General features: G+C 35.8%; 3 protein-coding genes across 11 annotated transcripts; 2 read left to right on the plus strand and 1 right to left on the minus strand.

Annotated features, from left to right (window-relative positions):
* Nucleotides 1-67420: 67420 nt before the first annotated feature.
* Nucleotides 67421-410648, minus strand: LOC150109879 (DNA-binding protein P3A2-like). 9 transcript variants are annotated; one of them, XM_090397115.1, is made up of 14 exons: nt 410557-410648; nt 376821-376992; nt 319389-319457; nt 293630-293800; nt 285814-286010; nt 275996-276110; nt 239458-239584; nt 222643-222792; nt 195209-195367; nt 177071-177247; nt 150755-150925; nt 144182-144328; nt 88984-89185; nt 67421-68187 (listed from the first exon to the last, which is right to left on the minus strand). In XM_090397115.1, exons 5-14 carry the CDS (start codon nt 285977-285979, stop codon nt 67964-67966), a joined length of 1638 nt encoding a protein of 545 aa, XP_090253241.1. In that variant the 5' UTR covers nt 285980-286010; nt 293630-293800; nt 319389-319457; nt 376821-376992; nt 410557-410648; the 3' UTR covers nt 67421-67963. The 9 variants fall into 9 exon arrangements, with proteins under 9 accessions (XP_090253241.1, XP_090253274.1, XP_090253221.1 ...); XM_090397148.1 differs by having other exon boundaries at nt 144191-144328; nt 376777-376992; XM_090397095.1 differs by having other exon boundaries at nt 376777-376992.
* Coq7 (ubiquinone biosynthesis protein COQ7, mitochondrial) lies at nt 410178-455752 on the plus strand. The gene is made up of 3 exons (XM_090397177.1): nt 410178-410228; nt 415087-415433; nt 454797-455752. Exons 2-3 carry the CDS (start codon nt 415106-415108, stop codon nt 455072-455074), a joined length of 606 nt encoding a protein of 201 aa, XP_090253303.1. The 5' UTR covers nt 410178-410228; nt 415087-415105; the 3' UTR covers nt 455075-455752.
* On the plus strand, nt 410235-415090 carry me31B (ATP-dependent RNA helicase me31b). The gene has a single exon (XM_090397164.1). The coding sequence runs from the start codon at nt 411034-411036 to the stop codon at nt 412381-412383; it is 1350 nt and encodes a 449-aa protein (XP_090253290.1). The 5' UTR covers nt 410235-411033; the 3' UTR covers nt 412384-415090.
* Nucleotides 455753-555838: the final 100086 nt, after the last annotated feature.

Raw genomic sequence — 555838 nt, forward strand, 5'->3', positions numbered from 1 at the left:
CTTTCGCACAAATGATTGGTTTATGCAATATGTGTATTCTCTAAATATTTCCATGGAAAATGTTCATCTTAAATAGCATCAATAATTCCCCCACTTAGTACTAATCTCATCAGAACACATGTATCTGAAATTGACTAGGTTATCTCAACATACATTCACAGTGCATCTTGAAACCCACAGAACAAGTTTCTTTTCCTCCTCCTCCATCCCTGCAACTGCTATACTGTGGAATGGTCTTCCCCTGTTGTGTTCCCCAAGGAATACAATATACAGTCATTTAAAATGTGAACAAGTACCTCCTTTTCCAACCTATCCATGCATGGTACTAATATACTATAGGTTGATCAACCAACATCTCGTGTATGTGCTCAACATAAAAAAGTAGTAAAGTTATCACTTCATTCACACTATTTGGGGGGATGAAGGGGAGAGCAATTTTTTTTTTTTTTTTTAATCAATGGCCAAAACCCACTCTTAGCAACATTTCCTACATGATCCCATATATGCCAAGTATTATTATTAGAATTTACACCAGGTCTACAGCAAGTCAAAAGACTCATCACAACAGGGATACACTGTTACATACAAAGTTCATGAAACCATCCTTAAACGTATTCAGTTATCTGCATTCACCACTATGTCAGGCAATGCATTCAACTCACCAACTACTCTCCATGCAAAGAAACTACTCACATCTCCATATACAGCTTCCAGGAATGTCCCCTTGTTCTATCCCCCCTTCTCCCATTCAATGAAAAATTTCACCCACATTAACCCAGTAACAACCCTTTACCAACTTTAATTTGTGTTGTCTCTCATACAACATTGTAATCAACTAATCAAACCACCACCAGAGCGAATCGTTTACTGTTACAGTGAAATCAGGATAAATATAAAACATTTACCAACATAAAATTCGTAAATGGTTTGAAGTTACTTGAATTTGATTCTAATGTGAGAAATTTACTCATAATCGATGATTTAGCAGAAATAGCTGATGTGTACATAAAAGGTTCACATCACCATAACCAAAGTGTCATTCTACCGACATAAAATTTATTCTGAACAATATATAAGCACATACCACCATAAACACAAGAAAGATATTTAAGTAACCAAATATTTCGGTCTGGAAATAGCAGACCATCTTCAGTGGCACTACAAGTTTTTTAAAAAAAATACAGGTGGAATACTAACAATAGTATTCAAAGAAATCAAAATCCTGATGAAAAAGTAAATATGCTTTTACTTTTTCATTTTTATTTTTGTTTTGCAGAAGTATTTAGGTTTGAAAAACCAATTGGCTCACACAGAAGGAGTAAGAGACCCTTAACAAACCGAATACCCAGAACCATTCCCGTCAACCATCAACATCAGCCAGTCCCAGTAAGGAAAATGCTTCCAGTCCACTCACTGCCCGCAGGAGAGCTCGAAGAACGAGTACCAAATTTGTCTTTTTATCTCCCCGAAAGCTGCGTGGGAATACGAAACTGGTGTGGAAAAAATGGTAAGTGAAAAAAACAATTTTTTAAATTATTTTTTTATTTTAAGTAAATGATCTGTAACAGAATAAGTTACTCTACAATATCATTTAACCACAAGTCCTTAGAATAACATTTGCTAATAATATTTTGCATAGAAAGACCATGACATCTCAATATTAAAAAATGTACGTGCAAACCACACGTGACAGATTCCTTAGCTTGTACAGCTACAGTGTTATAATACCATTTATTAATGTTGATATTCAAAAAGTTAACAATATCGCTTTCGGGTGGACGACCGAAGCTATCGAAAAAATCGCCGTGTTTGTCTTTAACATGTTCATTGCCAATCACGCGATATCGCGCGATGCGAGTTCTCACTTGACGGCCGATCACGCGTTATCGCGTTGACGTCGCTAACTAAATAAAAAAATAAAAAAAAAAAAATTGGCCACCACACGAAATTCCAATTTTCAGCTTGGCAATGAACGATACGCGTGATGCGAGTTCTCACCAAACGGCCGATCACGCGTTATCGCGTGGACGTCGCTAACTAACTAAAAATTATAAAAAAATTTGCCCACCACACGAAATTCCAATTTTCAGCTTGGCGATGAAAGTGTTAATATAGATAGCTTGCCAATGCTGTCCTGGCAACCAGGTCGGATCTGTGTTCCCGACGAACATTCACTGTTGTTCTGATCGGATGTTGTTGCAATCATCACTAGCACAAACTATTAAACCCACTTTTCTTGTGGTGGGTTCTGACTCTAGTATGATTACTAATTGTTCAGTGTTCATACTCCAGTAACACAGAACGATCCTTTGTTACGGATAACGTACACTCAATTTCTGCATAAAGAACCACTGTGATGTTTTCAGGAAGTGGTTGAGAAAATATAACTTCGAGTCGCAAACTTCCTCTTCTTAACAGGTTGACATGGGGGGCAACGGCATTTTGATCTGGCAATAAATCAAATCCATAGAGAACGTTTCCCATTACATATTCCTCATAAGAAATGTCATTACCACAATCTCTGTTCCATTTGCCTAGCGATGTGAACAGTGACATATAACATCTGCTGCTATGCCTTTCTTTGAAGTTCGGAGTCAAAGGTTGCGAGGGATACTGAATACCGTCAGCTGTCACCACGAGAAAATTCAGATTGAAATGATGAAAATTAAATGGATTTCTTTTGAAAGTGCCATTAAATCCATCACTAGCAACAGTCCAATAATTAATCTAGATGGTATTTCACCTAGATATAGATTGTCTCGTGTGGCATCTGACATACCCTTGGGAATCGAAAAATAAGACACTTGCACACGATTGATGGGATATACCATGTTTGACTTGTCTAACACAGACAGGTGAGTCAGTTGAATCTTTGGGTTTATTTTGACTTTGCAGACAAAAAGTGTAGCCTCTTCAATTTGCACTTTAGCCTTAGCATCAGCATTTGCAGTCAAAACAGAATTCGGTAGAACTGCGGACCATACGAACACGAACAGAAACGTTGCTGATCAAGTACCGGTCTTGATGCATGATGTCAGCGTTTATTCGCCCAAGCATCTCAACACTTTTCGATTGGTAAATTCGATCTTGTCATCTAAGCATCCCACATTCACGTTTGATAAACATATCACTAACATTAGCCACATCATCTTTAACAAATAGTTCATTTGCCAATTGACGGTTTTTAGCATCTCTGTCATAATTTAGTAAGTTTTCAATATAAGCCCTATAAGGATACATGTCTGATGCCACATTCACTAGTTTATCTTGGAGAAAAAAGTCAATTTGACTGAACAGGGAATGGAAAAAATTATTCACAACACCAACTGAAAAATCTTCGATAAGTTTACCATCATTATCAGTGGTGCGCACACGAACGCATAGGTATGAATTTCCCAATCCAAGTATTCTTCAGATGTACCTGGTATGCCAAATTCCACAGGACCTCCACTGTCAGTACAGTTATATTGGTTGGTAGGTGACATAAGAACTTCTTTCCACACACATGTTGACACGAGGGTGGTAAAAAAGATCTAATTCTGACATCATATCCTCAACAAAAGATGTCATCGCACTTGCGCTTTTTAGTATTCGTTTTTTTCTTCTTGCTTCCTTGACTTCTCTGAAGTAATCGGCTCTGAACCTTTTCAGCAATGGTTTACCCAGCTTCTGATGCTCTGTTTATAAAGGCTCGACGTACAGGTACCCCTTCCAATACATATCCTATCATATGCTGACCGACTTTTAAGGCTTGACGACCGACAAATTGAGCTGCAGGTTTTAAAAGTGGACTTAGAAAGGAGAATGCACTTCTGAAAATGCTACCTAATCGGTACCCGCGCTGTATTGGGGGCCCCGTAAACATTTGAGTCTCACCTGCCATCCTATTCGAGACATCCTATTTGCTGCAGTTGTGGAACCACAAAGTTCCGTAGCATATTAGCATACCTATTAGCATTGACGGAACAGGTCACCGGTCCATTTTGGAGATTTCCTCGTAAAAGTATGGACCGATGATAAAAGATGCCGTAAATCCGCACCATACTGTGACTTTGGGTGAGTGGATAGGCATCTGCAGACACACGTGCGGATTAGTTGCAGCCCAAACGACAGTTGCATGTGTTAATATCTCCGTTCAAATAAAAGTGCGCTTCGTCACTCCATAAAATCGGCCGTGGCCATGTATCATCCACTTCCATGCCCGATATGAATCTCAAAGATAAGTCGATTCGTGTGATCGCATCACCAGGGCGCAATTCTTGAACATGACTGATTTTATAGGGGTAAAACTTCAACATCTGATGTAGGATTTTCCACACCGTTGTGTATGCGATATCCGTTTGCCGGAATATTGCTTGTGCACTGCTGGTTCCCTGCGCATTCGTCATCTCTTGTTCCACAATAGCAGTTGCAACTTGTACAACTTGTTGGTGATTGATTGGTCTGCGTCCCCTGCCTACCTGAACTGCTAGAGTTCCAGTAGTTTCAAATCGCCGAATCAGTTTTCGTAAATTTGTTACACTAATCGGTCCTTTTAGTAAATTTTTCATATGCCGAAAATCACGAAGACAAGCACTGGCATTATTAAACTCTACGTTTAACTAACATGCTTTGTTAGTTAAACGTAGAGTTTAACTAACAAAGCATGCTCATGTAAGGTAAGAGGCATCAAAAAGCAGTTCGCTACGAATGATAAGAAATCTCACAGGCTTTCCTTTTATTGCATGATTGCTCACAAGGAACGCAATAATGCAAATTAATGCATTTCACTCGGTAAAGAACGCCAAAAGTTCTCCTGTTGGCGACTTTTGGTACTATTTTGTTTTTCGCTAAATCGAATCCCCATATTCCCCAGTGTAAGTCTACCGAATATTGGTGTGTTTCGTCCAATACAATACTCGCTAGAGGGCTCTGAACACTTGACGTTATTTTATAATCACCCGGTACTTGTTCGATTAGATACACGTCTTCCGAAACGAAAGTTCATTGGGTATATCAGCCTTTTGCAGTTGAGGTTCATAGAAAGTTCCCTCCACTATCTCTCCATCCTGACTGCGAACTCTCTAGACTACAGGGTTTCTATTAATAATCTGAGCAATAGTGAACAATTCTCGTGTCCAGTTACCCCAATACCCTTTTCTAAATTTGTGGGTATTATCACTTAAAACCATACTATCACCCACTGGAAATTTTTGTTTAGTAGTCTCCTCTTGGGTTCCGTACAAATATTTCCAAACACGATCCTCGTTGTGAAGGTTAACTTCCGAAGGAGCCATACCGATAGTGCGGTGTGGTGTGAGGTTATAAGTATGTACAAGGATCGGCAAAACTTTCGTATAACTTTTACTTTTAGTATACGTCATCCATTTGTAGATGTTTGTTTTCAGCGTACCAACGTACCACAATAGTACCAAAAGTCTCCAACAGGAGAAATTTTGGCGCTCTTTACCGAGTAAAATGCATTAATTTGCATTATTGCGTTTCTTGTGAGCGATCATGCAATTAAAGGAAAGCCTGTGAGATTTCTTATCATTCGTAGACGAACTGATAAATCTTTCTGCAATGGGTGCTTTCATTTCGCTCCTGGTCGTGTAGAAATGAATATTATGGTTCTTAAACAATGCACGAACTTTCCTATTGCAAAACTCTTTTCCTTGATCAGTGTTTATGTAACATGGCACTTCTTTAAAAATAGACTCGAAAGCATTAACAACAGCGTCTGCTGATTTCTTCTTCAGTGTTCGAACCCACGCAAATCGGGAAAAACAATCAATGCATACAAGAAGGAAACCCCCCCATTCTCTTTTGCATGGGATGGCATCTGCAAAATCACATTGAAAAGTGTGTAAAAGTGTCGGGACTTTGATTTGATTGCGTTTAAACTTTCTTCTAATGGGTTTATGTCTCACATAAGTAGACTGTGTTGCTAACCAACTTTTCACGGTTTCATGTGGCAAATTTGTATGTTTCTGTATAGCTCTGATACTTCCAAAACTAACTACTGTACTAGGATTATAGTAATCTGCTAACTTTTCCATCACTAACAATAAGTTTTTTTCTTTGTAGATGAAAATCAAGAACCATCGCAAAGGTGGCAGATGCTTGTTATGATAGCAGTACTATTTATATTTATGTATTTTGAACTGTCGATTCTCATATGGGAAGCAGTATCAAAATCACCCAATCGCACATGTCTCATCAAAGAAATGTTACGACAAGAAAAATACCACATGCATTGGTGATATCTGTAAATTCCTATTTCTGTTTATTACATTGTAAATAATATCTGTGAAATAAAATGTGTAAACTTACGGTTTCGTTGATGTGTTATGCATATTTAAGTGAGATCACTTTTGAAATCACAGTGAATTCACACACAATTTATTTATTTATTGAACTTTAAGATCTTAAATTTAGGCAAATCAAAATATTCGGATAAATTATGAATAAAATATGAATAAAGAATAAAATATGTATGAGCTATGGAAAAAAAAGTGTGTATTTGAGGGACACCATATCGTTAAATTATTCAGAAAAGCCTAATCACTGCCGCCATCACGACTCTACTCTAAGAATTCCCACCTTTAACAGGAAAGAAATACCCCAAAATGTATTGGAAAATTGGAACAGCCATCTATAGACAACCAAAGACAAAACATGACGACAATGACGGATGTGTGTCACCCTGGGAAAATTCCAAAATATCTTATCTTAAAAACATCGCCCACAATTCCATAGGCAAACCAAAACACCATGTGATATCACAGAGAGACATATGTTCCCCAGAAATTTCCAAACACATAACGTCACAATTACTTATCTCTAAATATTACCCACAGTGTTATACGCAAACCCAACACACCACATGATGTCCCTCACAGAAGGGGGGGGGGCCCTGCAGCAAAATTCCAAACATTCCAAAATGTATCTTATCACTATCCATCACCCATAATGCCATACACAAACCATTTACTTATCTACAACTCATAACAATACATATTCAAGACACTGACATCGCTTCCCCACACACGTTCACCCTACCCCTATTTTGTTCATAGTATCCCACCAATCACGCCACGAACATTATCCACTAACATCTTCCTTTTCCATTCAAAACAATAACGACACTTATTTACAACTAATAATACGTCACTTATTTACAACTAACAAATAACGTCACGTATCTTCATCTGATAATAAAAAACATTCACGTCACGATTCCTTATCTTATCTTGATCTTGATCTGGTCAGAAGTGTCCCACCAATCACGACACGAATCCTTATCCACTAATATATCTCCCTTTTCCATTCAAAACAATAATGTCACTTATTTACAACTAACAAATTACGTCACTCATTGACAACAACAAATGACGTCACTTATCTACATCTGAAAACAACACACACCCACGACACGATTCCTTGTCTTATCTTGATCTTGATCTGGTCAGAAGTGTGCCACCAATCACAACACGAATCCTTATCTCTATCATCATCCATAATTCCATACGCGAACCAAAACACAAGAACTGACGTCACGGGCACATATGCCCCCAGGGAAATTCATAACATTCCAAACTCATGACTTCACACACAATGACGTCATCAAATGAACCAAACACATCACGATTCTTTATCTTATCTTGATCTTGATGTGGTCAGAAGTGACCGGACTACTACTTTCACAGACAATCACAAACATCCATTTAGAGGAATGCAGGTGGTATGGAGTTGACTGAAGCAGACGAAATAGCTGAATTCTTGAGTGATCGTTTTGCAAGAGATCCAGGTGAAGATTGAGAAATATAAATGTCAGAGGTTAATGTAGATGCACGAGTAGATGAAGCTGAAATGCATAGGATATTACAGAATCTTGATGTGAATACACCTATGGGCTTGGATGGGATATTAGCTCGTGGTAGCCCCTTTGACTACATTGTATGATATGAATCTCCAATCTGGTAGAGTCCCATGGGAGTGGGGGGAAGGGAGAAATAGCACTTTTGTTGCTTAAAGGAAGTTCCAAGACAGAAATAGCAAATTATCGACCGATCTGCATTTCACTAGTGGTTAAGGTATTGTAGAAGTTGGTTAAAGGCAAAATTCAGGAATGAGTGGATAGAATGAGTATTGTATGCGGGGGGGGGGGATAGCATGGTTTTTTAAAGGTAGCGCATGCTTTAGTACGTTACTTTTTATTATAAAGTAACTGCTGAGTTGGAAAATTTGCGAAGGCGTTTGAAGGATATCGCATGTGACCGTGATACATAAATCTCAGTAAAGGGATATGAATATAAAGCTGGTGATGTGATAAGAGAATAATTGATGAAGAGATACCAGAGAATAGTGTATTCAGGAGCTGAGTGTCGTATAAGGCCTGTGACTAGTAGCGTGCCATGTGGCTCTGTACTTGGGGCACTGCTATTTAATTTGTTCATTAATGATACAAGAAATAATCGGAGGGGAAATATTCAGTTGTTTGCAGATGATGCAAAACTAGGTAGAGCAATAATCAATAAAGGTAGTGTTAATTTTATCGGGTGATTTAAATAGACCAGCAGTATCGATAAAAAAGAGCATGGATGCCAATTTAATGCGGCAATGTATAAGGGTATACATTTTGCAGTAAACGGATTATCAGCTGTGTACCACATTGATGGAACTGTACCCGAAGAACTTGATGAAGCCAGGAATTTGGGAGTATTTATGGATAGGAAGTTGAAGTTCAAAGGGAATATTGTAAAAGTGATTAAAACGGCCCATGGGATTACCCGGTTATTGAAGAACAAACTGACAAAGCCTTATTAGGCCTTGTCAGTTTGTTATATAAGGCTCGTCTGGATTTTTGGGCACGGATCTGGTCGACTGGATTTCTTGGTGATGTGGAAGGGGTTCATAGATGAGTGATCAAAATGAGATGCCCCGTATGAGGAGAGATTGAAGATTTATGATTTACAGAGACCCGTTAATAGGCGAAGAAGGGAGAGAGAGAGAGAGAGAGACATGATAGACATATAAGTTGGTTAGGGGTTTTTATGGGATTGATGTGGATGAAGTATTTCAATACATAAATAATGTGAAGAAAACTAAGGATCATACATGGAGATTAAAGACATGCGTGGTTAGCAAGGGTGCGAGGAATAAACTCTTTGCCTAGAGAGTTGTGAATGAGTGGAATAAAATGTCAGAGTCAGTTGTGATGTTTTGTCGGTGAATAAGTTCAAGACAAAATATGGCATATATTGTACAGGTATTGATGTTTAATATTTGTGTAATGGATCTCCCGCAGTGGATCTACGGAGCCCATAGAGGTCCCATATGTAATAATAAATTTAAAAAAAATTAAATACAAATCAATTAGTAGATCCTGCTGTATTTTTTTAGAAGTCATGGGTAAACTACTGGAGGAAAGAAAACATCCGTTTTCAGCTTGAATATACCAAATTCAATAATCAATTAATTATTTGAATACCACTTTATGATCGCATAATTATATACTTTATGATAATTTGAATGAATAATATATATATTAATATATTCTTGTATATTTTAGATCAAATGGCTTTTCTCTGGATAAAATAGCATCTGTCTTAATCGCGAGGAAAATTCATCGCAAGGAAAATTCATCGCTCTAACTGGGTCTTTAGCGAAGGAGAAGAATAGAAAAGAAATGTTTATCCGAATTTAAAACAGACTGCAACAAATGCAAATTGAAGTATAGATCAATAGACTGAGCCTGCAATAATTGGAAGCAGCCGGATAAATGCAGAACCAATAGATGTAACCATGACCGGCTCTACCGACGGTGCAAGACGTGCATTTGCACGGGGCGACAAGTTTTTTTTGGAGGAGCGGCAAAATTGGCATAAACTATACAAAAAATAAGGAGGAAGGGGCAGAAAAATATGAGGTATAATGATAGTAGCTTCCCAGTTTACTTCAGCGCACTTTTTTTGCATACGTTTCCATTGCTCTTTATATTCCCATTGATATCGTTTTTATGTGATTATGTAGGCATCGTAAATAGGTAGATTAATAAATATACAAACACTGCATTTACTTTTTTCATTTATTTATTTCTTTTCTCTTTCATTTTTAGTTTTGAAGTGATAAAAGTATTGATATTTTGTACTTTAAAATATTTCGAATACCTTTTTTTCTTAAATCTAAGTTTTAGATTTTAAAAAAATTTAAATTACAAAATTTATTTAGGTTATAAAAATGATAAAAATGCTTAAATTATTTCAGAGATATTTAAATATATCCTTATTCTATAGAAAATTATGGAAGTCTCACGAGTTTTTACATTTGCGTTGGTGTACCAACATTCAAGTCTCTTCATCAAACTTTATTGATTACATCTGTTGTTATAATGAAATAATGAAATAATGATTTCTTGCTGTAGATTTACCTATTAAAGAACATACCATTTCAACAATCTCTTCAGTTCTTACCAGATATTTCTCTGGAGATATTATCCTAGGAAACTTAACAATCATCTGCTCAATAAGTAAAGGTGCGCCGATTGAGGAAATAGCGATGGTAATTTCTATCTTACAGGAAGAAATGATTATAGTTTATGGACTATATTTTATGCTACATATTTTTTTTTTATTTTATGAAAGATCTTGCAAGTGGTATCATTTTTAGGATTTTTCCACAATCTCGCATTCACTGCGCTTTGAGATGATATTTCCACAATCCTTTCAAAGACAGAAGATGAAGTACAGTTTCTGGATAAAACGTTCCAAATTCTCCAGCACCAAGTTCTTCGAACGCGAATTTAACAGTAGCCTTCCCTTTTTTGGATATCTTAATAATCCACACTTCTATAGACAATATTAAAATTCGGTGTGTTAAAACCTTTCTTTATTTTTGATTGCATCCATCCATCTATCATCATACCATCATCTTTCGCAGGAGGAAAGGTATTATCAAAACTCTTACAAACAAACTTTACTCAATCTGTATCAATAATTTCCTTCTGTTGAAAAAATTAAATACTATAATAAACTCAGATGTAAAAAGAGTTTCCATATCCTGCTTTAAATCGAAAAAATAACACGGTTCTTCGCAAGTATTAGCTACGCACTATCTTCAAACTACCTCGGGACTGATTTCTTTTCAGGACAAGATAAATCAGCAACTTTGTCTTTGCCTGATGCCTTTCAAGCGCCGAACTCTGTTATTTTGGACAGACGGTTCGTTCTGCTGAGCTGAGAATCCTGGAATATCAGGACTACCTGATATTCCAGGTAGTCCTGAAATTTGATCGCCAGTTTCTTGAAGCTTGTTTACAACACCGTCCGAATCTTACAGACAATACAGTCCAACTACTGAGTGCAATATTATAAACCATTGCATCTTCCACACCGAACTTTGCAATGTGCCATGATTTCGTAAAATAGCCATATACAAAACTTTGCATATGGCGGTTTTACGAATATGTGTTTGTATGGTATGACTTTCAATTGTGCAACTGAAATACGCTTCCGACATGGTTTTATTGAGGAGAGTGATCTAGAGAAACTTAAAAAGGCTAACATGATCAATTTAACCAAATTTACTGAAGCATTGTTCTCATGTTAATCAACCTCTGTCATGTGAGCACATACGACAGACGTTGGTCCCATCTTAAAGGAGAGATTCGCCTTTGATATGTCCCCCCCCACACACACACTTTTTTTCATTATCATTTAGAACAAATTAGTTTTCCTGGCAGTTTGCCTGATTGGGGAGGAAAAAACCCTTCACCGCTGAATGTGACCAGCTAATGCACCTGGATTTTCGAACCCAGGTCTTTCCAATCACCGACAGACAGAGCTACAGTGGCTCGCATTTAAGACGAGGATGGTATAGGTAAGAAAGGAGAAATAGGTGAGAAAACTGGTTGGCGAGGAATCTCACAATGGATTTCCAGTCATGAATAGTGAATGTGGTTTTCAGAATTGCAGTTGGTAATGACTTTCAATGAGGTTACACATATCTAAATGAAATAGATATCTAAATTAATTTCGGAATTTAATTTTTATTGGGCTGAAGATTTCTCCATTGTAAACAGTTGTTCAGGAGGTTTCGACACGACAATGTTGATATGAACTTTTGGGTGTCTTATACAAGCGAAAGATCATCAAATTATGCATCAGACAATCCTAGAAGAGTCAATAGATGAAGGTTATGCGATTATTGAACAAGTGGTTGCAATAGTGATTTTATTACGCCGATGTGACGCATCGTTAATAGTATCTTTCGAAAACATTTTACTATTATATCTTCAAGTATGAAATGAAATGTTGACATCTACTCCCACGATGTCCATCATATCTTTTTTTTTTTTTTTTCAGATGGCAAGCCACCACTTCACAAACACACAACTCGCAATTGTAAGTATTTTTGTTCCGTTTGTTTGTTTGATAAAACTAAAAAAATGGACAAGATCTTAAACTTTTGTTTCCCCTCGAAATCTTAGAAATTTTCATTAATTCTTAATAATTAGCAATTATATTTCAAAGGTGAGTCACAATCGTAAATTCTTCAGAAACTAGATCTTCCGATTTGAAAAATGATGTGGACTGGTAAAGGAACGCTCATATTGTTAAACCATAATGAGCAATCACTACGTTTGGAACTTCGATCTCATTAAACTTCATCATCGGTTGATTTGCATCTTGGTTGTTTTGGTGGCGCTTCTAACAATGTAAACAAAAGACGAGATATCAATATCCTGTACCACTTTTCACTTTATGAAGTGGATTATTGTTTGAATCTGATTGTTTAAATTCTGTCCATGATGAGGTGTCAGTTCAAGTACATCTTAATAGAATAATATTCCATAAATTGCACTAGGAGAAGCTCATCCATTTTGCCTATTGATCTTTTACAGTCATCAAAATTTGATTTACAACCTTTTGTAGAAAGTGAAGAGTAACGTTTTCGAGTTACTGTTTTTTTTTTATTTTATTTTATTTTTTTTATAAGGTACATGATATAATATCATGTACGTCGATTTTGTTTTGGCATACAAATTACTGTAGTTCGACTTTTCGCTTTGAGGAAAACAAACGATGCCTTCTTCATCTAGAACCGACTGAAACTCGCCTTCGTGTGAAAAGCCTTTATGAAGTTTCCTCACGTACAACGACGGAAACAAACGCAGAATTTTAACCCAAACGACCTCATTGACATCGACTTCGCATGGCTCCCACATTTTCTCTATTCAAGTAGAAGATCACGAAAGAATTCTAAATGTTACTCTCCCTCCTCCGTCGCAACCTCGAAGAGTATTCATTGCTTCAGCCTATTTCGTCAAGTCATTTTGACTTCCATTGTCGAAAATTGTCACTGTTATGAGTCAGCTGTCCCTGTTAGGAGTAAAGTGAATCAACTTTACTCCCTATTTTTACTCTGTTTTCTTTTCTGTTTTCTTCTCTTTGGCTAGAATTTAGATAAGAAATATTGCGAGCCAAAATACATTATTCGTAATCATAACAATTTCATAACCATGCCGCTTTTGAATCATTAGACTACTTTTGTCGCCACAAACGAGTCTGATTGACACTAAAATTGAAATGTCACCTCATTTCATTAAATTCGTCAAAGCCAGAGAAGAACTTTGACTACATTTTCGAATTGCTTTTCTCAATAAAAATAATTCAGATTGTAATAACCAAAATTAACTTTAACGAATAATTTAACTTACATACAAAATCTGAAATTTTTTAAATGGACTTCACGAAGTGCGGAATTATAATTTATAATTCGGTTTTACCAAATTCTGTGCATGCAGATGGTAAAGTTGAAATAAAAACTGTGTACAGAACATATTTTGTAAGGATATCGTATGACGGAGTTCAGTATAATTCGCCATGATCAATTAATTTGTTATATATTAATTAATTAATTATTAATTTGAATTAATTAATTAATTAATAATTTGGATTAATTTGTTGACAAAACAAGTCTACTAATGCCTTCCGCATTTTGACAAAACGAATCTTTTAAAAACTCTAAAATTGATCAGAGAATGTTGAGTATCAAGCACTCTTTTTTCCCCTGCTTTTTCCTTATAAAGTTTAGCAAAAAGCTTTCTTCTTTCTATGTTACTAAAACTGTTATTTTGATACACCAAAATCGTTACACTATATCCACTTTCTGACAGGACGCAATCTAAGATATTCATTAAAAATAATTATATCTAGCGCAATTATTCGTAGATTTAATATTATCATAAAAATAACCTTCTACATTTTTCACTGTCTACTGAATAACAGACCTATCAGCCGATGAACGTGCGGAAGAATATATAAAAAGATCTGAGAACTTCTAAACAGCAGTTTTTTTTTTTTTTTTAATTTGCCATTATACTAACGTGGATTAGCCCCCTGAATCATTTCATTTATCGAATGTTCCATTGTTTTGTAAGGCTTTTATTTACTGGCGTAAGATTGGGTTAAGTTGCTAAATCATGGTTTTTTTTTTTTTTTTTTTTTTTTTTTTTTTTTCAGTGCGAGGTCAACCTCTACAGTGCTGTGAGTTGGTCAACATCCATAGTGTGCTTTTGATATTGCACCAGATGACGAATTTTACTTAGAGTATGGTGTAACGTGCCTAAACTTTCTGCGCGCTGGTCCATGTACAAATTGTAAAGTAGATAAGCAGTACATCTAAACGCTAAAAAAAATTTTAATTTAAAAAAAAAAAAAAAAATGAGACTTTCTTTTTACTGTTAAACATCTTGAAAATATCATTATTAATGATATTGTTGTGAAACGTCTGATATCTGAAATTATTGTTTGTATTGCCTTCAATTAAATGTGAGAGTTGTTTATCAAATTGTTAATTCTCTGAAATTTCAACAGATCGAATTTTGTCATGCTGCTTAAATATTTTATCATATTCACACTGTAATTTGAGAATTAGTTATCTTCCGAAGTTTCTGGTAATATACGCAAAGTTCACTGGTCTGAAAAGTTCTTGGCCTAACAATGAAAAAACGAATTTATAATTTCAAAATTATTTTTATTTTTCAACATAATCTCCCTTAAGACTCATACATTTATTCCAGCAATGGTACAGATTCATAGTACAGATCCCTTAATTTCCCATTGCCAAAACACTTTTGTGGGCAAGTACATTGTCCTGATGAAAGATGATTTTTTTCTTCTGCAAACCGGGTCTTTTCTCATGAATTTTTTCGTCTATTCTTGTTAAAAGATCGGAATAATATTCCCCGGTTATTGTTTTACCCTTTTCAAGATAATTAATAAACAAAATGCCTTTAGCATCCAAAAACATAGAGACTTTGTCTTCTTTGGAACAAAATCAGTATTCTTGTTAAAACGTTCCAATCACTGTTCAGAGATTTTCATGCGAGTGCGTTTTTGATCTGATGTGAGCAAGCGCGGCACCCATCTTGCTCAAAGCTTTTTCATTTGCATTTCTTCATGCAAAACATATCCTACACGTTGTTTTGAAATGCCTATAAGTATCAGCAATTTCACGCAATTTGACTCGCCGGTCATCCAATACCATATCGTAGAGACTTGGTCAATGATTTCTGGTGTTGTTACACTTTTTGCAGTCCTTCACGTGGATCATCTTCAAGGCTGGTACAGCCACGTTTAAACTCTGCAGCCCATTTCTTAATTGTCGAAAAGAAGGAGAAGAGTGCCCATAAACTTTTATGAACTTCGAATGAATTTCTTTTGGCGTTAAACCTTCTTTTACAAAGAATTTTATAACCGCACGATACTCAATTTTATCCATTTCAAAGGATACAAACGATACTTTTGCTTAAGACAGCTGTATAAAACAAACTACTTGATAGACTTGCGATGGCTTGCAATTTCACATGGATGCTTATGACAGATGTATCAACTTAGAAAAAAAAAAATCATGCCAATAGTGCTGCCATCTATGGTCGAGGCCGAGAACTTTTTAAACTCCCCGCCTATAAGGTTTTATAATGATGATATAAAATACTGACTTCCCGTATTTCGAATAATGTAATACTTGAAAAAAATCATTTTAAATATATACCAAAGTTTAAGATATTGTACATACATTTAATGTGATACGACGGATATCTTCCCTCGATGAGTCTTTGGACTACCTGGAGGTGTTCTGTAATAATAATAATATTGTGTTGTTTCAAGTTAGAAATCCATGCATACAGTGTTGGCAGCCAGTGTAGCTGCAGTGCTTATTGAGACATCCAAAATGCTGATGCCCGCAGACAACACTTATGTGGCATAAGCTTTTGTAACCTTTCGTGCGTTTTTCTCATAAACTAATGAAAATGGACGATATTATTAATTCTTTGATAAATAATTAACCATATTATTACTTCATTATGAGATAAATAGCTGGAAGCCTTCATTTCGGTAGAGTAAAATAAACAGAAATAGGAGAAATTAAAGATCCAACCTTATTTTAAAGCCAAATATATATATATAACAGCTGGAATGAGGCTGGATCTTTAATACACCCTCCCCCCCCCCCATTACTGTTTATTTTACACTGCCGAAATGAAGTCTTATGGTCCTTTCTTTGATAATTACTATTACACACTAAGAGCTTACTTATTTAAATATTTCTGTTTTTTTTTTAATATTGATATAATAAAAATTGATAACTTAAGTATTTTTTTCACTCACTATTTTTTCTTAATTAAGCCCTTGGGGCCCGATTTTTAAAAATAAAAATTGAATGTGGCCCGCGAGCCTGAAAAGGTTGCCGACTCCTGGTCTAGGGGAACGGCATCCTTAACCTGAGGTTGTCTTCATGCAGAAGAGGAATATTTCAATCATGTGCAGTCAGAGTCAAAAAACTATTTGATCTGCAACTACCTCTTCATCACTGATAAAGCAGTAATATGCAGTTTCTATCTCCGACACACAAGACCAGATAGCACAAAAGTTTCACAGAGACGGGTGGATGACCATCTTCTTGCGGTCTTTAAACAAAAAGGGCATCATTACCACAGGCAGGACAACACCCCAAGACCTTTTCCATTAAAAGTGGAATCCTCGATATCATCTCGTGGCTGAGCAAGACGACTGCACATCACAGTCCACTTTCCAACACAGAAGTGACATAATTTCTCCCCGCCCCACAAAAAAACAGGAGAAGAAAAAGATTTTCATGCTATTTAACAGTGGGAATAATGCGTCGATTACTTTCATGTAAATATGTAATATTTTCTTATCGTAATTGTTATTTTCGTGTAAGTTGCAGTATTATGTTACAATGACTGTTATTGGTATTTAAAGTGTAATATCGTCTAAACACAACTGTTATTCGTAATCTCTCAACAATCAGTGACCATGTCACCTGATTGCAGAGAACCAAAACCGATTAATACTGTATCAGTGACGGGCAGTTTTTGTTGTGTTGTCTGAACATTATGTTACTTTTGATACGTTTTGTATGTATATTTGCTATTGTGTATGTAATACTAAAGATGAAATTGTATAGAAATCAAATATATCAGAACGATATCATAAGTGCGAATATATATGTCTTCACTTTAAATTTGAGGTTGCACACGATAAAATGGCTGCTCTATACAAACACACTCAAAAGATGCTCCGTGAAATTGCACACTGATTAATATCACTGTTCATACCGGTATAGGAGAAAAAGTAGATTATTTGGTGTGTGTGAGAGAGAGAGAGAGAGAGAGAGAGAGAGAGAGAGAGGGATTGACATAAAATAAATAAATTAGCTAACGTCTTTTATTCCCTTATAGGGAGTAGGCGAGGCCTTTATATCCTATCTAGCTTTTGGAGACTGTGGGCAGTTCAATCTCCGCCGGTAGCCGATCAGTGATAGCTGGCCCATGTCTATCACTAATTATAGCAGCTACCTGATAAAGAGGCTGGCAACCAAGTGCTGCCATCTCTTGGTACCTAACCCTAACAAGATGTTACTGTCTGAAATAATGTGGATATAGTTGTCCCCCCCCCCCCCCACCCCCCCCCCCCCCCACCCCCCCCCCCCCCCACCCCCCCCCCCCCCCACCCCCCCCCCCCCCCACCCCCCCCCCCCCCCACCCCCCCCCCCCCCCACCCCCCCCCCCCCCCACCCCCCCCCCCCCCCACCCCCCCCCCCCCCCACCCCCCCCCCCCCCCACCCCCCCCCCCCCCCACCCCCCCCCCCCCCCACCCCCCCCCCCCCCCACCCCCCCCCCCCCCCACCCCCCCCCCCCCCCACCCCCCCCCCCCCCCACCCCCCCCCCCCCCCACCCCCCCCCCCCCCCACCCCCCCCCCCCCCCACCCCCCCCCCCCCCCACCCCCCCCCCCCCCCACCCCCCCCCCCCCCCACCCCCCCCCCCCCCCACCCCCCCCCCCCCCCACCCCCCCCCCCCCCCACCCCCCCCCCCCCCCACCCCCCCCCCCCCCCACCCCCCCCCCCCCCCACCCCCCCCCCCCCCCACCCCCCCCCCCCCCCACCCCACGCCATGGCTACAGCTATTAGCTGAATAACACGTCATCCACACATTTTCTTCAATCAGATGTAGGGATAAAGAGTCAAGGACTCCGTCCAACTCTCTTCCCCCCCCTTTTTTTTTTCGTTAGTAGTGAGAGTCTTTGCTCTCTTAATGTTTCGGTCTGGTCTTTGAGAAAAACGAACCAGATTGAAACAGCTGTTAGTCCAGTGAAACCTTTTCAAAATGGACCAATAGGAGGGGAATATATGGACGCTTGGGCTAGCTGTCATCTCTCCTATAAGGTCCGGCTAGAGCAACTCGTAAATATCGACGAGTATATTCCCATAAGCTTTCTGGTCAATTTCATACGAAACTCTTATAGTTTCTATATATTCGGCTTTGAAATAATGTTGGATTTAATATCCGCTTAAACAGATTTGATATTTTATTTCTGTCAATAATACGCAGACCTTCAAGCGACACTCGGAGACTGATGCGTTACAATTCAGGACGCATATCTATCTGGACCAGAAAATGAAAAAATATGCACAGTAATAAATCTTTCTCGCTAACTTATCTGGTAGGTTAAACATCGTATCTTTTATTTCAAAAGTGTTTCTTTGTCTCTGCTAACGGTAACGAACTTATTTGAATTCGTAATTTGAGACCAGAGAATCTGAAGTCATTATTGAATCAGTTCTCACTTACGTGATAAATAAGCAATTATTCTTGCAATTATACATATAATCACTTAACTGGAACGATTAAGCGGAATCCTTAAAGTCCTTAAAAGGACTGGCTTAAAGGGGCGAAGCAAGAATGCTTTTCGTCTTCCCCGTTATCTGTAGAGGACAGTGTAAGGATAAGGTGTTAATGAGCTATATGAAGCTCTGATCATGGCTAGAGGGTAACAGCAATAGCAGAGCCTCAGTTAGAACTTCATTGGCTACAGCATTGTCATCCATTACCCTCCATCAGTAACCAGTTTATTAATCAGTAACCAATTTATTAATAAATAAATCTGCAGATTTATTTATTAATGAATTGGTTACTAATTAGAAAAAAAAAATTTTTTATTTTATATAGGCAGCACCTCCATTTAAAATTTTACCGGCCACCACTGCAGTAAAGATAGAATAAAATGAGAAATTTAATTGAGTTTGATTACAATCCCTGATATTCTATGTCCTTAGAAAATTATATATTTGAAGATATTCATTGTAGATTTCATTATATTATATAATTAATATTTATTCGCGTCATAATTTAAATACTATAACAGATTTTAGGACGCTCATAATTGTTAAACTGTAATAATTTCACCCATACGTGTACATTTCTCTTTCAGAAGCTAATCAAAATAACTCCGCTGCTTCTGTTTTTTCTCGTCACTAGATGGCGAGACTGTAAATCATTACGGAAAGTTGTGATTTGCGATAGTCATTCAAAAATACTGACATCTTAGATTTAAAAATACACACAGCCGGAAGAATCCGATGATATGGAGGGCGAAGTGGAAGAGATTAATGACACATCCATCTCCCTGCCCGAGAGCCTCAGTCAGACGGTCTTCACAGGAGAACAGACGGGCAAGAGACGTAGAATCGATGATGATCATGTGGAAAACGAAACACCCTCACAAATAGTCCCGGAAAAAAGGGAAAAGGTCCTCCCGGTAATTATCCGTGAAAAGGAAAATTGGACCACAGTTGCAAGAAACCTAAGAGAACATCAAATTGGATACTCCTGGGCCAGAAACACCGACGAAGGTGTAAAAATTCAACCAACAACAGTCGCAGACTACAGAGGAATAACAAAAATGATGGATAACAACAAACTACAGTACCACACCTTCGCACTAAGCAGCGAAAGAAATCTAAAGGTTGTACTGCGAGGTGTCACCGAAGGCATTACCTCCGAGGAGATCGCGGCTGACCTTACCCAGCAGGGCCTAACACCTATCAAAGTCAGCCGGATGTACAGATCCGATAAACAACCGATGCCATTAGTATTGGTTGAGATACAGAACACACAAAGACAAATTTATGACATAACTGCGGTCTGTAGACTTAAAATATCAACAGAGCCACTCAGGAAAAGGGCATCAGCAGGGCAATGCCATCGTTGCCAAAAGTTTGGCCATGCCCAAAGACTCTGTAAAGCCGAGTTCAGATGCCTGAAGTGTGGCGAGAAGCATCAAACCATTACATGCACAAAAGCAAGAACCACACCAGCCAAATGTGCTAACTGTGGAGGTCCCCACCCAGCAAACTACAAAGGATGCAGCCACCATCCCAGAAATCACGGAACTACAAGACCCGTCCAACCTCCCCCAATCTGGACCACCACTCAAAGCATCTCTGCTGCACAGTCATCAAACCATCAAAACCCAATCCATAAAAGTCAGGAAAGGGCTCAACCTTCCACCAAGACCTATGCAGAAGCAGCCCACCCAAAGGACACAATACAAAGCAATCAAATAGGCTCCAACATCACAGCAATACTGACTGCTTCGCTAGCCACTATGCTGCAGGAATTCAGCAGAACAAACCCAACTCCATCCTCCACAAAGAGATTCCTGCAAGGAACCCATTCCATACTCACAGCACTCAACTATGAATAAAACAAAAGTAAAACCTAACTCGCTTCTAATTGCAGCCTGGAATGCCAATGGCTTCACCAACAAAACATTAGAACTACAGGAATTCGCACAAAGACACAACCTGGACATAATGCTGATCAACGAGACCCACCTAAGACCTGCCAACAACCCAAAAGTGAGAGGATACACAATATACCGAACGGATAGACTCAGCTCCAGAGGGGGAGGCACTGCCATCTACATCCAACCATACCTCCACCACAATGCCATATCCAACCCACAGACTACAAACCTGGAAACCACAGGAATACAAGTCCACACAAACAATGCTGGAAGCCTCAAGATATTTGCTGCCTACAACTCACCTAGCAATCCTCTACTGACAACAGACCTGGATGCAGTCCTCGGCACTACAGACCCCACCATCATAGTAGATGACTTGAACACCAAACACACAGCATGGTTCAGCACCACCAACAACCGAAGTGGTCGCATACTACACAACTATTCAACACTTAACTCAGTTGTGGTAGCAGGACCCACTGAGCACACTCATTACAGCCCTCATGGCAGATCAGATGTACTTGACATAGCTATCCTTAGAAACATCAGTTATCAATACAAACTAGAGACGCTCAGTGAACTATCATCCGACCACAACCCAATCCTGATCAAACTTGGCACGCAAGACCAACTGGCCCACCAGCACACCTTCATATCGTGGGATAGGCTAGCTAAAATCCTACCAGAATACATTGGTCCTGTACCAATCATCCACAAAAAAGAAGATATAGATGAAGCAATAAGCAATTTAACAAGCCAAATTAAAAAAGCACTAGAAGCAGTCACCAAAACCACAACCAACCACCCATCCGGTCGGCTCCCAGAAAACATAATGGACCTCATCAGAACAAAAAACAAAGCCAGGAAAAGATACCACAACACAAGAGCCCCACAGGACAAGAAAACTTTGAACAAGTTGAACAACCAAGTCAGAAAAGCACTTCAAATCCACAGGAACCAGGATTGGGACAATAAACTATCATCACTCAACCCAGAAGATCACACAATATGGAAATTTCTGAAGATTCTGCGCACTAAACACAATCCCCTACCGCCCATGCAAACTGCTCATGGAACGGCGCACACTGATAAAGAAAAAGCAGAAGCAATAGCAGAAAACCTAGAAAAACAATGCAGCCCGTCATATGATAATATAAACATCACCCACATATATAAAGTCCACCAGCAGGTCAAGCGTACCTTAAGTCAGTCCGAAGACAAACCAGCCAGCATTACCCCCACTACTCCAGTTGAAATAACCAACATCATAAAACATCTAAACAACAAAAAAGCTCCAGGGCCAGATGGAATTACTAACAGAATCATCAAATTACTTCCTAGAAAGGCTATTATGCACCTGGTTAACATAACCAATGCAATATTGAGGATACAACACTTCCCCTCTGCATGGAAAACAGCAGACATCATACCAATAAAAAAGCCAGGAAACAATCCGCAACTCCCGCAAAGCTACCGTCCAATAAGCCTGCTTTCCAACCTGGGAAAGATTGCTGAAAAAATTATCCTTTCAAGACTACAAGAAAAATTAGACCAATTAGGAATAATTTCAAACGAACAATTCGGCTTCCGCCGTATGCACAGCACAGTGCAACAAATACACTGACTAGTGGAGCATATCACTCAAGGATACAACTGGAACCTTCACACAGCTGCAGTTTTTCTGGATATTGCCAAGGCCTTTGATAAGGTATGGCATCAAGGATTACTCTATAAACTCATTCAGGCCAACATTCCAACAAACCTTACCCGCCTAATAAAATCATACCTCACTGACAGATCCATGCAGATAAAAATAAATGGCACCATCTCAACTAGGCGCAAAATCCTGGCAGGAGTACCACAGGGATCTCTTTTGGCTCCTTTACTTTTCACAATCTACGTGGCTGACATTCTACAGAACCTGAGGACTACCATCACAGCCCTATATGCTGACGACACAGCCATAATGACAAGATCTCTCCGCCCACACCTGGCGATCAGTCGTCCCCAGGATACTATCACAAAGCTAGAGAAATGGTTCTCCGACTGGAGGATACAAGTAAACCCCGTCAAAAGCTCAGCTATACTGTTCACCAGACGCAAAGCCTTCATCCAAGATGATATTGAACTTCTCGGAAAAAAGATACCATGGCAGACAGAAGCCAAATACCTTGGAGTACAGCTAGACAAAAAGCTAAATTTCAACAGCCATATCAAGCTCATAGGCACAAAGACATCCAGAACCATAGCCCAACTCTATCCCCTGATCAATCGCAACAGCAAATTGGATAAACGCAACAAGCTGTTATTATATAAGATGGTAATTCGACCAGTCATCACATATGCATCCCTGGCATGGAGTCACACATCCAAATCTAACATCCAGAAACTACAGAGGATACAAAACAAATGCCTGCGGATGATCTTAGACGCCCCATGGTTCGTCAGAAACACGCAGATCCACAGAGAAACCGGAACCCCTGACATCCGTTCTCTCCTTCATGACCATGCGGAAAAGTTCTTCAGCAAGGCACATTCTCATCCCAATCCACTAATCAGACAAGCTTCCAGTTATAGTGAACATGACTATCAAAAACACAAAAGACCCAAGGCAATCCTGCTTTCAGCAAAGCAGAGCTAACTCCATAGTTCACAAAGTGTGAGCATAAGTCTCACAACTTCCCCCATCAAGCTTCTCCACACAGATAAAGGGGAAAATAAAAAGCATTTTATGCTTCACCCAGCAAGCCAGTAACGTTGTTGTTGTTGTTGGACTTTGGGAAAAGCATTCTTGCTTCTCCCCTTTAAGCCCTTCCTTATAAGGACTTTAAGGATGGACTTCGGGGGTAATGAAATGGGGAATATGGTGGTTGGGTTTGATCATACCTTAATTTGATGGACGGACAGACAGGATTCGGGGTTTCGACTTCCGATCCTGGTTCATAACTTTAAGAAGGAACGGTGAATTGTGGGTTGGAGGAGGGCTATGAAGTTTATAGGAATTTTCTCGGAAGGGAAGGTCAACCTCCCTGGAAGGGAAGCTCTTGTTCACTTCTTGGCTGGAGGTGCAAGAGGCTGGTGGAGGGATCAATCTTGATTTCTGAGAAACCGAGATTGACATAATATTCCTTTCAAATTGGTTTATTTAATGCAATCTATTTTTGTAAAGTGTTAAGTTATAAATGTATATTTAATTTTCCATTTATTTTGAATTTCTTGTTACCAGATAATATCACTTCTACAATCATTCATCTAATTTGACTCGTGTGGTTGTCATAGTTAACCTACAAGCAATGGGATAGAATCACACTAAAGAACATTCTGAATGGCAGAATAATATTATTCTCTGAGAGCATCAAAATTTATTCAGATGTCAATGAAAAACTAAAATAACCTTTAATTACGCTATAGGGAGTAGGCGAGAGCTTTAACCCTATATATCATTTCGAGACTTAATGGGACCCACTGATAGATAAGCAGAAATTGCTGGCGCATGTGCTACCGCTAAATATAAGCGGCATGAAGAGACTGACAAACAAGTGACATCCTAACAGGATATGTGATTGTGTAAAATAGTGTGGATTCTACGGTCAATATTCTTGAGTCAAAATACAGCTGACTATAGCTGTATCTACTTGTAGTAGCGGGGTATAATTAAGGGAGGTCAATTCTGCGAAATGTTCTCAATAAAGCAACCATTTTCTAGTTTAAAATGCAGAACTTAGTAGCGTCGTTGATATCATTTGCAATACAAGCATTATCCTAAACACTGAAGTATAAATATTGTAAGACTACTGTTGTGTCATCTGCATCTGTTTATGTAAGCATTTCAACATCTAGATCAAATTTAATGTTGCTTTTGCACAGAAATTCAGCGATTCGGTAGATATTCTAGTAAATATATTCGAAGTTACAAGTCGTTGAAACCATTTGCAACCGATGGATGTTCCCTGATTTACTATGATATGTTTTACGACTGTTGAGATTATTTTCCATCTGTTTCTTATATCCACATTCCTCTTTAATATCATTCCTCCAGAGTTTTTGATCTGCGTCACATGTAAGATGTCCTTTGATGCCTTATTTCTACATTTTGCCAATCAATAAATCTTTCTCTGTCCTTGCATTGTTTCTAATTGATCATAAAAGTCTTGATATGCCATGGCCTTCGCCTGTGCAACGACTGTCTTGGATTCTCGCTCTTTCTCTCTGTACTCATCTCTGTCCTCTTCCACTCTTGACTCGTCCCACTTATGCTTTGCCATCCTCTTAGCCGTCACTGTTTCTTGTAAATGCTTATTACACCACTAACCCTCCTTCTCTCTAATCTTTCCGGATGTTTCACCAACATCTGGAAAGATTAGATTTATAAATCCGTTGTCATAATTAAAGGGATAGGGTTCACTAAGTCAATGAATATTCACAACGTATCTTTTGTATCTTTTGAAATAATTCGAGTATTAGCCCAATATTTCCAATAGCAAGGTTTTTCCCCCTACAGTCTTCTCAGCAACTTTATACTGTTTATTTTCAGCTGAGACACAAGAGATTATTTCAAGTAATCGCACTGAAGAATCCCTTTTTCATATCCTGTAAGAACCGAATTCAGAAATTTTGAATCGCTGCTGAAGTAAGGTTAGTTTTTAATAGGCCTATTAATTACGCGTGTTTATTGGGTCTGCTTGTAGAAGGAAACACCCGACTGTTTCATATACTTTCATTTCTGACGCCATCTGTATAGTGTTCATGATAAATTCAACTTTTCTAATATGATTAAGAAATTCAGATTTTTAAGTTTTCAATGGACGAACGATGATCGCCACGATTCGAAATTGGTACATAAAGAACTCAGTGTCAATATTTGGTTAATTAAATAAAACAAATCGGCATATATAAATATTATAATAATTATAACAGTGTGTGTGTGTGTGTGTGTGTGTGTGTGTGTGTGTGTGTGTGTGTGTGTGTGTGTGTGTGTGTGTGTGTGTGTGTGTGTCATATTTTGAGCTCCAGATCCAGAGGATCCGCAAGTTACATCTTTGAAGGGACACCTTTCAGACTTAACCTTCCGGTGTAGTAGCTGTTAATGGTCCACATTAATCTTCAAAAGCCTAAACGATTCAATATCCTGACACATCAGTTATGCGAATCTTTTGTCATACACTGCCACACTTTATGAGTGATTCTGCTACAGCTGTGGCTTTCTTCTCATAAGAGATAAAATATATTAAAAATAACAGAGTTTATGCGAGATTATATGAAAAAACAATTCAGAATGTGCATACAGATATATGTACCGTGTGTATTTCATATTTTTACTATTTTCTTAATTTGAAAGATTTCGGTTGTATTCTATTTTTAATATAATAGGTTATTATGAGAATTTTGCTTGAATCTACGTGGGCTGTTCAATAAATAATAAGACTAATTTTACTGTGACGAAACCACTCATCACAATATTAATTTCTGTGGAATAAAGAAATGTTGCTGTCTGTATTAACAAAAGAGGTTGATAAATGGCGTATACTGGCTGATGTGTCACGTGACTAAACGCAAGCTTGTTTCGGCGCGCCTGCGAGGTGCTACCAGTCTTCGAAATGGAAGCGTCCTTGGAACAGCGTTATGCGATTAAATTTTGTGTGCGTTTGCAAAAATCGGCATCGGACACTTTTAACATGATACGCGAAGCCTTCCACGATGAAGCAATGTCGAGGGCAAATGTTTTTCGCTGGCATAAAACTTTTAAGAAAGGAAGGCAAAATGTGGAAGATCTTGAATGTGAGGGAAGATCTTCAACATCCATCACAGAGACAATGATCAACACAACAGCGATTATCATCAAGCACGTCAAAAGGAAGCGTCCATTGCTGAAGAATGGCTTTTTATTGCACCACGATAATGCAAGGCCACATATTGCTGTTTGTGTAGTGGACGTTTTGCAGAAGAACAACACAGATATCCTACCACACCCTCCATACGGTCCTGATCTCGCACCGTGCGATTTCTGGTTGTTTCCTCAGCTCAAGAAACCACTAAGAGGCTGCCATTTCGAAAGCAACAAAGCATGTGTGTTTTAGAATTAATCACACATCTGTTGATTGGAATGTTATAAATTCAGCTTTCATACAAACAATAAAGGGACTGCAGCAATGCACTGTTGTTGTTACGCATAATCACGTTGCTTAACTATTTCAGAGAATCGCTGTTTGCATTTGTTTTTGTTTGTTTACATGTTGAAAGTTTTCATGTAAAAAGTTTTTTAGTGCTTAGGCTTTCGATTATTCTTGTTTTTTCTTTCGTTATATTTTTCTATACTTATTATTATTGATGTTAATGTGGAAATTCAATAAAGACCGACGACGCATTCCCGCATCCCCTCTCTATTTGCACAGCCTTATTATATTTATCTACTTCATACACAGTTTAGCAATTGTGTTAGCTGTTAATAATTAACGTGTTGTGTGTCATTGCATCATCTTTTTTGCTCCCGGAAGATCAGATTTATTATTTATACTGACTAGATATTAATCGGTTTAAAGTTTTCAGTCTGCACAGAATGCATACGTTATTAGAGTACATCTTAATACATTTTTACATGATTCTTTGTTTATAAATGGGTGCATGTATGTAGGAGTCCTTTAGTCTATATAGCTTTCTTGCTATTATCCGGAATTTACGTTGCACATGTGGCTATTCCAATTCCATAAATCTGCATCAAGGTAAATTCCAAGGTATCGTATGGTTTCAGAGTATGTAATGGTGGTTGTTTTACTTATTACTGGTAACTCTCTACTAGGAGATGATGCCTGTTATTTTTTCCTGTTTCAGGTAATTTTTTAAATTTGTGTTCAGAATTCCACATATTCCGATATGTCTTACCATTGCTAGAAGTATTTCATATGTTTTAGTGTAACAAATTCTTCAGACAGATCAATAAGAACCACCGTGGCAATGTTTTCATCTAAAGCAGCGTTCATTAGATCTATGAAATTCTCCAAGGTAGTTGTTGTTCCTTTTTTTGCTGAAAATCTCATAGTTGACGATTTTTTCAGTTGTGCTTCTGTCGTTAGAGAGCCAGAAATAGTTGAATCCGATGGATTCGTTTTTAACAAGATCTGTGCCACAGCATTCCGTTCCTGTGGGGAACTGGCTCTTCCGCTATTCCTGTTGCAGTTCATCACAAGCATTGTTCCCGATGGAGAAGTTCCTACTCAGTAAAGAGGAATCAATGGTGGGAAAGTATTAGTCAGTTTCAGAGATTTACTAACTTCATGGATTTTCTTCGTCTGAAGTGACTATGTAAACGCATCGAAATGCGGTATTTTTTTTTTAATAATAATCTTCCCAATGAAAGGATGTGTATTAATAGTACGGATGAGTGTTTCCCCATACATATTTGCCTCTTTTTTCTCATTATTTTGATAGTCAATACTCAATTAGAGGCTTTTACTGTTAAAAAGTACATATTTGATTCACACAACAGGGCTAAAATTTATAAACCATCTGTTTTAGACGATTCTAGTCACGGACTAGATGTAATTTTTCAAAGCATTATTTAAATCTTTTTTTTTTTCCAAAATAGTTGATATCTGTCACAGGAAAAAAGTCATTCTGTCGTTCTCACAATTTAAATTCACATTTCAGAAAAATCAGCAGTAGAATTCACAGTATTTTCGACGTCTCTTTCTCTCTCTCTCTCTCTCTCTCTCTCTCTCTCTCTCTCTCTCTCTCTCTCTCTCTCTCTTTCACTGTCTCCCAAATCATGTAAATCAAATAGCTGTAAATCAGTGCTTCTATTGTACCAGGAGAAGGGTATGCCGATTTTCGACAGATAATTAGAAGCGAAAAGGTCTTCACCTACCTCCATTTGAAAATAAAGTGGCGTCAGATGATTTACATTCCTAAGATATATTCTTCAGCGAGATATGAATCTGTACGTTATTCTCTTCCAGTCTGTGAGTGTACACTGTTCGGAAAGAAGTCAAGGGACACCCCCCCCCGATGGACAAGATGTCTCGTTCCATGTAACGAGTCACATCTTTGTAGCTGGTACGAATTGGAGGAATACTCCCAAGTCAGTGCAACCGTGTTCATCGGAAATGGTTGCGAAGACTGACGAGATTTGAAAAGGGGAGTTGTGATAGGATGCCATGTGATATGGACGAATTTGTTCACCCAAATGGTTAGTAAGTTGAGTCATCTTACGTCAGTAACCATTCATACCATACTAAGATGAAGGGTCAACTGCATGTGCTACTCGGAATGATTCACCCATCACACTCACTGAATGTGACCTCGGGATGCTATGAAGGGTAATATAAAATAACCGCCAGTCATCGGCCCACACGTTGAATGCAGGTTCCCGGCGTCGAATTACTAGAGTGAGTAACTCCAACTGTGAAATTTGGAGGGCGGTGTGATGGAGGGTGAGTTCAAGGGACGTCCGTCCCACAACATTCCAGGACTTCATTACATGCCTCCATGAAAAATAGTCCGAAATTTTCATTGATCGTTATCAGGTACGCTTGTGTAATTAAGTATTGTACGACCCAGATGCGAGATCCCTCGACACTCCTGCGCATGGTAGAAGAAGCGAATCCGTTCCGATTATTGGGTAATCAGTGAGCTTCGTGTTTATTATTACACGTCGAAAAATTTGTTTTTCTTTTATGAAAATTCTAGTTTTTAAACTGGCAACTATTTTGCTTGTACAATAGTTGGAAAACTTTACGTATAAAGCACGTGATTTCTCGCTTTGGCGACGAATTCGTACATGGCCTTATTCCTTTCTCCCCTTCAACATGAATTGACTCTTCTTGACACATTGCCAGCGACGGCTCTAGCTTCTTTGTTCGGACAGTATGTCTCATAGGATTGCAGCAGTCATCGCAGCGAAAGGAGGTCCTACATCTTGTTAACGTGGACGCCATGGCTGTTTGTTCGTCACACTATTATATCCGTTAGCATTTTTTCCAAGCACTATATGTTGCTTATTTTGCTTCAGTGACTGTCAATAAATGAGATTGAGATTTATAAGGGTAAGGAAAGAAGTTATAACATGAATGTTGTTGCCCCTCTTTCAGTTTTTAATACATTCATTGCTAATGTAAATTTCCTTATTAGTTCAATTTTTCTGCGTGATACATCCTGATCCAACCGGCCAAGACGTATATATACGTCCAGGTTACCATGGATGTGAAGTGCATATTAAAATTTTAATGCCATTGGTATTATATTGAAATATATGATGGATACGAAGTGTAGAGTAGTGATGTATTTTATCCATATTGACGGCGACGTGGTTAAATTGGATGTAATTTGTGCCTCTGTTACCCTGCAGTTGGATGGTCTTTACGAGACTGGACAGTCTACGTCGACCCCCGTCAAAAATGACCGGCGGTCAAACACCACTTGCACGCTGAACGCTAGTAGATCCGTTAATGATATACTCGAGGTAGAACCTTGATACTATTGCTCTCCATAACCCTAGGGTTCTTACCATTTTGGAAATAGAATGACGTCTTGAGCTGATAATACGTCCACGATCAAAGTTGCTAAGATCGCTCCATTTACCCATGTTCCCCCATTGCGATACACTGTTGGGAAGCCCGATCTGCCTATTTAGAGTCTGAGTTCGGTTTGGGGGCGTTTCACTCAGCGCAGGAAACGTCAGTGTCAACTTCCCATCACTCCTGTCTCTAATGCAGTGTATCTCAAAGTGTGGTACGTACGCGTACCCCCGGGGGTAGAAGAAAGGTCGTTAGGGGATACGTGGCAAATTTCGGCTATGCATAATTAAAGGAGTCATATTTTTCAACAGACAGTGCAATTAGAGACAACCGGGATAAAACAGCACTAACTAGTGAATCACATCCCCTCTCCAACAGAAACTGCTATATAGACCAAGCAGAACCATATGTTGCCGGTGGAACATGGTTGTGCTTGACACCACCCCCTTCGTTAACGTGTTAAAACTAAGAAATATATGGTGAATGTGTTTCAGATATTATGGAACTCGGTTGAAGGGAATTAGCATTTCAACACAACTGTGGAAATGCTAATTTGTCTTTGATTCGCTCGATCTTTTGTTAATACCGCACCAATCATATGCAGTTCTTCGCTGCTCTACGTATCTCAAGTCTTGCAAATTACTGGTAATTTTTGCTTGAAATAATGGGAAAGAAGATGACGCTATTTGGGTAGATGACTTTGAAGATGCATACAAAGAAACTGTTCTCGATGCCAAAAGTAGTGATAGCGAGTAGGAGCTTCTTGGTAAGTCGCACCATTTTCGGGTTTTTTCTGAAAACTTTAGTTTCCGAAAATTCCCGCACGTATCTCGCAACACGATTTTTTAGCTTTAATTTTGGGAAAAAAGTTAGAGTTATATTCGAGTAAATACAGTATTTTTTTTAGCTTTCAAATTCTTACGTATGGATCATTGGTTAAAGATTGGATTTATAAAACCCCCAAAGGAGAGCAATATAGCAAATACAAGTAGCTGTAAGCAACAAGAAAACGTTGATATTGCATCTGGATTTAAATCAAAATCAAAATTTAAAAATAAATCATATTTTTTGTTCACATGAACATATAAATTCAAATAAATTAGATAATTAAATTTAATTAATCTATTAATTAATTAGGGGTACTTGGTAATAATGAAAATTTAATAAGGGGTACGCGGATATCTGAAGTTTGAGAAACACTGCTCAAACTTCAGATATCCGCGTACTGCGGCACACTGTGCTTCTAATTACATAAGAATCCAGTATTAGAAGCACAGTGTGCCGCAGTATGAAAAAGATTGAGATCCAATGCTCTACAATATTAGCATGCAATTATTAGAGAGAAGCCAATACATATGGAAAAATTTTATACATTTTAATTCATCGCACTTGACTTAACAAATAATCATTTGAAACTTTTAAATTTAATAGTGTTACAAACATTATCATGTAACGTTGATTTATCTTTAATAAGCATATTAAGAAAACCAACGAAAACCAGCTGAAAGAACTTACTTTTGACAGAAGTACATACTACCGAACTTTTATACAGACAGATGGAATAATTCGCACTTTCATTTAACTGAAAGTCGTTTTTTCCCTTCTGGCTTAAACTATGAATATTAATGTTCGTGGTATTTTTTTTTAAATAAAGAGGATTACATTTTTCTAATATTATACATTAGAAAATGTATAATATTAGAAAAATATATTTTTTAATAAATAATAAATACATAATATAATATAAAATCTAATAAAAAATTATTAGATTTTTTAGTGTACAATTGCACTTAAAAGAAATTAGACACAACACACCCAAGTGATAATCAAATGAAATAATTCAGTTTATTTAACAAAAACAATTACATCTGATATGTGTAACTGTTTGTAAATAGTGTGTGTTCTTGGGTCGATTTTCCTGTTGGTGAGGGAAAAACTGGAGAGCCCAGAGGAAAAACCTCACACCCACTGACTGAGACCGACTAACTCGGTCAGTGGAATTGAAACACGAGTCGATGACTAGATTCGAACTCGATGTTTCATCGGCTGACCTCGGTGAGTGTAGCTTTTCACGCCATTCCCACTCCACACCAACAAGCGCTCCAACCCAAAAAGACCAACCCCCTCGCCACATCCCTAACGGTGCTTAAACGGTTACCCAACAAGGTGTTCCGATGTCCTGGGTCAAAGTGCATAGCGAAGCCAAAAGATCATTCGATGGTCGCCTATGATTTCACTCCGTACCCAGCCACCAGCTCGAACCTTTCGCCATCAGCTGATTCAATTCTGAGTAAACCCTCCAATTTATAAGCAGCACAATAATACCCAGAACTGTGACGTCAGTTAGAACAGCACATTGTTCAGAATTAAACACACATCTGTTGATTGGAATGTTCATCCAAACAAAAAAGAGACTGCAGCAATGCGTGTTGTTGATGCGCATAAGCAGGTTGCTTAACTTTTTCAAAGAATAGCTGTTTGCATTTATTTTTGTAATATTTATATGTTGAAAGTTTTCATGTAAAAGATTTTTTAGTGATTGGGTTTTCGTTCATCCTTAATTTATGGTTAAATGTTTAAATTTAACCTCATTATATTTTTCTATACTTCTTATTATACTTATTCTACTTCATTATTATTATTTATTCACATAATTGATACACAGTCAAAACAAGATTTAAACAACATTATTTAACCAACAATTTGACTGGTGATTCAGAACAATTCAGATTCTACCCAATAAATTAAGAATAGTCCGTCAGGTAGCGTCGTAAAATATGGACTCTTCCAAGTAATGCTGTTTTTTGTAGGTCATATGGGGTCACTTCGTTGATGTTTAATTGCTATAAATAGTTGGATAGCTTCTTTGAAATTGCACCAAGTGCACTGATAACTATTGGGATGACTTTAGTGTGTTTAAGCCACAGCCTGTCAACTTTGTTTGCGAGATCTCGATATTTAGTAATTTTTTCCAGTTCTTTCTTCTTAATGTTGTTAGCACTGGGTACTGCAATATCGATAATCCAAACCTGTCGATCTTCGATAATTGTGATGTCTGATCTATTGTGTTCCAAATGCCGATCAGTTTTGTTTTCGAAAGTTCCAGAGAAGTTTTTCTGTTTCGTTTTCCAATACAGTCTCTATTTTATGCTGCACCAGTTATCAGATTCCAATGAATTATTTTGGCCACTTGATCATGGCGGTATTTATAGTCAGTTTGAGCCATCTTGCTGCAAGCACTGATCAGATGTTCTAGAGTCTCATCTTTCTGTTCGCATAATCTGCATTTGCTGTTATTATTGATGTTCAAATGTTTGCTTTCATTGCATTAGGTTTGTAATGCTTGTTCTTGAGCTGCTAGAATAAATCCTTCTGTTTCGTTTTTAATATGCCCATATTATAGCCATTGCCACGTCTTATTTACGTCACTTTTGTCCTCAGTATCTCTAAGAAATTGGCCATATAAAGGTTTATTTTTCCAGCGCACATATCGGTTATTTTGCTGTTCCTTTTTGTAATCGCATTTGTTTCCTGTTGCTTTGGAAGGTCCTCTTTTGTAATTTGGCTCAGAGCTATTGTCGATGGAACTTTTCAAGCTAATTTCTTCTTCTTCTTCCACAGCTGTCTCACTTGCAGCAGACGCCGTCCACCTATTCTCCTTGGTAGGTATACAACCTGCCAACATCACTTCATGGATGTAATGCATGATGCATAGTGATTAGTTTTCTAATTTTGCAGTCCAGTTTGTCCAGGTCTTCTTTTGTTCAAACTATTATGCCAGCCGTGTATCGAATCACTGGTATAGCCCAAGAATTTATTGCTTAATTGTATTTAATCCATTTAGTTTTGTGTTCAGAATATTTCTAACTCTTTTGGTGTATTCTGCTGCTGCTTGTTGTTTAACTTTCGAGTAGAGAATGACACTAGCTTCTAATATTCCAAGGTATTTATAGTGTTCGTCAGATGAAATTGCTTTTATATATTTCTCTTGATCAAAAATTAAAATTGCTAGTGTAAGAAGTTTTCCTCATTTAATAGATAAAATTGCTCATTTATCTAAACCAAATTCCATTTTGATGTCCTGACTGAAAATACGAACTGTGTTCAGTAAAAAGTCTATTTGCTGGGTCGATTTTCCATATAACTTCAAGTCATCCATATACAATAGATGGGAAATTTTAATATTATATTTAGGAATTTAATATCCAAGTTTCTTATCTTCAAAAACATAGACAAATGTATCAAAGATATGTTGAAGAGCAATGGTAAGAAGCAATCACCTTGGAAGATTCCACGTTTAATGCTAATATCTCCGAATCGTTCATTATTCGCTATTAATGTTGTTTTCCATTATTTCATAGCAGCAGCCAGAAAGGAACATATGTTTTTGCTAATTTCAAATATTTTTAGTGATTATAGGATCCAGAAGGGAGTGTGGGAGGGAATCGCATGATTTCTTATAGTCTATCCATGCTATGTTTGCGTTTGTTTTTCGTCTTTTTGAATTTCTGAGAATCATTTTATTAATAAGGATCTAGTCTTTTTTTTCTCTACATTTTTGAGAATTACCTTTTTGTTCAATTGGAAAAATCTGATTATCTGATACGTAGGGGTATATGGAATCTGCTATTGTAGTGAACAGCTTAAGCATAGTAAGAAAGCAAGATATTGGACAATAGTTACTTAGGTCTGCACCCTTAAAGTTATCTTTCATGAAGGGAAAAGTGCGGACGGATATCATAGTCTTCCATTGATCCTGATTTCAACAAATAATTAAATTATTCTGCCATTCGTCATGTAGACGGGTTAGATGCTTTAACCAAAATCCATGTAGTTCGTCTTTGCCAGGTGCACTCCAGTTTTTTTAATTTGCTAGCTTGTGCGATGACCATTTCTTTAGTGATTTTGCATTTGTTTTTGTTTCATTTCTGATTCTATTTCCTTATTCCATGAGGCATATTTATTGTGTTCAATAGGATTATCCCAGATTGTCTTCCAAAATTTGAGTGTTTCTTCTTTTTCTGGTGAATGACTGTTTGCATTTGTATTTCTCTGGAGAGACTGAAAGAACTTATGTTGGTTCTGTCGAAATTGCATATTTTGTACATATTGGTTTATTCTTGCATCATATCATATATTTTAATTTTCTGTGCAATCGCTATTATTCTCTGTTTTAGCTGTTCAGTAACTTCAGCAATTGTTTTGTTGGCCAAATTACATGTGTGTTAATCAGTTTGTTTTTGATGGTTTTGTTTTTCAGCCGTCCTTCTTTAAAATTCTTTAAGTTCTTCACTGTAATTATATAAGCTTTGTTATATAGAAGCTGATTTGTTTCCTTCATGCTGTTGGTTGTGATGGTTTTAATCACGGAATTTGCATCTAAGAGTAGCTGTTTTAGCTTAAAGATATGGAGAGCATTTAATGGTGGTAATCTTATACAGTCAGTTATGGAGTTCAAATGTTCAAATACGAGCTCCGTTTTCATTCCTGATTTCATTTTACACTGCACTCTGTCAAAACATTCTGAGGTATGTCGTCAGCTTGATGCTTATTGAATTGAATTCCAAAGTTTGATATAGCTACCTCCTGGTGATTTGCTGTTAGTGGAGTTGTTGGTTTATTACGTAACCTTTGCAGCACTAGTTCTGTAAAGATTTTGTTATGGAAAATGAATTTCTTTTGGTCCATAATTCTTTGTTCTGTTAATGCAGATTCTCGGAATTTTTGTTTCCAAATTAAATGCATATGCTTTCTAAAAACCCCGTTTTTCTGGTGTTGATCTGTAAAAACATTTCATAACTTCTCTGTTTTCTTCTACAGTTCATTTTATACGTTTGGTTTCTTCCACTCGCTTTTCAGCTTCGTGCCCTGATTGCCCAGCAGGAAGAGCTGGGTCCTGTAGCCCACTTGTCGCCTGATGCCCAGGATCCTCAACATCTGACGCAGTCCTTGATGACCCGGGTATCGCCTGGTCCAGTATGGATCTCTTCTTACTTTTCACTATTAAGTTGGGGGATGGAACGCTGTTAGTCCGGCTTCTCAGTTGAGACCTGTCTGACAACAGTGGCAGTGCAGCTATGCTGCCGCCAGAATAGCTCTCACCATCACTAAAGTACGCTAGCCCTACCGCCACAACAAAGCCGTGTTCCTTCGGTAGAATTGTTATTATTATTATTATTATTGTGACATTTTTGAAACATTTCATAACATCTTTGTTTTGTTCTACAGTCCATGTTTTACGTTTGTTTTCTTCCAATCGCTTTACAGTTTCCTGCCTTGATTGCCCAGCAAGGAGAACTGGGTTCTGTAGCACACTTGTCGCCTGATGCACAGGATCCCTAGCATCTGACCCAGTCCTTGATGATCCGAGCGTCGACTGATCCGGTATGAATCTCTTGTGGAGGAGCTAGATCCTTGAGTCGATATAGTTTGCTATTATCTGGAGTTTACTTTCCACATGTGTTATAGGCTGTTCCAATTTAACTCTGCATCAATGTAAATTCCAAGGTATTCTATGGTTTCAGCGTGTGTAATGATGACCGTTTTACTTATTACTGGTAGCGCTCTACTATGAGATGATCTGATGCCTATTAATTTTTCCTTTTTTGGGTAATTTTTAAATTTGTGTATAGTTTCACAATTCCAATATGTCTTAGCATTGCTAGAAGTGTTTCATATGTTTTTGTAACAAATGCTTCAGATCGATAAGGACCACCGTGGCAATGTTTTCATCTGAGGCAGCGGTCATTAGATCTATGAAATTCTCCAAGGGACTTTTTTCTTATGAAAATCGTCAACTATGACGATTTCCAGAAGTTGTGCTTCTGTCGTTAGAGAGCCAGAAATAGCTGAATTCGATGGCTTCATTTTTAACAAGATCTGTGAGATCTGTGCCACAGCATTCCGTTCCTGTGGGGAACTGGCTCTTCCGCTATTCCTGTTGCAGTTCATCACAAGCATTGTTCCCGATGGGGAAGTCCCTACTCAGTAAAGAGGAATCAATGGCGGGAAAGTATTAGTCAGTTTCAGAGATTTACTAACTTCATGGATTTTCTTCGTCTTAAGCGACTATGCAAACGCATCGAAATGCGGTAATTTTTTTTTAATAATAATCTTCCCAATGAAAGGATGTGTATTAATAGCACGGATGAGTGTTTCATATACATATTTGCCTCTTTTTTTCTCATTATTTTGATAGTCAACACTCAGTTAGAGGCTTTTACTGTTAAAAAGTACATATTTCATTCACACAACAGGGCTAAAATTTATAAACCATCTGTTTTAGACGATTCTAGTCACGGACTAGATGTAATTTTTCAAAGCATTATTTAAATCATTTTTTTTTTCAAAATAGTTGATATCTGTCACAGGAAAAAGTCATTCTGTCGTTCTCACAATTTAAATTCACATTTCAGAAAAATCAGTAGTAGAATTCACAGTATTTTCGACGTGTCTCTCTCTCTCTCAGTGTCTCCGAAATCATATAAATCAAATAGTTGCGTTTGAGTGCCACTGCTGTACCAGGTGAAGGGTTATTTTCAACCGATTTTCAACAGATAATTAGAAGCAAAAAACAATTCACTTACTCCCATTTCAAAATAAAGTGGCGTTAGACGATTTATATTTCTAAGGTATATTCTTTAGCAAGATAGGAATCGGCACGTTATTCTCTTAAAGTCTGTGAACATACACTGTTCGGTCAAGGGACACTCCCCCCCATGGACAAGATGCCTCGTGCGATGTAACGAGTTGTAAACGGGGGGGGGATGTCTTTTATTTTTTCTATCTGTATTTATATTTATCCATTCATATATTTGTATGCCCCCTTCTTTATATCTCTATTTATCTCTTCAATATCTCTTTAAGCTATACTGCCTTCCATACTTGCCTTCTTATTCTTTGAACACCAGAAAATTTATTTGAAAAGCTGCACCACCGATGTCCGTTTTCTATTAACAAGAAGTGTTACGTGCGTCCAGTAGTTTTCCCATTACATACAAATTATCCTTGATTAATTAATATCTGCAATCGTGGTCTACTATCTATCCTTTACTACCTTTCTCCTGGGTTGCCGTTAATAGTCTGTAATATTTTTTTTTTCGGAACAGTGCATCAAAAAAATTAAGTATCAGGTGACACTCTGTTAACATTTAAACAATACATTTATTTTACATGAAACAATTTACACTATTATTGCAATGAAGAAAATTTTGCTTATTTCATCTATACATAAAACAATTAGCTTAAAATGCCCTTTTAATTCATGAAAATTATGTCACATAAATGACCACTCTCTTCCAAATACAAGTTACTACCCTAAGCAATGGTACTTATTAATAAACTGTTACTTCTTAACTGTTATGCACATAAAAAAATATCATTACACGCAAAAGCGCTTTCCTTCTGATGCTAAGATTATAGGCAACATGCACCATTGACAAACAGTTACACTCTGACTGTCACACATATAAATTTCTATTAATTATTTAAACATCTAATTTTCAACCATTAACTCTGCTCAATTCCATCAGCCTGAACTTAACAGTCCAGTAATAAAGTTCTCCTATAATTCAAGAAAATTGAACAAACGGTTCAACTCACTTTATGGCTGCTACCCACTGTGTACTTGGCTTCAAACTGGAGTCCTGATCCTTTTCTCCCGCGTCAGGATTTCTTCCCGTGCTTATGCCGGCATTAGACTTGTTGATGACTTTCTGAGATGGTGTCCTCCCGGTGCACGGGCGAAGATTCTCGGCTTGAGGGGTATTTGCAGGCGCGTTGAACGTAACGGAGCAATTCTTTCCCGCTCCAAAAATCCTTCTCCTTGGACAATAGCTCCAGGCAAAGAGTTGTCATCGGGTCTATGCGTTGCCTAGCAGATCAGTTCCTATCATATTTTCTTTTGGGCCTCTGGCATAACTTCCGCTTGAAGTCGCGTCCTCGATGGCTTACATCTGAAGGACAACCGCTGGCGACTTCTCGATAACGACCTCTGGACAACTGATGAGGAACTCCTAGAACCGATACTCGATCTTCCGACCAACACCTTTTATTTGCCTTCTTTCGTATCCTTGCACGAAAATATGGGACCCAGAACATTTCGGTGCGGTCCCTTGTTCTTCCACTGACGCTGACCCTTTCTTTGTTCTTCTAGTGTACTCCTTTAATCCTATTTGTTTCGGGCAGCAGACATTCGTCTGAAGTTTGTCGGTCCGTTTAACACTGACCTTGAATATTTACAGGTGGACTTCACAAACAAATTTTGTGTCCTTATAAGGAGATAACATATACGGTTTCCTGGTGGCAAGGTATTGCCTTAGTTCAATACATTCTATAATTTTCCGTTTTAGGGCAGCAAGTATGGACAATTCCCATAGGGATTATTTACATTAACAAACTATTTTAAATATACATAGACATACAGGTTATTTTTATAACATCCTTATAGGACTTGACTTCTGTAAAAATTGATGTGAGACTTTCTGGCATTATTAAGCTACATCAAATTTTTACAGAATCACATCTTTGTAGCAGGTATGAATTGGAGGAATACGAAGCTCCCAAGTCAGTACAACTGTGTTTGTTGGAAATGGTTGCGAGGACTGACGTGATTTGAAAAGGGGAGTTGTGATAGGATGCCATGCGGGCTAATTTGTTTATCCAAATTGTTAATAAGTTTGGCCATCCTAGGTCAGTAATCATTAATACCATACCAAGATGAAGGGTCAACTGTAAGTGCTACTTGCAATGATTCACCCACCACCCTCGCTGAATGTGACCGCGGGATGCTATGAAGGATATTATAAATTAACCGCTATTCGTCTGCCTACACGTTGAATGTGGGGCTCGTGAAGTTGAGATACTAGAGTGAGTAACTCCAACTGTAAAATTTGGAGGGCGGTGTGATGGAGGGTGAGTTCAAGGGACATCCGTCCCACAACATTCCAGGACTTCATTACATGCCTCCATGAAGAATAGCCCGAAATTTCCATTGCTCACTATCAGGTACGCTTGTGGAAAGTACTGTGCGACCACAGATGCGACACTTCTGCGCATGGCAGAAGAAGGCGAATCCATTCCGATAATAGGGTATTCAATGGGTTTCATGGGATGAGTGTTTATTGTTATACGTAGAAAAATTAGTTTTTCTTTTATGAAAATTCTAATTTTTAAAGTGGTAACTATTTTGCATGTACAAAAGTTTGAAAATTTTACGTACAAAGCACATTTCTCGTGATGCTGAAGAATTTGTACATCGCCTTATTCCTTTCTCCCCTTCAACACGAATTGACTCTTCTTGGCACATTGCCAGCGACGGCTCTCGCTTCTGTGTTTAGGTAGTATGTCTCGTAGGATTACTGCAGTCATCTCAACGAAAGGAGGTCCTACATCTTGTTAATGTGGGCGTCATGGCTGTTTGTTCACCACACTATTATGTCCACATACATCAGTGCATGAAAAATGAGATGATCTTCTTCGTCATGGTCCGACGAAACCTAGAATGAATATGGCAAATAGATTTTTAAATGAGGTTCAGAAGTATCGCCTCGTTACTCATGTTGATTATTTTGATTTCAGTGACTATTAAAAAATGAACGCAAATCGGAAGATTTTTCTTATAATTGAAATTTATAAAGGTAAGGAAAGAAATTATAATCTAAATTAAATGTATTCAATTAAATTTCGTTGTTAGTTCAATTTTGCTGCGTGATACATCATGATCCTATGAGAATTGCATCGGGCAGTAGCTGTATCGGGGGGGGGGGGGGGGCTCGCGGTGTGTTCTTCTGCATGCAGGAAAATTTCGAGAGTTATTCTTCAGATATTTTATGGCATATGAATGAAGAGGATGAAAATTATAGAGAAGTTTGCTCTCCCTGCATTTTCTTTAATTATCAATAAATTCTGACATAATCACGCCTTTCTTAAGTCGCGCTTATCTGTTGCACTTTAATTAGCTTATACACGTACTAAACTCTGTCAAGGATGATAATTCCTACAGAACCGAATATACTTGAAATCCGAGTACCAATATTTTGAATTACGGGCTATGAAACTAAAGCAATGGAGCAGTGTGTTTGTTAATTGCGTGTGTTTTTCGGTCCAATGTAAATATTTTGAGAAATGTAAACACTTGAATTCGTGAGGAAAACTCTACCCCCCCCCCCTTATGAGAACTGCTAACTCATCTTTACCTGAAAGCTATCGTAAAGTTCTTTCATTCCTACTCAGGTTTGAACGGAGGTCTTTCAGACCAAAAAGCAACGTTGATTGAGATACGGTTTCAATAAGAAGTATTTTCTCTTTATTCTTTAAAAGTTTATTACATAATAAATGAAGTATTAAATTTTATCTTAAATTTCTTTCTTCATAACATCTTAATTTTGCCTATTTATGCAAAACAGCGCTGTAACTTTCTTCAGAATAATATTTACGACATAAATATATTTATATAATTTTTTATTCAACATATATTTCGCATTTATTTATATCTATCTTAAATATATTTATCATATATGATAAAATATATGATATATATTTATCATATATGATAAAATATATGATATATATATATATATATATATATATATATATATATATATATATATATATATATATATATATATATATATATATATATATATATATATATATATATATATATATATATATATATCATATATTTTATCATATATGATAAATATATTTAAGATAGATATAAAATATACAGTATATCTATTTTGCTTTGCTAATACAAATGCTAAATAGAAGCGCCAATAATCGACCACCAGTAATACAATAGTGTTACGTCATCAAAGTAATGACAAGAGTATACAAAAGGACATGCAAGTAGATTATTGTCTGTACACGAATGCTAGGAGTATCAGAAACAAACAGGTAGAGTTCGTTGCCTTAGTAAATATGTTGGGACCTTAGATTGTAGGCAATAGTGAGATCTGACTGTTAGAATCAATATACTAACTGGTATCGAGTGTAAGTACAGTGTTTTTAGGAAGGATAGAGAGGATAGATGAGGAGGAGGGTGTGCTGTAATGATATCTGATGACTTGAATCCAGTTAGAGTTGAGACCTGTGATTGTAGGACTACTACTACTACTACTGACAATATTTCATGTGGCAGTGAGTTTGAAGCCGTCTGGTGTGAGGTCGAATCTAACAATATCAATTACATAGTGGGATGTTGTTACAGACATGGTGGATCGGTTGCTAGTGATGAAGAAATGCATCACCAAATAGAAAAGAAGAGCGCGTAAAGAGTAATCATAATGGGAGACTTTAATTATCCAAATATTGATTGGGTAGCAATGGAATCTCATGAGAAGAATGAAAATGCATTTATTGAGCTGTTGTGAGACGACTTCCTCAAGAAGCCTGTGACAGAAGGAACTCGTTCTCCAGGAGTGTTAGATTTGATTATAGTGTCAGATGGTGCTTCAGTTAAAAGCGTAACTATTCTGCCTCAAGAATAGTTACGGTACTATTGTAATAGTGATCATGCGGTGCTCACATGAGAAGTGACTAAGTTTATGAATGTTCCATTCAGAAAAGGTTACATGCTGAACTACAAAGCATGAAATTATGACCAACTGAGGAGTACACTGAGTTCAGTGGAATGGGATCGGTTGCTGGATGGAAAGAATATGGACAGTGCATGGGAAGCATTTAAACTATACTTATATAATGCGATATCAGAATGTGTCGCGAGAGTTCGAAGAATAAATAGAGTAGGAGTCAAATGGATGTGAAATGTTATTAAACCAGATATTCGTAAGAATAGGCGATGTGGAAAGAATACCGTTTGCATAAGGATGACGTCCTTATAAGCAGCAGGCTAGAATAGTCACGACTGTTGTACATAAAACAAAGTCTGAGTGTGAAAAGAAACTGGCTCTGCGTGCTAAAGACAATCCACAAAAAGTTTATCGATATGCTGCAAGTGAAAGAAAGAATGAATATGAAAGAATAACTCTTACAAATCCAGATGGCTGAGGGTTACAGATGCAGAAGAGGTTGTTCAGTTAATGAATGCCCATTTTGTTAAAAGCTATCAACCTGGTGAACGCAACATTGAACTCACTGTTAACACTTCACTAGATGAAGAAACGCAGGTGTGTGAGGCCGAAGTATTAGAGCTGTTGCACAAATTGAATAAGAATTCAGCAATAGGGACTGATGGGATATCAGCACGAGTGCTAAAAGAGTGTTCAGCTGAACTGACAATTTCTTTGACTAGGCTGTTTAATATAAGTTTCATAACGGAAGATTCCGCAGGAATGTAAAGAATGTATGGTAATCCCATTGTACAAGGGTGGTGCAAAGACCGATGTATCCAACTATCGGCCAATTAGTATCTCAGGAGTGGTGGCGAAGATTTTGGAAAAATTGGTCAGGACTCGCTTTCAGAAATGGGTTGACAGATAATCTCCACTTTGCAATGAACAGCCAATTATTACTAAGGAAAAGGCATGTTTCAGGAACTTGCTCACATTCTGTAATAATGTTACCATTGAAATAGACAAAGGGGGGGGGGGGTACACCGTGATTCTTTTGGATTTTGCTAAGGCTTTTGACAGAATGCAGCATGGTAGACTGTTGCTTAAATTGGAGAATATAGGTTTGGATTATAGAATATTAGCGTGGATAAGAGAATGGCTACAGAAAGATATAAAAAAGCGGTATATCGGGGATCTGAGTCGTGTACTGCAAGGATTGGTGCTTGATCCACTGTTATTAAATCTATATATTAATGATATTGGGAAGGATTTGACAAACGACATACAACTATTTGTTGATGATGCAAAGATAAGTAGGGTAATCAGGAATGCTGCTGATATGCAGTACGTTCAGAATGATTTGAATAGGCTGGAATTGTGGGCATGGGAAAATCAATTCAATGTCATAAATGTAAAGTCATTGACTTCGGCGTGATTCTGCAAACAAAACTAAGCGTACTGGAAACATGCATCTTCAGCAGTGTACTGTACGGATCTGAAACGTGGGTAATAAATAAGTAATCAAGAAAAATAATTTTGGCATTTGAAAGAACTTGTTACAGAAAGATTCTAAGAATAGGATGGGTACAGAAAATCACCAATAAAGAGCGCTATCAGAAGATACAACCAAAACAGAATCAAATGTAGAAGATTATAAAACGGAAGCTGCAATTATTTGGGCACATCTGTAGAATGAGTGAGGACCGGAAGATAAAGACATTTATGTTTGGTATTTTGGATGGTTTAAACAGAAGAGGTAGACTATACAGAGAATGGATAGACGATATAAAAGACTGGTGTTGAATGGGTGTACAAAAACTGTGACACTGTGCACTGGACAAAGAAAGGTGGAAGAAAATAGTGAAACAGGCATCAGACATCAACGGGCAGTGAGCCCATGTTCGTGATGATGATGATGATGATGATGATGATGAATGCAGAATGGATTCCACAAGTGAAAAGGATAACACGATTTGGTGTAAGGCGAATGACTAATGAAATCAGACAGAAACTGCAGTTGAAAAAATAGATGTTAATGGGGAGTTAGGTGTATAGCGAGGTAGAGAACAGATATTCCACAAAGAATATAAGGCTCAAGCCATGAAAGTGGCTAGTATAATAAAGAAGACAAAAATGTAAAATATGAAGAAAATATTCGAATGATCCTGTTATATGGAAAAGGGGTCAAATGACCAATGTATTTGACATTGGAGGTGTGCAGTAATCCATTATTGGGATATTTCATGCCGGAAAAGTGGATTTTGTTCGAAAGATAGGAAGCGTTAGAGGTTTAAATATGCATGAAGAGAATGCGTTGCAGATAATAAGTACTCTGTAAGGAAGTGAGACTGGACGGGAATTCACTGTGCGTATTTTATGAGAATGTGCTAAGGAAATGAACGTTTCTTTGTCTTGGGTGTTCGTTGACAGTTTGGCTACTGGGAAAGTGCCTAGTGAATGGGAGGGGAGAAATTCATGAGATATCGCATACAAAATTGGACAGATGCGGTTATTATTATCTGCAAAGATGAGCATGAATTTGATAAAGGGTGATCTTGTTACAGTAATTTTTAATTTTCTTAATTTTCTGAACTTTTATAATAAATTGACAAGAGTGGTTGAAGAGGCAAAGTCATATACTGCCATTTTTGAGGTAGTTTTGTGAAGACATATGATAGGGTGCCACATGATAAGTTAGCATTTAAGTTACAACATAAGGGATTATATTAATGAAATGGAGAAACTGGCCGTCTGATAGATATCAGAGTTGTGTATGGACAAGCACTGCCAAGGAAAGACATGTTACAAGTGGGGTACCACTGGGATGGCTACTGACTTTACTTTTGAAACTTTATCTCGATTGTATCACTGTGTTAGCATTTCGGGAAGTTTTAAATAAGTTGGACATACAGGAAAATGAATGGTTATTTCCCTTTAATGCAACTAAATACACTGGTGTCAAAATCTAAGGATATTGGGAGGATTTGACAAACGACATACAGCTATTTGCTGATGATGCAAAGATAAGTAGGGTAATCAGGAATGCTGCTGATATGCAGTACGTTCAGAAAGATTTGAATAGGCTGGAATTGTGGGCGTGGGAAAATCAATTTTCTGAAGATTACAACAACAAATTCAGACGGATCAACTTGAGTCAATTTGGGTAAGCAATTGATGACTTTGAGTAGAAAGTGAGTGCCCATTCATATTTTAGAATCGCGCGCAAACAGGCCAGATGGTAGCACTTAACCCAATAGAAAAGCGAAAGACTGAACGAAGCAAATTGCGTTTAAAAGAAGCGCTTTTCGTGAAGGAATAAAGTTGCAAACTTCGATGTCTTGTAACTCTTGAGGGCAACATCTAGATGATTTCAGGTGGGGAAGAATTATTGTAAAGCTTGAAGAAAGCTACAGAATTACTGATATTGCCATTGGTTTGGAATCTCATATACCTTTGTATTGGGAATCTAGGCAGCATTTCAAACCAGTGGAATATGTTCCAGGTGGTTGCTAAGTGGTCGCTGTCCCTCTATCATTCAGTATGTAGACAGATTTTTGGTTATATCAGCAAAATGTAATCGACGCATCATGGCAGGTCACCTTGCAAGTCAGTTCCATTCAAACAGGTTCGCGGATATCTCAAAAACACTGGCAAGATATCTGGGCCAAATAGGCCTATATACCCAAAATCCTACACTGTACATCCCATTATCCACAGCTAATCGTAAAGCACGTTTTCAGTGATGTTGTATCCATGACAATTGGTCAAGATGTACAAATGTACTCTTCACAAGTGAGTCATTTTAGTCTTCCTTCCGATTCTAGACGACACCTGATCTGGTAGGAAGCGGTACTGCATACCATCGCGAGAAATTTGAAAGGGATAGAATATGAAGATGATGTGGTCACATTACTCACCGAGATACGTGCTGGAAAAAGGACATGACGGTGACAAAGTTCGTCACGGTCATGTCGATTGTTGTGTGGTGCTGTAAGCGAACAATTCATTTTTATAGATGACAATGTCACACCACATCGTGTACGAGCAGCGGAGATACTCCTTTAGACCGAGGATAATAATCATATCGAATGTCCAGCACCTCCTTAGATCTAAACCCTAGCGTACACCTTTGTGACGCAATACGAATACGTGTTACTGCTCGAAATCCCCCCCCCCCCAGGAAACAAAGAAGGCCTTATCCGTGCTCTGAAGGAGCAGTGGACCAGTTTGAATCAGGAACTCCTGAATCACTTGATGCTAAGCAGGGGACGACATTGGGAGAGGTGCATCGCTATTTGTGGTGCATATATGCCATACTGAAATGCCCCTTCGCTTAGTTTTCTATAAGAACTGTACATTAATTGCATAACTACTTCCTTAGGAAATTTGTAACTTTTGCCAAAAATGTACTACAATTTAATTGGTACGATATTTATAACACAATTTGTGTAATATAATTTATTAGTATGCTGAACACTAAACTTATGTACATCTTTGACTGTATTCATGAAACTTTTTCAGATACAGGTAAAAATGTAGTTCGTCTTTAGCTTTTAGACATCAGTGTATAAGGTCTTGAAACTTGGGATTCACAGAGAGTATGATGTATATTCTATTTATCAATCCATACTAGGGGAAGTGGAACTTGGAATGATAGTTGTTAAAAAAGGTGAAGTTTAGTGATTATATCGCAAAGATGGAGAAGGTAACTAGAGTTTGGCTGCAATATTAAGAACTTTGACCAGTAGAGATAAATCATTGGTGATTCCATTGTATAAAACCCTGATTGGGCCTGAATTATTATGCTCAGGTTTGAATTTGAAAGATTTGGAAAAAAAAAAAACTCTTGGAGGAGATAAAGAAGCAGATAACAAAAATTATATCACGAAGTTAGAATGTAAATTATGAGTATAAGCTAGAGAAACAAACTAGAGGATTTACAACTTACCTGGTATTAGAGAGATTTTGCATATAGTAAGGTAAGCGAAAACAAGAATGTCATCCCTGGAAGTTACAAAATGAAGTGAGTAGTTGAAGAGTTAAAAGTGACTTTTGCATAGAAATGCCTGCACCATGGAATTCATTGTCTCACAGGGTTGTGAATACACAGACTTTAAAGTTTTTAAGGAGTGATAATCTTCATGTTGTTTAGGGAGGGCTTCCTGTGATGAGTTTTGTGACTCTATAGAGGTTTGGAATAATAAAAACGATAAATAACAATTTCGGATTTGTGAGGTATCGACGATTGTGCTCAAAGATCATAAAGATAATTAATTATCTCTTGAATGGCAATTTCAGGTAGGATGATATGCACGTATTTTAAAATGAGAAATTGAGCAATCAGATATATTTATGCATATAGGAAGTTCGAGAAAGGAAGATGTTGAGAAATGTTCGCGCCATTAATCATTATTGAGTAATTTTTAAGGCATCAAGTAAAAAAGATAAGCTAGTTAATATTGGGCAACTGAACTGGAAGATAAAAAATGAATCCTAGACATATAGTAAAGATATTTAATATGCACTTTCGAAAAAGACAAAAAACTAATAATAATGGTAATTATTTGCTAGATTGGAAAGAGTTTAAATGATGATATATAGGTTTTTTTCAGATGATGCAAATTTGGGGAGAGTTATGAGAAGTAGGTCAGATGTCGTAACCTTTCAAGAGAAGTTGAATAATCACTGCATGAATGGACGAGTGGGTGGGTGGGAAATATCAGTTTAATGTTAACGTGTAAGGTTTTAAATTTTGGGAAGCAACGATGGGATGCAGAGTATAGGATTCGTAAGGATATTATGGAGGAGGTGAAGGATTTGTCGGTTGTGGTGGATATACACTTGAAATTTCTTGGACATTTTCTAAAATTGTGCGGACAACACGGCGGATTGTGGGAACTATACAGGGAATTTTGAAATGTAGAAGTAAGAATATTTTGATTCCACCGTATAAGGCTTTGATTAGGCCGCATTTAGATTACTGGCATTTAGATTTTGAAAACTTTGCGACCAAATCCAGATTTTTTTCGCCAGGTTTTCAAAATGATGAGATATTGGAGAAGGATCAGAGATCATTAACTAAGTTGCTTTCTGATCTCTGGAATGTGTAATATGAGCACAGATTGAGAGAATGCAAATTACAGAGCCTAGTGTGTGGAGGGAAAGGGGAAAGACATTATATAGAGAGATAAATTTGGACATGACAGGTTGTCTAGTGGGATATTGCCTTTTATAAGCCTAGGCTTTTTATATGCATAGGGTTAAGAGCAGATGTTTAGGCAGATGAATTTCGCAAGTGCGAAACAAGTGATCATTATGAGAGATTTAACCAAAGCAATACAAACTGGTAAGAATAATAATAAAGAGTGTGTAGTAGATAGGGAATGGAATTCTTAGATGGAACATATGTGTTAGGCAACATGTAATAGGAGAAAAACGAGGTTCAAGAGGTTTGGATTTTGTCATTGCACCGCAGCATTTGATTCTATCTGAGATGACATCCATTCATCCCCGTTGAAGGGTATGGACATGTAGTGTTAATTTCGCGAGTGGGGCGGTTAACAGACATGCAGAAATAGCTAGGAGAAAGAAACGAGCGTGGAATTATAACACAGTGAATTATAATACTCTTACAATTCAGCTTGAAATAGTTCAATGGATGGAAGAATTAGAAGGGTGATTTATCACAAGGGAATGGGAACTAATGAAGCAATATTTATTACCAGCAATGGAAACAAATGAAGGTAAAAACAGAGAATGTAATTTGGTGTAAAGTGGATGATAAGTGATAAGAAAAACGTGAGCTGCACAGGAGGGAGAAGATGCATGAACAGTATAAGATTCAAGTCAAGAAAATTTGTAGAATAGTAATGAAAGCAAAATTTGTATATGACAAGATATTAAGCCTGAAAGGTGAATGCGACAGAATTCTTTCTTTATATGGCCGGTAGAAGGAGAAATGATTGTGGAAGAATGATATTGTTAGAAGGAAAAAATAGTTAAGTGACTAATGCAGAATGCGTGGGTGGTCTGAAAAGTTTTTCGACTCGATCATACATGGCAACACTATCGGCAAGATTTTTTTTCTGAGTTGGTATATCTGTCCTAAGCATCCGTGTGAAATTGCAAGTCATTTTATCAAGTAGTTTGTTTTATACAGTTGTCTGAAGCAAAAGTGCTGTCTGTATCCCTTGAAATGGATAAAATTGAGTATCGTGCGGTTATATAAAATTCTTTGTAAAATAAGGTTTAACGCCAAAAGAAATTCATTCGAAGTTAATAAACATTTACGGGCACTCTTCTCCTTCGTTTTCGACAATTAAGAAATGGTCTGCCGAGTTTAAACTAGGCCGTACCAGCCTCGAAGATGATCCACTGAAAGACGTACAAAGAGTTTAACAACACCAGAAATCATTTATCAAATTCATGACATGGTAGTGGATGACCGGCGAGCCAAAGTGTGTGAAATTGCTGAGACTATAGACATTTCAAAACAACGTGTAGGATATATTTTGCATAAAGAATTGCAAATAAAAAGCTTTGCGCAAGATGGGTGCCGCGCAGATCAAAACGCACTCGCATGAACATCTCTGAACGGAGCATTTGGAGTGCTTCAAGTTTTAACAAGTCTAAAAGTGATTTTGTGCATAGATTTATTACTTTGGATGAGACGTAGATTCACCAGTACATGCCAGAATCCAAACAGCAGTCAAAACAGTGAACAGAATCCAGTTGCTCAGCGCCAAAGAAGACAAAGTCATGAAATCAGTGTTTTGGGATACTAAAGGCATTTTGTTTATTAATTATCATGAAAAGAGTAAAACAATAACCGCAGAATATCATTCCGATCTTTTACCAGACTAGACGAAAACATTTGTGAGAAAAGGCCCGGTTTGCAGAAGAAAAAAAGTATCTTTCATCATGACAATGCACCTTCCCACAAAGTGTCAATGGGAAAATTAGGGGATCTGCACTATGAATTGTTGGAACATCCACCCTAATCACCAGATTTGGCTCCCTCTGACTTCTATCTGTTCCCAAAACCAAAACTCTTTCTCGCTGGTCACCGATTTTATTGGAATCAAGAGGTGATTGAAGCTATAGAGGTAGGCTGACCATAATTTCTTGAGACAAAAACGGGACGGGGGTTATGTAATATTCTGTATTCATGAAAAAGTAAGACGATAAAAAAGTTTTATTACATGAACATATTGAGCTTACCATTATTCTTCAGTAACAGAACCCATACAAAAATTTAGGTAGACATAGAGGAGGGCTATATTTCACCAGGATTGTGCCGTGAATATTTTCCCATGAAGTGATCTTACACAGCAAATGTCGGTCTTTCAACACTTTTTTATCATAAAACTTCTCACATTCCATGACACAATTTTGTCTTACAACTATCATAACCTCTCATTGTGTCAACACTTAATCTAGATCTTTCCTTTGGCGATATACTGTTGATAATAGAAATATTCTCTCAACAGGTGCTATACTTCCTGGAAGAAAAAGAATAAACTCTACAATATTAAAAAAGTCTTGAGAGTCTAGACGTTTTTCGCTCATTTCAGAAAAAATCTCTACTAATCTATCAGATACAGAAATGTTTTCTTTATTTCATGTATCCAACAGCCTCACAATTATAGATTTTATGAGGGTGTATGGATCGAATATATGAGGGTCTATGGATCGAATACACGAGTTTCTTCTGTTTCTGTGCTTGTGATGAGTTCCTCGTTCAGGTTGCCCTGTATTTCTTTCCATTCAGGTATCTTCTTTGTGAGCACCCACTTGAACTTCTCAGTGTTTCCTAATCTGCACTCCACTTGCTGACATATTCTAAGCTGGTTTCATAGAAATTCTCAACTACCTCAAAACACGTAGCCTCGTTAATTTCTCCTGCATTTCCTGATATTTTCAGTTGATTTTTGGCATCATTAGTTACAAACACGTCACTTTTTCTGGATTCTACAAGATTTTCAATGTTCATGGTTGCTTCTGTAGCTGAAATATTATCTTTTATTAATTAAGCTAATGTTTGGAACGTAGACACTTGATCTCTTGCAAATCACAACCACAATTTTAATACAACAGGAATCTTCAAATAATTTTCGCAACATAACAGGGCATTTTTCTTGAGGAATAAATAAGAACGAAGACCATCAAACATGCTTAAAAATCTGTCAATTGATCGATCCAAGGACAAAAATCTTGTATTTCCATGCTCTAACAATTTAACGAAATTGTTTCATGCAAAACTCAAAAAAGTTTTTCAGTTCTTTAACTCTGTGTATATATTGAAGTATAGTATTTGTATACTTTCACTGCCAAACATTCAATATCAATTGGTAAACAGTCGACAGCACACACTGGAGAGAATAGTGTATAATGTGTGCCCAACAGACAATACCGATAATCTGCCTCTTCAGTTCAGTTTCAACTTTTTTGCAACCACCAAAATTGACGTTCGTGTTATCTGCACACAAAACAACAATTTTGTTTTGTAAGGCAAATGTTTCACTTACTTCCTTCAACATAGCATAGTGTACGTCGAATGTTTCACAAGGTAAGGGAAAAAAGTCTATAATTTTGTCTTGAACACCACAATTTGGCAAAAAGTACCGGACAACGATTGGAAACAGTTTGATATCTTTTTTGTTTGATGCATCTAAACTGACTGTAACGCTTTTTATTCAAATCCCTATTACTTCGCCCAGTATGCATTGTGATAGAACGTTGGTAATTATTGCTTCTGATTTGGTACCTGCTGAAGAAAATTTTGGTTAATAAATTTTCTTTATCAATGTCGACAAGCAGTCATTTGCGCGAAAACTTTGGCCGTAACGCACAGTATGATAAGCAACAAGAGCTTCACTTGCTGCAATTTTATCGCTTTCCATGAGCAACGGAAAAATGCACATTACAATGTTGGCATCAGCTTTTGTTCCATCACTCACAGCTTGTTCAGTTTAATAAATTTGAATTCTTTCTGGAGATCGTCGTTCAACATGCAGTTTCGTCTCTGACATTGCAAGGATAGACTTAAAGCTTTAAAAATAAGACTTAACCACGCTCTCGGCCAAGACGTCTCTAGACATCAAGATTACCATGGATGCGAAGTGCATGCTAAAATTGTAATACCATTGATATTACATTGAAATATATGATGGATACGAAGCGTATGAGGATGCTTATTTGATCCATAATGGCCGGTAAGGTGGTTAAAACTTTAAAAATATATGAAATTTAAACCACCAGCATTGAATAACAAAGCCACTGGTTAACATACAGGCAAAACGAAAACTAACTCTGTAGCAGAACAGACGTCCTCTCAGAGGCTAGCAAGTGTTGCCAACATGTATTTTTTATTTTCTCTGAATAAATCATTGCATACATCGATATTTAGTATCGAACAATACGCCTTCATGGTTATACAAATTACTGGTATCCATGATATTGATATACATTATGAATAATAATTTATGACTGACCAATATTAAAAAATATTTATAGTTTTTATTAAAAACGGAACAAAACTGGTATTTTTATTAAAACAACGGGATGGCGGGGAAATATGAAAAAATGGTACTGTCCCGTTCAAAACGGTACCTATGATCAACCTATGTAGAGGGATATTTTGCAGATCTTACTGAAGAACCATTACAGGGACGGAATAATGGGACTGGAGCATCACTGGAATAAATGTATTAGTCTTAAGGGAGATTATGTTGAAAAATAAAAATAATTTTGAAATTATAAATTCGTTTTTTCATTGTTAGGCCAAGAACATTTCAGACTACCCACGCACATTGTGAAGTGGTTTAGTGATCACCTTGGAAGTGCAAGAATGTTTCAAAGGCAATTGGATTCATCACGTGTTTTGAGAAAATCTGTAGAAGTGCAGACAGTTCCATTAACATGAATAAAGGAGAGAGTCTAGGTACATTAAATGGGAAACGGTAACGGGAAAGCACCTTGCTCAGAATCATAACCCTAAAACGGTACCATATCGCTATCCCCACCAGACATATGGCCGAGGGAATAAAATAGAATAGGTAGGGTAAAGGTGCCCAAGGATTAGAAAGAGGATAAGATAGTGTATTATTGCATAAAGGTGGTGATTGAATGGAAGTGTCAAACTAGAGACCAGTACGTGTTTCTTTTGTGATTGTAAAGATTTTGGAGAAAGTAGTGGAGATTGTATTCAGCATTGGGCTGACGAGCATAATGTTGTATGTAGCGACCAACATAGAATCGTCTCAGTGTTGATTAACCTAAACATCAGTGATGGTGCGAATGAATTGCACGTAGAACTTGAGTTGTTTGTTTTCGATTATGTGAAGCTATGAAGGGTTATTAGTAATAGAGCCGGTGTGATAGATCTTAAGAACGATTTGAATAAGCTGGAAAGATGAGGAAATGAATGGAGATTTCAGTTTAATGCAAATAAATTTAAAGCCTAAGTTTCGGATTTATTGATCGGAATCTGCATACTTTGTTGTGTGCATACAGTATTAGCTATAATTACCAAACTGTGCGTCCGACTGCAGGGTGTGTTTGCATTTAAGAGAAGACCAATGCTAAGAATACTACCTTATCCTTATGAGATATTAGCATTGCTCCGCCAGGAAGAATGTTTTTTTTTTAACAGCTGCGACAAAAGACAAAAAGCTGTAACTCCCTGAGCAAGAGGCAGGTCTGATGTATTTGTCTCTTAGAAACCTACTTTAGATTGTTTCATTTTTTTTTTTTTTTTTTTTTTAAGGTGGTATAGGACGAAGTGTAGCTGAATGAGACGAGATTTTAACTTAGAACATTGCGTCTGTGCTAGAGTTTTAGATAGGGCGATTACGTTACCGCATTTCTTGGAAAACAGTGCGATGAAACAATATTGAAAGATTCTAAACGAAATATGAAAGAAATGTAATTCGATCCACGGAAAGAATAATTTATTCATTGGGTCAATTTTCTGCATAGATCTGGAGATCGAAAGCAGTAATCATGCCATGAAAAAATACTACAGAAAACTCAAACGACATTCCGCTTAGAACCGTTGCAATGCATTAAGATAGTAACCAAGGTTACGGAAATAGGACTGAAAAAAAAAAAAAAAATGAAATACGGACAGAAGTTGCGATTAGAGTTGCTGATCGGTGTTATGAGAGCAAAATAAGTGGCACATGCAGCAGTGTGACACGATATAACCTATACCTTGTAAAAAATAAAATAAAAAAAAAAGAATGAAAAAAGCATCAACTTTATTGAACACGATTTTATCACATAACGAGTAATCTGTGACATTTAAGAGTTCTCAATCTCTCTTGAGTCAAATATTTTTAGATAATTGTTTGAAGCAATCAGTGCACCGTATCGAATCGTTAGAAACCCAGATAAATTTCCGTCTGTTTAATGACGAACATTTAGCAGCTTATCAGATTTCAGAGTAGGAAATGATTGTAAGACATACAAAAATATTTTGGGAAAATTTGGAGAAAAGAGCAAAGCTAATAATAATGGTAAATACCTGTTGGATTTCTGCTCAGGACATGGACTGCTTATTACTAACACTTTGTTCCAACATAAAAAATTGCACAAATTCACATGGAGAGAAAAGACAAGGAATAAAAAAGTCTCATTGACTATGTTATTGTTAATAGTGATGTTTTCTCCCTGGTGCAGGACACCAGAGTGTACAGAGAATTTGAAATTGGAAGTGATCACTAATTAGTCTTGAGAAGGATAAAATAAAATTTGATATTGAAAAGAATGACATGTAAGAAAGTTTTAAAGCGAATAAAAGTTGAGCAGCTCTCAGATGTGAACTGTAGACTAAAATACACAAAAATTATTGAAGAAAAAATTAGAGTTTGAGAACAGCAACCAAACCTTGGAGATTCAGTGGCAAGCCTTGAAGAAAACATTGATTGATTCAGTCAGAGAGGCATGTGGTGAGGTTGTCTACAAAGATAGAAAAATCAGAATTCCATAGTGGATACAGGAAGTTAAAGAGGCAGTGAAGGAAAGCATATCAAATGTTCCTGGCAAATAAGTCAGTTTGTGCTCTTAGAGAATACAGAGACAAATGTAAGAAAGCGAAACACTAAAACTAGCTAAAAAAAAGTCATGGGAGGACTTTGGCAAGAACACAGAAAATAAATATCAAGAAGGCAATACGATATTCTGGAAGTTGTTGAAGCAGCTTAGAAATGGAGGAAAGAGTGCTGTAAAAAGGAGTTAGAGATGATAAAGGTGACATGAAAACAGGAGAAAAAGATACCCTCGAAGTATGGAGTAATTACTTTGAAAAACTGCTAAATGAAACAAGCAGTGATGACAGCACAGTGGTAAAAAGCACTGACCAGGCATGCAGTCAGGAATACATATCCATACTTGTAGTAGAAAAGACATCATAGACCTGAAATGTGGAAAGGCAGCAGGAGTAGATGATATTCGACCAGAAATGCTGAAGTATGGTGGTATAAAAGTCTTACAGTGGCTGCACTGGATAGTTCAGAAAGCGTGGACAGAGGGACAAATTACAGATGATTGGAGTAGAGCTCTCATAGTGCCCATATATTTCCCATAAAAGGGAAATAAAACTGAATGTGAGAATTACAGAGGTATTTCCCTACTGAGTGTTCCTGGCAAGATCTATGCAAGTATACTTGAGAAACGGTTGAGAATTGTGGAAGAAAAGCTTGGTGAAGAACAAGCTGGATTCAGGCCAAATAGGGTCAGATCAGATCTTCACTTTATGACAAATAGTCGAGAAAGCATGGGAATATAACAAAGATCTGTATTTAAGTTTTGTCAATTTGGAAAAGGCATATGACAAGGTGCCAAGAGAGAAGCTATTCAATACGCTGCAGTTATATTGGGTCAATGGGGCATTATATCAAGCAATACTTATTCTTTATTCAAGCTGCAAGTTAGCAGTTAGAATTGAAGTACAGGAAGATGGTTTAATGTTAAATCTGGTGTGAGACGAGGATGTACATTATCCCCTGAGTTATTATCTATATGGATCACATTATGAAGGAAAGTGGTATTAAACATATCAGAATTGGAGATATCAATGTCAGCTCTTTGCTGACGATGTTATACTTCTAAATAAATCCGCTAAAAGTCTGCAAGATTCCCTGACTAAACTGAATAACTGTTGTAATAGATATGGTATGAAAGGCAGCAATAAAAAGACAAAAACAATGAAAATAGGCAGAATCGTTGAAAATGTCAACTGCATTGTGAATGGAGAACCTGTGGAACAAGTAAAACATTTCAGCTACTTAGGCACGATTTTTAGTTTAGATGGTAAATTAAATATGGAAATAGACAACAGAATCAACAAAGCTGGTATGGTAGGAAGTCAACTGAATAAATTCATATGGAATAAAAGAGAAATTAGTCGGAGTAATAAATTAACTGTATAGAAGATAGTGTTCAAACCAGTCTCAACTTATGGATCTGAGAGCTTGGTCGAAAGTAAAACATTTGACCAAAGACTAGAGACCGCAGATATGAGAGTCCTGAGAAAGATTAGAGGCGTGACCAGATGGCATCAATGGCAATATCATTAAAAACGAAGATATTAGGAAAGAACTTGACATAATCGGCATCCAGGAATTCATTAACAGAGCTAATCTCAGGTGGTCACTTAAATAGAATGGGCGAGGAAAGATTAGCAAAACAAGTGTTCTCTGCAAGGTTGGCAGGAAAACGACCCAGAGGAAGACCAAGATATAGGTGGATTGATACTGTACAAAGTGCCTTAGACAACAGAAATATAAGATCTGAGAATTTTCCTCCAAATCAGTCTTGGCAAGTAACAGACTGATTTGGAGGAAAATTGTAGATAGGAAGTTAGTAATGATGTAAATTTTTCATGTAGTACTATCATATCCTGTACACTCCTTGAGGGTACATGGCAGGTATTTGATGATGATGCTATCAGTTTCAGGTCAAATGGTCGAATATGTGCGTCCTAATAAAATAAAATAAACAAATAAATAGTAATAAAAGAATCTTAACTGTACTGTCATTCTTAATTTTTACAATACCGAGATCGTTCAGTATAAGATATAATTCTGTTCTCGAATTATATCTTAATTTACAGTTATTCTTGGTATAATCCCATTTCAAGTATTGTCTCCTCAGTATCCATGAAATTACTTGTTTTTCTTTTTTGCTAAAGACTTTTCTTCACCTCTCTGAACTGCTGCTAACCCTTTACAAACCAGAAATACATTAGACTAGATATTTACAGAATACCATCTAAGAGGGTAATAAAATAAATTTAGTTTAATCCTATATCCAAATGTAAGCAAACAAAATTTGCAGACTGGATAGTGGCCCTTCCCTTAATGCATGTTCGCAAGGAGATGTGCTTTGCATTATGGGAGATATTAAGACAAGGAGTGATGAGAGCTTGATCCACCTTTACCACCAGTTGCCTCAGTACTACATGCCTCAGTCCAGAAGATACTTCAGGTGGAAACTTTGTTTGCTTATACTTGGATAAAGGATTAAACTAAATTTATTATAGTCTAACCAAGTGGAAAAAAAAATTCAAACAAGGTATTAAAAGTCCCCTATCTGTCAACATCTCAATTGTGTGTTCGTTCGCTCAGAATTATGAATGTTCAGTGTTAAAAGGGTTTGAGTTAAGTGGCATGCGAGTGCTTGCCACTTAACGTTGAGGTTGAGTTATGATTATAAAGTGAGTGTCGTCGTCTACGGAAATATGAAGAAGTACAGATTTACATCTTATTTTGCAGTAATATTTACTATTAATTAATTTAAAGTTTTTATTCTATCACCAAAGGAGATATACGCGATATATTAGACAGCCCTCTTACTAAAACAAGAAGAAAGCTATTCCAAGGAACCTGGAAGAAGATAAATAAAAAATTAAAAAAATAAGATATGGTAAAATTTATTCTTTCTTTCGGTTTTATGGATGATAGTAATTCACCTCGTAGTGTCGTATGCATCAGAACGTTTCGAACAGTATTATGGTACAAGTGAAGTTCGCCAGTCATTTTAAGGCTAAGCATTCTGAGTGTAAAGGTAAAAGAATTTCTTATTTTAAATGTAAATGGGACGAAACTATCAAACAGTCAAAAATCCTTTTTTACAGTTTTTCAGACAATAAATGAATCAACAATTGAAGCATCTTACAGAACAACAGGAAACTTTAAAGCCTCGAATTGTTCACATTGCTCAATGCATGCAGGATGCAAAGTCAGTAAAGGAAATCATGACATTTTCCAACGATAATACTAATTCTTTGAATTAAAGATTTATCTGTAAACATTAAGAACGAGTTAATATCTCCTTTTTAGCGCAATAAAAGAAAACGATGGTACATTCGGCTATTCAGTTGGAAAATTCCAAAGTTCGTTTATCGTCGTGAAATGAGCAAGCTTTTGCCTGTTTTTTTTTTCTTAAATTAAAGGTGAGGTTTTTCAACAAGTATAGGACATCATGCAGGGCCGGCTCTACCCACGGTTCAAGACGTGCATTTGCACGGGGCGGGAAAGTTGGCATAAACTATACGAAAAATAAGGGAGAAGGGGCGGCAAAATATGCTACTGCATGGGACGACAAAATTCCTAGGGACAGCCCTGAGGACATGGGATCCGCTGAAGTGGTCTTCCTCATACTATGAGATGCGTGCATACGGTATAGCTTCCACTGATGCCTTTACAGGGCCCTTTGGTTTATACTTTTGCCTGATGATGAGCAGTTCTGCTCAGTGATAAGTTGTATCTAGCACCGAGCAGAAATCACCACAGGGTATCTTTCAGTGACTGAGCATTGCATTAATGAGTTAAAATAATTCTTTGAGTCACTCATTGAGATTGAACTGATCTGAGGAATTATCTAGTTTTTGAAGAAGACCCTATACTTATACTAAGGTCAAAACTGGTCTGGGTAGTGACATGCCTGAAAGGATGCATGATTTGCATTAGAATCATCAAATTCCTGACATGTACTCTCAAGAGGGGGGGAAGTACAGGATATGATAGTACTACATGAAAAATTTACATCATTACTAACTTCCTATCTATAATTTTAGTCCAAATCAATGTGTTATCTGTTAAGACTGCAACTTTATCAGACATATTTCTATCTGATGAGGCATTTTTACCATCTCAACCCACCTATATTTTGGTCTTGGTCTTTTTCCTGCCAACCTGGCAGAGAACACTTGTTTTGCTAATCTTTCCTTGCCCATTCTGTTTAAGTGACCATACCACCTGAGATTAACTCTGCTAACAATGTCAAATTCCTTCCTAATATCCTCATTTTTAATATTGCCATTGATGACATCTGTTCACACCCCAAATCTTTCTCAGGACTCTCATATCTGCAGTCTCGTCTTTGGTCAAGTGTTTTACTTCTAACCCAGCTCTCAGCTCCATTAAGTTAAAACTGGTTTGAACACTGTCTTGTATAGTGTTCCAACTATTTAATCTCTTATTCCATATATATTTATTCAGTTGACTTTCTACCATAACAGCTTTGTTCTTTCTGTTGTCTATTTCCAAATTTAATGTACTATCTTCACTAAAAATCATGCCTAAGTAGCTGAAATATTTTACTTGTTTTATAGGGGTTCTCCATTCACAATGCCTTTGTGAATGGAGAACTCCTATATTTAATTAAATTGTCTGTCTTGTTAACCTTCAATACCATATCTATTACAACAGTTATTCAATTTAGTCAGGGATTCTTGCAGACTTGTAGCAGATTTATTTAGAAGCGTAACATCTGCATAAAGCAAAGAGCTGTGATTAACATCTCCAATTTTGATATCAGGTTTAATACCACTTTTCTTCATAATGTGATCCATATAGATAATGAATAACATGGGATAATGTACGTCGTTGTCTGACACCAGATTTAACATTAACCCATCTTCCTGTACTTCGTTCAATTCTAACTACTGACTTACAATTCAAATAAAGACTACATATTACTTGACAGAATGCCCCACTGACACCATACAACTGCAGTGTTTTGAATAGCTTCTCTCTTGGCACCTTGTCATATGCTTTTTCCAGATCTACAAAACTTAAATAGATCTTTGTTATATTTCCATAACTCTTAACTATTTGTCATAAACTGAAAATCTGATCCTGACAGCCTCTACTTGGCCTGAATAAATCTCGTTCTTCAACAAGCTTCATTTCCATAATCCTTCTGAACTATTTCTTAAGCATACAGGCATAAAACACACATTAGAGAAATACCTCTGTAATTCTCACATTCAATTTTGTTTCCCTTTTTATATATGGGTACAATGAGAGCTTTACTTCAATCATCTGGAATTCGTCCCTCTGTCCAGGCCTTCTGAACTATGGCAGTGCAGCCACTGTAACACTTTTATATTTTATAGCTCCATACTTCAGTATTTTAATGGTCGAATATCATCTATAATAAAAAATGCAAAAAATTATCCTGGAGCAGACTGCAATAGTGATTATAACCTGCTCACAAGTAAAGTAAAATCAGATTAAAACGAATAAATAAAGAAAATGCAACTAGAAAAATAAGAATTGATGGACTAAAAAGAGCAGATATCATATCATAGAGAAATATCCAACTGAACCAGAAAATAAGATCAACAATATTGATACTGATAGACCTCTAGAAGTAATCTGGACTGATTTAAGAGAGAAAATCAAGGAATGTGCTAAAGGTCTTCTGGGTGAGGCAGAGAGAAGAGGAAGAAAGCCCTGGATTACTGAGGAAGTGATAGAAAAAATGGGCAAAAGAAGAAAATGGAAGAATAAGAACAATGATGAAGCCTATGTTAGATATAAAGAGATCAATAAACAAGTAAAGAGGCAAAGGAAGACTGGCTCAATCAAGTCTGCAAAGAAATAAAGGAAAATGATACAGCAAAGAATATGAGGAAGGTCTATGAAGGCTTGAACTTGATTTCAGGGATAAAGAGAAGGACAAAAAGTGGTGCTTTGAAGGATGAAAAAGGAAAGATTTTGTTGGGAAAAAACATGAAAAAATGATAAGGTGAAAGAGTATTTAACAGAACTTTATGGAGATGAAGATAATCTGAAATAATTATCTTCATCTTTTCTATCTGAAATCAGATAGAAAATGATACCTCAGCAATTAAGGAATGGAAAACTAAAGTAGCCATTAAAAGAATAAAAGATAGGAAAGTTCCAGAAGTGGATGATATTCAAGGAGAGCTGCTGAAGGCATTGGGGAAAGGAAGGAATAAAACTTCTATCCATCATCTTTAATAGAAGTCTGGAGGCAGATAGAATACCTAAAAACTTTGTAGATCTATTTTTATTCCTATTCCCAAGACTACAAGAACAATGGATTGCAATAAGCACAGAACTATCAGCTTGATTAGCCACATTACAAAAGTTCTAATCAACATAATATATACGAGGTGGTATCAAAAAGTTTCGAGACTAGGTTTGTAACACACTAACAAATGGCAGCACAAGGCTGCACGCACAGTCACAGGGAGCACCTATCTTCATAAGTCAGTGTGCCAAAAGACATCATCCTATGTACATCGGGAGCTGTGCAACTGATGCTATTCTGGCCACCTGCATTACCACATCTGCGATTTCATCATGGACAACAAGTTAGAACAAAGAGCAAACGTGAAATTCTGCATGAAACTGGGAAAATCTGTCACAGAGACATCTGACATGATTCGGCAAGTTTACAGCGATGCTGCAATGAGTCGTTCAAGGTGTTTTGAGTGGCACATGTGCTTCAAGAGCAGAACATCATCACTGGAAGACGATGAGAGATCAGGAAGACCTTCAATGAGCTCAACGCCCAAAAATGTTGAAACCGTTTGGCAACTTGTGCATGAGGATCGTCGGAGAACACTCCACAACATTGCTGCCATTGTCGGTGTGTCATACATAACAGTCCAGACAATCCTCACGGGTGATTTGAACATGCACCGTGTTGCTGCCAAGTTTGTCCCCAGGCTGCTGACCCAGGAACAGAAGGTACACCACATCAAAGTCTGCCAAGAACTCCGTCAGCATGCCACGGATGACCCATCCTTCGTGTCGAGGATCATTACCAGTGACGAAACTTAGGTGTACGGGTACGACCCTGAGACAAAGCAACAGTCTTCACAGTGGAAGAGCCCATCATCTCCACAACTGAAAAAGGTGAGGCAGGTCTGCAGCTCGACCAAGTGCATGCTTATTGTCTTTTTCAACCTTCGCGGCATTGTGCATCGAGAATTCATCCTCGGGGGCCAGACCATCAATAGAGAGTTCTACTGCCAGGTTTTAAGGCATCTGAGGGAGGACATTCAGCAAAAGCGACCAGATCTGTGGCATGCAAAAAATTGGATGCTCCACAACGACAATGCACCCTGTCACCGAGCTCTCCTCACACGAGTTTCTCGCCAGAAACAATGTGATCTCACTTCAGCACCCAACCTACTTGTCAGATTTGGCTCCTGCAGACTTTGCCCTCTTCCCGAAGATGAAGATCCAGCTCAAAGGTCACCGTTGCGGAGATCCAACGCGAATCACAGAAGGTGCTTGACAAGCTTCGAAAAGTCTTCTTTTCGAAGCATGTCAAGCACCTTCAGGACACATTCCAGAAGTGGCAAGAACAATGGGAGCACTATATTAATATGCAAGGGGACTATTTTGAAGGTGATAGTGTGTAAACGTAGATAAATAAAGTAATTTCTTGTAAACAGAGCTAGTCTCGAAACTTTTTGATACTACCTCGTATATAGAAGAATGGAACAGATGACAGAGAGAGAATTAAATGTAGCACAATTTGATTTCAGGAGAAACAGGGAAGCTATTACAACACTATGGATATTGGGGGGAAGAATGATCGAGTGCAATAAAGTTTTATATGTATGCTTTGTGGATTACGAAAAAGCTTTCGATAATATTAATCACTCTGTTTTATTTGATATTTTGGATTAAATAGCAATAGATGAAAAAATGATCAGAGTGTTATTCAGAATATATAAAACTCAAGAAACTTGGGTTAGATTTCAAGGAGAGGATACTGAATGGATCCACATAAGAAAGGGTGTGAGGCAAAGGTGTGGGATGTCTCCACTTCTTTTAAATGTCTATAGTGAATGGATGATGAGAGAAGCTTTGGAAGATCTGAAGAATGGAATAGAGATAAATGGACATCTGATAAATAATATAAGATATGCAGATAATATTGTACTTATGAGCTAAACAGAAGAAAGTTCACAAAAATTTTTGAATAGACTGAACAGAGTTGGAAATGAGAGACATAAAATGAAAATAAACATTCAAAAGACAAAAGTGATGAAGATTTCATGGAAAGGAAATGATGGAATGGAAATCACTTTGAACAGAGAATGTAAAAAGTGTTCAATACCTTGGGATTTGGATAACAGATGACAATAGATCTAATTATGAAATTAAGAACAGAATTAAAAAAGCAAAAAGCAGCATTTTTCCAAATATTAGGAAACAGAAATCTGAACAAACAATTAAAAGTAAGAATCCTCAAAGACAATGATCTGGAGCATGGGGACATATGGATGCGAGTCCAGGATGATCAATAAGGAGATGAGTGACCGTTTGAAATGTGGTGCTTGAGAAAAATGGATTGTATCAGCTGGACTAAAAGAGTGAGCAATGAAGAGGTTCTTAAAAGATTAAAGATGAAAAGAGACCATATGGCTAGTATCTAAAGAAGAAAAATATCATTTGATGAGGGGGTTCATCTGGAGAGATGCCCAGAATCATATTGTAGGGGATGGTGGAGGGAAGGAGAGGAACAAGACCCCGACTCCAATGGAAAGACAACATCAAAGACTGGACAGGCAAGAGTCTTACAGAAGAAAGAGATAGGCATGGAAGCAGACTGTTCATCAGCCTGCCTTTCCATATTTTTTCAAGCTTTTGATGGCTTTTTCTGTTTCAAGTATGGATATGTATTCCTGATTGCATGCCTGTTTTTTACCACTATGCTGTCACTGATTATTTCATTTAGTAATTTTTCAAAGTAATTACTCCATATTTCAAGGATATCTTTTTTCTCCAGTTTTCTTATCACCTTTGTTACCTTTACAGCACTCTTTCCTCCATTTCTGAGCTTCTCTCAGAAATATCTCATTTCTGAGATATTTATTTTCTATGTTCTTAGTCTTCACATGACTTTTTTTGTTTAGCTAGTTTTACACAGTGTTTAACTTTCTTACATTTGTCTCTTTATTGTCTAAGAGCACAAGCTGAATTATTTGCCAAGAACTTTTGATATGCTTTCTTTTTTCTTCCTTCACTGCCTCTTTAACTTCCTGTGTCCACCATGGAGTTCTGATTTTTCTATCCTTGCAAACAACCTCACCACATGCTTCTCTGGCTGAATCAATCAATGGTTTTTCCAGGGCTTGCCACTGAATCTCGGAGGTTTGGTTCCTGTTCTCAAACTCTTTCATTTTTTCTTCAATAATGTTTGGGTACTTTAGGTTGCATCTGAGAGCTGCTCAACTTTTATTTGCTTTAAAACTTTCTTACATGTTCTTATTTTCAATATGAAATATAAATAAATAAAAATAAAAGATTGGATATCATGAAAGGAAGAGAGAAGGAGAAAAAAATTTTTTTTTTAAATCTAATATTCCTTAATTTTTTCCTATGCTTTAACACTATACTACTGTATACATGTTATATATGAATTCCAACTACAAAAAGAAAGAGAAATCTTATCAAGCTTGATATAACTTAGGATAAAATGCATTAAAATTCATATGAAAATTTAGAAATTATTTTCTTTTGATATTTTGCCAATAATGTAAAGGTAGTGAGCTCAAGAGGCTCTAGATATCTATATTGAAAGTTTATTTTTCACTTGGTTAGACTATAATAAATTTAGTTTAATCCTTTATCCAAGTGTGAGCAAACAAAGTTTGCACCTGAAAGTATCTTCAGGACTGGGGTAAGGTGGTAACAACACTGGGCAACTCATTGCAAAGGTGGAGCAAGCTAACATGTATAATGTTATGCATTAAGGGAAGGAATGGCCCTTCCCTTAATGCATAACATTATACATATCCGCAAGGAGATGTGTGTTGCATTATGGGAGATACTGAGATAGGAGTGATGTTAGCTTGCTCCACCTTTGCAACGAGTTGCCCGGTGTAGTACCACCTTACCCCAGTCCTGAAGATACTTTCAGGCACAAACTTTGTTTGCTCACACTTGGATAAAGGATTACACTAAATTTATTATAGATATCTATATCTAATACAGTTATATTGCTAAATGCCTATCCTTCATGTTTTCTATCAATTTAAGGTCACTGGTCCACAATTTATATAGTTTATTGAGTCATACTGTGTGTGTATTTAATTGTTTTCTCTTCTAAATGAGAAATTTTGATGACTTAAAGGAATAAAATTTTTCTTTGTTTGACATTTTCTTAAATCTTATTTGCTGCTGCCTTTATGAGTGCTTTGTTTTCCTCCTTCAAAATAGGATATCTAGATCTGAAGGTTGCTCTGTTCTTCATTTGGTACATTATTAGTTTTATTACTTCAAGAAAATTAATTGCTTCAGACTATTCAGAAAGTGAAGTAATAAAACTTCAGAAGTAACATGCTGACATGATACAAAAAAAGAAAATTAATGAAAAGGAATATCCTAAAATTGAAGTCCCAAAATTACAGAACTCTCAAGTCTCTCTCTCTATTTTCTTTATTTTTTATTTTTCTTTTTGCAAAGAATAAAATTAATCTCCAGGAGATTCTGTAAAATTCTTCAGCATGTAAACTAGAATATTCTTATCCTTGTTTAAGAGAGAATGATAAATATGCAAAAATCATCAAATGAAATATGAATGAAATATGTCCATGACAATTAGAAAAATGTCATTGACACATTTATAACTTCTTATAATAATTAGGTGTATGTCTTTTAAAATCAATCAGGACTTTTTGAATGCCATATAACTCATTTAAAAAATATAATACAATGGGAAAAATGAAAAAAAAAACAAAAATAATTATGACTAAAAATTGAATTATTAAATGTATTTACTAGAAAATCTACTTTAGTATAAAATACTATATAAAAATTGATTAATTTTAAAACTTCATTGAAAAAAACACATTCTCCTTCATTAACTTATCATTTTATTTACTGAATTAAACTTAACACCTAATATATCATATTGCACATACAGCTGTCTTTTATATATATATATATATATATATATAAGTAGGAACACACACACACCCACACACACACACACCCTACCATGGCAATGATTTTGTTAAAAGTTTATTACAGCCATGAATAACATAAAAAAAAGTTGAAAAACTATGTGGAAAAAAAAAAAGGAAAAAACGACTTAAAAGCAACTATTTTCTATGTTGCTGTATTAATGACAAAAGAATTAGATGCAGTGATAACTAAAAATGAATGCAAATACAAGGTCTATATCAACAATTCTATGAATTTTTACAAATGAAGTAAGTTACACAAAATGTGAAATACAAATAATTATGTGAAAAAAAAAAAAGATATTTCACATAGTTTACACCTCCAAGCATCCAACTTTGTTTGTAGGTCACAAATGAAGTGAAAACTTTTTATTTTAAATTTGCATCTTATAAACATTTCTGGTTCCATTTCACAAAATCTTCAGCTCTTCTACATATGCATACACTATGAAACAGGAACAAGGAAAAAATGACCCGATTATGTGACTAACAGCATTTAAAATACTGGCAGCAATAGTAGTAGCAGTAGTAGATCATGAAACTGTACAATGAACAACGTCTGAGAAAAATCTATATATACAAATAATTCCTGACTACTTCTAGCTTTGTTCCCTTGTTCCTGCTGATGAAGATGATGATGCATTAACGGCTAAGACTTCCACAGTATCTGTGGCACTGGCAGTGGCTTCTGATGCCTCAGTAACAATAGGAGCCATAGCAACTTGCATGCCATGGGCCTGAGCTTCACTAAGTTGAGAAATATTGGCAACTACTGTTTGGTACATTGAAACAGGTATGGTTACCATCCCTGATACAGGAAATGCTAGAGGTAGAAAAATTTTTTATAAATTATGTATTATGTAAAACAGCTAAACATTTTTTAAAATGTAATTATGTAATTTATATAGACAATCCTTAAATGAATGAATCAGGAGTGCAATGGGTTAGCCCAGTGTTTCCCAAACATTTTTGGCTATGAAACAGTTTTTAGCTCAGTAAAATCTTATGAGACATACCATTACAGCAATTTATTTTACAAAGAGCAAATAAAAATAAAGAATAATCAGACTCAACAAATTAAAAGAAAATTTTTATTCATTCAAGACATTATTTTAACGTCAGATATCTGTTTTTTAACTGCATAAACGTTGATTATTTATGCAGAATATTACTTGTTATGAGTGATGTTCATTATAACTCACTCAACCAAAAATATTTATCACACTGAATATTAAAATCCTTAACATTCTCAGTATTCACAATGCTTTCTTATAATGTGTTCCACTCACCAACAATTTCCCTTCATTACTTATTTTAACAGTATTGCAACACCAAACAAAACTAAAAGTGAGTTTAATCTGTAAATCTGTGGAGTGAATTTGAAGGAAAATTGGAATGGTTTCAAGTTGATGGATTGCATTTGAAAGGGTTTGGTGTTGGGCATTTAGAAAGGCTATTATCTTCTGAGAAGGCACAGAGTCAGGAAGTGATTGTAGTAAATGATTAGAGTCTACTTGTGAAACAGGACAGCACAACTAAACTAAACAGATTGTACAACAGGAGAAAGATGGATACGAGGTTGAAGCTTTTTCGCAATGCATACCTTTCTGCATTCCATCACCTTGTGCAGCAGCACAACATGATGGAATGCAGAAAGGTGAGGATGAGACAGGTAGGAATGGAAATAAAAGACATGTTCAGGGAAACAGGAGTGGTCAGACTGAAGAGAGAGGTGGGTATAGCAGCTAGAATAGGGGACACTGAGATTGTTATATTTGTACACAAATGTAAGGAGTATTTGAAACAAGAGAGCTGAGTTTGTTGCATTGATTGAGTCAGTATGCCCAAAGATAATTGGAATAAGTGAAACTTGGTTATCTGAAGAGGATGTGATGTCGTGAATAAAAATGGAAGGATATATAATTTTCCGAAAGGATAGAAATGTGAAAAGAGGGGGAGTGTTGTTAATGATCGCAGAGGAATTGTGTTCACAAAGTGTGGAAGTTGATAGTGCATGCACAGATTTTGAATCTGTGTGGTGTGAAGTTGAAATTAACAGGCTAGTATATCTGAGAGGATGCTATTATAGGCCAGGGAACATAGAGAATACTGACTGTGAAATGTTTAATCAAATTGGTTGGGCATATAAAAAAGAAAGTGATCCTGATGGGAAAGAAACTTTAATTACAGTAATACAGAATGGAAGAATGAGATAGTGTATGGGAACAAGGAGATTGAGTTTGTTGAGCATATGAGAGATAACTATCTTAAGCAGCATGTGACTGAAGCAACTGGAAGCTTTAATGTTTTGTATTTGGTAATAACTTCACAAGATGTAGTTGTTAATGAGGTGTTGACACTGCTGCCAGTTGGTGAGAGTGATCATGAAATATTTGTTTGGAAAGTGATGAAACAAGAAAAGGTTACTGCCAAAAATGGATATACCGATATATGGAAGTATAAAGCAGGTGGTTATAGGAAGCTCTGTAATCAGCATCAGCACATTGGGTAGATGAGCTGAGTAGAAAAGATGTTGACAGTGCATGGAAATTCACAAAGCAATATCTGACACAAGCAATGTATAACTGCATGCAAAGGGTTAAGAAAGTAAACAGAGGAGTAATTGAGAACTCGACATTACAGACATAGGATACATCAGGGTGCAGAGCTGACCACCCTATCCTGTAAACGGTTTGAGGTCCGATGATTAACTATCCCTCGACACCGCAAGGTAAAAGGAAGATGCGATGAGATGAGATAGAGGAGTAAAATGGATGAACAGTGAAATCATGTAAGTTGCATTGGAAAAAGAAAATGCTGGGGAAGAGGTACAAGACAGCTGGTGGTGATCAGATCCATGAAGAGTACAAAGTGCAGACTAGGAAGGTGACAAGTATGGTAAAGAAAGAAAAGGTGCAGTATGAGAGGAGATTGGCTGGTCAGTTAACTCAAGGTAATTTTTCTGTTATATGGCAAGCAAGAGAGAATAATTATGGCAGGTTGACACTAGTGGATAGTCATGGCAGCAGAGTAATCATTGCAAAGGATAGAGTGGAATTATTTAATGAACACTTTATCAGCATATATGCAAAGGAACGGTGTGTCCACAAAGTGTGGAAGTTGATAGTGCTTGCACAGATTCAAAATCTGTGCATGCACTATCAACTAACACTATCAACAGAATTCCAATTGTGAAATGTTTAAGCAAATTAGTTGGGCATGTAAAAAGAAGGTGATATTGATGGGAGATTCAATTACAGGAATATAGACTGGAAGGAGGAGATAGTGTGTCGGAACAAGGAGAGTGAGTTTGTGGAATTTCTGAGATAAATATCTTAATGCTAGCATGTGATTGAAGCAACTAAAGACTTGTTAATGAAGTGTTGACACTGCTGCTGGTTGGTAGAGTGATCATGAGGTACTTGTTTGGGAAGTGATGAAACAAGAAACAGTCACTACCAAAAATGGATACATGTGGAAGTATAAAGCAGGTGATTATAGGAAGCTCTGTAGTCAGTTAGCATCAATACGTTGGGTAGATGAGCTGAGTAGAAAAGATGTTGACAATGCATGTGTTAGATCCTGAATGAAGGAATCTTGCAAAGAAATCATTCATTCAGGATTTAACATGATAAATATTACTAATTAAGGAGATACCTGCACATCAGCTAGTAATTATGAGAAATTTCTTTATGTTATGTGATAATGTGTAGTCCATATGTGCCATGTATTGAAATTTATTCCTGTATAACTGAAATGAGAAGCAAGAATTTTGTGTCAGAATAGTAAGAATTATGTAAGGGGAATTGTTAAGTTATTTGTAAATCCCATTAAGCTGTCTAGTACATTACGAAATTTCCAGAAAGATAATAAGTAGTAATCCGGAATAATCGTGTATAATCTGTACGAGTCGAGAGTAGCGATGGAGGCTGTACCTACATGGAAAGCAACGTCAGAACGACTACCTCGAATAGGGTAACCTAACAGATTAGGGAGAGTGTAGGATCACCCAAGGGGCATGAACGATGGGGTTCGTGGGTAAAAAACACATCGAATAGATGGCGCCCGAAAGGATGAATAAAAGATGATACGTGCCGTATTACAAGGCTTTTTCTTCTTTGGTTCCTGGATTTAAGTTTTAGGAGTTTTGTCAGGAGATTCGTGAGAGAGCGGTGGGTCGACTACAGTGATGTCGGATGAAGAGGCCTATTCTTGAGGACGCTTGAGGATTTCCAAGTGAAGCTGATCGTATTATGGCGGCCTATGCAGAATCGAGCCTTCAAATAAAGTCCCATCGAGGAGAACGGAGAAAATTTCCTGCGGAGCGGTAAACAGCATGCCACAGTCCGGAAATGATTCAAAGAAAAGCGTAGTGCATCGCCAGGCGCAAAGATGTCCGATAACTACACAGTAAGGTAATCCAGATCTACATGAGATGGCAGCATGAAATCTGAAAGGATCTGGTAATATAAAGAATTTCATTCTATGTCAAAAAAGCGCTTAGAAGAATAAGAAATTTGTGTATGGTGTAAACTAAGGACACTAATAGAGAACTTTTAAGTGAGAATTTAAATGAATTAATTAAGACTACGTGGAGCAAAGAAGAATTGTTGATAGGCAGTATTTTGATTGAGAATGGCTAGGCTTGACTAATGGAATTTAGAATTAAGATGGTTATTGATAGAGTATTAATGAAAGTGTTCAATGCATGTTTTGTGAATAACTTGTGAAAGGAATTATATCCTAGTAGTGTTATGCTTACACTTAATCTTATCCTTTCGTAATTGAAGGATTTAGCTTACTCAAATTCATTGTTGAACCTTAACTTAGAGTGAGTTTTGTTCTATTGAGTATTTGAATTTTCTTATCTGTAAATGTTTTGTGCTTTTCCAATAAACATGTTTTGTATCTTATACCTGAGTTTATACCTGATTACGAATTCAAACCACCACTTATGAAATAGAGCCTTTGGCAGGAAGGAATTAGATATTATTGCTTAAGTGAGATTCAGGTCACGACTGCTAACTGAATCTACACAGCTAGCGTAAGATAAATAATTGTGTTTATCCCTTTAGAATTTAGAATTATTTCCCCGAACAAGAGTCTCTTCTGTTATAGGATATTGGCTGGCGTAAATTAAATTACGCCAGCCAATATCCTATAATTTGGGATAAAATAAATTTTGCCAATATCCGAAAAGGAAACAGTACTGAATTAATATTTTAAAGCCACAACAGTAGATTAGAAAGTGGGCTATTTAGAGATAGAACAAGGTATAATATAGAGAAAACAACGACGTAACACATGGAAACTCACAAGGAAGTATCTGACAAAAGCAATGTATGACATACCAAGGGTTGGGTGAGCAAATAGAGTAAGAGCAAAATGGATGAACAGTGAAATTAAGCAAGCTGTGCTTGAAAAGAAAATGTTGTGGAGGGGGTACAAGGTAGTTCGTGGTGATCGGACCCATGAAGAGTATAAAGCGCAGGCTAGAAAGGTGACGAGCATGGTAAAGAAAGAAAAGGTGAAATTGAGAGGAGATCGATCAGGCCAAGGTTAACTCGAGGGAATTTTTCCAATATATGGCAAGCAAGAGGAAGAATAATTATGGCAGACTAACATTGGTGGATAATCATGGCAGCAGACCAACAGCTGCAAAGGATATAGTGGAATTATTGAACAAGCACACTTTATCAGCATATATCATACGTGTCAATGATGTGGTTGAATATATAGAAGAGAGGCAAGTATTACGAGAATTGCAAGAGAAAGAAACAGAGGTGTATCAGATATTGGTTGGGCTAGATGTTAATAAGGCTGTGGGAATGGATTACATATCGCCATGTATTCTTAAGGAATGTGCACCACAGTTGACTATGCCCCTGACCTGGATATTTAATGAAAGTCTTGTAGTGGGTAGGGTTCCTAAGGAGTGGAAAGAAGGCAAAATAGTACCACTCCACAAGCATGGCTCTAGGACAGGTCTCCAACTATAGGTCAGTCTGTATAACTGCAGTTGTGGTCAAGGTATTGGAGAGATTGGTAAGGAATAGAATACAGGGTTGGGTTAATGGACATAGCATTCTTTATGATGGTCAGCATGGATTTGTAAAGGAAAATGAAAACAACAATTCACCAACATTGAAGAATTCATGCCGATTGCTGATGAAAGAGCTTTGGAAATAAATAATTATTGTTCATATTTATATCATTAGCTGGAAGATGTTTCTCATCACCCAGTGTAAACCTACTAACCCAGCTTTGATGATTGATGGAAGCATCAATCATGTTTCCATGATCATTGTTTCACAATTGACCATGATCAATTCTAAAGCATTAAAAAGCATTCTCTTTTCTGGATAATACTTTTTCTAGATAGCTGTCACAGTTGATGCAATATGTCTTCATTAGATTATATCACAATTCTTTAGACTTTAGAGGGTTGACATACATGATAAATGTGTGTGGGGGGGGGTAGAGCAAGCAGTTTTCACTTGTTTAGAAAGTAAATTATACTTAACAAGAAATTATATTCTTGTCTTTATCCTTTACACAAACATAAGCAAAACAGAACTTCTAACACTGATTCACAGCAAACAAAATTACAATACTGGCAACATTGGATCCTAATCCTAGACCACAGATGAAACTTCAATAAAGATCTAGGTAGTGACTCTTTCCATAATGTATAACAATATACACATCTGAAAATAAATATGCTGTGCATTATGATATACCAGAGCAACTAGACATGAAGTCTACCTCCATATACAAGTAGTCTAGTCTAGTCATGAAGTTATTTCACATACAAATTTTGTTTGCTCACACATCATAAAAAATAAAAACAAGAAGTTATGGATATATGAAGTGGTAAAACTCGTGTTTGGACTTGTCATTAAAGATGGGCGATTCTTTTTTCTCCACTTCTTGAAATCAATGTTTTAAGATTTGCTCCACCTGGGCTTAAATGTATATTTCAAAGACATGTTGACCACAATGGAGAGATACCCTCCCCTCTAGTGTCTCTTCTTTTTGAGGGTACAATTTAAAAAATAAATAAATTCTACAAAATGGTAACCTTAATCATTTTAACAATAATTCTATCAACATTAATTTATGTATTAAAAATAATTCTGTTGCTACATGTTTTCAAATTAAAAAATATCTTTAGTCTTGATGAACTATGCAATACTGCAAAAGAAATTAGTAGAATAAAATAATTTTTCAGTTTTTGAACTGGAGTTTATACCAGAAACAGCACTATGAATAATTCAACATACAAAAACCACAGACACATGGTGTTGGATAAAGAATAACCTTGCTATCACTATTCTGCTAACTTTGTCTTCATGGAGTCCAAGTAGGAATACAAGGAGACTGCTAACTACAACTTATATAAGTTAAATTCCACATGTGTATGGTTCCATTACTGAATATTCCATTTCCCTTGAAATTTTTACTCATCTTAAAAGAAAACCAAGAGTTATGCAAAGAGAAATATAGAACCACACAGAAGGCCTGATAGAGAAGATTTCAAAAACAAGATTTCCAACTATTATGTTGCAATTGACTTTTAATTAGCACAAATGTGGTATCTCTGCATATATTCTGTTAACTGATACATTAGAATTACTATAGAAGGATTTCTTTCTGATATTGTTAAGTTATTGAATTTACTATTAAAAGAGGATTATTTTATTTGCTAAAATAAACTCCAAAAACATTGAAGGAACTGAAAAGGGTTCTCCTATCTCTCCTATATAACTATTACATGGAACATTTTGAGTAATACATCCTTAACAACTTCCCTTAACAACCAAGGCCTTCATTATGGTTCCATTATGGATGACAACTTTTCAGTCAGGAACTCTTCCTTGATGGCCTTTGATGTTTTTCTTCACAGAATTAATTATATCTAGTGTTTGTTTTGTAAAACAATAGGTGTCGGTACTCATTCTTTGCTAGCAAGAAAAATTGAAAATTTAAAAGATATGAAAAGAAAATTTTAAAAAATTACTTAGTGATATTTTTACTTCATAGTATGACGTTTTTAGAATAAGAACATGCTGTATGCAGTAGCCATGTAGCTTAACAATAGCCATAGTGAAATATGTAAATTTAATTAAATAACCAAGTTTATTTGCATGCTAAATTACTGAGTATTAGAAATTTCTAATCTACAGCATCTGCACGTCACTGCTAACAAATATGCTGGTATGTAGTACTGTAGTGCATCATCCCAAAAAAAAGCATCAATTATATTCATCCAAAAAATCAAACTTACACTGGCAGTAAACTTTCTTTTTCTAGATGTTCTCCTCTGAAGATAGCCTAGATGGAGCATTCAGTTTTATCAACTGGGAAAGGAGTCTACAGAAAGACTTATTTATGTCTCTTCATGCCATTATCCTTCTCAGAAGTCAAGAATTATCACCAAAATTACTCACTGCTAGATAGAGAACTGTACAAGCTATCAGTTGATATCAGATACATCCAGTTATTCTGTTAGGTACCACACAAATCAAGGTAAAAGTAGGAGCAATTTCAGGCACGTCCGTTCGCCTCCGAGCCCACCCATTCTGTATGGTGTGTGTGTGTGTGTGCACACTCTCCAAAGAATTTCTTCTGGATCCAGATTCTGAGATCAATTAAATATCCTTTCCTCTCTAATGGTTAAAACTCAGGTCTTGTCTGTGGACTTTGATGTATGGTATAAAAACTCTTTTTTTAAGTATCTCAAGAAGCCACTTCAAGAGTTTTTATACCATACATCAAAGGTTTGTCAGAAATGTACTCTAGCATTGTGTCAGATGCTCTATCATCCTGTTTGCAAATTAGCTTTTTTTCTTTCTTTGCTTCCCCAAACAATCAGCTTCTTTCTCTTTCCCATCCAGGAGTATACTGGATTTCTTTCTCTTGTTATTACTCAATAGAGCACCAAAAGTCCATGAGTCTGCACATGCATGTGCACACACACACACACACACCATTTGTCTAGACCAGTGGTTCTCAAAGGGTGCGCCCTGTGGTATTCCAGAGAAATATGTGTCCATATATAAAAATAAATATAGTTACTCTATTATACCTTTTCATTACGAATATACTGCTCTTTTTGTCAACACATCATTATTATGTTAATTAACAGTGGTTTTTCTTGCAAAAAGAACAAGAATATGGTTTATTCTTGTTGTGTATATTACTTATTTTAAAACTGTTGGAAGTGGATGTCATGTGCATATTACTTATTTTCAGATAAATACACCCAAATAAAATGGATAGATTTCTCAAAAAGAAGTGTGATATTGAAGAATCAGATTCTGGAAGTGAGCAAAAGTTAAGTGCAAGTAAGAAAGCAAAATCGCGGCCTACTCACAAATATAATGAAAGTTATTTAAGCTTTGGTTTCACTTGGACCGGAAGTGATCATCCTTTGCCGCTATGCTTAGTATGTGGATGTAAAATGACAAATGAATCATTGCTTCCTAGTAAATTGAGTAAACATTTTAAAATTATGCACTCTAATTTACAAGATAAATCTGTAAATTTTTTCAAGAGATTGTCTGAACAGCAAACAAAAGCAGCAAATTCTTTTAAAAGTATAATGACTGTTTCTGATAAAGCTCAAATCGCTTCTTATCAAGTCTCAGAACTGAGAGCAAAAAATATGAAAGATCATACTTTAGGTGAGTTACTTTTTTTGCCTGCATGCAAAAAAATGGTCATGACAATGCTAGGAAATGAAGCAGCAATGAAAATAAGCAGGATTCCTCTGTCCAGCGATACAGTTCACAGGCGTATTATAGAAATGTCTTCTGATATCGAGAAAAATGTATGCAGTAATAAACTTCAGTATTCAAATTTTGCATTGCAAGTTGATGAGTAAACAGACATTACCAACAAGGCGCAACTCTTAGCATTCGTCCATTTTATTAATGAAGATCAAATAGTAAATCAGTTTCTTTTTTGCAAAGAATTAAGTGTGTCTACAAAAGGTGAAGACATTTTTAACATTTTGAATAGCTATCTTGATAAATGGCAGTTGACATGGAAGTCGTGTGTAGGCATTCGTACAGATGGAGCCCCTTCCATGGTAGGCTGTGTTAAGGGCCTTACATTTTTTGCAAAAAAAAAAATGAGAATGTTATCGTAACTCACTGCTTTCATCATAGGGAGGCCTTGATGGCAAAAACATTGGGAGAAAAATTAAGAGAAGTTTTAGATCAAGTTGTTCAGATGGTAAACTTTATTAAAACAAGACCTGTCAAATTGCATTTATTCGAAAAGCTTTGTATCGATATGGATTCACAACACAGACGACTGCTTTTACACACTGAGGTGAGGTGGCTGTCAAGGGGGAAAGTACTTACCTGTGTACACAAGCTACGACAAGAACTTCTTGCGTTTTTTGAAGAGACGAAACAATTACATTTTTGTAACCTCCTGCGGCGCAAATTTTGGATTGCCAGGTTACAGTATTTGGCCAATATATTTCAGCAGCTCAATATTTTGAATACTAGCATGCAAGGGAAAGAAGAAAATATTCTCACATCCACTGACAAAATGAAAGCGTTTCAGAGAAAACTACAGATTTGGAAAAGAAAAGCTGTTGAAGGTAATTTGGAAATGTTTCCATTGGTAAGTAACACTTGCATAAATGAAACACTTCCAATAATAGTTGAACATTTAACAAGTTTAGAAGAAAAATTGAGTTCTTATTTTCCATCACTTAACACTGAACAATACGATTGGATTAGAAACCCATTTATGGACACTTCAAGTGATTTTGGTTTAACATTAACAGAAGAAGAAGAAGAACTGGCAGCTATATCCACTGATTGTGGATTGATGATTAAACATAAATTGTCTCTTGAAGCCTTTTGGATTTCTATAAAAGAAGAATATGTGTCAATATCTAAAAAAGCTTTGAACATTTTACTACAATTTTCAACATCATATTTATGTGAATTAGGATTTTCTACCCTCACCACAATTAAGTGCAAAAAGAGAGGAACTCTTCAATGTATTGACGAGGAAATGAGAGTTTGCCTTTCAAATATATGCCCAAACATTGAAGCAATCACTAGGACACATCAGGCTCATGTTTCTCATAAACACAAGAATGAATAAACTTAAGGTATGTTTCATTTTATTTTTATCGCATTATTTTTTTTCTGTTTTATTTGACTTAATTATTATAACATATTTCTCAGAAATTTGTATATAGTGCCTACAATTATTTGTAGGATTTTAAATGCGCCCCAACTTCAAAAAGTTTGAGACCCACTGGTCTAGACAAAGGATTCATTTGAAAAAATCAAGTGTTGCATCAAATCTGTTTTTATGGAAAGATTAAATATAGAAAGTCATGAAGCTCTTTTTTTTATTTTTTTTATGTGACTCCCACATTCATTAGGTTTTTGTAAATACAGCATTAGCACCATGAATGAGCTAATGATTTTTTCTATTTTTATTTAATTTCATTATTTTATGGTATTTTTTACACAGTCTGGAAACTATGCTCTTTCACCACCATACGTGAAATTCTTTTTCAAGCAGAAAACTATAACAATAAAATTATTTCCTGCCTGAAGAGAATCCCAAAACATCCATGGTAGGATTCGAATCTGTAGCCTGTTGATTGGAGAATGGATTTTGGGAATTCTTATTAACTGCAACAGATTAATGCTTATAATGCATTAATCTTATTTTGTAAGTGAATAAATTTATATGGAATAAAAAATAAATTAGTCAAAACTCTAGATTCTAGATTGTGTTAGAATCTATTTTATGTTTCTGACAGTTGGGTTAGAAATAAAACAGCTGATTAAAGATTAAAAGACCATAGATATGAGCAATTTCCGAAGAAAAATTAGAGAATGCATTAAAATCAAAATAATATTAAAAAATGGAGATATTAGAAAGAACCATAACAACAGTGCAAGCAGAACAAACTAAGAATAGTATAGTAGAGTAGGAACAAACATCAGGAATTTGATTAGAAAAAAAGATAAAATGGCGAAAGTAAATGTCACAATAATAATGTAGCATCCCCCCCCCCCCCCCCCGCCCCTTTCTCTGGGTATAAAAAGGAAATATTCTCTCTTAAACCACCAATTAATCCTTAATTTAGTAGCTCAAAAATATAAACATGACAAACACTGCAATTACTCATGATGATATGCTATTTAAAAAAATAAATGGAAAAGGGATGGGAAATGAAGCCTTTTCGGACTACTGGCAATTCTGATTGGATTTTCCATACTACTTTTTATCTTTAACTTTTTTATTTCTTTCACTTCCCCTATATAATAGATATAAATTTGATGGTTTTCATTAACTTATCTGAACAGTCAAACATATTTATTTTAGAAAATTATATGACTTTAGTCAAACTACACGTTATGTGTGCAGTTTAAAATGAGAAGAAGAAGAAGCAAAAAGGATTGGCTGATTATTTTAAGACTGCCAAAGCACCATAAACCATGATAAAACCAAAATAAAGATCGTCAATAGCAATGTGAAAGTCTTGTTATATTATATGAATCAGAAACAGAGAAAATGACAAAAAAAGAAAAGAATAAGCCATGTTAAATAAGGATATGAATAATGATCAATTTCCTGATATGTATCCTCAAGGGGTATTCAGGTTATTATGACAGTGCTATATGATTAACTTTACACATTATTCGATTCTTGTGACATAATGATTAGAAATATATACATGTTTACACAAGAATAATGTTTAATTTGCTAAATATTTCAGTCTGAATATTACAGACCATCTTCAGTGGCTACATAGGAATAGTTTTAAAAAACAAAGTGGAATACGAACAATTGATCATTCACACATAGAATGAGCCACATGATGTCATATCGTTAAGTATTAGAAGAGTAAACATTTTTAAAGTCATAATTAAAGATATTAATTCAGAAATTCATATAATAATCTTAAATAACATTAGACTAATATAGGAAATTTACATTAAAAAAAAAAAAGAATTAATGTGTTATCCTGATTAAACTTTCCAAAATTTTTGATATAGATATACAGTCATTACAATTCAAGTTAGAATGTTGAAGTAAGGCCTCCACACTTTCTTTAAATAAATGTTCAAATTTGTAGTGACATCTGTGTAGCGACTCTCCTCCTACACAGATGTCGCTACAAATTTGAACATTTATTTAAAGAAAGTGTGGAGGCCTTACTTCAACATTCTAACTTGAATTGTAATGACTGTATATCTATATCAAAAATTTTGGAAAGTTTAATCAGGATAACACATTAATTTTATTTTTATTTAATTTTATTTTTTTAAATGTAAATTTCCTATATCAGTCTAATGTTATTTAAGATTATTATATGAATTTCTGAATTAATATCTTTAATTATGACTTTAAAAATGTTTACTCTTCTAATACTTAGCGATATGATCATTCTATGTGTGAATGATCAATTGTTCGTATTCCACCTTGTTTTTTAAAACTATTCCTATGTAGCCACTGAAGATGGTCTGTAATATTCAGACCGAAATATTTGGCAAATTAAACATTATTCTTGTGTAAACGTGTATATATTTCTAATCTTACACATTATTATTAATCTCCAATCAACAATTTTCCTCTAAATTAGTTTTTGACTTGTCAGCACAGAAATAGTGTCATATCTAACATTCTTTCTTCTAAGACAATTCTGACTGAATCAATCTACATGGACCTTGGTCCTCCTCTGGGGCTTTTTCCTACAATCCATCTTGGCATCAAACACCTGTTTGGTTCATCTTTTCTCTCCCATTCTATTTAACTGACCATACCACCTGCAAACAATGTCAAGCTCCTTCCTAATGCCTTCACTTTTAACATGATTCTGCTCAGGCCCCTAATTTTTCTAAGAACTCTCATATCTTGGCCTCTAGGTGTTCGATTAGGTGCTTTATTTCTAACAGAACTCTTAGATCCATAACTTAAAACTGGTTTGAAACACTGTCTTGTATACTGCTAGTTTAGTGCTTTGGCTAATTTCTCTCTTATTCCATATAAATTTATTTAACCAGCTCCCGCTCCACCATACCAGCTTTGCTCATTCTGTTATCTATTTCCAGATTTAACTTTCATCTTCACTGAAAACTGTCTAAATAGCTAAATTATTTTACTTGTTATATAGCTCTCCATTCAGAATGCAGCTGAAGTTTTCTGTTCCTGCCTATCTTCATAGTCTTGGTTTTTTTTCTTTTAATTGCTAATGTACCACCTTGCTACAGTCCTGAAGATATTTTCAGGTGCAAACTTTGTTTGCTCACACTTGGATAAAGGATTAAACTAAATTTATTATATTTTAACATTCTAAATTTGTTACAGCTATTATTCAATCTAGTTAGAGAACCTTGGAGACTTTTACTGGATGTGTTTAGAAGTACAACATCATATAGCAAAGAGCAAAGTTTGATATCTCCGATTCTAATATCAGGTTTAATGTCACTTTCTTTCATAATATGATTCACAGAAGATCAATAAGAGTAGAAATAATGTGCATCCTTGTCTTACACCTGATTTTACAGCAAACCATCTTCCTGTATTTCCTTCAATTCTAACTAGTGACTTATAACTTAAATATAGACTACGTATTGCTCTGTATGATGTACCATTTACCCCATATAACTGTAGTGTTTTGAAAAGCTTGTCCCTGGGTAATTTGTTATGTGCCTTTTCCAGATCAACAAAACTTTAGTACAGCTCGTTGTCATACTCCCATGATTTCTCAACTATTTGCTGTAAAATGAAAATCAGATAACTTCTATTTGGTCTGATTTCAGCTTGTTCTTTTCCCAGCTTCTCTTTCATAATTTTTCTCAGCCTCTTTTCAAGTATGCTTGCATAAATCTTTACAGAGATTGCAGAAATTTCTCTGTAATTCTCACATTCAACTTTATTCTCTTTTTATAGATGGATACTATGAGAGTTAGGAAAGATAAGAAAAAACATTAAATTGAAGAAAGCAACATTACAGGTAGAACAAGAGATCTGTTTAGAAAGATAAATGAAGTTACAGGGAGGTTTATCCCTAGATTAAGAGCTGTCAAAAGTAATTCAAGGAAATGTTTGATTGAAGAACAAGCAGTGAAAAAAAGATGGAAAGAGTATGTAGAAGATTTGTACAAGAAAGATAATATTGAAGGAGAATTTGTTGAAGAACCCAAGATAATGAAAGACAAAGTGATATCAACATTAGAAGATGCTAAAAGGAAAAGCTCCTGGAAATGATGGAGTGTTGGTGGAATTATTGAGAGCAGCTTTGGATGAAGTAATGAATATACTGACTGAAATTTGTCAACAGGTTTCGAAGAAAATACACTGGCCTAGAGATTGGAAAACATCAGTATTCACACCAATTCAAGAAGAAAAAAAAAACAGATTGTAGAATTACAGAACTATCACTTTAATTTCCCATGCAAGTAAAGTTATGCTGAAAATGAGCTAACAAAATTTGGAGTCATGTGCAAATAAGAGCAATGCCACAAGAACAGGCAGGCTAAGGAGAGGTACAGACTAGATAGCAAGCATAAGATGGATTATGGAAAGAACAAAATTTCAAAAGGAAGTAGTCATCTGTTTTATTGATTATAGGAAAACTTTAATTTAGTGACTTCGATATTTGGTGACAAACTAGTATTAAAAAAAGCTCAGAAAAATTAAATAAAAAAAAAAAGACTTCAGATAGAATGAATAGAATTATATCAATTTTTAATCCTGTGATTACACAGGATGCATGTAATCCTTGATAGAAAGCTTCATGTGTTATGTCTCGTCATCATAATGATGATGATAGACTTAAGATAAGTAAACCTATAATTATTATAATAGGGGAATTATTCTGAAATCAGAATTTTCATCATCATCATCAGTATAATGATAATGATAGAATTAAGATAAGTTAACCTATAATTATTATAATAGGGGAATTATTGTGAAATCAGAATCAGAAATTTGAATGGATCACAACAGACTTTAGATTGTAGTGAGATCAATGGGAATACCAGAGCATCTAATTCTCTTGATAAGCAAGCTGTATGAAAACCAAGATGCTTCGGTGAAAAAACAGTCTTTGGAGAAGCAGACAGTGTTGCAGCAGAGTTGTATACTGTCACCCTATCTTTTCAGCAAAAACATTTGTTAGCAAAACAAAAGCGATGACTTCTGACAATTTAAATGAATTTATAATAGAGGGAGATAAAATAGAAATTGTTGAAAGTTATGATTTACTGAGGTCCAGAATCAGAAATGATGGTAAATGCAAAAATAAAATTAAAAGAAGGATAGTCATGGGGGAGGGAGTGATGTTAAACCTGACAAAAATGATGAAAGACAGAGGTCTGAGTAAGGCCACGAATGTTAGAATTGTCAAAGTAATGGTATTTCCATTAGTGATAAATGGATGTGAAAGTTGGATCATCAAGAAGAAAGACATAAAGTGAATTGATTCATTTGAATTATGTGCATGAAGGAGACTATTACGAATCCCATGAACTGTAAGAGCAACCAATAAGAATTTAGAGAGAGAGTGTACAGACAAATTGCTCCTTAGAGGTCATTATTGCTAACCAGAAATTGATGCACTTTGGACATATTATGCAAGCAGATGAATCATTGGAAAAGGTAGTAATAATATTTTTGGTTTATAGATGAAGTGTTGATCAATTTTATAAACTTAACCAACTAGTTTCGCCAAACTTACATTTCAGCTAATGTAGGTTGAGGAGCTGAAATGTAGGTCGCTACCTACATTTCAGCTCTTCTCATCACATCTCACATAAACTCAGCATTGTACACATGTTAAAGAAGAGAGCGATTCACATCACAACAGACAACAAGACCCTTCAAGATGAGTTAACATTAATTTCCAACAATCTGTACTTGAACGGCTATCCAAGAAGACTAGTCAATAAAGTCCTTTTCTCTGAACCACCACAAAAAGAACAAGAAGATATTCAATATATAAAAACTATTGCAATTCCGTTTGTAAGTGGCATCTCCTACAAGATCGCCAACCTCCTCAAACAACACAAAATAAGAGTAACATTTAAACCAATAGAATCTATTCGTAAACTACTAAGATCTCCAAAAGACAACCACCCTTTCTATAAATATGCTGGAGTTTATAATATTCCATGCTCGTGTGGCTCTAGTTACATCGGACAGACTTCGAGAAGCCTTGAAATCAGGCAAAAAGAGCACATTGGCTATGTCAAAAACAACAGACAGGACATTTCTGGCATATCGTCTCATTTCTCTACAACTAACCATGTCATCGAGTGGGACAAAAGTTGTTCCCCTTACTTAGAGGAAGATTACCATTCAAGAATTTTCAAAGAATCAGCCACAGACGCCCGTTCTACTGTCAACCTTAACAGAAATCAAGGCCTAATACTCCCATAGATATGGAAAACCCTAATCAAATCTTTAAAAACAAAAGAAATGAACTTTAATACAAACTACAGAAAGTTCCTTAGCAACAGCTAGCTAATGTTGTACACATGATACGTGTTTCATGCACGTTTGATACTATTTTATTTGTAATTATTCTAGTCAATTTTTTACAGTTATTCTTGTCAGTTTTATAGTTACACATAATTGTGAGATTGTTTCAGCTTATATGTAAGTGCCCTGAAGACGCCAACAGTTAAAGTTTGGCGAAACTAGTTGGTTAAGTTTATAAAATTGATCAACACTTGATCTATAAACCAAAAATATTATTACTAATTCTCAGGATCAAGAAAATAAACCTTCATTATTGGAAAAGGTAGTTATGTTAGGGAAGAGTGAGAGCATGAGAAGAAGAAGAGGAAGAACACAAAAGTGTTTAAACCCACATACCTTGGAAAACTATCCACTCAGCCAATGAGGCTGGTAAGATATTTTAGTAGAGCATTACGATCCAGCTGTTAAGAATTAGAGTGACACCTCTGTGACAAGCAAAATATAAAATGCTAAATTTAAATAGTATATAATAAACATGTAGTATTGTACAAATCCTTGAACTATGAACTCATTTTCTTCCTTTTATTTTATTACAAACTAATAAAATAAAACGAAAATGTAACTTTATCCTTTGCAGTTCTAAGGTATTTTCTGAAGTCATAAGTAGAACAAAATGTTTTTCTGCATATTCTGTTTCGTAGTTACATATCAAGTTGCAAAAGCAGTCAAGGAGATCACCAAAAAAATTAAAACAAAATGGAAACAAAAGTGCATTATTTTTAAATATTTTGACACAAGATTTATTTAATAAGTAAACAAACAGGGAATAAATAACAAAAATCTAAGAAATAAAAACTTATTAAAAAATAACAACAAAATTCATGTTTGCAAAGAGACTATGCACATGAAAACACTTTTAACATTATTTAAATAGTATATGTTTATAGGAGAAAAGCAATCCTGTGTACATTAAAAATAAAAAGGAAAATCATCAACAGTTAAGTAAATATAACTAATCAATGTATGTGGAATACTTTCCTGCAACAAGAAGAAATAGAATAAACTTTTTTTTTCTATTTATGAGTTTTAGTAACTAAATTATTTCAAAATCAAAAATATGATTCCTGCATGCCTAATTAAAATTCTTTACTGTTCCTCATAAATGTTAATAGAAATCTATGGTAACTATAGCAAAGCCTTTCAAAATGAAAAGAGGTGTGTGTGTGTGTTGTGGCTGCATACTTTCACTATGCTTTTTAGCCTATATTTGGAATATATAATCATGTGGCAGTGAGATTGAAGCCATCTGATGGGAGGTGGAATCTAACAAGACAAATTACATAGTGGAGTGATGTTACAGACGTGGTGGATCGGTTGTTGGTGATGAAGAAATGCATCATCAAATAGAAAAGGTGAGTGCGAAAAGAGTAATCATAATAGGAGACTTTGATTATCCAAATATTGATTGGATAGCAGTAGAATCTCATGAGAAGAATGAAAATGCATTTATTGAGCTGTTTCAGGACAATTTCCTCAAGCAGCATGTGACAGAAGGAAGTCGAGGTCAAACAGTACTAGATTTGATTATAGTGTCAGAGGGCATTTCAGTTAAAGACGTAACTATCCTGCCTCCAGTTGGTGACAGTGATCATGCGGTACTCACTTGGGAAGTGACTAAGTTTATGAATGTTCCATTCAGAAAAGGTTACACGTTGAACTACAAAGTAGGAAATTATGACCAACTGAGGAGTATGCTGAAATCAGTGAAATGGGATCGGTTGCTGGATGGAAAGAATATCGAGAGTGCATGGGATGCATTTAAACAATACTTAAATGATGTGATATCAGAATGTGTTCCGCAAGTTCGAAGAATAAATAGAGTAGGAGTCAAATGGATGTGTAATCTTATTAAGCAAGAGATTCATAAGAAAAGGCGATGTGAAAGGAATACATTTGCATAAGGATGACATCCATTATGAATGTTATAAGCAGCAGGCTAGAATAGTCACAACTGTTGTATGGAAAGCAAAGTCTGATTATATGAAAAGAAACTGGCTCTGCGTGCTAAAGACAACCCACAAGAATTCTATCGATATGCTGCAAGTAAAAGAAAGAATGAATATGAAAGAATAACTCTTCTAAATGCAGATGGCATGAGGGTTACAGGTGCAGAAGAGATTGTTCAGTTAATGAGTCCCATTTTGTTAAAAGCTATCAACCTGGTGAATGCAACATTGAGCTCACTGTTACCTCTTCATTAGATGAAGAAACACAGGTGTGTGTGAGGCTGAGGTATTAGAGTTGTTGCACAAACTGAATAAGAATTCAGCAATAGGGACTGATGGAATATCGGCACGTGTGCTAAAAGAGTGTTCAGCTGAAGTGGCCATTCCTTTGACCAGGATGTTTAATATGAGTCTCAGAACAGGGAAGATTCTGCAGGAATGGAAGGAATGTATGTTAATTCCATTGCACAAGGGGATGTATCCAACTATTAACCAATTAGTATCTCAGGAGTGGTGGTGAAGATTTTGGAAATATTGGTAGCCCGCATTCAGAAATGGGTTGACAGTGAATATCTACTCTGCAATGAACAATATGGGTTTATTAAGGGAAGGTCATGTTTTAGCAACTTGCTCACATTCTATAACAATGTTACCATTGAACTAGACAACGAGAATGGATACACCATGATACTTTTAGATTTTGCTAAGGCTTTTGACAGAATACAGCATGGTAGACTGCCACATAAATTGGAGAAAATGGGTTTGGGTTATACAATATTAGAATGCATACATTGACCTTATTAGGACAAGGATCAATGCCCTGCCTACTCGAGCCCGAACAGCTCGATGGGGTAGTGACGACTCAAACTGTAGGGCTGGCCGCCAACTACAGTGAAACATTGTCTCACTGTTGCTTCCACACCCATGGAGTCCACATGCGGAGTCATGACGCCGTGGTCTCCATTCTGAACAACCGCTTTAAGAACAAAGGTTGGGTGACTGCGGTAGAACCACATTATAGGACCTCTGGAGGTTTGCATAAGCCAAACTTAGTGATTAAAAGAGATGGTGACGTTTGGGTAGTTGATGTCCAGGTGGTGGAAACAGGGTGCCCACTAGCCTATAGCCATAATAATAAAGTGAACTACTATAAAAACCAAGCTCTAGTTAGTAAGATACGGGAGGAGCATGGGGCAACTCCGAGGTTTACCAGCACCACCATCTCTTTGCATGGCATATGGAACACAAATAGTTATAAGGACTTAAAACAGCTTGGGCTTATGCAGAAGAATATAAAAGTTCTTTCCTTGAGGGCCCTACAGGGCACACTGGTGGTATGGCATTGCCACCAGAAAATGACTACAATGATAACTAGAACAGGCATAGGGTAAAACACTTGTAAAGGCTTAGGCCTATATCAAATCTGTACGTGATGTAAGTGTAGTACTGCCCATAACCAGTACAAAGATTAATAAAAATAAAAATAAATAAAATAAAAATAACACTGTTATTCAATGTTATTCAAGCCTGGTCCACTGTTATTCATTCTGTACATTAATGATATTGGGAAGGATTTGACAAGTGACATACAGTTATTGCTGATTATGCAAAGATAGGTATGGTAATCAGGAATGCTGCTGATATGCAATCTTTGCAGAATGATTTGAATAGGCTGGAAGTGTGGGCATGGGAAAATGGGTGTCAGTTCAATGTCAGTTTCACATATTGTGGAATTCAGTTGAAGAGAATTAGAATTTCAACTCAACAATTGCAGGTTGTCTTTGGGTTGCGTGACCTTTTGTTAATACTGCACCAATCATATGTACATCTTCATAGCTGCTCTCTGGTGTAAAACAAAATTTAACTTGTAAGTATTGTAACAATTAAAAAAAAAAGTTGAATAACTTATAAGATATAAAAGGATTTCACCTATAAATCGTTGACGTGCCAGCAAAATTCTCGGGCATGTCATAGGTTCGCCTATGACACGCAATTAGAATATCATAGCAACCCAATTAGAATATCATGCCTTTCTATATAAAATGAGCTGATAATAGTTTGAATTACAGTCCTGTTATTTCGTGTATGACAATAAATAAATATAAACTCACAAACTGACAATAAACATATAAACTCACCACTCTGTGTGCCATCCTCTCCTGTTAAAATGATTTGCCCATCTTGATTGATTGTGGCTTCTGCTAAAGTTGCAACTGCTTGAGCAGTTGCTTCTCCATTAAGGTCAACATTCACTGCACTGATAGGAGTTACCTGAGCTCCAGCTGTTGAAACTTGCTGTGCTGCAGTTGCAACTTCTGTATCACCTTGTGTGTTTTGAATCTAAAGTAATATATTATAATAAAATAATTTGGATGTGCAGATTAAAAATAAATAAATAAATAAATAAAATAATAATAAGCATGTGTGTATATGTGTGTGTGTTGCAAATTAATAGAGCATAAAAATAATGGGAAAAAATATAATATGTAATAAATGAATTGACTGCAGTATAAGCTATGATAAGAAATATACTGTTAATCTCTCGAAAGATTGATAGTGATAAAAATAATAAATTTTATAACAAACAGTTAAAAGATTACATGTCTTATTTCTAAAAGATACTCAAAGCAAGTATTTAAATATTTTAATAGTTTTGACTTCAGTATCTATATGTTGTATTAAAGTTTAATATTTATCCTTTGATAAATAGAAAATGTATTCTGAAAGTGAGAATGAACTGTTGTTAATACAAGAATGTTAAATGTAATTGAATATAGTGAATTTTTTAAAGAAGTTAATCCTAATCTAGTTATTCCTACATATTCAGGAGATGATAATGAAAATGTTGAATCATATTTTAAATATGTAGAGAAATTTAAAGATTAGGGAAACAGTCTGAATTTCGCTTGTTAATTATTCTGAGGGAGGAGTCAAGCCAGAAGGCAAAACTGGCTGTCTTCAATACAGTCTACGTCCCTATCCTCACCTATGGTCATGAGAATTGGGTGCTGACCGAAAGAATGCAGACACGAATCCAAGCGGCTGAAATGAGGTTCCTTCCAGGGGTTGCGGGGCTGACAAGACTCAACAGATTCAGAAGCTCTGCAATTCGGGAAATCCTTAATACTCAACTGCTGCTTCTCCATGTTAAGAGATCACAGTTACGTTGGAACGTGCACTTGGTCAGAATGCCACAAGAGAGGCTCCCTCAGCAGGGCGCATGGAAGGCCAAGGACTCGCTGGATAGATTATATCCAATACCTTGGGTGGACACGTTTGGGAATCCCACCAGAACACTCGAGCTTGGTGGCAGAGGATCGTGACTATTGGAAGTTCCTCTTGCAGCTGTTGCCCCCACAACCCAATTAGAAAAGGTGGGCCTTGAAGATGTATGTATATGTATGTAATTATTCTGAGAAATAAGTTAGTAGGTTATAACATTTTAACATTTTAAGGATTCAAATTTATAAGTTAATAAATTATTAATCTTAGAATTTTCAAAGGTTAGAGATGCAAGTCCAAACTTATGGAAGTTACATCAATGCATTCAAGGTATAAAGAAACAGTTTGAGTATTATTAATAGATTGTTAAGTATAGGTCATAAGTGAAGTGTCTCAGCTGATGAGAAATTACATTTAGAATAGTTTATATTTCACCAGTTTAGAGTAGATCTAAAAGGTGATTTAAAGGGAGTACCTTAAAAGAAAAAATTTAAAAATTTAGAAGAATGTTATAAAGTAGTTAGGGAAAGAGAGGAATGGCTTAAAGATATATACCAATTGTTGAATTCCAAACAAGTACATTCATAGGAACAAAAAGTTCTGTTGCAAGTAATGTGGCATGTATTAGCCAAAATGAAAGTCAATATCTCAAGTTAATTAAAAAGGAGAGATATTAAGAAACATTTTAAGGATTCAAATCAAACTCCATGGAATCTCGTGAAGTATGAAGGTATAAAAGTCTTACAGTGGTTGCATTGCATAGTTCAGAAGGTCTGGACAGAGGGATGAATTCCAGATGATTGGAGTAGAGCTCTCATAGTACCCATATATAAAATGGGAAATAAAACTGAATGTGAGAATTACAGAGGTATTTCTTTACTGAGTGTTCCTGGTAAGATATATGCAAGTATACTTGAGAAACAGTTGAGACCGATCGTGGAAAGGGAAAAACGAGCTGGATTCAGGCCAAATAAATACTGTCAGGATCAGATTTTCACTTTACAATGAATAGTTGAGAAATCATGGGAATATAACAAATTCTCTATTTAAGTTTTGTGGTTCTGGAAAAGGCATATGACAAGGTGCCAAGAGAGAAGCTATTCAAAATGCTATAGTATAGTGTCAATGGGACATTATTTCATGCAATACCTAGTCTTTTCTTGAGTTGTCAGTCAGCAGTTTGAATTGAAGGAAGTACAGGAAGATGGTTTAATGTTAAATCTGGTGTCAGACAAGGATGCACATTATCCCATGTTATTCATTATCTATATGGATCACATTATGAAGAAAAGTGGTATTGAACCTAATATGAAAATATGAAATGAAAATTGGAGATGTTAATCGCAGCTCTTTGCTTTATGCTGATGTTATACTTACTAAATAAATATGCTACAGTTTTCTGCAAGATTCCTAATTAAATTGAATAACCACTGTAATAGATATGGTATGAAGGTCAACAATAACAAGACAAAGACAATGAAAATAGGCAGAAGCATTGAAAATATTAACTGCATTGTGAATGGAGAACACTATAGAACAATTAAAAGATTTCAGCTACTTAGGCATGATTTTTAGTAAAGATGGTAAATTAAATATGGAAATAGACAACAGAATCAACAAAGCTGTTATGGTAGAAATCAACTAAATAAATTTATATGGAATAAGAGAGAAAATAGTCAAAACACTAAATTAGCTATATACAAGACGGTGTTCAAACCAAATTTAACTTAATGGATCTGAGAGCTAGGTTAGAAGTAAAAACACTTGAGCCAAAAGACTAAGGAATGTAGATATGAGAGTCCTGTGAAAGATTAGGGGCATGTATACAGATGGCATCAATGGCAATATCATATTAAAAACAAGGATATTAGGAAAGAACTCGACATTGTTAACATCCAGGAATGTGTTAGCAGAGCTAATTTCAGGTGGTATGATCACTTAAACAGAATGCGAGAGGAAAGATTAGCAAAACAAGTGTTCTCTGTCAGGTTGACAGGAGAACTGTTGTCTATTTCCAAAAGACCCAGAGGAAGACCATGATATAGGTGGATTGATATGGTAAAAAAGTATCTTATTGGATAGAAAGATAATGTCTGATAATGTTGCAGTCTTAACAGATAACAGATCGATTTGAAGGAAAATTGTATTTAGGAAGTTAGTAATTACGTAGATTTTTCATGTAGTACTATTGTTGAATTTTGAATGAAAATATTTTAACTAAGAAATATCTTATTCAGAATTTAACAAGAAAAAAAAAACTAAAAGGAGAAATGCTTGTAAATAAGTAGAGATACTAATTTGTTTAAAGAATTATACCAATACAAATTTTGAAATATTAATTGAAGGTGAAAGATGTCATTTAATTGTAAAAGATTATAATGTAAGAAGTTTCTCTATAAGATATATGTTAGAGGATAGTAACGAAGGTTCAAAGTCCACTGACAACAACTTCAGATAAATTGTGTAGCCACCGGCAAATTGTTTACGTGCGAACAGCATGCACATGGTGTTTTCCAGAAGACGCGACACACGTAAGAAGTATTCCAGGAAGATAGAAATGAAAATAGGAGCCGGGCGCAAAAAGAAAGTGTCGGGCAGAAAGGTTTGGTAGTGAATAGGGCGCTAGAGATACGAAGTATAAAACAGGTTTGCTGGAGAATTTTTTGTGGAGTCGGGAGTTCTAATTCGGGATCTAATCGATAGCGGGCAGCTATTCTCTGCTGTCGGTTCTTGATGTCGTATGGAAAGAACAGACAAAGAAATATTCAGTACTCTTCCGAGTAAGCTTGAAGAAACTGGCCGCCACATACATCCACGTGGGCCGACCTGAGCCATGCTGTTTCCAATCGAGAATGCAATGGAAGGACAGAACAATGAAGTCCAAATCTAGCCAGTGAGTCAATCACCAAGGATGAAATCGAACATTCGGAGGGAAAATATAAAAGAATGACAGACTGAATGAGTTCCAGGAATGTGGCAATGTAAAACCCTTTTATAATTCTTTTGTTAAGAAAGAACGGAATATTGTGTTATGGAAGAAAAGAGATGTTATGTTATAGAACTCTATAAACTTGTAGGAAGAAGGACTATAGTGAAATTTAGATACCAGTGTCTGAATGAGTAGTAGTTAATTTGCTATGCGTAATGATCTATAGAGTTATTGATGTGAATGTTTTAAGAATATGTATAAACTAGTAAGGATATTTAAAAGATGCTAGCAAGAATTGTGTAGTGAAAATAGCTTATGCTTGGATATGATGTGTGAATTACAGTTGCTATGTCTAACCTTATAACTTGGGATAACTCTTCCTATTGATGTTTTTTTTTTGTAAATGTGTAATCTTAGAAAGCAGACTATCAGATGTACAAGCAGGTTTCCTGAAGTCCAGAAGTACAATCAACCATATTTTTACAATACACATACTAGGCGAAAAATACATAGAACATAACAAAATAATCTGTCACAACTTCTTAGACCTTCAAAAAGCTTTTGAATCAATATGGCACGAGGCATTATGGAAAATTTTAGAACATTAGGGTATTGACAACAAAATCATTAGGATTATTAAATCTCTTTATTCCTCATCTGATATGAGAATTGAAATTAAAAAGTACAGCAGTGAACCGTTCTGGGCAGAATGGGGGGGGGGTAAGACAGGGATGCATCTTGTCCCCTCTTCTTTTTAATTGTTTTCTGGAATATGTCATAGATGAAGCTCTTTATGAATATGGCACTGGAATAGTAGTTGGTGGACTAAGAATAAATAACTTGTGTTTCACTGACAATATCGATCTTCTGGCAGAAAGTGAAGAAGAAGAATTACAAGAGATAACCAGCTGTGTTTTTGGAACATCAAAAAAATATGGATTATACATAAACCTACAAAAAACAATGATAACCTCAAAATCAGACATTGAATTCTTAAAGATACAAATTGGCAATAAGCAAATTGAGAATGTAAAGAAGTTCACTTATCTAGGAAGCACGTTGAGTCAGGATGGTTGTTCAAAAACCGACATTAAATACTGAATTGCTAAGGCAACTGTGGCCCTACAAAAGTTAAAACCACTGTGGAGAGATAACAGAATAGCAATCACAACCAGACTAAGACTAATTGACACCTTGGTGAATTCTGTCCTCTTGTATGGTTGTGAGGCCTGGACTTTATTGAAGGTCCAGGCCTCACATTCGAAATGAAAGACTCCTGTCTTTCAAAATGAAAACTTACAGAAGACTTTTGAGAATTCCCTATACCGCTCACGAAACCAATGAAAATGTCTGAAAACTGATTGACTCAATAGATGGGAGAAAAGGGGAAAATATTCTGACAGTCATCAGAAGAAGACAGATGAAATGGTTCGGACATGTGGAGAGGGCTAATTGCATTCCAAAGCAAACCCTAGAAGGAATCATTCCGGGATCAAGGGTTAGGGGCTGACCTCGATTAAAATGGACTGATAACATCAAAAAATGGACAAATTCCTCCCTTTCTCAACTGACATCAAGAACAAGAGACCAAGACGACTGGAGGAGGCTAGCAAAGAGTATCACCTACCAGCCATGAATGACCCAATGGTTCATTTAGGACTATGGGAGAAGAAGAAGCTTAGAAATCTAATAAATGTATCTTGATTATCTTAACCTGTTTTGTGCCTTGAAATGAATCCAATGCACCGCTTGCTAATATCTGATTCTGAGCAGGAGAGAATTATATGATGGAGACCACGACTGCAAATTAAAGTATTTTAAGAGAGATAGATAAAATTGAGATAAAGAATAATTAATAGATTGATTTACTTAGTATATTTTCTGAGGGTTACTCCTTGGTTAAGAGGAATTTCTAACCTAGGGATCTGACTGGTGCAGCTTGATCAAATAAATATTGCCAGAACCTGATTAGGAGGTAACTCCAGACCATTATTGCTGAGGATCTGACTCTATTCAGAAGTCTACTCTTTGTTAATTTATTTAATATACTTAATCTTTCTAAGAATCGGCCAATTGTGTGAATAGATTTAACTGTAGATAAGAGAGTACAGAATTCTGATAGTCTCGTGTGTATAGACCATAGAAATATATAGTTAAAGTAATAACACTACACAGTGACAATCTAAGATAAGTGATATAAGTAGGAGAACACAATAAAGAATAAATTAAAGAAATGTCACGACATAACACTATCATATCCTGTACATCCCGTGAGGGTATATATCAGGAATTTGATTATGATGATGAGAAAAACCTAATGGAAGTTTTAGATTTGCTTTTTTGATCTGAGAGAGATATCAATAAAGTCACAAAACCAGCTGATTTTCTTTTGTGTAAAATTGAGTCTCTAAACTAGATATTAACTCTGGCTATTTCCAGATTCATTTAAAGAAGGAAGATAGAAAATATTTTGCCTTCACTACAAGATGCCAGAGGTACCAATTATGTTGACTCAGTCATCTTTTCAGTCACTAATGAATTCTGTTCTAGCAGATATATAAGGTAAAGAAGTTTTTTGTTTTTAAGATGATTTGCTTATATACTCAAAGGATCTATTACAGAAATATTTTAGTGAAAGTTCTTTCAAAATTAGATGAAGCTAATTTATCCTTGAAGTATTCAAAATGCAGTTCATTTTAAAGGAGATTGAATGTTCAAGTTACAAAGCAGGAATAATTCCTGCTAAATCTCAGAAGAATTTTAAGAATGAGGATTTTCAAATTAACAAGATAGATTAATTGAATAAGATTAAAAGGTAAATCACCTAATTGCAAAACTGGAAAATGTTTCTCATAGTTAATGCTCAGAAAGAAAATCCCATTTTGAAAAATGTATACAAAAAAGCCCAAAGGGGTGAATCTGTTCCTGAAGAATTTTCTTTCCTTCAAATGCTCTATTTAGATGAGAATGATTTACTTCTATCAAGGCAAATGGATGAGGATGAAATGATGAAATAAAAGTAAAAATTTTAGCTCCAGTTATATCATGAAACCTTGGATTCTCTATACTTTTCATAATTCTGATCTAGCTGATCATCAAGGATCTGAGAGAACCTGGCACAGAATTAAGGACAGGTATTTTTTGGAAAGGTATGAGAAATGAAATTAACTCATATGTGAAATCATGTCATTTATGCAAAACTAGGTCTATCTTTAGAGGTAAAGCACCTCTACAACCCTTTCCAATTTCTAGTTAGACCATTTCAAGCTGTAGCTATTGATGTAATTGGACCCTTACACACACCAAAGGAAGGAAATAAGTATATTCTTGTAGCTATTGATATGCTATCATGCTTTCCAGAAGAATTACCTATGAAGAATTAGACTGCTAAAACTGTAGCTAATAAATTTTTAAAGATGATTTATCTCAAGGTATGGTACGCCTCAAACACTTATCTGATCAATTAGCAAACTTTACAGCAGAACAATGTTTCAATTATGTAAGTTACTAAATATCAAGACACTTTTTACTACACCTTATCATCCTCAAAGTAATGGAATGTGAGAAAGGTTAAATAAGACTTTAAAACACACACCATCTAAACTAGCTAATGATAAATTATCAAATTGGGATTCTTGTAGGACAGCAGTTCATTTTGCTATTAAAGAAAAACCTGCTTTTGTAATATGTGTGTGTAATATGTTTCGATCCTAACTTTCCAAATGAGATCTACACATATTAATTCAGGTATCTCAGATATTTATGAATATCTTGAGGATATAGTAAAAAGAAATTCATTTGTTCATGAGCTTGTAGCAGAAACTAGTAAATTTATTTCCCATAAAACATGGGCATTTATAGATTCAGAAAATATAATGAACTTAGTCTTAGAAAGGGTGATAAATTAAGAAATAAGACTTCAGGTCCTTATAGGATATGAACAATTATCTCCTGCAAATTTCAAAATATGAGATATAAAGAATACAGGGTATAAAATATATGCAGGAAAATTAAAAGAGAAGCTAAACAGTATTGTAGAAAACAAACTACTAGAACATCGGTTCCCAACCGGTGATACGTGCTGGGCCGATCGGGGTACATGAAAAATAATCAGTAATGGCAGAAAAACAAGTAAAATAAACAATTTTCCATTAAGATAGACTAAAAAAAAGTGTCAGTATTTAAAAACAGCTATTTTAAAAACAAGGGGTACAATTTATAGGAATAGGTTTAAAAGGGATACACAAGTGCAAAAAGGTTGGGAACCACTGTACTAGAAAAACAAAACAGCTTCCAAAAAGGCCGATCCTGATAAATCCAATTTTTACTGTAAAATTATTAATAGAAAAGAGAAGAGAATTTCAAAAAGAAACCCTCATGGCCTTTATTGATTATGAAAAAGCCTTTCACAAAATTAGTAGACAAAAATTGTTTATAATATTAATCGATTTAAATATACCAAAGCAAACATTTGCAATCCATTCAAGAAATATATTTAAAAATAGCAGTTAAATTAGAACACATCTCAGAATGGAAAGATATATCAAAAGGAGTACGACAAGGATTTTCATCATCATCATCAAATTCCTGCCATGTACCCTCAAGGGGTGTACAGGATATGACAGTACTACATGAAAAAATTACATCATTACTAACTTCCTATCTACAATTTTCCTCCAAATCAGTCTGTTACTTGTCAAGACTCCAACATTATCAGATCTTATTCTTCTAACGTCTAAGGCACTTTGTACCGTATCAATCTACCTATATCTTGGTCTTCCTCTGGGTCGTTTTCCAAACAACCTGGCAGAGAACACTTGTTTTGCTAATCTTTCCTCTCCCATTCTATTTAAATGACCATACCACCTGAGATTAGCTCTGCTAACGCATTCCTGGATGCTGACAATGTCAAGTTCTTTCCTAATATCCTCATTTTTAATATGATATTGCCATTGATGCCATCTGTTCACGCCTCTAATCTTTCTCAGGACTCTCATATCTGCGGTCTCTAGTCTTTGGTCAAGTGTTTTACTTCGGACCCAGCTCTCAGATCCATAAGTTAAAACTGGTTTGAACACTGTCTTGTATACAGCTAATTTAGTCTTCCGACTAATTTCTCTCTTACTCCATATGAATTTATTCAATTGACTTCCCACCATACCAGCTTTGCTGATTCTGTTGTCTATTTCTATATTTAATTTACCATCTTCACTAAAAATTGTGCCTAAGTAGCTGAAATGTTTTACTTGTTCCACAGGTTATCCATTCACAACACAGTTGACATTATCAATGATTCTGCCTATTTTCATTGTCTTTGTCTTTTTATTGCTGACCTTCATACCATATCTATTACAACAGCTATTCAATTTAGTCAGAGAATTTTGCAGACTTGTAGCGGATTTATTTAGAAGTATAACATCATCCGCATAAAGCAAAGAGCTGACATTAACATCTCCAATTTTGATATCAGGTTTAATACCACTTTCCTTCATAATGTGATCCATATAGATAATGAATAACAGAGGGGATAATGTACATCCTTGTCTCACACCAGATTTAACATTAAACCATCTTCCTGTACTTCTTTCAATTCTAACTGCTGACTTACAACTCAAATAAAGACTAAGTATTGTTTGATATAATGCCCCATTGACACCATATAACTGTAGCGTATTGAATAGCTTCTCTCTTGGCGCCTTGTCATATGCCTTTTCCAAATCGACAAAACTTAAATACAGATCTTTGTTATATTCCCAGGCTTTCTCGACTATTTGTCATAAAGTGAAGATCTGATACTCTATTTGGCTTGAATCCAGCTTTTTCTTCACCAAGCTTTTCTTCCACAATTCTTCTCAACCATTTCTCAAGTATACTTGCATAGATCTTGCCAGGAACACTCAGTAGGGAAATACCTCTGTAATTCTCACATTCAGTTTTATTTCCCTTTTTATATATGGGTACTATGAGAGCTCTACTCCAATCATCGGGAATTCGTCCCTCTGTGCAGGCTTTCTGAACTATGCAGTGCAGCCACTGTAAGACTCTTATACCACCATACTTCAGCATTTCTGGTCGAATATCATCTACTCCTGCTGCCTTTCCACATTTCAAGCCTTTGATGGCTTTTTCTACTTCAAGTATGGATATGTATTCCTGACTGCATGCCTGGTCAGTGTTTTTTATCACTGTGCTGTCATCACTGCTTGTTTCATTTAGCAGTTTTTCAAAGTAATTACTCCATACTTCAAGGATATCTTTTTATCCTGTTTTCATGTCACCTTTATCATCTCTAACTCCTTTTACAGCACTCTTTCCTCAATTCCTAAGCTTCTTCAACAACCTCCAGAATATTTTGCCACCTTCTTGATATTTATTTTCTATATTCTTGCCAAAGTCCTCCCATGACTTTTGTTTAGCTAGTTTTACACACTGTTTAGCTTTCTTACATTTGTCTCTGTATTCTGTAAGAGTAAAAGCTGACTTATTTGCCAGGAACTTTTGATATGCTTTCTTCTTTTCCTTCACTGTCTCTTTAACTTCCTGTGTCCACCAGGAAGTTCTGATTTTTTTATGCTTGCACACAACCTCACCACATGCCTCTCTGGCTGAATCAATCAGGGTTCTCTTCAAGGTTTGCCACTGAATCTCCACGGTTTGGTTCTTGTTCTCAAACTCTTTCATTTTTTCTCCAAGAATCTCTGTGTATTTTAGTCTACAGTTCACATAGGCGAGCTGCTCAACTTTTATTTGCTTTAAAACTTTCTTACATGTTATTCTTTTCAATATGAAATTCAATTTTATCCTGCTCAAGACTAAATAGTGATCACTTCCAATTTCAAATCCTCTGTACACTCTGGTGTCCTGCACCAGGGAGAAAACACCACTATTAACAATAACATAGTCAATGAGACTTTTCTTATTCCTAGCCTCTTCTCTCCATGTGAATTTGTGCACATTTTTATGTTGGAACATGGTGTTAGTAATAACCAGTCCATGTCCTGAGCAGAAATCCAACAGATATTTGCCATTATTATTAGCTTTGCTCTTTTCACCAAATTTTCCCAAAATATTTTTGTATGTCTCACAATCATTTCCTACTCTGCTATTTAGATCCCCAACAAGGACCAACTTTTCCTTTTTCATTGTGTCAGTTGCTTTTTCTAAAGCGTCAAAAAATTCCTCCACTTCTACCTTAGTAGAACCTTCTGTGGGACCATAGGCACAAATAAGTCTCATTGTCCAGTTCCACATTCTCATATTTGCCCACATTACTCTACTTGAGACTGACTGCCATTCAAGAAGATTAGCCTCGTATTTTGTGTTGAATACTATGGCTACTCCTTCTTTTCCTTGATTGTCATTGCCTTATTATAACATTTTGTATTTATTGCTCAGAAAGATCTCACCAGTTTTGGTCTTTTTTGTTTCAGTCACCCCTATTATGTCGATCTGGTACTTATCTAATTCCTCAGCTAGCTCCATTTCTTTGTCTTTCAGGCTTCTTACGTTGATAGTACTGATCTTTAACTCTGGTGATGTTGAGTTGGGGTTTGTTTTCAGATTTTTTCCAGTAGCTGACTTTTCGCTGTTCGCCCTGGTTCCCTGGCGAAAACAACGGGGGCCTTGTTTAACCGGGCGACGCCCCAGCCAGCATGAAATTTTGTCATGTTGTGTCATCATTTTTTATTTTGGTTTAACCAATAAGAATACAATTTGGTCGGCTAAATCCCAAATTGCCAGCCCATCCTCGTTCGTTCAGTATCAAAGTAGATACCCAACAGGGTACATCACGAGAAGGTGAGGATTGGACATTAGGTCAGAAGCCCTGGTTGGTTCTCCGCATTCCTTTAAAGGCTATGTGGAGGTCTCCTCTCAGTTATACAGCTTTGACCCTTAAGCACCCCCAAGGATTTTCAAGATATATATATATATATATATATATATATATTAATTACTTTAAATGACTGATACCAAGAGATAAAGAGGTGACATGGTTTATTTAAAAAGATATTACTAGTTTCGTTGAATGGATCAACTTCTTCAGGTATCACAATCAAAGAAATATACAAAAAATAACAGAGACTTAAAAATTGCATTAACAGCACTAGTACAAAAAACAGTAGTACATTTTGAAAACAGTAATGCGAGCTTGAGTTCCAAATAAAAGTTGACTATGTGCAGTCATGAGTGCACCAGTACTGAACAGAGGCAATGTGTGCATCAGAAAGATTGAAACTTAGGCTGTTGTTGATGTGGGTAGAATCTAAGGTAATTTCTCTAGATTCGACAATCTGTCTTTCAAGTTCATCATAGCACACATGGATATTAGAAGTTTCTATCCAGTCCACAATGTGTTGGCGGCATTCATCTGAGTTAACAGAAAAAAGAACGTGGCTAGAGAGAGAGCGCTGGCTCTAGTCCTGTTGTAAGAAATATCTCTACGGTGTTCTTCCATACGTAAAAGGATAGATTTAGCAGTTTGGCTTTCCGTAATCAACAAAATCTTGTAGACTCCTGGAAACTGAGTGGGAAGGATGTTTCTCTTTAGGTTTACTAAGTATGGAGCGAAGTTTTGGGAGCATAGAGAAGCAAGTTCTGAAATTAAATTTCTTGAGAATTTTAGCTAGTTTTGGTAAAAGAGAGCTGATGTAAGGAAAAGAAATAAAGCTCTGTGGGGAAGAGGGATCTTCAGAAGCAGTTGAGTGATGGAGAGAAAGAAATTTATCAATCTTATTAGGAGAGAAACCATCATTAATAAGTCTGCCTACCATTCCTAGATCTGAAGCTTACCAGATGTTCTGAAAGTATTAAAATCTCAATTTTTAGAAAACCTACTCATACTGATGACAGATTCCTTCATGCTTCTTCCCATCACTATCCTCCGCAAAAATTTGGTATTATTTCCACCTTTAGCACACCGGGCCAAATCTTTACTTACAGAAGAAACATAAATTGAACTCTTTTTCTTAAAAATACTTCTCATCTCATCTCATCTTCTTTATACCCTCTTTTACCTTGCGGTGTCGAGGGTCCATTGATCATCGGACCTCACTCAGTTTACAGGATAAGGTTGTCAGCCTTATGCCCCGGTGTATCCTATGGCCTGTAGTGTTGAGTTCTCGAGGCCAGTTTGCCTGCTTTGCGGGATGAAGAACCCCAGAATAAACTGGGGAAAAAACCCTGCTGTCCACGCCCAAGACTGGCTAACTTGGCTATGGCTGAGGAAGATCCTTCAGCTCCTCACGTCACCGACGGGAATCGAACCTAGTACTTAGTAAACCTAAAGAGAAACATCTTCCCACTCAGTATCCAGGAGTCTACACAATTTTATGTGATTGTGGAAAGCCATACTATGGCCAAATGGCTAAATCCATCCTTTTACGTCTGGAGGAACACCATAGAGATATTTCCTACAACAGGACTAGAGCCAGCGCTCTCTCTCTAGCCACGTTCTTTTTTCTGTTAACTCGGATGAAGGCCACCAACACATTGTGAACTGGACACAAACTTCTAATATCCATGTGTGCTATGATGAACTTGAAAGAAAGGTTGTCGAATCTAGAGAAATTACCTTAGATTCTTCCCACATCAACAAAAGCCTAAGTTTCAATCTCTCTGATGCACACATTGCCTCTGTTCAATACTGGCACACTCGTGACAGCACGTAGTAAACTTTTACTTGGAACTCAAGCTCACATTACTGTTTTCAAAATGTACTACTGTCTTTTGTACTAGTACTGTTAATGCAATTTTTAAGTCTCTGTTATTTTTTGTATATTTCTTTGATTGTGATACCCGAAGAAGTTGATCCATTCAACAAAACTAGTAAAATCTTTTTAAATACACCATGTCATCTCTTTATCTCTCGGTATCAGTCATTTAAACTAATTAATAATATTTTCTACTGAGTAAAAATGAACAATCACAATATATATATATATATATATATATATATATATATATATATATATATATATTAAGGGATAACTATATAGGGATATATATTTATTTATATATATATATATTAAGGGATAACTATATAGGGATATATATTTATATATATATATATATATTAAGGGATATATATATATATATATATATATTAAGGATAAGGGATAATTATTAAGGGATAACTATCTGCGACAGCATGTAATGGAAAATACTAGGGGTCAGAGAGTGCTTGACCTAGTAATTACATCTGAGGATTTGGCTGTAACAAATATGACCACATTGCCACCAATCGGTGAAAGTGATCATAGGGTCTTAACTTGGGAGGTGGCTAAAGGTGTAGAATTTTCAATTAAGACAGGGTGCATGTGGAATTATCGGGCTGGAAAGTATGATAAGCTTAGGAGTTTGATTGGTTCAGTGCCATGGCATGTACAACTGCAAGGACTAGAAGTTGATAGTGCATGGGAGGTAGTTTAGAAGTGCTTGCATGAAGCAATGGCTGACTGTATACCTAGAGTCCGAATAATAAATCAAGTAGGGGTTAAATGAATGAATAACACCATTAAGCTTGAGCTGCAAAAAAAGAAACAACTATGGAGGGAATTTAAGGAGAAGGGTGACCGGCAGGCACATGAACGGTATAAAGCGCAGGCCAGAAGGGTGATGAGTGTGGTAAGAAAAGCAAAAATGGATTACGAAAGAACATTGGCCATGCAGGCTAAAGAGAATCCTAAACAGTTTTTTAGATATGTAGCAAGTAAAAGGAAAAATGTACATGGCAGATTGATTTTAAAGATTGCCGATGGTAGAGAGGTAACTGAATCAGTTGAGATAGTTGAGTTACTGAGTGAGCACTTTGCAAGAGTATATCATCCAGGTGGTGACATTGCAGAAACGAATAAACCAGTAGATTATACGGGAATTGTGGTTAATGAAGTGGAGGTGAGTAGTCTATTGCATAACCTCAATGTCAATACATCTGTGGGATTGGATGGTGTACCAGCTCGTGTTGTACGAGAAGCAGCTAAAGAATTGTCTGTACCCTTGACCATTTTGTTTAATTTGATTCTCGGGTCTGGGTTAGTCCTGAGCGGGTGGAAAGAGGGGAAAATAGTTCCACTGCATAAAGGTGGTTCCAAGACTGCTGTTGTAAATTACCGACCGATTAGCATATCAGGAATCATTGTCAAGGTCTTAGAGAAATTAGTCAAGAAAAGAATACAGGATTGGATAGATGAAAATGGGATATTGTATGGTGACAACATGGTTTTGTGAAGGGTAGATCATGCCTCAGTAACTTGCTCACGTTTTATAACACAGTGACGGCTGAACTGGATAGGGGTAATGGGTTCACAGTGATACTACTGGACCTTGCCAAGGCCTTTGATAGGATACCACATGGAACCCTAATCAGTAAACTGGAGCAGATGGGTATAGATATAGGGTTGGTGAGATGGATAGGAGGGTGGTTGAAGGAGTGATATCAAAGAGTGGTTTATTCAGGAGTGGAGTCTAAAAGACGTCTTGTGACTAGTGGAGTGCCACAGGGCTCTGTTCTTGGACCACTGCTTTTCAATTTGTTCATCAATGATATTGGAAAGGATCTGAGAGGAAGTGTTCACTTGTTTGCTGATGATGCAAAGTTGGGTAGAGCAATTGTGAGTGCACAGGATGTCAAAATTTTACAGGATGATTTGGATAGTTTGGAGGACTGGGCTAGGAAAAATGGATGTCAATTTAATGTGGCAAAGTGTAAGGTTATGCACTTTGGGGTGAAAAGAATAGCAGCAGTTTATCGCATTGGTGGAACCATACTCCAGGAGATTGATGAGGTCAGGGATTTGGGAGTGTTGGTGGATAGGGAGTTGAAGTTTAGGGGGCACATTGCAAAAGTAACTAAAACAGCTCACCAAATCACTTGGCTTCTGAAAAATACTTTAACATGCAGAGACGAACAAGTTGTTGTTCCTCTGTATCGAGCCTTGATAAGACCCCATCTGGACTTCTGTGCCCAGTTATGGGTACTAGGGTTTCTTCGTGATGGGGAGGAAGTGGAGAGGGTCCAGAGACGAGTGACCAAGATGATAGCAGGTCTGTGGAATGAACCTTATGAGAATAGGTTGAAGATTTGTGGGTTGCAGAAATTGGACGATAGGCGAAGGAGGGGTGATATGATTGAGACATTCAAATTACTGAAGGGTTTTTATAAGATTGATCCAGAAGATATTTTTGAAAATATGACTGGTGGTGGGAGGACTAGGGGCCATGCATGGAAGCTGGGCAAGAGTGTGGTTGACAAGGGTGTTAGAGCTAGGTTCTTTACTTGGAGAGTGGTAAATGAGTGGAATAAGCTTCCAGAGTCTGTTGTGGGTGCTACGACCGTGAATGAGTTCAAGGCAAGGTATGATAGATACTGTGTGAATGTTGAATAGTTGTTCTTGACATGATGTTAGGGCCTCCCTTGATGAGTCTGTCGACTCCTTGGAGTTTCCCGGAACAATAATAATAATAATAATATATATATATATATATATATATATATATAATTATAACAATCTGAAAACAGTATAACCCATTTGGTATACAAATAATCCCACAAATGAAGATGATCAAATAGTACTAGTTCCATCAGAAGATAATTATTATTATCTGAGACCTCCAGGGAGTCAATGACTTATCGAGGGAGGCTATAAATCACCCAAATACCTTCCGTTAAATTCATTCATACTAGATGCACTAACTACCCCTGAAGGCAAACTATCCCACCCACTCACTGCTCTGTGAAAGAAAAACCTAGCTGTTACCCCTTTCTTGACTGAACAAACTTCCATGGATGCCCCCATGTTCTCTCCCAACTTTCAAAATAACAAAAAATTTCATCAGTTGATATCCTATAACACCCATTCAAAAGTTTATAGACCTCTATCATATCACCCCCTCTTTCTCCTGTTAACCAGTCTGCAGTCCACATAATTGCAATCTGTCCTCATAATCTAAATCCCATAATCCAGATATAATCTTGGTAACTCTTCTTTGCACCCTTTCCACATCTTCTTTATTCCCTTGGAACCTGGGAGACCAAATCTGGACACAATAATCCAGGTGTGGTCTTATATAGAGGCAAAATGACTTCCTTATCCTTACATGTCAAAGTTCGCTTCAACATCGTAATTATCCTCTGAGTCGTATTTGCAACTTTTTGCTATGTGACCTTTGAACTTTAAATTGCTATCCACCAATATGCCAAAATCCCTTGCCTCTTCAGCGTTTTTAATTTAATATGAATATGCCTCTGGAACTCAAATCACGTCAAAGTGCTTAACTTTACACATAACATTAAATGACAGCCATTTTCGCTTGCCCAAATTCCCAGTCTATTCAAATCATTTTGTAATTGCTGAATATCGGTAGCACCCCAATTTGCCCTGCTTATCTTTGCATCATCAGCAAACAATTGCACATCTGATGTTTGATCCTGCCTGATATCATTAATGTATAGATTGAACAATAATGGCCCAAAGACCAGTGGTATACCTCAGGGTATACCACTGGTCACCTTAAATCTGGCAGATTCACACATGCTGTATACCACTTTTTGATATCTGTCTGTCAACCATCCCTTGATCCAAGTCAAGATGATTTACAAAGATCATTAAATGATATCTCAAAGCAATATAATATGACAATATCTAAAGAAAAAATAAAATAATGGCATTCAAAGGAAAAAACCCAATAAGAAGTAAAATAGTGATAGATAATAAAATATTACAACAAGTAAATATTTTCAAATACTTGGGATGTGATTTATCATAAGAAGAAGAAAAAGACAAACACTAAAATATCAAACTTTGTCAAAGTAAATGGCATAATAAAAAATATATTTAAGCCATCCCTAGTACAAAACTCAAATCAATCAGACTATATAATGTCTTGTTAAAACCAACTTTACTGTACTAAAGTGAAACATGGACCACAAAAAAGGAAAGATGAAAAATAAAAATTCATACAGCAGTTATCAGAAAAACAGCTGGATATACCAAGTGGGACCATAAAACAAATGAAGAAATTTTACAATCCCTGAATATAAAACCAATTAATTACTACATAAGACAATAGAAACAAAAATGGATAGAACATTTAAATCGAATGGACAACAGAAGACTATCAAAAATATTATACAGATATAAAATAAGTGGAAAAAGAAGAATCGGAAGACCAAGAAAGAGATGGCATGAGACCAGAACAGGCCACCTGGCCTAAAATCCATGTTAAGAAGAGGAAGAAAGAATCCAACTAAAATACTCATTGTACATTCTGATAGGTTTAAGATTATACATGTTAAGGAATGACAGTTTAGTATGTTCAGGAGATGATTTAAATAGAGTATTAAAGGATGAAGGTTTTCATAACCTAAATAATAAGAAAGTAAAGTTTTATAATAATAAAATAAGATATCAATCTAATTCTTCAGAAAGTTCAAGACAACAAAGCCATAATAATTACAAAAGATCATCTAGTTATGTACGTAAGTATAAACCTAAGTTCTCTAAGGAGAAAGTAGATAATAAAAATAAGCAATGTAATTCAAGTCATGAAAGCAATTGCACTTCAGAAGACTTAATATCAGAACATCATAAGTGTGTGTATGAAGATTCAATAGGTATTAAAAAAACTACAGTGGTATCTCGTTAATCCGAACCTCTTTAGTCCGAACCCTCCAGTAATCTGAACTACGGTTTGAAAGAAAAAAAGTTTTATTTATTATGTATTATTATTTTGTGTACTATTATTTTGCCTCCAAACTCTACTCCATCGTTGCAACCAATGGATCAGAACATAATACAATCCATTAAATTAAAAGATCGTAAAGACCTACTTTTAAATATAATTTCCCAAAATTATGATGTTACCACATCAATAAAAAATATAAATTTGAAGGATGTAGTATTCTCAATTGATGTTGCTTGGGAATCCTCAAACCTGAAGCAATTCGAGCATCATGGAAAAAACTGTGGCCTTCTAGAATTTACCTGGATGACTACGGTGATATACAAAAAGAAGAAATTCAAAACGCGCATAATTTAGTTAAAAATAAATCCAGATATTGATATTTCACAAACAGATGTTATGGAATGTATTACAGGTAGAACCGAAAGTGAAGTCGAAATCAAATCAGATGCTGAAATTATAAATATGATGCTACAGAATGATTTAGAAGACGATGATGACGATCAAGAACTCGAAGAAAAAAAAAGTAAAACATAAAGAGGCAGTTGACAGTTTTAATATGTATATAGAATGGGTTAAGCAGAATAATGATAAGTTCCACAAAATTTTATTGCTAATGCAGCTCCGAGAAGAAGCATTCGAAAAACGTTTAGCTTCCAAAAAGCAAATCAGCGAATTTTTAAAGAGAAATAAAAAAAAAAACTTTTTTGTGTTATTTTGTGAAACTTTTTTTTGTGTGTTGTGTACAAGAAAGTGATATTTTTTATGCAAATTAAGTTATGTACTGAACTATGCAATTTTATTAAATCAGAATCCTCAACAATACAGGTACATACAAACTAAATTTTTTACTAAAATAAACTTGTATTATTATTTTTTAAGTTTTACATTACAGTACAGTAGCTTTTTTTCTATCAGTTAGTTCATTTATTTACAGAATGAAATTGATGTACCATTAGAATCGGATTATTTTTGTCTTAAACGTTAGTTGTTATTGTATCTCGGGGGGGGGGGGGGGGATTTGCTAATCCAAACTTTTCCCTAATCCGAACGATCACGGATTTTATTACTTCGAATTAGCGAGACGAGATACTACTGTACATCTTCTGCTGTTAATGAAGACAACCAAGCTTCTGAAAAAACTGCTAATGAAGACTTTGCACTAACAAATGATAAATCTATCATTTGTTAGTGATGATAGATTGTTAGAAGAAGAAGAGAGCTGAATAAATTATTAGAAGAATATAAAAGAGATATGAATAATTTTGAGCATATTAGTCACATAGATTTGAATTGATCAGACTCTTCTCAAGGAAGTAATAGCTCACAAATTACAGTTGATAAATCTATGAAAATAGGCAAAGAAGAGATAATTTGAGGCTTAGAAATCATATTCATAAGATGTGTGATTTTGTTAAAATTAGAAGATAATATATAAATTTTTTAAAAAATCATTTTTTTTCAAAGAAATACTAAGCTATTGTAAAAATCCCACAGATGTTGCTTATTATGTTAATTTTTTAGTTTCTATATATGTTTGGTGAGAATTTTATTTTATGAGAAATACGTTTTTTATGATAAGATAATCTAAAGGTATATATGTGATTTGTCATTTAGTATTGCAATTATATGATTAATATTATCATAGCTGCCATGTGATTAAACGGTAGTGATATAAAATAATTTAATTGCAGTTACAAGTAAGTAAACTTGCTTACCGTAGATTGTAATCCTCAGGGAATAACACAGCAATGTTGAATGCATATTATAAATTATGCTGTTTACCATAATGTTTCTATATCAAACACACGTAGCATGTGAGCAATGTAGTAACAGCAGCCATTTTGTTGTTTTTTTAGAACAGCTTTCATTTGGAAACAGGAATGCTGAGAAAGTAAAGAACACGTAAGCAAAGGAGCAGAGACGAAGTGGTTTAATAAACCACCAAGTTAAGTTCTAAAATTTTGGTAAAATTTTCATATAAATTTTGAATTACTTTCCGAGGATATGGCACTGTGAAGCTAATAAGGATATGGAAATGTGAAACTAATAAAAACGAGTGTTCAGCTGAACTAGCTGAACCAGAAACTCCTTTGACCAGGTTATGTAATTTGAATAACAAGGAAGATTCCTCAGGAGTGGAAAAATGTATGGTAATCCCATTGCACAAGGATGGTACAAAGATTGATGTATCCAACTGTACAAAAATCAGCCTCTCAGGAGTGGTGAAGAAGATTTTGAAAAAATTGGTTAGGGCTTACATTCAGAAAGAGGTTGACAGTGAATCTCTACTTTGCAATGAGCAACATGGGTTTACTAAGGAAAGGTCGTGTTTTAGCAACTTACTCACATTCGACAATAATGTTACCATTGAACTAGACAAGAGGAACGGATATACCATGATACTTTGGATTTTGCTAAGGATTTTGACAGAAAACAGCATGGAAGACTGTTGCATAAATTGGAGAATATGGGTTTGGATTATAAAATATTAGCACAGATAAGAGGATGGTTGACTGGCAGATATCAAAAAGTGGTATAAGGGGGATGTGAGTCTGCAAGATTTAAGGTTACCAGTGGTGTACCACAAGGATCAGTTCTTGGTCCATTGTTATTTCATCTGTACATTAATGACATTGGGAAGGGTGGGGTTTGACAGGAGACAGAGTTATTTGCTAATGATGCAAAGATAGGTAGGGTAATCAGGAATGCTGCATATCAGCAGCATTCCTGATTACCTTAATAATCATTCTGCAAGTAATGTGATATGCAATACTTGCAGAATGATTTGAATAGGCCAGAATTGTGGGCATGGGAAAATGGATATCAGTTCAACATCAGTAAATGTAAAGTCATGCACTTGAGCATAATTAGATATACAATGTCGTATTATATTAGTGGGATAATGCTAGAGGAAACTAATCAGGTTAGAGATCTTGGAGTGTTAGTAGGGAAGCTGAAGTTCAGGAACTATGTAGCAAAGATTGCAAATACAACTCAAAAGATAATTGCAATGCTGGAATGAACTTTCACATGTAAAGAGAAGGATGTCATTTTGCCTCTATACAAGGCCTTGATAAGATCTCATTTGGACTATTGTGTGCAAGTCTGGTCTCCTGGTTACCATTGTGTTCTGATACAGTGGAGAATGCAAAGGACAGTGTTAAAAATAATATCATAATCATGGAATACTGATTATGAATAGATTGAGAATTTGTAGATTGCAAACATTAGCAAATAAGAGAAAGAGGGGTGATATGATTGAGGCTTACAAACTTCTGAAAGAGTCGTATAGGATTTCAGCATGACCTTTTCAGAAATACAGGATTTCAGTTGATGGAATTTTTTATTTTATGGAGGTTGGGGAAAGGACAAGAGGGCATCCTTGGAAGCTGAGAATGAATACTGCTAAGAAGAGGACGAGAGATAGATTTTTCTCTCATAGTGGCACATGATTGGAATGGATTATCATTGGCTGTTGTATATGCAAGCAGTGTGAATGAATTCAAACGATAGCTGGTGTGTGTGTATGTGGCCCCCTTGATGAGTCCCTGACTATCTGTAGGTCTTTCTTAATAATAATAATTGAAGTTCAGTATGATATATCAAGCCTTTGTATGTGAAAATATTTTGTGCAATTAAAGGCAAATGATATATATTCCATGTAGCAATTTGGAATCTGCAGTGAAATTTATAGTATTGGAAATGAATTTGGAACTGCTCAATTAATATATTCCTGCTGTTTGTGAAATTTTTCTTCATGCCTACATTCGGAAAACTGAAAGACAGATGCAGTAAAAGAAACTACAGAAACTTTTATATTCAGTGAGACTACTGAATGTTTAACTAAGTGCTATTTTCAGTTTGTTTTTGTAGAAATATTTTGTTTTGTCTTTCACTATTGAATAGAATATGAGAGAAACTTGAGCTCATTTATGTTATTTTAAATTGGCCATTTAATCTTTGTATGTGTTATTTATTGTATATAAATATGTTTAAAGTAAATATTTTAATTTTTTTTTTATACTGAGGTTCATTATTTAGAACACACATATAGATCCTGAAGTTAATGCACTACCATGGATACAAATCTGGAACATTCTAACAAACAAAAAAAAATAAATTTAAATATACTGCTATTTTACTCCACAACTGTCTTTAAATATAGGTTGGACATAGGCAGGAAATAAAATAGATGGAGTAGATCAAGCTCAACATGCACACATTCAGGGCCATTTTAAGGTAACGGTGAACCTGGCGACTGCCGGGTCAACGCTCTTTAGGGGGCCCCATTCTCTTATTGTGAACTAAAATGAAATTACTAAAAAATGAATTAAGAAACAGCATGGCACAGTCACGATTAAACCACCTAAGTTTAATGAGTATTGAACATGAGATTTTACAAAATATTAACTTTGATGGCCTAATACATGATTTTACCACATCAAAATGTAGAAAAGTCACTTTATAATGTTAGTTTTGCTATAGGGAAGCATGTGGATGGGAAGGAGTGAATTGTTATGTTATTTTTATTTTGAATATTGCCTTCACATCCACCAACAAAATTACTTGGGACTTCAAAATAGATGAGTATCTTATTATTATTACTGAACATTAGGAAATGTGATAGGGGGCATCACATTTCTTACTACTGGGGGCCCAAGATGGTGTTGATTCGGCCCTGCACACATTCAAGTATAACTATCTTACACAATAATATATCAAATTAATACAGCCAGTAGGATGTGAGAATGAAGTCTTCAATATAACAAAAATGTTGCAGCTAACAGGATTGGTGATGTGCAGCCTACAAATTTAATATAACAAGGATGTGTTTATGCATTACAGTGTATTTGTGAATGTAATGAATCTTATTTTTCATTATCATCAATTTATTGATATGTACACTCAAGAGGTGTTCAGGCTACTATGACAGCACTACATGATTAAATTTATTTTATTATTAATCTCCTATCAACAATTTTCCTCCAAATAAGTATATTACTTGTTAGCACTCCAATAATGTTGTATTTAACATTGTTTTTCTGAGGCACTTCTGAATGAAACAATGCACCTAGACCTTGGTCTTTCATTGGGTCTCTTTCCTGCCATCTTGGAATCAAACAACTGTTTTGCTAACCTTTCCCTCACTCATTCTATTTAAGTGACCATACCACATTAGAATCAGACCTGCTCACACATTTCTGAATGCTACCAATGCCAAGTTCCTTTCTAATATATTCATTTTTACTATTATTCTACCATTGATGAAATCTGTTCACTCCCTTAATTTTTCGGAACTCTCATATCTGTGGTCTCTAGTCTATGACCAAGTGCTTTATTTCTAACTCAACTCTCGGATCCATAACTTAAAACTGGTTTGAACACTGTCTTATATACTGGTAGTTTCATATTTTCACTAATTTCTAAATAATGTATAAACAATATTGTGGTGCTGTGATTTCCAAGGTCCTTTCAAAGTGAACATTTAGAGTTCATGAGATGTTCAATTTTCAGAAAAAAGTAGTGATATACCCAGGGTGAGTGCACAGATCTCTAACTAAGGGGAATTCTAAACTGTTTGTACACCTGAAATATCTTTTTGATGCAGCCTATTATGAAGTGAAGTTAAATTCAATGAATCAATTTACAAAAAAACATCAAAGACCCAATAGTCAAATTATTGCACTTAATTTGAATTTGGCTATTTTAAACTACGAAAATGACATGCAATGTAAAGAATTCATGTCAGTTATTGCTGATGCCATTAAACAAAAATTAGACAAAGAAATCAAAGAATTCAGTAGTGAATCTAGATGCTTCAAAGGATATTTCAAATAGAAAGAAAGTTGTCCATTATATGAGATGAATAGATGAAAATCATATAATTCCTTTCCAAATCTCAGATACATTGTACTTGAATAAAAGAGAACAAAATGAACAAGCTTCTTTTTTTTTTTTTTAACTGGTAATTGTTTAGCAGGCATTTGGAACAGAGACAGCATGAAACATGCTGGGATAAAAAAAAAAAAAAGTAGTAGTACTAGGATAACATTAAAGAGAGCCATGACTGATCTACAAATTATTGCACAGATTATTTGAGTTTTAAATTCTATTAAAGATGTTCCCTTTGTTTCCAAAATTGAAATTGTGTTTTATATATATATACACACACGTTTTATGACGGTGGTCTGAAAAATTCTCAGCCTAACAATAAAAAAATGAATTCATAATTTTTAAATTATTTTTATTTTTCAACATAATCTCCCTTAAGACTAATTCATTTATTCCAGCGATGCTCCAGCACGATTATCTTGTCCCCGTAGTAGTTCTCAGTAAGATCTGCAAAATACCCCTCTACAGCTGCAATTGCTTCTTGATTTGAAGAAAAATGTTGACCAGCGAGGAAGAGTTTTAGTTTTGGGAAGAGATAGAAGTCAGAGGGATCCAAATCTGGGGAATAGGGTGGATGTTCCAACAATTCATAATGCAGCTCCCTTAATTTTCCCATTGCCAAATGGGAAAATTAATGTCGGCATTTGCATTATCCTGATGAAAGATAATTTTTTTTCTTCTGCAAACCGGGTCTTTTCTCATGAATTTTTTTTGTCTAGTCTGGTTAAAAAATCGGAATAATATTCCCCAATTATTGTTTTACCCTTTTCAAGATAATTAATACACAAAATGCCTTTAACATCCCAAAACACTGATGCCATGACCTTTCTTGCTGATGGAACCGACTTTGTCTTCTTTGGCACTGAACAATCAGCTTCTGTCCACTGTTTTGACTGCTGCTTAGATTCTGGTGTGTAATGGTTAAACCCAAATCTCATGCATAGTAATAAATCGACGCACAAAATCAGTTTTATTCTTGTTAAAACGCTCCAAGCACTGTTTAGAGATTTTCAAGTGAGTACATTTTTGATCTGCTGTGAGCAAGTGCAGCACCCATCTTGTGCAAAGCTTTTTCATTTGCAATTCTTCATGCAAATATATCCTACATGTTCTTTTGAAATGCCTGTAGTCTCAGTTTTACACGCTTTGACTCGCTGGTCATCCAATACCATATTGTGCACTTGATCAATGATTTCTGGTATTGTTACACTTTTTGGACATCCTTCACGTGGATCATCTTCAAAGCTGGTACAGTCACATTCGGCAGCCCATTTCTTAATTGTCGAAAAAGAAGGAGTGCCAATAAACTTTTATGAACTTCGAATGAATTTCTTTTGGCGTTAAACCTTCTTTTACAAAGAATTTTAAAACCGAACGTACTCAATTTTATCCATTTCAAGTGATACAGACAACACTTTTGCTTCAGACAGCTGTATAAAACAAACTACTTGATAGAATGACTTGCAATTTCACATTGATGCTTATGACAGATGTACCAACTTAGGGGAGAAAAAAAAATCTTCCCGATAGTGCTGCCATCTATGGTCAAAGCCGAAAACTTTTCAGACCACCCTCGTACCAGAATTCATACTATGGGAAAGTTTTTTTTCTTTCTGTGTGTGTGTGTGAGAGAGAGAGAGATTAGCAGATATAAGTGGTATTTCTGGAGCCCTAGATTAGTGTCAAGAAAAGACAGTTATTTGATTAATTTTCTAATGTTAAGTGCATTTTACAGGGTGTTCGGGATAAATTTGACAGTTTCGTAAGGAAAAAGAAAATCTTCTTTGTATCTATTAAATTTAATGAATTGACAAAAAAACATTACAGGCAGAGTTAATTACAATACTATCAACAAGATTTACTCAAAATAACCACCATTAGCATCGATCACAGCTTCAATTCTGCTTCGGAACCTCGAACAAGCTGATGCTACAGTCTCCCTGGGAAGGGCCGCAAAAACTGTTTTAATTTTTTGTATTACTGGAAGTGCGATTGGTGTCTTTTTCAACTGCGCCCCATACAAAATAATCCATGGGGTTAAGGTCTGGGGAGTTTGGAGGCCAAACATTTGGACTGGTGAAGTCGTAGAAATTTTCAGACAACCATTTTTGACTTTTCCCAGAGGTGTGGCAAGGGGCCGAATCCTGCTGCCATACATACGGCCTACCGTTGGCTACCCTTGTTATCCAGGGCTTGACTACAGTTAGCAACTCCACGAACAAAGCCCGAATTCCAATGCCAGGGTTCTTCAACACCTGTTCCTGCAGATTTGCGAGGAATTCTGCTGTACGAACGCAATCAGATCGTCTGCTAGGGATCTTTCTTCTTGCTACATCCTCGTAGTCACCATTGCAAGTCTCTAGTTCATGCCTGATTGTTTTTACTGTATTCAGGGAGCATTGGGCAGCAGTCGTAATATCCTTATTTTGATGGCGGGCACGAATCATCATGATACAAGTTATTCTCTTCCATGATTCAGGTGGGTTCCAGCTATCCATCCTTTCTGACATCTTGTATATGAATGAAGAAGTGTCCAAACTTTTAAATGAAGAGAAGTGTGTGTTAATACATGTAACTTACGGAAAAATATAATTAATTATAAATATGTCAAATTTATCCCGAACACCCTGTATGTCAGCTTTTAGATGAGTTAAAAGAGAATCTAAGGTAGATAGGACACAATGGGTTTCTTTCCATTCTCCTCTCCTCAATTTGTGTTGAGCACTGTTCTCTAAATGTTCCATTTAAGAAATTAGGCAGAGGAAAGGAGAATGGAAAGAAACCCATTGTGGTCCCATCTACTTTATGATGTAATCTGCACAATACTGTAAATTTGAATAATTTGAAATGTCTCTAAGCAAGACTTTATATCAATGGTCTCTGTTATTGATCATTATCAAATTCCTGATAAATGGAGCTAGCTGAGGAATTAGATAAGTACCAGATCGACATAATAGGGGTGACTGAAACAAAAAAGACCAAAACTGGTGAGATCTTTCTGAGCAATAAATACAAAATGTTATATTCAGGCAATGACAATCAAGGAAAAGAAGGAGTAGCTATAGTATTCAACACAAAATACGAGGCTAATCTTCTTGAATGGCAGTCAGTCTCAAGTAGAGTAATGTGGGCAAATATGAGAATGGGGAACTGGACAATGAGACTTATTTGTGCCTATGGTCCCACAGAAGGTTCTACTAAGGTAGAAGTGGAGGAATTTTTTGAGGCTTTAGAAAAAGCAACTGACACAATGAAAAAGGAAAAGTTGGTCCTTGTTGGGGATCTAAATAGCAGAGTAGGAAATGATTGTGAGACATACAAAAATATTTTGGGAAAATTTGCAGAAAAGAGCAAAGCAAATAATAATGGCAAATATCTGTTGGATTTCTGCTCAGGACATGGACTGGTTATTACTAACACCATGTTCCAACATAAAAATGTGCACAAATTCACATGGAGAGAAGAGGCTAGGAATAAGAAAAGTCTCATTGACTATGTTATTGTTGATAGTGATGTTTTCTCCCTGGTGCAGGACACCAGAGTGTACAGAGGATTTGAAATTGGAAGTGATCACTATTTAGTCTTGAGCAGGATAAAATTGAATTTCATATTGAAAAGAATGACATGTAAGAAAGTTTTAAAGCGAATAAAAGTTGAGCAGCTCTCAGATGTGAACTGTAGATTAAAATACAGAAAGATTATTGAAAAGAAAATGAAAGAGTTTGAGAACAGGAATCAAACCTTGGAGATTCAGTGGCAAACTCTGAAGGAAACGTTGATTGATTCTGCCAGAGAGGCATGTGGTGAGGTTGTGTGCAAGGATAAAAAAATCAGAACTCCCTGGTGGACACAGGAAGTTAAAGAGGCAGTGAAGGAAAAGAAGAAAGCATATCAAAAGTTCCTGGCAAATAAGTCAGCTTTTACTCTTACAGAATACAGAGACAAATGTAAGAAAGCTAAACAGTGTGTAAAACTAGCTAAACAAAAGTCATGGCAGGACTTTGGCAAGAATATAAAAAATAAATATCAAGAAGGTGGCAAAATATTCTGGAGGTTGTTGAAGAAGCTTAGGAATGGAGGAAAGAGTGCTGTAAAAGGAATTAGAGATGATAAAGGTGAAATGAAAGCAGGAGAAAAAGATATCCTTGAAGTATGGAGTAATTACTTTGAAAAACTGCTAAATGAAACAAGCAGTGATGACAGCACAGTGATAAAAAACACTGACCAGGCATGCAGTCAGGAATACATATCCATACTTGAAGTAGAAAAAGCCATCAAAGGCTTGAAATGTGGAAAGGCAGCAGGAGTAGATGATATTCGACCAGAAATGCTGAAGTATGGTGGTATAAGAGTCTTACAGTGGCTGCACTGCATAGTTCAGAAAGCCTGGACAGAGGGACGAATTCCTGATGATTGGAGTAGAGCTCTCATAATACCCATATATAAAAAGGGAAATAAAACTGAATGTGAGAATTACAGAGGTATTTCCCTACTGAGTGTTCCTGGCAAGATCTATGCAAGTATACTTGAGAAACGGTTGAGAAGAATTGTGGAAGAAAAGCTTGGTGAAGAACAAGCTGGATTCAGGCCAAATAGAGGCTGTCAGGATCAGATCTTCACTTTACGACAAATAGTCGAGAAAGCATGGGAATATAACAAAGATCTGTATTTAAGTTTTGTCGATTTGGAAAAGGCATATGACAAGGTGCCAAGAGAGAAGCTATTCAATACGCTGCAGTTATATGGTGTCAATGGGGCATTATATCAAGCAATACTTAGTCTTTATTTGAGTTGTGAGTCAGCAGTTAGAATTGAAGGAAGTACAGGAAGATGGTTTAATGTTAAATCTGGTGTGAGACAAGGATGTACATTATCCCCTCTGTTATTCATTATCTATATGGATCACATTATGAAGGAATGTGGTATTAAACCTGATATCAAAATTGGAGATGTTAATGTCAGCTCTTTGCTTTATGCGGATGATGTTATACTTCTAAATAAATCCGCTACAAGTCTGCAAGATTCTCTGACTAAATTGAATAGCTGTTGTAATAGATATGGTATGAAGGTCAGCAATAAAAAGACAAAGACAATGAAAATAGGCAGAATCATTGAAAATGTCAACTGTGTTGTGAATGGAGAACCTGTGGAACAAGTAAAACATTTCAGCTACTTAGGCACAATTTTTACTGAAGATGGTAAACTAAATATAGAAATAGACAACAGAATCAGCAAAGCTGGTATCGTGGGAAGTCAATTGAATAAATTCATATGGAATAAGAAAGAAATTAGTCGGAACACTAAATTAGCTGTATACAAGACTGTGTTCAAACCAATTTTAACTTATGGATCTGAGAGCTGGGTCAGAAGTAAAACACTTGACCAAAGACTAGAGACCGCAGATATGAGAGTCCTGAGAAAGATTAGAGGCGTGAACAGATGGCATCAATGGCAATATCATATTAAAAATGAGGATATTAGGAAAGAACTTGACATTGTCAGCATCCAGGAATGCGTTAGCAGAGCTAATCTCAGATGGTATGGTCACTTAAATAGAATGGGAGAGGAAAGATTAGCAAAACAAGTGTTCTCTGCCAGGTTGGCAGGAAAACGACCCAGAGGAAGACCAAGATATAGGTGGATTGATACGGTACAAAGTGCCTTAGACGATAGAAATATAAGATCTGATAATGTTGGAGTCTTGACAAGTAACAGACTGATTTGGAGGAAAATTGTAGATAGAAAGTTAGTAATGATGTAATTTTTTCATGTAGTACTGTCATATCCTGTACACCCCTTGAGGGTACATGGCAGGAATTTGATGATGATGATGATGATATCTTAAATGAGAATATAGGATACAATGACAGTAATAATGTAAACTTCCTTCCTATAAAGGAAGAAAGTGATGTTAATTGTTCAGCAAGTTTGTAATTGGGATTGCCTAAACTATGAAATTTGCACTGTATAAATGCAAACTTATACGGAGTGATATAGAAATCATACCTTGGTTGCAAATAATCACCATGTCAAACTATAGGGTGTATGAGAAAGAGTAAAATATTAAATCAATCATTCCTGTGTTGCAACACAGGAATGTAAAATATCTTCAATGCTATTCATAATCTACATAAATCATATTATTAAGTATATAATATTAAACTTGATATTAAAATCTGAGGTGTGCTTTTAGGCTTAAATGGTTAAAACTAATGCTGACAGTTTAATGACTACACTATCTCTCACAGAAACATCACCACCATGAAACTAACATATACATGGACAAACAAAAATGGAAATGATTAAATTTAAAAGTTAAAGTCCTAAGAAGTGCCACTATGGATACCAGCAGTAAGCTTTATAGATTCTTGATTGTTTGCTGAGTGAAAGTCTAAGCATTATGATTTCCTATATCTTGGAGAGCTTCACACAGCAATATTTATTCAGGTTTAAATTGGTTTATAAAAGAAGCTTCTCATTTCAAGAAAACAAAAGTTTTATTTTCACACTGGCTTACAATGAAGTATCTGCTCCCTCGTCCCCTTTTGATTCTACACATGGTTCAATAAGCATGATCTGCTGGATCTCACTGTCCATATTCAGAGTGGTATTTATATTTCTTTCCAGACAGATGTAGAGAGAGAGATCTTCCATTGTGTGTCCATAATAAATAAATTTGCAGATATTAGGAACACACATATATATATATAGTAACTGGTATTTACTCGGATTGTAGACATTTTAAATCATAATTTTACTGACTAGGAACATCGAGATAAAGTAAGATAAAAACTTTAATTCAAGCACATCTAGTTTTGTTGGAATGCCGACTTCTTCAAATTATCTTGCTATTTTCCAGTTTGTGATAATTTGTACACTTGAAGAAGTTGGCATTCCGACGAAACTAGTTGTGTTTCAATTAAAATTTTTATCTTACCTTATCTCAGTGTCCCTACTCAGTAAAATTATGATTTAAAAAAAAAAATATCTATATATATATACACACAGTAAAACCCCTAACAACCCGTTTTTAAGTTCTCGCAATTTACGTTTTCCTGCCATTTATGTCATTTTCTGTTGGTCCCATCTTAAGGCCTATTCTTACAATATATTATTTTCCTGCCATTAACAACTTGATGTGGACATTATTTCCTGTGATTTGCATTTTTTTTCTCGGGTGACAATACTGATTTTCGATTCAGTTTCTGGGGAAATCTGAGCATTTCTGTTCCCAGATAGCGTTGCTTTCAGCTGCAGTTTCGTTTCTGCCATCACAGTGACCTGCATGATTGCAGCAGTAATGTAGTGATGACCGATACAGTGATTTTTCAATCACAGTACGAATTGATATTGCAGAATTTCTGCTACATAATTTAGCTTGTGAAAGTTGCGGTGGTGGATTATCCATGTCCAGGGCCCCGCCAACCCGAGGGTACAAGGGGTGCACCGCACCCGGGCAGTATTTTATGTAGCTAATATCTAAATTGGATTATACAATGCGGTATTAGGGGTGGCCGATAAATACCCTTGGCATGCCCCTGTCCATGTTAGTAACATGGAGAAAAAAGACAGAAAATGTATTTCAGTAGAAGAAAAGATGGAAATTCTGCGACATGTAGATTGGCATGCCGGAACACGTGTGCATTTAATAAAAGATCTTGGACTCTCCATGTCCACCTTGAACACGATAGTAAAAAACAGGTCAAGCATTGAACTCAATGCAAAGCAATCTGGCGCTATGTCAAAAAAAAAAAAAAAAGCAAAAACAATCGAAGATTTTTTTAAATAGATAAATGTAAGTAATTGTAAATTTTATAATCGAGTATGTAGACTCACATACTAGCAGTAAGTCATCTTTTAGCCTTTTTTAAATGTTTTTTTTACATTTCCTACTATTTACACTTTTTTCCATCAGTCCCCTGAAAAGTGTAAAAAAGGGGTTTTACTGTATATATATATATATATATATATAACATACTCTGCTATACAAATGAGAACAAATGGGGATGGATATGACACTGGTTATGTGGAGGAAGAGAAGAGTCCAGGCAAAAGGGTGACTAGTCGTGTGTGTCCACATGGTTCAGTGCTAGGACCACTACAGTTTAATTTGCATATAAATGATACAGGATGCAATCTGAAAGGAAATATTCAGTTGCTTGCTGATAATGCAAAATTAGATAGAGTAATAGTGAATCAAGGCAGTGTGTCCATAATAATAATAACAAAAGATAATGGGTATCAGTTTAATGTGGAGAAATGTAAAGTTATGCATTTTGGAAGGAATAGAAGCTGTGTACAAAACTGATGGAACTGCTGTTAAATTCTGAATGACACTGAAAATAAATCCATTTATGTTTCATTCATATTTAACATGCAATAACATTCCTGGGACCAATATCAGTATATCAGAAGAAATAAAGCTAATTGTAAATTATAAGCAACATTAGTAATTTAAGTAAAACTTGTCTATGCATCATGTTGTAAATAATTATTGTAAATTTTCTAATGTTTAAACTATGTGGATTTGGTGCAAATACTTGTGTATTGCCGGGAGAAAGATAATCGGATTAGATAGTGATGGCCTGAAACTAAACACGTTCACCAATGCACCAAGTAGGACGCACACGCGGGTTCCCTCCGTAAAGCACGCTAGGGGAGAGTGTGGCGCTAAGTGCTGGAAAAAGTAAGGTGTCATGGGAAAAGGGAGAGAGCAGGATGATATATAGAGGAAACATCGGGCATGTGATTTAAAAAGGGTAGCAGTGCTAGTTTGTGGCTTTTTTTTTCTCTTCCCGTTGAATTGAAGTGGTCATCGAGATAGAGGCCATTGGAGCATGCTGAAGTGTCTATGGCAAGTTCGCCAGACAACGAGTAGCCCAGCGGAACGGAGGTCCCGATCACCACAGAGATCGATAAGCCATGCCGAGCTAGTCTACCTGAGAGCGGCGAGCCAGACTCACCTTTTGGCAGAGATGTGTCTAGTCCGAGTCCATCAGTTGAATAGTGCAGATGAAATCAATTATGAGAAGGATCAAGGAAATGAAGTTCTGTCGAGATGCATGCGAAGGTCGGATAATTCCCCAGCCTTTGGTAATGTAGAATTTTGATCTGTTATATAATTGTGTTGAGGGGAACAACCTGTAATTGTAAAAAGGACTTTAGATTTATAATGTTTTGATTAATGAAAGGACTTTAGAGATTATGCTAAAGTAAGCAGTGGAACTTTAAGTTTTGGATGAAGGAATTGTGTGGAAGCTTGTTGCGATAATTTTGTTATTGATAAATGAATAACCTTTAGCATTGTTATGTGTAAAATGGATAATTGACCTTTGATAGAATTTCCTACTTGAATAATGTTTTAACTTATTACAGGAGAATTAGAAATTTTAGTTGAGTATACTCATTCCCTAAAGTTAGTGCAATTCTGTCAGAATTTGTTCATAAAGTGTAAATTGTCTGATTTTGTAATTAAATGTTTTACTTTAGTATTAATTGATGACTTGCCTGATTTCCTTTCTATTGCACTGCTCATTAAGTTAGAACCAAGACGGGAGGTAAAATACAGGGGAGGCTACGACTGCGAAACGAATTTTAGTTATTTGATGATTTAGAAATTAATGGAAGTGTTTAAGAGATATTAGACAGTGTACAAAACTGAGTTCTGGTTCCTTGATTTTGCATTGTTCAATAGTCTAGGATTTAGGGTGGCACAGTATAATAGAAATTTTCTCTGAATCTTAATAGGAACTGGCACCAGCTCTGAAACAAAGGAATTGGCACTATCTAACAGCAATCCCTTTGCCTTCGATCCACATGCACTACTCTTAAGAAGGTTTAACGGCCCAGATTAAATATTGAGACTGCATAGGAATTAAAGTATATTAACTTGATGCACATCGAGCAAAGAACTTTTATTGAAATTAGGTTAAGGAAATTATGTGAGGGAATAAGTCAGGATTAAGATCATAAACCACGACACTAAAAGAGAAAAGAATAAATATTACACTGCCCTCCAGGAAACATATGAGGCTAGGGATTGAGTGGTGGTGGTAGTAGACAGAAAGTTGAAGTTTAGACGACATATTGCTAAGGAAAAAAAAAAAATCACCCAAACATCCAATTAGCATTATATAAGATGGTTCGGGGTGCTTAAGCGTCAAAGCTATATAACTGAGAGCAGACCTCCACATAGCCTTTAAAGGAATGCGGAGAACCGACTAGGGCTTCTGACCTAATGTCCAATCCTTACCTTCTCGTGATGCACCCTGTTGGGTATCTACCTGGATACTGAACGAAAGAGGATGGGCTGGCAATTTGGGATTTAGCCAACCAAATTGTATTCTTATTGGCTTAAACCAAAATAATGGTACAAAGTGACAAAATTTCATGCAGGCTGAGGAGTCGCCAGGTTAAACAAGGCCCCCCATTATTTTTGCCAGGGAACCAGGGCGAACAGCGAAAAGTCAGCTAACGGAACAAATCTTAAAACACACCCCAACTCAACATCACCAGAGTTAAAGATCGGTACTATCAACATGTTATTTTTATTTTTATTTTTTTTATTACCCCATGGTATTATTACACCAGATCATACAGGTCAAGTTCATGTATTTTATACAGCACCTTTTCTGGGTTGTTATAGAGTTCACATTTGGAAATATTCATACAGTTTAGCAAATGCATTGGTGATGCTTTCTCGATGTTACAGGTTTTGCAGGTCGGGAAGACTTTTATGCCATTGCTAAACTTGATTGGTCTTCTGTGGCTGGTCTTGAGGCGAGAGATCATAGTAGTGGCACTGCGATTAAACTTGGAGTTGATGGTAGCTCCTGGATTTTCTGCTGAGTACCAGTGGTGAGTCATGTCCTGAAGAATTGTTCTTTTTATGTTTTCTTTTTGGGTGGTTTTAAAAAGATCGAAATCTGTAGTATCACTTGATGTTGCGGCCATTTTTGCTACTTCATCTGCAGTTTTGTTTCCCTTTAATCTCACATGGGATGGGATGGGATCCATTGGAAGATTAATTCGGAATCCTTATGTAGTTTGTTTATGTTTTTTGCTATGTTTCTAAGTATTTCTTGATGGCTAGTGTAGCAGTTCTTAATAGTTTGAAGGGCTGTTTATAAAAATATAAACTCCTTCGGGTTTTGTTTGTCCAAATATTGCAGTGCTGCGTTAATGGCTATTAATTCTGCATGGTATGAGTTGCATCCAATACTGTTAGTTGTTTTTAGTTCTATATTATCAGAGCCATAGATCAGTATGCCACTCCCAGAATTGCCATTTGGATTTTTGGAGCCATCTGTGTAGATCTTTATTGAGTCAGGTCCATATTCCATTATTTTTGAAAGGGCTAATGATCTCAAGATTTCAGGGTTTTCTAGGCTTTTTTTTTTTTCATGTTTCCCTATTTCAGAGTTGATAACTATATTTTTCCTGTCTTGATTTGGAGGAAATGCTGGGTAGTCGGCTATTTTATTTTTACAATAAGAAGCCTGAATGGCAAAGAAATGGAGCTAGCTGAGGAATTAGATAAGTACCAGATCGACATAATAGGGGTGACTGAAACAAAAAAAGACAAACTGGTGAGATCTTTCTGAACAATAAATATAAAATGTTATATTCAGGCAATGACAATCAAGGAAAACAAGGAGTAGCCATAGTATTCAACACTAAAGACGAGGCTAATCTTGAGTGGCAGGCAATTTGAAGAAGAGTGATGTGAGCAAATATGACAATGGGAAACTGGAGAATGAAACTTATTTGTGCTTATGCTCCCACAGAAAGTTCAAGGGTAGAAGTGGAGGAAATTTTTGAGGCTTTACAGAAAGCAACTGACACAATGAAAAATTGGTCCTTGTTGGGGATCTAAATAGCAGAGTAGCAAATGATTGTCAGACATACATTTTTAATTTGGAAAATTTGGAGAAAAGTGCAAAGCTAATAATAATGGCAAATATCTGTTGGATTTCTGCTCAGGACATGGACTGGTTATTACTAACACCATGTTCCAACATAAAAATGTGCACATATTCAAATGGAGAGAAGAGGCAAGGAATAAGAAAAGTGTCATTGACTATGTTATTGTTGATAGTAATGTTTTCTCCCTGGTGCAAGACACCAGGGTGTACAAAGGATTTGAAATTGGAAGTGATCACTATTTAGTCTTGAGCAGGACAAAATTGAATTTCATACTGAAAAGAATAACATGCAAGAAAGTTTTAAAGTGAATAAAAGTTGAGCAGCTCTCGGATGTGAACTGTAGACTAAAATACACAAAGATTATTGCAAAAAAAAATGAAGGAGTTTGAGAAAAGGAACCAAACCTTGAAGAAAACCCTAATTGTTTCAGCAGGAGAGGCATTTGGTGAGGTTGTCTGCAAAAACAGAAAAATCAGAACTCCATGGTGGACACAGGAAGTTAAAGAGGCAGTGAAGGAAAAGAAGAAAGCATATCAAAAGTTCCTGGCAAATAAGTCAGCTTGTGCTTTTAAAGAATACAGAGACAAATGTAAGAAAGCCACACAATGTGTAAAACTAGGTAAACAAAAGTCACGGAGAACTTTTTCAAGAACATAGAAAATAAATATCAAGAAGGTGGCAAAATATTCTGGAGGTTGTTGAAGAAGCTCAGAAATGGAGGAAGGAGTGCTGTAAAAGGAGTTGAGATGATAAAGGTGATATGAAAATGGGAGAAAATGATATCCTTGAAGTATGGAGTAATTACTTTGAAAAATTGCAAAATGAAATAAGCAGTGATAGCACAGTGGTAAAAAACACTCAACAGGCATACAGTCAGGAATACATATCCATACTTGAAGTAGAAAAAGCAGCGAGTAGATGATATTCGACCAGAAATGCTCAAGTATGGAGGTATAAATGTCTTACAGTGGCTGCATTGCATAGTTCAGAATGCCTGGACAGAGGGACGAATTCCCGATGATTGGAGTAGAGCTCTCATAGTACCCATATATAGAAAGGGAAATAAAGCTGAATGTGAGAATTACAAAGGTATTTCTGGTAAAATTTATGCAAGTATACTTGAGAAACAGTTGAGACCGATCATGGAAGGGGAAGAACGAGCTGAATCAGGCCAAATAGGGGCTGTCAGGATCAGATTTTTACTTTACGATGAATAGTTGAGAAATCATGGGAATATAACAAATTCTATATTTAAGTTTTGTGGATCTGGAAAAGGCATATGACAAGGTGCCAAGAGAGAAGCTATTCAATACGCTACAGTTATATGGAGTCAATTGGGGATTATATCAAGCAATACTTAATCTTTGTTTGAGTTGTAAGTCAGCAGTTAGAATTGAAGAAAATACAGGAAGATGGCTTAATGTTAAATCTGGTGTCAGACAAGGATGTACATTATCCCCTCTGTTATTCATTATCTATATCAGGGGTCGGCAAACTGCAGCTCACGAGTCACATGCGGCTCTTTGGGTACATACATGTGGCTCTAAAGTAAAATTGAAAATGAAAATAAAACTATCATAGTTTCATTTAAAAAATTTTAAAGGATTTTATTCACATAATGGTGACTAATGAGGATTAGGTTTTAGAGTGCCTCAACACCTGAGGTCATTTGCAGAGCAACCAAGTTACTAGTAAGTGAGCGCACGAGTCAGGTAGACTAATATAGTCTACCTGACTCGCATAGTTCTGCCATATTAGATACTGGTGTACGTGTGAACTCATACGCTCGCATTTGCACAACAATAGAACTACAGAACAGACTATAACGACAATTTAAACTTACTGTATATTATCGCGTATAATGCAAACTAGAAATTTTGTTTGAAAACTAGCCCTAAAATGCCATGTCCACGTATAATGTGATCTGTTAATCTTGTTCCATAACATTATAAATAATACAATACAAATTAACGAAAGAAATATTTATTTAAAAACAAAATGTCAAAATACAAGACGACTTAACAAAAGAAATATTTATTTGAAAACAAAATGTCAAAATACAATACGAATTAACAAAAGAAATATTTATTTTAAAAAAATGTCAAAATCTTTTAAATTCTTCATCTTTTGAGTCATCAAACATTTCATTTATAAATTCATCTGTAGGGATTGCGTCATCAGTGTAGCAGTTGTCGTCATCGTCTTCATGCTCTCCAATTTGTTGTGCAGCATCCTCGCTTTCGTATATGACGTGATCTTCGGATCCATCCATTGAATTACTTATTCCACATTTAAGAAATGAGCGTTGAATCATTTCAGATGGTTTCGAATCCTATGCTTCTTTAACCACCCTTTGTCATCTTCACTAAACCAGATGACATCCATTCTCTCCATTTTTCATGTAAGTGATCTTTAAATGGCTTATTCAAGCTGACATCAAGCGGCTGCAAAACAGAAGTTAGACCACCCGGTATGACTGCTAGGTCTGCATGTAGCTCACGTGCTTTCTCTTTGCTTGCCTCTGTTAAATGCGCCCGGAACATATCCCAGACAAGCATGCTTTGTTGACGTAACAAGCTACCTGGATGTATGTTCCATACTTGATCCAGCCACGATTGTGCACCTTCTTCATCCATCCAACCTTTCTGATTGGCATGAACAATTATACCTGGTGGAAATTTCATATGCTTCGGAATTTTCTTCCTTTTAAATATCACTGTTGGCTTTAATTTGGTTCCGTCTGCAATGCATGCTAGAACAACGGTAAAATGCGTTTTTTCATGTCCCGTTGTTTTTATGAAGACACCCTTTTCACCAACTGAGTTTACTGTTCGATTCCCAGGCATATCAAAGTACATGGGTGTCTCATCCATATTGCCAATTTGGGAAAGTTAATATCCGTGACACTTCCGTAATTTTATGATAAATTTATGGAAGGACTGCACTTTTTCTTCAAGCTGCTTTGGTAACTTCTGCGCAATTTTTGTTCGGTGTCGTAATGTTAATGCTTTGCGTTCCATAAATCTGTTGCACCACCTAGGTGAAGCAAGAAAAGATGAAATACCTGGTGTGTCCTTGAATTTACCATTCTTGAGTTGTAGAGCTTGAAAACGAATTGCATTTCTTGTTACTATAATGCCATGTTGTCGTTGCGTCAAAATCGATTCATTTAGCTCTTCTTCGAGTTCTGGAAAGGATGCTACATCTCCACGACGGGCACGTTTCGTTTTGGGGATTTTTTCAAGACTGTCTTTTTGCTTACGCCAAAGTCTAATATTACTCTCTGCTACACCAAATTCTCTCATAGCAACACTGTTATTATGTTCTTCTGCAAACTGCACGATACGCAATTTAAATCCTGCTTCGAAAGATGAATGTTTACGTTTCTGTTGGCTCATTTTCAGGCTAGGTTTGTTTAACGAATAATATTTAAAATGAACTGTGGTTAAACTGATATACCTAACTGTCGGCGACGGAGAGCGCATGCGCAGATACGATGCGAGTAGGTCAAGTAGATTTGGTTGCATAGGCATTAGGTAGTAGATATTGTGTGTGCAAGTCTAATAAGATGTTATATTTTTTTAGGATCCGCATATAATGCGAACCCCTAACTTTAAGTAGTATTTTTACCATAAATTTTTCGCATTATACGTGATAATGTATGGTAACTTCAGTTCATAAGTCTGTTATTATAATGGCACAGTGTTTTTATGATTTTTTTAATTTGCTTTAAGTGTTAAAACACCTGAAGAAGTCATTTTGCCGAAACATATTGTGTGCTCCATTAAATTAACTTATCTATTTTCTCGGTTTCAGTCAGTCAAAAACATTGTAAATTGAGGAGCCAAATTACTTGGAATTGTGCCTTAAATTAAAAATGACTAGTTACAAACAGGACATACAGAAACTTTCTAAGGAAATGCAAGCTCATTTCTCACACTATTAAAACTGAGAGCAATTTTTTGTGTGATTTTTTTCTTCATTTAATAAAGATATAATTAATATTATAACTTGTTATATATTACTATAAATTTACTATAATATTACTTTAAAGAAGTTTAAAGTTTATTTTGCACTTGGTTAGACTATAATAAATTTAGTTTAATCCTTTATCCAAGTGTGAGCAAACTAAGTTTGCACCTGAAAACATCTTCAGGACTGAGGAAAGGTAGTGCAACACCAGGTAATTCAGAGCAAAGGTGGACCAAGCTATCATCACTCCTATCTCAGTATTTCCCATAATGCAAAACACATCTCCTTGCAGATATGTATAATGTTATGCATTAAGGGAAGGGAAACTACCCAGACTGGTTTCGACCTTTATTAAGGTCTTGTCAGTGGGGGTCAGGCCCAGAGGTGAAGATACCAAGGCAGAAGCAATGGATAGGTCATCTTTACCTATAGGAGTTGCCAAAAAGGTGTGCTGCCTTATTATTAAATTACTCTGGATTTAGAGAAAGATGGTGACAGTTTATTTTGCACTTGGTTAGACTATAAAAATAAAATGAAATGGCGTACCACTTACACATATCTAAACTTGATCTGCCCTATGAATAGTAGATTGGGTTTACACAACTCATATTGACTCCCTTTCTCCAGTTTCACTGATCAAGCAGGCAGGGATGTTAAGATGTTTGCCATCAGCAATGACCTATCTCCGATCATTAATCCACCAGAATACCAGACAATCCCATCCAATTTGCCAACACTTCTTCCTAACAAGCTCCCCTTTGGCACTACAAGGGTGCCAAATGGGAGGACTTCTGTGACTTCTATTCCTTCTGCCCATGGTCTGACTACTGCTTCAGTTCCAAATAACTGCTCAGATGAAATAACAGAAATCATCCTCACAGGCTTTCATCCCCTATTCCAGTCCAAACTCTCAGCCACCATCCAAGGCCTGGTTCTCAAAAAAAAAAAAAGTGTGGCAATACTGTAAAATAAAAAACCTCTGTTTACCACAAGTGGCTCAAGACAAAACTCCAGCTGCCCTCTCTGCCTATACCGCAGTCCACAACAGTTGTAAAAGAATCATCACCAAGTCTAAGTCAGACTTTGAAAAGGCCAAATGCAGCAAACTCACATTCTGCCCAATCGTCAACTTTCTCACTGGTCGCTCACTACATGTCATGGTGGATGGCTTACTCTCCTCAGATTTCCCCACCAATGCAGGAGTACCCCAGAGTTCTGTTTTTTTCACACTCTCTTCCCTCTTGTATATAAACAACCTGCTCTCACAGACTTCCAATATTATCCATAGCTTTACTGACAACAGTACACTCCATTCTTCCTTATCATTCAACAACGTTGTACTGCTCAAGTATTAGAATCCTCAAGACCTACCATGACCAGGGAGTTGAACTCACATCTCTTAGCTATATCCCAGTGTGAAAAGGACAACCTTGTAAACTTCAATGTCACCAAAGCTCAGTTCTTTCTGATCTCTCACAAGAAAGAGTATGCATTCCCCCCCCCCTACTTTCAGTAATATTGAGAAATCCTATATAATAGATTTCTCTACTCAGACTGACTTGCACCTCCGATCTTTCCTGGCACAACCATATTTCAACTATATCTTCTGCAGCTGCCAAAAATATGGTGTACTTTTTTCGCACAAGACACTATACCTTCACAGCTGCTAACTCTATACAAAGATCAAATTCACCCACCCATGGAATATTGTTCCCATATTTGGGATGGTGCACTAAAATCCTCTCTTAAGATTACTCGATTCTATCCAGAAGAAGGCAATTCAGATAATTAATGATCCTCTCTCCCACACACACACAGACCCACTTCAATCCCTCTCTCATAGGTGTTCCGTTTCTGCTGCCTCTTCTACAGATACTTTTATGGACAGTGCTATGCTGAAATCGTGACTATTATCCCTCCACTCTCCTCCAAAATCAATAAAACATGAGCTACTGCTAACAACCAACACCCTTTTATAGTTCATTGTAAACTCACTGAACCAACTTCACTGCCTCCTCTTTTATTCCATCTACTTCTGTCCTTTGGAACAGTCTCCCCCCACTCTATCTACTCCAAAGATTAGAACTCTCAGCTGTTCAAGCAAAATGTGAACAGACTCATCCTTTCTTCTGTTCCTATTGCCCACACTAGTGGGCAATAGGTCATGTGACCTTTCATGTGTGGATGTGATATTAAAAAAAATTTCTGTTTGTCCATCTTTCATGCTTCTCACATACAGATGATATGTTATAACATTACCCAAAAATAAGGCTGACCTCAGAATCATTCTTCTCCAACTCCTTTAATGATGATCTAGGCAAAGTATGACCAACATAATGAAGAAATTTCACATGACATGCCTCCTCTTGTCTTTGTAAGAAGAACATTACAAGAATTTGTACTCAGCTGGCATATACCCTTCAGCATGGAAAGAAGCCTATATCCAATCAATCCCAAAGAAAAGAGAAAAAAATCCAACCATCATTTCACTGCAATTACCTCATTTCTATTGAAATATAGCAATGGATAGAATTATCAATAATCAACTTCATTACTTAAGAAGCTCATAAATTAATTAGTATTCACCAATATGGTTTACATCATTATTCGTCCACCAAAGAACTCCTTGTCAATATTACTCATCTAGGACACCAAGCTTTGGAGATACCGTGTTATCATTCTACCTAGTCTAGCCATAAATACTTTTAAAACTTGAACAGTGCATAAACTTTTAATCTATCAGTACCACATGCATATAGCAGCAGTCTCCCTTTTGCCTTCTCACATGCCTGAAATCTGAGGCCACATATGATGGAATCATGCACAACATTCAATGGAAATACTGCCACTACTTGCTAAAAATTCACCTTCAATCCAGCGTTGCTGGGGTGCCATTTCTTGCAGGCTATTCTCTCAAGCACCAACTACAATTTGAAGTCTAACAACCACCTGTGTGGCCCTCGCCTTGTGTGCAAGGGGCTCACTCCTATTGGAAGGTCCACTGCTTACCATGGAAGAAGACGTTGTCAGTGACCATATAGGTTCCAACACAGTGTCTTGATATACTTTGGCAGAAGTTGTAATCTCTTTCTTGCAGAAATGCAACCTGGATTTCTGCAAGCCAACTCTCCCTGATACGTCACCCCACCAGACCATCACTGATGCAGGGGATGATGACTTCTCTGAATCCTGGGTGGCACAGCATGTGCTGTGCAACCATTCAGGGCATATATGCGATCATTTTGGTGGTTAAATGCCTCTTCAAAGATGAAAATTAATTTATCTGTGAAAAGGATATTTCTGTGTCTGTTGTTTGCGTACCAAAGGAGAAGTGCCTTTGATTTTATCTCACACTGCTGCATAAGGTGTGGTGTTTGGAAGTGTCCAGTAGAACAATGATAGGCTCTCACCCCAAGTCATCAGTTAGGACATGTGACATTGTTCTCTGTGAAATTAATCTCTCATAACGTCGCTTTCTGTTTTCACAGGATTAGAGCAGAGGTGTGTCTTCACAAGCTGTTGCATACCAACATGGCATGGTCAACTTGTTCTTTGATGGTTAGATATATCTTCTAAGTCATTATAACAGTTAATAGTCTAATGCACATCCTACTGTTCCTGAGTGTTTTTAGTGTGTTGAAAATAACAGATGGCTGCATTCCAATCTTGTGAAGTTCTATTATAGCTACACAGTTCTCATGATCTCTCCACGGAATATTGACCTATACAGCTAGCCAACTCTCCCTCTCTCTCTCTATTGAGAAACACATGAATGTTGGCTGTGAACAGCACCAATAATGGAACCAGGCTCATGCAATTCTGTGGGGGAGCGCAAAAGTTGCAACAGTATTTGTGGCAAGACTGCATAACTGTTTCTAAGGCTTTTTGATCAACCAATTACTATCATATGGCCTGCCATCAACCTTTGCAAATAGATTACCAAATTCTTTCTTACTCTCTCCCTCTCTTGTTATGATGGATGGTTTACTTTCTTTTACCAATGCCAGAGTACCCCAGGGATCAGTACTCTTTCACCCTGTGGAAAAATGATTCAAAGATAAATAAGCCTTGCAATGCCCATGTTTTTTAAGTACCTCCACCTGTGAAAGGTTATAAACCTATGGCACATTAGTACTGTCAATAGGCTAAGGATTTCTTTTATATAATTTTTATTTTATCATTTTTTGTACGGTTTTAATTTATTTTAAATAAATTAGATTAATTTATTAAAAATAAATTAAATAGTCTGGAAACAGCCTGCTCTAGAGACCAAACATGGAACTTTTTCAAGTCTCCAATAAGCTGAGCAGTGACCTCACACCAGGCAACAAAACTCATCTACCAAAAGTTCACCAAAACATCTGCACCAACAACATGATTTGAATCCTTTCTCTTTTATTTATATAAACCCTATTCATGAATGGTCACAAGACTTATAACACTATGTATAGGTAAGTGATTAAAGAGAAAGAAGTAATGTTTCTTAAAGAGTTGGGGATTGTACTCAGTGGAAAAAGCAGCATGAGAGAGATTTGTTTAGTATTTTTCGAGATAGACAACATATAGGTATTGACCAGTAGCTGCTCTAGTTCTCTACAAAAAGTAGAGGAATCATAGTGGCCAGTTCAGCAAAGTAATGACCATAAAAGTACTTACAAAAAAGGCACAGTGCAGAAACAGAGCCTATGGAAAAGTGACTGAAGAGAGTCTGAGAGAGAGGGGTCACCTATTAAGTGGATTAACCCTCCTCTGTATATCATCAAGAATTCTAAGGAGGGTTTTGGATATACCACCCCAAATATGAAAACAATATTCTGAGTTGGTCAAACCTGAGACATAAAGTGTTAGAAGTTCAGCAGGAGAGAAGTAATTGTTTTGAATAAAAAAAAACAAGCTTTTTTTAGAGACTGATGAAGCTACTGATGTAATATGTTTGTGCCAGCATAAGCTCAATGTGATAGTCAGCCCAAGTGAAAACTGATTCTTGAAAGGATATTGAAACATTATCAAAAGTGAAGCAGGAGCATTCTTGCAAGTAATAAGATAGGGGTCAGTTTTAATAGCATTGAAATTCACTAAGTTGTCTTCATCTCATTTGAGAATGGTGAAGATATCAGTATTTAAACAATTGGTTATGGATGATCTTGAGGCTTCCATCATTTGAGCACTGCAGAGTTTCTCAAATAAAGAACAAGTACAGAGAGTACTGTCATCAGCAAAACTATAAACAGAATTTGAAGTCAGTGAGAGAGAGAGAGAGAGAGAAAATGATGTAAAGGAAGAAGAGCATAGCTGAGAGTGAAGAACTCTGGAGTACAATAGTGTTGATAAAGAAATCTGATAAAGAGAAGCCATTCACCATGATATGCAATGAACAAGCAGAGAGAAAGCTGACAATTCAGTCACAAAGTATAAGAGGGAGATCACAAGATATAGTTTATTCAGGAGGTCATGATGCCAGACATAATGAAATGCTTTTGAAATATCAAGACCAACCACATAGATTGCTCCAAATCTTTCCATGGCATATGTCTAAAGGTGAATTAGAGAGAAGGTCTATTGTAGAATGGGATGGCAGAATTCATATTGGTGATTGCTAATTAATTGATGGATCGATCTCCAGATAATGAAAAAGCTTGTGACCTTTGCCATCACTTGTAAGGGTAACAAAGTGAGAGCAATGGGACAATAGTTTGATGACTGACTTATCTCCCTTTTTTAGGTACAGGCCAGGTAAAGGTTTGCTTCCATGTCTGTAGAGTAGATGACAGATGAATATGACAGCTTATATCTAATCTAATCCTGTGGCCTCCTCTTTAAGAGGGTTGCAGCTGATGAACACTCTGCTTCCATGCTTCTGTAAGATTCTTGCCCATCCAATCTTTGATGTTGACTTTCCACTGCAGTTGGGGTCTTTCCTCTCCTTCCCTCCGCCATCCCCAGCTTATATATGCAATACAAAATGTTACTTCTGGAAAACAAGTTTTGAACACAACTGGAGGAATACCATCTGATTTTTCTGATGTCCCCTTCTTGTGAAAGAGATCAGAGTAGTCATGCAATGAGATTTGTCTTAGTCATATAAACAAGAGTTAGAGAAAAATACTGATGCCAAGAGGGTTGGCTTATCTTGGGTGGCCAACAAGCATATAATTCAAGCTACAAGGTCTTCTATAGTCAGCACCTTAATCAATAATCATCATCATCAAATTCCTGCCTTGTACTCTCAAGGGGTGTACAGGATACGATAGTACTACATGAAAAAAATTACATCAGTACTAACTTCCTATCTACAATTTTCCTTCAATTCAGTCTGTTACTTGTCAAGACTCTGACATTATCAGATCTTATATTTCTATCGTCTAAGGCACTTTGTACCGTATCAATCCACCTATATCTCGGTCTTCCTCTGGGTCGTTTTGCTGCCAATCTGGCAGAGAACACTTGTTTTGCTAATCTTTCTTTGCCCATTCTGTTTAAGTGACCATACCACTGAGATTCCATATGATTAGCTCTGCTAACGCATTCCTGGATGTTGACAATGTCAAGTTCTTTCCTAATATCCTCGTTTTTAATATGATATTGCCATTGATGCCATCTGTTCATGCCTCTAATCTTTCTCAGGACACTCATATCTGCAGTCTCTAGTCTTTGGTCAAGTGTTTTATTTCTGACCCAGCTCTCAGATCCATAAGTTAAAACTGGTTTGAACACTGTCTTGTATACAGCTAATTTAGTGTTCTGACTAATTTCTCTCTTATTCCATATGAATTTATTCAGTTGACTTCCCACCATACCAGCTTTGCTGATTCTGTTGTCTATTTCTATATTTAATTTACCATCTTCACTAAAAATCATGCCTAAGTAGCTGAAATGTTTTACTTGTTCCACAGGTTCTCCATTCACAACACAGTTGACATTTTCAATGATTCTGCCTATTTTCATTGACTTTGTCTTTTTATTGCTCACCTTCATACCATATCTATTACAACAGTTATTCAATTTAGTCAGAGAATCTTCAATAATCTCCTTACTATATTACATTAGGTATTGATAATACTCGGATCACAAAAAATTGGACTGAGTTATACCTCTAGCCTCTTCTGGCATAAGCACATCTATAGTCTTCCCCTCTCTCTCACACACACAATGAGACTTTTCCATTCAAGACATTATTTCTCATCTGCACAACTCCTAACACTATAAATCTCAAATATACCTTGCTCAAGAATACTGTTCTTGCATGTGAAGTCATACAAGAATAATCTTAACCAGAAAACTTCTCTAAAAATGCTTAATGATGTCCAGAAGAAGATGGTGATGTGGTTACTGGTGACTAACTGCTATCTCCTCAATACACACAAATGGGGGGGGGGGGGGTATTTAAAAAACTATCAGAACATCCTGTACTAAGTTCCATCTGGATGAATCAACTACATGGTTCTCACTGCGAAATTTATGATACAGGCATATATTAAATATTACCAGTAATAGTAATCAAACCTACAATTGATGCTATGTTAGCAGTAATTTAATAGTGATGAAAATTTCCTGTAAGTTAATGATCCAAATTAAACAACTAATGCTGACCTTTAGATTATGCTAAAGAAACAGAAAAAATTACAGTAAACAAACATTAAAATTATAACTAATTACTGGAAGTTTTTCTACTTGGTTATACTATAAATTAAAGATGCCAAGAAATTATATACTTTGTTTAATCCTTTATCCAAGTGTAAGCAGAGGCATACCTAGAGAGGGGTAGTCCACCCCAGGTGGCACTTTGAACCTTTTTGAACTTTTGCAGTTAATTCTAAAATACAGTATCGAGAACTCATTTCCAAATATTGTAATACTACTGCAAATTTTCCTGTGAATCGCTGTAACTGTTGCTAGTTGTGAGAGGAGTTTTTCTAAATAAAATTGATTAAGAATTACCTACATTACTATGAAATAGACTTCGCCAATGTCATCGACGATTTTGCTAACAGAAAAGCAAGAAAAATAACATTTTAGAATGTTGAAAATAAAATTTTACTTCGAAAATAAACATAGTGTTTTAATTTATTTCCCTATAATGTCGGTTTGACTTTTTGTAGTATTTTTGATGTGTATTGAGAGGGCTGCAAACTTAGGGACTGCCCCAGGCAGCAAAAGCTCTAGCTACACCACTGAGTGTAAGCAAACAAGTTTGCACCTGAACTATTTTCAGGACTGGAGCAACTCGTATACAGAAGCTGAAAAATTCACATCACTTGCCTTAGTATCCATAATGCAAAGCACATATCCTAATGGGTATGCATAATGCTATACATTATGGGAAGGTCACTACCCAGACTAGTTTTGACCTTTATTGAGGTAAAAAAGTAAAGGGTTGCTCATCGTAGAGCCTGATAGTATTAGGAGAAAGAAAGACATAGATAGCATGAGAGATAGAGAAAAGGCCTCAGCTCTTTTATATCATCATATAGCCAAAGGCTATCAGTTTTCCTTTTCCATCAATCTCATACAGATGAACAACCAAAAGACCAATTGAAACTAAAGTACAAAGATGACCGATACCCAGGTGGTTAGCCCCATCTGGGTTAACTGTCTTGAGTTGGCCTTCTCTGTCTGGGATTGCTCTCCAGTCATCCCTGCAATTGACTAAGACCACATTGAATTAAGAGGATGAAACTATTTAAAAAACCTCTCATAGCATAGACAGAATTTTATCTCCCCCTGGTGAATATTGCATAATGTGGGTGGTCTACACCATCTAGTGATAAATTTGATATCTCCTAGAATGCTTCTTTCTAAATACAAAAATCGTCTGACTGAACAATAAAATTTCCACAATACAATATTATAAAGCATTTAGATGACATATTGCTGGTTTTCAAGTCCATGTTTCTTTCTAACCTTCCATAAATGGTATTTTAATTCATTAATTATAAAAATTAAAATTCTCTTTCCATTGCTGATAGGTGGTGGGTATTGTAAAAAAATAACTTGGTCTGTTGTAAGTAATGGAATGCCCAGTGCATTACATAATTAAATAATGTTCCAAATACGCAGGGCAAGAGGGCAGCTGTAGGAAACATGTTCTACTGTTTCCAATCGGTAACAGATGTCATAGATTGGATCCCCAATGTTAAAGTACCTCCATTTGGATTTCCAATTGGTAACAGATGTCACAGATTGGATCTCCGACGTTAAAGTACCTCCATTCGATGGTATTGACTGGAAGGTGGCCATATGCAATTCTCCAAGCAAGATCTCTCCTGTTAGGTTATTCTTGGAACTTCATCTAGTTATGAAACAAAATATTGTTTTCCGTACCTAATCGTGGAACTTCACAGCAAAAGAAGCAAAAGAAATTAAAGATTTCTTTATACCAATTTTTACTTTTTTAATGGAAAGAATGTCAATTTAAGAGTGTTTTAGCAGTCTTAGAGTTAAGTTTAGAGTTGATAAAGAGTGCAAAGACTTATCCTGGAGCAGATATCTCATCAGACTGCAATCCCATAGTTACGGAAATACATCTCAGATTAAAATTAGCTAAAAATCACAAAAGAAGATTGAAAAATAAATAAAAGAGCCAAGACACAGCTTAACCTGTGATTACAAGAGATTAACATAGAAGAAAATGAAAGAGTGGAATCTCTTTGGAATAGCTTAAAGAATGCCATCATAACAACAAGTTTTGAAGAAGTAGGTTATGTGAATAATATAAAACAACAGGAATGGATGACAAATGAGATTCTTTCTCTTACTGATACACGAAGAATGTACAAAAACAAAGACCTAGCCAAATATACAGAAACACATAATATCATCAAGAAAAAAATAAAAGCAAAGGAAAATTGAATGAAAAATTTATGTAACAAGATTGAACTTCTTCAGAAGAAACATGACATTTCAATTTATATAAGATAATCAACGAAATTTCCAGAAAACTCAGAAAAAAGCAAACAGTGTCTCTAAGAGACGAAAGTGGAACACTAATTCTACAAGAAGAGAACAAAGCACAGATTTGGATAAAGTATGTAACAGAACTCTTCAATGATAATAGACAGAAACCTATAAATATAAAAAATAACATACAAAGACCAGCAATTCTGAAATGTGAAACATAGAATGCTATAAGACTAAGTAAAACAGGAAAAGCCAGTGGACCAGATGGTGTGCAAAGAATTTTTAAAATTAATAGAACCAGATAACATGAAACTTCTTGAAGAACTGTTCAATAAAATACATGAAAGTGGCAATTTTCCACCAGATTGGCTCAAATCTACGTTTATCACTATCCCAAAGAAACTCAAAGTGAATTCCTGTGATGAGCCAAACATTAAAAATATTTTTGAAAATAATTCAGAATCGTATCTACAGTATAGGAAAAGTGACAAAACTCTAAGTGAAATGCAGTTTGGCTTTCGGAATGGTTTTGGTACTAGAGAGGCCCTTTTCTGTGCCCAAATACTGATACATAAATGCATAGAAAAACAGAACTCCGTCTTTATGTGTGTCATAGATTTCGAAAAAGCATTCGACAAGGTCAGACACACTAACTTAATAGAAGCCCTTCAACAAATAGGGTTAGACCAAAAAGACATAAGATTAATAAGAAATCTGTATTGGAATCAATTGTTAAATTGTGAATGAAACTACGTTGTGTAATTTATTTTTTTCATTCACATTTAACATTGCTTATTATGTATTAATCATGATTTGTATAAAAATTATTTATTATTCCTTAATTTAGGATTACTATTTAAATATTTATTCTAAACTTAACCTACTATTAATTTATTAAACAATAATATGTGCAGAATTTATAATAACTAAAATATATAAGATGTAATGAAAAGTATTATTATAATTAATTCTATACGTAATGAAAAAGCTGATTAATAGCTCAAATATTCTGTTTATTCTTATTTGTGAAAATATAACGTTATGTAATCACACATGTAGTAGTAGAGCATTGTACTACATTAGCGAAATGTTTGCGTTCATTTGTTGTCATGGAGACGCATGAAATAAACAAGCACGAGTCGAAGAGAGCGTGACCTTCGGACTGAAAGGAGAAGAAAAATAATAGAAGATTTTTAATTAGAGAGAAGAGAGGAAGTTTTTGCGGAGTGGGAAGGAAGGTAGAATACAAGTAAAAGAAGTTGAAGAAATTTATAAATTTTCTAGGGCAGAAATTCATGAGAATAGTGTTTAGAAGTGAGCCAGAACATAGTGAATCATATACTTAGCTGCAAGTGAAGTCAGCTGTGTTGAAAAGGAAAATTAATGCCGTAACCGGATAAGCAAAGAACTGGACATTCAATGGAAAATTCTGATTAGTTCCAGTTAGTCTAGGATTACGTCTTAATTCTATGTTGCCCTGAGAAGAATTATATTGAAATTAACTAGTTTAAGAAAAGTAAACAAGGAGAATTATCAGTGCCTTATTGATGTGCTTTTTTTTTTTAGAGCAGTGAAGCGCGATTAACAGTAGTTCAGTTAAATCATTGGAGAATCTTTATTAATGTGTTCCGCTAACGTAAATAAGTTAATTCATAAGTGTGCTCACAATTAATTGATGTATTGAAGATTGTATCTGGTAAGAGTAGTCATACTTGTTTGTTTATTCTAACATTAACATATCTTCGAAGTTCAAAGTCCGAAATAAGATTGCTTGGAATATTGTCTACCTTGATTAGTGCTTCCTGTGAATTTAAACATTAAGTACATCTGATAGATATGTGGAGACTGTTTAAATAAGAAGTTTCGTTTTATTAACTTGAGTTAAGAAAGCTTGTGATTTTGAAACTGTAAAATTGTATGTGAAAGTTTAGAACATTGAATTGGCATGAGTGACTTAGCAAGATGTATTAAGTTGATTATATTGTTTCATTTTAAAGCAGAATTCTTGTATTTGTTATATATATCATATATTAAATGTTTTATTTTGTTAATCTAAATATTGTGTTTGCCTGAATTCCTTTTTATTGCACCGTTCATAAATATTCGAATCTTGCAGGAACCCCAAGTGAAATAGTAATTAATTCGGCCTAAATAAATGAGGAGACTGCTAACTTAATTAAAAATTGTTATATTGATAAGAGTGACTTGAACCAAGAATAGAAGCCCTTCAACAAATAGGGTTAGACCAAAAAGACATAAGATTAATAAGAAATCTGTATTGGAATCAATACATTCAATTAGACAGCATTTGCACCAGTGATATTAACATTTAAAGAGGAGTGAGAAAAGGATGCAATCTTTAAAAAGGCATTAGAAGAATGTCCGGAAGGAATCACAATAAATGGAAAGATTGTTAACAGTCTATGATATGAGATGACACTGTGCTAATTCCAGATAACATCATGGATCTCCAAAACCTCATTGATAGAGCATACATAGAAAGCCAAAGAATGGGAATAAATATGAACATCAACAAGACGAAATACATAGTCATCGACACACATCCAACCTCATCAATGAAACTGACACTCGATGGGTAAAATATTGATCAAGTGTCAAGGTATAAATATCTTGGTTGCTGGCTTAATGAAAGGTGGGATCCTGAAATAGATATAAAAACAAGGATTGAAGTTGCATGGCAGTCCTTCATAAAAATGAGAACATTATTTTGTAATAAAAATCTAAACAGAGAAGTCAGATGCCAAATGCTGAAATGTTACGTCTAGTCCATTCTACTCTATGGAGGTGAAACATGGGCATTGAAGGCAACAACCATCAAGAAAACTGAATACTTTGAAATGTGACCATATAGAAGAATGCTAAAAGATATCATGGAGAGAAAAAATTACCAATGAAGATGTCTTAAAATCCATTGGCAAAGCTAAAGATCTCATACAAACAATCAAGAAATGAAAAACGCCATATTTTCGCCACATCATGAGAAACGGCAAATGCCAACTTCTACAAACTATTTTGGTAGGAAGAATTGATGACAAAGGAGCTAGAGGAAGAAAAAGAATATCTCAGTTCGACAACATCAAAACATGGACAGGAAAGAGCAGCATACAGCTGATCAGATTAATGCAAGAACACAGTTTGTTGGCCAAGATGGTTGCTGACTTTCGATAGAAGATAACACCATAAGAAGAAGAGTTAAGCACAGAGTGTTGTAGTATTCAGGAACAACTCAGCTTTTAGACCTGTAATCATTAACTCCAAAGAGGAGAAGATGAAAACCCAAGTAGTACCAGCGAAGGTCTGCACATGTGTGATCAAATCTGCAATATTTTATGGATTTTAGAAGCTATACTGCTTAAACAGCAAAATTTTAAGCAATACAGATCCTCCATGCTTCTTTGATAGTTGAAGAAATTCCTTTTAAACTTCTTGGTATCGGCTGGACCAAAAAATTGCAGATGTATTTTTCGAAAGTTAATATTTGGTCTTTTTCACTAAATATGATACATTATATTGGACCATGATTTTGATAAACATATATACATAATCGTCGACAAGTTTCACCAGCTGGGGTCTGTTTGGCTTTTTCAAGACGAGAAAGGTTATACTAACATTAAATGCTAAAACAAAAGAATGCAGTAACGACACTTAAAAATCAGTTAAACAAATTGAAGAGCATGTGTGACATTAAAAGCATAAAGCACGGAGACAGTCATTGTTATTAAACTGTGTTTTATAATTTTTCTATTTTATAATTTATCCCGTGATAAACAAATAATTCTACACCACCAGCAAATGCTTTATTTGAGCTACTATAAAATGATGGCCGTGATACCGCTAAAAGTAATCCCACAATGCAGATATTACCTGCGATACGAGCAATCTTAATATTTATTTAAAAAAAAAAAAAAAACAGTGCTAGCAGGGATGAAACCACCACTAGCACCAGCGAAATAAAATCAAAGTGAAAAACAAATGAAAGAAAACCAAAGTACTTATCTTGCCAAAAACCAAAATCTTATCTGTGGGAGCCAAACCCAGAGGTGATACCAAAATTAAAGTAATGCAGAAGTCATATTTTCATATACGAGTTTCCAAAAGGTGTCACATCGTATTATTAAAATACTCTGGATTAGAGACAGTTGTTGGAAGTTTTTCCACTTGGTTATACTATAAAGATACCAAGAAATTATATACTTGGTTTAATCCAAGTGTAAGCAAACAAGTTTGTGCCTGAACTATTTTCAGGACTGGGGCAACTCGAATATAGAAGTTTATGGGATACTAAGGCAAGTGATGTGAAGTTATAAGCTTCTATATACGAGTTGCCCCAGTCCTGAAAATAGTTCAGGCACAAACTTACACTTGAATAAAGGATTAAACCAAGTATATAATTTCTTGGTATCTTTAATTTATAGTATAACCAAGTGGGAAAACTTCCAACTATCTCTATTATTTCTAATTCAGAGTAATATGACTTCTGCATTACTTCAACCTTGGTATCACCTAGGTTCTGGTTCCCACTGATGAGACCTCAATAAAGGTCAAAACCAGTCTGGGTAGTGATCCTTCCCATAATGCATAGCATTATGCATACCAATAAGGATATGTGCTTTGCATTATGGGATACTAAGGCAAGTGATGTGAAGTTATAAGTCTCTATATATACGAGTTGCCCCAGTCCTGAAAATCGTTCAGATGCAGACTTGTTTGCTTACACTTGGATAAAGGATTAAACCAAGTATATAATTTCTTGGTTTCTTTAATTTATACAAATAATTATATAACTAGATACATACCGCACTTACAGCACGTACTTGGGTTCCATCAGGCAAAGTAACAAGTGCATGAGAAGGATCCATATGAATAATGGAGACAGTGCCATCAGGATTATTAATTGTCTGAACCATGGCAGGAGTAGTATAAGCAGCAATAGGATAGAGAGCCTTGAAATATAAAAAAAAAAAAAAAAAAAGGAAACAAACATCCTTGAAGTATCTGGTAATGTTATTTGTTTAATACTTCATAATTAATTGATTTGAATAACTCAATTCTTATTTTAAAGATAACTGCTGTTGAAACATAATTTGATTTAAAGACAAATTTACAGTATGAAATGAAAGATATATCAAGTATATCATCTATGTAATTGAGTACAAATGGATGGGTGAACAGAAGGATTATGCATATAAGAAAGCAAGTGCTGCATAATAAAGATGATATTATAATAAAACTATTTGAATTCTTCTAAAAAGCATTTGAAAACCATATTAAAAATAAAAAATACTGTATTATTTTGAATAACTTATGATAGCAATTTCCCAAACTTTGCATATGCTTACATTATTACTGTGATTCCAGTTAAGAACTGCACTAAATGGAACTTTCTTTGAGCAGTCTTTCATGTTTGTAACTGCTTCTATATAACAGCTGTATTTCTCTAACAGATTCTATATCCAGCTGTGCTAGTCCAGATTTATGTAGTATGATCAGTCTGATGTAGTTCTGATAGTTGTCAATGGTGGCATATCTAAACAGGATGAAGGATATTAAGGAAGTTCCAGTTATGAACTACTCTTAAAACTGTTTAATAAACTGGTTTTCTTGCTCTATCTCTCTCTCCCTCAAATATAAGCCCCATGCTCATGTTACTTGTTATCCAGCAGTACTGTGGGAAAGAGGACTAATGAGTATCATAGTTACATCAGCTTCATCAAACCACAAAAATCTCAAACAGCATAATTATCTGATGATTAGTACACCTTGTGTTGAAACATAAGTGTGGTCTTAGAATGCTCATTTGAAATCCTGAAAAATAACAGAGTTTAATAAATTATTATGTTTAGTTTGTTCGTATGGTGTTGTGTTGGTGCCATTAAAAAAAAATTCATTACTATCATTATCAATTCATGATATATATATATATATACAAGGGATATACAAGATACTATGATTACTACATAATCAAGTTTACATTACCCTACCTATCAACAACCAATTTCCTTATTTTAAAATTAATCTGTTATTTGTTAGGTCTTCGATACTATTAGGTCATATATATCATTCATCTAGAACACTAGATTACATCAATCCACCTAGATCTTAGTTTTCTTCTGACTGTTTAGTTTTGAAAAAATTAATATGCATAACCACCAAGAGAAATAAAAAATGAGTATTTTTACATATCATCCTAACCTATTAGGCCATCATTGTCATAATAAAAGTTTGTGGAGCTATTATCCTAAACTGTGTGAAATAATTATTTGTTTCAAACAATCTTTCCCGATTCCCTTTATGTGACTCTGATTCCCAGCCATGAATGGTTGTAAACCTATAACACATTAGTAAATTAAGGATATATTTAGGTACATACTGAGGTAAATTTAGATATATCAAGTGTTCTTATATACACTGAATGAAATATAGTCATCTTTCACTATAGTCAAGTTAGGCATTTCAGAAACTTTTTATGGTATAAAGTTTATTAGTGAAAATTTTTAGTGCTACTGTTTTCTGGTTGGAACATTTACTATCTTACTTGAAAAACAGAATTTCTACTCTCTTAAGGTGCTTTTAAAATATTATTTATTTCTGAAAGTTTCAGAAAGGAAAAACACACTTTTATTATAAATTTTCTCAATGGGCATTCAGATTAAAATTCATGGAAGCATACTTTGGAAAAAAATAAGGAAAACTTAAAGAAAAACTTGAGAAAGAACAAACTGGGTTCAGACGAAAATTGATTTACTGAGATGAAATTTTTACTTTAAGATAAATGCTAAAAAAAGGCAAGCATGAGAATAGAACAATGATCTGTATTTAAGTTTTGCGAATTTGGAAAAGCTATTCAAAATGGTGAAATCATACAATGTGAATGAAATATGATATATGGCAATATATACAGTGTGAACAAATTACTCTGAACAAACTGAATTTTCGTGAAGTTTTTGGTGTTGGTTTGGCTTTTGTTTCAGTTCACAATAATTTTGGTTTTGGTTTACTATTTTCGGTTTTGGTTTGAGTTTTGGTTGAGCGCTGCATGTTTTAACTGTCTCTACAATGTTTATTAATAGTGTTATATATTTTTAATAATATAAACAAGTTGACATTCATAGTGTTTAATTCATTTTGTGCAGGCTATAAAATGTATACATCTCCAAAGAAAGCATTCAAAAATATGTACTCTTTCTCAGCACACATCCATAACTCAGACAAATTACCAATTAGAGTTGTGTTGGTTTGGGTACTGTTCATGTGATTTTAAAGAGGTTAAAGAAGACAGGTACATTTTCTCCGGACAGAAAAGGAAAATGTGGACAAAAAAAAAAAGAAGAAAAAGAAACTACATTTACTCAAGACTGTTAGGAAAAGCAAAATGAATCTAAGATTTTCTGCTGTAGACTTAAATAGAGACTTGGCAGCTAGTGGAATTAATGTTTCTGAAATGACAGCCTGTCGAAGATTGTTGAAAGCAGGAAGGACTGCCCAAAGTCCTTCCTGCAATAGACCAAAAAAGAAACTGTTGACAAAGCTATGCAGAAAAAGAAGCTGCAATGGGCAAAAGTGTACAAAGATTGGACTGACTATTGAGAAGAGGAAGAGATCATTCTCAGATGAAAGCCATTTCTTTGTTCAAGGAGAGCAAGAACCCTACGTTCATCAAGCAGTGGCTGAGAAGAAGTTTCCAACCCACCTTTAACAAGCTCCTACACACCCAGCTAAAAAGATGTTCTGGAGTTGTTTTACACATGAGGGTTCAGGATTACCTGTGCCTGTTGATGGTATGATGAAAAGTGACCAATACATAAATATTGGAGAAAAGAATGGTCCCGCAGATCAAAAAAAAAACAAAGAACACATCTTCCAACAGGATCTTGCTCCATGAAACAATTCAAAAAAAGTAAAAGAATTCCTCAAAAATCACAACATCCAATTGCTTCAGTGGCTAGGTAACTCTCCTGACATTAACTCAATAGAAAATTTGTCTGCCATAGTGAAAAAGAGACTTGGAAAATTAAATTGTATGGTTTCGAGATGCAGAAATAAAAAAAAGTGTTCTACATTGGTAGAATCCATGCCTAAGAGAATTAATGAACTAATTAGAAACAGAGGAACACATAAATTATTAGATAAAATTGGGATTTAATTTTTGTACTATTTTCTTGCAAAAAAATTTTCTTTAAAATGTGTGTGTTTGGATCAATTTTTTCACTACCGTAGCTTATAATTAAGTTACAAGAACTAAAGATATACAGAAAGGTGACTGTAAAATCAAGGTGGGCAAGTATGTTATGTTAAGTAAGTTATGTACTATATCTGCTATTATTCATTCATTTATAAGAATCACATTATGAAAGAAAGCAACACGAAACCTGATATCAAAAATCAGATACATTAACTTGATGCTTTACTTTAAGCAAATTTCTAAAGTTCTTTACTTGAGGTAGATGAACTTCACTGGCCACTGTGAGGCCATTGCCTCTATTATTGGTGGTCTGAAAAATTCCATGTTTGGTCTCAAGCAGGCTTTTCAGATTATGTAAAAAATAGATAAAAAATACAAAAATAAATAAGAAACTTAAAAAAAATCTTAGTCCATCCACAGTACTAATTTACCATAGGATTACAATCTTTTATGGAATGGGATCACATAGTAGCAAATTTGATATGAAAATCAGCAATTAAAAAACATATTCAATGCCTCTAAGGATCCTCTCCCCAGTTGGCCCACCCTGGAATATACCATATCCATTGCACCTGTAACTTACCTTATATTGGTGAATCTAGAAGTACAATTCCTATCTGTAAAAAAAGAACACAAAAACAACATATTAAATTTAACAATTTTGGTGAAGCAGGCCTCTCAGATCATGCTCTTAACACCCTATATTTCTTTTTTTTTCTTTTTCTTCCACCAGATGTCAGGTCAGTAGTTGTAATGTTGACCAAATTACTCTAACTTTAGCATATCATGTAGATTGCAATATAGCTTTTTTTTTTTGTGTGTGTATACATGTATCTTCTTCTTCATGTAGCTTCCTCAGTGAGAGGGTGCAGCACCATGTCCTTCCAGTTCTCTCTGTCGGTGGCTTTCCTTTTTGTTTCTGCATAGCCATGTGATCCTGTCCATGATCTTATATCTTCAAGCCATGTCCTTCATTTTTTGCCTCTTGATCCTTTTCCCATAATTTTTCCTTCTAAAACTGTTAGTATCCTCTGTCCTGCTAAACCTCTCAGTACATGTCCTGCCAATCTCATCTTTCTCTGGATCATTTCCTGTAATAAAGATCTCTGTTTTCTCATTCTCTGTAGGACATCTATTTGTCACATGTTCTGTCCATGCGATTTTCAGAGCTCTCCGATGGCACCACATTTCAAAGGCCATTATCTGTTGTCTTACTCTCTTCTTGAATATCCAGGTCTCACTTCCATATGTGAAAAATTGGCCACACTAATGTTCTTATCAATCTTTTCTTTGTCTCGATACAGAACTTCTGAGCAGATCTTTATTTTTCCAGAATGCATCTTTAGCCATGGCTGTTCTTATTTTTATTTCTTTATCTTGCTTTCCATCTGCAGTAAAGTAGGTGCCTAAATATTTGTATTCTGTTGTATGTTCAATTTTCATATTGTTTATGAATATTTCTGGCTCAGATCTGCTTTCTTTTGAGATTTTCATAAATTTAGTTTTTTTTGCATTAATATCTAATCCAAATTCTTTACCTTCTTCAATTAGTAGCTGCAATAATTTGATTAATTTGTTTCTGTTTTCTGCTATTAGAATAGTTTTCTACTATATGGTATCATCAGCACATCTAAGATTGTTGTATTTTATACCATTGATACTAATTCCTGTTTCTTGTTTTTCAATCTTTTTCATCACTGTCTCATTATAGATATTAAATAGATTTGGTGAAAGGTAACAACCTTGTTTAATTCCTCTTTTTATTTTCACTTCAGAAGTCTCAGAGTTAAACAGCTGCATTTTCTGTTATTATATGTGTATACACAAAATTAATATCAAGGTCACCAGATGATGACCTTGATATAAAGGTCAAAATGTCGAGTGATTATTTGGGTTTCTATTAAACTGCAATTTTACTATAACATGGTATTGCTTCCATAAGTTTTAATAATGAATGCTGATCACCATATAACTATGAAGGAAAGTTTTGTCAAATTTAATAATAATGGGAAATTGGGCCTTGGATACTCTTTACACAATGGACTAGAAAGGTACTGTTCCTGATATTATATCAAAACTGGGTATGAACACAGATTTAAAGAAGTCCATGAGATTCTAATCAACCATCTTACTCTCTCAAAAGTAATGATGGTCTGTCAATCTCAAGAATATGGCCCAATTAACTTGTTTCAAAAGGACGGCAATATTTCTTAATTTAAATGAGAGGATTCTAGGTTAAGCAAGTCACTAAAAATTAGGTCTTTAGGTCCCAAGCAATACCTAACTCCAGGTTTCTAAGTACTAAACAGTAATAATCTAAGTCCTTATTTTGGATATAAATACCTTAGAATAATTAGGCCATCACTAATGCTGCTAGCATTAAATTAGTGTCTTTTAAAACTAGTGGATAATATGACTGAAAAACTGAACAGTTTGATGTGGCACTTTCTTTTCACCAAGAGGGACAGGCTAGTAGTGCCAACAGTCAACCAAATTAGTAATACTTGGGTATACTGTATATTGAAAATGTTGCTTTTTTTTTTCTTTTTGGTATAAATGTGTGCGCATTCCAGTTGATGACCTTAATATAAATGTCAAAACATTAAGAAAATAATTCAGTTTATTTTAAATGAATGTTTTACTGAAACATGGTATTAGTCTCTATAATTGCTACAATGAATGTTTCTTTAATACTAGTTTTTTATTATTATTATTATTATTAAAAATTTAAGCCTGCCAAGAAGGACTTGAATATTTTAAATGTACTGTCAATGCAATTTATAAATGATAACAAACTGGTGAAATTCATAATAAATTATAACTGATGTGGGTGAAGTTCTCTAATTTTTTGCTTTATCATAATATCACTTCTGGTCACTGTCTGAAAGGGATATAACATTTTTCTTCAACACAACCCACTAAGCTCCACAGAAAATTTTCAAAGACTAAAATATATACTGATAATTTAAAGTATGACCACATAGGTGCACATAATAAAATTCTAGCAATCCACAAATGTAATATTGGTGGATCACCTCTTGTATTTAATATAAACTATCTTGAACTAACTGAAATAACAGTATTTCAATAAATGTCATGTCAAAAATGTCTGCTGTAGCAGGGACAAAATTAAAAAGGTCCTCAACAATGGAAGTTAAAGACAATATGTAATATCTACATCACTTACCCCATGTGCTCCTACAAGAGCAGAGTCAACACTGGCTGAACCTGTAGTTCGAACATGAACTACAGCCTTAACTTTCTCCTTGTCATCCTCATCTGTAATTGCAGGGATTAAGTCTTCTCGACCATGGTACTTATAACAGTTAATCTGCCGTAAAGCATGGGTCCAAGAAACCTAAAAGAAATAAAGGGCCCCTGGCAACTCAGTTCATAAGAACATGGTGCATTATGCAGAAGTTCTCAAGTTCATTTTCAAGCCCATGGACATTGCTTTTTTTTTTCTTTTTTCCTTTTCTTGAAGACATAAATTATAATGAGAACGTGATTTATATTTGTAACTTAGGGGAAAGGGAAAATATAGTTAAAATCAGCCTTGTGCTCTAAGTAAAAGAAAGTGTTTATATTTCTGTCTTCAGAACACAGCACATCCAGTAATAGGAATAAAAATTATGGCAAAACATCCAGAATATGCATCCAGATAGCAAAATGTCCAAAACTAATGACAGGTATGCATAACAGTCCTCTTTAAATATACATTCAAATCTTTGTTTTTACTAATACTATAATAACATTAACAAAAAATCAAAAGCGAAAAACTTCCAAGAGATGTATCAAATACAGGTGTGCACCATTGGTTTCTCTATTCATATTTCTCTATTCATATTTAGGGACACAAAACACATGTGTTGAAATGATTATTTTACTTATTATTAATAAAATAACAATTTGATGTTTCGACCCCTGTACTGAGGTCATCATCAAAAGGATACATGAGTATAGGGAGCCAAGCTACATGCTCTTGCACTCTGTACTGGTAAATTAAATCTACGCTGTTAATTAATCTTTTTCTTAGCCTGACCTCTAGCGATAATCAAAAAAAATAATTAAAAATAAAAGTTGAAAGAAAAAAAATAATAAAATACATATATATATATATATATAAAAAATATATATACAGGTATCCCTTGCTTAACACGGTATTTGATTAATATGGCGAAATTAATTGCGGCAATCCCGTAATATATGCAGCAAGAGTTTTGATTAACGTACCTTTAACCCTGTGGAGCTCGCAGCTGATCTGACAGATACATGCAAAATGTTTAATATAAATATTACACAATTCAGTGTATATATAGCTTGGAGGTCATGAGTAGCTGTGCATTCATATGTTACGAGTGATATTCCACACTGTTTTTACTGTCAGTTTGGTTTAACACATGCTATGTAAAGGTTTGTGACATTTGACAGTAAATTGTACCTGAGAGATACAGCGACCTCCGATGTCAGTATAGTATGGTTTAGTTTTTTTTTTTTATTCTTTGTTCAATAATTTCTAGATTGTAACTGAAACTATCATGTATTTCTGAAATAGAGAACCAAAGGCTTATTTATCATACATGTCCTCTAGGAGATGTGCTTTATATTATGAAAACTACAGTACTAAGGAAAGTGATCTTGTGAATCGCAAGAATTCAAAAGATCCTCCACAGAGATACTAGTAAAAACAAAAAAGATTTCAAGAATGCTATTGCCATACCTTATGTTAGAGGCATTTCCAAAAAAAATAGACAGAACACTACACAAATACAACCTCAAAACCACATTTAAACCCCCAACAAAATTAAGACACCTACTCAGTTCTTCTAAAGATCCTCTTCCACACCTGGTCCACCCAGGAGTATACAAAATACAATGCACATGTAACCTACCATACATAGGGGAAACAGGATGAACCATCCCAATTAGGAAGGATGAACACAAACGACACATTAAATACCTCCATTTTGGAAAAACCGGCCTTTCTGACCACACACTCCAAACATATCACAGAATTGATTGGAAAAATACCAAATCCCTACACCGCACCAAAACCTGGTTCGAGAGGAAATTCAAAGAAGCATGTGAAATGCTCAAACATAACCCAAATCTGAACAAAAATGATGGCCTAATCATTCCAAGAATGTGGAGAACCCATCTGCAACCTTTATAGTAACCAGAACAAGGCAAAGAAAAATCACAATACAAGAAGACTTGAAGTTTTTTTTCCCCCTTAACATTCCATAGCAACTTGAACTGTACAAGGCCTGAAGAAAATATAGTATAACAATCTGAACTGTACAAATCCAGAAGAATCTTAGTACATGAGAACTTTAGCAGAGTTTATTGTAGTTTTTTATTTATTTTATTTATTAATTATAATTTTTAATATGTATATATATTTTTTAATTTTTATTTATTTATTTATTTTTTATTTCAATTTTTAATTATCACTAGAGGCCAGGCTAATAAAAAGATTAATTAACGGCATAGATTTAATTTATCAGTACAGAGTGCAAGAGCATGTAGCTTGGTTCCCTATATGATGACCTCAATACAGGAGTCAAAAGTTCAAATTATTATTTTATTAATAATAAGTAAAATAATCATTTCAACGTGTGTGTTTTGTGTCCCTAAATACGGAAATATGAATGCTGATCACCGTGTAACCTTAAAAGAAAGAATTGATTTCTCTAATTTCATGTAAAAATAACTAAGAATGCATAAAAATTAATATGCCATAAAGACCTCTTTCCTGTTCCTCCTACCTATGTTTTTCTATCTCATGAGCACTACGATCTACAATGAAAGGTTTAAATTTTATCCTTCATTCATAAAAAAATTTTTTTTTGTTTTCTCTGATATTTTCAAGTTACAGTTTACTTATTTATATTTTTAAATTTACTTTTAAATTATTTGAACAAAAAGAGCTTTTAAATTATTTGAAAAAACTGCCTGCTTAGCATAAGAATATATTTAAGCAAAAATACACACGCACGGGCTCAAAAAATTATACAAAATCCTACTCGCCACACCAAACATGTACTCCCAATTTTAATATGTCTCTATAAGCCAAAAATAAGTTCCATAAAGTGATTAGTGATGTTGCAGCTGTGTTTTCTTAAAATTAAAAATATTTGGTGTTTTGTATAAATATTAAATATAAAAATAACTTATTTATTAAGTAAAAATAAATAAATATTTTTTTTACTTAATAAGTTATTTTTATTAAGTTAAAAATATTTTATCCAGTCTGTTCAGTCAGATAAAAAATATTTTATCCTTTTGTCCAGTCTGCAGCTTCTCATCATCATGAACATATTTGTCAAGGCCCTGTAGTGTGTGTGTGTGTGTGTGTGTGTGTGCGCAACAGATTTACTAGACTATATGACATGAAGATATTTAATAACTAGAAGCTGAGATATAACAAAATAGAAAAAAAAAGCTGTTTATTTGAATGCAGAATTAGCCTCATCTTCTTAGAAGATGAGGCCAATTCTGATATTTGAAGGTATTTGAAGATATTTGAAGGCATTCTGGATAACATAGTATTGTTGGGTACATTCACACGGATATGATCTCACGTATGCCAAAGTTGGAAAGTCAAAGAGTGACAATCAGATAGGTTATTATTATTGTTATTATAATTGCACCCACAATGGAGCAGCAGACTCATCATGGGAGGTTCATTTGGCTGACAACATATTTACCATACAGACTCAAAATCCTTAACATTCCTTTCATTAACAACACATTCTGGTAATGCATTCCATTCACTGACAATGTTCCATGTAAAAAAAGAGCTATTCCTCACACCCCCTCTTCACCACACTCTTACATAACTTCCAGGAATGGCCTTCTGGTTTTTCCCATCTCACCTTGTACTCTTTTTATAATCTCATCTAGATTAATCTGATAAAATCCTCTCACTAATTTAAATGTATCTATCATATCACTTCTTTTCCTCCTGTCCACTAAACTCTGCAAACACATTTCTTCAACCACATTCCAAAGTCCTCATATAGTCTTACGCACTCATCTCTGGACCCTCTCCAATGTTTCTACATCACACTGAAAACCAGGTGACCAAATTTGAGCACAACAGTTCAAGTGTGGTCTGACCAGTGATTTATACAGTGGCACAACCCCTTCCTTATCCCTACATGTTAGAGTATCTCTTATCATAGCAGCACTAAGACATCCAGCCTTTGCAAAACAAGATCGAAGTTTAGACAGCAAGTTGAGTAGCAATATATGTCCTCTAAACTTCAGTCTACTGTCAAATCTCGAATCTCATCCATTTCCTGCAGAATGGCACCATCACTTATTAATAGTAAATTGAATTGACAATTCAATTGTCAATTTACACAAAAGTCTATTCAAATCTTCCCGAAGGAATTAATATCAGCAGTGCTACTTACAATTGTCCCCAACTCATCAGCAAATAACTGAAGATTCCTAGTCAGTCCACATGATATATCATTTACAAACAAGTTAAACAGGAGGGGGGGCAAGAACAGAACCCTGGGACATGTTACTGGTTACCCTCTTCTTTTGAGGCACCGCTCCATCATACAAAACCTGCTGGTATTGTTCAGAGAGCCAATCTCCGATCCATCTATCTAATATACTATCTATTCCCATCCTCTGCAGCTTGTACACTAACTTATGTGGTAATCCATCAAACACTTTTGCAAGATCCAAGAATATCACTATATAAGATTCTCACTTATCTAACACACACTCATTACCTTATAATAAAATGCAAGTAAATTGCAGAACCTACCCTTTACACATTTGTGCTGACTATGGGCTGGATTGAGGACAATTTTCTGTCGATTCCACAATTCTTCTTTCCAGCTCATCATAGCATTTAAAAATGTTTTCTGATTTGTTCCAGATCACTGGATGAGTGATAGAATCTTCACTGTTAGGGTGAGCAGAATTAAGAACTGATAGTGCAGCAGCTCTATTTGTGCCACTGGTGATGTTTCTCACATGTTCTATATATATATATATATATATATATATATATATATATATATATATATATATATATATATATATATATGAATGTATATGTTAAGATTAAAGTAATAAATCCGGTTATTATTAATAATTACTGGTTAAAGTGAATAATTTACGAGAATTAATCACTTTAACCGGTTAAAGTGAATAATTCCTAGAGGAGTCTGGTAAATGTAATAAAAAGATGTTTATAGGTTTTATATATGGATTTTCATTCTCAATAGAAATTATAACAGCTTAGGTTAGTTTATAATGAAAAAAGTAAGGAAAGTACTTCTTTGCACTCAATGAAATCAGAAATCATTATAACCTAAACTAACCTAACCTTTATCGGTTGGAAATCATTATAAACTAACCTAACCTTTATTGGTTAGAAATCATTATAAATTAACCTACCTTTATTGGTTAGGTTAGTTTATAATGATTTCTGATTTCATTGAGTGCAAAAGAAGTACTTTCCTTACTTTTTTCATTATAAACTAACCTAACCAATAAAGGTTAGTTTAGGTTAGGTTAGTTTATAATGATTTCCAACCGATAAAGGTCAGGTTAGATTAGATTATGATTTCCAGCCGATAAAGGTTAGGTTAGTTTATAATGATTTCCAACTGATAAAGGTTAGGTTAGGTTATAATGATTTCTGATTTCATTGAGTGCAAAAGAAGTACTTTCCTTACTTTTTTCATTATAAACTAATCTAACCTATTATAATTTCTATTGAGAATGAAAACTATATATAAAACCTATAAACATGTTTTTATTATTTATTACATGTTTATATAAAACATTTACCGGACTCTTCTAGGAATTATTCACTTTAACCGGTTCAAGTGATTAATTCTCGTAAATTATTATTAGTAATAATGACCGGATTTATTACTTTAACCATAACATACATACATATATATATATATATATATATATATATATATATATGTGTGTGTGTGTGTGTGTGTGTGTGTGTGTGTGCGTGCACGTGTGCATATATACTGGCTCAGCTCATGGTTAAATATATGAGTTCATATATTAGGGCAGTAAACCAGAATAAGGTACAAATAATTACTTACTAAGTAATTAATAATTCCATACCAAGAATATGTCATCAACATGTTCTTAGTTTGGAACCATCGACTATCTTCACTTTTGAATTTCCATGTGTACCTTTTCCATAAACAACATCCTAAAGTAAAATTTACCTACAAGTTAGAATGTAATGGTTCACCCCATTTTAGGATCTTCAACTAAGGAATCTGGTAAATTAAAACTCTATATTTCAAAAACCTATACACACTGACAGATTTCTACATCCCTTCCCACATTACAAACCTCAAAATTTGGGCATCATTCTAACACTAGAAACAAGAGCACACATCTCCTCATTACTGAAAAAGATAAGCTAAACTAAGGAACTCCAATTCCTAAAAACACCCCTCTATAAAATGGTAACAATGAATGTCTTGTTTCAAGACTTCTGAACCAATGTACTATTCGAGGTGCTTCCGATGACAAGGAAATCAAAAAGTTCATTACCCTTCCATATATTAGCCCTATTTCCATAAAACTCCAAAAATACTGTGATTTTATGTTTTCTAATGACTTCCCTTTATAAGGATGAGATCTTTACTCCAATAGGTAAAACCCTAAAATATCCAGGTTTTTATTGACAGTGGCATTGCAGGACATCATATTATGACAGACAGAAAAATCTATTGAGCAGTGCATTGAGGAACATATTGAAAATACTGAGCAACAAAAGAGTGAGGCCTCAACTCTGTCATCACATGTACTCTCTTCAGCTGATCCGAAAGATGCTTTGGAAGTGAGTCATCAAGTCTTATGAGAAGAGTTTGAACTATTACACTGTTGCAATAATGTAACCAAGAAAGAGAAAAATTTGGGAATCCATTAAGATGGCACTGGATCCCAAGCACCTATGTATAAACTCTAGTATTTACTTGTCAGAATACATCCTAACCATAGCTAGCCAAACCGTTTTTAAAAGGCAGACAGTTAATAAATTAAATGGAAAAACTGGTCCCTGTTGGAGATCTAAAAAAGCAGATTTGGAAACGAATCCCACCAGACATAAAAAACATTTTGGGAAAAATATGGAGAAAAGGGCAAGGCAATAATAATAATGGTATTTTCTAGACATCAGCTCAGGATATGGACTAGTTATTACTAATATGATGTTTCCACATAAAGATGTACACATGAACTGTAATTACTATCAACAATTACTATGTAATTGTTGATAGTAATATCTTCATGCTGGTTCAGGATAAAGTGTACAGAAGATTTGAAATTGGAAGTGACCATCCATTAGTTCTAAGTAAAAATTAAAAGAATCAAATTGAAAAAATAGTATGTAAGAAAGTTTTAAAAAGAATGAATGTTGAACAACTTTTACAGGTAAATGGTAGACTCAACTATACAAAAATTATTAAAGAAAAAAAAAAACTAAACAATTTTAAAACAAGAACCAAATCTTCAGCTAAAGAGATATGTGGTGATGTTGCCTGAAAGGATAGAACAATAAGAACACTATTAGACACAAGAAGTTAAAGAAGAAGTACTGGAAAAGAAGAAGAAGAAGGAAAGCATACCAAAAGTTCCTAGCAAATAACTTGGCAGATGCCTTAAAAGAATGCAGAACAAAATGTAAGACAACTAAGATATGTGTAAAAATGTAAATAGAAGTAATAGAAACACCAGTAAGAATATATAACATAAATATCAAGAAGATGGCAAAATGTTCTGGACACTATTCTGAAAAAGCTTAGATTCAGGAAAGGTCACAGGAAAAACAGAAGATAAATATATCCCAGATGTCTGGAGTAATTATTACTTTGAAAGACTGTTAAGCAAAATAAGCAGTGACAGAACAGTAGTAGAAAATTTTCAAAAGAAATGCAACAGGAGTACATATCAGTAGTGGAGGAAGGAATGGCAGGGACATCAAAAACTTAAAATGTGGAAAGGCAGCTTGATTAGATTCTATGCGATGAGAAATGCTCAAATATAGAGGTATAAAAGTTTTGCAGTGGCTTCACTGCATTGTTCCAAGGACCTGGTCAGAAGGTCGATCCATAGTTCCCATCTATTAAAAAAAAAAAAAAAGGAGCTGGGGAGGAAAGAAAGCTGAATGAGAATTATGTGATATATATGGAAGCATACTTGAAAAGAAGCTGAGAAAAATTCTAAAAAATAAACTTGCAGAAGAACAAACTGGATTCTGGCCAAATAAAAGTTGTAAGAACTAGATTTTCACTTTACAGCACACAGTTGAGAAATCATAGGAAGATGACAAGGATCTGTACTTTACAGATCTGGAAAAGATATATGACAAGTGCCCAGAGAAAAATGTTTTTCAAAATAGATAAAATTATATGACATAAATGGAACATTATACAAAGTGATACATAGTTTATGTTTAAGTTGTAAGTCACCAGTTAGAATTGAAGGAAATACCAGAAGATGTTTTGATGTAAAATTAGGTGTAAGACAAGGATGCATATTATTTCTACTCTTCTTAATCATCTATGGATATTATGAAAGAAAATGGCATTAAACCTGATATTAGAATTGGAGATATCAAACTTAGGTCTTTGCTTTATGCAGATGATGTTGTACTCTTAAACACATCCAGTGAAAGTCTCCAGGATTTTCTGACTAAAATAAACAATTTAGAATGAAAATCAACAACAAAAAACAGAATTATTTTAATAAACATAAATTAAAGATACCAAGAAATCATATTCTTGGTTTAATCCTTTATTCAAGTGCAAGTAAACAAGTCTGCATGTAACATTACATCACAACTGGGCTACTTGTATATAGCAGCTAATGACTTCCCATCAATTGCTTTAGTATTCCATAATGCAATGCACATAGCGTTGGAGAGTTATGTTAACCTGCAGGAGATACCTCTCCAAAAACTCTGAGTGATCTACAAGATCACTCCAAATCTCCCTGAGTAACCCCAAAGAAATCTGACAGGAATCTCAGCAGCAGCTCCATTCACTGACAGGCAAAAACCAGCACACCATGAAGAACCTCTCTACTCTCCCTTGGACACAAGTTACCATCAGTGGAAGTCAAACCCCCAAAGAGATACCAAGGTTGAAATAATGCAGAAGCCATATTTCCATATATCAGTAGCCAAAAGGTGTCACACCTTATTACTAAAATACTCTGGATTAGAGAGAAACAGATGTTAAAAATTTTTTGCTTGGTTATGCTATAAATTAAAGATGTCAAGAAATTATATTCTTGGAATCTTTAATTATGCTTATTAAAATAGTATAATGCATAATGTATAATGCTATTTGCATAATGTATAATGCTATTTACATAATGTATGTAAGTGGGACTACCTATAGAATCCACAATAGACCTAAGTGGACAGTCTTGATTGCTTTTATATAATTTCGGTGAGCCATATATTTTATGACTCACCGAAATTCTATGGCCTTGGGCGGACTTGCATGGCATCCTCTGAGTTTTCTGATGATTTTTTGATCTACAGATGTTGTTTTATCCAATAACTTGTTCAGATTTTGAGTTGACATTTGGTAGAATCCATTAAGTTCGGCATATATATTGGGATCACAAAGAAGTCATTTCATTTTTCAATCATAAGATTTGGCATCTAAGACTTCAAAGGTATTCCCCCTTGTCAGGTTTGGTGATAACTAGAGTAGGTTATTATTTTGTTTTAAGGACTCCACAGCTTTCAATTCTGATGGCAGGATATTTACTTATGATGGTTATGTATCACAGAACAACTTGGGTACTTCAAAACGTAGTCTATTAGCTTCATTACTAGGCAAGCAACTGATATTCATTTCAATGTTGTGCATATAATCTAAATATGGAATTCGTTTGGGCAAAACAGCAAACTTGTGGACCAGTGCCAGAACACTCAGTTCATCTTCAGTTTTAGAGAATGGCTGGATAAGTTAATCAGCCATTTGTCCATAGGTAATTTGGTAATTTTTTTTATCATTCTAGTAAGGTGGAGTATTTCTAATCAAGATTTATGATACCGTTTTCAAAGGTTTTAGTACCTGCATTTTTAGATATATTAATAACCATTTTAGATAGATATATTAATATAAGTTATGGTTTAATGTTATTTGACAGATCAGCTTCCAATCTGTTGTTTTTATATTTAATGCCAATTCCTTTATTGAAACTTTTAACTGATTAAACACCAAAGAATGGCCAGCTTTTAGATAAATTTTATGAGCTGGAGATTTAATGACTTCCTTCAACTTAGTGAAAGTCTGTATTAGTTTAGCATGTCTTCACCTCTTCAAAAATGAGATTTTAGCATGCAGCTTACTCTGCTTCAGTTGAAGTTTTCCTAAGTTGCTCTTTTGTACTATTGACTCATGTGAAGGAATAAGACTTTCCATAATTATAGAATCACACACGTACCACATTAAAAATTAAATTTGTTATGCAGATATTTCAATTTATGTATCATAAGACACCATCAGTACAAACAACAATAAAGAAGTTGAATAAAGAAACAGTAAAGCTCATGCATTACATTGGAATCCCTTTATGTAAACAGTCAGTCACATGTTCATGCGTTAAAACTATTGGGCTGAAAAAATTAAAATAGATTAGTTAAAATAAATATGAGATTACAAATTTATTTAATACAGGTCAGGATAACAATTTCGCACACTTTTGGAATAGTAAGGCAGTCATTATATTTGAGGTTAGGTTAATGAAGTAGGGTTTCAGCACTTTCTTTGTATAAATGTTCATGTTTATATATGGATCTATGTAGCAGCTTGGTGTTTTCGCACTGAATTGTAGCTAGTGTTTTTAATTCCATGTTCTGCCAGATTTGTGAGATTTGATAAGGTATGTGGTCTCAATGTTCAGAGATACATTTATTGACAGATCTTTCTGTTTGTTCATAGTAAGACAAGTTGCGCAAACCTAGTACTTTATATATGTACAAGTAGCATCAGTGGTGAGAGTTTAAATTCCCTTCCCTAGCAGGTGCCTTGATATCACATTATTTACTTTTCAGTTACAATTTAAATCATTTCTACTACACTCTAATTAAATGGTGTATGTTTTACCACAGTTGTAATTTATGCTCTGAAGATTCTGGTTAGAAATCCAATAATATTAGTAAATTCAATAAAATAATTATTTATTTTCTCCTAGTGTGTTAATGATAGCATGAAGAGATATAAAGCACATGAATAACAACCGATACCAAAGTCAATCTGTATATATACACCTAAAAAAAAAAAAAGGAGGGGGGGGGGGGTTTCTTCATCATCTTCCCCCTTCGTGAGAATACAAAATCTTTATCACTAAAACATACTTGATATCTCATGATGTCTGTTAGTTTTACATATAAATTGCATAATATCAGTATATATTCAATAACACAAATACAGAAAGGATTTTAACCATGAGTGCAACACATAAATCAATGGAACAAAATTTAACCAGAAATGCTTAAATATGGAAATATCATTTCCTAATATGTATCCAGTTGTAATACATTGGTAAGTTAACATTATTATTAGCTTCCCACTAACAATGGTTTCTTGCAAATCAATCTGTTATTTGTCAAACCTTATATTTAGGTCTTCTAAGGCATTACTACTGAATGCTTTAGAAGACCTAAATCAAATTTAACCCCACATTCTTGAATGCTAATAATGTCTTTTTTTTTTTTTTTTCCATTGTGAATCTCGCCCACAAGAACCTGTTGGTATTAGTATCTTGGATAGGCTATTGATATACTCTTATGCTATGAGTATTTTTTATTGATTTTTTTTCAAATGAATATTAAATGTATTAAATAATATGCATAATTGCAGTTAATTTTAATGCGATATCTGAGCTTGATATTGTTTCAGAATGTATTTTGTGCGAGGTAGAATTTTAGATATGCATACTCTTAAATCATCTTCCAAGGCTTCCAATCACGATCTATTTTTGTTTTTAATAATATTCATTGCAGAAAAGTTTGATTTGCACAAATATGATGTGGAGAATGGAAGAAGTACTTCTATTGCTTTTTTTGGTAATATTGGGAAATTAACTTCTTAGAGATAACCAAAACGAAGTAGTATCTAAAGTGTATTTAAAGATTGAAATAAATCAGCAAGAAATGCAACCTTACTGCACCAAAGCTTGTCACTTAGAAAATCTGATAACTCAGATTGTTGAGTTGTCAAAAAAATTAGAATTTCCCTCTTTTAATTCATATAATCTTGATGAAACTCGTCCACGAGATAACCATCTCACTTCTGTATGTATTAACAACTGCATGTAAGAAGGAGAGCCTGGTGCTGCAAACAATCTCAATTATAACGGCCTGTCTTTTATATAATTGACAATCTTGATGGTCTCGTCTATTACTTTTTTTTAAGCTCAGGTACCAATGATTTTGATGCTAGTACTTCTCTGTGAAGAAAATGTGTAAAAATAATTACATTTCCTGACATCTAGTGGACACCATCCATGCAAATACTAATGCAAGAATCCCAAGTTATGGCAAATTAAAGTAATTATCAACAACATCAAAAATATCTTGGCCCTTCGTTGTTTCCAGGAGTGGTCGACAAATAAAAACTGTTCTATAATATCTTCCTTATAAATAAATCTACTGAAGGCTAGAAGTTGAGCTTTACCAGTTACATCAGTTGATTGTCTAACTGAATAGCAAACATATCTGCTTCTTTAATATGAGATACCACTTGCAACTCAACATCTTTGACCAAATCCTGAATCCGTCGATAAATGGTGTTATCTGACATAAGAATTTTTAAAATCTCCTTTTCATATTCCTCGCCAAACAATTTTACAGCATGCTGGCAGAATTACAAATTCTGCAATTGTGTGAGATTTCATTTTTTAGCAATGATTTCTACAATTGCGTAACTGGCTTCTTGGGCTTTTTCAGACACAGTTACAAATTTAGTCCATCTTTTTTGCTTGTACATCTTTGCTTGTATATCCAGTACAAGTCTTTTAAAATATTCAGCCAGTTTTTTGCTCAAGTGAGAATGTTTATATTGTAAATGTCTTTTTAATTTACTTGGAACCATAGCATTGTTTGCTAATTTTTCACCACAAACTACATATTTAGGACATGCTGGATCTTCTTGACTGGAAATAAAGCCAAATGACAAATAATTTTCATCATAATGGCGAACATTAGTTTTTAATTTAGTTTTAGAAGAACCAGTACTAGATATGGTATCAGCTGCTGATGTGCTGGGCACTAGCTTCACTTTCTTCATTGTCTTCAAATTTTCATTTTTTTATTACAAATTTATCCATGTTAAAGGAAGACTATTGAATAAAATTAACTGAATGAAAAAAGAAAGCAATAAAAGAACTCTTACCAGTTACCTTAAAAATAAGAGAATTAAATGAAGTTATTTGTGAACACACTTATCAAAAGATTAAAGCTAATTAACACACAATTTTAAACTGATTCATCAACCGTCAGTTTCGTAAAATATAAATAAGGGAGCTTCAGGTGCAGATGGAAGACCAGACACTAATAAATAAATGCGCAAATTATGACATTATTTCTTTCAATTAATTTGTTTTCACAAATCTCATGGCACACCTGAAGACTTCTTGCGGCAAACCAATGTGCCAAATCAGCAGTTAGAAAGATAACTGTTGTTGAATCAGTTATAAGGAAGGGTTGTACATTATTTCCACTGTTATTTATAATCCATACATTTTTAATCTGCATTATTAATGAAAGTGATATCAAATGTGTTATTCAAAGAGTGGCTAATACAATGCTTAGTTCTTTATGGGAATGATGTTATGCTCTTAAATAAATAAATCTGCTACAAATGTTCAGGAGTATTTAACCAACTAAATTTCTCATTTATTTAATTTATCATTAAATAAATGACAAATTTAATATGAAAAAAAAAAACCCTCTCTTGACAAAATACATCAAGTCAATAGCTTCCTCAGCTTTTCAAAAACTAGGCATTCTTCTCTGCTCAAGAAGCTATTTTACACCCAGTGGCTACTAACTCCTATATAAATCCCAAATCCACCCATCTGCAGAATACTGTACACACACATTTGGGATGGTGTACCTAAAACCTCCTTAAAAATTCTTGATGCTGTCCAGAGGAGAAAAAGTTCAGCTCATAGATGACCCGTCCCTCACAGGCTCACTTCAGCCTCAGGTACTTCCATGGTCACTGTTCCAATGAATTGGAAAAAATCATTCCTCCACTTGCTGTTAGGCCAGTTAAACAAAAGTGGCTGCTCTCCAACATCACTTTATAGTACAATTACAAACTCATTGTACCTGCTTCTCTTCTTCCTCATTTATTCTATCTACCTGTCCTCTGGAACAGCCTTCCTCATGATGTGTTTCCCAACAATTTCACCCACAGCTCATTTAAAGAATGTCAACAGGACTTTTTAAACCCTCATCTTCACCTCACACAAAGCACTAATGCTATAAGTTCTTGTACTTCTCATGTGTGGGATAAAAAAAAGTTTAAAAGCACAGATATGAGAGTAGGATTAGAAACAAAACAACTTACCAAAGATTAAAGACCACACACACATATAAAGAGATCTCAGGAAAATTGAAAGAGTAAACTTGGTACCTTCAATGAAGAACACATTAAAATTAGATTAGTAGAAAATAAATGAACATTATCAGTATTCAAGAGTTTTTAGAGAAGCTAATCTAAGGTGGTATGGTCATTTAAACAGAATGAGATACAAAAAACAGATGTTTGAAGCAAAAAATGACAATGGAAAGACTCAGATCAAGAAACCAGAATTGCAAGAGCTGATGCAAAACTAGTAATGAACTCTTAAACGTGTTGGACTAACATAGAGTTCTGTACCTCTTTTGAGAGCACACACACTGGGAAATGTTAATATGCTCTCATATTTTTTCTAAAAGATCACATCATTACACAGTTTTTTAACAAGATGAAATACTTAGTGAAGTATTGCTACAGATCTAATGGATCAGTTATTGATGATAATGAAATACACTGGCAAATCAAATTGATGGATGCTAAACAAGTAATCATCATCATGGATGATCTTATTTATCCAAACATTGATTGGGTAGTGATGAAATCTCACGAGGAGAATGAAATGGAATTTAATAAGGTATTGCAAAAACAGCTTCCTCGAGAAGTAATTTAATGTCAAAGCTGTTAAAAGTTTTTCACTTGGTTATACTATGAATTAAAGATGCCAAGAAATTATATTCTTCGTTTAATCCTTTATCTGAGTGTAAGAAAACAATGCCTGTACATGCATGAATCAACTTCATAACTGGGCTACTTATATGAAGCTAATAACTTCACATCAAATACCTTAGTATCTCATAATGCAAAACACACACCCTTTTGATGATGTTTTTTTTTTTTTTTTTCATTTTACACAAATTATGGACTCTACAACATGGTTGTAGAGTCCATAATTTGTGAATTGAATTGAAAAATGAATGCTGATCACTGCGTAACAGTGATCAGCATTCATTCACTAAAGAAAAGGACACACCCTTTTGGATATGAATAATATGCTATGCATTATGGGACGAACCACTACTCAGTCTGGTTTTGACCTTTATTGAAGTTTCATCAGTGGAAAACAGACCCAGAAGAGATGTCAAAGTTGAATATGAAGATTCCAAGATTGTGTATACGGAAAACATATGATTTCTGCATTACTTCAGCCTTGGTATCTCTTTTAAGTCGGGCTCCCACTGATGAGACCTCAGTAGGTACGGATAGTTGTCCCTTCCCATACTGCATTGCATTATACACATCTGTGTTTGTATTATGGGATACTAAGGTAACTGATACAAAGTCATTAGCCTCTAAATACAAGTAGCCTAGTCATTAATTACTTCACACACAAACATTGTTTTCTTACACTTGGATAAAGGATTAAACGAAGAATATAATTTATCATCTTTAATGAGGTCCAAGATTGTGTCAAGGGGGAAGGGGGAATACAGTTAGAGAAGTAACCTCTAACTCCAGTTGTTGACAGTGATCATGCACTTATCTGGGATAGCCTAAGTGTATAGATGTTCCATTCAGTAAAGTTTATATGCTGGACTACAAAGCATATAAACTTTATTGAAATTATGACAAACTAAGGAGAATTAGGTTCAGTCTCCAGGTATCAGTTGCTAGATGGAAAGGATATCAGCAGTACATGGGCAGCATTAAAAAAATACTTATACAATGCAATAATCGATATAGGAAACTGTAATTAATGATATACAAAAGATCTCAAAAGAATTGCTCAATTATTTGCTGATTATGCAAAGTTGGGTAGATCAACAGTTAATTCAGATGATGTCAAAATTTTGCAGGATGATTTGGATAGATTGGCAGACTGGGCAAAGGAGAATGGTCAGTTTAATGTGGCAAAGTGTAAGGTTATGCATTTTGGGATGAAAAGATTACCAGCTGTATACCACATTAGTGGAACTGTACTCCAGGAAATTGATAAAGCCAGAGACTTGGGAGCATTAGTAGATAAGGAGTTAAAGTTCAGGGGTTGCAGAGCAAAAGTGGCTAAAGTAGCTCGTCAGATTATTTGGTTGCTGTAAGAATACGTTGACGAGCAGAGACAAGCAGGTTATTGTTCCTCTTTATCGAGTCTTGATAAGATCCCATTTTGACTACTGTGTGCAGATCTGGATGCCAGAGTTTCTTGGTGATGATGAGGAGGAGGTGGAGAGGATCCAGAAGCAAGTGACCAAGATAGTAGCAGGTCAATGGAATGAACCTTATAAGAAGAGGTTGAAGATTTGTAACAGAAACTGGTTGATAGGAAAAAGGGTATGATATGATTGAGACATACAAATTACTGAAGGGTTTTTACAAGGTGAATTCAGAGGAAATTTTTCAGAATAGGTCTTGTGGTGGGAGAACTAGTGGCCATCCATGGAAACTGAGTAAGAGTGTAGTCAGCAAGGGTGTTAGAACTAAGTGTTTTGCTTGGAGAGTAGTGAATGAGTGGAATAAGTTGCCAGAATCTGTTGTGGGTGCCATGACTGTGAATGAGTTCAAAGCAAATTATGATAGATAATTTGCTTTGATATGCACAAATGTTGGATAGTTCTTGACATGATGCTTAGGGCCTCCTTTGATGAGTCTAAGGACTCCTTGGAGTAGCCCGTAATAATAATAATAATAATAATGGAATGCGTTCCCAGAGTTCAAAGAATAAATGGGGATAAAAATGAAATATATGTACAATATTATTATGCAAGAGATTCTTAAGAAAAAAATGATATGGAAGGAATACTGTGTGCATAAGTATGATTGCCAGCTATGAAAATTATAAGCTGCTGGTACATAGAAAGCTACACCTGTGTACAAAAACAAACTGGCATTGCAAACTAAAAACAACCCAAAAGAATTCTATTATGCTGCAAGTAAAAGAAAGAAAATGTGAAAGAATACTCTGCTGAATGTACATAGTAAGACAGATGCAAAGTGCACATTTTCCTAAGAGCTACCAACCTGATGCAGTGTAGCTCAATAGCTGCCCAAATGCTATGACATTTGGATAGTTTCCAAGGATACCAGTGACAGGATATATCATGAAATTAATTATCAAAATTCTCACATTAAAAAAAAAAATAATAATAATAAATAAATAAATAAAACATAGCTAAGAATATACCAAAGATGCCAAAAACCTAGCTACATTTCTGTCCTGTGAACTGAAGGCTCTTACTGGATGAATGAGGAAGTACTAGAGCTGATGCATAAACTGAACAAGAATTCAACAATAGGGGATGATGGATATCAGCACGGATGCTGAACAACTGTATAGCTGAACCAGCTGTGCCTTTGATGTCTCAGAACAGAGAAGATTCTGCAAGAGTGGAAAGAATGATAATTCCACACAGGAGTGGTGCAAAATACTAATGTGATTTACTGTCAATCTATCAGTATCTCTGGAGTAATAATAAAGATTTTAGAAAACTTGGTAAGAGCTTGCATGCAGAAATGAGTGACATAGAATCTATAATTTGCAATGAACAGCATGGATTTACTGAGGTTAGGATATGTTTGAGCAACTTCTTATGTTTTATGATGTTATGGTTGAGTTACAAATCTGAAAATAAACCCCAATTCAACATCACCAGAGTTAAAGATCGGTACTACCAACGTAAGAAGCCTGAATGGCAAAGAAATGGAGCTAGCTGAGGAATTAGATAAGTACCAGATGGACATAATAGGGGTGACTGAAACAAAAAAGACCAAAACTGGTGAGATCTTTCTGAGCAATAAATACAAAATGTTATATTCAGGCAATGACAAACAACGAAAAGAAGGAGTAGCCATAGTATTCAACACAAAATACGAGGCTAATCTTCTTGAATGGCAGTCAGTCTCAAGTAGAGTAATGTGGGCAAATATGAGAATGGGGAACTGGACAATGAGACTTATTTGTGCCTATGGTCCCACAGAAGGTTCTACTAAGGTAGAAGTGGAGGAATTTTTTAAGGCTTTAGAAAAAGCAACTGACACAATGAAAAATGAAAAGTTGGTCCTTGTTGGGGATCTAAATAGCAGAGTAGGAAATGATTGTGAGACATACAAAAATATTTCGGGAAAATTTGGAGAAAAGAGCAAAGCTAATAATAATGGCAAATATCTGTTGGATTTCTGCTCAGGACATGGACTGGTTATTACTAACACCATGTTCCAACATAAAAATGTGCACAAATTCACATGGAGAGAAGAGGCTAGGAATAAGAAATGTCTCATTGACTATGTTATTGTTTATAGTGATGTTTTCTCCCTGGTGCAGGACACCAGAGTGTACAGAGGATTTGAAATTGGAAGTGATCACTATTTAGTCTTGAGCAGGATAAAATTGAATTTCATATTGAAAAGAAAAACATGTAAGAAAGTTTTAAAGCGAATAAAAGTTGAGCAGCTCTCAGATGTGAACTGTAGGCTAAAATACACAAAGATTATTGAAGAAAAAATGAAAGAGTTTGAGAACAGGAATCAAACCTTGGAGATTCAGTGGCAAACTCTGAAGAAAACAATGATTGATTCTGCCAGAGAGGCATGTGGTGAGGTTATCTGTAAGGATAAAAAAATCAGAACTCCCTGGTGGACACAGGAAGTTAAAGAGGCAGTGAAGGAAAAGAAGAAAGCATACCAAAAGTTCCTGTCAAATAAGTCAGCTTGTGCTCTTAGAGAACATAGAGACAAATGCAAGAATGCTAAACACTGTGTAAAACTAGATAAACAAAAGTCATGGCAGGACTTTGGCAAGAATATAGAAAATAAATATCAAGAAGGTGGCAAAATATTCTGGAGGTTGTTGAAGAAGCTTAGGAATGGAGGAAAGAGTGCTGTAAAAGGAATTAGAGATGATAAAGGTGACATGAAAACGGGAGAAAAAGATATCCTTGAAGTATGGAGTAATTACTTTGAAAAACTGCTAAATGAAACAAGCAGTGATGACAGCACAGTGGTAAAAAACACTGACCAGGCATGCAGTCAGAAATACATATCCATACTAGAAGTAGAAAAAGCCATCAAAGGCTTGAAATGTGGAAAGGCAGCAGGAGTTGATGATATTCGACCAGAAATGCTGAAGTATGGTGGTATAAGAGTCTTACAGTGGCTGCACTGCATAGTTCAGAAAGCCTGCACAGAGGGACGAATTCCCGATGATTGGAGTAGAGCTCTCATAGTACCCATATATAAAAAGGGAAATAAAACTGCATGTGAGAATTACAGAGATATTTCCTTACTGAGTGTTCCTGGCAAGATCTATGCAAGTATACTTGAGAAACGGTTGAGAAGAATTGTGGAAGAAAAGCTTGGTGAAGAACAAGCTGGATTCAGGCCAAATAGAGGCTGTCAGGATCAGATCTTCACTTTACGACAAATAGTCGAGAAAGCATGGGAATATAACAAAAATCTGTATTTAAGTTTTGTTGATCTGGAAAAGGCATATGACAAGGTGCCAAGAGAGAAGCTATTCAATACGCTGCAGTTATATGGTGTCAATGGGGCATTATATCAAGCAATACTTAGTCTTTATTTGAGTTGTAAGTCAGCAGTTAGAATTGAAGGAAGTACAGGAAGATGGTTTAATGTTAAATCTGGTGTGAGACAAGGATGTACATTATCCCCTGTGTTATTCATTATCTATATGGATCACATTATGAAGGAAAGTGGTATTAAACCTGATATCAAAATTGGAGATGTTAATGTCAGCTCTTTGCTTTATGCGGATGATGTTATACTTCTAAATAAATCTGCTACAAGTCTGCAAGATTTCTGACTAAATTGAATAGCTGTTGTAATAGATATGGTATGAAGGTCAGCAATAAAAAGACAAAGACAATGAAAATAGGCAGAATCATTGATAATGTCAACTGTGTTGTGAATGGAGAACCTGTGGAACAAGTAAAACATTTCAGCTATTTAGGCACGATTTTTACTGAAGATGGTAAATTAAATATAGAAATAGACAACAGAATAAGCAAATCTGGTATGGTGGGAAGTCGATTGAATAAATTCATATGGAATAAGAGAGAAATTAGTCGGAACACTAAATTAGCTGTGTACAAGACAGTGTTCAAACCAGTTTTAACTTATGGATCTGGGAGCTGGGTCAGAAGTAAAACACTTGACCAGAGACTAGAGACCACAGATATGAGAGTCCTGAGAAAGATTTAGGCGTGAACAGATGGCATCAATGGCAATATCATATTAAAAACGAGGATATTAGGAAAGAACTTGACATTGTCAGCATCCAGGAATGCGTTAGCAGAGCTAATCTCAGGTGGTATGGTCACTTAAACAGAATGGGCGAGGAAAGATTAGCAAAACAAGTGTTCTCTGCCAGGTTGGCAGCAAAACGACCTAGAGGAAGACCAAGATATTATTATTATTATTATTATTTGACACCTCCAGGGAGTCCAAAGACTCATCGAGGGAGAGTGTGCCAACAGCATCGAACAATTGGTCCCCTTCCAACTACTAACCGCGCTCAAACTTACTTAACTGAGCCATTAGTAGCAGAGGCTCTACCAATCGACCAACCTTTGCCGGCTGAGGTTGATTGATATAGGTGGATTGATACTGTACAAAGTGCTTTAGACAATAGAAATATAAGATCTGATAATGTTGGAGTCTTGACAAGTAACAGACTGATTTGGAGGAAAATTGTAGATAGGAAATTAATAATGATGTAATTTTTTCATGTAGTACTATCATATCCTGTAAACCCCTTGAGGGTACATGGCAGGAATTTGATGATGATGATGATGGTTGAGTTAGAGAAGGAATATACCATGAGACGTTTAGGCTTTGCTAAGGCTTTTGACAGGCAAAAAGTAATATATGAAGGGGGGGGGTTTGCAAGATTTAAGGTTACCAATAGTGTACCATAAAGATTAATCCTTGGTTCATTGTTATTGACTCTTCATTAACGAGACTAGGAAGAATTTCATTGGTGACATATAGCTGTTTGCTAATGATGCAGAGATAGGTGAGTAATCAGGAATGTAACTCATGCAACATTTGCAGAATGATTTGAATAGGCTGAAATTGTGGGCATGTGAAAATGTCTATCAATTCAATGTTAGTAAGTATCAAGTTATGTGCTTTTATATAATGAGTTTTCAAATGTTGTAACATATTGGAGGAATTATGTGTTAGAAGAAACTAATCAGGGTAGGTGTCTTGGAGATTTAGCAGGAAGTTGAAGATCAAGGGCCATGTATGTGTGTGGGGCGGGGGGGTCTAGAAAGTTCTGATAAAAATAGAACAAAAATTACATTAAAGCAACTGATATAACCACAAGAAAGAATATATCTTAAAACCCTTTAACACCCATGTTTCATCAAACTGTAATAATTTCTTCTTTTTCTTTTAGGATATATAAGAAGACATAAAATTTATCATCGTCATCATACGTATCAAGGATTTAGGCCTAGTATGGCCTGTTCCGACCTTAGAAGTCATCGTTGAATCGTTTAAGAAGACGTCCTGGTTTTCTTTTTCCTAATGGCTTAATATTTATATCTTTATTTAACTTAAACTTTATATATTTTTATATATCAATCATTATAGATTATGAGGACAGACTGAGAATTTGTGGAATCCAGACACTATCAAAAAGGGAAAAGAGGTGATATGATAAACCTACAAACTTCTGAAAGGTTCATACAGGATATTAATAGATGAAATTTTTCATTTTATAGAGGGTTGGGAGATGATGAATGTCATTTATAGAAGATGAGAATGAATGCAGTCAAGAAAGGAATGAGAGCTTGATTTTTCTCTCATACAGCAGTGCATGACTAGAAGTGGAAGCAGTGTGAATGAAATCAAGAAAAGGTATCAATAACTGATATGGATGATATATGTCCTCCTCAATGATTCCCTGGAGGTCTCTGATAATAATATTTTACATAATGAAGAGGTCTATGCATGTTAGAAAGTGTGTGTGTGTGTGTGTGTGTGTGTGTGTGTGTGTGTGTGTGTGTGTGTGTGTGTGTGTGTGTGTGTGTGTGTGTGTGTGTGTGTGTGTGTGTGTGTGTGAAAGACAGAGCATGTACACTGACTGTAAAGCATAATACCAAAGGAATAAAACCAAACTGAATGTTCCTCCATGCAGTGAACCTGATAAGAAGCAAATCTCAGTTAGCACGTAAATTGTGTATAACAAGAACAATATGCACATTTAGAGCACAAAAATCATCATTCAAATATACTGAAAATTCACCCAGAGTATATGCAAAGTAATTTGTAACCTAAAAAACAATGTAAATATGATAGCAAAAATGACTTTCATAATATATAGACCTTTTGCTAAGCAAAAGTTCCATGCATTATTGATTCTTCATGTATTAAATTAAACTATCCAACCATAGTGGGAGAGCATCTTGATAATTGAAGGGTTGAATAATTAATGTAGCCCACTACATTTATTTTACAGAAGCAATGAATAAGATACAGCCAAATCAGAAGCATTAAATCCAATTAATACAGAACTAAAACACTTAAAACTATCAAAAAAAAGCAGCCATTTTCTTTTTTCTTCTCAACTTAGCATGCTCAATCTATTTGTCACGTTACATAATATTTGCTTATTTAGTAAATTACTAATTACTAATAATTATTAATTATGTAAAATAATACATAATTACATGAGATCTCCAATTACATGATGCTAGAGATTTTGGAGTCGTGGATAAAAAACTGAAGTTCAAAAGTGTCACATTGCAAAAAATGCAAATACAACTTAGAGGATAATTGTGATGTTGAAATGAACATTGATATGTAAGTATAAGGATATAATTTTGCCTCTTTACAAGACCTTGATATGACTGCACCTGAATTATTGCGTGCAGATTTGGTCTCCTAGGTTTGGAAGCGATAAAGAAGTTGTGGAGAGGGTGCAAAGAAGAGTAACAAAGATAATATTGGAATTATGGAATGTAGTGTAGATTATGAGGACAGATTGAGAGTATGTGGACTGCAGACATTGGTAAACAGGAGAAAGAGAGATGATATGATAGGGGATCTATAACCTCTTAAAGGGTATTATAGGTTATCAACTGATGAAATTTTTCATTATATGGGCAGCAGGAAGAGGACAAGGAAGCATCCATGGAAATTAAGTTTGTGCAGTTAAGAAAAGGGTGAGAGCTAAATTTTTCTCTCACAGAGCAATCGGTGAGTGGAACAGTTTATCTGTTGAAGTAGTGGGTACATCCAGTGTGAATGAGTTTAAGAGACAGTATGACAGCTTGTGTGGGTGACCTACAGACTCCTTGGCTCCCCTGGAGGTACTGGATTATAATAATAATAATATAATACATTTTGTTTGATTTAACAGCTATTTCAAAAATTAAAGAACTGATCAGCATGCCTGTACAGTGCAATAAGAACTAGGCCTAATTCCCAATGATATCATTAATATGTAGATTAACTGTACTAGAATCTGTTTATAATGATCTTTACCCTTTGAATGGGACAAAAATAACATGTGTGAAACAGATGTTTTACATAGAACAAATGTTTCTACAGAATTTAATTTTTGTAAAGAAAAGAAATAATTTTTTAATGCAATTTATTAGCTTTCAATTTCAGAAATACAATTTATGTAATTTCTGCTGGAAAACTGCATCCCATCACTGCTATGTGGGATCAATGGCTGTAGTGAGATCAAACTTCTTTTATAAACTCAAAAAGGGATGGTCAAATTAAGATCAGAGAAGGAGAAATGTATTGAGTTTATTTGAGCATAATAACATTAAAAAAATGATAGCCAACTAGTTTTGCTGCAGATGCTTGTGGCTCCATCTGGGTTACAATAAAAAAAAATACAACAAAAGGCTAACATGAACATTACTAGCATTATTAAAATACAAAACATGTAAGAACTGTTACAATATAAGTTGGAAATAGCAAATCATGTAGAGTGTGGGATCAGGCACAGGTTAGCTATTGTTCAATGATACAAATGTGACACATGCAAATATTTGGCTGAAAAGCTAATCATATGTGTAGAAAGATCTAATGCACAAGTTCCAAATATCACACTAGGATCATTCCTTGATTCCTACTGAGTGTTGTGAAAAGATGACCATAGTAGATTATGTTATGTTGCAAGAAGTAAAGTTGTCTTCCATGTAAAGCATGGAGCTCTTATCTCTTCAATGTTGTGATGAGTGCAGGAAAAGTGAAAGGCTAGGCTTGAGTGGTCTTAAGTTGTTATTAATGTCTCCAATATGCTCTTTCTGTCTAATTTCCAAACTTCTAGATGTCTGCCCTATGAAAGCCACAAGAACATAGAATATCAAACTCCAAGATACTTGTGGAAAGAGTTATGGTCTTTAGGTAAATGCAATAAACTTTGTATAGTCAAAATGAGCTTGAAAGCCACTCTTATGTCATGAGATTTGAGGAGACCAGTAATCTTGAGAGAAGGTCTATTGACATAAGGGATGGAAACAAAAGTTCTGTTGAGAATGTTGGGATTTGGTTGTGGAGCATGAGTAGAAAACAGTATTTTTTGGACCATTTTCTTAGAATACCTGTTTCACTTCTTCCACATGCATCATAACACTGAATGAGATAAGAACTCCATGCCTTGCATAGAAGACAACTTTACTTCTTGCAACAAAAAATAATCTACTATGGTCATCCATTCACAAGGTATGTAATAGGAACCAAGGAATGATCTTGTGTGATATCTGGAAATTGCTCATTAAATCTTTCTGCACATCAGACTTACTTTTCAGCCAACTATCTTGCACACATTTTATGTAGCTTCTGTTTACACAGGCTTCTTGGCCTGATAAATAATGCCTTGAGCAACTAAAATTGCCTTCTCTTCTGTCAAGTTAAGCACTGAGTCATTATAACAATTTGCCATTGGGACAAAGTCTATCAGTTTCTTCTTTAGACATGAAATGCAATTCAAACAGTTCTTACAAATCTTCTTCGGTTTAGAGGTAGTACATAGTAACAAGTCTTATAAGCTTTTCTTTTCTTTTTTTTTTTTCCCCACAGCCAGTTTTTACCATGGCAGACTAAAATGTTTTATTTTTTTTTTTTTGTTCACAATTTCAAAACTATGTTTTTCTCACCCAGAATGACAAAACAAAATCACTACACAATTTCAAATTCCATTTGAAAATGGAATTTTTCAAAACCATCCCATTTTCACAAAATGAGGTGACCACCATTTGCTCCACATTGAAGCAGTGTCAGATAGATAGATATAAGCCAAAGTGGGCAAGACATAATTACTCATCACCTGATTTTATAAGGAAAATGCTGTGAGTTTATTTCTACTCTCCATTCTAAAAAAATATTTTTATATTCTCATTTTGTTTTTGTTCTTCTAGATTTGTCCCAATCCCAAATGGTTACCAATTAATTGGGATCTACTGTATTTGTGTCATAATTATCACGTATAAAACATCATGAAATTTACAAGAAGAAAGTAGCTGTTTACATAGATGAATGTATTTTTGTCTGTTCTGTTTTGTATTATATAACATGCTGTTTTTTTTTCTTGTTGTCTTAATACTGTTGGCTTCTTTTTAATTGTGTTTCATGCTATGTTGCTATAAATTATGTGATATCCACTCCCCCCTTGAAATTTGTCTTTTTTAATTTAACTTTAGAAGAGTACCTCAAATTTTACAGAACTAGCAGAATGAAACAAAAGCATAAAAGTTAATCTGAGTATATCACTTATTTCTAAAGCAAAGTAAGTCATCACAGAAATTTAGACAGAAAATATTATAAAAATTTCACTGGAAAAGATGAAATAAAACTGCTCAAGTTATATATTATGTACCTATAAAAATTATGTTGTTAACAAAAAAAAAAAAAAAAAGAGAGAGAGAGAGACTGTGTGCCTGTGTAAACACATACACATAATTCATTTCACTTACCCCTTGTGCTCCTGCTAAGGCTGAGTCAACAGCTACAGCATTGGCTGTACGAACATGAACCACAGCTTTGACTTTCTCTTTATCATCTTCATCTGTGAATGCAGGAAGCAGATCATCTCGACCATGATATTTATAACAATTAACAACTATTTGTCTTAAAGCATGAGTCCAAGAAACCTATAAAACAAACAAATTGCTCTGATTTATTTCAAATTATAAAAATTAAATAAGGAAAACAGTTGTACTAAAAAGATTCTATTTAGTTTTCAAATTAATATTTCCATGTATCAAAAAAATACAAAAGAATAATACAATAATATTAATGTCCACAATCAGCATTAAAATTATACAAATTAAAAAATATTTTGTTGCTTCTAAATGATTAACAGATTGGTTGACTAAAAATTTTTAAACAGAAACAACTTCAAATATGATTGAATGCATACAGATTTTTTTTTTTTTTTAATTAAACTGTTCATTTCATTCTTTCTTTCTTGAATACATTCCCAAAAATAATGATGCTGTCAGCAACAGAGATGTATATAGTCAGGTTTCAGTATAGTAAAAACAAAAAAATACTTATTATATATAATGGGAAATTTGTTACAGCAAATTTCTTTTAGAAAACAGAATTAATATTATGAAGCTTTTGCCAGGACTTTTACTAATAAAGATGATTTTAGCACTATTATTGAGTCAGCTATTAACAGCATTTTTAAAATAAGAGCTAAGTGTTTAAAGTGAAAGGTGATTTATATAAGCTACATTACAAATGTAAGAAACACTGACTAGATATCAAACAGGAACCTCCAAAGATCAGCAAAAACAATGACCTTTACTTGGAAAAATCAAACGTTATCATCAGTGAATCTCATTTAAGATGCAAACTTTTGTAAGGTCATATCAAACGAAGGCAAGATAGTCAATCTCAGACAGAAGTGGTAGAGTTGTCAAGTCTCAGAAACTTGGAGTTTTCATTCTATAAGAGACAAAGGCAGTCAGGTAATATACACAACCAACAAGCACATAGCAAATTTATGTAGAAGAATTTACTGCCCTATCATAGCATTAATTAGGTTCTTATGAAGCCAACTTAACTGGAAATAATAAGCCATTCAGCCATAGTAAGGTAAAAATGAAATAAGATTTTAAAAAAATGACATTATAATCGGTTACTTTTTCCATACACCAATTATCTATATAGATGAAAAAAATAGAGAGAGAAAAGCTGGAACAAATCACCTAGTGTGAGACTATGACACCACTTACTGGAGACATGAAGTGGCTTGAAGAAAGTTTCATGTTTTGTCTCTAGAGCATGATTCTTGAACTATAAAAAAAAAAAAATAATAAATAAAGAAAAATACAAAAACAAAAAAGAGCCTCTGTAGTTTAGTTGGTATAGATGAAGCCTTTTTGGTCAGAAAGACCAGAGTTCGATTTGTCCATGATGTGAAGAACCTTTATCTGGTTTCTTTCGATGATAGACGAGTTAGCTGCTCTCATACAAAGGTTGGATTTTTTTTCATCCAGAAAATGAGGTTTCGTCCCCCAGAATAGGCAAACCAGCCACATGAATACACACATCTATAGACATAAGGACACTCTGGGAATAAGGATTGACCGACCTATTCACTGGGATTTCCGGTTTTGAATCTTAACAGGCCATAGGCCTAACATGTAAAGGAAGAAGAAGAAAATTCAAAAAATATATATATATATAATTTATTTTAAAAAAATGAAAAAACCTAACCAACCCGTGGCCCTAATACTATAGGTTACAAAACCTTGAGTGGGTGAGAATCGTAAAAAAAAAAAAATTTAATGCTGAAAAGAAATAAAGCAGTACATCAAAATTTGTTCAAAATTAGCAGATCATGCAATGTAGCATAACACTCACTTCACATGAGGGAAAAGTGTGCTCCTCATAGTAATTATGCTTAGTGCTAATTGGAAGATAATGGTGACACATCAAAATTTGTTTAAAATTCACACCATCAGCACTGTTGCAATTACCAGAGTTCTATAAAACTTTAGATACTGTCAAGTACCTTTTATTTGCAATTTGAAGTGAACTTTGTGAAATAACTTCACTTATTTCTATAAGATGAAGTGACTATTCTCCAAGGAATAAATACCGTGCTTTTGAACTGTCCATGTTATGGACAACTCAAAAGCACAATTATGTTCAGAAATACTGGAAAATATTGATAGAGTACTGTAAACAGAGGAGAGGATCCTGGAAATCTTTAATTTGCATCAGGAGGAAAGAAACTTTGCTTAGTGGTTTGGAGATTGCTTTCATGTGATTTTTTACTCATTCCTTGTCCTATCATTACATTTCCTGTCTTTAATGAGTATGTGTATCTTAAATATCTAGATAATGCTAGCCTTAATTAGTGAAATATTAATATATAAACATTTCCAAACAAAGCCAATTACTGCCTTGTTTTAACTATCGGTAATGAAAGGGAAATTAGCTGCTTTTAATAATGCTTGTTATAAATAATTCTTAGATCTGCTTCTGAATTTATGGTCTTAAAGCATCATCAAATTCTGTTATGTAATTCAAGGGCTATACTGAATACTATGACACTACTACTATGATTATGTTTAAATTATTAACTACCTTCCTATCAACAATTTTCTTTCAGATCAGTCTCTCTCTCTCTCTCTCTCTCTCTCTATTTTATTTATTTTTAATTTTTTTTTTTGTCAGGACTCCAAAATATTTTATTTTCTAAAAAAACGTTTCATGCCAGATTGTTTTCTTGTCATCTGGCATAAACTTTTTTTTCCCTTCAATTTCTTCAGTACCTTAACCACAACTCCTGAGATACTCGCTGGCCTATAATTTGATACTTCGGTCTGGAAGCCTCTTTTATGCATGGAACTATTTTGCTGTCTTTCCACTCCACTGGCACCTTCCTAGTATCAGCATCAAATTCCTGACATGTACCTTCAGGGGGTGTACAGGATATGATAGTACTACATCAAAAATTTAAATCATTACTAACTTCCTATCTATAATTTTCCTCCAAATCAGTCTGTTACTTGTCAAGACTCCAACATTATCAGAACTTATATTTCTATCGTCTAAGACACTTTGTACCGTATCAATCCACCTATATCTCGGTCTTCCTCTGGGTCGTTTTCCTGCCAACCTGGCAGAGAACACCTGTTTTGCTAATCGTTCCTCACCTATTCATGACTTATTTTTCACGGTATTAACAACACCACAAACACTTTTATCAACAAAGATGTTTTATTAACGCTAATATTTCGCTGATTTTCAACTCGGCATCATCAGAGCACAACACACATGTAAACGCGACAGTGAGTGAGTGAAACAATATAATTGCAAAAGACAAAAGATCTAAAGTCCTATTTTTGGCACCCTCTAATGGGGGGGGAGGGGGTAAAAAAAAAAAAAAAGCAGTTATCCAGGAGTTTTTCTTAGGATAACCATCTCCCAAATTTCTGGCAAATTAATGCAACCATATTTGTTAAGGTTGGGAGAATTCTTCAAAGCCATTGCTGACTCAAAAAATAATCTTTCAGATCTATAACGACTCCTAAATAGCAAATTCGTTTTCCTCCATCTAATCCTGTGTGAAGGAGTGTCCAAAGCGTGGTCTGCCAGTCCCGACTTGCCATAGTAATAGTAGCGAATGTATCTTTCATGTTCTTCCAGGCGGATGTTCACTGATCTTCCTGTTTGCCCATAATAGGCCAAGTCACAGTCACATGGAACTTCACACACTCCTGGGTGTGCTAAAGGGTGAAGTTTATCCTTTGGCGAGCGGATCAGAGTTGCCAGCTTGACATGAGGTTTGAAGGTGGTGCGAAGGCCATGTTTCAACAATACTTTGGCTATCTTTTCCGATGTACCTCTGATATAGGGAATAGAAATGGTCATGTTGTATTCCCAAACAAATTCCTAAACTCGAAATTATGATGAAAGTAGAACAGGGTATCCACGATCTTCCGCCAGCAATGGCCAATAACGTGCGACTAGACATAGCAAGTATTATAAACAAGGCTAAGCCTCCAAAAAGCAATATGCCACGTAAGCAAATAACTGCCCTAAAAAAGTTATATAATAATAAAAATATTATTATTACAAAAGCCGATAAAGGAAATGCAACAGTTATCATGAATAAAGAAGAGTTTAACAGAAAAATGCAAGATCTCATATGTGACAGTTCCACGTATCAAATTATACATCGAGATCCTACGATGTCGCAAAAGAAAAAAGTCCGAAAATTACTGAAAAAAGTGACATCATGGCCCAAAGAAATCATCAGGAAAATAAAACCAATTCATGTTAAAACACCCCGTATTTATGGATTACCAAAAATCCACAAAACTAATATTCCCCTACGCCCCATAGTTGATAGCATAGATAGTCCCACATATAAACTGGCCCGGCATTTAGCCAAGTCGCTTGCCCCTCTTACTGGCAACTCCTCTACTTTTGTAAAAAATTCAATCCATTTCAAAACACTGGTTAAAAATCTAATCCTAAAAAATTCAGACATAATGGTTAGTTTCGATGTCACCTCCCTATTTACCAATGTACCACTTATAGACACTTTTGATTTAATCAAGTCTAAATTTCCCCCAGATATTTTTGAATTATTTCAATTTACCATGAATGCAAGTTACTTTATGGGGGTGGGGGATTCTACAAACAGATTAATGGTACTGCTATGGGTTCCCCCCTCTCTCCCCCGTTAGCAAATTTTTACATGAAACACTTTGAAAACAAAGTACTTACCACAGCTACATACAAGCCACAAGTGTGGTTGCGTATGTAGATTATGTGTTTGCCATCTGGCCCCATGGACAAGACACTTTGGATGCTTTTGTCACCTACCTAAACAGACAACACCCCAAAATTCACTTCACAGTAGAAAAAGAATCAAATAACTGTTTACCATTTCTTGACACATTAGTCACCCGCCTTTCAGATGGATCACTATCTTTTTCTATTTACAGAAAGCCTACACACACACACAGGAAGATACCTACATAAACAATCACATCATCATCCAGTCCAACAGTATGGCATTTTAAAAACACTTACACACAGAGCCAGAGCCATTTGTTCTAACGATACAGCTCTGACCACTGAACTCCAGTACCTGCGCCATACGTTCTTAGCCAATGGCTACAATCCCTACAAAATAGATAAAATACTACATAGGCCCATTACTTTGCCCTCCCCTAATACACAAGAATACAACATGACCATTTCTATTCCCTATATCAGAGGTACATCGGAAAAGATAGCCAAAGTATTATTGAAACATGGCCTTCGCACCACCTTCAAACCTCATGTCAAGCTGGCAACTCTGATCCACTCGCCAAAGGATAAACTTCACCCTTTAGCACACCCAGGAGTGTATGAAGTTCCATGTGACTGTGACTTGGCCTATTATGGGCAAACAGGGAGATCAGTGAACATCTGCCTGGAAGAACATGAAAGATACATTCGCTACTATTACTATGGCAAGTCGGGACTGGCAGACCACGCTTTGGACACTCCTTCACACAGGATTAGATGGAGGAAAACAAATGTGCTATTTAGGAGTCGTTATAGATCTGAAAGATTATATTTTGAGTCAGCAATGGCTTTGAAGAATTCTCCCAACCTTAACAAATATGGTTGCATTAATTTGCCAGAAATTTGGGAGACGGTTATCCTAAGAAAAACTCCTGGATAACTGAGGCCAGGGACTTGGGAGTGTTGGTGGATAAGGAGATGAAGTTTAGGGGGCACATTGCGAAAGTAGCTAAATCAGCTCATCAACTCACTTGGTTGTTGAAAAATACCTTGACGAGCAGAGACAAGCAAGTTATTGTACCTCTGTACTGAGCCCTGATAAGACCTCATCTCGACTACTGTGCCCAGATTTGGTCACCTCGGTTCCTTCTTGATGGGGAGGAGGTGGAGAGGATCCAGAGGCGAGTGACTAAGATGATAGCAGGTCTATGGAATGAACCATATGAGAACAGGTTGAAGATTTGTGGGTTGCAGAAACTAGTTGATAGGCGGAAGAGGGGAGATATGATTGAGACATTCAAATTGCTAAAAGGATTCTATAGGATTAATTCAGATGATATTTTTGAGATCAGGACTGGTGGTGGGAGAACTAGGGGACACCCATGGAAGCTGGCAAGAGCGTGGTTAGCAAGGGTGTTAGAGCTAGGTTCTTTACTTTTAGAGTGGTAAATGAGTGGAATAAGCTGCCAGAGTCTGTTGTGGGTGTTATGACAGTGAGCGAGTTCAAGGCAAGGTATGATAGATACTGTGAGAATGTTGAACAGTTATGTGAACATGATGTTTAGGGCCTCCCTCGATGAGTCTAAGGACTCCTGGAGTAGCCCGTAGTAATAGTAATAATAATAGTAATAATAATTACTGCTGTTTTTTTTTTTTTTTTTCCCGTTAGAGGGTGCCAAAAATAGGACTTTAGATCTTTTGTCTTTTGCAATTATATTGTTTTTTTTACTCACTGACTGTCGCGTTAACATGTGTGTTGTGCTCTGATGATGCTGAGTTGAAAATCAGCGAAATATTAGCGTTAATAAAACATCTTTGTCGATAAAAGTGTTTGTGGTGTTGTTAATACCGTGAAAAATAAGTTATGAATAACCATCAACGCCTAAGCTTATCTGTTAGATCTTTCCTCACCTATTCTGTTTAAGTGACCACACTACCTGAGATTAGCTCTACTAACGCATTCCTGGATGCTGAAAATGTCAAGTTCTTTCCTAATATCCTCGTTTTTAATATGATATTGCCATTGAGGCCATCTGTTCATGCCTATATTCTTTCTCAGGACTCTCATATCTGCGGTCTCAAGTCTTTGGTCAAGTGTTTTACTTCTGACCCAGCTCTCAGATCCATAAGTTTAAAACTGGTTTGAACACTGTCTTGTATACAGCTAATTTAGTGTTCTGACTAATTTCTCTCTTATTCCATATGAATTTATTCAATTGACTTCCCACCATACCAGCTTTGCTGATTCTGTTGTCAATTTCCATATTTAATTTACCATCTTCACTAAAAATCATGCCTAAGTAGCTGAAATGTTTTACTTGTTCCACTGGTTCCCCATTCACAACTGTTGAAAATATCAACACAGTTGACATTTTCAACAATTCTACCTATTTTCATTGTCTTTGTCTTTTTAATGCTCACCTTCATACCATATCTATTACAACAGTTATTCAATTTAGTCAGGGAATCTTGCAAACTTGAAACGGATTTATTTAGAATTATAACATCGTCTACATAAAGCAAAGAGCTGACATTAACATCTCCAATTCTGATATCATGTTTAATACCACTTTCCTTCATAATGTGATCCATATAGATAATGAATAACAGAGGGGATAATACACATCCTTGTCTCACACCAGATTTAACATTAAACCATCTTCCTGTACTTCCTTCAATTCTAACTGCTGACTTACAACTCAAATAAAGACTAAGTATTGCTTGATATAATGCTACATTGACACCATATAACTGTAGCATATTGAATAGCTTCTCTCTTGCCACCTGGTCATATGCCTTTTCCAGATCGACAAAACTTAAATACAGAACTTTGTTTTCTTCCCATTCTTTCTCAACTATTTGTCGTAAAGTGAAGATCTGATCCTAACAGCATCTATTTGGCCTGAATCCAGCTTGTTCTTCACCAAGTTTTTCCTTCACAATTCTTCTGAACCATTTCTCAATTATACTTGCATAGATCTTGCCAGGAACACTCAGTAGAGAAATACCTCTGTAATTCACACATTCAGTTTTATTTCCCTTTTTATATATGGGTACTATTAGAGATCTACTCCAATCATCGGGAATCTGTCCAGCCTTTCTGAACTATGCAGCGCAGCCACTGTAAGACTTTTATACCACCATACTTCAGCATTTCTGGTCGAATATCATCTACTCCTGCTGCCTTTCCACATTTCGAGCCTTTGATGGCTTTTTCTACTTCAAGTATGGATATGTATTCCTGACTATGCCTGTTGAGTATTTTTAAGCACTGTGCTATCACTGCTTGTTTCATTTAGCAATTTTTCGAAGTAATTACTCCATACTTGAAGGATATCTTTTTCTCCTATTTTCATGTCACCTTTATCATCTCTAACTCCTTTTACAGCACTCTTTCCTCCATTTCTAAGCTTCTTCAACAACCTCCAGAATATCTTACCACCTTCTTGATATTTATTGTGTACGTTCTTGCCAAAGTCCTCCCATGACTTGTGTTTAGCTAGTTTTACGCAGTGTTTCACTTTCTTACATTTGTCTCCGTATTCTATAAGAGCAAAAGCTGACTTATTTGCCAGGAACTTTTGATATGCTTTCTTTTTTTCCTTCACTGCCTCTTTAACTTCCTGTGTCCACAAAGGAGTTCTGATTTTTCTAGGCTCAAGACTAAATAATGATCGCTTTCAATTTCAAATCCTCTATACACTCTGGTGTCCTACACCAGGGAGAAAACATCGCTATCAACAATAACATAGTCAATGAGCTTTTTCTTATTCCTTGCTTCTTCTCTCCATGTGAATTTGTGCACATTTTTATGTTGGAACATGGTGTTAGTAATAACCAGTCCATGTCCTGAGCAGAAATCCAACAGATATTTGCCATCATTATTAGCTTTGCTCTTTTCTCCAAATTTTCCCAAAATATTTTTGTATGTCTCACAATCATTTCCTACTCTGCAATTTAGATCCCCAACAAGGACCAACTTTTCCTTTTTCATTGTGTCAGTTGCTTTTTCTAAAGCATCAAAAAATTCCTCCACTTCTACCTTAGTAGAACCTTCTGTGGGACCATAGGCACAAATAAGTCTCATTGTCCAATTCCCCATTCTGATATTAGCCCACATCGCTCTACTTGAGACTGCCTGCCATTCAAGAAGATTAGCCTCGTATTTTGTGTTGAATACTATGGCTACTCCTTCTTTTCCTTGATTGTCATTGCCTGAATATAACATTTTGTATTTATTGCTCAGAAAGATCTCACCAGTTTTTGTCTTTTTAGTTTCAGTCACCGTATTATGTCGATCTGGTACTAATCTAATTCTTCAGCTAGCTCCATTTCTTTGCCATTCAGGCTTCTTATGTTGATAGTACTGATCTTTAACTCTGGTGATGTTGAGTTCGGGTGTGCTTTCAGATTTGTTCCAGTAGGTGACTTTTTGCTGTTCGCCCTGGTTCCCTGGCGAAAACAATGGGGGCCTTGTTTAACCGGGCATCGCCCTAGCCAGCATGAAATTTTGTCATGCTGTACCATCATTTTGTATATTGGTTTAAGACGATAAGAATACAATTTGGTCGGCTAAATCCCAAATTGCCAGCCCATCCTCGATCGTTCAATATCCAAGTAGATACCCAACAGGGTGCACCACGAGAAGGTGAAGATTGGACATTAGGTCAGAAGCCCTGGTCGGTTCTCCGCATTCCTTTAAAGGCTATGTGGAGGTCTCCTCTCAGTTATACAGCTTTGACCCTTAAGCACACCCCATTTTCATTGTCTTGTTATTGCTGAGCTTCATACCAAATATATTACAACAGGGATATCTAATATCCTTGTTTTTAATATGATATTGCCACTAATGCCATCTGTTCATCCCTCTAATCTTTCAGATGACTCTCATATTTGTAGTATCTAGTCTCTGGTCAAGTGTTTTATTTCTAACTCAGTTCTCATATTCATAAGTTAAAACTGGTTTGAACACTGTCTTCTATACAGCTATTTAATGTTTTGACTAATTTCTCTCTTTTCCATATAAATTTATTCAGTTGACTTCCTAATATACCAGCTTCATTGATTCTGATGTCTATTCCCAATTTTAATTTACCATCTTCACTAAAAAGTGTGTGGCTAGGTAGCTGAAATGTTTTATTTATTCTATAGGCTCTCGATTCACAATGCAGTTAATATTTTCAATGCTTCTGCCTATTTTCATTTTCTTTGTCTTCTTATTGCTGACTTTCATTCAGACTAAATCTATTACAACAGTTCTTTAATTTGTACAATTTATTTAAAAGTATAACATCATTTGCATAAAGTAAAGAGATGAGATTAACATCTCCAATTTTGATATCGGGTTTAATACTACTTTCCTTTATAATGTGATCCATATAGATAATGTAACAGAGGGGATTATGTACATCCTAGTCTAACAACAGATTTAACATCAACCCATCTTATTGTACTTCCTTCAATTCTAACTGATGACTTACAACTCAAATAAAGACTAAGTATTTATTGATATAATGCTCCATTAACACTAATAACATTTATAACAATAATAGCATTTTGAAGCTTTTTTCTTGCGACCTTGTCATATACTCCATATCTACAAAACTTAAATACAGATCATTGTAATATTCAAACAATTTCTCAATAATTTGTCGTAAATTGAAAATCTGATCCTGACAGCTTCTATCTGGCCTGAATTGAGCTTGTTCTTTACCAAGCTCCCCTTCCACAATCCTTCTCAACCATTTCTGAAGTATACTTGTATAAATCTTACCATGAACACTTAGTAAGGTACTATGAGAGCTCTGCCACAATCATGTGGAATTTGATCCTCTGACCAGGCCTTCTGAATTATGCAATGCAATCACTGTAAAATCTTTATACCTCCATATTTTAGAATTTCTGATCGAAATTTATTCTACTTCAAGAATGGATATGTATTCCTAATTGCTTGTCTGATGAGTGTTTTTTTTTTTTTACAACTGTGCTATCATGGATCTGTTTCATTCAAAAAATTTTTGAAGTAATTACTCCATACATCAAGGATATCTTTTTCTCCAGTTTTCGTGTCACCTTTGTCATCTCTAATTCCTTTTACAGCAGTCTTCTCTCCATTTCTGAGCTTTTTCAGCAACCCCCAGAATATCTTGCTGCCTTTCTGATATTTTTTTGATGTTCTTACCAAAGTATTCCCATAACTTTCGTTTAGCTAATTTTATACAGTGTTTAGCTTTCTTACATTTATCTCTGTATTTTCTAAGAGCACAAGCTGACTTATTCCCCAGGAACTTTTGATGTGCTTGCTTCTTTTCCTTCACTGCCTCTTTAACCCGGCATTAGTAAGGTGACGTCGAGTAGCGGGTTACAGAAGATGAAGCTTGGGGTCTGTGACACCCCACCTTACTAACACCAGGTTAATTTCTTGTATCCACTATGGAATTCTAAATTTTCATGGTGGACAATGTTTTCTTCAGGGCTTGCCACTGAACCTCCAAGGTTTGGCTCCTGTTCTCAAACTCTTTCATTTTTTCCCGAATAATGATTGCGTATTTTAGCTGCAGTTCACATCTAAGAGCTGCTCAACTTTTATTTGCTTTAAAACTTTCTTACACGTTCTTCTTTTCAATATGAAATTCAATTTTATCCTGGTCCAGACTAAATGGTGATCACTTTCAATTTCAAATCCTCTGTACACTCTGGTGTCCTGCACCAGTGAGAAAACATCACTATCAACAACAACATAGTCTATGAGCTGTTTTTATTCCTTGCCTCTTCTCTCCATGTGAATTTGTGCACATTTTATGTTGGAACATTGTGTTAGTAATAACCAGTCCATGTCCTGAGCAGAAATCCAATAGGTACTTGCCATTATTATTAGCTTTGCTCTTTTCTCCAAATTTTCCCAAAATATTTTTGTATGTCTGACAATCACTTCCTGCTCTGCTATTTAGATCCCACAAAGATCAACTTTTCCTTTTTTCCTTGTGTTGTCAGTTGCTATCTCTAAAGCCTCAAAAAATTCCTCCACTTCTATCTTAGTAAAACCTGATGTCGGACCATAGGCACAAATAAGTCTCATTGTCCAGTTTCCCCATTCTGATATTTGACCATATCACTCTACATGATATTGCCTCCAATTCAAGAAGAATACCCTCATAATTATTGTTGAATACTACAGCTACTCCTTTTCTCTGATTGTTATTGCCTGAACATAACATTTTATATTTATTGCTTAGAAAGATGTCACTGGTTTTGGTCTTTTTTGTTTCAGTTACTCCTATTATTACATCAATCTGATACATATCTAATTCTTCTGCTAGTTCCACTGCTTTGCTATTTAGACTTCTTATGTTGATAATACCAATCTTGAACACTGGTGATGTTGAGTTTGGATGCATTTCAGGATTTTTTCCAGTAGCTGACTGGAACAAATTCGCTGTTTGCTTGGTTCCCTGGTAAAAACAATTGGGAACCTCGTTTAATCTGGTGACACACCAGCCAGCATTAAATTCTCTCATGTTGTACTATCATTTTACATTGTGGTTTAAGCCAATAAGAATACAATTCGGTCAACTAAATCCCAAATTGCCAGTCCATTCTAGTTTGTTCAGCATCCAGGTAGATAGATACCGATAGGATGCACAGAGAGGGTAAGGATTGGGCATTAAATCAGAGCCCTGATCATTTTTATGCATTCCTTTAAAGGCTGAAGGTCTCCTCTCAATTATACAGCTTTGAACCCTTGAGCACTCATCTATAAAAAGGGTAATAAAACTGAATCTAAGAATTACAGAGGTAATTTTCCTACTGAATGTTCTGGGAAAAATTTATGCTCGTATACTTGAGAAGCTATGAAAAATTGTGAAGAAGAAGCTTGGAGAAGAACACACTGCTTTCAGGCCAAACAGGGGTTATCAGAATCAGATTTTCACTTTAAGACAAAGTTGAGAAATTATGGAAATATAACAAGGATCTGTATCTAAGTTTTGTAGATCTGGAAAAGGCATATGACAAGGTGCCAAGGGGAAAGCTATTCAAAAGCTTCAGTTATATGAAGTTAAATGGGACATTAAATCAAGAAATACTCAGTCTCTATTTGAGATGTAAATCACCAGTTAGAATTGAAGGAGGTATGGGAAGACGGCTTGATATAAAATCATGTGTGCGACAATGGTGCACATTATCTCCACTGTTATTCATTATCCATATGAATCGCATCACGAAAGTAAGTGATATTAAACTGATATCAAAATTGGAGATGTTAATCTCAGCTCTGCACTTTATGCAGATTATATTATACTCCTTAATAAAACCCAGACAAATCTGCAGGATTCCCTGATCAAATTAAATAACTGCTGTAATAAATTTCATATATGAAAATCAGCATTAAAAAGACAAAGACAATGAAAATAGGCAGAAACACTGAAAACATCAACTGCATCCACACTCCCAAGCAATGAAATGCATTGCTTGGGAGTGTGGTGTTTGCAGAGAATGTGAATGTACTTAAGGTATGATGAGATTAGTCAAAACACTAAACTAGCTGTATACAAGAGTGTTCAAACGAAGTTTAACTTATGGATCCAAGAGATTTATTAGAAATAAAACTCTTAGTCAGAGACTGGAGACTACAGATATGAGAGTACTGAGAAAGATTAGAGGACTGAACAGATGCCATCAATCGCAGTATCATATTATAAATGAGGCTATTAGGAATGAACTTGACATTGTTAGCATTCAGGAATGTATTATCAGAGCTAATCTCAGTTTGGCCACTTAAGCAGTAAAAATTGATACAGTTAAAAGTCTTAGAAGACAAAAAATAAGATCTAATAATATTGGACTTTCATCCCAATCATGGATACTGTGGAGATCAGTGTTTAAGGTGCTTATTACAGTTGATCTTTAACTGTTAACAGATAACAGGCTAATCTGGAGGAAAACTGTTGATAGGAAGCTAGTAATTACATAACTTTTCATGGAGTACTATCATAAGATCCTGTACACTTCCCGAGGGTATATGTCAGGAATTTGATGATGATTATATATATATATTTCTCTCACACATGAAAGGCAAAAGAGGTATAGCAAACAGATGCCCTGTGTGGGTAGGATCAGGAATAGAGTAATCTGTGGATATTCTTCTTGAACTGTTGGAGATTGTAATCCTTTGGAAATGCTTCATGAAGGAAGCTATTCCACAGACCTGAGCTGGAAGGAATGAAAGATATCTGGGAGTAAATGATATAATCACGTAACCACAAGAAAGATATTTATTTAACCAAATATTTCGGTCTGGAAATAGTAGACCATCTTCAGTGGTATTACAAGAACAGTTTAAAAAATACAATTGTTAGTATTGTTAGAATACTAACAATAGATCGTTAAAATTAGAACACGCCGCGTGATGTTATATCACTAAGTATGAAACGGAATATTCTGACGTAGAAACATGATTGGATTTGCTATTTAAAAAAAAAAAAAATTAATTAATTAATTAATGAGTAATCTTGATTAGACTTTCCCAGATTTTTGATATAGATATACAGTCATTACGATTCAGGTTGGGACAATGGAGTAAGTCCTCCACGCTTTCCTTGAACAAACGTTCGAACCTATAACGGGATCTATGTAAGAGGCGAGTCCTGGACCAAAAGATGCCTTGGTCGGTTTCAATCCTGTGTTGAGCCAATCCAGACTTTTCAGGTTTGTTGTGAAGAATGGAGGATTTGTGTTATTGGATTCTTTTTTTCAAGAGAACATCCAGTCTGTCCAAAATAAGAGGGATCACAGTTGCACAGAATTTGATAAACTCCAGGAAGAGATAAAGTCGAGTGTTTGTCTTTAGGAGAAGGAAAATGAGAAGACAATTTGTTAATAGGTGAATACGTAGTTGTTAAATCATATTTCTTTAAAATTCTTGCGATAGGTTCTGAAATACCGGAGATATAAGGAATAGCTACTCGACGTATTGAAACTTTGTTGTTTTGTGGAGGATTATAAGAATTGAGGAGACGTTGAGTACTTTTTTCAGAAAAGCCATTGAGTTTCATGTGTTGTTGGATAGTAGAAAGTTCTTTCTGTAGATAATCAAAAGTAGAACAATTAGTTTTGAATTATAAAATGCCTCTTCTGATGAGGCATTTTATAATTCCTGTTTTTTGACATGGATGATGGGCTGATTCTTTAAGAATATAACGACCTGTGAATGTTGGTTTCCTGTATACTGTAGTTGTAAGAATATTTGAAGGTGACCGGATGAGGAGACCGTCTAAAAAAGATAATTGGTTGTTTTCTTCTAATTCCATAGTAAACTTTATGCGATGATGCAAGGAATTAATACTGTTTAAAAAAAGAAGGTAAAGCGTTTTTTTGTGAGGCCAAATAGTTCTGCTATTTCCAGACCGAAATATTTGGTTAAATAAATATCTTTCTTGTGGTTACGTGATTATATCATTCAGTTTTATGTCACAAGTATCTTTGAAACAACAAATAACTAAGAGTAGCAGGCTCGATGAGTATACAGTTTGACTGTAAAAGGATGTTGAGCAGCTGTAGCATGAGTCCGTGTAGATCAAGCAGAAACGGGAGCAATAATGAATACAGAACTAGCATCTATTATTTCTCCCCGATGTACAAAACTTGATTTAATGTAAATGTAACTACATGAACAACAATGGCTATGGACATATTTGTAGAAGAGATACAATGCAGAAACTGATCTTCTAGGGGGAAAGTGGCTGAAGGGAGTCTGTTGTAAGAAAAATGTCATTTATCAACTGGGGTGCCCTTTTCTAAACAGCATCAAGAATTTTTAAGGCGGTCTTAAGTGTACCACCCCAAACATGAGCAGTATTTCAATGTTGGCCAGATTTGGGATTTATGCAGAGAAAACTGTTCAACAGAGAAGTACTGTCTTAAGTGGAAAAGAGATGCAAGTTTTTTGGAAGCTGATGATGCCATAGAAGTGATATGATTGTGCCAGAAAGGTTTGGAGTATGACTCAGTCTGAGAAGAAAGATTTGATCCTGACTGTCGAACTGGAACATAATGAAAAGTAAAGGGCACTCCAATTGATAAATGACATTTTTGTCATGTTGAGGTCTTTTTTAATGAGAAAACAAGTAAAACTGCATTTTGGAAGCATTGAAGTTGATTAGGTTGCTTTCACCCCCAATCATAGATACTGTGGAGATCAGTGCTCAAGGTACTTATTAGAGTTGATCTTGAAGCTCGAATGCAGTATTCGAACTTGCAGTTCGAGTAATGCAAGGCTTGTCTTATGAGTAGGATGAGCGGAGTGTGCTATCTTCAGCAAAACTATGTATATAATTTGCAGTGAATGAGAGCAGGTCATTTACATAAATCAAGAAGAGAGTAGGTGAAATGAAAAAGCCCTCAGTGACACTATCATTGCCAGGAATGTCTGAGGAGAGAACTATCCACCACTGCATGTAGAGATTGATCTGAAAGAAAACTGGCAAACTATTTACATAACAACAAGTAGTCTAAATGATGTTCCCTTGTTGAGAAGCCCTCAGTGCCAGACTATCAAAAACCTTGGAGATGTCAAGAGCAATGGCACAGACTTCTACATCTTTCAATGGAATTGACCCAAAAGGTGTGTGACATAAGCCAGGAGATCTGTGAATTCAGAGTGGCAAAATCCATGCTGGTGGTCACTAATTAGATAGCAGTTCTCAAGGTGTTGAAGAAGTTGACTGTTGATAACCTTCTCAATTACTTTAGACAAAACTAATGCGTTATTACTCTTAACACAGTAGTAGTTCAAAGTTTACCCAAATGAATGCGGTGTATCACATCACTTCTATAGAATCCTCAGCCTTCCGAAAAATTGTTATCCTCTTTCTCAAGATGTTGCTTTTCATCTGTCCAGTTACTCTGTACAAATCCCAATCTTGCCAATCTTAGAATACTGCTCTCATCTCTGGATGGTACATCCAAATCCTCTTTTAAAAATTCTTGATGCTGTTCAGAAAACAGCAGTTTGGTTGATTATTGACTCCTCTCTTGAAGCCTTTCTTTAGCCTATCTTACAGAACATCAGTTTCCACATTTGTTTTCTTATACAGATATTTCTAAGGGTTGTTCAGCAGAATGGTATTTTCCACTTCTTTCAGTACTTTCTGTTTCAAAATATACAGTAACATGATATTTGGCTGTTTGCCGATAGTGTAAGGTAAGGAAGAGCTGTGGGATGTGGAGCAGATGTTGTGGCTTTGCAGAAGAAGAGGAACTAAGTGAGTAGGCACAAGAGTGGGATTACCAGTTAAATGTCGCAAAGTGTAAGGTTTCAGGATTTGGAAAACAGAGATGGGATGTAGAGTATACACTTGGTGGAGATATGTTGGAGAGAGAGTGGAGGAATGGGGGGATGGAAGTGGTGGTAGTAGGTAGGGATCTTGATTTAAATGACAGATTTCTGGAATTGTGAGGACAACTTAAGTTCTGGTGGTGGTGAGGAACCTGACTTGTAGAGGTCATGAGATTCCTGTTCCATTGTGGGACCACAAATGCGCTGCATATGAACTACTGTGCACTAATTTTGTCTGGTTTTCAACAGGATAAAGAAGTGTTGAAGAGGGTCCAAGGGTGGTCGACTAGTGGTTTCTGGTCTCTGGAGTATTCAATGTGTGGAGGACGAGTACTTTTCATGGAGTGTAGTGAATGATTGAAATGCATTGCTTGGGAGTGTGGTGTTTGCAGAGAATGTGAATGTACTCAAGGTATGATGAGTTGTGTATATGACAGAGGGACCTCCTGCAATAAGTCTGACTTGATACAGGTCTGGGGATGGTGGTAATGGTAATAAAAAATAGATGAACATCATTTTATAGTTGAACTGCTGGCTCACTGAACCAGCTACTCTGTCATCTTTCATTCTATCTACTTTAGTTCTGTGGAAAATAATCCATTCTATGAAGTATTCACTCAGGAATAACATACAACCTCCAGCTTTTTAAGAGGAATACCTGTTGATTGCATTGAATTTGACCCCAACCCACAGATACACAATTTATTTGCTATAGACTTTGCAGCCTTCTAAGCAGTGATATTAAAAATCATTATTATTTACAGAATATATTACATGGAATTTAATTTTTGGTGAACTATTATAAATTGCCTCATCTAAGCTAAAGCAATGGGATAAAACTACTCTGCCTCAAAACTCACTTATTTAAAAAATAACTGAACACAGTGTCCATAATCAATTCTCTTTAGACCTTGATTATTAATTCTAAATTTATCAAGTCTTTCTTTCCCCCCCCCCAGCTTAAGCTCTCAAGAAACTAAACCACAACATTAATTCATAAAATATGGCATGACACCTTTTGTTTCTCTTCTTCTGTACGAACATCACTCCTGACATTAGCCCAAGGAAGATCTTTTGGCCACCAAACAGGACGCGTCGACTCCTTTCCCCATCCTGGCTTACCCCTTCCAGTAGAAAACTTTAACATTAGAGGAATAAATGCTCTCAGTTGTGCCTAGTCAAAAATCGAAAGTATATTATTTAATAGCATGACATCTAAGAAAAAAAAATAATAAAATAAATAAATAAGATAAAGTAAAGTAAATATAATATATTTATTTTAAGATTATATATATATATATATATATATATATATTCTGGAGGTTGTTGAAGAAGCTTAGGAATGGAGGAAAGAGTGCTGTAAAAGGAGTTAGAGATGATAAAGGTGACATGAAAACAGGAGAAAAAGATATCCTTGAAGTATGGAGTGATTACTTTGAAAAACTGCTAAATGAAACAAGCAGTGATGATAGCACAGTGATAAAAAACACTGACCAGGCATGCAGTCAGGAACACATATCCATACTTGAAGTAGAAAAAGCCATCAAAGGCTTGAAATGTGGAAAGGCAGCAGGAATAGATGATATTCAACCAGAAATGCTGAAGTATGGTGGTAAGAGTCTTACAGTGGCTGCACTGCACAGTTCAGAAAGCCTGGACAGAGGGACGAATTCCCGATGATTGGAGTAGAGCTCTCATAGTACCCATATATAAAAAGGGAAATAAAACTGAATGTGAGAATTACAGAGGTATTTCCCTACTGAGTGTTCCTGGCAAGATCTATGCAAGTATACTTGAGAAACGGTTGAGAAGAATTGTGGAAGAAAAGCTTGGTGAAGAACAAGCTGGATTCAGGCCAAATAGAGGCTGTCAGGATCAGATCTTCACTTTACGACAAATAGTCGAGAAAGCATGGGAATATAACAAAAATCTGTATTTAAGTTTTGTTGATTTGGAAAAGGCATGTGACAAGGTGCCAAGAGAGAAGCTATTCAATACGCTGCAGTTATATGGTGTCAATGGGGCATTATATCAAGCAATACTTAGTCTTTATTTGAGTTGTAAGTCAGCAGTTAGAATTGAAGGAAGTCCAGGAAGTTGGTTTAATGTTATATCTGGTGTGAGACAAGGATGTACATTATCCCCTCTGTTATTCATTATCTATATGGGTCACATTATGAAGGAAAGTGGTATTAAACCTGATATCAAAATTGGAGATGTTAATATCAGCTCTTTGCTTTATGCGGATGATGTTATACTTCTAAATAAATCCGCTACAAGTTTGCAAGATTCTCTGACTAAATTCAATTGCTGTTGTAATAGGTATGTATGTCAGCAATAAAAAGACAAAGACAATGAAAATAGGCAGAATCATTGAAAATGTCAACTGTGTTGTGAATGGAGAACTTGTGGAACAAGTAAAACATTTCAGCTACTTAGGCACGATTTTTAGTGAAGATGGTAAATTAAATATAGAAATAGACAACAGAATCAGCAAAGCTGGTATGGTGGGAAGTCAATTGAATAAATTCATATGGAATAAGAGAGAAGTTAGTCGGAACACTAAATTAGCTGTATACAAGATAGTGTTCAAACCAGTTTTAACTTATGGATCTGAGAGCTGGGTCAGAAGTAAAACACTTGACCAAAGACTAGAGACCGCAGATATGAGAGTCCTGAGAAAGATTATAGGCGTGAACAGATGGCATCAATGGTAATATCATATTAAAAATGAGGATATTAGGAAAGAACTTGACATTGTCAGCATCCAGGAATGCGTTAGCAGAGCTAATCTCAGGTGGTATGGTCACTTAAATAGAATATGAGAGGAAAGATTAGCAAAACAAGTGTTCTCTGCCAGGTTGGCAGGAAAACGACCCAGAGGAAGACCAAGATATAGGTGGATTGATATGGTACAAAGTGCCTTAGACGATAGAAATATAAGATCTGATAATGTTGGAGTCTTGACAAGTAACAGACTGATTTGGAGGAAAATTGTAGATAGGAAGTTAGTAATGATGTAATTTTTTCATGTAATGCTGTCATATCCTGTACACCCCTTGAGGGTGCATAGCAGGAATTTGATGATGATGATGATGATGATGATATATATATATATTTTTTTAAAGAATTGAATGACATAAACCAAGAGCAAATGAAAAAGGTTTAATAGTATCACACAACTAGTTTCGGCTTTTTTCAGCCTTCTTCAGTGTTTTCATAAAAGAAAAGAAAAAACATTAAACACTGAAGATAAAAAACTGCGAACAGCACAGAAAAGTCATTATACATATTTAACGTGAAAACGTTAAATCTCACCCAATAATGTGGCCAATGAAGGAACAGCTTTGAATACGTTTACTACAACGTGAAAACGTTGTAGTTTTTTATCATCAATGTTTAATGTTTTTTCTTTTCTTTTATGAAAACACCTGAAGAAGGCTGTAAAAAGCCAAAACTAGTCGTGTGATACTATTAAACCTTTTTCCTTTGCTCTCGGTTTATGTCATTCGATTCTTTTAAAAAATATGTTTAACAACAGAGTAAGTCAATCTCAATGCATATATATATATATAAAATTAGTTTGAATGACTATACACTGAGAATGAAAAAGAATAAAGGTTTAATGTTAAGATACTACTAGTTTCATTGAATAAATCAACTTCTTCAGATATCACAGGCAAAGAATTATATAAAATAACAGATATATGATAAAATTACATCAACAGAGCTAGTATAAAACACAATAGTACTATTGAATTATATAAAATAACAGAGACATGATAAAATTACATCAACAGATCTAGTATAAAACACAATAGTACTATTGTGTTTTATACTAGAACTGTTGATGTAATTTTATCGTCTGTTATTTTATATAATTCTTTGCCTATGACCTGAAGTTGATTCATTCAACGAAACTCATACATGGAAAAGCAAAGAAAAACCATTGTACATTGTATATATAACATAAATACTTCTACAGGAAAGAGTAAAAGAAAAACAGGATTTGACATCTCATATTACAAAACATTATGGTTAACAAATGGAAACCTGCCAAATGAGTTATATGAGTTCCAATAATTTTAGTATCTTCCTACCATTTTAGGAAAGGAAAAAGAGATATAAAGCTGAAGTAGAAAAGTATACTGAAATTTGTATGATATTTTAATAAATCTCACTTCATTATTTTTAATCAGCTGATGTATCACAGATTCCATGAGTACAGGGTTGTGTCGTGTTTTGGTAATTGACTAATTTTGCATTTAAAAAAATGTTAAATGTATACATATACTGTAGGTACATAAGCATACCAAACCACTTCATGTATTAACTACTAATAAAAAACTATTTTATTAAGGATTATTTTATCTCAAAATTTAATCAACTCACATTTCAAAAGCTGTGTGTTGAGGCTTAAGTGCTGTGAGGACATCATGTTGGAGGTTTAATGGAATATTTTCAGCACTGGGAAAGGATTAAAACTAATTTTAATGCTTCCAATATTTCATCTCAGTCACTGAGACATCTTCAGGGATTAAAAATAACAACAACACACTCAAATAGAATACAATACTAAGCAAAACACGTGGGTGACTCTAAAGTCCTATCTAGGTGGTGCACCCTCTATGGGCATTTGTAAGTGACCTAGAATATAATGTGGGAATCTCTGATAATTAATGTTTCCCAAATATTGGGAAATTTTATGCAATCATATTTATTTAAATTTGGTTGATTTCTGAGTGCCACCAGATTCTAAAAACAGTCTTTCTTTTTTGAATTTACTATGGTAGAGCATGGTGGTTTTTCTCCAAGAGATACTATGGGTTGTACCCAAAACATGGTCTGCAAGACGATAAACCATAGTCGTGATTGTAGATGTACGATTTGTGTTCTTCTGAATGGATGACTGCTGATCTGCCTGTCAGCAGTCATCCATTATGTTTATCCATTATATATATAGAGTGCCCTGTTCAGCTTGCAGGAACAGGGCACTCTATATACTCCAGAAGCTGAGAGAGGAGGGAGCCGATCTTTGGTTAAATGGATAAGAGTAGCAAGTTTACAGTGAGGCTTAAATGCTGTGGAAAAGGAAAATAACTATTGTTATTTTCCTTTTCCATTCGTAAACTGAATTCTTGGATGTAGGCTATTGAAGTGACTGAGGAAGGAGTCTAATATGTCTGGGCCATGAGGCCAAATAGATATCTTAGCCAGATAAAAGTTTTTTTTTTTTTTTGGGGGGGGGGGGGCTGAGTCTATGGCTTGTTTTTTAAAATTTTCCATGTAAAAATTGGCGGGGGGGGGGGGGGCACATAGCAGTTCCCTCTATCTGTTTATAGATTTTGTTCTTCCAAGATAAATAACCAGAAAAGGAAAAGAGCTCTATGAGATCAGAAGGAAAAAAAAATTTTAAGAGTGTTAAGGTGTCAATTTAAGGGAATATTGGTAAACAATGAGGTGATGTCAAAGCTTACAAATATGTCTGTATTATTTACAGTTAGATTTTCAATTAAGGTTTTAAAATCGGTAGTTTTTTTACATGGGATGTGGTAAGATGGGGGAGGGGAGGGGGGAATCAGAGAGTTAGCCAGCCGCTTTGACAGTTTGTAGCAAGGTGCATCAGTGGCATCTATTATAGGTCTTGGGGAGAGGGGGGGGGTTAGGTTTGTTGATTTTGGGCAAACCATATATCTGGGTGCACGGGGCAAGAAATGAAAGGTTTAAGTTTTTTGTAATGTCCAACAGCCATGAGGATACTTTTTAAGTATCTTCCTGATACTTAATAATATTTTAATATTTTAACTTGAGTTTTTGTGGGATCGTGTTCTAGTGAAATGTAGGTAGAGCGATCTTGGAGAATAATCTCCATTTTTCAATTATATTCTGTAGCATTAAGGACAACTGTGGCATTACCCTTATCTGCTCTGGTGATGACAATACTTTTTTCTTTCCATAATTTTCTGAATCAGCAAGTTGTCCGGAAGATAAATTACTTTTTGGAAGTGACAACTAGGCAAGGACGCTGGCAACATCAAGTCTGATGTTACTGGCTGTTTCTAGCACTAAATGACAGATTCCATGTTCGATGTTGTACATTATGTACAATTGAGCAATATCATGGATTTTGCTAATAATCATGGCTTAATCAATGGATGGCATGCCCATTCTGTTTTATACAGGGTGGCCATAAAATAACTTTCCCTCTTTGGAGGCATCTGTAGCTAAAACCAATAAACGGAATGAGACCAAATTTTATATTGAGACTTTTGAAGTCATGGGGAGATGATTTCTGCAAAAAAAAAAGATTTAGTACCAAAAGTCGCCGATAGGTGAAATTTTGGAGCTGGCAGAGCCAAAAACAAGCGGGTAATTACAGTAAAGGCAGATAAAATGGAATAATAACATTTCGACAGTGCAAGTGACAGCCGCATCACTCATTCCAGCTGGATATGTGGTGCGTTACAATGATAATAAGAATAATAATAATTAAATTAAAACAACAACTTGCAAGAGACTTGCAAGTTAATGTAATGACTGAACTGACAGGAAATAATGTTTTATTCATCAGAATCAGGGTCCCCTGGACCACATACATGATTTTCAATGTGCTTTCCATCCTCTGCCAGGTCTACCTCCTAGTGATCCAGTTACTTCAAACTTCTTAATCATAGCTCTCAGTGCTACAGCTGATTTAGGACTTGTAGGCAGGTTATGAAGTCTTCTAAATCTCAAAGAGCCGCTACGGCATTGCACTGTTTAAAGTAAAACAACTTAACAAGAGTAAAGCATGCTGAGGAAAGGTAAGGCGCATATTGAGCACAATTCTTCAGTCATTCGAATAACTGCTTGAACGTTCCCAATCCCTTTTTTTAAGTGGAATTAGTGGTGCTGCTGTCACGTACGCACAGTAAAATTTGCATAATCCTTTTTACCTGCATTTACTGCAAATATTTGACTGCTTTTGGCTCTGCCAGTGCCAAAATTTCACCTATTGGGAACATTTGGTACTAAATCTTTTTTTCGCGGAAATCATCTCTCCATGCCTTCAAAAGTCTCAATATAAAATTTGGTCTCATTCTATTTATTGGTTTTAGCTACAGATGCCTCCAAAGAGGGAAACTTATTTTATGGCCACCCTGTATTTTACCTTAGAATACATAAAAAATTAAAGAATGATAAAAAAATAAAGTAAAAATAAAAAAAAATACCTTGGTGGAATGATAAACTAATAGCTTTAAGAAAAATGTCTTAATGACCCAAATATCAGAAAACTCACAACAATCAAACCTTACTATTATGTCACACTTCCAAGAGTCAAGGGAGGTATTCTATTCCACTGCACACAACTCAGCGTTTCCGATACTTAATTCACCAAATAATACAATGCCATTTAATGTTCCATAAATTTGTGTGAGTGTGTGTGTGTGTCTGTGTGTTCGTTCTTCTGGCCAATTTGCCGATATAGGATGAAAAAACATTATTGAAATTAAGGGGATATTAAATCCCACATATCCCCTTAATTTCCACATGGGGTGATTAAGGGTCAAAGCTGTATAACTGAGAGGAGACCTCCGCATAGCCTTTAAAGGAATGCGGAGATCCGACCAGGGCTTCTGACCTAATGCCCAATCCTCACCTTCTTGTGGTGCACCCTGTTGGGTATCTACTTGGATACTGAACGAACGATGATGGGCTGGCAATTTGGGATTTAGCTGACCAAATTGTATTCTTATTGGTTAAACCAAAATAAAAAATGATGGTACAACATGACAAAATTTCATCTCAGCTGGGGTGTCACACAGTTAAACAAGACCCCATTGTTTTCGGGAGGAAACCAGGGCGAAAAGTCAGCTACTGGAACAAATCTGAAAACAAACCCCAACTCAACATCAAAAGAGTTAAAGATCGGTACTATCAACATAAGAAGCCTGAATGGCAAAGAAATGGAGCTAGCTAAGGAATTAGATAAGTATCAGATCGACATAATAGGGGTGACTGAAACACAAAGACAAAAACTGGTGAGATCTTTCTGAGCAATAAATACAAAATGTTATATTCAGGCAATGACAATCAAGGAAAAGAAGGAGTAGCCATAGTATTCAACACAAAATACGAGGCTAATCTTCTTGAATGGCAGTCAGTCTCAAGTAGAGTAATGAGCAAATATGAGAATGAGGAACTGGATATTAAGACTTATTTGTGCCTTTTGTACTTATTTTGTACATTAAGAATTTTTTGAGGCTTTAGAAAAAGCAACTGACACAATGAAAAAGGAAAACTTAGTCCTTGTTGGGGATCTAAATAGCAGAGTAGGAAATGAGTGTGAGACATACAAAAATATTTTGGGAAAATTTGGAGAAAAGAGCAAAGCTAATAATAATAGCAAATATCTGTTGGATTTCTGCTCAGGACATGGACTGGTTATTACTAACACCATGTTCCAACATAAAAATGTGCACAAATTCACATGGAGAGAAGAGGCAAGGAATAAGAAAAGTCTCATTGACTATGTTATTGTTGATAGTGATGTTTTCTCCCTGGTGCAGGACACCAGAGTGTACAGAGGATTTCAAATTGGAAGTGATCACTATTTAGTCTTGAGCAGGATAAAATTGAATTTCATATTGAAAAGAATAACATGTAAGAAAGTTTTAAAGCGAATAAAAGTTGAGCAGCTCTCAGATGTGAACTGTAGACTAAAATACACAAAGATTATTGAAGAAAAAAATGCAAGAGTTTGAGAACAGGAATCAAACCTTGCAGATTCAGTCGCAAACTCTGAAGAAAACATTGATTGATTCTGCCAGAGAGGCATGTGGTGAGGTTGTCTGCAAGGATAAAAAAATCAGAACTCCCTGGTGGACACAGGAAGTTAAAGAGGCAGTGAAGGAAAGAAGAAAGCATATCAAAAGTTCCTGTCAAATAAGTCAGCTTGTGCTCTTAGAGAATACAGAGACAAATGCAAGAATGCTAAACACTGTGTAAAACTAGCTAAACAAAAGTCATGGGAGGACTTTGGCAAGAATATAGAAAATAAATATCAAGAAGGTGGGAAAATATTCGGGAGGTTGTTGAAGCTTAGGAATGTAGGAAAGAGTGCTGTAAAAAGAGTTAGCGATGATAAAGGTGACATGAAAACAGGAGAAAATGATATCCTTGAAGTATGGAGTAATTACCTTGAAAAACTGCTAAATGAAACAAGCAGTGATGATAGCACAGTGGTAAAAAACACTGACCAGGCATGCAGTCAGAAATACATATCCATACTTGAAGTAGAAAAAGCCATCAAAGGCTTGAAATGTAGAAAGGCAGCAGGAGTATATGATATTCGACCAGAAATGCTGAAGTATGGTGGCATAAGAGTCTTACAGTGGCTGCACTGCACAGTTCAGAAAGCCTGGACAGAGGGACGAATTCCCAATGATTGGAGTAGAGCTCTCACAGTATCCATATATAAAAAGGGAAATAAAACTGAATGTGAGAATTACAGAGGTATTTCCCTGCTGAGTGTTCCTGGCAAGATCTATGCAAGTATACTTGAGAAATGGTTGAGAAGAATTGTGGAAGAAAAGCTTGGTGAAGAACAAGCTGGATTCAGGCCAAATAGAGGCTGTTAGGATCAGATCTTCACTTTATTACAAATAGTCAAGAAAGCATGGGAATATGACAAAGATCTGTATTTAAGTTTTGTCGATTTGGAAAAGGCATATGAGAAGATGCCAAGAGAAAAGCTATTCAATACGCTACAGTTATATGGTGTCAATGGGGCATTATATCAAGCAATACTTAGTCTTTATTTGAGTTGTAAGTCAGCAGTTGAAGTCAGAACTGAAGGAAGTACAGGAAGATAGTTTAATGTTAAATCTGGTGTGAGACAAGGTTGTACACTAACCCCCTCTGTTATTCATTATCTATATGGATCACATTATGAAGGAAAGTGGTATTAAACATGATATCAAAATTGGAGATGTTAATGTCAGCTCTTTGCTTTATGCTGATGATGTTATACTTCTAAATAAATCCGTTACAAGTCTCCAAGATTCTATGATTAAATTGAATAACTGTTGTAACAGATATGGTATGACGGTCAGCAATAAAAAGACAAAGACAATGAAAATAGGCAGAATCATTGAAAATGTCAACTGTGTTGTGAACGGAGAACCTGTGGAACAAGTAAAACATTTCAGCTACTTAGGCACGATTTTTAGTGAAGATGGTGAATTAAATATAGAAATGGACAACAGAATCATCAAAGCTGGTATGGTGGGAAGTCAATTGAATAAATTCATATGGAATAAGAGAGAAATTAGTCGGAACACTAAATTAGCTGTATACAAGACAGTGTTCAAACCAGTTTTAACTTATGGATCTGAGAACAGGGTCAGAAGTAAAACACTTGACCAAAGACTTGAGACCGCAGATATGAGAATCCTGAGAAAGAATATAGACATGAACAGATGGCATCAATGGCAATATCATATTAAAAACGAGGATATTAGGAAAGAACTTGACATTGTCAGTATCCAGGAATGCATTAGCAGAGCTAATCTCAGGTGGTATGGTCACTTTAACAGAATGGGCGAAGAATGATTAGCAAAACAAGTGTTCTCTGCCAGGTTGGCAGCAAAACGACCCAGAGGAAGACCAAGATATAGGTGGATTGATACAGTACAAAGTGCCTTAGACGATAGAAATATAAGATCTGATAATGTTGGAGTCTTGACAAGTAACAGACTGATTTGGAGGAACATTGTAGATAGGAAGTTAGTAATGATGTAATTTTTTTCATGTAGTACTATCATATCCTGTACACCCCTTGAGGGTACATGGCATGAATTTGATGATGATGATAAATCCCACATTGTTTTAAAACCGAATAAGAAACTCAAAGATTGGAATCAGAGTTTCATGCCAAATATAGTATAATAAACCATAAAAGTATCGGCGATTACTAGCGTGAGCTAATGCAAGTAGTCCCAGTATGTAGTACAAACTCTGGCAACTTGCAGCAAAGGTAGTAAAGCTCTGATTACCACTCTTGGTATTTTCCATAATGTAAAAACACATATCCTAGGAAATGTATGCTGTTATTACATTATGGTGGGAGGTCACTACCCAGACTGGTTTCAGCCTTTATTGAGGCTTCATCAGTGAGTAGCTAGACCAAATTAATACCAAAGGATATAGCAAAAAGAACTTATATACTATGCTATATGAGTTGTCAAAAGGTGCCCCATTAAGTTACTATAAACCTATAAAAGTGCCCCAAAAAGTTACTACCCATATCCCCTTAATTTAAATAATGTTTATATTGCCGAAATGAAGCCTATTGGCTCTTTATATTTAAGTGAAAAAAACATATTTATGTCCATATGAGATTGGCTAACTTGCCTTTAACTTTTTCTGAAAAAGCCCTATAAAGATTTCTCTCATCATGATGAGAATCAAATTCAGGTTCTTTCAAATTAAAGGAAGCAATATACTGATGTTCTTCTATTGCACATTGGAGGTGCATAAGGATAAAAAATTATCATAATGGCAAATGTAATTATTACTTAAAAATGACCAATGTAAAATCTGAATTATGTAAAAAAAAATCTGTAATTTTCAATTGGAAACTGTATGTGAGTTAGCAGCAGACAAAAAAAAATTCATGTTATCAACTATTAACAAAAAAGATGGATCGTTCATCATCTAATTCCTGATATGTGCGCTTATCAGGTGTACAGTACACTATGAGAGTTGTCTTACATAAAAAGGTTACATCATTACTTCCCACTGACAATTTTCTTCCAAATTAATTTGTCAGAACTACAATATTATCAGATATTATTTTTTGATCTTTTAAGGCACTTCTTACTGCCTTATTCTACCTAGATCTTGGACTTCCTCTAGGTCTTTTTCCCTGCCATTTGCCAAAAAACATTCATTTGCTAACATCTCTTCTTCATTTCTAAGAGACCATATCACCTCTGAATAGCTCTACTCACACACTTCTGAATGCTGAAATGTCAAGTTAATTCCTAATATCTCTCTCATTATTATTATTATCATCTAAGTAATGGTTTAATAATGTTTATAAACAGTCATATTATGTATGTAAATAAAACATTAAATTTACGTCAGATAGGCAAATGAAAAATTTAGAATATTTAGAATAATTTTAGCAAACAAACATTGAAGTTATTCTGAATAGTTTTGCTTAAGGGAACATGCCAACCAGTTCTGTCATTAATCCACACCATTAAAGTTTTTCCATTTCGGCAATACGGTTGTCACATTTACAGATACTGTAGCATTAACTAGTTTGGCACTTTTCACTTCATTAAGAATTTTATCTTTGTTTAAAACAACTATAACAATAATAATACAACGTAATTTTAGCCTATAATCTACTTCAGTGTTCAATAACCATCATCATTAAATTTAATCATTTTAATCTTAGTATATTATTATTATCATCTGAGACTTCCAGGGAGTCAAGGGCTCATCGAGGGAGGCTATAAATCACCCAAACCAACTGTTATACCTTCCCTTAAATTCATTCACACTAGATGCACTCACTACCCCTAAAGGCAAACTATTTCACTCATTCACTGCACTATAAGAGAAAAATCTGGCTCTTACCCCTTTCTTGACTGTGAACAAACTTAACTTTCATGGATGCCCTCATGTTCTCTCCCCACCTCTCATATAATGAAAAATTTCATCAGACGCTATTCTATAATACCCATTCAAAAGTTTATAGACCTCTATCATATCACCCCTCTTTCTCGTGTTAACCAGAGTCTGTAATCCACATACCTTGCAATCTGTCCTTGTAATCTAAATTCCATAATCGAGATATAATCTTTGTAACTCTTCTTTGCATTCCCACAGCTTCTTTATCCCCTTGGAATCCAAGAGACCAAATCCACACACAATAATCCAGGTATGGTCTTATCAAAGACTTATAAAGGCAATATTCCATATAAATATATTCAGCTAGCTTTCTACCATACCAGCTTTACTAATTTGTTGTCTATTTCCATATTTAATTTGCCATTTTTACTAAAAATTGTGCCTAAATAGCTGAAATGTTTTACTTCTCCAATAAATTTCTCCTTGAATGCAGCTGATGATTTCAATTCTGTACATTTTCATAGTCTTTGTTTTATTATTATTCCTTTTCATAAATTTATTATAGCAGTTATTCAATTTATTTACTGTGTCCTGCAGATTCAGCTGGATTTATTTAAGAGTATAATATTATTTGCCTAAAGTAAAGAACTGACTGAATATCTCTGATTTTAATTAATAAATAATTTTAATTAATAAATCCAATTTTAATTAATAGAATAATCATCACACATATTGTTCTTCATATCAAGGTCATCATCAAGAGTATACATATAAAGAGACAAGCTACATTACACAAATATTAAGCAAAAAGTCACACTAATTTGGTCAACTGTTAATCCTACTAGTCTGACTTCTGACATAAAATTAAAACTACATCAATAATAGAATCCTATTATCTGTTAGACTATTACAACTTTAATGCTACTTATAAACCACCTACAAAATTATAAAACATATTCAACTCCTCTGATGATTATTCCTCCTAGCCCAACCTGAAGTTACTGAATTCAGTGCTTTATTTTTAACTTGCCTTATATTAGTGAAATTGGACACACAATTCCAATCCATAAAAAGAACATAAACGGCACATCAAATTTAGCAATTTTGGTTAATCAGGCGCCTCTGATCATACTCCTAACAACATTCTATACCAAACTGATTGGAAAGGAACCTGTTCCTTACATTGCACAAAAATATAGTCATCATCATTAAATTCCTGTTATGTATCCTTTGGGTGGGGGAGAGGGGGTATAGGAAAATTATGGTGGTATTACATGAAAAAGTTATGCCATTATAAACTTCAACTATCAACAATTTTCTTCCAAATTAATCTATTATCTGTCAAGATGACAACATTATCAGATCTTATATTTCTGTCTTTTTAAGGCACTTTTTACTGTATCAATCCCTCTACATCTTGGTCTCACTATTGATCTTTTTCCTTCTAATCTGGCAAAGCACACTTGTTTTGCTAATCTTTCCTCTCCCATTCTGTTTAAGTGACCATACTACCTAGCGCATTCCTGAATGCTAACAATAGCAAGTTCTTTCCTAATATCCTCATTTTTAATATGATATTGCCATTGACCATCTGTTCACTGCAATAATCTTTCTCAGAACTCTCATATCTGCAGTCTTTAGTCTTTTATCAAGTGTTTTATTTTTAGCCCAGTTCTCAGATACAGAACTTAAAATTGGTTTGAACACTGTCTTGTATACAGCTAATTAAGAGTTTTGACTAATTTCTTTCTTATTCATATAAATTTATTCAGCTGATTTCTTACAATACAAACCTTACTAATTCTGTTGTCTGCTTCCATATTTAATTACCATCTTCACTAAAAATTGCATCTGAATAACTGAAATGTTTTACTTGTTCTATAAATTAATATAGGATAAGTTGATGTTTTCAATGTTTCTGTCTATTTTCATTGTCTTTGTCTTTTTATTATTGATGGCTCTCATACCAAATTTATAACAACAGTTATTCAATTTAGCCAGGGAATCTTGCAGACATGTACTGGATTTATTAAGAAGTATAACATCATCTGCATAAAGTAAAAAGCTAAGATTAACATTACCAATTGTCATGTGCCTTTTTAAGATTCATGAAACGTAAATAGAGATCCTTGTTGGATTCCCAAGATTTCTGAACGAAGAGCCAAAGTGAAAATCTGATCTTAACACCCTTCATTTGGCTTGAATCCAGCTTGTTCTTCTCCAAGCTTCTCCTCCACAATTTCCTCAGCCATTTCTCAGGTATACTTGCATAAATTTTTAAACGAATACTCAGTAGGGAAATACTTCTATAATTCTCAGACTCAGTTTTGTTTCCCTTTTTATAGATGGGTACTAAAATAGCTCTGCTACAATCATCTGGAATTTGATCCTCTGACAGGGGCTTCTGAATTATGCGACGCAATCACTGTAAAGCCTTTATACCTTCATATTTGAGCATTTTTGGTCGAATTTCATCTATCCAAGCTGCCTTCTCACATTTTGTGTTTTTTCATGACTTTTTCTACTTCAAGTATGAATATTCATTCTTGACTGCATTCCTGTTGGAATTTTTCTACCACTGTGCCTATGTTGTTTGTTTCATTTAGCAGATCTTCAAAGTAATTACTCCAAACATCTAGAATATCTTTATCTTCAGTTTTCATGTCACCTTCATCATCCTGGATTCCTTTTATAGCACTTTTCTTCCATTTCTAAGCTTTTTCAATAATTTCATGAGTATTTTGCTACCTTCCTGATATTTATTTTCCATGTTTTTAACATGGAACATAACAAAACTTAAACATAACAAATAAATGTTAACATAACAAATCTGAAAGCACACCCCAACTCAACATCACCAGAGTTAGAGATAAGTACTATCAACATAAGAAGCTTGAATGGCAAAGATATAGAGCTAGCTGAAGAATTAGATAAGTACCAGATCGACATAATAGGAGTGACTGAAACAAAAATGACAAAAACTGGTGAGATCTCTCTGATCAATAAATACAAAATGTTATATTCAGGCAATGATAATCAAGGAAAAGAAGAGGGTAGCCATAGTATTCAACACTAAATATGAGGCTAATCTTCTTGAATGGCAGGCAGTCTCAAGTAGAATGATGTGGGCAAATATCAGAATGGGGAACTGGACAATGTGACTTATTTGTGCCTATGGTCCCACAGAAGGCTCTACTAAGGTAGAAGTGGAGGAATTTTTTGATGCTTTAGAAAAAGCAACCAACACAATGAAAAAGGAAAAGTTGGTCCTTGTTGGGGAGCTAAATAGCAGAGTAGGAAATGATTGTGAGACATGCGAAAATATTTTGGGAAAATTTGGAGAAAAGAGCAAAGCTAATAACAATAGCAAGTACCTGTTGGATTTCTGCTCAGGACATGGACTGGTTATTACTAACACCATGTTCCAACATAAAAATCTGCACAAATTCACATGGAGAGAAGAAGCAAGGAATAAGAAAAGTCTCATTGACTATGTCATTGTTGATAGTGATGTTTTCTCCTTGGTGCAGGTCACCAGACTGTAGAGAGGATTTGAAATTGGAAGTGATCACTATTTAGTCTTGAGCAGGATAAAATTGAATTTCATACTGAAAAGAATGACATGTAAGAAAGTTTTAAAGCGAATAAAAGTTGAGCAGCTCGCCTATGTGAACTGTAGACTAAAATACACAAAGATTCTTGGAGAAAAAATGAAAGAGTTTGAGAACAAGAACCAAACCTTGGAGATTCAGTGGCAAACCTTGAAGAGAACCCTGATTGATTCAGCCAGAGAGGCATGTGGTGAGGTTGTGTGCAAGGATAAAAAAATCAGAACTCCTGGTGGACACAGGAAGTTAAAGAGGCAGTGAAGGAAAAGAAGAAAGCATATCAAAAGTTCCTGGCAAATAAGTCAGCTTTTACTCTTACAGAATACAGAGACAAATATAAGAAAGCTAAACACTGTGTAAAACTAGTTAAACAAAAGTCATGGGAGGACTTTGGCAAGAACATAGAAAATAAATATCAAGAAGGTGGTAAGGTATTCTGGAGGTTGTTGAAGCTATCAAAGGCTTGAAACGTGAAAAGGCAGCAGGAGTAGATGATATTAGACCAGAAATGCTGAAGTATGGTAGCATAAAAGTCTTACAGTAGCTGCAATGCATAGTTCAGAAAGCCTGGACAGAGGGACGAATTCCTGATGATTGGAATAGAGCTCTAATAGTACCCATATATAAAAAGGGATATAAAACTGATGTGAGAATTACAGAGGTCTCCCTACTGAGCGTTCCGAGCAAGATTTATGCCAGTATACTTGAGAAACGCTTGGTGAAAAACAAGCTGGATTCAGGCCAAATAGAGGCTGTCAGAATCAGATCTTCACTTTATGACAAATAGTTGAGAAAGCATGGGAATATAACAAAGATCTGTATTTAAGTTTTGTCGATCTGGAAAAGGCATACAACAAAGTGCCAAGAGAGAAACGATTCAATACACTACAGTTATATGGTGTCAATGGGGCATTATATCAAGCTTAGTCTTTATTTGATTTGCAAGTCAGCAGTTAGAACTGAAGGAAGTACAGGAAGATGGTTTAATGTTGAATTTGGTGTGAGACAAGGATGTACATTATCCCCTCTGTTATTCATTATCTATATGGATCACATTATGAAGGAAAGTGGCATTAAACATGATATCAGAATTGGAGATGTTAATTTCAGCTCTTTGCTTTATGCAGACGATGTTATACTTCTAAATAAATCTGCTACAAGTTTGCAAGATTCCCTGACTAAATTGATCAATATCGTTGAAAATGTCAACTGTGTTTGGAAAGGAGAACCTGTGGAACAAGTAAGACATTTCAGCTACTTAGGCACGATTTTTAATGAAGATGGTAAATTAAACATGGAAATAGACAACAGAATCAACAAAGCTGGCATGGTAGGAAGTCAACTGAATAAATTTGATAAATTCATTCACTTGATAAAATTAGTAGGTAAAATTAGTCAAAACACTAAATTAGCTGTATATAAGACAGTGTTCAAACCAATTTTAACTTATGGATATGAGAACTGGGTTAGAAATAAAACACTGGACCAAAGACTAGAGACCGCAGATATGAGAGTCGTCAGAAAGATTAGAGGCGTGAAGAGATTGCATCAATGGCGATATCATATTAAAAAAGAAGATATTAGGAAAGAACTTGACATTGTTAGCATCTAGGAATGTGTTAGTAGAGCTAATCTCAGGTGGTATGGTCACTTAATAGAATAGGCGAAGAAAGATTAGCAAAACAGGTGTTCTCTGCCAGGTTGGCAGGAAAACGACCCAGAGGAAGACTGAGATATAGGTGGATTGATACAGTACAAAGCGGCTTAGACGATAGAAATATAAGTTCTGATAATGTTGGAGTCTTGACAAGTAACAGTCTGATTTGGAGGAAAATTGTAGATAGGAAGTTGGTAATGATGTAAATTTTTCATGTAGTACTCTCATATGCTGTACACCCCTTGAGGGTACATGTCAGGAATTTGATGATGATGATGTTTTTAACAAAGTCTTCCCATGGGTTGTGTTTAGCTAGTTTAACACAGTACTTCACTTTCTTACATTTTTTTTTCTATATTCTCTAAGAACAGAAGCTGACTTATTTGCCAGGATCTTTCGATAAGCTTTCTTATTCTCCTTGACTGCCTTTTTAACTTCTGTTTAACTGAGTTCAGCATGGAGTTCTGATTTTTCTATCCTTTTTTTTTTTTTTTTTTTTAATGTTGGCCTCGCACATGAAAGTTCACAAGACCTATAACAGTATGGTCCATGTGTGAGAAGTGATTAAGGAGAAAAATGTACTCTGTTGATATGTTTCTTAATTAGTGAGAGGTTGTATTCAGTGGGAAAAACAGTATAGGGGAGATTGTTGCAAAGAACAGAGGTGGATAGAATGAAGAAAGCTGATGAAAAGTTATTTTGGTGTGTTCAAAGCTGGACAGTGTATGGATGTTGGCCAGTGGCTGCTCTAATTTTTCTATGGTTAGAAGAAAGTGCAGGAATGGTAGCAGCCAATTCGGAGGAGCAATGCCCTTAAAAGTACCTATAATACAGGCATGATGCTAAAACAGAGAACTTATGATAAAATGACTGAAGGGAGTCTGTGAGGGAAGGGTAATCTATTAAGCAGATTGTCCTCTTCTGAATATCATCAAGAATTCTTAGAGAGGTCTTGGATTTTCCATCCCAAATGTGGGAACAGTACTCAAAACTTAAAGAGTTGAGAGGAAGAGAAATAATGTTTAGAACAGAAAAGAACATAAAACTGTTTTGATACCAAGTAGGCTATGTAAGTACTATGTTTGTACCAGGATAAACTGGATGAGACAGTCAACCCAAGAAAATAAAGCTGATCTTGAAAGGAAACTGGAACATTATCAAAATTGAGAGGGTATGGGATAGAATTTTTATTGCGGGTAATATAGGAAGCGTATTTTTTTTTAGCACTGAAATTTACTAAGTTTCTTCATCCCGTTTCAAGATGCTGAGGTCAGTGTTCAAGTTTCTGATTATGGAAGATCTTGAGGCATCTAACATTACAGTACTGCAAGGTTTATCATATGAGAAAGAGGAATGAAGAGTACTATCATTGACAAAGCTGTGAATAGGATATGAAATCAGAAAAAGGAGATTGTTGATGTGAAGGAGAAAGAGCATGGGTGAGAGCACAGAAGCCTGAGGCACTCCAGCATTGATAACAAAATCTGATGAGAAGAAGCCATCCACCATGGCACACAATGAGCAACCAGTGAGGAAGTTAGCAATCCAATCACAGAGTGTAATAGGGAGGCCATAAAATGGCAGCTTTTTTTTTAGGAGGCTTCAGTGCCAGATACAATCAAATGCCTTAGAAATATCAAAAGCAATAACATGATTCTCTCCAAATCTTTCTATGGTCTGAGTCCAAACTCACCACATGCCTCTCTGGTTGAATCTATGTTTTCTACCGAGTTTGCTGGTGAATCTCCAGGGGTTTGGCTTTTGTTTTACAAAAACTCATTCATTTTTGTTTCAATGATGTTTGTATATTTGAGTCTACATTTCACCTCTGAAAGCTACTCAACTTTAATTTGTTTTAAAACTTTCTTACACATTCTTCTTTTCAATATGAAATTCAATTTTATCCTGCTCAAAACTAAAAGGTGATCACGTCCTGTTTCAAATCGCCTGTATGCTCTTGTATCCTGAACTAGAAGGAAAACATTACTATCAACTATAATATAGTCAATGAGACTTTTCTTATTTCTTGCATCTTCTCTTCAAGTGAATTTGTGCACATTTTTATGTTGGAACATGGTGTTAGTAATAACTAATCCATGTTCTGAACAGAAATCCAGCAGGCATTTACCATTATTATTAGCTTTGCACTTTTCTCCAAATATTTGCAAAATATTTCTATATCTCTGGTAATCATTTCCTACTCTGCTGTTTAGATCTTCAACAAAGACAAACTTTTCCTTTTTCATTGTGTCAGCTGCCTTCTCCTCATCATTCTCTAATGCCTCAAAAAATTCTCCCATTTTTTCCTTGAATAGCAGGCAATATCTACTTGATATTGCCAGCTATTCAAGAAGATTATTCTCATATTTATTGTCGAATAATATAGCTACTCTCTCTTTTCCCTGATTGTTATTGCCTGATAACATTTCGTATTTGTTGCTTAGAAAGATTTTACATGTTTTTGTCCTCTTTGTCAATTATGCCTATTATGTTGATCTAGCACTTATCCAAATACAGTAATCATTCCTCTATTTCTAAGTTTTCTTTCAATAACCCCAAGAAAAAAATATCACCTTTCTGATATTTATTTTCTGTGTTCTTACCAAAATCTTCCTATGACTTTTGTTTAGCTAGTTTACTACATGCCTTCGCTTTCTTACATTTTTCTCTGTGTTCTATCAAAGCACAAGATGATTTACTTGTCAGGAACTTTTAATATACTTTTTTCTTCTCCATAGTTGAGATCAATAGAATAGTATATCTAACAGGATGCTGTTATAGGTCAGGGAATATGGAGAATCTTGACTGTAAAATGTTTAGCCAAATTAGCTGGGCCAATAAAAAGATGATCCTAATGGGAGATTTAAATTATAGGAATGTGAATTTGAAAGAAGAGATAGTGTTGTAAAATTTGTACACGTATTACATATATGTGTACATATATATACATAAATATATGTTTATGCTATGTCTTATCTCCCACACTCTATAGTCTAGCAAATTAATTTTTGTTTATCGACTGCACCAGCTAGACTATGTATTGAAAATGAGGGTAAAAGATATTATTCAAAGAAAATGCAGGGATCAGAAATCATATTCGTATTCCCCCACTTTAACTTAATTTATCATTTAGTCAGTAGTGGTGATTACATAAGATCATACATATTACTTGCACACAGATCTGAAATTTGTTTGGAGATAGTGCATTGGCACCTCACAGTTCAGTGTGTTGTTTACAAACTATTTATTAAGATCCAAAGAATATTTACAGTATACACATTAGATAAATACAAATTCCTCATTCCTCTAAACTTTGATTCTGAATTATCACAACACCTAAACATAACATCATATTCATATGATCATGAGACACACACAAACACACTGGTCTAGTCTAATTAACTAATTTCTATACAATATCCCAATGACACATTACATACAATAGATTCATGTACATTCCACACATATTTTCAGAAATATAGTTACAAGTTTCTCCTTCACAATTTGCATTAATCAAATGTTCTATAGGAATCTTCCTGACCTTTCTTTCATTCACTGTGTTGATTTCTGACTTCCTAACATCTTGTCACAATGTCCCCCTTCATGTAGGTGATCCATGTAGATGATAGCCAAAACTTCTCTTCTATTCCTTTCGATCACGAATGATTGAAATCTTCAAATATGAGCTTGAGAATCCTGAAGGCAAACAAATGAAGCCTCTCTTTTCTTCTTCTGACCACAGATGATGGTGATTACAAGCAAGAGCAAACATTGAGAATCCTGTAATAATTTTGCTTATTGTTGAGGTGCCTTATACAGGGTGTTCGGGATAAATTTGACAGTTTCGTAAGGAAAAAGAAAATCTTCTTTGTATCTATTAAATTTAATGAATTGACAAAAAAATATTACAGGCAGAGTTAATTACAATACTATCAACAAGATTTACTCAAAATAACCACCATTAGCATCGATCACAGCTTCAATTCTGCTTCGGAACCTCGAACAAGCTGATGCTACAGTCTCCCTGGGAAGGGCCGCAAAAACTGTTTTAATTTTATCCATTAACTGGGCTTTTGTATTACTGGAAGTGCGATTGGTGTCTTTTTCAACTGCGCCCCATACAAAATAATCCATGGGGTTAAGGTCTGGGGAGTTTGGAGGCCAAACATTTGGACTGGTGAAGTCGTAGAAATTTTCAGACAACCATTTTTGACTTTTCCCAGAGGTGTGGCAAGGGGCCGAATCCTGCTGCCATACATACGGCCTACCATTGGCTACCCTTGTTATCCAGGGCTTGACTACAGTTAGCAACTCCACGAACAAAGCCCGAATTCCAATGCCAGGGTTCTTCAACACCTGTTCCTGCAGATTTGCGAGGAATTCTGCTGTACGAACGCAATCAGATCGTCTGCTAGGGATCTTTCTTCTTGCTACATCCTCGTAGTCACCATTGCAAGTCTCTAGTTCATGCCTGATTGTTTTTACTGTATTCAGGGAGCATTGGGCAGCAGTCGTAATATCCTTATTTTGATGGCGGGCACGAATCATCATGATACAAGTTATTCTCTTCCATGATTCAGGTGGGTTCCAGCTATCCATCCTTTCTGACATCTTGTATATGAATGAAGAAGGGTCCAAACTTTTAAATGAAGAGAAGTGTGTGTTAATACATGTAACTTACGGAAAAATATAATTAATTATAAATATGTCAAATTTATCCCGAACACCCTGTATGTATCTAGCTTCCTTTGTTTTCACATTCGCGTGCTTTCCAAACATGTCACATGCTTACCTCCGGGTGTGTTGACATCATCTTCATGCACTTTTCAACTTCTTTGTCTTTGGTACTTGTTGACCTTTTTATGCAGTGATGTCATCTTTTGCAAGTCTCTGTAACTTTTTTCTCTCATGATCTCTTTGTTCTTTGCTAATCTCACCATAAATTTGCTGATTCATGTGTAGTAACAAAGAAAATTTCCTTTTGCTTAACACAATAACATATAGGGAATAATATTTCATTGAACAATTTACATATCCTGAATCAAAACCATTGAAATCGAGCATGATAAGTTATTGAATTACTTATCATGACAGATTTTATAGTATATAGCAGTGGTTCTTAACCAGTGTTCCAAGGAACACTTGTGTTCCGTGAACTGGTTACAAGTGTTCTGCCAGTGAAAGGTGTCACATGACACAGTTCTGAGTGTAATTGGCTACTCTGAATAAAAATGTCGAGGGAATTATTTCCGTTATAACAGAACAATTAACAATATTGTAAGAAAAGATTTCAAGTTACTTTCCATCCTTAAATACACATAATTATGACTGGATACGAAATCCATTTGGCACAGTTAATACATGATATTGTGAATTTTCGTTTCAAGAAGAACAATTAATTATCTTGTCAATGGATCGTATTCTCAAAATGAAATAACTCTTGAAGAATTTTGGGTTTTTGCCCAAGCTGAATACCCAGTGTGAGCTCAGTTTCGCAATCTTAACCCATATAAAAACTAAAAAGTGTGAAAGACTTACTAATATAGACAAAGAGATGAGGGTAGCTATATCATATATTAGACCTGATATTGCTGAAATCTGCAAAAGCTGACAATCTCAAGTATCGTTAAAATAAGTTCCATTTTTTATAAAAGGTAAGTACGTGCATATTTTTATTGTTAGTTTTATGAACCTATTGCTTTTGGTGTACCCCAAATTTTTCTTATAATCAAAAGGGTTCCGTGACTTTGAAAAGGTTAAGAACCACTGGTATATAGTAACAAGGAGAGTAAACTTGTTGAGTTTCTGTGAGATAACTATTTAAAGCAGCATGTGATAAAGCAAAAAGGGTTTACCAGTGTTAGATTTGGTGACATCCTCACAGGATGTAGCTGTGAATGAGGTATCAACACTGTCACCTGTTGGTGAAAGTGATTGGGTTGATGAATTGTGTAAGAAAGATATCAACAGTGCATGGGAAATGATAAGGCAGTATCTAACACAACAATGCATAGCTGCATACCAAGAGTTAAGTGAATAAATAGAACAGGAATGAGATGGATGAATGGTGAAATCAAGCAAGCAGTGTTACAAAAGCAGTTGTTAGGGAGGAAGTACAAAACAGCTTGCAGTGAACAGATGCATGAAGAATATAAAGTGAAGGCCAGAAAACTGACAAGCATGGTTAACAAAGAAAAAATGGAATATGAGAGGAGGTTGGCCAGTGAGGTCAAAGCTAATTTAAGAGAATTTTTCTGCTTTGTGGCAAACAAAAGGAAAAATAATTATGACATGTTGATGCTGGCAGATAGTTAGGTTAGCAAAGTAACCATAGTAAATTATATATTGGAATTATTTAACAAACACTTCGGTGTATATCATAGTGGTGTGAATTAGGAGAATTCAAGGTGAAAGAATCTGAGATCTATCAAGTGTTGCTCAGGTTAGATGTTAATAATGCTGTGAGAATGGATGACATATTACCATGTATTTTTAAAGAATATGAAAAGAAGAGTTAGTCATATCCTTGTCCTAGTTATTTAATGAAAGTCCTGCAGTGGGAAGGTGCCTAAGGAGGGGAAAAGAAGGCAAAATAATATCTCTCCACAAGCATGGCTCGAGAACACAAGTTTTCAATTATAGACTAGTCTGGATATCTGGAGTCATGATCAAAGTGTTGGAAAAATTGGTTAGAAATAGAATAAAGGATTGGGTTGATTGACATTAGATTCTCAATGATAGTCACATGTCAGAAGTTTTTTCATTTGGTTATACTATAAATTAAAGATATCAAGATATTATATACTTGGCTTAATCCTTTATCCAAGTGAAAGCAAACAAAGTTTGTGCCTGGATGACAACTTTATATGAGCTGCCCAGTCCTGAAATATTTTCAGGACTGGGCAACTGTATAAAGAAGCTAAGACTTCACATCACTTGCCTTAGTATCCCATAATGCAAAGCACATCTCCTTGCAGACATGTATAATGCTATGCATTATGGGAAGGGTCACTACCAGGACTGGTTTCACCCTTTATTGAGGTCTCTTCAGTGGGAGCCAGACCCACAGGTGATACGAAGGCTGAAGTAATGCAGAAGTCATTTTCATATATGAGTCGCCAAAATGTATCACACCTTATTATTAAATCACTCTGGATTAGAGAAATTTGTTGGAAGTATCACCTCTGGGTCTGGCTCCCACCGAAGAGACCTCGATAAAGGTCGAAACCAGTCTGGGTAGTGATCCTTCCCATAATGTATAGCATTATACATGTCTGCAAGGAGATGTGTTTTGCATTACTAAGGCAGGTGATGTGAAGTCTTAGCTTCTTTATACGAGTTGCCCAGTCCTGAAAATACTTCAGGTACAACCTTTGTTTGCTTACACTTGGACAAAGGATTAAGCCAAGTATATAATTTCTTGGTATCTTTAATTGATAGTCACATGGATTTGTGAAGGGCAGGTCTTCTTTTAGCAATCTGCTTTTAGCAAGCAGCTTTTATATTTTATGATAAGGTGAAACCTATGTTGGACAAGGGAGAATCATATGCAGTGATATTCTTGGACTTCACAAAAGTGTTTGATAGATTACCCCATGATGATTTGTGTACAAGCTGCAGAAGATAGGAATGGACAATATATTGGTTAGATGGATCAAAGATTGGCTCTCTGAATGATACCAGCACAGCAAGTTGCGTATGATGGAGCCATGTCTCAGCAAAGGAAATGATCAGTGGCATGCCTCAGAATCCTGTTCTTGGGCCCTACTCTTTAACTTGTTTGTTAATGATATTTCATGTGGATTGACTGGAGATCTTCAAATGTTTGCCAATGATGCAAAGTTAGGTAGAATGATCAGAAGTAGTACTCATATTTATTCTCTACAGGAAGATTTGAATAGATGTTTAGCTTCGACAAATTAGTGAGGTTGCAGTTTTAATGTTAATAAATGCAAAGTGTTACTCTTTTTGATACAGAGATATAAGGATATATACTGTATTGATGGAACTGTACTTCAGGAAGTAGATGGGATTTGGATCTTGGAGTGATGATGGACAGTGGACTGAAGTTCTCAGGCCCATTGCATGGGTTGCAAAGACTGCACATTGTATTGCTACTAAGATAAAAAAATACACTGACATATAGGGATAAGGAAGCGATGGAATAAGGCTTACCAATACCTTATATCCATATAAGGCATTGGTAAGTCATATATGGACTATTGTGCTCAGATTTGGTCACCTGGTTTTCACTGTGAATTGGAAACACTAGAGAGAGCCCAAAGACAAATAACCAAAGTCTATTCTGTAGTGCTGGTTATGAAGAGCATTTGAGAGAATGTGGATTACAGAGGTTGGTGGATAGGAGGAAAAGAAGGGATATGATAGAGACCTTCAAGTTAGTTAACAGATCTATCAGATTAACACAGAAGAAATTATAAAAAGAGTGGATGTTAAGAATGAGAGGCCATCTCTGGAAGTTGTATAGAGATGTGGTGAAGAATGCAGTGAGGACTAGATTTTTTACATGGAGAGTTGCTAATGAGTGGAATATATTGCTTAGTGCATTGTGAGTGCAGGTAGTATGAATAATTTCAAAACTCATTATACAGACATGTTGTTAGTTGAGTGGGTCTACCACAATAAGTTTGTTGACTCCATGGAGGTTACCAAATAATAATCATAATCAATTATAATACAACGCTTCACAATTCTGATTTTTTTTTCTATCCTTGCAGACAACTTCAGCACCTAAATCTCTGGCTGAATCATTCGATATTTTCTTTAAGGTCTCAAAAGGCCTGGTTGTTATTTTCAGACTCTCATTTTTTTCTTTAATAACATTTGTTTATATGAGTCTACAGTTTATCTCTGCAAGCTGTTCAAACTTTGATTCACTTTTGAAACTTTCTTAAATACTCTTCTTTTCAATAACAAATTCAATTTTATCCTGCTGAAAACTAATTGATCACTTCCAATTTCAATCGTCTGTATACTCTTGTGTTCTGAAACAGCATGAAGATAAAGCCATCCACAGCAATACAGTTAATGAGATTTTCTGATTCCTTGTATCTTCTCTCTATATAAAATTGTACACATCTCTATGTTGGAACATAGTATGATAACTAGATCATGTCTTGAACAGAAATCCAACTGATACTCACCATTATTATTAGCTTTGCTCTTTCCTCCAATTTTCTCAACATATTTCTATATGTCTGTTATTCACTTCCTACTCCAATAATGATCAGCTTTTACTTTTTTCCTATACCAGCTTCTTCTCTAATGACTTGAAAAATTTTTCCACCTCTTCCTTAGCATAACCTTTTATGTGACCCTAAGCACAAATAAATCTCATCATTCAATTCCCCATGTTTATATTTGTCCAAATCACTGTACGTGATATTGCCTACTCCAAGGAAATTATCTTTGTGTTTGTTACTGCATACTATAGCTACTTATAAATGGTATTATAGAAACAAAGAAAGCAAAAACAGGCTAGACTTTCTTAAATATCATTGGATGAACATCCAGTTGTTATTTAAGAAAGTCTAGCCTGTTCATTGTAAACTATATTTGGTCACATAGATAGATAATTTAAACCGAAATATATTGATTTATTAATTGACCAGATTTTAAAACATATAAAATGCCTACAAGTTTCGCCAACTGAGCTGTTTGGCTTCTTCAGGGCTTATAACAGTAAAAGAAAACTCAAAATCGCTAGTACAGAGCAAATAGAGTAAGAATATCATATAAATTAAAAATTAAACAGACGCATAACATTACACGCATGGAGCGTGTTGTATTAGTCACTGTTGTGCGAGCACGTTCTGTAGTTTTTAGTTAAATGAAATTCTGGCAAACTGAGTGATCTTATTAAAGATTTCCATATGTCAGATATTATCATTCCCTGGTTTCTGTTCAGATTTTCTCCAGAATGGAGAACTACTACAGCTTCCTTGAAATTTCTTCCTTGAAACGGAAGTCTTCTTCTACATAAAGCATGGAACTCCTATCAAAACAGCTTAGTTGGTGAAACTTGTAGCCATTTTATATGTTTTAAAATATGGTCAATTAATAAATCAATATATTTCAGTTTAAATTAAAGTCTAGCCTGTTTTTGCTTTCTTTATTTCCAAAATACCATTTATGCTAACATGGTGCTGTAATTTGCTGCCAGTTCCACTTCTTTTCTGTTGGTACTACTTCTTATGTTAGTGATGCCTATCTTGAATTCTTGTGCTATCAAGTGTGAATTTGTTTGTTTCAATAGCTGACTTTTCACTTCTAGTTCCCTCATGAAAATAGCAGGGACTTGTTTAACTGGAAAACACTCAGGCAGCATGTGGCATGACTTTTCATGTTGTTGTACCATTCATTGTCTTTAATAATAATAATAATAAATAAAAATTAAATTTTGATTAACTTCAGCTAAATCATTTCAGCCAAATCACAAAGAAAAATAATAATAAATTAGTGTAGTATTAGTTTGTTATTATTTCACTAATAAACCATTAATGGGACAGCTAAACTTTCATTATATACTATTAAATTTACCTGTGTCATTTTTTCGACAGGTGTAGGGATTCCATCTATTACCAAAGGAGGTAGTTCATGAAGAGTGGGATCATCATGAGCTTGAGGTGGTGCTTGCTGTGCTAGGGCTGATTCAAGTTCTTGTATTATTACATGCTTACAACTTCTTATCTGTAAAATAAACTAAGTCTGAAGATAAGCATGATAAGAGTAAAACTGAACTTAACTATTAAGTTAATAAACTAAGAATAAAAATGTAGAGCACTTCCATAATGATGATGCCCTTTGGTTCAAATCTTGTGCAGAACACAAGAAAGCATTTAAAAGAACTTTTCAACTATGTTGGTCAGTCTCATATGGAGATGGTAAAATCCTCAGCTTCCCTCTTGGAAGCTGAAGATTTTCTTAGTAAAAAAAAAAGAGACAAAATGGCTAGAGCACACATACACTAACATACCCAACAGATTATGAAGATTTTTTTTGCTTTTTTGATTATGAAGAACTGCTCTTTCAATACAAAAATTAGATACAAAAGAAATCAAGTTATATGGAGTAACAGCCCACTATATCTCATTCCTAAAAGAAGATGTGACAAAAATGCAAAGTTTTGGAATAATTTCTCAATTTTAAATATTCACTGTTTTTGAATGGTATACAGGATATAGTCAAAACTATACAAAATTTGAAAGGCAAATTTAAAAAGTATTATTTATAATATACACAATGACATGAATAATAAGTTACTGTACAATATTAAAAGGATTTTCACAGTACAGTACAATAATGGATTGTACATTATTATGTCCCAAATAAATGAATGTGTGAAGCAAAATGTAAACTTTATCATGGGTGGTCCAAGAGTTCACCTCTCTATTCAACAGAAAGAGAATTGCCAAATAATCTGGAAAACATGCTTTATGTTGCCAATTTCCATATCAATCACTCATCTCACTTATTCCAAGCACTTTCTCCAGCAATCCTTTCCAATTAAACATGGTGTCAGTGCTCATGTTCACTCTGTAATAACTACAAAGCTTTTCTCTCTTTTAGTGCCTTATGAAGAGATCAGCTGAACTTTATAAATGATCTTTTACCATTATTCATTAGTCCAGAACTGGAATTATCATTTAAAAAATATATATAAAATAAAGCTCTTTTGATGTGAAAGTCTTCTCATAGAGAAAGTCAAGAATAATTTTGGATAGTAATGACCTATTAACTGATATGAGATGATCAATCTGTTAACTGAAAGATTGAAATACCATAAAATACTACCATGTTTCCACTCTAGCCAGGGAAACCGGATTGCCTAATTTTAGACAACCAGAACTACTAAAATATATGGTAGGTTTACAACTTTTAATGAATAGGATTCATGTAATTAAAATACAAATTTCTGTCATTAGCCTGGAAAAGAGCAAAAGAAAATTAAACTCTTCCATAAGGAAAAAGAATTAGCTTCAAGTCTTACACAGCCACATTAAATGTTCCTTGAATGAGAGTTGTTGATGTAACTAAATGTGCAACAGTGTTCACCTGTTAATTTATCATTAATTAATATTTAAATTCTCCTTTAATAGATAACTCCAATCAATAAAATAAAATTTACAAATGATGATTAAACCACTTAATGTGTCTCTTCCATTAGGATTTTATGAGATCATTCCTGTTGCAACATTTGTGTTTCATTGCAACATTGAATTTCATATTGAAAAGAATGACATTGAATTTCATATTGAAAAGAATGACATGTAAGAAAGTACAAAAGCGAATAAAAGTTCAGCAGCTCTCAGATGTGAACTGTAGACTAAAATACACAAAGATTATTGAAGAAAAAATGAAAGAGTTTGAGAACAGGAATCAAACCTTGGAGATTCAGTGGCAAACTCTGAAGAAAACATTGATTGATTCAGCCAGAGAGGCATGTGCTGAGGTTGTCTGCAAGGATAAAAAAAATCAGAACTCCCTGGTGGACACAGGAAGTTAAAGAGGCAGTGAAGGAAAAGTTTATCAAAAGTTTCTGTCAAATAGCATATCAAAAGTTTCTGTCAAATAAGTCAGCTTGTGCTCTTAGAGAATATAGAGACAAATGCAAGAATGCTAAACACTGTGTAAAACTAGCTAAACAAAAGTCATGGCAGGACTTTGGCAAGAATATAGAAAATAAATATCAAGAAGGTGGCAAAATATTCTGGAGGTTGTTGAAGAAGCTTAGGAATGGAAGAAAGAGTGCTGTAAAAGGAGTTAGAGATGATAAAGGTGAAATGAAAACAGGAGAAAAAGATATCCTTGAAGTATGGAGTAATTACTTTGAAAAACTGCTAAATGAAACAAGCAGTGATGACAGCACAGTGATAAAAAACACTGACCAGGCATGCAGTCAGAAATACATATCCATACTTGAAGTAGAAAAAGCCATCAAAGGCTTGAAATGTGGAAAGGCAGCAGGAGTAGATGATATTTGACCAGAAATGCTGAAGTATGGTGGTATAAGAGTCTTACAGTGGCTGCACTGCATAGTTCAGAAAGCCTGGAGAGAGGGATGAATTACAGATGATTGGAGCAGAGCTCTCATAGTACCCATATATAAAAAGGAAAATAAAACTGAATGTGAGAATTACAGAGGTATTTCCCTACTGAGTGTTCCTGGCAAGATCTATGCAAGTATACTTGAGAAACGGTTGAGAAGAATTGTGGAAGAAAAGCTTGGTGAAGAACAAGCTGGATTCAGGCCAAATAGAGGCTGTCAGGATCAGGTCTTCACTTTACGACAAATAGTCAAGAAAGCATGGGAATATAACAAAGATCTGTATTTAAGTTTTGTCGATTTGGAAAAGGCATATGACAAGGTGCCAAGAGAGAAGCTATTCAATACGCTACAGTTATATGGTGTCAATGGGGCATTATATCAAGCAATACTTAGTCTTTATTTGAGTTGTAAGTCAGCAGTTAGAATTGAAGGAAGTACAGGAAGATGGTTTAATGTTAAATTTGGTATGAGACAAGGATGTACATTATCCCCTCTGTTATTCATTATCTATATGGATCACATTATAAAGGAAAGTGGTATTAAACATGATATCAAAATTGGAGATGTTAATGTCAGCTCTTTGCTTTATGCGGATGATGTTATACTTCTAAATCAATCTGCTACAAGTCTGCAAGATTCTCTGACTAAATTGAATAGCTGTTGTAATAGATATGGTATGAAGGTCAGCAATAAAAAGACAAAGACAATGAATATAGGCAGAATCATTGAAAATGTCAACTGTGTTGTGAATGGAGAACCTGTGGAACAAGTAAAACATTTCAGCTACTTAGGTACAATTTTTACTGAAGATGGTAAATTAAATATAGAAATAGACAACAGAATCAGCAAAGCTGGTATGGTGGGAAATCAATTGAATAAATTCATATGGAATAAGAGAGAAATTAGTTGGAAAACTAAATTAGCTGTATACAAGACGGTGTTCAAACCAGTTTTAACTTATGGATCTGAGAGCTGGGTCAGAAGTAAAACACTTGACCAAAGACTAGAAACCGCAGATATGAGAGTCCTGAGAAAGATTAGAGGCGTGTACAGATGGCATCAATGGCAATATCATATTAAAAATGAGGATATTAGGAAAGAACTTGACATTGTCAGCATTGAGGAATGCGTTAGCAGAGCTAATCTCAGGTGGTATGGTCGCTTACACAGAATGGGTGAAGAAAGATTAGCAAAACAAGTTCTCTGCCAGGCTGGCAGGAAAACGATCCAGAGGAAGACCAAGATATAGGTGGATTGATGCGGTACAAAGTGCCTTAGACGATAGAAATATAAGATCTGATAATGTTGGAGTCTTGACAAGTAACAGACTGATTTGGAGGAAAATTGTAGATAGGAAGTTAGTAATGATGTAATTTTTTGTCATGTAGTACTATCATATCCTGTACACCCCTTGAGGGTACATGGCAGGAATTTGATGATGATGACATTTGTGTTTCATAATGTTAGATGATAAGAAGAAAGACTAATAAAAGTTTAATTTTAGTCACTGATGAGAAGAACTCTTTCTAGGTCTCTTTTTCTTGCTAGTTTTTGAATGAGTTGATCGTTAGTATAAACAACTACATTTCATTGAATCAGAAAAAATTAAGAAACTTTGAAAAAATGACCCCAGAACCTCCATCCTAATCATCGTCTAATTTCTGATATGTACCCTCAAGAGAACAGAATACAGTGATACTAATACATAATAATAATACACAAATTTCCTCCACAGTCTGTTTAACTTTGAATATTTCCATAAATATTCACAGCCCATTTATTAGTGAGTTGAAAATACTATAACTAGTGAGTTGGCTTCAGCCTACGCTTGAAAGTCCCAACAGATTGTGTTTGATGTTAAGCAAAAAATTATGCATGATTTTGCTTTGGTATCTAAATCAATTCCATATCTTTATTTTTTTTTGCATAATATCAAATGCAATCTGTCAGGACTTTCAGGCAAAGATGCTAATAAAGTATGCTTTGAAGTTGCTGCTTGACTCTTTAAAAGCAAATTACCTCCATGTAATTTATCTAGTGCTGAAACCTATTCACTGTTTTCATTAAGAAAATAGAATCATATATCTATTTTGAAAGTGAATAAAGGAAAAACTGTAGTGGTAATGAATAAAGCTGACTATGTGAGGAAGATAAACTGCCTTTTACAGGACAACTCCACCTATCAAGAAATTAGTTATAACCCTACAAAAACACAAATTAAATAATTAAATAAGATGCTGGATGAAGTTGTTAGGCTGGGATCAAAATACTTTGGATAAGTTATGTACTCATTTGGAAGAACTCTTCATTTACATGGTCTCACAAAAATTCAAAAAGAAAGTTATCCAGTAAGACCCATCATGAATTGTATTGACTCTCCCACCAATAGAATTGCTAAATTTCTTTCATGTTTATTAACTGCTCATACTGGACAATCTAGATCATTCATCAAGAAATCCACACATTTTTTGAGAAAATCAAGAGTATTCAAATACAAGAGTCGAATTTGTTAGTCAGCATTGACATTGTTTCGCTCTTTATCAACATTCCATTATCTGACACTGTTAAGTTACTATATGAAGATTACCTTCTGATATTGTGAAGATTTTTTGAATTTTTCCAGCTGAAATATCCTGATTCTATAGAATCAGGATATTTCAGCTGGAAAAACAAGATCTATAGATAGGTTATGGCAAAGTATTTTTTGAACCATCTGGAAGATACCTTGTTCTTATCCATTCATTCCCAACCCTCTAATTGGTTTTGTTATGTTGATAATGTTTTTGCTGTTTGGCCTCATTCTGAAAATGAACTTATCACTTTCCTACAATGGATCAATAGCCTTCATCCACACATGCAATTCATACCATGGAAAAAGAAAAGGCTGGTAGTTTACCATTCTTGGACATCCTTCTTACATGCACAGCTTCCAGTAATTTATCAACCAGTGTTTATCAAAAACCTACCTTTACTGGCAGATACGTTTATCAAAAGTCTGCTCATCACACCTCTCAAAAAATTGGTGTTATCAAGTCTTTAATTAATACAGCACATAATGTATGCTCCTCTCCCTCAAGCTTATAACAAGAACTTCTCACTGTCAAAACTTTAATAGAATTTAATAGTTACAACCTTCAAATCCAGCAGATAATCGACTCCTATGTTACAACACCTCAGGATTCTTCAACAGACTACAGGGTTCCAATCCCTTATATTTCTGGTATCTTTGAATCTATTGGTAGAATTTTGAAGACATATCACCGTATTCCCACATATTTTCTTATCAACAAAATTTCTCATCTGTTACCATCTACAAAAGACAAACTGTCACCTCTACAATTAGCTGGTGTTTACCAGATACCTTGTGACATGCTATAGGCAGACAGGCCATCCTGTGGAAAAATAATTAATGAACATCAATATTATATTGAATATATGAAACCTCAAAAAACCTGGTCTGGAACAACATGGTATTATTGACACTAAACACAGTATCCAGTGGGATGAAGCTCATCTTCTCCATAGAAGATTTTAAATTTTAAATTTTAAAACCAGTTAAAAAACAGTTGCTGCATGCTAGCAATGAATATATTAAACAACCTTTTAGTCCTAAAAGGTTGCTTACGCATGGACCTGCCGAAACTTTTATAGTTTCTATATTCGACATGAAACTCTTGTAGTGTTTATATATTCAGCTTTGAAATAATGTTGGATTCACTTAATTTGTATAATTTTGCGCCGAAGTGAAGCCTCTTGGCTCTTTATTTCAGTAAATTTAGATAGTTAATATTAGCTTTGGATGTCTGCTTTTCTATTAAATGACATAAATGATTCATCCTGCTCATTAAAAGCTACTCAACTTTGATTCTTTTTAAAACTTTCTTATACACTTTTCTTTCAGATATGATATTCAATTTTAACCTATTCAAAACTAAATGGTGATCACTTCCGACATCAAGTCCTCCATATACTCTTTTGTCACCAGTGTGAAAATATTGCTATCAACAATAGCAGAATCTGTCAGATTTATCTTATTTCTTGTATCATTGCTCCAATTTGTACATATCTTTATGATGAAACAGAGTATTAGTAAATGTGCTTTCCTCAAAATTGTTCAAAAACATTTCTATGCATCTGATATTCATTTCTTACGCTGTTGTCCAAATCTCCAACAAGGAACAGATTTTGATTTCTGCTCAGCTGCCTATTCTCTAACTTAAAAATTATATGTTTAATCCTTTATTCAAATGTTAGTAAACATAGTTTGTGCCTGAAGTATTTTCAGGACTGGGGTAGCATAGCCAAGTGAAAAAAACTTCCATCAACTTATCTCTAATCCAGAGAATTTTAATATAATAAGGTGTGACACCTTTTGGCAACTGGTATATGGAAATATGACTTCTCCATTACTTCCACTTAGTATCACCACCTCTGGGTCTTGCTCCCACTGATGAGACCTCAATAAAGGTCAAAACTGGTCTGGGTAGTGGCCCTTCCCTTAATGCACAGCATTATACATGTCGGCAAGGAGATGTGCTTTGCTTTATGGGAGATACTAAGGCAAGCGATGCGAACTTACTTATACCACCTTTACCACGAGTTGCCCCGGTCCTGAAGATACTTCAGGTGCAAACTTTGTTTGCTTACATTTGGATAAAGAATTAAGCCAAATAACCAAATGGCCTTCCCTTAATGCACAGCATTATACATGTCTCCGCAAGGAGATGTGCTTTGCATTATGAGAGATACTAAGGCAAGTGATGAGAACTTATACCACCTTTACCATGAGTTGCCCCAGTCCCGACTGTTTGCTTACACTTGGATAAAGGATTAAACCACACATATATATATATATATATATATATATATATATATATATATATATATATAATTGATAACATAGCCAAGTGAAAAAAAAACTCTTCCATATAACTTAAAAAAACATTTGTTTCTTCCTTAGTAGAACTTTCTGTGGGAACAACAGGTACAAATAATCGTCATCCAACTTCCAATTTTGATGCTTGTCCACACACACTACTCGATAAAGCTCACCGCTCAAGAAAATTATCCTTGGGTGTTGAATACTATAACTATTCCGTCCTTTCTTTTCTTTTCCTGATCATTATTGTCTCTATATAGCATATTGTGTTGGTAATTTAGAAGAATCTCACCAATTTTTCTTTTCTTTCCATAACAAGGTACTTTTCTAATTCTTTTGTGAGTTCCAATTGTTTTCATTGACACTTCTTATGTTGATGATCTTTCCCAAAAGTCTTTAAAATAATCTGCATAGCCAAGATCTCGACTATCAATGATACTACTACTAAGGCTGAAATGGAACTCTATCTAACTTGAAATTGATATGTAGCTCATTTCTTCCCTCCCTCAGTAATACATCATCGTCAAATTCCAGCCATGTACCCTCAAGGGGTGTACAGGATATGACAGTACTACATGAAAAAATTACATCATTACTAACTTCCTATCTACAATTTGTCTCCAAATCAGTCTGTTACTTGTCAAGACTGCAACATTATCAGATCTTATATTTCTGTCGTCTAAGGCACTTTGTACTGTATCAATCCACCTATATCTTGGTCTTCCTCTGGGTCGTTTTCCTGCCAACCTGGCAGAGAACACTTGTTTTGCTAATCTTTCCTCTCCCATTCTATTTAAGTGACCATACCACCTGAGATTAGCTCTGCTAATGCATTCCTGGATGCTGACAATGTCAAGTTCTTTCCTAATATCCTCATTTTTAATATGATATTGCCATTGATGCCATCTGTTCACGCCTCTAATCTTTCTCAGGACTCTCATATCTGCGGTCTCTAGTCTTTGGTCAAGTGTTTTACTTCTGACCAAGCTCTCAGATCCATAAGTTAAAACTGGTTTGAACACTGTCTTTATACAGCTAATTTAGTGTTCCGACTAATTTCTTTCTTATTCCATATGAATTTATTCAATTGACTTCCCACCATACCAGCTTTGCTGATTCTGTTGTCTATTTATATATTTAATTTACCATCTTCAGTAAAAATCGTGCCTAAGTAACTGAAATGTTTTACTTGTTCCACAGGTTCTCCATTCACAACACAGTTGACATTTTCAATGATTCTGCCTATTTTCATTGTCTTTGTCTTTTTATTGCTGACCGTCATACCATATCTATTACAACAGCTATTCAATTTAGTCAGAGAATCTTGCAGACTTGTAGCGGATTTATTTAGAAGTATAACATCATCCGCATAAAGCAAAGAGCTGACATTAACATCTCCAATTTTGATATCATGTTTAATACCACTTTCCTTTATAATGTGATCCATATAGATAATGAATAACAGAGGGGATAATGTACATCCTTGTCTCACACCAAATTTAACATTAAACCATCTTCCTGTACTTCCTTCAGTTCTAACTGCCTACTTACAACTCAAATAAAGACTAAGTATTGCTTGATATAATGCCCCATTGACACCATATAATTGTAGCGTATTGAATAGCTTCTCTCTTGGCACCTTGTCATATGCCTTTTCCAAATCGACAAAACTTAAATACAGATCTTTGTTATATTCCCATGCTTTCTTGACTATTTGTCGTAAAGTGAAGACCTGATCCTGACAGTCTCTATTTGGCCTGAATCCAGCTTGTTCTTCACCAAGCTTTTCTTCCACAATTCTTCTCAACCGTTTCTCAAGTATACTTGCATAGATCTTGCCAGGAACACTCAGTAGGGAAATACCTCTGTAATTCTCACATTCAGTTTTATTTCCCTTTTTATATATGGGTACTATGAGAGCTCTACTCCAATCATCGGGAATTCGTCCCTCTGTCCAGGCTTTCTGAACTATGCAGTGCAGCCACTGTAAGACTTTTATACCACCATACTTCAGCATTTCTGGTCAAATATCATCTACTCCTGCTGCCTTTCCACATTTCAGACTTTTGATGGCTTTTTCTACTTCAAGTATGGATATGTATTCCTGACTGCATGCCTGGTCAGTATTTTTTTACCACTGTGCTGTCATCACTGCTTGTTTCATTTAGCAGTTTTTCAAAGTAATTACTCCATAATTGAAGGATATCTTTTTCTCCTATTTTCATGTCACCTTTATCATCTTTAATTCCTTTTACAGCACTCTTTCCTCCATTCCTAAGCTTCTTCAACAACCTCCAGAATATTTTGCCACCTTCTTGATATTTATTTTCTATATTCTTGCCAAAGTCCTGCCATGACTTTTGTTTAGCTAGTTTTACACACTGTTTAGCTTTCTTATATTTGTCTCTGTATTCTGTAAGAGTAAAAGCTGACTTATTTGCCAGGAACTTTTGATATGCTTTCTTCTTTTCCTTCACTGCCTCTTTAACTTCCTGTGTCCACCAGGAGTTCTGATTTTTTTATCCTTGCACACAACCTCACCACATGCCTCTCTGGCAGAATCAATCAATGTTTTCTTCAGAGTTTGCCACTGAATCTCCAAGGTTTGATTCCTGTTCTCAAACTCTTTAATTCTCTTTTCCATAATCTTTCTGTATTTTAGTCTACAGTTCACATCTGAGAGCTGCTCAACTTTTATTCGCTTTAAAACTTTCTTACATGTTATTCTTTTCAATATGAAATTCAATTTTATCCTGCTCAAGACTAAATAGTGATCACTTCCAATTTCAAATCCTCTGTACACTCTGGTGTCCTGCACCAGGGAGAAAACATCACTATCAACAATAACATAGTCAATGAGAATTTTCTTATTCCTAGCCTCTTCTCTCCATGTGAATTTGTGCACATTTTTATGTTGGAACATGGTGTTAGTAATAACCAGTCCATGTCCTGAGCAGAAATCCAACAGATATTTCCATTATTATTAGCTTTGCTCTTTTCTCCAAATTTTCCCAAAATATTTTTGTATGTCTCACAATCATTTCCTACTCTGCTATTTAGATCCCCAACAAGGACCAACTTTTCCTTTTTCATTGTGTCAGTTGCTTTTTCTAAAGCGTCAAAAAATTCCTCCACTTCTACCTTAGTAGAACCTTCTGTGGGACCATAGGCACAAATAGGTCTCATTGTCCAGTTCCCCATTCTCATATTTGCCCACATTACTCTACTTGAGACTGACTGCCATTCAAGAAGATTAGCCTCGTATTTTGTGTTGAATACTATGGCTACTCCTTCTTTTCCTTGATTGTCATTGCCTGAATATAACATTTTGTATTTATTGCTCAGAAAGATCTCACCAGTTTTGGTCTTTTTTGTTTCAGTCACCCCTATTATGTCGATCTGGTACTTATCTAATTCCTCAGCTAGCTCCATTTCTTTGCCATTCAGGCTTCTTACGTTGATAGTACCGATCTTTAACTCTGGTGATGTTGAGTTGGGGTTTGTTTTCAGATTTGTTCCAGTAGCTGACTTTTCGCTGTTCGCCCTGGTTCCCTGGCGAAAATAACGGGGGCCTTGTTTAACCGGGCGATGCCCCAGCCGGTATGAAATTTTGTCATGTTGTACCATCATCCCTCTCAGTAATTACTAATGACTAAGGGAAGAAATTACTTTTGTCTAAAAATAGAAACAAGTTTATTTCCACAGGAGAAGAAAAGAAACAGATGGAACTCTTTGGGAAAGAAAAAGCATTGTTTTTGTAATAAAAAGCAGACATCTTTCATTTCATCTCCGACAAACTGAAGATGTAAACCACAGGGCATTACATCTTGAGTTTGTGGGAGCTGAAAGATAAGTTGTTTTAGAAAATAACCATCCATAATTGATCCTCCCCTCCAGATTATTATATTTACGAGTGTTTGTTTGCTTGTGTGATTTTCAGAGGTATTATATTGTAATATATACAGTACTGTACATATGTCATGGCACCAATGCTAGTAGTGTACTGCAGGGATCAGTTTTGGGACCATTGTTGTTCAATTTGTAGATTAATATTATTGGGATGGGTTTAACTAGTGATATGCAGCTGATATAAAATTGGAGAGAGTAATGCAGAAGTCAAGCAGATGTTATGGCCTTGCAGGAGGACTTGAATAGATTGCATGAATGGGCAGGTAAGTGAAACTTTCAGTTCAATGTTGCAATGTGTAAGGTTTTGAAATTTGCTAAGCAACGATCGGATGCAGAGGATACACTTGTTGGGGAAACTTTAAAGGAGGTAGAGGAAATGAGAGATCTGGGAGTGCTGGTGGACAAGGACCTGAAATCAGGGACCACATTGCACAATGTTGTGAAGACATCACAACTTGTGCGATGAAATAAAGAAGTTATAATGTCATTGTATAAGGCCTTGATCAGGCTCATATGGATTATTGTGCACAGATCTGGTTGCTGGGTTTTCATCGTGATGAGGATATGCTGGAAAGGGTTCAGAGAAGATTCACAAAGGTTGCCAGTTGTTTGAAATGGAAAGAGTACAAGGACAGATTAAGAGAATGTAAATTGCAGAGCCTCATGAATAAGAGAAAGAGGTGGAGGTGATTCAGACATAAGCTAGTCAGGGGTTGTTATCAGGTTGACTTGGAAGAGATTTTTCAAAGAATGAGAGGGGAGGTTGAAAAAGAGGCCATCGCTGGAAACTGTATAAAGAGGGTGTGAGCAGAGCAGTGAGGAGCAGGTTCTTTGCATGGAGAGTGGTTGGTGAGTGAAATACATTGCCTAAGTGTGTTGTGAATGTAGATGCATTGAATCATTTTAAGACACAGTTAGATGAGCACTGTGTGCAAAAGTGTGTGCTTCCCATGATGAGTCTCTGACTCCATGGGAAGCACACTTTTTGGATATATCATTCTGTGTAATTTGCATTACACAGAATGATATACCATCTGATCCCATGACCATGTTCATATTAAGGTTATGCAGTATTGATAGTGTCTCCAATTTATCTGCCCCCTCTTTTGCCATCAATCAGTGTCACATTTGGCACTGAAATATCTCCATCTGGTTGGTACGTGCATGTAAAATGATCACTCATTAACTTGGCTGTTATATTTGCTTCTGTCACCTTCCTGCCAGTAACACTTGTCAAAGTAATCTGTCTATGCTCATTCTTCATTTTATTTCTGAATTAGCTCAGTGTAACTAAATAGGCAAACGTTTACATAATAAATGCTTTTTAATACTGTTATTTAAAAATAGATTTGTCTTGCAAACACAAGTCAATGACCTGATCATGTGACTGAATGCATGTAAAGAGTGAGTTTGGCTTGACATCACATTGGAATAATGATAATAATGCAGAGGACCCTGACATGCAGAAATAAAGCGATTATGATGTCATTGTATAAGGCTTTGAATGTTACTTGCTGTCTTGTTTTTTGAATTTTATTATTTGTCTTTCCTATTAAATTATTTTATTTTGGATAATTTATATAAATTCATCCTTTATGAACTTTATCCTTTATCACTTTTTTCCTTTAACACCCTTTATCACTATTATAAACGTTACTGGCAGGAAGGTGACAGAAGCAAATATAACAGCCAAGTTAATGAGTGATCATTTTACATGCACGTACCAACCAGATGGAGATATTTCAGTGCCAAATGTGACACTGATTGATGGCAAAAGAGGGGGCAGATAAATTGGAGACACTATCAATACTGCATAACCTTAATATGAACATGGTCATGGGATCAGATGGTATATCATTCTGTGTAATGCAAAAATGTGCAAGGAAAGTGGCATCTTCTCTGATCAAGCTGTTTAATTTGGGCCTCAGTTCTGGAGAGGTACCAAATAAGTGGTAAGACAGCAAATAGTTCCACAGGATAAAGAACGTTCCAGAACAAAGGTTGCATATTATAGGCCAATTAATATCTCAGAAGTGGTGGTTAAGGTATTGGAGAGACTAGTAAAAGACAGAATTCAAGACTTGATGGACATGAATATGAAACTTTCAATAAATGTTTAATGCAGTGAAACAGCAGTAGGAAAATCGGAAGCATTTAATGCTTCCAATATTTCATCTCAGTTACAGCGACATCATCAGGCAGTATACAAAATGAGACTTGTAAGACACACCCACACACAGAGAGAGAGAGAAAGCACAAAACTGAAAAATGTAGACAAAAGACTAGAGTTCTAACTAGGTGAAACACCCTCTATGGCCACCTGTCGGGAGCCTATGATATATTGAAAAGAACATACAAGTTTTACAGCAAATAAAACTTGAGCAGCTCTCAGATATGAACTATAGACTAAAATACACAAACATTATTCAAGAAAAATGAAAGAGTTTGAGAACAGGAACCAAACCTTGGATATTCAGTGGCGAACTCTAAAGAAAACACTGACTGATTCAGCCAGGTAGGCATGTGTGCAAGGATAGAAAAATCAGAACTCCATAGTGGACACAGGAAGTTAAAGAGGCAGTGAAAGAAAAAAAGAAAAAGTTCCTGGCAAATAAGTCAGCTTGTGCTCTTATAGAATACAGAGACAAATGTAAGAAAGTGAAACACTGTGTAAAACTAGCTAAAAAAAAAGTCATGGGAGGACTTTGGCAAGAACATAGAAAATAAATATCAAGAAGGCAGTATGATATTCTGGAGGTTGTTGAAGAAGCTTACAAATGGAGGAAAGAGCTGTAAAAGGAGTCAGAGATGATAAAGGTGACACGAAAATGGGAGAAAAAGATATCCTTGAAGTATGGCGTAATTACTTCGAAAAATTGCTAAATGAAACAATCAGTAACAGCACGGTGGTAAAAACACTGACCAGGCAAGCAATCAGGAATACATATCCATACTTCAAGTAGAAAAAGCCATCAAAAGTCTGAAATGTGGAAAAGCAGCAGGAGTAGATGATATTCAACAAGAAATGCTCAAGTATGGAGGTATAAAAGTGTTTCAGTGGCTGCACTGATAGTTCAGAAGATTCCAGATGATCGGAGTAGAGCTCCCACAGTACCCATATATAAAAAGGGAAATAAAACTGAACGTGAGAATTACAGAGGTATTTCCTTATTGAGCGTTACTGGATTAAGATTTATGCAAATATTATTATTATTAGCCAAGACCTCATGGAGTCAAAAACTCATCTGGAAGGTCCTTTTATCACCCACACAACTCATCATACCATGCTTTGAACACATTCAGACTCCCTGCAGACACCACACTCTCAGGTAAGGCATTCCAATCATTTACAACTCTGCACAAAAAAAACCTGCCTCTCACTCCCCTACTCACACCTTCTTTATACAGTTTCCAGGGATGACCTCTGGTTCTCCCCCAATCTCCCACTATTTTCTGTAGAACTTCTCCAGCATTGATCCTATAACAACCCCTTACCAACTTGTAGGTCTCTATCATATTCCCCCCCCTCTTCCTGCTGTCCACCAGACTTTGCAAATTGCATCTTCTCAATCTTTCCTCATACTCGACATTCCAGAGGTCATAAACTACCTTAGTCAGTCGCTTTTGGACCCTTTCCAACATCTCTTCATTCTTCTGAAAACCAGGTGACCAAATCTGGGCACAATAGTCCATGTGTAGCCTAATCAAAGCCTTATACAACTGAACAAGAATCTCTCTACTTCTACACGTCATTGTCCTCTGCATCATTCCCAGAAGCCTTTGTGTTGTCTTAACAATTTTGGCTATGTGTTCCCTAAATTTCAGATCCTTATCCACTATAACCTCCAGATCTCTTATTTCTTCCACCTCCAACAATGCATCCTCACCAAGCATAAATTCTGCATCCCATCTTTGTTTTACAAATTTTAAAACCTTACATTTTGCAACATTGAACTCGCATCCCCATTTCCATGCCCAATCACTCAATTTATTCAAGGTCTTTCTGCAAGGTGACAACATCCTCACTACTCCTCATGGTTCATCCCAACTTGAGAAATGGTTGAGAAGGATTGTAGAAGGGAAGCTTTGTGAAAAACAAGCTGGATTCAGGCCAAATAGAAGCTGTCAGGATCAGATTTTCACTTTAAGACAAATAGTTCAGAAATTATGGGAATATAACAAAGATCTGTACTTAAGCTTTGTAGATCTGGAAAAGCATATGAGAAGGTGCCAAGAGAAAAGCTATTCAAAATGCTATAGTTTGTATGGTGTCAATGGGACATTATATCAAGCAATACTTAATCTTTATTCGAGTTGTAAGTCAGCAGTTAGAATTGAAGGAAGTACACGAAGATCGTTTAATGTTAAATCTGGTGTCAGACAAGGATGTACATTATCCCCTCTGTTATTCGTTATCTATATGAATCACATTATGAAGGAAAGTGATATTAAACCTGATATGAAAATTGGAGATGTTCATCTCAGCTCTTTGCTTTATGCAGATGATGTTACACTTCTAAATAAATCTGCTACAAGCCTGCACAATTTCCTGATTAAATTGAATAACTGTTGTAATAGGTATAGTATGAAGGTCAGCAATAACCATTAAGACAATAAAAAATAGGCAGAAGCATTGAAAATATCAACTGAATTGTGAATGAAGAACCCCTATAGAACAATTAAAATATTTCAGCTACTTAGGCACGATTTTTAATGAAGATAGTAAATTAAACATGGAAATAGACAACAGAATCAACAAAGCTGGCATGGTAGGAAGTCAACTGAATAAATTTATCAAATTTATTCAGTTGATAAAATTAATAGGTAAAATTAGTCAAAACACTAAATTAGCTGTATATCAGACAGTATTTCAAACCAATTTTAACTTATGGATATGAGAACTAGGTTAGAAATAAAACACTGGACCAAAGAGTAGAGACTGCCACAGATATGAGAGTCGTGAGAAAGATTAGAGGCGTGAAGAGATTGCATCAATGGCAATATCATATTAAAAATGAAGATATTAGGAAAGCACTTGACATTGTTAGCATCCAGGAATGTGTTAGTAGAGCTAATCTCAGGTGGTATGGTCACTTAAACAGAATGGGAGAGGAAAGATTAGCTAAACAAGTGTTCTCTGCCAGGTTGGCATGAAAAAGATCTGGAGGAAGACCAAGATATAAGTGGATTGATACAGTAAAAAGTGTCTTTGAAGACAGAAATATAAGATCAGATAATTTTGGAGTTTTGACAGATAACAGATCGATTTGGAGGAAAACTGTAGATAGGAAGTTAGTAATGATGTAAGTTTTTCATGCAGTACTATCATATCCTGTACACCCCCTTGAGGGTACATGTCAGGAATTTGATGATGATGATAAAATATTATGTTTAAGCATATAAACTTTAAAGTTTATATTCTTAAACTTTAAAATATTAAAATTTGCAAAATGGCCGAATACTGTAAAATTTTATTTTTACAGGAAAAAATAAACCAATGATCTGAAACATCACTTACTACATTTTCAAGAGGATGTGCTCCAAAGACTTTAAAATTATTTTGAGGCTTTCCTGGAGTAACAATTAACACAACACCCTGTTGACCTACCCTTGTTGTATATTCATCTATAGTTGCTTTGAGCTTCCTGTCAAAGTTCAAATAAAGAATGAATATACTAATAAATTGGGTACTAAAGATTTACAATTAATTTTACTAAAATTAACTGATATTTCTAACCAGTGGATATCATATTATATGTAGAGAGAACAATAATTCATGGACTAATTTCAGAGATTCTGATTTAACATAGAGGCAGTTCTCAACTTACATAAATTTGACTCATGCATATCCCGAAAGGACTAGAAAACTGGTGAATTATAAAAATTTTACTTAACTTGCCAACATTATTTGCACTCTATCTAATGGCAGTCTTCCACAAAATAGACAGCCCCAGTGGCATGTGTACACTTTTCTCAGTCTCACTTGCAATGAAGATATTCTACATTTTTATTATATTACAGCTGATGAAATCATGCAGAAATGATATATGAAATATATAGGAAAATCTAATAGACAAGTTCTTAGGTTTTGAATGTTATTCTTAACTTATTTTAACAGTGTTAACAATACCAAACAAACTATTTTATAAAAAATATGTTTATTGTTGGAGTTGATTTTAAAAGAAGTATCCCAATTTTTTGGCAAATTAAGGCAACCATACTTGTTCAGGTTATCAGAATTCTTCATAGCCATTACTGACTCTAAAAGTAATCTTTCTGATCTGTAACAACTTCTAAATAGCACACTTGTTTTCTTCCATCTAATCCTGGGTGAAGGGATGTCTAAAGAGTGGTCTACCAGTCCTGAATTGTTAATAATGTGGACATTAACAGATCTTCCTCTCTGCCCATATGGGTCCAGTCATACTCACAAGGAAAACTTCATAAATTCCAGCATATGCTAGAGGATGAAGTTTACCTTTAGGAAAGTGAATGAGAGTTGTTAATTTAACATGCAGTTTGAATGTGGCACAAGGGCCATGTTTTATTAGTACTTCAACTATTTTTTCTGATGTACTCATGATATAGGGAATAGTGATGTTTTGTTATGCATTAGAGGAGAAATAATGGACTGTATAGTATTTTATCTATTTTGTAGAAATTGTAGCCTGCATACAACTGTAGCCATCTGAAAGGTGGGTGACTAATGAGTCAAGAAAAGGCAAACACTTATTGAATTCTTTTTCTAATGTGAAGTCAATTTTGGGGTGTTAGCCATTTAAGTAGGTGGCAAAAGCATCTTGACCATGGGGCCAAATGGCAAACACATCATCCATAAAGAATAACCACACTAGAGGCTTGTATGTAGCTGTTTTTTTTTTTCCAAAAAGTGTTCATGAAAAAGTCAGCTAAGGTGGGGGGGGCATAACAGTACAATTAACTGTAGATTTTCCCCCCATGTAAAGTAACCTGCATACATTGTAATTAATAATTCAAAAATATCAGGCAAAAATTTACACTTTATTAAATTAAGAGTGTCTATAAGTGGTACATTAGGAAATAAAGAATTGACATCAAAACTAACAGTTATGTCTGAATATTGCAGGATATGATTTTTAAGTAATGTTCTGAAATGGGATGATTTTTTTTTTTTTTTTTTTTTTTTTTTACAAAAGTAAAAGAGTTGCCAGTAAGAGTGGCAAGAGACATAGATGTCGGTCTGGTTGAACAAGTGGTAAACATACCTCTCTCCAACCAACAGGGTGCAAGTTCGAATCCTGCCATGGACATGGATGTTTGTGATTTCTTTTTAGGTGGAAAATGAATTTAATTATTATTATTATCACCCCAAGACCTCATGGAGTCAAAGACTCATCTGGAAGATCCTTTTATCACACACACAGCTCATCATACCGTGTTTTAAACATATTCAAACTCTTTGCAGACACCACATTCTCAGGCAAGGTATTCCAATCATTCACAAATCTGCACGAAAAAAAACCTGCCTCTCACTCCCCTACTCACACCCTCTTTATACAGTTTCCAGGGATGACCTTTGATTCTCCCCTGATCTCCCATTATTCTCTGTAAAACTTCTTCAGCATTGATCCTATAACAATCCCCTACCAACTTGCAGGTCTCTATCATATCTCCCCTCTTCCTCCTGTCCACCAGACTCTGCAAATTACATCTTCTCAATCTTTCCCCCATACTCAACATTCTAGAGATCAGAAACTACCTTAGTAAGTCTCCTTTGGACCCTTTCCAACATCTCTTCATCCTTCTGAAAACCTGGTGACCAAATCTGGGCACAATAGTCCATGTGTGGCCTAATCAAAGCCTTATACAACAAAACAAGAATCTCCCTACTTCTACACGTCAGTGTCCTCCGCATCATTCCCAGAAGCATTTGTGTTGTCTTCACAATTTTGGTCCCTCCCCTAAATTTTAGATCCTTATCCACTATCACCCCAGATCTCTTATTTCCTCTACTTCCAACAATATATTCTCACCAAGCATAAATTCTGCATCCCATCTTTGTTTTCCAAATTTTAAAACTTTACATTTTGCAACATTGAACTCACATCCCCCATTTCCGTGCTGAATCACTCAATCTATTCAAGTCTTCCTGTAAGGCCACAATATCTTCACTACACTTCATGGTTCATCCCAACTTTGCATCATCTGCAAACAACTGACTCCATCAAAATCTTCACCTATATCATTAATATACAAGTTAAACAGTAATGGACCTAAAACAGACCCCTGAGGCACTCTACTAGTGACTTTCCTTTTCTTGGATATCGCTCCCCCCATACACAACTTGTTGATACCTATCAGATAGCCAGTCTCCAATCTAATGCACCAGTCTAATATCCAACCCCATCTGCTCTAGTCTGACTTTCAACCTATCATGAGGTACTCTATCAAAAGCCTTTGCGAAATCCAAGTATATTACTGTGTATCCTTTTCCTCTGTCCAAGGAAGCAGTCACTTTATTGTAATAAGTAAGAAGATTACTAAAACATGACCTCCATTTAGCAAATCCATGCTGTCCATCAAAGATAATACCATTGTTATCAACCCAACTCTGGATCCTAGTTCTCACAAGCTTCTCCAACAACTTAACCACAACACACGACACACAGATAGCCCTATAGTTTGATGCTCAAGTTCGATCACCTCCTTTATGAAGTGGCACAATCTTGCCCTCCTTCCACTCCCTGGGAACTTGACCGAGGAACTCCTTGCAAGACTCATATTAAAAAAATATGTCAAGGCAGATGTCAACTTCCTGGCACATTCTTTCAGAATACGTGGTGATATTTTATCAAGTCCCACAGCCTTATTAACATCTAGTTTACTCAACTCCCCATACACCTTTTGCTCACCTATAGTCAGTCTCTCCTCCCCATCATCAATTGCTCTCAATCCCTCCATGAAGTCACATTCACAAGATTAAAAGATCTTTAGGAACTGCTCATTAAGTATCTCCACCACACATTCTGCATCAGCTATCTTTATACCATTTTCTCCAATCAATGTCTTCCTTCCATAATTATTCTTTCTTTTGCTGGCTACATATTGAAAGAACTCCTCAGGATTCTTTTTGGCTTCATTAGCCAACTGATGCAACGTCTAAATGCATACCTCTTTAGCTACCCTCACCAACCAAGTCACCCTCCTTGCTTGGTCTTTGTAGACCTCATGGAATTGGTTATTTCCACTTCTCTTATGCTGTCTCTCCACAATGCCCTTTTTCTCTGTATCGTATGCTTAATCTCTTTATTCATCCATCTCACACGCACCTTATTTAACCCTCTCACCCTTGGAATACATTTAGACATTGCATCTACTAAACAGTTTTTGAAAATCCCCCAAGCTGCATTGATCTCTTTCCCAGCTAACTCCTCATTCCATGCGACACCCGCAAGCTGTCTCCTGAGCTCTTCATAATCGCCCCCCTCCTTGTAGTTCCACATATACCCTTTTCTCACAGAGGTCCTCGCACTGCTGGCAACCACCTCATGGTCACTCTCACCAATAATTACATCCTCCGATGAGATGACCAAATCCAAGACCCTCAGTCCTCGTGTGCCCTCTGTTACATACTGTCTGAGGTAGTTATCCCTCAAAAACTCAAGAAACTCATTTTCTTTACTTCCAGTTCCTATCTCATCATTCCAGTCTATATTGCCATAATTAAAATCACCCATAATGATCACCCTTTTCTTATTTACTTGGCTAATTTGATTGTACATTTCATTATCATCACCATCCACATTACCTGGTCTATAACAACATCCCACCAAGTATTTGATTCCATTCACCTCTATTTCACACCATACAGCCTCAAAACCACTGGCACTATTTCCCTCTTGCATCTCTATTTTATATGAAGAGTACTCTTGTCCCCATCTACAAGGGTAAAGGGGATGCACAAGACTGTAAAAATTACAGAGGAATAAAGTTGATGTCCCACACAATGAAAATCCTAGAAAGGGTTCTTGATGGTAGATTGAGGAAGGAGGTGGAGATTGCAAAGGAACAATTTGGCTTCATGCCTGGTAGATAAACAACAGATGCTATCTTTGGGTTACGGCAGATGATGGAAAAGTATCTAGAGAAACAAAGGCAGCTACATCTGGCATTTATTGATCTGGAGAAAGCATACGCTAGAGTGCCAAGGCAAGAAGTCTGGAGGTGTCCGAGGGAGAAGAAGGTTCCGGAGAAATATGTCACGTTGGTGCGAGAAATGTACAGAAATGTGAAGACAAGTGTTCGGACCTGTCTGGGACAGACAGGAAGTTTTCAAGTAACAGTTGGCGTGCATCAAGGGTCAGCATTAAATCCGTTTCTGTTTAATATTGTGATGGAGGTGTTAACAGAGGAGGTGAGAGAAGATGTGCCTTGGACAATGTTGTATGCAGATGACATCTTGCTGTGTGCAGATTCAAGAGAAGAAATGGGAACTAAACTGGAAAGATGGAGAACAGTACTGGGAGAGAGGTATGAGACCGAGCAGAAGTAAGACAGAGTATATGTGTTGCACAGTGGGCGGCAGACAGGAGACAGATCTGGAGCTGGAAGGAAATGTCATCAGGAAGGCAAGAGACTAGATATTTAGGTTCAACAGTGGAAGAAGAAGGAGGAGCCGAGAAGGAAGTAGGATGCAGGATACAAGCGGGTTGGAGGAACTGGAGGGAGATGGCTGGAGTGTTATGCGATAAGAGGGTGCCGATCAATCTGAAAGGCAAAATCTATAGGACAGTAGTGAGGCCAGCTATGACATATGCTATAGAAACTGTAGCCCTGAGGAAAAATAACATCAGCAGGATGGAAGTAGCAGAGATGAGAATGCTTACGTGGATGTGCGGTGTGACCAGAAAGGACTGTCTGAGAAATGACTATGTCAGGGGAACAGTAAAAGTTACGAACTTAGGAGCGAAAATGCAGGAAGCAAGGTTGAGATGGTTTGGTCATGTGATGAGGAGGGAGGACGAATATGTGGGAAGAAGGGTCATGCAGATGGATGTGCAAGGAAGGCTGAAGCATGAGCGACCAAAGAAGAGATGGAGGGAGCTGGTAGAAGAGGACTTGAGGATGAAGAACTTGGATGTGGTGACAGCCCAAGACAGGAAGGTGTGGAGGAGACTCATTATCAACAGTGGGAGAAGAAGAAGACGAATCTCTACTTTGTATGGACATAACTCTTTCTCTATCATCAATAGCACTCCCCCTCCCTTTTTACCCCTTCTGTCCTCATGAAATACATCATACTCTTCCATCTCTATTTCTGTCAGAATGTCATCCTCTTCCAACCATGTCTCACTTATTCCAACAATCTTTGAGTGAACAGATGCCATTAGTGCAACCATTTCATCTGCCTCGTTTCTTATACTTCTATCATTTGTATACAAACACAACAGCTCATTTCTGGATCTACAGCTAGTTCCACTGATACCACTCACTTGATGTGATCTCTCCATGCTCGACTGGGGCCATTTCCCTTTCCGCTTCTTCATTTTAAAACCCTTTTCAATTCCAACTGTTTCCTCTTGGTCATCCAATTCCTTTCCTGCCTACACATGCTCTCACCTTTTCTTGGAGCATCCACCTTTCTCATGCTGTGTACCCCTGTCCACCTTCAACCTCCCTGTTTCCCTGCTCCTCTTGCACACCCATTCTCTCATTTTCTATACTCATACCATTCACTTCCCCATTCATCACCTCTTCAATCTCTCCCGTCTTACTCTCCTGCTCTTCCACATCACTTTCTACTTGATCTGATTCATTCTCTCTATTCACTTCTCTACCTTCCAGCAGCAATCTCACCAAGCGACTCACACCATGACCACTCAAATGCAGTCAATCGCTCCCATACAGCTCACTTCGTCCCTCAAACTCATTCCACACATTAACAAACTGTACTCCCGTCTCCTCACACATTTCAGCCAGCATATCATTCATAATTCTTGCTCTCCACCTCATTTCACCACAGTCATATCTAGGCAACACGCTAACTACCCTTCCTGTCATCACACTTCTATTTTATCCTTCTAAGCAGCCTCCTGATATCCATTCTGACACACTCTTTGTCCTCTCTCAAATCATTCATACCTATTAATACTATTAAATTTTTTGCTCGCTCCTGCCTCATATCCAATGTCTCAATCACTCTACTCATTTTAGCACCTGGAAAACATACCTTGTGCATTTTATCCTCCAGTACACCTTTAATAATCAAGTCGCCATACAACGCCACTCGCTCATCTTTCGTTAACTCTTTTATGCCATCATTATTTATTTTAATAGTTTTTAACTGAAATTTCTTAATTTCATTCTGCATCCATTTCATTTCTTGCCTCATCCAATCCAATTCAACTTCCGAATCTCGCAACACATTCTGTCTATCATTCAATCTTTCTAACTCTCGACCCCCTCTTCTCACTTTCACACTCATTCGTCTTTCTTTGTTTCTGTACTTTCAGTCCAACATGCGTCGAACTTTTGCTATCATCCATTCTTTCAATTTATGCGTCACACCATTTCTAGTTTCATTCGTTTTCTCAATTTCGTTTCCTTCCACCACACTCACCTCACTTTCATCCCTTTTAACATCCATTATGATTTTCAAATCGTTCTTTTTCTTTTTTACTGATTTTTTAACATTTTTTCACCTCTCTTTCTCACCATCCCTCTCTTTCAAACGTGCACCTCATTTTCCCCATGACAATCTCGCTACTAACATTTTCTGTCATCAATTTCATATTTGCATTCATCAATTCCTCGTTCAGGTCACACTTCGCACACACTCTCCTTCCATCCGCACCAAATATCCACAAATTATTTATGTAATCGAAAGAATACATATAACAGACCTCACATTTAACGAAACGACTGAAATCTATATTAAAGTCATGGAATGACAATGCTGCCGCCTTTTTTTTGCAGGTTACTGAGTCTGATAATAATGATTTCGTAATTAAGTTTTGGCAAAAAAAATCCCCCACACTAATAAAACTGGTAGTACACAACATTTACAGCCTCTTTTAATCAAACTATTACGTATATATATATATATATATATATATATATATTTAATTATTCCTAGAAAACTTATCCCAATCAGGAGTTCTTATATATGTCACTGCGCTTGACTCACGAGTGCATATTTGCCTGGTGTAAGATCACCGTCCCACTTATTTAAGGTCTGAAGTGGCTGAAAAAGTTTCATGTTTGGTCTCTAGAGCAGAGTTTCTGGACTATGTAAAAATAAAAATTACAAAAGAATATATAAAATTGATATAAAAAAAAAAAGAAAAAGAAAAAATCCCCAGTCCATCCATGATACAAACTATCATCATCATCACTGGCTTTTAAGGGCCTTCCAAGTGCCCTTGGACTTCCTAACCGTAATACGAGGATACTAACCTAACCCATATTCCCTCTAAGCATTCTTGTCTGTAAATAGCGTGAGTTCTACTGGCCCATTTGTCTGGGAGAAAAAACCTTCCACCTCCATACGAGACTGGCTAACTCACCTTCCATTGAAAGAGACCAGATAAAAGATTTCTCACATCACTGAGAGGAATCAAATCAGGTCTTTCCGACCAAAGGGCTTCGTCTGTACTGACTGAGCTACGGAGGCTCTAATACAAATGTACTAGAGATTTAGTAATAATCTTTCATGGGTGGTAACCACACATAATAATAAAAAATAAATAATAATAAAAATAAAAAAAAGCAAAAGTAACTGTTGGACAAGTTTATAAGTAGGACTGTCTATGCTATCAACTATAGAACATAAGGGAATATGAGATTTGGGGATTTTAGGTACTCCATAAATATGTGCATGAACCAATTTTATTTTGTTAATGATTTGTTTGGGCTAAGAAGTTGCTTTTTTCAATAATTTTCTGACTTTTTCCCCCTCTGAGACAAAGTGGGGTCTCAATCTATAATTTGGCAAGTAGAACTGCCACATAGGAGATCTTGCATTTTATTGTTGTAATCGCCTTGATTCATGATAGCTGTTGCATTATCTTCATCAGCTTTAGTAATAACAATATTTTTATTCTTATATAACATTTTTTTAAAGGCATATTTCATTCTGTGGTATATTACTTTTTGGTGGTTTAGCCTTCGTTTAAGAAGTCTACGATGCCTAAATGTACATTATCAACCATGAAGGTGGAAGATTGTAGATGCCCCGTCACTCCATGATTTCTAGTATTGAAAACTGTTTGGATGCAATGGCAACGTTATAACCCAGACAGGGTGGTCTTAGCTTCTTCTGTAAGCAACTGCAATGATAAATTTATGACCATGTGATCTCGTTGAAGTTGCAGTCGAAAAGTAGTATGTTGGTACTGTTGTAAGATTTCAAATTTATTCAAGTGCCTGCTTTTAAGTTTTGTGATTTTTAATTTATTTTATTTTTTGAAAAACTTGAAATATGTGATGTAGGATGGTCCACAGTTCAGGATTTAAAACATTAAATATAATTATAAATTGCACAACATTAAATATAACTCTTCATGTAGAGAAGTTATAGAGCTGTTAAGAACAAAGCATCACTATTCCTATTCTCTATGTCAGAGGTATATCACAAAAGATAGTCAAAGTACTAATAAAACATGGCCTTTGCACCACATTCAAAATATATACAGTAAAACCCCATTTTTATGTTCCCGCAATTCACATTTTCCTGTCATATACGTCATTTTCCTTTAATCCTGTCGTAAGGCCTATTCTTACAATATATTGTTTTCCCGCCATTAACAACTTGATGTGGACGTTATTTCCCATGATTTGCGTTTTTTTCTTGGGTGGCAATACTGATTTTCAAATCGATTTCTCCAGAAATCTGTGCATTTCTGTTCCCAGATGGTATTGCTTTTGGCTATAAGTTTCTTTTCCGTCATCACAGTGACCTGCATGCTTGAAGCAGTAATGTAGCGATGAGCGATACCGTGATTTTTCAATCACAGTACGAATTGATATTGCAGAATTTCTGCTACATAATTTAGCATGTGAAAGTTTGCTTTCAAGTTGCGGTGGTGGATTATCCATGTTAGTAACATGGAGAAAAAAAAAAGAAAATGTATTTCAGTAGAAGAAAAGATGGCAATTCTGCGACATGTAGATTGGCATGCCGGAACACTTGTGCATTTAGCAAACGATCTTGGACTCTCTGTGTTGACTTTGAACATGATAGTATAAAACAGGGCAATACGTGGCTATTGCTTTGATACTCTTGCGACTCATTTTGCTACATCTAGCCCCCCCCAGTTCTTCTTTAATACTGTGCAAATAGTTGATGTAGACTTCTTATCTTGCGATGGCGGCACTTGCACACCTTGTTCGTGCTTCCCGATGATTTCCTTCTTAACTTCAACCGTAATCTCCTCCTTCTTACCACCTTCCTTTTCAACACTTTTCTTCATTGGGGCCATTGTTGTAGTACAGTAAATAAAGAACAATCACTACATTTGGACACAAAATAAAAAAATGCTTCACACACACACACACATGGTCACAACACTAGCACGAATGTTGACTGTACGAATGAGGTATGCCGACTGAGACCGAGCATGCGAGACAATTACCCACAATCCCGAGCGGCCTGTGATCACATGACGCTCGGCAGACAAAGCGTATTGGTAATACTCGTATTGCAAGACCTCGCTCGTTTATCAAGTTAAAATTTATTAAAAATTTTTGCTCGTCTTGCAAAACACTTGCAGACCGAGTGACTCGCAATCCAAGGTATCACTGTATATTTTATTTGCAGACATTTGTCTTTATATAGACAACTATCTGAACACTGAACATCTTTTTCATGTAATTTCACAGTTGATAAATAGTTACTTCACCCTTAAAATAAACATATATATATATATATATATATATATATATATATGGAAATGATACCTACTTTTGTGCAGGATAGTGATTAGTGATGTGAGGACGCATGTAGGTATCTATCCATGCGTGTTGATTTCCTGAAGATTGAGATCCTTAAAGAATCAGACATCTTAGTAAGCTTCAGGTCTAGAAATGAAAGGAAACCATTTTCTTCAATCTCAATGGTAAATTTTATGTCTTGGTGGAAGTTGTTTAAATGATTTAAGAAGATGTGAAGATTCTCTACACCAGCATTTCCCAACCTGTGGTCCGCGAGTAATTCAAAGGGGGTCTGCGGGATATTTTATTTTCATTAAAATTTATCTTATCATGTTGCTCACACCTGGCCTAATTGATGTTCATATTCTTCCAAATATCTCCATTTATAAAAGTATTGCATTGTCATAAAGGACACATTTAGGGTTGTAAAATTGTAATTTATTACTTCATCTTTATGATATGTAAAATATCATCTTTATGATATTTTACATAAAATCCAAAATGGAATTTTTTTTTCCATTTTGGATTTTATGGGAGTTGGGGTGAATTAATTCGCTACAGGGGGTCCGCGACATATTAACATTCGCTACACGGGGGGGGGGGGGGGTCTGCGACATAGTAGCATTCGCTACAGGAGGTCCGTGACTTCAAAAAGGTTGGGAAACACTGCTCTACACCATGCTCCCAAATAAGGAATATATCATCTACATAGTGGAGCCATGTTCTAGGTTTTAATGTTGCTTTAGAGATAGCTTTTTCCTCGAAATCCTCGAAGAAAATGTTGGCCAGTATTGGAGACAGGGGGGCTATCCATAGCTAATCCTTTGTTCTGTTTATAAATTTTCTCTTCAAACTTAAAATACCCTGAACTAATACAGTGTGAGAGGAGAGCAAAAATCTTTTTAGAGATCTTGTATTTTAAAATGTCGAGAATATCTTGCGTTGGAACATTTGTAAAAAGTGCCACAACATCAAAGCTTGCTATAATATCAGAATTCTTCAGCTTTATATCTTTGATTTTAGAAGCGAAGTCTACTGAATTTTTAATGTAAGAGGAAGACTTTCCTACTAGACCTTTTAAGGAGGATGCTAGATATTTTGATAATTTATATGTTGGTGAATTAATACTATCAACTAATGGCCTGAGCAGACAATTTGCTTTATGCACCTTTGGAAGGCTGTATAATCTGGGAATAAGTGGATGTGAGGACTGAAGAGAAAGACATGGATTTCTTGGAAGTTCGGTTGTCGTCGTAAGGAGATTGTTTGTTTGATTCTAGACATGAAGCTTACTACGATGTCTGATTCTTTAAGGATCTCAGTCTTAAGGAAATCAACACACACACACACACACACGGACAAATACCTATATGCATTCTCACATCACTATTCTGCACAAAAGTTAGGTATCATTTCCACATTGGCTCACCGTGCTAGTGCATATATTTATTTAATAGGTAACATATTACATATATCCACTTTCTGATAATGTACTCTACATGGAGTAGGGATACATACTGTATATTATGATATTATTACATCAAAAGTTTACATCATTACTAACTGCCTAAGAACATATTTCCTCCAAATTATTCTGTTATCTGACAGGACTCCAATATCATCAGATTTTATATTTTGACCTTCTGTATTAATCCATATAGAATTTGGTCTTTTCCCCTGCCATTTTTTCATTGAACACCTATTTCTGCTAACCTTTCTTTTTCCATTCTGTTTAGTGACCATATCACTTTAGATATGGTCAATTAATATGATATGGACCATATCACTTTAGATTAGCCCTGTTCCCACATTCTTGAATACTAATAATGTCAAGTTCCTTTCTAATAACTTCATTTTAATACGATTAGCCACTGATGCCATCAGTTCACTCCTCTAATTTTTCTCAGAATCCTCACATCTGTCGTTTGTAGTTTTTGTTCAAGTGCTTTATTTCTAATGCAACTCTCAGATCCATATTCAATCATAACTTAAAACTGGTTTGAATACTATCTTGTATACTGCTAATTTGGTGTGATTTTGCTAATTTCTCTCTTGTTCCATATAACCCCCCCACACACACACACACCCTCTGAATTATACAGTATATTTTAATAGTTTTAGGGGTTTTTTTCTTGCTGATTTTCATGCCAAATTTGTTACAGCTCGGATTTATTTTAGTCAGAAAATTCTGAAGACTTGCACTGGATGTGTTTAAGAGTGCAACATCTCTTGCATAAAGCAAAGGGCTAAGTCTGATATCGCCAATTTTAATATCCTGCTTTCTTTCATAATATAATCTATATATTGTGTTGGCAAATAAGTTCATTCGGTTTTTCAGAGTGGAACGAAACACATTTTATTAAATATATATAATACATACTAGTCGGTTATATATTGACCATCTTTATGAATGACCTCTTGCCATCTGACCAACTTCATTATGCCATGTTCATAAAACTCCTGAAGTTTACTGGCAGAAAACTGATCCAGGTGTCTTTTGAAAGCCTCCTCATTAGCAAAAGTTTTCCCATTCAGAGAATTCTGCAACGGAATAAAGAATTCGGAATAAGTGGTTACTGGAAGGTGCCAGATCCAGTGAATATAGAGAATGCAGCAAAACATCCCAGCCAAGACGTAACAATTTACTCCAGGTTGTTAATGATGTGTGGGGTCTGCCATTGTTGTGGTGAAAGACAACTCCTTTCCAATTTGCCACGCAGGACGTTTTGTACTAATTGCATGGGCCAGTCGCGTTAACTGTGAACAATAGACAGTTGAATCAATTGTTCTGCCTGATGGTAACACTTCGTAGTGGACAACACCTGATCCCACCACACAGAGAGCATGATCTTCTTTGGGTACAATCCTGTTTTCGAGGTTGTTTGCGTCGGTTTGCTCTTGTGCCCCATGATCTTTCACGTACCACGTTATCGTACACAACCCATTTTTCATATCCCATAATCATCCGCTTCAAAAATGGGTCGTTTTCTTGGCGACATCACAGCGAATCACAGATGGATATGTGAGCAGTCATATTGGCCTCAGTTCAATTCATGCAGCATCCAAACATTGAGTTTTGAAACATATCCAAGCTTGAACAAATGGTTTTTCAATGCTTGTATGGGATATGTTTAGTACTGCAGCAATCTCCCGCACTGCTAGTGATGGATTTTTGTCGACGATATCCTTTACAACACTCAAATCAATCTTGGTCGGGCGACCGGCACGAGATGCATCACTGACGTCGAAATCTCCAGAACGGAATTTGGCAAACCACCTTCGGCATATGCGTTCTGTTAAGGCACCATCCCCGCATACGCTGCATATTTTTTTTTATGGGCCTCCGCAGTTCGTTTGCCTTTTTTGAAATAAAAAAGCAAAATATGCCGGTAACGTACGTTATTTCCTTCCATTTCTAAAAATATGTTCCACACACGCAACTGAAGTAGGCCGAACGAAAATTCACTGAAAGGTTATGTGAAATGTCACTTTTCAACTGTGCAACAATAGTGACAGGCAAAACGGCATAAACTTGTACTAACGCATAAACCAAACGAACATATCTGGTTTATGCGTTCATTTGGTTTATGCATTAGTACAAGTTTATTCATTATCTATTCGTTTGGCAACCGAATAGACAATGAATAAAAGTGGAGAAAGCATGCACCTTTGTCTCATCTCCTGATTTAATATTAAATTATCATCCTATACTGCCTTCATTCCTGACTATTGACTTACAACTCAAATATAGACTATGTGTTGCTAGACATAATGCCCCATTTAGACCATATAACTGTAGCATTTTAAATAACTTTCCTCGTGGCACCATGTCATATGTCTTTTTCAAGATCTACTTAATTACAGATCCTTGTTATATTCCTATGATTTCCCAACTATTTGTCTAAAAGTGAAAATCTGATTCTGACGACCTCTATTTGGCCTGAACCCAGCTTGTTTTTCTAGCTTCACTTCCTCAATTTTAATTAGCCTTTTTTTTTTCAAATATACTTGAATAAATTTTATCAGGAACACTCAGTAAGGAAATTTCTCTGTAATCTGAAAAATCAGTTTTATTTACGAATAATATAAGCATGTAAACACAAGAAAGATATTTATTAAACCAAATATTTTGGTCTGGAAATAGCAGACCATCTTCAGTGGCACTACAAGAACAGTTTTAAAAAAAAATACAAGGTGCAATACTAACAATAGATCTCATTTAAAAATAGAACAAGCCGTGCGATGTTATATCACTAAGTATTAAAGGGAATATTTTAAGCAGAGACATGATTGTAATAAAGATATTATTTAATAATATTAAATAACAAAATTAATATGAATTAATGAGTTATCCTGATTAGACTTTCCCAGATTTTTAATATAGATATACAGTCATTCCGATTCAGGTTAGGATGATGGAGTAAGGCCTCTATGCTTTCTTTGAATAAACGTTCAAATTTATAACTGGATCTATGTAAGAGGCGAGTTTTTGACCAAAGGATGTTGTGGTTAGTTTCAATCCCATGCTGAGCCAATCCAGATTTTTCAGGTTTGTTGTGATGAATGGAGGATTGATGTTCTTGGATTCTTTTTTCAAGAGAACGTCCAGTTTGTCCAAAATAGGAGAGATCACAGTTGAGTAATTAATGAGTTATCTAATCAGGATAACTCATTAATTCATATTAATTTTATGTTATTTAATATTATTAATTAATATCTTTATTTCAATCATGTCTCTGCTTAAAATATTCCCTGTAATACTTAGTGATATAACATCATGTGGCTTGTTCTATTTTTAAATGATCTTTGTTTAGTATTCCGCCTTGTATTTTTTAAAACTGTTCTTGTAGTGCCACTGAAGATGGTCTGCTATTTCCAGACCGAAATATTTGGTTAATTAAATATCTTTCTTGTGTTTACATGCTTATATTATTCAGTCTTTATGTCACAAGTATCCTTAAAACATCAGTTTTATTTACATTTTTCATGTGGATACTATAGAGCTATATTCAATCATCTAGAATTTTACCTTCTTACCAGGCCCTCTGAAATATGCAGTGTAGATTCTGTAAAACTTTACATCTAAATACCTGAGAATTTCTGGTTGAATATCATATTACTCCAGCTGCCTTTCACATCTGAAATGTGAAAGGTTTTTGATAAATTTTTCTACTTCAAGTATTGATATGTATTCCTGATTGCATTTCTGTTAGGTGCTCCCTACTATTACTGTTCTGTCACTACTTGTTTCATTTAGCAATCTTTTAAAGCAGCTACTCCAGATATCCATGACATCTTTATCTTCCAATTTCATGTCTTCTTTATCATCTCTGATTACTTTTACAGTAACCACATACAGAAAGGCTTTAGGTGTCGCTGATTCATAATAACATTTTACAGCAACACCATTTAATAAAAATATATTTATTAAACTCACTAATATTTTGCTGTTTATGATCGCTATTAGATTAAAAGGTAAAAGAGAAAAATGCTCACTTTACAATAATTCAAATCTACAAACCTGACCAGTCACATGAATATGAAGAAATCGATACTTTTTATGATGAGTTGCAAGATTTAATAGACAAGACTAATAAAAAATATATATTAATCGTGATGGGAGATTTTAATGCCAAAATTGGGAAGTTCACCCTAGGCATGGAGGATGTGATGGGCAGGTTTGGAGTTGATAACAGAAATGAAAGAGGAGAAAGATTATTAGAATTTTGTAAAGCAAATAATCTATTTATCTGTAATACCCTTTTTTTCCATAGACCTTCCAACAAATACACATGGGCCTCACCAGATGGTACAATAAAGAACTGTATTGATTACATTGTAATCAAACGCAATTGGAAATCATCAGTGCAAAATGTTAGAACTTTATAAACTCCATGAACTGCTTATAAAACTGTATATAAAATTATAAAAGAATTAACTAAGATCTATAAAGATAAACCACTAACAATGAAAGATAAAAACAATCTAGAAACTGGATCAATACAAAATATTAAAACAATTTGGAAGGACTACTATCAAACATTATTTCAAAAAGAATATGAGGAGGAAAGTATAACAGAAGAGATGATATATGAAAAGGCACCACCCACCCATAACTGCAGCAGAAATTATAAATGCAATAAACTAAATAAAACTTTCAAAAGCTATGGGCAAAGATGACATATCTATAAAACTCTGGAAATGGTGGCAAGAAAGCCATTAACTTCTTAATGAAATTATTTAATCAAATTCTTTATACTGAAGTAATCCCAACTGACTGGAAAACAGGAGTTATTATACCAATTCACAAAAAAGGAGACAAAAGAATATGTGAAAATTATAGACCCATAACTCTTAAGTCATAGTTATAAACTATTCATTCGAATTATACAAAAGAGGATACAGGTGCTTACAGAAAAAAATCATACAGGAAAACCAAGCAGGATTCAGGCCACATAAATCCACTATAGATCACATCTTCACCATTAATAATACAGCAGAAAAATATTGGGAATACAACCTACCCATATACTATTGTTTTATAGATTTCAAGCAAGCCTTTGATTCAGTTAATAGAAACAAATTGATCACTATCTTAAAAAAAAGTAAAAATGGATTCGAATATTTCAACATTTATTACAAATTATTATGGAGACTCCAAAGCTTTTGTTAAAACAAACAACATTAAAACCGAAGATTTCAGAGTTGAGAAAGGTGTAATGCAGGGTTGCCCTCTCTCACCTCAACTCTTTATCATCTTCCTAGAAGCCTGTAAAACCATAGCTGATGAGCCAGGTGTAAAAATCAATGGTACCAACATTAATCACATTAAATAAGCTCATGATATAATTATCCTAGCAGATTCTAAATCACAGTTAGAAAAAACTATTAATATTATAAATGACGCCTGTAAAACTTATGGTATGAAAATAAATCTTCATAAAACAAAAATAATGAAGATAGGTAGAGAAGAAGGAAATATTTCCATAAATCTTGAAAATCACCCATTGGAACAAGTTAATAAATATGTTTATCTTGGCAGTCTCATTTCTAGTAACCCGAACAATATGGAAACAGTAAAACACAGGCTAAACCTAGGATGGACCAGCATGAATAAACTAAATAAAATATGGGAAAATAAAAAAATCCCAACAAGTCTAAAATTAAAATTATATAAAACAATTATCATCCCCTCAGCTACTTATGCTTCAGAAGCCTGGAGATTAACTCAACAACCAATCAAGAAACTTCAAGCATTTGAAATGAAATGCCTCTGAAAAATTAATAACACCCACTGGATGCAACAATGATCAAGTCAGAATAGATTTATACTTCCCAGATGACATAATAGATACAATCATTAAGCATCAACTGAGATGGTTTGGTCACATCCAGAGAATGGCCCCCCTCATAGACTGCCATATTTAGCTCTGAATGGATATAGAGGAAGTAAAAGACCTAGAGGCAGACCAAGAAGTACTTGGATAAAGTTGCTGAAAGAACATTCCCATCTGCCCACCTATAGAGTCATGACCAAGATGGCTAAAGATCACAATAAGTGGAGAATCCTTCTTCCTATTGGACTCAACCCATTATCAAGTGGATGAGATGATGATGATATGATGCTGGCTAGAAAACTACATCATCAGTGAGTTTAATTCCCCCCCCCTCTCTTGGTATTGTTTTTACCATAAAACATTATTATGTTCCATGTTCTTACCAGTCTTCCCATGACTTTTGTTTAGCTAGTTTTACACAGTGCTTTGCTTTTTTACATTTATTAATTATTAGTGAGTTTAATAAATACACTATCTACCAATAATTGTCTGGAGACACTTTAGCAATTTACAATTTACATTTGATGTCAGAAGGCAAACCCTAATATCGGATATGCCCACCTTTGGCTTTGATCACCTCCTGCACCCTTGCACCAGTGTGCAACAGACATCAGGTGGAATTTGTCTTCATTCATCCATCAAACAGCACTGAGTTCATTGATGTTATTCTGGACCTCAATTGCCACTCCAATTCATCCCATGTGTTCGATGGGGTTCAGGTCAGGACTCTGTGCAGGCAAGGGTAGTCATTTTACACCATACCATTCTCTTCATACCATTCCATAACAGCTGCAGCTTTGTGGCATGGGGCATTGCCATCTTGATAGTAACACTGGTCAGTTCCATAAAAACTCTATATTGTAGGCAGCACAGGATTGTCCAGAATATCAAGGTACTGAGCTGCCTTCATGGAACCATGGACAATGACCAGTGGTCCTGCTCTAAACCAACTGAATGCACCCCACACTACTACTCCTCCACCATCAAACTTTACTGCGAGTACAACACACTATAGTAATAAGCGTTCACCAGGCTGCCTCCACACCATGCCATAAGACTGGAAACAGGTGAACCTTGATTCATCACTCCAGAGTTTTCCACTGGTCAATTATCCAGTTCCCATACTCTTTGCACCAGGCCAGATGAGCTGCCTTGTTTGTTGTGATATTCACTTGTGTGCCACTGCTCTTTCATGGAAACCCAGTATTAGTGCTCAACAATGGTAATCACATTGTGATTACCATTGTTGAGCAATGAGACACCATGGTGGACATTGCCAGCCCTTGATTTTCAATGTTCCAATTGAGTGGCAATGGCACGTATGGACATGCCACCAATTTGACAGCTCATGATGACACTTCTCTCCAAGTCACTGAATTCACATTGTGTTGCCATACCACCTGTAGTCAACTGGTACAATGAAATACTGCTTCCTACTATCTGTATACCACTTTTTATGTTATTAACAAACCTGGAATGCTTCATAACTTCAAATAACAGGGGTGTCCAGACAATTATGGGTAGGTAACATATCTTTTTCCTCTCTTGGTGTTGTTTATACTGCAAAACATTATTATGAAACTTACAGGAATTCTACAATATTTCAATTCTGCAGTATATGAAGTTTACAATATTTAGATATTGTATCTAACCTTTTCAGTGGCTTCCAGACTATCTGGCCAATTTCCTGGTATTTATTTTCTATATTCTTACCAAAAGAAGAATTGGAGAAGTACACATGAACATAATTGGCATTGCAGACATGGCACCAGTGGTCCCACTCTAAACCAGCTGAATTCAGCCCACTCACCACTGCTCCTCTACCATCAAAAACAGGTGAGATCCTACTAAATAATAAGTATAGGATGTTATTTTCAAGCAATAATGATCAAGGAAAGGAAGGAACAGTGATAGCATTCAACACCAAACATGAAGAGATAGACTTCTTGACTGGAAGGCAGTTTCAAGTAGGGTTATGTGGGAAAACTTCAAAATGGGAAAATGGACAATGAAATTTATTTGTGCATATGGTCCCACAGAAGGTCCTTCTAAAGAAATAGAGGAATTTAAGTCATTAGAACAGACAGCTAACATAAAGAAAATGCTAAAAGCAGTACCTGTTGGAGTTCTGAACATCAAAGCAGGAAATGAAATCCCATCAGGCATATAGAAACATTTTGTGAAAATATGGAAAATGCTCGTCTGCTCATGACATGGACTAGTCATTACTAACACTATGTTTCAACATAAAGATGTTCACAAGTTCACATGGAGAGAAGACACAAGAAATAAGAAAAGCCTCATTGACTATGATATTGTTTATAGTAATATCATCATGCAGGTTCATGATACAACAGTGTACAGAGGATTTAAAATTAGAAGTGACCATTATTTAGTACTAAGCGGGATAAAAATGGATATCAAATTGAAAAAGAACAGTATGTAAGAAAGTTTTAAAAAGAATTAATGTTGAGCAGCTTTAACAGGTAAATTGTAGACTTTGCAATTGAAGAAATTACTGAAGAAAAAAATTAAACAAATTGAATACAAGAAAACAAACCTTGGAGTCTCAGTGGAAAAACTCTGAAAAAGACTGACTGATTCAGCTAGGGAGGTATGTGGTGAAGCTGACTGCAAAGATTGAAAAATAAGAAAACCATGGCGGACACCGCGTCTTTAACTTCTTGTGTTAAAGAAGTTAAAGAAGCAGTGCTGGACAAAAAAGAAAACATACCAAATGTTCCTAGCCAATTAAGTCAGCAGATGCCAAAAAAAAAAGAATACTGAGAAAAATGGAAGAGTTAAGCTATGGGTAAAAAGTAGATAAACAAAGGTTATGGGAAGATCTTGGTAAGAGTATGGGAAAGAAATATCAGGAAGGTGACAAAATATTCTGGAGGCTATTGAAGAAGCTTAGAAATGCAAAATGAATCAAAGATGATAAAGGTGACATGAAAACTGAAGATAAGGATACCCTAGATGTCTGGAGTAATTACTTTGAAAAACTGTTAAACAAGCCAAGCAGTGACAGAATCACAGTAGAAAAGTTTCAAGAGGAATGCAAAGAGTACATATCAATATTTTAATTAGAAAATGCCATCAAAAACGTGAAATGTAGAAAAGCAGCTGGAGTAGATGATATTCAACAAGAAATGCTTAAGTATGGAGGTAAAAAAAAAAGCTCTGTAGTGCTTGGCTGAGTTCCGCTCTCCAGCCAAAAGGTTGCAGGTTCGAATCCCACCGTGGGTATAGATGTTTGTGATTGTCTGTGGAAAATACTAGTGGTTGTGGTGGCTAGTAGATGGCGGTGGTGTGTGGAGACAGAGTTGTAGAGTAGGTGCCCTCCCTCGATGAGTCTTTGGACTCCCTGGAGGTGTCCAAAGACTCATTATTATTATTATTTATTATTGCTTCAAAATCAATAATAATGATAATTCAGAGTGCCTTATCAGAAGGTTGAATTCTCAATGATTGGTGTAGAACTCTCACAGTACCCATCTATAAAAAAGAGAATAAAGCCAAAAGTAAAAATTACAGAGGAATTTCTTTAGTAAGTGTTCCAGGCAAAATTTATGCAAGCATACTTGGAAAGAGGTTCAGAAAGAGTATGGAAGAGAAATTTGGAGAAAAAGCTGGGTTCAGGCAAAATAGGGATTGTAAAGATCAAATTTCACTTTAAGGCAAATAGTTGAGAAATCATGGGAATATGACAAAGATCTGTAATTAAGTTTTGTAGATCTGGAAATGCACAAGACAATGTGCCCAGAGAAAATCTTTGCAAGACACTATAATTATATGAGCTGAATGGAACATTATACAGAGCAATATATAGTCCATATATTTTAGCCAGCAGTTAGAATTGAAGGTGATACAGGAAGAAGGTCTGATGTAAAATCAGAGGTCAAACTTAGTCTTTGCTTTATGAGATGATGTATACTTCTGAACACATCTAGTGCAGGTCTTCAGGATTCAGCTCTAACAAATTTGGCACGAAAATCAGCAACAAAAAGACCAAACCATGTCAATAGGAAGGAACATAGAAAACTTCAGCTGCATTCTGAATGGAGGTCCTACAGAAAAAGTAAAATATTTCATTTATTTAGGCACAGTTTTTAGAAGATGCAAGTTAAACCTGTAAATAGACAACAGAATAAGCAAAGCTGGTATGGTGGTTAGCCAGCCGAATGAAATTTATATGGAATAAGAAAGAAATTAGCCAAAACACCAAACTAGCAGTATACAAGACTGTGTTCAAACCAGTTTTAAGTTATCGATTTGAGAGTTGGGTTACAAATAAAGCACACAGTCAAAGACTAGAGACCACAGATATGAGAGTTCTGAGAAAAATTAGGGTAGTGAACAGATGGCACCAATGTCTGAATCATATTAAAAATGAAGATATTAAAAAGGAACTTGACATTGTCAGTATTCAAGAATGTGTAAGGAGCTAATCTAAGGTGGCATACCACTTAAACAGAATGGGTGAGTACAGGTTAGCAAAACAGTTGTTTGATGTCAAGATGGTAGGAAAGACCAAGGTCTAGGTGGATTGATTCAGTCAGAAGCATGAAATGGTAGATATAACAATATTGGAATGTTCACAAGTAATAGACGGATTTGGAGGAAAATCGTAGATAGGAAATTAATAACAATGTAAACGTAATCATGTAACACTGTCATAATAACCTGAATATTGATTAATTCATAAAGATTCCGGTAATTGGACCACATGTTTATTACGATAAATAACAATAATAAACAAACCCGACAAGTTTTCGAGTCGTATGACTTGCATCTTCAGGGGTCACAGGTAAATAAAAGTTAAAACACACGAAATGAGAAATTACTCAAAATAGTTCATTCTGTCACGTTGTGTTGTTCACATTCACATTGTCTGAGGTCTGACTTGGGTATATTTTTTTATCAATGCTGACCAAACTTGGTGTAGAATTAGGCCTTGGTTTTTGTTGCATTGTGTTGGAATTCTAAGCATGTTTGCAGCTTCTTTAAATTTCCTTTTGAAACAATTTTTTTCAATGTAAGACATGTTTGTTTTTTGCCAGAGTACATTATGGCTGGTGGAAGTTGTATGGTATGCTAAGTCTGATTTGTTTTCTCTTCTTTTTTGAAGATCTTTTTGGTGTTCGTTCATGCGAATTTTCCCCGATTTTCCCATCTGGCCTACATAGCAGATGCCACAGGAACAATGAATATTATATACACCTGGTTTTTTTTAGAGGATGATGTGGAGGTTTTGGGGGATGTAGAGATCTTGAAATTTTTTCCAACAGTAGAAAAGCCACTTTGATGTTATGTTTGTTTAGTAATTTGGCCATTTTGTCTGCAACATTCTTGATGTGTGGAAGCTTGATTGCGTTCTTGAAATCTTGCTTTTGTGACATGATTGTAGGAGGTGTGTTCAGGATTTTTTTGATAGTCTTCAGTTCATAACCATTTTTCTTGAGGATCTGTGTTAAATGTTGAAGTTCTTCATTTCTTTGTTTTTCTGTGCTTGAAATATTATAAGCTCTGTCCCTCAAGGTTTTAATTAAACCTATCTTTTGTGAGGGGTGGTGGTGTGAGGTCGCATTAAGAAATCTTCTTGTGTTGGTGGGATTTCTATGGATGGAGAAGGATAATTTATTATCTTTTTCATCGATTTGTATTAAGATATCAAGAAAGGGAAGTTTTTTATGCTTTTCTTGTTTCAAAGTAAATTTTATGTTATTGTGTATATTATTCAGGTAATCTTTGAAAGTAGTTAGTTCCTCTGTTGTTCCTGGCCATATGATGAAAATATTGTCTACATAGCATAGCCAGATTTTCGGTTTTTTATGATAATTGTTTAAAGCATTATTTTCAAAATTTCCATATATAGGTTAGCTAAAGCCGGGAAGAGGGGGAGCCCATAAGCAGTCCTTCTTTTTGTTCCAAAAATTTATTTTGATACATGAAAAAAAGTGTTTTTTATGCAATGTTTATAAAGTTCTACGATGTCTGGAGGAAAAAGGACTTCAAGGAGATTCACTGTTTCATTTCTAGGAACATTTGTAAACAGGTTGATTACATCCAAACTTGCTAAGATGTCTGAAGGTCCTATGCATATATCCTTTACCTTCTCAATAAAATGTGTACTGTTCTTAATGAAAGATGTTTTTCCTATGTGTGGTAAGATCATGCTGGTGAGATGTTTTGCCAGATTGGAGGTAGGAGAGTCTCTTCCATCCACTATCAGAGTTAAAGGAATACCTATCTTGTGTAGTTTTGGAACACCATATATTCTTGGAACTAATGGATGTTTTGATTGTAGAGTTCTTTTTAGTTCTTCAGTCCAATTGGGTATCTTTTTAATTAGATCATTGGTTTTATTGTGAGTTCGCCAGGTGGGATTTCTGTCTAAAGGTGTATAGGTATTAGTATCTTCAAGAAGAGTTTTCATTTTTTTGTTATAATCCTCTGAGTTCAAAACTACCAATGCATTCCCTTTATCAGCCTTAATTATAATGATATTTGTGTCTGATTTTAGTTCTTTGAGGGCTATGTATTCCGTATAAGGTAGGTTCCTAGGTGGTAATTTGCTTTGTAATAGTAATGCTGTGCTCTGTATACGGATGAGATCTGATGTATCACATCAGATCTCATCCGTATTCCGTATTCCTTTCTCTATTTGAACTATGGTGTCAATTTTTGGTAAGTAGCGTGGCGTTAAACGCAATGCAACAAAAACCAGGGCCTAATTCTATACCAAGTTTAGTCAGCATTGATAAAAAATATACCGGTCAGACCTTGGACAATGTGAACGTGAACAACACAACGTGACAGCATCCAGCATCGTTCAAACTTAGTTGCACTGAATCTACATTCGGATATTCAATTTAATGAACAGTTAGACAACTGCATAGAATGAACTATTTTGGGTAATTTCTCATTTTGTGTGTTTTAACTTTTAGTTACCTTTGACCCCTGAAGATGCAAGTCATACGACTTACGAAACTTGTCAGTTGTTTATTATTATTATTTATCGTAATAACATGTGGTCCAATTACCAGAATCTTTCTTATGAACTGATAAACCACAGAAACCTTCACATACAATTGATTAATTCAGGACAATCTCACAACATGTCTCTCTGGCTGAATTAACCAACATTTTCTTCAGGGTTTGCTAGTGACTCTCCAAGGTTTGGTTCTTGTTTTCAAACTCCATGTTTTCTTGAAAACTTTTATACACTCTTCTTTTCAATAAGAAATTCAAAACTAAACAATCACTTCCATTTGTTCCAAATCCTCTATATACATATATGCCCTGAGCCAATGGAAAGACATTGCCATCAACAATAACATACTCACTGGGACTTTTCTTATATCTTGCATCTTCTTTCTGTGTGAATTTGTGAACATTTTTATGTTGGAACATGGCGTTAGTAATAACATGTCCTAGACGGAAATCTGGAAGTACTTACCATTATTATTAGCTTTACTCTTTTCTCAAATTTTCTGAAAACATTTCTATACATCTGATAAATATTTCCTATAAACTCTGCTATTTAGAGTAGGAACTTTAACAGCAGAGTTTTCCTTCTTTGTGTTAGCCACCTTCTGTAATGCCTCAAAAAATACCTCCACTTCTTCCTTAGTAGAATCTTCAGTGTACCATAGGCTCAAATAGGTCTCATTTTCCATTTTCTCCATTCCCCATTCTGACATTTACCTACATTCTACTTGATATTTCCTTACATTCAAGAAGATTATACTCATGTTCATGCTAAATGGTCATTCCTCCACTTTCTGTTAATATAAGAGCAGTAGCCGCCCAGCACCCTTTTGCTATGCAACTGCATACACATGAAACCTGCTTTTCTTCCTCCTCTTTATTACATCTATCTCCATCCTTTGGAACCGCCTACTGCAAGAAGTATTTCCAAACATGAGTCCTCAACCTGCACTCCATACATGGCATTGATGTGCTTATGTATATGGGTGCACATGATACTATGACGGTACTACATGAAAAAGTTACATCATTAATAACTTCTTATCAACAATTTTTCTCTAAATTATTCTGTTTTGTCAATATTTCAATATTATAAGATCTTATTTTTTGGTCTTCTAAGGCAGTGCTTCCCAAACTTCTGGATGTCAGGGCCCCCCCCCTTGGAAAAATTTAAATATTTCATTGCCCCCTCGAAAAAAAATTGTAATATAGACATATATTATTATAATATTTATTATATTTATATTACGAAACATAGACAGCGAATATTGCAAAAATCAAATGCAAATATTATATTTTTAGCATCTTACATATACATTCGACATAGCATATCATCTCATATTTTTATATAGATAGATATATTGTTATTGTACATTTGCAGTACAAGCACATGAAATGTAAAATGATTAGTAATAAAGAAAGAATTAAAAACATAAAAGAAGTTTAATAACAATTTAATGTGATGGATATGTTTCAATACTGCTACAACAATATCAGGTGAAATATTTGAAACTGCAATTCTTAGATTTCTGCTTTGAAATGAAACTTATAAGAATAAGCATATATTTACTAATATTCATTAAGCATTGAAAAACCCAGGAAGCAAAATTTGTGAACCCGCACCAATGTGTGCTTTTTTTCCATTATAATATAAAAAATAACAAAAAAGAAATAACAAAAATTAAATACGTTTCTTTTAAGATAAAAAAAAATCTACTTAGTCTTAAAAGATTTTAAATTTGTTTTCATTATTTCATGACCTCCAAGGGGGCCGCAGCCCATAGTTTGGGAAGCACTGTTCTAAGGCACTCTTTTTGTATCAATCCACCTGGATCTGTGTCTTCCACTGGCTGTGTTTTTCTGTCATCCTAACCTAACTTTTCCTCTCCCATATTAAACAACCATATATAAGATCACTAAAACAGATGAAGTTAAACTTTAATGAGGACAAGAGGCCATCCCTGGAAGTTACGAAAGGAAGCTGTGAGCAAGAGTGGTTTCTTTGCATGGAGGATGGTTGAACCATGGAATGCATTGCCTGATAGAATGGTGGGAGCAAGAACAGATTTCAAGGAATGGTATGATAGACTTTGTGTTTTCTATGAAGGGCCTCCCACAATGAGTCTTGACTCCATGGAGGCCTGAATCATAATAATAATAATTAGCTCTACTCAACATGCTCCTGAATGTTGACAATGTTAAAATTCTTCCAAATATTCATATTTTTAATATGATTCTTCCAACTAATATCATCTGTTCACTCTCATCTAATCTTTCTCAGGAAACTCATATCTGTGGACTCCAGTCTTTGATCAAATATTTTATTTCTAATAGAGCATTCAGATTCACAAGTTAAAATTGGTTAGAGCACCATCTTGAATACACCTAGTTTAGTGTTTTGGTTAATTTCTCTCTCCAATTCCATATAAATTTATTTATTTTACTTTCCACCACACCAGCTTTGTTTCTTCTGTTGTCTATTTATATTTCATTTTCCATTTTCACTAAAAATTATGCTCATTATTGAGCCTTCACTAAAAAAAACTCTTTCTAAACTTGCCTTCATTAAAAGTGATGCTATCAATCAAGATTGATTGATAATTAGAGTAGATACAATCTCACTTTTTATATAGTTTCAATCCCCTCTCTCACTTCCTTAAGGCATCCTTTTCGTTGATTAAAAATATCTTCAGTAATAACCCCAACTCAATATCACCAGAGTTAAAGATTACTATCAACATAATAAGCCTGAATAGCAAAGAAATGCAGCTAGCTGAGGAATTAGATAAGTACCAGATCGACATAATAGGGGTGACTGAAACAAAAAAGACAAAAACTGGTGAGATCTTTCTGAGCAATAAATACAAAACGTTATATTCAGGCAATGACAATCAAGGAAGAGAAGGAGTAGCCATAGTATTCAACACAAAATATGAGGCTCATCTTCTTGAATGGCAGGCAGTGTCAAGTAGAGTGATTTGGGCAAATATCAGAATGGGGAACTGGACAATGAGACTTATTTGTGCCTATGGTCCCACAGAAGGTTCTACTAAGGTAGAAGTGGAGGAATTTGGAATTTTTTGAGGCTTTAGAAAAAGCAACTGATACAATGAAAAAGGAAAAGTTGGTCCTTGTTGAGGATCTAAATAGCAGAGTAGGAAATGATTGTGAGACACAAAAATATTTTGGGAAAATTTGGAGAAAAGAGCAAAGCTAATAATAATGGCAAATATCTGTTGGATTTCTGCTCAGGACATGGACTGGTTATTACTAACATCATGTTCCAACATAAAAATGTGCACAAATTCACATGGAGAGAAGAGGAAAGGAATAAGAAAAGTCTCATTGACTATTGGCTCTTTATATTTAAGTAACTTAATGGTTGCACCTGTTTGACAACTCGTATAGCAGAGTATATAAGTTCTTTTTGCTATACCCTTTGGTATCTATTTGGTCTAGCAACTCACTGATGAAGCCTCAAAAAATGCTGAAACCAGTCTAGGTAGTGACCTCCCACCATGATGTAATAACAGCATACATTTCCTAGGAAATGTGTTTTTACATTATGGAAAATACCAAGATTACAAATCAGAACTTTCCCCACCTTTGCAACGAGTTGCCTGAGATTGTACTACTTGCATTAGCTCACGCTAGCAACCACCGATACTTTTATAGTTTACTATATTTGGCATGAAATTCTGATTCCAATCTTTGAGTTTCTTATTGGGTTTTAAAACAATGTGGGATTTAATATCCCCTTAATTTGAATAATGTTGATAGCGATGTTTTCTCCCTGGTGCAGGACACCAGAGTGTACAGAGGATTTGAAATTGGAAGTGATCACTATTTAGTCTTGAGCAGGATAAAACTGAATTTCATATTGAAAAGAATAACATGTAAGAAAGTTTTCAAGTGAATAAAAGTTGAGCAGTTCTCAGATGTGAACTGTAGATTAAAATACACAAAGATTATTGAAGAAAAAATGAAAGAGTTTGAGAACAGGAATCAAACCTTGGAGATTCAGTGGCAAACTCTGAAGAAAGCATTGATTGATTCTGCCAGAGAGGGATGTGGTGAGGTGGTCTGCAAGGATAAAAAAATCAGAACTCCGTGGTGGACACAGGAAGTTAAAGAGGCGGTGAAGGAAAAGAAGAAAGCATATCAAAAGTTCCTGTCAAATGCTAAACACTGCGTAAAACTAGCTAAACAAAAGTGATGGGAGGACTTTGGCAAGAATATAGAAAATAAATATCAAGAAGGTGGCAAAATATTCTGGAGGTTGTTGAAGCTTAGGAATGGAGGAAAGAGTGCTGTAAAAGGAGTTAGAGATGATAAAGGTGACATGAAAACAGGAGAAAATGATATCCTTGAAGTATGGAGTAATTACTTTGAAAAACTGCTAAATGAAACAAGCAGTGATGACAGCACAGTGATAAAAAACACTGACCAGGCATGCAGTCAGAAATACATATCCATACTTGAAGTAGAAAAAGCCATCAAAGGCTTGAAATGTGGAAAGGCAGCAGGAGTAGATGATATTTGACCAGAAATGCTGAAGTATGGTGGTATAAGAGTCTTACAGTGGCTGCACTGCATAGTTCAGAAAGCCTGGAGAGAGGGATGAATTACAGATGATTGGAGCAGAGCTCTCATAGTACCCATATATAAAAAGGAAAATAAAACTGAATATGAGAATTACAGAGGTATTTCCCTACTGAGTGTTCCTGGCAAGATCTATGCAAGTATACTTGAAAACGGTTGAGAAGAATTGTGGAAGAAAAGCTTGGTGAAGAACAAGCTGGATTCAGGCCAAATAGAGGCTGTCAGGATCAGATCTTCACTTTACGACAAACAGTCGAGAAAGCATGGGAATATAACAGAGATCTGTGTTTAAGTTTGTCAATTTGGAAAAAGCATATGACAATGTGCCAAGAGAGAAACTATTCAATACGCTACTACAGTTATATGGTGTCAATGGGGCATTATATCAAGCAATACTTAGTCTTTATTTGAGTTGTAAGTCAGCAGTTAGAATTGAAAGAAGTACAGGAAGATGATTTAATGGTAAATCTGGTGTGAGACAAGGATGTATATTATCCCCTCTGTTATTCATTATTTATATGGATCACATTATGAAAGAAAGTGATATTAAACATGATATCAAAATTGGAGACGTTAATGTCATCTCTTTGCTTTATGCAGATGATGTTATACTTCTAAATAAATCCACTACAAGTCTGCAAGATTCTCTGACTAAATTGAATAACTGTTGTAATAGATATGGTATGAAGGTCAGCAATAACAAGACGAAGACAATGAAAATAGGCAGAATCATTGAAAATGTCAACTGTGTTGTGAATGGAGAACCTGTGGAAACCATATCAGCAAAGCTGGTATGGTAGGAAGTCAATTGAATAAATTCATATGGAATAAGAAAGAAATTAGTCGGAACACTAAATTAGCTGTATACAAGACAGTGTTCAAACCAATTTTAACTTATGGTTCTGAATGCTGGGTCAGAAGTAAAACACTTGACCAAAGACTAGAGACCGCAGATATGAGTCCTGAGAAAGATTATAGGCATGAACAGATGGCATCAATGGCAATATCATATTAAAAACGAGGATATTAGGAAAGAACTTGACATTGTCAACATCCAGGAATGCGTTAGCAGAGCTAATCTCAGGTGGTATGGTCACTTAAACAGAATGGGCGAAAAAGATTAGCAAAACAAGTATTCTCTGCCAGGTTGGTAGCAAAATGATCCAGAGAAAGACCAAGATATAGGTGGATTGATACGGTACAAAGTGCCTTAGACGATAGAAATATAAGATCTGATAATGTTGGAGTCTTGACAAGTAATAGACTGATTTGGAGGAAAATTGGAGATAGGAAGTTAGTAATGATGTAATTTTTTCATATAATACTATCATATCCTGTACACCCCTTGAGGGTACATGGCAGGAATTTGATGATGATGATGAATAAAATATATAAGTGGTCAGAGCAGTTCACAATACTACTATGCAGTGCAACTTTGACATTGCTGAAGTTGGGAAGCAAACTTCAGCAATGATTATAATTATTGCTGATTATAATTATTGCGTTTGTTTACTTTTTTTGCTTTTGTAGAACACATAGGATTATATAATTGTAAAAATCAACATATTACAATGATACCTCGGCTAACAAAGATAATCCGTTCTGGAATCACATTCGTTAGCCGAAACGTGATTTCTAGTATAGAAAATTGTTTAATTCGTTCTGGATGCTGCCTACTATTTAAAGATAAGTTTTATAAAATAATAAAAAGCACACTATAAAAGAGCAAAAACTCACTAAAGGCTGAGATGAACAGCTACCCAATTAGATGAAGGAGAATGGAAAGTAGATTGAAAAACTGACGATCTTTACACTATTATATACACTTTATTAAACTGAAAAAATGTACACAACGTTTTTACTATTCTTCTTCCAAATTTTCAAAGTTTATTCAAGGTAAGTCTCCTCTTCTTCAATAGCTGGCCTCTGTCTCTTTGCTAAAGGAGAAGTCAAAAATCTGTCCAAAGTTGATTGAACGTCTCTTATTTCAGAATTTTTTTAAAGTGATTCAGACACTTCTCTTCAACCAAAGCACAAAGTCTGTTCATTTCAGCTTTGTTGGGATGCCACTTTGTAGCCAAAGACTGAAACTCTTCCCAGTAGTGCAGCATTTTTTTAATGTCACCTGTTTGGCATTCTACCCTTTTTATCGCTGTCCTCCTCCTCTGATGAGCACTCTCTATTTCTTTATATCTATATAAAGAAATTATTTCTTTCTTTTGCTCAATTGTGAGCAACTTTCTGCTTCCCTTGGGTTTGTCGCTTATTTTTTTTGGACCCATTGTCAAGAAATTTTTTTCAGTTTTGAAATTTTTTTCTGAAAAATATAAAAGAAATATAACATAGCATATTATTTATTTAATTAAATAAGAATAGACTTTACTAATTATAAATTAATCCCCCATAGTAGAATTTAGCCACGTAAAGAATAAATGCTATCACACTTACCTCTCGCATTCACAGCCACACGGAGCGTGCACCATACTGACACTGGTATGAGGCGTCTCACTTCTCACTGTCTCGAACGTAATGTAAATAACCCAGTCAGGTTGGTGGGTCTCCCCTATGTGATGTGGTCAGCTTGTTTCTTTGTCACACACATACAGATGGCAAAGATAAGCTCCTGGAATGGTCCGACCGTTCATGTTTGCTGCTTTATGTTAGCGTGCACATCCACTAAAACATTCGTAAGCGATCCATATTCATTAGCAGAGTCCGAAAAACAGCGAAAAAAATCTTCGTTAGCCGAAAAATTCATTAGCAGGGTCACTCGTTAGCTGAGGTATCACTGTATTGGGTACCAAATGTACTTCATAGAAGTATATAGAGGCCAATATATAAAAAGAAGTGAATATTATTTATGTACGTATACATAATATATGTACACACACCTACACATACTGATGAATTTCTTAAAATGTGCTCGCCACTGCAGAAAAGATGAGATATATTTTATTATTATTATTAAGTGACACCTCCAAGGAGTCTGATTTATTGTGGGAAAGTGCTCTGCTCCACTACCACCACCCACTGAGAGTATTTTTTCTTCTGTAAACTGTGTGTGTTATCTAGCTAATTTGCTTGTATGAGGAACGAAGAAAAAAATTTTTAGTCAAGCAAGTTTCTGCTTGATGCACAACATCTGTGAGGTGCAAGCCCACCATGAACACGTTAATTACAATCATCATCAAATTCCTGAAAAATACCTTCAACAGTATATCATTACATTATCATTATATTATCTGTCAATATTATCAGATCTTATTTAAGTATAAAGAGCTAATAAGCTTCATTTCGGCAATGAAAACATTACTTAAATTAAGGGGATATTAAATCCCACATAGTTTTAAAACCGAATAAGAAACTCAAAGATTGGAATCAGAGAGTTTCCTGCCGAATATAGTAAACTATAAAGTATCGGCGACACTAGCATTAGCCAATGCAAGTGATCCTAGTACGTAGTACAATACCGGACGACTCGTTGCAAAGGTGGGGGGAAGTTCAGATCGCTATTCTTAGGTATTTAATACTCGTTCGCAGAGTATATAAGTTCTTTTTGCTATACACTTTGGTATTAGGTCTAGCTACTCACTGATGAAGCCTCAAAAAAGGCTGAAACCGGTCTGGGTAGTGACCTCCCTCCATAATGTAATAACAGCATACATTTCCTAGGAAATGTGTTTTTACATTATGGAAAATACCTAAGAATAGCGATCTGAACTTTCTCCACCTTTGCAACGAGTTGCCCCGGTATTGTACTACGTACTAGGATCACTTGCATTGGCTAACGCTAGTGTCGCCGATACTTTATAGTTTACTATATTCGGCAAGAAACTCTCTGATTCCAATCTTTGAGTTTCTTATTCAGTTTTAAAATTATGTGGGATTTAATATCCCCTTAATTTAAGTAATCAGATCTTATATTTCTATCCTCTAACCTAACTATCATTTTAATAGTTAACCATCTAAACCATGATGCAAAATTATTGTAATTTTAATAATTAAGGAAAATATACTTGAGACTTATACTGGATGTATAAGAAGTCCTTATGTACAAATTAGCTAAAGATCAGTCTCCAGTACTTTCTGCCTTTAAAGGTAATTCTCCTTTCTATATTAAGAAGTCTGAACATTTCAAAAACAAGATTTCAGATATTGTCATATTACCCACTGACCATTAAATCAGCTTAAATGCAGTTTCTCATTTCACTAATATTCTGCTAAGAGATGGACTGAAATATTTATGAAAAAAGATTTCCTGACTTCATGAAATTATTTGATTTTGCTATAATGTGGGTTATTTTTCATGTCAGAATAAACTTTACAAACAGACAGAGAGAACAGCAGGTTCTCTGCTGTTCTCTCTTACTCTGGCCAACTATTACATGTTGGCCAGAATATATATTATATTTTGAACAACATATCTGCAACACTGCACCCATTATTTCATTTGATTATATCATATGGATGACATATTTGCAATTTAGAACTTTTCTTTATTAGAATTTGATTTTTGTTACTCCATCAAAGAATTGACTATCTATCCCAGAATCAAAAATTCACTTCAGAAGTAAAAGCCAATAATAGCCTTCCATTCTTATGCACTAGGATAAGTGCCTGAGAAAGATGGTAGTTTGCAGTTTACAGATGATATAAATTAAAGATGCCAAGAAATCATATTCTTGGCTTAATCCTTTATCCAAATGTAATCAAAGTTTGCACATGAAGTATCTTCACAACTGGGCTACTTGTGTACACAGGTCAATGACTTCACATGAGTTGCCTTTATCCCATAATGCAAAGCACACCCCTCCTTTCAGACATATATAATGCTATGCATTATGAGTAAGACCACCACCCAGACCGGTTTTGGCCCTTACTGAGGTCTCATCAGTCAGCACCAGACCCAGAAGATACCAAGGTATAAGTCATATATTTCCCATATACAGGTGGTGAAAAGGTGTATCACCTTACTGTTAAAATACTCTAGATCACAGATAGATGTTGATACACCTTTTCACTACTTGAATATGGGAAATATATGACTCCTGCATTACTTCATCTTGGTGTCTCTTCTGGATCTGGCTCCCACTGATAGTCCTGAAGAAAGATTGAAACTGGTCTGGGTAGTGGCCCCTCTCATAATGCTCAGCATTATATATGTCTGAAAGGTGTGCTTTGCATTATGGAGGAATACTAAAGCAATCGATGTGAAGTAATTGGTTTCTATATACAAATAGCTCCATTGTGAAGATACTTCATGCACAAATTTTATTTACTTACACTTGGATAAAGAATTAAACCAAACATAACTTCTTAGCTTCTTTAATTTATAGTAAAACTACGTCTTCCTTTTATATATTAGGCGTAGTAGCCTGTTACGGAGCTGTCCTTAGCCCTTCCAAACTGCACCCATATCAAGGATAAAGTGGTTAGCCCTATTCCTCCTGTGTGTCCTATGTCTGTAGATGCGTGTTCACGGGCTGGTTTGTCTGTTCTGGGGGATGAAAAAAAACCAAGTTTAGGGGTGAAAAAACCCCTCCCACTCTATGAGACTGGCTGACTCAACTTTTGTCAAAAAAGACCAGATAAATGTTCCTCATATCACTGACGGGAATCTAATCCATCATTCCAAACCAAAGAGCTTCATCTATACCGACTGAGCTACAGAGGCTCTATAGTATATAATATAACCAAGTGAAAAAACTTTCAGCAAGTTTACAAATGACAGTTTATAGTTATCTCTACAGGAATAAAACCAATACTATAGGCTCTATAGTATATAGTAGAACCAAGTGAAAAAACATTCAGCAAGTTTACAAAATGGTAGTTTATAGTTATCTGTCTACAGGAATAAAACCAATACAGGAAGATATATCTATGCCACAACATCATCATCATCCTTTTCAAAAATTTAACTCTACATACACATACTTTCTATTTCACTATACATTAAGAACTGTAGCACATATGGGCTCTTTCTATAGCACACACACACACAATGCTATAACAAATTACAAAGTCCTGGTGAAGCCTTACAGGCAGAATGCTATGGTGAAAGAAATTTACAAAAGCAAACTATCCACGATAACAAACCACGGTTTGGTAAACTTGCAAATTTACCATAGTGAGAATTGGTATTAAACAGACATTTCTCAAATCTCATCTCACTATTTATTACCTTACATCAAACCAAGCCTTTCTATTCCTCATGTTAAGTGTTTATCAGAAACTATCCAAGATTCTGCATAAAGTATTACATTTAGATCTCATTTTAACCTGTTTGAAAATAGCTAATTTTATGCTCTCTTTCTGAAAGATCAACTTTTTTTTCTTTATCCAAACCAAAAATATTTTGGATTACCAGTGATCTTTCACATCATGGAAAACTGATATGTCTGCAAAGGTACATTCACGGAAATTGATTAAATCAGTTTCCATGAATTGAAAAGACATCACGGTTCTGGAATAGATATCCACAGGGTTATCTACCTGGATATTGAACAAATGGGGATGGTCTCTGACAAATTTGAGATTTAGCCATCCAAATTGTATTCTTATTGGCTTAAACCATTCTATTCTATTATTCTATTCCATTATTATTATTATTATTTGATAACTCCAGGGAGTCCAAGGACTCATCGAGGGACTGTCTAATAATGAGACTGTTTTTTTGATATAGTCTCCTATACACAAACATACTACTAAAAGAGACCCTTCAGTTTTAAGAATCTGATTTACCAGACAATATTGTTAGCCTATTTAAATTCATCATCTATGCAGCCTATTTTACATAGCATAATAAGTTGTTCAAACAAATAGAAGGAACAGCATTGGGCAGTTCTATTTCACCAGCCTTAGCTGGTTATTTTAAGGAGCATCTAGAAAAAGAATTCCTTGCCGCTACATTTCCACAGGCTCATATATGGTTATGTTTTATTAATAAAATGTTTGCAGTCTGATCCCACTATGAGTCAGAATTATTTCAGTTCCAGAAGAAAAACTTTTATTTGTGTTTTACTACTCAACAATTTTTAGAGTACATATTTTACAGTATTTTATTGAATGACATGAAAAGATTTCTGATATTCCACAATCACCTCCAATACAAGACATGAGCATTTATTGCATCTACAGATTATTAATAATTTTGTTATCAGATCCCAAGAATTAAATGTCTAAAAATAAAAGCTTTATTAATTAAGCACATTTTACCTAAGTAACCTAGTTTGCTGCCTTTTCCTAATTGACGGATTTGTCTCAAATGAATGCGGCCGTTTTCTTTTCTTTCCTGTTGCAATAGCAGCGGCAGCAGCAACTCCCACTGGACCTATAAAAACAAACAAAATAGTATAACATAACATTAATAATTTCAGTAAGTAATTTGCAGTGAAAGAGTAATAACTAAGGTTTTGACTCTAAATTTCAGTTGCTCCATAACTCCAATAATTGTCAAAATAAATTGCAAAAACTTTTTATCAATTAAAGAGTGATGATTTTGACACATTAATCACTAGTGCTTGAGAGAATATTCAAAACTGTTTTTGAAAAAAACTAAAAATACTTAAAATAAATAAAATATTATATACAGTTATTAGCAAACAAACTACTAAAAACAGTCCTAACCAATGCTTCAGGATTTTTTTAAGTAAATTTTCTCTGGTCCCTGTGAGTTCAACTATAGTAATAGTCAATTTTAGATGACTATCACTACAATGAACTCAAAGGGACTATATTAACTGTTTTTTTCAGTTATCTGTGTATTCACTTTGTTTCTAAATACAGTGTCACAAATCTGAATGTAGGCATTAAAAGAATTTTGAAAAATGTAAGGAAATGAGTTTTGAGAGTTAATAAACTTGCTTGCAACTATGTCTGTAGTATTGAATGTGATTGTCCAGCCAAATTGAAAATTTTATGAAGAGTCTAGAGAGCAATATGCAATCTAGCATGAGCATGATTATGGTGTAAGGTTATGACTGATGATTTCAGAATGTCTTTACATTTTGCAGGGCTCCTTTACCCCCCTAAAGTCATACACTACTTATTTGTGGTGAAAGGCCAACCTGCCAAAATAATGTTTTCACTTCTGTAAAAGATAAATGGGAGATAATTTGTGCTCCAGTTCTTGGGTTGATATATAAGGGGGACTGGAAAGTAATCAATTATTTTTAATAGTTCATTTTTAGCCGATTTTTTTTTTTAAATAACACATAAATTGTTAAATTTGATTTTTATTTAAATATTAGAATTACTTTTTTATTTAAAAATTTTTTTTTTAATTTCAGATTATTTTTTTAATATGGCGGACTTTAAAGTTGAAGAGCAGCATTACGTCATTGTATGCTGTTTTTGTTTCACCAAGGAAAGAATGCTACCGAGGCTACCAAAATCATTTGCTCAACTTATGGAGATGTATTGAAGGTTAACAAATGTCAGCGATGGTTTAGGAGATTTGCAGAAAAAAATTTTGATCTCTCTGATCGTCCTCGATCTGGAAGACCTCTTACTCTAGATGACAATGCTCTTAAGACTCATTGAATCAGATCTAAAAATCTAAAACAAACCATACAAGAATTAGCAGAGAAACTTAATTCATCATGGTCAACTGTCCAAGAGCACTTACATAAGAGTGGCAAGGTTCTTAAACAGGGTGTATGGGTACCGCATGAACTGTCAGACAACAATAAAGCACAGAGATGGATGATTTGCAATTCACTCTTGACCAGACAACAAAATAAGACCCCTTTTTGGAACGAGTCGTAACTGGTGATGAAAAATGGGTGCTGTATAAGAATATTAAATGCAAAAAACAGTGGCTTTCTCCAAATCAAACTCCAATTCCAACACCTAAAGATGAACTTCATCCACAAAAGGTTCTGTTGTGCGTTTGGTGGGATATTCATGGAATTATTCATTACAAACTCATGGAACAAGGTAAGACTATTACAGCAGCCATCTACTGTGAACAATTAGAGTGACTACATCAAGCATTGTTAATCAAACATCCTGTGCTTGTCAATCGAAAACGGCTAATTTTGCAGCAAGATAATGCAAAACTACATTCTGCAAGAATGACTCAAGAAAAAATTAGGCAGTTAGGATGGGAACTTCTACCACATCCTCCATATTCGCCGGCTATTGCCCCTAGTGACTATCACTTATTCAGGTCCTTAGAACACAGCATAAGAAATAAAACCTTCCATTCGCAAGATGATGTACAAAGGAGTTTGATATCATTTTTTGCCTCAAAAGAAAAACCTTTTTTCATAAAAGGAATTCTAAACTTAGTAGATCATCAGAATAAGGTTATAATTAATGATGGCGATTATATAATTGAATAATGTTAATTTTTTTCTTTAATAAAATTTATATTAAAAATGTAGTTCAAAAAATTGATTACTTTCCGGTCCCCCTTACACACACACACACACACACACACACACACACACACACACACACACACACACACACACACGTTAACTTATCTAGTGACTGAACTCCGAGATTATAAGGAAACAGGTAAATTTAATATATCCACACAACTAGTTTTGTCGGGATGCTGACTGTCAGGTGTGATAACATAAAATTAAATAAAAGACCATAAAAATATTGCACTTCTACAACAACAGAGCATTAAAAGAACTGTAGTTATGTTTGAAATGGAGTCCAAGCTACAGTTCTAGTGTTATGCACATGCAAGTGTATGACTTCTTGTGTTTGCCAATACTGAATAGCAGAGCCATGAGAGTCTGGCAAAACTGTAACTGAGGTTGCTGTTCATGTGGGAGGAGTCTAGGATTATCTCTTTTGATTCAAGGATACGACATTCTAGTTCATCGTAACATTTGTGTATGTTGGATGTTAAATTCCAGTCTATTTGATGTTGGAGGCCTTCATCATTGATCTGAGAACAAGATATGGCGGAGAGGATGCTGGCTCAGGTTCTGTTATATGAGATGTCTCTGGTGTTCTTCGAGATAGAGAAAGATAGACTTCTCAGTTTTGCCATACCATGGCTTCCCACAATCACACTCTATTCTGTAGAATACCTGGAAACTGAAGATGGTGATGCTTTTCTTTGGGATAGCTTAGGATTGACCGGAGTTTTGGTAAAGTGGAGAAGCACATTTTGATATTGAACTCTTTAAAATTCTTGCCAGTTTAGGGGAGAGGGAACTGATGTAAGGTAAGGAGATGTAGGCTCTTGGGGTTAGTAGAAACCTCATTAGTACATTGCTGATGGTGGCATAGTAGTTTGCTAAAACTTTTTGAAGAGTAACCATTATTTATGAAAGTCCTTTTAAGATGTTTCAGTTAATTTTGGAGCTCTTCTTCTTCGTCTAATATGGAACTGGCATGATGGACAAGAGTGGATATGACGCCAAATTTCTGTGGTGGATGGTGATGAGAGGACGCATGTAGGTACCTATCTGTATGTGTATATTTTCTGAAGATTGAGATTTTTAAAGTATCAGTCATCCTGGTAAGTTTGATATCTAGAAAGGCCAGAGAACCATTTACTTCAAGATCGGCAGTAAACTTGATTTTGGGATGAAAGTTATTTAAATGATTTAGAAAAACTTGAAGGTTGTCTGTGCTGTGCTCCCATATCAGGAAAACATCGTCTATATACTGAGCCAAAATTTAGGTTTAAATGTAACAGAAGAAATAGCTTTTACTTCGAAATCATCCAGAAACATGTTTGCTAGTACCAGAGACAGTGGACTACCCATGGCTAATTCAAATATCATGGCAAGCTGCAACATAGTATCACTCTTTACTAATGTACACACCCAAGATGTTCTTACTCGTCTTAGAAACAAGATTTCAAAAAAGACATTCTCTTTACTTTCACATTATATTAATTCAGGCTACTTCAGGTTTAAGGACAAGATTTACAAACAAAATAGTGGATTAGCTATGGATAGCCCACTGTCTCCGGTAGTTTCCATTTGCGAAAGATTCAATTATACCCAGACACTATACTAATTAGAACTTGCACATCTTAAAGGAAGCTCTGTCAGCAACACAGCAATTCTAATAAATCCATTCATCAACCTTTCTCTGATTTTCACCACTTGTAGCATCTATTGATCCCTCTGCACTAGAATTAAAACAGATTTTTTTATCATTAACATTATTCGAAAACTAACAACTGAATAATTTCGCTCACATTAAAACTGGCTACTTTGCCAAAAATTAAAATAAGCACAAAAATATATAAACACGGATCACATCATCGAAATGCTGGAAAATCATTACAAAACAAGATAAATTGATTCATCCTAAACACAAATATGGAGTCACGTGCAATGCATTAGATGTCAGGCAAACACTGGAGGCGATTGTTAGCAAAACTGAAATTAAAGATGTTGAAGGATTTAATGACACATTTCCAGATGTTATTTAATATAAGACTGTGATTTCTGTTCAAAGACCATGTGAATATAGTACACAATAGGTATAGTATTCAACACTAAATACAAGGCTAATCTCAAATGGCAGGCAAAATCAAGTAGAGTGATGTGGGCAATTATCAGAATGGGGAACTTGACAAGACAACTATTTCTGCTTTTGGTCCCACAGAAGGTTCTACTAAGGTAGAAGTTGAAGGAGTTTTTTGAAGCTTTAGAGAAAGCAACTGACACAATGAAAAATGAAAAGTTGGTCCTTGTTGGGGATCTAAATACAGAATAGGAAATGATTGTCAGACATACAAAAATATTCAGAAATACATTACAGTCATACCCCAAAGTTACGTGGTAGGTGGGACCAATAAAAAGCGCGCAAGTCGAATTCACGTAACTCGGGGTATAATTTTGCATGTAATTTATATATACAAACATACAAAATATTAGTTAATTGGGACCAAAGGTTTACAAAAACACCTATATTTTTTAAGAAATATAATCATAATTGTAGTTTTTCGTACATAAAAAAAAGAAAGTTATTTCAATGTTGATGATTTCATAAAATCTAATAGATTCATCTCATGGCATAATGTCTTTTTCTTGTCATGCAAAATTTCTTCATAGCAAGTTAATGATTTTTTTATTCCTTGCCTTATAGCTACAATTCGTTCCACGTTAGAATCTATGTCCTCCAAAATCTGTAAACCTTTCTTTTATGATTGTTCTCACTGTAGATTGAACTTCTTTGCTAGCTCACAAATTTTCATTCTGCCTTCAAAATCCTTAATAATGTTCAGTTTTGTTTCCAAAGTCAATGTTTTTCTTTTCTTGCTAGCTGTAGAAGAATCAGACTTGCTTCTTTTGGACGACATTATTATTTTTTATGTTCTTGATAAAATTTTTATCAAGAACATAACATTAAACAATCGCAAGGTTTGTAGACTATAAAAATAGTGCATTAATGGAAATTGCACAAAACACGTCAGTGCTTGTTCACAGCACGTGTGACACTGGCGAATGCGGCCAGCGCCGGAAAGATACCATTAATGGTGAGGCATGAAGAGGGAGGGAATATGTTCATATAAGAAACCGCATAACTCCGGATTCGCGTAAGTCATGGTATGACTGTATTTTGATTGTCAGACATACATACATTAGTTTTTAAAAAACTAATAATAATGGCAAATACCTGTTGGATTTCTGCTCACGACATGGACTAGTTATTACTAACACAATGTTCCAACATAAAAATGTGCACAAATTCTCATGGAGAGAAGAGGCAAGTAATAAGAAAAGTCTCATTGAATATGTTATTGTTGATAGTGATATTTCTCACTGGTGCAGGACTAGAGCGTACACAGGATTTCAAATTGGAAGTGATCACAGCATGTGTGACAAATTCTCATGGAGAGAAGAGGCAAGTAATAAGAAAAGTCTCATTGACTATGTTTTTGTTGATAGTGATATTTCTCACAGGTGCAGGACACTAGAGTGTACACAGGATTTCAAATTGGAAGTGATCACCATTTAGTCTTCAGCAGGATAAAATCGATTTTCATATTGAAAAGAAAAACATGCAAGAAACTTTTAAAACAAATAAAAGTTGAGCAGCTCTCAGATCTGATTGATGAACTGTAGATTAAAATATACAAACATTATTCAAGAAAAAAGGAAAGAGTTTGAGAATAGGAACCAAATCTTGGAGATTCAGTGGCAAGTCCTAAAGAAAACACTGGTTGATTCAGCCAAAGAGGCATGAGTGCAAAGATAGAAAAATCAGAACTGCATAGTGGACACAGGAAGTTGAAGAGGCAGTGAAGGAAAGGAAGAAAGCATATCAAAAGTTCTTGGCAAATACACCAGCTTATGCTCTTAGAGAATACAGAGATAAATGTAAGAAAGCGAAACACTGTGTAAAACTAGCTAAACAAAAGTCATGGGAAGATTTTGGCAAGAACATAGAAAATAAATATCAAGAAGGTGGTAAGATATTCTGGAGGTTGTGGAAGAAGCTTAGAAATGGAGGAAAGAGTGCTATAAAAGGAGTTAGAGATGATAAAGGTGACATGAAAACAGGAGAAAAAGATAGCCTTCAAGTATGGAGTAATTACTTTGAAAAATTGCTAAATGAAACAAGTGGTTAAAAACACTCAATAGGCATACAGTAAGGAATAGATATCCATACTTGAAGTAGAAAAAGCCAAAGGCTCAGAAGTATAAAAGTCTCTTACAGTGGCTGCACTGCATAGTTCAGAAGACCTGGACAGAGGGACGAATTCCAGATGGTTGAAGTAGAGCTCTCATATATAAAAAGGGAAATAAAAATAATGTGAGAATTACAGAGGTATTTCTCTACTGAGTGTTCCTGGTAAGATTTATGTAAGTATACTTAAGAAACAGTTGAGAAGGATTGTGGAAGAGAAGCTTGATGAAGAACAAGCTGGATTCAGGCCAAATAGAAGCTATCAGGATCAGATCTTCACTTCATGACAAATAGTTGAGAAATCATGGGAATATAACAAAGATCTGTATTTAAGTTTTGTAGATTTGGAAAGGGCATATGAGAAGGTGCCAAGAGAGAAGCTACTCAAAAATGCTACAGTTATATTGGGTCAATGGGACATTATATCAAAACAAATGCTTAGTCTTTATTTCAGTTGTAAGTTAGCAGTTAGAATTGAAGGAAGTACAGGAAGATGGTTTAATGTTAAATCTGGTGTGAGACAAGGATGTACATTATTCCCTCTGTTATTCATTATCTATATGTATCATATTATGAAGGAAAGTGGTATTAAACATGATATCAAAATTGGAGCTATTAATGTCAGCTCTTTGCTTTATGCAGATGATGTTATACTTCTAAATAAATCTGCTACAAGTCTGCAAGATTCCCTGACTAAATTGAATGAATAACTGTTGTAATAGATATGGTATGAAGGTTAGCAATAACAAGACAAAGACAATGAAAATAGGCAGAAGCACTAAAAATATCAACTGCATTGTGAATGGAGAACCTATAGAACAAGTAAATTTCAGCTACTTAGGCACGATTTTTAGTGAAGATAGTAAATTAAATATGGACATAGACAACAGAATCAACAAAGTTGGTATGGTAGGAAGTCAAATGAATAAATTTATATGGAATAAGAGACAAATTAGTCAAAACACTAATTTAGTGTTTTGACTAATTTCTTTTTTGACTAATTTGACAATTTTGCCATTGTACCTCAACAAGTACCACCACTAGACCTAATGTTCAACATTGAATGTGGTATTCATAACTTAGCTCCTGAAATAGCTAACAACATTAGTCTTGATGTTGCCAGTTCACTTTCTAGATCTTTGCCTTCCAAAAGAAATCTATCTTCCTATCAGCTCTATATTCTCAATAAACTACATAAAGATAACAATATAGTCATCACTAGGTCTGAAAAGTGAAGTACTACCATTATACTTAATGCCAGTAAATATAATAAGAAAATGGATATCATTCTTAGAGGCCATTCCACCTACTCACCTTGACATTATGATCCCACTATATCACAAATCAAGAAACTAAAAAGCCTACTCAAAAAAGCTTCTTCCTGGTCTACTGACATCACACAAAAAACCTTCAATTGTCACCCCCCCCAACCCCTGGATATAAGGCTTACCTAAAATTCATAAACCCAATTCCCACTCCCCCTTAATACCCATAGTAGGTACCACTGGTCCTCCCTGCTATAAATCATCCAAATAGCCAGCAAACTCTCTTGCTCCCTTTACTGGTCATTCCACATCATACATAAAGAAAACTCTTCCTATTTGAAAAGTTCCATTGAAAATATAATAGTTAACGATACTGATATCCTAGTGAGCTTTGACATCACATCATTGTTCATTAACATTCTCTTAAATGACACCTTATTGCTTTAAAAAAAATTTCTTCTTGATATCATTGACTGCTTTTTCCTTTGCTATCCATTCTGGTTATTTCTCTTGGAAGAACAACATTTAAAAACAGACAGAGGATACCTCTATGATGTCTTCCCTCTTACTCTACCTTGCCAAACTGTTATAAAAGATTTTGAAAAACAAGTTCTTGACTCAGCCACTCACAAACCTTCTATCTGGTTAAGATATGTAGATTATATGTTTTCTATTTAGTCTCATGGCCCAGACACATTAGATACTTTTCTCTGTCATCTCAATAGTCTTCACCCTAGAATCCAATTTACAATGGAAAAGAAAAATAATAATAGTCTGGCCTTTCTAGACACCTTGGTCACCCACCTACCTAATAGTAACCATTATATTTTCAGTATATAGGAAACTCACTCACATAGGCAGATACATTCATAAATTTTCCCATCACTCTCCCCTCTCAATAACATGATGTCATAAAACTACTAACCCATAGAGCCCATAACCATTGTTCAAACAAGATCACTCTTGCAGCAGAACTCAATCATATATACCACACTTTTTATCTAATGGTTACGGTTCCCATAGCATCAAAAAATCAATCCTTTCCATGATCTTCTATTCTATTTAGAAAGATTTTAGTAAAGCTATCACCTTCCCCTACGTCTAAAGCACATCAGAAAAAATATCTATATACTATATCTATAGCATATAATATTAAAGAAATATAATCTTTGCACCACTTAAAGCTATCTACTCTTATCTGCTCCACTAAAAACTCCAGGTGTGTGTGTGGGGGGGGGGAGTCTTATTCCTGTAAGTTGGCCTACCATGGACAGACAGGAAGATCAAGCTACCAAGTTTAGATTATGCAGTAGTTTTTTTTTTCCTGGATCTTTATCAATTCTACAATATGAAATTTCTATATATAATGTACATAGTTTTTCTTCTTCCTGATGCATTTTTATTCTCTGAAGGGAATACCTCTTTGAGGAAAAAGGCTTTGGAGAAAGACATTTTCTCTTTCTTTTTTTGATTCTTTCTTTTCTCTTCCTTTTTTCTCAATCCTTCCCCAAATCTGCAACCTACTTTTCAGAAAGATTTTAGTAATGCTATCATCATCCCCTATGTCTGAGGTACATCATAAAAAATATCCAGAAAGAAATACAATCTTTTGCACCACTTTCAAGCCCCACTTAAAACCCAGTCACAGACTCCACTAAGGATCTCCCTCTTCTCAGTTCCAGGTGTATATAGAGTTTCTTGATTCTGCAAGTTGGCCTACTATGGACAAACAGAAAGATCAGCTGCCACCTGAATGGAAGAACACATAAAAAATACATCTGCAGACATGTATTTTTTATACATAGCAAATACTAATACTTTGAGATCCCTGTTTAGATCCTAGGCTGCTGACAGCACCCCCACCTAGTTAGGACTCTAGAAGTGCATATCATGTAATGGTACTATATGTGAAATGATATTCAATTTGTTATATGCCAAAACTGTAATACATTATTAAATAAATAAATTAATTAAATAATATATATTTATCTTCATCCAAGCATATATTTTGACTGTATCATCAATTATGACTTAGAAAAGTGAGGTCATAACTATATGTTTCCCTGTAAAATCGAGTATGCATAGTAAAAAATGACTGAAAGTTCTATGCATATTATTTATAAAGTATGCTTTTTCTTCTTATTTACTTACCTGCAGCAGCAAGTTGAGCTGTGACATCATCTCCTACACCGGTAGTACTAAGAAGATCAGAATCATCAAAGGGTGCACTTTCAGGAGAGGAAGGCTCACTAATATCATCTCCTGTGATAATTGAGTGATTTACTGTAGAATTCATAGTGGACTGTTTACAAAACATTAAAAACAAACTGCTTCAACCAAAAGCCATTCTGAAATGAAATAGCAATGGAAAAAATATTAGATAAAAATTCTATTGTTAGCTAATATATATATTTTTCATTTTGAATTTTAAGTGCAAAAAAAAAAAAATTATATATAGGGATGCTTAAGGGTCAAAGCTGTACAAATGGGAGAAAATCTCCACATAACATTTTAAGGAATGCAGAGAACCGACTGGGGTCTAACCTAATGTCCAATCCTCACCTTCTAGTGGTGTACCTATTAAGTAACTACCTAGATACTAAACAAAAGAGGATGCTGCCAATTTGGGATTTAGCCCAGTTAAACAAGGTCCCCATTATTTTCATCAAGGAAATAAGGCAAACATCGCAAAGTCAGTTACTGGAATAAATCTTGGAACACATCCCAACTCAACATCAGCAGAGTTCAAGACTGGAACTATCAACATAGAAGCATAAATGGAAAAGAAATGGAACTAGAAGAAGAAGAATTGGATGAGTACCAGATTGACATAATAGCCATGACAGAAACAAAGAAGACATGAGATATTTCTAAGTAACAAATACGAAATGTTATATTCACGCAATAAAAATCACATAAAAGAAGGAGAACTTATAGTATTCAACACTAAATACTATCAAAATACATGGAAACTACGTGATATTGGCAGGCAATATCAAGTAGTTTCCATAACTATAGAATCACACATATGCCACAGTGAATAACTTTCTTTTTATTATGTAAATATTTCGTCTTATGTATCATAAGACAACATTAGTACAATTATCGAACAGCAATAGGAATTGAATAAAAAAAATCAGTAGTGCACATGCTTAAATTGGAATCCCTCTACATATACAGTCATGTATTCATGGATTAAATCTAATGGGATAAAATTAAATCAGAAATCAGCTAACGCCTTTTTAATTCCCGTATACGGGAGTAGGCGAGGCCATTTAGTCCTATCTAACTTTTGGAGACTGAGTGGGCAGTTCAATCTCCACTGGTACCCAATCAGAGATAGATGGCCCAAGGCTATCACTAATTAAGCGGTATGCAGTGAAGAGAGACGGCTCAAAAATGTGCCGCCATCTCGTGGTCCCTAACCCTAACACAATATATTTAATGTCTGAAAAATAATGTGGGTTCTACGGTCGATTTTCTTGAGTTTACAGGACGAAAAATCCGAGTTTCTGGGAAGAAAAACCTGCTTGCCCGTGCCAGAAATCGACTAACTCGGGAACCGGTCAAAAAAAGGCTTAGAAAAATTTCCTCTAGTCGTCGACTAGACTCGAAACCAAGTCTTCCTTCGTGCGGCCAAGCGCGGCGGTGTGCAAACGCCACATCCGCTGAGCTACACAGGCTCATGGGGTAAAATTAAAACTAATTTAATTAAATTAAAATATATTAAAAGTAAATTAAAACCTATAATATTCAACACTAAATACAAGAATAATCTTGAATGGCAAGCATATCAAGTAGAGTTTCCATAACTATAGAATCATACATGTGCCACCGTTTTCGAACAACAATAGGAATCAAATTTTAAAAAAAGCAGTAGCGTGCATGCTTAAATTGGAATCCCTCTACATATACAGTCATGTGTTCATGGATTAAACTTAACGGACTGAAATTAAAACTAATTAAATTAAATTAAAATATAATAGATAAATTTATTTCATATAATTGAAGACAGGATAATTGTACTGACGATGTCTTATGATACATAATATTTACATATGTAAATATTATGATACTAAATATTTATATAATAAAAGAGTTATTAACTGTGGCATACATGTGATTCTATAGTTATGGATACCCCAGGTTTCACTACATAAGTAAATCAAGTAGAGTGATGTGGACAAATATCACAATAGGGAAAATGGACAATGAGACATATTTGTGCATATGATCCATAGAAGTTTCTACTAAAGAAGAAATGGAGGAACTTTTCAAGGCATTAGAGAAGGCAGCTGACATAATGAAAAAGAAAAAGTTGGTCCTTGTTGGAGATTGGACAGCTGAGTAGGAAATGATTACCAGACATATACAAATGTTTTGGGAAAATTGGGAGAAAAGAGCAAAGCCAATAATAATTTCATACGAAAAATATGATATGGAGGAATAACATGTGCATGATGTCTGTTATGATAATTATAAGCAGCAGACCAGAAGAGTTACAAGTATTGTAAAGAAAGCTAAGTCTGAGTATGAAAAGAAATGGCTCTGTGAGTAAAGATGACCCAAAAGAATTCTAATGCTCTGCTGCAAGTAAAAGAAAGAATAACTCTACTAAATCCTGCTTGGGGTTGACCAAGTGGTTAACGTATCTGCTCTCTACTCAAGAGGCTGCTGGTTTGAATCCCACGTGGGCATGGATGTTTGTGATTGTACCGGCCTGGTTGGCCAAGTGATTAGCGTATCTCCAGTCAAAAGGCTGCGGGTTCAAATCCCACTGTGGGTATGGATGTTTATGATTATCTGTGAAAATAATCATAAACATCCATACCCACAGTGGGTTGGTGGTAGATGGCATTGGTGTAATTGTTGCGGTTCGTTGTAGTTGGGAAACTGAGTGGTTGAGACAGAGTTGTTGAGTAGGTGCCCTCCCTCGATGAGTCTTGGACTGCCTGGAGGTGTCATATAATAATAATAATAAATGCAAATGATACATGAGTTACTGATGCTGAAGAGATTGTGCAACCAATGAGTAGCCATTTTGCTAAAAGCTATCAACCTGGTATATGCAACATTGAACTCACCACTACCTTTCTTTTAGGCCACTACCACTACCTCTTCATCACTGTATGAAGAAATTCTTGTGTATGAGTAGGGAGTACTAGAGCTGTTGCACAAACTGAATAAAAATTCTGAAATAGGAACTGGTGAGATATCAGCAGGCATACTAAAAGAGTGTTTAGCTGAACTGGCTATTCCTTTGACCGGTCTATACAATTTTAGTCTCGGAACAGATAAAATGCCATACCAGTTCTTTCAAAGGAGTTGAAAGAATGTATGGTAATCCCATCGCAGAAGGGTGCTGGTGCAAAGACCAATGTATCCACCTATTTTTCTTGCATCTTCTTTCCATGTTAATTTGTGTACAGTTTTATGTTGAATATTTTGGAAAAGTTGGTTAGGACTCTAATTCAGAAATTGGTTGACAGAAAATGTCTACTTTGCAATGAGCAACATGGGTTTGCTAAGGGAAGGTCATGTTTTTGCAACTTGCTTACATTCTATAATAATGTTATCACTGAGATCATGACGTGTCTGGATTTTGCTAAGGTTTTTTATAGAAATAGCATGGAAGGGTTGCATAAATCAGAGAATATAGGATTGGATTATAAACTATTGGCATGGATATGAGAAGGGCTGACTGACATATCAAAATGTTGTATATGGGGGTGCAAATCTGCAAGATTCAAGGTAAACAGTAGTGTGACTCAAGGATCAGTCCTTGGTTTATTGTTATTCAATTTGAACATTAATGACATTGGGAAGGATTTGACATGCAATATACATCTATTTGCTGATGATGCAAAGATAGGTAGGGTAATCCAGAGTGCTTCTGGCATGAAGTACTAGCAGAATGATTTGAATAGGCTGGAATTGTGGGCATTCGAAAATGGTTATCAGTTCAATGTTAATAAATGTAAGGACATGCATTTTGGAGTGATTAGATATTAGATTAGATAATCTCACCAATATAATGTCATATTATATTGGTGAGATTATGCTAGAACAAACACATCACAAAGATTGTAAATACAAATCAGAGAATAATTGCAATGTTGTAACAAACCTTGATATTTAAAGATAAGGAAGTGTCATTTTGTCTCTTTGCAAGGCCTTGATAAAACCTGACTTAGACTATTGTGCACGGGTTTGTTCTACTGGTTTCCATTGTGATTCTGATATGAGAGAGAGAGAGCAAAGAAGTCTTAAAATGCCAGGATTGAGATATACTGATTATGAAAACAGAATGAGAATTTTTAGGCTGCGGACACTAGTAAACAAGAAAGCTGTGATATGATTAAGATTTATAAACTTCTGAAAGATTTATACAGAATTTCAGTAAAGATGGAATTTTTCATTTTATTGAGGATGGGGAAAGAACATGAGGGCATCCTTAAAAGTTGAGAATGAATGATGTCAAGAAGGATAATGAGGGTTAGATTTTTCTTTCATAGAGTGGTGCACGATTGGAATGGACTGTGATTAGATGTTGCGTGTGCAAGTACAGTGAATGAATACAAGAACAGGTGTGACAGCTGGTGCAGGTAGTACGTGGCCTCCCTCAAATGAGTCCCTGACTCCCTGGAAGTCTCCCTCTTAATAATAATAATAATAATAATAATGAAAGTGCTAGCTGGATTTCTGCTCTATTTTCTTTAGGGTTTGCCACTGAATCTTCAAGGTTTGGTTCTGGTTCAAACTCTTTCATTTTTCTTGAATGAAGTTCGTGTATTTGAGCTAAGAGTTCATTCTGAAAGCTGCTCAACTCTGATTCATTTTAAAATTATCTTACATACTCTTCTATTCAGCATGAAATTTAATTTTATCCTGCTCAAAACTAAAGGGTGATCGCTTCTTATTTCAAATCTACTGTATACTCTTGTGTCCTGAACCAATGGAGAACCATCGCTATCAACTATAACATAATTAACGAGACGCTTCTTATTTCTTGCACCTTCTTTCCATGTTAATTTGTGTATGGTTTTATGTTGGAACATAGATGTGCAATAAGAAGTGATCACCCTTTAGTTTTGAGCAAGATAAAATTAAATTTCATACTGAAAAGAAGTGTGTAAGATAACTTTAAAATGAATCAGAGTTGAGCAGCTTTCAGAAATGAACTCTCAACTCAAATACACAAACTTCATTCAAGAAAAAAATGAAAGTGTGAAAACCAGAACCAAACCTCGGAGATTCAGTGGCAAACCCTAAAGAAAAGATTAACTGATTCAGCTAAAGAGGCATGTGAAGAGGATGTCAGTAAGTATAGAAACATCAAAACTCCATGGTGGACTCAGCAAGTTAAAGAAGTGGTGAAGGAAAAGAAGAAAGCATATTGAAAGTTTCTGGCAAGTAAGTCAGCTAGTGCTCTTAGAGAATACAGAGAAAAGTGTAAGAAAGTGAAGCATGCGTGAAACTAGCTGAACAAAAGTCATCGGAAGATTTGGTAAGAACATAGACAATAAATATCAGGAAGATGGCAAAATATTCTTGAGGTTATTGAAAATGGTTAGAATGGAGGAGAGAATTCTGTAAAAAGGAATCAAAGTTAAAAACTTTGATTCCTTTACTGCATTCAAAGGCATGAAAAACTGAAGATAAAGAAACTCTAAATGTCTCTGCAGTAATTACTCTGAAAGACTGTTAAATTAAACAAGCAGTGTTGGCACCGCAACAAAATCAATAGGAATGTATATCCATACTTAAGTAGAAAAAAATTTTATCAGAAATACTCAAATATGGATGTATAAAAGTTTTAATGGTATCTACATTGCATAATGCAGAGAGCCTGTAAGAAGATCAAATTTCAGATGATGGGAGTAGAGCTCTCATAGTACCCATCTCATAGTACCCATAAAAGGGGAAAACTGAAAACTGAATTACAGAGGTATTTCTCTACTGAGTGTTTCTGGTAAGATTTATGCAAGTATACTTGAGAAACAGCAAAAAAAATTGTGAAAAGGAAACTTGGTGAAGAACAAGGTGGATTCACACAAAAAAAGAGAGGGAGGTTATTGGAAGTTTTTCCGCTTAGTTATACTATAAATTAAAGATGCCAAAAAATTATATTGTTGGTTTAACCACCTCACCGGCCGTTATGGATCAAATACGCATCCTCATATATTTCAATGTAATATCAATGGTATTATAATTTTAATATGCACTTTGCATCAATGATAACTTTGACGTCTATAGACATCTTGGCTGGTAGCGTGGTTAAACTACCAACAACTATTTCTAATACAAAGTATTTTCATAAGGTGTGACACTGTTTGGCTACTCATATATGAAAATATGACTTCTGCATTACTTCAGCTTGGTATCACCTTTGGGTCTAGCTCCCACTGATCAGACCTCAATAAAGGTCAAAACCGGTCTGGGTAGTGACTCTTCCCATAATGCATAGCATTACACATGTCCGTAAGGATATGTGTGCTTTGCATTATGGAATACTAAGGCAAGTGATGTGAAGTCATTAACCTCTATATACGAGTTGCCCTGTCCTGAAAAGACTTCAGGTACAAACTTTGTTTGCTTACACTTGGATTAAGGATTAAATCAAGAATATAATCTCTTGGCATCTTTAATTTAAAAACAGAGGTTATCAAGATCAGATTTTCACTTTAAGACAAAGAGATGAGAAATCTTGGGAATATAACAAGGATTTGTATTTAAGTTTCAGAGATCTGGAAAATGCACATGACAAGATGCAAAGAAGAAAGCTCTTCAAAGCACTGCAGATATATGGTATAAGTGGCACATTATATTGAGCAATACATAGTCTCTACTTAAGTTGTAAGTCAGCAGTTAGAAATGATAGAGATACAGGAAGATAGTTTTGAAGTAAAATCAAGTATGTGAAAAATGTGCACATTATTTCCACTGTTATTCATTATCTAATAGACCACATTATCATGGAAAGTGGTATAAAATTGGATATCAAAATTGGCAATGTTAATCTCAGTTCTTTACTTTATGCAGATGATGTTATTCTTCTGAAAAAATCCAGTACATGTCTGCAAGATTCCCTGATTTAAACTGGATAACTATTGTAATAAATTTGGTATGAAAATTAGCAACAAAAAGAAAAAGGCAATGAAAATATATAGAAACATTGAAAACATCAACTGTATCCTGAACCTATAGAATAAGTAAAACATTTCAGTTAAATGGGCACAATTTTTAGTGAAGATGGCAAATTAAATACGGAAACAATATTAGCAAAGCTGGTATGGTAGGAAGTCAGCTGAATAAATTTATTTGGAATAAGAAAGGTATTAGTCAAAACACTAAATTACCTGTATGAGCTGTATACAAACCAATTTTAACTTATGAATCTGAGAGCTGAGTTAGAAATAAAACACTTGATCAAAGACTGGAGAGCAGATAGAGAATTCTGAGAAAGATTAATGGAGAAAACAGATGGCATCAATGACAGTATCATATTAAAAATGAGGATAAGCACTTGCCACTGTTAGCATTCAAGAATGTGTTAGAAGAGCTTATCTCAGCTGATATGGTCACTTAAGACAGAATGGGAGAGGAAAGATTGTCAAAACAAGTGTTCTTTGCCAGGCTTGTAGGAAAAAGACCCAGAAGAAGTCCAAGATCTAGGTGAACTGATAGTTAAAAGTGCCTCAGAAGACAGAAATATAAGACCTGATAATGTAATGATAAAGATCTGATAATAGGCCCCATCAAGTGTTGACAGATAACAGATTAATTTGGAAGGAAATTGTTGACCAGAAGTTAATAATGGTGTAACTTTTTCATGTAGTGCTATTATAATATTCTGTATATCCCCTGAGAGTACATGTCAGGAATTTGATGATGATGAAAAAAATTATGGAAAGCAACAAATAAATAAACAGCATTAGAGACTTCTGATGAACTTATCATAACACACCTTTTAGAGCAGTGCATTCTATACCAATTTGTTGGTGTCTTCTCAGCTGAGTGAATAATGTCACCATTTTGCAATGTTTGAATTTCACTGTGGTAATGATGTTTGTATTTGTCTGTACTGATACATGATTTGTACAGCCTGATTCAAGACCAATCCATGCTTAGTGAAGATCTGAAAGATAATAGTCAAAAGGTATTATGCTTTCAGGCTCTAGAGCAAGATTTTTTACTAGATATTTAACTCTTAGTCTATTCATATTCATATAAATAATTATCCATAAATTATTTATAATAATTTATTATAGAAAATCTGTTTAAAATTATCAACAAATAGGATTTCAAAACTGATTTCTCAAACTTATTTACCAACAGAACTTAGAGATGTCATCTCTAGAAAAAAAATATACTTGGAGGAAAAATTATGTAAAATCAGAATGAAACAATGTTACTTTTTATTATGATTCAGGCCCCCATGGAGTCACAAAACTCATCGTGGGAGGCCCATCAAAAATGTTCTGCTCGTTCCAAGAGGAAACCAGAAGGAAAATTGCGAATGATGTGAAAGAAGTACACAGGACAAAATATTTAGTGAGGTGGGATGTTTCTATGTTGGAGAAGTGTAGACAATTATTTAACTAGTACAAAGCACATAATCATTATGAGATTTTTAACTATGGTAACGCAGACTGGAAAAGGAATTTAAATTTCCTTATTATTAGTATCCCGTAATATGAAAATTTAATTTCTGGTATGCTTTATGAACAATTATAGTGATCTCAAGTAGCATAGATCATTAGTTTTTGAATTTGATCACAGCACTGTGAATAAGATGTCATCTCTAGAAATACTCAGAAAATTCTTGAAATAATTTCAAAAACAAAGGGAGAGTGGAAATATGGTGAGTATGATAACTGCACCCTGTAATCTCCTGGAGAGCATGATATCAGGTGGTGCATAGAGGAAAGCCTCTCAGAAATAAATGGTAGAAGGGAAATTAAGTACTTCCATGGACCAACAAGAAATAGCAACATCAGATCCATGGCAGGTGGCTGCAAACAGCATATGTTGATGTTAGTGGCAGCTGAACAAACCATTAAAATTGGTTAGATGAGTGCAAGAATAAAACATGAAAACTGAAATCTGATGCAAAATGAGAAAACAAAGGAAAAGTACATGCTGGATCAGATTTTACCTGGATAAACAAGGTTCACACAAGGTTGATATAGCCCAGCTAGTAACTGGGCTATATCAACAAGTCAACTGCTAAAAGAAGTGCAGAAAGAGTAAAATTTGTAAGAGGCATGTTACCAGTAGGAACATGGAATACCCATACTTGATGAGCCATTGGACATGCTTTGTAAGGAGATGGAGCAATATTGATACATCATCACTGGATTAGCTGAGATGTGATGGACAGAGCCCAGGGAGATGAAAGATGAAGGAATCATTTGATCTGGAAATTGTACAAAACATGAATCAGGAGTCAGATTTATTCTCAGTAAGAAGAAGTGAAGCATTATTAGGATAAAAACCAGAAAATGAAAGAATGATAATGGCAAGAAATGCAGCAAGACCATTTAACATCACAATGGTCTGGGTCAGTTCACACACTTCGGAAAGTACTGAAGAAGAATCGTCAACTTCTTACTTCTACAACTCAATGTCTTCCATATCACTGTCAAAATTTGTTGTGCTCACAATTTTAGATATGTGTCCTCTAAACTTTAGGTCTTTATCCACAATCACCCCATGATCTCTTATTTCCTCTTCCTCCTCCAATATATCTCTGCAAATGCATACTATATATCCCATCTCTATTTTCTGAATTTTAAAACCTTAGAGATAACCCCCACTGCCATGTCTATACACTCTCAGTCTATTCAAATCCACATGCAAAGCCAACATGTGATCTCCTCTTCACAGTTCTCAACTTTGCATCATCTGCAAACAACTGAATATCCCCATTTAAACTTAGCCCAATATCATTAACATACAAATTAAACAGCAATGGCCCTAAAACATACTAATTTTCCACTTCTGAAATATTACTCCTCCCATACACAACTTGCAGATACCTATCAGGTTGCCAATTTCCAATCCAATGCACTGGTCTATTATTATTATTATTATTATTATTATTATTATTATCTGAGACCTCCAGGGAGTCAAGGACTCATTGAGGGAGGCTGTAAATCACCCAAACCAGCTATCATACGTTCCCTTAAATTCATTCACACTAAATGCACTCATTACCCATAAGGGCAAATTATTCCACTCACTCGCTGCTCTCTCAGAGAAAAACAAAAACCCAGCTCTTATCCCTTTTTTAGACTGTGAACAAACTTAACTTCCATGGATGCCTCCCGTGTTCTCCCCCCACCTTCGATATAATGAAAAATTTCATCATTTGAAATGCTATAATACCCATTCAAAAGTTTATAGACCTCTATCACCCCTCTTTCTTCTGTGAACCAGTCTGCAATTCACATACTTGCAATCTGTCCTCATAATCTAAATCCCATAATCCAGATATAATCTTTGTAACTCTTCTTTGCACCCTTTTCATTGCTTCTTTATCCCCTTGGAACCTGGGAAACCAAATCTTCACACAATAATCCAGGCCAGGTGTGGTATTATCAAAGTCTTATCATTTTGCCTCTTTATCTTATAAAGAGGCAAAATGACCGCCTTACATGTCAAGGTTCACTTCAACATTGTAACCCAGAGGATAATTGCAATATTGAAGTGAACCTTGATTAAATTCTATCCAATAATATGCCACCACAATCCCTTGCCTCTTCAGTTTCTTATAGCATAACCCCACTAATATAATATGCCACTGGAAATCTCATCATGTAACAGAATTCTCACTAATAGAAAAAATAAAAATATATAAACACAAATGGATGGAACACGTTGAAAGAATGAAAACAGAAAGATTACCAAAACAAGTTTTAAATTACAAATTGTTAGGAAAAAGAAAACCAGGACATCCTCTAAAGAGATTCAACAACGACTTCTACGGCCAGAAGGCTGCTCTATGCCTAAATCATTGAAAAGCATGATGATGACACATACTACAGTAAAAATTAATTTATTACACAGATATTTCTGCACATGTATACAAATACAAAATCCCACATATGTGTGATTCTATTAATTTATATATATATATATATATATATATATAATTCATTTTTTAACTTGGGGATACTGTATATTAGGGTTACCAAGTAGTTTTATAACATTGGTTATTTAACTCCTAATCCCAAGTATGCAAACAATTAAGTTTGTGCCTGAAACACAGTTCAAGTCTGCAGATGGTACAACACCAGGGCAACTCATTGTAAAGGTGGGTAAAGCTCTGATCACTATTCTTAGTATTTTCCCATAATGTAAAGCACATCTCACTAAAAGCTACTAGCTACTCACTGAGGAGACCTCAAAAAAGGTTGAAACCGGTCTGGGTAGTGACCCCACCCATAATGCATTGCAATATACATCTTTCAGTGAGATGTGCTTTACATTATGGGAAAATACTAAGAATAGTGATCAGAGCTTTACCCACCTTTACAATGAGTTGCCCTGGAGTTGTCCTGATGTACCATCTTCAGACTTGAACTATGTTTCAGGCGCAAACTTAATTGTTTGAATACTTGGGATTAGGAGTTAAATAACCAATGTTATAAAACTACTTGGTAACCCTAATATATATATATATATATATATATATGTTAAAGATACCAAGCTATTTTAAACCTGGTTTTACTCCATTTCCCAAGTAAGCAAACAGACAAACAAGTCAAGTTTGCGCCTGCAAGTGTTGCAAGTCTAGCTGACCCTGCACGTAGTGCAAGACCAAGGCAACTCATGGTAAAAGTAGAATAAGCTCTGATCACTAATCTTAATATTTACCCTTAATGCAAAGCACATCTCCTGGAGGAGATGTATGATGCTTTGTATTAAAGGCAAGGGGCCACTACCCAGACCGGTTTCGACCTTTACTGAGGTCTCATCAGTGGGAGCCAGGCTAGAAATACCAAGATTTTAGTAATACAGAGCTTATAAATTGTGGGGTTTTTTTTGATAGTATGAATTCAAAACATTATAACAAAATTAAAATTAAGTTAATTTTAAACATATCATGATGTATTCAAACCCAATCCTCAGCACAAAAGCACTTCTTTAGGCACTAACACAATACACAATGAAACAATTTAAGCTGCAACAGAAAAACTTATGTATATGTGTAGAATTTTGATTAAATTCTACACATATTTACTACACAGAATTACAGCTGAAATTCTGATTCTTATCCTGACAGATACTTGGACACAATCTAGAATTCTATCCCATGTATCTGTCAGAGATAGAATCAACTTTAGCCATTGGGCTGAAGGTAATTTCATAATAATTTTGAGTAATTTAATGAAACTGCACTTGAGATTAGGGGTGTGCTTCATTGCTAATTGTGACTCCACAAATAGCCTTTCAGGTCTGTAATAAACCATATGTAGGATTGCTGTACTCTTCCATCTAATCCTGCATGAAAAGTTCCCAACACATACACAGTCTGTTAAGACCAACTTGACAAATTATGATAATGTATAAAACATGCATAAACACAACAGAACAAAGTTTTTATTCAAAGCAGAAATTAAATATTTCAGGCTGAAAATAACACTGTTAACTCATTCTTATATCATTAATATACACATTAAAAGCAGCAGTTCAAGTACAAAATCCTGAGAGTCGTTAAAGAGTATCTGCCATACTCCTTAATATCTGTCAGCTATCTTCTAATCTATGTCATCAACTTCATATCCATCCATAGCTGCTCCAATTTATGTAATAGATTTCAGTGTAGCACATCGCCAAAAATCTTTTCAAAATCCAGCAATATCACAGCATAGCCATTATTAAAAATAAATGGATGTTTATTATAAATAACATGAAATCTATTCTTCATAAAGTTGTGCAGTATCCCTCCTCCTCCACAAAAATCATATTAATACTGATCTGAATTCTGACCACCATTCTTGAAATACTGATAGCTGTAATTTGCTACAACTATATCAGAGGCTCCTTCTTGCAATGTGACTATTTTGTTATCCTTTCCACAATCTTGGACTTTTATCAGAGCTGAGACTTAAATTACTTTTTCAAAGTTTTGTTGGAAGCACTGCTAATTCCTTTATACATTCCCATCATATATAGGACTAGTATCTCATCTAATCCCATAGTAGTCCATTGCAAGATTCAGCAATGCCCTCAAATGTGAGAGACAATTAATCAGTTTTATGAGAGATTCTGTAGATCACTCAGAGTTTTTAGAGAGAGGTATCCCTGCACTTAAACATACCTCGATGGCTCTTCACATAATGCATAGCATTTCATTATACATATCCATAAGGATATGTGATTTGCATTATGGGATAATAAGGCATTTGATGTGAAGTCATTAGCCTCTATATACAAGTAACCCAGTCATGAAGTGACTTCATGCACAAACTATGTTTGCTTACACTTGGATAAAGGACAAAACCAAGAATACAATTTCTTGACATCTATAATTTAAAGCAATGGATAGGATTGAAAGTTTGAGAGCAGGTCATTTATATGCAAGAGGAAGAGCGTGAGTGAAAGAACAAAACCCTGGGGTACTTCTGTGTTGGTGGAGAAATCTGAGGAGAGTAAACCATCCACCATGACACGAAGTGAGCAACCAGTGAGAAAGTTGGCGATCCAGTTGGAGAATGAGGAAGGCAGATCATAGGGTGGTAGTTTGTTAAGTAGGCCACTGTGCCAAACCCAATCAAATGCCATTGATATATCAAAGGCAACCATATGAGTTTCTGCACATTTCTCCATGGCTTGCTTCCATAGGTGGGTGGTGAAAGCATGAAGATCAGTAGTAGATCAAGAGTGGTGGAATCCATACTGCTAGTCACTGATTAGTTGATATGTGACTAGGTGGTTCAAGAGTTGGCTGTTGATGATCTTCTCCATAATTTTTGAGCAAATAGAAGTGAGAACAATTGGACGGTAGTTTGTTGGTTGACTATTATTACCTTTCTTTGGGATGGGAAGAACGTGAACCTGTTTCCATGTTATAGGGTAGATGCTAGTTGAATAGGATAGATTGAAGATGCAATACATTCTCATGACTGAGAGCAGTGGGAATGGGGAGGAATTACTGATGGTGAGTGAGCAGGAAGTATATGAGGAATTGAGAAAACCTGATGTCAACAAGACCATGGAGTTTGATGGTATATCGCCGCATATCTTGAAGGAATGTTCCAGGGAGTTAACAACAGCTTTGACGTATGTTTTTAACATGAGTCTTAGATTAACCTAGGTCCCAAAGGAGTGGAAAGATGGCAAAATTGTTTTGATTCATAAAGGGGATGATAGGGGTGCTTAAGGGTCAAAGCTGTATAACTGAGAGGAGACCTCCACATAGCCTTTAAAGGAATGCGGAGAACCGACCAGGGCTTCTGACCTAATGTCCAATCCTCACCTTCTCGTGGTGCACCCTGTTGGGTATCTACTTTGATACTGAACGAACGAGGATGGGCTGGCAATTTGGGATTTAGCCGACCAAATTGTATTCTTATTGGTTAAACCAAAATAAAAAATGATGGTACGACATGACAAAATTTTATGCCGGCTGGGGGTCGCCCGGTTAAACAAGGCCCCCGTTGTTTTTGCCAGGGAACCAAGGCGAACAGCGAAAAGTCAGCTACTGGAACAAATCTGAAAACAAACCCCAACTCAACATCACCAGAGTTAAAGATCGGTACTATCAACGTAAGAAGCCTGAATGGCAAAGAAATAGCTAGCTGAGGAATTAGATAAGTACCAGATCGACATAATAGGGGTGACTGAAACAAAAAAGACCAAAACTGGTGAGATCTTTCTGAGCAATAAATACAAAATGTTATATTCAGGCAATAACAATCAAGGAAAAGAAGGAGTAGCCATAGTATTCAACACAAAATACGAGGCTAATCTTCTTGAATGGCAGTCAGTCTCAAATAGAGTAATGTGGGCAAATATGAGAATGGGGAACTGGACAATGAGACTTATTTGTGCCTATGGTCCCACAGAAGGTTCTACTAAGGTAGAAGTGGAGGATTTTTTTGAGGCTTTAGAAAAAGCAACTGACACAATGAAAAAGGAAAAGTTGGTCCTTGTTGGGGATCTAAATAGTAGAGTAGGAAATGATTGTGAAACATACAAAAATATTTTGGGAAAATTTGGAGAAAAGAGCAAAGCTAATAATAATGGCAAATATCTGTTGGATTTCTGCTCAGGACATGGACTGGTTATTACTAACACCATGTTCCAACATAAAAATGTGCACAAATTCACATGGAGAGAAGAGGCTGGGAATAAGAAAAGTCTCATTGACTATGTTATTGTTTATAGTGATGTTTTCTCCCTGGTGCAGGACACCAGAGTGTACAGAGGATTTGAAATTGGAAGTGATCACTATTTAGTCTTGAGCAGGATAAAATTGAATTTCATATTGAAAAGAATAACATGTAAGAAAGTTTTAAAGCGAATAAAAGTTGAGCAGCTCTCAGATGTAAACTGTAGACTAAAATACAGAAATATTATTGAAAAGAAAATGAAAGAGTTTGAGAACAGGAATCAAACCTTGGAGATTCAGTGGCAAACTCTGAAGGAAACAATGATTGATTCTGCCAGAGAGGCATGTGGTGAGGTTGTGTGCAAAGATAAAAAAATCAGAACTCCCTGGTGGACACAGGAAGTTAAAGAGGCAGTGAAGGAAAAGAAGAAAGCATATCAAAAGTTCCTGGCAAATAAGTCAGCTTTTACTCTTACAGAATACAGAGACAAATGTAAGAAAGCTAAACAGTGTGTAAAACTAGCTAAACAAAAGTCATGGGAGGACTTTGGCAAGAATATAGAAAATAAATATCAAGAAGGTGGCAAAACATTCTGGAGGTTGTTGAAGAAGCTTAGGAATGGAGGAAAGAGTGCTGTAAAAGGAATTAGAGATGATAAAGGTGAAATGAAAACAGGAGAAAAAGATATCCTTGAAGTATGGAGTAATTACTTTGAAAAACTGCTAAATGAAACAAGCAGCGATGACAGCACAGTGATAAAAAACACTGACCAGGCATGCAGTCAGGAATACATATCCATACTTGAAGTAGAAAAAGCCATCAAAGGCTTGAAATGTGGAAAGGTAGCAGGAGTAGATGATATTCGACCAGAAATGCTGAAGTATGGTGGTATAAAAGTCTTACAGTGGCTGCACTGCATAGTTCAGAAAGCCTGGACAGAGGGACGAATTCCCGATGATTGGAGCAGAGCTCTCATAGTACCCATATATAAAAAGGAAAATAAAACTGAATGTGAGAATTACAGAGGTATTTCCCTACTGAGTGTTCCTGGCAAGATCTATGCAAGTATACTTGAGAAACGGTTGAGAAGAATTGTGGAAGAAAAGCTTGGTGAAGAATAAGCTGGATTCAGGCCAAATAGAGGCTGTCAGGATCAGATCTTCACTTTACGACAAATAGTCGAGAAAGCATGGGAATATAACAAAGATCTGTATTTAAGTTTTGTCGATTTGGAAAAGGCATATGACAAGGTGCCAAGAGAGAAGCTATTCAATACGCTGCAGTTATATGGTGTCAATGGGGCATTATATCAAGCAATACTTAGTCTTTATTTGAGTTGTGAGTCAGCAGTTAGAATTGAAGGAAGTACAGGAAGATGGTTTAATGTTAAATCTGGTGTGAGACAAGGATGTACATTATCCCCTCTGTTATTCATTATCTATATGGATCACATTATGAAGGAATATGGTATTAAACCTGATAGCAAAATTGGAGATGTTAATGTCAGCTCTTTGCTTTATGCGGATGATGTTATACTTCTAAATAAATCCGCTACAAGTCTGCAAGATTCTCTGACTAAATTGAATAGCTGTTGTAATAGATATGGTATGAAGGTCAGCAATAAAAAGACAAAGACAATGAAAATAGGCAGAATCATTGAAAATGTCAACTGTGTTGTGAATGGAGAACCTGTGGAACAAGTAAAACAGTTCAGCTAGTTAGGCACAATTTTTACTGAAGATGGTAAACTAAATATAGAAATAGACAACAGAATCAGCAAAGCTGGTATGGTGGGAAGTCAATTGAATAAATTCATATGGAATAAGAAAGAAATTAGTCGGAACACTAAATTAGCTGTATACAAGACTGTGTTCAAACCAATTTTAACTTATGGATCTGAGAGCTGGGTCAGAAGTAAAACACTTGACCAAAGACTAGAGACCGCAGATATGAGAGTCCTGAGAAAGATTAGAGGCATGAACAGATGGCATCAATGGCAATATCATATTAAAAATGAGGATATTAGGAAAGAACTTGACATTGTCAGCATCCAGGAATGCGTTAGCAGAGCTAATCTCAGATGGTATGGTCACTTAAATAGAATGGGAGAGGAAAGATTAGCAAAACAAGTGTTCTCTGCCAGGTTGGCAGGAAAACGACCCAGAGGAAGACCAAGATATAGGTGGATTGATACGGTACAAAGTGCCTTAGACGATAGAAATATAAGATCTGATAATGTTGGAGTCTTGACAAGTAACAGACTGATTTGGAGGAAAATTGTAGATAGGAAGTTAATAATGATGTAATTTTTTCATGTAGTACTGTCATATCCTGTACACCCCTTGAGGGTACATGGCAGGAATTTGATGATGATGATGATGAAGGGGATGATAAGACTAAGGCTTCGAATTATAGGAAAATCTGCTTGTCTGGAGTTGTGGTCAAAGTGTTGTTGGAGAAGCTAGTGAGAACAAAGATTCAGAACTGTGTGGAGTGCAGAATTCTTGTTAATGGACAGCATGGGTTTGCTAAAGAAAGATAATGTTTTAGCAATCTGTTTACTTATTATAACAAGATGACAAATACATTGGATAAGAGGATGCATATACAGTAGTATATTTAGATTTTGCAAAGGCTTTCGATTGATTGCTACATAACAAACTACTAGTTAAACTGGAACAGATTGGGTTGGATAGTAGATTAGTACACTGGATTGAAGATTAATTGTCTAACAAGTATCAGCAGGTTGCGTATGGGGTGTGATATGATATCCTAGAAGAGCAAAGTTACTAGTCACTTGCCCAAGAGGTCTGTTTTGGGACCATTGTGTTTAATTTGTATGTAAATGACATTAGAAAGGGCTTAAATTGTGATATACAGTTGTTTGCAGATGATGCAATGTTGGGGAAGTAGAACAGATGTCGCTTTGCAAGACAACCTAAACAGACTATGAATGGGCAAGTGTGTGTGGGGGGGGGGATGTCAGGTTAATGCTGCAAAGTTTTAAACTTTGTGAAGGAGTATAGGATTGGTGGGGCAGTGAAGGTAATGAAAGAATTGGGAGTTAGGGACTTGAAATTTCATGGACAACTTTGCTAAAATTGTGAGGGTTCAGCAGTGATTGACTAAGCTGGTTTCTAAAATGTGGAATATGAAGACAGATTGAGAGAATGCAAATTACAGAGCCTAGTAGATAGAAGGAAGGGGGGGGGGGCAACATGATCAAGGCATATAAATTGGTAAGAAGTATTACCAGATTAGCATGGATGAGATTTTTCATAGAATATCTGGAGATCTAGCCATCACTGGAAGGTGTATAAGGTGAGTGTGAGTAAGAGGGTGAGGAGAACATTTTTTGCAGTGAGAGTGGTAGATGATTGGAATGCAATGCCTGAGAGTGTGGTGAGTGCAGGGACAGTAAATGCATTTAAGTTGAGGTACGATGAGATGTGCATGTGAGAGTGGAACCTCCCATGATGAGTCTCTTGACTCCAGAGAAGTCTGTTAATATTAAAGATTCCATAATAGTCCATTTAAACAAGAAGTCATTTGAAATAAAACCTTTGCTATACCATATTAGGTTACTGTTTCTCCAAGAGATATACTTCTGTAGATATAGAAACCTTAACAGATAGATGCATGCTCCTCTCTCCTCTATTTTTTGAAAGTTCTAACTGGGCTGGAGTAAAGTATTATTATTCTCTTCACTCCCCTGCTTCTCAGATATTTCTGCAATATTCAAAAGGTTGCAGAAAGGCAAATCTTGGAGTAAATAAGGTTTATAAATGTATGCTTCATCCTGTGCAACAGTTCAATGAAGATTCTTCCAGGAACTGACTGCATGATTGCAATTCCTGGAATCCCGCTAGCTAGTAACAGCTGGAATACTGAAACCACACTGACAAAATGTTCAACTAGCAGACACATGGAGTATTCACAATGCTAATTTTCCAAGCTTACATTTTCAAGAATCAAGGTATTTGTTCCTGCCTTGAATGAATTTATATCCTCTGTTATAAACAGAATAATTCAGATCAAACATCTTGACATCAACATGTTAGATCATAACCCAGCCCTACTTAAGTTTCACTGAACAAAACAAGTGGAGATCATGGAGACTTCCATGAAGACTCAAATTAGAATGATGTTTACCTGCGGCTGGAACACATGGTCAAAATTTAGGCCACTGAAAAAGTTTAGAATGAAGGAAAAAGTACTGCAAAAATAATCAGAGATGGTAAAAGTGACACGAAAACAAAGATAATCTGGATATATGGAGTAATTACTTTGAAAGCCTGCTAAATGCAAGAAGTCGTGATAGAACAGTAACATTAGGACATTGATATCACATGGTACATTGTTATCATGCTGAATATGCTGACCACGCTGGCCTGGTTGGCCGAGTGGTCAACATATGCGGGTTCGAATCCCGCCGTGGGAATGGATGTTTGCGATTGTCTGTGAAAATATTAGTAGTGATGATGGGCGGTAGATGGCATTGGTGTAATGATGATGGTTGTTGCAGTTTGTTGTAGTTGGTGGATTCAGTGGTGGAGATAGAGTTGTAGAGTAGGTGTCCTCCCTCGATGAGTCTTTGGACTGCCTGAAGCTGTTACATAATAATAATAATATGTAAATTGGGGAGGCGTTTTTAATGCATAGATTATTATAATTATGCTAATAATCTATGCATCAAATAAGTTGTCAGAATCATATTCTGACAACTTTGAAATCAAAAATGGAATAAGACAAGGATGCGTCTTATTATCCTTACTGTATAACATATATAGTCAGCAAGTTTTTTAATATATTGCAGAATTGAAGGGTGTAAAAATTGGGGATAGAAACATCAACAACTTCAGGTATGCAGATGACACAGTCCTTATAGCTGAATCTGAAGATGATCTTCAAAACTTAGTGACAAAAATTTGCAACAGAAGCTTAGACATGGGATTGATTATTAACCTAAAGAAAACAAAGTGCATGATTATATCAAAAGAACCAATAAATAAGAAACTAAACATAACCGTTAATCAAAAGAAAATTGAAAAGTTCAGTCTTTTGTATATTTGGGACAAATGTTTACAGACAGAGGAAATTCCCTTAAAGAAATAAAACGAAGAATAGAGATAACAAGAAAAGCCTTTATTGATATGAAAACTGTTCTAACATCCAGAGAAATGAACATAGACAAGAAAAAGATTAATAGAATGCTATATCTGGTCAAGCCTTCTCTACAACAATGAAACTTGGACTCTAAATAAAGAAGCAGAGAAAAAATTAGAAGCTTCTGAAATGTGGACCATCAGAAGAATGTTGAAAATATCATGGACAGAGAAAATGACGATGTTTTAAAGAAAGCAAAAATGAAAAGAACATTAATGAAAAAACAAAAGTTAGATGTCCAAAAATATTTTGGACATTAACTAGACAAGAAGGCATTCAAAAATTAATATTAGAAGGGAAACTGGATGGAAAAAGGGGGAGAAGTAACCCCAGGAGAATGTGATTTGAAGACATTAAGGACTGGACTGGCTTGAATTACCATAAATGTTCCAGAACAGCAAAAGAAAGAAAAAAGTTCCATAACATGGTTGCCAACTCCTCCTTCTAGGGGATGACACTTGAAGAAAGAGAAGAAGTTCCTAATGCAAAGTTAACTCAGTGTATAAATAAGTTTTGAAGATATAGAAAGGTGACAAGGAAAAGATAATCAAAATGCCACAATTACATTATTATTATCTAGGCCTCCATGGAGTCAAAAGACTCATCATGGGAGGTACTGCCTAAGAACATAAAGTCTTGAGGGACTCATTGAGGGACCCCCCCCCCAAGAAACACAAAGTCTATCATACCACTCCTTAAACTCATTGACCGTTCTCGCTCTCACCACGGCATCGGGCAATGCATTCCACGATTCAACCCTCCATGCAATGAAATCACTCCTCACCCTCTTGCTCACAGTTTCCTTTCGTAACTTCCAGGGATGGCCTCTTGTCATCACTCCTTTCCACTGTTCAACCAAGCGAAAGAACTCCCCAGTGTCAACCCTGTAACCACCTCTCAACAGTTCAAAAGTCTCAATCATATCACCTCTCCTTCTTCTATCCACCAAACTCTGCAGTCCACATTCCCTCGGCCGATCCTCATAACCAAAATTGTACAGTCCTAAAACCATCTTTGTACCCTTTCCACAGTTAATTTATCCCCTTCAAATCCTGGGGACCAAATCTGAGAACAATAGTCTAAGTGTGGTCTGATCAGAGACTTATACAACGGAATGATAACCCTTTTATCTCTGCAGGTCAGTGTCCTTCTCATAATTGCAGCAATCCTCTGTGTTACCTTCACCACCTTTGCAATATGTCCCCTAAATTTCAGGGTTCTATCAATCATCAACCCCAGATCTCTTGTCTCCCCTACTTCCTCCAGTATAACTCCTCCCATAGAGTATGCAGCATCCCATCGATGTTTCCCAAACCTCAAGACCTTACATTTTGCTGCATTAAACTGATACCCCCATTCATTTGCCCATCTATCTAGCTTATTCAAATCCTCTTGCAGGACTACCACATCTGCACTATTACTAATAATCCTTCCCAGCTTCGCATCATCCACAAACAACTGAATATCCTCTTGCAATCCACTGGCATTGTCATTGATATAAAGGCTAAACAATATAGGTCCTAGTACTGAGCCCTGTGGGACCCCACTTGTAACTCTCTGCCTCCTTGAAACTGCTCCACCATACACAACTCTCTGATACCTATCAGACAGCCAATCCTGAATCCAGTTGACCAATCTGACATCCAGACCCATGTGCTGCAACTTAAATATCAGCTTATCATGTGGCACCCTGTCAAATGCCTTCGCTAAGTCTAAGAAAACTGCAGTATATGCCTTTCCCTCATCTAATGTTCTTGTAACTTTATTATAAAAGGCTAGCAAACTGCTAAAACAAGAGCGCCCTTTCACAAATCCATGTCGACTCTCAGAGATAACATTACCCTCATTGCCCAATGCTGTATATGGTCCCTCACTACTTTCTCCAAGATCTTAACAACTACTGATGACACACAAACTGGCCTATAATTAGACACTTCCAGTCTATATATATTCATCCTTATGCAATCTTACCTTCCTTCCATTCCCTGGGCACCTTTCCTGCAGGCAGACTTTCATTGAAAAGTCAGGTTAGAGGCACTGTCAGTTCCCTAGCACATTCTCTCAAAATTCGTGGTGAAATACCATCCAGTCCCAAAGCTTTACTGACATCCTGAGTACTCAGTATCTGAAGCACACTCTCCTCCTGTACCTCTAAACCTCAAACCTGCCCTATCCCTCTGAAAACAAAGATATTCCAGATATATGGAGTAATTACTTTGAAAGCCTGCTAAATGACAGTTGTATAGAACAGTGGAAAAAAATATATTATAAGAATCTAATCAGGAATATATACCAATACTAGAAGTATTTGCATGTGCTCCTGATTGAATGATTGCAATTATACCTCTAATAATGGTAAAAAAGCCATCAAAAACTTCAAATGTGGAAAGATATCTGGAGTGAATGATATTCAATGAGAAATGCTCAAATATGGGGACATCAGAAGTCTAAGTCTAGATAATTGGAATAAAGATCTCATATTACCTATCTAATAGAAAAAGGAAAATAAAACTGAATGAGAAAATTAAAGAGGAATTTCTTCACTAAAAAGCTGCAGATAAAATTTATGCAAACATGCTTGAGAAGAGGCTAAAAAAAACTGTGGAAAGAGAAACTTGAACAAGCTGAGTTTAGACCAAAAACAGACATTGATAGGATCAGTTTTTCAATTTAAGATAAATAGTTGAGAAATCACAGGTTGAGATGGTTTGGTCATGTGATGAGGAGGGAGGACGAATATGTGGGAAGAAGGGTCATGCAGATGGATGTGCAAGGTGTCACCATCCGAAAAGATTTCAAGAATTTTTAATAAACATGAACTATGCACCACATTCAGACCGTGTGGCAAATTAGCAACCTTTATCTGCTCACTCAAGGACAGCATTCCCACTTTATCACATCTAGGAGTCTACAAAGTACCCTGCTCATGTAATCAAGCCTACTACGGTCAAATAGGAAGAACTGTGAACATCCACATCAACGAACACAAAAGATACATCCGGCATTATCACTATGCAAGTCGGTCCTAGCAGACAATGCTCTGGATACTCCTGCACACAGGATCAACTGGAAGAACACAAAAGTACTGCACAGAAGCTCTTACAAGTCGGAGAGATTGTTTTTAGATGCAACAGAAGCCCTGAAACACACTCCAAATCTCAACAAATATGGCTGTATAAATTTGCCTAAAATCTGGGAGACAGTCATCTTAAGAAAAAACTAGTACTGGTTTTTTTCTCTGTTTAGGACTCTAGGTTTATGTGAGAGCTGCAATTTTTTTTTTTTTTTCCCAGATAGAGGGTGCCAAAATCAGGACTTTAGTCTTTGTGTTGCTGTTACAATTTTGTTTAACTAGTCCGTTGATTACACCATGTTGTTATAGTCTTGCCTATTGTGACAAACTGTGTTTTTGTGCTCTGAAGATGCTGGTTATAACACCAGCAAAATATCAGCAATAAGTTAATAAATTAATTATTTACTTATTTTTCTGTGCTCTAATATATACCGTTAAAAAATAAACAACAAATAAACAGTTAGTTAACTTATGGGATAGTAAATAAATAGTTAGCTTTCTTGATCTCTTAATTCTTTGCCAACCAGATGGTAACCTACAATTCACAGTCTATAGGAAGAAGACTCATACAGGCCATTACATCCATGCTGATTCACATTACCATCCAAGTCAAAAGGCAGATACTATAAAAAATTGGTTCATCGAGCCCACTCCTTTTGTTCTTAAGAAACTATTGGATAAGGAGGAGGAATATATTAATTCCTCCTTCTTATCTAATATAAGAATTCCTTCATAAAAAGAGCACTGAGTAGTGGTGTTTCAGCATCTTCTTCAAATACAGAAGAAATAACACATATACCTATCCCCTATGTGCAAAGCATTAGTGAACGCATAGCTAAAGTGTTAAAATCACTAAATATTTGTGTTGCCTTTTGACCCATCAGAAAAATCTCCACATTCCTCACGTCTCCGAAGGACAAGCTCCCACATCTCAGCTATCTACCAGAATTCCTAGCTCTTGTGGATTATCTTATTTTGGACAAACAGGAAGATCTGCCTCTTTTCATCTAGAAGAACACCAGTCTTATATTCAATACCTTAAACCTGAACAGTCTGGACTTGCAGAATATGCCATCAATTCTAGACATAGAGTTCAATGGAACAAGACATGAGTCCTTCACAAAAGTCAGTTCCTCATGGAACAGCTTTAGAAAGAAACATATGAAATGTTACTTCACTCCTCTAACTTAAACAGATCTGATTGTCTATGTCTATTCTCTTTGTGGGAGATAATATTCTATAAATCAGCTAATCTTTCCTAACTTTTTTTTTAATAAGTTTAGGAAATTCAAGGACCGTTTTTAGCTATCTTACTTTAGCTACATAGGTGGCACCTTGTGAATATGTCAGTTATTGTTTAATTAGTCTTTGTACTTGTATTGATGATGCCTGTGATACTCAGGCGAAAATTCTATGTGAGTTAATTCCGTTATTATAATTGCAAGTAATATGTCTACTCACAGTATTTCCTTACTGAAACAGATAACAATCATGACACCCTACACAGGGCCAGCAGAAGCGGGCATGCAGTGCATGCGGGTGCCGCTACGAAGGCGGAGCCGGGGCACAGGTCATAAGTTCATTTTTAAGAAACAAAATTTTTATCATAAAAACAAAAAATTCCTAGAATGATCAATATTAAAATAAATAAGGCCAGATACATACATACCAAATACATACTTCTATACAGCTGGCAATATAAAATTTTTAAAAAATTGTATATTGCTGGCTGTTTACAATTTTGCAGCGAGAGCATGCTAAATGCTTGCCTCCAGAATCTAAAGTGAAACGGTGAACGGTTTTTATGCGCAGAAACGAATTTTCATACAAAACATTTGTTGCTACGTAACCAGTCACACAGTACTGTAAATACTCGATTGTTTACTTAGGTTAAGTCCCATGTGAATATTGTAAAAATAAACTTTGTTTATCTCTGTATAGTTTGTTTTAGATGTTATTGTAAATAACACTCTGGAAGTTAACTGTATATACTGCTTTAATAAGAATATGTTAGAGTGTTAAAAACAAAGGCAATGTTTATATCGCATGTAATAGATCTACATGGCGGCATTAGAAAGATTGTTATTAAAATTTGTTTGTATGAGAAAGGCTTGCAGGCTCTAAGTGTAAACATTTGCTAAGTCAGTCAGAAAGGTTCAAACAACTTTCCAATGGCTGGCAATTTACAATTAAAAGAAAGCGGAGGAGAACAAAAGGCATACCAAACTTGAAACTTAAGATGAAAGAATCATACTGATTCTTTGGGGGTTGCCAAACTTCATGCAAGGTCTCAGATGAGGTATAATAAAAAGGGACTGAAGCAAACAGAAGGGGCTGCACGGATCCAGAGATTGCTGCAGAAGTAGAGGGGGGCCCGGTTCCAGAGACGTCCACAGAGAGACAGGAGAGGCTGCCCGGTTCCAGACATCGTCAGAGAGCATCCCAGATCCAGACGTTGGTTGAGAGAGGAGTTTTCCACTTCCAGAAAGGAGCTTCGCGGTTCGAGACGTCGCTTGAGAGAAACGACTTCTAGGCCACAGGCAGGGCTTTCAAATTGCCGAAAGGAGGTCCCAAACACCATAGAAAAGTTTCCAGTCCAGAAGGATCCTGATTGACAGTTGACAACAGTTTCATTTTTCTTGGAGGCAGCATTTCAAGCTACTTGAGACGGCAGTCATCCAGGCATTTTTGGTGAGCCCAAGTAGAGGAGAAAAGGTGAGGCAAATTTCCCGAAGTACCTTCGCTTGTAAGTTTTTTTTTTCACCATGGAAGAATAACATTTTTCCAGAACTGTACGAGTCCCGCTACATTCCCAATTTTGTTGCAAACTTTTCGCACCTACTGAATCAAGTAGTCTTGAAGAAGGTTATAACGATTGGAGAAATGCAAGTACAACTTTGCATAGACATGAGACTAGTTTAGCTCACATGAAAAATTTCTTAAAATGGAAGGAACTTGATAAAAATTTAAAAAACAAAACTACTATTGATTGCCAGACTCAAAGCATGTATGAAATGGAAAAGAAACATTGGACAAGTGTTTTAGAACACTTGACTGAAATTATAAAATTCCTTGGTAGCCAAAATTTAGCGTTTCACGGATCATCTGTGAAATTATGTGAAATTTATATGAAATAATGGCAATTTTTTAATATTAGTCTAACTGTTTGCGAGGTTTAATCCCGTTATGGAAAATCATGTTGAAAGGGCCCTACAAGGAAACAATAGAATGCACTATTTGAGTAAAGACAGTCAAAATGAAATATTGGAAACTTTAAGTAACGCAATCAGGGATACAATTTTATTATCAATTCGAAAATCTAAATATTATTCCATAATTTTAGACTGCACACCTGATGCAAGTAAAACAGAACAAATGACCATTATTATTCGCTTTGTTTCCTGTGACGATGGAATTGTCAAGATAAGGGAAAACTTTTTAGGTTTTGCAGATATATCAGATTCCACAGGACGTGGTTTATGTGCAACAATAGTGGAACAACTGGAAAAATGGAATATTCCAATTGAAGACATGCGAGGTCAAGGGTATGACAACGGGGCAAATATGAAAGAGAAAAAATATGGGCTCCAAAATTTGCTTTTGAACAAAAATCCTCTAGCTTTTTACGTGCCATGTGCTGCTCATACTTTAAATTTAATCATTAGCGATGCAGCCAAAGTGAATGCAGATACGATTAGTTTCTTTGCAATTATTCAAGAAATATACAATTCTCTTACAAATGTTGGGCAATCCTTTTAAAGTTCGTAAAAAATTTAACATTGAAACAGCCATCAGAAACGTGATGGGAAAGTAAAATTAATGCAATCCGCCCTCTACGATATCAGTTAGGAGAAATTTACGATGCACTTTTTGAAATTTTAAATAATGAAAATTTTAATAAAGAAACTCAGCATGAAGCACAAACATTATGTGCTAAAATGAAGAACTACAAATTTATTTGTTCTCTTATAATTTGGCATGATTTACTTAACAGAATAAAGCCTGTGAGTAAAATGCTTCAAGACAAAAATATGAACATTACACTTGCTTTAGAATCTATCGAAAACTTAAAAATATTCTTACAAGAGTATCGATCAGATACAAATTTTAAAGAAGTTCTAAAAGCGGCAAAAGAACTGAGTGAGAGGTGGATGGAGAACAAGAATTTAAAACTGGTACGGAAGTTCGACGATGAAAGAAGACACAACAATTTGACTACGAGCATCATGACGAATGCCACAATCGCCAGAAGATAAATTTAGAGTGAATGTGTTTTATACACTTCTAAACATTGCAATGCGTTCGTTAATAGAACGTTTTGAACAACTAAAAACATATTATGATAATTTCAATTTCTTATATAGATTACTACAAATTAATAACAAAGATTTATGAAAAAATTGTAACAATTTAGAGATTCTCTTGATGGACGGCGACAATAAACACGTAAATGAAATAGAACTATATGACAAGTTATGTGCTTTCTGGATATTTTTCGAAAGGATAATTTAAATATTCAAAACCCTTTCGATATTCTTAATTTTATTGTGTCCAATAATTTATCTTTCCCTAATAGTATTCTTAAAGCAATTGTTTTCAATTGGTTTAAGAATACTATTAACCTTACCTGTTAGTGTAGCAAGCGGTGAACGTTCCTTTTCCAAGTTGAAATTGATTAAAACCTACTTAAGAACAAGTATGTCACAAAAAAAGGCTTGTTAGTTTGGCGTTAATAGCTATTAAAAATGATGTATGTGCGGAATGAGACGTTAAGACCATTATTTCTAATTTGGTGAATATGAAATCACAAACCCTAAAATTTTAGTTCTATTAACGAACACATCGCAAAAAATAAAATCTGTAAAGATTTTATTTTTTGAATACTTATATTAATATTAATAAAATGTTCTAATTATTATTTCTGAATTCTTTTCTTATTTCCTTATCTATCTTGAGTGTCTTTTATTTTCCTAAAAGATAGTTCCACTTATAAAAATTATTAAAAAATTTTTACAACATACTAAGAATTTAGTAAAATGCAAGAATTTTTTAAACTTTAGTTCAAATAAATTTTAACTTTCATTAAAATTCGTTTTAATTTTGTTAGCGATTTGGGTCGGTGAGAAGGCTATAATCCCTGTATCATTATATTCAACGATTAAAGTGAAGTAGCTTTATCAAAATTTGCTTTAACTTTTGAGAATTTTTTGAATATTCAGGTTTTTAATGATTATCCTGCCTAATCAACACCCCCCGGTTCGTTACATTTAGCGAACCAACGTGTGGCTGTTCTGTCAAAATTTATTTAAGAAATTTCAAATAATTTAAATTTTTATTATCATAAAAGAACCACACATGCCTGGATCGTTGCAGGGGCGCTTAGATAGACATTGCATGCGGGCGGCAAAGACCCTACACACATCTCTAGGATCAACCATGCATTGCTGACCAATGTGAGGCCCTTCTGCTATGTCTGTCTGTTCATGGTTAATCCAGTCCTCCTGATACACCCTTAATACAGCAGTATGGGAACAACCAACACGTGCGACTGTTTCTGAAATACTGGCACCTGTCCTCCAGGCCTCAACTATCCGCTCGCAGTCAAACTGGCTTACATTGCCATATTTCCCCATTAGTGGCAAATAGCTGCACATGACGTTGATATCACATGGTATGTTGTTATCATGCTGAATATGTAAATTGGGGAGGTCCTAATGCAAAGCTAACTCTTTGCATTAGGACCAATGTGAGGTCCTTTGTGTATATTGAAGTTTTGAAGATATGGATATAAAAGGGATATAAAAAGGTGCCAAGGAAAAGCTATAATTATATGGTGATTTATAATATGTAAATAAGACATCACATCGAACAATATGCAGTCTATATTTGAGTTGTATGTCAGCAGTTAGAAGTGAAGAAGGTATACAGGAAGATGGTTTGAGGTTAAATTAGGTGTGAGAAAGGTGCACACCATCTCACTACTATTCATAATCTATATGGATTACATTAGGAAGGAAATTGCTTTAGCCCTGATGTCAAAATTGAAGATATTCAGTTAGCTGTTTACTTTATATAGATGATTTTATACTCTTAAATAAATTCTTCCCCTAAATTGAAATCTTCTAATAAATTTAGCATGAAAATCAGCAAAATGAAGACAAAAGTAATAACACTGAAAACATCAACTACATCCTGAATGCAAAATCCACAGACATTAAAGTATATCAGTTATTTCCTTTCTTTTAAGCTTACACGGTGATCTAAATGCATTTTTGAAAATTATGGAGAAAACTACTGTGTTTGAATAACAACTTTAGTTTAATATAACTAAAATCTACATTCGACATTTCGACCTTTATGTCAAGGTCATCTTCTGGAGCATACAACTATACACAGAAAACAAGCTACATTACAATCAAACTGGTTGATTAAAGATACTGACCAACCGCTACAACAATTGTTGCCTGACTTTTTTTTTTCACCCTCTGGTGAAAAAAAAAAAAATTATACATCAACACTAGGGTCCTATTATTAGTGTTATCTGTTGGTTGTAGAAATACATTGGGCACAACAACAAGTATATAGATATATACTTGTTGTTAACATCATGATTATACTTGTACATTCCAGCCAGTTAGTATGGAATGGTTTCTAATACTAGCTGAAGATTGGCTAGAGTCCTGACTTATGCTGGATCATATATATTAGGTAGGCTGGATGTGTGCCATCCAGATCCTTGGAATTTTCATACCATCTTTGTTGTTGATATTTGAGTGGTTTATCAGGATTTCGCAGGCTTCCTTAAATTTCCTTTCATACCAGGTTTTTGTGTGGTGTAAAGAGCAGGTGCTTTTCCAGTTGATTTGGTGTAAGGTGTTGAGCGCGTGGTCTGAGAGGCCTGCTTCCCCATAATGGTTATATTTAATGTGTTCTTTCTTGCGTATAGGGATTGTCCATCCTGTTTCACCAATGTACGGCAAGTTACAGGTGCAGCGGATGCGATAGACTCCAGGATGTGCTAATGGGAGGAGAGGATTCTTAGAGGAGTTCAATATGGTTTTAAGTTTAGTGGGTGGTTTAAAGGTGGCATTGAGGTTATAATGCTGTAGGATTCTGTTGATTTTTTCTGATAAGCCTTTAATGTATGGGATGGCTAAGGTTTTACTGTAATCTAGATTCGTTTCTGTTGTTGTTTTATGGAGTATTTTATTAATAGTATTTTTGTTATAGCCAATATTTATGAATGTGTCGCTGATGATTTTTAGTTCTTGTTTCAGGGCTTGTTGGTTAGAGCAAATTGTTGTAGCTCTGTTTTTAAGGGTGTTAATGACTCCATATTTTTGTGATGGGTGGTGGTATGAATTAGCATGTATGTATTGGCCAGTGTGTGTCGGTTTTCGGTAGACCGTGAAGGAAAGACTGCCTGAAGGAAGACGTGTGACTAGTGTGTCTAGGAATGGGAGCGAATTTTGATGGTAAATTGTATACGTTCATGTTGTTTGTTCAGGTGGCTAAAGAATGTGTTTAGCGTTTGTCGCCTGTGCTGTCAGATCGCGAACACGTCGTCAATGTATCTAAGCCAGACTGTCAGTCTTAGCGTGGCAGAATCAAGAGCCCTTTGCTCAAAGGTTTCCATGTAGAAGTTAGTGATTTGGGGGGGGATAGTGGTGAGCCCATGGCTGTACCTTCTTTTTGTAGGTAAAATTTGTTTTGCCACATGAAGTAACCAGACTGTAGTATGTGGGCAAAGAGGGCCGTAATGTCGGGCAGAAATTTGTTCTGTAGTAGGAGAATTGTGTCATTGATGGGGACATTAGTGAAAAGGGCAGAAATGTCAAAACTGACTAATAAGTCGTCTTTGTCGAGTGTTATGTTTTTAATTTTGTTTATAAAGCATTGTGTGCTTTTTATGTAAGAGGGGGAATGACCTACCAACTCCTTGAGTGTTGCCGCTAATTTCTTGGCTAAGTGGTAATTGGGATTGTCTATTCCTTCCACGATTGGTCAAAGGGGCACATTTTGTTTGTATATTTTCGGGACCCCATATATATATATATATATTTGGGGGGGGGGGAATAGTAGGGACCATGTCTGGTGGCCAAGAAGTGACGGACTTGAGTAGTTTCTCTGTTTTATCCTTTTTGTTGGGTTATAATTTAGCAACTTATATGTGTTGTTATTACTAGTTGATTCATCTGAAGTACGTATGTTGACCTGTCAAGGACAACAGTGGCATTGCCTTTATCCGATTTCGTTATTATTATGTTTTGTTTGGCTTTTAATGACTTAATTACTGCTAATTCTGTTTTTGGGAGATTGTTCTGTATGGTTTTCTTAGTGTTAGGACATTACTAGTTTCTAATCGTATTTTATCGACTATATTGTTAGGTAGGGACCTGATGCCTCTTTCTATGTGGTAGATAAAGTCTAATTTGTTTACCTTTTTAGGTGCTATTGCATAATTAAGTCCTTTATTCAGTACCGTAAGTTTGCCATTGTTCAGGGTGTGGCTTGATAGGTTGATCACATGGTTCTTGATTGCGGTGTGGTTGGTCGCTCCTTGTCTCCCTTGTTTGTTGTTCATTGTTGGTGTTTATCGGGGAGGAGGTCTTCTGATTGAATGGAATCCTGTGATTGGCCACCATATTTTGCCGTTGTTTCAAACTGTGGAATTTGGTCTAGAGTTTTTCTTTATTCTTTTCCAGGGTATATTTGACCGAATTGTCAGCAATTCTTTCAAGTACTGGTAGAATGCCTGGATAATCATGATGTTAATAAATGTATATAGATAGATACTTGTTGTTGTTGTGCCCAATGTATTTCTACAACCAACAGATAACACTAATAATAGGACTCTAGCGTTGATGCACATTTTTTTTTTTTTTTTTTTTTCACTAGAGGTCAGGCCAACAATTGTTGTTGTAGCGATTGGTCTTTAACAAACCAGTTTGATTGTAGTGTAGCTTGTTTTCTATGTATAGTTGTATGCTACAGAAGATGACCTTGACATAAAGGTCGAAACATGGAATGTAGATTTTAGTTACATTAAACTAAAGTTTTTATTCAAACACGGTAGTTGTCTCCGTAATTTTCAAAAATGCATTCAAAAATGTATATCAGTTATTTAGGCATAATTTTTAATAAAAATAGAAAATTAAATATGGAAACAGACAACAGAATTAACAAAGCTGCTATGGCAGGGAGTCAACTGAATGAATTTATATTGAATAAGAAGAAAATTAGTCCAATACTAAACTAGTAGTAACCAAGACAGTGTTTAAAACAATTTTAACTTATGAATTTCACAGCTAGATTAGAAATAAAATACTTGATCAAAGATTAGAGACTACAGACATAAGAATTCTAGATAAAATAAATAAAAAATTAGGAATAGATGTCATCAATGGCAAAACCATATTAAAAGTGAGGATATTAGGAAGGAACTTGACATTATTAGTATTCAGTGGCAGAACTACTTGCAATACCACATGGCATTTGAGTGACCAATACCACATAGCAATCACCTGCCTTAGAGTGCCATGTGGTATCGGTCACTCAAAGGAAAGTTTAGTGTAGCAACCATTTAAGGCCAGAATGGCAGAAAAGAAGACCTACAGAAAAGTCACAGTAGGTAATAGTGGACCCTGCACTTGTCCAATAAAAACATTAGAAAGAAGAAAGAAGCAATCCAGGTGGATTGATACAGCAAGAAATGCCTTAGATTACTGAAACATATCTGAGAATACAGGATTCCTGAGAGATAACAGACTAATGTGGAGTAAAACTGGTGATATGAAGCTAATAATAATCATGTGAACTTTACCCACAGTACTATTATAATATATTATACATCGCCCACTGAAGGTACATATTAGGAATTTGAGATTGTATATTATATCACAATTACAATGCCACCTCTGTGTTAATTTTTCTAATCACAAAAGATTTTTCACACAAACTTTCTAATTTTGGATTTAATTATAAACATATTTTAAATTATAAACAGCTTAAAATTTTGAGGGAATGCAAAATATTCCAAATACTAACAACCGATCAGAGGGGATGAATGAAGAAATCTGATGCAATTATAATTAAAATATTTTAATAAGATTGTGAAATATGCTATAAAGAATATGACTACTTGCCTGAACAATCTAGATGGCTTTCAGCTATGAGAAAGATTCTGCTATACACTTCCAACATAAAGCCATGAGCTATTTGGTGTTGAATATGGTAAAATTTAAAAATAAATAAAAAGCAAAAATAACATTTCTATATAGAAAAAATAAATAAATAAAAATTTCTCTATTGAAAATTTACATATTAATAAAGAAAAGATGTCTATTCAAATCACATTAGCCAATTTATAAATCTGTTACTTCAGATAAAACTTTGAAGTAATACATTTAATATTAGTTTACTTGAAGATTCTTTACGTAATACATCATTTTAAATCTATAGATAAGAAAACAACATTTGTACTAAGAAACTGATATTTCTGACAAGGATAGCATTATTTAAATTGTGTTATGAAACTTAATTTCACCTTCTGTTTTCCACGAGTCATTAATTCAGAGTGGTGCATACTTAGTCAACTCACAGCAAAGATGGTTCAAGATTGTACACATAAAATTTACCTTTTTTGGTTTCCTTTCAAAATACAAATATTTATTCTATGCTTTGCTAAATACACATGGATGACACATTTTAAATGATTTATAAATTTCATTTGAAAATAATATGACAATACAGTGGTCATGTAAATACTTATTCTACAAATATTAAAAAAACTGTAGTATACATATGTACTATGGGTAAGCTGGGAGTTAGATAATTCAGAACAGTGTTCTACTGCGGGGGTCGGCAACCTTATCAGACTCACGAGCCACATTCAACTTTTATTTTTAATAATTGGGCCACAAGCTTTTAATTATGATGGTATCAAATCAATGGGGTGTCAAGTAATAATAATTACGAGAAAATAGTGAGTGAAAAAAATACTTAAGGTATCAATTTTTATTATATCAATCTTAAAAAACACAGAAATATTTAAAGTACAAGATATGAAACAAGAATGAAAATGAAACTTGATGAAAAATTATTATCACGTAAAAACAAAGTAATATATGCATCACAATATGTGTGTCTCAATGCTTAATGTGACATTTGTGATTGTTTTCCCTTAGCAAAATTATCTATATTTACTTTATAACCTGAGGTGCAAATTCGAATCAAAGCATGAAAATATTCAGTCAGTCAGTCGAGAAGAAAACCTATTTTTTCTAAAACTCATGGCAGAAAATGCTTGTTCACAAATCTGTGTGCTTCCAAATGCAACTATCATCTTCTTTTGCGAAACTGATTAATCCTTCAAATTGATTTGGAAAGCATCGATAAAATTTTTGGATATATTCTAACGAAAATGTGTTGCAATTCCAAAATTTCCATCTGTAGTTGATTTGTACATCATCAAAAAAGCTGACATTAAAAGGGTTCAAAAATAATTGCATTTCGATGCTATTTTTATGAAAATCCACAAATCGTATTATTATTATTATTATTATTATTATTCAGGCCTCCAAGGAGTCAAAAGACTCATCGAGGGAGGTCCTTCCTAAGACATAAAGTCTGTCAAGACTCATCGAGGGGAGGTCCCCCCTGAGAAACACAAAGTCTATCATACCACTCTTTAAACTCACTGACCGTTCTCGCTCCCACCACTCCATCAGGCAATGCATTCCACGGCTCAACCACCCTCCACACAAAGAAACCACTCCTTACCTTCTTGCTCACAGTTTCCTTTCGTAACTTCCAGGGATGGCCTCTTGTCATCACTCCTTCCAGCTGTTCAACCAAGTGAAAGTACTCCCCAGTGTCAACCCTGTTACCACCTCTCAACAGTTTAAAAGTCTCAATCATATCACCTCTCCTTCTATCCACCAAACTCTGCAGTCCACATTCCCTCAGCCAATCCTCATAACTATCCTCGTACAGTCCTGAAACCATCTTTATCATCCATCTTTGTATCCTTTCCACAGTTAATTTATCCCCTTCAAATCCTGGGGACCAAATCTGAGAACAATAGTCCAAGTGTGGTCTGATCAGAGACTTATACAACGGAATGATAACCCTCTTATCTCTGCAGGTCAGAGTCCTTCTCATAATAGCAGCAATCCTCTGTGTTACCTTCGCCACCTTTGCAATATGTCCCCTAAACTTCAGGTTTCTATCAATCATCAACTCCAGATCTCTTGTCTCCCCTACTTCCTTCAGTATAACTCCTCCCATAGAGTATGCAGCATCCCATCGATGTTTCCCAAACCTCAAGACCTTACATTTTGCTGCATTAAACTGACACCCCCATTCATTTGCCCATCTATCTAGCTTATTTAAATCCTCTTGCAGGGCTACAACATCTGCACTATTACTAATAATCCTTCCCAGCTTCGCATCATCCGCAAACAACTGAATATCCCCCTGCAATCCACTGGCTATGTCATTGATATAAAGGTTAAACAATATAGGTCCTAGTACTGAGCCCTGTGGGACCCCACTTGTAACCCTCTGCCTCCTTGAAATTGCTCCACCATACACAACTCTCTGATACCTATCAGACAGCCAATCCTGAATCCAGTTGACCAATCTGACATCCAGACCCATGTGCTGCAACTTAAATATCAGCTTATCATGTGGCACCCTGTCAAATGCCTTCGCCAAGTCTAAGAAAATTGCAGTATATGCCTTTCACACCCAAGTGTGTAACATAACTCAAAACGCCTCACTCCAATCCAACAAAAAATCCGTGTCATGAACAGAAATATATGAGATCTTAAAAAAACTAAATAACGAAAAGGTTCCGGGTCCAGATGGAATGACTCATCTAATGTTCTTGTAACTTTAATATAAAAGGCTAGCATATTGCTAAAACAAGAGCGTCCTTTCACAAATCCATGTTGATTCTCACAGATAACATTACCCTCATCTGCCCAATGCTGTATACGGTCCCTCACTACTTTCTCCAAGATCTTAACAACTACTGATGACACACAGACTGGCCTATAATTAGACACTTCCAGTCTGTTACCACCCTTATGCAATGGCACTATCTTACCTTCCTTCCATTTCCTGGGCACCTTTGCCAAAGCCAGACTTTCATTGAAAAGCCACGTTAAAGGCACTGTCAATTCCCTAGCACATTCTCTCAAAACTCGTGGTGAAATACCATCCAGTCCCACAGCTTTACTGACATCCAGAGTACTCAGTATCTGAAACACACTCTCCTCCTGTACCTCCAGACCTCGAACCAGTCCCATCCCTCTAACATTAAAACTGACTCCTCTAGGATGAAATACTCCAATAAAGTGTTCATTGAACAATTCTATGTCCTCTGCATCAGTCACTCTATTCCCATTTTTATCCCACAATATCATTCTTCCACAGTCATTTCTCCTCCTACTGGCCACATAGCTAAAAAATTCCCTAGGATTTTCTTTGGATCTTAGGGCCAATCTCCTCTCATATTCCAGTTTCGCTTTCCTTACCACACTAGTCACTCTTCTGGCCTGTGTCTTATATTCCTCATGCATCTCTTCACCTGCCTCCTTATATCTCTTCCGTAGCCTCTTTTTCGCATGCAATTACTGTTTAATATTGTTTGTCATCCACTTTACTCCAACTTGCGTCCTCTTCTTCACTCGTGGTATACAACTTACCATTGCTGATAACAAATATTCTTTCACAATTTCCCACGCACTAGTGATATCCCGGCCTTCCAATTCCTCCCTCCATTGAAAATTTCTTTTGTAAATCTTCAATAATAGGAACAAAAGTTTCCTTTTGTGTTTGCCATCCAACTGTAGATGCAAATTTGCAACATATATAATGATGTAGATTTTCTTCCATCATATGTTTATTCAACACACATAGTTTGCCTTCAAAAGCTTTTATGTCAGAAAACAGTTCAGCCAGGTTCAAATTAAGTTCATTAAGGTACGTTGTAATATCCACCATAAATGCGAGAGACATAATTCATTTTTTATCCAATAGTTGTGGGACAGTATTTTCATGTTCCATCATGAAAATATCTATTTATTCACATAAAGTAAAAAATCCTTTTATCAGAGCACCTCTACTTAACCATCTAACAGCTGAGTAGTAGATAACATCCTTATACTCTGATTCTATTTCTATCAAGAATTGTTGAAATTGGCAGCGTTTCAAACCATTGCATCAGATGTAATTTACAGTTGATATCACGATGTCCATAACGTCTTTCATTGATGATAAAATTTTGCGACAGCGTGCTTCCTGATGAATGATGCAATGGAACACCATTGGATTATCATAGCCTAAATTCTGTAATTCTGCACAAATTCAACCTACTACACAGGTGTTAGAGCCACACATCTTTCTTCTACCATCAGTTGTCACACTTCTTCATTTTTTCCAGTCCAATTCTAAAGAATCAATAGTTTGTTTTACTTTTATGAATAAATCATTTCCAGTTGTAGCATCTTTTAAACTACACAAACTGTCCAATTCTTCATGAACAATCAAGTCATTATTGATGCCCCGAATAAATATCATTACCTGAAAGTGTCTGTTACGTCAGTACTTTCATCCATTGCCAGAGAATAACAATCAAATGATTTTGCTTTAAATTTAAGCTACTCAAATAAATTGGTACCGATTTCTTCTACTCGCCTTGTACAAGTCCTGGAAGAATAAACCAATATCTTGAAATAACATCTTCTTTTCTGGGTATATTTGTTGTTACAGCTAATAAACATCATTTAATAAATTCTGAATCTGAATAAGGCCTTCCTTCATTTGCAACCAGTTCCACTACGACATAACTAGCCACAGATTCTTTATGAATACATTGCTTCTTAAATATGTTTTGCTGAGCAGTCAAAGAAGCTTGTAATTTTTAATTCACAGTTCAAATTCTTGTATTGGCTTTCATATTCATTCTCATAATGATGTCTGATATTAACATCATTATGAGTGTTGTAAAATTCATGTAACATTCATAAAAGTTATGAATAATTTCAATAAGTTTTTATGAATATTTTCAATCAAGAAATACTTAATGTTCCATTCATCGTTAAACCTTCTTCCTTCATCTCCAATTTTATGTTTTTTTGAACCCATTTTGACTCGAGCCAAGTTGCATGGCAATATCACGAAGTATATGTATAAAATTATTTTTAATTTATCATTCATATTATAAAATGTATTATTTAAATAATTCAACATAAGGGCCACAAGCCATGTAAGTATGGTCAACCTTTTATGGGCCACCAAAAATGCACATTTGGACTGCATGCAGCCCGTGGGCCACCACAGGCTGCATGCAGATTGCCGATCCCTGTTCTACAGTATGAATATGGTAATAAACAGACAGTGTTCCTAACATTCTTCTTCTTCTTCTTCTTCTAGTATACTGAACTTAAAAGGTGTTATTTAAGTACGAACTTCTTCCAGTCCATTCTGCAAAATTCCCATCTCAGCTCACTCTTTCTGGATGGTATTCTAACAACATTGTCATGGTCTTTGTCTAGGTAACATTCCATCATTCAATCTTAATGCCTGTTTATCAATTTCTCCTCACCCATTCTTTCCATATGTCCAAGTCATTTCAGTTTGGCAGATCTAATTTCATCAGGTAGTAGTGGAAATTTATAGAGATGGCTTTCATCTATGAGAAAGCTTCTGCTATACACTTCCAACATAAAACCATGAGCTATTTGGTGTTGAATATGGTAAAATTTAAAAATAAATACAAAGCAAAAAGACATATCTCTATATAGAAAAAAATAATAATTGTCTCTGTTGAAAATTTACATATTAATAAAGAAAAGATGTTTATTCAAATCACCTTAGCCAATTTATAAATCTGTTACTTCAGATAAAACTTTGAAGTAATACATTTAATATTAGTTTACTTGAAGATTCTTTACGTAATACATCATTTTAATCTATAGATAAGAAAACAACATTTGTACTAGTTCTTGATATGTCTTCTCAATTTCCTTGTTGTATTATATCTTACAGACCCAATGATTTTGCTAAGGATTTTATTTTCATAGATCTGCATGGCTTTTGTATCTTGTCTGTTATGCTCCTGGTTTTTCTGCTTCATATAAAACAATGTCTAATGACTTTCTCATATATTTCTATTTTAACTCTACTTGAGAGAATTTTGGAAGATGTAGCAAATGATGAGATCTATTGGAGGCATGCATTCTGGTTGTATTTCTCTCTACTAATGTTATTATCATAAGTAACAATGTTCCATAATATTCAAAAGAAGTGGCATTTTTTAATTTCTGGTTATCAATAGAAAACTGCTTATTTTCCCCTAGATTGTCATTTTTCACATGCTTTTAAATATTTGATTTTATCCTGGTTGATTTGTAATCCTTGTTTTTCAGTGACAGTTTTTGAGTTTTCCAAAATATTATTCTAATGTCTTAAGCATTTTCTCCAACTAAGTAGATATCATCTGAACATTCTAATATTACTGTTCTACTTGTGTTATCTTTTACGGTTCCTCTAATACATTTTTCTAAAGCTAAATTAAATAGGATAGGTGAAAGGTCATCTCCTTGCTTTAATACTATCTTAATAGCAAAAGAATCAGATCTAATGGAAAGGAGACAGATGACGCTTGGTCACTATCAAGAGCTACTTAACAGCAGCAATGTCTACTGTATTCAAAAGGTGAAAAGGCCAAATAAGGTAGGAGTAAAATGGATAAATGATGAGATTAAACATGAAATCTGGAAGGTCAAAGCACTGTGGAGACAACATGACATGAATGTTGGTAATAATCAGTTGTATGAAGAGCACAAAGAGCAGGCTAGGAAAGTGACTCAGTTGGTGAAGACAGCAGGATGAGGCAAAATTAGCCAATCAAGCTAAGTAAATTCCTAAGAAAAGTGAGTTCTTTTGATATAGGACAAGTAGAAGAAAAATGACTATGGAGGATGATGATGATAACTGATGACACTGGCAGACTAGTAACTGTTGTAGAGGACATAATTGAAGTATTAATCGAGCAGTTTATCGGTGTATTTCATCCTCATAAAGGTGACCTCATGAGAAGCTGGAGTGTAGAGAGAGTATGGTAGAGGAGAAACTGACAGTAAACGAGCACAAGGTATATGAGGAATTAAGTAAAATTGATGTTAATAAGGCAGTAGAACTTGACAAAATGTTGCTGGATGTCTTGAAGGAATGTTCTGGGGAATTAATGACAGCTTCAGCACATACACACACCCTGTTTAATGTGAGGCTTGCAACAGGATAAGTTCCAAAGGAATGGAAGATGGGAAAAATTATTCTGCTTCACAAGGAGGGGAAATAACACTGAGGCTACAAATTACAGCCCAATCTGTGTGTCTGGAGTTGTTATAAAGGTGTTAGAGAACTGGTTTAAGAAATAGACTGATAATGGCAGTGCTTGGATTTTTCAAAGGCCTTTGATAGACTGCCAGATAACAAGCTGGTAGCTAAATTCAATCAAACATATTGGATAGCTAATTGACTGTCAGATAGGTATCAGTAGGTTGTGTATGGAGAAATCGTATTCCAAAAGAGGAACATCTAGTGCAGTGCCACAGGGATCTGTTTTGGGACCATTATTGTTTAACTTGTACGTTAATGACATTAGGAGAGCCTAACTAACAAAGTTGGGGAGAAACATGAGAAGTAAAGCAGGATGATTCAACAGATTATTTGAGTGAGGAAATGGGTGGACCTATCTGTTTAAATGTTGCAAAGTCTTGAAATTTGGTAGGCAAGGTTGGGATGCAGGATATACAATTACTGGGAAAATTTTGAAGAAGGATGTGAGAGTGATGGCAGACAGAGAGACTTGGAACTTAAGGATTACATTGCTAAAATTGTAAGAATATCACAATGGATTATGCAACAATCAGGAGGACATTGACATGTTGAAGCAGAGAGGTTATGGTTTCCTTTAAGAAGGCTATGATCAGGCCACATGTACACTATTGTAAGCAAATTTGGTCATCTGGTTTTCAGGCAATATATTGGAGAGGATCCAGAAAAAGTTTAATAAGTCAGGTCTATTGAATGTCAGATATGAGAAAAGATTGAGGAAATGCAAGTTGCAGAGCCATAATGACAGAAGAAGAGATGGGGGGAGGGATAACATTATTATTATTATTACATGACACCTCCAAGGAGTCCAAAGACTCATCGAGAGAGGTCACCTACTCTACAACTCTGCATCTCCACTACTCAATCTACCAACTACAGCAAACCACAACTACCATCATCATCTACACCAATGCCATCTACCACCACCAGTATTTTCACAGACAATCACAAACATTGATGCCCATGGTGGGATTTGAACCCACAGTCTTTTGGCTGGAGAGCATAGGAGAAAGTATAGACCTCTCGCAATGAGTCCTCTGAATGCATGAAGGTCGGATGCTAATAATAACAAATGCCTTTTCTAAGAATGCTATCATATATTTTTCTAAAATCTATAAATAAAATACAACCCTTGGCAAAAAGTATCCGATTAATGTTGCTTATTACTGTGATGACTGCAATATATTTTTTATATTGCAGTCATCACAAAAAATATAAGGGGTATATTTTTTATATACCCCTTATATTTTTTTAATTTATTATTATTAAAACTGGCACCTCCAAGGAGTCTGAAGACTCATCATAGGAGACCCAGTCTATACGTACAATTTATCATACCTCTCCTTAAACCCATTAACAGACAAAGCACTCACAGCTGACGCTGGCAACCCTTTCCACTCATTCACAATTCCCCAAGCAAAAAATTTAGTCCTCAAACCCCTACTAACCACACCTTTATTCAATTTCTAGGGATGACCCCCCCCCCCCGTTCTGGTCCCCTCTAGTCAAGTGCTGAAACATTTCCCCTGCATCTATCCTATAAAACCTTTAAGTAACTTAAATGTTTCTATCATATCCCCTCTTTTTCTCCTATCAACCAACTTCTGCAATCCGCACACCTTCAATCTATCCTCATAGGGAACGTTCCACAAGCCACTCACCTCTGAATCCTCTCCACTGCTTCCTTCAAGAAACCCAGGGAACCAGACTTAAACACAGTAATCCAGATGTGGGTGTATCAAGACCTTATAAAGAGGATCAAGCTCTCATCACTCCTTGTCTCAGTATCTCCCATAATGATCCACCTTTGCTATGAGCTGCCAAGGGATGTACCACCTTACCTCAGTCCTGAAGATATTTTCGAGCACAAACTTTGTTTGCTTACACTTGGATAAAGGATTAAACTAAATTTATTATATAATAATGAAGGCTGTACGCTTATAAACTATTAATCTGAACAGGTTCAAATTGAATTAATTGGTTGGATGTGGAATAATTTTTATTTAATATTACTAAAAATAAGGAGTTCTAAACAGTGAATCGGTGTGTCTACGTAAAGTCTGTTTAAATCCATAATACTAAGCCACCCAAGGAAAGATCATTATATGTGTTTGCTAGCAAATCAATTAACACGTCACCAAAACAGGCAGATAAAATAATTTATCCACAATTTATGAGTAATAATAATGACTAATGATTTGTCATCAATTAAAGAAGAATGAAATGATTCTGTAGCATGCTACATTATTAACTAGACATCTTCATGGCATTCCAAAACTTATTACGGGAAGCCAACATTAACCATTATTTATTCATGCAATGCTATCAATCTATCTTTTAAGCTTATTCACTGACAATCCACTCATAACATTTCCAGCAATCAAATCTACTCACTACCAACCCTCCTAGCAAAATATCTCATCCCAACTAACCATTTTTTACTCAATTTCCATCTGTGCTCTATTGAAAAATTTCTCTTGCATCTATTCTGTACAACCGAATTATAGAATAAACCTAACTTAAATATTTCTGCCATATCCCTTCTCCTCCATTATTTTTAATGCAGTTCCAAGGTTTATTTGTAAACCTACAATACATTTGTACCATGGGTGGGTTAAGGATTTTTTTTTTCTATTATATTTTATTGATTATATACATGTGTCCCTCGCTTTATGCGATCAATTGGTTCTATGAAATAATCACGTAAAGTGAGTTAAATTTAGCATGAGTGAGATAGGGGTAGGGGTTTCTTCAGAAGGATAAAAAAAAAAAATGAAAACTTTACACCTGCAAGGAAAATAAATTTTAATGAATGAATGGTTGGATGAATGAATTTAATTAATACAATGTCATAAACACCTAAACACTACATACTTCTAACAGTCTTCAATTGGATAATGAATGGACTAGGTCTGGTGAGTCTTGATCATCACTCTCTTGAAGTCCCTAGAATGATGATCTACTTTTTTAATGAAACAGTTGAGACTCAGCTGATAGGCAGGTTTCTTCCTCTCTCTCTCTATGAAGCAAGTCAAAGAATTCTGAATTTCTCTCGCAACTTTGGCACTTCTAATCTCATTAGGATCATTTTCTTCAATTATCCTGATGGCACTGTCAATGTGTTTAAAAAATTCAGTCATTTGTTTTGTTGAAAGCTGTTTGATGGGCTCAGCAACAAAGGGCTCTGACTTTCATCATTCATGTTGTTTTCCATTTCCAGAAGATCTTCATTAGTGAGCTTTGATGAGTGGGACTCGAGCCGTTCATCCACATTTGTCTCATCTACATTCTCAAAATCCAACAGATTTTGCCATTTTAACTATGTCATGTCTTGAGTGGGCAAGCTCACTTTCAGGATAAAAATCATTAGAATCAGAAACTCCAGGCCAAATTTTCTTCCAAATTCCCCTTCATAGAACTGCTTAACTTCTGCCCATGCCTCTCTAATGTTGTCAATTGCTATTTTTATATCATATTTCTTCCAAAATTCTGTCACTGAAATTTTATCTTCACCATCGGTACATGTAGGTTGAACTAGCTGCAAAAATGTTCTGCGAACATAATAACTCTTGAAAGTTGAAATAACACTCTGATCCATCGGTTGAATGAGGAATGCTGTGTTTGGTGGCAAAAAAATAACTTTGATATCTCATCAATTTCAGTGATGCTTGGAGGATGTCCTGGTGCATTGTGCAGAAGCAGAAGAATTTTGAAGATTACATTTATCCTGTCACAATAAGCCTTCAATTCAGGACGCAGTTTATTGCAAAAGTAGGACTCAAACACAGCTCCGGTAATCCATGTTTTTTTATTTAACCGCCATACAGCAGGCAAATCCTCCTTTGAGTAGGCATTGAGCGAGCGTGGGTTTTTGAGTGATAAGCCATCAGTGGTTTAGTTTTATGATCTTCAGATGCATTTCCTCCTAACAGCAAAGTGAGACAGTCCTTGGAAGCTTTAAAACCTAGGGACCTATTTTTTTGCACCAACAGAAATGTTCTACTAGGCATACGCTTCCAGAACAACCATTTTTGTTGAGATTGAACACTTGCTGAGGCAAATAACTATGTTCCTATATTACACTAAGAAATTTTGTTGGAAAGTTCTCAGTAGCAACAACATCAGCTCCCACAGCCTTGCCAGTCAGCTTGAGATTATGGAATCCATGTTGCATATTGAAACGTTCAAACCACCCAGCACTTGCAGCCAAAGATTGCACTTTAGGATCAGGATCTATAGCACTCAAATCATCAAAACCTTTTTGCTTTAGCCTGGAATAATCAAGGTAGAACAGCATGTTGATTTTCATGTTCAATCCATTGGGCCGACATCCTTTCCAATTTCTCCATAATTGGTGGCCTTATCTGTGTTATCTTAGATGTCGACATTCTCGTCGCACTTTTACAATTTTCGCTGCTTGATTTCTTATTGTTCTTAAAGTTGATTCTGAAATTCCCGTAGCTCTGACTATGTCAACTGTGCACTCATTACGTTCATACCTCTTTATAACTTCTAATTTTTCCTCCAGTTTTATAGCTTTTCTCTGTTTTTTAGTCTTGGAAGTATTTTAATCACAATTACTTCTTTTTTACTTTCCATAATGTTTGCATTGCAGAAGATTCCAACAATGGAGCTTACTAGTTCTACACATTCTGTGAGACTGACATGCAGAACGATGCCGCCTTGTCAAAGCAGTGTGCGCACAAAGGCACGTGACCACGCACAGAGTGACAGCAAAACTGCTACCGGTTGTGATTTTATAAATTAACTTTTTAAAGTTTTTTTAAACTTTAAACTTCTTTAAATGCTAAAAAAATTTTAAATTAACTTTTTAAAATGTAAAAAAATTTTTTAAAGTTAATTTAAAAAATCGCAACCAGTAGCAATTTTTTTTTAAACAGTGTATAGCGTGAATTCTTTTGTGAATTTTGCTACATTTCTTTCTTAGTAACATAAGTGTTCTTTAGTGATTCTGCTTTTGCTTATATATATATATATATATTGTAACTTGTATTTACTCAGATTGTAGACATTTTAAAATCATAATTTTACTGACTAAGAACATCGAGATAAGGTAAGATAAAAACTTTAATTAAAACACAACTAGTTTCGTCGGAATGCCAACTTCTTAAGGTATAAAAATTATCACAAAACACTGGAAAAAAATAGCAAGATAAAACATAGACTTCTCATATAAACAAGTTAGGAATACCAACGGTCAAATTTGAACTGCTGTCTGCGTGGCAGGTCTAGTGTGGGGCGTTAGTGAGTGGCAACTATTTCGAGAGCACCAGAACTGGATCACTGCACTGTGTGAGTCAGGTAAGCTATAGCTTAGATTACTGTTCATGTGTGAGGGGTCCAGAACTATTTCTTTTGATTCTAAGATGAGTCTAGTTCATCAGCGAATTTATGGATATTAGTAGTAAAATTTCAGTCTATCTGGTGTTGAAGCTCTTCTAAATTAGAGTTACCAGAGAAAAGGACATGACTGGAGAGGGCGCTTGCACGGGTTCTTTTGTAAGATATATCACATTGATGCCCTTCAAGACGTAGTGAGACCGACTTATCGGTTTGCCCATAATATGGTTTTCCGCAACTCCAGATGATTTTATAATCTGCAGTTGCGGATTCTGCTATTAGCACGGTATCATCAGCATATCTAAGATTGTTGTATTTTATACCATTGATACTAATGCCTATTTTTTTGTTTTTCAATCTTTTTCATCACTGTCTCACTATAGATATTAAATACATTGGGTGAAAGGATACATACTGCATTTTCTGTTTGGTGTAAATTATTTTTATAATCTTTAATACATGATCTTCTATTTATAATTAGAAGAAACACACGTATAAACCACAGTGAAAATTATTTAATTGTAAATATTTCATCCTAAGTATCTTAGGACATCATCAGTACAGTATTTAAACAAAAATTAGGAATAACATACAGTTAGGGCGCATGATTACAATAGAATCTCATGAAAGCCTGCTAAAGTAGTACAAAAAAAAAAAAACGTTAATTATTTAACACAGTCATCATCAAATTCCTGCCATGTACCCTCAAGGGGTGTACAGGATATGACAGTACTACATGAAAAAATTACATCATTACTAACTTCCTATCTACAATTTTCCTCCAAATCAGTCTGTTACTTGTCAAGACTCCAACATTATCAGATCTTATATTTCTATCGTGTAAGGCACTTTGTACTGTATCAATCCACCTATATCTTGGTCTTCCTCTGGGTCGTTTTCCTGCCAACCTGGCAGAGAACACTTGTTTTGCTAATCTTTCCTCTCCCATTCTATTTAAGTGACCATACCATCTGAGATTAGCTCTGCTGACACATTCCTGGATGCTGACAATGTCAAGTTCTTTCCTAATATCCTCATTTTTAATATGATATTGCCATTGATGCCATCTGTTCACACCTCTAATCTTTCTCAGGACTCTCATATCTGCGGTCTCTAGTCTTTGGTCAAGTGTTTTATTTCTAACCCAGTTCTCATATCCATAAGTTAAAATTGGTTTGAACACTGTCTTATATACAGCTAATTTAGTGTTTTGACTAATTTTACCTACTAATTTTATCAAGTGAATGAATTTATCAAATTTATTCAGTTGACTTCCTACCATGCCAGCTTTGTTGATTCTGTTGTCTATTTCCATGTTTAATTTACCATCTTCATTAAAAATCGTGCCTACGTAGCTGAAATGTCTTACTTGTTCCACAGGTTCTCCTTTCCAAACACAGTTGACATTTTCAACGATATTGATCAATTTAGTCAGGGAATCTTGCAAAATTGTAGCAGATTTATTTAGAAGTATAACATCGTCTGCATAAAGCAAAGAGCTGAAATTAACATCTCCAATTCTGATATCATGTTTAATGCCACTTTCCTTCATAATGTGATCCATATAGATAATGAATAACAGAGGGGATAATGTACATCCTTGTCTCACACCAGATTTAACATTAAACCACCTTCCTGTACTTCCTTCAATTCTAACTGCTGACTCACAACTCAAATAAAGACTAAGTATTGCTTGATATAATGCCCCATTGACACCATATAACTGCAGCGTATTGAATAGTTTCTCTCTTGGCACCTTGTCATATGCCTTTTCCAAATCGACAAAACTTAAATACAGATCTTTGTTATATTCCCATGCTTTCTCGACTATTTGTCGTAAAGTGAAGATTTGATCCTGACAGCCTCTATTTGGCCTGAATCCAGCTTGTTCTTCACCAGGCTTTTCTTCCATAATTCTTCTCAACCGTTTCTCAAGTATACTTGCATAGATCTTGCCCGGAACACTCAGTAGGGAAATACCTCTGTAATTCTCACATTCGGTTTTATTTTCCTTTTTATATATGGGTAATATTAGAGCTCTACTCCAATCATCAGGAATTCGTCCCTGTGTCCAGGCCTTCTGAACTATGCAGTGCAGCCACTGTAACACTTTTATACCACCATACTTCAGCATTTCTGGTCTAATATCATCTACTCCTGCTGCCTTTCCACATTTTAAGCCTTTGATGGCTTTTTCTACTTCAAGTATGGATATGTATTCCTGACTGCATGCCTGGTCAGTGTTTTTTTTATCACTGTGCTGTCATCACTGCTTGTTTCATTTAGCAGTTTTTCAAAGTAATTACTCCATACTTGAAGGATATCTTTTTCTCCTATTTTCATGTCACCTTTATCATCTCTAATTCCTTTTACAGCACTCTTTCCTCCATTCCTAAGCTTCTTCAACAACCTCCAGAATATTTTGCCACCTTCTTGATATTTATTTTCTATATTCTTGCCAAAGTCCTCCCATGACTTTTGTTTAGCTAGTTTTACACACTGTTTAGCTTTCTTACATTTGTCTCTGTAAAATGTAAGAGTAAAAGCTGACTTATTTGCCAGGAACTTTTGATATGCTTTCTTCTTTTCCTTCACTGCCTCTTTAACTTCCTGTGTCCACCAGGGAGTTCTGATTTTTTTTATCCTTGCACACAACCTCACCACATGCCTCTCTGGCAGAATCAATCAATGTTTCCTTCAGAGTTTGCCACTGAATCTCCAAGGTTTGATTCCTGTTCTCAAACTCTTTCATTTCCTTTTCAATAATATTTTTGTATTTTAGTCTACAGTTCACATCTGAGAGCTGCTCAACTTTTATTCGCTTTAAAACTTTCTTACATGTTATTCAATATGAAATTCAATTTTATCCTGCTCAAGACTAAATAGTGATCACTTCCAATTTCAAATCCTCTGTACACTCTGGTGTCCTTCACCAGGGAGAAAACATCACTATCAACAATAACATAGTCAATGAGACTTTTCTTATTCCTAGCCTCTTCTCTCCATGTGAATTTGTGCACATTTTTATGTTGGAACATGGTGTTAGTAATAACCAGTTCATGTCCTGAGCAGAAATCCAACAGATATTTGCCATTATTATTAGCTTTGCTCTTTTCTCCAAATTTTCCCAAAATATTTTTGTATGTCTCACAATCATTTCCTACTCTACTATTTAGATCCCCAACAAGGACCAACTTTTCCTTTTTCATTGTGTCAGTTGCTTTTTCTAAAGCCTCAAAAAATTCCTCCACTTCTACCTTAGTAGAACCTTCTGTGGGACCATAGGCACAAATAAGTCTCATTGTCCAGTTCCCCATTCTCATATTTGCCCACATTACTCTACTTGAGACTGACTGCCATTCAAGAAGATTAGCCTCGTATTTTGTGTTGAATACTATGGCTACTCCTTCTTTTCCTTGATTGTCCCTGAATATAACATTTTGTATTTATTGCTCAGAAAGATCTCACCAGTTTTGGTCTTTTTTGTTTCAGTCACCCCTATTATGTCGATCTGATACTTATCTAATTCCTCAGCTAGCTCCATTTCTTTGCCATTCAAGCTTCTTACGTTGATAGTACCGATCTTTAACTCTGGTGATGTTGAGTTGGGGTTTGTTTTCAGATTTGTTCCAGTAGCTGACTTTTCGCTGTTCGCCCTGGTTCCCTGGCGAAAACAACGGGGGCCTTGTTTAACCGGGCGACGCCCCAGCCGGCATGAAATTTTGTCATGTTGTACCATCATTTTTTTTTTATTTTGGTTTAACCAATAAGAATACAATTTGGTCGGCTAAATCCCAAATTGCCAGCCCATCCTCGTTCGTTCAGTATCAAAGTAGATACCCAACAGGGTGCACCACGAGAAGGTGAGGATTGGACATTAGGTCAGAAGCCCTGGTCGGTTCTCCGCATTCCTTTAAAGGCTATGTGGAGGTCTCCTCTCAGTTATACAGCTTTGACCCTTAAGCACCCCTGACCCTTAAGCACGTTTCGTATGATAATTTCCCATACTTTAGGAATAGTAAGAATGTCGTTGCGGTTTAGGTTTGGTCTGTGTAGTAGGGCTTCAGAACTTTCTTTGTATAAACGTTCATATTTAAATATAGATCTATGTAAAAGTTTAGCCTTTTCCCAATGGATCCTATGGTTTGGATTTTCAATTCCGTGTTGAAAGAGGCCAGATTTCTGCGGTATAAGAAGACGAATGTGGTCTTGATGTTCCGAGATGCGTTTCTGAACAGACCTACCTGTCTGTCCAAAGTAAGATAATTTGCATGAGCATGGAATCTCATAAACACCAGGTAACATCATGGGTGAGAATTTGTCCTTAGGAGAAAGTAATAAGTTGTAAATTTGGTTGATAGGTTTGTAAGTAGTGGCAAAATTGTATTTCTTCATAATTTTAGAAACATTCTGACAAACTAACCATTATGTCTGAATTTTTTAGGATTAGATTTTTAACCAATGTTTTGAAATGGATTGAATTTTTTTACAAAAGTAGAGGAGTTGCCAGTAAGGGGGGCAAGCGACTTAGCTAAATGCCGGGCCAGTTTATATGTGGGACTATCTATACTATCCAATATGGGGCGTAGGGGAATATTAGTTTTGTGGATTTTGGGTAATCCATAAATACGGGGTGTTTTAACATGAATTGGTTTTATTTTCCTGATGATTTCTTTGGGCCATGATGTCATTTTTTTCAATAATTTTCGGACTTTTTTCTTTTGCGACATCGTAGGGTCTCGATGTATAATTTGATATGTGGAACTGTCACATATTTTTTGTAAAAATATGCATACACACATACAATTTTTTGTAAAAAATTCAATCCATTTCAAAACATTGGTTAAAAATCTAATCCTAAAAAATTCAGACATAATGGTTAGTTTCGATGTCACCTCCCTATTTACCAATGTATCACTTATAGACTCTTGATTTAATCAAGTCTAAATTTCCCCCAGATATTTTTGAATTATTTCAATTTACCATGAATACAGGTTACTTTACATGGGAGGGGAAATTCTACAAACAGATTAATGGTACTGCTATCGTTCCCCCCTCTCTCCCCCATTAGCAAATTTTTACATGGAACACTTTGAAAACAAAGTACTTACCACAGCTACATACAAGCCACAAGTGTGGTTGCGCTATGTAGATGATGTATTTGCCATCTGGCCCCATGGACAAGACACTTTGGATGCTTTTGTCACCTACCTAAACAGCCAACACCCCAAAATTCACTTCACAGTAGAAAAAGAATCAAATAACTGTTTACCCTTTCTTGACACATTAGTCACCCGCCTCTCAGATGGATCACTATCTTTTTCTATTTACAAAAAGCCTACACACACAGGAAGATACCTACATAAACAATCACATCATCATCCAATCCAACAGTATGGCATTTTAAAAACACTTACACACAGAGCCAGAGCCATTTGTTCTAACGATACAGCTCTGACCACTGAACTCCAGTACCTGCGCCATACGTTCTTAGCCAACGGCTACAATCCCTACAAAATAGATAAAATACTACATAGGCCCATTACTCTGCCCTCCCCTAATACACAAGAATACAACATGACCATTTCTATTCCCTATATCAGCGGTACATCGGAAAAGATAGCCAAAGTATTGTTGAAACATGGCCTTCGCACCACCTTCAAACCTCATGTCAAGCTGGCAACTCTGATCCGCTCGCCAAAGGATAAACTTCGCCCTTTAGCACACCCAGGAGTGTATGAAGTTCCATGTGACTGTGACTTGGCCTATTATGGGCAAACAGGAAGATCAGTGAACATCCACCTGGAAGAACATGAAAGATACATTCGCTACTATTACTATGGCAAGTCGGGACTGGCAGACCACGCTTTGGACACTCCTTCACACAGGATTAGATGGAGGAAAACAAATGTGCAATTTAGGAGTCGTTATAGATCTGAAAGATTATATTTTGAGTCAGCAATGGCTTTGAAGAATTCTCCCAACCCTAACAAATATGGCTGCATTAATTTGCCAAAAATTTGGAAGACGATTATCCTAAGAAAAACTCCTGGATAACTGCTTTTTTTTTTTTTTTTTTTTCGTTAGAGGGCGCCAAAAATAGGACTTTAGATCTTTTGTCTTTTGCAATTATATTGTTTCACTCACTCACTGTCGCGTTTACATGTGTGTTGTGCTCTGATGATGCTGATTTGAAAATCAGCAAAATATTAGCGTTAATTAAACATCTTTGTTGATAAAAGTGTTTGTGGTGTTGTTAATACCGTGAAAAATAAGTATTAAATATGAATGAGAAAATAAGAGTTGGGAGTGTGGAAGGCTTGAATGACTGTGAAGTTTTCGGGGATGATTTTGATTGGGAAAATGACTGGCGCGTAAGAGAGACTAACTTGCAGAAAGAGATAGACGAGCTGAAAGAGGAAGTGGAATGTCTTGTGAACGAGATGAGAAGTATGAAAGATGAGATTAGGAGAATGGAAGAGATGAATGCAAGGCGAATCAAACTAGGAATGAGAGAAAGTTTTGGAAATGATAGAAGTGGAGAGAATAGAAGCAGTAGGAGAGAGGGAATGAGAAAGAGTTTTGGGAATGATAGATAAGGAGAAAATACAAACAGTAGAGGAGAGGGAGTGAGAGAGAGTTATGGGAATGATAGAGGAGGGGAGAATGGAAACAATCAGGAAGAAGAAATGAGAAGAATGTGAAGGAGTGCTGGAACCAGGGATAGAGTGATGCCAGGATAGCAGGTAAGTAGAGGAACACAGAGAGAAAGGGTTAGAAGAGAGAGAGTGAGGGATGCAGGTGAGCAATAAAGGAACAGAATGGTTAGAGGTGTTATGTATGGAGACTCGATGATCTCAGGTGCGCACGATAGGATGCTAGAGGTGTGTTTGCCTGGAGGGACGATAGCGAGAGATCTGAGATTCTTGCTTGAGATTGTGCAAAAGAAAGCACAGAGAGGAAATACTGTGTGTGTGTGTGTGTGTGTGTGTGTGTGTGTGTGTGTGTGTGTGTGTGTGTGTGTGTTGCCCAGGTATGATAGTGACGAGTTGAGCAGAAGAGCAGTAATACTGAATAGTATAATAGCCAGAATGTGTCAGAAGAGAGGATTGGAATATGTGGATGCTTGGAGGGCGTTTGGTGACAGAGAGGAACTGTATTCAAGAGACCACTTGCATTTGAATGAGGAAGGACGAAGGCATCTGGAGAGATTTCTTTTTTCTGAATGAGTCAGTGTGTCAATGCAGGGAAACCATAATTCCCAAGGGTGGATGGTAGCAGGAGTGGCCTCTTGTGGGAATGGGTGCTTGGGTAAAGTGGGGAGTGACATCAGGTAACACTGAGTCCAGTGGGGTTGAGAGGGGACAATGATAGGCATAGAAGCAGCAACATTTTTATGCTCTATACTAATGCCAAGAGTATCCAAAATAAAGCAGATGAAATGGTGGCACTGATAGCATCAGCCGCCAAGGATTATTGGGATCTCTGAGACGTGGTTGACGGAGGATGATATGTTAACAGGAATTGAAGTGGCAGGGTACAGCATTTTTTGGCAGGACAGGAAAGGGAAACATGGTGGTGGAGTACTGCTATGATAAGTGATGACTTATGTCCTCTAAGAGTGGAGGCTTTGGAAGGCAGTGACACTAATGGTTTTAAAAGCATATGGTGTGAGGTAAAAGTTGCCAAGACAGGATATTTAGTGGGGGTGTTGCTATAAACCAGGGAGTGCAGAGGGTGGGAAGCAGGAGATGCTTAGGCAGTTGAGCTTGGCAAGTGCAAGAAGAATGATTGTTATGGGAGATTTTAACTACAGCCAGCAGTATAAGCTAGGATGAGGAAAATGCATGTAGTAATAAGGAAATGAAATTTCTGGAATTCTTAAAAGACAGATGTCTTAAGCAACATGTAATAGAGGAAATAAAGGGTTCAAGAGTTTTGGATTTGGTCATAGCATCAGAAAAGCTGATAATAACTGAGATGATATCTCTCCCACCAGTTTGGAGAGAGAGTGACTATGTGGTTTTGAATTGGAAGACAAATAGACATGCAGTTGTATCAAAGAAAAGGGAACATATGTGGAATTATAAGGCAGGTGATTATAATAGTCTTAGGTATCAACTAGGGGCAGTTCCATGGAGGGCAGAATTGGAAGGTCGGGATATCATTAGTGCTTGAGAAATTGTGAAGGAATATTTGTTAGCAGCAATAGTAAGCTGTATTCCACGAGTGAAGAAGAAGAAGACACAATTTGGAGTAAAGTGGATGACAAACAATATTAAACAGGAACTGCAGTTGAAAAAGAGATTATGGAAGAGATATAAGGAGAGAGGTGGAGGGCAGATACATGAAGATTATAAAATGCAGACCAGGAGAGAGACCAGAATGGTGAGGAAGGCAAAACTGAAATATGAGAAGAGATTGGGACTAAGATCCAAAGAAAATCCTAAGGAATTTTTTAGCTATGTGGCCAATGGGAGGAGAAATGATTGTTGGAAGAATGACATTGTGGGATAAAAATGGGAATAGAGTGACTGATGCAGAGGACATAGTGGAGTTGTTCAATGAGCACTTTATTGGAGTATTTCATCCTGGAGAAGAAGCTTTTAATACTAGGAGGATAGGGCAGGTTCAGGGTTTAGAAGTGCAAGAGAAGAGTGTTCCAAATACTGAGTACTCTGGATACCAGTAAAGCTGTGGGACTGGATGGTATTTCACCACGGGTTTTGAGATAATATGCTAAAGAACTGATAGCTCCGTTGACCTAGCTCTTCAATAAAAGTCTAGCTGTGGGAAAGGTACCCAAGGACTGGAAGGAAGGTAAGAGTGTGCCGCTGCACAAGGGTGCAGCGGCACTATCAGCAGACTGGAAGCGTCTAATTATAGGCCAGGTTGTGTGTCATCAGTAGTTGTTAAGGTCTTGAAGAAATTAGTGAGGGACTATATATAGCATTGGGCAGATGATGGTAATGTTATTTGTGAGAATCAACATGGATTTGTTAAGAGGAGGGGCACTCTTGCTTTAGTAATATGATTGCCTTTTATAATAAAGTGACAAGAACATTGATGAGGGAAAGGTATATACTGCCATTTTTTTAGATTTTGCAAAAGGTGTTTGACAGGGTGCCACATGATAAGCTGATATTTAAGTTGCAGCACATGGGTTTAGATGTCGGGTTAGTCAACTGGATTCAGGATTGTCTGTCTGATAGGTATCAGAGTTGCATATGGTGGGGAAATATCAAGGAGGCAGAAGATTACAAATGGTGTTCCACAGGGCTCAGTACTGGGACCTGTATTGTTCAACCTTTATATCAATGACATTATCAATAGAATTTATTATTATTATTATTACAGGCGACTCCAGGGAGTTCTTAAACTCATCGAGGGAGGCCCTAAACATCATGTCCACACAACTATATGACATTCTCACAGTATCTATCATACCGTGCCTTGAACTCACTCACCGTCATAGCACCCACAACAGACTCTGGCAGCTTATTCCACTCATTTACCACTCTAAGAGTAGAACCCAGCTCTAACACCCTTGCTAACCACACTCTTGCCCAGCTTCCATAAGTGTCCCCTAGTTCTCCTACCACCAGTCCTGATCTCAAAAATATCCTCTGAATTAATCCTATAGAAACCCTTTAGCAATTTGAATGTCTCAATCATATTTCCCCTTTTCCACCTATCAACTAATTTCTGCAACCCACAAATCTTCAACCTGTTCTCATAAGGTTCATTCTATAGACCTGCTATCATCTTGGTCACTCGCCTCTGGATCCTCTCCACCTCCTCCCCATCAAGAAGAAACCTAGGTGACCAAATCTGGGCACAGTAGTCGAGATGAGGTCTTATCAAGGCTCGGTACAGAGGTACAATAACTTGCTTGTTTCTGTTCGTCAAAGTATTTTTCAACAACCAAGTGAATTGATGAGCTGATTTAGCCACTTTTGCAATGTGCCCCCTAAACTTCATCTCCCTATCCACCAACACTCCCAAGTCCCTGCCCTCATCAATCTCCTGGAGTACAGTTCCACCAATGTGATATACTTCTGCTAATCTTTTCACCCCAAAATACATAACCTTACATTTCGTCACATTAAATTGGCATCCATTCTCCTTAGCCCAGAACTCTAATCTATCCAAGTCTTCCTGCAAGATTTTGACATCTTCTGCATTCACTACTGCCCTACCTAACTTTGCATCATCAGAGAACAAATGAACTGTTCCTCTTAGATCCTTCCCTATATCGTTAATGAACAAATTAAATAGTAGTGGTCCAAGAACAGAACCCTGCAGCACACCACTAGTCACAGGCCGTCTTTTGGACTCTACTCCTGAATAAACTACTCTCTTCAAGGTATACATTTTTGGTCGTTTTTATAGATAGAAATACACTTTTATTAATACAGACCAGTATTTTACAATTAAACATTTATTAAAACCTACCAGTTTCACCAGCAAACTGTCTGGCTTTTTCAAGGTATTACGGAGATATGAAAGTAAATGCAAATTAAAAGGAACATAAAAAACGTTGTAAACCAAACTAGTATCTATGGTTACACGTTTCGCGTGACAAAGATGGCTTATTGTTCTTATTCATTATCACGCATGCGTGTTTGTTGTAGACTTGTAATGTGATTACTGGCTAGCTGTAGTTCAGATTGATTGAGAGAGAGAGAGGATCAAGTTTTTCCACGAACTGTTAAGAATTATACCCTGATTTCTGTTGAGGTTTCCGCCGGTTATTAGTACTATTGTGGCTTCCTTAAATACACGATGCCTGTAGTCGTCATCGAGATATGGCATGGAGCTGTTTTGCCAATCTATCGTGTGGTTAGACGTGCAGAAATGATGTGCTAAGCCGGAAGAAATGCTTCTGTTGTGGTTTACATCACCAACATGTTCTTTTTGTCTAATTTCTAAACTTCGTGAAGTTCGTCCAATGTAGGCAAGACCACAGGAGCAGGGAATGTAATATACTCCTGGATATTTGTAGAACGGAACTTTATCTTTTGGAGATCCTAAAACTTGTCTGATGTTGGTGGTTGGTTTGAAGACCACTCTGATGTTGTTCGCTCTTAGTATTCTTGCTATTTGATAAGAAATTGACTTGATGAAAGGTAGTATCACTACAGTAGAAACGTGCTGACGGTGGGATTCTTCTTTAAGCCATCTTTGTCACGCGAAAACGTGTAACCATAGATACTAGTTTGGTTTACAACGTTTTTTATGTTCCTTTTAATTTGCATTTACTTTCATATCTCCGTAATACCTTGAAAAAGCCAGACAGTTTGCTGGCGAAACTGGTAGGTTTTAATAAATGTTTATTTGTAAAATACTGCTGTGTATTAATAAAAGTGTATTTCTAAACTACTCTCTGATATCTCTCCATCAATCACCCTCCTATCCATCTCACCAACCCTATCTCCATCCCCATATGCTGCAGTTTACTAATTAGAATTCCATGTGGCATCCTGTCAAAGGTCTTAGCAAGGTCCAGCAGTATCACTGTAAGCTCATTACCTTTATCCAGTTCAGCCGTCACTGTGTTATAAAATCTGAGCAAGTTACTGAGGCATGATCTACCCTTCACAAAACCATGCTGTTTCCCATACAGTATCCCATTTTCAGCTATCCATTCCTGTATTTTTCTCTTGGCTACTTTCTCCAAAACCTTGACAACGACTCCTGATATGCTGATCGGTCGGTAATTTACAACAGCAGTCTTGGAACCTCCTTTATACAGTGGAACTATTTTCCCCTCTTTCCACCCCCTCGGAACTAACCCAGACCCGAGACTCAAATTAAACAAAATTGTCAAGGGCACTGACAATTCTTTGTCACTTCACATAAGACCTGAGCTGGTATACCATTCAATCCCACAGATGTATTCACATTAAGTTTTTGTAATATACTATTCACCTCAATTCCCGTATAAGCTATTGGTTCCTTCATTCATGCAATATCACCACCTGGATGATATACTCCTGCAGCGTGCTTGTCAGTAATTCCACTATATCAACTGATTCAGTTACCTCCCTACCATCGGCATTCCTTAAAATCATTCTGCTGTATACATTTTTCTTTTACTTGCAGCATATCGAAAAAATTGTTTGCGATTCTCTTTAGCTTGCGTGGTGGCTAATTTCCTTTCATAATCCGCTTTCGCTTTTCTTACCACACTCGTTATCCTTCTGGCCTGTGCTGTTCGTGTGTCTGAAAGTCACCTTTCTCCTTAAATTCTCTCCACAGTTGCTTTTTTTTTTTTTTTTTTTTTTGCAGCTAAAGCTTAATGGTGTTATTCATCCATTTAACCTCTACTTGATTTATTATCTGGACTTTAGGTATACAGTCAGCCATTACCTTCTTCAAACGCTCCTTTACCGTTTCCCATGCACTATCAACCTCCAGCCCATGCAGTTTTAAATGCCATGGCACTGAACCAAGCAATCTCCTAAGCTTGTCATACTTACCCTGTCTTAATTGAAAATCCCATGCATTTAGCCACCTACCAGGTCAAGACCTTCTGATCACTTTCACCAATTGGTGGCAACATGGTCATATTCAATATAGTCAAATTCTCAGATGCAATTACTAGGTCAAGCACTCTCAAACCCCTAGTATATTCCATTACATACTGTCTCATGTAGTTATCCCTTAATAACTGCATAAAATCCAATTCCTTCCTCCCATGTGTCCTCTCCTCCTTCTAATCAATGTGACCATAGTTGAAATCCCCCATAATAATTACCCTCCTTCCACTCATTACGTCTATTTGCTTGTGCATACTATCTCCACTATCTATTCCATCACTTGGTCTATAGCAGCACCCAACTGTATATTTTGTTCTGCTAGTCTCAATCTCACACCAAATAGCCTCAAATGTAATCTTTTCACTATCCTGCAGTTCAACTTCTATTCTCCTTGGCTGCAGTTCATCAGTTATCATCAATAACACTCATCTCCCCATTTTTTTTTCTCTGTCCCTCCTGAACACACTATACCCTTCACATTCTATCCCACTAGCTATATCAACTTCTCTCAGCCATGTCTCACTAATGCCAATAACCTGTGGCGAGGAAGAGCCAACCAAGACCAAAAATTCTTCCTTCGTGTTCATAATACTCCTGGCATTAGTATACATGAAGTGCAGAAGCCCCTTGGTTCCACCCCTATCTTAATGCCTTATACTAACTATCCCATTCTGATTTGTTGTCCTTCGTACTAACTTGGGCATATTATACACATTCTTACACTCAACTGCCTCACTGATGTCCACTCCCCCCCCCCCAAATAGCTCCAGTTTCCCTGATTCTGCACATCCACTCTCACTTTATTCAGCAACACTTTTTCCAGTCTCTGCACACCAAATCCGTTCAGATGCAAACCATCCATCTTGTATAAGTCCTTTCGCTCATCAAACTCACTCCTCCTGCATAACCTGTGCATAGTCATTTGCAATTATGGCCCTCCTTCTCAACTCTTGTCTGTCATACCATGGCAACAGACTCACTATCTTACACACACATTCTATCCAATACACATCATGTTGTATATTTAATGGACAGTTCATAAAGGTCTTTCATCCTTATGAATAGGACATTATAGAGAGTTTGAGAGCAGGAGAGACTAACTGTGAGTGAGGAAGAAGTATACGGGGAATTAAACAAACTTGATGCTAATAAGGCTATGAAACTTTATGATATATCACCGTGTATTTTGAAGGAATGTGACAGAGAGTTGATATCTGCGTTGGCATATTTGTTTACTATGAGACTTACATGATTCGAAGTATGTTCCAATGGAGTAGATGGAAGGAAAGATTATACTGCTTCATAAGGGGGGAGGGGACAGAACTCAAGCATCAATTATTAATAGGCCAATCTGTGTGTGTGTGTGTGTGTGTGTGTGTGTGTGTGTGTGTGTGTGTGTGTGTGTCAGGTGTTGTAGTTAAAGTGTTGGAAAGGCTAGAATTCAGAATTGGGTTGACAACAGTGGTATTATCTTTGATGGAAAGCACAGATTTGCTAAAGGGAGGTCATGTTTTATAATCTACTTACTTATTACAATAAGGTAACAGCAGCATTGGACATGGGAGATGGATACACAATAGTATACTTAGATTCTGCAAAGGCTTTTAATAGATTATGTGGCCTTACAAGAAGACTTAAAACAGACTGAGTGAATGGGCATGGGAGTGCAAATACCAGTTCAATTTTGCAAAATGTAAGGTTTAAAATTTGGAAAAAGAAAGATGGATGTAGAATTTACTCTTGGTGGGGTATATTGTTGGAGGAGGAAGAAATAAGAGATCTTTGAGTGATGGGATGAGGATCTAAAATCTAGATGACATACTGGCAAAATTGTGAGGACAGCACAAGGAATTTTGGCAATGATGTGTAGGACAATAACTTGTAGAAGTAAAAAGATTTTGATTCCACTCTATAGGGCTCTGATTAGGACACATGCGGACTACTGTGCATAGATTTGGTCACCTAGTTTTCAAAAGGATGAAGAGATGTTGAAGAGGGTCCAGAAGCAATTGACTCACATAATTTCTGAACTCTGGAATGTTGAATATCACTAAAAGTTGAGACAATGCAATATGCAGAGTCCAGTGAATAAGAGGAAGAGGGATGATATGATAGAAACATACCGGTTGGTAAGGGATTGTTACAGGATTAATTTTGAAGAGGTTTTTTCATAAAATCATAGGAGGTTGAAGGAGAACAAGGTCATATAAGGAGGGTGTGAGCAGGGGGGGGGGGATGAGAATTTTTTTTTTTTTTTTTTTGCATGGAGAGTTGTGAATGACTGGAATGCACTGTATAAAAGCATGTCTGCAGAGAATTTGAATGTGTTCAAGGCACGGTATGATGAGCTGTGTGTATGATAAAAGGCCCTCCTATATGAGTCTTTACCTTCATAGGATCTTAAGATAATAATAAATATCCTCTTCCTGCAAGTTGGAAGAGGATATTTATGCTATGGATATACCTGTACCTTGTGCTGTTCATGAGCTTGCCAATCACGTTTCACATTATATTCCTTCGACAACATTTTCTTCTTTTGCAACACATGCTTTATGCTGCTAGTCATCCATTTGACACCTGCCTGTTTTATTCTCCTAACCTTAGGAATGCTGTCTAATATTGCTTCCTAATACATATGATCATTTCACCTGCACTGCTACCATCTTTCCTTTGCAGATTATCATGCCATGGCACAACTCCAAGTTGTTCCCTAAGCTTACCAGCTCTTCTGTAATTCCTCATAAATTCTTTCATGACTAAGATACCTGAACACCTTCCACAACAACATTGAATGGTCATGTTCTCCAAGTGGAAACCAAATAGCTACAGACAAATTCTCTTAAGTTAGCACCAAATCTAACACTTTTGAACCACATGTCTCAAGTAGCTGTATAAATTCTATCCCCACTCCCCCACATACACAGATATTCTTTCAATCTATATCCAAATAATAAAGTTCCCAATAATAATTATCTTGCCCACAAAACTGATCTATATTACTTTTGCATCCTCAGACCTATGGCAACAACCAACAATATATTTTTTTTCTTGTTAACGCTTATCTCACACCAATAAATTTGAATGCACTGCCTCTCATGATGTCATTGCCCTTCCACTCAGTCAGTATCGAAAGTTCCGTGGATTGTCAATACAGGGTTCCATGGATTGACAGCAAAAGACTCCATGGGATTTCATTCATTAATTTGGAGATTTCCCAAGATGCAGAAATTAACTGTTTGAAATCTTCATTATAGAATGGTTCAGAGTGAAAGTAGAATAAATTCAATAGGAGAGTAACTGACTGAAAAGATTCAACTCCTTTCTTACAAAATATAAGATAGAATATGGTATAGTAGAAATCATTTGGAGTAAAATTTCCCATGAACATAGCTGTTGAGAGTTTAGAAAGTTAGAAAGATTGAATGATAGAGAGAATGTGGCATGAGATTTGGAAGTTGAATTGGATTGGATGAGGCAAGAAATGAAATGGACGTGGAATGAAATTAAGAAAATTCAGGTCAAAACTATTAAAATAAATAATGATGGAATGAAAGAGTTAACGAAAGATGAGCGAGTGGCGTTGTACGGCGACTCCATTATTAAAGGTGTGCTGGAGGATAGAATACACAAGGTATGTTTTGAGTGGAGTGGAGTGATTGAGGCATTGAATATGAGGCAGGAGCGAGCAAAAGAGTTAATAGTATTAATAGGTACAAAAGATTTGAGAGAGGACAAAGAGTGTGTCAGAATGGATATCAGGAGGCTGCTTAGAAGGATAAAAGAGAATAGTGTGACAGAAAGGGAAGTTGGCATGTTGCCTAGGTATGACTGTGGTGAAATGAGGTGGAGAGCAAGGATTATGAATGATATGCTGGCTGAAATGTGTGAGGAGACAGGAGTACAGTTTGTTAATGTGTGGAATGAATTTGAGGGATGAAGTGAGCTGTATGGGAGTGATGGACTGCATTTGAGAGATTATGGTGTGATTCATTTGGAGAGACTGCTGCTGGAAGGTAGAGAAGTGAATAGAGAGAATGAATCAGATCAGGTGGGAAGTGATGTGGAAGAGCGGGAGAGTAAGACAGGAGAGACTGAACAGGTGGTTATGAATGGGGACGTGAGTGGTATGAGTATAGAAAATGAGAGAATGGGTGTGCAAGAGGAGCAGGGAAACGGGGAGGCTCAGGGTGGACAGGGGTATACAGCATGAGAAAGGTGGATGCTCCAAGAAAAGGTGAGAGCATGTGTAGGCAGGAAAGGAATGGGATGACCAGGGATCAAGAGGAAACAGTTGGAATTGAAAAGGGTTTTAAAATGAAGAAGCAGAAAGGGAAATGGCCCCAGTCAAGCATGGAGAGATCCCATCGAGTGAGTGGTAGTATCAGTGGAACTAGCTGTAGATCCAGAAATGAGCTGCTCTTGTGTTTGTATACAAATGCTAGAAGTATAAGAAACAAGGCAGATGAAATGGTTGCACTAATTGCGTCTGTTCACCCAAAGATTGTCGGAATAAGTGAGACATGGTTGGAAGAGGATGACATCCTGACAGGAATAGAGATGGAAGGGTATGATGTGTTTTGTGAGGACAGAGGTGGTAAAAAGGGAGGGAGAGTGCTATTGATGATAGAGAAAGAGTTATGCCCTTATAAAGCGGAGATGCAAGAGGGAAATTGTGCCAGTGGTTTTGAGGCAGTGTGGTGTGAGATAGAGGAGAATGGAATCAAATACTTGGTGGGATGTTGTTATAGACCAGGTAATGTGGATGGTGATGATAATGAAATGTACAATCAAATTAGCTAAGTAAATATGAAAAGGGTGATCATTATGGGTGATTTTAATTATGGCAATATAGACTGGAATGATGAGATAGGAACTGGAAGTAAAGAAAATGAGTTTCTTGAGTTTTTGAGGGATAACTACCTCAGACAGTATGTAACAGAGGGCACACGAGGATTGAGGGTCTTGGATTTGGTCATCTCATCAGAGGATGTAATTGTAAATGAGGTCAAATCATCCACCAATTGGTGAGAGTGACCATGAGGTGATTACCTGGGTGGTTGCCAGCAGTACGAAGACCTCTGTAAGAAAAATTGTATATGTGGAACTACAAGGGGGTGCGATTATTAAGAGCTCAGGAGACAGCTTGTGGATGTAGCATGGAATGAGGAGTTAGCTGAAAAAGAGATCAATGCAGCTTGGGAGATTTTCAAAAACTACTTAGTAGATGCAATGTCTAAATGTATTCCAAGGGTGAGAGGGTTAAATAAGGTGCGTGTGAGATGGATGAATAAAGAGATTAAGCATACGATACAGAGAAAAGGAGCATTGTGGAGGCAGCATAAGAGAAGTGGAAATAACCAATTCCATGAGGTCTACAAAGACTAAGCAAGGACGGTGACTTGGTTGGTGAGGGTAGCCAAAGAGGGATATGAACAGCAGTTGGCTAATGAAGCCAAAAAGAATCCAAAGGAGTTCTTTCGATATGTAACCAGCAAAAGTAAGAATAATTATGGAAGGATGACATTGATTGGAGAAAATGGTATAAAGACAGCTGATGCAGAATGTGTGGTGGAGATACTTAATGAGCAGCTCATAAAGATCTTTCAATCTTGTGAATGCGACTTCATGGAGGAATTGAGTGCAGTTGATGATGAGGAGGAGAGACTGACTGTAGGTGAGCAAGAGGTATATGGGGAGTTGAGTAAAATAGATGTTAATAAGGCTGTGGGACTTGATAATATATCACCACGTATTCTGAAAGAATGTGCCAGGGAGTTGACATCTGCCGTGACATATTTTTTACTCAACTCCCCAGTTCCTAGTTCTCACAAGCTTCTCCAACAACTCAACCACAACACACAGATAGGCCTATAGTTTGAGTCTTGCAATTGGTCAAGTTCCTAAGGAGTGGAAGGAGGGCAAGATTGTGCCACTTCAGAAAGGAGGTGTTCGAACTCAAGCATCAAACTATAGGCCTATCTGTGTGTTGGTGTTGTGGTTGAGTTGTTGGAGAAGCTTGTGAGAACTAGGATCTAGAGTTGGATTGATAACAATGGTATTATCTTTGATGGACAGCATGGATTTGCTAAAGGGAGGTCACGTTTTAGTAATCTACTTACTTATTACAATAAAGTGAATGCTTCCTTGGACAGAGGAGAAGGATACACAGTAATATACTTGGATTTCACAAAAGCTTTTGATAGAGTACCTCATGATAAGTTGAAAGTCAAACTAGAGCAGATGGGGTTGGATATTAGATTAGTGCATTTAATTGGAGACTGGCTATCTGATAGGTATCAACAAGTTGTGTATGGGGGTGTGATATCCAGGAAAAGGAAAGGCACTAGTGGAGTGCCTGAGAGGTCTATTTTAGGGCCATTACTATTTAACTTGTATATTAATAATATTGGCGAAGATTTGGATGGAGATATTCAGTTGTTTGCAGATGATGCAAAGTTGGGACGAACCATAAAGAGTAGTGAAGATGTTGTGGCCTTGCAAGAAGACTTGAATAAATTGAGTGATTGGGCATGGAAATGGGAATGCGAGTTCAATGTTGCAAAATGTAAGGTTTTAAAATTTGGAAAACAAAGATGGGATGCAGAATTTATGCTCGGTGAGAATATATTGTTGGAGGTAGAGGAAATAAGAGATCTTGGGGTGATAGTGGATAAGGATCTAAAATTTAGGGGAGACATCGCTAAAATTGTAAAAACAACACAAAGGCTTCTGGGAATGATGCAGAGGACATTGACGTGTAGAAGTAGGGAGATTCTTGTTCCACTGTATAAGGCTTTGATTAGGCCACACATGGACTACCGTGCCCAGATTTGGTCACCAGGTTTTCAGAAGGATGAAGAGATGTTGGAAAGGGTCCAAAGTAGACTGACTAAAGTAGTTTCTGACCTCTGGGATGTCGAGTATGAGGAAAGATTGAGAAGATGTAATTTGCAGAGTCTGGGAGACGGGAGGAAGAGGGTAGATATGATACAGACCTACAAGTTGGTAAGGGGTTGTTATAGGATCAATGGTGGAGAAGTTTTACAGAGAATAGTGGGAGATCAGGGGAGAACCAGATGTCATCCCTGGAAACTGTATAAAGAGGGTGTGTGAGTAGGGGAGTGAGAGGCAGGTTTTTATCATGCAGAGTTGTGAATGATTGGAATGCCTTGCCTGAGAATGTGGTGTCTGCAAAGAATACGAATGTGTTTAAAACATGGTATGATGAGCTGTGTGTGTGTGTGTGTGTGTGTGTGTGTGTGTGTGTGTGTGTGTGTGTGTGTGTGTGTGATAAAAGGACCTCCCAGGTGAGTCTTTGACTCTATGAGGTCTTAGGGTGGTAATAATAATAATAATAATATTGAGCAGCTACAGAGCAATGGGGGGGGGGTCTAAATTTAACCTCCCAACCGGCCGGTGTGGATGAAATATTCAACACTCCCTAGCTTTTTTCATGGATCAAAACTTCTTCGGCATTCTACCTTTTATCATGCCATTACCTTCCTCCGCCGTTAATCTCGTTACGGCTATTCTATAGCATTAGTGGATTAACTGTTGCTGAATGACCTTTGTGAGCCCCCCCCCCCTGTCTTTACGTCTATTGTGTTGCTTAGAATTTCATTTACTGTCCTGAGTTATTTGACCTTTCTTGCCTCTAAAATGATTTATTGTGTCTCTTCCCAAAAATTGAAACCAATTTCACATATGCGAAAAAAAAATCAATCCTGAAATGCCCACTGATCAGCTTTTGCAATGAATCTATTTAGTGATAGTGAATTTGGTGTATTTTATTCTACAAATCAGTGCACCGGAAGAGATGCACTGATTGTTCTTTCACTTTACGTATAATAATTGAATAATTTTTTTTCGAATTTTAAAATTTTCAAATGTTTGCTTTGAAAATATTATGTCAAATATTTATATTTTTAAATAATATTTATTGAAATAAATATGTCCTTTTTCTTTCGTTTCTAGCGAAATAGCATTATATGGATCATCACATTTCAGATTTAGAAACGATTTTTTGTTATTCATAAAGACAAAATAAAAAAAATTTTAAAATGCTAAATTGCCTTACTCGGTTTCCGATTGTGTCTTTTTGGTATCAAAAATTTATATCCAATGATATTTTAGCAGCGATTCTTCCCCTTCGTCATTTATTTATTTATTTGTATTATGCATATTACGATAATATCTAGTGCATAACCTCGTAGATATGTTGAAAATATAATATACGGAATGATTCAACATTTTTGCTCATTTTGAAGATTTTCTAATGCTTCCCCCCCCCTTATTCTCTCCTGGAACTGAATTGCATAACTACTCTAAATTTCTATACAGGTTTGAAAGCTTTTCTAGACAGCATTCAAAATCAATTACTTAATTTTACCATTTTGACAAAAGATATACGGCAATCAGATTGTATTGTGAAACTTCTAATTCTGTTCTATTTAGTTGCAATCTAAAACCAGCTGTTCTACTGCCCGCTGAAATTATGTGAAATTTTAGAAATAATATGCTATATTTTCACCATGCAAAATTGTTTATATGCATACCACACAAAAGAAAGTTCAGTAGTATTATTTGTGTTTGTTTTTCTTTGAAAAAAATCTAAATATTACTTCTTCTGCTGCTGGAAGCTATTTCTGAAATAATCTACGTCTTCTAAATACTTGGTAATATCCTCTTAGCTGGAGGAAAAGTTGAAGGCTTATTACTCTCAGTGCTATTGAGAAGAAAAGGGAGAACACTAAAGTGTCCCAGGCTGTAGTGCAGAATATGTCAAGAATGTCTTGTTTCCTTTTCGATTGTTGATTACCTATATTCTAACAGAAATACTGATATTTCGTTTACATGCTTATACATTATTTATGCCAAAATAATTGCTTAATTTATAATGATCAGTTTCACTTTTATTATCAAAAATTAGAAATTAAATCATACAATTATCTTGAAAAAGAGGATTTGAATTATTTTCAAAGAAAAGGTGCATATGCGTTTCATAATCTTCTTTTTTTTTGCGGGGGGGATATAGACCTAAGTAATCTGCGGATATTTCAGATAATTTATTTCATAAATCGTTCGCAAGACAGCTGTTCTTCTTCTTCTACGCGTTATTCCCGCTTCCTATGCAGGGTCCGTGTGTTACTTAGATGCGACTTCTTGTTAGTACTACTCCCAACCGACCCGTCGCCTGGTCTGCCGCTGGGGGGGGATATATATTTTTGACTGTAGAGGCATATGTTCACGGGCCGGTTTGCCTGTTTGCGGGATGAAAAACGTCAGATAAACTGGCGAAAAAAACCCTACTGACCGCGCCCAAGACCGGCTAACTTGGCTATGCCTGAGGAAGATCCTCAAATTCCTCACGTCTACAACGGGAATCGAACCTGGGACACTCCTTCCCCAGGCATATGGTTGCGAAGCGCAAAGCCACTAGGCTAACCGCGCTGTTACAAACGTAAATCACTTGGGGAACATACCCATTCATTTTAGTGTAAAATAGTAGCAAAGGTTCAGTTACTTTAGATATCTAATCTAGAAGAAAATGTTATGGCTGCTGAGATTAGAATCATACGTGAATAATTTTTCTGACATGATTTCTCTATTCGTTATAATGTAACCAATTTCCAGATTTTTTTCCCTCCTGCAGACTTCATGTTATATGCAGTGATTTCTTCTTTGAACTATAAGAAAAAAAATCAGATAACAGGAGAAAAATATGTAGTATTTTCTTTTCCACTGGCTGAATTTACAATGTTCTTTCTTTGTGTTTTGAAGAGAAACTGCAAATGACTTTTCTCTTACTATTTTTGCCATTATAACATCTCATATAATTATAAGAGTGACATTTTACCGTTTTTCTCCCACACGAGAAACAGAAATAAGGTGGTAATAATATTGTTGATTTTGCCAAACTTCATTGTAGCAGAAATTTTTATTACAAACTTTGTAATATATATATATATATATATATATATCTCCGAAACAAGAAATTTGGAACCCATATCACATCAATGTTGAGTGTTGGCAAGGTGAAAATGTTCCCGTTATTATTTATATATTTCATTTATTAACTAGGGGGGCTATGCCCAACCTCCCGTGTTCCGGTATGGTAGACCAGTTTTCCTTCAATTGTGATAACTCGAAAGGGGGTTCAGCCCCTGAATTCTGATGACTCGAATTTTGAAGACTCGACACTCAGGGTAGCCCCCGAGTTTCAAAACGTTTTGATAAACATGACATAAAAAAGCTTATCATTTTATATATATATAGGGTAGATTTTATTTCATTATTTTTTATTGTTTTGATGAAATACTTTACCTGGAATACTCCTTCCAGTTTCTCTGTGTCATAAAAAGAACTTAAAAATTAGCCTTCAAGATGATAAGGAAACAGTGCATTCGGGTATCCCTCTATCAATATTTGTAGTCCTGAAAAGGACTGTTTGGATGGCCTTGAAAACAAACATTTTTTATTTCATACTGTTCAGAATTTAAAATTCTTGAACAGCGTGGAACACCTTGATGCAAGGGTAAACACACAAAGCAGTTTTACACTCAGGGCACCAGATTTTTCTTTCCTTGCTTATATTTTTTTATTACATACATAATATTTGCGTGGAGGTTTTTTTTTTTTTATTAGCCGTTGGTGGTAGATTTTTGGGATAATGGTTGGAGTTAGCAGTGTTCAACCTCAGATGTCTGGCAGGATATCCTGTTTTTCTGCTTGCTGAAGAAGGTGCATGTGCATGCAGCAATAGCAATGCTTTCGCAATTTCTATTCTGTATTCTAGATATGTTATGGTAGACAAACATTTTTTCTTGTACAGGAGGAAACTGTTCCAAATAACAAAATCCAAACACTTCAAAATTCAAATAACATGTCCAAACACTTTTTTGTAATATTTTTTATGCTGTTTCCTCATTACAGAGTAGAATGATAGCTGCTGATCGCACCTGTCGATTCAACCCATAGTGTCGTTGTATGCACACACAGCAATGGGTTTTTCTTTCTTCAAACCATGCTTCTCCACGGATTCCGCTGATGGATTGTGCAGGGAAGATAGCAGAAAAACATCTTTTTTGTCTTTCCAACGTAGTGCAAAGACTTTCCCTCACTGATAAGTTCGGATTTCCCCCTTCGATAGCTTTCCTGAAGACAGATCTGGAGGCATATCTCGCCTTTTTGCATTTACAGTACCATAACTATCTGTAAGATGCTGTAAAAGCAAATCAGCGAGTTCAGGACACATATATAGTAATTATCCATTATAATGCAGTAACCTTTCCCCAGTAAAGGGTCTAGTAACTGCATTACTGCACGCATCGACAAGGGGAGATCCGAATATTTATCGTGCTCGATTACAGTTTGCTTTCCCGTATAAGGTTTGAAATCCCAAAGATATCCACTTTCCGATTCGCAAAGAATAAAAAATTTTACTCCATACTTCGCTTTCTTTTTGGGAATATACTGCTTACATTTCAGTCCACCTTTGAATGGCATAAGGCTTTCATCGATACTCAAGTCTCTCTCAGGAATGTAGAGTGATCTACATTTTTGACGGATTTTCATCAGAAAATCATAAATTTTGTTGAGGATAGGGCAAGGATGTGTTGCCTGATCGTATTCCTCATTATTCTGAAAATGCAAATACTTCATGATGAAACTGAATTGTTTTTCAGTCATAACATCACGAAACATTGGCGTGTTCAGAATCCAGTCTGTAGACCAATACATTTCGAGAGCGGGCTTTCGAAATGTATTTCGAAACTTTGGGTTTTTCACTTTCTTTATTCTGATATTGCATTTGAAGGATGACAGTGATTTTAAATATTAATTTCACCTATATCCGAATATCACATAATTTTCTGATTTATAATAATCAGGAAATATGTATATTGTCTGATTTATAATTTGCTAATTTATAATAATCACCACATAGTTTCAGTATCGAAAAATTAAAGTTATGTGGAACAATTACGAATTAAATAAAAACTGTACCTATGTTCCATAACAGTTTTCGGGTGTGTGATAGTAATGCAACGGGGGGGGGGGGGGGTTAAACTATCAGAGGCGAAATAAAGTTCAATTCTATTGTAAAAATATGGAAATGAAATTTCACATTTGATATACATATTTTGAATGATAAAAATAAGCAAATGTATCGCTTACTTTAAAAATTGGAGAATAAAATATCTGAATTATGCAGAAAATATAAATTTAAATCATAACTCTTAATTTCATTTTGTAATGACCAATTATACAAGGAAACCAAGAAAGTGAAAGTACAGATTACTATACAACATGAAGAAAAAATTTAGTAATATGATTAAAGAATTTCATGTTATTCTCTATAAAGCAAAGTTGCTCAAGCGTGTCCTAAAGGAAATCTGTTAAGTATTATTAGATTTCGATGGTTTTGTACAAAAATAAAATTAATATAACCTGGAATGTCGGCAGCCGGTTTTCTTTTCTTTTTTTAAAAGAATATTCCAAATAATCATCGTGAATTAATTTCTTCGAGAACAAAGAAAAATCTTTTGTCTAGTAGCGATTAGAAAAAAATTAGCGCAAAAAAATAAAAAATTAAATTGGTTAAGTGAAGAAATTATGCAAGACCTTTATTTTGTCCAGAAATTAAAATTGTATTGTACAATAAAAAGAGAAAACAAAAATATAAATAATTTCTCTATTTTTAGTCTATCCTATATAACTAAAATCCAGTTCACCAGCATGGAACAAGAAAGTCCGTTTCTTGTTATAGGCAACTGAGAGGCAGCTACGAACGGGAGATAATCCGATTAACCTTTCTCTTCAGCGTGAGGGTTTATCACACCTTCTAATGGACATGACAGTCAAATTGCACTTCTTATCCAGGTTCTTTAAACAGGTGGGCTGAATCTTATCCAGATTTAGTTGGACGTCTATAGACGTCCTAGCCGGTAGGAAGGTTAAAAAGGCTATGGAGTTTTCATAGAAAAAAATGGGAATAAGCAAATATGTCCTTCGAAAATGTATCGTACAGGGGTTTATAGCAGGTTCTCAATAATACTATTCTTAGTGTAAATACGCAATATAGTACATCTTTGTATTGCACAATTATGAAATATAAAATTTATATTTTATAATTAGAAACTAATCCTCAATCTGCTACAAAAAGTAATGTTTGAAATAATTTCAACATGTTCTTTGTTGAATAATTTCAACTATTCTTTGTAATCAGCCCATTGCATGAGACTACTTCTCATGCAATGAGCTGATTACAGAAAATAGTTGAAATATATTCCACTAATATAGTCTTATCCATCTGCAAGATAAATGCCGTGCTAATCTTTGTACAGCATCATATATAGACTTCACATAATGAGGAGCATCCACATTTCTCCCATGGAGTGAAAATATAACTCTAAGTTCATTTCCTCAGCTGGTAGTACAGTTTAGTTCACAAAATTAGCCAGATTCAGGTCTTCAAAACTAATACTCTTTAATTTCTGTCTATGGAAATAGATGAAAAAGATGATTTAGTAGACCAAAGTGGTAACACAACATGCATTACTCTGTTACAATGCATGCTGTGTTTTTCCATACAAAATATTAAAAAGAGCCTTAATGAATTAATGCAAGCTATACAAGCCACAATATGTATTAAAACTGAGACTGTTATTTATGAAAGCATATTATAAAAAGGAATTTAAAATTCTTGAATAAATGTTTTAACAGATATGTTGTGATAATAATCAAGAATAGCTTATTGGTTATTACCACTGAGCATTCAGTGTTGGATCCCCCATAATGCGGTTCGTATATGTCCCATATTTTACAGGATTATCCCTTATTATGAGTCTGTGTCCTGGCGTCCCGATAAAACTCTTCGGGACGCTGAATTGTCCCATAATTTGTGTTTAACATTCCCATTCTTAAACATAAAACATTTAATTACCAAGAAATCGATATTAGTTATTGATCATAAAATTGTCTTATCAATTGACAATACTGACATGTTGCGAGAATAGTGCAACTAGCGGACATTGTAATAACTAAGCACGGCTTATTTGATGTGACACAGATCTGTTATGAAACGTAAGTAGTTTTATTATTTTATATGCCTTTAAAATGCCGAAGAGAAAGTGTGTTCTCACAGAAAAGCTAAGGACTGAATACCCTTTTATTATACCATGTAATTGTGATGGCAAAGTCGACGAGAAAGTGAAATGTACATAACGTAATGCAATATTCAGCATACAACACGGCGTTCGGTCAGATATCATGCAGCACATCGCTACGAAGAAACACAAATTAGCAGAAAATGCAAGTGTAAGTAGTAAAGTATCGGATTAGTTTTCTGAAAAAACAATGGGTGAAATGGAAAGAAATCTTGCAGCTGATGAAGCTATATTTGCAAATCATGTATGCATACACAACCGGAGTTTCAGTTCGATGGACTGCACGTCGAAAATAATCCAGAAACTATATGACAAAAAGTTCAGTTGCAGTCAAAAGAATTGTGAGTGTATTAGCACCTTATGCAATGGCTGTTTTCAGAAACGAACTTGAGAAAGCTAATTATGTGTCAATAATGATAGACAGTTCTCACCATGGTGCTTTGAAAATAGTTCCAGTTCTAGTTCGATACTTCATACCAGAAGAGGCCATTAAAACTATGGTTTTAGAGTTTTTAGATTTACCATGTGAAACTGCAGGCCAACTTACAGAACATGTATGGCAACTAGTGACAAAGTGGAATATTGAAAAGAAAGTTGTTGCCTTGTCAGCCGATAATACTAATACAAATTTTGGTGGAAGTTCCAGAAGAGGAAAGAACAATGTTTTTCATAAATTGAAATCAAAATTGAATCATACATGGATAGGAGTTGGTTGTTCATCCCATATCATAAACAATGATATACAATGTGCAGCTGATACATTGCCCATGGATGTTCAAGCTGTCATTGAAAAATCATATCAAAATTTTTATATCTATACTGTTAGAGTGCATACACTCAAAGGTTTTTGTGACTTTTTAAATACTGAGTACAAGACAGTGTTAGGGCACTCAAAAACGCGATGGTTGTCTCTGTACCCTGCTCTCAAAAGGATGAATGAGATGTACGAAGTTCTCAAATCATATGTTCTTTCACTTGATAAACCACCATTGCTTCTAAAAAATTTCTTTAGCAATCCAGTTTCAGAGCTAATAGCCACATTTCTAGAATGCCGATCTGAAATGTTTCATGCAACAATTTGTGCAATTGAAGGTGAGAAAGTCACTCTTGTTGAAGCAAAATCCATTATTGAAAGCCTCTTAGAGAAACTTCAGCAGAGACGAAATAATGATTTTGCAACAAGGAAAGAACAGTCCTTACTGAAGGCATTAATTGAAGATGGACTCATCACTGAGAAGAATTATTGTAATTATAAAAATGAATTTTATAACACCTGTATAGAATACATCCAAGAATGGTCTTCTGACACTCTTACTTTTGAAAGTTTGTCTTGGATTTTACTGAAGAAATCCAGAAGCCAGACTCAGTTGGAAAAGTGTGACAACTATTGAAGAGGTCTTCCCAAACACAAAAATCAATGAAACTGAACTGTTTGATGACGTTGATGATCTTGAAAAAAGCAATTGCAGAAAAGAAAGAAGAAATTAAAGCAAAATCTACAGGAGAAATTTGGTATGAATTATTCAACAGTGTTGGAGTAAATGAATTAATAAATTTGAAGAAGACTATTGAGTTCTTCTGCTGCATTCCTGGCACAAATGCTAGTATTGAAAGACTGTTTTCTCGGATGAACTCCTTATGGACAAACGAAAAGAATAGGTTATCTGTAGAAACTGTGAAAGCTATGCTCATTGTTAAAGTGTTTTTCAATAAGGACTGTGGAATTTCATAACTTGGTAAAACAATCATTCTTTACTTGAGAAAATACAGTCATCTGAGAAGTATATCACAGCAAATATCAATGATTTAGTATTGTTTAAAGTTCAATTTTAAGACTGCTATAATTAATTAAATTATTTTCCCTTTGCTGATGTTCGTAAGTAAGAAAAGCAAAAAAATTTTGTTGGTTTATTCAAACCGAAAATGTCCCGTATTTTTTTCCCAAAAATATATGAACCCTACCCCATGATCACATTAAATTTTTTAATCAAAACAGTTCTACACATCACTTCTGCCTCACATTACATAAAGAATGAAAATTCAAAGTGGAGTAGTAGAAACAAAGGTTTCCATACCTATAATTGTTTCAGTGATACAATTAGTGCAAATACTTGAGCTAGAAGACTGAAAAACAATGATTCAATGTTCCTCAATAAGAAATCATCATCATCACATTCCTGATATGCACCCTGGAGGGTGGGTGTGTGGGGGGGGGGGTGATACAAGATATTATTACATGAAAAGTTGACATCATTAATAACTTCCTATTAAATGTTTTTTTTTTCTTTTTTTTCAAATTAATCTGTTATCTGCTAGAACAACAATACTGTCAGATTTTGTATTTTGGTCTTCTAATGCATGCTTCTTACTGTATCTATTCATGAACATAACAAAACTCATGCAGTCACACCTAAAGACTACACCACTTTCAACAAACATCGTGAAGTTTACAATATTGGTATGCCGCTCTTATGTCATGAGATTTTGAGAGAAATCTGGCTCACACTAGGTCTTTTTCCTGCCATCCTAGTAAAAGTGCTTGTTTGCTAAGCTTTCCCACTTGTTTAGGTGACCTGAGAGTAACTCTGCTCACACATTCCTGGATGCTAACAATATAAAGAATGATAGTACTACATAGCATTCAAAAACAGACAAATCAAAAAATTTAATGCTATGTATAAGAATAGTTTCATGAAGAATTACACAAGGAGAATTACATTCTCTTCTCCAACTATTGGTTAACAATGGATAACTAAGAAAATGGTACAAAGAATATTATTCTCTACTCCTGCTCCACAACAAATTCCTGACATTCACTACAGAGCCTCAGTTTCCATTCCATATATTGGTAGATTTCTCTCAAAATCTCCTGAAATCTCATGACATAAGAGCGGCATACCAATATTGTAAACTTCACGATGTTTGTTGAAAGTGGTGTAGTCTTTAGGTGTGACTGTATGAGTTTTGTTATGTTCACCTAAAGACTACAACACTTTCAACAAACATCCTGGAGTTTACAATATTCCATGTTCTTGTGACCTTGCTTACACAGGGCAAAAATGTGGTGAAACCAGTTGGTTTAACTATCTATATTATCATGACCTATTACACCCAGTGTCAGTTATCATTTATCACATAAACTTTCTTCTAATATCCTTGTTTTTAATAATACCTGTTAATGCTTCCTGCTTATCTAATCTTTCTCAGAACACCCATATCTGTGGCCTCCAGTCTTTGATCTTTTTTTTTTTTTCTAAATTAGCTCCAGATCCCTAAGTTAAAATTGGTTTGAACACTGTCTTGTACACAGCTAGTTGAGCAATTAGTCAATTATTCTCTTATTCCACATAAATTTATTCAGTTGACTATTGACCATACCAGCTTTGTTGTCTATTTTCATACTCAATTTGCCATCTGCACTAAAAACTGCCTAAATAGCTACCATGTTTTACTTGTTCCATAGGTTCCATTCAGGATGCAATGATGATGCTTTAGTGTTCCTACCTATTTTCCAAGTCTTTGTCTTTCTATTCTTGATATTCAATTTTGTTAGGAGTATACCATCATCTACATAAAGTAAAGAGAAGAGATTAACATCTCCCCAATTTTGGTGTCAGATTTAATGCCATTTTCTTTCAAAATGTGATCCATAGAGATGAGGAATAACAATGGATATGATTATTATTATTATTATTATTATTATTACCACGGGCTACTCCAGGAGTCCTTAGACTCGTCGAGGGAGGCCCTAAACATCATGTTCACACAGCTGTTCAACATTCTCACAGTATCTATCATACCTTGCCTTGAACTCGCTCACCGTCATAGCACCCACAACAGACTCTGGCAGCTTATTCCACTCATTCACCACTCTAAAAGTAAAGAACCCAGCTCTAACACCCCTGCTAACCACGCTCTTGCCCAGCTTCCATGGGTGTCCCCTAGTTCTCCCACCACCAGTCCTGATCTCAAAAATATCATCTGAATTAATCCTATAGAATCCCTTTAGCAATTTGAATGTCTCAATCATATCTCCCCTTTTTCGCCTATCAACTAGTTTCTGCAACCCACAAATCTTCAACCTGTTCTCATATGGTGCATTCCATAGACCTGCTATCATCTTAGTCACTCGCCTCTGGATCTTCTCAACCTCCTCCCCATCAAGAAGGAACCGAGGTGACCAAATCTGGGCACAGTAGTCGAGATGAGGTCTTATCAGGGCTCGGTACAGAGGTACAATAACTTGTTTTTCTCTGCTCGTCAAGGTATTTTTCAACAACCAAGTGAGTTGATGAGCTGATTTAGCTACTTTCGCAATGTGTCCCCTAAACTTCATCTCCCTATCCACCAACACTCCCAAGTCCCTGGCCTCATCAATCTCTTGGAGTACAGTTCCACCAATGTGGTATACTGCTGCTAATCTTTTCACTCCGAAATGCATAACCTTACATTTTGTCACATTAAATTGACATCCATTCTCCTTAGTCCAGAACTCCAATCTATCTAAGTCATCTTGCAAGACTTTGACATCTTCTGCATTCACTATCGCCCTACCCAACTTTGCATCATCAGCGAACAAATGAACTGTCCCACTTAGACCATTCCCTATATCGTTAATGAACAGATTAAACAGCAGTGGTCCAAGAACAGAACCCTGTGGCACACCACTAGTCACAGGCCGTTTTTTGGACTCTACTCCTGAATAAACTACTCTTTGATATCTCTCCATCAACCACCCAGCTATCCATCTCACCAACCCTATATCCATTCCCATATGTTGTAGTTTACGGATTAGAATTCCATGTGGTATCCTGTCAAACGCCTTTGCCAGGTCCAGCAGTATCACTGTAAACCCATTTCCCTTATCCAGTTCAGCCGTCACCTTGTTATAAAACTTGAGCAAGTTACTGAGGCATGATCTACCCTTCACAAAGCCATGCTGTCCTCTGTACAGTATCTCATTTTCATCAATCCATTCCTGTATTTTTCCCTTGACTACTTTTTCCAAGACCTTGACAACGACTCCTGATATGCTGATCGGTCGGTAATTTGCAACCATAGTCTTGGATCCTCCTTTATGCAGTGGAACTATTTTCCCCTCTTTCCACGCCTTCGGGACTAAGCCAGACCTGAGACTCAGATTAAACAACATGGTCAAGGGCACTGATAATTCATTAGCCGCTTCATGCAAGACCCGTGCCGGTATACCATCCAATCCCACAGATGTATTCACATTAAGGTTCTGTAATAGACTATTCACCTCCACTTCATTCATCACAATTCCCATATAAACTAATGATTCCTTCATTTTTTCAACGTCACCACCTGGATGATATACTTTTGCAAAGTGCGCGCTCAGTAACTCCACTATATCGACTGGTTCAGTGAACTCTTTACCATCGTCATTCCTTAAAATCATTTTGCCATGTACAGTTTTTTTCTTGCTTGCAGCATATTGAAAGAACTGTTTGGGATTCTCTTTTGCTTGCATAGCTAGTTTCGTTTCATAATCCGCTTTTGCTGTTTTTACCACACTCGTTACCCTTCTAGCCTGTACTTTATACCATTCGTGTGCCTGCAGGTCACCCATTTCTTTAAATTCCCTCCATAGTTGTTTCTTTTTTTGCAGCTCAAGTTTAATGGTGTTATTCATCCATTTAACCCCTCCTTGTTTCACTATTCGGACCTTAGGTATACACAATCAGCCATAACCTCCTGTAAATGCTCTTTGATCACTTCCCATGCTCTATCGACGTCCAGCCCTTGCAGTTGTACATGCCATGGCACTGATCCAAGCAATCTCCTAAGCTTGTCATACTTGCCAGCACGGTAATTCCACATATACCCTGTCTTAATCACAAATTTCACACCTTTAGCCACCTCCCAGGTCAAGACCTTATGATCACTCTCACCAATAGGTGGCAACATGGTCATATTCATTACAGACTAATTCTCAGATACTATTACCAGGTCAAGCACTCTCACACCCCTAGTATTTTCAATTACATGCTGTTTCAGATAGTTATCCCTTAATAATTGAATAAAATCCATTTCCTTCCTCACATGTGTCCTCTCCTCCTTCCAATCAATGTTACCATAGTTGAAATCCCCCATAATAATTACCCTCCTTCCACTCATTTCATCAATTTGTTTATGCATACCATCTCCACCATCTATTCCATCACCTGGTCTATAGCAGCACCCAACTGTATATTTTATTCTGCCAGTATCAATCTCACACCAAATAGCCTCAAATGAGCTCCTTTCACTATCCTGCAATACTTCAATTCTCCTTGGCTGCAGTTCATCAGCTATCATCAATAACACCCCTCCCCCAATTTTATTCTCTCTGTCCCTCCTAAACATACTATAACCTACACATTCTATCCCACTAAATATATCATCTTCCGTCAGCCATTTTTCACTAATGCCAATAACCTGTGGCCAGGAAGAGCCAATCAAGGCCAAAAATTCTTCCTTCTTGTTCCTAATACTCCTGGCATTAGTATACATGAATTGCAGTGTTCCCTTTGTCCCACCCCTATCTTGATGCTTTATTCTAAATATCCCATTCCCATTTTTTGTCCTTATTGCTGGCTCAGGTACATTATATACATTTTTACACTCAACTGTCTCACTGATGTCTGGATATCCACTTCCCCCCCTCCTTGGTAGTTCCAGTATCCCTGGTTCTGCACATCCATTTCCACTTCATTCAGCAACACTTTTTCCATTCTCCGCACACCAAGTCCATTCAAATGCAGTCCATCCATCTTGTATAAGTCCTTTCGCCCATCAAACTCATTCCACACGTCCACAAATTCCACACCACACCGTCCGCATAACCTGCGCATAATATCATTTGCGATTATGGCCCTCCTTCTAAATTCCTCTCTGTCATACCGCGGTAACAGACTCACCATTCTAACTCTGTCACTCTTTTCTTTCGCTACCTTTAACAATACTTTCAAGTCCTCTCTCATAAAAAATTTATCACCTTTCAATTCATTCGTACCAGCCACAATTGTTATTTCTTTCACCCTCTGTTTTTGCACTCTAATGCTCTCACTTACATCCTTAAATTTCGCACCCGGCAAGTACGATTTAGTTACACTCCCATCTATTACTCCTCTTAATAACGAGTCACCATACAATACTCTCTCCTTCATTTCGGAAACTCGCCCACGCTGTTTATTTCCGTTAGACGAATCACTCTGGAAAGAGTTTTGCAGGTGCTCTAATTGCCGCTGCGCATCTTGTATCACTGCGCGCAGCCTAGCGATCTCACTTCCTACAAATAATTCCTCATTTTTTTTTATGATCCAAGCAATCTCCTAAGCTTGTCATACTTGCCAGCACGGTAATTCCACATATACCCTGTTAATCAGATGTGAGACAATGATATGCATCATTGTCTCACATCTGATTTAATATCATATGGTGTTAGTAATAACTAATCCATGTCCTAAAACAAATCCAGTAAATATTCACAATTAGCTTTGCTCTTTTCTCTGAATCTCCCCAAACCATTTCTATATGACGATCATTTCCTACTCTGCAGTTCAGATCTCCAACAAGGACCAACTTTTCCTTTTTGTTCTGTGCGCTGCCTTCTCTAATGGCTCAAAGAATTCATCCACTTCTTTGTTAGTGGAACTTACTGTGAGCAAGTCTCATTCCGTTTGCCATTTTGATGTTTGTCCACATCATTACTTGTTATTGACTGCCATTCAAGAAAATTATTCTGGTATTCAATGTTGAATACTATAGCTACTCCATTTATCTGATCACCCATTCGATGGTACAACATGACAAAATTTCATGCCAGCTGGGACATCATCTGATTAAACAAGTCCCCCGTTGTTTTTGCCAGGGAATCAGGGTGAACAGCAAAAAGTCAGCTATTGGAACAAATCTGAAAGCACACCCCAACTCAACATCACCAGAGTTAAAGATTGGTATTATCAACATAAGAAGCCTAAATGGAAAAGAAATGGAACTAGCTGAAGAATTAGATAAGTACCAGATCGACATAATAGGGGTGACTGAAATGAAAAAGACAAAAACTGGTGAGATCTTTCTGAGCAATAAATACAAAATGTTATATTCAGGCAATGACAATCAAGGAAAAGAAGGAGTAGCCATAGTATTCAACACAAAATACGAGTCTCATCGTCTTAAATGGCAGGCAGTGTGTCAAGTAGAGTGATTTGGGCAAATATCAGAATGGGGAACTGTACAATGAGACTTATTTGTGCAAAATGTCCCACAGAAGGCTCTACTAAGGTAGAAGTGGAAGAATTTTTTGAGGCTCTAGAGAAAGCTACTGACACAATGAAAAAGGCAAAGTCTCAGGGGTTCTCAATAGCAGGGTAGGAAGTGATTATCAGACACAAAAATGTTTTAGGAAAATTTGGAGAAAAGAGCAAAGCTAATAATAATGGCCAACCAAAATTCCTTGCCTCTCCATGTGAATTTGTGCACATTTTTATGTTGGATTTCTGCTCAGGAGATGGACTGGTTATTACTAACACCATGTTCCAACATAAAAATGTGCACAAATTCACATGGAGAGAAGAGGCTAGGAATAAGAAAAGTCTTATTGACTATGTTATTGTTGATAGTGATGTTTTCTCCCTGGAGCAGGACACCAGAGTGTACAGAGGATTTGAAATTGGAAGTGAATACTATTCAGTCTTGAGCAGGATAAAATTGAATTTCATATTGAAAAGAATAACATGTAAGAAAGTTTTAAAGCGAATAAAAGTTGAGCAGCTCTCAGATGATAACTGAAGACTAAAATACATAAAGATTCTTGAAGAAAAAATGAAAGAGTTTGAGAACAAGAACCAAACCTTGGAGATTCAGTGGCAAACCTTGAAGAAAACCCTGATTGATTCGGCCAGAGAGACATGTGGTGAGGTTGTCTGCAAGGATAGAAAAATCAGAACTCCATGGTGGACAGGAAGTTAAAGAGGTAGTGAAGAAAAAGAAGAAAGCATATCAAAAGTTCCTGGCAAATAAGTTAGCTTGTGTTCTTAGAGAATACACAGACAAATGTAACAAAGCTAAACAGTGTGTAAAACTAGCTAAACAAAAGTCATGGGAGGACTTAGGCAAGAACATAGAAAATAAATATCAAGTAGGTGGTAAGATATTCTGCAGGTTGTTGAAGCTTAGAAATGGAGGAAAGAGTGCTGTAAAAGGAGTTAGAGATGATAAAGGTGACATGAAAAAGGGAGAAAAAGATATCCTTGAAGTATGGAGTAATTACTTCGAAAAATTGCTAAATGAAACAAGCACTGATAGCACAGTGGTAAAAAACACTGCACAGGCATGCAGTCAGGAATACATATCCATACTTGAAGTAAAAAAAGCCATCAAAGGCTTGAAATGTGGAAAGACAACAGGAGTAGATGATATTCGACCAGATATGCTGAAGTATAGTGGTATAAAAGTCATAAAATGGCTGAACTGCATAGTTCAGAAGCCCCGGACAAAAGAACAAATTCCTGATGATTGGAGTAGAGCTCTAAGAGTACCCATATATAAGATTCCCTCACTAAATTGAATAACTGTTGTAATAGATATGGTATGAAGGTCAGCAATAAAAAGACAAAGACAATGAAAATAGGTAGAATCATTGAAAATGTCAACTGTGTTTTGAATGGGGAACCTGTGGAACAAGTAAAATATTTCAGCTACTTAAGCACGATTTTTAGTGAAGATGGTAAATTATGAGAGTCCTGAGAAAGATTAGAGGCGTGAACAGATGGCATCAATGGCAATATCATATTAAAAACGAGGATATTAGGAAAGAACTTGACATTGTCAGCATCCAGGAATGCATTAGCAGAGCTAATCTCAGGTGGTATGGTCACTTGAACACAATGGGCGAGGAAAGATTAGCAAAACAAGTGTTCTCTGTCAGGTTGGCAGGAAAACGACCCAGAGGAAGACCAAGATATAGGTGGATTGATATGGTACAAAGTGCCTTAGATGATAGAAATATAAGATCTGGTAATGATGTTGGAGTCTTGACAAGTAACAGACTGATTTGGAGGAAAATGTAGATAGGAAGTTATTAATGAAGCACTATCGTATCCTGTACACCCCTTGAGGGTGCATGTCAAGAATTTGATGATGATCTCACCCTGTTTCAGTGACACCTAACATGTTGATCTGGTACTTATCCAATTCTTCTGCAAGCTCTTTTCCATTGATGTTTATGTTGATGGTACCAATCTTGAACTCTGTATGTTGAGTTGCAGTGTTTATTCCAGTAGCTGACTTTTTGCTGTGTGCCATAGTTTCCTGGTGAATTCAGTGGGGGAGGGGGGGGGGGGCTTGTTTAACAATGTCTTAGCCAGCATTAAGTTCTGAATATAATTCACAAAAATCATCCACTTTGCATTCTTAGAATGTCAGATACCATAAGAGAAAGAAGAATCAACATAAGATTGTGATTAAAGAACTGTCCATAATATATTTAAGATCAATGAGACAGAAATCAAAAATGTGTGCAAGATCAATAGTGATTACAAATCTCAGCATCAATACTAGCAATGCAGCTGAGAAAAATGAAGCTAGGCAGAAATGAAAAAGTTTAGTATGAGCCTTGGGAGAGTGATGGAGACAACAAATAAATTTTACTAAGTGAGATAAAGAAATTCCATGTTAAAGATCACAAAGAGAAGACTACATTAGACATGTTCTAACATGAAATATTCATCAAGATGCTCTTATTACCTCCAAGTACTCATTGCAGAAGGGGCACACTACTTGTACCATTTGATTTAGTAAAACTAAACAAAATGGCATATGCATCTTTTTGTTGAAAATGTGAGATTAAAGAACTGTCCATAATATATTTAAGATCAATGAGACAGAAATCAAAAATGTGTGCAAGATCAATAGTGATTACAAATCTCAGCATCAATACTAGCAATGCAGCTGAGAAAAATGAATTTCATTATTACCAAGTACCCCCTTATCAAAATAATAATAAATAAATAAAGTATATTTCATTGTAACTGTCTATTTTATTTGAATTTATATGTTCATGTAAACAAAAAATTGTTTATTTTTAATAGAAAACAAAATTTGGAATAAGTTCCTCTTCATTTCCCATCCATGAAAATGCACATTTCATCTAATTCACATCATAATTACAAAGAGTTTTCATCCTCTTTCTAGTTGGATCCCTAGAGATGTCAGACGACACACCCTTATCAATTTCATTTGATCCAGATGCAATATCAACGTTTTCTTGTTGCTTACAGCTACTTGTATTTGCTATATTGCTCTGTTTTGGGGGTTTTATAAATCCAATCTTTAACCAATGATCCATACGTAAGAATTTGAAAGCTAAAAAAAAAATACCGTATTTACTGGATTATATAACTCTCACTTTTTTGCCAAAATTAAAGCTAAAAAATCGTGTTGTGAGATATGTGTGGGGAGTTTTAGAAACTAAAGTTTTCAGAAAAAACCTGAAAATGGTGCAACTTACCAAGAAGCTCGTACTCTCTATCACTACTTTTGGCATCGAGAACAGTTCTTTGTGTGCACCGTCAAAGTCATCTATCCAAATACCGTCATATTCTTTCCCATTATTTCAAGCAAAAATTACCAGTAATTTACAAGATTTGGGATATGTAGAGCAGCGAAGAACTGCATATGATTAGTGCGGTATTAACAAAAGATCACGCAAACCAAAGACAAATTAGCATTTCAACAGCTGAGTTGAAATGGTAATTCCCTTCAACCAAATTCCATAATATCCGAAACACATTCACTATATATTTCTTAGTTTTAACACGTTCGTGACGGGGTGGTGTCAAGCAAAACCATATGTTCCACCAGCAACATATGGTTTTGCTTGGTCTATACAGCAGTTTCTTTTGGAGGGGGATGTGATTCATTAGTTAGTGCCGTTTTTATCCCGGTTGTCTCTAATTGCACTGTTTGTTGAAAAATATAATGACTCCTTTAATTATGCATAGCCAAAAATTGCTAAGTATCCCCGAACGACCTTTCGCATACCCCAGGGGTACGCTTACCACACTTTGAGAAACACTGCTCTATATGTTTACATTATGCTTATGTCCCTACTAAGAGTTTATTATTATTACACTCTCCACAGAGTCAGCAGACTCACTGTGGGAGGTTCATTCAATTGACAACATATTGAGATATTATGGCGGAATACAGGGTGTCCCTGAATTCATGGCCCAAAGTGAGGGAATGGTAGTACACACCGAAACCACCAATATTTGTCATAGAATATGCGGCCACAAACATAGTGAGGAGTCGGAAATGAAGGACAGACACAGGTTTCCAGAATGACATTTATTGGAGATCATTACAACAAATGCTCAAACGTCTGCCCACCAAAGTTGATACATGAAGCACAACAGCGAAGTAGTGATTGGCGTACCTGCCTCGTAAACAGGCTTGTTGTGCACATCGCTGGCTGCAATGGCAGTCGGGCTACCAGATCTGCCGTGGTGTCATTAACATGCTGAAATGGGCGGGTGCCCCATCATGCTGGAACCACATATGGGAGCGGATGGAGACTTGAAAATCCTGAAGCAATTCCGGCAAAACCTGTTGCAGAAAAATACGGTACATTCACCCATCGAGGCAGTCCGGCAGTAGGTAGGGTCCAATTAAGTGGTCATGCACGATTCCCGCCCAGACATTGACGCCGAACTGTTGCTAGTTTGACTGTGAACGTGTACCATGTGGGTTCTGGGCTGCCCACAAATGCACATTATGGACATTGACTATGCCTTCACGTGAGAAAGTTGATTCATCTATAAAGAGCACATCAGTGGGGAAATCGGACTGTACGACACTTTGCTGCAGGAATCACTCGGTGAAATCCATGCGCAGGGGATATTCAACAGCTGTCAATGTCTGCATTCACTGCAAGTGATAGGGGTGTAGCCCTTCTTCATGCAGTACTCACCAGACACTGTTCCAATGCCCACCCAGGCTCCGGGCAGCAGATCACATGCTTGTACCTGGGTTATCTGTCACCATACACGAGATGTCATCACTCATAGCTGGCGTTCTGGGCATCCGTGCTCGTCCAGCATCATGTTGACTGACGTGGAAGGTGCCTGCCTCACACAGCTGACAGTGCAGTCGCACAAACATTTTATGATCGGGCACACAGCGCATAGGATATCACTCATTGTACAGTCTTTGCACCTCTCTACCATTGCCCTCAGCTATGCCATACATCAAGTGCATATTGGCTTTCTCTGCATTCGTAATGCTCCATCTCGTCCGGTCGGCACTGAGAATGCTGGGGCTTGGCCGATCCAGTGTTTTTAAGCCATGCCACCTCGTCTGCACCACTACCGGCACTGGGCTGCATTTGTAACCGCCAATTCTATGACGAATATTGGTGGTTTCAGTGTGTACTACCATCCCCTCACGTTTGGGCCATGAATTCAGGTACATCCTGTAGATTGGAATGAAGAGATAGCATTTGGGAATAACAAAAGTGAATTTCTCGAGTTCTTGAGAGATAACTATCTCAGGCAGCACATAAAGAAAGGCACGTGATGATCAAGAGTTCCAGATCTCATCATTTCATCAGAGGATGTAATTGTTAGAGGGGTTTCACATTTTTCTCCAGTTGGTGAAAGTGATCATGAAGTAATTACCTGTGTTGTGGCTAGTCATATACAGGCTTTTGCAAGGAAAGGATATATGTGGAATTATAAGGCTGATGATTATGACAAGCTTAGGAGACAACTTCGAGCTATAACATGGAACGAGAAATTCAACGGTAAGGAAATAAATGCTGCATGGGAGCTTACAAAGAAATACATAACAGCATCAATGTATGAATGTATCCCAAAGGCCAAAAGGCTGAAGAAGGTTGGTGTAAAATGGATGAACGTGAAGCTTAAGTATGAAATCTGGAAAAAGAAAGTCGTTTGGAGGAAGTACCAGATGAATAATGGTAATCAGTCACATGAAGAATATAACGAACAAGCCAGGAGAGTGACTTAGTTAGTAAGGAAAACAAAAGTAGAGTATGAGCAGAAATTGGCAAATCAGGCTAAGAAAAACCCTAGAGTGGTTTTTTTTTTTTTTTTTTTTTTTTTAGATATGTGGCAAATAGAAGGAAGAATGATCATGGAAAGATGAAGTTAAAGGATGAAAGTAGTAGAATGGAAACTGCTGCAGAAGACTTGTTGAGGTATTCGGTGATCAATTTATACAAGTGTGTTTCATCATGATCAGAGTGGAATCATGAGAAACATAAGTGTAGAGGACATAGGAGAGGATAACTTAATTGCGAGTGAGCAGGAGGTATTTGAGGAAATAAATAACCTTGATGTTAATAAGGTGATAGGATTTGATGAAATATCACCAAGCATCTTAAGAGAATGTTCCACGGAACTGGCAGTAGCATTGGCATGCCTATTTAACAAGAGTTTTGCAACAGCACAGGTTCCAAGGGAGTGGAAGGAGGGTAAAATTGTTCTGCTGCATAAAGGTGGTGATAAGGCTGTAGCTTCAAATTATAGACCAGTCTGTATATCTGGAATTGTAGTGAAGGTCCTGGAGAGATTGGTGAGAAGTAGGATACAGAAATGGGTTGATAACAGCAGTATTCTCTGTGGTTATGCATGGGTTTGTTAAGAGGGGAGATCATGTTTCACTAACTTACTTATGTACTATAACAAGGTGACAAATACCTTGGACAGAGGAGATGCATATACAGTGGTGTACTTGGATTTTGCAAAGGCTTTTGATAGACAGCCACATGACAAGCTCTTAAATAAACTGAAACAGATGGAATTGGATAACAGACTTCTGTGTTGGATTTATTGTGCATAGATTTGGTCACCAGGTTTTCATGGTGATGAGGACATGTTGGAAAGGGTACAGAAAAGATTCACAAAGGTAGTCAGTGGTCTTTGGAATGTGGAGTACGAAGACAGATTGAGAGAATGTAAGTTGCACAGCCTCATGATAAATTCAGAAGTGGGTAGGAGGAAGACGGGAGAATATGATTATAAGCTGGTCAGGAGTTGTTATCAGATAGACATGGAAGAGATTTTTCATAGAATGGGAGAGGGGGATAAAACAAGAGGCCATTGCTGGAAACAGTATAAGGAGGGTGTGAGCAAAGGAGTGAGAAGCAGGGTCTTTGCATGGAGGATGGTTGGTGAGTGGAATGCATTGTCTGAGTGTGTTGTGGATGTGGACACATTGAATCAGTTTAAGAAGCAGTTGGATGAGCATTGTATGCAATAGTGAGTACCTACCACAATGAGTCTCTGACTCCATGGAGGTCGGGTGTTAATAATAATAATAATATTTATCATACTGAATCTTAAAATCCTTAATACTCCCTGCATTAACAATGTATTCTGGTAATGCATTCCATTCATCCACAGTTCTCCATGTAAATATCTACTCGTCTTCCTAAAACTCTCTTCACCACTTCTTACATAACTTCCATTAATTGGATAAAACATCCTCACTAATTTCTTCTTGTGCCTTATCTAATCTATTTGAGGTTGATCTTTTTTACGTGATGCAACTTTATGCGCATGATCCCAATCGACTTGTACCAGAGCCTGACATTGGGGAAAGGTATTTTTATCTGTAGAAGTATGTGTTCAAGGGGCCGCTTTGCCTGTTCGAAGGACAAAAAACCTGTTTACAGGAGGTAAAAACCCTACACCACCGTATGAGATCTGCTAACTCACCTTTAGTCCAAGACACCAGATAAAAGTTCCTCACATCCTATCCATGAAGAGGAGTAGATATCGAACCCAGGTCTTTTCGACCAAAGGGCTTCATTTATACTGACTAAGCTACAAAGACTCTATCCTCACTAACTTGAACATCTCTATCATATCACTGCTTTTCCTTCTATCACCGAACTCTGTAATTCACATTCCTTCAACCTCGCTCCATATAGAATATTCCAGAGTCCTGATATTATCTTAGTCAATGTTTCATATCACAATAAAAACCAGATAACCAAATCTAAGCACAATGCCAAGTGTGGTCTGACCAGTGGCGATAACCACTCCTTATTCCTATATATAAGTGTAATTCTTATGATAGCAGCAATACAATGTGCAGTCATTGCAGCATGTCCTTTAAATTCAGTTCAGTTGAACTGGCTATTCCTTTGAGCAGGCTATATAATTTGAGCCTCAGAACAGGAAAAACTCTGCAGGAATGGAAAGAAAGCATACCAATCCCATTGCACAAGGGTGGTGCAAAGACTGATGTATCCAACTATTGACAATCCATATCTCAGGAGCAGTGGTGAATATTTTGGAAAAGTTTATTAGGGCTTGCATTCAGAAATGGGTTGATAGATTTGCTTAATTCCACATATACTTCTTCCTCATTCACAGTTAGTCTCTCCTCCTGATCATTCACTGCTCTCAAACTCTCCATGATGCCCCCATTCACAAGGATGAAAGACCTTTGTGAACTGCTCCTTTGTGCAAAAGTCTTCCATGCAATTTACGCATGGAAGAGAAGACTGTTACATAAATTGGAGAATAGTGGATTAGATTATAAAATTTAATCCTAGATAAGAGGCTCGCTGATGGACAGATATCAAAAAGTGGAATATGGGGGGGGGGGGGGTGAGTTCACAAGATTTAAGGTAATCAGTGGTGTACCACAAGGATCAGTCCTTGGTCCACTGTTATTCAATCTACACATTAATGACATGCGACATACAGTTATTGGCTGATGATTCAAAGATAGGTAGGGTAATCAGGAATGTGGTGATATGCAGTATTTGCAGAATGATTTGAATAGGCTGGAATTATGGGGATGGGAAAATGGATGTCAGTTCAATGTCAGCAAATGTAAAGTCATGCACTTAGACATGATTTGATATCCAATGGCATATTATATTCTTGGGATTATGTTGGAAAAAATTAATAAGTCTAGGGATCTTGGAGTTTTATTAGACAGGAAGTTGAAGTTCAAGTCATATAGCAAAATGTGTAAATACAACTACTCACAATAATTGCAATGCTGAAACAAACTTGAACATGTAAAGATAAGGATGTCATTTTTCCTCTTTACAAGGCCTTGATAAAACCTCACTTGGACTATTGTAATCAGGTCTGGTCTCCATTGTGATTCTGATACAGTGTTGAGAGTGAAAAGGAAAGTGCTAAAAATGATATCAAGATTGTGGAATACTGATTATGAAGATAGATTGAGAATTTGAACACTGCAGACACTAATAAACAAGAGAAAGAGGGGTGATATGATTGAAACTTACAATCTTCTAAAAGGGTCATACAAGATTTCAGTTGAGAAGCCTTTGTGAAAGCCTTCAGGTGGAAGATGAATTTCCTCCCCTGGTGCGAGACTACATCCTACTCACTGGAAGATGACTAAAATGGCTTGATAAATATCCCAAATTTAGGACAACAGGGTTTCCCCAAATTATCTCACCGTTTTGAATACATTATAGCTGTACAACCTTTTGTGAATGAAATACAGGGAAAAAAAAAGTTTCTCCTTAGGTTTTTGCTAAATATTGAGATGGAATTATAAATACCAACTCAGCTGAACTATGCTATTTATTAAAAATGAAATAAAATAAATAAAATATAACAATGTAGAACATAGCATTGCCTTTTCCTATCTTTGAGATAGGAAAAGGCAATGGCTCAATAGATCTTTACAGTGAATGATTATTCATAAATGGTCATTCACTACCCAAGGGTATTTAGGGTAGTTAGTAATCTAATACTATACACATTAAGGGTACATTGTAGAAAATGTATGTAGCCATGTAAGCGATTGTTTGAAAAGTGCATTTTCTTCAGAGAAGAAGCTGGACTGAACCATTGTAAATTCTGTCCGGTGTGAGATCAGCACTTTATTTCCCAGAATGGCTTAAAAAGAGTTCAATGTTTTTTCACTATCACCTACACAAAAATTTGCTACATATTTCCAGCCTTTTGTGTATGGGACTGCTATAAATAAAATAAAATAAAACATATATATAAAAGCATAAAAATAACACACTCAACAGATTCTGAGTTTGGATCTCTTTTGATAAGTGCTATGAACCCACAGCTTTAGTAAAGAGTGATTTGGTTGAAAGGATCCCTCTTTTTCTTCAGCCACTTTCTCACAGACAGTCAGTTTCCACACTGTATTTCTTCAATGGATACTTCCATAGGCACTGTTCAGCAGAACCAGAACTAGCATCCATTATGCTCCTCCAATCAAAAGTAAAACCATGACTGAAAATAAAATTTTAGAACAAATTAACTGCTTCAAATACTTCAGATGTGCAGTATGATATACAAAACAAGTTGACATCAAAATTTCACACTTCCTAGAGATAACAGGGATGACCAATAGTATTTGCAAAGCCATTGGTGAAGCCAGGTCTCCCAAAATATAAAAAGGAAAAAAAACACTAGAAAATTTTCCAAAAATCTTTACCTAATTAAAATTTTTTTTTTTTTTTTTATTTATGTTGTGCCATGTCTTCTATTTCTATACTACTTATGAATTAGCAGTCACATAAGGTGGGAATACCCTATAATAAATTTAGTTTAATCCTTTATCCAAGTGTAAGCAAACAAAGTTTGCACCCGACGTATCTTCAGGACTGAGGCAACTTGTATTAAAGGTGGACCAAGCTCTCATCACTCCTTGTCTTAGTATCTCCCATAATGCAAATCACATCCCCTTGTGGACATGTATAATGCCATGCATTAAGGGAAGGGCCACTACCCAGATCGGTTTCAATCTTTATTGAGGTCTCGTCAGTGGGAGCCAAAATCAGACATGGTGATACTAAGGTAGAAGCAATGGAGAAGTCATATTTACCTATACAAGTTGCCAAAAGGTGAGTCACCTTATTATTAAATTACTCCAGATTTTGAGAAAGATGTTGGAAGTTTTTTTCACTTGGTTAGACTATAATGAATTTAGTTTAATCCTTTATCCAAGTGTAAGCAAACAAAGTTTGCACCTGAAGTATCTTCAGGACTGAGGCAACTCGTGGCACCACAAGCAAAAGTTTGCACCTGAAGTATCTTCAGGACTGAGGCCACTCGTGGTATTATGAGTTGCCTCAGTCCTGAAGATACTTCACGTGCAAACTTTGTTTGCTTACACTTGGATAAAGGATTAAACTAAATTCATTATAGTCTAACCAAGTGAAAAAAAACTTCCAACATCTTTCTCTAAATCTGGAGTAATTTAATAATAAGGTGAATCACCTTTTGGCAACTTGTATAGGTGAATATGACTTCTCCATTGCTTCCACCTTGGTATCACCACCTCTGGTTCTGGTTCCCACTGATGAGACCTCGATAAAGGTCGAAACCAGAGGTGATGCTAAGAGGCTGAAGTAATACCGAAGTCATATTTTCATATAAGAGTAGCCAAAAAGTGTCACACCTTATTATTAAAATACTCTGGATTAGAGATAGTTGTTGGAAGTTTTCCCAGATCCTGATTATATTTCAGGAGCACACTATGTTTACCTTCCCACTTGGATAAAGGATTAAACCAAGTACAGTCGGGTCTCTTTTTATGCAGTAGATACGTTCCACAGAAAACTGCATATAAAAAAAAATCGCGCAAAAAAGGCCTAACTTACGTTGAAAAATCAGGGATACGTTGTATAATTTTAAAAACCACATAAAACAGAAGCAATGGATTAAAATAAACCTAAAATCTCATAAAGAAAGTTTATGAAAATTCAGGAAAATAAGAATGCCTAAATTTGTTTTAAAGCTTTATTCATTTAATTTTATTGAAAAGCAACATTTTTTTTTTTTAACATTTTGTCATCAGAATTATCATCGCTATTAGACAATATTCGGAATGTTTGCGAACTGGTGCAAAATCACTTTCATCACCAGAAGAGACAGTCAGCACATCAGATCTGTATTCTAAAGGCAATGGTTCTTCACAAACAGAATTAGCTTCACCCTCATTCTGTGCTGATTTTTTTCTTCTGACAATGTAATCAGTGATTAAACTTTGCGATGATGATTTCGCTAATTTTTTATACAGCTCGCAATATCCAGACATGCAGTTCTTCAGCTCACGTTGGAATTTAAAGGCTCGTTCAGAATTTGTCATTAACAAGAAAATGATTTTCCAATTTATTGCACAGTTCAAGACCTTCTCGAATTATATTTGCAGTAAGAGGGACAGGTTTTTCTTCCGCTTCACTATCGTTTTCTGGATCTTCGACGATATCTAAAGTTAATCGATATCCAATAATATCATCATCACCTAAGGCATTATCCACAAGCAATTCATCTACATCGTTCTGGCTAAATGTATCAAAACCTTCTCCACCAATTTCAAGTGTCGATGTAATGATTTCAGCTGATAATGTAGATCTAACAGATAAGCTTAGGCGTTGCTGGTTATTCATGACTTATTTTTCACGGTATTAACAACACCACAAACACTTTTATCAACAAGGATGTTTTATTAACGCTAATATTTCGCTGATTTTCAACTCAGCATCATCAGAGCACAACACACATGTAAACGCGACAGTGAGTGAGTGAAACAATATAATTGCAGAAAGACAAAAGATCTAAAGTCCTATTTTTGGCGCCCTCTAACGAAAAAAAAAAAAAAAAAGGCAGCAGTTATCCAGGAGTTTGATAATGTAGATGTTTGCATGTTACACTGTTTGCAATACATCCAGGCCAAGCTGCTTTCCAGCAAACATTTAAAGTTTGTGGTCTTATTTCAGCGATAGCAGATGCAACATGATTTAAGCAGTCCAAAATAGAAAATTTTTTCCAAACGTCAGTTACTGTTAACGATTCATTTTCTAGTTTATCCAATATAAATTGAAAAGTGTGCTTAAAGTAATATTTTTTAAAAGTAACAATTATGCCTTTATCTTCTTTCACTATGCGTTATTCCTGCTTCCTATGCAGGGTCCACGTGTTACTTAGATGCGAATTCTTGTTAGTACCACTCCCAACCGACCTGTCGCCTAGTCTGCCGCTGGGGGGGGGATATATTCTTGGCTGTAGAAGTGTGTGTTCATGGGGCCAGTTTGCCTGCTTGCAGTAAGAAAAACTGCCAGATAAACTGGTGGAAAAAACCCTACTGTCCATGCCCAAGACTCAAGTCTTCAACGGGAAGGAAACCTGGGACACTCCTTTCCCAGGCATATGGTTGCGAAGCACAAAGCCACTAGGCTAACTGCGCGAACCAATTATGCCTTGATCTAATGGCTGAATAATGCTTGTTGTATTGGGTTGGAAAAACACTACCTGGATGTTCTAAATGCGGATGACTTGGTGCATTGTCAACAATTAATAAAACTTTAAAATTTAGAGCTTTTTGCTTCATATATGTTTCCATTTCTGGTACCAAGCAATTATTGAGCCACTCAGTGAATACAGACGTTGTTACCCAGGCCTTTGTATTAGCCAACCAAGTACCGGCAGCTGTTTTAGCTCTTTGCCGTTTAGAGCATGTGGTCTTAGAAATCTATTTACTAGGAGGGGGTTTCAACATTAGATCTCCTGATGCATTGCTACAAAGTAACAATGTCACTCGATCTTTGCTTACTTTTTTCTCAGACTATGCGATGCAAGTTCAACTAGGCATTTTCTTCCAAAACAATCCTGTTTCGTCAGTGTTAACTACTTGATCAGGACGATATACAGGTAACCCTCGTATAACGCAATACTTATACAATGCAGTGTACAAATTGTAGTAACCCTTGTTGAATGCGGTACTTATACAATGCGGTTTCGATATAAGACGGTCTACAAACTATAATAACCATTTATCTTTTCATATATTTTTCAATGCGAGACTTAAAAATCAAATTTTATCTTCATTAAATTTGAGTCTCCCCGTATCACGCATGTAGTTATAAGTAGTGAATTTATATTAGGGGAAATACCTTTAGCACGTATGTACATCAATTGTTTACCGTATAAAGTATTTATTGTTGAAAATTGTCTTAGTTTTCTGCCAGGAGAGCGCATTAAAAATCATAAGTGTGTTAATCTCAAGCTGAGCACTTTATTTTTTTGGTGAGTTACATACAATATGTAATGTTTTTTTTATGTAAAAAAAAAAATTTTTTTTTTATAGTAATGGTCACTTAGAGCACTTTTGCGATATGGTTGAAAACAAAATTAGCGAATTAACTGATTGGGAAATAGATTTAAATGAGGAACTGGTACAATCAATAGATGACGTCGAATCGTTGTTAAATCATTCCAAATGGCAGGGAAAGTTCTGCCGAAGATTCTGATTGTGATGAATCAGTTACAGAATTCAGTTTAAAGAAATTATAGAAAGGATTGGACTTGGAAAGAAAGTTAATTTATGGATAATGATCTCTTAATGGGGTGCTCTGGAAAATTTATGAGACAATTGGATATTTGTTTAGCTCCGTATTATGAACTTAATAAAAAATTGCAGCATAGTGGTAAGTAAGGTCTTATTACTGATGTCTTCATAACTAAACCAACCGAAGTGTGATGTGAGAATTATACAAATGATGTCCAAGAGATTTCAAGCAATGATGATGTCCGGCCACTCATAAAAGAACATCTATGAAACGTTAGTTTTGAAGACAGTGATGACGATTAAAATATGCACTTTATTTTATTTTGCCTAAAAGATTTTTGCATTATGTGCAATGAAGTTTACATACAATTTATAATTTTTTTATAATTTTATACTATGCATTTGTTTCATAGTTTATGTTTTCTTAACTTACATGAATTACCTGAATTAAATAAAAAAATATTTTGTTGAATATGTCATTGTTTATATAATCATAAAAAAAAAAAAAAAACGATTTCGGAACCTAACCCTACTTTATCTTTGTGATCCGAGTCTCGCATAATGTGATTTATATAACGTGGCATTTTTGTGGAACCTAACATCTGTGTAATATGAAGATTACCTGTACAACATCTTTAATAATTTTGACTAACTTCTCTTGAAAATTTTTGGCTGCTTCTTCATCTGCTGCTGCAACCTTGCCTGTAATCTTCACGTTATGAAGTGCATTCCTTTTTAAACACCCAGTTAACCATCCTTTGCTAGCTGAAAATTCTTTATTAGTGTGGGAAGCAGAAGTAGATGGCTCCAATTGCTTCATCTGTTCATATAACTGAAGAGCATTTTGTTTAATTAAATAACCACTTACAGGAATTCCCCTTTGAGTTAATTCTTCCATCCAAATTACAAGGACTTGTTCCGTATTTTCTAATAAAGCATCTCTTGAGTACAATGATAATTTGGCACTTAGTTTTGTGCCAGAAATGACAGATTTTCTTATTGCGATTCATTATTTTTAATTGCTCTTATAGTAGATTCGTCTAAATTAAAATGTTTACCAATCACTGTAGATCCCTCTCCTTTTGCTAAGCAATCTAAAATTGCAATTTTCATTTCCAAAGAAATTGCTTTTCTTTGGTGCTTTTTTTCTGCATTGGGCCAAATTTAATTAATAATTAATGATCAATTATTAATTAATAATAAAAAATTAGCTAAATTAACAATTAATTATTAATGAATATATTACAAAATAGCCAAGGTGTTTCATGAGAATTTCAGGATTTGTGAAGTGTTTCCGTTGTAGGAAAAGTTTGGGAAATGCTGGATTACCCTATTATCGGAATGGATTCTCCTTCTGTTGACATGCACAGAAGTGTCGAAAGGTCTCGTATCTGTGGGCATGCACCGCATAACTTCAAATTCGCATAAAAAGAGACCCAAGTATATATAATTTCTTGGTATCTTTAATTTATAGTATAACCAAGGTGGGAAAAACTTGTAACAATTATTGCAAATCCAGAGTACTTTAATTAATAAAGGCTGTGACACCTTTTGGCTACTCGTATATGAAAATATGACTTCTGCATTCCGTCAATTTTAGAATCACCCTCTGGGTCTAGCTCCCACTGAAGAGACCTCGATAAAGGTCAAAACCAGTCTGGGTAGTGGTACTTCCAATAATGCATAGCATTATACATACCTGTAAGATTTTGGAAGTTTTTTTTTTTCACTTGGTTAGACTATAATAAATTTAGTTTAATCTTTTATCCAAGTGTAAGCAAACAAAGTTTATGCCTGACATATCTTCAGGACTGAGGCAACTCATGGTAAAGGTGGACCAAGCTCTATCACTCCTTGTCTTAGTATCTCCCATAATGCAAAGCACATCTCCTTATAGACATGTATAATGCCATGCATTAAGGGAAGGGTCACTACCCAGACTGGTTTTGACCTTTATTGGTAATTCGGTATAGGTAAATATGACATTGCTTCCACCTTGGTTTCACCACCTCTGGGTCCGGCTCCCACTGACGTGATCTAAATAAAGGTCGAAACCGGTCTGGGTAGGGTGAGCTTGTTACTACTTGTTACTTAAGAGAACAATGCTGAGTTTTTGAAGTTTGACCTGTACTTGAACATTCAATAAAGGTCGAAACCGGTCTTGGTAGTGTCCCTTCCTTTAACATATAGCATTATACATGTCCACAAGGAGATGTGCTATACATTATGGGAGATACTAAGACAAGGAGTGATGAGAGCTTGGTCTACCTTTACCATGAGTTGCCTCAGTCCTGAAGATACATCAGGCGCAAACTTTGTTTATTTACACTTGGATAAAGGATTAAACTAAATTTATTACATACCTGTAAGGATATGTGCTTTCTTGCATTATGGGATATTAAGGCAAGTGATGTGAATTCATTAGCTTCTATATATGAGTTACCCCAGTCCTGATTACATTTCAGGTGCAAAACTTTGTTTCCTTACACTTTTGGATAAATGATTAAGCCAAGTATATAATTTCTTGGCATCTTAAATTTATAACCATAAGACTTTTGATAAAAGTCTGAACAAGACTGTTTAGATCACATTATATGGGATTATGGGAGTTAATCCAAACAAATGGGTTTGATTACTCCCATGTGGACAATGAACAAAATCATCAGACTAAGAACTCTACACCCCTTGAGGATACATGTCTGCAAGCATTGCAGACATGTACCCTCAAGGGGTGTAGAGGATATAATAGCACTACATGAAAAACTTACATCATTATTTTCATTGCCTTTGTCTTCTTATTACGAACCTTCATACCTTATCTATTACAACAGTTATTCAATTTAATAAGAGAATCTTGCAGACTTGTAGCAATTTATTCAGAAGTATATCATCATCTGCATAAAGCAAAGAGCTGACATTAACATCTCCAATCTTGATATCAGGTTTAATAACACTTTTCTTCATAATGTGATCTACATAGATAATGAATAACAGAGGGGATAATGCACATCCTTGTCTGGCATCAGATTTAACATTAAACCATCTTCCTGTACTTCTTTCAATTCTAACTGCTAACTTACAACTCAAATAAAGACTAAGTATTGCTTGATATAATGCCCCGTTGACATGATATAACTGTAGCGTTTTGAATAGCTTCTCTCTTGGCACCTTCTCATATGTCTTTTCCAGATCTACAAAGCTTAAATACAGATCTCTGTTATATTCTTATGATTTCTCAACTATTTGTTGTAAAGTGAAAATCTGATCCTGACTGCCTCTATTTGGCCTGAATCCAGCTTGTTCTACACCAAGCTTCTCTTCCACAATTTTTCTCAACCATTATCTTCCCAGGAACACTCAGTAGGAAAATACCTCTGTAATTCTCAAATTCAGTTTTATTTCCCTTTTTATATATGGGTACTATGAGCGCTATACTCCAATCATCGGGAATTTGTCCCTCTATCCAGGCCTTCTGAACTATGCAGTGCCGTGTAAGACTTTTTTTCTTATTTCTGATCGAATATCATCTATTCCTGCTGCCTGTCCACATTTCAGGCTTTTGATGGCTTTTTTTAATATCCAGGGTAGATGGTAGCAGGGGTGGTCTCTTGTGGGAATGGGTGCTTGGGATAAGGGAGACGACATCAGGTAACACTGAGCCCAGTATAGCCTAGAGGGGATAATGCTAGGTATAGAAACAGAGGCATTTTAATGCTTTATACTAATGCCAGGAGTATCCGGAATAAAGGAGAGGAATTGGTGGCGCTGATAGCATCAGCCTGGCCAAAGATTATTGGGATCACTGAGACATGGTTGACAGAAGAGGATATAATAACAGGAATAGAAGTAGCAGGGTACAGCATTTTTCGGTAGGATAGGAAGGTAAAGTGTGGTGGTGAAGTACTGCTTATGATAAATGATGACTTATGTCCTCTAAGAGTGGAGGCTTTGGAAGGAAGTGACACTAATGATTTTGAAAGCATATGGTGTGAGGTAGAGGTGGGGAATACAGGATATTTAGTGGGGTGTTGCTACAAATCAAGGAGCACAGAGGGTGGGGACCAGGAGATGTTCATCAGTTGAGCTTGGCAAGTGCAAAAAGAATGATTGTTATGGGAGATATTAACTACAGCAGTATAAATTGGGGAGAGGAAAATGCATGTAGCAATAAGGGGATAGAATTTCTAGAATTCTTGAGAGACAAATGTCTTAGGCAACATGTAATAGAAGGAACAAGAGGTTCAAGAGTTTTGGATTTGGTCATAGCATGAGAAGAGTTGATAATAACCGAGATGACATCTCTCCCGCCAGTCGGAGAGAATGACCACGTGGTTTTGACTTGGAAGATGAATAGACATGTAGGAGTATCAAAGAGATGGGAACGTATATGGAATTATAAGCAGATGATTATAATAGTGGACCGCGAGATGATGATCTGTAACACAAGATTCCAACAAAAGGAGTGTAGAAAATGGACGTGGCGATCAAATGATGGGAAAACTAAAAACATGATTGATATGATTATGATTAAAAGAAGCTGGATAACATTAGTACAGCAATGTCGAACTTTTCAAGGCATGGATATAGACTCAGACCATAGTATATTTGTGATTGCAAACATCAAGTTGAAATTAAAAAAGAAATATAAACCCCAACATCGGAATAGAAGAGATACAGCAAGAATATGTGAAGCAGAAATAGGAAGAAGGTAAAGAACAGTGTTAGAAGAGAAACTTAAAAGTGTGGAGAAAGAAAAAAACTCTAATTTAAGAGTGAAAAGAGTAATGAAGGCAATAGAAGATGCAGTACCAGAAGAAGAGAAGATCAAGTAGAAATGGATTACACAAGAAACAGTGAAGTTAGTACAGGAGAAAAGAATGTTGAAGATAAGAAGGGATACATCAGAACAAATAGAAGAGCAATATAGAAGAAAGTGTAATGAGGTGAAAAAAAAGCACTCAGAATGGATAAGATGAAATGGTTAGAAGCCCAATGCAACAATATAGAACAGTACTATGGGGAGCATAAAACAGGGGAGGTATACAAAATGATCATAACCATTAATAGAAAGTGGCAACCAAAACAGACCACAATTAAAGATGAAAAAGGCAAAGTATTGATGAATAAAGAAAAAACTGTACAGCAGTGGACAAGATACTGTAGTAAGTTATATGAAGAAAAACTAGATTCAGATAGCGTTGGGAAACTGACTGAAGAATTGAAGCAGATATCACCATTAGGTAATGAGCATGATATGGACATTTTAAGAGGATAGGTAGAAAAAGCAATACGATGGCTAAAACACAACAAGAGTCCTGTTAACAATAACATTACTGGAGAAATGATTAAATATATTAAATATATATGGTGGTGAAAGTATGGTAACATAAATGCACCAACTATGTAATATGGTATGAAAAGAAGGGAAAATGCCAGAGGAGTGGGTGAAATCAATATTAGTAACATTATACAAGAAAGGAAATAAGCTAGAATGTAAAAATTATAGAACGATTGCCTACAATAATGATAAATGACTTACCATATTGATAAGTCACCTTGGTAAAGTGATGATGATCATATTGACAGAATTGAGAACACAATTGGAAGCATACCTTGCAGACGAGCAAGCAGGATTTAGGAAGGATAGAACTACAATTCAACAGATTTTGACAATGAGGTTAATAGCAGAGAAAGCTAGGAGAAAAAACAAAAACATATATACTTGCTTTGTTGATTTTCAGAAAGCATTTGACAGTATTGACCAGAAAGTGACATTTGCAGTTCTGGAATCCTATGGAATTGATAAAAAAACTAATAGCTATATTAAAAGATATTTATCAGAGTGCAGTTGCAGCAGTAAGAATAGGTGATGATTTGGGAAAATGGTTTGAAACAAGCAGAGGTTACTAGACAGAGAGACCCAATATAACCAAGCATTTTCATCTCACATTTAGAAAGAGCAATGGACAAACTGAAGGAAGATGCCAAAGAAATATCTGTACATGGAATGAAAATTAACAATCTGAGATTTGCAGGTGACGTTGTTATTATTGAAGAAGACAAAAGAGAACTACAAAAAACACTGAAACTGTTAAATGAGGAAGGGAAGAGATTTGGACTTGTTATGAACTTGGAAAAAACAAAGACAATGGTATTTGGTGAGAAGAACATGAAACAAAAGATACAAGTGGATGGAACTGATATAGAAAATGTAACACAATTCACATATTTGGGAAGTAAACTGACATATGACTTGGACTGTAAAAAAGAAATTAAGATCAGGATTTCAAGGGAAGAACAAATCTGAAGGCCATGGATAACATCTGGAAAAGTAAAGTGATCAGCCTGCAAACAAAACTAAGAATACTGGAAACATGCATCTTCAGCGATGTACTGTATGGATCTGAAATGTGGGTAATAAATAAGGAATCAAGAAAAAGAATTTTAGCATTTGAAAGAATTTGTCATAGGAAGATTCTAAGAATAGGGTGGGTACGGAAAATCACCAATGAAGAGCTTATCAGAAGATACAACCAAAACAGAATCTAATGCAGAAGATTACAAAACGGAAGCTGCAATTATTTGGACACATCTGTAGAATGAGTGAGGACCGGAAGATAAAGACATTTATGTTTGATATTTTGGATGGTTTAAACAGAAGAGGTAGACCATACAGAGAATGGATAGACGATATAAAAGACTGGTGTGGAATGGGTGTACAAAAACTGTGACACTGTGCACTGGACAAAGAAAGGTGGAAAAAGATAGTGAAGCAGGCATCGGACATCAACAGGCAGTGAGCCCATGGTTCATGATGATGATTATAATAGTCTTAGATATCAACTTGGGGAATTTGCATAGAGGGAGGTGAAGAGCAGATGAATGAAGAATATAAGACATGGGCCAGGAGAGTAACTAGTATAGTAAGGAAGGCAAAACTGGAATATGAGAAGAGATTGGCCCTAAGATCCAAAGAAAATCCTAGGGAATTTTTTAGCTATGTGGCCAGTAGGAGGAGAAATGATTGTGGAAGAATGACATTGTGAGATAAAAATGGGAATAGAATGACTTATGCAGAGGACATAGTGGAATTGTTCAACGAACCCTTTATTGGAATATTTCATCCTAGAGGAGTAAATTTTAAGACTAGAGGAATAGGACAGGTTCGAGGTGCAGGAGGAGAGTGTGTTCCAAATACTGGGTACTCTTGATGTCAGTAAAGCTGTGAGACTAGATAGTATTTCACCATGAGTTTTGAGAGAATGTGCTAAAGAAGTGACAACTCTTTTGACCTGGCTTTTCAATGAAAGTCTGGCTATGGGAAAGGTGCCCAGGGAATGGAAGGAAAGTAAGATAGTGCCATTACATAAGGGTAGTAGCAGACTGGAAGTGTCTAATTATAGTTTGTGTGTCATCAGTAGTTGTTAAGATCTTGGAGAAATTAGTGAGGAACCTTATACAGCATTCGACAGATGAGGGTAATGTTATCTGTGAGAGTCAACATGGATTTGTGAAGGGGGCACTCTTGTTTTAGTAATATGCTAGTTTCTACAAACTCTCCTCCTGCACCTCTAAACCTCGAACCTGTCCTGTTCCTCTAGTCTTAAAATTGGAAAGGCATATACTGCCATTTTCTTGAATTTAGCAAAAGGCATTTGACAGGGTGCCACATAAGCTGATATTTAAGTTGCAGCACATGGGTTTGGATGTCAGGTTGGTCAACTGGATTCAGGATTGGCTGTTAGTAGCAAAATGTAAGGTCTTGAGGTTTGGGACACTTCATACTCTATTGGAGGAGTTGTACTGCAGGAAGTAGGGGAGACAAGAGATCTTGGGTTAATGATTGATAGAAACCAGAAATTCAAAGGACATATTGCAAAGGGGGTGAAGGTAACACAGAGGATTGCTGCAATACTGAGAAGGATGCAGACCTGCAGATATAAAAGAGTTATCATTCTGATCAGGGTCTTATACAAAAGACCCTGATCAGACCACACTTAGACTATTGTTCTCAAATTTGGTCTCCAGGATTTGAAGGGGATAAATTAACTGTCGAAAGGGTGCAGAGATAGATAACAAAGATGGTTTCAGGATTGTATGATGTCAGTTACGAGGATTGATTGAGGGAATGTGGACTGCAGAGTTTGGTGAACAGAAGTTGATATGATTGAGACTTTTAAAGTGTTGAGAGACAGTTACAGGTTTGACACTGGAAAGTTCTTTTGTTTGGTTGAACAGTGGGAAGGAGTGATGATAAGTTACGAAAGGAAGCTATGAGCAAGAGGGTCAGGAGTGGTTTCTTTGCATGGAGGATGGTTGAACCATGGAATGCATTGCCTGATGGAGTGGTGAGAGTGAAAACAGTCAATGAGTTTAAGGAGTGGTATGATAGACTGTGTTTCCTAGGAGGGGCTTCACGTGATGAGTCTTTTGACTCCATGGAGGCTTGAATAATAATAAAGTATGGATATATATTCCTGACTGTATGCTTGTTGAGTGTTTTTTACCACTGTGCTATCACTGCTTGTTTCACTTAGCAATTTTTCGAAGTAATTACTCCATACTTCAAGGATATCTTTTTTTCTTCCGTTTTCATGTCACCTTTTACCAGCTCTAATTCCTTTTACAGCACTCTTTCCTCCATTCTTAAGCTTCTTCAACAACCTCTAAAATATTTTGCCACCTTCTTGATATTTATTTTTTATGTTCTTACCAAAGTCTTCCCATGACTTTTGTTTAGCTTTTTTACATTTGTCTCTGTATTCTCTAAGAGCACAAGCTGAATTATTTGACAGGAACTTTTGATATGCTTTCTTTTTTTCCTTCGCTACCTCTTAGTGAAGTAACACAGAGGATTGCTGCAATACTGAGAAGGATGATGAAGGATCCATGAAGTTCTGATTTTTCTATCCTTACAGACAGCCTCACCACATGCCTCTCTAGCTGAATTAATCAGTGTTTTCTTCAGTGCTTGCCAATGAATCTCCAAGGTTTGGTTTCTGTTCACAAACTGTTTCATTTTTTCTTGAATGATGTTTGTGTATTTTAGTCTACAGTTTGCATCTGAGAGCTGCTCAACTTTTATTCACTTTAAAACTTTCTAACATGTTATTCTTTTCAATGAAATTGAATTTTATACTGCTCAAGACTAAATGGTGATCAATTTCAATTCCTCTACATTCTTGTGTCCTGCACCAGAGAGAAAATATCACCATCAACAATAACATGGTCAATGAGATTTTTCTTATTCCTTGCCTCTTCTCTCCATGTGAATTTGTGCACATTTTTATGTTGGAACATGGTGTTAGTAATAACCAGTCCATGTCCTGAGCAGAAATCCAACAGATATTTGCCATCATTATTAGCTTTGCTGTTTTCTCCAAATTTTCCCAAAATATTTTTGTATGTCTGACAATCGTATCCTACTCTGTTATTTAGATCCCCAACAAGGACCAACTTTTCCTTTTTCATTGTGTCAGTTGCTTTCTGTAGAGCCTCAAAAAATTCCTCCACTTCTACCTTAGTAGAACCTTCTATGGGACCATAGGCACAAATATGTCTCATTGTCCAGTTCCCCATTCTGATATTTGCCCACATCACTCTTCCTGCCATTCAAGAAGATTAGCCTCGTATTTAGTGTTGAATACTATGGCTACTCCTTTTTGCTGATTGTTATTGCCTGAATATAACATTTTGCATTTACTGCTCAGAAAAATCTCATGAGATTTTGTCTTTTTTGTTTCAGTCATCCCTATTATGTCAATCTTGTGCTTATCCAATTTCTCAGATAGCTCCATTTCTTTGCCATTCAGGCTTCTTATGTTGATAGTACCAATCTTGAACGCTGGCGATGTTGCGTTGAGGTGTGTTTCGGGATTTGTTCCAGTAGCTGACTTTTCACTTTTTGTCCTGGTTCCCTGGCAAAAACATCGGGGGCCTTGTTTAACCAGGCATCGCCCCAGCCAGCATATAACACTGTCATTTTGTACCATCATTTTGTATATTGGTTTAAGTCAATAAGAACACAATTTGGTGGTTAAATCCCAAATTGCCAGCCCATGCTCATTCATTCAGTATCCAGATAGATACCCAACAGGGTGCACCACAAGAAGGTGAGGACTGGACATTAGATCAGAAGCCTTAGTTGGTTCTCCGCATTCCTTTAAAGGCTATGTGGAGGTCTTCTTTCAATTATACAGTTTTGACTCTTAAGCTTTCCATTAGAATTGTTTTGGTGGTATATAAACAGTGCAAATGTTGAGTTCAGAAGAATGAAAGAATAACCCAACAAAGGAAATGAGGCATGCTGACCAAGCTGTTTAATATAAGTCTCAGCTATTGCAAGACTCTGAAGGAGTGGCAACAGGGTAAAATAGTTCCATTAAAGGAGGCTCCAAAATAGAAACAGCAAATTACAAGCAAACTAATATCTCAGAAGTACTAATTAAGGTATTGGAGAACTTGATTAAATTAGAATTCAGTAATGGGTAAAAAAAAGTATGATATGCCAGAGTGAGCAGATGGCTTTGTGAAAGGCAGGTAGGAACTGCCTTTCACATTATTATTATTACACCCTCCATGAAGTTGACAGACTCATCGTGGAAGGATCATTCGACTGACAACATATTTATCATATAGAATATTAAAGATACTAACACTCCTTGCATTAACAACACATTCTGATAATGCATTCCATTCACTGACAATTCTTCATGTAAAAAAATCTACACCTCATGCCCTTCTTCACCACACTTTTACATAACTGCCAGGAATGACCTCTGGTTCTTCCCCTCTCACCTGGATTAATCTGATAAAATCCTCTCACTAACTTAAACGTCTCTATCATATTGCCTCTCTTCCTCTTATCGACCAAACTCTGCAATCCACATTTCTTCAACCTCTCTCCATAGCCAGCAATCCAAACTCCTGATATTGTCTTACTCACTCGTCTCTGGACCCTCTCCAATGTCTCTACATCACATTGAAAACCTGGTGACCAGATCTGAGCACAACAGTCCAAGTGTGTTTGACCAGTGCTTTATACAGTGGCACAACCACTTTCTTATCCTGGCATGTTTAGGGTACTTATTATAGCAGCACTATGATGTGCAACCTTTGCAACCCTAGCAATATGTCCTCTAAACTTCAGTCTACTATCACCCATCACTCCCAAATCTCTAATCTACATCTGCTTCCTGCAGTACAGCACCATCCATATAATACATAGCCTTATATTTCTGCACTCCAAAATGCATCATCTTGCACTTATTGTTATTAAAACTACAATCCCCACTCTTTTGTCCAAGAAAAAGTCGATTTAAATCTTCCTGAAGGGATTCAGCATCAGCAGTACTACTTATAATTCTTCCCAACTTTGCATCATCAGCAAATAGCTGAAGATCCCCAGTGAGTCATATATATCATTTACAAACAAGTTAAACAGCAAGGGCCCAAGAAGAGAGCCCTGGGGCATGCCACTGGTCACACTTCTTTTTTGAAACACTGCTCCATCATACACAACCTGCTGGTATCATTCAGAGAGCCAAGCTCTGATGCATTGTGTTGTTTCATTGTGTCTATTCCCATCCTCTGCAGTTTATACACCAACTTTTCATGTGGTAATCTATCAAACGTTTTGCAAAGTCTAAGAATATCACTGTATATGATTCTCCCTTATCTAACACACTCATCACCTTATCATAAAATGCAAGTAAATTACTGAAACAGGATCAACCCTTTACAAATCCATGCTGACCTTCATAAAGGATGCCATGTCCAATTATCTGGTACAATATGTAGAAGAGAGGCAAGTATTAGGAGAATTGGAAGTGAAAGAAACAGAGGTGTATCAGATGCTGGTTGTGTATCCACCAATGTTAGTCTGCCATAATTATTCTTCCTCTTGCTTGCCATGTAGCAGAAAAATTCCCCCGAGTTCACCTCGATCTGACCAGTCAATCTCCTCTCATACTGCACCTTTTCTTTCTTTACCATGTTCATCACCTTTCTAGCCTGCACCTTTATACTCTTCATGGATCTTATCACCACCAATTGTCTTGTACCTCCTCCATAATATTTTCTTTTCCAGCACAGCTTGCTTGATTTCGCTGTTCATCAATTTCACCCACATTCTATTTACTCACTTAACTTTCGGTATGCAGTCATACATTGCTTTTTTCAGATATTGCCTTATGAGTTTCCATGCATTTTCAACATCTCCCCCCCCCCCAGCTCATCTACCCAACGTGCTTTATACTTCCACATGTATCCATTTTTGGCAGTGAGTGACCTTTTCTTGTTTCATCACTTTCCAAACAAGTACCTCATGATCACTCTCTCACCAACTGGCAGCAGTGTCAACAACTCATTAACCACTACACCTAATCCAAAACATTAAAGCCTCCTGTTGCTTCAATCACATGCTGCTTAAGTAATTTATCTCTCAGAAATTCCACAAACTCGCTCTCCCTGTTCCCATACACTATCTCCTCCTTCCAGTCTATATTCCTGTAATTAAAGTCTCCCATCAAGATCATCTTCTTTTTACATGCCCAACTAATTTGCCTAAACATTTCACAATCAGTATTCTCTGCATTCCTTGGCCTATAACAGCATCGCATCAGTTGTACTAACCTGTTTATTTCAACTTCACACCACACAGATTCAAAATCTGCGCACGCATCACCAACCTTTACACTTTGCAGACACAATTCCTCTGCAATCATTAATTATTAGTAGGAAAAATAGGAAAACTTACATTTTATAACAGAATGACAGTTTAGATAAAAGGAAATGGCTATATTTCTAGATTTTGAAAAGGCATTTCAATATTGCAGAAAGGTATTATACAAGAAAAGAAACAACTGTGGAGGGAATTTAAAGAAATGGGTGACCTGCAGGCACACGAACAGTATAAAGTGCAGGCCAGAAAGGTAACGAGCGTGGTAAAAAAAGCAAAAGTGGATTATGAAAGGAAACTAGCTTTGCAAGCAAAAGAGAATCCCAAACAGTTCTTTCAATATGCTGCAAGCAAGAAAAAAACTGTACACGGCAAAATGATTTTAAGGAATGACGATGGTAAGGAGGTCACTGAATCAGTCGATATAGTGGAGTTACTGAGCGCGCACTTTGCAAAAGCATATCATCCAGGTGGTGACATTGAAAAGATGAAGGAACCATTAGTTTATACGGGAATAGTGATGAATGAAGGGCTAGTCTATTACAGAACCTAAATGTGAACACATCTGCGGGATTGGATGGTATACCGGCACGGGTCTTGCGTGAAGCGGCTAAAGAATTATCAGTGCCCTTGACCATGTTGTTTAATCTGAGTCTCAGGTCTGGTTTAGTCCCGAAGGTGTGGAAAGAGGGGAAAATAGTTTCACTGCATAAATGAGGATCCAAGACTACGGTTGCAAATTACCGACCGATCAGCATATCAGGAGTCGTTGTCAAGGGAAAAATACAGGAATGGATTGATGAAAACGAGATACTGTACAGGGGACAGCATGGCTTTGTGAAGGGTAGATCATGCTTCAGTAACTTGCTCAAGTTTTATAACAAGGTGACGGCTGAACTGGATAAGGGAAATGGGTTTACAGTGATACTGCTGGACCTGGCAAAGGCGTTTGACAGGATACCACATGGAATACTAATCTGTAAACTACAACATATGGGAATGGATATAGGATTGGTGAGATGGATAGGTGGTTGGTTGATGGAGAGATATCAAAGAGTAGTTTATTCAGGAGTAGAGTCCAAAAGACGGCCTGTGACTAGTGGTGTGCCGCAGGGTTCTGTTCTTGGACCACTGCTGTTTAATCTGTTCATTAACGATATAGGGAAGGATCTAAGTGGAACAATTCATTTGTTCGCTGATGATGCAAAGTTGGGTAGGGAATGCAGAAGATGTCAAAGTCTTGCAGGATGACTTAGATAGATTGGAGTTCTGGGCTAAGGAGAATGGATGTCAATTTAACGTGACAAAATGTAAGGTTATGCATTTTGGGGTGAAAAGATTAGCAGCAGTATACCACATTGGTGGAACTGTACTCCAAGAGATTGATGAGGCCAGGGACTTGGGAGTGTTGGTGGATAGGGAGATGAAGTTTAGGGGGCACATTGCAAAAGTAGCTAAATCAGCTCATCAACTCACTTGGTTGTTGAAAAATACCTTGACGAGCAGAGACAAGCAAGTTATTGCACCTCTGTACCAAGCCTTGATAAGACCTCATCTCGACTACTGTGCCCAGATTTGGTCACCTCGGTTCCTTCTTGATGGGGAGGAGGTGGAGAGGATCCAGAGGTGAGTGACTAAGATGATAACAGGTCTATGGAATGAACCATATGAGAACAGGTTGAAGATTTGTGGGTTGCAGAAACTAGTTGATAGGCAGAAGAGGGGAGATATGATTGAGACATTCAAATTGCTAAAGGGATTCTATAGGATTAATTCAGAGGATATTTTTGAGATCAGGACTGGTGGTGGGAGAACTAGGGGACACCTATGGAAGCTGGGCAAGAGTGTGGTTAGCAGGGGTGTTAGAGCTGGGTTCTTTACTTTTAGAGTGGTAAATGAGTGGAATAAGCTGCCAGAGTCTGTTGTGGGTGCTATGACGGTGAACGAGTTCAAGACAAGGTATGATAGATACTGTGAGAATATAATCGCATAGTTGTGTGGACATGATGTTTAGGGCCTCCCTCGATGAGTCTAAGGACTCCTGGAGTTGCCCGAAATAATAAGAATAATAATAAGTTTAGCCAATGAAAATGGATATGAAGTTGGTTGCATGGATTGGGGAAGTTAGACAGAGAGTGGTATGTGATGGAGTAAAATCCAAGAAAATAAGAGTGACTGATGGAGCACCAAAAGGCTCTGTACTACGCCTACTGTTTAATTTGTATATTAACACGTTCGCTGCCAACTACGAGTATACTCGTAGTGGGTAAACCTGCTTCACAAGCCAGCTACGAGTATACTCGTAGGACGCTTACCGCCGAGAACGAGATTATTGTAGTGACCTTGAAGAAGTGAAAATGCTTGGCTTGTGGGGCTAGCTTCAAAACTGTGTATACCCATAGAACGTATATGCTCTGTACAAGCCAACTACGAGTATACTCATAGGACGTTTACCTCCGGTAACGAGATTATCGTACTGACCTTTAAGAAGTAAAACTGCTCGGCGTAGGGGAACAGACCATGCCAAAGTAGCGTGGCAACGAACGTGTTAATGATATAAAAGAAGGGGGGGGGGATTTATAATGATGTTTAACCTCCCAAATGGCCAGGATATTTATAAACGTCCAGTAAAAATCTGGATATGATTCAGCCCACCTGTTTAAAGAACCAGGATAAAAAGTGCAATATGACTGTCCTGTCCATTAGAAGGTTTGATAAACCCTCAAGGTGAAAAGAGCGGTTAATCCGATTATCTCATGTTCGTAGCTACCTCTCAGTTGCCTATAACAAGAAACATAGATCCTTGTTCTATGCTTGGGTAACTGGATTTTAGTTATATAGGATAGACTAAAAATAGAGAAATTATTTATATTTTTGTTTTCTCTTTTTATTATACAATACAATTTTAATTTCTGGACAAAATAAAGGTCTTGCATAATTTCTTCACTTAAATATTGCCTTACCTTGGAGAACCAATTTCATTTTTAATTTTTTGCACTAATTTTTTTCTAATCGCTTTCTAGACAAAACATTTTGCTTTGTTCTCGAAGAAATATAATTCACGATAATTATTTGAAATATTATTTTAAAAAAAGAAAAGAAAACCGGCTGCCGATGTTTCAGATTATATTATTTTTATTTTTGTACAAACCATCGAAATTGAATAATACTTCACAGATTTCCTTTAGGACACGCTGGAGCAACTTTGCTTTATAGAGAATAACATGAAATTCTGTAATCATATCACTAAATTTTTTCTTTATATTATATAGTAATCTACTGTTCTTTGTACTTTCACTTTCTTGGTTTCCCTGTATAATCGGTCTTTATAGAATGAAATAAACAGTTATTATTTAAATTGATATATATATATATTCTGCCAATTTTAATATAAGTGATATTTTTGCGTATATTCTCTAATACAAAATATGTACATGTGCATGCATCAAATGTGAAATTTCATATTTTCACAATAGAAATGAACTTGATTTTGACTTTGATAGCATCACCCCCCTCCCGTTGCAACATTACCCAAAAGCTTTTATGAGACATAGGTCCAGTTTTTATTTCATTTGTGATTTTTCCATAATAATTGTTCCACATAACGTTTATTTTTTTCGACACAGAAATTAAGTTTTTATTATTATTATTTTGACACCTCCAGGGAGTCCAAAGACTCATCGAGGGAGAGTGTGCCAACAGCATCGAACGATTGGCCCCCTTCCAACTACTAACCGCGCTCAAACTTACTTAACTGAGCCATTAGTAGCAGAGGCTCTACCAATCGACCAACCTTTGCCAAGTTTTGATTATTATAAATTTGCAAATTATAAATAAGAAAATATACATATTATTTCCCTATTATTATAAATCAGGAAGTTATGTGACGTTGGCTAATAGGGGAAATTAATATTTAAAAACACTGTTATCCTACAAATGCAATATCAGAATATGCTTCGAATGTCTGCTAATCAATCAGAAAGATGGAAAAACAGAACAAGGAATTTCTGCCTGTAAAATATTCTGTTATTGCATGAGGTACTTTAGTGTGCTGCCTTCTGGGCATGTTCTTTTGATCTAGTTCCCAGTGTGTGTGGGGGGGGGGGATTTAGTAATCTCCATTAGTCTACAACTTGTTACTGGGCAGAAAGGAATATTAGAAAGTATACCCAATATACAATTCATTTGTGAGATGGCAAGCAAGAGCAGCAGCAGCAGCAATAGCAGTAATTTTTTTCAAGATAATTATCAAATAATTTAGAATTTTTCGATAATAAAAGTGAAACTGATCACTATAAATAAAGAAATCATTTTTGGCATAAATACTTCATCAGCCTATAAAAGAAATGTCAGTTTTACAGTGTTAAGATATCTGAAAAACAGAAAACGAAACAAGACATTCTTGCTTGAGGAAATTTAGTGCGACTTCTCGGAAACTTTCCATCTTGTGTTTCTCAAAAGAGTAATCTATGACTTTTAGCTTTTCCGCTAGGTAAGATAATTATTGTCCAGCATTTCTAAGACGTATTTCAGAAATAGCAATCAGCAGAAATAGAAGTAGTAATATTTAGTTTTTTTTTAAAAAAAAAGAAACAGAAATAACACAATTGAAATTTCTTTGTGTGGTATACAGTTTTACATTTTGAAAATTATCATTATTATTAAACAAGACCTCATGGACTCAAAGACTCATCTAGGAGGTTCTTTTATCTCACACACATCTCATCATACCATCTCTTAAACACATTCAAACTCCTTGCAGACACCACACTCTCAGGCAAGGCATTCCAATCACTCACAACTCTGCATGAAAAAAACCTGCCTCTCACTCCCCTACTCACACCCTCTTTATACAGTTTCCAGGGATGACCTCTGGTTCTCCCACTATTCTCTGTAGAACTTCTCCACCATTGATCCTATAACAACCCCTTACCAACTTGTAGGTCTCTATCATATCTCCCCTCTTCCTTCTCTCCACTAGACTCTGCAAATTACATCTTTTCAATCTTTCCTCATACTCGACATTCCAGATGTCAGAAACTACCTTAGTCAGTCGCCTTTGGACCCGTTCCAACATCTCTTCATCCTTCTGAAAACCAGGTGACCAAATCTGGGCACAATAGTCTATGTGTGGCCTAATCAAAGCCTTATACAATGGAACAAGAATCTCCCTACTTCTACACGTCAGTGTCCTCCGCATCATTCCCAGAAGTCTTTGTGTTGTCTTCACAATTTTGGCGATGTGTCCCATAAATTTTAGATCCTTATCCACTATCACACCCAGATCTCTTATTTCCTCTACTTCCAACAATATATTCTCACCAAGCATAAATTCTGTGTCCCATCTTTGTTTTCCAAATTTTAAAACCTTACATTTTGCAACACTGAACTCACATCCCCATTTGCTTGCCCAATCACTCAATTTATTCAAGTCTTCTTGCAAGGCCACAACATCTTCACTACTCTTTATGGTTCGTCCCAACTTTGCATCATCTGCAAACAGCTGAATATCTCCATCCAAATCTTCGCTAATATCATTAATATACAAGTTAAATAGTAATGGCCCTAAAACAGACCCCGGAGTCACTCCACTAGTGACTTGCCTTTTCCTGGATATTGCACCCCCATACACAACTTGTTGATACCTATCAGATAGCCAGTCTCCAATCCAATGCACTAATCTAATATCCAACCCCATCTGCTCTAGTTTGACTTTCAACTTATCATGAGGTACTCTATCAAAAGCTTTTGCGAAATCCAAGTATATTACTGTGTATCCTTCTCCTCTATCCAAGGAAGCAGTCACTTTATTGTAATAAGTAAGTAGATTACTAAAACACGACCTCCCTTTAGCAAATTCATGCTGTTCATCAAAGATAATACCATTGTTGTCAACCCAACTCTGGATCCTAGTTCTCAGAAGCTTCTCCAACAACTTAACCACAACACCTGACACTAAGATAATCCTATAGTTTGATGCTTGAGTTCGATCACCTCCTTTATGAAGTGGCACAATCTTGCCCTCCTTCCACTCTTTAGGAACTTGACCAAGTGCAAGACTCGTATTAAAAAAATATGTCAAGGCAGGTGTCAACTCTCTGGCACATTCCTTCAGAATACACGGTGATATATTATCAAGTCCCACAGCCTTATTTACATCTAGTTTACTCAACTCCCCAAACACCTCTTGCTCACTTACAGTCAGTCTCTCCTCCCCATCATCAACTGCTCTTAATCTCTCCATGAAGTCACATTCACAAGATTGAAAGATCTTTATGAACTGCTCATTAAGTATCTCCACCACACATTCTGCAACAGCTGTCCTTATACCATTTTCTCCAATCAATGTCATCCTTCCATAATCATTCTTTCTTTTGCTGGCTGCATATTGAAAGAACTCCCTAGGATTCTTTTTAGCTTCATTAGCTAACTGCTGTTCATACCTCTCTTTAGCTACTCTCACCAACCAAGTCACCCTCCTTGCCTGGTCTTTGTAGACCTCATGAAATTGGTTACTTCACTTCTCTTATGCTGCCTCCACAATGCCCTTTTTCTCTGTATTGCATGCTTAATCTCTTTATTCATCCATCTCACACCTACTTTATTTAACCTTCTCACCCATGGTATACATTTAGACATTGCATCTACTAAGTAGTTTTTGAAAATCCCCCAAGCTGCATTGATCTCTTTTCCAGCTAACTCCTCATTCCATGCTACACCTGCAAGCTGTCTCCTGAGCTCTTCATAATCACCCCCCTTGTAGTTCCACATATATCCTTTTTTCACAGGGGTCCTTGCACTGCTGGCAACCACCCAGGTAATCACCTCATGGTCACTTTCACCAATTGGTGGATGATTTGACACTCATTGATAATTACATCCTCCGATGAGATGACCAAATTCAAGACCCTCAATCCTCGTGTGCCCTCTGTTACATACTGTCTGAGGTAGTTATCCCTCAAAAACTCAAGAAACTCATTTTCTTTACTTCCAGTTGCTATTTCATCATTCCAGTCTATATTGCCATAATTAAAATCACCCATAATGATCACCCTTTTCTTATTTGCTTGGCTTATTTAACTATACATTTCACTATCACCACCATCCACATTACTAGGTCTATAACAACATCCCACCAAGTATTTGATTCAATTCACCTCTATCTCACACCATACTGCCTCAAAACCACTGGCCCTATTTCCCTCTTGCATCTCTACCTTGCATGGACGTAACTCTTTCTCTATCATCAATAGCACTCTCCCTCCCTTTTTACCCCTTCTATCCTCACGAAACACATCATGCCTTTCCATCTCTATTCCTGTCAGGATGTCGTCCTAATCTAACCATGTCTCACTTATTCCGACAATCTCTGGGTGCACAGACGCAATTAGTGCAACCATTTCATCCGCCTTGTTTCTTATACTTCTAGCATTGGTATACAAACACAACAACTCATTTCTGGATCTACAGCTAGTTTCACTGATACCACTCACTCGATACGATTTCTCCATGCTGGACTGGGGCCATTTCCCTTTCTGCTTCTTCATTTCAGAACTCTTTGGAATTCCATGTTTCCTCTTGATCCCTGGTCATCCCATTTCTTTCCTGCCTACACATGCTCTCCCCTCCTCTTGGAGCATCCACCTTTCTCATGCTGTATACCCCTGTCCACCCTGAGCCTCCCCGTTTCCCTGCTTCTCTTGCACACCCATTCTCTCATTTTCTATTCTCATACCACTCACTTCCCCATTCATTTCCACTTCTTCAATCTCTCCTGCTCTTCCACATCACTCCTCTCTCGATCTGATTCATTCTCTCTATTCACTTCTCTACCTTCCAGCAGCAGTCTCTCCAAGCGACTCACACCATAACCACTCAAATGCAGTCCATCGCTTCCATACAGCTCACTTCATCCCTCAAACTCATTCCACACATTAACAAACTGTACTCCCATCTCCTCACACATTTCAGCCAGAATATCATTCATAATCCTTGCTCTCCATCTCATTTCACCAGCATATAAATACAGCATAGTATTTCTAAATCTTGGAATAATTTCAGCAGACTGCTGATTTCAGATTCAAAGAAAGAGTACAGAATTAGAAATTCAATATACAACAATATTGTTGCTTTATTTCTTTTGTCAAAATGGTACACTGAAATAAGAGATTTTGAATACCGTCTGAAAGCTTTCAAAGCTGTAGAAATTTAAAGTAGTTATGCAACTCAGTTCCAGGACAGGAGAGGGGGGGGGGGTTTGCAGTAAAAAGTCCTAAAAATGAGCATACATTTTTAATCATTCCATACAGGATAGCCTTCCTATTATATTTTCAACATATCTACAGTGGTTAAGCACTGGATATTATAGTAATGTGTATCCTACAAAAAAAAAAAAAATCTCTGTTGCAATTTTCAGCAAAAGAAGATGGCAAAGAGTCTCTGATAAAATACCATTAGGTATATATTTTTGATACTAAAAAAGACACAATATCGGAAACCGAGTAATGCAGTTTATAATCATTTGTTGTTCATAAAAAAAAAAACAATCGTTCCTGAAATTGAAATGTGACAATCTATATAAAGTTATTTTGCAAAGAAAGACAGCAAAATATCATATTTATTTCACTAAATGTTATTTAAATATTTGACAAAATATTTTAAACATAAACAGACATTTGAAAATTCGCAAAAAAGAATCTATACTGTCAGTAAAGTGGAGCAAATTAACTATTACTAAAGTATATTCATTGCAAAAGCTGATCTATGGTCATTTCAGGATTGATTATTTATTTTGGAAGATGTGAAACTTCTATTTTTGGAAACAGACACAATAAATAAATTGTTTAGTAAAAAAAAAAAAAAAAAAAGATCAAATATCCAAGTACAGTGAAGAAAATTCAAAGTAACAGAGTACATGTAAAGACAAGTAACACAAAAGTTGCTCGACCACAGTTAATCTGCTAATGGCTCTCAAATCGCCGTTAAGGATTAACAGTGGAGGAGGGTAAATACTTGATAAAAGATAGAATGCCGATGAAGTTTTGATCCATGAAAAAGTCTGGGGTAGTCTTGCTATTTCAGCCACCTTGGCCGGTAGGAGGGTGAAAGATCCTGCAGGATGATTTAAATAAATTGGCTATGAGCAAAGGATAATGGTTAGGCCAAGTGTAAGGTTATGCACTTTGGGATGAAATGATTATGTGCTGTGTATTACACTGATGTGCAGCAGTTCAAATGTCTGGGGACAGGGAGTTGAAGTTCAGAGAACATGTAGCAAAATTCTGAAAGTATATGACTTTTAAATTATTTAAGGAATTTACAATGTATACTGGAATATTAATTAAAAGAAACTTTAATAAATACCTCCTATATTTCAGCAATGTCACATTGCCATCTTCATGGGAACATATGACACGTGCACGCAGGCACTACAAAAAGCAAATGAGGCAGAAGAGAGAAAACTACTGTTGTTCCTAGAGTCCTAAAAGGTGTCCCCCAGCAGGCTATATTGGGATTGTCTTGGCTGTTGGGCTGAAGTTCTCAAGATGCAAGCTTCCCAAATTTGGGGCAGTCTCATGCACCCAAATTTGTTGAGGTTTGGAAAGTTTTTTTAGAGCTCAGGCTGATTCCATGAACAATCTTTCATATTTAAATTTGCTGCAGTGTTTTAACGTGGCTTTCTTCCAATGTAGTCTGTGGCGGGTATCCAGAGCATGGTCTGCAAGCCCAGAGTGGCTGTATTGGTGAAACTGGATGTAGTCTTTGTGTTCTGAAATCCTGACATCTGCTGTCCTGCCTGTTGGGCCAAAGTAGGACAGTTTACAGCTATAAAGGACCTGATATACTCCAGGTAGGTCTAGGGGAAGTGGCTGGTCTTTGGTGGAGCAGATAAGGGATGCCCATTTCTTATATAGTTTGTAAAAAGAAGTTAAGTCATATTTTTTTTTAAGATTTTGGTTAACTTTTCAGAGGTGCCCTGGATATAGGGAATGGTGATGGATTTAGTACAATCTTTGTTATGAAAGGGGGATGTTGTGGTTAACTAGTTTTAATATTTTTAAGAGTTGTAGCCACGGATGTGGTTTAGTTCAATGGTTAGGGCATTGTCATCTGAACAAATTAATTTTGCCCTGTTATATAGTGTTTTTATAAACCCATATTGTTGTGAAGGGGGAGGGGGGATTACTGGTGAATGTATCTGCCTATATGGTAGGTTTTCTGTAAACAGAGAAAGCCAAGGATCCATCAGACTGAACGAAACCACATCCTTAACACTTTCTTAGCCAATGGCTACAACCCCCAAAAAAATATTAAAACCAGTTAACCACAACCCCTCCCCCCTTCATTACAAAGATTACACATAAATCCATCGCCATTTCCTATATCCGGAGCACCTCTGAAAAGTTAACCAAAATCTTAAAAAAATATGATCTGACTTCTTGTTACAAACCATATAAGAAATTGGCATCCCTTATCCGCTCCAAAGACCAGCCGCTTCACCTAGACCTACCTGGGGTATACCAGGTCCCTTGCAGCTGTAAACTGTCCTACTTTGACCAAACAGGCAGAACAACAAATGTCAGGATTTCGGAATACAAAGCCTATCCGCTTTCACCAATACAGCCACTCTGGGCTTGCAGACCATGCTCTGGATACCCACCACAGAATACGACGGAAGAAAGCCATGTTAATACACCACAGCAAATTTAAATATGAACGCTTATTCATGGAATCAGACTCAGCACTAAAAAACTTTCCAAACTTCAACAAATTTGGGTGCATGAGACTGCCCCAAATTTGGGAAGCTTGCATCTTGAGAACTTCAGCCCAACAGCCAAGACAGTCCAATATAGCCCGCTGGGGAGCACCTTTAGGATTCTAGGAACAACGGTAGTTTTCTCTCTTCTGTCTCATTTGCTTTTTGTAGTGCCTGTGGGTACGTGTCATAGTTGTATGTTCCCAAGAAGATGGCAATGTAACATTGCCGAAATATAGGAGGTATTTCTTTAAATTAATATTCCAGTATATGTTGTAAATTCCTTAAATAATTTAATAGTCATGTGTTAACAATGTATAAGCCTATCTACAAGAATTCTGAGCATAGCTCAAAGTATTGCTGTGAAAAACAAATTGTTAAACACCAAACAGTGATAGGGAGGTTATTATTTCTCCTCTTTATACAGCTGCATCTTGACTACTGTGCACAATTTGGTCACCTGGGTCTCTTGATAATGAAAAGGCAGCAGAGACCACCTTCTCATTGATGACAGGTCTGTCAGATGTTCCCTTTAAAAATAAATAAAACTTTAGGGTTTTATTTGAAAACCATATCTGGACTACTGTGCTCAGAAATGGTCACTGGGTTCATAACAATGAAAAGACAATGTGAGGAAGTAAAGGCAATAATCAAGATAACATCACCTAGAATGGTGATTACAAGAATAGATTGAAAAAAAAAGCATGGATTTAAGAATCTTGTAAATAGAAGTAGATGGGATACAATAAAAACATATTAGTACAACATAGGAATTTTGTAGTACATAAGCACAAGAATTTTTCCGTTCATGACAGCTGGAGTGAGATAAATGATAATTATGGAAACTGAGTAAAAATGTGGTCAGGAATGGTATGATGTCTACATTTTCCTTATGGCATGGTGTTGAGCAAGTGGACTGGGATGTCAGTGGAAATGATGAATACATCCCTTGTTAATCAATCTAAACAGAGGAATGGTACTTCAGTTAGGGCAGACATTCAGCGATGATAATTTTATGGCTTCTGTAGAGGTTTACAACAAATAATAATAATCAGTTTATTGTGAGAAGTTAACTCAAGTGCCTCTAAATCAGGGGTCGCCAAAGTTATTTGGCCGTCAACTGCTTCAAGCATTTCTTGACTTTTTATCAACCCCCTATATTTTACTATTACGTAATTATAATAGGACAAGCAAAAAAAGACGCTTATGAGAGTTTTTAGATTGTTTATTTTATAGTTACAGTGTTTATTGTATGTATAATATAGTACATATTATTATATTACCATTACTACTACTATCACTAGTAATATCACTGGTATTACTAGTGATATTAATAAACTACTGGTATTAATATCACTAGTATTACTACCAGTGCTGCTCAACTCTTCAACATAGAGAAGTTTAGTTCGTGAATGAATAACGATTAAATTATAATATGTATGTTGATGAATTTTAGAACATTAACGCTCACTTGTATGTCGATGCGCAAAAATGAGACTGGGATCGAATACTTGTAAGTATCAGTAAATAAGAACCACGCATGTGTTGCGATCTCGCTCCCACTGTGCCGGCCGGCAGGAACCACCAACATCCGTTTATTGGTAAATACGTCATTTTGGCCTACTTGATTGGCCTCAGTAATTTTCATGACCTTACTCCATCTTACAGGGCCTATTCATGGACCTGTAAGATGGAGGTACTGATCCCACGATTCACTCTTAATTGCATTGTCATTACCTCCATGTCTTTTGTCATGGAGGTAATCCAAGTTAACCAAATTAAATATTACCCATACAATGATGTCTTATATTTTTCTGTCGACCCCCAATCGACCGCTAACAATGTCATATCGACCCCTTTGGTGAGCACTGCTCTAAATGTTCCTATAAATTCATTCATTGTCCTTACAATGTATTTGAATCACTGGCCTGGTTGGTCAAGTGAACATTTTCATTCTTTAACAAATAAGCAGTTCAAATCAGATACGCTAATCACTAGCCAAGTGGTTAGCGTATCCGCTATTAAGCCAAAAGGCTGAGGGTTCGAATCCTGCCATAGGCATGGATGTTTGCGATTGTCTGTGAAAATATCAGTGGTAGTGGTGGTGGGCCGTAGATGGTGTTGGTGTAGTTATGGTTCATTGTAGTTGGTGGAGACTGAGAGATAGAGGAGGTCCAAAGACTCCCTCGATGAGTCTTTGGACTCCCTGGAGGTGTCACATAATAATAATAAAATGACTTGAGGTACTGGATGAATTTCTTCCTGTACCTCAAGTAATTTCTACAATAGCTACAGAAATTTTAATATAAAAAATTTAGTTTAATCCTTTATCCAAATGTAAGCAAACAAAGTTTGCACCTTAAGTATCTTCAGGACAGAGGCAACTCGTGGGAAAGGTAGACCAAGCTCTCATCCCTCCTTGTCTTATTATCTTTCATAATGCAAAGCACATCTCCTTGTGGACATGTATAATGATATGCATTAAGGGAAGGGCTACTACACAGACCGGTTTCGACCTTTATTGAGGTCTCGTCAGTGGGACTAAATTTATTATAGTCTATCCAAGTGGGAAAAAACTTCCAACATCTTTCTCTAAATCCAGAGAAATTTTATTATTATTATTATTTTACACCTCCAGGGAGTCCAAAAATTCATTGAGGGAAGGCACCTGCTCTACAACTGTGTCTCCACCACTCAGTCCTCCAACTGACTGGAACTACACCAATGCCATCTACCGCTGATCACCACCACCAATAGTATTTCCACAGAAAATCACAAGCATCCATGCCCACGGCAGGATTTGAACCCCCAGCCTTTTGGCTGGAGAGCAGATACGCTAACCACTCGGCTAGCTAGGCTGGCATGATTTGAAATGAGTTTCAAATTTCTGTAGCTATTGTAGTGATCCATGTTGAAGTATTTGTAATAAAAATTATGGAACTGGAACAAAAATAAATAGTTTACTAAATAAATTAAATATTGGCATGCCAATGTTTCTCCAGCTGAAGCTAGTATGATCAAATGCATTTGAAAGGGGTGATGGTGCAACCCAACACAAATTTTGGCACTTTGGGATATCCTCCCATCACCAGTAATCACAGGAGAGCAACACTGTTGCCCCTCCAATAGTGTTGATCTCCTTGCCCTTCTTGTATGGAGGACATTTCATTCCCACCCTTCTCTGAGTGTGACTTTGATAATGCTAGCTTGAGAAGGCAAAATGTTAGCATGTAAATATTTAAATTATTTATTTTCATTCCGGTTCTATGTAGTTTTTATTCCAGAAACTTCACATTCCAAAGTACTAAAATTACTCATCTTTTCAATCCTTTCTAAAATTTTCACATTGCTAAAAAAATTATACAGCTAAATCTGCAAGTAGTGCAGTAGTCTGTGTTGCTCAATTATTATTATTATTATTACCACCCCAAGACCTCATGGAGTCAAAGACTCATCTGGGAGGTCCTTTTATCACGTACACACACAGCTCATTTTCACTGAAGTAAAGCCTTAAACATTAGAACCTTAACAAAAATGTGCTGGCTTTCCTAGATTGGTCTAGGTTTTGAATGTCAAAGCAACTAAGGCTATGGAACCAGTATATCATGTCTATTAATTGTACTTTGGCTTTTTTGTCTAAAAACAGGCAAAATGAAAAACTATATTACCCTCATATAAGACTAAGTCTGAATGGTTATAACTTTACATATAGCTTTCATATAATTCTACATATTTGAGTAAATAAAAAATACAAATATGTTATATAATGCATTCTATTATCCAGACAATATATCTTAGTTTTGATCATTTTCTCAAATTACAGAAATGCAAACTGATGTGAAATTCAGTGTATCTGCTTTCATACCACTCTATTATAACGGCACTGTTTTACTTTCTTTACTTTGTTGATACTTGTTCAACAGACAATGAAAATCATCTATATACCTTATACCTAAAATGAGATGTGAATTTCTCCAAAAGTTGATTTCAATTATGGAATTATTATAACTATGTATGATTATTATATATCTTGGCACATTTTTTTAATAATAATGAACAAGATACTTCTTACTTTTAGAGTTTATGCTTGAAATTTATTATTTCAGTTAAGTTCAATAACTGTCATGTTCCATCTGAAGCTAATGACAAGGTGCTGTATGAATATTTTTTCCTACTTTGCCTGGTAGTAGTTTTTTTGCTGAAATTGTGTGTGTGTGTGTGTGTGTGAAAATGTATTATAGGATTTAAAATAAGAGAAATCGTTTAACTGCTCAATCATGTGGATTATGCAAAAGTTGTTCAATATGCTAGCATTAAAAACATTAAAATTTTACTTAAGATAGTATTAGCCAGCAGAGTTTTGATATTAAGTTGCAAAAAATTGATGTCACATATTCGCTCAACTGGTGCACTTGAGTTCCTCCAAGAACTGATGTTTTGTTCTTAAGCTGTCTATTTCTATGGGTCTTGTCTTTATTGTGTTAAATCCCCTCCACGATGAATGAATGGACGTGCCAGTATAGTCATCATTTAAGTTCTTCATTAGCAACTATAACTGCATTACTTTTGAGATCCTCAAAATTAATATGATAGGTTAATATAATAAAGACTTATGTATATAAATCAATATTTATTCATGTACCTATTTATATTATGTCCTATGTATGAAAATCATTCCCTGTTCATTTGCAACTCTTTTTCAAAAATACATTTCAAATATTAATAAAAATAAAGCACTCGAATTTAGTTTTCATTAATAACACATCTAGCCTTGAATTCAATAATATTTATTTCTAACATTCATTTCAAGGAAATAAAGGAATTTTCATGCGTCTTTCAACACTATTTTCTGCTATTTTTTTTCTTCCTATCATAATTTCCTTCACTTTCCGCAATTCTGTCATTTCTCCTATTAAAAGAAATGTGCAGCTTTTTGAGTAAGTCAGTCTCCAGGTCTCACTTAAAGAATTGCTAAAATTTATATTCTAAACTGCATTAATTTCTATTAAATGTTAATTTTTCATTTAGACTAAATTGATGTAATGGAATTCTTCGAATAAAAAATTACAATATTTTGTAAAGATATAGCCAAATAATTTTCATTTCTTTAATGAAGATAAATTTTAATGCACAATACTGGATAACGTAATTATCATTCGATGGTAACTATTATTTTTTAATCAGTTTTTTTTTTTTTAATTGCTTTGATAAAATCTAGTGTTGCTGTTTCAGCTTCGTACGGATGCAACGAAATACACCATTATGATCATGATGCTTTCACTGATAATATCACAAAGAATATAATAGAATTTCTGTGAGGGTTACGAGCCATTTAGGCATACATCGATTTGAACCTAACTTTCTAGATTGCATTAAATATACTTCCTAGTCGTGTAATGTTACTGAAATATACAAATAAGGAAATTAGGTAGCTCCAAATTAATTGTGAACTGACCAACGATAAACTCGGATAAGTTAAAACACTATATATTTTTTTTTATTTGTAAATAAAAATAGTAAGACTTAAATTTGTACTGTTAACATGAGCGATTTTTAGAAAACAGCTGTTTACTTTCATTTATTTGAGGGGTAAAAACAGGCCATGCGTAGTAAGACCAGGGTTACAAAAGTGAGCAAATCTTGAGAGCACTTCGTTTTGCGTCTGCGCTAGATTTACTAGTCTTTCCGCCTGCGCTTTCAGACGTTCGCGAGAAGGAACAAGCACTCAGTGATAACTACAGGTGTGGAGACTTAATTTTGGTATTTTTCTCTTAAATAAGTTCAGTCGTGTTTTTATCAGGGCAACTAGTGCTGCCTTTTTATTAAAAAATCACCTCGTCCGCTTTTCTTTACCGGCATTCATTTTAGTTGTGTATTAGCATTTGAAGGCAATTGGGAGAGAAACGCCATTTTGCGACTGCGCGGTAGGGATAATAATCATAAGAGCAATTCGGTAAAATATTTTGATACAGGTCAAGTATAAATCTGATCTACTGATTTCTCCTTACTGTATATTTCGTTAAGTATATCAAGTGCTCCATTGTTATTTAAAAAAGTTCATGTACTTACCAGAATTAACAAGATATGTACTGCATTCCCATGCGCGAGATAGTCTTAAAATGGAGACGATCTGAGCAAGCAATGGAACATCGCCAGAGCGGTTAACGTTGAGAAATCAATGGCTCGATGTTGGGAGAATATAGATTTTGCTATTTAGCGCAACGGGCTCTGCGCCCTCTACCGACACATCAATAGTAGTGTATAAAATGAGAGCAGCCATTTTTACTCAGTAAAGCGTTTAGATCTGTTGGTAAGATGGTTATATGTATGCGTATTTGACATATTGTTTAATTTTGGTTGAGGAAAAGTAATCGCTGCTATTTGTGAATGATTTTGGAGTAGTAATAAAGCATCTAGCGAAACTAATAATAGGACAGAATTCTAGTGAATCGCAACTGCTTTAAGACAACCAAAGACTAGTGCGGGACAGTTGCTTGTGCTACGTGCCTTTTTTGTGTGCGTGTTTGATTTGGAATCTATTCCATCATGGCGTCGGTACAAACAGAGACATTGGTCAGTGCATCAAATCATAACCCTTCAAATACCACAAATAATAGCGTTGAGAATGCAATTTCAAATCAGAATAACGTAAGGGATCTGATGACCGATGACATGGGTTGGAAAGCAAAGTTAAAACTTCCACCCAAAGACAGGCGGAAGAAGACTGTAGACGTCACAGATACTAAAGGTAACGAATTTGAAGATTTCTGTCTGAAACGAGAATTGTTAATGGCAATTTTTGAGAAAGGTTGGGAAAAGCCATCCCCAATTCAGGAAGCTAGCATTCCCATTGCGCTTCTGGGGAGAGATATTTTGGCTCGAGCTAAAAATGGAACCGGAAAGACTGGTGCTTATGTAATCCCACTTCTACAAAGAGTAGACATTTCAAAAAACAATGTTCAGGCACTTATCATAGTTCCCACACGCGAGTTAGCCCTGCAGACAAGTCAGATTTGTATAGAACTATCTAAACACATGGGGGCCCGTGTGATGGTTACTACAGGTGGCACAAATTTAAAAGATGATATTATGCGTATTTATGAAAATGTGCACATTATCATAGCCACACCAGGAAGGATACTTGATTTAATGGAAAAAGAAGTTGCACAAATGGACAAATGCGGCATGTTGATACTTGATGAGGCTGACAAGTTGTTATCACAAGATTTTAAAGGTATGGTAGATAAAGTGATAAGCTATTTACCAAAAGATAGACAAATTCTTTTGTATTCTGCCACATTCCCAATAACTGTTGAACAGTTTATGAAGAAACATCTTAATAATCCATATGAAATAAACTTAATGGATGAATTGACATTGAAAGGTGTAACACAATACTATGCTTTTGTACAAGAAAAGCAGAAAGTGCACTGTTTGAATACCCTTTTCTCTAAGCTTCAGATTAATCAGTCCATTATCTTCTGTAACTCCACGCAACGTGTTGAGCTTCTGGCAAAGAAGATAACAGAACTGGGCTATTCATGCTATTATATACATGCCAGAATGTCACAACAGCATCGCAATCGTGTTTTCCACGACTTTCGTGCTGGGTTGTGTCGCAACTTAGTTTGCTCTGATCTGTTTACAAGAGGAATTGACATTCAAGCTGTAAATGTAGTTATCAACTTTGATTTTCCAAAAATGGCTGAAACCTATTTACATCGCATCGGCCGATCTGGTCGTTTTGGGCATCTTGGAATTGCCATAAATTTAATCACCTATGATGATAGGTTTAATCTTCATCGCATTGAACAGGAGCTGGGGACCGAAATAAAGCCAATTCCAAAGGTTATAGACAAAAGTTTGTATGTCCCAGAGTATCAATTAGAAGAATGAGCACCACAGAAAAATTGCTCATCTGATCTGTAAAAAGAAAAAAATCATTACTCATGTCATTTGTGTACTGGCTGCGACATCTTGTTATTGGGCATGTTATGTCTTATTTTAAATATTTAACCAGAAAATAACCTGGAATATTCCCACCCCCGTTTGGTATCAAGTGGCATTAATGTATATAACCAGTTTGAGATCTAAGCATTGGAAGATGGCCCAACAGGTTATTTCAGTTTCATGTACATATTTTGCTCTATGGATGAGCATCTAGTTTTAATTTTTATATATATACAAATGACTGTTCAGAAAACTTTACTGCAGCACAGTTTTGGTTAGTGATACCAGGGTTCAATTAAAAGTAGCCTGTTGAGCCATAGGAAAAGCAATACCATTTTGATTTTTAAACAAAAATTTTGAATTCTATAAAATAAATGGAAGAAAGGATAGCAGTGCATTGCTAACTTGTAGCATTTCTTCATTCATTGGGATTTTAAATTTGGAGTATTGCCACATATAAAACATGCCATACTAACAAGATGTCAATAGCCACTTCATTGTCATTGTGGCAGAATTGGGTCATAAAATTTGCCACTTTGTAAATATCCAGCCTTTGCCATTGGTGCTGAGGTTTGTGTGGTTTGTTCACATTGTTAGCTCGAACATTGGGGAAAGTTTTTTGAAGAATAACATGTTTCTTGTTATGGCACTACACATTTGGAAGAGGTACAAATAACCTAGTCACCTTACATAATGAGCGTATTCACATTTACAAAAAAATTTTACTAGGGTGACCTACTATAATCTCTTTTCCATCATGCATCTTCCAAATGTGTAGTGCCAACACTTTGTAGGTTTTTTTCTACAGCTATTTTTGTATTGTATAATCTATAATCTTTGCATAAAAAAGTGGCTATCTCTGGGTCAGGTATTAGGTATCCCCCTTTATTTCCCCCCCCCATTTTAGAATGAATTGGTTCCCAACTTGAAATATCAGCTGCAGATGATCTGGGGTTTATAGTTTTTGCTAAATTTCTTTCTAAAAATTTGAAAAGAAAGGTCCCAGAGATGCCACTTTAGAGTGCACTGTACATAATATATAAATATATATAAAGTTTATTCATGTGGGAGAATGACTTCATTGAGTGCTGTGTTGGAATTGGAACAAAGTAATTGCTTCCAGAGACTTAATGTGTTGGAAAAAACAAGTGATAATCACAATTGGCTAGTGCCAACACTCGCAGGTATAAGGACTGCATAATGCAGCAAAAAGTCGAACTTTTCTCCTAAAAAATCATGAATGAAATGTGTTGTTAGAAGTAAAAAATGTGAGTTATTTTTTACAGGTTTACGTAAATTCATCTTGATGCAAGATAATTTGTTAACTTGTGTCATGATCAATTTACATCCCCAAATTTGTTTGCTAAGCAAACTTTCATTGGAAGCCAGTGTTTTTTCAGGATAAATTGTGATTACTGGCTAATAAACCCCAGATCTTCTGCTTTTATTATTTTTTTTTCTTTCTTTTAGGTTATCAAAACAAAAATGGGAAAAATTGGCCAAAATTCATGGTAACCTTAAAGAAAGAATAGAAAAGTGTGTAAACACCATACTTCTTTTTGTCCCTGTCTTTTGTTTTAATAAAAATTAATGTTAAACTTCTAAATTTATCTGGACATTTAATTTCAGGGATTATCAAGTATGGTAATGAGAAGAAAAAGCTACAGAACTTGACCCTATGTGGCTGCTCATAGTTTACACACTTAGTGGATGGTTTCACATCTTTGTATCCAGAGGAGACAAAGTTGAGTTAGTTGGGTCAGATTTGCTATGTGCTCTTGTTGGGAGGGTGGGAAGGGTTAATAACTTCAATAATTCCAGTTGACAATCTAAATCTAAGCACTTTTTCAAACTGACAAGAGCATGTAGTTACCACAAATTTTAAATTTTTATTCATGACAAAATCACACAATTGGCAATTAATATTAAAAGCATAATCTTCATTGAGAATTTATGTAAAGAAAAATTATATTTAAAAAAACTTAATTCTGATTCATTTAAATTCAAACTTAGTAGTGCCATTTTTAATTGTTTCAAATGGCTGAAGTGGCTAAAAGTTCTTTATTCCACAAAATCGTTTTAAACTTTTAATTACCTTTTGCTTCAAAATACTGCCAAGCACTTTATTTATTATGACAATTAAAGGTCAGAAATAGAACTTTTAATCACTTATTCCATTTGATAGTTTGATGGATGTAAAATAAAATAAAAAATGAAAGAAGAAAAAATGTCTTCATATCAAGTATAATGGTGTGGTGTTATGTGATCAAAAAACCATATTTTCAGATGCACGCTGTTCATTTGTGCTATTTGTCCAGTTTTAATTGAAATATTTAATACAGTTTCCATATGAGCAATTTTTGTCAAGTATTGACAGGTTTGAGTTATGCACTGAAATAATTTTCAATGGAAATCATATCTAGTCAGAAAATCATTTAACCAGAAATAAGCTAAATTAAAGCATGAATCTTTAGTTTGACTAGTTTATCATTTCTACAAACAAGTATTTGAAGATTTGTTGATCAACTGTGGGGCAATGTGCATTTTGAAAATTTGGTATACTTGTTAAACCATGCTTATGAGGGGTGCAAAATTTCTTATCCTTGAACTTCATCTAGTTATCTATCCACCATCTTTTTTCCACAACAGAGATTAGATATATTAGAGAATGTCATCTGTCCCAGTGATTGCAGCAGGAATTGTTAGAAGAGGATTAACAACTCGGGCTTATCAAGAAGCATTAGAACAAAAAGCAAGAAGAGAAGCGTATGACAGAATATTAAGAGTTGATCATGCAGGAGAGCTTGGAGCTGATCGCATTTATGCTGGTCAAATGGCAGTACTAGGCCGAACCAGTGTTGGTCCGGTGATTAAAGATATGTGGGAACAAGAGAAGGAACATCTTCAGACATTTGAGAAATTATTGCCGAAATATCGTGCCCGTCCAACTGCTCTCTTACCCTTGTGGAATGTTGCTGGATTTCTTCTGGGAGCAGGTAATTTCTTTTGTGTATGTATATATATGTTAAATCTATTGTTTCAGAAAAAAAAAATTATTATTATGAAACACCTTCAGGGAAGGCACCTACTCTACAACTCTCCATCTCCACCATCCACAACTACCTTCATCTACACCAACGGCATCTATCACTGCCAACCACCACTAGTATTTTCACAGACAATCACAAACATCCTTGCCATTGCGTAATTCAAACCCACAGCCTTTTGGCTGGAGAGCGAATACACTAACCATTTGGCCAACTAGGCCCTTCCTGTCCAGAACATATCAATGAAATACAATTTTGCTTTTTATTTTATGCATGTATATGAAATGAAATTGTCTACTAGAACAACTGCTGAATTAATAAGTATATTGAACTGTTTGATTTAAAACTTGCCTTGTCCAAAATCATTCTTATTGAAAATCACCAGTGTACTCTGATTTGAAAGGAAACAAATTCTTTGTTTCCTTTCAGGTGTAATCAAACCTTTTAATTTGAGAGTTAACTTGATTGAAAAGGTCCTTTTTTTGCATTTACAAAAAAATTTTCATGTCATTTACAAGCCTCTTTACTTTTCAGTAAGGAGTGCATAGAGTTCAGTGCTTTTTTGTAAAAATTAAAAAATTAAAAAAAAAAAAACTAATAATAATAAATAAATGCCAGTACTCATTCTTTGCTGGTGAGAAAGCTGAAGATTAAAAGGATATGAAAAGAAAACTAAAAAAGTATTTACTTGTATTATTTCATAGTGTGATAATGTTTTCTTCTGTACAGTAACTGTTAGCCTGGATTTGCCTATTTCATCAAAGTATTTTTTGCACATTTGTTAGAAAATCATGCCCATCTTTTTTCCATTGCAAGAATTCCAGTACACATCTAAGTCTTATTTCGATAATTTAGCCAGTTATACTTTGCAGTGATTTTTTTTTTAATCAACAGTCCAGCAACCTGACTAGTCATTTTTCTGTAACTTTTCATGAGTTGGAACAACATTAAAAAAAAAAAATAAAAAAAAAAAGCACACAGGATTTGCAAAACATTAAATTTAAATAACAAGTCAGGACATTGTATTTGGAGAAACTCGTATATACCTTGGGCAATAATGCTATTCTGCAAGTTACCATCTTTTGTGCAATTTTTAGTTTTAACGGACAACAGTCATGTTGTACCATCATTTTTTATTTTGTCAACTGTGTTGTGAATGGAGAACTTGTGGAACAAGTAAAACATTTCAGCTACTTAGGCACGATTTTTAGTGAAGATGGTAAATTAAATATAGAAATAGACAACAGAATCAGCAAAACTGGTATGGTGGGAAGTCAATTGAATAAATTCATATGGAATAAGAGAGAAATTAGTCGGAACACTAAATTAGCTGTATACAAGACAGTGTTCAAACCAGTTTTAACTTATGGATCTGAGAGCTGAGTCAGAAGTAAAACACTTGACCAAAGACTAGAGACCACAGATATGAGAGTCCTGAGAAAGATTATATTCGTGAACAGATGGCATCAATGGCAGTATCATATTAAAAACGAGGATATTAGGAAAGAACTTGACATTGTCAGCATCCAGGAATGCGTTAGCAGAGCTAATCTCAGGTGGTATGGTCATTTAAATAGAATGGGAGAGGAAAGATTAGCAAAACAAGTGTTCTCTGCCAGGTTGGCAGGAAAACGACCCAGAGGAAGACCAAGATATAGGTGGATTGATACGGTACAAAGTGCCTTAGACGATAGAAATATAAGATCTGATAATGTTGGAGTCTTGACAAGTAACAGACTGATTTGAAGGAAAATTGTAGCTAGGAAGTTAGTAATGATGAAATTTTTTCATGTAGTACGGTCATATCCTGTACACCCCTTGAGGGTACATGGCAGGAATTTGATGATGATGATGACGACGGACAACAGTTTCCACAAATCATTTCAATAACACCTGATAGTACTAGCTATTACAAATCTTGCCCACTATCAAGTACAAAAAGTCATGTACAGTTTCTGTTAATTCTTCACCCATTTTTTTTCACTTGTTTCTTTTCCCCTTCCACAGTTAATAAATTAAATAGTAATTCTTTTCATTTTGTACTTTAGAGTGGTTCTTAAATGAAAAAAAAAATTGCAAAAGTCAGAACCTAGTTAAAATGATTTAACAAGTTCACAAGGGACAAATTACTCATGTTATACTTGACCTTGATGCAACACACAAGTTTGTCAAGTGTTTTCTGTTTTGGTATTTATTGGTAGTTTAGTACAAGAATGACAAACTATATAGTGCAAAATAAGGTAGAGTATCTAGTATAATTGGAAACTGAAATGAACATCATACTGGCTAGTTGCAAGCCAAACAAAAAAAGCTTTATCTCAGCACTAAAATAGTTCTGCTTAGGTACAACTCATGCAGACACAGCCTGTCGTGAAGATGCTAATATATAAACGTGAAAGTAATTTCAGATTCTAAAAAAAAATAGCAAATATCTTAACAGTAGAATAAGGTGAAAAATGCAAAATTGATTAAGGTAGATTTCAATTAAACGTGAGGTATTACTGAATATTACATATTCAGTAATATACATCCGTTATATCATGCATCACTGTTGCTGGTATGCCATACCATCCCAAAAAAAAAGCATTATAGTAAGTACTGTGTTGGAGATTTGCTTAAAAATTGATAAATCCTAGATTGAAGTTGACATTTAAAAAAAGAAATGATTTGTGGACAAGAGTTGTAATAACTACTATCTAGGTGTTGTTGAAATGATTTGTGGAAACTGTTGTCCATTAACCACCTTACCAGCCATTATGGATCAAATACGCATACGTTTTGTATCCATCATATATTTCAATGTAATAGCAATGATATTACAATTTTAATATGCACTTCACATCCATGATAATCTTGACATCTTGGCCGGTAACGTGGTTAAAACTTAAAAATTGCACAGAAGATGGTAACTTGCAGAATAGCATTGTTCTTTGAAGAGTCTTAGATGTTTCCATGTGCTCCTTGAACTGCTTTGACTATGTCGATTATTTTGTTTGTATAGAGCTGTTGTTCGGGATTAGGATCTATTTCTTGCAAGGCTGCTGTAATTGCTGGACAGGTAAAGATGTGTGTGTCAGTTCAGTATTGGGGCTGTTGTTGCAGTTTCTATATGTTCTCGTATCATCTGTATTGATCCTCATTCCTCTATAATATCCTGTTCATAGTCTTGCTATCATGCTGGAGGTCTTTCTGTCAGCATTGACTTCAGGAATTTGATGTTGTATCACTGATTTCAGTGGAATTAGTTTAGCTTTTGCTAGTGCGTTAGCCTCAGCAAGAGTTATCATGCGAGTTTCTTGGTTGAGTTCTCTGGCCTCTTTTTCTAATTTATCAGCTGCTTCGTTGTAATCAATACCTACACGAGCAGGAATCCATTGTGAAATGCAACCTTTTCCTAAACACTTTAGTTGATTCAAGAGTTTATGGGTGTCTTATGTGTGTTAGGTTGGTATTGCCATTTTTGATTGCCTCCATAGCTGATCTTGAGTCACTGTAAATTCCCTTAGATTGTTTGAGATGATAATTTTAAGTAGGCTTAGAGTGCTCTATTTATTGCATAAAGTTTGCTGGTAAAATTGGAAGCAATTCTCCCAGATCTAACTTTTATTAAAAGTCTTTCACCTTTTTGGAGTAGAAGGAGAATACTAGCGCCTCCATTAATCATATTGGTGTCTGACGATCCATCGGTATAGCAAATAACCTGTTTGGAGGATGAAAGAAGGTTGATAGTATTTAGGCCTTTTTCTTTGAGCATTTTTTTTTTTTTTTTTTGTACAGATTTGGTAAGGTTTAGATTTATGGAGGTATTTGGAGGTCAAGGACTGGAAAATAGAGGTTCTTTGTTTATGTGGGCATTTAGCTGATCAAGATCTGTTCCCTTCCTGATAGTGTCGTCATATTGTAAAGTTGATGACATCTATGAATTTTGCATTTTTGATTCCAATGTTCATAAGTTTTCAGGAAGATATGATAGCTTTGGTAGCTTCTGATATTATTTATGAATTTTATGGTGGCAAATTTTCATCTGTCCTCCAGCAGGTCGAGCTCACATTCCTGTTGGGCTCTGATGTTGTTAGTGGATGAGACTGCACCAATGATAATCTTGGATGCTTTTGCTTGTATTTTGTCTAATTTTTCCTTTACCAATGAGGCCAAAGGTGACTAGATAAGTGCTGCATATTCCATTATTGGTCTTATTAGTGTAGTATAAGTAATTTTGAGGATTTTTGGCTTTGCATCCCAATTTGTTCCACAAAGCCTTTTCAGTATATTTAATTTTTTTAGAGCTCTGTTGGAAGTGTTAGATGTGTTGTGCAAAACGTAATTCCTGATCAAGCGTAATACCAAGGTATTTTGGATTTGTGACTTTTTCAATTAGCCTGTTGTTGATCATGACTTTGGGATTGTAGGAATGTCTATTTTTCCTGTCTGTATACTAAAGGTGCTTAGTTTTGTTTTGTCTGGGTTGATTTTGAGTTAAGTTCATCTGACCATTTTTCTAATCCTGTCATGGATTTGTTTAGAATCTCCTCTGATTCTTTGATTTTAGCACTTGTGTGCCAGGTGGCTATATCATCTGCGTAGCAAGCTACTTTGGTGTCTTCTGTAAGGTAGGGATGAATGTTATTGACATATAAAAGGAATAGTAAGGGACTGAGTATAGAGCCCTGGGGAACACCAGCCCAGGTTCTCTGTTCTCTTGATATTGCTGCATTGATTCTAACTTTAACTTTCTTCCAATAGCATTATTGTCCAAGGTATATACGAGTTTCTCCCAAATACAATGCCTTAACTTGTTATTTAAATTTAATGTTTTGCAAATCCTGTGTACCTTTTGTTGTTGTCCCCACCCATGAAAAGTTACTTGCAAACCAATATATATATATACAGGCAACCATCGTATAATGCAGATGGTAGGTTCCACAGAAATTCCGCGTTATATAAATCGCGTTATGCGAGACTCTGATCACATAGAAAAAGTAGGGTTATGTTCCGAAAGTTTTTTTTTAATTATATAAACAACGACATATCCAACAAAAATATTTTTTTATTTAATTCAGGTAATTCATATAAGTTAGTTAAACATATTAACTATGAAACAAAGTATATAGTATAAACTTATAAAAATACAAATTGTACATAAACTTCATTGCACATAATGCATAAATGTTTATTTTAATTGTCATCACTCTCTTCAAAAATAACATTTCGTAGATGTTCTTTATTTACGAGTAACCAGACCTCATCATCACTTGAAATCTCTTGGACATCATTTGTATAATTCTCATTGCATACGTGGGCTGGTTTAGTTTTCAAGAAGTCAGCAATGAGACCTTGCTTACTACTATTGCTGAATTTTTTTTTTATTAAGTTCATAATATGGAGTTAAACAAATATCCAGTTGTCTCGTGAATTTTCTGGAACGCTCCATTGAAGGATCATTATACGTAAAATAACTTCCTAACTTTGTTACCAAGTCCAGTCCTTCTGCTAATTTCTTTAACGGATTCATCACAATCAGAATCTTCAGCCGAACTTTCCTGCCATTTGGTTCCACGTCATCTATTAATTGTACCAGTTCCTCCTCATTTAAATCTATTTTCCCATCAATTAATTCACTAATTTCGCTTTCAACCATATCGCAAAAGCTGTCTAAGTGGCCATTACTATAAAAATAAATTTTTACATAAAAAAGCATTACATATTGTATGTAACTCACCAGAAAATAAAGTGCTCAGCTTGAGATTAACATACTTATGATTTTTAATGCTCTTTCCTGGCAGAAGATGACAATTTTCAACAATAAGCACTTTATACGGTAAACAATTGATGTACATGCATGCCAAAGGATATTTCCCCTAATATAAATTTGCTGCTTATAACTACATGTGCAATATGGGGCAGATGCAAATTTAATGAAGATAAAATTTGATTTTTAAGTCACAGGATGAAAAATATATCAAAAGATAAAAGGTTGCTATAATTTGTAGACCCCATGGTATTAGTACTGCATTATACGAGGGTTACCTGTTTGTGTGTGTATATGTACACACACAATTCTCCATTTACATGGTAGATTGGTTCCAGGAAAAAATCATGTAAAAAAAAAAAAAAAAAAAAAAAAAAAAGGAATATGATGCATATGAAAAAATAGAATGGTTCCAGATGTGAAAACCTGATACAAACAATACGTTTTTTTCAAACAAAACACATGCACACACATATAGCGTCACTAATAAAACAAATTCAAAAATGTACAAATACACCCGCATGTATGGTTATTAGTTAAATTTTATTTGCCGTCACTTTCTGACAGTAGCTGCATTCTTTTTGTGTGAGACTGGAATTGAATCACTTCCATCACTTTGAAACACTTTGGTCATCCTGTTCATACTGCAATGGCAAAACATTTTCTTCAGTAAAAGAAACTAAATTAGCACTCATTTCCAATAATCCTGAAGGGTTTTTTTTTTTTTTTTTTATGTGCCACGAACTTTGTAATTAATCATTGAAACCCTGTTTTCACTAGATCTTTGTATAATTCTTCATATCGCACCATACATGACTTCAGTTCATGTTTAATCTGTTCAGCTCATTCAGTATTTGGATCATATGTAAGAAAACGAATTTGCAATTTTACTAGCAATTTGAATCCATTCTTTAATTAATCCTGCAGTGAGTAGAATCTCATTGTCATCCTTTTTTTTCATCGAGATTCTCAAGGAGAGTTATTATTTCTTCTTCTTCACTAACAGCCTTGTCAATCTACCATCAATTCTTCACTTTCTGCAAAAAATCATCAGATCCTTCTCTGCCAAATTCATGTGCTAATCTGATGATATTCAGTTGTATATAAAGGTAAGGGATTTTTCACGCATTCTGGCCAAATAGCTTTCCGACAAGCATTTAAAGTTTATTGTTTCAATTCTGATAATGCCAACTTAGCAAGTTTGATGCAATCCAAAATAGAAAATTTCTCTCACATCAATAACTGTCAGTAAATTACCCTTATCTAGTTTATCCAAAATGTATCAGAATGTTCTTATGTAGTAAGTTTTATAGGTAGTGATTACACCCTGGTCGAGTGGTTGTATTAGGTTACACAAGTTCTACTCGGCAAGTTCTGTTCTATTATAATAGAACAGAACTGAATTCAAACAAATTTTTAAAATAAGTGCCATTTGAACTGTTTTAAATCAAAATATACACTGCATATTTTGATTTAAATAAAGCAGTTGAGCAGCGCTCAGATATGAACTATAGACTAAAATACACTAAAATAACTATAGACTAAAATACAAGCAGTGATGACAGCACAGTGATAAAAAACACTGACCAGGCAGGCAGGAATACATATCCATACTTGAAGTAGAAAAAGCCATCAAAGGCTTGAAATGTGGAAAGGCAGCAGGAGTAGATGATATTCGACCAGAAATGCTGAAGTATGGTGGTATAGGAGTCTTACAGTGGCTGCACTGCATAGTTCAGAAAGCCTGGACAGAGGGACGAATTCCCGATGATTGGAGTAGAGCTCTCATAGTACCCATATATAAAAAGGGAAATAAAACTGAATGTGAGAATTACAGAGGTATTTCCCTACTGAGTGTTCCTGGCAAGATCTATGCAAGTATACTTGAGAAACGGTTGAGAAGAATTGTGGAAGAAAAGCTGGGTGAAGAACAAGCTGGATTCAGGCCAAATAGAGGCTGTCAGGATCAGATCTTCACTTTACGACAAATAGTTGAGAAAGCATGGGAATATAACAAAGATCTGTATTTAAGTTTTGTCGATTTGGAAAAGGCATATGACAAGGTGCCAAGAGAGAAGCTATTCAATACGCTGCAGTTATATGGTGTCAATAGGGCATTATATCAAGCAATACTTAGTCTTTATTTGAGTTGTGAGTCAGCAGTTAGAATTGAAGGAAATACAGGAAGATGGTTTAATGTTAAATCTGGTGTGAGACAAGGATGTACATTATCCCCTCTGTTATTCATTATCTATATGGATCACATTATGAAGGAATGTGGTATTAAACCTGATATCAAAATTGGAGATGTTAATGTCAGCTCTTTGCTTTATGCGGATGATGTTATACTTCTAAATAAATCCGCTACAAGTCTGCAAGATTCTCTGACTAAATTGAATAGCTGTTGTAATAGATATGGTATGAAGGTCAGCAATAAAAAGACAAAGACAATGAAAATAGGCAGAATCATTGAAAATGTCAACTGTGTTGTGAATGGAGAACCTGTGGAACAAGTAAAACATTTCAGCTACTTAGGCACAATTTTTACTGAAGATGGTAAACTAAATATAGAAATAGACAACAGAATCAGCAAAGCTGGTATCGTGGGAAGTCAATTGAATAAATTCATATGGAATAAGAAAGAAATTAGTCGGAACACTAAATTAGCTGTATACAAGACTGTGTTCAAACCAATTTTAACTTATGGATCTGAGAGCTGGGTCAGAAGTAAAACACTTGACCAAAGACTAGAGACCGCAGATATGAGAGTCCTGAGAAAGATTAGAGGCGTGAACAGATGGCATCAATGGCAATATCATATTAAAAATGAGGATATTAGGAAAGAACTTGACATTGTCAGCATCCAGGAATGCGTTAGCAGAGCTAATCTCAGATGGTATGGTCACTTAAATAGAATGGGAGAGGAAAGATTAGCAAAACAAGTGTTCTCTGCCAGGTTAGCAGGAAAACGACCCAGAGGAAGACCAAGATATAGGTGGATTGATACGGTACAAAGTGCCTTAGACGATAGAAATATAAGATCTGATAATGTTGGAGTCTTGACAAGTAACAGACTGATTTGGAGGAAAATTGTAGATAGGAAGTTAGTAATGATGTAATTTTTTCATGTAGTACTGTCATATCCTGTACACCCCTTGAGGGTACATGGCAGGAATTTGATGATGATGATGATGACTAAAATACACAAACATTATTCAAGAAAAAATGAAAGAGTTCGAGAACGGGAACCAAACCTTGGGGATTCAGTGGCAAATCCTGAAGAAAACATTGATTCAGCCAGAGAGGCATATGGTGAGGTTGTCTGCAAGGATAGAAAAATCAGAACTCCATGGTGGATATAGAAAGTTAAAGAGGCAGTGAAGGAAAAGAAGAAAGCATATCAAAAGTTCCTGGCAAATAAGTCAGCTTGTGCTCTTAGAGAATACAGAGACAAATATAAGAAAGCTAAACGAAAGTCATGGTAAGAACATAGAAAGTAAATATCAAGAAGGTGGCAAGATATTCTGGAGGTTGTTGAAGCTCAGAAATGGAGGAAAGAGTGCTGTAAAAGGAATTAGAAATAATAAAGGTGACATGAAAACAGAAAAAAAAATATCCTTGAAGTATGGAGTAATTACTTCAAAAAAATTGCTAAATGACACAAGCAGTGATATCACAGTGGTAAAAAAAAAAAAAAAAACTCAGGAATACATATCTATACTTGAAGTAGAAAAAGTCATCAAAAGCCTGAAATGTGGAAAGCCAGCAGGAGTAGATGATATTCAACCAGAAATGCTCAAGTATGGAGGTATAAAAGATATTCAGTGGCTGAACTGCATAGTTCAGAAGGCCTGGACATAGGGACGAATTCCAGATGATTGGAATAGAGCTCTCATAGTACCCATATATAAAAAAAGGGAAATAAAACTGAATGTGAGAATTAGAGGTATTTCTCTACTGATTGTTCCTGATAAGATTTACACAAGTATACTTGAGAAACGGCTGAGAAGGATTGTGGAAGAAAAGCTTGGTGAAAATAAGCTGGATTCAGGTCAAATAGAGGCTCTGATCTTCACTTTGACAAATAGTTGAGAAATCATGGGAATACAACAAAGATCTGTATTTAAGTTTTGTAGATCTGGAAATGGCATATGACAAGATGCCAAGAGAAGCTATTCCATATTTCTATAGTTATATGGTGTCAATAGGACATTATATCAAGCAGTACTTAGTCTTTATTTGAGCTGTAAGTCAGCAGTTAGAATTGAAGTGCAGGAAAATGGTTTAATCTTAAATCTGGTTTACATTATCCCCTCGGTTATTCATGATCTATATGGATCACATTATGAAGGAAAGTGGTATTAAACCTGATACGAAAATTGGAGATTCCCTGAAAATTAAATAACTGTTGTAATAGATATGGTATGAAGGTCACCAGTAACAAAGACAATGAAAATAGGCAGAAGCAGTGAAAATATCAACTGTATTGTGAATGGAGAACCTATAGAAGAAGTGAAACATTTCAGCTGCTTAGGTACGATTTTTAGTGAAGATGGTAAATTATCTTGGCCCAATAAGAAAACCAAGAGACCCATGAATATCAGATTCAACATGGGAACTAATCAAAAGAAGGTGGTTGGAAAAACAAAGAGATACAGGGACTGGAGAATGCAAGCGATTACGTAGAGAAGTCAGCACCATCAAGCAGGACAAGGGAAAAGTTCTATACTAATAAATGTGAAGAAATAGTTCCAGATGAGAAGGCATAATTATAAAAGGATGTTTTATTTAGTTTCGTGACTTGAAGCACAAGTTTAAGCCTAAATTGAATGTGATCAAAGACAAGTATGGATCATTACTAACAGAAGAGTTGGAAATTAAAACCAGATGGAAAGAATGCTGTGAGGAACTGTACAACAGAGTGGATAAAGAAAATGTGGAGCCCTTCCACCGAGAAAATTTTAATTTGGAACCTCCTCCACTTAGGCATGAAGTTGAAAGAGCAGTTAAGCAGCTTAACAGCAATAAGGCCCCAGGTGCAGATGAAATCCCAGCAGAGTTGATTAAGGCCACAGGGGATGGAGATATGAGTGTTTCATAGATTGATTACAAGGATATGGGAGACAGGATCATGGCCTAGAGACTGGAAGAGGTCAGTTTTCATACCACTACATAAGAAAGGTGATATGAAGGCATGCAAGCAAAATTTTACTAAAGATCATGCTAAATAGGATTGAGGCCAAAGTTGAGGCAGAGATGCCCAAGGAACAAGCAGGATTTAGGAAAGGTAAAGGCACCAGTGATCAGATCCTTTGCCTTAGACAGATCATAGAAAAATATAAAGAATTCAGACTCCCTCTGGTAATGTGTTTCTTAGACTACTCTAAAGCTTTTGACTGTGTTGAGCATGTGAAACTGTGGGAAGTAATGAAAATAATGGGTTTTTCCTCAACACACTATCAGGTTGATAGCCAACTTGTACAGGGAGCAAGAAGCCTCGGTAAGAACAGGTGTTGGATTGACTGACTGGCTTCAAGTTGGAAAAGGAGTTAGGCAAGGATGTTTACTTTCTCCTCACTTGTTTAGTATATATGCAGAGGACATCATGCGATGAAGCATTGGATGAGCTCAGGACAGGAATTAGGATAGGAGGTAGATTGATCAGTAATCTGGGGTATGCTGATGATACAGCACTCCTTTGTAATGACATTGAAGAACTAGAACTAATTCTTGACAAAGTTAACAAGATGAGTAATAACAGAGGACTTCAACTCAATCTTAGCAAGACAAAGATCATGGTTCTCAAAGGAAAAACAAACAGAGGAGCTCTTGAGAAAGAATTGAAGTCAACAAGTTTAAGTACCTGGGATCCATTATTAATGTGAAGAATTGTTGTTCAGAAGATGTCAGAAAAAGGTTAGGAATGGCTATAACAACAGTCAGAGACCTGTCTAAAATCTGGAAGGATGGATCTATCTCCATGGGAACAAAGTTGAGGATTTTGGATGCAGTTGTTTTTCCAACAGTGACTTATGGATGTGAGACTTGGAACCTAAAGAAGTCAGATAAGAAATGGATACCTGCTTTTGAGATGTGATGTTACAGAAGGCTGTTGAGGATATCATATACTGAAAGGCATACAAATGAATGGGTGTTAGAAAAGATCAGTAGAACTTTAAGGATATTGACAGAAGAAAATTAAAATATTTTGGATACATAGAAAGGATGGAAGGAGGACTTCTCAGAACAGTAATAGAAGGTAAAGTTCCTGGGAAAAGAGGCAGGGGTTGACCATCAATGAGATGGATGGCATGTGTGTGGAGCAACTGATCTTCAGAGAGTGGAGGCCATCAGAAAAGCAAACAACAGGACTACATGGCGAGACCTGATGTGGAACATCAGCGAGCATCGGATTGACCATACGGCATCTGTAGATACCCAGTGAACATAGTAGTAGCGGTAAATTAAATATGGAAATAGACAACAGAATCAACAAAGCTGGTATGGTAGGAAGTCAATATCTCATATCTTCTTTCTTGAATAATCAAGAAAGCAGATATGAGAGTTCTGGGAAAGATTAGGGATATGAACAGATAGCATCAATGGCAATATATTAAAAACAAGGATATTAGGAAGGAACTTGACATCGTCAGCATTCAGGAATGCATTAGCAGAGCTAATCTCAGGTTGTATGGTCACTTAAACAGAATGGGAGAGGAAAGATTAGCAAAACAAATGTTCTCTGGCAGGTTGGCAGGAAAAAGACCAAGATATAGGTGGATTGATATAGTAAAAAGTGCCTTAGAAGATAGAAATATAAGATCTGATAATATTGGTGTCTTGACAGTTAACAGACTGATTTGGAGAATATTGTAGATAGGAAGTTAGTAATGATGTAAATTTTTTATGTAGTACTATCATAACCTGTACATCCCTTGAGGATACATGTCAGAAATTTGATGATGATATACAGTGTAAAAATAGAATTGCTTTTGTTTTCGAAATCGTGTAAAAAGAGAATTGGGGGGGGGGGGGTGTGTGTGTGTTTAATTTATTTTTACATGGTCTGGAAACACTGCTCTAGAGACCAAACAGGGGGGGGGGGGGTTTCAGGTCGCTTTAGTCTCCAATGAACAGGGCAGTGAAATTCATCTCCTACCACTTGGTACTGTACATTCTTCATCCAAGATGTAAATGCTTTGGAAGATAAATTTTTTTGTGAATGTTGATTTTTTTTTTTTTGCCAGATTTGCTTTAACTTCTACAGTAGGTGGATTGCACAAATTAATCCAAACACTCATACATTTTTTAAAAATTTTTAATTTTGCCATAAATAAATATAAAAATTAAACTCCTACTTTACCTAATAATTTGTGCTCCTCTTTTCCCAATAAGTTTATTAATTTGCTTAGGCATAGACTTTACCAACATAGAACACATTTTTCTTATTTCTGTTTCTCGAAACCATACTTTTATAATGGATTGTATTAAGTTATAAATTGTATCACAATTTAATTTTCCAAGTCTTTTTACTGTGATCGACAAATTTTCTATTGGGTAAGTGTCAGGACAGTTACCTGATCACTGAAGAATTGGATGTTGTGATTTTTGAGGAACTTTTTTTTTTTAAAAAGTGTAGCATGGGCAAGATTCTATTGGAAGACTAGTTCTTTTTCTTTCTGGATCATTGGGACCATTCTTTTCTCCAATTTTTTTATGTATTGGTCACTTTTCATCATACCTTCCTCAACAAATACTGGACTGTTATAAACCAACCCCAGAACATCATTTTAGCTGGGTTTAGCAGCTTGTTGAACTTGGGTGGGAGAAGTCTTCTTGGCTGTTTGCAAACATAGGTTACTCACTCTCCTTGGACAAAGAAATGGCCCTCATCTGAGAATGACCTCTTCCACTTCTCAATAGTCAGGCCAATCTTTGTACACTTTTGTCCACTGGAATCTCTATTTCTGCATAGCCTTTATCAACAATGTTTTTTTTTCTGGTCTATGTGCAGTCCTCCCTGTTTCCAACGACAGACTCGTGTCAGAAACATTAATCCACTAGCTGCTAAGTCTCTATTTAAGTCTACAGCAGACAATTTTGGTATTTATTTTGCTTTTCCTAAATGATCTTGAGTAAGTGTAGTTTCCTTTTGTCTATATTTTCCTTTTCTGTCAGGAGAAAAGGTACCTGTCTCCTTAAGTCTCTTTAAAATCACATGAACAGTACCCAAGCCAACACTACTCTAATTGGCAATTTGTCTTTGAGCCAAGGATGTGTGCAGAGAAAGATTACATGGTTTTGAATGCATCTATTTTATAGCTACACAAAATTAATAACACTGCGATGTCAACTTGTTTACACGATTAATAAATATCATAGAGACAGTTAAAACACACAGCATTCAACCAAAATAGTGAACTAAAACCGAAAATAGTAAACCAATAACTTAACAAATTCGACTTGGAAATTGGATTTGTTTGCTACTGTATATGGCACTTCAAGTGAAATTGTCAGAACATTGAAATTATCACTAAAATGGAATAGATGAAATTGTATAACTTTCCTGAGATAAGATCATTAAACTTAAGTTAAATTATCTTGCCTCAGGATCCATTTCAGTGATAGTGTTTTGGATATCAGTCCCTCCTTATTTGACTCAGGTGGAAGTTTCAATTTGGATCCATTCATTTGTTGCTGCTTAGCTTTCATTTGAGAAGTTTATTTGCTAATTGCTTGATTGGCAAAGTGAAGTTTAGTGTGGGGTTTCAGATTCCCTTACAACAGATACTCTTGAGTATCTTTAAGCAGTTGATTTTTACACTAGGTGCCAAAAGCTTAGTGGAGACTTAAAATACCATATTTGGTCTCAGATCAGAATTCATAAATTATCTAACTTTATGATATTGATGCAGTAGGTTTTCAAAAAAAAAAAAAAAAAAAAAAAAGATGCAGATAAAATGCAACACAGTTCTATTTGAGTAAAATGTAGTCATTGAAACTTTGGTCAGTATAATATGAAATTTTGTCTGATTGGCAATTGTTTTGATCTCTAATTTCAGTTTGTAAAAGTCATTCAGCAAACACATGCCATTTATAACAAGTGTCGTCTTGTTACTAATGCTATTTGAAATATTCAGTAAAAATATAATCACAATTAAAATTACCATATTTATTCGAATATAACTTGCACATTTTTTCCCAAAATTAAAGTTAAAAAATTGTGATCGGGGATTTTTGGAAATTAGTTTTCAGGGAGGGGAAAATGGGTGTGGCTTACCAAGAATCTCCTATTCGCTATCGCTGCTTCCAGTATCGAAAGCAGTTTCCAGTCATCTAAAAATAGCCTCATCTTGTTTCCTGTTATTTCAAGCAAAAATTACCAGTAATTAAGACTTGAGGTGTGTAATGAACAATCCTTCACAAATGACTAATGAGAAGTAAAAGCAGAGTGCGAAACAGACAGTAATTGTAGGCCAGTAGAGATAGAGCAGCTATGAAGATGTGCACATGACAGTATTAACAAAAGATTGCACAACCAAACAACAAAGGCAACCAACAGTTGATTAGTTGAAATGCTAATTCTCTTTAACCGAATTCCACACTATCTGAAACTGCCATAACATTCATTTTCTTAATTTCACACGTTCATGACAAGGTGGTGTTTTGCCTGTTTATCGTTCCAACGGAACTTCTCATTACCCTTTGTGTACCACTTCCACATCACGCGGGTGGGCTCAATTTGCACAAAGTTTCAACCTTTCGGTTGAATTTTTTTGTTGATTGTGTGCTGTCTCCACGTCCAGATTCGCACACACTTTCACAGTAGAATTTTATTTGAAGTTAGCCTTTGTGATCTGTCTTAATGACATCGAAAATTTCAAATGCAATCAAACACTTATTTCATGTAATCGAAAAATTGGACAATAATTTTTATTTAATGTGTTTGCTGGTGCAACATATGGTTTTGCTTGAGTCTATACAGCAATAGTTTCTGTGGGAGGAGACGTTATTTATTAGTGTCGATTTTATTTCTTTTTTGTAAAGTAAAATCAGGAGTGTGAGTTATATTTGAGTAAATATGGTATTTAAAAAAAATGTGAGAGTAAAATTCCTTTATGTGAACTAAAGGATAGCTCAAAAAAGCAGCCCCTCGAACTTCCACCCGCTCTGTTACAGATAATCACATCGAGTCAGGGATGCAAAACCTTTCATGCAAACAGTTTGTTATAATGGTGATCATACTTTTTTTTTTCCCTAATTATAAATAAAGCTGCATATACTGAGTTTGGCTGTTCTATTGATAAACGTTTTTGCAAATTAATTTTTGGGTTACTGTAAAGATTTTTCTTTCAAAGCAGTGTTGTATTTAACCTCTTGGTACCCCATTGGGTGGACTGCCTCAGTAATGAATTAATGAGCTTAGAACATTTGAAATTTAAATGGCCACTAGCAGCTAGTGAGGGTCACAAATTAGAAAGCTAAGGGATTCTGCATAAAAAAAAAAAAAGCATAGCAGAAACATTTCTGATCACCAGGACAAGGTTTTTCTTCAACAGTAAACACATTAACTTTGGAAGCCTGAAGTGGCTTGGAAAAGTTTCATATTTGGTCTTGAAAGCAGGATTTTCATACTAAAAAAAAATTTTTTTTAATTCAATAAAAAAAAATCCATAACCCATTCATGGTACTAACTTATTACTCTTACAACCTTTCGTGAGTGGAAAACACATTGGGAGAAAGAAAAAAAAATTGTGCTTTAGACATTGCCCTGTTACGGTGAGTTTTTGGTACCATGTTTAAAACTAACAATATTTCTACAATCGTTATTAAATGCACTGATGCAGTGAATCCACTAAAAACTAATACAATTATCTGTCTGACCTTTGCATGTCAGCCAACTTCTGTAGAGCTCCATGTAATAGTATTTCAATTATCTGAACTTTAATGGACAGCGTGGGTTTGCTCAAGGAGATTGTTTTTTAGCAATCTGCTTAACGTAATGAATACATTGGACAAGGAAGGATGCATATGCAGTAGCGTATTTATTTTTTGCCATTATTTTTGAAAAACTAGTAGCTAAATTGGAACATATGGGGTTGCATACAAGATGAGTGCATTGGATTGGAGATTGGCTGTCTGATAGGTATCAGCGGTTGTGTATGGGGGAGTGACATCCCAGAAGAGGAAAGTCATTAGTGGTGTCCCCCAGGAGTCTGTTTTGGGTACCATTATTTAATTTGTATGTAAATGACATTGGAAATGGCTTAAATGATGATATAAGTTGTTTGCAGGTGATGCAAAATTGGGAAGAGTTGTGAGCAATAGAGCAGATGTCGTGGCTTTGCAAAAGGACCTAAATTTGAATGGGCAAGTGTCTGTGGGGGGGGGGGATCAGTTTAATGTTGCAAAATAAGGTTTTAAAACTTGGGAAGCAAAGATGGAATACAGAGTATAGGATTGATGGGGAAGAGGTGAAAGATCTGGGGGTAGATAGGGACTTAATTTCATGGACAATTGCTAAAATTGTGAGGACAACACAGAAGATTATGAGAATGATGTGAAAAACACCGACATGTAGAAGTGAGGATGTTTTGATTCCATTGTACAAGATTTTGATCAGGCTGTATATGGTTTACTGTGCACAGATTTGGCCAGGTTTTCCAAAGGATATGTTGGAGAGAGGTTCTGAAACAATTAAGTTAGTCTCTGGAATTTGGAATATGAAGACAGTTTAAGAGGATGCAAATTACAGAGCCTGATGGATAGAAGAAAGAGGAGGGGATATGATTGAGACAAGTTGGTAAGTGTTGATTACCAGATTAGCATAGATAAGAATTTTCATAGAATATGTGGAGATGAGAACAAAAGGCCATCTCTGAAAGGTGGATATGAGCAAGGGAGGTGAGGAGTAGGTTTTTTGCATGGAGAATGGTAGGTGATTAGAATGCATTTAAGTCAAGGTATGATGAGCTGTGCATGTGGGAGTGGGACCTCCCACAATGAGTGCCTTGACTCCATGGAGGTCTGTTGATAATAATCTTTGTAACATCACATCTGCACCCAAGATGGCCTCAAACCAGACTCAGTATAATCTCATTAGGGTTTATTTAACTGAGTTAAATAAAAAAAAATATGGAGATTAGTTTTATTTTTCATAGCAAACCTTGATAAGAAAATGCATCATTTTCGGACACATATTCACTTCAGTGTAATTCTAGTAGATAAGCTTATACGTTGGTTAGACATACTTCTGATTTTTTAGGAAATGACAACATAAACTAAATTATTAATTATAACTTTAATAACTACCTATATTTTGCAATGTTACATTGCCATCTTCATGATCACAAAACAATATATGCTCTCAGGCACTTACACTAAGCAAATGAAGCTGAAGAAAAGCAACTGAATTTGTTCCTAGAGTCCCAAAAAGTGTCCCCCCCCCCCCAGCAGGCCAAATTGGGTTGTCTTGGCTGTTGGGCTGATCTTAGAATTTAAATTCCCAAATTTGAGGCAGTCTCGTGCAGCCAGATTTGTTGAGGTTTGGGAAGTTTTTCAGAGCCAAGGCTGATTCAAGGCATAATCTTTTGGACTTTACTTGCTGCAGTGTAATAAAGTAGCCTTCTTCCAGCATATTCTGTGGTGGGTATCCAGTGCATGGTCAGCAAGTCCTGGCTTACTTATTTGTATGGTGAAAAACGTAAATGAATCTATAAATAAAATTATATGCAAGAATGGAGAACATAATTCTCTTGAATTGAGTTGCATTGGTGGAACCAGTATAGTCCTTGTGTATGGATATCCTGATATTAGCTGTTCTGCCTGTGTGGTCATAGTAGGACAGTTTGCAACTGCAAGCAACCTGATATATTCCAGGCAGGTCTTGGGGAAGTGGTTGGTTGTGGAGTAGATAAGATATGCCAATTTCTTACATGGTTTGTAACTAGTTGTCTAGGTCATACTTAGGATTTTTGGGTAGTTTTTGGGATATACAGAATGGTGATAGAGTAATCTCGGCTATGAAGGGGAGGAGAGGGGGTTGTGGTTAAGTAGTTTTAATAATTTTAGGGGATTGTAACCATTGGCTAAGGTGGTGTTAAAGATATAGTTAAGCCACTGTTATCTGAACTGGTTAATTTTGCCCTTTTGTATAGGGGTTTTTATCTCATTGTTTGGGGTAAGGGGTGAATGGAATGTAATCAGTGTCTAGGGAAGGGAAACTGTTGTTTTTATCCCCCAAGGTAAACTGGATCCTGGGGTGTTGCCAAATGGCAAACACATCATCCACATAGCATAGCCAGACAGTTTGTGGAGGAAAGTTTTAAGGCTTTTTCTTCAAATGTCTTTATAAAGAAGTTGGCCAGGGATATAGAGAGTGGAGAACCAATGCGGGAGGTTCTCTGCCCTTGGGCAACTTCTTTATGGAAAAGTTGGCCAAGTTTTACTCTTTCCTGCATAAACCCACTGTTTGGCTATGCTATGTGGAGATGATGCATTTGCCATTTGACCACATGGCCTGGATAGACTCCTCAATTTCTAAACAAACTTAAACAATTAACACCCAGGATCCAGTAAACCTTGAAAAGGAAAACAAGTCTTCCTTCCTTAGACACTCTGATTACATGCCAGCATGATGGATCTCTGGCTTTTCTGTTTTACAGAAAACCTACACATACAGGTAGATAGTCACACCAATCTCCCCCCCCCCCCCCTCCACACACACACACTCAACAGAAACAAAATATATAGCAGGGCAAAATTAATCAGTTCAGATATAGTGCTCTAACTAATGAACTTAACCATATCATTACCACCTTAGCCAATGTCTACAACCCTTTTCATAGCAGAGATTACTTGAAATCTATCACCATTCCATATATATCCAGAGTACATCCAAAGAAAATGACCTCAAAATTAGTTACAAACCACATAAGAAACTGGTATCTATTATCTGCTCCACCAAAAACCAGCCCCTTTATTATGACACTACAAGTACAAAAGATTATTCCTTGAATTGGCCTCAGCTCTGAAAAAACTGCCCCAAATTTGGGAAGCATGCATTCTAAGATCATCAGCAATGATCAAAACAACTCATTTTAGCCCACTTTTTTAGGACTCTAGGACCAACTGCAGTTGCCTTTCTTCAGACTCATTTGCTTAGTGTGAGTGCTTGCATGCACATGTTATTGTTTTGTGATCCCTGAAGATAGCAATGTGTCAAAATATAGGTAATTATTTTTTATAATTTAGTTTACACTGTCACCTCAGTGTAGTTGCTTTGCCATAATATAAATAACTAACCTACTGTATCACTTTAGTATTTGTTCTTCTAAATAGTTTTTAAAAATCCTTAGTCTTTGAATGAAAGTAATCCATGGTGTATGTACTAGGTTTTTCCTTTAGCCACTGTTGTATGTATATTAATGGCATTAAGTTGGGAAATTGGTAAAATTCCTGCAGTTTTTGAACAGACTGGATGTCAGATGAGTGCTGCTGTTGTCTTAAAATTGCAGAGCAAAATTACGGAATCGAAGGATGTTCTTAGAATATAGTAAACAAAAAAGTTGAAGTTCAAAGCTCGGCATTGTTAAAGTTACCAAAAACAGTTTCAAGCATGGTAGTTTTCTGAGAAACTCCTGTAAGTTGATCAAGTGAGTGCATATAATCATGCCAATGCTCATGAACATTTTAGGTATTCTAAAATTGTGTTAAGTAGATATCAGACATCAACTTGATATATTCACCAGGATCCTATAAAAATCAGATCTAATTGAACAATGAATATACTCAGTGGATCTTTTTATATAAAGCAGTGTTTTTTGATTTTGATAATGTGGATAACAAGGTCATGTTATGTGTTTGGGTATTGGCTTATGAATTGTCTTAACAATTAAAAGTGCTGTTATGCATATTACTAAGACACATAAGACACAAAGAAAAAATGCTAGTGCTTCATCTGATTTTTGCTTTGACAGACTGGATCTCCATAGCTCAGTTGGTATCTAATGCCATTTGGTTAGAAAGATCTGGGTTCAGTTCTCATCTAGGATGTCAAGAAACTTTTATTGAGGTGACAGGGTTTTTAATCCTGCAAAACAGTAATACCAGCTGCTTGAACAACACAGTTTACAGATAACGTAAATAAGATTAACCATCCTGTAATAAGTAATAGGTTTCAATTATTTTCACTTCTTTGTTATAGTTCCTGCATTTGTCTCTCAGATGTATTGGAATTTTAAAAAGTGTACTGGACTCTTTTGTCCTAAGTGAATTACATGGATACTTCACATTTATAATTGGCATTTAAGCCTACGTACACTTTGTTATGTCAAAATTCCAAATTTTTGAATCTCCTTAATCTGTTTCACCTTAGCCCATGGTCTGTCTTTTAATTTGATTAAGCATCGAAAAAAATGGTTAAAATGATTGTTGTCTTTTGGGTTGTAATCTTTGCTGTGTTACCCTTGAACTTCAGCTTCGTATCTGTCAAACTGCAAGATCACTAGCCTGATCTTTAGTTTCTTTGGTAATCTTACCAATGTTTATTAATGTCGAAATGATAGCCATTTTCGCATGCCCTGATTTCCAGTTTGTTCATTTCATTCTACAAGTACTGGATGCTTCCTGTTAGACCCGTTTTGGTGCCGTTAATGTGACAAATGATGAATGGGCAGAGAATTTCTTCCTTGGATACACCACTAGTTTCCTTAAATCTTGTACTTCGCATACACCACTCTTCTGATATCTATTCCTCCAACATCTTCCTTGCCATATCCTGTCAGTGTGTGTGTGGTGTATCCCCCCTTGTTTTACTTATCCATATTATAAATGTGAGCAAGTTACTCAAGCATGACTTTCCTTTAATATACCTGTGTGGTTCATTACAACAGATTTTCTGTTCACCCATTCCTGTACTCAAGCTATCGCCAACACCAAGTATTAATTGAACATACCGGGATACTAATAGGTCAGTAGTTACATTATCAGTTTTTGCACCACCTTGTGCAATTGGATCGTCATCTCTGATTGCTGATAAATTTTTATTCATTTTATCTAGTGTAAACTGAGCATTGAGCTTCGTATTGCATATATTAGGTTGATTTGTTAACTAATGCATGCCCATTTCATTAATAACTATCTCTTTATCTGTCATCCACATACCATCAGTAGTTATTCTTTCACATTCATTTGTTCTTGAGCTTGCAGAGCAATTTCTTTTCTACTCGATTTTCTACGTGGCACTTGTAACTCTTCTGTCTTGTGCCTTGATTTCATAACGCACACTGTATTTTTTCCAGTCTTTTAAGAATCTCTTCCTTAATAAGGACACATTCTGATATTGCATTTTTTTTTTTTTTTTTTAAGACTTGACATTATCCTAAGGAGGGAGAAGTGTAAATTTATATATAGACTCGTTTGTAGTTTTGGTCCTTTCAGAAGCATTTGAAAGACAAAAATAGAATTACTATTAACCTTTCTAGGTTTCTATATTTAGACTGCTTTTGTATGTTTTCTAAAATTTTCTTTCAGAGGCAGTCCATCTTAAACAACTGCATAGTTTTCAAATTATCCCTATTCATTCTTTAGACCTTATAAAAATAAATAACACTGCTTCTGGGTGTGCTTTCATTTTTTTGATTTGTGCAGAAAAACCAAACCACTGCCTAAGACCATTTTACTTGGTGCTGAGGAAAGAAAAATTAAATAGCAGATGAACCATATGCTAAGTAATCTTAATACATGATATAGGTTGGTGTGATTTTGCAACTGCAACAATACTGTCATGTTCAGTGTTATATTAGATCAGTGGTTCTTAACCTGGGTGCCCCCCCCCCCCCCCCCAAAAAATGCTTTGAACACTGAGGGGTGGGGTCAGTTAGGCAGCGATATTATCTTATTGTGTCATTAATCTAGTGTAAAATTGAGCAGGGGTGCCAGGTCATACAAATAGTGGAAAGGGGGCATCAGGCAATAAAAGGTTAAGAACCACTGTATTAGATAATCATAAAATTGTGGAAAGAAACAATAATCCATTGTTTCTTTCCACATTTTCCACCTTATAATGGTATGAAAAAAAAAAATTCACTCTTTGTTATAGACTGAAGTGACTTCAACTAAATCTCTTATGATAGTGTCTCATTCACTGAGTGATTGAAGAGTCTTTTTTAAGATATTTTTTTTCATTTTAACAAATTAAGAATCAGGCCAAAAGGTTTCCTCTTCAAATTTGAAAATATTTTTTTCTCTCCAAAATATAGACCATAGACATAAATATTTGCTTGGTATGCACTTTGAACTATTATGGAAATTGGTTTGGTAATGAATTTTAACAATATTAAGAAACAGTAATGTGGATTTGTAATAAATAAATTTAAAAAAAATAATACCAGTGAGATTTTGTGTTATCAGTTTAAATATTATACCATTCTAATAATACAAATAGAATATGAATAGAATTCATGTTACTTTCTTACTTCTCCAGTTATATTTCTGACTTGGTTGATGAAATGATTAAATTGCAGGCTATACGTTTGAATCCTACTATGGGCATATATTTGAATATCTTTAGGTGGGAGAAATTTCATTCTCTAGTATAAGAATACTGTAGTCTCTATCTGGTTGAAGAAAGCAAATGTTTTGTTTTTGTTCTCTTGAACAAGGTTTTCAGATTATATAAAAATTAATGTGCTTATTTCAAAAAAATAAATCCTTAGCCCACCTATTTATTAACACACTTAGTTTACAACCAGGTGGGAATGACAGTTGATTTGGGTATTTCTCAGATGTATTTAGCTAACTGAAAGCTGAACACTATGTAAAACTGGCTAAACAAAAGTCATGGGAGGACTTTAGCAAGAACATAGAAAATAAATATCAAGAAGGTGGCAAGATATTTCTGAACTTCTTGTTGAAGAAGCTCTCAGAAATGGAGGAAAGAGTGTTGTAAAAGGAATTAGAGATGATAAAGGTGACATGAAAACAGGAGAAAAAGATATCCTTGAAGTGTGGAGTAATTTGAAAAACTACTAAATGAAACAAGCAGTGATGACAGTACAGTGGTAAAAAAAACGCTCCCCAGGCATGCAGTCAGGAATACATACCCATACTAGAAGTAGAAAAAGCCCATCAAAAGCCTGAAATGTAGAAAGGCAGCTGGAGTAAATGACATCCGACCAGAAATGCTAGAGTATGGAGGTATAGAAGTCGTACAGTGGCTGCACTGCATAGTTCAGAAGGCCTGGACAGAGGGATGAATTCCAGATGATTGGAGTTAGAGCTCTCATATTACCCATATATAAAAAGGGAAATAAAACTGAATATGATAATTACAGAGGCATTTCATTACTGAGTGTTCCTGGTAAGATATATATATAAGTATACTTGAGAAACAGTTGATGAGAAGGATTGTGAAAGAGAAGCTTGGTGAAGAACAAGCAGGATTCAGGACAAATAGAGGCTGTCAGGATCAGATCTTCACTTTAACAAATAGTTGAGAAATCATGGGAATACAACAAAGATCTGTATTTAAGTTTCGTAGATCTGGAAAAGGCATATGACAAGGTGCCAAGAGAGAAGCTATATCAAGCAAAACTTGGTCTGTGTTTGAATTGTAAGTCAGCAGTTAGAATTGAAGGAAGTACATGGGGTGGTTTAATGTTAAATCTGGTGTCAGGCAAGGATGTACGTTATCCCCTCTGTTATTCATCATCTATATGGATCACATTATGAAAGAAAGTGGTATTAAAACTGATATCAAAATTGAAGGTGTTAATCTCAGCTCTTTGCTTTATGTGGATGATGTTATACTTCTGAATAAATCTACTACAAGTCTGCAAGATTCCCTGACTAAATTGAATAACTGTTGTAATAAATTTGATATGAAAATCGGCAATTAAAAGAGAAAGACGATGAAAATGGGCTGAAAAATTGAAAATATCAACTGCATTGTGAATGGAGAACTTATAGAACAAGTAAACCATTTCTGCTACTTAGGCACGATTTTTAGTGAAGATGTCTATTTCCATATTTAACTTATCAACAAAGCTGGAAGGAAGTCAACCGAATAAATTTAAATGGAATAAGACAGAATTAGCTGTATACAAGACAGTGTTTAAACCAATTTTAACTTATGGATCTGAGAGCTGGGTTAGAAGTCAAACACACACTTGACCAAAGCCCAGAGACCGCAGAAATGAGAGTCCTTAGAAAGATTAGGGGCACAAAGAGATGACATCAATGTCAATATCATATTAAAAACAAGGATATTAGGAAAGAACTTCATATTGTCAACTTCCAGGAATGCATTAGCAGAGGTAATCTCGGGTGATATGGTCACTTAAACAGAAGACGAGAGGAAAAGATTAGCAAAACAAGTGTTTTCCGGTTTTGTCAAGAAAAAGACCCCAGAGTGAAGACAGATATAGGTGGATTGTTACAGTTAGAAGACAGCAATATAAGAGCTGATAATATTGGAGTCTTGACATTTAACAGGCTGATTTCGAGGAAAATTGTAAATAGGAAGTTAGTAATGATGTAAATTTTTCATGATATATATACCATCAAGGGGTGTACAGCAGGAATTTGATGGCGATGATTTAGCTAATTTGACTATTACTGAGTAGCCTTAATATTCAACACAAAATACGAGGCTAATCTTCTCGAATGGCAGGCAGTCTCAAGTAGAGTGATGTTGGCAAATAAGAGAATGGGAAACTGGACAATGAGACTTATTTGTGCCTATGGTCCCACAGAAGGTTCTGCTAAGGTAAAAGTGGAAGAATTTTTTCAGGCTTTAGAGAGAAAGCAACTGACAATGAAAAAGGAAAAGTTGGTCCTTACTGTGGATCTAAATAGCAGAGGAGGAAATGATTGTCAGATATACAAAAATATTTTGAAAAAATTTGGAGTAAAGAGCAAAGCTAATAATAATGGCAAATACCTGTTGGATTTCTGCTCAGGACATGGACTGGTTATTACTATAGTTCGCCCACTGATTAGAAGTCCCTCGACACTTCTGCGCATCTCAGAAAAAGGAGAACCCATTCCGATAATAGGGTAATCAGTCCGTATTGTGGGATGAGTTGTTTATTATTACCGGTCGGAAAATTAACTTCTCTTTTATGATTATTGTAGTTAACTATGTTGCTTGTATAACAGTTGGAAAATTTACCTATAAAGCATGTAATTTTGCGTGCTGGCGACCAATTCAGACATCCTTCATTTCTTTCTCCCCTTCAGCATGAATCGACTATTCTTGAAAGACGCGAAGCAGGGACCTACAAACGGTGGACGAACTATAACACCCCATCTTCCAACATAAAAATATGCACAAATTCACATGGAGAGAAGAGGCAAGGAATAAGAAAAGTCTCATTGACTATGTTATTGTGGATAATGATGTTTTCTTCCTGGTGCAGGACACCAGAGTGTATAGAGGATTTGAAATTGGAAGTGATCACTATTTAGTCTTGAGCAGGATAAAATTGAATTTCATATTGAAAAGAATAACATGTAAGGAAGTTATAAAGCAAATAAAAGTTGAGCAGCTCTCAGATGTGAACTGTAGACTAAAATACACAAAGATTCTTGAAGAAAAAATGAGTTTGAAAACAGGAACCAAACCTTGGAGATTCAGTCTCAGTCCTTGAAGACAACTCTGATTGATTCAGCCAGAGAGGCATGTGGTGAGGTTGTCTGCAAGGATAGAAAAATCAGAACTCCATGGTGGACACAGGAAGTTAAAGAGACAGTGAAGGAAAAGAAGAAAGCATATCAAAAGTTTCTGTCAAATAAGTAAGCTTGTGCTCTTAGAGAATACAGAGACAAATGTAAGAAAGCTAAACACTGCGTAAAACTAGCTAAACAAAAGTCATGGGAGAACTTTGGAAAGAACATAGAAAATAAATATCAAGAAGGTGGCAAAATATTCTGGAGGTTGTTGAAGAAGCTTAGAAATGGAGGAAAGAGTTCTATAAAAGGAGTTAAAGATGATAAAGTTGACATGAAAACAGAAGAAAAAGATATCCTTGAAGTATGGAGTAATTACTTCGAAAAATTGCTAAATGAAACAAGTAGTGATCACACAGTGCTAAAAAAAACACTCAACAAGCATATAGTCAGGAATACATATCCATCCTTGAAGTAGAAAAAGCCATCAAATGCTTGACATGTGGAAAGGCAGCAGGAGTAGATGATATTCGGCCAGAAATGCTGAAGTATTATTATTATTATTCCTGATGCCTACAACTGTCTCAACCACTACACCGAACCTCTACTACGAATCATCTCCATCAGTGCCATCAACCCCCACAACTGGTATTCTATATCTGTAAATTGCGTATGTTCTGAAGGGTCGATTTTTCTGTATGCTGGATAAAAACCCTGCTACCTCTGTGTGAGATCGGCTAACTCACTTTCGATTGAAAATCGTCCAGATAAAGATTCCTCCCGTATGGTGGTATAAAAGTCTTAACAGTGGCTGCACTGCATAGTTCAGAAGACCTGGACCGAGGGACGAATTCCTGATGATTGGAGTAGAGCTCTCATAGTACCCATATATAAAAAGGGAAATAAAACTGAATGTCAGAATTACAGAGGTATTTTCCTACTGAGCATTTCTGCTAAGATCTATGCCAGTATTCTTGAGAAATGGTTGAGAAGAATTGTGGAAGAAAAGCTTGGTGAAGAACAAGCTGGATTCAGGCCATATAGAGGCAGTCGGGATCAGATCTTTACGACAAATAGTTGAGAAATCATGGGAATATAACAATGATCTGTATTTAAGTCGATCTGGAAAAGGCATAGAAGCTATTCAAAACGCTACAGTTGTATGGTGTTTATGGCATTATATCAAGCAATACTTAGTCTTTATTTGAGTTGTAAGTCAGCAGTTAGAATTGAAGGATGTACATTATCCCCTCTGTTATTCATTATCTATATGGATCACATTATGAAGGAAAGTGGTATTAAACATGATATCAAAATTGGTGATGTTAATGTCACTGCTTTGCTTTATACGGACGATGTTATACTTCTGAATAAATCCTATTCAAGTCTGCAAGATTTTCTGACTAAATTGAATAACTGTTGAAATAGATTATGGTATGAAGGTCAGCAATAAAAAGACAAAGACGATGAAAATAGGAAGAATCGTTGAAAATGTCAACTGTGTTTTGAACGGAGAACCTGTGAAACAAGGAAGACATTTCAGCTACTTAGGCACGATTTTTAATGAAGATGGTAAATTAAATATAGAAATATAGACAACAGAATCAGCAAATCTGGTATGGTGGGAAGTCGAGTGAATAAATTCATATGGAATAAGAGAGAAATTAGTTGGAACACTAAATTAGCTGTATACAAGACAGTGTTCAAACCACTTTTAACTTATGGGTCTGAGAGCTGGTTCAGAAGTAAAACACTTGATCAAAGTCTAAAGACCACAGATATGAGAGTCCTGAGAAAGATTAGAGGCATGAAGAGATGGCATCAATTGCAATATTATATTAAAAACGAGGATATTAGGAAAGAACTTGACATTGTCAGCATCCAGGAATGCGTTAGCAGAGCTAATCTCAGGTGGTATGTCCCTTAAATAGAATGGGTAAGGAAAGATTAGCAAAACGAATATTCTCTGCCAGGTTGGCAGGAAAACGACCAAAGGAACACCAAGATATAGGTAGATTGATACGGTGCAGAGTGCATTAGATGATAGAAATATAAGATTTGATAATGTTGGAGTTTACACATAACAGAATGATTTGGATGAAAATTGTAGATAGGAAGTTAGTAATGATGTAAATTTTTCATGTAGTACTATCATGTCCTATTCACCCTTTGAGGGTACATGGCAGGAATTTGATGACTATTACTGAACAACTTGTAGTAAACAGATTTCAACTTCAGTGGGTATTTTGCTGTCTATATTTATAGTTGAGATAGCAAAATACCTATTGAAGTATTGTGGTATTTATTCTGTTGTGGTTATCATTCTTAGTAGGCTTTGTTATGCAAGTTACTGGATAAAATTTAAATGAATAACAGTTCACTAATTAAAAGAAACACACTTATTAACCACAGTGAAAATTATTTAATTGTAAATATTTCATCCTAAGTATCTTAGGACATCATCAGTACAGTAATTTTAAACAATAATAGGAATAACATACAGTTAGGGCGCATGATTACAATAGAATCGCATTAAATGCATAACGTGCTACAGTAGTTTAAAAAAAAAAAAAAAAAATTTAACACAATTTTGTATGACAATTTCCCATACTTTAGGAATAGTAAGAACGTCGTTGCGGTTTAAGTTTGGTCTGTGTAGTAGGGCTTCAGAACTTTCTTTGTATAAAGGTTCATGTTTATATAAAGATCTATGTAAAAGTTTAGACTTTTCCCAATGGATCCTATGGTTTGGATTTTCAATTCCTTGTTGAGAGGCCAGATTTTTGCAGTTTAAAAAGACGAATGTGGTCTTGATGTTCCGAGATGCGTTTCTGAACAAACCTACCTGTCTGTCCAAAGTAAGATAATTTGCATGAGCATGGAATCTCATAAACACCAGGCAACATCAAAGGTGAGAGTTTGTCCTTAGGAGAAGGTAACAAGTTGTAAATTTGGTTGATAGGTTTGTAAGTAGTGGCAAAATTGTATTTCTTCATAATTTTAGAAAGACGTTCGGAGATGCTTTTAATGTAAGGTATGGTTGTGTGGAGAAGTGACTACTGATGGTTTTTTGAGTTGTTTTAGGATGGCTGTATTTTTGATTACTTCTAATTCCTGGTTTAAAGATTCTTCAGAGGAGCAGAATTTGTATGCTCTGGAAACTAGTGATTTAATAATGCCAGATTTCTGAGATGGATGATGAGCAGAAGAATTGTGAATGTAGCAACCCGAGAATGTAGGCTTGCGAAAGACAGACGTGGCGATGGAACCGTCTTCTTTTCTTTGGATGTGTAAATCCAAAAAGGAGATACCCTGTGGAGATTCTTTTTCTAACGTAAAGTTGATGCTATGATGAAGGTTAATTTTATCTAGAAACAGTTGTAATTCATGTTCGGGATGAATTCGAACATGAATTACAACTGTTTTCAAAACAACTCAAAAAATCAGTAGTCACTTCTCCGCACATCAAACCAGACAGGAAGAAGTCCATAGAATTCCCATACCTTACATTAGAGGCATCTCCGAATGTCTTTCTAAAATTATGAAGAAATACAATTTTGCCACTACTTACAAACCTATCAACCAAATTTACAACTTGTTACCTTCTCCTAAGGACAAACTCTCCCCTTTGATGTTGCCTGGTGTTTATGAGATTCCATGCTCATGCAAATTATCTTACTTTGGACAGACAGGTAGGTCTGTTCAGAAACGCATCTCGGAACATCACGACCACATTCGTCTTTTTAAACCCCAAAAATCTGGCCTCTCTCAACACGGAATTGAAAATCCAAACCATAGGATCCATTGGGAAAAGTCTAAACTTTTACATAGATCTTTATATAAACATGAACCTTTATACAAAGAAAGTTCTGAAGCCCTACTACACAGACCAAACTTAAACCGCAACGACATTCTTACTATTCCTAAAGTATGGGAAATTGTCATACAAAATTGTGTTAAATGTTTTTTGTACTATTGTAGCACATTTAATGAGATTCTATTCTAATCATGTGCCCTAACTGTATGTTATTCCTATTATTGTTTAAAACTACTGTACTGATGATGTCCTTAAGATACTTAGGATGAAATACTTACAATTAAATAATTTTCACTGTGGTTAATACGTGGGTTTCTTTTAAGTATGATCGCACCACAGGTTTTGTTATTAAAAAAAAAAACAGTTCATTTATGATCTGTGGGAAGTAGCAGACTGGACAGAATTTATTGTTTTTTTTTTTTCCTTCACTTCCTTGGTTTTTCAAAATTTGTTGAGTCCTGTTTGTTAGTATTGTCTTCTACTCTTTTGACCGTGTGTGGACAGAGTTATGTGTTCGTCGAACATGTTGTTTATTATTTTAAACGGTATAATAGAACACAGAAACTAAGTAAATAATTAATTTATTAACTTGATGCTGATATTTCGCTGATGTTATAACCAGCATCTTCAGAGCACAAAAACACTGTTTGTCACAATACACGAGACTAAAACAACATGGTGTACTTAAACAAAATTGTAGCAGCAACACAAAGACTAGTCCTGATTTTGGTGCCCTCTATCTGAAAAAAAAAGCTATCATATATTACTAGAGTCCTAGAAAAGTGCTAGTTTTTTCTTAATATGACTGTCTCCCAGATCTTCGGCAAGTTAATACAGCCATATTTGTTGAGATTTGGAGTGTGTTTTAGGGCTTCTGTTGCCTCTAAGAACAATCTCTCTGATTTATACGGGTTTCTGTGTAGTACTTTTGTGTTTTTCCAGTTGATCCTGTGTGCAGGGGTATCCAGTGCATGGTCTACAGACCATGCACTGAATACCCCTGCACACAGGATCAACTTTATTTGCAGTTTGCATTTTTTTGATTGCACACAGGATCAGCTTTATTTGCAGTTTGTTACACTTTGAATGGTCTGGGCTCCAGAAAAACAAAGGATAACATTCTCTATTGCTTGCTACACATTACATGTAATTATACAGAAATATCCTTTCCTTTAATGTGGGTTTAAAATGTATGCCACAACACATCTCATTTACATAGCCCCTAATGTATTTTCTTGGTTGGAAAATACCACTTAACAGATTTATCTGGAACAAAATCCTGCAGTCATGTATCATTAAGTCATTCAGGTTGGAGGGATTTATTAATGACCTCAGTTTCCCTTTTATTAGATTTATAGTATCCCATTTATACAATGACAATTTCAAGCAGTTTTGAAAGGAATGGAACCTGACCTCGTTACTCATTCTTTCAAAAAAAGGTCATGTTTAAATGTTTCCTTAAAACTTGCACTGGGTTTTCAAATGTTTACTCATGATCAATTTCCTGATATGTATCTCTAAGGGGTGTTCAGGTTACTATACCAGCACTACATGATTAAGTTTACATTATTATTATTAATCTATCAACAATTTTCTTTCAAATAAATCTATTACTTGTGAGCACTCTATTGCCATGTCTAACATTCCATACTTTTGACTGAATCATTCCATCTAGACCTTGGTCTCCTCTAGGTCTCTCCTGCCATCTTGGCATCAAACATCTGTGTTCCTAACCGTCACCCATTCTATTTAAGTACCTGTATACCACCTTAGATTCTTGAATGCTAATAATGTCAAGTTCCTTTCTAATATCTTCATTTTTTATTTTTTAAATGATTCTGCCAGTGATGCCATAAATTCACTCCTTTAATTTTTCTCAGAACCCTCATCTGTGGTCTCTAGTTTTTGACCAAGCACTCTTTTTAACCTAACTCAGATCTATAATTAAAAACTGGTTTAGACACTTTTATATAGTGCAAATTTGGTGTTTTGACTAATTGCTCTCTTATTTCATATGAATTTATTCATCTGGCTACCTACCATACCAGCTTTACTTATTCTATTGTGTATTTCCATATATAACCTGCTAATCTTCACTAAAAACTACATCTAAATAGCTGAAATATTTTACTTGTTCTATATGATCTCCATTCAGAATGCAGCTGAAGTTTTATATGCTCCTGCCTATTTTTATAGTTTTGATCTTTTTATTTCTGATTTTCATAACAAATTTTCAAATTTGTTACAACTGTTCAATTTAGTTAGTGAATCTTGGAGACCTTAACTAGATGTGTTTAGGAGTACATCATCTGCATAAAGCGGAGAGCTAAGTTTAACATCTCCAATTCTAATATCGGATTTGATGCCACTTTCTTTCATAATGTGCATCCTTGCCTTCTTGATTTTACATCAAACCATCTCCTGTATTTCCTTCAAATTTGAACTTCTGACTGACAACTTAAATATAGACTATGTATAGGTCTATATAATGTTCCATTCACCCCATATAACTGCAGTGTTTTGAAAATATTTACCTGGGCGTGTATCCCTTTTCCGGATCTACAAAACTTAAGTATAGATCCTTGTCATATTCCTATGATTTCTTAAATGTTTCTCTTAAAGTGAAAATCTGATCTTGACAACCTCTATTTGGCCTGAACCCAGCTTGTTGAAGTTTCTCTTCCACAATCTTTCCCAATCTCTTTAGTATGCTTGCATAAATCTTACCTGGAACATTTAGTAGAGAAATTCCTCTAATTCGCATTGTTTTATTCTCTTTTTTTTTTTTATTTATTTATTTTTTTAAATATAAATGGGTACTATGAGAGCTTTACTCCGATCATTGGGATTTCAACCTTCTGCCAAGGTGCCCTGAATTATGCAGTGTTGCAACCATGAATATCATCTACTCCAGCTGCCTTTTTGACATTTCAAGTTTTTGATGGCTTTTTCTACTTGAAATACAGATATGTATCCCTCTTTGCATTTCTCTTGAAAATTTTCTAATATGGTTCTATCACTACTTGGTTCATTTAAGTCTTTCAAAGTAATTACTCTAGGCATCTAGGATATTCTTATCTTCAGTTTTCATGTCACCTTTATTATCTTTGATCCTTTTACAGTACTCTTTCCTCCATTTCTGATATTTATTTTCTGTATTCTTACCAAAGTCTTCCCATGACTTTTGTTTAGTTCATTTTACACATACAACTTAGCTCTTACATTTTTCTCTGTATTCTTTTAGGGCATGACTTATTTGCTACAAACCTTTGGCATAGTTTCTTCTTTAACTTGTGTCCACCATGGCGTTCTTATTTTTCTAGCCTTGCAGACAACTTCACCAGCTGAATACCTCCCTAGCTGGATTAATGTCTTCTTCAGACTTTGCCATTGAGATGCCAAGGTTTGGTTCTTGTTTTCAATTTTCTTTTTTTTTTTTTCTTCAGTGTTTGTATAATTGAGTCTATAATTTACTTGTAAAAGCTGCTCAAGTTTAATTCTTTTTAAAACTTTCTTACATACTGTTCATTTCAATATGATATCCATTTTTATTCTGCTTAGTACTAAGTAATGGTCACTTCCAATTTCAAATCCTCTTATATTCTGAATATCAGTATCAACAATGATGTTATCAATGAGGCTTTTCTTATTTCTTGTCCTCTCTTCATGTGAACTTGTGCACATCTTTATGTTAAACATGGTGTTAGCAAAGACTAGTCTATGTCCTGACAAGTCCAGTAAATATTTACCATTATTATTAGCTTTGCCCTTTTCTTCAAATTTTCTCATTGTTCTTTTGTCTGGAGGGATTCATTTCCTACTCTGTCGTTCATATCTCCAACAAGGACCCTTTTTTCCCCATTTTCTTTGTCAGCTGTCTGTTCTAATGAGTCCAAAAAGAAATTCCTCCTTCCTTGGAAGAACCTTTTGTGGGACCATAGGCACAAATAAATTTCATTATCCATGTCTCCGTTTTGAAGTTTATCCATATAACTAGTTGAAAGCTATCATTACTTCTTCCTTTCCTTGATCATTATTGCCGGAAAATAACATCTATACTTATTTATTTAGTAAGATCTCAGTAATGCCAATTATGTCTGCATGGTAATTTTCCAATTCTTTTGCAAGTTCAATTTCCTTTCCATTAATACTTTTAACATTAATGGTTCCTATCTTCAGTTCTCAAGTTGAGTTTATTTTTCTTCAAGTTGTTGAGTTGGAACTTGTTTACTCAGTTTTAATTTCTTCTTTCCAAAAATCTTCCAGGTGCTCAGATCAGGTAAATGCATCAAATACTGAGACAGCTTTGGCCATTTCCAATTCATTTTCACTTAATATTTTTTATCAGGTATGTTCATTATCCCTTCATATATTAGTTGTTTATTTGTTTTTTTTTTTTTCATTGAATATTTGAATAGCTCTGTATGTATTATCTAGAAATTTTCTCTCAAAAAGCTGTGGAGCTTCTCATTTCTTTAAGGACAGTTAAGGTACTGTCCATATCTTTTGACTAATTAGTATGATTTCCTTTTGAGAAATTGATAGTTTGAATAAAGCTTAAAAAAAAAACCGTGAAAGAATGGATTATTCATCCAAAGCAATATCTTCATTAACAAGCCTTTTGATCATTCCTTTTCCTTTGCTTATTCCATTTAAGTGTATTACAACTGCAGAATAGTTAACAAGTAGGCATTACTTCATGGTTTTTGTTTACAGCTTCTACTTTTCCCAATTCTTTCGATTTGTTTGAATTCTGGAGAGGTGTGATTTTTTTACTACTGTTTCGATGACAAAGAAATTTTTATAAAAATTAAAACAGCCATATTCAAATTACATGCAATACAATTGCCACTTGCTCATTTTTCCTTAGCATGTTTCTTGTTCCAGTGCCTACTAATTACTAGTCTTTTATGACAAGAATAACTTATTTCTTTCACTTTTTCCATAATTTCCTCTTCAATGTACTCTGGTTGTTGAATTTTGAAGAGGAAATTATGGAAACAAATGCCTCTTTCAGTTTTTTTTATCCATGTAGCTTATATAAAGAACAAGATTCTCATTTGAAATATCTATAGAGGCATCTAAAAGAAGACTTCCCCACCCCTGCAGCTTTTCTTAACTCATTCTTGTTTAATCATCAGCAAAATCTATATCATGCTTATTTAGCTGTCAAGCTTTTGAAACAAGTAAATGGTTTATTGAATTTAGCTATAAAATAGACTGCATTTAAAAAGGCACTTAAAGTGTGATTTCTGACCAAGTCTATAACAGCATTTTTTGTAAGAATTCAATGCTTCCACTTTGAGAGATCCTCAAACTCTATAGTGATCTTGAGTTGCTGTCAATGGCCTCAAGATATTTTTTTCATATGAGAAAATGCAATTTTGTCTTGGAAAGCACATCTGAGTGTTTTTACCATTCTGGTCCCTGCATTTTACCTTTAGTTTTGCATTATTTCACAGAAAAAATCTTAAGTGTAGTTTGTGTGAATTTATATTGTTGCATTAAATCTTCCGGAGTCACTCAAGGAAAGAAATCTGAGTCCTTTTATGACATATTTAGTGTTGCACCGTGTTATAACTATTTTAATTTCCCGACATTTTAACCTTCATATTAAGGTCATCATCTGGAGTATATACAAGGACAAGCTGAGTTACATTTCACGCGATATGCTAAAGAAACAATGATTTGATCACCGGTTATTCTACAGGTATGGCCTCTAGTGAAAAAAAATGCAGATAAAATTAATTATTTAGAAATTCTATTTAAGATAACATAAGAGAAACATTCTTTCATATAGTTTTCTTAGAGTTAAAATGATGTTCTATTTTTAACATGACAATTGTTATATTAGATTGAAGATTCTGGATTATCTACAGTCCTGTTTATAGTTAACTCTTAGGCAGAAAGGTTCTGTGGGTAAGAATCTCACAGACTTCTTTAAATTTGCATTCATACCATGTTTTGGTGTGATGTAAAGAACTAATGCTTTTCCAGTCAATTCTATGTGAAGTGTTCAGGGCATGATCAGAAAGGCCAGCTTCACCATAGTTATTATATTTAATGTCGTTTATGTTCCTTTCGTCTGATAGGAATTGTGCATCCTGTTTTCCCTATATATGGTAGATTACAGGTGCAGTAAATACAGTATACTCCAGGGTGGGCCAGCAGAGGGAGTGGGTCTTTGGATGAGTTGAGTAAGCTTTTTAATTTTGCAGGAGGTTTAAAGGTGGCTTTGAGGGGTTGTATTTCTGTAGTATTCTGTTTATTTTATCTGGTGTTCCTTTAATGTAAGAAATAGTTATAGTTTTATTGTAGTCTGGTTTATCTTTGTTTTTTATTGAGGTCTTGTAGAGAATTTTGTTAGTGTTTTGGCTGTAACCGTTTTTTTAGAAAAGTATTGCTGATAACTTTAAATTCGTCTTTCAGCACTTGTTCATTGGAGCAGATCTTTAGAATCCTGTTTTTTTAGAGTATTAATGACACCTAGTTTTTGTGTTGGGTGGTGTGGTGGTAGGAGTTTGTGTATATATTGGCCAGTATGTGTCGGTTTCTGGTAAACAGTGAAGGAAAGACTACCAGAAGGAAGAGGTGTGACAGTTGTATCTAGAAATGGAAGTGTGTGCTATTTTTCGATCTCAATTGTGAACTGTTTGTGTTGTTTTGTTTAGGTGGCTAAGGAAAGTGTCTGGCGGCCATGGGGCCAGATCGCAAAAACATCGTCAGCATATCTAAGCCAGACTTTGTGTTTTAAAGGAGAGGGATATAGAGCATGTTGCTCAAAATGTTCCAGATAAAAGTTAGCAATTGGGGGGGGGGGGGGGAGGTATTGGTGAGCCAATGGCTGTGCCTTCTTTTTACAGGTAGAAAGTGTTTTGCCATACAAAATAACCAGAATGTAATATATGTGCAAAGAGTGTCATGAACACAAAAACTAGGTGTCATTAATACATTAAAAAAACAGGGCTCTGAAGATCAAGTGCACTGAAAGACAAATTTAAAGTTTCAGCAATACATTTTCTAAAAAATGGTTACAGCCAAAACACTATTAACAAAATTCTCTACAAGACCTCAATAAAAAATAAAAATGTTGGGAAATTAAAATAGTTATTTATAACACAGTTGTAGAGTCCATAATTTCTAAAATGAATTAACAATTGCACAACTCCACAGGCATTTTACAGAAAATCTCTCCTGTCTGCAAATCTATCATATTGAAGTTTAAGCTCATTCACACTCTTGGTGTTCACAACGTCCACATATTCATTACAAAAGATTTGCACAATGCTGATGGATCGAATTAAATGGATTTGGAGTTAAATGTCTGGATAGTTTTATTCAGAGTATGGAAGTGGTAAAGTGAGGAAAACTAAAGCAATTAGGACAGATGCGGATATGTATGTGAAATCATCCATCAAGCAAATGTGTGTGTGAATGAACAAAAAATGCAGAATCTGGTCTTATAAACAACTATCAAATGGGATAGTCAATTCAGATTAAGGAGCATCTACTGTTTCTTTCTCTATACTAATGCTAGAAACACCAGGAATAAATTTTTGGCATTGATTAGTGCAACCTTGTTAATTAGTGAGACTTGGCTAACAGAAGATGACATAGTTACAGGGATAGAATGTGTTAGTTAATATTTTCAGGGAGGGTTGAGTAGACCGGTCACTCTGGTGTGAGATCAAGGCCAATAGGATAAAATATAAAATTGTTTGCTACTATAAGCCAGAGGGTGCTAGGGATTGATGTGGAAGATAAACATCAGATTAGTATATTGAGTGCAAGTTGACAATTATTATGGTGGGGGGCTTCAACTTCAGAGATAGATTGGAAGGAGGAAAGATCACATGGCAGGAAGGAAATGGAATTTATGCACTTACTGAGAGATAATTGCATGAAGCAGAATGTGACTGAGGAGACTCAGGGTTATGAGAGTGTTGGATCTTGTCATAGTGTCAGAAGGTCTGTCCATAGCTAAGTTGGCTGCATTTCTTTCAGTGGGGGGGGGGGAGTGATCATGAACTGCAGCCCTATAGCAAAACATGGGCTGGGTGACATTAGACAGTTTGGTTGAGGCATTGTTTGCAAACTTAATTCAAAAATTTTTTGTTGCTAAGTATACCTCATGAGATTTAATTCACGCTCATTCAAATGGCACTTGCGTGCCCACACACACACATAAAAAATCTTGTAAATAAGTTTGTTATAGTGATTCTCTTGAGGCGAAGTGTCCCTGTGAAGTTAAAGACACTTTCATAGTGAAATAGGCAGATATATTTCATTATTCTTAATGTATATAAGTATTGACAGGATCATGAATTTGCATATGTGAAAATCTGTTTCATACTGGAACTGGTTTTGCCTTCATTCACTCTGCTTGCCATTTCCATTACTTGTTCAAATATTACTTCATATAGTTCATTTTTAAGAAATGGAAAGAAGTTGTTACCACTTGAAGTTTATTAAATGCAATTAAATATTTCAATGATGTAAAACTCTTCTTTTCTAAGTTCATTTTGTCAGAGCAGAGTATATTAGCAAAAAGTTGGTTTGCTCCTGTTTCTCTCACTCCTTACTAGTCCTGTTCTATTGTCTGAGATTATCCTGAATACATATTGTTCTGTATGACCTGTTTGGTTTTCAGCATATTTTCACCTTTAAAAAAATTCAGATAAAAATTACATCTAAGAATTCTTCTTTACCAATGCTTTCAACTTATTTTACATATTAAACATAACTTTGAATTGACTTAAATTTTCATTGTATTTTAAAGCACTTTTTTTGTATAATGTGGTGATAACTTCATAATGTTCGAATATTATAACTGATATGTTACTTGATAACATGATTGCATTTTTGTGAGTGTCTCTTGGCTTCGAACTAGTCATCACATGTAGATCTGATCAAAATATGGATGTGGTGTAGAATGTAATGCATGCTGAAATAACATGGGTAAGGAGGTATAAGATGGTTTATTCTGCAGCCATTGATTATTTATATTCAAGTTTCTGATTTTGAAATGTTATAATGCATTAACTTTCAGACATACATCACATTATTTTTGTTTTAGGTACTGCATTGCTAGGTAAAGAAAGTGCAATGGCCTGTACAGTAGCTGTGGAAGAAGTAATTACTGATCATTATAATGATCAGATACGACAACTTATGTCAGATCCCGAAGCTAATAAAGAGTTGCTGGATGTGCTTACTAAATTTCGTGATGATGAGCAGCACCATCATGACACAGGAATTGAACATGATGCAGTTAAAGCACCCTTCTATAAAACAATGTCTGAAATCATTAAAACTGGATGTCGTGGAGCAATATGGATTGCAGAAAAAATTTAGCATCTGTAAAACATCCTTTTATCACACTGGAAACCAGGAGTGCAGATAATTTCTAGCTGGTAGTTCATTTGGTTGTCTTGCATGCATCTTCACAAATGTTAATGTATTTCAGTTTGTGGAAAGTTTTACATAACATATTAAAACCGGAGGTTTTAGCCCATGATTATCCACATGAAGTTTGCAACAAGCATTTAAAAATTTCAGTAATTTTATTTATTTTTGTAAAAATTCCTATAAGAGAAATTTTGGTATTGGGAAAAAAAAAGCCATTCCTTGGCCATTTTGTTCTTTGCAGAAGTCATGTGCATATTACATGAGGCTTTTTTCATGAATTGCAGCATTTGATCAGTTTTATAGAATAGTTCACCTTGTTTAAAGTGTTTTTAAAAAAATCCGTTGCTGATAATGCTACTTTGAATTTGTTTTGATGTACAGAATCTTTAGAAATGCACATCTCTATAAAATAAGCCTACAATATTTAAGATTCCAGTAATGTTAATTTCAACTTCAAATAGTGTTTCTTTTGAATCTAATAATTACTTATTGATTTATTCTGAATATTTGTAAATTGCTTTTAAAATACCTCAATTATGTAACTTTCCACAAAACCTGTAAAAGGGAGAAGGAGGGGGCAAAAAAAAGAAGAAAAAAACACCATTAAACTTGAAATGCAAGGTATTCTGTCCTGTTTATTTCACCTGCTTAACATTCTGAGTGCTTCAAATATTATAGTTTTATAAACTATCAACAAACAATATACTATAATCAACTCTCACTATGTCAATTTTACTGACAAACACTACCAGTGTTCCAGCTGAATAACAGTGCTCTTTTAAACAAAACTTACTATAGCAAAACATCCACTATTACAATTGACAGGCTGGCAATACTGGATAGAGAGCTGGACAATAAAGCACTTGCTCTTTATTCAGTAGGTTGTCAATTGTTTTGCTTTCTTGAAGATGAATTTCATCCCTGAGTTAGATACCGCCTCCATGAATTGGCTTGATAAAGCTCCTTTAGTCCCTAGAGTGTTAAGTTTCTTCACTACATAAAAAATCATGGGGGGGGGGGGCTTTTCCCCGTTACTAATTTTATAGATTTGTATTTTTTTTTTTTTTTTCAAGTGCGAGGAGAGTTACTGATAAGGTTTTTTTTAACAACTTGCTATAATAAGTCATCTGTATGTGATGGACAGTTTTTCTTTTATGCTTTAAGAAAAGCAAGTTCAGTTACTAAATTTATTATATTATTAGGCATACTACCAAGAGATGATCCATTTAGGATAGAAAATAACTGCACGAATTATCAAATTTGATATTGATATATATCAGTAACTATATCCACATGTTCTAAGGAACTGGTTTGTGAAAGGAAACTTATTGATCTTGCAGCTGGGTTAGAAAGTGGAGGCTGCAGAGAGTTCTGAGAAAGATTGGGACAATGTGAACCAGGGGTAGTATCATTAAAAATGTAGTAGAAAAGAACTACACATTATTTACATTCCTGAATGCTTGTGAATTCTCACATTCTGTTTAAATGACCCCTTATAGTCACTTAAACAATGTGAAAGGACAAGTTAGCAGAAGGTTTATTTTTTTTTTTTTTAGGGAGGGGGAACCAGGAGCAAATATTCCAGGTGTGCAGTGCTCATCCACGAAATATTAGTATCACCGATATTATATTTTGCATTTATTCCCATTAAAGACTCGCCCAATTGTTTGTAGACGTCGTGCGATTCCTAAAATTGAACACAATATAACTGTACTAATGCTTCAATGTACTCTACACAAGGATAATAAAGCATTAGTTCTTCATGAAGAGGCACTTTTCGTCGCATAAGCATTGCATCACATTCGCGTTAATAGCCCGGGTGTGATTTCAAAATGCATACACCTTTTGAGCCATTCGAAAAGATGTAAAGAGGGTGCACCGTGTCAAATTCTTAACTATGTATTATTTTTAAACCGCTGAGGTGTGACTAGGTAAGCTCACCTAGCGGCTGCTATTGGTTATCGTGTCAACCAATCCAATTGAATGTTGTCACTGTCATGAGTTGAGAGGTTACTATATCCAATGGCTTTATTATAAACAGCTGTTACACGTTTTCTGGAACTGAACGTTAGGAGGAAAATGCTAATTGTTTTTTTCTTTTGCTTGTGCAGTATAGCATCTGTTGAGGTTGCAAAGTTTTTTAATGGTATAGATTTTATTCTAGTCAACAATACAAAAAATCTATTCCTGAATAAAAATGAATATTCTGTGTATTATAAGACGTTGATTTACAACAAAATACTAGCATATGCGAGATTGATAAGACAAGAACCGCTAATACTAAAAAAAACTAATGAATTTAGGATTCCTGAAAGTGGATAATTCTGATAATGATCGGATGTTGTGTATACTGAGGCTCAGTAAACAAAATAAAATTCTTGGAAAATGGAGCGAAATATACACAACATTTGCAACAAATTTTAAGAGATGATTTGCTGCTCCATCAAACCATATTTATTCCTGCAATCAAGTTTTTTTTTTAATTATGCCATAAATTCACTTATTCATGCTTAGAATTTATAGGATCGTGCTATTTGCTCTGATAGGCACAGCCGAGGCAGTGAGTGTGGAAGATGTAGCATTGGATGTCATCTTTTTGCAGATGACCTAGTTCTGCTTAGCTCTTCCACAGATGACCTCTAGTGGACCCTGGATAGGTTTGTAGCTGTTTGTGCAGACGCTGGAATGAAGATCAGTGTGGCCAAAACTGAAACCTTTGTGGTATCAAGACAATCATCCCAATGCACTCTTCATGTAAGTGGAGTCCCAATACGGCAGGTGGAGAAGTTTAAATACCTTGGGTCCATATTCACGAATGATGGAAAATGGGACATAGAGCTAGATACTTGAATTGGCTTAGCAAGCTCAATATTGCAGGAGCTTGGCCGTTCGGTAGTATTGAAGCGGGAGTTAAGCCAGAAGGCAAAGCTGGCTGTCTTCAATACAGCTATATGTCCCCATCCTTACCTATGGTCATGAGAGTTGGGTAATGACTGAAAGAATGCGGACACGAATCCAGGTGGCTGAAATGAGGTTCCTTTGAGGCGTTGCAAGGCTGTCGAGACTCGACAGAGTCAGAAGCTCTGCAATTCGGGAAAACCTCGATATTCAACTGCTGCTTCTCCGTGTTGAGAGATCACAGTCGTTGGCACGGGCACCTGGTCAGAATGCCACAAGAGAGCTCCCTCAGCAGGCCCTCTTTGCCAAGCCAGAAAGGTGGAAAACCAAGGACTCACTTGATTGATAGGTTATATTCAAAACCTTGGGTCGACACATTTGGGAATCCCACCAACTTGAGCTTGGTGGCAGAGGATCGTGATCATTGGAAGTTCCTCTTGCAGCTGTTGTCCCCACAACCCAATTAGGAAAGGTGGGCGTTGAAGATGTGCTATTTGCTCTACCCAGCAACTTATTGGACACATGTTGCAAATGATAATTATTAATTATTCTTTACCATTAATGAAAGTGTTTCTACTCACACTTTGTTCCTTCCTATTCTCGTGTCTTATAAATGATGGGTCACTTATTTTCATCTTTGAGTATTTCAAATATAACATTCTCCTGCATCGTTGATTTCTAATCAATCATAAAACAGATTGTTCCTCCACTCTACGCAGAGGTAGTCAAAGTTATCCTGCAATTAATTGCATTGGACCAATTAGGATGAATGCTGGTGAAATTTTCATACTTCGATAAAAATGCAATCCCGCGGTCATGGGTGTCTGCATGGTCGGTACTTTTCCCTGGGATCGATTAAAAAATTCCACAAATTATAATCGTAAAATTGATTTAGAAATCTTACAACCTCGACCCTGGGAACGCTTTGTGTGTCTTAAAATGTTATGGGTTGGCCTGTTGCAGGGTAGCCATAGAACAAGTGTTTTATTGCAGTAATAAAACGCATGTTCCTTTTTATTTTTTGTTTTTCATTTGTGAACAGTGACCAGTTAGTTCTCCGTCTGTCTAGTAATTTATATAGTGAAACAAATTTAAACAAAAAAAAAATACATTTTTAAAAGGTAAGTGTATGTAGTTTAATATTTTACTTGTTAGTTTTATGATATTTTTGCTTTTAAACTGAAATAATTAATTTAGGATTAATTTATTTTTAATAAAATATGCTGGTGAATTTTTTTAATATGAAATTGTGCTAAAAACTTAATTCTGAATACCTTTTTTTTTTCCAAAGAATTAAAGATTAAAATGTAGTTATAGTTTACATCGACAAATAATTACATAAAAAAGACATTTATGGATGTAATTATTTAATTAAATCAATAATTATAAAAATTTATTGATATAATTATGTCTCCAATCTTCCCCCTCCTGGAAAACATGACAGCACACCCAACCAAACTCACACGATGCCACTAGGGAGGCTAAAATTTAGAGGGAAGTATATAGTAAGAGGTTTTGAGGAGAAAATTGTTTCTTTCAAACCTATTCTATTTGCTGTACATTGCTCTGAGGCTACGCATATCAATTCCCACTTTATCAGAAAGAACAAATGTGTATACTTTGCTGAACCAGTCTCTAGAGCTTGTTCAGCCAAGTACTCCAAACTTTCTTATTATATATACCTTGGTTCAAATCTAAATTAAATGTTCTTTATCTCCTGTTGGATTAGATAAATTCATAATGACAGCAGATTCTCACTGTCATAAGTCAGGGCTGGTGGCATACTCTGAATTTGTAGGTATAGGTATGCAGTTTCATGAATCGTACTTGATATACAACATAAATATGAAGAATTTATAAATTCATTGGAATATTATTAGTGTTTTTAATTATATATTTTACAAAGCAAATATGCAAGCATATCTTAGTCTAGACAACTATTCTTGCAAAAAAAATTTACTGCCCTGTATTTGTCAGACCTGCAAATTATATCTAGAACAAAATAACTAAAATTTAAAATTTTGAGAATGTAACTTACTGCCAAGAAATGAGATTCAAGTTGCAATGTGTAAAATATTTTTAGAATTTTCTACCAAAAATCTGATATGAACATGTCAGAGATTTAAAACTTCCAGTTTTATAGGATAATCAGATATTGGCCTAACTAGATATCTTCCAATTATGGAAATAACTCAGTCTAATGGAACCAAGTTTAAGCTGCAGAAAGGATGTTTGAGAACTTCAATTTTATTTCATGGACTACACTTATTTTATTATAGCCAAATTCTATGATTATCTTGTGTCAGTTGTGCAACATTACTATTTCATTTCATTGCTATGATGATGTGTTTGCTAATTTTATTTACTGAACATCTGAACTGCATATGGAAATGATTAGTTATGATTGTTCATTCTGCTATTGCTATTTCTTGTCCTTCATTACCTAACAACAGACAGCACATCTATGGTTATTTCATAAAAAAAACTTGGAAATGGTAGTGAATTTCAGTAGCATTCATATTTGTGTCATCAAAAATTTGATGACTACGTGTACTTTTTATATATTGCTGTTCACTAAACCTGCAGAGAGATAAAGGAACAAAATATTTTTATGTTGGACTCCATACATGACAGGTATATAAATGAAGTAGATATCAACTCCAGCATTATTTCAAAGCCGAATACAGAAAATAAAAGTTTCGGACGAAATTTGACCAGAGAGCTTACGGGAATATACTCGCCGGCATCAACGCTTTGCCCCTAGCCTGACTTTATATAGGAGACATGATTGCTGCCCAAACAACCACATATGGACGATTGGGCAGCAATTTGAAATATGTTCGATTTAATAATATCTACTTGAAATAATATCTACTTGATTTATATACTTTTGCATTGCTGAAATGAAGCCTTTGGCTCTATATATATTTTAGTAAAGCCTGTCTATTGTATTTTTTGGGAAACACTTAAGGCTTCCACAATACAGCAGTAGCAGGGATGGAAAGGAGAAATTTATTCTGTAGGTTAAATTAAGGTGTACTGTGAAGGAATGACAGCTACACATTTTGGGGGGGAATTATTATTGCTATGTCAGATGAACTTTTACCATGAAAATATTTATAGAATACACATACTACAGGAACCAAATGCCTATGCAAAAGTGGGGATGAGTTGGTAAGAGTAATTGCCCTCATCAGTATTGAGGCAGCTCTAAGAGGCTCTTCAAATGTAACAGCAGTATTCAATGGTTGGGTGTTAACAGATGTGAAGTAATGGCTTGAGCGAAATCCTGGTTTTTTAGAAACAGCATACAGTGGTGAAAGGAGGTTTGTCAAGGTGATTCAAGAGAAATCTCATGTTGCCTGGAAATTGAATGTTGTCAAAGATAATACTGGGAGAAAAATGGTTTTTTTTTTTGTGTGACAAATGAGGTTTGCTAGTATTAAAATTGATGGTTATCTGAACCCTGAAGAATGGTTTGTAGAGAATTGAGGGCAGTGGTGGTTTATATATATGTATAGTAAGGTTGATCAAATGAAAGGGAGGGGTGCAATGTACTGTCATTGCAAATCTGAATTGAGTTCGAAGTCAACTGAAATAGGTCATTTATATACATAGAGGGAAGAGAGTAACTGCAGAATTCCTGGGATGGGACACTAAATTATACCTGGTCCAAAGCTTTGGAGATATCAAGTGCAACCAGTTGAAATTAACCAAACTTCTCCATGGTCCACAGATGGTGATCTGTGTAGATGTGATTTGCAGAAACAGTCCATAGCTATGGTCGTTTATATTAGCTGGATGTCCTCGAGTTTGAGCGAGATAGACCAGTAGTTTATTGGCAGTGATTTGTTGCACTGCTTGGTAATGGGTTGAACATTGGCTAATTTCCATTCTGTTCTGTTCTGTGCAACCATCAAGGGCAATTGGAGGAATGCCATCAGAGCTGGAGACTTCTCTAATTTGGACAATATTTTTTCTGATTTCTTTCTGGCAAAAGGATATGAGGGCATTTACCATGGTCAGTTATGTGTTGGAGCTGAGGTTTTTTGTGGTGATGATTCAATAGTCATCTAGGGCAAAAGGTATAACCAATTGCTTTGCCAAGAGACCAAAAGGCTCAGCCACAGGTTTCCTGCTTTTTGCTCTTTCAAACTATATTTTGGAAGCATTGATTGATAGTTTTCTTGCTATTTTAGAATTTTAGACTTCAGTATAAACACTAAAGGATGGTGGAGTTCTTGACGTACGAGAGTGGTCTGAAAAGTTCTCGGCCTAACAATGAAAAAACGAATTTATAATTTCAAAATTATTTTTATTTTTCAACATATCCCTTCACACTAATACATTTATTCCAGCGCAATTATCCCATCCCTGTAGTGGTCCTCAGTAAGATTACAAAAAACCCCTCTACAGCTGCAATCACCTTGATTTGAAGAAAAATGCTGATTCTCGAGGAGGGAGCCAAGTCAGCTCCCTTAATTTTTACATTGCCAACATACCTTCGTGGGCAGGTGCAGTGTCCTGATGAAAGATGATTTTTTTCTTTTTCCTCAAACTGGGTCTTTTCTCGCGAATTTTTTTCGTCTAATCTGGTTAAATGATTGGAATAATATTCCCCGGTTATTGATTTACCCTTTTCAATATAATAAACATGCCTTCAGCATCCCAAAACACTGATGCCATGACCTTTCTTTCTTTGGCATTGAACAACTGGCTTCTGTCTGCTGTTTCGATTCTGGTGTGTAATGGTGAATCCAAGTCTCATCCATAGTAATAAATCTATGCACGAAATCAGTTTTATTTTTGTTAAAAACACTTCAGAGATGTTCATGCATGTGCGTTTTGATCTGCTGTGAGCAAGTGTGGCACCCATCTTGTGAAAAGCTTTTTAGGCGAAATATATCCTATAAGTTCTTTGGAAATGCCTATAGTCTCATCAATTTCACTCACTTTGACTCGCCAGTCATCCAATACCATATCGTGCACTTGATCAATGATTTCTGGTGTGGTTACACTTTTTGGACGTAGTTCATACAAACAATACTTTTGCTTCAGACAACTGTATGAAACAAACTACTTGATAGAATGATTTACAGTTTCATATGAATGTTTATGACAGATATACCAACTTTGAAAAAGAAATCTTGAACATCTCATAATTAATATGGTTAATTATAGATTCACTTGAATGTTTAGTTAGCTATTATAAAATTTTGATAAAAAAGTTACTTGTTAACAGTTATTGTCTCCCATATTAATACTTTACATTATGAAAATATTTTTTTAAAATTTGATTTTCAGTTACAAAATGCGTTGCAGCATTTCAGACGCATATATTATATTCTTGGTTTAAAAATAAATTGGAAAACACTCATAACATATTGCTGACTTTTCTCATGTTGCTTTTGAAAATCATGCAGTCTTTTTATAATCATAAAATCGAAAGATTAATAGGCATGCATAGATACTTCACTGATTTCAGAAACCAACAGATTTCTGAAATGCATAAATTCTTTAAGGCACGTACTGTATCAGTTATTAACCTTTCCTCTCATTTTCTAAGATTGTCCCTGATAACAATGTCAGGTTCCTAATGTTTAATATACTGTCATTGTAACTATCTGATCTCCAATTTTTTTTAAGCCAAGCTCTCACATCTGTAGTTTAAATTGGTGTGAACACTTGTATATAATCTTGATTTATTTATCTCTTATTCCATATAAATTTCCTCATTTGACTTTTTACCATACAAATTTTGGTAATTCTGTTTTATATTTCCATATTTAATTGCCATCTTTACTAAAAAATTGTGCCTAAATAGCTGAAATGCTTTTTTTGTTCCCTTTTTACATGATATAGTTGTGCTTTAAACAGTTATTTCTTAACACCTTTTCATGCCTTCTCCAGTTCTTGCTGTTTAAAGTAAAAGTTCGATCCTGTTAACTTTGTTTTCCTGAATTCAACTTGTTCAAGTTTTACTTCCACAATTTTTCTTATCATTTTCTCAAGTATGCTTGCATAAATCTTACTAGAGAAATTCTTCTAGTTCTCAGTTTTATATTATATTCCTTTTTTATATTTATATATATTATATTCCTTTATTTATATATATATATATAGATGGGTACTATGAGCTCTACTTTAATCGTTTGAAATTTGACCATCTGACCAGGCCTCATTTGAATTAAGCAGTGTAGCCAGTAAAAAAATTACTGTGTAAAACATATTTTAACAGGTCATATCATCTACATTTCCCTCTACACTACAGATTTTTGATGGAGTTTTTTTTTTTTTACCTCAAGTATTGATCTGTTCTGGCAGCATTGCTTTTGAATTCTTTCTACCACTGAACTATCGTTCCTTTTGTTTGGTAATCTTACAAAGTAATCATTGCAGCCATCTAGAAAGTGAATTTTTTTCATTTCATCTCTAATTTTTTTATATGGTATGGTACAAAAAACGTACTGAATAAAATACCTGTGTATGAAATGTAATATGTTATTTGCATGATGCATCCTAGGTGAACGAACCAACACGTTCTTGATTTAGCGTTTGCTAAAACAAGGTCATGGTTACACCAGGCTCTTCAAAGAAGTAGGGCCCACTTATGCCATAGCCAGAAATCACACCATGTGGTGACCTTGCTGTGAAGAGGTTTCTCTTGGACAAATTCAAGTCTCAAGAAACCCTTCGGTTCGTCTGTTTAGATGGAAATGCGCTTTGTCTGAGAACCAGACATGGAGGAAGGACGGATCTTCATAAACATTGGCTTCACCCAAAAAATCATCCAGCTCCTTAAGGAGCTGGAAAGTATTTGTCACTTTTCTCAGTATCATAAGTTTCACCGCTATTCAGCATTGGCTGCGTTTCAGAAACTAACACTTGCTCCAGCATACGCTCGTGATTCCCTGTCAGCAGTTTGTAGTCTTCCAGAATGTTCTGTATTGGGGCAGAATACTCCCGGTATGTCGGAACCTCTCAATTAAAGTACCGTAATGATTATTGTTTGGGACTTGCTTACAGAAACGATGAACAGACTTTACAAACCTAGACTTGGACCATTTGCTCTACCAACTCTTGATGAACGAAAATAATGCTCCACAATGAACGTCGTTTCTTCCAACGTCAGCACCTATGCTAGTAATGGTATTGACTCTGCACGTGCTCTTCTAGCTATGTGCATGCAGTCGAATGGCATATCTCGTAGCGCATGTACTGAATAGGGTGTACAAGTTCAGTATTGCTTTTTTTTGCACTATGTCATAGTACTCTCTTCCATTTCTAGGTCTTTTCAATATTCTTTTTCACCTTCCTGATATTTTTTTTTGTGTTCTTTCCAGTCTATTCCGAGGACTTTAGATAGTTTTACACCATGCTTGGCAATATGCACAGAACTTTCAATAGGCTTTCTTCTTTTCCTTCACTTACCAGCCTCTGGCTAAATCAATCTTTTCTTTGGACGAAACGATATTTCGTTCAAAACTAAATGAATGAAAACTGAATTCTCAATACACCTGTCCTGAAACAGTATGAAAATATCACTATCAACAATAACATAAGCAGGGAGACTTTTCCTATAGCTTATATCTTTTGCACATCTTTATATATCAGAAGATGGTAGTAATGACTTGTCTGCGTTCGTAACAGAAATCTAGCAAGTACTCATAATTATTAATAGATTTGCTCTTTTCTCCAATTTTTTATATCATGTTATCATCCTTACTATGCTGTTTAGATTTAGATCTCAACAAGGATCAATTTTTCTTATTTCTTTGTCAGTAAAAGAAAAATTCTGGACTTAGAACCTTGTGTGGAACCATAGGCATAAATAAATCTCACTGTCCAGTTCCCCATTGTGATTTGACTACTATTTGATATTGCCTGCCATTCAAGAAACATCTGAGACCTGCAGGGAGTCAAGGACTCATCGAAGGAGGCTATAAATCACCCAAGCCAGCTGTCATACCTTCCCTTTAATTCATTCACACTAAATGCATTCACTAACCCTAAAGGCAAATTATTCCACCCACTCACTGCTATGTGAGAGAAGAACCTAGCTCTTACCCGTTTCTTGACTAAACAAACTTGACTTTCTTGACTGAACGTGGATGCCCTATGTTAAATATAACGAAACATTTCATCAGATATCCTATAACACCCATTCAAAAGTTTATAGACATTTATCATATCACTCCTCTTTCTCCCATTAACCAGAGTCTGTAATCCACATACTCGCAATCTTCCTTTATAATCTAAATCCCATAATCCGAGTATAATCTTTTTAACCCTTCTTTGCACCCTTTCTGCAGCTTCTTTATCCAAGTGGAACCTGAGAGACCAAATCTACATACAATAATCTAGGTGTGGTCTTATCAAAACCATATAAAGAGGCAAAATGACTTCCTTATCCTTACATGTCAAGGTTCGCTTCAACATTACAATTATCCTCTGAGTTGTATTTGCAATTTTTGCTATGTGACCTTTGAACTTCAACTTGGCTCAGTTTCTTCAACAAGAAACTGAGGGGCCAAGGTCCCTTACCTCCTCGGTTTCTTGTAGCATAACCTCGCTAATATAATATGCAAATCGAATTTGGAAATCTAATCATGCCAAAGTGCATAACTTTACCCTTACTAACATTAAACTGACAGCCATTTTCGTTTGCCCAAATTTCCAGCCTATTCAAATCATTTTCCCTGATCTCCCTGCCTATCTTCATATCATTGGCAAACAGTTGCAGATATGATGTTGGACCATGTCTGATGTCATTAATGTATAGAATGAACAATAATGGTCCAAGGGCAACCTTGAGGTACACTACTGGTCACTTAAATCTGGCAGATTCACATCCACTGTATACCACTTTGACATTGGATATCTGTTTGTCAATCGTCCCTTGGTCGAAGTCGGGAGTGTATATTCCAATCTTATATTCTCCAGTTCATGCAACAGCCTTTCGTATGATATTCTATCAAATGCTTTAGAAATAGAAATATGAAACATTATCAAAGCTTATCCATTCCCTTTATCTAACTCAGCCATAACAATTTTATAAGATATGAGCAAATTGAAAACACATGACCTTCGTTCAGTAAGCCCATGCTTCTTGCAAAGTATAGCTTGTTTGTTTACTCATTTCTGTATGCGAGTTCTTACCAAATTCTCTAAAATCTTCACTACCACACTAGAGATAATAAGTGGGTAGTTAAACACATCCGTTTTTGCACCATCCTTGTATATAATGAAAACTATCATACATTCTTGTAGCATCATTCCTTAGCTAAGACTCAAGTTATACAAACATGTGAAAGGTCTAGCCAATTCAGCTGAACATTCCTGTAGCAGGGCTGATATTCCATTTCTCCCTATTGACAAATGCTTATCAGGTTATGCAACAGCTCTTCAATATCATTTTCATGCATCTGTAACTCTTCATCCAATGTAGCACTGTGCACCATGTTGCATACATCTGGTTGATATATCTTAATAAAGTGAGCACTCATTAATTAAACAATCTCATTAGCTTCCAACACCAGATTACCATCCGCATTCAATAATGTTAGTTCTTTCACATTCTTTCTTTTGCTTGCGGCATAAAGATAAAATTCTTTTGGGTTGCCTTTAGCTTGCATGGCCAATTTCTTTTCATACTCCGAGTTAGTTTTCCACACAATACTCATTACCTTTCTGGCCTGAGCTTTATATATTTCATAACCTCTCTCAATCTTATTATCATGGTATTCTTTCTACATCATCTTGTGGATCCCTTGCTTAATAAGGTTGAACCTATTTATTCTTCGAACACTAGATGTACATTCAGATTTTGCCTCATTTAAGCACTTCTATAAAGATTCCCATGCATTGCTGACATTTTCCCATTCAGTAATTGATACCATGGGACCGAAGATACTCTCCTAAGTTGATCGTAATTTCCAGCTTTGTAGTTCAACATCTAACGTGTTCTAATCGGAACCTCGATACAATTAGATATTTGCCAAGAAAGCACAACATGATCACTGTGACCAACTGTGGTGAAATAGCCATATTCGTAACAGAGACACTTGCCGCTATGAGCAAATCCAACACTCTTTGACCTCGAGTTCCTTCTTTCACACGCTGCTTGAGAAAGTTGTCTCGCAACAATTCAATAAATTCATCTTCTTTCTTATGAGATTTTTCTTCTACCCAATCAGTGTCTGGAAAATTGAAGTCACCCATAAGACTAAATTGGCAATGTATGTTTTCATCCCTTGCAACTGAGCCACCAGGTCTGTAGCATCAGCCCACCCATATATATCCTCATATTTAGCATTGAATAGTGTAGCTACTCCTTTTCCCTCTCTACTTAGATAAATTTCGCTTGTTTTTATTTCTTTACTTCAGTTACGTCTTATGTCGATCTGCTACTCATCCAATTCTGCTCTTTCCATTTCTTTTGCATTGAGGCTTCTTTTGTTGTTGATGTTGGTATTGAACTCAGTAACAGAGTTCAAGACCAACATTTTTCCCAATAGTTGACTTTTGCTCTGACCTGATTTTCTGACAAAGCAATGCAGGTAGTCTTGTATAACTGGGTTATACAACAGCCAGCATAAAATTCGATGTTGTACCAGTCCAAATTAGGTCAGTATCCGGAAATGTTTCATAAATATATCGTATTTCTAAAAACGCATCTGCTCATTCACAAAAGTATTTTAAACTGTCAATTCTTTAATTTTTTGCAAAGTTGAATTTTAAAAAAAAATATTATTCACGAAATATCCATGGCCAGGATTTCATTTGAACCTATGGAATATAAATACACCAAACAGGCCAGCTTGTTGCTGTGATTTGAATACTTTCCACTCAGAATCCGTGACTTATAAAAAATGGTTTCTCATTTTCACTGAAGTGTGAAAATGAGTTAAGAATATTTTGCATAACTGTACTACTATGAGTTCCTGATATGTTCCTTCAAGAGGTGAACAGAATACTGTGATGGTGTTACATTCCTATTAACAGTTTTCTTCTGAATTCATCAGCTATCTGTTAGGACTCGAATACTGTCAGATTTTACATTTTGATCTTCTAAGGCACTTCTTACTTCATTAATCCACCTAAATATACCTTCCTCTGAGTATTTTTCCTGCTATCTAGTCATCGAATTTGTTGTACTAACCTTTCATTTAATTCGCTCTAAATAAACAGAATGAGATTATCTCTGATTTCACATTCGTGAATGATAACAGTGTTAAGTTTCTTCCTGGTATCTTCATTTTTAATGATTTTGCCATTTGTTCACTTTCCTGATTTTTCTTAGAAATCTCATATGTGTACTGCAGTAATCGATCATCTGTTTTATTTCTAGCTAGTCTAGGAGTTAAATTAGTTTTGAAACTTTTAACTTATAACTCTTGTACACAGCTGGTTAAGTGTTTTGACTAATTCTTATTCCATATAAATGTATTCATTTGACTCCTCACCATACCAGCTCTGCTTTTTCTATTATTTATTTCCATATTTAAATTTGCCATATTCACTAAAAATTGTGCATTTTTCAGGTTTTTATTATGCATAATTCACTTTAGTACAGTGGAGGAGGTCTTAGAATATTATATTATAAACTCTTGACTGTTTTTAACTTGGTTGGGTTTGAAAATATTCATCTTCCCTGTCATCTTCAGGTTTGGTATAAATTTTAGTATCAATTGCTTGCTTCTTTCGTGTATGAAATGCATCATCTGAGGTACTTGAAAGTTGAATATTTTTCAATGATTTATTTTCAATCATGATTTTACCTTTGTTGGAGATGTCGTTTAAAAGCCGTGATTTTTGTTTCACCCGCTGATATTTATATGCCAAATTTTTAGCCGCTAGTTTTAAGGAATATTGATTTCTGGAGTAGTTATCTTCATTTCTTATGATTGTTTGGTTCAAAAAAAGGGTAAGTATAGTTTCATGAACCAGTTTAAGTGTGTTTTTATATTTTTTTCATGTATTATTTCATCAGTATAGATATTAAATAGGAGTAGTAACATTAGGCATCCTTGACGGGCTCCTCTGTTTATTGATTTCCATTCTGTAATTGTTTTCATTGATTCTTTTGAGCTATTTGATTTCGATATATGATAGTTATTGCTGAGAGCAGCTAATTCGAAATGTTTAACTTCTTGACTTTGTGACTTTGTCAGAGGCTTTCTGGTAATTCAAACATGCCACATGTATTTCTGTGATGAAATCACAATGCTTTTCCACTAGGATTTTTAATGTAAAAGCTGGGTCAATATATGATCATTCTTTTTAGAAGTAATTTTGATCTTCATAAAGTTTATCCTTCTACAGTGCTGTTGGTTTTGAAGTTAATAGTCATGCGTATAACTCATAACTAGCATTTCGGACCTATTCCTGTAGTTTTCAGTTATTCTTATTGTCTTTACATGTTGAAAAGATAATGGACTTGTTCCAATTTTCTGATTTTTTTTCATATTGTTAAACAATATAAGCCGCCGTAGCACAATTGGAAGAATAGTGGAACATTGTGCCCTTCAATTGGAAAAGACCTGGGTTCGATTCTCGTCATGACGAGGGGAAAAAGGCTAATTCACCTTCAACTGAAAAAGTCCCTTATAGGAGTTTTTTTCAGTTGAAGGTGAGTTAGCCAATCTCATACGGTGGCAGCAGGGTTTTTACTCCCGGAAACGCGGGTTTTCCATCCCGCGTACAGACAAATTAGCCTTCAGAACACACGCAATTTACAGACAAAAAAATGACTGTTGCTGGAGATGATGGGCGATAGATGGTGCTCATGGTAGTAGTGTCGTAGTTGGAGAATGAATCAGTACATTATACGTTCAAATGTTGTATGTGGCACTCAGTGAAACGGTTGCATTTGTGGAACAAATAGAAGTGCATCACAATCAACTGTGAAAACGGTCATTGATAAGGGTCGTACAAACCGTGCACATAGTATCAAAAAGCTGTTCAAATTGTTTATTAAAATACAGTATCTTTACAAAATTCTTGCCATGATAACCATATTCTTCATTGGGAAAGTGTGATCGGGAGGAGTACTATATTTCATTTTATATTTCATTACTTCTTTCTTGCATTTAATTATGTAGAATGATCAGAAATTAGCTCTTTCTATTTCTAACTTCCGTTCTTCCCTTCTCAATTTGTACATCTGCTGGATTTTTGCCCTTTAATCATTTCTGTTGCATTAAGACCACAGAGAGACGAGAGCCAAAAAGGAATATTAAGTCCTTTTAAATCCAGAGACATGACTAACACAAGATTGTTCTTCTAGTACAAAGGCAATTCATTGAAACCTCAAAATATGAGAGATGAATACATTAATCTCTCATTAAAATAGCTGAGCTTTAAAAAAATTGTACAGCTATTTATATTTTTCGAAGAACGCTGACTGTTTATTAATTTTTTATGTGACTCTCACCACTAAATGTTGCAAACCTATACATTACTATACTGTACAATACATGAATAGGCTTTATTTTTTATTAATTTTACACATTTTTGTTACTTTCATATTTGTGTTTTGCATAATCCAGAATTCCTGCTCTATCAACGAAATATGTAGCTATTTTTCAAGTCGCTTCAGTTCTCCTATAAGCCGGGAGATGACCTGGTATGCATTCGATTTTAACTGCAGCATGTTGTTGGAAAGCTGGAAAGCAGATTAAGCTAACCTACTCACAACCAAACCAACTAAATGATGAATAAAAATGCATAAATAAATTCTATGCTCGCTTTTTTTTTTTTAATTATTGGCCTAAAAATGCCTAGTTTAATTAACGAAATACAGTTCAGTCAAAAATATATGCTAGCATATTTGCCGGAAAATATTTTGAAAAAAACTATTTTACCATTCTTGACAAGTTTTATTATTAACAGTAGTGTTTTTTTGTTTGTTAATTTTTAAGTAAATTCCTTGCCCCGTGGCCTGTATTGTTTATGTAAGTAATGAGGAGAGGAAGAAATTCATTGTATTATAAGCTTGCTTTTTATTAATTTAAAAATAAATGCTAATATTAAAACTTTTTATTTCTGTAGAATAATGTATAATCGCATAGATCGTTTAAAGTTTACTTTAGAGTTGTAGTTTTGTGTAGTGGAAGGTAATACGTTGTACGGTGTGACTTCCATAATTTCCCATTTCCTTTTGCGATTTCTCATTAAAAATGATAGACTTCAAAGAACATCGCATGTGCATCGAGTTCCGCTTCCGAAGTAGAATGGAATTGCTATATAAACCTTCATATTTTTCCAAAACAAAGCAAGTTTTAAAATAATGAATTCAAGCATTTGATTGACTTTCAAAAAATAAATAAATAAACAAATTAATAAAAATAAGAAATAAATTAACAGATGCTTTATCTCTCTCTCTCTCTCTCTCTCTCTCTCTCTCTTTCTTTCTTTTACTTTTTTAAAAATTATTTTATTTCAGCATTCATACACTCGCATAAGTGCATCACAAATTCCACCTCAACTTTAACACATGAACCCATGAATTACAGCGATGTCTTCCATGTGCGTAGCATCAGCACAAAGGTTATGGTTTTCAGATCTTCAGTTTTGGTCTGTTTCCTCCACAAGCTGTGTTTGCAGTTCTGTTCTTCCACCAGTCAAAATCATCACCCACTTGTTTGAAATCGAAATTAACAGCACAAGGGCTTTTGGCCTTGAATAGAAAAGTCTAGTATAGAGTGCAATAATGCATCTTATCAAACCATATAATATATTGGGGAAAATCAAAGGCGATGGATATGTGTAAATAGGAAAGCTTTTGAGAAACGATTGTTAAAAAAAAAAAGGAAATGGAAAAAAACTTTTCAGTCAGAATATACACCATCATCATCATCAAATTCCTGCCATGTACCCTCAAGGGGTGTACAGGATATGATAGTACTACATGAAAAAAATTACATCATTATTAATTTCCTATCTACAATTTTCCTCCAAATCAGTCTGTTACTTGTCAACACTCCAACATTATCAGATCTTATATTTCTATCGTCTAAAGCACTTTGTACCGTATCAATCCACCTATATCTAGGTCTTCCTCTGGGTCGTTTTGCTGCCAACCTGGCAGAGAACACTTGTTTTTCTAATCTTATTTCTTCGCCCATTCTGTTTAAGTGACCATATCACCTGAGATTAGCTCTGCTAACGCATTCCTGGATGCTGACAATGTCAAGTTCTTTCCTAATATCCTCGTTTTTAATATGATACTGCCATTGATGCCATCTGTTCACGAATATAATCTTTCTCAGGACTCTCATATCTGTGGTCTCTAGTCTTTGGTCAAGTGTTTTACTTCTGACCCAGCTCTCAGATCCATAAGTTAAAACTGGTTTGAACACTGTCTTGTATACAGCTAATTTAGTGTTCCGACTACTTTCTCTCTTATTCCATATGAATTTATTCAATTGACTTCCAACCATACCAGCTTTGCTGGTTCTGTTGTCTATTTCTATATTTAATTTACCATCTTCAGTAAAAATCGTGCCTAAATAGCTGAAATGTTTTACTTGTTCCACAGGTTCTCCATTCACAACACAGTTGACATTTTCAATTATTCTGCCTATTTTCATTGTCTTTGTCTTTTTATTGCTGACCTTTATACCATATCTATTACAACAGCTATTCAATTTAGTCAGAGAATCTTGCAGACTTGTAGCGGATTTATTTAGAAGTATAACATCATCCACATAAAGCAAAGAGCTGAGATTAACACCTCCAATTTTGATATCAGGTTTAATACCACTTTCCTTCATAATGTGATCCATATAGATAATGAATAACAGAGGGGATAATGTACATCCTTGTCTCACACCAGATTTAATATTAAACCATCTTCCTGTACTTCCTTCAATTCTAACTGCTGACTTACAACTCAAATAAAGATTAAGTATTGCTTGATATAATGCCCCATTGACACCATATAACTGCAGCGTATTGAATAGCTTCTCTCTTGGCACCTTGTCATATGCCTTTTCCAGATCGACAAAACTTAAATACAGATCTTGGTTATATTCCCATGCTTTCTCGACTATTTGTCGTAAAGTGAAGATCTGATCCTGACAGCCTCTATTTGGCCTGAATCCAGCTTGTTCTTCACCAAGCTTTTCTTCCACAAATCTCAACCGTTTCTCAAGTATACTTGCATAGATCTTGCCAGGAGCACTCAGTAGGGAAATACCTCTGTAATTCTCACATGCAGTTTTATTTCCCTTTTTATATATGGGTACTATGAGAGCTCTACTCCAATCATCGGGAATTCGTCCCTCTGTGCAGGCTTTCTGAACTATGCAGTGCAGCCACTGTAAGACTCTTATTCCACCATACTTCAGCATTTCTGGTCGAATATCATCTACTCCTGCTGCCTTTCCACATTTGAAGCCTTTGATGGCTTTTTCTACTTCAAGTATGGATATGTATTCCTGACTGCATGCCTGGTCAGTGTTTTTTACCACTGTGCTGTCATCACTGCTTGTTTCATTTAGCAGTTTTTCAAAGTAATTACTCCATACTTCAAGGATATCTTTTTCTCCCGTTTTCATGTCACCTTTATCATCTCTAATTCCTTTTACAGCACTCTTTCCTCCATTCTTAAGCTTCTTCAACAACCTCCAAAATATTTTGCCACTTTCTTGATATTTATTTTCTATATTCTTGCCAAAGTCCTCCCATGACTTTTGTTTAGCTAATTTTACACAGTGTTTAGCATTCTTGCATTTGTCTCTATATTCTCTAAGAGCACAAGCTGACTTATTTGACAAGAACTTTTGGTATGCTTTCTTCTTTTCCTTCACTGCCTCTTTAACTTCCTGTGTTCACCATGGAGTTCTTAGTTTTTTATCCTTACAGACTACCTGACCACATGCCTCTCTGGCAGAATCAATCAATGTTTTCTTCAGAGTTTGCCACTGAATCTCCAAGGTTTGATTCTTGTTCTCAAACTCTTTCATTTTTTCTTCAATAATCTTTGTGTATTTTAGTCTACAGCTCACATCTGAGAGCTGCTCAACTTTCATTCGCTTTAAAACTTTCTTACATGTTATTCTTTTCAATATGAAATTCAATTTTATCCTGCTCAAGACTAAATAGTAATCACTTCCAATTTCAAATCCTCTGTACACTCTGGTGTCCTGCACTAGGGAGAAAACATCACTATCAACAATAACATAGTCAATGACTTTTCTTATTCCTAGCCTCTTCTCTCCATCTGAATTTGTGCACATTTTTATGTTGGAACATAGTGTTAGTAATTACCAGTCCATGTCCTGAGCAGAAATCCAACAGATATTTGCCATTATTATTAGCTTTGCTCTTTTCTCCAAATTTTCCCAAAATATTTTGTATGTCTCACAATCATTTCCTACTCTGCTATTTAGAACCCCAACAGGGACCAACTTTTCATTTTTCATTGTCAGTTGCTTTTTCTAAAGCCTCAAAAAATTCCTCCACTTCTACCTTAGTAGAACCTTCTGTGGGACCATAGGCACAAATAAGTCTCATTGTCCAGTTCCCCATTTTCATATTTGCCCACATTACTCTACTTGAGACTGACAGCCATTCAAGAAGATTAGCCTCGTATTTTGTGTTGAATACTATGGCTACTCCTTTTCCTTGATTGTCATTGCCTGAATATAACATTTTGTATTTATTGCTCAGAAAGATCTCACCAGTTTTGGTCTTTTTTGTTTCAGTCACCCCTATTATGTCGATCTGGTACTTATCTAATTCCTGAGCTAGCTCCATTTCTTTGCCATTCAGGCTTCTTACGTTGATAGTACCGATCTTTAACTCTGGTGATTTTGAGTTGGGGTTTATTTTCAGATTTGTTCCAGTAGCTGACTTTTCGCTGTTCGCACTGGTTCCCTGGCGAAAACAACGGGGGCCTTGTTTAACCGGGCGACGCTCCAGCCGGCATGAAATTTTGTCATGTTGTACCATCATTCTATATTTTGGTTTAACCAATAAGAATACAATTTGGTCGGCTAAATCCCAAATTACCAGCCCATCCTCGTCCGTTCAGTATCCAAGTAGATACCCAACAGGGTGCACCATGAGAAGGTGAGGATTGGACATTAGGTCAGAAGCCCTGGTCGGTTCTCCGCATTCCTTTAAAGGCTATGTGGAGGTCTCCTCTCAGTTATACAGCTTTGACCCTTAAGCACCCTCACTTATACCCTAAATATAATTCAGTAATCGTCTTGACTCCCTTTATAATCGAGTGGTTAGCGTGTCTGCTCTCCAACCAATAGATCGCTGGTTCGAATCCCACCGTAGGCATGGATGTTCGTGATTTTCTTTAGGTGGGAGATGTGGGAGATGAATTTCATCACCTGCTGTAAGATCACTTATTGGAGAGCCTTCAAGTGGCTTGAAAAAGTTACATGTTCGGTGTCTAGAGCAGAGTTTCTCTAGAGCACTGATTATACATAGTTCCGAAAATAAATAAAAATTACAAGAAAAATATATAAATTTGATAAAAATGGGGATAAAATTCCTTAGCCCATTCACGATATAAATGTACTATAGGTTTACTAATAATCTTAAGCGAGTGGGAACAATAAAAAAATAAAATAAATAAAAAATGGGATGTAATAGGCAACTCAGAGAAATTAACTTTTCAGTTAGCGTTTGTTACCTAATTGCAGTTTTTCTTTTTAACTTCGCTTTTGGATATGATAACATAATATCGCTTTATCCTATCAATAACGTTACTGAATAAGTAGTGTTATTTTCAAGATAGCGTTTGATAACGCATTTTAAAATCAAATATTATGCTATTAACGTGCGACAAACAATGTTTGTCCCAAGTCGATTATTATGTATCTGCGAGTGTCGAAATTATCTTATATATATATATATATATATATATATATATATATATATATATATATATATATATATATATATATATATATATATATATATATATATATATATATATTTAGAACAATAATTGGCTAGTGCGATTACTGTTCTAAATATGATGATATATATAGTTATTTATATCACATGCGTAGAGTACTTTAGCTGAAACTTTTGAATATTACCAAGCATTATTGTTATTATTAATTTCTTACCTGTATAGAGTCTCAGAATTCACCAACTCTGACCATTAAATGCATTTTTGTTTATTAATTGGATGCATTCTCAGATCCTTCTGTATTTTGGAGGCAAAAAAAGTTATATATAAAACTGTTTCCTTGTTATTTAGGTTAGGTTTGTAGGAGTCAAGCAGATGTTGTGTAATCCTTTCTGAGAAGCCATTTAATTTCATATAATGTTTGATGAGTTCTTCCTGTATATAGGAAAGCCTTCAACCAGAATGGTTATGATATTATACCAAGCATGGAAAATCGCCAACAGCTTGAAGATTTTCGCAAACGCCTCTGCCCATAATCTAGTATACCTAATTTTCTCTCTACAGAAAATCTACCTACATTGGAAAATGTATTCATCATCTGTCACATCACTATTCCTCCCAGCACCATAGTGTTATCAAAACCTTAGCAAGCAGAGCTACTTCCATCTCTTTAACCACATTAGCCTTTCCAGTGAAATTAATAACATCCGGACACTTTTAGCCATTAGCTTTCTACTTCACAGAATCAACGTAATTCTTTACTCTCCGCCAATCTCGTCTCAAATCCGATCCGCTCCTCAAAATCTAGAACACACACAAAAAAATGTGTTGCCATTTCTTACATGGAAGGATCCTCAAAATATCTCACATGTGCTCAAAAGGTATAACATACGAATCAGACCTCCTTCCCAACATTTAACTGTTCTTATTCACCCACCAAAAGATCCTCTTCATCATCTAGATCAGTGTTTCCCAACTTTCAGTAACCCCTTTAAAATTTTAGTGACACCTGCGTGCGCCCCTCCGGCAAAGACAATTTTGACGAAATTATATTTTATTCAAAAACAAATAATTATAAAGATTTATTTTTTATCCTTTAAGTTATAATAAATTACAAGCATTGAAACACCTTTTTTTTTTTAAAAAAAAAAGTATCAAATACGTTTTACTTATACGAATCCAAACATATACATTATACACAAATTGTGACAAATGAATTTTTTAATCATAAGAAAAAAAGTTTAAAGAAAAGAATAAAATTATATATGTGTGTGTGTGTGTGTGTGTGCGCGCGCGCGCGCGCGTGCGTGCGTGCGTGCGTGTGTGATATTAATAAAATAGTGCAATAGAACTGTGTATTTAATCTTAATATCACTATTTGGTCATATTAATGATATGTGTCACATGATTTAATCATTTATCATTTAATCTCACCGTATTCTAGAAAAAATAAAAATAAAAAATAAAACTACGTACACTTCTAATCAACTTCCAGTGGTGTCCTTTTGCCCTTTCCTCTCTTGCCATATTTCGAAAAAAAAATTCTACAAAACCCTTTTTGCAGTTTATATCTTTCTATCACATCCCCTCTCTTCTATTCATCGCCTGTTTTTTTTTTTTTTTTCCTAATTCACAAAAAGTCTGCTTTCATACGAAGCATTCCATTGTGGTCACCCACCTCTGAATCCTCTCGACCACTTCCCAAGAAACCCAGGGGACCAAATCTGAGCACAAGAGTAGCAGATTCGGACATTTCAAAGCCTCATAAATGCTGTTGTCAAAGTTGAACATATGTAGATAATTAATTTAAATATGCACCAGTACCTTTAAACTTGGCCGTAGTCCGTTAATGCTGTACCAGTCTGAAGTATTTCGGAGTTTATAAATGAAAGAATAGCATGCACCAGCTGTATCGTCATTTGTCCTATTCTTCTTACAGGGATTGCTGAAGTGTCATCGTCCAGCTTTTCAAGCTGAATGCGTAAAAGCAAATTCTTAGCGTAGAAATTATAGTGTGTTTTATGGAGAGAGAGAGAGATCCTTGTTTTGAAACAGCAACGATAGATTTACAAAAAGACGTTCTAGGTGACAAGACTATAAATAAGTGGGTAACCTAAAACGTTCATAGCATACACATTTCATGGGCCTCAAAGATTTTGGAATCTTACAAAAAAATGTAAAATCATATTTAACTGCAAAATAATGCACAAATTAGAGACAAAACATATTTTATTATTAGGCATTTAAAATTGATACATACATACTTACATACAGGATATAAGAAAATGATAATGACTATCTTAATAGATTTGTTTGCGGAAAAAAAAACAAAACAACACGGTGCTATTTCACTGGTTATATCAACTGAGTACATATGATCACTGTTTCGAGTGCATTTCGAAGAAAAATGTATAAACAATATTTGGCGTGATTTTTGTTTGTCTGTTTAGCATACAACATATTGACTTTGTTATGATGGGTTTCGATGGTGTTTGGTAATTGGGATTTTCGCAAAAATGTCAAGAAGTCATCTGTTTTGATTTTAATAGTGCATTGAAACTACAGTTATGAGGAAAGCACTTTTTAATGATCCTTAGCTTATTTTCATAGTTACTGTTGCTTTTGGTTCGTTCTGCTTTGGCACGTGTTGTTTTCTTGGCATAACTCCAAGTATAATATAGTTAGCCTGCGTAGATCGTCTGCTACAATAGCTTCATTTATATATCCTACTGCATACACTAAAATATATTTTAATAATATTAACGAAGAAATATATAGTATCGATATTTTTCATCCAAATAGTTAATTAAAGATAAGAAATCAGAATGTGAGTTTTATAATAATATAAGGAACTTGCTTTAACTTTGCTTCCGGTTGTCTCGGATATTCCTTACAGAAGAGGTCGAAATTTGCCTTACTAGTGCTTCTGTTTAAGATTTATTTACTAGTTATATGAAATATTTTTATAGTGGTTTTGGAGTTTCGACTTTGCGATATTCCAAATAGAAGTAACCAAAATAAATAAATAAACTCTTATAAAATAAAAGGTTAAATAATAAAAAATAAATATTTAAATGTATCTTTATCTTTATATTTATATTTATAAACACAAATGCAATATTTGAAATAAGTGTTAATAATAACAAGTAAATTTCATTGATAAAAAAAAATAATAATAATAAATATTAAGCTGAATAAATATCACCCAATCGTCCATCCAGTATCTCAATCGCCTATTCCAAAATCATCACGGCATTTAAGATGCTGTATTGCAAAACATTGATATTTGATTTTACTTTGATAGCTGTGCCCAAAGTCTCTGGACTAGTTCGGCAACCCATGAAGGTAGCTGGTCTCATATGGAGACATCAAGGTGTTTTTCTCTTAAAAATTCGGGGTTTTTTTTTTTTTTCATTTTTCAAAAACAGAACAAACTGCCCAGAAAACACTCCTTTAACAGATAGATCTTTAGTGATTTTTTTAATCAATTCAAAAGAATTTGGAAAAATATTTTGGACAAAGTTTGACTCCAGAGCAGTACATTCGTTAACATTGCCTTACTGCACAGATTCGGAAGGATTACGGACTTGGTTTTGCTCGACTAATTGCATCTGATGGTAGTAGTGCATCGCACATTGTCTTAGTCAATTGACAATTGACAATTATGACTTTAGGGGCGAAACAAGATGCTTTTCATATTCCCCGCTATCTGTTGCGGTTACAGTGAGGGTAAAATTTATGAACAGTTTGCTCGCCCTGATTGGGCATGGAGATTATGCATCGCTACGGGAGGTTAAAATAGCTTTTGGTCTTCTATTTTTGGATATGTTCGTTGCCTCGTATGCTGCAGCTTGCTGAACCAAATCGTTGGGGTGTATAGACGTCTTTAGGAAGAATTTAGATTCTAAGAATTGTAGGAAAGAGAAAATATAGGGAATATTTGTATCTTTATGAAGTTGATTGTTTCTAACATACCATGGGGCGTTCAGAATCATTCCCAAGCACTTGTTCTGCACTCTTTGTATCTTGATAATGTTAGTATTAGAGGTGTGGCTCCAGGCTGGAGAGCGCATAGGTGATTATAGGACGAATCGTCATCTGGTATAGCTGCAATTTGATTCTGTTGCTGAGCTTGTATCTCAGCAATAGAATCTATCCGCTATTAATTAGCGGATAGATCTGAGCAATTGCTTTAGATGCCTGTGCCCACATAGACTTGATGTGTTGGTTGAAAGATAGCTTTTTGTCGAGAATTACACCCAGGTATTTTGTTTCTGTCTGTCAGGAAATTTTGGTATTGAATAGTAACACATCTCCTGCAGGAGATATTGGCCTTTTCGAGAAAAGAATGACTGAGCTTTTTTGGGGGGAGTTGACTCATAATCTCCATTTGGATAACCAACCCTCCAGCTTTAGAAGGTTTTCTTGAAGCTTTCTGGTAACGAAGTGGGGTCGGAGAGATCTGGTTAGTATTGCTGTATCTTCCGCATACAAGGCCAAAATGGAAGACATCGGATTGTGCGGGATGTCCGACATGTATACAGAGAACAGCAATGGAGCCAGTAGGGATCCCTGCGGAACTCCAGATATGGCGCTGGGACGAAGTAGAACCGTTGATTTTGACTTGTACTGGTCTATTCTGAAGATATCATTAATGGATTAGATGAACCATTTTTAATGAGATACCGGCTGAGATAAGTTTGTGTAGGAGTCCGAGGAGCCAGATTTTGTCAAATGCTTTGGATAGGTCTAGGAAAACAGCTCCTGCGCACTGGCGCCAGTTATTGCTGGTCGTGATGTATTCCACGATTCTGTGGATTTTCTGGGTAGTACTATAGTGTTGCCGAAAAACCAAACTGTTCTTTAGGGAGGATGTTTAGGTCATTTACTGAGGTTTGGAGTCGTGAGAGGATGACCTTCTCCGCAACCTTACCCAGATTGGAGATAAGACTGACTGGACGATAATTTTGCGGTAGGTGTGGGTCCTTGCCTGGCTTATGTATAGGGATTACATCAGCCAGTTTCCAGGTGGAAGGAAAATAGTGAAGTCTTAAGATTGCATTTATTATACTGGTCAGGTGCACTAAAGCATTTCGAGGCAACAGCTTGATCACCCTATTGGAGATGCCGTCTGGTTCAGGAGATTGCTTTTTAGTTTTTTAATAATATCATGTAATTCAACAGGTGATGTGGGTGCAATATGGTCAGCACTGGTATCTGGGAGTTTTAATACGTGTCTGACCTGTCTGTGAATTTTATATATGTGGGTTGAAGTCTAGATTTCCATATGCAGGTTTGCACTGCTCTTCCAAATTTCTCGCCATGGCCTCTGCCTTGTCCGCATCAATGTGTACAAGGCCCTGGTCAGAGAGTATTGGGGGGGAAAGAGATTTGCCTTTGTTTTGATGTTTCTTAGTAATTTCCAGACAGAATAATCAGTAGGTAAGATTTAGGCTAACTTTTCTTTCCACAGATGGTCTCTGTGTGCCTAGTGCATCTCTCACAGCCCCAGTAAGTCTATTTAGATTTGTTTTATCTTGTGGCGCACGAGTGTTACGAAATCTTTTCCTGGCTTTGTTTTTCTCCCTGATCAACTTCATAATGTCTTCATGCAGACGACCCGGCTTGTGGACAGAATTGCAGAGTGTGGCTACCGTTATGGCGGAGTTAATTAGTTGGGAGAGGCTTGTAACTGCAGATTCTATGTCGTCTTTTGTATGAATGTGAGGAACAGGGCCAGTACTATCCCTGAACACTTCCAACAATCTTTCCCACAATATATAAGAGTGAAGGTGAGGAGACAGGTATTCTTGTCTTCCTATCTGAAGTAGTATTGGATTGTGATCAGATGGCAACTCATTTAATGATCTTAGGCTGTATTGAAGATTAATGTTCAGCAGGATTGCTTCATCCAGGATGTCCGCACTTCCAAACGTACTGAGTTAGTTCAGTGGTACCTGCTACAACAGCATTGTGTGATCCTATGAAGTTGGAAAGGATGGAACCGTTCTTGTTGGTGGATCTGCAATTCCATGCCGGGTGCTTAGAGTTCAGATCCCCGGCTATAACGGTGGGTTCTCTGACGCATAAGATGTCGTTTAGGTCAGAGTATAATAGAGTTTTTAGGGGTGGGTTGTAAGCAGAGTAGATTTTCAGTCTGCCAGCCGAACTGGTGAACACCTCCACTCCCGTGATCTCAAGATTAGTGGTTGGAGAGTTGTTCGCAGAGTTGTGCTTGATGTAGTTCTTAATGAAGATGGCAGTGCCACGACCTCTGTAAACCAGTCTATCATTTCTGTATAGGCAGCAACCCCTTATTTTAGGGTTATTTGAGGGTCTTAGATGAGATTCGCTGATTAATATAACATCTGGTTGATATCTGTTAGTGAATTCTTGCAGCTCCAGAATTTTGTTTCGTAGGCCATTCGCATTCCATGCAATGATCTGCAAAGAGGCTGGAATAAGTTTGTTTCTACTCATCAATGAGTGCGATGAGTAGAAACAAGGATGTTTCTACTCATTGGTGAGGATGACCTGTGTTTCATGGAGAAATCTTTTGGTGGAGGTTGCTGAAGGGTTTGACAAGCTGAAGTCTTGTAGCATGTTGGCTAGAGAGGCTGTAATAACAGCTGTTAGGTTTGTAGGTGCTGATTTGTTTGTACGGGCCACATCAGCATAACTTCTTGTTTGCTTTTAGTTCACTCTATCTTTGAAGATCTCTGACTGTGGACGCCGAGCCTCCGGCTGTGGTGCAGGGGCCTCTGGTGTTCTTTTACTAGAGGAAGAGGACTGTTTGGCTGTTTCCATCTGTCTATTTATTGGGCGCTGAATGCATTCCTTGTAGTTGGCCGGGTGGGGGCCACCGCAGTTGGCACATTTAGCCGGGGTTGTTTTTGTGCAGATATTGGTTGGGTGGCTTGCCCCACATTTCAAGCATCTAAATTCAGCTTTACATAATTTCTGGGCGTGACCAAACTTTTGATACCTATGGCACTGCCCAGAAGATGCCCTTTTTCGGAGTGGCTCTGGTGTGACAATGAACCCACAGATTGTTTTCAAGTTGTAGATATTTTTATATATGTTATGTATCTTTACGGGGACTAACGGCATGGGAGATTTGTTGGATCTGTACATTCTTCTGACCTTAACAGGAGGTAGATCCTGCAAGTTAAGATCAGCAACTATATCTTCAATATCAATGTGTTCACAGACTCCACGGAGGACCACTTTTAAATTTTTCTCCGAGCTGAGCGAAAAGGTATGGTACTGTATCCCTCTATTGTCCATTTCTTTTGTTAGTCGCCTATAGTCCGTCACCGTTGTAGGATATATCTTTATTCCTTCGTCCATATTTTTGGCTTTTACATAGCCAATGTGTAGGTTGGACATTGTTGATCTTAAAGCTGCCCATCTCTGCTTCTCTCGTAATATAATCGGAGGCACCTTTATCCCGGGAGAAGCAGCGGAGTTCGAAACTTGATCGTGTTGTTCCATTATGTTGTCTTTGAGAGGTTCATCTGTTGTTCTCCGCTTTTTGCGTACGCGGACTTCTTGAAAATCAGAAATAGTGTGGTTTGCCAATTCTGACTGATCTTCCATAATCTCCGCATCAACATCTGTGACACTTACCGGGGGAAACGTATCATAAAGTTTCACCTTTCCTGGCCAATTTTTGTTGAGCAGCTCGCCCAGTCTGATAAATTCTAGATATGCTTCTTCAAACGTTGTCTCGTTTGGCTGCTGTTCCATATCTGTCAATGTAAGGGAGAGAAAAAAAAAAAAAAAAACGCTTGCCGTGCAGTTGTAGTCTTACCGGAACTGCTACAGGACTCTGAACTGTTTTGGTAAGAGCACTGATTCAAAAATTGCATGATCTTCAATATACATAATATAATATAATAAACGCACCACAATTCGGTATGAACACTCCTTGTCTTAGTCGCCAAGAAACGATTGTCTTATTATATTAATTATATATTATATTATATAGAGAAATAAATGGTCTTAGGCATGAACAACATTGTATATAATGAACTTTGCTATGTTGTTTTGTTTATAGATTTTATTTATTTTTATTATTTATTTATGTATTTTATTTCTATATATTTATTTCGTTATTTATATTTATGTACTTAAATATAAAGAGCCAATAGGCTTCATTTCGGCGATATAAACATTATTTAAATTAAGGGGATATTAAATCCCACATTGTTTTAAAACCGAATAAGAAACTCAAAGATTGGAATCAGAGAGTTTCATGCCGAATATAGTAAACTATAAAAATATCGGCGACTACTAGCGTGAGCTAATGCATGTAGTCCAAGTACGTAGTACAAACTCGGGCAACTCGCAGCAAAGGTGGTAAAGTTCTGATCGTTATTCTTGTTATTTTCCATAATGTAAAACACATTTCCTAGGAAATGTATGCTGTTATTACATTATGGTGGGAGGTCACTACCTAGACCGGTTTCAGCCTTTATTGAGGCTTCATCAGTGAGTAGCTAGACCAAATTAATACCAAAGAGTATATATTAATATTAATAGATACTAGTATTAATATATATTAGTATTAAACCAAAGGGCGAAAAGAACTTCTATACTCTGCTATACGAGTTGTCAAAAAGGTGCACCCATTAAGTTGCTTAAATATAAAAAGCCAATAGGCTTCATTTCGGCGATATAAACATTATTTAAATTAAGGGGATATTAAATCCCACATTAGCGATCAGAACTTTATCACCTTTGCTCCGAGTTGACCGAGTTTGTACTACGTACTTGGACTACGTGCATTAGCTCACGCTAGTAGTCGCCGATACTTTTATAGTTTACTATATTCGGCATGAAACCCTCTGATTCCAATCTTTGAGTTTCTAATTCGGTTTTAAATCAATGTGGGATTTAATTTCAATATATTTATGTATTTTTATTTTTATGTTTATTTATTTTTCCTAATGCATGGACATTAGAATGACCATTTACTGCACGCACTTACAAGTGTTTTTTATAATAATTCGTGGTATACAGGTCTGAAAAAATTCAGATAAAAATGTTTCGTGCCATGTTTGAAACACCAGCTTTTTTCTTTTTCTTTTTTTTATCAGATTTACGTAACAAATTTCAATCATGGCAAAACTACACGTTATAATTAATGAATATGACAGCGTCCTCTTGTGGTAATGGATGAAAATTTGCTCTAAAAATGAATGAAAGAAAGGGAAAAAAAAACTGTGTGTGCTAGATAATTTTAGAATGCCATAAGAAATAGGCATTTAATTTGTGTTGTCTGAAGACATCAACTGGATATCAATTGTTGTAATACCAGAGTAGTTCATGATGATGATGATGATGCCGACATTGTACGACCTTCACCTGCTCAAGAAATGTGTGGCAGAAGTATATTAACGCATGGCTTACATTATTGCTAAAGGCGCCAAGGCTAAATTTAAAAAAAAAAAAAAAAAAAAAAGATTAGAGAGAGAGATTATTTTTAAACGGTGTCACACTTTTACAGACATAGGAAAATGTTTTGGCAAAATCATACAAAAGCATTCTGAATACTGTAAAAATCTCATAAAAATTAGTTTAAACAAGAATCAAAAATTACAGAATATAAACTAATTCAATTTATGATTATGATTATGACTTCAAAATATGATAAGCGGAACAAAAAAGTAAAATATTTCTGGAATCCATTTGCACGTAAAATTAAAAAGAGATAGAGAGAGAGAGCGACGGATGTGTATAATATGAAGTAGGGGTGTACTTCATAATCAGGAAATAATGCTTTTTACACGCAGAAACATAAGTAACTGTGCGTTATGAACTGCTGTTTCTAGGTTGTTGTGCGCTGAGAATAGGACCAAATCATCAGCATACATAGCTATCTTTGTTTGGTTTTTCTTTATTTATATTTTTATCTAAGTCGTTTAAGTAGATGGAAAAATTTATTCGGGCTTTAAAAGTTCGAGTTATTTCAGATGAAAATAATTAACTTGTGTCGATTATCGATTACACTGTGTAACAGTCTGAAAAAAAAAAAAGAAACCCATAGTTGGTCACTAAAGCAAAACTTAAAAATTATGTTAAATTAGCAGACTTGCTAATTTTACATAATTTAGAAACTGACTGTGTCAAAATTAAAAACTGACTGTAGTTAACCAAAATCTACATAATCTTTAATATCTCTCAAATGCCATTGGACACATATATGAAACTTGTTTTCGTATCAAAAAAAGCAGGATATTGTTCAAATAATGCAAACGCTCATGAACAATATTAAAATGAATAAATAAGTAAATGACTTAAAATTATCCACTTCTCAATATAATACTTTCTTAACAATTTTGTGTTGGCTTTGTAGCATTCACAGCCAAAAGGTAATCCCGAATTCGCACGCATGCGCGTAAATGTTTACTAGCAGAAATCCACTCTCTTATTAATCACATAATCCCAAAGAGAGAGAGATCATTAGATAATAACCAGTAGAAATGGTAGCGTAGTTGTTGGATAGCTAAATGTGCTGTTCTGACTAGAATACCAATGGCACACAGGGACTTCTAAATTAAAGGTAAAAAAAAATGAGGTCATCGGTGAACCTTGATTAACTAGAACATACGTCCCTGGTGTATATGTGTTACGTTAGATTGTGGAACATGTTTGGTTGCCTAACTCGCAGTATACAGATTCATATATTTTTTTCTTTTTTTGTTAGTTCATTTCTAATTTTGTTGCAGTCATTTCAAATTAACCTTCTAAATCATATCGGTTGCGTTATTGCAATATGATAATGAATTAATTTGAAATAACTTTCTTTCTGTAATAATATGAAGCGCGTGACGTGTATGATGTTAGCAATCGACTCTTTTGGCAAAAATGCGACAAGGAATTTGTGTACTAGAACAGAACACTGGACTTGTCGTCTGACGAGCGAGTCGCAAGTTTATCGTTTATTTCGTGTTTTTTTTTCTCCTCCTTCTTTTTAATTAAAATAATACCTTTTTCAAGTCATATAATATTTAATTTGCAAATAATAGCGTGCATACCACTTGTGTTCTTAACTAGCGATAGAAAGAAACTATTACACCACATAAGAAATTATTGTCACCATGGAAACACTCAAACCTTACTTCATCCATATCTTGTTTAATTTTTATTTATTTTTATTTTTAAATGTTACACACTTTTTCTTCGGATCATTTGCAAGGGAAAGATTTGGTAGAAACGTTTTTAAAATTAATGAACTAGGTCTACTAACATTTCTTTCAGTATATCCAGTTCGTCATAATCATCATCTCTCTTTTTTTTTTTTTGGTTTACGCTTCGGCTTGTTGCACCTTCAATACTTTAATGCAGCAGTCTATCCATGGCTCTTTTTTTTTTTTTTTGGTCTAGCAACTGGTCTTTTCATATTAGGTTTTCACTAACTTGTTAGTTTAATTATTCTTTTTGGATCCATTCTGCTTATATGTTTGTTTCATTCTGAATTCCTTTTTTATCCATTTTTTTTTTCATATTTTATCCCTATTTTTATTTTTCTACTTTAATTTTTAACTATTTTTCTTAATTAGCATTCATTTCGCATGTTGTATTTATATGTTGTATTTTTGTTGTTTCTATTACTGTTTCATCATGCATAAGTCAATATTAGTCGAGCTAGTGATTTATATATATATTCTTAATTTTGTTACATCTTCATTTTCCCCACATAGTTGAATTTAGACATCCTGATATTTTGTTAGTCTGCAGGGATTGTTCTTTTACTTCATTCTGTATTACGTGTTATCTTTATCCTGTGGTATATCTGTGTTATGTGTTATAATAATGCTGTGTTATATTCTATGTTGTAACATAGAATCCTGTTTTATTCTGTGTTATATTTCTCCTGTGTTTTATTCTGTGTTATATTTCCCCTGTTTTATTCTGTGTTATATTTATCCTGTGTTTATTATGTGTTATATTTATATTTTTATTATGTGTTATCCAGTTTAATAAAAGAGAATAATTTTTATTGCTAAATTTTGTCAAAATTCGATATCTCGTCTTAAATCTGTGGTATCATCTAGACTTCACACACACACACACACACACACACACACACACATATATATATATATATATATATATATATATATATATATATATATATATATATATATATATATATATATATATATATATATATATATATATATATATATATATATATATATATATATATATATATATATATATATATATATATATATATATATATTATTGAGATTAGATTTATATTTTTAAGGGTTTTTGTTTTGTTCTCAATTGTTAATCTAAAATGAAATTTTATTGGCTTTATATTAGTTTCTTGACTACCACAGTGCGCTAGGCAGAGGGGGGGGGAGGTAAACAAGGAAAGAAAAATTACTTTTTAATATGAGATTCATTTAATATCAAAACAAAAATAAATAAGTAAATTAAAATAGAATGTTATTACTTTCTTTTCTTTTGTCATCTGCAGCGTCTTTAGTTTTACTATAATTATTATGGAAATGAATAACTTCCCTTCAAGAAAGGCACTGCATGTTGTGCTGCCATCTGTTGTATAATTTAGACAAATGATTTTAATATGTGATTAGTGACTTTTCATTCTCTGAAGGTCGTGGTTTATATAGCTCATCCATGATAGGCTTCGCTTGTCAAGCGCAACTCGACTGACTGGTCGGCAGATAACCTCAATTGAAAGCAGTAGCTATAACGTAATATAGGGTCGAACGCAAATAGAACATAAAATTATTACATCGGTAAAAATATAGTCAAAAGTAGAATTCCGTGTTAACGCTGAATTCTGTTATGTCTTATTTTCTACTGGGCTGAAACGTTTCACAGAGAGTTAATAATATAGTTGTCTATTGCTTCTAAAACCTGATTATCTCTTTGCTCAAACTGTTCTAAGTTTTGCAAATAAGTTTCATGTTATATTTGTGTTCGATCCTATATTATGCTATAGCTACTGCTTTCAACTTACTATATAAAAATGGTTTATTCCACTCCTCTATGAGTTCAACAAAGTAAGACTAAAGAAAAGCAAATTAAGTTCTTGTTGGAAATTTGTAGAATTGGTGGTAACATAGAGAAAGGGACTGGGGAAGGTATTGAAGAGTCACATCGGAGAAGTGATGTAGGACTTGTAGAACCAGAAATGATTTTTTACATTTGTTTACTAATGCTAGAAGTATTCAAAATAAGGTGAACAAAATTGTTGCATTGATTGAGTTTATTCGCCCAAAAATTGTTGGTATAAGCGAGACATGGTTAGATGACGATGACATCCAAACAGGAATAGAGATGGATGGCGTGATATTTTTCGTGAAGATAGGGAGGAGGAATACTGTTGATAAAAGCAGATGAGTTGTGCCAATATAAGGTGGATTTGCAAGCGGAGGGGGGGGGATAGTGACCACGGTTTTGAGGCATTATTGTGAGGTGGAGGTGAACAGGATGAAATATTTAGTTGGGTGTTGCTGTAGAGCTGGTAATATGGAGGATAATGAGAAGTAAATGTAAAATTGGCCTAGCTAGCAAGAAACGAGTGATCATTATGGGTGACTTTAATTATGGTAATTTAGACTGGAATCAAGAGACTGCATCTGGGGGCAAAGAAAATGAATTGCTGGAGTTTTTGAAATACCTTAAGCAGTAGGTAACGGGGGTACATGGGAATCTAGAGTATTGGATTTGATCATCTCATCATATGATGTTATTATAAATGGAGTCTCAAATCTTCCACCAGTTGGTGAGATTGACCATGAGGTGACAGCTTGCAGGATCACTTCAGGATGTCTGTTAGACAGTAGTACATGTGGAATTATAAGGCTGGTAATTATGAAAATTTCAGGAAACCTAGCCTCTTTCCTAACTTGGAAAGAGGAACTGAATGGAAAGGGCCCTACTCAAGAACTATTTGGTGGAGGCAATATCAGAATGTATTTTACAGGTTAAGAGGGTAAAAAAGAGCAGGTGTGAAATGGATGAATCAAGCGGTATGGTGTGCAATCTGGAAGAAGAAGGTATTATGTAAGGAGCATAAGACGAGTGGTTATAACTTATAACAACCAATTGCATTATAAGTACAAATAGCAGGCGAGGAAGGAGACTCGCTTGCTAAAGGTAGCAAAAGTGCGGTACAAGCAGCAGCAGCAGTTAGCTAATGCGGCCAAAAAAAAATCCTAAGGAATTTTTTTCGATATGTGGTCAGTAGAAGAAAGAATGATTATGGAAGGATGACAGTGATTGGTAAAGATGGAAGAATGATAACCCCTGCAGACGATATAGTTGAGGTTTTTAATGAGCAATTTATAAAAGGATTTCATTCTTGTGAATGTGACATCATGCAGAACTTGAAAGCAGTAGGAAAAAAAGGAGGAGGAACTGTTGATTAGTGAACAGGGGGTATATCAGAAATTGAATAGGCTTGATGTAAATAAGTCTGCGGAACTTGATGCTATCTCATCACGTGTTTTGAGGGAATGTTCCCGAGAATGAACAACAGCTTTTACATGTTTTTTTAACATGAGTCTTGCATTGGACCGAGTTCCAAAGGAGTATAAAAAGGATAAGATTGTTCCGATTTACAAGGGAGTGAATAAGACTAGGGCTTTGAATTATAGACCAGTCTGTTGTCTGGAATTGTGGTTAAAGTGTTAGAGAGGTTACTTAGAACCAAGATTCAGAATTGGGTTGACAACAGAAAAATACTCTTTGGTAGCCAGCATGGGTTTGTTAAATAATGATCGTTGTTTTTTAGCAATCTGCTTACTTATAATGAAGTAGCGAATGCATTGGATGAGGTTGACGCATACACAGTGATATATTTTTAGATTTTGCAAAGGCGCCTTTGATAAATTGCCACATGACAAGTTGGTAATCCAAATACTGATTACTGTGCACAGATTTGGTCATCTGGTTTCTAAAAAGATGTTGTATTGGAAAAGGTCCAGAGACGATTGACTAAGGTGGTTTCTGGTCTCTGAAATGTTGAGTGTGAAAACATATTGAGAAAATGCAGAAATTGGTGAATAGAAGGAAGAGGAGAGGAGATATGATCGAGGAATATAAGCTGTTAAGAGGTTATTACCAAATTAATATCAGGGATATTTTGCTAGAATGGGTGAAGATAGAAAGAAAACAAGAGGTCATCCCTGGAAGCTATATAAGGAGAGTATGAGCAAGAGGGTGAGGAGCAGGGTTTTTTCATGGAGAGTGATTGGAATGCAATGCCCGAGAGTGGTGAGCGCAAAGACAGTGAGCATATTACGGTGCGGTATGATAAACTGCGTGTAACAGTAGACCTCCCACGATGAATCCATCACTCCATTTATCTGAGTGTAATAATAATAATAATAATAATAATAATAATAATAATAATAATAATAAAGTTTCAACAAAGTAAGATTAAAATCAAGTAGCATGATCTAATGACTGCAGCATTTTTTTCCGTCATGGAGACAAATTTCAGTGATTATACTTATGTTACCGAATACGGGGAAACCGATGCGACTCTTGATTTGGAAATGATGTCAGAGTTGAGAAATGAGCAAATCATTCCACTCATCACAAAAAATATTAATATCATCCAATATAATTTAAATGGTATCGTTACTCCAAGCAAAGAAAAACTAAACGAACTATTATCACTAGCTGACAATCATGATGCTGATATTATCTGCATCCAGGAAACTAACCTTTGACAAACCAGCAGACTAAACATTAAAAACTATAACATCATACGACAAGATAGGCCTACCGACCAAAATGAAGGAGGGCTTCTGACACTATCCGAAACTTTTCATATAAAGTTGTTGAGCTCGACATAGTAGCAGAAGGAACTGAAATACAAGGAATCCAAATACTGGAACAAACTAAAAAGCCATTATTAAACATTTTCAATTGTTATCATCCTCCTGACAAACCTGGACCAAATCTTTCCAGCCTATCCCATCTCATTGAAGAAAACTCCATTATTTTAGGAGATATGAATAGCAAACGCCTGTTATGGGGCTCTAAGGAAATAAATCCAAAAGGAGAAAATCTGAGTAATTTCATAGATGAAAACAGGACTAATAAATCTCAACAGTGGAGAACCCACTTACCTGTCTCATTCTTATGGTATAAAAGATGCCCTAGATATTACTGTGGTGTCTCCAGATCTTCACAACAAAGCTATTTGGTCTGTTTTGGAACTAGAAGGAAGCTACCGTTCCCCAGTATTAATCAATCTAAACCCAAAATTGACTACACCCACTCAAAAAATTAAATATCATTGGAATTTCCAGGAGGCAAATTGGGATAAATACAAGGATGAAGTAAGTAAAATGCTGAAAGATCACACATACCATGATGACTTAGACAAAGCCTACATAACTTGGAAGAATACTGTCCTAAATGCAGCAAAGAAAAGTATCCCAAAGGGCTACAGGAGAAAAGTTATTTCAAAGTACACAAAGGTTCACCAGGAACTTGCCAGTAAAATAACTAAACGAAATGAATTGTTTAACATCTTAAAAGTTGGAAGCTCTCCAGAAACCAGATTCGAGTAAAATAAGATAAATACTGAAATTAAACAAAATTATAATATATTATAAAGAACTAGGTGGCAAGAATTTTGCCACAACTTAAATCCAAACACTTCAGATACCAAACTTTGGAAACTGACTACTAATTTACAAAGAGACCTACCAAAGGCAAGTGAGACTAACACACTAAAAGATCCAGATGGAAGTATCAAAATAGGAGACAGGGAGATCGCAAATACATTTGCCTTTTATTTTCAAAATATAAGCAAACTAGAAATGAATACTAGGAAAGCCCATCAAATATCAAAACTGACTCAACAGGAGAAAAACGCTGCAAATTCCCCAAAATATAAAAACAATTTATTCTGGGATCCATTTACAATCTCCGAACTGAGAGATGCCTTGGAGAGACTAGATATGAATAAATCATGTGGACCAGATAACATAAAAGGAATTATGATCAAACATCCTCCTTCCCTAGCCCTAGATTGGCTTCTTCGCTTATAGAACAATAGCCTAAAACAAGAAAAAGCTCCAAAGGACTGGAAGACAGCCACAATCATACCAATCTTAAAGCCTAACAAACCTCAAGACCAACCAGGAAGTTATAGACCAATTTCACTGACTTCATTTCCAGGCAAATTGATGGAAAAAATGATACTCCAACGTTTGAATTACTATCTAAACAAAAATGGTATACTACCACATTTTCAGGCTGCCTTTAGATGAAAACATCACTCAACAACTGATCAACTTTTTTACTTAACCCAGACAATTCAAGATAACTTCCAGACCAAACTTACCAAATCCACCATTACAGCTTTTATAGATTTTAGTAATGCCTTTGACAAGGTGTGGAGGCAGAAACTCTTTTCCAAACTTTGTCATATTGGAATAGAGGAGAAGTTCTAAACTGGATTTATGACTTTCTAAGAAATAGAACAATTCGAGTTAGAATAAATAAATAATACCTTTTCTAAGATAGTGAAAATAAGACACGGACTCCCTCAAGGCAGCATTTTGAGCCCACTCCTTTTTTCCATCTACTTAAACGACTTAGATAAAAATATAAATAAAGAAAAACCAAACAGAGATAGCTATGTATGCTGATAATTTGGTCCTATTCTCAGCTCACACCAACCTAGAAACAGCAGAAGGCCATTTAAACAAGGCCATTGAAAGTTTATCTACATACTGTGAAAACCAAAAAAAATCAAAATACACCCTACTAAATCAGAAATTTGTGTATTTACCATTAATAATCACTTCAAAAAATGGAGACCAAAGATTAAGCTAAACAGTCAACTAATTACCTTTAATGAAAACCCCAAATACCTTGAAGTTACTCTGGATCTATCACTGAGCTTCAATAAACATATCAACAATGTTGCAGTCTGAGCAAAAACAAGACTAAATATCATGAAAAGTATCTCAGGTAAAGAGTGGGGAGCCGATGCTAAAACCCTAAAAGTCACATACACCTCTATTATCTGACCGATAATGGAATATGCTTCGCCTATCTGGATGCAAACATCACAAACCAGTTTAGACAAGCTTATAAAATTCAGAAAAATGCAGCTAAAATCATATGTGGACTAAGGAATACAACTCCTGGAAAAATAGGAGATTTCGAATGCAGCCTTGTTCCTTTAAAAATTAGGTGGCAAGAAAATCTTATTAAATTTGTAAAAAAAAAGAGCCAACCTTGCACATCATAGAACAAGTGAACTTTTTAAAAATTGGCAACCAACAAACAGAATAAAGAAAAAATCAACAATCCATGAAATCATGGAAAATAAAATTCCCTTGGATTATCCAAATAAAATAGCCAACTACCCAGCATTTCCTCCAAATCAAGGCAGGAAAAATATAGTTATCAACTTTGAAATAGGGAAATATGAGAAAAAAAGCCTAGAAAACCCTGAAATCTTGAGATCATTAGCTCTTTCAAAAATAATGGAATATGGACCTGACTCAATAAAGATCTACACAGATGGCTCCAAAAATCCAAATGGCAATTCTGGGAGTGGCGTACTCATCTATGGGTCTCAAAATATAGAACTAAAAACAACTAACAGTATAGGATACAACTCATACCATGCAGAATTAATAGCCATTAACACAGCGCTGCAACATTTGGATAAACAAAACCGAAAAGAGTTTATATTTTTCACAGATTCCTTAGCAGCCCTTCAAGCTATTAAGAACTGCTAGCCATCAAGAAATACTTAGAGACATAGCAGAAAACATAAACAAACTACATAAGGATTCCGAAATAATTTTCCGATTCCAATGGATTCCATCCCTTGTGGGATTAAAGGGAAATGAACTGCAGATGAAGTAGCAAAAATGGCTGCAACATCAAGTAATACCACAGATTTCAATCTTTTTAAAACTACTCAAAAAGAAAATATAAAAAGAACGATTCTCCAGGACATGACTTATCACGGGTATTCAGCAGAAAAACCAGCAGCTAGCATCAACTCCAAATTTATTCGCTGTGCCACTACCATGATCTCTCTCACCTCAAGACTGGCCACACAAGACCAATCAAGTTTAGCAATGGCATAAAAGTCTTCCCCATCTGCAAACTCTGTAACATCGAGGAAGCATCACCAATGCATTTGCTAAACTGCATGAATATTTCCAAATGTAAACTCTATAACAATCCAAAAAAGGTGTTGCATAAAATACATGAATTTGACTTCTATGATCTGGTGTAATAATACCATTGGATAATAAAAAAAAAATCAAGTAGCGTTTTCACAAATATTTCAAATTCGGTACAATTGATTTCACAAAATTATAATTCTTTAATATGTTATTATATAACAACGCTTAACATCATTTTGTTATGCAATATAAAAAAAAATGAGATGACATAAGTCACATTTATTGAGATAGAAATGTCATATATTTGTGTTTCTTTCCTAATGTGTGTCACGCTTTTTTGTTTTGTATGAGGATATTGGCCTAAGATTTAGAATATCAACTTGGCGATATATATATATATATATAGCAAAACAATGTTTTACGCGTGAAATATATTCACGTCTGAGCTACTTGTATATAGAGGTTAATGACTTCATATCACTTGCCTTAGTATGTATCCCATAATGCAAAGCACGCCCCCTTTCGGACATGTATAATGCAAAGCATAATTGTTTTGCTTCCTTGAGATAAGAATTAAAACCAAGTGTATAATTTCTTGGTATCTTTTAACGTATAATAAACCCAAAACACACACACACACACACACACACACACACACACACACACACACACACACACACACACACACACACACACACACACACACACTTCATCAATTTACATGAAACCGTATTTTTTCAATTACTGTCAATTACACCATAAAAGACTTTCGTAATATTTGTTGTCAGCGTGGGACGTGTCCATTGGCAAACCGGCGCACCACTAGAAGAAGCCAGCCAACAAAGCAGTCAAGTCGTACTCGGACGACTATGTATAAAAATGCCTCTTAGCGGTTGAAATTACACCGTTGGTTCATGCACGACTCCAATACGTATCGTCTGCTGCGTTTATTAAATTCTGTTTTCGCTGAACAATGCACGCATTTCCAGTTTATGCAGTATGGTTCGGTGACTAAATGATACTGAACGTATTCATCCCAAAATTTCTATAGAAACGTCCCTCAATATACGAATTGATTGACAGAGGGATTGTTATTCAAAGAATAAGCAATCCCTCTGTCAATAAATTCGTATATTCGTATAGCAATCCATCAACGGATCTCAGGCGGCCAGAGAACACTCCCCACTAACTAAGAAGATCGATGTCAGAAGTTTGCAAACAGTCCAGATAACAGATGGTCAGTGTGAGCTCTATGAGCTTATATGATTCCCTCAGTCAGTATCAGCTGGTTAGAATGGCCTGGGTTCTATCCCGAACTCAAGTAATCCCGTTTCGAACAAAGTAGGGAAAATTCTTTCTCAGGATTTCAATCCTGTAAAACAGACTGTGGGATATAAGTACGGATATAGCACACTGTCCTTAGTTTTCTTCGTCTTAATTATTTTTCCCATTGCCAAAACACCTTTGTGGGCAAGTGCATTGTTCTGATGAAGGATGATTTTTCTTCTTCTGCAAACCGGGTCTTTTCTCACGAATTTTTTCGTCTAGTCTGGTTAAAAGATCGGAATAATATTCCCCGGTTATTGTTTTACCCTTTTCAAGATAATTAATAAACAAAATGCCTTTAGCATCAAAAACACCGATGTTATGACCTTTCCTGCTGATGGAACCGACTTTCTCTTCTTTGGGGCTGAACAACCGGCTTCTGTCCACTGTTTTGACTGCTGTTTGGATTCTGTTGTGTAATGGTGAATCCAAGTCTCATCCATAGTAATAAATAGACGCATAAAATCAGTTTTATTCTTGTTAAAACGATCCAATCACTGTTCAGGGATTTTCATGCGAGTACGTTTTTGAGCTGTGAGCAACTGAGGCATCCATCTTGCGCAAAGCTTTTTCATTTGCAATTCTTCATGCAAAATATATCCTACACGTTCTTTTGAAATGCCTATATTCTCAGCAATTTCACGCACGTTGACTCGCCGATCATCCAATACCGTATCGTGCACTTGATCAATGATTTCTTGTGTTGTTACACTTTTTGGACTTCCTTCACGTGGATCAATTTCAAGGCTGGTACGGCCACGTTTAAACTCGGCAGCCCATTTCTTAATTGTCGAAAACGAAGGAGAAGAGTGTCCATAAACTTTTATGAACTTCGAATGAATTTCTTTTGGCATTAAACCTTCTTTTCCAAAATTTTATAATCGCAAGATACTCAATTTTATGCATTTCAAGGGATACAGTCAACAATTTTGTTTCCGACAGCTGTATAAAACAAACTACTTGATAGAATGACTTGCAATTTCACATGGATGCTTATGACAGATGCACCAACTTAAAACTCTTGCCGATAGTGTTGCCATCTATGGTCGAGGCCGAGAACTTTTCAGATTATCCTCGTATATCAGGAGCACGATATAATGAGATCTTAATGGTTCCAACTTTTTGACTGGGATGATGATGAGGAGGAGCATGGATATGACGATCAGTGTGTGCTTACCATCCCACTGACAAAGAATCAGCATATCTTAAAAGGCTAGCTGATTGTGTTTTTTCTTCCAAGATAAACTGAATTCTAGGATGAAGCATATTTATTTTTGAGACAAATAGTTTCAGATCTCATGGAGATTTTTCTCCATCAGCAAGATGAGAAAATGACTTCTTGTTGATCACTTGGTTTCTCTTAAAAGTTACTTAAGGCGGAAAAAATTCTGTTAACTGTATAGAAAAAAAGTCAAGTTTTCGATACGTTATTAATTTTATATATACTTGAGAAATTTTAGCTTTTAATTTTATTTATTTATTTTTTTAACCCAATCCAATTGAGAGGTTGAAAAATTATAATACAAAAATGGTGTACTTTGAGTATTGAATGCAATTTAATGTTACTTATGCCTCTAATTAATGCCGAACAGTTAATTAATTAATTAATTGATGATTTAGAATGCTTAGTATCACCGCTAGATGTGTTTTATCAGGAATTTTATTGTTGTGCCTGGAGACAGAAGACAGATTAGCCAGTAATTCTGAAAAGTATATTCAAGTATTATTCCATTAAACTGCTATTACATTTATCCCTTGTCTATTAGCATTTAATAATTGAGTTGGCTGGCTAATCGTAAATCTCACTTAAAATAACGTACTTTAAACAAGCATTTGGCATGTCTTTAAATTTTTATTATTGCTAATTTCCTCAGATAAATATGACAGGACAGACAAGGGGGGGGGGGGAGATGTATTCTTGCCATGCCGTTTGTCCATGCATAAACTCGAGAACTCTGATTGCTGAGCAGACAAATCAGCTGTTCAAGGCGCCTCTGTGCTTGTTATATGGCGTGCACAATAAAAGAATGACTCAAAACCAAAAGATACATTCACGTAATTGATAGCAGATGTAAACGACACGCCGGAAATCCCAACTCGTTATTGCAACTTTTGACATTTTATCAACAAAAAACACAACCAAACTTTTTTTTTCTCCTTCACTTGATCACTGGGCTGCATTTCTAAGTAGAGAAATATAACAAAGAATTATTCTTAAAAATTTCCAAACATCCTATGCTAATGAGCTAAAGTTGGAATCCTGGCAGCTGGAATAGGCGTCCCACGTGTGTTTTCATCACATTGCAAACTAGAAACACATGTGATCTCTCTCTCTCTCTCTCTCTCTCTCTCTCAAGGTCTTAATTTTTTATTTATTTCTTTTTTTTTAACTGAAGGGTTGCAAACTTGTCTTGACTGTTACCGTAGTTTAAACTGAGAGATTGTAGTCTTTCTGCTGCATAACAATACTAGCGCGCGCGCGCACGCACGCACACACACACACACACACACACACACACACACACACACACACACACACACACACACACACACACACACACACACACATTTCAACCTCATTTCAGTGGCTGGGATCAAAGGTCATTCACCATTCTCTTTACATTTTAGCTATCTAGATTTACATATAGATTTCTGGGAATTACCATTGTTGGAACTATCATCAACAAGTGCTCCATCTAGCGAAAGAATTATGAAACATTCTATCACTTAAAGTAGGGGTTCTCAAACTTTTTAAATTTTGCACCACATAAATAAGAATCAAAAAATATATGTACCACCATAAAAGCATTTCCCGATTAAAAATCAATACATCCTAAATGGAGTGTTTATAATCAAAGAATAAAACATTTTAAATTTATATTATTTATTTATATTCGTAAATGAAACTTTTACATTATAATGAAATACAGTAAATGGTGGGTAATAAATACATTTTTCTGAATTTATTTAAACATTTTGTGTAAAAATTGTACCAAAAATAACGTAATGTGCCATTAGTGGTACATGTACCACAGTTTGAGAAACGATGACTTAAAGAATTTTTTAAAACACGTATGTATGTTTGTTTATTTAAAAAAATCTTTAAAGTGAGAGAATGTTTAGTATTCACCACGAAATACAAAGAATAATTTAAATAAATACCATTTAGAAAAGTTGTTTTAAATTGTTGATTACTGCAATCAAATACACTCCTCTGAAGGCAAATTTTCAGTTTTTCTTTTAAGGAAATTAGAAATATAAATATAAATTTAAAAGGAAGTGATATATCTAATTAAATTTTGAAATTTGGTTGTTCATTATTGAAATATTTAAACATATAACGAGTTTTGAAAATACACCTTTTATTTAATGGTGCTCCGTAGTATTATTATACTGGTGTGTGCTATTGTAAAATTTGAATTCTTTATTGTTATTGTTATTGTTAATTTTATATCCTTTTTATATGAATAGCCTTTGTTATCAAACGATATTCAGAGTGGACTTTGGTTTAAATGAAATCAGGTTAGATTGTTATAAAATTAATGCAGAGGCAACTGAAAGGAAAGTGTGGTTACGCAGTTGGATTCGAGCCAACAAATGACTGATTGAACTGTGGCCACGTAGTACCAACTTGGCCGACACATACTTGCATACGTAGATACAAGAAAACACGTAAAAATCTGCAACCGATGACAAAATAATTAAGTCCATGGTTTGTAATCTGTATATCACTCAACGAGATTAGAAACTTCAGTAGAAGGGGTTGTGGACGGATATCTGCTTGACGACCAGGACAGTTCAACATACGACACACATATTAGTACACTTTCCTAATGAGTGACAGATCAGAAAACATGTAGTTAAAACCTCATTGTTTCTCAAGGCCATGAGCAAAAGCTTTGACTTTTGCTGATAGCCTTCAAAAGAAATGTATCTACATTAGCTATTGATTCCGATAAATAATACCCCACCCGCCATGGATTGGCTGCAGGTGAATGTGATCAGAATGAAGAGATAAACACTTTTGCTAAAAAATGATATTCCGATCTTAAAGATTGGAATCTTCTCTATTGCTGGTTACAGAAATTTTTGAATCATATAGAACTAGGTGTGTGGCCTTACTGATGACATGGAAATCTTGAGGGTAACAGAGTTTTATGATAATGACATCCGGCTTTATTTATTATTTATTTATTTTCAAGAAAGAGATTTATAATAGCCACCGAAAGTTGATTGAAGTTCTTACATGCAGCAGCAGAAGGCTGCTTGAATCTTCTTGAATGGTAGGCAATGTCAAGTAGAGTGACATGGGCAAATATCAGAATGGCGAACTGGGCAATGAGATTTATTTGTCCCTATGGTCCCACAGAAGGTTCTACTAAGGTCGAAGTGGAGGAATTTTTTTTTTTTTTTTTTTTTTAGGCTCTAGAGAAAGCTACTGACACAATGAAAAAGGAAAAGTTGGTCCTTGTTGGGGATCTAAATAGCAGAGTAGGAAGTGATTGTCAGACATACAAAAATATTTTGGGAAAATTTGGAGAAAAGAGCAAAGCTAATAATAATGGCAAATACCTGTTGGATTTCTGCTCAGGACATGGACTGGTTATTACTAACACCATGTTCCAACATACAAATGTGCACAAATTCACATGGAGAGAAGAGGCAAGGAATAAGAAAAGATTCGTTTACTGTGTTATTGTTGATAGTGATGTTTTCTCCCTGGTGCAGGACACCAGAGTGTACAGAGGATTTGAAATTGGAAGAGATCACCATTTAGTCTTGAGCAGGATAAAATTGAATTTTATATTGAAAAGAGAAACATGTAAGAAAGTTTTAAAGCGAATAAAAGTTGAGTAGCTCTCAGATGTGAACTGTAGACTAAAATACACAAAGATTATTGAAGAAAAAATGAAAGAGATTGAGAACAAGCACCAAACCTTGGAGATTCAGTGGAAAACCTTGAAGAAAACCCTGATTGATTCAGCCAGAGAGGAATGTGGTGAGGTTGTCTGCAAGAATAGAAAAATAAGAACTCCATGGTGGACACAGGAAGTTAAAGAGGCAGTGAAGGAAAAGTACAAAGCATATCAAAAGTCCTGTCAAATAAGTCAGCTTGTGCTCTTAGAGAATATAGAGACAAATGCAAGAATGCTAAACACTGTATAAAACTAGCTAAACAAAAGTCATGGGAGGACTTTGGCAAGAACATAGAAAATAAATATCAAGAAGGTGGTAAGATATTTTGGAAGTTGTTGAGGAAGCTTAGAAATGGAGGAAAGAGTGCTGTAAAAGGAGTTAGAGGTGACATGAAAACTGGAGAAATGGATATCCTTGAAGTATGGAGTAATTACTTCGAAAAATTGCTAAATGAAACAAGCAGTGAAAGCACAGTAGTAAAAAACAGTCAACAGGCATATAGTCAGGAATACATATCCATACTTGAAGTAGAAAAAGCCATCAAAGGCTTGAAATGTGGAAAGGCAGCAGGAGTAGATGATATTCGACCAGAAATGCTGAAGTATGGTGGTATAAAAGTGTTACAGTGGCTGCACTGCATAGTTCAGAAGGCCTGGACAGAGGGACGAATTCCTGATGATTGGAGTAGATCTCTAATAGTCCCCCCCCCCCCACCCCCCCCCCCCCCCACCCCCCCCCCCCCCCACCCCCCCCCCCCCCCACCCCCCCCCCCCCCCACCCCCCCCCCCCCCCACCCCCCCCCCCCCCCACCCCCCCCCCCCCCCACCCCCCCCCCCCCCCACCCCCCCCCCCCCCCACCCCCCCCCCCCCCCACCCCCCCCCCCCCCCACCCCCCCCCCCCCCCACCCCCCCCCCCCCCCACCCCCCCCCCCCCCCACCCCCCCCCCCCCCCACCCCCCCCCCCCCCCACCCCCCCCCCCCCCCACCCCCCCCCCCCCCCACCCCCCCCCCCCCCCACCCCCCCCCCCCCCCACCCCCCCCCCCCCCCACCCCCCCCCCCCCCCACCCCCCCCCCCCCCCACCCCCCCCCCCCCCCACCCCCCCCCCCCCCCACCCCCCCCCCCCCCCACCCCCCCCCCCCCCCACCCCCCCCCCCCCCCACCCCCCCCCCCCCCCACCCCCCCCCCCCCCCACCCCCCAATTATTGTCGATCTGACATTTGTGAGGGGAAAGTGAAGCGTCCGGAGGGAAAGAAACTAATTCCACAGCCACACTTTGAAAAATAAAATAAAATAAATAAAAAACATCAGGCGCTATGTACTGATTAACGATTACTGTAGCGAAACCAACACGCGTACCACGAAATTCATTCGCTGAGTATGGAATGGTGCATAAATTGACTCAACGTATCTTCTCCTTCGCATTCATTATTTTCATTATTTTTTTTTAAATTCCCATTTAGCGTTTAGTCTTATACAAGTGTATCTATCTATCTATCTTATATAATTTGTGGATGTGTGGAATGAGTTCGATGGGCGAAAGGACTTATATAAGATGGATGGGTTACATTTGAATGGAGTTGGTGTACGGAGACTTGAAAGAGTGTTGATGAATGATGTGGAAGTGGATGTACAGACTCAGGGAAACTAGATTTATTAAGAGGGGGGGGAGTAGATATGCAAACTTTAGGGGGGGCAGTTAAGTGTATGAATGAGTATATTATGCCCGGGCGAGTACGACGGACAACAAATCAGAATGGGATAATTAGTATAAGGAATCAAAGTAGGGATGGGACAAATGGGCTTCTGCGATTCATGTACACTAATGCCAGGAGTATTAGGAACAAGAAGGAAGAGTTTTTGGCCATGGTTGGCACTTCCAGGCCACAGGTTGTCGGTATTAGTGAAACATGGCTGACTGTAGATGATATAACTAGTGGGATTGAATGCGATGGGTATAGCGTGTTCAGGAGTGACAGGGTGAATAAAAAGGGGGGAGGAGTGTTATTGATGATAGCTGATGAGCTTCAGCCAAGGAGTATAGAAGTTGAACTGCAGGATGGGGAAAAAAGCACATTTGAGGCTGTTTGGTGTGAGATACAATCTAGCAGAACAAAATATACAATTGGGTGCTGCTATAGACCGGGTGATGGAGAGGATGGTGGGAATAGTATGCATAAGCAAATAGAAGAAATGAATGGAAGGAGGGTAATTATTATGGGTGATTTCAATTATGGTAATATTGACTGGAAAGAGGAGAGGGCACATGGGAGGAAGGAATTGGATTTTATGCAGTTATTAAGGGACAACTATCTACGGCAACATGTATTGGAAAATACCAGGGGGCAGAGAGTGCTGGACCTAGTAATTGCAACTGAGAATGTGGCTGTAACGAACATGACCTTGTTGCCACCAATTGGTGAGAGTGACCATAATGTCATGACTTTGGAGGTGGCTAAAGGAGTCGAATTTACAATTAAGACAGGGTATATGTGGAATTACAGGGCTGGTAAGTATGACAAGCTTAGGTGTGTGCTTGGCTCAATGCCATGGCATGTAAAACTGCAAGGGCTGGATGTTGATGGTGCATGGGAGGTGGTCAAGAACTGTTTGCAGGAGGCAATGGTTGACTGTATACCAAGAGTCCGAATAATAAATCAGGTAGGGGTTAAATGGATGAATAACACTATTAAGCTTGAGCTGCAAAAAAAGAAACAATTGTGGAGGGAATTTAAGGAGAAGGGTGACCATCAGGTGCATGAACAGTATAAAGCTCAGGCCAGGATGGTAACAAGGGTGGTAAGAAAAGCAAAAGCAGATTACGAAAGGAAATTGGCCATGCAGGCTAAAGAGAATCCCAAACAGTTTTTTCAATATGTTGCAAGTAAAAGGAAAAATGCTCATGGTAGAATGATCTTAAAAAATGCTGAGGGTAGGGAGGTAACTGAATCAGTCGATGTTGTGGAATTACTGAGCGAGCACTTTGCAAGAGTATATCATCCAGGTGGTGGCTTTGCGGAAATGGAGGAACCAACAGCTTATACTGGAATTGTGATGAATGAGGTAGAGGTAACTAGTCTATTACAGAACCTCAATGTCAATACATCTGTGGGATTGGATGGTATACCAGCTCGTGTCGTACGTGAAGCGGCCAAAGAATTGTCAGTGCCCTTGACCATTATGTTTAATTTGAGCCTCAGGACTGGGTCAGTCCCAAGGGGTTGGAAAGAGGGGAAAATAGTTCCACTGCACAAAGGTGGTTCCAAGGCTGCTGTTGAAAATTACCGGCCAATCAGCATAACAGGAATCATTATCAAGGTCTTAGAGAAAATAGTCAAGAGGAAAATACAAGATTGGATAGAAGAAAATGGGATACTGTATCGGGGACAGCATGGTTTTGTGAAGGGTAGGTCATGCCTCAGTAACTTGCTCACGTATTATAACACAGTGACGGCTGAACTGGATAAGGGTAATGGGTTTACAGTGATTCTGCTGGACCTTGCTAAGGCCTTTGACAGGATACCACATGGAATTCTAATCAGTAAATTGCAGCATATGGGAATGGACATAGGGTTGGTGAGATGGATAGGAGGGTGGTTGACGGAGAGATATCAGAGAGTGGTTTACTCAGGAGTAGAGTCCACAAGACGGCCTGTGACTAGTGGTGTACCACAAGGATCTGTTCTTGGACCACTGCTGTTTAATTTGTTCATAAATGATATAGGAAAGGATCTGAGAGGAACAGTTCATTTGTTTGCGGATGATGCAAAGTTGGGTAGGGCAATAGTGAATGCAGATGACGTCAAAATTTTGCAGGATGATTTGGATAGATTGGAGGTCTGGGCTAGGGAGAATGGATGTCAATTTAATGTGGCAAAATGTAAGGTTATGCATTTTGGGGTGAAAAGATGGGAGGCAGTTTACTGCATTGGTGGAACCGTGCTCCAGGAAATTGATGAGGCACGAGATTTAGGAGTGTTGGTGGATAAGGAATTGAAATTTAGGGGACACATTGCAAAAGTGGCCAAATCAGCTCATCAAATCACTTGGTTGCTGAAGAATACGTTGACAAGCAGAGACAAGCAGGTTATTGTTCCTCTGTATCGAGCCTTGATAAGACCTCATCTCGACTACTGTGCTCAGATTTGGTCACCTAGGTTTCTTCTTGATGGGGAGGAGGTGGAGAGGATCCAGAGGCGAGTGACCAAGATGATAGCAGGTCTGTGGAATGAACCGTATGAGAACAGGTTGAGGATTTGTGGGTTGCAAAAATTGGTTGATAGGCGGAGGAGGGGAGATATGATTGAGACATTCAAATTACTGAAGGGTTTCTATAAAATTAATTCAGAAGATATTTTTGAGAACAGGGCTGGTTGTGGGAGGACTAGGGGACATCCATGGAAACTGGGCAAAAGTGTGGTTAGTAAAGGTGTTAGAGCTGGGTTCTTTACTTTTAGAGTAGTGAATGAGTGGAATGCGCTCCCTGAGTCTGTGGTGGATGCTGTGACAGTGAATGAGTTTAAGGCGAGGTATGATAGATACTGTATGAATGTCGAATAGTTGTGATGAAAATGATTTGGGGCCTCCCTCGATGAGTCTAATGACTCCCTGGAGTTGCCCGTAATAATAATAATAATAATAATAATAATAATAATAATAATAATAATAATAATAATAAATATATATATATATATATATATTATATGAGGGACGAATGACATTTAATGACAATAAAAAAATAATAATAAATTTAAATTGGAATTAAATTTAAAGGATAACAGAAAAAACAAATCCATCTAAAAGGGACCAAGAACTGTATTTTCTCAAATACTCAGAGCCTTTGATAGGATAATTTCTTTCGAATTCTTTTTATAAAAAGAGTTCACGTAATCGGATGCAATGGTTTATACAAATGTCAACTGACCGGATTAGCGAATATCCAGAACTGAAATAGCGAGTGGCTGTGTATGAATTTATGACGGCATTCAGGAATTTAGATTGGGGGGGGGGGATAATCCATACCGTTCTTGCAAGTTTTTTTTAAGAAAAATACAATATCAAAAATACAAACATTAATGGCAATAAATACACGCTAACACAAACCACATTTGTTATTAAGATTTTTTCTATTTCTTAATTAATTTTATTATTTTTTGTATTTTTCTTTTTAATTTTTTTATCTAGCCCTGAAACCCTACTGTACAGTCTAAACTTTGAACTTTTTTTCAAACCCCTTCAGGCCTCGAATAAGTGGTGGTCTCACGTGACGAAATTTCATTCTTGAGAAAGTAATTCCTATTTTTAAAATTAAAATCAATGAGAAATAAATTCTCGCTTTATACAAGAGTGCAATAGAAATGAATGAATTCGCGAATTCGGAAACTACCTGTTTTTTTTTTATTATTATTACGTCATCATTGATATTTTAGCGATGCAATTAACTCGATAACTTCCAGTTAACTTCAACGTTAATACGTTCCTATTATATTCAGGAAAACAAATCGCTTAATACATAACAGAAACAAAGGGAGAGCGTGTAAAAAATATATATATTAAAAAAAAATCGATCCGCGAACTTTAAAAATCATAAGAACAATACGCATTCGTGTTTATCATTACAAGCATGTCTATATATATATATATATATATATATATATATATATATATATATATATATATATATATATATATGTGTTTATTAATTTTTAAAAATTAATAAATGAAAATAAAAATAATAATTTAAATGAGAGACACACACACATACACACAGAGAGAGAGAGAGAGAGAGAGGGAGAGAGATGAAAAAAGAATATGTTCTTGTCTTGTCCTTGGTCCAGAAAAGTAGGTGTTTCGTGTAAGCAAGAGAAGGCGTAAACCCGAGAACACTGACCGAGGAGCAGACGAACCAGCTGTTTATTATGTCAATTTAATGGCGTATCTGTGTTTGTTATGTCACCTGCACAACCGAAAAACATGACTCACAACCAAAACATGCATACGTGTAATTGATAGCAGCTGTAAACAAAACACCCGAAATCACAGCTTGTTATTGCAGTGTTTGAAATTTGTCAATAAAAAAAATATAAAAAAATAAAAAAACTAGCGAGCAATCCCTTCGTTTGATCACCTGGTTATAATCTCTCTTTGTTTCAAAGTAGAAGAGTACAACAGAGAACGATTCTTAAAATTTCCACGAACATTATGTTTGACTTTTGGTAACTGGAATAGGAGTTGCTGAAATATGTATGCGTATTATTACACTGACTGCTCAATACGTGCTGGAGAAAAAGAGAGATGCAAACCAGACGAACCTACGCACCGAAAAATAGTAAGGGCATCAACAATTAATTGGTACCCGGATGTATGCTATATAATCTTTTTTCCCGGCTGTTTCTTTCTACTCATCCATTTTGGAGAATTTGCGAAATCCTTTTGTTGGGCATTCTGTACACATGTCCGTACTGCCGTACCTGTTTTTCTCTCATTCGTTTGCACAGCAGGGTGAAGGCTTCTCCCATCGAGGGAGAATTGGGTTTACCTCTCGCATGGTGACCCAGTCCATGTTGGGGAGAGTGTGTTTCTACTTGGGTGAATGAATGTAAGAAGATGAAAGACACATCCATGCTCTAGGCGGGATTCGAGCCCGCAGTTTCTTGGAGGAAAAGGGGATATACTAACCACTCGACCAACCAGGCCGACATCATTTGAAATACGTTAACCATTATTTAAATGAAGCCTATTGGCTCATTATTTAAGTAATGTTAGCCATTTCCACAAATCATGATGCTCCGGACTTTTCCAGTGTGACATAGCGATCGTTATGTTTAAACGTAAATGGGTTGTCCCTACAGACCAGTGGTTCCCAACCTTTTTCCACTTGTGCTTTAAACCCATTTCTATAAACTGTTTTTAAAATAGCTGTTTTTAAATACTGACATTTATTGTTCCTTAACTAACGTTTTGCATTTTGTTTACTTTACTTGTTTATCCACCATTACTGATTATTTTTCGTGTAACCCTGAACGACCCAGCATGTACCCTCGAGGGTACGCGTACTACCGGTTGTGAACCGATACTATAGAGTCCAACTACGGCATAGGCAATAGAGAATTCTTCAAAATGCCAATATAACCACCAGAGAGTGGACGGGAGAGTTCCTAATTCAAATCAGGACGGCGCATTACGGTCAAGGTTCTTTTCTGGTGCAAACCTGCAACTTCTGGAAATCTCGAACTTGTGGTTGGTTGCGAGAAACTGCTGAAGCATAATGCGAGACATCGACACCCTTCAATCATTCTACCCTTGCTGCTTCTTGGCGTTCTTATCGCTTCCTTCTTTCCTTCATAATCGATCTCGCGGGTTCTCAATAATTCCAGCAGATACTCTAATAATGCCTTGGCCTCGTGAACTAATTGTTGACTTCTATTACGGCTGTTGCATTTTTAGAATTTGCAAAGTCGTTTGCCAGATTATTAAACCAAACGTTATGAATAAAAAATAAATAAATAGATCTTTCGAAATTCTCTCATTCTGTAAACAGTGACTTTTTCTATCGCAACCGCCTGCAATCGAAGATTTGTATTGGTGTAAATTTTTCATTAATATCATCGGTAATTGGATTCATTTCAAAACCCTACGGTTAATAGGCTTATGGATAATAAGAGGCAGACAACTGTTACCATCTCATATTGCAAATTCTGATTTGTGTTATTGGGTTTACAATACGCGTTCTGATCTTCCCGAACTGAAAAAGTTAAAAAATCAGTTACCAGGATTGGAGGTGAACCTACTTATCTGCTTCACTAACTAGCTAACCGGCTTAAAAAAAAAAAAAAAAAAAAAAAAAAAAAAAAAAAAAAAACTCTTAATTATTAACCAAAGTAATTGAAAAATGTGACAATATTTTAAATTGATAGTACCTTCTGTTATTTTCAACTCTTCATGGATTCCTTCGGTTGAAATAAAAACACTATTTTTGTATCATAGTAAAGAAATCCGAAAACGGTGTCGGAGATGATGATCTTTGGTAAAATTTTGAAACTTTTGAAGTGTCCGTTTCCTTTGTCTATAAAATAATGAGGGATCTTTAATATCTTCATCATGTATCACCTAATTTGAAAAATCAAAGCTACTCTTCTTCCGTATCTTGGACTTTATTACTTTACAAATAAACTTCGAATGTTGGCATACACCAGGGGTCGGCAAACTGCGGCTCGAGAGCCACATGCGACTCTTTGGGTACGTACATGTGGCTCTGAAGCAAAATTGAAAATGAAAACAAAACTATGATAGTTTCATTTATAAAATGTTTAAAGGATTTTATTCACATAATGGTGATTTCATTTGTTCTATAGGTCTCGCAAAACTTCGTGGCACTAAGATGCGCGATGTCAGCGAGGGGAAAGCAAGCTTGGAGGGGGCATACAGAGGGAGTCATTAAATGTAAATTGAGGAGTCAAATTACTGATGCCAACTTGGAATCGTGCCTTAATTTAAAAACGACTAATTACAAACCGGACACACAGAAACTTTCTAAGCAAGCTCACACCGATTAAAACCAATGAGAGAAATTTTATGTGTGAATTTTTCTTCATTTAATAAAGATATAATTAATATTATAACTTGTTATATATTACTATAAATTTACTATAATATTACTTTAAATTTTCCTTATTTGTAAAAATATATTTATGGCTCTCGAATAATTTTTAAATTGTTGTGAGGGACAGGTTTCGCTCTTCCGTCTCAAAACGTTTGAGATGGAAGAGACAATCACATACAATTTAATAATCCATATAATAATGAATAAGAATCATTTAGTTCGAAATTTCGAAATCTTATTTTCTCTCTCTTTCTCTGAGACTTTATCTGAGAATATTTTATTCGAAGTAATTCTATAAGTTCCTCTTCTTACTTTTTTTTTCTGTTAAAGTACAGATAGTACTTAAAGGGAAGTTAAAACATCACGTTACGTGCTGCCATCTATTGCAAATCGAAGACAAATATATTTAATGTATTTGTATACTCTCAATTACAAATTCACTTTTTTTTTAGTTATTGCATATTTTTGCATAATTAAAAGCAGTGTTTTTTTATATAAAAAATTTAGAGTCATTTCTTGTTTAATTATTGAGATTAATCAAATATTGAATATATTATCTAATTCTTAGAAGATTGGAATAATGAATGCATTTATTAGCATAAACAGATCTGCAAAAGCCTCTTTTCATTAAGCATTCTTGAAATTTATAAACATAAAATTATCATGAAAAAAATACGGTCAAATAAATTGGAAAAATAATTTTTATTTTTCAAATAAATAAAAAGAGATGCGTACTCAGATGTGAAGAGTTTTTTTCGAATTGGGCCATGTTAGAGTATAATCGGAGGAAATAATTATAAATCAAATTAACTGATTTACTATAACATTTAATTTTTTTTTTAATGATAGTTTAAAAATTAATTCAAAATCAAAATTTGTCTTTTTTTTTACGTCTGTCTGCTTATAAACGACGACTTAATTAGATTAAATTTATAAATGCCACTTTAAAGGTACCAAACTTAGGGCTAATAAAGCTTTTAAACAATATTGACATCTTCGTTAATGTCAGTTAGATAAAAATATCTAACTTTAAAAATAATCCACACAAAACTAAACTGTGATTTCCTTTCTTCGACCATTGTTAAAAAAAGAAATATATGTTAATTTTACACTGTTAAAAAGCCTGAATGATTACGTTTTCATCCATATTTTTTATTATTATTAGTTTATTGTTTATTTGAACGACATAAAAATTTATTTTATTTTACCATGCGGATAAGGACTTGATATAGTTTGCATACCACTATATTTTTAGATATTTCGTATAATAAACTATTCCATTGATAGAATTTGGTGTGACGTCACAAACAAAGAAAAAAAGATAAAGATATGATTTTCGTTAAAATAAATAATAAATTATTTATTTATTTAAACGAATTGTAATATACTGAACTGCCTCTTTAGAACCCATTGATGAAGGTATTAGTTTGTTGTAAATAAAATATCAGCGCCAGTTATGGTATCGGAGTTGTTGACTTGTTAGTTGATGTTACTGGATAAGATCCCTGAAATGGAGGTGAATTCTACCAATTCATTAAGCCCAATTTATACACGAGTATGCAACCAAAGTAGAAAATTTAGCATCTCCCCTTTGCACAAAACCGGCTTGTTTCTACGGGGTGTGGTTTAAGACTCAGTACCCCAGCAAAAGAGTGGAGGCTGAAGCATTTTATTGGTCGCCCACACTACGGGTGGGCCGCTGCCAGTGACCCTTTCGCCTCCGGTGCTTGTAATCACATCAGTAATGATTGGTTACAGTATGTTAACCCTCTGCAGACGAAGTGGGAGTTAAATATATTTTTTCTCCCCGGTAGATATGATTTTTTCGTTTATTTTCTTACTTTTTTCTTTCATAGAATTCAGTGAAATGGTTGCCCATCTGGGTTTAGTGAACATTTAGAATTCCTAGACAAACCCATGGGTTTTTGAAAATATTTCGGTTCTTCTAATTACATAGTACTCAAAAATTATAGTCAATTTGTTTTAAAATAAAACTATTAAATATCTGGTGTTCCTAATTCTACCTAGTATTAGTCGATTTCTTTTTTGTTAAGCGACAAAACACGAGTTTGTTCTATTGTTCTACATTTAATTAAACCTGTTATTTTTTTTTTTCAGGAATAATATATTTATACCTCATTCCACTTATTTGTGATCCTTATTTATTAAAATTGACTAATTCATAGCAGACTATTAATAGCCTGAATTGTCTGCCATATCATTACAAAGAAATTCGATTAAAAACAATTACTTTTATACACTCAATGGACAAAATATTAGAGATACCTACCTAATAGCGTGGCGGTCCTCTTCTAGCGAGAATAACAGTCTCCGAGGCATTGACTCCACCAGATGCCGAAGGATTGCCGGAAGTAATTCTAGCCATACATGTTTCAGCATTGTCTGCAATTGCACCTTAGACGTCGGTCCCGGATACATGGATCTGATGTCTCGCTCTACGGCATCCAACAAAGATTCGATGGGATTTAAACCCAGGGACCTTGGGGCCACTGGGTGGTATCGAACTCAGATGAGTGTTCCTCGAGCCACGCTTGGATGGTTGTTTCTGCCTCGTGAAATGTCGCTTTGTCCTTCTGAAACAGACCATCGGCTGTTTCAGAAGGTGCGCGAAGGCCATGAAAGTGTGTAGGTGATAGCTCGCAGCGTTTAAAGACTCCCTCCAGACACACCAAGGGACCTAATGTGTCACATGAGAAGGCTCCCTAACCATTACAGACTCACCACCTCCTTGAACAGAGCCGACCTTGCACGACGGGGCCATGGCCTCGTCTGTCGGTGCAACACCCGCACTCTTCCGTCAGTTCGATACAACTGAAAACGGAATTCATCAGACCACACGACTCTGGTCTCTACTCTACAGAGGTCCAGTTTTGATGGTCCCGACACCAGACGGGGCTCAATGCTCGATGATGAGGTGTCAACAGGGCACACGATTAGAGTGTCGGCTCGCGTAGCCCATGACATGCAGGATACACCTTACCATTCTACGTCGATCCCGGTCATCAATGGCGAGTGGTCGATGGGCTTATTCGCTGGGCGCTAGTACGTCTGTCGACGAGGTTACACCCTTGATACGTTTGCCCTCGAGAACTCCAGGGTTCTTACCACTTGGGCGATAGAATGACCCATCAGTCTTGCGCCGATAATATGTCCACGATCAAAGTCACTAAGTTCACGACACTTATCCATGTTCGTCGATTGCAATACACTGTTGGGAAACCAGGATATCTGCCTATTAGCGTCTGCGTTCGGACATTTCATTCTGCGGTGGAGATGCCAGTGTCAACTTCCCATCACCCCTATCTCTAATGTTCTATTGAGTGTATACAGCAGACTACTGATGGTAGTCACCTATACTCGTTCGTCTGCTCAAGAAGTACTGCGCGTATGAGCGCCTATCTCATTATAATGAATGATGCCAAGATGGCGACACTTCAACAACAACAACAACAACAACAAAAAAAAAAAAAGGTGAGTTTTGTTGAACTGCGAAATTTGAGTCAGTGGTCAAGTAGAAAACGCCCGATTTCTTGGTTAGCCTTTTTTTTTTTATTAATTCCTTGGATTGTTTTATATGGGAATATGGAAATATTACGTAAAGGAGGGGGCATCAAAAGCGACTGCAAGAGTAAAAAACAAAATTAGAAACGCTGTAGCTATGATTACAGGTTGGATATTTATCAAGCTGTCCATTAAACTTTTTTTAAACAATATTTCTTATTGCTACATCTTAATGTTCCCTGTAAACATTTGCATTTTAAAATACTGGAATTCTTTTATCCACATTGTCAACACAATAAATCCTTATATTATTGTGAAAATTTTAAATTTAATTTGCATATTATCAATTCGATTATTGTAATTGCGAAAGGTATCTTTATATTGGTTCTTTAAATATCAATACCATAGCTGGATCTTGTTAGGGAAAAAAACAGTAATTTATAGTCTACAGCTTTAGTATTGCTGCATTTTTTAAAATTCCGTTATTTGGATCTTAAATAATATTATACTAATTAAGTAACAAACAACAAAAGCTTTACAACAATGGTGCACGAGTTTGAAATGCATATTTTAGTCACATAAATTAACTAAGTATGTCAATGTAGAGTGGGTGGTAATTCGATTATTTTTAAAGAATATTAACTAAATACACCAATATGTTTAATTGTCTTCGTAGTGCGATTGAAAGAACGACGGAACATTTCTCTCTTCGATTGGAAAAGGCGTAAGTTGGATTCGCGTCTTGACGAGAGGAATCTTTATATGTTTTATTATTATTAACTTATTATAATTAATATTTGTATAGTAGAGAGCCCTCTTGGGATGTTCCTTGCACTCCTTATATATATATATATATATATGTTAAAGATACCAAGTAATTTTAAACCTGGTTTTACTCCATTTCCCAAGTAAGCAAACAGACTAAAAGTCAAGTTTGCGCCTGCAATTGATGCAAGTCTAACTGATCCCACAGGTAGTTCAGGACCAGGGCAACTCGTGGCAAAGGTGGAACAAGCTCCCATCACTGATCTTAATATTTACTCTTAATGTCAAAACACATCTCCAAGGAGGGGATGTATGATGTTTTGTATTAAAGGCCAGGGGCCACTACCCAGACCGGTTTCGACCTTTATTGAGGTCTCGTCAGTGGGAGCTAGGCTAGAATTAGAAATACCAAGATTTAGTAGTACAGAGCTTGTAAGTATTTCGCCAAAACAAGTTACCATATTAGTGATCGGAGCTTGTTCCACCTTTGCCACGAGTTGCCCTGGTCCTGCACTACCTGTGGGATCAGTTAGACTTGCATCAATTGCAGGCGCAAACTTGACTTTTAGTCTGTTTGCTTACTTGGGAAATGGAGTAAAACCAGGTTTAAAATTACTTGGTATCTTTAACATTTATTATACCCAAGGTAAAATACTTTCTACATATATATATATATATATATATATATATATATATATATATATATATATATATATATATATATATATATATATATATATATATATGTTGAAAGTTTTTTTTTTTACCTTGGTTCTACTATACATTAAAGATACCAAGAAATTACATACATTCACGTCTGAGTTACTTGCATATACAGGCTGAGGACTTCATATCACTTGCCTTAGTATGTATCCCATAATGCAGAGCATACATACGCTTTCGGACGTGTCAAATGCTGTGCATCATAAGAACGATCACTACCCATCCTGGTTTCAATCTTTATTGAGGTATCATCAGCGGGAGCCAAACCCGAGAGAGGAACCAAAGTTGAAGTAATGCAGAAGTCATATATATCTCACCTACAAGTAGCCAGAAGGTTCTCAACCTTATTAATAAAAATCTCTGGATGAGAGAAAGATGTAGAAAGTTTGGTTTTTTTTTTTTACGCCTTCAAGAGCAAAACATTGTTTTGCTTCCTTAGATAAAGTATTAAAAGTATTAAAGTACTCGTACATAATTTCTTGGTATCTTTAATTTGTAATAGAAACAAGTTAAAAATTTCAATATTTTTCTTTTATCCAGAGAATTTTATTAATAAGTTCTAGCACCTTGGCTACTTCTATATAAGATATACAATAAAACTTTAGTACAACCCTGTGTGGTAGCCGGGATAAGAATAGCGCTACTGTAACCTATGCATGTCGTAAGAGGCGACTAAAATGGGACGCAGAGCTTCGAGACTTTCGCTCTCTTATGTTTCTTCCGGAATTTTTCTCCCAGTGAGAGGGGGGGGGCTTAGATTTCGTGGGGTTTGCCCTGAGAGGGCGTTTTGAGTCTCTGGGGAGGGTGTTCACCGGCGTGGCCCGTAAGGGGCCTTGTAGGTGAATGCTTTTCTCTGCAATATGAGCGGTTCTGCTCAGTGGTGGGGAGGGCCGTCACTGAGTGGAACCAACGCTGAGTTGGACGATCTTTCGACCACTCGTAGAGAGTGGTCCGGGGGATCGTCTTAATTTTTAGAGAAGGCTTTACTTAGATATCAGCCCATGCATGTCGTAAGAGGCGATTAAAATGGGTATCCAGGGAGGGTAATGGATGGCAATTCTGTAGAAAATGAAGGTTTAACTGAGACTCGGCTGTTGCTGTTACCCTCCTGCCATGATCAGAGCCTATATAGCTCTATTACCCTAACCATACATTTTCTTTACAGATAACGGGGAATATGAAAATCGTTTTTGCTTCACCCATCTAGCCAAAAAAAAAAAAAAAAAAACCTTAGTACAGTGAGAGCAAGAGGCGATTTCCGCTTTCAGGGTACCGGATGGCAATGCTGTAGCCAATGTAATTTTAACTGAGGCTCGGCTATTGCCATTACCCAGCCATGACCAGAGCTCAATAACACCCCATCCACACGTTTTCTTCAATCAGATGAAGAAATAAAGAATCAAGGACTCAGTCCATCTCCCCCCCCCCAAAAAAAAAGAGAAAAAAAAGAAAAAAGAAACCTTAGTACAGTGTGACAACCACCACTAGTACTTTCGTACTAGATCTAGTACTTTTTATAAATTTTTAGTGTTCTAGTACGTTCACCAACTGATCTAGCACTTTCTTCCTTCCGAATAATAATAATAATAATTAAAATAACAATATGAGAGTTAGACATATGAGTTTAATATTTTTCTCTTCTCGCACCTCCCCATATATCACATTAAGTGACACAAGAATATGATTTCTCTTTTTTTTTCGCCCCTCTCACTCTTCGCTAACCTTCTTTCCCCCCTCTTATCCCATACTCATGCAATTCGACTGGCATTAGCCAATGAAAATATATTCTTCGCTATCCAAACACTTCTCGTGCATTATAAGAAGTTTTTATTAATAAAAACTTTTTCAGTTCTTCCTCAAAATTATTATTATTAAGATTTTCCTTTTAAGCATGGACAAATAGGAAAAAAAAATATTTTAAATTTAAATTTGATTCTAAATCTCAGGGGGGAAATGTGTAGTGCATCAGGTAGTAAAGTAAATAAGCGAGCCATTGAAAGTGAAGATCTCAATGCCAGCTCTTCCTACCCATTTGAATCATAACTAACATCACTTTCTCAGATAAAAGAGAAAGTGATGCTAGTTATGATTCAAATTCAGATTCAGGTTTACAAAGTTCATCTAAAAAGATGTAAATATCATATAAATAAAAATTCAAAGAAGAATGGTTGGAAGATCCCATTCTTAAATCCCAATCAGTTCAGGTCAAAGTAAAGGACAAACTGCTTATTGTAAATTTTGTGATAAAAGCATGAATGGCAGCAAAAGTCTAATGATTCGTCCTGCAAACACTCCCAAACACAAGCAGAGTGTAGAATCTGAAAGAAGCACACCAGGTATAATGTCATTGTTTCAATCCAGTTTCAAATACCAGTCGGAAAAGCAAATTTAAGAGGCAGAATTAAGATTATGTGCATATGTTGCAGAACACAATCTGCCTTTGAGGCTTATGGATATTCTTCGAACTCTGTTGAAAACAATTGCTCCTGATACTAAAATTGTTAAGAAAATACAATGTGGACTCACTAAATGTAACTATTTTATATAAAAAGGCTGTAGATTCATCAATGAAATCTCAAAAAAAAAAAAAAAAAACTCCGTTGATGAATGGACTCCTTTTGACAAAAGAAAAATTGAAACGTTCATCAGCTACGATTTTACGATTTCTGAAGAGTTAGTTAATTGAGCAAAATCTCCTAAATAGAATGAATAAATACTTCCAGTGTTTTTCTTGTGAATGGGAATCTCTGAATATATGTAAATAGCATATTAAATAACTGAAAATTTAATGTTGCATTATTTTAAACACTAAAATGAGACTAAAAATTATATAGTAAATTAATACACGTGTTAAGTGCTAGAGTTACAATTGGGACTACAACTACAGCTCTTCGACTCAGAGATGACTACAGTGAGGCGAGTTTTGATCTTTTTTTTCCTTTTCATATTTGTCGTACATGTGTTAATTCAGCGGTTTTACACTGAGTTCATCTATGATAATAAGGTAGTAATATCGTAAATTACGTTTTTTTTTTCTTTCGGATTTAGTACCTTTTTCCTGCATAAGTTAATACAATATATTTTTGCTGGGTGGTTACCCTATTCGGGGGTAAAGCTTTAAACAAAAGAGAGAGCCTAATTTTTGGATACTGAGGAGGCAATGATGATAATGTATTCATGTCAACTGACAAGGTTATCCGAGCCCCATCGAAGAATAGTTTAGAGACCAGAATTTAGTCTTGTAGAGGTTGTTTCTGTGTGGATTGTGGCGATTCATTTGGTGCAAGGTTTGTCAAGTAAGAAGGACGAATGCAGTGTTACTGTCGGCAATTGGATTGGTGGTCAAGCAGAGCAGGTCAGTGATGTATAGAAGAAACAAGATGGGTGAAAGAACATAAACTTTTGGAACCCAGCATTAGTTGCATAGCCAGAAGATAGGGAACCGTCAATCATCATATCAATGTGCGATGATGGAAGCTTACTTAATAGGCCTTGTGCCAGATCCGGTCGGAAGCCTTGGAGATATCTAGTGCAACCACGTGGGATTCGTCAAACTTTTGCATTGTGCTTATCCAGAGTATGTAACATATGTGAACAGATCCCCCTATTGAACGCATTGGTGGAATCCATATTGGTCGTTTATTAGTTGAATACTTGCAAGATAGTATACAAGTTGGCTGTTGATAGTTCTCTCCATTTTTAGAGAAGACTGAGACCAGAGTGAGATTGGGTGATGCTTTGATGTGAAGGATATGCCACCCCTCTTGGTGGACATCGGCTAATTTCTAGGGTGTAAAGTAGATGCTGTGGAGGTAGGAGAGCTTAAAGAGGCAACACAGAATAGGAGTCAACTCTGGTGCATATTGTTAAAAATTTAAAAAATATATTTTTTTGCTTTCTGTCCAGTAAAGAAAAAAAAAATGCCTCTGCAATAAGGATGGTTGCAATTGGAAGCTTAAAGTGGCATGAAAAAGTTCCACGTTTGGTGTCTAGATTTTCTGTAAGATTTCTAGCCTATCTTTAACCTAAGCCTTTTCTTAGTAGTAATAATCATAATACTAATTATGCTAATATTAATGAATTATGGGTTTACAACCTTTGAATGATTCTCATTATAATTAAAATGCAAATCCTACAATTATTCCAGCAGTTATGTTATTCGAAATACGTGATCTTAATACCTTGTCCAAAATATATGAATTTATTAATGCATTTTAGATAAATAAAATACTTATTAGGGCATGTGTTGTCCTGTGGTAACTTTCATGGTATTTTGAATCAAAATATATACTAGATTAGGAAGAATATCGTCTCTTGTCTAACACACCCTGAAATTGCAGCCAACCACGGCTAGCGACTGACCGCCTACGATTTCTGTCGCCTAACGCCCCCCCCCCCTTTTTTTTTTTTTTTGGAAATGTGATGGAAATATTGGTGGGCTTTTAATACTTATTGCGATCATCATTTGTAAAAATTATTTAATACATAAAGTTTTTTTTAAATGATCCTTATTGACTTATGAATGAATTTATGACAAATAAATAAATAATATACAGTATATAATTAATGGGAACTCATAGACTGAAAACGATTACTTTTAAGTTCACTTCCATAAGTAAAAATGTTCAAACTCTCATAATGAATTAAGTAGTACACAGCTTTCTCGCAAGCTGTACATAGAATTAAAAAAAAAAAAAAATTAATCGAATGTAATTTGTTTATAAATGATATATGGTATATAGTTATTTATTATGATCGTAAACATTTAATTTTGGCCCAGGCTTAACACACCTCGCAGTGCTTTGAACCCGTCTACCCATATATATCATTTAAATATAAAGCCATTAAATAATCATTTCAAACAAATGACATAAATATTTGCTCCAAATCCTTTTTTTTCCCCCTTTTGCTAGGCATTAAAATGAATAAACGACTTCACTACATTACCATCCAGTGTTAAAACGCGCAAATTGCTCGCGAGTTACCATAGTTACACAACTAGAGGTGCGCGTGTTTAGTGAAGCAAAACGGATATTTTTTTTTATCTTCGGCTATTTCTGTTGGCATATATCTACGATAATTGTGGGAGATTTATAGAACAACAAATCTTGTCTAGCGAATTTATTAAAGATAGGGAAGCTCTATACTGTAAAGTTTAAGCGAAATCTATGACTTAAAGATAACAGTAGTTCTTTTAAGCGTAGTCATATATCGCCATTTACTCAGTTGATATAATGATAATTCATTCAGGCCAGAAGCTGCACTCACGGAAAACCTAATGTATTGACTTCAAAGCGAATCATATATATAACTCTTGTGAACCCGCTTATGGGTCAATATTCTCCTAAATGATTTGATTTAAATACAAGCTTTAAAAAGAAAGATTAATTTATATATGTAATAATTTCTATAGGATTTTCCGCTTTTCTGACAGCGCTGTCTTTCGCATCCGCTAGTTGTCAGAAGAAAAGATAGGTAACATAATTCGATAGATACTAGTTCTACAAAATCGTCTTCGATAAAAAAAAAAATAAATAAATAACGACAGTTAACAAAGCGCTTATTCTAATCGCCTCGTACACTAACTTCTTTAACCATAAAGTTTTTTGCTTTAAAAAATTATATTTTAATAATAGCGAAGTGAAGGAATTTGCTTTTTAGACCTAGCCCGTCTATTTATTCACATAATGTCCGAAAGGTCGAGTCAGTCGATCTTTAGTAAGTGGAACGTCCCCCCCCCCCCCAAACGGAAACTTTGGTTTTTAACTTCTCATCTGAAACTCTCATAATTACGGAACAATAATATTAGAGTTGAGGGCCAGTTGTCTGTCGAACTCTCTTCTGTAAAGCCTTGATTCATTGATAGCTTGGACTCACTATCAGTAAAGAATGGAGGCTAACTGCCCACCTATCCTCCAGAAAAACTAAAGTGAGCTTTGGCTACCTTTAGTCTTAAAGACTTTGGGAAATTCATTTATTCATTTTATTTTATTTTATTATTTATTTTGACAAAAAAAAATCATCTCAAGCTCGATTCAAGTGCAGTTTTTTTTTAGCAGAATCTCCGATTTTCATTTACTTCTTACGATTAAATAGTTTATTTATACTTTTAGATACACTTTAGCCTACTTGCAATGTCTTTGTTATATTGTTTATATTTCTTCATCAAATATTTATTTATTTATTTGCATGCAACACGGGTGACAACATCGGTGGCAGCAAAAATATATTTGCGGCAAGCCAGGGTACATCGGCGATGCACATCAAATTCTCACGGGTAGAGGGAAGACAATAAGAATTTGTCTGTGTGATGCAGTTTTGGATATGGGCGAACTTACGACACTACGTCCTTGTTCACTTTCCTTTGTGATCACCCACGTAAACATCTGCGAGGGTGTGGTTACATCGCTGTCCCGTTATTATTATTAGGGACATACTGTCAAGGTTTTGAGAAACGGAAAGTGATTCCCAAGGTTTCCAGTGGGACGAACAGAAAGGCGTGCTGAAAATGGTGACCTTCGTTCTGAAATCGACTTCCGCAACATTTCTTTCTGAAACCGATCCCCTCCTCTGCCCCCTCCACATCTGCTTGGATAATTTGCCAAACTAGCAATTTAATGAGTCTATCTGCTCTTTCGGCTGTAATTTTATCAATTTAAAAATTACTTTCGCCACCCAAACATATGTGTTAGTACACCTAATAACAACAAATCTGACAGAGCGTGAAGGCAAAGAAAAAAGTGGCGAAAGGACTATTAGAGCACCTGTTGCGTCTTAGAAGCGAGAGTGTTTTCTCGATTAGCCACAAGGAATCTTTCATTTGCTCTCCTTTTTATTCTCTTTTTAATCTATAAAAACTATCGCTTTTTCGAATTTTTTTTAATGCTCATTTGATGGGGGGAAGCTTTTAGTTTAATGCTTATCAGATGTAGAAAACAGTTCTCCCTCCCCCCCCTTTTTTTTTGAATAAATATTTGGGAATTTTGATTCGCATTAAGTGTTCCATTATAATTCAAAAACCAGCAAGTAATATCGAAACAGCAAGTAATTAATTGTTTATAATGAATGGTCATTATAATGCTGGAGGAAGCATTAAGCTAAGCAACACGCTTATAACCATGGCTGTTCAAGTTTTGCAATTCCTAATTTGGGACCGCTGACTAAAGGGGAGACTGCTTGTCACGAAATAATGAAAACTGAAAAGGCATAAATCTTAACGGACATCATGATGCTTTCTGTAGCTTTATTTATCCAACATTATAAACCGCTTTATTGTCTTAACATTTTCAATGATTCTTTAAAAAAAAATTATTGATTATAACGTCATATTTACAAATCGGAAGTCGGACATATTCAAATCTAACATCTCTTTCACGTGACTAACCACTTCCATTTATTATCCCCAAGTTTGACGCCGCTGCCAAAGGGAAGGATCTAGTTCCTATTCTCCAACTCGCCAATTCCAGTCCAACTCCTGAACTTCCAGCTTTTATTAACTTTCTTACTGTTTTTGTCTGAAGAAGCATCCTTTTCCTTTAATTCATTCTTCTACCTAATGGAGAGTTTTAACCACTCTATCCTTTCGTTATCCAGCACGGACCGTCCATTTTCAAGTAAACCACTATAATCGTCATCGTTATCATCCTCAACCATTGTCAATCCACTGCTGGATGAAAGCCTTTCCAAGATTACTCCAAAACTGTCTGTCCATGACTCTCCTTTTCCATGTCACTCGAATGCATTGGTTAAAAATTGTTCTCTTCAGGCAAAATGATAGTTGGCTTTTGAATATTGAATGTAATTTTCTAAATGCATTCCACCCAAGAAACGTGCGCCTTTTAATTTCGCCCATGATATTTTGCTCCATTGATATCTGTTATCCTAACTATATGTAATGATCTACTTGTTTAATTTCATCATTATTGATTTTTATTATTTCTGGTTGAACATAGCTGTTGAGCTTGGATCTTCTTTAGGTTTATATTTGGACCAGCTGTTTTATCAGCAATTTGGAGTTCTTGGATACGAATCTGTAATCCATGCTCAGTTGAGTAAAGGTATCATGTCATCCGCAAAGTGTAAATGGCTTAAGTATATTGTATTTATCTTCAGACCTTTTTCTTCCCAATCAAGAAGTTTGACTATTTCTTCCAGGCATGCTGTGAATAGTTTGGAGATATTGTAACACCTTGTCTAATACTTCTTTATATTTTCACAGTAGAGTTGAAATTAATTGCTATGGTTGCATCTCTCTCTCTCTCTCTCTCTCTCTCTCTCTCTCTATATATATATATATATATATATATATATATATATATATATATATATATATATATATATATATATATATATATATATATATATATATATATATATATATATATATATATATATATATATATATATATATATTCATATTTATATATACTGACTTTGAACCGAGAACTAGAATAACAATTAAATATATTCAAAACACAACATGTTTCATCGGATTGTCCGACTTCTTCAGGCGTGGGAACGTTTATATATTAGGATAACCAAGTTATTTTATAAACTTGGTTATTTTAACTCCTAATCCCAAGTATGCAAACAATTAAATTTGCGCCTGAAACAAAGTTCAAGTCTAAAGATGATACAACACCAGGGCAACTCGTTGTAAAGGTGGGTAAAGATCTGATCACTATTCTTAGTATTTTCCCATAATGTAAAGCACATCTCACTAGAAGACGTATACTGCAATGCATTATAGGTGGGGTCACTACCCAGACCGGTTCAACCTTTTTTGAGGTCTCCTCAGTGAGTAGCTAGACCTTAAATAACAAGGTTATAGTAATATAGAGCCTTATCACCTTTACCTATAGAAGTTGCAACAAGGTGTTTTTATTTTTAATAAAAATCTCTGGAGGAGATATAGATGTAATATATATATATATATATATATATATGTATAAGCGCTACGCATTACACATGCGTCGTTGTTGCACATATATGTGAAACGTATCAGAACTCTGAATCGAGAGTACAAGACAGGTAGAAATCAAATGTCATAAGCTGATATTATCAGTATTCTCTCTGCTAAGAAATTGTACACTCCTAAGAAAAGAAATTGTACACTCCTAAGAAAAGAAATTGTACACTCCTAAGAAAAGAAATTGTACACTCCCAGCACATGCGAATGTACATTGAACAGTTTGCGAGGATGAAAATTAAAAACACTTAGGTTTTGTTTTTGCAAATCATACAAGAAGATTTATGTAAAGAGTACATTAATCTAGGTAAGATGAGAGAGAGAGAGAGAGAGAGAGAGAGACGGAAACTTGAAATGACAAAGTAAACTGCATTATAACAGACAGGAGTTAGAGAGAAGAGAGAGAGAGGGGGGGGGGAGAATATTGATTGGGCAGATAAGATTTTTCAGACGTCACCCAAGAATGCCACACACACACACACACAAGTTCCACAGGTACCAAACACGTTTAGCATATCCCGAGCGGTTATGGCATCACGATTCGATTAACCTCATGTTAACCCATGTTAATGGACATTTTACAGATACATTTACTTCTTTATTTTGTGAGCGTACGTTTCCATTTCCGTTATCTTAAAAGCATTCACAAGTGTTTGCTAATACGGTTCTTAATAGTCTTCTATAAGGGACAGGAAATAGCGAGCTACTTGTATACCCTGCCTGTCTATTACAGAAATTCATAATTTCCGGTTCTTTCGTTGTGATGATGAGTTCCATGTTTTCATTACATTTCAAGAATGACCAAGAATAAGGGAATTTCATTCAAAGAATTAAAAAAAAAAAAAAAAAAACTAATAAATAAAAAAAAAGAAATAACTGTATTTCTATTATTTTTTACAGAATTGATTCCCCTTCCCCCCAATATTAATCCATTCTCTCTCTCTCTCTTCATATATATGCATAAGTAAATCGAACACTGTTGTATTGTTTTCACTGATTTCAACTCAACGAGTAAGCGAGAACGTATATGACCACATAATAAAATGCTGATTAGAATTAGGAACATCGCATCTTATCTAGCATGCCACGGAATGCACTCGTTCTCAATTATGGTGAGATCTGAAGATCGGCTGTTTACTGATTTCCCGTCTAAAAATAGTGATAAAAGAGTGCTGTCCACTTCCTTTGAAAAATTGGAAAGGGTTAAAATATCCCCCCCCCCCCCTTGCGCTTAGAATTAATCACAGAGGGCGAATAGAATTAACTGTGAAATTCAATGCATTGGAAATATGTTTCAGTTGTTTTTCTAAATAATAAAATATTTTTGTTTGAGTGACTAAGATGGAGATCACGAACAAAATGTCACAGGAGACAAGTGGCAACTGAAAATATCCAAGTATAAAATTTCAATTGATTTGAACTGAACAAAACAAAACCAAAAAAAAATAGAAAAAGTAAAGCAATACTGATAGCTATTTGAGTTCTTAAAATCGTTACCGACGCTCCAAAAATAAAATTTATGCGTATGCTTAGCACGAAAAGTAAATAAGTGGAAGCTCTCCAACTAATACGCTGAGAGTTCGAAATAGCACTCTGGAAATGGATGCTTGCACCACCTAAGCCTTTATGTAGTAAATAAATTTCATATCCTATGTGAAATCATTACCCTGCTTATTGGACACTTGAAGTAGCTTGTAACAATTCTAGATTTCATCTGTACGCCAGTTTCTGTATCATCAAACCCTTATCGCATCCAGGCAGTTATATTAATGTTATACTAATGATCCGGTTGATCACACAGCACACGAATACTAACACATGCTCTAATATCTGTGCTAAGAAGATTTCATAAGCTATACGACATTTTAAATATCGTATAGCTTTTAAATCTTTTAAATCTGACATCATCCCTGGGGAAGCGATCTACGAATAGTAAAGAAATACTCGTTGTTTGGAGATTGCAAAAATGAATCGAATCCATGAAATATATTGCAGTTTCTAATGCAATGTGGTCTATAAAATTATGTCATGTTAGTATCAAATACAGGATACAAAATTTTGTATCCTGTATTTGATGCTATGATGCTGACGAGAAACAAAAATTGGATAAAGTACCCAATCGTCTTATAATCTTTTATTTCTAAATGTCACAATACCGCTGATCATTCGCTATCCAATCTTATTTAAGTAGCTACGTTGAGTAGCCATTATAGCAAATGTTCATAAACAAAGATAAGTGTTTTGACTCAGTACTCCACCAAACCGGAAGTCCATTCCTCGAGTGAAGTTGAATGAGGCCATCTGCTGACTACTGCAATTTCTACATTCCCATTTTCACAAAATGTGTTGCTACATCCTTTATTGAATGTCATGGTGAATTATGTTAACTTACAGTGGCCGTATCAACACCCGATAAATACAGAATTGTGAAGAATGTCAATATAACGTTAAGAGTTCATTTTTCACGACAATGCGACAAGGGTGGGAACGCTACATTTTGATAAATAACGGTCATCTGATATACTCAAACTTGTTTATCCCACAAGTTTCCTATGTTGTACTGTCCAATCGCACATGTTGTGTTTTATGAAAGTCAAGTCCGATCGTGTTTTGCAGTTATGTTTAACTTTTACGCAACATCCTCTCCAAAAAAAAAAAAAAAAAAAAAAGATCCCCTGATGCACGAGAGGAATGCATAATCCCTTTTCACTTTTCTTTTATCTCTTTCGGTCAGTTTATGTGATCTTCCTGATTGCCTCTTTGATTTCTTTCTACCATGTGGCGTTTTCATATTACAGTATGACGCAAAAAAAAAAAAAAAAAGCATTATGGAATAAACGAGTTAATTAACAAAGAAATGTTTACACATGATGATATGTACATCCACAAGCATCAGTGGAATCTTGGTCAAATTAATCATTAACGACGGTAGATGACATTCTCGCAATGGGCACCGTGTCTTTCAAGACAGGTTTAGTAGTGTGTGTGTGTGTGTGTGTGTGTGTGTGTGTGTGTGTGTGTGTGTGTGTGTGTGTGTGTGTGTGTGTGTGTGTGTGTGTGTGTGTGTGCGATGGTCCACTGTCATCATGGAGAACAAGGGTTGAGACATCTGCTGGACGTGTAATTTCATCCCTTAGTTCATCAAGGATTGAAGGCAGGTCATGGTGGAATACCCATTCCTTCAACATATCCCAAACGAAGACATCAAGTCATGTGAGATCAGGAGAACGTGAAGGATACGAGAATTCTGTGAACCTCGAAATAAGCCTCCCGGAGAAGTGCTCTGATAAATAGGCTCTCTGTTTGGCGTTGACTCTAACACTCGCTATACCACATGGCGTGATTCTCATTTGTGGTCGTGACAGTTCGTGGACGCCCAATGTCGCAATGTAAATTCCCTTTACGTTGCGACAGAACACTCTCGGTACGTCGGAACCTCTCGATTAAGGCAATGATGATACTACTGCTTAGGGCGCACTTACGGAAACGACGAATAATCTGCTCACAAAGACGTCGTAGGCGCGGACCATTTGCTCTACCAACTCCGTGTAAGGAAAATAATGCTCAACAATAAACGTCTTTCCTTCCAACGTCAACATCATTGCTACAGCTAAATGTAATGGCGTACACTCTAAACGTGCTCTTCTCTTAATGTGTGTGCAGTCGAAAGGCATATCTCATAGCGCGTCTACTTGAAGGGTAGATGCGCTATGAGATATGCCTTTCTAAAAAGAAAACGCAGAAAACTGAAGACAAACAGATTTGCATTTCATAAGAAACATATCTGTCGTATAGTTATTCAAAATTTATAGCTTTCACTACGTAAATCATAATTAAAAAAAAAAAAAAAGCTTCAGTTATACGCAGTTCTTTAAGGGATACGGGATTAGGCGATTCCATCTCAGCTCATCTACTTCATTGGTAAGATTCTAATCCCCCCCCCCGGATGTTCATCTAAGAAGAAAAATAATAGAGAAATCTGTATGCGAAGAAAAAAAAAAGCATTTTAAACAAATAATTAATCAAATTTCCATTATGCTGGCTTGACTGAACTCATAAATATTGGAGTATGTGCACGCGCATGCACGCACGCACGCACAAACTGCGTGGTCCACCTGAACAGCGATACATATCAACACTGCCGTCCTTGAGGCATTGAAACAGTTCCTGTTACGGAAGTCCCGCCCCTTGCTTGACCTTGCCGAAAAAGGGAAAGGCCTCGGTGTTAGCGGATACTTTCACCTCCTTTCAGTTCTTGCCTAAGTGTGATGCAAAAGGTGACCGTTTCTCCCTCCCCCATCCCTCTCCTGACTTTCCAAAAGTATTTGCATAGAGCTAATCATCTATCAGGCCGGATGCGGTGTGTTTGCCCCCTTGTGATTCATTTAGTCCGCTGCGTTCGTGAAGCATCTCTCCATTGCTCGAGAACCAACGTACGTATTCAGTTAACAGATCTAGATTCATCTTCTGATATCTCTGGCAAGTAAAAACACTTGTTTTTATACTTGCCAGAGAATATCAGAGATATCCTCCTGGACAGAGAAAAACAAGTTTTCTCTGTCCAGGAGGCTCTCCTTTCACCACCTTTATTTATCATCCCGGATTAAGATCCACATGATTACGGAAATTTCTGCTGAAATAGCTAAACATCTTTGTTCAGTTATTTCAGCAGAAAAACGAACACGTGAAATTGATAATCCTGTTTTCTTATTATTCCATTCAATAATTCTTAGACTTATGTTTATATTTATATAGACATAAATATAGACTTAATAGACATTATTATTATTTATTATTATGTGACACCTCCAGGGAGTCCAAGGACTCATCGAGGGAGGACACCTACTTTACATCTGTCTCCACCATCCAAATCTACCCACTACGACTTAACATACTGACCTTTAAAAATCGTTGTAAAATTTTAAAATTCCATTATCAACCAGTGCTGTTTTAAGAATTTCTGAAGAAATACCTTCAATCTCCCATCTCCTCTTCTTTTTTCTTCCATTTTTCAGTTTTTCTGCTGCTTTCTTCAACCATAATACGAGTTCTTTTTTATGTCGTCATAGAGTAACAGATGTATCGATATTTAAATAATTTCCAACACCGTGCAAAATTTTTTTGGACAGTACTGTTTCCAATTATCTAATATTCATTATCAATACTAAAAAAAAGCGTTGAATAATTTAGTAAACTTCCTTATCGAGTTAAACACAGCCTTTATTCTAAGAGACACCTGAACACAAAGCACGCAGTGAAAATAAAATAAAATCAGTGGGAAGTTAAAATTTGTATTATACCGAATATATTATAACAGAACACAAAAACACTTTAATTAACAATGAAACTGTTTTATACAAAAAAATAAAAATAAATAAATAAATAAATCTGTTAATTGTATCTCGTCTCTGATATCAAGCACGACCATTTATATATTTTACATGATGTTTGCTTAATATTTCAATTTCTATCAAATATTTTGCAATTTTTACGTTTTCAGTAGTGCTTCTTTTAATTCTCGGGGAAATTTAATGCATTTCCCCCCCTTTCCCTACTCAGTTTCAAGACAATATGACTTTGGGTTTTTTCATTTGTCCAACAAGTCGAAGTTTATATTTTAGAGATGCAATTATTGATTATAATTTATATGTGTTTATTATCAATGAATGCAAACTCAAAAGTGAGACCCTAGAATTCACACTGCTTCAGTAATACCAATTAGGATTAGGAACATGAAATGGTGGGTATTGTCTTCCGTTATAAATTCACCTTAATATGTCAGTGTGGTTCAATTTTGGTTTCGAGCGAATCATTTTTATTGGACATATTTGACAAATTGATGCGAAATTCCACTGGCCAAAACTCGGAATTTATGCGACTTAAAATCGCCCGACATCTCAATTTTGGTCTAAATTGAATTGGGTAATTTTTAGTGTTACCAAAATTAGGCAAAACAAAATTGTTTATGGTACGTATGCCAAAACTTCGCTGCGAACTCAGATGTTATAAATGATGGAGTTACTATACAATAATGCTATGAACTGCATTTTTTAATGATTATCTGTGGTAATGTCCTTACTTTCATGATTATTTCTTCAAATTACTATATAATAAACTATTAGTTTAAAAAAAAATAAAAAAAGAAGCATTATTATTAATGGTGGCATTAATTATATATTTATTCGTTTTATTATTTTAAATTTTATTTTTATTTTTATAATAGTTCGTGTCATAGAATTTTAAACTAATAAATAAAATCTTGTATTGTATTTGTTGCTAAATGCGTTGAAAATTTTGCTATGTAGTTTATACGAGTTTATCACGCAAATAATCTTTTTATCATTTCCAAACCTTTGATTATCTAAAATTACAGACCAGATGACACACACACACACACACACACACACACACACACAAAAAAAAAAGCATAAAAGCATTGTGTTTGTTGGCCCTGTCGGTAATAACGAAACAAACAAGGTCACTACCGTGTACGGTGCATCCATTGACACATTGTTATGCGAAACATTGTGACGTAACCCGAGTAGAGTGGGTGACATTGACCGCACCCTTCAATGTTGTAATATTTATTCCCCAACAAGAGGAAATGGCCTCTTTTTTTTTCCTTTACCATCACAATAAACCATGACCATCTGACCTGTTTTTTTCCCCTTTGACCTACATGTCGTACATCCACAACGCATGACCTTAGCGAAATACGAATTATATTACTTCTCGACTAGATATTATACAGACCCCAAAATAAACAAATTCATTAGGAATGTGAAAACTGTAATGAGCTATTACAGGAAGAATATTCAAGGCAAAATACACCCCCCTCCCAAATAAAAAAAAAAAAATTGAGGACAGAGTTTTAGTTCTTTACCAGCACCCTTAACGGCTAAAAATGTTTCATAAGTAAGTTGTGTTTGTCCAGTGCATACATTATATTTAATCTTTTAACTTACTTGGCTGTTGAAATTGGATATACGGATACGTTTATTATTATTATTATTATTATTATTATTATTATTATTATTATTATTATTATTAAAATATCTACCTAAATTTCAAGTTTTGTCCCGATTTCACAATTTACACAAAGTCCATTAAAGGAAATCATGCTTTGTTGAGTTTCTACGTTTGGAATCATGCCAAGAGTATGGTATATCAACTGTTGAAGCACGTGTAGAATGTGTGATGACAGCTATGAGGAAAGATTTTCGTCTACCAGAAATTACGTATTTGATGTACCACCGTATTCGGAATTTATGTAGCGATATCGGAACGTTAGATTTAAACCTAACGCAGAGATTGTTGCGCAATGTATTTTTTTGACTCTTGAATATTAAAAATCAGTCAGTATTATCCCAACACTTCAATTTAAGTTGATCCGTACAATAAAGAGCGTATTGAAAACTTCGGTTATTCTTTGTTTGTTCAATGATGTGGCATGCTGAAGTTGGTGGTAAAGTATTCCATCTTTATAAAAATATATACAAATGAAATAGATTATGCATATGTGGACGAGGAAGCAAAACAAACAAGGAAACATTTCCTTTCAATAATCGTAGATTATTTTCTTGCTTATTTTTTGACACAATCTTCAAATTATTACATATTTCATTAGAAGAAGCATTATTACGATTTTTTTCTTATCTCCCATACTATTTTAGTTGTATAATATTTATTATTATTATTATGTAACCAAATGTAACAAAAAAAATTATTATTATTACGTGACACCTCCATCGATTGATTGCAAGGAAGCTGTGTGTGTGTGTGTGTGTGTGTGTGTGTGTGAGAGAGAGAGAGAGAGAGAGAGAGAGAGAGAGAGAGAACCAGCTTAACATGTCATAAGTAATAAACTTATTAAAAAAATAAGACAAAAGTCAATAAATTTGAGCTCTGTTAAATACACCTTTGGGTATTTAACAGAGCTCAAATTCCAGTTATTAGAACCGAGAGACACGCATCTTATTTACCGCGCCACTCAAGGAGTCGTTCTCAGCTCAAGTGCGAGTTTATTGCCTTTTAGAAATGATAGAACCACCCTGAAACATTAAACTGTGTCCAGACGACTCCAAATATGACAGCAGAAGCATGATTTATCCATTCGGCTAAGCCGTTCGTAGCCTTCAACCCAGGTCAGTTGCCCAGTCGCTACTGTAATCTGTACAGGTCAGCACTTCGTTCAGCGTCGCGTATTAGATTTCGACTGGTCGCATCAGTTAACCGGTTAGACTCCTTATTAAGAGACGATCTTGCATAGCACACGTAAGAAAGTGGCATGTTGTCTCAGAACATACATCGAAGGTTGTCATTTTCTGACAGCTTCCTTGTAACATTACTTCTTTGAAGACGAAGGTCACGAGTAACAATTCTCCCCCCCCCCCCAGTTGCTGGCGGAGTTATTTGTAACTGAAGCGAACTGTTCCTCCCATTCTGTGCTTATTGCTACTTAGTTATTTTTCTCTTTATGATGTCGCTTCTGAGAGCTAATAAGTTATCTGACCTCAACAGCTGCTCTATTAAAAGAAGAGTTTTCTTTATTGCCTTCAGGGTTAATTTATGAAACAAAAATATTTCAGCTTGTTAATTATCAAATTCTCATTAAAAAAAAAAAAAAAACAGTCCCAACTCAAGAAAGGTTTTTAAACCTATGGTATCGTGTATCAGAACTGTGGGGGTTAGTTACAGTTCTAGAGATCAAACCTCGAACTTTTTTTCAAAGGCTTCCAAAACGAAGACAGGGTGATAGTCTCATACCAGGCGATGAAGTTCATCTAGCCCCGAAATAGTTGCTGTTCATCTGTTTGCGAGGTTCGCAATATTATTGATGTGCTAATCTGGCACTTAATGTTGAGCGAGGTGTTTCTCAAGCTGTTTAATCAACTGATATTTTTACAATGAATGAAAAAATCTGTTGTTGTTGTTTTTTTTTCACTCTCTTTAACCAATAATCTCTCTCTCTTTCTCTCTCTCCTTTTCCTTATGCTACGTTTCTTCTTTTTCTTTCATTCTGTTTTATTTTTTTATTTACTTCAATTTTTTGTTCTATTCATCATATTCTCTCGCTCTTTCCAAATCTGTTTCATCCTCTTCTGATTCTCATTTTATTTCTCCCCTCTCTCTTTCTTTCTCGCTTTTTTATTTTGTCTGTCTATCTCATTTTCTGTCTCTATTTCTTTCGCTCTCTAGGTTCTACCTGTTTGTCTTGTTACGTCTGCGATCGTTTTGAACTTAATAGGGAATTGAGAGTCGGCACTGTCAGCTGCTCAGCTTTTTAGTGTTTAGTGTGTGTGTGTGTGTGTGTGTGTGTGTGTGTGTGTGTGTGTGTGTGTGTGTGTGTGTGGCATTATTTTTTCTGTAGAAACTGCAATTTCATTTTCCCAAAGGAAATACCAATGTTTACGGAAATTCATCTTTTATGGCTACTTCCTGCTCATCCAAATTCTCTGGCAGGATGGTGGTCAGACGCCTGTTGTGCAGTTTGTTTTTAAAGCCAGGAAAATGTATTCCGTGAGAAGGATGTTGGAAAGATTGGTCGGAAGCGGAGTAATTAAAATACATGACCTACATGCACGTGGCTTATCTTCAACAGATTGTTTTATTCCCATTCCACGCATTTCTGGTGGAATAGTTCTCTTTGATACAGTTTCTGTATTGTTCGAGCCTCATGGATCATCTCCGACTCCCTTGAGAGGTTCAAGAAATGGTGTCGGTGTCACCAAGCGGAACATGACCAACATACTACTTGACTTTCAAACACTGCCTAGAGGATAATCAAAGGGTGCTATGTCGTAACCAAACATGGGTTTTTTTTGTAAGTGTATTCCAATATAAGCGCTTTTCTGAGACAAATACTTTGGAGGAAGGCAATCAAAGAGCAAATTCATCTGATTGGGGGTCAACTCTTCCCCTTGTAAATTCTGGAAAGCTTAGGACTCGAAAAGTTAAAACGATTGTGTTAATGAGACTTTTTTAAAAACTGTATGATCGCAATATAAAGTTAGCATGGTGTAATTTCATCGCAAAGACTGCTTTTTAAAAATAATTTTAATAAAATAGTAGAATGAATGATTTCAATCATTGTGGATTGACTGATTTGGAGGAAAATTGCATATTCATTCACGAATATGCAGTATTTGATGTTAGTAAGAGAAAATTCTGATAAAACGAATTTATATATATATATATATATATATATATATATATAATCCAATGCTTGTCAGCGAATGGTTATCTGGAATTTTTTATTATTACTTAATTTAATGAATTAATTTTTATAACTTCCAAAATTATTCATTTCAATATCTTTCCAGATATGTTGAATTTACAAGCAAGCAACAGATAGCTCTCTCTCTCTCTCTCTCTCTCTCTCTCTCTCTCTCTCTCTCTCTCTCTCTCTCTCTCTCTCTCTCACTCCGCAAATGACTTGGTAGCGGTATTTTATCCACTAGTTAAGACTTCACTTTGAGTCTCCGATTTCATGGTCAGTTTTTTCTTTGTCAAAAGGACCGGAGAGATTGACAGCACTCCTTGAAGGGTGGGATGGAGATAAATCAATCTTCTTAATGAAGCTTAAATGCAGGTAAGAAGAGAACGAAAAAAAAAAAAAGGCTGTGGGGAGGAAAGAGACGAGAAGGGAAAGATACCATAAGTTGACGTCTGCCAACTTGTCTAGTTGTTCTAGTGTCCTTTTTTCTCTCTCTCTCTCTTTTTTTTTTTTTTTTGGTACATCTGCTATGATGTCTCGTAATGAGCGGTTCTTCTGATGTTCCTTAATAACCAGCGTTCTTTTCTTTTGGCCTCAATGTGCTTTCGCCTCTTAAAGTATTTCACTTTTCTCTCTCTCTCTCTCTCTCTCTCTCTGTTTAAATTTTTATCTACGTGTATGTAGAAGCACAACACCTGTGTTCTTCGACAAGGAAAGCGGTGTAAGAAAGAGAAACAAAATCATGAGTGAAAAGGAGGGTGAGAGAGAGAGAGAGAGAGACGGAACAAGGTCAAGAGTGCGGGAAAGTAATTGGGATGGAAGGGAAAGGTGGAATTATGGACCATCTCCATCAGCCCATCGTGAATGAGCACTTCAAACAAAAGAAGCTGTGATGTCATCCCCGGAGAATCCGTACGGCTGCTTTTTTTTTATCGTCCAGTGATGGCTTCGAGAGTGTATTCCCCCACCCCATCCACTCTCAAGCTCTTAGCAGACGTAACGGTGACGCTCATTAGTTCGCCACTTGACGCACAGATCGTCAAAGTAGACAAGGAAGGTCAATAAAGTCAAGTTTATTAAAGCGAATTATGTGGAGGAGAGACAGCGCGAGACAATGGAGTTTAAACTGTTGTGACGTGTGGATGGATGTTGGCTGTGCGGTAAACAACAAGAATATTCAGCAGATAGAAGAAGAAAAGATGTGTGTGTGTGTGTGTGTGTATTCGGGCAAACGTTTACTTTAAAATTTCTTTCTAGTTCTTCGTCCAGACTTAGTTGTTTCTCTGTACTTTATTTTTAATAATTTATTAAACTTTGCGCATTTTATAATTATGAATATAAAAACAGATTTTTTGTATTCATAATGTGGTTTCTTTAATATTTTAAAAAAGTAAAAGTGAAATATCTGACCATTTGAATTCAAGTCAGTCCTTTTCTGACTTCCTGAATATTGATCAGGGATAGTTTTTGTTGTTTGTTATTTTTAAAATTATTTCAAAAGTTCTTTCAAGGGCGTTACACTTTTAAAAGGTTTATCTTTTAATATCTCTTTTACATTTCTTTCAATTTCTTTAACCGCTTTCTTCTTTTAATACTTTTAGCTATTTTTTTTTAAAGTTTCTTAGAATTCATAACTTTTTCTTTTAGTTTTTCATGTAATGCTTATAATTCTTTCGTTTCTCTTAGTTTGTCTTTTAAATCTTTTTTATTTAGCTTTTTCTTTCTTTTTATTTAGTATTTATTTTCTTTATTTTCTTTTTATTTATTTATTTATTTATTTATTTGGTGGGCATTTCCTCTGCAAGGCAACTTTGGTGCAATCAATAAGGTATATGCTTTTCTAAGCGAAGAGCCAAGGTTTAAATCCATTGGTTCAAACCGAATTCACCATATTTTCATAATAACGTGTGAAAGGCCAGAATGAAATAAGGAAAATAATATATATATATATATATATATATATATATATATATATATATATATATATATATATATATATATATATATATATATATATATATATATATTTAGACCAAGACAATTTTAATACAAGTGAATTACAATTAACTGTAGCGAACCCATATCTCCGTCGTCGAGAATACATAAACCAATTCCGAGATGCTGGATTTTGCACAGGTATAGTTGAAGTAACTTTATGAGGTATGATTTAAAAAAATAAATACTCGGAAATGGATTTATTACTTGCATATATCGCTAATGACCGGCTCTTGGCTGCCCGACAGCGATTCATTCAGCTTATTTGGTGTTCCGTATGCCTGTGATTATTCTCAGTATTGTCATGATAAGGAAATAAAATGGCAGTTTCGCATTAACTGCAAAATGATCACGGTATTATGCCACTATGTACAAAATCACTTAAAGGCTTTAATAGAAATATAACTTCCGCAAAGAAATAATAAAAATTTATAGCAGTCTGCACTAATTTGTAACTCTCCAGAAAGCGATGACCTGAAATATACAATAGAGTCACGCATTTTGTTAAGACATGACTCCCCCCCCCCCCCGAACAATAGCTGACAAGATTCAATTGTACTCCAGCGAGATTTAACGTTCATTTCTACAAATGCGTGCATGTTTTTCACAATATTACAAGCTCACAACACCTCGCGCACCATTGTTGAAGAACAGCAGCTAGTGGTTTTGCTTTTGCACATGCGTATTGCATCTTTCCGGTTTAGTTTATTTTGTGTAATTAATCAAGTCAATGGTCCGATAATAAAGCTATTTATATCTATACATAATTTTTTGATTATGTTAAGTTGAAAGATACATTTGCAGCTTTCACGTCATCGGTAGGGACTGAAGATTAATGTTTCACTTACTGTATAAAAACAGGCATTATGACAATGATGCCCAGTACCAAGTGCTCTTTTTTATAATATATCTCTATTGTTTCCATACGATTTATGCTTGCCAACCAGGATCTTCCAGTTGAAATATGGAAGTGCCCTACGATAATATGAAATAAATAAATAAATCTATCTATAATTTCATGGCTTTTTTTTTTTTTTTTTCAGAGCGCCACTGGAAATAAACAAGAACAATGGCCTGTTAATATTTATACTTTTACAAAGAAACAGGTCTGTGCTCGCTTGCAAAGATAGATGCCACAACGCCTTGTTACGCCTCTTACTCGTGACTAGCATTAACAATTTTGCCAAAATAACCTCATTGGCGTTTCGGTTTATATTATCTTAAGGTACACCCAACGGCTGCTAATTTATTCTTTCGTCAAATTAACATACTGCGTGGTGATGTGTACGTGTATGTTTCCTAGTTTAGCTATATTATCTGTAGCAGCGAGTATTAAATACAAAATGCAAACAAATAAATGGATAAGACATTATTAAGATTTTTATTTCCCTTCTCCTCGAAGGTTCTCTGCAATTGTCATTGGAATTTCGTAGTTTGTGTAAAAAAAAAAAAAAAACTAGAAAAATGGGACGTCTTCGAAGAAGCTCCATATTGATTATTGACAAGGAGGAAATTCATGACAAGAAAAATTATAGTAACTGTGCACTTTAGATTAGGTCCAACTCGGTGGATGATTACGCACGTAAAAACTAGGATTTTTCATCCCTGAAAAATGGACAAACCAGCCTCACGACTCAGTCATAATATGCGGACTTCGAAGCCTCAGATTTCTTCAAGGCAAGTGAGTTTCACTAAATTAGAATTTATTGGGAATCAACAGTGACTCAGAAGTTGTTACGAAGCTTTCACGTCCAACGCGAGGTATGATGGGAAAAAAAAACATTAAATCTTGAACATCATTCATGGATATGAATTAGAAATGAGAGCTACTTGATAAAAAAAAAAAAAAGAAATCACAGACGAAAAATTATAATTCAAATAAAATCTGGCAATCTAAAGTAGAGCTTATATATGTGTACAGACGAACAAACAACTCTAAAGGTGCTATTCACCGAGCGAAACGTATCTGAACAAATAAGGAAACGATCACAGAGAATCATAAAAAGGGATGCATTTTGCAATAACGTTCTTTCATAGTGATGTCATTCATTACTATAACAAATGAACTTTTTATGCGACTGTTGTGCGTTGCATATAAGCACATGACATGTGGCCATGCAAAGGAGACATTGGAGAAAGAGTCCTTTTTAAGAGATTTTTTAAGAATTTATTTTACGTCATAGGTGGTCTATCAATGTTTTTTTTCTTCTTTTTCTGACAGATTTTAAGCAGTTTGGGAAGTAAATTCTTCATGTTTTCTTTGGCCAATAGGACGATTGAAATATCCAGTTTCTAATTTAACAAAACTAATTGGAAAGTCTATTAGGGAGCAATTGCGTAACTTCTCCGAAGGTTTTCAAAGTCAGCATCGGAGGACCTAAGAGTGGACGAAAGAAACTCCGCTAATGACACTTATTACGTACTTTGCTCTTCCAGACGATGATCCCAATGTTCTGGCGATGGCGAGCTAAGTTATGGGGTGGCACTTTTGGACATGTAGGTACGATTGTTAAACCGGTTTTCTAAACTTCAAACAGCTACTTTGTGTGTGTGTGTGTGTGTGTGTGTGTGTGTGTGTGTGTGTGTGTGTGTGTGTGTGTGTGTGTGGTAATGACTCGAGACTAGACACTCCTCCAGAGGGGGAAAAAACATTCTTCTATAGAAAAATTTGTTAAATTCGTTTGATCGTCAAATACCCACGTATTTTTTGTAGATCATTTCTACTGTGTGGTTTGATGCACTTGGAAAACTTTAAACAAATCATAAATTAGTAGAAATCATATTATACATGGTTTTATTTATTTGTCACTTAGTGATAGAGTTGATGAATCAAGACTAATTTCATGCTTTAAAAATTATTGGTACAGGAAACGTACTGTTTCAGTTTTTGGTCGTGTGTGTGTGTGTGAGCGCACGTGTGCACCGTTAAAGTCGCAAAATTGGAAACTGTTCTTCGGATAGCGATTGAGGTCACGTCATAAAATGAGGTGGAAATAAGTACAGTACTTTATTTCCGTGTAACAAATTATCTCAGCGAAGCACTGTGACCCACAGACATGCTGGTATGTGATCTTTACAGGGCAACAGATGATGCACGCCGAGATTTATTTTCAGTAGTTGGAAAATGACCGACTGTACGAATGAATTTTAGAAGAGTGATGTTAGTAGCATAATCTCTCTCTCTCTCTCTCTCTCTCTCTCTCTCTCTCTCTCTCTCTCTCTCTCTCTCTCTCTCTTTCTATGTGTGTGCGAGAATTACTGTATACATCGGCGGGTGTCAATTCACCTTTTATAACCCGAATGAGCATTGGTCTTGGGTTACACAATGCTTCAAGAATTTGAAAATATAATTTAAAAATTGAAAAATAAATTGTATTTGATTTAATCCTAGCATATGAAAGGCTTTCATGCAGTAAGGGAAAAGAGAGAGAGAGAGGCATTTAATGTATCGTATGGCAAAGCCTTTGTCATGAGGATCAGACAAAACCGTAAAGTCTATTGGAAATGACTATTTCATCTTATCTCTTATCGCTGCATATCTTGATGAGAAATTACTTGAAAGTAAATAGAAATTCTTCCAAGAAGAAAAAAAAATCATTCCGGGATTGCACTCAATGTAGAAAAGGCCTAAATGGTCATTCTGATGGATTTTACGATGATGGATTGAGTTCTCTTTTTTTAATCAAAATTATCAAAAAAAATTATGGAAGAAAAACTTCCAAAGTTCAAATTGGTTACATTTGATATGAATCAAATCAACGTGTGAATCATGAACTAATGTTAGGTAATGAAATCCAAGTCTTTTAGATTATGTCTTTTAATTAGTGTTATGTTCTCGACCAGTTTGCCTGTTTTACTGGTTGAAAAATCCGAGTTTGCTAAAGAAAACAACACTGCCACCTCCGAGACCACCACCACCACTAGACACTAGCTTAGAGTGGTTTGAAAACGACTGGTTAAATCACTTTCAGTAGAAAAGAGCTCCTATAATATGCACGGTACCAATGCTTTATTTAACATCTTTGTAAGATACGATGAAATGTGAGGAACGAAGTGGCGAATTAAATTTAGGGATGATTCTGTTCAGCAAACCTTTAGCATTTGAAATCAAAGATGAACGGAATTAGGACTTAACATTGACAAACTTCACATTTCTATTCCAAAGACACTGCATATAGACTGGAATGAATCAAATATATTTAAAAGAAAATATAATAAACCAAATATGTTTACAATAAAAAAATTAATAATATTATGGTCTCCAGAAAGCGCCTCCAACTTAATTTTAAAAATAATAACTTTAAATATATCATCATCATAATCGAATTCCTGACATGTAAATTCCTCAGGAGGATGTAGGATATTATGAGCGTATCATGCAACTATCGACAATTTCCCTCCAAATTAATGTGTTATCTCTCAATATTGTGAACTTTTATATTTCTATCTTCTAACGCACCTTTTACTATATCAGTCCACCTAGATTTGAACATCTATAGATCATATATTTAGGCCTTGTCTTTGCAATCCTGGCAAACAATACTTGTTTTGTTAATCTTTCGTTTCCTATTCTGTTTAAGTAGCCATAGCAACGAAGATCTGCTCTACTAACACATTCCTGAATGCTAACGGCAAGTTCCTTCATAATATTTTCCTCATTTTAATATGGTTCTGGTTTATGATTCCATCTGATTTTTCGGTAGTCTCCATCTAGTATAGTATTTTATTTTTAACCCAACTCTCAGATCCATAAATTAAATCTAATTGGTTGAAATAAAACCTGCAAAGACACAAGAAAAATTTAGTAAAAATGGGCTGTTCAACACATTTCGCGACTGCCAAACCTCACCAGTGCATCCCACACTCGCACCAAGTGGTGGGTGGTGACGAATTTTATGCTAATAAGCAGGCGCCATGCATATAGTGTCTCATTTCTTCTCTTCTTCCCTCTACACACATTCTATACTCCTGCGTTTGTTGGTAGGCCTCCCGTCGTACTGCCCCATCCCATTAATCTTTGGAAAACATTCCAACTCTGTTAGCAGCTTCATATATTCAGGACTTATCTAAGTATGTAGGGAGCCATGAACCCTGGTTGAGGGTCAAAATTGAAAGGGTACAAGGCGATGTAGTTAATTGTTATACAAGAGATCTGAAGTCCTAATGATGATGAAGTGGCAATGAAAATAATTTCATAACTGGAGGGATACAGGTGGATGAACTTCATCACTGGTGTGTGACTCCTCTCTCTCTCTCTCTCTCTCTCTCTCTCTGCTTATTGAAAGTCTTTCGTGTTTTGGTTTCTAAAAACAGAATTTTATGAGATTATTAAAATCTTAAGTTCATTCACGGGACTAAAATATAAGATGGAGTTATAATGTTTCTTAAATGGGATTCGCATAAAAATGAATAAAGAAAAACTCGAGTATTTAAAGGTGATTCAAACAATCAACATAAAAATTGCTGAAAACAACTAACATTGATTACATGTCAAAATAAAAACGGTACGTTTTCGCTGTATTAAAAATGTTTTTTTTTTTAATTCACTTCTGCATAGGCTGCCAATAATTCAGTCTTGTACAAAATCAGCTATATACCACCGTAGCGCAAATTATATCCGATGAGCCAATCTCTGAAAGTTTAAGAATTCTGGTTCGCTAAGCAACTGAAATAAATCCTACAAAGAGACAAGAAAAGTTGACTGTCTGAGCTGAAAACAACACTAAAGTAAATTTCCACAGAATAATATTAGTTTAAATCACAATATTTTAAAATCACACACCTATGAAAATATAGGTAAAATTGGAAGTTTTTTCACTTGGTTATACTATAAATTAAAGATACCAAGAAATTATATATGTGCTTGATTTAATCCTTTATCCAAGTGTAAGCAAACAAAGTTTGCGCCTGAAGTATTTTCGGGACTGAGGCAACTGATGGTAAAGGTGGTATGACTTCACATCACTTGCCTTAGTAAAAACTTCCAACAACTATCTCTAATCCAGAGTATTTTAATAATAAGGTGTGACACCTTTTGGCTACTCGTATATGAAATTATGACTTCTGCATTACTTCAACCTTCGTAAAATTGATGCATGGGAATCAATCGACCGTGAGATGCGGTCGATTGGTTCATTAATGCCCTTGGGGGTGATGGATAGCAACGCAAAGCTGTACCAATGAAGTTTAACTGAGGTTCGGCTGTTGCTGCTACCCCTTTGGGCGATGAGTTTTTGAGTTCGCTCTCTTAAGGTTTTTACCTTAAGGGAGCACTTTGAGTCTCCGGGGAAAGTGTTCTCCGGCACGGCCCGCTGAGGGGCTTTGTCGGTGAATTATTTTCCTCGGAATTTGAGCGGTTCTGCTCGGTAATCGAGTTTCACTGAGTAGAACCAACGCTGAGATTTGGACGGTCTTTCGCCCACGAATGAGTGGCCAAGAGATCGTCCATATTTTTGAGATCGAACCTTTACTTACATAGTCGATTGATTTTATATGAGATGCCCATATATAGGGTAACGGATGGCAATGCTGAACCAATGAAGTTTAACTGAGGTTGGCTGTTGCTGTTATCCTGGGTAAATGAGTTCGCTCTCTTAGGTTTTGTCCTAAGGGAGCACTTTGAGTCTCCGGGGAAAGTGTTCTCCGGCACGGCCCGCTGAGGGGTACTAGCCGGTGAATTATTTTCCTCGGAAAATATGAGCGGTTCTGCTCGGTACTCGAGTTTCACTGAGTAGAACCAACGCTGAGATTTGGACGGTCTTTCGCCCACGAATGAGTGGCCTAGAGATCGTCCGATATTTTTGAGATATCACCTTTACTTACACATACGGTGATTGGTTCATTAATGCCCTTGGGGGTAACGGATGACAACAATGCAATGCTGTACCAATGAAGTTTAACTGAGGTTCGGCTGTTGCTGTTACCCCCTTGGGCGACGAGTTTTTGAGTTCGCTCGCTTAGGGTTTTTGCCTTAAGGGAGCACTTTGAGTCTCCGGGGAAGGTGTTCTCCGGCACGGCCCGCTGAGGGGCTTTGTCGGTGAATTATTTTCCTCGGAATATGAGCGGTTCTGCTCAGTGGTCGGGGACCCGTCACTGAGTGGAACCAACGCTGAGATTAGGACGGTCTTTCGCCCACGAATGAGTGGCCTAGAGATCGTCCGTATTTTTGAGATTTCACCGTTACTTACATAGTCGGTGATTCATTTTATATGAGATGCCCATATAGGGTAACGGATGGCAATGCTGAACCAATGAAGTTTAACTGAGGTTCGGCTGTTGCTGTTATCCTGGGTAAATGAGTTCGCTCTCTTAGGTTTTGCCCTAAGGGAGCACTTTGAGTCTCCGGGGAAAGTGTTCTCCGGCACGGCCCGCTGAGGGGCTTTGTCGGTGAATTATTTTCTTCGGAATTTGAGCGGTTCTTCTCGGTGGTCGGGGAGCCCGTCACTGAGTGGAACCAACGCTGAGATTAGGACGGTCTTTCGCCCACTATGGAGTGGCCTAGAGATCGTCCGATTTTTTGAGATTATCACCTTTACTTACATACTCGATGATTGATTCACTCAATCCAATACCCTTGGAAGGTAATGGATGGCAATGCTGTAACCAATGAAGTTCCAACTGAGGCTCGGCTATTGCTGTTACCCTCCTGCCATGATCAGAGCTTTAATAGTTCAATAACACCTTATACCTACACTGTCCTCTACAGATAACGGGGAAGATAAAAAGCATTTTTGCTTCGCCCCTTTAAGCCAGTCCTTATAAGGACTATAAGGCCTTCGTAAAATTAGTTGACCACAATAAAAATCGAAATCGGTCTCGGTAATGATCCATCGCATAATACATAGCATCATATACATATCTTCAAGGATATGTGCTTTGCATTATGGAATACTAAGGCAAGTGATGTGAAGTCTTGGATTCCTTATACGAGTTGCCTAGTCCAGAAAATACTTCAGAATCAAACTTTGTCTTACATTGGATAAAGGATTAAACCAAGTACAGTATATAATTTCGTGGTATCTTTAAGTTATATAGGTGAAATGTTTGTATATACAGTAGCCTCCCACTTATCCGGGGGAGGGGGATACGTTCCAAGACACCCCGCGAATACCTGAAACAGCGGAAGTACCGAACCCTATATATACATACATACCTATGATGAAGTTAAATTTATAAATTAGGCACAATAAGAGATTAACAACAATAACTAATAATAAAATAGAACAATAAAAACATTCTGTAAAAAGTTATCTGAATGCGAATGGAATCTTAGCAACCTCAGCATACGTTTATTATTATTATTATTATTATTATTATTATTATTATTATTAATTGTAGTAGTAGTAGTAGCATTTTATGAAGTCGAGAACTTTCACCTTTTTCGCTTAAAAGTAAGCACTTTACGGCTTCCTTTTGACATATTCAAATTGCCAGCATCACTTCGCTTGCGCTTTGGGACCATTATTAAGTCAAATTAGGGTTAGTTGAACACAAGCACTGCGAAACCGCAACAGTCGATCTGATAACCAAGAACTACTCAGAACGGCGCGAAATTTAAAACTTTTGAATTGTCTATTACTAAAAGAAAGAGCCATACGCTTCATTTTGTCAATGTAAAATTACGTAAGCAAAGTGGATATTAGATCCAACATTATTTCAAAGCCGAATGGTTGTAGAAACTGTGAAAGTTTCGTAAGTTGACCCGAGAGCTTACGAGAATATAATCCTCGGCATTCTCGAGTTGCTTTAGCTTGCACTCACGGCCTGCGGAAGCGGGCATGCAGAGCATGTGGGCGCCGCTGCCAGGGCATGGTTCTAAGTTTATTTTTAAGAAACAAAATATTTATCATAAAAACAAAAAATTCTTAGAATGATCAATATTGAAATAAATAAGGCCGGATACACCGAATAAAAATTTTAAAAAATTGTATATTGCCGCCTCTTTTATCAGCTGGCTGTTTACAGTTTTGCAGCGAGAGCAGGCTAAATGCTTGCCTGCAGATTGTTGTGTCTACTGCAGTCTATCTAAAGTGAAACGGTGATCGGTTATGCGCAGAATTTTCGCACAAAACATTTGTTGCTAGTTAACCAGTCATATGGTACGCATCTCAGTAGGCTACTGACAGTAGCGCAGTACGGACTATTATTTCGTCTCTGTTTCGTGTTGTGTAATAATTTCTTGTGGGTATAAAATAGAAATGGAATCAAGAATTAAAAAACAAAAGCTATTCGATGCACAAAATCGTAAGTGTCATGCTGCGAAAGAAGCAAATATTAAGAAACGAACTGGGGCGCTTAATAAATTTGTTAAAATATTAAAATATTCTGATGCAGATTGTAACCAACTCGATACATCAGAAATCAGAGTTGATGAACCGTGCACATCATCCAGTTTGCATGAAAGTACTATTGCAACTATTGAACAATATAACAAGACGCATGATTAAAGTGAAAAACAGTTAGGAGAAGATTTAGTTGTAGTTGACCACGAAACTAACACATTGTTAGTCTCTGCAAATTTAGAAGATCCACGTGAATGGGGAAATATTGATGAAAATTTACGAGTTGTTTTAATTGAAATGGGGCCTGTTCAAAAAAAAAATATAATATAGCCTAGAGATACATATGGTCGTAAATTTGGTGACACGAATTTTAATAGAGAAATGGAAAACCGGGAGCTCGTGCTAAAAACATGGCATTTCTCATGGCATTTCAAAGTGGTACTTACATTTCTCCGATTGGAGAAATGTAAGTACCACTTTGAATAGACATGAGACTAGTTTAACTCACATGAAAAATTTCTTAAAATGGAAGGAACTTGATAAAAATTTAAAAACAAAAACTACTATTGATTGCCAGACTTAAATCATGTATGAAATGGAAAATAAACATTGGACGAGTGTTTCAGAACGCTTGATTAAAATTATAAAATTCCTTGGTAGCCAAAATTTAGCTTTTCGCGGATCATCTGATAAATTATATGAAAGAAATAACGGTATTTTTTTAAAATTAGTCGAACTGTTTGCGAAGTTTGATCCCGTTATGGAAAATCATGTTGAATGGGCCCTACAACGAAACAATAGAGTACACTATTTGAGTAAAGACAGTCAAACTGAAATATTGGAAACTTTAAGTAACGCAATCAGGAATACAATTTTATTATCAATTCGAAAATCTAAATATTATTCCATAATTTTAAACTGCACATGTGATGCAAGTAAAACAGAACAAATGACCATTATTATTCGCTTTGTTTCCTGTGACAATGGAATTGTCAAAATCAGGGAAAACTTTTTAGGTTTTGCATATATATCAGATTCCACAGGACGTGGTTTATGTGCAACAATAGTGGAACAACTGGAAAAATGGAATATTCCCATTGAAGACATGCGAGGTCAAGGGTATGACAACGGGGCAAATATGAAAGAGAAAAAATATGGGCTCCAAAATTTGCTTTTGAACAAAAATCCTCTAGCTTTTTACGTGCCATGTGCTGCTCATACTTTAAATTTAATCATTAGCGATGCAGCCAAAGTGAATGCAGATACGATTAGTTTCTTTGCAATTATTCAAGAAATATATAATTTCTTTTCATTCTCTTACAAACGTTGGGCAATCCTTTTAAAGTTCGTAAAAAATTTAACATTGAAACAGCCATCAGAAACGCGATGGGAAAGTAAAATTAATGCAAATTTAAGAATACTGTTAACCTTACCAGTTAGTGTAGCGAGCGGTGAATGTTCCTTTTCCAAGTTGAAATTGATCAAAACCTACTACTTAACAATAAGTATGTCACAAAAAAGGCTTGTTAGTTTGGCGTTAATAGCTATTGAAAATGATATATGTGCGGAATTAGACGTTAAGACCATTATTTCTAATTTTATGAATATGAAATCAAAAACCCTAAAATTTTTATTTAAAAAATTTCAAGTATATTTATGTAATTTAATTTATTTTCTGTTATTCTGTAAAGATGTTATTTTTTGAATACTTATATTAAATGTTCTAATTCTTTCTGAATTCTTTTCTTATTTTCTTATCTATCTTGAGTTTCTTTTATTTTCCTAAAAGATAGTTCCACTTATAAAAATTAATTTAAACTTTTTTACAAGTTACTAAGAATTTAGTAACTTGTAAAATGGAAGAATTTTTTAAACTTCAGTTCAAATAAATTTTAAATTTAATTAAAATTTATTTTAATTTTGTTAGCGATTCATGGTTCTCAAAGGAAAAACAAACAGAGAAGCTCTTGAGAAACAAGTATATCTTAATGGAGAAAGAATTGAGGAAGTCTGCAAGTTTGAGTACCTGGGATCCATTATTAATGTGAAGAATTGCTGTTCAGAAGATGTCAGAAAAATGTTAGGAATGGCTAAAACAACAGTCAAAGACCTGTCTAAAATCTGTAAAGATGGATCTATCCCCATGGAAACAAAGTTGAGGATTTTAGATGCAGTTGTTTTTCCAACAGCGACTTATGGATGTGAGACTTGGAACCAAAAGAAGTCAGATAAGAAACGGATATCTGCTTTTGAGATGTGGTGTTACAGAAGGCTGTTGAGGATATCATATACTGAAAGGCGTACAAATGAATGGGTGTTAGAAAAGATTAGTAGAACTTTAAGGCTCCTTAAGGATATTGACAGAAGAAAGTTAAAATATTTTGGACACATTGAAAGGATGGAAGGAGGACTTCTCAGAACAGTAATAGAAGGTAAAGTTCCTGGGAAAAGAAGCAGGGGTAGACCTTCAATGAGATGGATGGATGACATGTGTGGAGTGACTGATCTTCAGAGAGTTGAGGCTGCCAGAAAAGCAAACAACAGGACTACATGGCGAGGCCTGGTGGGAACATCACCTAGCATCGGAGTGACCATACGGCATCTGTAGATGCCCAGTGAACATAGAGAGAGCGATTCTGGTCGCTATAATCCCTGTATCATTATATTCAACGATTAAAGTGAAGTGGCTTTATCAAAATTTGCTTTAACGTTTCAGAATTTTTTGAATATTCCGGTTTTTAACGATTATCCTGCCTAGTCAACACCCCCGGTTCGTTACATTTAGCGAACTAACGTGTGGCTGTTCTGTCAACATTTATTTAAGAAATTTCAAATAATTTAAATTTTTATTATCGTAAAAGAACCACACACGCCCGGATCGTTACAGAGGCGCTTAGATAGAAATTGCATGCGGGTGGCAAAGACCCTAGCGCCGGTTCTGCTTGCACTATTTGACTTAAATATCTAAGGCAACTCGTGGGGGGGAGGGGCTAGAGGATGTAAGCTCTCAGGTCAACTTACGAAACTTTCATAGTTTCTAACAAACATTCGGCTTTGAAATAATGTTGGACCTAATATCCACTTTCGCCGATGTAATTATAAATTGTTTATTTCTGGAATTTTCCATTTAATATTTTTGGACCGGGGTTGACCGCGGATAACGAACCCGCTGATAAGGGGGGGGGGGACTCCGGTAGTTAGTATGTTTTAACACTAAGTTTCCAAAAGCAGTAGCAACCTTTTGCAGACCGATATCAATATATTATCTTTTTAATAAGTTTAGGCTTGGGATTGTATTAACAGTATTCAGTCTACGCAATAAAGTTTCCACGTGCTCCCGATAGGTGTCACGGGAAATTAACTCTGTTTTTCGCAGAGTGTCTGAATGTCTAGAGTTCATTTCATTTCCTTTTACAACCATTCAATCCTGCCAGCGTCAGCTCACAGATCCGATTCATATCGGCTCTATGAGCTGTTGACCGTTCATTAGTCTTCAAAGCAAATCAAACAGGGATTATTTCTGAAACTAGTCCTACTCAGCGCTGATCGAGCCATTACTAGATGCAGGTTCCGGTGAAAACACTTAACTCATCGTTTCCCAATTCTGATCCAGAATCTATTTTCTTCGATTTAAGCACAACCATAGCTATTGTCGAGTAGGAACTATTTTTATCACCCTCGAAGTTATACTCTATGTGCCATTATGGTTTAAATAGAACAGACAGCACTAACTAACGTCTCCTTTATATACACCTTACTCTAGAATATAATCTAAGTTCATACGTATTTGTAACACGCTCTTAATTTATAATTTAAAAGAACATTTTAACAAATAAGAAATAGAAACAAATTAATTTTATTAAAAAATTACATCAGTTTTAAAAGTTTATTTTCCGCTGTGAGAGGATTATTATGTTTAGTGGAGGCTTGAAATGGATTGAAAAAGGCATCTGTAGAACAAGATTCTCTAACCTTTCCACGGCTCCAATACTACATAGATGGTTTAATACATGATATCAACACCGTGGGTGAAGTGTCAGCCTATGCCTATTGTCCACCTATGTTAAAAGGTGGACAATAGGTGGACAAATTATAATACAATACTGATAAGTGGTTAGGAAAAAAGAAAGACTCTTTTTAATTTTTTTATTAAACTTCTGGAGGTCATAGCGAGGAAAGTAGTATTTGAACTATACAAATAAATAAATAAATGAAAGAGAAGTTTGAAATTTCAAAATGAATTAAAATTTGAATAGCATTAATGTAGCACAAAAAAAGATTAGTGGAAGAATAAAGTGTTAAAATGACATAAGTATTAGACTATAACGTTCATTTGTAGGAGGTTATTTATTTATTTATTTTAATTTATTTTAATTATTTATTTGTGTAAAACAACTTGAATTTTGAAATCCTAAAATTAGATTCTGGAAAGTCCGTCCACGTAATACATGATTCAAATATTATCGCCCTCTGGTGTCCATAACCAAAATTGCTACGGAAGAGAATTTAACAAATGTGGGAGAACTTGTTATCAAAGATTTCTCAATAAATTTCCAAGAAAACTTGGCCGACAAATAACAACGCCCGAAGAAGCCGCCAGACATGTTACTCATTGTTAGTCAGCCAAAGAAATTATAATGCTGTTATGCTGATTAGCCATGAGCGATTTATAAGAATAGAGATATCATAATTTAGTTATGATTACTTAAAGCAAATTACTTCTACTTGTGTGAATTATATTCTTATTAGGTCTAATTTGGATGGAAATTTTAACAAGCGTCTACGGCTTTACGATTTTATCTTTTTTTATTTATTTTTTTTAGTGCAAACATGCCATAGTTACAAAAAAGCGCAAAAAAAATCCACATTCGAGTAGATATAAGTCCGACCACAGAAGCGAGAGCCGTCGTTGGCAGACTGCCAAGAAGAGTCAATTCATGTTGAAGGAGGGGGGGAAAATAAGGCGATGTACAAATTGGTCACCAACACAAAATCACGTGCTTTATAGTTACCAATTTAAAAACTACAATGATCATAAAAAGAGAAATTAATTTTCCGACGTGTAATAATAAACAGCTCATCCCACAATACGGATTGATTACCCTCTGATCGGAATGGATTCCCTTTTTTTTTTTGGCATGCGCAGAAGTGTCGAATGGTCTCGTATCTGTGTACGTAAATGAAATACCATATCATTTAGTAAACGTTTCCTTTTATTTTATTATTAAATAAAATAATGAAATGTCAAAGGCACTTTAGTGGCAACATTTATAACATTATAACAGGTTCCATATAGTAGTGGACGTATCGATTCTACTCTTCAACTGCTTCTTCTCCTTTCTCACTCTGTTTCTCTGTCTCGTTTTAGGTCCTGTAACTCATCAGAGTCGGCTTGAGAACTTATACTATTGCAGACAACAATGTGACTTAGGGTTTAGAACCATGAGATGATAGTAGTTGTCTGTCGGACTTTATCGCCAATATCTTCGAAATCACTGGTAGCCATGAACTCAACGATTGATGAATAGTAAAAATGGAGACAGGCTGTTCCCAGATTTCCAAAAAGTGAAGTGTGACTGCATTTAGAGAATAAAAAAGAAGTTCGAAGATGCTTTATTTAGTGATATTTAATCAGTGTTGATTATTCCTAACTATACCAGACAGTCCCCTTTTCTTTATCGAATTCGAAAGTTAATAGATAATAATGTCATTAAATAATAATTAACAGATAAAGTTAACAGATAATTATGGACTAGCAAAGTATATAATTACACGACTGTGGATAAAAAATATCTGAGAAAAATTTAATAGGAAAAACAGCAGTATCGAAGCTGTAATCCCTGAAGGATATTTGGCAACATTCTAATCCGAAAGTGCATATTGATTCAGCGGATGACTGATTCAAATTGAAATCACATGTTACCCCCCCTCCGCTGCTTTGTAAAATGAAACTGTTAGGAAATAACCAATGTGTGCATCAAAGTAAGACTCCAAACTTGCTAAGACCACCTCCAAAAAGATACGAAATGTTATAAGATCTCGAAGTACGTTCAATCGATCCAAGGCGATTCAGCGGCATTCGAAAATAAGGTGAGTCTCCGTACAAAAGTCAAGCAAATGCTGATCGTTTTCTTCGAAGTGGTGAGCCTAGTTCTTCATAAATTTCCTCCACAAGCTCAGCCAATGAGTGAGTGTGTGCAGAACCATTTCCCAATGCCTTCATAATGCAGTTCGCCCACAATGTCCTCACAAATGCTCCTTCATTACATGGTCCCTGCGCTACGTTCGCATTACCTGAAGTGTGTGTCTAGAAAGCCTTAGCCAAGAATGTTATCATCGCCATTCTCCACTGTTTTCTTTTTTTTTCTAGTATTTTTTCTAGCCAAATTTTTCAGTTGCAAACCATTCACAAAAAGATCTACAGATCTATCAAACTTGATTAGGTGCGTGCGGCAATTAATTCATAGAGTAATACATCGCTGAGTACAAACAGACAGGACTCCAGGGTAATTTCGTGTTATTTTTTAATTAAAACTATCAAAAAGTTCGTGTATATATATATACAGGGTGTTCGGGATAAATTTGACATATTTATAATTAATTATATTTTTCCGTAAGTTACATGTATTAACACACACTTCTCTTCATTTAAAAGTTTGGACCCTTCTTCATTCATATACAAGATGTCAGAAAGGATGGATAGCTGGAACCCACCTGAATCATGGAAGAGAATAACTTGTATCATGATGATTCGTGCCCGCCATCAAAATAAGGATATTACGACTGCTGCCCAATGCTCCCTGAATACAGTAAAAACAATCAGGCATGAACTAGAGACTTGCAATGGTGACTACGAGGATGTAGCAAGAAGAAAGATCCCTAGCAGACGATCTGATTGCGTTCGTACAGCAGAATTCCTCGCAAATCTGCAGGAACAGGTGTTGAAGAACCCTGGCATTGGAATTCGGGCTTTGTTCGTGGAGTTGCTAACTGTAGTCAAGCCCTGGATAACAAGGGTAGCCAATGGTAGGCCGTATGTATGGCAGCAGGATTCGGCCCCTTGCCACACCTCTGGGAAAAGTCAAAAATGGTTGTCTGAAAATTTCTACGACTTCACCAGTCCAAATGTTTGGCCTCCAAACTCCCCAGACCTTAACCCCATGGATTATTTTGTATGGGGCGCAGTTGAAAAAGACACCAATCGCACTTCCAGTAATACAAAAGCCCAGTTAATGGATAAAATTAAAACAGTTTTTGCGGCCCTTCCCAGGGAGACTGTAGCATCAGCTTGTTCGAGGTTCCGAAGCAGAATTGAAGCTGGGATCGATGCTAATGGTGGTTATTTTGAGTAAATCTTGTTGATAGTATTGTAATTAACTCTGCCTGTAATGTTTTTTGTCAATTCATTAAATTTAATAGATACAAAGAAGATTTTCTTTTTCCTTACGAAACTGTCAAATTTATCCCGAACACCCTGTATATATATATATATTTGGCATATTATTCCTCGTTACCGCTGTTGAAATATAGGTAGACAGACGGTCTCCAAAATTTTGGTAGCCATTTTTTTAACCCTCTTAACAACTTACTTGGCGAAAATCATTGCCCTTTGGTACTCGATTACGTTTTGAGAGGGGGAAAAAAGCATAAACTGTAGCGAACAAACTCGGTTGAATATGGAGTGTTATTTGTAACGCCATGTTTGGTTCAAGTATGACAAAGTAAAAACCAATTTCTTTTGTGTCTTGTTGATGTCGTTAATGCGTGTGTGCATGCAATGATTAAGCAATCAATTAATTTATAGAATAAGGAGATTAAAAAGAATATAAATTAACTAAGTTATTAGTCAAAATTTATATTAACTATAAGCAAAATCTGAGTACTTGAATTTTTTTTTTTTTTTTTGAAATGTCTATGGGGATGATCAAAATTCCTAGATGGAGCCAATATTAAAACAAGGAAATATTAAAACAATCATTACAGGTCAATAAAATGTATACAGACATAAAGATTTATGTGTGTACAATAAATTTCCAGTGTAGTTTTCAAGGTTACGTTTCTTTAGGAAGTTTAATTAAAATGAAGCCCACACTTCAAAATGATTGCCCGCTCAACAATTCTTCAGTGTATGTGTGTGTTGTGTAAAGAGGAAATGTGTGGCAACATGTTTGCTGACTGAATTAAGAAACCACTTTCCGGAGAGCAAATGTCTTTGTTGTATAATTCCATCAATATTGGTTCCGTGTTTATTCTCTTTCAAGGTTACGTTCAGCCATCGCGACGAAGCTACTTTGTACTGAGAGACTATTTTGCCTTTTCATCAGGAAACATTAGTGCAATAAATCTCCCTCGATAAACATTGCTTTTTCCCCTTTTAGCGATCACATATGGAACACGCGCGCACACAGCACTTGGATACATTACCTTGTTTTTCATGGCAAACTCTAATGTCCTTTAACTTTGTCAAACCTTACACATCGAGTTGCGCATCGTATGAATCTTGATATAATGATGATAAAAATAAACACGCTATTCCTATCTTTCTATGGATAGGGAAAGAAGGGTATACAGAGATCTATTTCTTTCGTTCTCCCGCTATCTGCGAAACAAGGCGCCTACGTAGAAGAGGAGATAAACATAATTTGTTGCATCACATTTAGTTATTTGTCAAAAATTGACGATGCGTGGATGTACGTTTGTAGGACGCGTGCCATCTTGTAAAGCCTTATTCTTTCTTTGTCATGCTTCTGTAAACTCGAATAGATGTGATTCGAAAAAGGGAGGAGAGAAATTCCTCTGGTTTTTATTCTGCTGCTCTATTTCTTAGTGAATGGTGTAATAAAACCGCATATAGGACACATAGGTCCGTTAATAGTGCGCGTGCAAAAAGCGAATAGCCACATTCTGTTTGAACCGGACACACACACACATTTCTTTGTTTCTTAAGGATAAAAATCCAAACATTGACTTCTTAAAATAAAAACAACTGCCATCTGATAGTTAATAAAAACATCCTGTGATTATAATTCTGTAGCAACTTGTTTGTGAAGACCGAGAAAGGGCACATATTCTATTGATAACGAAACTATTTGAAAGCCTCTGACCATTCCATTCTTATCTTTCTTAAACAAAGCAAGGTTGTCTTTTATTTTTACTGATTTCATATCAAATTTTATGTTACTTAGCGAGCTTGAAGTTTATAAAGAAAATTCAATCTAAAAACTTCCTATTGTTTTAGGAATAAATAATCGTAAGGTGTCTACCCATCAGGAGTAACCATTAAATTTCAACTTTACGACAGACACTCATTTATGTGTCCATTTATACAACTTTCAGGAATTACAAAACTCATCCATTACTTCAAATCACTTCAATGCCCATCACCCCTAGCTAGTTCCCTTGACAGATTTATTACCAAGCGAGCTCCTCAAGTACACAGTACTAATTTCTTGGTA

Source organism: Typopeltis vanoorti, chromosome 1, assembly GCF_054136105.1.
Source record: "Typopeltis vanoorti isolate ZY-2024b chromosome 1, IOZ_Tvanoo_1.0, whole genome shotgun sequence".
Lineage (NCBI taxonomy): Eukaryota > Metazoa > Arthropoda > Arachnida > Uropygi > Thelyphonidae > Typopeltis > Typopeltis vanoorti.

Excerpts from the sequence above, each read along its gene's own strand:
- LOC150109879 (XM_090397115.1), bottom strand. The coding sequence starts at position 285,979 with ATGTTTTGTAAACAGTCCACTATGAATTCTACAGTAAATCACTCAATT. Across the intron at positions 177,248-195,208 it reads CAGAAGAAGAGAAACAAAAG|GTTTCTTGGACTCATGCTTT; the intron begins GTGTCATGCCAT and ends TTTGTTTTATAG. Across the intron at positions 144,329-150,754 it reads CTCTTGTAGGAGCACATGGG|GCTCTCTATCCTATTGCTGC; the intron begins GTAAGTGATGTA and ends TTATATTTCAAG.
- me31B (XM_090397164.1), top strand. The coding sequence starts at position 411,034 with ATGGCGTCGGTACAAACAGAGACATTGGTCAGTGCATCAAATCATAAC.
- Coq7 (XM_090397177.1), top strand. The coding sequence starts at position 415,106 with ATGTCATCTGTCCCAGTGATTGCAGCAGGAATTGTTAGAAGAGGATTA. Across the intron at positions 415,434-454,796 it reads TGGATTTCTTCTGGGAGCAG|GTACTGCATTGCTAGGTAAA; the intron begins GTAATTTCTTTT and ends TTTTTGTTTTAG.